The sequence below is a fragment of the Lissotriton helveticus genome, chromosome 10 (assembly GCF_964261635.1).
Source record: "Lissotriton helveticus chromosome 10, aLisHel1.1, whole genome shotgun sequence".
Classification (NCBI taxonomy): domain Eukaryota; kingdom Metazoa; phylum Chordata; class Amphibia; order Caudata; family Salamandridae; genus Lissotriton; species Lissotriton helveticus.
The window spans coordinates 1,166,776,375-1,167,273,622 of record NC_136071.1 but is presented as its reverse complement, the minus strand read 5'-3'; the positions used below and the strand labels follow the sequence as shown (position 1 = coordinate 1,167,273,622).

Genomic DNA, 497,248 nt, shown 5'->3' with positions numbered 1-497,248 from the left:
TGCTCTGTGGAAATTGCGCAATAGTGTTGCATGTGGCACAGGTGGATTGGGATAATTGTGCCTCTCCTAGGTCATGGGACTTGGGACCGATCAATGGACAATCTGAGATGCTGAACTATAGTTTATACGCCTGGCCATGTAACACTGAGTTGTAGCACTTATCACTAACATAGCGCCGATGTGATCTATGTAGACTAAACTGTGTTGTATGACTGAAGAGTTGTGGAGTGGCGCCTATTGCTCGCTGGGTGGTGGGCATCGGCCATCTCTTGGTTTACGGACTGGCTACTGTTGGTATGGCTGGGGTAGGCATGAGACGACGGGCTGGGTTGCATATACTGGCGGCTCAGTCACCTCCTGCTTTCCTTGAAGGCGGGAGTTTTGTGCCTCTTAGCCCCCACATATGGGAATACCGCACATTCTGTTTGCGAGTTGGTTGGGAGGAGGGAGGTGGGGGGGGGGGGGTTGGGTTTGCTTTGGCTGGTTGGGGGGGCCGAAGTGGGAGGGGGGGCAGGCAGGCATCTGGGATGGCTTTGGCAGGTTGGAGGAGCTGAAGTGGGGAGGGGGGGACGGGGGAGTTCCAGAGAATCCATGCTATGGTTGGGGCTATTGATGGTGCGGGTATGTGGACGGGAGGGTCGGCAGATGGGAAAGGCATTGGTTGGCTGCAATGCTATCTACATTCTAAGAAGGAGCCTGCAGACAATTGGCTGATTTGTTACTTTATGCTTAACAACTGGTGCTGGGAAGTGGGCGCAACAGATCCAATTACGAGGCTACATCATGGCAGGTCATATGGATAAGGAGGGCAGAATTACTTGGATCACATGGAATGTGCGGGGATTGAACAGACCACAAAAGACAAGGCAGGTATTGGCATATTTAAACAGACACGGAGTGCAAGTGGTATTCCTTCAGGAGACTCATCTTAAAGGGCGGGCGGCGGAAACGGTTGCTAGACAATGGGCTGGTACTAGACTGGCATATAATTACTCCTCATATGCTCGTGGGGTCATGATCTTGATTAAGAAAAATGTGCCATTTGTCTGGTTACACGAGGAAATTGACAAAGAGGGTAGATATATTATATTGCATGAGGAAATTGTGTGGCACACTGGTCACAATGGTCAATGTATATGGCCCGAATGTTGATGACCCAGAGTTTTATATCACCTTATGGAACAAAGTGTATGCTTTACCTCCCTCTGCAATTGTCTGTGGAGGGGATCTGAATGTGACGCTGGATAATGCTCTGGACAGGAAGGATGATCGTCCCTATGCTGCTAAAAGGGCAACTACTGCGGTGTGTGATGGTTTGAATGGACTTGGATTGGTGGATGTATGGAGGCTTGGACAACCAGGAGTATGTGAGGGTACCTGTTACACTTCGGCGCATGATACCTGGTCGCGTTTGGACTACTGGTTGGTGACAAGGGATGTTAGCGGATGGGTGGTGAAAGTGTGCCATCTCACTCGAACATTATCCGATCATGCCCCTGTGCTGATGGAGATGTCGTTGCCATCTCATACACCTGCCCCATTCTCGTGGCGTCTACCACCTGGTACTTTATCGGATCTAGTGCTCCGGGAGGAGCTAAGGACAGTTATTGAGGACTTCTTTGTTAAGAATGTTGGATCTGTGAATGACATGGGAACTGTATGGGAGGCCTTTAAGGTGACTGTACGAGGAGTGTGTATCGGTATGCAATCTGGTGTGCTTAAATCTCTGAGGGACTCCATGACCAAGTTGGAGCGCGAACTGTTCTCCCTAGAACAGCAGCATGAGCTGCAGACAGCGGCTTTACTATTGGCTAACGTACGGCTGAAGGTTTCTGAGTACAATGATCTGGCAGAACAGGAGGTTAAATTTTTGTCTAAACGCACTAGGGCAAGGTATTATGGTGAGGGAGGGCGTCCAGGACGTGGGCTGGCAGATAAGATTAAGGAACCATGGGCTAGACACTGTGGTGTACAAGAGATCATAGATGGGGACGTGAATGTGACGACTGCGACCGGTGTCCTCGATTGTTTTGTGCAATATTATAAGCAAATGTATGGGCATAGGGAGACGGCTGGAGAGGAGGAGACAGCACAATACTTGGAGGACATAGCGCTGGTCTGGCTATCGAAAGGTCAGCAGGATTTTTTAATGCATCATATCACAGAGGGGGAGCTTCGCGATGCCATCGCGGCTCTCCAAACGGCAAAGCAGCAGGTACGGATGGATTGCCATCCGAGTTTGTAGACCTTCTGCTGCCACATTTGGCACTGGTCCTTGAGGAGGCCTTAGAACAGGGACAATTGCCGGCCACGATGAGGGAGGCTCTACTGGTGGCTCTACCGAAGCCGGGCAAACCACGTAATCAATGCGAGTCGTATAGACCATTGTCCCTTATGAATACTGACGTTAAAATTATTGCTAAGGTGCTGGCAACGCGACTGCGCTTGATATTACCAGTCATGGTTCTACCGGATCAGTCCGGTTTCATTCCCCTCCACTCTACAATACATAATTTGAGGGCTTTGTTCGCTGTTTTGCATCTCCTTCAGCCGGACCTAGCTGCGGTTGCTGTGCTGTTGGATGCTGCTAAAGCATTCGACTCTGTTGCATGGCGATATATGATAGTGGTGTTGCAGCGCATGGGTGTGTCCTCCTTCTTTATATCCTTGATCATCCTGCTTTATACGAACCCGATTGCAAGGGTGCGGGTGAACGGTCATGTGTCGGCCCCGTTTTCTGTCCAGAGGGGTACTAGGCAGGGTTGCCCGCTATCACCCTTGCTGTTTGCCATCATAATGGAGCCACTAGCATGTATACTGAGACAGAGATACGCGGACACGGCATTGCGCTTCCCTCTTAGGTCTCTGGCGATATCCATGTACGCCGACGATATGGTTCTGTATGTGAGGGAGCCTGCCCAAAATCTTGAAAGAATATTGCGGGAGTTCATTCGGTTCGGGCGCTTTTCTGGCCTTACCATTAATTGGGACAAATCCATAATATTACCTCTTGCAGGCATCACGCAGCCGTTTCCATTGGAATTTCCCTTGGCATGGGCCATAGAACCTGTGCGGTACCTGGGGATCTGGGTGCATCGCGACGTCCAAGAGGTGACTAGAGCTAACTACGGAGTGGCTATATCAAACTTGGAAGATCAGGTGACCCGATGGATACGATTGCCACTTTCGTTTGCTGACCGGGTCTCTCTGATTAAAATGGTAGTCCTGCCTAAGTTTTTGTACTATTTTGTTAATATACCAATTGCCCTAACATCTCATTTTTTGCACAGCTTCAATCATTGTTAATTACGTTAGCCTGGGGAGGGAAGAAACCGCGAGTGAAGTGGGATACCCTAACAAAGCCATACGAGTTAGGTGGATTTGCCGTGCCTGACATGAAACTATATTATCTCTGTGCTCAAGCTCACTTCGCCACTTATTCGCTTTAGGCACCACCATACACGCCACATGTGGCGCTTGAGGCCAGCGCGGTACAGCCTATACCCCTAAAGGCGATGGTGGTTAATTCTCATTCGGTATACGAAAAAGGCGAGGTGGACACGGTACAGTGTACCTCCAAGGCATGGGGGGAATTGGGCAAGCGTTCGAACAGACTGCCGCTTTATGCACCGGGAATGCCGTTGCTATATCATGAGGATATCTCGGTTACGAGTGAAGTGGGAGCATTGCAGCTGCTGCAGGGGGCTGGAGCAAACACTATGGAAGATGTTTTTCCGAATGCTCAGTTTCTCCCATTACAGACTCTATTGGATCAGACGTCGAATACCACCATGGCCACCTTTATTTATGTTAGGTTGCGTGCTGCGATACGAGCTTTATATCCCTCTTTCCCGGCGGAACCGTCTGTGTTGGGCGCATTGCAAATAATTTATACGACAACTAATCGGGCGAAATTGATCTCACGATTATACAGAGCGTCGCAAGAGGATGAAGGAGGAGGGGCTGAGACTGCGAAGGCAAGATGGGATGAGTGTTTGCCTGAGCCCTTGACTGATGATGAATGGTCTGAGTGCTGCACTATGACTGGTAAATTCGTAGTGAATGGGAATTTTTGACTCATTCACTATAAATTCTTGCAACAATGGTATTATACGCCTGCACAATTGGCCAGGTATGGTCTCCGTGAATCATCTGTTTGTGTGCGTTGTGGATTGGATGGCGCCGACTTTCTCCACTTGGCCTGGGGATGCGCAAGGGTGTCTGCTTTCTGGACGGATGTCACTGTAGCGTTATCCGAAATGACATCGTTTGAGCTTACTAAGGAACCGCGCCTGTGTCTACTGGGCATGGCCTCTGGAGTGCCAGCTGGAATGAGAAAATTGGTAGTGCTAGCGCTGCAGATTGCTAAGCAAAAGGTGGCCGCTTGCTGGGGTGGGAGAAGGGCGCCTGATGTCAAACTATGGCTGCAAGATATGGCATAATGTCGGGATCAGTTGGCTTGTTACTACGAAGAACTACCTGCTACTTCACGCCCGCTAGATATTTGGGGCCCTTACACTGAGTACATGCTATCTAAGCTAGGAGATGATTAATGTCTGTTGAATGCTAGCGTGCAGTACTTGAGTGGACTATTCCGGTACTTCCTAAATGGATAGATGCCCACTGTTGAGTAACGATTGTGGTAACGATATCCCCTGTTTCAGCATGTGCATGATCATTATACACTTTACATCTGAGGCCACCTGACCTCCCCTTTTTTTGTTCTATGCTGCGTTTCACTTCCTATATGAGCCTTGTGTGTATGAACCTGACCTGACCAATGCCTACACCACTACTGTGACAATTTCGAAATCCTGCTTACCTTACCTATCTTCTGATATTCTGCACTATTGACTGCTGCCTTGATTGGATTCCGGGGTTGTTGGGGGGGGGGGAGTTAAATTGTTCGGCTGTTACTAAGGAATAATCAAAATAAGGCTGCTTGTATCTATATTCTGACAATGCAAGACTTCAGATTGACACATTGAAAGGTTGTAATACCATTACATGGATTGAGACTACTATGCTTTGATGTGATTCCTGAAACATGACTATCGTATCGTACTGCGGCCGGCCCCATTGGCGGGTTGTAGGCCAAATGATGTCTTCTTGCATTAAGGTACAATAAAGGTCTGTTAAAAAAAAGATAATCTATAAATCTCATCCAGGAGATGATTTGTGAGTTAAATGTGCACATTTCTGGTGCCCAGCAACACCTGCTCTTCTAACCAGCCCATGACCAAATTGGCATAGCTGGGGGCGAAGCAGGATCCCATAGCAGTCCTTTGCAGTTGGAAATAAATGTTTTTGTTGAAGAGAATTTTTTTATTATTTAAGCAAAAGTGCTTACAACCTTGGGTTCCCAGCGTGTGATCAATACTGGTGTAAAGGGCACACACATTGAGGGTGATCAGAAGATGGATTTTCAAGATATACCATTGATATGGGCCAAAAAGTCACATCTGTCTTGGATGTTTGAAGGCAGTGTTTCAACAAAAGAATGCAGAAAAAGATCTATGTATTTAGAGGTTTTTTCTCAAGGAAGCTGCCTCCAGATGAAATTATGATTCTGCCTGGGGGTTGTTACAATCCTTGTGAATAATAGACAATAAGTAAAGGATGTGAATGGAAGGTTGTTCATTCTTTAAAAGACTGCAATCCTCCACGTCAATCAGTCCTTGGTCCTGCCATTCAAACAGTAAGTTAGAGAAAGGTTTTACAACATCTGGTATATGCTGTTTTGCTGGTAAGAGCATAACATTTATCTTTTGATAGTTTGGTGGTAAGCCTAAGTAATAGACTCATCTTTGTACATGACAACAACATATCCCTCATTGTCAGAAATCATTTAACAATCACCCTGCCTTGTTATAATGTTCTAAGTGTTTGTCAGTGACCCCAACTCAGTTCATGGTTAGAGACTGAATGTTTTATACATATCTCTAATCAATACCTTATGGAAAGTATCAATGAAGTCAGCAGGTACAAGGGGTGAAAAGGTTTATTTAAGTTTAAAACCACTGGAACTGTAAATGTCTAACACAAACGTATGTTCAAATGTCCAGTCACTCTGGCTAGATATAATATCACATTAATTTGATAAGCTTTAAGGATATCAACATCTCTAACAGAAAGAGTGGCACAGAGGCGTTATCCCATCCCTTGTTTGGGGGTTACTTCTTTGTGATTTGCTTTGCTCTGTGAAAAATATTTACATCTTTTCATTTTTGTCATGGATTTAAATAAGTCAATTTCTTTTTCAGTGTAATCCTCTTTCATGGTAGGACAGAAGGAAGCCAATGATTTGGAAGTTCACTGTCAGTCAAATGTCTCTTAGATAAACTGATCACCATAGAAAAGACCAGGTTCATTATTTCCTTCATCTCCACCCCCGTGTCTCCATTCCCACTGGACCTTTGCAGTTTGTTCTGCCTTCCTCGTCTGGTTTTTTTGCACCTCAACCTCTTCCTCCTCTACCTCTTGGGCATCATTTTCTCTAATTTGTTTGAGTCCTTCATGTTTAAAAGTCTGAATGTGTCCAGAAAAGTTTTGAGGGCCTCACATTCTTTCAATTTATCACTAGTACTGGGTTCGCTTGTCTCTGAGATGTCGCTTTCATCTAAAGCGTCAGATGTATCTCCTGCAATGATAGCATCCTGTTTGACTCTAGTCTCTAGTGGCAGATACCTTTTCCTAACTGCAAATGTTGTATTTCTTGATGAAGGTTAAAATCCATTATCCATTTGGACTTATAGTCATTGTAGACCTGTGTCAGTTTTTGCCTTAACTTCAGTTTCATATTCATCCAATCTTTTATACATGCTTCTCTTTATTTCCTTTGTTGTGTTTTGTCCATCTAATCTTCTCAAATCATTTAGCACAATTCAATTTTCTTCATAATTTTCTCATTATCTTTCCAAGTGTGTTTGACGAGTATTTACAACAACCTTTTGGAGCAGAAGGCCAAGTTAGCATACCATTCCTCAAGCATTTGAGGGTCTGGGTTCTCATATTATGGTATTGTAAAGACTCTAAGTACCCTGATGACCCCGTATGTGTCAATATATCTGTTGTGGAAAGTAGCTTTCCAACATTTGTTAAGTTCTTGTCTTGATAATCTCACCAATTTATCAACTGATTGATACATTTTTGATAATTGTTTTTAATGACTTTGGGATCTTGACCCACATAGGTCTGTTTTACCTCGTTGCAGCAGTCCCCGAAGTTGAAAGCAAGTGGCAGAAAGTGTAATAAGGGGCCAGGTTGCATGTGCCCTGGCACCATGAGGTTGCATGTGCCTGACACCATGAGAGGGGTATAGGGGTGTTTATGGAAAAACTTTTGAGTATAATATATTCGCAAGTTCACCGCGATCGTCAGTACAGCTCCCCCATGTAACATTCAACGAATTTGTGGATATCACTGAAAAAAACAAAATATGCTCACCCTCAGTTTCACTTAGGCACTCATACACCCACTCAGCCACCCGCCCCAAGACTGATGCTTCCATTGAGAGATGCAATCAGATATTCATGAACCCACTCACAGACCCCTTTAGACACTCACGCACACCCTCAGAGGCCCACTCAGAGACTCATGCACCCACTCAAAGACCCACTCAGAAACTCACACACCTACTCACAGACCCACTCAGAAAGGTTTACACTCACACAGAGACTCACACACCCACCCATAGGTCTGATTTTAATGCACCCACTCACAGACCCAGTCAGACACTCATGCACGCAGTCACAGACCCACTCAGAGATTCACACACCCAGTCACAGACCCACTCAGAGACATACACATCCACTCACAGACTGACTCAGTCACTCATACATCGACTCAGAGATCTACCGAGAGACAAGTGTCTTCTCACAGAGGAAGCGCGTTGTAAAACGTGCTAAGGTATGTTCCAAAAAATGAGAAATGACTGATTGAGCACGTGAATGCGACTGTTTGCCTGGACACAGCCTTTGATTGATTAATAACGTTCAATTATCCCGGAAAAGACAAACGAAATATATTATTAACAGAATAGAGGGTATACACCCGTTACAACGGATCTTTTACTCCGCACTACCATTACAACGCGACCATTACTCCGCATACCATTACAACGCATTGCGCTGGGGGGCGCTCTAGGATAGGGAATAAGTATAATTTACTATCCAACACCTTCCCTAGGGTCCACGGGGACTGGAGTTAGAATAGTAAATTATACTTACCACTATCCAGCGCCCCAAGGCGCTATGCGTTGTAACGGTATGCGGAGTAAAAGTCGCGTTGTAATGGTCTGCGGAGTAATAGTATGCGTTATAACGTCATACATCCGAATAGAGAAAGGTACTACAGCTAGCATATACCTTGTAAAAAATTCACTATGCATGAGGCGTCTTTTATCAGTACTACAAGTTAATTTATTAACTTTAGCAGCACAGAGATACGTTAATAAGCAGACTTCACAATGAACCACATGTAACCGGCAACTTCTGACAAAAGCGGTTTAGAAATTTAACAAAGTAGACCAAATCCATGATTATAGTTTTGGCCATATGTCTGAGTATGTGGTTTCTGTTGCCTTGGTGGTGATTGAAAGAGCATTGCTTCTGAGCCCAGTCCATAAATTGGACTGTAATGTACAAAAATTTAAATATTACCCCCCTCCTCTCCATCACTAGTTACCCAACACGTTTGTATTTGCAGGCACAAATTGACCTCAAAGAACTTAAAGGACTAATACGTTCCTTTAAACACCTACCACATGGTCCTGAAGAAAGCCCACTGATCTTGAGAGACAAATAGGGCTGAAACATGTCGACCTTTTAAACCACGAAAATGGAAAGCGTGAGAATCCTAATAACTCTCGCCACGCTTACCTGAAATATTTTCACAACTAACTCGAATCCAGAAAAATAAATATAGTGAACTGGCTGTCCGAGTTACTTTTAAATCACCACTACCACATTTTCACTGGACACTACTGATTTTACCTTGGGTTTCTTCCTCCTGGTGGAGGCTGCATACCTACTAACCCCGTGATTATGCAGACACGAGAGTAACAACAGCGGAGAATCAAGATATACCGCTACCAGACAACACCAACTCACGTGTATGAGGGTTTTTACTAAGGGACATCTCACTTACCTGTAAATCCAGGTTAGCAGGACAAGTGATCCTTCCTCCCCCTAACTGATTTGAGAATATATTTCAAGGAAACTGGAAGGGTTACATATCTTTTCCTTCTCCCTCTTTTTGATAAGGAGTTCTCACAGACACCGCCATGGACTCAGACATCCACTGACATACCTATTTGGACACTGATGCACCCACTCACAGGCCCAGTCGGAGACTCAAGCACCCAGTCACACATCCACTCAGACACTCATTTACCCACTCACAGACCCACTCATAGACCTCCTTAGACATCCACTGACACAGTCACACTCCCACTCAGAAATCCACTCATACACCCACTAGCAGACCCACACAAGTGCTTATACATCCACTGTGAAACACTACAGGTTACAGTTATGGATTCTTTTTAGAAAAACCTTAGAAATTCACTGAAAAAAGGTTATTACAATGTTATAGTTATAGTCACAAAAAAACCTTCAGGTTACAGGTACGTTATAGTTAGGAAATACAATTCAAAAAATGTAGAAATTTACTAAAAAAAACAAAGGTTACTATGATGTTATAGTTAGGAAATAGAATTTAAAAGACCTTAGTAATTCACTGAAAACACAAAGGTTACAGGAAAGTTATAGTTAGAATATAGAATAAAAAAACCTTAGAAATTCACTGAAAAAACAAAAATTACAGGGATGTTATAGTTAGGCTCAGATTTCACTTGTACAAAACCATAGAAATTCGGTAGTTATATTTACCTGAGCTAACTATAACTTACGCTCCCGCAATGCCCTTCTTATGACCTTACAAATTATATCAATCATGACATGGTCAGTGGGTGCACAGAGATAATATCGACTCCAAAATATCGTTTGGACAGAATATCGAGTTTTAAATATCGTTTGGACAAAATATCGACAGGACAGAATATCGACAGCCAAAATATCGTTTTTAAGGTAAGTGAAGTAATATCAACTGTAAATAATATAGAAAGTGAAAATATCCAAGTATATAATCTAGATAGTAAAAAATATAGTTTTTTAAATAATATTTAATTATTTATAGTGTTTTTATGTTATAATATGTGTGAAAAGTGTCATTTTATGTTATAATTATTTTTAATTAATGATTTTTTTTAAATTATTGTGTAATTTTATTCTGTAGCGGGTTGTGGGTTTATAGGCGAATAGGGTGGGAAGTAATTTAATTATAATTAATTAAATATGTAAATTTATTAATTGGTAGTAATAATTAATTAATTGGTAATTAAATAATATTTGTTAATTATTTAAAATTTAATTGGTAATTAATTTAATTTAATTGATTAATTGCTAATTATGTAAATTAAAATAATTCATTTCCTGTAGCGGGTTGTGGGTTTATAGGGGAATAGGGTGGGAAGTAATTTAATTATAATTAATTAAATATGTAAATTTAATAATTGGTAGTAATATTTAATTAATTGGTAATTAAAAAATATTTGTTAATTAATTAAAATGTCATTGGTAATTAATTTAATTTAATTGATTAATTGCTAATTATGTTAAATTAAAGGGGTATTTTTAGGGTTCAGGGTCAGTTTTTGGTTTTTGGGTAAAGGGGTATTTTTAGGGTTCAGGGTCAGTTTTTAGTTTTTGGGTAAAGGGGTATTTTTTGGGTTCAGGGTCAGTTTTTAGTTTTTGGGTAAAGGGGTATTTTTAGGGTTCAGGGTCAGTTTTTAGTTTATGGGTAAAGGGGTATTTTTTGGGTTCAGGGTCAGTTTTTAGTTTTTGGGTAAAGGGGTATTTTTAGGGTTCACGGTCAGTTTTTAGTTTTTGGGTAAAGGGGTATTTTTAGGGTTCAGGGTCAGTTTTTAGTTTTTGGGTAAAGGGGTATTTTTATGGTTCAGGGTCAGTGTTTAGTTTTTGGGTAAAGGGGTATTTTTAGGGTTCAGGGTCAGTTTTTAGTTTTTGGGTAAAGGGGTATTTTTAGGGTTCAGGGTCAGTTTTTAGTTTTTGGGTAAAGGGGTATTTTTAGGGTTCAGGGTCAGTGTTGGGGTTTTGGGTAAAGGGTTTTTTTTAGGGTTCAGGGTCAGTTTTGGGTTTTTGGGGTACAGGGGTACAGTGTAAAAATAAAGTAAAATTAAATTTACATTAATTTAATTTAATGAAATGAAATTAAATTATATTAAATTATTTTTAAATAATTTAAATTATAAAAATTATTATATACTTACCAATACTTACGTTGTAATGGTAGTGCGTTGTAAAAGTTGCGTTGTAACGTCATATATCCACTGTTGCACTCCTTGGAGTGGGAATAGTAATTTTAACCCCTACGCTATCCAACGCTTTCCCTACTGTTGCACCCACTGGAGTGGGAATAGTAATTTTTACTCTTTTGTATTTGTACGTTAATAATATTGGCTATTATTTAATTAAATTTTGTTACTATATATATATATGTTTTAAGAAATATGATTAAAAAAATATTATTTTTTTACTTTCATTAATTATTTAATTATTAAAAGTTATTTTAAGTATTGTTAAGTATATTTTAGTAATTAATTTTTTATATTAATGTAATTAAACATTGTTTTTATTAAAGTCGATATTTTTTACAACTATATTTTTGTAAACGATATTTTTAACTCAATATTTTTGTACTTACCTGTTTGTAGATAGAAACTCGATATTTTGTCTCTTGATATTTTCTCAACTATATTTTTGTTGGTCGATATTCTGTCCCTCGATATTATTTCAGTGATCCGGTCAGTGACATCAACGGTGACATCACAAATGATATCATCCACAGAACAAGCTACTCACACACCCACTCACACCCCTATACAACCTCTCATACACCCACACAGCCACTCACCTACTTATTCACAGACCCATAGAAGTACTGACACAACCACTCACTTATCCATAGAGCCATTCACACACCCACTCATTCACTCACCGATATAGCCACTCACACATCCTGTCATACACACACTTAAACACCAACTCATATACCCTTACAACTACTCACACATCTACTCAATGACCCATACAGAAACTCATATAACCACTCACTCACCCAGACAGGTACTAAAACACCCACACACTCATCCATACAGCCACTCACACTGTCGCTCACTCATCAATACAGCTACTCCCACACCAACTCCCTTACCCATACAGCCACTCACTCACCCATACATCCACTGACACACCCAATCACACACCCAGGGAAACACTTATATACCTATTCACACATTCATACATACAATCCCACCCATTCACTCACCATTACAGGTACTTACACAGACATTCACTCTCCAATATACCCACTCACAACCACTTACTTACCTATACACACACACACAGGAAACAACCTTTACAACGCAACTTTTACAAAGCACTGCCATTACAACGAAACTTTTACAACGCAAAATCCATCACATCGCATGCCATTACAATGCAACCATTACAACGCATAACACTACAATGCATACCACTACAACGCATGTCATTACAATGCATACCATTACAACGCATAACATTACAACGCATAGTACCCTTACACTATCCAACACTTACCCTACTGTTGCACCCCCTGGAGTTAGAATAGTAATTTTTACCCCTACACTATCCAACTCTTACCCTACTGTTGCACCCCCCTGGAATTAGAATAGTTATTTTTACCCCTAAACTATCCAACACTTACCCTACTGTTGCACCCCCCTGGAGTTAGAATAGTAATTTTTAACCCTACACTATCCAATACTTACCATACATGCAATGTAATGTTTTGCATTGTAATGGTATGCGTTGTAAAGGTAGTATGTGTTGTAATGGAATGCGTTGTAAAGGTAGTTTTTAAAAATTCGTTGTAATGGCATGCGTTGTAATGGATGTTGCGTTGTAAAAATGCGTTGTAAAAGTATGCGTTGTAACGTCATACATCCCACACATACACACACAAACACACACACTCAAACAGCTACTCACTCACCCATACAGCCACTCACACACCCACTTCCTCACCCATTCAGCCACTCGCACAGCTACTCACTCACCTGTATAACTACTCACACACCTATTCAGCCACTCTGACAGCCACTAACTGTCCCATAGAGAGCCACTCACACACAAACTAACACATCTATTCAGCCACTCACACACCTATATGGCCACTCACACACTGATACACACAGTCACACAGCCACTCAGATGAGATATTTTAGAAATAGTATGACTAAATACTATTACAGAAACAATAGTAATTTAACTTATGCTGTAGCTTAGTATATATCTTTAAGTCACAGAAACATTAACAAAACACTTACACTCACTGGATGATGTCTTCAGTGATGTCATTTGGGATGTCAGCAGTGATGCCACTGACCATGTCACCAGTGATGTAATATGTGTGGTCATAAGCAGTGCAATGCGAGGGTGTAAGTTATAGTTAGCTCAGGTAACTATAACTGCTGAATATCTATGGTTTGGTACGAGTGAAATCAGAGCCTTACTGTAACATCCTTGCAACCTTTGTTTTTTTCAGTGAATTTCTAAGGTTTTCTTAATTCTAGTTCCTAACTATAACTTCCCTGTAACCTTTGTTTTTTCAATTAATATATCTATCTATATATGTATATATATATATATATAAATATATTGACTGAAAAAAACAAAGGTTAAGGCAATGTTATAGTTAGGTGAATGTATCAGTGACAATATTATTATTTTGAATTTTTAAAAAACACAGGAATTCGCCAGTTATAGTTAGCAGAGCTAACTAGAACGTGTGCCCCGCCAAGACCTGCTCATGACCTCCCGTATGACATCACTCATGACATGTTCTATGACATCTTTATGATATCACCAATGTCATCTCAAACGACATCATTGATGACATAATTGATGACATCACTGATGACACCACCGATAACATCATCCTATGAATGTGTTTGTTTTATAGTGTACATAGTTGTAAGTAGCTACCAAGTCACTTTTCTATCTCATTTTGTACAGCCTGGGTCCAGATAGAGGGTGTAAGTGTTTACAAAATGCATGTGCTTGTACTGCATCATAGGTGTGTAGAGGTATTGAACACGTTATAAATCTTTGTATAGAAGAGTAACTCTTGTGCAAGCGACAGTTGATGATTTGTGTCCAGCATGTTCCATTCAAGTTTTTTGGTTCTGCAGAAAAAGTTTCCAACAGGGCAAAGTTTCTGCGTAGTAGATATTAAGGGAAATATTTATGATGGCTTTGTGTCAGGCTTGCACCACGAAACTTGGTACTTGCACAACACAAACATCTAAGTCATATTTATGGAGCCACACAAAGCCATTTTGCGTGGCTTTGCAAGTCTTTCAAAATACAGAGTAATGCCATGCAGCGCCAAACGCAGCATTGCATTACTCTCCGCAGGGGAGGTGTTTCATGGGCATGGCAGTGGGTGTTTCCACGCATATGCCATGGCTTTTGATGCATTCTCAGGATTACCAAACCTGGTATACCTGGCAATGCACCAAAAAGATACGCCTCCCCAGGTGAGCCATAACAAGGAGAAATATCTTTATTTCTCCATGTTTTTTCCTCATTCCATGTGAGTTGTATCCTGCAGCACACATGGTAAGAGGAAAACGCCTCTATTGATTGTTTTTGAGCAGGAAGGATGCTCCTTCCTTCACACAAACAATCCTTCCTTCAACACAGGCACCCTTGCACCATGGTGCAAGGGTGCCTGTGTTGGCACTAGACTGCCGAAACAGCACCAGGGCAGGGGGAAAGGACAGGAATACACTGTATTGGATAAATATGCTACGCAAACAAATGATGGATGGAATGCTGAATACATCCTACATTCACCCCCAGTCAAGAGATCTGGGTTAAATCCATCATTCTTTTGCTCACCATGCCACCCCAGTTTAGACCCAGCCATATGCCAATCAGTCTTGACCCTGTGCCTCATGGGAACAGTCCAGACCAAACTGCCAAGCCAGGTCCTCCATGGACCGGAAACAAGCATCCTGGGACCAGTTTTTGGGTATTACCCTTCATCAGCCAGGCTAGCTTGAATCTAGTGGCACAGTGAGCAAGGGACCCACGTCTGGGCATACCCTGCCCACTTAGGGTGAAAAGTGATATGCAAACAAATGATGGATTGAATGCTAGCTAAATCATACATTCACTCCCAGTCAAGATATCTGGGTTTAATCCAATGTTCTTTTGCTCACCATGCCACCCCAGTTTGGACCAAGCCATATGCAAATCAGTCTGTACCCTGTGCCTCATGGGAACAGTCCAGACCAAACTGCCAAGCCAGGTCCTCCCTGGACTGGAAACAAGCATCCTGGGACCGGTTTCTGGGTATTACCCTTCATCGGCCAGGCTAGCTTGAATCCAGTGGCACAGTGAGCAAGGGACCCACGTCTGGGCATACCCTGCCCACTTAGGGTGAAAAGTGCTTCGCAAACAAATGATGGACGGAATATTGAAGAAATCATACATTCATCCCCATTCAAGAGATCTGGGTTAAATCCATCGTTCTTTTGCTCACCATGCCACCCCAGTTTGGACCAAGCCATATGCAAATCAGTCTGTACCCTGTGCCTCATGGGAACAGTCCAGACCGATCTGCCAAGCCAGGTCCTCCCTGGACCGGAAACAAGCTTCCTGGGACTGGTGTCTGGGTATTACCCTTCATCAGCCAGGCTAGCTTGAATCCAGTGGCACAGTGAGCAAGGGACCCATGTCTGGGCATACCCTGCCCACTTAGGGTGAAAAGTGCTACGCAAAAAAATGATAGACTGAATGCTGCCTAATTATACATTCACTCCCAGTCAAGAGATCTGGGTTAAATCCATCGTTCTTTTGCTCACCATGCCACCCCAGTTTGGACCAAGCCATATGCAAATCAGTCTGTACCCTGTGCCTCATGGGAACAGTCCAGACCGAACTGCCAAGCCAGGTCCTCCCTGGACCAGAAACAAGCATCCTGGGACCGGTTTCTGTGTATTACCCTTCATCAGCCAGGCTAGCTTGAATCCAGTGGCACAGTGAGCAAGGGACCCACGTCTGGGCATACACTGGGATGCTTGTTTCCGGTCCAGGGAGGACCTGGCCTGGCAGTTCGGTCTGGACTGTTCCCATGGTGTACAGGGTCAAGACTGATTTGCATATGGCTGGGTCCAAACTGGGGTGGCGTAGTGGGCAAAAGAACAATGGATTTAACCCAGATCCTTTGACTGGGGGAGAATGTTTGCATTGTCAGCATTCTGTCTGTCATTTGTTTGCTGTAACACGTATTGGATAAATATGGCACATTCCTGTCCTTTCCCTGTGATGCAGGGAAGCGCAGCAAGATTACTTGCTACGCTGCCCTACGCCACTAGTCCAGTAAATATAAATATATAAGTATTGTAAGCAACCTTGAGTTATTAGACCAAATTGTCTCAGCAGGACAATTTTTACATAACATAGAAGACTGTGTGCACCAGGTACTACTCTATGTACATGTGCTTCTTTTGCTTCAGAAGATGGGCTATCTGTTAAGTTTTCACCACAGTATGAAGGCTGCAGGTAGTATAATCTTTAGACCTTGGTTATTTTAAGCGACTAATTCATTTTTTGACAAGTGTTGCATAGAGTGTACACTGTTCTTAGTAGATACTTTTTATACTCTGTAGTGTATTCCTCACACAAGTTTCACTGTCTGCAAACAGTGTGTTACAGAGTGAACTCTCTCCATAGAGTAACACCATTTACAGTACCCGCTTTTCTACTGATTTCAACTTAATTTCTCAATATAGGTTCGGTGACTGTGAGGTGTTTGATATAGATAAAAGCTGTCCGTAGTTGGGCAATCATTTTGTAACAGACATTGAGTATATTGAGTAAATTCTCTTTCTCTGAACAGTTGAATACACATTCTACACCATCTACATGTACAATGTACAATAAGGGTTTCCCATATATCTGTGGTTGATTAATAATGTGAGCTAGGATACCCGTGAAGTGTATGGTATACGGTCAATGTTGCACAAAACGTATGCTTACTACACCTAAGGAAGTTGCATCGGTGATGGCATTAATGATGCTTCATATTATTCTAAGCGGTACAAAAAGGGGTGGTGATGGACGGAGCATCTGAACCAATCAAACACTCACACCCAGTCAACAGATCTGGGTTTAATCCATCACCGTTCTCTAGCCCACTCTGCCACCCCAGTTCAGACATGGCCATATGCAAATCAGTCTGACCCTGTGCCTCATGGGAACAGTCCAGCCCGAGCTGCCAAGCCATGCCTTCCCTGGACCGGAATCAAGCTTCCTAGGAACGGTTTCTGGCATTTCAGCCGTCTTCATCCAGGCTTGCTTGAATCCTAAGCCATTTTGTACTTACTTTCAGGCCACTAAGGCCACTCTAGTTTAAAATGTATAGAGTAATGTGTACAAACGAAGCTTGGATGATGTCACCGGTGAATGCCATTTGGGATGTCAAAAGGGCTGTCATAATTAATGTCTTAGTGATGCAATATGTGAGGTCACAAGCAATGCATGGCGGGGGCACAAATTATAGTTACCTCTACTAACTATAACTGGCTATTTTCTGTGTTTTTTTCAGTTCAAAATATCAATGTCGTCATTGACATATTTAACTAACTAGAACGTTACTTTATCCTTTGTTTTTTTCAATGAATTTTTTGAGGATTTTATAAACAAAAATATATTTTTCTCACACCTTTTTTCAGTACATTTCTAGGTATTTTGTAAAGTAAAGTAATATTTTATTACCATATGTAAAGACAAACCCCTGCCGCACACAGCCTGCGGCCAGGCCCTGAGGCAAACCCCACACAGGTAGCAAACCCCACACTGTGCACAGCCTTTGGCAGTGCACAGCGTTAGGTTGCCAACAGAGAATGGATTGTGGCCAGGACCTGTGGACAACCCACCAGGAGGAAGCACCGTTTCTTACTACTAATGTGGAAGTAGCGGGGTAAAATGTGCGGAGCTTGGAGGTGATTTGGCGCCTTTGCATACTAGCACCTTAAAAGGGAGAACCATGGACTCTGCTCTCAGACCAGGAGACAACAAGAAATAACCTACTTGTCTTGGACACTCACTACAGATTTGATTGCGCTCCAATAAATCAAGAACACTTTCACGTCCATCAAGGATTTAAGATTGTTTTTCAACGTGCAATGGTAGAGAAAACACACTGTTCATCAGCCTGGAAAACGGCGGGAACACCGCTGCATACTACTAACATGGAAGGGGCGGGACCAAACAGGTGCGGCTTGTAGGTGATTTGGCGCCTTTTTCTTTATGGGGCGGGGGCTGCGCTGCAGCCTTCCTGCGCATTTAAAAGGCCCTAGGGACCTGGGCATGCCCCCTGGCACCAAAATAAACATATATTTTTGTTTTAAGTTTTAATCCCAACGGCGTTTTCTTACTATAATTAATTAGGGACGGGGGCATTCGACCCTCCTCCCCTAGCTATAGACGGGCCCCAGGGAACCCATCCCTCGGAGCCAAATGATAATTAAAAGGGTAGGGCCGCACCCCCTCTACCCGAGAATTAAGATTACATATGGACCCCATCCCCTGGAGCCAACAATTACTAATAATCAGAGACAAAGGGGCACTTGAACACTCACCCGTGCATGACAAGGTCCTGGGGACCCCATCCCCAGAAACCGTCTCTTTACCTGTTTATTTATTTATTTTATTTATTTATGCATTTTTATATAGCGCGGACTTTACCCGAAGGCGTCAGAGCGCTTCACAATAGGAACAGAAATGAAACATAATGAGAAACATTACACATTAACAGATTACAAAAGCATACGTTACGTTACATAAGGTAATTGTGAGCAAACAAAATACATGAGGTAGTAAAAATTGTGAGCAACCAAAAATACATGAGGTAGTAAAAAGTGCACAAGAGGAAAAGTGACAAGTGTGCGGTTACAAGAGAAAACAAAGTATCATTTGAGGTATAATACTGCAAAAGGTGCTAGACACTCATGCACAAAAAGCGTTACGTAGGCAAAGGTGGCACTTGTGCAGGTAACAAAGGTAGAACATGTGAGAGGTAGCAAACCGTGTGTTACCAGGGAAAAGTGGTGTGTGCATGTTACAAAAGGGCACCAAACACAAGTACATGGAGAACACTACAAACAGGCAGGGAGCCCACCCAGCACACAATACTGTTCCCTGCCCTCAGGACAACGGACAGGGAAAGAAGTGATCTCATGCACGCTCAAGTTTTGAAAATCCTCCCGCTGAGTGGTAGAACACTTCTGTTTCCCTTCCTGTGTTCTTGAGGGCCGAGAATCTGTGTTGTTCCTGCCCGGAGGGCGTGAGCAAAAACAGCTGCTCCCACTGGGTGGAGACAATGTCAGATTCAGCAGCATGCGTGGAGCCATCTGGTACAGCGGGGGCCCTTAGGCTTCCCCTGCGTCTCCCAATGATAGGTTTCGGAATTACACCAAATTTGGCAGAATGCTAGATAATGGTCCAGAATGTGTGCTTTTGTGATATGGTGTAAATCCATTCAGTAGTTTTAGAGATATTGAAATTTAAAAAATATGCATATCTGGGGATGCAGATCTTTGCAGTGGACTTGCAGATCCACAGTCCCCATGCTGAAATTCGATTGGCTTCCAACACTTCAACCAGGAAGTGGTGGCAGCCATCTTGGGACACAGCTTGAAGCAGAGTCCCACAAACAATGTCAAAAATAAAGAAAAAGGGGCAAGGTAGGGGGTTAAAAGCATTTTTTTAATTCAATTTTGCCACAAATTTGCGGGTGGATGTGCGGGAAAATTGGAAAACAGAAAAAGACAAGTGCTCTCCCTCAAGTCATTTCAGGAAGCCCTCAAATGGGCCAAATGCTAGATTATTATAATAAAGGAGGGGTGCACATGGGCCCCCCTCCTAGGCTTTTGAAAAGCCCGGGGGACCACCACCTCCCAGTGGCACAAATTTTTAAATATGCAGGGGGTGCCCGTGCAGCACCCCTGCACCCCAGGGACCACCGCCTCCCCTGGGCAAACAATAAAAACAATGCAGGCAGCCGCTTGGACCACCACTGTCCCAGGGCCGGTTCCTGCTATGTCCCAGATGTCTACACCGTGACATAGCTGTTTGCTCTGGCTTGGCGGGAGCTTTACGTCTCCTGCCAAGATATAGCAAACTGTGCTCCGCTTTAGAGCAAGCAGGAGAATTTTGCTCTGGCTTGCTCAAAGTGGAGCACAATTGCTTTGACAGAGAGGGAGCTGCATGTTAGCAGCTCCCTCTCTGTCAAAGCAATGCTGGCTCCCGCAGGAGGCGGTGAGCAAGCAGGGACTGCAGGGGCCTTAAAGCTACCCCCGCAGGCCCCAACTCTTCTAATTGGGTGCCCTGGGTGGGACCAGGGCACCCACAACAGAGGCTGTGCCCCGGGCCAAAATTGGCCCGGGAGGAGAAGAACACTCTGCCCTCCTCTCTGTAGGTATATTTTAAATATTTTTTTGAAAGGCTGGGCCCCAGGGGATGGGGACCCTGGGGCTGAAATCGCCCCCATTCAAAATCGGCCTGGACCCAGGGGATCTGGCCCCCAGGCCAAAATTGACTCAGGGATGGGGGGGCCACGTGGCCCTCTCCCCGAATATTTATTTTTTGTTTAAAAGACCCACAAGTCACTGGTGGTCTGCCCCTTTCTTCACCACTCTGAAATGAAAACGTGCATCCTGGCACACTGCTGGTTGGGGGATGGAGCCCCCTTGGAGGCTGAGGGTCCTTGGGGGCCGACAAGGCATTCTGTTACCTCCAGTAAGTCCCACAGAGCGCGATTGCTGAGAGAACTTTGGAGGCCACATCCCCTTTTTCCACCACTCTGCAACATTCATTCACCCATACAGCCACTAATACAACCAGTCACTCACTCGTACAATCAGTAACATAGCCACTCAACCATACTGCTACTCACACTTAATTAATGGGAGAGGGTGCCGGACAGGACACGCCGATTACCGGGGCTGACACGTCCGATTAGCGGTGGTGGCTTACCAGTGGTAATCGCCTCGCGGAACCAGAAATCCAACACAGCGGCCTCAGTAAAGGTAACCCCTCCCCCATGCCCTCTGCCCATACAGGGTCGAGATGCACGCGAATCAGAGGCGAAAGGAGAAGGGATTAACCCCAGAAGTGCATCCCCACAGGAAGAGAAAAAGACTGGATACACCGACAGCGGACGCGAAGGAGCCGGAGCGAGGAAGGAGTTGCGCGATAGAGGAGACGCAAGAGAGAAGATCGGGAATCGTGGGACGAAGAAGACGAATCCAGAGACAAAGACGAGACGTGGTGCGAAGATTGGTGGTGGTCCCCACAGGAGGAGGCTGGAGAGTGGCCGCAACTCAGGAGAGTTGTGACGGAGCGGGTGAGTGACTGCGGACAGGGGATAGAGGGAGCGGGGAGGTAAACGAGTAACAAGGGAAGGGGGGGCCACAGTGTGTAGCACAGGGTTTTGTTTTTGTGTTGTTTCCCTTTCCTCACATGCCATCGGATCCTATTGGTTGTTAATACGGAAATCGGGAGAGGCCCTAGCTCTTTACCACCTTTATTTTCACAGTGCACAGTACTACCCAGACATGCCCCATCACAACCTCACTCACCTCATTAGAACCACCTGTCCTGTCTTACGACATTCCCCGAAACACCGAACAGTGTGGTGACGGATACAGCACCGCCCACAGGTGTATTATTGAGGGGGTGACTGGCGGCTCCTTGTTTTCTTTCCTTCTGTGAGCCTCCCTGGGAGATCCATCAGCCCCAGAGAAGACCGAACAACCACGAAACTCGTAGGAGATGAGGAACCACACGAGAGCAAGGAGGCCCGGAAGATGGCTGGTAGTCCCCCAAAGACAATTTTCAAGAAAACCACCAACGTTTTGAATAAAACTTGCCAACTGGCTCACTACATACAGCCTCAGCATCTGTTTATCCGGCCGACACTCCCACGTTGACCTACACAGTCACTGACAAACCCATTCACTCACCCCTTTAGCCTCTCAAGACAGCCACTCACTTACCCATACAAGCAATCACACACTTACATACCCACACTATCACTTACATACCCATTCAGACATCCATGCAAGCACTGACACATCCACTCACGCACCCACTCACACACCAACTCACTTAACCAAACACCCACTCAAAAATCCACTCACTCACCCATACAGACACTTACACACCCAGTCACTCACTCATACAGCCAGACATCCACTCCCTCACCCATACCCTCATCTGATACAGCCACTGACATACCCACTCATTTACCAATAGAGCTACTCACACAGCATCTCACTCAACCACACAGCTACTCCCACTTGTACGCCCATGCAGCCAATCACACACCCATTCACACAAGAATACATACAATCACACATCTACTCATATAATAAATGTTAGAAGTAGAATTACTCAGTAGTAGTGCACCTAGTATACTAATTTAACGTTTGTAGTGGGTTATTATATATGTTTAACACCCAGAAACTCTTAACAGGGGGTGAATGTTTTGCATTGTGCAACATTCCGTCCATCATCTTGTGTGTTTTGCTGTTCACCCTATGTGGGAAGAGTATGCCCAGACATGGGTCCCGTGCTCACTAAGCCACTGGAGTCAAGCTATCCTGGCTGAAGACAGCTGATAGCCAGAAACCGGTCCTAGGATGCTTTATTCCGGTCCAGGGAAGACATGGCTTGGCAGTTTGGGCTGGACTGTTCCCATGAGGCACAGGGTCAAGACTGATTTGCATATGGCCATGTCTGAACTGGGGTGGCTTGGTGAGCAAAATAACGATGGATTAAACCCAGATCTGTGACTGGGGGTGAATGTTTTGCCATTGTGCAACATTCCATCCATCATCTTGTGTGTTTTGGTGTTCACCCTATGTGGGAAGGGTATGCCCAGACATGGGTCCTGTGCTCACTAAGCCACTGGAGTCAAGCTATCCTGGCTGAAGACGGCTGATAGCCAGAAACCGGTCCTAGGATACTTGATTCCGGTCCAGGGAAGACATGGATTGGCAGTTCGGGCTGGACTGCTCCCATGAGGCACAGGGTCAAGACTGATTTGCATATGGCCATGTCTGATCTGGGGTGCCTTGGTGAGCAAAATAACGGTGGATTAAACCCAGATCTGTGACTGGGGTGTTTTGCCATTGTGCAACATTCCGTCCATCATCTTGTGTGTTTTGCTGAAACTCTTAAAAAGACACTCATTTCATGATGTCATCACAGATGCCATTTAATGATGTAATCAGTGATGCCATTTGAGATGTCATCAGTGATAGCAATTACCATGTTGTGAGTAATGTAATATGTGAGGTCATAAGCAGTGCATTGCAGGGGCGTAAGTTATAGTTAGCTCAGGTAACTATAACTGCTGAATTTTACTGGTTTTGTATGAGTGAAATATGAGCCTGACTATAAAGTCCCTGTAAACTTTGGTGTTTTTAGTGAATATATATATAATTCTGCTCTGCTTCCAGCAAGCTACAGCATTTTTAATGCTCTCACTTGCTGGAAGCATAGTGTTTGATGTGGTTTGGCAGTATATCTATATTAGAATTGGTTTTAGACATAGCGAGCTGCATGTCACACACAGACGGACCCCTGGAGATGGGGTCTATGGGTCCGAAATCGGCTTGTGGAGGGGGGCCAAACTGCCTCCTCCTCTATTTCAAAATACTCACCTATTACATCACTCATGACATGGTCAGCATTATCACTGATGACATCTCAAATGACATCACTGATGACATCATTCACAGAGCCACTCACACCCCCATACGCCCTCTCATACATACACTCACACACAACCACTTACATACCCATTCAAAGACCCATACAGTACTCACACAGCCACTCACTCCTCCATAGAGCCATTCACACACCCACTCATTCAGCCACTCACACAACCATTCACTCCCCCATACCGCCACCCATACAATCAGTCACTCATCCGTACAGCCAGTCACATAACCACATACTCACCCATACACCTACTCACACACCCACTTATTTACCTAGTCATTCACACACCTACTCACTCACCCATACAGCCTCTCAACACAGCCACTCACTCACTCACTCACCGATACAAGTACTTACTGACTATGTCATGAGTGATGTAATATGTGAGGTCATAAGCAGTGCATTGCAGGGGCATGCGTTATAGGTAACTCAGCCAACTATAACGGCTGAACTTCTCTCGTTTTGTATGAGTAAAATCTGACCCTAAATATAACGGCTCTGTAACTGTTGTTTGTTTTGGTGAATGTATATATATATTGAAGGGAAGTGGTTCCCGAAACGTTGAGTGGGCTGTGAAATAAACACCAGTTTTTTTAAACTATGCTGGCCTGGACGTCGTTCTTGAAAGATTGGAGAACGTGTGTTGTGAAATATATATATATATATATATATATATATAGATATATATATATATATATATATCTACATATATATATATATATATATATATATATATATATATATATATATATATATATATATATATATATATATATATATATACAAGTAAATTCTGCCTGGGAAGGAAGAAGCAGGAACCCAGGGGGACGGGTGGAGGAAACTTTAATGAACAAAATTCTGCTCCAGTGGCGGCGAATGCATTTCGACATTTTCCTTCTTCAGCGCCCTGCACAGGACCCAAGAATCACTGAGTGTCCTGCGGCAGTTTAAGAATAGTTCCAACGGGTCCGCTCCTCCCCCTTGATGATCGCATTCACCTGCTGCAGTTTTTTCCCATCTTGGAACTGCAACTCCCACAATGCCGTGTGGTAGCAAAGTTGGTTGGTGAGAATAACGGGGATAGAAGGTAAGTTGTTTTGCGCGGTTCCCAGTAGCTGGCAGGCACGTTGACACCATCTGCAGAATCCTCCCACTTTGGTCTCCCCTCGAGTCCCCTTTACTGCCACAGTCTCCAGCTTCAAGAGTCAATAGGGCAGGGACTAAGAGGCGCAATGCAAATTGCCCAACAGAGGTACATTACCTCAACTGCTTTTTTACTCCTTCAACCAGGGCGGGTGCCAGGGAAATCCGTATCCGGACAAGCAAGGAAGCCGTGAGGCGTGCCAGTAGAAGCCTGGACCCAAACGCGTGGCAGGGGTATCCTGAACTGCGCTGCTGGCAAACGCAGGAATATGTGCAGGTAAATTCTGCCTGGGAAGGAAGAAGCAGAAACCCAGGGGGACGGGTGGAGGAACCTTTAATGAACACAATTCTGCTCCAGTGGTGGAGAATGCATTTCGGACATTTTCCTTCTTCAGCGTCCTGCACCGGACCCAAGAATCACCGTGAGTGTCCTGCTGCAGTTTAAGAATAGTTCCAACGGGTCCGCTCCTCCCCCTTGATGATCGCATTCACCTGTATCTACAAAAGTCCAAGGTACTTGCGCTCTCAGGATAAACAGGATCCAAGACTCGATTGACTTTGCATAGCGTTTAATTACACGCCGCGTTTCAACTGCAGCCGCAGCCTTGGTCACGAATAAGGTGCACATAAGAGTGACAATAAAGTATATGATGAAACATGTGGACCCAAACACCCATCTGTGGAGGTCTCCAAAGGGCGGGGGAAGGGAGGGTGCAGGCCCCAAACCGGGGGGGTACTTGTCGACGATTCGACCCAGACGCAACGGGGGTAAATGTACACCTCAGCTACGGGTCTTCCTCAGTACAGGGGAGGGGAGGGAACCTCAGTATAATCAAGTTGAGCCCCCAGCAGAGCGGTGGGAAACCCATTAATGATGTGCCATAGCAATCAAGTTTCCAATCAGAAATGCAGTAAATACAACGTCCATATGTGGAAATGAATCCTTGGTAAAACCGCTGAAAATCTAGCGGTGAAAGAGTGTTTCAAAATTCACCAAACGTCAGTGCTGTTCCAATGCTTCTCGACTCAGAGAGCACGCCCTTACATCCCGTCTGAGCTTCGCCGGGGACCGTCCAGCACTGTGCTCCCACTTTACTCCAGGCCAGACCTAAAAGCTGCTCTTCTTGATACATTTCTTCATTAGAAGCCGTCTCAGGCTTTAACCCAGCTGACATCCTTAAAAACATAAGCTCTGAAAAACCATTCTCAAACATCCAATTAGGATCTTTGGAGAGATATTCCAAGTGGGATCCAGCCCAATGTGCCCTCTTCTCCCACTAGCAGGGACAGTTGGTGCCCATGTCCCTACTGAAAGATGGCACCAGCTGACCTGTCTGATAAATAAATCTATGAGACTACCATCGGGAGACCTTGCTGTCAGAAGCCAAACACTGAACTGTTTCTATCACTTTTGTAATAAACCCATTACACACAGGCTAAATAAACTGGATATGGCTTGCCATGTATGACATTCCTTTAATTTGTTTATCCTACCCTAGGCCTTTCCAATCAAAATACATTTCGTACAAACATAGTTGGTAAGGGGCTTGCTGAGACAGGGGACTACAGCATTTGGTCACCATCATCTACTGTCACGAAAATGTTAGATAACATAATACGCTGTTGGTTAACTTTTTCGTGAATTACTTTCTGGGGTTGATAAACTCTTGGATTAAACAGATATCTATAATTAGATTTATGGCAAAAGCCATTTGGTGTTTCAACACATATGTCCAAAGAAGGTGATCTATGGGGTTAATAATTGCTATTAACCAGTCACTCCTTCTTTCAAATGGGGTGCTTCCTTTTACATATTGTGTTAAAGGGACACCTAACATGATTACTAGCCTGATTAGGAAGGGGTGCATAACACATACGTGGCTCTGTGTATTTGACAGGGAGTCAGGGCCCTGGGGTGCAGGCTGCAGTGCGCCAGAAGGGGCCTTGAGCCTTGAGAGGAGGCACTGGGGGTGTGATACGAGGCTGGACCCTAGAGAGGGGGCACTGGGGGTGTGATACGAGGCTGGACCCTAGAGAGGGGGCACTGGGGGTGTGATACGAGGCTGGACCCTAGAGAGGGGGCACTGGGGGTGTGATACGAGGCAGGACCCTAGAGAGGGGGCACTGGGGGTGTGATACGAGGCTGGACCCTTGAGAGGAGGCACTGGGGGTGTGATACGAGGCTGGACCCTAGAGAGGGGGCACTGGGGGTGTGATACGAGGCAGGGCCCCGGAGAGGAGGCACTTTGTGTATGGCAACAAGAGGTGAGGCCTTGGAGTGCTGGCTGGCGTGGGCCAGGAGAGGCAGGGCCCTAGAATGCACTCTGTGGTGTTAAGGGGGGGGGGGGCAGGTCCCTGGAGAGGAGGCAGTTGGTGTGTGGCAATAAAAGGGAGTCAATGGAGTGAAGGTTGCAGTGTGATAGAAGAGACAGGGCCCAAGAGAGGAGACACAGGGGGTGTGATAAGAGGCAGGGATCCAGACAGCAGGCAGTGGATGAATGAAAACAAGAGGGGGGGTGGCGCAGTACTGGCTGTAGTGTGCCCGGAGAGGCAGGGCCCTAGAAAGGAGGCAGTGGGTGTATGACAAGAGGTAGGGCCCTGGAGTGCAGGCAGCAGTGTGCCAGGAGAGGCAGGGCCCTAGAGAGGCTGTAGTGGGTGTACGACAAGAGGTAGGGCCCTGGAGTGCAGGCAGCAGTGTGCCAGGAGAGGCAGGGCCCTAGAGAGGCTGTAGTGGGTGTATGACAAGAGGTAGGGCCCTGGAGTGCAGGCTGCAGTGTGCCAGGAGAGGCAGCGCCCTAGAGAGGCGGTAGTGGGTGTATGGCAAGAGGTAGGGCCCTGGAGTGCAGGCTGCAGTGTGCCAGGAGAGGCAAGGCCCTAGAGAGGCGGTAGTGGGTGTATGACAAGAGGTAGGGCCCTGGAGTGCAGGCTGCAGTGTGCCAGGAGAGGCAGCGCCCTAGAGAGGCGGTAGTGGGTGTATGACAAGAGGTAGGGCCCTGGAGTGCAGGCTGCAGTGTGCCAGGAGAGGCAGCGCCCTAGAGAGGCGGTAGTGGGTGTATGGCAAAAGGTAGGGCCCTGGAGTGCAGGCTGCAGTGTGCCAGGAGAGGCAGCGCCCTAGAGAGGCGGTAGTGGGTGTATGACAAGAGGTAGGGCCCTGGAGTGCAGGCTGCAGTGTGCCAGGAGAGGCAGGACCCCAGAGAGGCGGTAGCGGGTGTATGACAAGAGGTAGGGCCCTGGAGTGCAGGCTGCAGTGTGCCAGGAGAGGCAGGACCCCAGAGAGGCGGTAGCGGTGTATGACAAGAGCTCGGGCCCTGGAGTGCTGGCTGCAGTGTGCCAGGAGAGGCAGGGCCCCAGAGAGGCGGTAGTGGGTGTATGACAAGAGGTAGGGCCCTGGAGTGCAGGCAGCAGTGTGCCAGGAGAGGCAGGACCCCAGAGAGGCGGTAGCGGGTGTATGACAAGAGGTAGGGCCCTGGAGTGCAGGCAGCAGTGTGCCAGGAGAGGCAGGACCCCAGAGAGGCGGTAGCGGGTGTATGACAAGAGGTAGGGCCCTGGAGTGCAGGCTGCAGTGTGCCAGGAGAGGCAAGGCCCTAGAGAGGCGGTAGTGGGTGTATGACAAGAGGTAGGGCCCTGGAGTGCAGGCTGCAGTGTGCCAGGAGAGGCAGCGCCCTAGAGAGGCGGTAGTGGGTGTATGACAAGAGGTAGGGCCCTGGAGTGCAGGCTGCAGTGTGCCAGGAGAGGCAGCGCCCTAGAGAGGCGGTAGTGGGTGTATGGCAAAAGGTAGGGCCCTGGAGTGCAGGCTGCAGTGTGCCAGGAGAGGCAGCGCCCTAGAGAGGCGGTAGTGGGTGTATGACAAGAGGTAGGGCCCTGGAGTGCAGGCTGCAGTGTGCCAGGAGAGGCAGGGCCCTAGAGAGGCGGTAGCGGGTGCATGACAAGAGGTGGGGCCCTGGAGAGCAGGCAGCAGTGTGCCAGGAGAGGCAGGGCCCTAGAGAGTCGGTAGTGGGTGTATGACAAGAGCTAGGGCCCTGGAGTGCAGGAAGCAGTGTGCCAGGAGAGGCAGGACCCCAGAGAGGCGGTAGTGGGTGTATGACAAGAGGTAGGGCCCTGGAGAGCAGGCAGCAGTGTGCCAGGAGAGGCAGGGCCCTAGAGAGGCGGTAGCGGGTGTATGACAAGAGGTAGGGCCCTGGAGTGCAGGCTGCAGTGTGCAAGGAGAGGCAGGGCCCCAGAGAGGCGGTAGCGGGTGTATGACAAGAGGTAGGGCCCTGGAGTGCAGGCAGCAGTGTGCCAGGAGAGGCAGGGCCCCAGAGAGGCGGTAGCGGGTGTATGACAAGAGCTCGGGCCCTGGAGTGCAGGCAGCAGTGTGCCAGGAGAGGCAGGGCCCCAGAGAGGCGGCAGTGGGTGTATGACAAGAGGTGGGGCCCTGGAGTGCAGGCTGCAGTGTGCCAGGAGAGGCAGGGCCCTAGAGAGGCGGTAGTGGGTGTATGACAAGAGGTAGGGCCCTGGAGTGCAGGCAGTAGTGTGCCAGGAGAGGCAGGGCCCCAGAGAGGCGGTGGTGGTTGTATGATAAGAGGTAGGGCACCTGGAGTGCAGGCAGCAGTGTGCAAGGAGAGGCAGGGCCCCAGAGAGGCGGTAGCGGGTGTATGACAAGAGGTAGGGCCCTGGAGTGCAGGCAGCAGTGTGCCAGGAGAGGCAGGGCCCCAGAGAGGCGGTAGCGGGTGTATGACAAGAGGTAGGGCCCTGGAGTGCAGGCAGCAGTGTGCCAGGAGAGGCAGGGCCCTAGATAAATGAAATTAAAATATTTATAAAGCGCACATACACCACGAGGTTTCTTGGCGCTAGGACATAAAACCAGGAGGGAGCAAAAAGACGGCCAACTAACATGAGAAAGCTTGAGTGAACAAAAATGTTTTTAAGGATTTACGGAATTCTGAATAATGGGTGGAAAGTCTAAGGGAGGAAGGAAGGACATTCCAAAAGGTAGGCGCAAGCGTAGAAAATTTTGCGCCACCTGACCTCTTCTTCTTGAAACGAGGGACAACCAGAAGAGATTGTGAAAAGGAACGCAATTCTCTGCTAGGACAGTATGCCTTGATCTCAGAGGAGATAGAGTGAGGGGCTGTCCCTGCCCTCGCCTGGAAGGTGATACAACCCATCTTGAACAAGGCACGCTCCCGGATAGGCAACCAGTGCAGAGCTTTAAGCAGCGGGGTAACATGACAGGACTTGGACAAATTGTAGACAAGTCGGGCTGCCTGATTCTGCACTAGTTGGAGTCTCCGAAGATGGTAGGCGGGGATTCCGTTATACAAGGCGTTGCCATAGTCCAAGCGGGAGATCACCATCGCAGACAGAATGAGTTTGAGGGCACAGAAAGAAAAAAAACGGGACACCTTACGGATCGTGCGAAGAGTGAGGAAGGATGAAGAAACAACTGAACTAATCTGAGAGTGTAGTGAGAGGTGCGCATTGAGTTTAATCCCTAGGGTTTTGACCGAAAAAGAAGGGGTGGGAGGGGGACCCAGGGAAGAAGGCCAAAAGAGGGAAGACCAGGGACTGGAGGAGCCTCCCGTCAGTACCAACTCGGTTTTGTCGGGGTTAAGCTTCAGATGATTAAAGCTCATCCAGTCCCTGATAAACAACATAATAGAGTGAAAATTGTGAATGGACTCAGGGGAGGAGGATGAATTAAAAACCAGTTGGAGATCGTCAGCATAGTTGTAAATGGTGACGTCCATCTGCTGAAGCGCAAAAATAAGAGGGGAGATGTACAGATTAAACAATAAAGGGGACAAAGAGGAACCTTGCGGCACTCCGCAGTGGACCAATTGAAGGGGAGCAGAGAAGTTGGCCAGATGGACGGCCTGGGTGCGGTCCTTTAAAAAGGATGCAAGCCAGGCCAGGGCGGACCCCCTGATGCCAGCCGCCTCGACACGGGAGAGAAGGATGGAATGATCCACCGTGTCAAAGGCGGCGGATAAATCAAGGAGGACCAGAGCCTGGGGCCGGCCAGCATCCATGCCCTCTCTGAGGTTGTCCAGCACAGAGAGGACAACAGACTCCGTGGAATGCGCCGGGCGAAACCCAGCCTGACGAGAGGCTAGGCAGCCGTTCTCCTCCATGAAGTTACTGAGCGTTCTCAGATATGGCGCTCCAAAATGTTGCCAAGGAATGGGAGGAGGGAAATAGGACGGTAGTTAGTAAGTGAGGATGGGTCGGAACCAGGCTTTTTTAGAATGGGGATAATAATTGCCGATTTGTGAGTCTGGGGAACAGCACCATGAACCAGGGAGTTATTGAGAAGAGTGAGCGGAGGGGAAGGACAAGCCAAATAAATTTGTTTTAAAATATGTGCAGGGCAAATGTCAGATGGAGAGCCTGACTTAACCGTCGAGACGAGCGACAGGAAAGCTTCTATAGTCAGGGGGGGAAAGTGGTCAAGATACATCTGAGGGAAAAAGGGCTGTGGATCCGAGTAGGAGGGGGGGGGAACTACGTTAGACTTAATAGCCAAGACTTTGTCTATAAAATAGCTATTAAGTGAATTGCAGAGGGTCTGAGAAGGGGAGGGTTTGAGGGTTACTCTGTCAGAAAATGCCAGATCTTGCACAATAGAGAAAATTTCTCTAGGCTGATTTTCCGCGAGCAAAACTTTAGAGGAGAAGTACTCCGTTTTGGCCAAAAGGATGGACTTCTTATATTGGCTCAGAAGAGTGGTGTACTCCGTCTTAAGAGTGGGACAATAGGCACGTCGCCAGGCACGCTCCGCTTGCCGGAGGGTCAGCTTTTCCTCTTTCAATGCGGAATTGAACCACCTATTGGCGTCATAATTGCGCCTGGCTGAAACGCGTCTAAGAGGAGCCACCTGATCACAACCTCTACTAAGCCAATTATTTATAGAGTCCATTTGACAGTGAAAAGGGAGGTCTTGAAAGTAGGGGCAAGAGGCCGAAAGGGAGGAGCAAAGTGATGGCACATCCACATGAGTCCAATTCCGGGCCCATGTGTTCCTGGGAAGGGGGGATTTCCTAACAAGACTGGGGTACAAAGAAAACGAAACAAAAAAATGATCAGACCAAGTGCAGGGGGAGACCACCAGGGAGGAAACGGGACAATTAAGCGACCAAACCTGGTCCAAAATATGGCCATGGATATGAGTGGGGCAGTGAACTTGGGACACCAAATTAAGAGAAGAAAGAGAGTCTGAGAATTCTTTGGACGAAAGGTCCTCAGCTGGATCAAAAGGCCAGTAATTAAAGTCGCCAAGCAGCAGGATGGAGGAGTTATTGACTGCTAGAGTAGCTAGCAAATCCTGGAAGGTGTGAAGGAAGTGCACTGTGGTCTGTGGGGGACGATACACAAGCAGACAGGTGAGAGGAGGCGAGAAGGAAGCAGAGCGAACAACCAGATAATCAATCATAGCAATGGGGGGAGCTGGTAATATCTGGAAGTGAAGGTCCGTGCGAGCAATGAGAGCCACCCCACCGCCAGCCTTACCGGCTGGACGATCGGCACGGATGGCATAATAGGAGGGGGGGAAGGTGGCCAAAAGGGTTGGGAGGGAGTCCGGACAAAACCAAGTCTCGGTAAGAAACAAAAGATCAGGTTGGTGAGTGTCTAGCAGAACAAAAAGTTTGTGAAAATGCTTGACCGCCGATCTAGTGTTCAAAAGGAGAACCGAGGTTGCCGGAGTCGCAGGAGTAGAAGAGGGCGACGCTAGGAAGCCGGGAGGGGGAGGGACAGGGACCTGGGTATTGGGGATAGGAGAAATCGGCGTAAGGCCGAGGATGGAAATTTTGGCAATGATAGAGTCAGGCAAAGCCCACGGACCTTGCATAGTACGAAGCTGGGCCGATGAGAAAGTTAAAAATTGGGCAGAGTGGAGTGCCCCTAGCCCCGGTCGGCCGCGGACGGGTGCAGATGGGCTTAACTTAGGCGCAACTTCGCTGCTCGTGCGCATGGGGGTGGGCTAAATGGGGTCTCGAGCGCGATGACAGGAGTGCTGACCCAGCCTACACTGCCCTCCCAAGATGGTAGCCTGCTCACCCCGTCAGCCCTCCGTGAAGCGGCACACTGCCGATCCGGACCGGGGCTAGGGGTGCAGGAGAATGGAGTATGGAGAGGCAGCAGGTAAGCCCAGCAAAAATGCACGCAATTAAAAAAAATACAGACAACACGGTTTTTTAAAATATTCAAAGGAGCCCAAGGGCTGCTGCAGCGTCCACCGTCCCGCTGCCACTAGGATTAGTGTCCGCTGCGCGTGCGCATGGGGGTGGGCTAAATGGGGTCTCGAGCGCGATGACAGGAGCGCTGACCCAGCCTACACTGCCCTCCCAAGATGGTAGCCTGCTCACTGCTCAGAGGCGGTAGCGGGTGTATGGCAAGAGGTAGGGCCCTGGAGTGCAGGCAGCAGTGTGCCAGGAGAGGCAAGGCCCTAGAGAGGTGGTAGTGGGTGTATGACAAGAGGTAGGGCCCTGGAGTGCAGGCAGCAGTGTGCCAGGAGAGGCAGGACCCCAGAGAGGCGGTAGTGGGTGTATGACAAGAGGTAGGGCCCTGGAGTGCAGGCTGCAGTGTGCCAGGAGAGGCAGCGCCCTAGAGAGGCGGTAGTGGGTGTATGACAAGAGGTAGGGCCCTGGAGTGCAGGCTGCAGTGTGCCAGGAGAGGCAGGGCCCTAGAGAGGCTGTAGCGGGTGTATGACAAGAGGTAGGGCCCTGGAGTGCAGGCTGCAGTGTGCCAGGAGAGGCAGGGCCCTAGAGAGGCGGTAGTGGGTGTATGACAAGAGGTAGGGCCCTGGAGTGCAGGCTGCAGTGTGCCAGGAGAGGCAGGGCCCTAGAGAGGCGGCAGTGGGTGTATGACAAGAGGTAGGGCCCTGGAGTGCAGGCTGCAGTGTGCCAGGAGAGGCAGGGCCCCAGAGAGGCGGCAGTGGGTGTATGACAAGAGGTAGGGGCCTGGAGTGCAGGCTGCCAGGAGAGGCAGCGCCCTAGAGAGGTGGCAGTGGGTGTATGACAAGAGGTAGGGCCCTGGAGTGCTGGCTGCAGTGTGCCAGGAGAGGAAGGCGCTAGAGAGGCGGTAGCGGGTATATGACAAGAGGTAGGGCCCTGGAGTGCAGGCAGCAGTGTGCCAGGAGAGGAAGGGCCCTAGAGAGGCGGTAGCGGGTGCATGACAAGAGGTAGGGCCCTGGAGTGCAGGCAGCAGTGTGCCAGGAGATGCAGGGCCCTAGAGAGGCGGTAGCGGGTGTATGACAAGAGGTAGGGCCCTGGAGTGCAGGCAGCAGTGTGCCAGGAGAGGCAGGGCCCCAGAGAGGTGGCAGTGGGTGTATGACAAGAGGTAGGGCCCTGGAGTGCAGGCAGCAGTGTGCCAAAAGAGGCAGGACCTTGAGAGGAGGCACTTTGTGTATGGCAACAAGAGGTGAGGCCTTGGAGTGCAGGCAGCAGTGTGCCAGGAGAGGCAGGGTCCTAGAGAGGCAGGGCCCTAGAGAGGCGGTAGTGGGTGTATGACAAGAGGTAGGGCCCTGGAGTGCAGGCAGCAGTGTGCCAAGAGAGGCAGGGCCCTAGAGAGGCGGTAGCGGGTGTATGACAAGAGCTAGGGCCCTGGAGTGCAGGAAGCAGTGTGCCAGGAGAGGCAAGGCCCTGAGGGGGGAAGTAGTTGGTGTGTGATGAGAGGTAGGGCCCTAGTGCGCAGACCTTACTGTGCCAGGAGAGGCAGGGCCCTAGAGAGGTGGTAGTGGGTGTATGGCACGAGGTAGGGCCCTGGAGTGCAGGCAGCAGTGTGCCAGGAGAGGCAGGGCCCTAGAGAGGCGGTAGCGGGTGTATGACAAGAGGTGGGGCCCTGGAGTGCTGGCTGCAGTGTGCCAGGAGAGGCAGGGCCCTAGAGAGGAGGTAGTGGGTGTATGACAAGAGGTAGGGCCCTGGAGTGCAGGCTGCAGTGTGCCAGGAGAGGCAGGGCCCTGGAGAGGAGGTTGTGGGTGTATGACAAGAGCTAGGGCCCTGGAGTGCAGGCTGCAGTGTGCCAGGAGAGGCAGGACCCCAGAGAGGAGGTAGTGGGTGTATGACAAGAGGTAGGGCCCTGGAGTGCAGGCTGCAGTGTGCCAGGAGAGGAAGGGCCCTGGAGAGGAGGTTGTGGGTGTATGACAAGAGCTAGGGCCCTGGAGTGATGGCTGAGGTGCCAGGAGAGGCAGGGCCCTAAAGAGGCGGTAGCGGTGTATGACAAGAGGTAGGGCCCTGGAGTGATGGCTGAGGTGCCAGGAGAGGCAGGGCCCTAGAGAGGAGGTAGTGGGTGTATGACAAGAGGTAGGGCCCTGGAGTGCAGGCTGCAGTGTGCCAGGAGAGGCAGGGCCCTGATTGGGTAAGCAGTTGGTGTGTGATCAGAGGTAGGGCCCTAGTGCGCAGACCATACTGTGCCAGCAGAGGCAGGGCCTGGAGTGTGGCAGGAGAGGCCGGGCCTGGAGTGCTGGCAGCAGTGTGCCAGGAGAGGCAAGGCCCTGGAGAGGCAGTAGTGGGTGTATGACAAGAGGTAGGGCCCTGGAGTGTGGCAGCAGAGGCAGGGCCTGGAGTGTGGCAGCAGAGGCAGGGCCTGGAGTGTGGCAGGGGAGGCCGGGCCTGGAGTGTGCCAGCAGAGGCAGGGCCTGGAGTGTGGCAGCAGAGGCAGGGCCTGGAGTGTGCCAGCAGAGGCAGGGCCTGGAGTGTGCCAGCAGAGGCAGGCCTGGAGTGTGGCAGCAGAGGTAGGGCCTGGAGTGTGGCAGCAGAGGCAGGGCCTGGAGTGTGCCAGCAGAGGCAGGCCTGGAGTGTGCCAGCAGAGGTAGGGGCCTGGAGTGTGGCAGCAGAGGCCGGGGCCTGGAGTGTGGCAGGAGAGGCCGGGCCTGGAGTGTGCCAGCAGAGGCCGGGCCTGGAGTGTGCCAGCAGAGGCCGGGCCTGGAGTGTGCCAGCAGAGGCCGGGCCTGGAGTGTGGCAGCAGAGGCCGGGCCTGGAGTGTGCCAGCAGAGGCCGGGCCTGGAGTGTGGCAGCAGAGGCAGGGCCTGGAGTGTGGCAGGGGAGGCTGGGCCTGGAGTGTGGCAGCAGAGGCAGGGCCTGGAGTGTGGCAGGGGAGGCAGGGCCTGGAGTGTGGCAGGGGAGGCTGGGCCTGGAGTGTGGCAGGGGAGGCTGGGCCTGGAGTGTGGCAGTAGAGGCAGGGCCTGGAGTGTGGCAGGGGAGGCAGGGCCTGGAGTGTGGCAGGGGAGGCAGGGCCTGGAGTGTGGCAGCAGAGGCAGGGCCTGGAGTGTGGCAGCAGAGGCAGGGCCTGGAGTGTGGCAGGGGAGGCTGGGCCTGGAGTGTGGCAGCAGAGGCAGGGCCTGGAGTGTGGCAGCAGAGGCAGGGCCTGGAGTGTGGCAGGGGAGGCAGGGCCTGGAGTGTGGCAGCAGAGGCAGGGCCTGGAGTGTGGCAGGGGAGGCAGGGCCTGGAGTGTGGCAGCAGAGGCAGGGCCTGGAGTGTGCCAGCAGAGGCAGGGCCTGGAGTGTGCCAGCAGAGGCAGGGCCTGGAGTGTGCCAGCAGAGGCAGGGCCTGGAGTGTGGCAGGGGAGGCAGGGCCTGGAGTGTGGCAGGGGAGGCTGGGCCTGGAGTGTGGCAGCAGAGGCAGGGCCTGGAGTGTGGCAGCGGAGGCAGGGCCTGGAGTGTGGCAGCAGAGGCAGGGCCTGGAGTGTGGCAGGGGAGGCAGGGCCTGGAGTGTGGCAGCAGAGGCAGGGCCTGGAGTGTGCCAGCAGAGGCAGGGCCTGGAGTGTGCCAGCAGAGGCAGGGCCTGGAGTGTGGCAGGGGAGGCAGGGCCTGGAGTGTGGCAGCAGAGGCAGGGCCTGGAGTGTGGCAGCAGAGGCAGGGCCTGGAGTGTGCCAGTAGAGGCCGGGCCTGGAGTGCAGGCTGCAGTGCACCGGGAGTGGAGGCCGGGCCGCGGCTGCAGTGCGCCAGGAGAGGGCGGAGGCCGGGCCCTGGGGAGGAGACAGGGCCGTGGCTTCCAGTGCCGCGGCGCGGGGTGTGCGTGCGCCGAGGCTGGGAGCGGGGCGGGCAGGAGGCGGGCCGCGGCTCCGGCCTGTGATGCAGCGGGGGCCGTGAGCAGGTGCAGGCCAGCCGCCGCCTCCCGTCCCCGCCCAGGCAGGATGGTCGGCGTCCCCGGCTCTGAGAGGCCCCCGAGGGGGCAGGGCGGCTCCCGCTGAGGCAGACGGTGGCGTCCATGGCCGAGGCTCCGGTGCCGGCCGCAGCCGCGGGCGGGGGCCTACTGCAGGCCTCCAGCGCCGGGGCCTCGCCTCAGGGCTCCCCCGCGCCCGGCTCCGCGGCGCCGGCAGGAGGGGCCGGGGAGAGCCCGGGGCCCGCGGCGGCGGCAGCAGCAGGGCCCGGGCCGGCCCGCATCGCACAGAGGAAGGCGCAGCTCCGCTCCGGCCTGTGGGGCAAGAAGCTGGAGAAGCTGGGGGTCTACTCCGCCTGCAAGGTGAGCGAGCGCCTCGAAGCCGGGAATGAGGTGTAAACATGGAGGGGTGAGGGGGAAGACCTGCAAGGCCGGCACATAAATAAGTACTCATTATTCATTCATATCTGGGGTGTCATGGCCCTGCGGGGCTGGCAAATAAAGTCATTATTAATTCATATTTTTCATGAATATCTGGGTGTCCTGTGTCCCCAGCAAATAAAGTCATCATTAATTCATGTTATTCATTCATATCTGGGTGTCCTGTGTCCACAGCAAATAACGTCACATTAATTCATATTATTCATTCATATCTGGGTGTCCTGTGTCCACAGCAAATTATTCAATCATATCTGGGTGCCCTGTGCCCACAGGGCGAGCAAATAAAGTCATTATTAATTCATACTATTCATTCATATCTGGGGGTCCTGGGCCCACAGGGCGAGCAAATAAAGTCATCATTAATTCATGTTATTCATTCATATCTGGGTGTCCTGGGCCCACAGGGCGAGCAAATAAAGTCATCATTAATTCATATTATTCATTAATATCTGGGTGTCCTGTGCCCACAGGGAGAGCAAATAGTCATCATTAATTCATATTATTCATTCATATCTGAGTGTCCTGTGCCCACAGGGCGAGCAAATAAAGTCATCATTAATTCATATTACATGTTCATATCTGGGGTGTCCTTCCAGTGCAAGGCCAGCACACGCATAACTCCTTATTCATTCATAAATATGGAGAGGTATCGGCCTGCAAGCTGAGAAGATAATAAGCGATTAATCAATTATCGATAAGTAGTGATATGGATAAAGAAAGTGACATTGGTGGTGTGTTCTGCTCGCAAGGTGAAAAGATAAAAACTCATTAATAAAACATTAAAAGTAAGCTCAACTGGGTGTAATCTCCCTGCAAACTGAACAGATAAAAACTCACCAATAAATCATCAACATGGGGGAAATATCTGATTTAATACATTGTGAAAATGAAATAATCTAGGTAAAGAAAGGGAAGTTGGGTGGTGTATACTCTGCAAGGTGAGCAAACCAATCAATCTTCGAAAAACGAGCTCTTCAAAGAGAATTTCATGGTACAGTGTAGCTGCAAGGGGGACTGACAGCAGTGCCTTCCCATCGTATTGTATTCCTGCATGTGCTTATTGTATTCTTAGAGGAGAGAATTTATCAACAATACATTGCAGAAGCAAAGACAAGATTGTTCGTACTTTGATACCTGATTAATATTTTCTTTAGAAACTGTTAATGAATCATCACAGACCATTTTAGATATTGATAAATCCCCAGACTATCAATAAGGCGGGTTGTGAGGTTTCTGTATCTACAATGTGCACACCTGTCAAAGAATCAGCAGTATTCAATCAGTAATTATTCAGGGGGTATATGCGGCCGCAATGTAAGGCAACTATCAACAAATTATCAGTTATGAGATGATCAGGGAAAAGTTAGAGAGTACTCTTTCTGAAAAGCAAGAAGCCAATAAATCACATCCAGTCCACCAGTAATGTTAGTCTTGGGTAAGCAGATAATGTTATGTATTTAATCTGTAAAATACGGTTTATATTATCGTTGCAAGAATTTGCTGAACAAGGTTAAGAACATTCTTTAGTTCTTATAACTCTTGTTATCGAGTCTGCAACATAATAGTTAGGCAGTGCACACCCTCTCTTTTGCCAGCCAACTATAAGCAGTGGTAATGGCATAGCTGGTCTAGGTATAGATAGATACGTGCAATTAAAGGTGCAGTTTTGTTGGAGTAGATCTAAGATTGTTCTGTTTTTTTGCATTCTCTAGACCTGTAAACGGTTTCCCTTGCCTGTTGCAATAGTCCATGCCTCTTAACCATTCTGTGAATGGGTGCGCTGTGTAGTGTACCTCTTAGTAACCATCATACCCCTTGCTAAAAGTGTGCGGTTGTCTAGACCTTCCAAAATAAGGAGTCAACCATTACTGCTGAAAGGGACAGGGTAGGCTTAGGCTGAAACCAAAAAAGAATTTCCCTTTCATGCGGATACATTTCCCCAAAGCTACTGTTTTACTATCTCGAGCTCTTTGGACAGGCATTAAAAACACTGACTGTACTTAAAAACAATGGCTATTACCATTTCTTATTTTCTAACTGAAAATAGCATCTGAAGTAGCCACAGTTTTTAATTATTGTGGATTGATGTTTCTAATTTGTGCATAACTTGTGATACATGATGCACACGTTTGATCATTTTTAAGGAGATGATTCATTAAATAAACATTAATGATGTATCTGAAGGAGACAGAGTTGACTTGTTATTGAGAACCTTGGTGAATGTTTATTGTCAATTAGTGCATGTCCACTGATCCTAAGATAGTAAAACTGTATGTAGCATTGGGAAATGTATCCGCATGAAAGGAAGATTCTTTTTTGTGTGTCTAGACCTGTGCATTTCATCCATGATCCTTAGAATCTACACGGGAAGATAGCGGAACGCCCAGTTACAATTAATCTTGGTGTCCTACTACCTTCCCGCATAGATTGCGAACTCATGACCAGTATTGATTGGTAACTGGGCACTCCCTTATCCTGGATAAGGACAGTCGTGTGGTTCCCGAAACTCTGGGTTAGTGCACACTGCAGAAACCTTTTGTTCGGCAAAGTGATAACGGGGAACACTTTTCCTGAGGTCATGAGATAGACTGAAGATTTTATGGGTTTGCGCTGAGACATTGCTTTACGCGCCCTTCGTTCACAGCTTCCTTCCTGTTCATCCCTTGGACCCCTTTTCTGGGTCTAAGGCGCTTTGAAGCTGCTGTTGAATTGTATTGGAACCAAGTAGGCCGAATGCAGAAGATATGAATGTGTGATCTTCTTCCAAGCTGAGAAACCTCAGAAGTGAGCCATTAATAATTAACATATTAGGAGAAACTGGGGTGTTTATTTCTAGAAGTGTGAGAATTATCAATGAACTTAACCCAGCAAGCTAATTCAGGGGAATAGAACTGACACTGGATTCTACTAGCAATGAAATAAAATAAAAATAAAACTAGCAGCTAACTGCGAAAAGGAACAGTGAGAATAGAATGGGTGTTTCTATGACAGATCTTCACGTCTGTAGAAAGAAAAACATTGACTTCTATCTTTGTCATGGTATAGTGGTGTGGTATCGATGTGTAAAACGTCTGGGTATTCAACTACTCAGTGTTCCAGGGGTAACTTAGTAAATTGGTATAATTTGACTTTTTCGTAGATGGTCTCGTCGTAATAAGTACTTCTGGTATGTAAAGAGAAATGCGGCCCATGGATACTGCGTAAAAGCTGCACCAGGGCGTGCATGCATCCAAGTCTGTGGCATTTACTTGCATGCATCTGAAGTAGTTGGTAAGAGACAGAGGGCCATATATATCAAGCAAATTCGCATTCGGAATTTCGGCCTTTGCGAATGCGAATTTGCTAAATGGTATGTATAAAGCAAAATCTGGTGCAAAACAAGGAATCGCAAAATATGTGATTCCTTATTTTGCAATTGCATTTAAGGAATCGCAAATTTTGCGATTCCTTAAATGCAATGTATGAAGCAAAAAAAATTGCAAAATGTCCTTAAGGAATCGCAAATTACCACCAACATCTAGTTGGTGGTAAGTTGCGAATTCCTTGAAAAAATCAAATTTTTGAAAGTGCCATGTGACGCACATACATGTCCTTAGGGCATGTATGTGCGCCACATGTGCACCCATGCATATTTAAGGGGTGCAACAGGGTGTCCTTTGGACACCCCTGCACCCTTGAAATTATTCTCAATTTGCGATTAGCAAATTGCGAATCGCAAATTGAGAATAACTTCCCATTCATTCCTATGGGCCTCCTGGCCCATAGAAATGAATGGGAAAGTATTCCTTAATTGCGATTCGCAATTTGCTAATCGCAATTAAGGAATTTTAAGAAATCGCAAAAAAAATCGATTTTGTACATACATACCTAATTGCGATTCTCAAATAGCGATTTCTTGAAAATCGCTATATGAGAATCGCAAATCAGGTAGATGATACATATGGCCCAGAGTGAAAAGCAGTACTGTTATACACATTTCTGAGTTGCCCTTGGTATGCCGAGAACTAGGCAATCAAAAAGTGGCAAGTACACAGTGGAGATGCTACGTACCTGGCTTGCAATGTGACGGCAAAAGGTGTACCACAGCAATGATCCAGGTTAGAAAGAAAAACTCAGAAGCCAGAGGATGTAAACAAAGCACATGTGTAAACAAACTGTAATGTTTGCTACCTGTAAGTCGAGTAATGTAGAGGCAATCCATCCACAAACTTCCAATAAATAATCAATGAGCAGAGTGTGCTATGACCTCAGAAATACTTACAAAGTGTGCAAGCGGCGACATGCCAAATCTACATCCAAACCATGCTTAAATGATCCTTAACAGCCTGTCATTTTTAAGAAACTAGTACAATGGGGGCAATCCGGGACAGAAGCGACGGAGAGTAATAGGCCGGCATATGTGGGTGTTTTCTGCCTCGAAGAGGATACTTGCTGTTGCATGCTAGTAGGTAGACCAACAGTATACCGAGTAAAGAGGATGCTAGATAACGTGCCACACATTTGGGAGGCTTCTTATGGGCACCTGTATTGCACCTCTGGAGCAGCTTTATAGGTGACAATATAGATATTTGGAGGAAACTAAACATGACAAAGCTTTGTTATATGGTGTTTGTAAAACTCATTAGTACTTCTAACCCAAACAAATAGAAAGTATTCTAAAGAGACATCTGTTAGCAACTGAAAGAGTCCTTAAGTGGTTGAGGAGCAACAAACGAAAGACACTGAACTCAGAACGTTGAGCATGATATATTTCTTTCGTTTGTTTTCCAGATCCTTCCTGCCACTTCTGTGAATTAGTCGCTAGGGAGTTGGCAAAATAAAGGTTTTACTAAATAACATGAGCCTCTGATTTTGCATTCAAATTTTCATAATTGAGTAGAACTTATAGAGCTCGCCTACCAGGGCGTTGGCCTCTTAGCTGGACGTTTTTGTGGATTGTTAGTTTGCAGTGGTATGTCCCTGTGTTCTTCCTCCCTCTCACCTGTGTTTGTGTCTCCCTGTATGTACCACGTGGGTCCAAAAGGGATGAACTGGAAGATGCTGAGGTGTATGGTACTAGGGCAGGGTTGGATTAAGGGGTCAGACAGCAGTGATATGGAATAACTCTTGGTGTATCCTCTAGAGACTAACAATAATACTCAAGCCAAATTGGTGCAGAATGTGCTTGCAAGGCTCACCATGGATATCCCAAAATGGCAGTCAATGTCCAAGGAGCTACATGATCCGAATTGACTACCATTAAAAATGTGCATTATGTTCAAGGCACTCTGCATCGTGCATAAGGCCCTCTACCATGTTCGTCCGGATGGAATTAAGGCCATGTTTTCAGATCCTTCTCTGTTGCGGCAGTAAAGCTCTGGAACTTGCTTCCTTATCATCTCACATGTATTAAAATACATTCTCCCTTTAGGAAATCCTTAAAGACCTGGTTCTTCATCCTGTTGGGAGAGTTCATTCGTTTTGGGATCGTGCCAAACCAGTATCTTTGCCGAGCAGTATACCAAGACTGCAGTGCCTTGATGCCTACAGGTCTTTGTTGTGTTTTATAAATTCTGTGCAAATCATAAATTCTGCTCTCCCTGGAGTATCAGGAATCGCCTTGTTAAGAGAAGAGCGATAAACCAGCAGGTTGTTCAAGAGAACTGCAAAGCTGGACTCTAGCTGAAACCATTAGTTCACCCTTCGTACTCAAATGGGGAGAGGATGTGGCCTAACGGGTAGGGCGGTTGATGTCAAATCTGGGGATCCAGGTTCGAGTCTCGGCAATGACACTCAACATCCTGTGATTCTGGGCAAATCACTTAATCTCCCCGTGCCTAACAAAAATGAATAAATCCTTGTGTAACGTAACTGGTGCTCATGTAAAGCGCTCTGATACCTGATACCTTCGGGTGAATTTTGTGCTATTTAAAACTCCGAGAAAAAAAATACAAAAATAAAAATGCTACAGTGTGTTTATCTTTCCGCCCCTGCAGTGTTTTGTTCTATTCCCTGTGGCACTAACAGTCTTGATTAAGCAACTTCCCACAAACCACTATCACAATTGGCACAACACTGCCATCCTCAGCGAAGTGTTCAATTACTAAGATGCTGCTCTTCACCACTGCCTCCCACGACACACTCCCTTTGTCCTCCACCTTCTTCCCACTGGATGACCTCAGTCACCTCTCATCTGCTCGCAGTCTAGGTGACCTCTTGGATTCCGGAATTTTTTGTTCTCTCATATTTCATAATTGACTCATCTGGTCTACAAAGATCTAAAATGTTTCCCAAATTAGTTTTCAAACTTTCTGCTTCTGAAACCTTTATCCTGAACCTGTTTTTCCACTTTGTTTCAATATTCTTCTTATCTTCAGTACTTCTGCCCTCCCTGCTTACTCCTCCGGCTCTTGTCAGTCTGTTTACTACTCTGCCCCTCAGCTACTTTGCAATCTTCCTCCTACTGCACATACTTCGCCTCACCCTGCTGCCCTCTGTTGGCTTCCTTCCCAGCCAGTCTCTGCTCTCGCCTCCCCAGTCCGCTCTTGAACGACACCCTTGTTTAGCTTCCTCTTACTTACCTTCCCTCTCCCAGCTTTCTGTTTGTGGCTGTTCTTTGATCGGCTTCCTAAAGTGCGTCTCGTGCCATGCTTGTGCCCCCTCTATGCCCAGATATTTCTCCCTGTGGGCACAAAGGCTATGCATCTTGTTGCCATCAGATGTCCACTTGCCATACACGTTCTCCTTTCAGTATCTCTTCAAGACACCTATCTGCACTTAAAGGCCTTCCCTGGCAGCCTTCCATCGGTGTAAATCTGTGTGCTTTGTGCTATTGCCAGCATCATTTATTGATTTGGCCTCTGTACAGAGCTTAGCTACAATCACTTCCAAATTAAACAAATAAAGAGTTCAATGAGCGAACAAACACCTGCCCTAAGTCCTGGTTAAGAGACATTCTTTTGATACTATATAAATGTTCAGTGGATCTGGTTAGTGAGCATTGAATTTAATGTCTGAGTATTGTCAGCAGAGTATAGCATAGTAATGCTTGTAACACTATGCTTTCGAGAAGTATGAGGACACGCGTCATCCATCTACTGGACCGTAAAACAACCTATGGAGTGAGGATTGTGTGGTCTTTGCTGGCGTTTATGGTTAACACGCTTCCAGGTGTGTTTGCTTGTCTTTATTGTGGAAAAAATATTAAGCTGGTTTTATTTTGAAACAAAATCGTTTGTATTTTGTTGCTCAACAAAGTTTAATTACAATTTCTTTATACTAGTTTTTGTAAGAATGGTTACGTGTAACCAGTTTTAGGTAGTTTGTTATAAATTAATATGAATAATAGTATTCTGCATTGAGGCACTTTGGGGCTCTGACTGTCTTCTCCTTTCATGAAGATTTGCTGCATTCTATAAATGCTCCTGCACATTTAGTAAGAGATCTAGTTCGCTGCGATGGCCATACAAAAAACATCACTCTCTGAAACGTAAAAAAAGACGGTGAAATGGTGTCTAGAGGCAGACGTTGGTTATTTGGTTTGGCGTAGTTCAGTATACAGCATCAGCAAAACATTCCGTCTCCTGGAAGTGGCAAAAGATACGTGATACCAAGTTGTGCAACACACGAGGTTCCAGTACATTACATGGCTAGCTACTCACAGCATTGTAATAAATAGAGGGAAAAGTAAGGCGTGTCCCAACATATGGCTATTTGGCAAGAAAATGTGAAAAGATGAAAATCTATTCAGGGTGTAGCTTGAGGATCAAAATCAGTGGACCAGTGACTGGCTTAGCGAAGAACAAGAAATGCTGGTCCTTTTGAGGCAGGATGGATTGAAGACAATAAATGCACATTCTGATGGTTGAAGAAACTTTCATGAGATTGTGGCTGAGAACTTCTTGGTGTGGAGTGATCCTATTCTAGTGTGGGCAACACTGATTAGTAGGTATTTAGTGCTGGTGTGATTCTGGTTTGTGTCAGCTGGTTTCAGTTTTTATATAACAGTGGGCACAGTGATTGTGCCTCATGTTTTAATTGCAGCTGCCATCCGGCTACAATTATTTTCATGTTAGTTTAGACATTTCAACCGTGCCGGTGCAGGTTTTGTCTGGTGGACTCTGCGAATCCTCTTCCTTGAGCATGGTTTTGCCATTGTTCAGCCCACTGTGGACTCCTGCAATTAGCTGCTTGCCTAGATTGTCAGCAATCCTGACTGGACAGCAGCAGAGCGGGGCTTTAAATTCTTGTTCAATTGTCAGCAACCCTGAATGGACAATACCAGGTCAGGGCTTTTAGTGCTAATTTAAGCAGACTTTTTCCCACTATAGCAGTGAGAGTAGACCATTGCAATTAGTGGCACGAATAGACGCCAAACCTATGCTTCACCTATCGATTATTGTAACCTCTGGATCATCTGATCTTTAATGGCTTGACCGCAGACGCCCCCAGATCTGCTGAAGCAACAGCGGAAGACATTCCTTCTCACACCTAGTGGCTAAAGCTTGGAACGACCTTCCCCTGCACCTCAGGACCGCCTCATCGCTCCAGGAATTCAGGAAAGGACTCAAGACCTGGCTGCTCGAATGAACAGATCACTACGAAGCAGCTAGCAACTCCAGCGCTTCGGGACCCTCACGGGTGACTTACAAATCGCTTAATTGATTGATTTATTGAGAGAGACATTGGTAAGTTGCTTTTAGTCAAGCAACTGCAAAGTTGTAGCCAGCACTGCAAGTGTGGAGGATGAATACTAGCATTTTGGGGAATAGGAGCTGGCTGGGTGCTTGGCAGTGGTCGGCAAGCAGACTTGGGGACAAATATTTTGGCCTATGATGATTTTGTAAGCACATTGGGCCAGTATACCTAAGCAAATCTTTGCAAGATTTAAATGCTACCTTACAAGAAGGTTGAGATGTTGTCTCCGGGATTGTTTTCAGAAAAGTATTTTCAAGGTTGCATTTGTAACCAGAATGTATTAGAGGTTGAAGACGACTGCAAGTGTGAAGGATTGGGGGAGACAGCCAACTGCTGCAGTATGTAAAATACTATCACTAGTGCAGTCTAGGTCCCAGGGCTCCTAATCTGGGCCGTTGTCTACGGATGGGATATTTAGCAGATTGCCTTATCAGAGGGCGTGCAATTGTGAATTGCAATGTGTTTAGCCGCAGCACTGCACGTACTGCTAGGGCGGTAACGCTTGCTCAGCCAGTTGAATGCCACAGTCTACTCCAGAATCGCTATTAACTTCTTGTATTTTATTATCTGTGTGCATCTAGTGTTGCGCTTCAATCTGGTAGCACATGGCAGTGAGCACTGCTGTCTTCTTGGGTTGTTGTGGCTGTAGCTTTAGCTGTTTGCCACTATGCTTGGTTTTGCACTGCTGTTTTTAGGGGTTACATACAGTACTCGGTTTCACTCCTTTACTCGCCCTGGTTGTAGTGCCGGTTTGTTCTTGGGAGGGATTCACCATGCTCAAGGCACCTCTGAGGGTAACTGCAGCTGTGTGTGATGATGGTAATCTCCCTTCCATATTGTGTGGTTGATCTGTAGTAATGCTGTTGTTTGCCTCTTTTGTGGTTTCAAGTCATTTAGCAATGGCTTATTTAGACTCCAAAAGACCCCTGTATACAACAGCAAAACACAATGAACACATTTTATTATATAGTATTCATATACGTGTCAGAAAAAATTACAGGTAGACATTCAGTAAAAAGACAGGAAGTAATACAGTTTGACGTCATTTAGACTGTGGAAGCATCTGCTGGGTAATGACCTCTAATGTGTATCTTTCCCAGTTCCATTCCAAGAAATGTACACCTCGCATGATGTGAAAATCTTTGATGTTGTTTTTCAGGAGTTCACTCCCTGGGTGTGTGCAGTGATTCATAAATATACATGAAGAAAACACGTTGTGGGAGCACACACCTCCGTGAACGATCATAGCCTAATCCTCTTGTGTTATCACAAGGCCTTCTTTCTGAAGTTACATCTTCACTTCGCAAACATAAACTGGGCAAATCACATGACTGGTGAGGTTGGCTGATAGTAAATGTTATCCAACACGTTTTTCATGCTAATAAATAAACACCTAATAAAGAAATACTTACCCCTCAATGTTTGTTACACAAATGAACTGTATTGTGCAAAAAAAAGTGCCTTAAATTCAAAAGCCTAATATTAGCTGTCCCTTAGTGCATGTTTTTTTTCACACATTACCTTTGATGATACTGTTATTGAATACAGAGCCCCACGTGCCACATTCTTTATAAAGCCCCCTCTGATTGAACATTGGCCTTCTCTCAAAACTCTGTGCTGAATAAATGTGCTTTATAGAGGGCATAAAGTAAAGATCACACACTTTATTAGCTCACTTAAATCCATGTAAGCCATTATGAAATGCATTATAGCAAGAACAGATATCAACTGATTTTATGTAAGCTTTTAAAACTTCCTATTTTAAAATGGTGTTAGAAAACATCCACCCACTTCTAGCCCTCTACATTTACATCATACACAGATCTTTAATACCCTTGCCCTCAGAGTTGCATCTAGACATCAAATACTCAAGCCTTGTTTTCAAACATGATAGCAGTCTGCTGGTGGGAGAGTCCCAGGTCTCGTGTCTTCTTGTTAGGCACATAAATTGCATTTACAAGGGGTGTCAACATTTGTAAAGGTGCTTATGTCGATCTATTTCTCTTCGCTTCATTGACGTTCCTTTAACATTTCTCGCTCTGGATTCTAGTTAAAATCCTGATCATGGGCATTCGGTTTGATAGAAGCTGCCACAAACGTTGTAATGTGTTTTAAATTACAAGTACTATATCGAAGCATACTGTAAAAAGTAAAGAATGAATAAAACGGTGTGTGTATGTGCATATATAAATTGCTAATATATTGCTTCAGTATTTATGACCAAACAAAAATATAAATTTGTTCTCATTAGTGTGACAAGCCAAACGACCTAGAAACCAGTCTGCCTCGTGATGCTTTAATATTCTCATTCCAATGCCCTGTTCTATAGTCTTGATAAGGTGCAAATTATGTTCCCGGATTGTGGTACGTTTTACAATCTGCCTGAACAGGATTCATTTCAGTGTGCAAATTGATTTTGCCGAACAAAGGAAGAATTTGAAAAAATATTTTTTCCAGTAAATGTTGTGAAAATTGGGCAAAGTGAGCCCAGCTGCAGATGCACCTCATGTGTGAAAGAGCAGCTGGCTTGGTTGTGTTTGTCCTGCACAGCTCTCCTCCACATTGCACAACTGTGGCTACAGGCTGACATCTTAGTGTTGGGAAATAGAACAGATCTATGTATGTACCCTTTTTAGAGCTGAAAATGATGCTGCGAGGATAGTACTGGGGGTTGAATGTAATTTGTTTCGGAAGAAACTGGAGAAGTTGTTTAAATAGTAAACTGTTTGCTCTGAGTAAAAATATGCTTTACTGTGTTTGTCTGGGGAATGTTTTGGACCATTCTGCCTCGTTTTATTTGGCATCTGGAAACGCGGTGTTTACCCCTGAATTAAAGAATTGTTACAGAAACCTTATGGTTCTTAGGAAAATGAAGATAAATGTATATGTAGTGCTTTCCTTTCTAATGACTGAATAGTTTTGGAAATGTTATCTTGTTTTTGTCCAATTTGGTTTCAAACATAACTAAGATTACAAATGCATTTAATAATATAAACACAGTGGGATGTTGTGCATTTATGTAATCCAGGGGTGTAGCCAGTACAGAAGGGCTTGACACGCTACACCCACTTGGCATTTTAATTTCACTGGTCCAACGTGACGTCTCTTGGCTTCATCATTGACCAGAATCTCAATATAAATGGCCCCATCACCAAACTTACCAAATTTGGCCCACATTCTGACTGCAGGAGCACAGTACATACCTTACTCCTAAACATGGAGCTGGAGGAATTGTAGCCCTAGCAGGCCTTCCCAAATCACCAGCTGCCCCCTCAGAGTTATGCCCCATGCTGGTGCCAGTTATGTATGTGTGCACTGCTTATATAGTGCTCAAACCTAGAATGTACCGGAGCTCTGTACAGGTCCAAGCTTGCTACAGAAAGCAAAGAGTCTACCTACTCTTTGGGCAAAGACATAACCAACAAAATAATACTCAATGGCTTTTCTTCGTACTTGAGGGATAAATGAAAAATAACAAAGTGTTTAATGTAAATTCAAGAATATTTCAAAACAGACCTTTTCCTGTCTTGCTGCAAGACCGTGGCACTCTATTCTGACCTCATCAGGTTGGAGTATGATCTACTTTTTGTAAAGAACCAAAAACATACCTTTTCAGACTATATCTCATCGGCTAATTATGGTTATCCTGTGACAGGGTTGCGTTCTGTTTCTCCAGCAATGTTAATCTGTGACGGGCATGTATCCTCCAGCAGTGTTAGCCAGTGACAAGGGTGTGTACAGCATCCGCTCCAGCAGTGTTAGCCAGTGACAAGGGTGTATACAGCACCCGCTGCAGCAGTGTTAGCAGAAGTGTTAGCCTGTGACGGGTGTGTGCTGCATCCGCTCCACCAGTGTTAGCCAGTGACGTGGTTGTGTACTGCATCTGCTCAAGGAGTGTCAGCCAGTGACAAGGGTGTATACAGCATCCGCTCCACCAGTCTTAGCCAGGGAGAGGGGTGTGTGCTGCATCCGCTCCACCAGTGTTAGCCAGTGACAAGGGTGTATACAGCATCTGCTGCAGCAGTGTTAGCCTGTGACAGGGGTGTGTGCTTCATCCGCTCCAGCACTGTTAGCCAGTGACAAGGGTGTGCACTGCATCCGCTCCACCAGTGTTAGCCAGTGACAAGGGTATGTACCTCATCCGCTCCACCAGTGTTAGCCAGTGACAAGGGTATCTACCTCATCCGCTCCACCAGTGTTAGCCAGTGACATGGGTGTGTACTGCATCTGCTCCTCCAGTGTTAGCCAGTGACAGGGGTATGTACCCCATCGGCTCCACCAGTGTTAGCCAGTGACAAGGGTATGCACCTCATCTGCTCCAGCACTGTTAGCCAGTGACAAGGGTATGCACCGCATCCGCTCAAGGATTGTTAGCTAGTGACAAGGGTATGCACTGCATCCGCTCCACCAGTGTTAGCCAGTGACAAGGGTATGTACCTCATCCGCTCCACCAGTGTTAGCCAGTGACAAGGGTATGCACTGCATCCGCTCCACCAGTGTTAGCCAGTGACAAGGGTGTGCACTGCATCCGCTCCACCAGTGTTAGCCAGTGACAAGGGTATGTACCTCATCCGCTCCACCAGTGTTAGCCAGTGACATGGGTATGTACCTCATCCGCTCCACCACTGTTAGCCAGTGACAAGGGTGTGCACTCCATCCGCTCCACCAGTGTTAGCCAGTGACAAGGGTATGACCCTCATCCGCTCCACCAGTGTTAGCCAGTGAAATGGGTATGTACCTCATCCCCTCCACCAGTGTTAGCCAGTGACAAGGGTATGTACCTCATCAGCTCCAGCAGTGTTAGCCAGCGACAGGGTTTTGCACCTCATTCGCTCCACCAGTGTTAGCCAGTGACATGGGTGTGCACCGCATCCGCTCCACCAGTGTTGGCCAGTGACAAGGGTATGCACCTCATCCGCTCCACCAGTGTTAGCCAGTGACATGGGTGTGTACTGCATCCGCTCCACCAGTGCTGGCCAGTGACAAGGGTATGCACCTCATCCGCTCCAGCAGTATTAGCCAGTGACAGGGGTATGCCCGCATCCGCTCAAAGAGTGTTAGCCAGTGACAAGGGTATGCACTGCATCCGCTCCCCCAGTGTTAGCCAGTGACAAGGGTATGCACTGCATCCGCTCCACCAGTGTTAGCCATTGACAAGGGTATGCACTGCTTCCGCTCCACCAGTGTTAGCCTTTGACAAGGGTAGGCACTGCTTCCGCTCCACCAGTGTTAGCCAGTGACAAGGGTATGCACTGCATTCGCTCCATCACTGTTAGCCAGTGACAAGGGTATGCACTGCATCCGCTCCACCAGTGTTAGCCATTGACAAGGGTATGCACTGCATCCGCTCCACCAGTGTTAGCCAGTGACAAGGGTATGCACTGCATCCGCTCCACCAGTGTTAGCCAGTGACAAGGGTATGCACTGCATCCGCTCCACCAGTGTTAGCCATTGACAAGGGTATGCACTGCATCCGCTCCACCAGTGTTAGCCAGTGACAAGGGTATGCACTGCATCCGCTCCACCAGTGTTAGCCAGTGACAAGGGTATGCACTGCATCCGCTCCACCAGTGTTAGCCTTTGACAAGGGTATGCACCGCATCCGCTCCACCAGTGTTAGCCAGTGACAAGGGTATGCACTGCATCCGCTCCAGCAGTGTTAGCCATTGACAAGGGTATGCACTGCATCCGCTCCACCAGTGTTAGCCAGTGACAAGGGTATGCACTGCATCCGCTCCACCAGTGTTAGCCATTGACAAGGGTATGCACTGCATCCGCTCCACCAGTGTTAGCCATTGACAAGGGTATGCACTGCATCCGCTCCACCAGTGTTAGCCAGTGACAAGGGTATGCACTGCATCCGCTCCAGCAGTGTTAGCCATTGACAAGGGTATGCACTGCATCCGCTCCACCAGTGTTAGCCATTGACAAGGGTATGCACTGCATCCGCTCCACCAGTGTTAGCCAGTGACAAGGGTATGCACTGCATCCGCTCCAGCAGTGTTAGCCATTGACAAGGGTATGCACTGCATCCGCTCCACCAGTGTTAGCCAGTGACAAGGGTATGCACTGCATCCGCTCCAGCAGTGTTAGCCATTGACAAGGGTGTGCACTGCATCCGCTCCACCAGTGTTAGCCATTGACAAGGGTATGCACTGCATCCGCTCAACCAGTGTTAGCCAGTGACAAGGGTATGCACTGCATCCGCTCCAGCAGTGTTCGCCATTGACAATGGTATGCACTGCATCCGCTCCACCAGTGTTAGCCAGTGACAAGGGTATGCACTGCATCCGCTCCAGTAGTGTTAGCCATTGACAAGGGTATGCACTGCATCCGCTCCACCAGTGTTAGCTCGTGACATGGGTTTGCACTGCATCCGCTCCACCAGTGTTAGCCATTGACAAGGGTATGCACTGCATCCGCTCCACCAGTGTTAGCCAGTGACAAGGGTATGCACTGCATCCGCTCCAGCAGTGTTCGCCATTGACAATGGTATGCACTGCATCCGCTCCACCAGTGTTAGCCAGTGACAAGGGTATGCACTGCATCCGCTCCAGTAGTGTTAGCCATTGACAAGGGTATGCACTGCATCCGCTCCACCAGTGTTCGCCATTGACAAGGGTATGCACTGCATCCGCTCCACCAGTGTTAGCCAGTGACAAGGGTATGCACTGCATCCGCTCCAGTAGTGTTAGCCATTGACAAGGGTATGCACTGCATCCGCTCCACCAGTGTTAGCCAGTGACCAGGGTATGCATTGCATCCGCTCCACCAGTGTTAGCCAGTGACAAGGGTATGCATTGCATCCGCTCCACCAGTGTTAGCCAGTGACAAGGGTATGCACTGCATCCGCTCCACCAGTGTTAGCCATTGACAAGGGTATGCATTGCATCCGCTCCACCAGTGTTAGCCAGTGACAAGGGTATGCACTGCATCCGCTCCAGTAGTGTTAGCCATTGACAAGGGTATGCATTGCATCCGCTCCACCAGTGTTAGCCAGTGACAAGGGTATGCATTGCATCCGCTCCACCAGTGTTAGCCAGTGACAAGGGTATGCACTGCATCCGCTCCACCAGTGTTAGCCATTGACAAGGGTATGCATTGCATCCGCTCCACCAGTGTTAGCCATTGACAAGGGTATGCATTGCATCCGCTCCACCAGTGTTAGCCAGTGACAAGGGTATGCACTGCATCCGCTCCAGTAGTGTTAGCCATTGACAAGGGTATGCACTGCATCCGCTCCACCAGTGTTAGCCAGTGACCAGGGTATGCATTGCATCCGCTCCACCAGTGTTAGCCAGTGACAAGGGTATGCACTGCATCCGCTCCAGTAGTGTTAGCCATTGACAAGGGTATGCACTGCATCCGCTCCACCAGTGTTAGCCATTGACAAGGGTATGCACTGCATCCGCTCCACCAGTGTTAGCCAGTGACCAGGGTATGCACTGCATCCGCTCCACCAGTGTTAGCTCGTGACAAGGGTATGCACTGCATCCGCTCCACCAGTGTTAGCCATTGACAAGGGTTTGCACTGCATCCGCTCCACCAGTGTTAGCCAGTGAGGGAGATGTGTGCTTCTTCAGCTTCGCCAGTGTTGACCAGTGACAAAGGCAGGGTTGCTTGTGAAAGGGGTGTGTCCGGCTCCTCTAGTAGGGTTGGCCTGTGACGGGGGTGTGCACATGAGCTGCTCAGCTCCAGCTCTCTGGCAGCAGCCCCTTTACTTTGAGAATCAGACACAGCTGAGAGGAGGTGGGCACCAGTTTGTGTGGTATCCACCTCCTCTACTCCCCCCCCCCCCCTTTCCCCTCTCGCTCCTCCCCGTCTAGGCCAGTTCTCCCACCCACCTTTCTTCATCAGACAGCGGCCTGGGCGGACCCTGAGGTCGCGAGCAGCTGGGGGTCTTCTCTGGTGCACTCTCTTTCTGTTGGTTCTTTGGCAAGCACACGTGCTGACCCCTCTCTTTCCCTGCCCACCCCCCGTTACTCTGTACCTTTCAATCCCCGTCTCTAGCTCCCACTCTCTGCCTCCTCCATAAGTCCCTTCTCACCTCGCCCACCTTTCTGTGCTCCTTAATATTTGACCCCACTCCCACTCACGTGAATAATCTGTATCGCTCTTGGGCAGACTGTCTCCCTCCCACGTCTCCCGGTCTGTTGTCCTTTTCTCCACCACTCGACTCTTACTTCACTCTTTGCCTCTCCATTTACCCCCTCCACCTTCTCTGCTTCGTCCTGTATTTCTTCACTCTCACCGCCCTCTCTTCCCATCTCTCCTCCACTTTCCTCCTGCCTGCCCAGCCCTTTTCCCCCCACCATAGCCTCCCAGGCGCACACCACTGCTCGCAAACCACTCCATCGCACATTCTCTCGGTGACACTTCACACTTCCTTCAAATGCTGTGAAAATGCTGCCTGTTTGGCCCTGTTGCGATTCTTGGCCTGGCAGACAGCCCCAGACAGACCCACAGATGTTCCTTTGCCTGTTTTCCAGGGCCTTGCTCCGCTGGCTTTCATCCTTCCGTCAGCGTTTCCGCACGGATTTCAGATATTATCTGCCGTCGCCATGTGTGCTCTTGGAGTTTACATTAAGTATGCACAACAGGGACCTCTCCAAATCCGTCTCGTCTACGGATTACATCCGGCCTGTGTTCATCTCTGTATGAAAGCACGTACTTTGTCTGCCAACCAGCGCTGTGCCTCCGGCGAACATAATGCGTTTTAGTTGGAAAACAGATTTCCCAACAAAGAATGCAATTGAAGAAAGTATTTTTTAACGCATTATTATTGTAGATACATGCAAGACATTGAAGGCGCTACAGGACTTCCCACCATCCATCTGCACAGAACGTGCATCACTGGATTTCTCATCATTCATTTGCACAGGAAGTGACATCACCGACCTACTTAATGGCTGTCAGAGCATGGATGTGCATGCCAAAGGCACCCTGTCCAAACCTGGACCGTGATCAGACTCAGGAACCCTGGCCCTCCCCACTTCCTGCTGCTACCACTCTGCGAACCTCCGTGCCCTCAACCCTGGCCACCGCTCCATGCGCTGCCGCCTCGCCTCGCCGCACCACACAACACAGATGGAGCATTCTCCTGCTCTTTCAGCAAGTTTCCATGCACTTACCCACTCCCAACACTCACTGCACCAACATCACCTAACTCTCCTCCCTCTCACAGTCCTGCAACCCCCCATGCAACACTCCACACGCATGCTTCTTAACAGCCACTAACTCACCAAACACACCACAGAGATCTGGGATCAGCTGCACGACAATGCGCCTGACCTACTGTTCCTCATGGAAGCCAGGCTGAACCTTGTAATGGCACCTGACATCGCCACAGCCATCTCCCAGTCTACAAGATTGCAGGTAGGACGGACTTTACAAGCCGGGAGGCGAAATCTCTATCATCCACAAGAACTCAACCAGCAGCACCCCATCCATGGACACGCCATCCTCCAACATCTGTCGCTCAACCTTTACAGCCAACTTCACTATGAGCGACACCCTCACCTACAGACCACTGGGACCGCACACCAAGTTCACAGACATAATCACAGACTTTGTCGCACCACTCTCCCTCGATGCTAGCAATTACCTACTACTTGGAGACCTGAACTATCACCTGGAAGACCATGCTGACCCCAACTCAAGAGCTTGGAAGCGTGGGCCTCACCCAACGAGTAAAGGGATCTACTGACGTCGCTTAACACCTTCTGGACCCCATTTTCAACAACTTTGACAGCATCCTAGTAGGGGAGCATATACCAATTCCAAACCAGCCTGCTGACCCAGACAGCATCTTTGACAAGGACTGGAACACTGCTCTCAACACCCACTGACCCAACCACAGCAGCAGGCCCCCAAAAGCTATCTATAATTTCAACAATTGGATCACCTCCTTTATCGACTCCCTGGCCCCCCTCAAACACAGCAATACAACAAGATCCAGACCCCAGGCCAGTTGGTACATGGAGGAATCCAGACTGATTAAACTCCACTGCAAACAAGTGGAGCGCAAATGGAGAGTGAACCAGGACAATGCAGACAAGACCAATTTCAAATCCACCCTAAGACGCTACCACCAAATGAACTGGACCACCATATGTGCCGCTCTGGCAGACTGCATTGTTGCCAACACAAACGGAAGCAAAGCAACCTTAGCCATTGTGAAATATTTCACCTCACCTTTGGCAGCCTCTAACTCTATCACCCACTCGCAGGACCTCTGCAACAATCTCTCTCAATTCTTCAACAACAAAATCACCGCCATTTGCAGCAACTTCAGCCCTCAAATAGACCTGACGGACCTCGCCAAACACCTTGCAATCCTATCCAAAGAACCAGTGCTAACCATGTGGCCCATCATCACTCCAGAAGAAACTGCCTCCATCATAAAGTCCATCCACCCAGGGGCCCCTGCTGACCAATTCCTCCACCATGCCTACTTCAGAGGACTTCAACCCATCAGCGCCATGCTCACAACCATTCTGAATGCCTCCACCACTTCTGAGACCTTCCCAGATGCTTGGAAATAATAATCAACACCGTCTCCTCATCATGCTTCCACATCCTGTGATTTTTACACAAGATGTTCATGAAGATCCAACTGAACACCAGACGAACGGGCACCCAGGCTCTTATCACAAATACACTGGATTACGGACATCGCATCTACATTGGACTCCCTGGTCCTATGCCAACTCCAAACTACCCAGCATGCCGATGCCAAAATCATCCAGACCAACCTGCAAAATAACCATGTCTCTCCACATCCAAACAATCTCCACTGGCTTCCAGTACATTAAAAGGTGCAAGTTCAAGCTACTCACCCACTCCTACAAAGCTCTCCACAACACCACTCCAGCTTACCACAACCACTGTCTCAACTTCTACCAACCCACTAATACCTTCGATGTGCGTCCCAGGCAAAAGCACACCTCTCTCTCATCAGGCAGAGCAGAAGCAGAGCACGGTTCTTCTCATACCTCACAGTCAAGCCCTGGAACAACCTCCCGAAACACATCAGAACCTCCCTCACCCTAACGTACTTCCAAAGGAGCTTCAAAACATGGCTCTTCCAGACAAAACGGGCATGATACCCTCCTTCCCCATCAGTCCTGCCCTACTCAGCACTTGGATGCCTTCACAGGTGATTAGTCACGCTCTACAAATTCACATAACATAACAGAGGCAGGATAAGGGTCACACTTGCATCCTTGGGCATACAGCCCATTATGCATTCTCACCAACCTGAAATATTGAAACGACTGAAACATCCCCCACCATTTTGAAAAACGAACACTGATGGCTGCTAATGGCCTATTGTCTTCTGACATTTCTTGGTCTACTTTCATCCTCTGACCACCTGTTTTCCCTCCCGTCCATGGCTGCTGTTCCCCCTTTCTCTCTCCTTTTTAATGTACCCCACTTTTGTAAAGCTGACACAAATATATCCCCCACTGTACTTCTCCTGTACCTTTATCTGGCACCTGCGTCCTGCAACAACAATGTAGATACTATCTCGCCCTTTACTTGGTCCTGCCTTCACCTCTCTGATCCCCCACCCCTGATCCGTGCCAGCCGCCACTGGTGTTGTTACTGCTGAGAACTCTGTAGTTGCTTCTTTGGCAAATGGGAAGTTGCACGGGTGGTGCCACTTTAGGGAGTTGAATAACTTGTAAAAGGCCTGACCAGGCTGGAAGGTTAGTCTTTTCCGTGATAGTCTGGCACCTTTTCCTGGTGAGGTTAGTGAAGATTGGCTGATTATTGGTAACAAACCATTGTGTCACTGGGGTTATGAGTTGTCTTACACCACCTGTGCAACCCTCATACACTATACCTCCAATCATTTTTTAACTCCTGTATCGGAATGTGGACTATATTTTGCATTACTTGTACATAGTTGTTCTTATTTCCAACCACCCAGAAGTGCCTCGGTGACACTGACCAGATGGACGGGTGTCGACACATCACTGCTGCGGTTGTTGTAGCTACAGGTACCATGCCGTTTCGCCCTTGTAATAGTAGGGCCGTCAGCTCACCCCGTGGGCACTACGTTTCCTGACAGTACTATTACAGGTAGCAAGCATGCCGCTACTCTGCAATTACTGGTTCTTTTATTTATTATTTATTTATTTATTTATTTACTTATTAAGCGCGGCTGCCACCCCAAGGGTATCCTGGCGCTGAGACTGCGTCTATTCTGCTGGCAAACTATCACTACATTGGTTTAGGGAACAAAAAAGTTTTAAGATCCTTTTTAAAAGGAGTGAAGTCTTGTATACACCTCAGCGCCAGCGGGAGGGAGTTCCAAAGAGTGGCCGCCGTGAAGCTAAACGCGCGGCCACCCATCCTCACTCTATTGACCCTAGGAACTGTGACTAGGAACGCAGAGGAGGATCTTAGGGGTCTAGCAGCGCAGTACCAAGAGAAGAGATTTTGAAGCGAAGTTGGCCCCTGTCCGTGCAATGCCTTAAAAACAAGGCAGAGAGCCTTAAAGCAAATTCTCTCTTGGATGGGCAGCCAGTGAAGATCTGCTAGAGCGCCCGAGGAAGAGGCAGAACGAGGGCGGGATAGAGCCAGTTTAGCCGCCATATTTTGGATCCTCTGCAGCTTTAGGATCCAGGTTTTTGGGGCTCCCAGAAGTAGTGCATTGCAGTAATCTAATCGACTAAGGATAGAACTGCGCACTACCTCTGCCCTTGCCTCCTCAGGGAGAAGCGGTAAGATCTTACGTAGGGCCCGAAGTAAGCCCATACAACCCGCTATAGTTCTAATCACCGAGGCATCAAGTTGCAAATTGGGTTCAAATAGGACTCCAAATTACGGGCCGACTTAGTCGCCTCTACCGTGCCTGGAATAGATATCGGCCAGAAATCGTCCGGAAGCGGACGGGGGGTCCGGTCTAGGGAGCAGTGGAGAACCTCCGTTTTGGATCCATTAAATTGGAGCGAGTTGGCTCGTAGCCATTCCGCAGTAGCCGACATGCAGCGGTGGAAAATGTCTCTCGATATTGCCCTGGTACCCTCAAATGAAAAAATCAATTGAGTGTCATCGGCATAATTGATGACAGATATGCCGAATGACTTTACCAGGGCAACCAGGGGGCGCAAATACAGATTGAACAAAATCGGGCTGATCGCCGACCCCTGGGGGACACCCTGAACCACCTGCTGCACGGCGGAACAGAAAGGTGGTAATGCCACTGCCTGCTGTTTGTCACTGAGGTAAGATGTTATCCATCTCAGGGCCAGACCAGTAACTCCTGCGCTCCGGAGGCGGTCCAATAATACTGCATGGTTTACCGTGTCGAACGCGGCCGACATGTCAAGCAGCACTAAAAATGCTGACTTCCCCATGTCGACACGTGTTCGAAGATCGTCCAGCACGGTGACCAAAGCAGCCTCCGTGCCGTGAGCCGGCCTAAATCCGAACTGAGATGTATCCAGGCCGGAGTTGTTTTCCAAAAAGTTGGACAATATTTTTGTGACCCACTTCTCCACCACCTTTATTATAAAAGGAAGGAGCGAAATAGGCCTATAATTGGCCGGGCTTAAAGGGTCCCGGGAGGCCTTTTTAAGCAATGGTGTAACAATGGCCGTCTTCCAACTATCTGGCACTGTTGCTGTGCTCAGTGACTGGCAGCAAATGGCGTGGAGCGGAGGAAACAGCTCAGTTTGAAATGCCTTCCAGATCTTATGAGGCATAGGATCAAGTGGTGATCCTGAGGACACACCATTAGCCAGGACACAGAATTCCTCCAAGGACGGACTAAGAAAGCAGGACAACTGAGTCTCCGTAAGAGGGGGTTCTGCAGAAGGAGGCAGGGTAGATGTAAACTGGCCTACAATCTGCAGTCCACTCAAGATTTTCTTAATCTTATCCTCAAACGCAGAGGCCACAGCATCACACAATTCCTGGGAGACAGGGATAGCCGGCGCAGTACAAGGTGGATTAGCTAGATTATCAACTGCCTTAAACAGAGCCTGCGATTTGTTAGGGGCCTTGGCCAGCATGTCTACCAGAAATTGAGCCTTGGCCTTCTTCAGCTGAATCTTATATTCCTGCAGGGTAGCTTTATAAGCTGCCTTATCAGCCTCCCTATAGTCCCTCCTCCAGAGTCGTTCTGCCCGTTTACAACGGAGCTTGTGCTGTCCAAGCTCGTCAGAGTAACTCCTAATGTCTGGCTTACTTGGATGGGTGCTGCTGCACCGCGTCTATGCATAGATTATGGTAACCGGTCCCAGGCTTTAATGGTGCACCGTCTTCTGGCACAGGTTACAGGTGGCAATGTGACTTTACCTCCATGCAAGAACTCAGCACAGAAGACTAGCCCCAGTCCCGGTGCCTCCTGTACCTGGCATGCAGCTCATAATGATGTGCTGTTGGGTGTTGTTGCCTGCGCAAACTGACAGCAGGTTCTGGTAGTTTCTGGCCCTTGGAGATGCTTCTGGAACAGGGTATACTAATTACAGATTTGTATAATTTAAAGTGGGTCGTTCTGTATCACTCTGTGCGCTTTGTTCGTTCGTGACTTTCTACTTGTGTCGCCAGTCGTGGTCTTAAGTCGGACTCCCCTTCTTGCCGCAAGGGAAGGAAAATAAAGCTGACTCAAAGGGATGGAGGACTGGGAGTTAGACACTTTTAGTCTTTACTTCTTTTTTAGTGCACTTTGAATATTTGCTCCTGTTGTCTGCTGTTTTCTTCACCTCTTTCATTGTATTTTATTTGTCCTTCATTTACTTTGCAGTTTTAGGTTGAGCCTACCAGACTACATAGCTTTCTGGTTGCAAAACACCTACTTTGGGCTTCTAAGACATTATCTGGGGTTATAACCTGTCCATTGCTTACCATTGGTTGGCATTATTGTCACTCTCGTTTGCTTGCTTCTTATTCAGCGTTTTTTTTCCCGTTTTTACAGTTTGTTCCTCCTATGGAGCAAAGCCTCTTTACCAATTCTCATATTGGCTGGCTTTCATACCATCCACTGCTGACATAGTGAACTATTTTTTTCTGTTTGTTTAAGCTTTCCTTGTGAGTGTATGTGTTTTCCAGCTGAATTTCTACAAAACTTCTCTCCACCACCCTGTACTCTATATTGGTCTCCCTTGCTCATGTGGGTCTCCCAGCCCGCGCTCCACATTGCCTACCTTGCCCGAGTGCTTGTCTCCCCACTCTTGTGTTCCTGTCACCTGTGTACTTCTCTCCCCACTCTTGTGTTCCTGTCACCTGTGTGCTTCTCAGCCCCTTCTCTGTGTTATCTCACCTGTGTGCTTTTCTACCCAAGACTCGCTCCACATTGCTCTCTCTCGCCCGTGTTGTTCTTCCGTATTTGCCTGCCCTCTATATAGCTTGCTCGCCCACCATGTCGCTTTGATCCGTGTTGCTTTTTCCTGCCCACTGCACCGTTTAAAACAAAAAAGCTTTAGTGCTACTTTAGGTCGAGCCTTGGGCAGTGTATGCGCTGCTCTGCGAGGCATGCAGTATTCGGGTATGGACATAAAGCTCAGCCCACTCTCCGCCCATATTTTTCATTGCCTTGTGTCATTGTCCTTTGTAAATGCTGGCTTCTGATTCGTTAATAGGCTTGTTAGTCCCTCCTTTGTACCACCCTAACCGCATTTGTAACCTCACATGAGGACTGGCCCTTTTACTACTGTTACACAGTATGTCTTATTTAGTTTGCAATCACTATTTTCTTTAATGAGTTTCTCCTACTGCAGGCACAACATGCTTTCCTGCAACATTCCGCGCATTATGCCGTGCTTTCTCTTTCCGAGCAGCCCGGGACAATGGCGGCCGCTTCTTTGAAATGAAATAGGTCTCTCATACAAGAATTTGAGCTTTTGGAATTATAAATGACAATGCTTTTTATTTATGTCTTAATTATGAAAACAGATAATAGGCATTGTCATTTACAATGACAATAGCTTAAACTCTCTCAAATGCGAGTCCTATTGCATTGCAAATGCTTGTTTTATTTACCAATATATATTGGATCAGTAAATAAAAATAAAATAAAAGTGCAGGCATACGCTCGCCTACAAATGATGCAGCCTCCGTGCCCTTTTCTTATTTTTTTTTTATAAATACAAACAGAGAGGGAGGGGGTCCTAGGGGAAGTTTAATGACCAAGCTCTGCTACAGCCCTTATACTAACAATTATACCAACAAACATGTAGCAGAGGGTCAAACAAAAAGAGCAGAAAAAACTACAAACTACGTGTCTGTGTGAGTGAACGGAGGAGAGAAACCATGAATAAATCAAATAGCCTATTCATTCATTTGAGAAAAAAGTGTTCCCATCAGTTGTCGACCTGTACCGCCCTTCATCATCTGGGATCCTTCATTCCTTGAAGGCCAGAAAAGGAACCCATAAAGGACTGGCAGATGTAGCGACCTTGTCCATATTATGGGTCCCAATAGAAAATAGTGAAGAAGGGGGAAGTGTTCTATCAACTGAATAGCAGTGCAAAAATAGTGAAAAGAATAACAAGTGGTAAGACTTATGTCTGTGAAATAAAATTGGGTAGCGAAGCGGTTAACGACTTTAATATGCACCACTTCAATCCCAAAACTAAAAAGAGTGCGATGATAGTAGTGTCAACAAATAACTACTAATCAGAGTGTGAGGTCAACATGTTTCTGCAGACAAACGGAGCCAAAAGGTATCCTGCTGCTTCATCAGGACCGTTCTTGCTACTGCTATATATATATATATATAAAATGAGCCGAGCCGCGAAAATATTTGGAATGTAAATCAAGCAACAAACATCACGTTCAAATATGATGAGATGCCTTCAGAATTCACAGTAGTGTTTAACACGGGGAAGCATTTCACCTTTGTACGTTGATTATTTATTTTTTTAACTTTATTTAGCATTTTGCGAAAAGCAGAGCATAGAGTTCAATTGCAGTATACATAGGGTACATTCTTGACATAGTTATCCTGGCAAGGTCTTTAAAGCACAGTAGGTCAAGCAAGTGTTAACAATAATATAGCGAATACATACTAAAACCCTGCCAAGTGCCCCTTCATTGCAGCTATCCAAGGGATCCCTCCCTGATTGTCCACCAAGCCATATTACTTGTATTCGTGTGTCAATACTTTCAATGTTCTGATTTGTAACCTTTGCCTCAAATTGTAAAGCGCTCTGATATCCTTTGGGATCAAGTTCGCGCTATATAAAACTTTATAAATAAATAAATAAATAAATAAAAATGTGTATCACCTGATTGTGATCGGAATCTTCCTTCTCCTTGCTTTTTTGAAAGGAGAGGACTGCTCCACCTCACCTGGCTGCAGCGCAGGTAAAAAGAGCACCGCTCTGCCCGTCGGTACTCCAGACGTCCCTCTGGGCTGTCTTGGGGAGGTTTTTTTTTAGCCACGATACATTATTGTCAAAAAAACATTGTCAGAGCCAGTGGGTCCCAAAGGTGAGACGTATTAGCTTTGCCAATGCTTGTTTCATCTTTTTGATTGTAACCACTGTTTCAGATTTCTCATTGGTCTGTTTTTTCTTCTGCTTGAGGCCTTTCCTAAGAGTGTGTGTTAGATTGATTTCACCTGCTCATTTCCCTTGTTCGCTGTTAAGTAAGAAGTTCCATAGCTGGAGAAAAGTGCTTTTGTGGTTTGTATTTCCTGATTTATAGAATGTACTGAACACGATTAAACTTTTTTAGGCAAAAAACAGTGTCTTTTAAATTGTCTATGTCTGCACGATTACATGCTGAAAATTGTAGTGTAAAAAAAATTATATTGTAAAATAAAAATGTTTTTTGTTTGTACGGCCGCTCCTATTGCGCTTCCTCTTAGTGTGTAATCGTAACAAAGACTCAACGCTTTGTTGCTTCTCCGTAATTTGAAATACATACAATTTGGCAGCATGTGGCTTTAGTCTGGCAAGGAAAGCAGGGCAGAATAATATCAAGATTTTTATTACACAATGTTCTTAGATTGTCTTCCTCCTGGTTTTGCTCTGTGCCGTTGCTTTCACAGCTCCTTCCGTGTTTGTTCCCTCTTACGTTTTATTCTCTCATCCTGTACCACTTGGTGCAGCATACCAACAAAAGTGTAATACAGCTCCTGATGAAGGTTTGTTGAGTATCTTCAATTTAATCCAGGTTTATTGTGGTGGCACGCTGCTTTTGTCACAATGCCAAATTTAGAGCAGCCTGACAACTTGATTGTTAAAATACAATACAAGTCTTTCAAGAAGGTCTTGTAAAATGTGCGTGACACCTCCAGACCACATAACGTTAGAGTAGCTTTTACCAACGATTTAAAAATGCATTAATGGCTGCTCGCTATCGGGATTATGTAATCACTCATTTAGTTTGTAACAAAGTGCTTTTGCGGTTCATGTAGCCTAATTTATAGGATGTCTTGGGCATGATTAAATTGTTTTAGGCAAAAAACACAATGTGATTCGATTATAGGTTGGACAGAACATTCTAGTGTGAAAATAACATTAGTACCATACTGCACGAAGACATACCATACCTTACCATAATCATACTATATTGTACAATGACACAACACCAAACCATAAACTGAAATTCGGCATACGGAAACTATCCGATCCTGTGCACAGCGCACAGCAAATTGTCCCTAAGGTTTCAATGTGAACCTTATGTGTTTTAATTGATTTCAATAAAAAAATTAAACATTTGCAACCAAGAGTTTTGAGAAATTTCTTATTGAACCAATGTTTTCACATAAATTCAACTGATTTAGTTAAAAACAAAGTGTAAGTATAACATCAATCATATTGGATGGTACAATCTCTGTACTTTAAATCATTGAAAAGTATCACATATTCACAGAACATTTGGATTAAAAGACCCAATGCGTTTTGGGTTGGATAACCCTTCATCAGGGTAACGTTTATGCTTTTATCAATCAATAACGGTCTTCTGTTGCCTCCTTACGGAACAATAAAATAGACAAAAATAAAAAACAACAACTTAATATCAATGGCAGTATAGTATTACGATGTGGTCCTTGAGACCTTTCGGTATAACGGACCAGAGATATTTAATCCACAAAGTTTCCCTATGTGCCATTAAAGTATTGAAATCTATACCTTTTGGTGTGGGGATTTTTTCTAAAATAGTAAATCTCAGTTGTGGGATGGTGTGAGATGTATTGATCCAGTGTGCGGCCAAAAATGAGTTACTGTTTTTCGAGCGTATCATGCTTTGGTGTTCAACTTACTGTTGCGTGCAATTATCTGACTGTTTGGGCATCTGCACTCGGGAGTACTTTGGCATCATCACTGTCTTGTCATGTTAAAACACTGGGATTTTATTTATTTTAGACCTACTTTAAAACAGCACACAATAAAGGCTGCACATTTATTCTCACAGTCGGTGCAGACACAGATAAATTGACTGATGTACATCCTAATACTATACTGCCATTGATATGAAGTTGTTGGTTTTTATTTTTGTCTATTTTATTGTTCCGGCAGGAGGCAACAGAAGACTGTTATTGATTGATAAAAGCATAAACGTTCCCCTGATGAAGGGTTATCCAACCCGAAATGCATTGGGTCTTTTAATCCAAATGTTCTGTGAATATGTGATGCTTTTCAATGATTTAAAGTACAGAGATTGTACCACCCAATATGACTGATGTTATACTTACTTGGTTTTCAACTAAATCAGTTGAATATATGTGAAAAAATTGGTTCAATAAGAAATTTCTCAAAACTCTTGGTTGCAAATGTTTAATTTTTTAATTGAGATCAATTAAAAAACATAAGGTTCACATGGAAACCTTGGGGATAATTTGCTGTGCACTGTGCATAGGATTGGATAGTTTCCGTATACCGAATTTCAGTTAATAGTGCACAGGGTCCTAGGCTGAATCGCAAATCACAGCAGCACGCACTGTTAAGAATTTATTATATTCTTCAGTTTTGTGTGATAAGCTTTTAAGAATTAGATGTGCAGGTTGAAATATATCAGTTACAATACCAAACCACACCATACAATGACAAGCCATACAATACTCAGCCATACCATACTATGCAATGACAGGCCATACCACACTATACAGTGGCAGTGTATGTGCGGTCACTTGCAGGGCATTTTGTTAGCTTAAAGAGGGCTTAGAGAATGTCCAGTGCTTACCAGTGGTTGGCCTCATCATCACTTTTATTTGCTTGCTCATATGGTCCACGCATGCCAGTTTCACTTCCTTTTCGTGTGTTTCTCCTTCCCCTGGAGCATAGACCAAGTACTGCTTCCTTTCTTAGTGAGCGTCCATCTGGTGCCCTCGCTTTCTTGCCCGAGCTACTTCCTTCTTCTACTTGCAGTACTCACTATGGGGGCATGTGTTTTCAAGCTTTTTCACTCCTCCCCTCCCCACCTCATCCCAATCTGGGGCATTGTTGCCCCCTCATGCTCACCACGCCTGCCTTGTAACATCACCTAGTCATCCATACCCCTTCCCTCCCTCCCTCCTTGCTTGCTTGGTGCACCCTTCCATGTTGTAGACCAGTCACTGTAGCTTGCCCCTCCCCCTTCCAAATCCCATGTTATTGCTTTACCCGTAACCCCTCCCCCACAGCCCGTTCCCCTGTTGTTGCTTCCCCTGCCGCTAATCTTGTCAAATTTTAAGAGTCCTGTTGTACAGCAGGGTGGCAGGGTTGATCGTTAAAGGAAATAAGTGGTATGGTTGTCTAGCGTTGACTGCACCATGACCCTTTTTTTTCTCTTCACAGATCCAAGTGGCTTCTGCCATTTTGTACGGGTAAATACAAAACAAATCAAAGGGCACCCATTTAATTGATTTGGTGCCACAAATTTTGAGATGCATGCTTCCTCACGTGTATGTGTGCCAGCAGATGTTTCATCCTTGTGCCGTTTGACTTTTTTTTTTTGCACCCCCCACGTCGTACAGCATTGGCAAAGCGAATGGGTCCCAGAGCCAAGACTTATTGCCTTTGCCAATGCTCTTTTGTTTCTATTAAGAAAAATCCTTCCCCTCACCGGCTCGTTTACCTCTAATCCTCTTCACTTTTGTTTTTATAACCTGGTGTTTTTTGCCTTCCTCATCCTTTCCAACTTAAAGGTTGTCATTGTTCGTATTCACGTGTGTTTCTTGTTTGACTAGTATTGGGGGGTGGGAGGGGGTCGGGGAAGGACTAATATAACATTTTAAAATTTCGGAGTTTTTAGGTTTTACGGCGGACGTTTTTGCAAGTGCTCAGCCCTTTTACTACATACTTCACAAGTGAATTTTAGTCCTAGTCGAGGCTCTCAGTGCCAGGAGACCATCATGGTGATAGTACGCTCTATAAGTGTTTGCCAGGTCAGCATTGACACTAGATAAATACAGGTCCTGCCAGCTTGTTGTCGGGATCATTTGTGCTCTCAGGGAGTCTGCGGGTAGCATGCTGGGCTTAGCCGGGTGCAGGGGTGGGGCACGCTGCAGCTGTTTATTGCAGCAGTAAAGGGCTTGCCAGCTCCTGTCTGGGCATGTAGGACACTGGCACGTCTACTCCTGGTACTATCAGTCACACCCACATGTTGAATGAGGCCACAAGTGAACACGCCTTGATAGGGAAGTGTTTTCATGAGATGTTTTGGTCTCTGGATCTCATGTTTTCCCCTACTCAGCAGTCAATAGTGGCCACTTACAGGGCAGACCCCTTCTCCAGGCTCTTCTGAAAAGAAACCACCAAGTATCTAGGAAAGTCATTTTCCAGTTCCACTCTAGTCGCTTTCCATTTCATTCTCCGTGCTTTGGAATGGTTTTATTTACCAATAAATGTCTATCTTGCTGGCCCATGAGTAAGGATGTTGTCCAGGCACGCCGTAAGCGACCGCGGCTTTTCCCACCTGCATAGCTCCTGGATAGCCTCACGCGTGATTAGCACACTATGCAAATATACATAACATTGCAATGCATGGGTTTCCCTGTCTCTCACCAGTTTTCCAGTTTATCCCACCTTTGAGCTCTCTTTTGGTACTGCTACCTTGCTTCCTGATGCTTTTTTCCCTGCTACTCCTGCCTCTCCCCCAAGTTATTTTTTATCTCTACTATCTTTTTTTTTATTTTTATTTTTTTAAACAAGTGTCCAGGACCACTAGCAGCTGATGGACCACTCGCTTCCTCTTTTGCGCTTCCTGTGCTCTTCTTTTGCTCTTTGAATTTTTACACTTTACTTGACTGTTCTAACATGGCAGCCCACAGTATTAGTTCAGTTAACTAAAAGTGTCCACCGTGTGTCATGACGTGCTTGCTGGCATTACGATGCACTGGTTATGTTGCACAAGTGTGCGCGCTCCATGGCACATGAAAGCGCCTCAGCAGCCATCTTGGATTGGGTTGCCAAATGGCCGTCCATGCTTTCATGTGCTTTATTGTTTGTAACATTTTATTCTCCAACTTTTTTGTATACGTAACAATATTACTCTGCATTATTAACTTCTTAGCAGCACCATTATATTGCTGGCCTATTAAAGTACATCTGTAACCTCCTATTTATTGGCAGCAGTACACAGTAATGAGACCATAATACAATTCATATAGTTAATGTACATCATTCAGATGCATTTTGCAACCCCACCACAACAACCCTCCGCACACAAGTCACAATCTTTCCTATTTGCTATTGCCAACCACTGGTTTCCAGTCACAACCTGTCCAGAACATCCTTCTAATAACTTGATATTATCCTCCAGGTCCAAAACAAAGCCTGTCTCTCTTGCTCCGTACCTTGACCAAGCGGTCTTTTCCCCGGATAAATCCTGCCCAGTTTTTTAGGAGGCATGCATCTTCTATGCAAGACATTAAACTGTACTAATTTAAATCTAGCGTTGCTAGAACTATTGTTTACCAGGAGGCACACTAACCTTTAACCTCTGTCTGCCATGCTTTTCCTATTGTCTTCCTCACACTTTTTTAGGTTTCGCCTGGGGCATGGAGCGTTAGCTCCGCACCCAGAGAAATCTCTAGTCTTCAGTAAGGGACTCTTGGAATACGCCCTCTGTTCCATTGGCTAGCTCCATAAATGGAGGCTAGCCATTGGAACAGAGATCTGTCCGTCAAGGCCGGACCAGATTCGGGGGCGTTCCCGAGATTTTTTCCCTGGGCGTTCCCTCTGTGTAGTCAACGGGCGGTGGGCGGAGTTTCGTTTTTTTTTTGGGTGTTTGTGTCCATCATTATGCCGACCACGGCCGCCGGAAGAAGTCCAGGTGAGTGCGTTCCTTTCCCGCCCCCCCCCTCCCGCTGTCCGTTTCTTTCCCGCCCCCCCTCCCGCTGTCCATGCGCAGTCCCCCCCCCTCCCGCTGTCCATGCGCCGTTCCCGCCCCCCCCTCCCGCTGTCCGTACCCGCCCCCCCCTCCCCGTGTGCCCGTAGGTGCTTGTTTTTAAGCGGGCTTCGATAGCGCATATTGAAAAAAGAGTTTAGAACTCATTTTTTGTTCGTGTTATGTTATTAAACGACCAAAAATGCCCCCAGAGCCACGGAGACCAAACCGAAGGGGCAGCTAGCTTATTGGTGGCTGGCACGCAGGAGCCGTGCTCTGATAGGCTGCTGGCACGCGGGAGCCGCGCACCGATTGGTCAAGGAGCTCTGACGTCATCGGGGGGGCTCGCCTCAGGGCCGCGCTGGGATTGGCCCATCGCTCGGCACCTTACATCACAGCCTCCTCGGAAACATTCGGAGGTTAACTCCTTGTTGGCATGCTTTCGGACGAGTTTTCGCCTTCGTTTTCCCCAAAGTTGCGTGCGGTTGCAAATGTATAGTACCAAAGGGAGAACAACATTTCCGAAAGCTTTGTAAACGATCTATGCCAAAGCGCGCAAAAGTCATGTGTTCTTTCCAAAACGTGCAATCGCGCCTAGCAGGCTCGGCTCTCTCGCCTCTTTCCTGCACTCTCATTCTGATGCTGAGCTTTAGGAGACGTTTGTTTTTCCCAACACCGCCGGAAGTACGTCAGGTGGCGTCCGGAAACGGAGCGCGCGTGGCTGATTCGCTCTTCCTGCTGGCTCTGGTTTAGTTGCTACCTAGGCGCTCAAATGGCGGGTAAGTTCCTGTTGTGGGAAACAGAAGGCACCGTTCTCGCGGCAACCTTGATCCTTTAAAAGACTGGTCGCTTTCGGATAGCGGTGTTTGCAGCTGTAGGGCTGGCTTGGAGGGCGTGGAACAAGAAGGCGCTGCAGAGCTCCCGCCATCTGACAGCACCTAACCCGGCTGCGCGGGAAAACAGCCCCACTTCAGCCTCCCTTTACTCCCCACGCTGACTCAACCGGACCGCGTGTACAATCTATATATCTCCCTCTGCAGCTGCTTCTCAGTCTGCGGTGTGTACTTAGAGATGCGCCACTCGTCTCCATGCATAGCATAGGGCAGCACAAACTGTTACAGCAGGACGAAAAGTGACGGAGCAGTTGTTCCTAGCCACGGTTGAACCCTCACCCAAATCGATGTTGTGCCCCTCAAGCACCTGATAGCCAATCGAAACTGGCCTCCGAGCCGTCACCTGCCAATCTCTTGTTGGTCTCCGCTTCTCTACTTGTGGCGTCTTCCACATCAACAGCTTTTCACCCGTGGTGGCCTCTTGTCACTCGCCTACATTATCGTATCTTCACTGGTTCACGGTGCCCTCCCTACGCATCAATGGGTACCCTCCCATTCACCTTGCTCCTCCGCACTTGCGAATCACGTGTGGTTTGTTTACGTACCATCACTTACCCACAATTTCTTCTTCACTGGCCCTCATCCGATGAGTCTTCTGCCCCTCGTGCACTAACCCTCCCTGCTTGAAAACTCGGATCCTTCAGTCGGCCACAGAATCCGCTCAGCCCGACTTGGCAATTAAAGCGCTTTGCCGGGCACAGAGTGGAGGAGATCCGTGGTGAAATTCGTTGTTTGATGCAGTGTAGGCTACAACTGCCCCCACCCTCCTCAATAGCTCACTTGTTTTAATTAATGTTCATTCGTTTGTATACTTGGGCAGCTTTTTCATTTTTTGTTGTTGCTGTTTTAAATAGCATGAACTCGACCCGACGGTATTGGAGCGCTTTACACGAGCACCAGTTACCTTACACAAGGACTCGTTAATTTTTGTAAGCACGGGGAGATTACGTGATTTGTCCAGAGTCCCAGGATGTTCAGCCCACGCTGAGATTGCAACCTGGTTCCTCCGTTCTAAAGTCTCCAGCTCTGGTTGTTACGCCGCACCCGCTCCCTTTCTTTTCTTTTTGCTGTGCTTCAGAGCGGCAGGAGTTAAATCCCAGACGGATGCTGCAGAAAGGTCGCCTGTTCCTCCGCTAGACTGCTGTGAACGGGTAGCACTATTAATGGGAAGAACTCGCATCACAACCCGATCAACCTTTATTTTACAATTTCACGAAAAATATAGTATGTCGCGTCCAGATGCTTCAGAGCAAAACCTGCAAACTATTCATGGTAGAAATATTATATTTAGGAATGGGTGTCTGGCTCTGTGTGTGTGTGTCTGGCTCTGTGTGTGTGTGTCTGGCTCTGTGTGTGTGTGTCTGGCTCTGTGTGTGTGTCTGGCTCTGTGTGTGTGTGTGTGGCTCTGTGTGTGTGTCTGGCTCTGTGTGTGTGTCTGGCTCTGTGTGTGTGTGTCTGGCTCTGTGTGTGTGTCTGGCTCTGTGTGTGTGTCTGGCTCTGTGTGTGTGTCTGGCTCTGTGTGTGTGTCTGGCTCTGTGTGTGTGTGTCTGGCTCTGTGTGTGTGTGTCTGGCTCTGTGTGTGTGTGTCTGGCTCTGTGTGTGTCTCGCTGGCTCTGTGTGTGTGTCTGGCTCTGTGTGTGTGTGTCTGGCTCTGTGTGTGTGTGTCTGGCTCTGTGTGTGTGTGTGTCTGGCTCTGTGTGTGTGTGTCTGGCTCTGTGTGTGTGTGTGTCTGGCTCTGTGTGTGTGTGTGCCTGGCTCTGTGTGTGTGTGTGCCTGGCTCTGTGTGTGTGTGTCTGGCTCTGTGTGTGTGTGTCTGGCTCTGTGTGTGTGTGTCTGGCTCTGTGTGTGTGTGTCTGGCTCTGTGTGTGTGTGTCTGGCTCTGTGTGTGTGTGTCTGGCTTTGTGTGTGTGTGTGTGGCTCTGTGTGTGTGTGGCTCTGTGTGTGTGTGTCTGGCTCTGTGTGTGTGTGTCTGGCTCTGTGTGTGTGTGTCTGGCTCTGTGTGTGTGTGTCTGGCTCTGTGTGTGTGTGTCTGGCTCTGTGTGTGTGTGTGTCTGGCTCTGTGTGTGTGTGTGTCTGGCTCTGTGTGTGTGTGTGTCTGGCTCTGTGTGTGTGTGTGTCTGGCTCTGTGTGTGTCTGGCTCTGTGTGTGTGTGTCTGGCTCTGTGTGTGTGTGTCTGGCTCTGTGTGTGTGTGTCTGGCTCTGTGTGTGTGTGTCTGGCTCTGTGTGTGTGGGTCTGGCTCTGTGTGTGTGGGTCTGGCTCTGTGTGTGTGTGTGTGTGGGTCTGGCTCTGTGTGTGTGTGTGTGGGTCTGGCTCTGTGTGTGTGTGTGTGTCTGGCTCTGTGTGTGTGTGTGTCTGGCTCTGTGTGTGTGTGTCTGGCTCTGTGTGTGTGTGTCTGGCTCTGTGTGTGTGTGTCTGGCTCTGTGTGTGTGTGTCTGGCTCTGTGTGTGTGTGTGTGTCTGGCTCTGTGTGTGTGTGTGTGTCTGGCTCTGTGTGTGTGTGTGTGTCTGGCTCTGTGTGTGTGTGTGTGTGTCTGGCTCTGTGTGTGTGTGTGTCTGGCTCTGTGTGTGTGTGTACCGAGACAAGGAAGACGGTCACCCAAGCCCTCGTCACCAGCCGACTGGACTACGGCAACGCCCTCTACGCCGGAACCACTGCCAAACTCCAGAAGAGACTCCAGCGAATCCAGAACGCCTCGGCGAGACTCATCCTCGACATCCCCCGACGCAGCCACATCTCCGGACACCTGAGAGATCTGCACTGGCTCCCGGTCAACAAGAGAATCACCTTCCGGCTCCTCACCCACGCGCACAAAGCCCTACACGACCAAGGCCCGAGCTACCTCAACAACCGGATCAACTTCTACACTCCCAAGCGCCTCCTCAGATCAACCAACCACGCCCTCGCCGCCGTCCCCCGCATCCGAAGAGCGACAACAGGAGGAAGATCCTTCTCCTACCTGGCCGCCAAGACCTGGAACTCACTTCCGACCAATCTGCGCCTGACCCAAGACCACCTCTCCTTCAGGAAGAAGCTCAAGACCTGGCTGTTCGAGCAGTAGCGGCACCCCCCCCCTCCCAGCGCCTTGAGACCCTACGGGTGAGTAGTGCTATACAAATGACCTGACAGGTGTTGATGCGATCAAGGCGTGGTCTTCTGTTTCCCGGGATGGGTGAAACTTTTGAATTTTAGGCCAATAGCAAGAGTCAGAACAGCAAGAGTACCGTCCTGCTGTTGGGCGTGCAAAAGAGGAACTCAGCAGGGATGCATGCTCTCGTCTTTGTTGTTCACACTAGTGATTCAAACAATGGTTTAACAACTAAGTACCTGCCTAAAGGATTGGAGGATTAAGCTCGGCGTCTCTAACCGCATAATCTAGCTTTATGTGGATGACACTTCAATGTATCTGGATCACCCGGGCAGGTCTGTGCCGGTACTGCTAATGGGATCAGGATCCAAATGGTTTGCGGCAGTATCATGTCTACAGGTCAACCAAGAGGAATGCTGTTCTGACTCTTGCTATTGGCCTAAAATTCAAAAGTTTCACCCATCCCGGGAAACAGAAGACCACGCCTTGATCGCATCAACACCTGTAGGATATCAGCCCAACCTATAGTATTGAAAGCCTTTCCTATATCTAGCTCTGCAGTGCATCATTTTGCTCAGAGTCTTGTGAAGTGTGCAGGAAGGTATGTGTGCCATTGCAAATTTTAAGCCACATTTGTAGCCTGAGTTACACACACTAGTTGTCATGTACCAGGATGCCCTCGGTGGGCCACTACTTTGCTCAGAATATTTGCATAAGTGTCAATCATTGGCTGTGGTCTATATGCCTCTTACTCCTGTGGATTCCTGTCCAGCTTAGAGAGCAGCGTGATCAAGACCTCCCTTATTGTGTTGAGCAACCTCCCAAATTCCTAAGTCTCTGACCAGAACCCCAGACGCCTCTCGGAGAGAATGCCCAGAAACCTGCAGAATAAGTCTGTGAGGAGACCATCAGATCCACGTGCATTACCACTCTGCAGTTCTGCTATTCTTTTCATAGGTTCTTCCTTGTACGAGGGGGCATTCACTGCCTCTATATCGCCGCCTCTAGCTGCTCTACTATCCGTTTTGGTAACATCAGCTCACTGCTATCCGCTTCTATTCCTACTGTGTCCTACCCATGGGGCTGCTTATATATTTGCATTAGGTGTTCTTCTGGGGCATCATTAATACCCTCTTGTCTAACCACCACCATGCTAACCCCCTTGCTCAGGCCTTAGATTGGAGTATAAGGTTGCTCCTTGTTAAGTAACCATGCCATTGTTCTTGTTAATTGAGATTTGTAAGAGCGCATAATCACCGGCAGGTCTCTAAGCACTAAAAAGAGAAATTAGCTATGTCCCACCCCTGTGAGTGACTATTGGTCTCCGGTCGATGCGTGTGATTATGCCCAGGCTTCTGTAAAGCGGAGGGTCTTCAGTTTGGTTTCTAAAGGAGAGAATGTATTTTTTTTGCGAAGGTTTCCTGGCAGCTTATTCCACAACTGTGGGATCAAGACTGAGAATGCTCTCCCCCCTTTGGTCGTTGTGTTGAAACGTGGACAGGCCAGCCAGCCTCCCTCTGATGACCCGAGGGTACGTCTAGGGACGGAACTCTCCAGGCGCTCCTTGATGTAAACTGGAGCCTGTCCATAAAGGGCTTTTTGGGCGATGCAGAGGCCTTTAAAGGCCTTTAAACCTGGCTCGCTGCTTGACGGGGAGCCAGTAAAACTGTTGCAACAGAGGTGTGACCCTGGCCGGTCTAGGGAGCTCGAAGATTAACCTGGCTGCATTATTCATTGATACTTCCAGCTTGCCTAATAGCTTTTCAGGTAGCCCAATGTGTAGCACATTGCCATAGTCTAGGCAGGACACAATCAATGTGGTCACCACCGTCCGATGGGTGGAGAAAGAGAGGAGGGGTGATAATTTCCTCAGCTGTCTTAGCAGGCCTACGCAGGTCCCAACCACAGAGGACACTTGGTTAGACAGTGTGAGTTTGTCGTCTACTTTAATGCCTAAGCTTTTAACGACTGGGGCTGGAGTAGGTGTAGCACCCAGCTCCGGTGGCCAGAAGAGGTCAGACAACGCGGTGCTTCCTGTGGTGATGGTTAGGACCTCAGTTTTGTCCGGATTAACTTTGAGTGAATTCGCTGTCATCCAGTTGACCACTTACCTAAGGATATTTTGCACGCATGAGTGGGCTTGAGGCATTTTGTCAATTTGAAGAATTAATTGAGTGTCATCGGCGTAGTTCAACCCCTGGCAGTCCATGCGGGCTAGGGCCCTCACCAATGGTCTGAGATAGATTTTGAACAAAAGCAGGGATAGTGCAGACCCTTGAGGGACTCCACTCCCTTTATTGGAGACGCAGTCCCCCATCTGGATCCTTTGAGTCCGGGCTGTCTGGAAGGAGGCGATCCATTGATAAACCATCCCACTAATGCTCAAGTCCCTGATTCGTGCCAGGAGTTGGCTGTGGTTGACCACCTGTCTCCATGTTAAGTAACCATGCCATCAGTCTCCATGTTAAGTAACCATGCCATCAGTCTCCATGTTAAGTAACCGTGCCATCAGTCTCCATGTTAAGTAACCGTGCCATCAGTCTCCATGTTAAGTAACCGTGCCATCAGTCTCCATGTTAAGTAACTGTGCCATCAGTTTCCATGTTAAGTAACCGTGCCATCAATCTCCATGGTGAATCTCCTTCGCTGTACGGTCTCTGCTTATATACGGTGGAAGTAAACCAATCGGAAGTATCCCAGGTGTCCCCTATCGCCCTCTTCATCTAAAGCAACTCCTTTTTCTTCCCCATATTGGATGGGACCAGAGACTCTAGCTGCAAGAGGTACGCTTATTGTTTGCTTACCGTCCACTGTAGTGGTTGTCGAGTGCCCATATAGAGGACATGAAAATCGCTGGCTGCACCAAATTCATAGCCTTCCTCTCTGTAGCACCTCTTCTGTCAACCCCTAAATTATCTTCTTAATATTGTGTGATTGTATCTTTGAGCTTTGCTGATGCTTGTTATATTTTAATCAGGCCAATGCTACTCTGGGTTTGGAGCAGTCAAAGTCGGCCTGTCTTCCTACTGCTAATAGTGACACTCTAGTCCCTTCTCTCTCTCAAAATATAGAGCTATTGTTTTCCATGGCAAGCAGCAGAGTTGTGGGCTCTGCTTAGGGAGCTGTCTTTTCAGTTCCAGAGTAATTCCACCTGCTGCATTTTTGTCTTTTAACACTGTGCAGTGGCTTTAGCATAGTTCTAAACAAAGATAGGTGAAAAATATCCCCATAATTTACTCTGACCCATCTATCATTCTTCATGTTATGAATGGCTGTTCTAGAGAGCCCTCACCCTGAATGACTGCATTCTACATCCATGAATTCACTACTATGACACGGTGGGGAACTGAACTTTTTAACCACTGTTACTACATCACAAAGGAATTCCAGGCTGCTGTGGCCGAGTTGTCTTAGAGCCTGTAAGAGCAGTGAAGGAGAGCAGGCTTCTGGAGTGGAGGAGAGTGTAAAGATGGAAACCAGTTCAATTTAAATACCTTTTATTGGTATAAGATAATCCTTTAGATACAGGTGAGTGCCAGGTGAGACGCTTTACTAGCAAGTGCTCCAGTACAACTGACACCAAATGGAACAGTACAACATCATACATATTACGTACATTCTAACAACATCCTAGTCACGAGCATTAAAGAAATAGCCCTTTTAGCCAACCAGGTAAAACTCTTGTTCTTTTCCCATGAGCAGCATCAACAATATCAGAGTTGCAATTTCCCATCATCCCCCCTCCTTACAGGAAGAAGAAACACCCTCCACAAAAGGATTGTTCACACTTACATCATTATCAGCAAGTTGAGATTGCAAACAGCTATTCTCAAAATGGTCCTCAACCCAATCAAAATTATTCTGATTGTCAATTTCTTGTGAATTAGAAATTCTATTCTGTTCAGGATTAATGGCAACACTTTTAAGATTCCATACTCTTCCATCACTCAGTCTCACCGAATTCCTCAAAACCTCTACCACTTGTTGAGGCAGATCAAAACGACTTTCACCTTTAGGCACTTTAAATTGTTTTTATTGTGGCATTTCCTGAAAATATACGTAATACAGTCACATCTGTGAACATGCGAACAGAGATGAGGAATAAAAGTCAGGTTAAAGTACAGTACACAGCCTTTCGGTCCACAACCCTGAGGTCGGACGGCATCTCAACCTTTAGGCACTTTAAAAGGTTTCTTAACTCGTACCCAATCACCTACATTAACTTCAATATCCTTGGTACCATGATGTTTGTCATAAAATTCTTTGTTTTTAGCATGAACTAAATCTAATTCCTTTCTAACCTCCACCGGAGACCATTGTGTAACCTTCCCATCCAAAAGCCATCTAGGATTGACCTTACATCTGGGCAATCTGTCTCTCATCTTCACAAATGGAGATAATCCAGTACTGTTTTGAGAAGTTATCCTGTAAGACCACACAGCTTTTTGCACCTGAACCTTCCATTCCAAATTTTTGTTAACAGCCGCCTGAATAATCCCCTTAATTACCCTATTAAATATTTCCACTGTGCCATTTCCACTTGGATTATATAAGCCGTAGTCCTATGTCTGACACCACACTTCTCAAAATAACTTTTCGCCAAATTTGACATGAACTGTACCCCATTGTCTGTCAAGATACAGACTGGTAATCCTTCCATAATAAAAATGTTATCTAAAAACTTAAGCACAGTGTGTGTGTGTGTCAATTTTATCCACAAACCTGACAATGTGCCATTTAGTGAATAAATCTATAGCCACCAACCCAAACTCCTTCATTTCTCCAATAGGTCCAAAAATATCCACTGCCACAGTATCCCATGGAAGATCAGGAATTAATCCTTCGCTCATACTGGGTTTCAAAGTCTTGAGAGTTTTGTCAGCAGAATTACAAACATCACAATTCCTCACAAAATTTTCCGTGTCCCTATCCATTCCTGGCCACCAAAACATATTTTTCACCATTAATTTACTCCTTACAATGCCAAAATGTCCCTCATGACACAATTCTAAAACCTTCTTTCTCAGAGAAACAGGAGGAACCACCCCATCACCCCTAAAGAGTATATCTTTCTCAAGAGATAATTCCAACCTGACTTCCCAAAAAGCACACAAATCTCGTTTTACAAAATTCTTTTTAGGCCAACCTTTACAAATGTAAGACATAACTTCTTTCAAAATTCAATCTTTATCTTGTTCCTCCATCCATTGCTGATTACTGATGGCAGATGCACCTGAATCATGCACCAGAGCTACACTAAAATTACCCCACGGGTCATCAACACATTCTTCAAGCGGAGATGGTAACCTAGATAAACAGTCCACAATAAGATTTTCTCTCCCTGGTAAATAAACCATCTTATAAATGTACTCTTTCATACGCACTGACAGTCTGGCAAGTCTTGCCGAGGCCCCTGAGATACCTTCACATGACAAGATTTTAATCAATGGCCGATGATCAGTTCGAATGACAACAGGTTTGCCCCATACAAAATCTCTAAAATGTTCCAAGGCCCATGCGCAAGCCAACGCTTCTCTCTCAATAATGGGATACCTGCCTTCAGCAGGAGACAATGCCCTAGATGCAAATAAAATTATCCGTTCTTTGCCATCCAAATCTTTCTGCGATAACACCGCACCCAAACCCTTATTTGGGATCAAAACTCGCCAACGCGTTCACATTCTGCAAATCCCTCTTAATCTGTGCAAATTCATTCTCACAATTCTTAGTCCATTCAAACTTCGCTTTTTTTTTTAACAGAGTGCGAATGTTATAAACCTTAGAAGCAAAATTATTTATAAACTTCGCACAATATTCAGCCATACCAAGGAACGCTCTTACTTCCTCTTTAGTGCTGGGTGCAGTAGAATTTACAATACTCTCTATCAGTGCAGGCTTAGGTCTAACACCTTCCTCACTAATAATGTGGCCCAAATAAGACACACTTCTTTGACCAAATTTAAATTTTGACAATTCTACCGTTAATCCAGCCATTTGTAATGTACCAAGAACCTGTTTCAGTCTAGAGTCATGTTCAGTCTTGTTTGCTGCTGCCACCAAAATATCATCCTGAAAGAATGAAACCATATCCATTTCCCCAAATAATCTGTGCATCAACCGCTGGAATACAGCCGCAGCTGACGCCAGCCCGAACGGCATACGCCTAAATTGGTAGCAACCAAATGGCGTGATAAATGCAGTGAATCTCCTAGATTCGGGCTCCAACTCTACCTGGTGGTAAGCAGCAGAGAGGTCAATTGTTGAGATTGAGAACCATGTGGCACCCCTTAACAAGGATACCATTTCGTTAATTTTTGGCAACGGAAACTTTTCAGCTATAATATTATTGTTCAAATGGCGAAGATCAATGCAGAGCCGAATCTTGCCATTGGGTTTCCGCGCGATTACAATCGGAGAAATCCACTCCGATGTTTCCACTTCCTCAATTATCCCCTTAGTCAGTAACCCTTGTAACTCCTTCTTAACTTCTTCTCTAATTAACATGGGGACAGGCCTTACTTTATGCACCTTAGGTTCTGCACTCGCTTTCAGAACAATCCTATGTTCAAACCCCTTCAACATTCCCAATTCTTTTCCAAAAACTCTAGAAAGGTTTTTACACATCTCATCACCCAGCTTGCTGCATTCGTCCAAAATCAAAACGTTTTGTACACTATTGGGGTCCAAAATTACATTCAAATTCTTTTGATCAAACCACCCAAGTACAGATGGTCCCAGTTTTGCCACATATAACTTAGCCCTAGTGGTCCTCCCTTTGAATATAAAGATAAGCCATCTGAAACCCAACATTTCAATTCTTTGACCAGTGTAACTCACAGGGCAAACATCAGATACATTCAAATGACTTCCAATTTTTCCCATCAATTTCTTCTTCCAAACCTCCTCATTGACAATGGTGTATGGAGAGCCCGAATCAGCGTAAACCTCCACTATGACTCCACCTAAGGATATCTCACACACCGGTTTACCTTGCAAGGAACTTTCAGTGATGTTAATAACATAGTTCCACCTTACATTTTTAATGCACTCATCCTCCCAACACTTCCTCATCCATCACACCACCATCCTCATCCCAAATGTAGTTTACATTACTGCACCTACGGCACATTTTACTAAAATGACCTATAAGTCCACAAATCCCACACTTCTTCTTTAATGCTGGACAATTCCTACTAAAAGCCAAATGTTCTTTGCTGTCGCAACGATAGCACCTTCTCTCCTCCATCTTCCAATCTTTAGATTGATATTTTGCGGGTTGAGTTGTCCATTTCCCTTGCTGACGATACTTGACCTGTGGTTGAATTTTGCACACAGCCCCAGATGTTTTAACTGGATCCGCCTCCTTAACAATTGTAGCACACCTGCCTGACATTTCCGACTTCTTCATAATTGCCATTACATCATCTAAAGGTGCATCACCGTTCACCCACAACCGATCCTGCAATGACGAATTATTGTTATGCATAACCAACTGGTCACGTATCAAGTCGTCGTGTAGGCCTTCAAATTTGCAGTCAATAGCTAGCTTCTTTAAGTCATCGACCCAATCATCAACCGTCTCCTCTTTTGTCTGTTTTCTTTGGAAGAACTTATGTCTAATGACTCCTATACAGACCTTCGGAGCAAAATATTTATCCATATCCTTAAGAGCATTCTCAAATACATCCATTTCCGAATTCACTTCTTTACTCATGCGTGAATATGTTTTTAATCCAATAGGCCTCAAAGAATGTAATAAAATTCTCTTCTTTTGCTCCGCTTTCATCTTTTTAGCTTCGTCAATAGCCTCTATATAATTTGTGAAATACTCTTTCCACTCAATCCATTTAATGGCAGGTTGTAAACCTGTAGCCCAAAATGGCTCTGGATCGCTGATTGAAAAATTCTGTTGAGCCTTGTCTTTTTCCCTGTTTACACTGCAGTCACCCTCTTCCATAAACAGTGTAAATATAGATATGAAAAATAGTCTTCTCAATAGTACTACCACAACTTTTAAAATCACCAAAAATGGCTCACCTGTATCCTGTAAATTCAGCCAATTCCAGATTCCTGTTTGACTGAAAGAGGTTGCTTTATTCCTCTCAACTCGGCGGTATTATTTAATTATTTATGTATAAATGTCTTTAAATATATATAAATATATATTTCCCTCCGGGAAATAGTTGAAAGTGTACCAGTAACTCTGTTATAATGCCCCCAAAATGGCCGCTGCGCAAGGTCACGCTGCGTGACCTCGCGCCTTGACGCTCTGACGTTCTACTTCATGATGGTGACAATTCCCTGACGCATCCAGTGTTGAGGGAAAGAACAATCCACAACGTCACAAGCAGCACGCACAGAATCCCGCCGCTGCTCAAAAAATGCAGCCGAGGCGGTGATTTCCAACAGTCACTCTTCGTGCTACTAATGAAGGTAATCTTACCCGACTGAACAAATCGCCAAATTTTCCTTTTCATACGACCATTCCCTCACGAAGCATTACGTCGATGAATATGCACATTCTTCTTTTTTTTAATTTTTTTTTATTCTCAACGCCGGGTAAAAAAAAACAAATCACCCCCCCCCCCCCCCAAATAATCACCATACATGAAGACGTCCAAGTCGGTCGAATCCCCTTCGTCGCCAATTGTAAAGATGGAAACCAGTTCAATTTAAATACCTTTTATTGGTATAAGATAATCCTTTAGATACAGGTGAGTGCCAGGTGAGACGCTTTACTAGCAAGTGCTCCAGTACAGCTGACACCAAATGGAACAGTACAACATCATACATATTGCGTACATTCTAACAACATCCTAGTCACGAGCATTAAAGAAATACTGTACTAATAGCAAATAACAATACAACAGAGAGGGACAGCAAAGTCCGGAGAGTGATTTACTGAGTGGCCGTAGACCAGGCCTTTTTTCCAATTTGGGGCCGTGAGGAAAGGCCATTTAATGTATGTCTCCTTTGCCGCTGTTCGACAGTTGAAAGGAGGGCCAGATGATATTGGAGGTTTCGAGTGTTACCGTAGACCACCTGAGCTTCGCTCTTATTGTTGATTTGATGTCACTGAGACACTGAGAACCCTTCCAAGAAAAACATCCCCCCGTAATTGACGGTAACCCATTTATAATTCTATATGGTATATACGTTAACTTTATAGAAGGCTGTTATAGCAGAAATAGATTATTATTTTCTTTTACAGATGCATAATGAGTGGTCTAGAATTTGAGGTGGTCAGGGTTGTTTTTGTTTTGAGGGCAGGAGAAAATCCTATTAAGGGCAAGCTATGTTTTCTTAGTGCGCCGAAGATTGACAGAATTGGGTTGGGGTCTGGTTAATTCAAGGGATGGCTGTGATCCCTGCATAATGCCTAATAGATTCCGAGGGTCTTCACATTACTGCTTAATTTAATACTTCTCAAGTATTGTGGCCTAAACGTTTCAACAGTAAGACAACATTTTGCACCCAAGTTTTGTCATCTGTGTCCCATGTGACCTCCATCAGTGAAGCATCAAGAGGTCAGACCTGACCTACCTTTGTTCTTCAAGGGGCCTGCAGTCACCTTGGCTCAAATTTTGATGAACGTGGGAAAGATCTTGCAAATGAAAGAGTGTGTCGAAGCTCACGAGTGTCTGTGAACAGTCTGATGGCCAGGTAAGAGAGCTATCGGGTTCAAGAGAACAAGTAGGTTGAGCCGTAAATTATGTCCAGACAAGGCTTGAATGTGTGATCTAAAAATGTAATTTGTTCCAAAAAGATGCACACAGGTTGCATCAATTCTCCAATGAGATGGTTGCAGAAGCCGAAGACCACCCAATATCATGATTAAACCATTGATACATGTTCAAGGATTGCAGAGAAAACTCAGCAGGTGATGATTCTGTAAGCACGTGTGAATCATATAACCAGTTCATGGTCTCAAACCTTCCTTCCAGAAACTTTATTTGCCATTAAGTTACCAAAGAACAGGCGTGTGCTCATGACTGTAACATACATGTTGTTATCTTCGCATTGAGGGCGTAAGCCTGCTTTCCTCCAGTTGCACAATCCCTCAACGCTTTAGAGCCATAGTAGTTGGAGCAGTGATCCCTTTTTATCTTGGCTTATATTGTGCTACTTTAAGCCTAGAAGGTATCAGGGCACTCTACATAGTACAGTGAGAATGTAGGTGCCATACGCTACTCTTACAAAAGGGGATGGGGTAAGAAGAGGGGGACGAGAAGAGCACTTAAGTTTTATTAATTGGTGTAACCGTAGTGATTGAAAGTGTATCTAATATAAAATGTCCCAAAAATGTTTTTAAATGTTTGTTTTTTCTGGTCGGATTGTTTTGGCGACCGATGGGCGTTTTGGATGTCAGAAGACCCATTTGAAAGTTTCGCTGTAGGACAGACCATTTGTATGGAACCAGCTTGGAATTGCGCCTTGTGGGGGTAGGTGGTGAGAGAGGAAGTGGAAGGAAGGTGTGAGGAGGATCAAGGGAAGCTTTGGAAGGGGAAGGGGTCTGGTCCCACCTGTGTGCTGTGAGAGGTACATTTAGAAGTAGTACAGCTTTACCTAAAACGTTCACTTTCTTAGCTCATGCTGTTCTTTGTTCTGGTGATGGCCCAACTGGGAGGAGCTTTCCTCATTCAGAAGCAGTTAGTAAGCTGAAGATCCTCGTGGCACACTTCAAAGGTGTAATTGATGGTTTAGAATGCATCTCAGACTTATAGGTATTAAAATATTTCTGCTGGCAGAACACAGGCTCCTTGCCTCTGTGTTTTAAAGATCCTATGTCAACAACTAGGAGGCTCCAATGTCATGGCGCTGACACACATGTCTGCACTGATTTACAATGGTCGTTTGCAAAGGATACACAAATAGGATGTGATGTGTGAGTTGGCAGCGTGATTATGAGAGCATGGCTGCCTGCACACGAATAACACTTTGCTGGCTGTGTGTTCTGGGTGAGGCTTGGATGAAATGGCACATTGATCCTAGCGGCATTCCTCTGCTTAAACCACAGCCGTGAAGTGGCAAGTAGACTTTTTGCGGAAAATGTGCTTGCACAAGACATTTGCATTGGAGTATGTCTAAGAAGTGTTGCATAGTCACTCTGGTTTTCACATTATTAGTGTCGCTGATGTATGGTGAGGCAACTTCTTGCTGTAGCATCGAACGAGAAGTTGAACGAGAAGCTCCCTGTAATCTGCACAGCAGCTGAAACCATACAGGACTAATGTAATAGAAACATAATTTCTAGTGGACACATTTAATCTCAGGTTCTTCACCTTGTGGATCACCAGGATGTGGATCTGGGAATGCTTGCTTTAGCTACTGCACACAGGCAGGTGCTGGATCTGCCTCCGTCGCGACTCTACCCCGCCTCTCGACACAAGGACACGTCACTTATAAGTGCCACCCAAAGTTACTCTCGTTCTGCACCACTTGATGCAGATCTGTAGCTCCGCTGTTTTGATTTTTCAACCTCTTATCAAAGTTTTTCTTACCAAAACGTTATGACCGTTTACAGTGATGTCCCCTTGAAAACTGCAGGGTTTTAAACCGTGCTGTAAGTGCTACAAGCAGGTGTCTGACAAGAACTCACACGTCGTCTGTCTTTAATGCCTCCTCAGCAATCATAACTTCAAGTCCTGCAACAAAAATTCCCTAATGCATCTGAAAAGCATAAAAACTAAACTCTACTTTGCAGAGCGCAAGAATTTGGGTCAGTCCCACTCCCTAATGGTGAGACCGTTGCAAGTCCTCTTTGCCATTTTTGGGTAAGTCCAAGATTAAATCGAGAGACAAGTCGAGAAGAAAATGAAATGGTTTGAACCTTAAGTTGGTGTGTTGCAAGCAGCTGTTCATCGAGGACCTGCATGTCACCTGTCTTTTGGTGTCTAGTCCCAAAGCTTCACTTCAGGTCCTGCAATAAATGCTCACTGATCCAGCTGAAAGGCATCAGGGAGCCAAAAGCGGAACTGTACTATGCCGAGTGCAAGAAACGGGGTGAGTGCCACTCCCCTCCCAAGTCACTAGGATGTTCCCGGTCCCATTCACTATTTTTGGGAAAGTAAAAGATAAGGTTGAGAAAAAGCATGCAAAGTCCAAATTGGTCTCTTTTTTAAAAAAAAATTATATTTCTTTTTATTGTAAATAAAGAACATACAAGGCAAGAGACACAGTACATTTAGGATATAGTCCGAGCGAGGAAGGAGGCAAAAAATAACACAGTAAGGTTTATACGTTACATCAGGGAACGGACACCAGGGGAGAGGCAAGTTCCAGAGCAATCATATGTTCTACATCACGGGAATGGTGGGTCAGGGGGAAGGCAGAGTTTCAGGGACATCCGGAAGAGGAGAAGTGCAGATATCCCCACGATAAGTATTCCAGTGACCCCAGATCTTCCCCCACTTTCTGGGTCGCCCTCGTGCCACATAGACGGTCTTCTCCCAAAACATGCACCAATCCATGTTTTCCATCCAAGCCTCGACCGTGGGTGGCCTCTGGGAACCCCACAACTGTGCTATGTCTCTCTTAGCCACCATATTCCCCAGGGTTGCCCATTGTGTTTGTGCGACATTATAGTCAGTTGGTCCCCAGACATTCAAGAGACAGCGTCTAGCCTCGGGTAGTAGAGCAACACCAGTAGCCTCCCTCATCTTATCGTGCACCCCAGTCCAGAAGGCAACAACAACGGGACACTCCCAAATTATATGTAAAAAAGTCCCGAGCTGCCCACAACCACGCTTACAAAGACCATCCTCAGAATAACCCATTCTAACCAAGCGGGGACCAGTCACGTAGACTCTGTGTAGGATTTTAAGTTGTACCAACCGCAGACGGGCTGGAATCGCTACCTCCTTAGGAGAGGAGATCGCGGACTGCCAGTCCTCGTCGTCCAATTCGAGACCGTCTCGGGTCCATGTGTCCCAGAGGAGCACCAACAGGTCAGTTCTACCGTTGATTAGTTTTTTGTATATTAAGGAGATAGTGCTATCCGGCACATGGCCGTCCAATATTCTATCCTCGAGTGGCGAGGATTCAGGGATATTCGCACTCTCGGGAAAGACCGACCGCAAAGCGTGACGTACCTGGACATATCGAAAATATTCCCTCGGACTGAGTTGGAACTCGACTTGCAATTCCTCAAAAGTTTTAAACTTGCCTTTAACCCAGAGGTCGCTCACATTACTGATCCCAATCATATCCCATTTCTCAAAGCCTTTCGTATTCCACAAGCTACCCAGCTTCTCGGAGGCAAAAAGCGGGGTCGCCCGGGTCAGTCAATCTTTCCAACCCATCGCACTATTTGCGCAGTCCCATATTCGTACCACAATCTGTGTGGGCCCCGAGAGCCTCTCTCTGTCCTGTCTAGAATAAAGCGCTCTATAATAATCACCCCCGGCAACAATCACTTATCCATCGCAAAAGCGGGGTTAGGTTCAGGGCCATATATACTATGGTTAATGGCCCCTAATTGAGCCGCCCAGTAATACCGATTGATGTCGGGGAGAGCGATACCGTCGTCGTACCAAGGCAGCGTCAGCTTAGCAAGGGCGATGCGCGAGCGTCCGTCCCAAATCAACTTTCTCTGGAGACCCTCAATAGCCCGAAAGTAACTCGCAGGGACCACGTCAAAGGTGTTATGAAGAGCATATAGAAAGCGTGGCAATGTCATCATCTTAAAAAGCGCCGCACGACCAAGCGGCGAAAGCGGGAGCTTACGCCAGCGTACCACATCCAGCTTCAACCGGTTCAGCGGCGGGAGCAAATTCTGTTCATAACGGACACTCGGGTCCAATGACACGTATATCCCAAGATACTTAAAACCTGTGTGTGCAATCTGGATGGGGCAATCGCGTGGGAGCAGAGGGACGTCACCCGAAAGGACATATAAATAAGATTTAGTCCAGTTAATAACTAGGCCAGAATTTTTACCAAAAGAAGTAAGGACATCAAACAAAACTATTAAAGACTTCCGGGGCGACGTCAGGTACAACAGTATATCGTCCGCATATAAGGAGATGCGTTCCTCAAAGGCTGGGGCCCACCGAATACCCCTCATCGACGGTTCCCATCTAATCCATGCAGCTAGGGGCTCGAGGGCAAGGGCAAATAGAAGTGGAGACAGTGAACAGCCATGTCTTGTGCCTCTTCCAAGAACAAAAGGCTTAGAGACCCGACCATTTACCACAACCTGCGCTAAGGGATCTTCATAAAGGAGCTTGACCCAGCTAATAAAGCCAGGACCGAAGCCGAACTTGGTCAATACGGCCCACAAATATGGCCACTCAACAGTATCAAAGGCCAACGTGGCATCCAAGGAGGCCAAGATGGCCGGCTCACGCAGCGACGAAGCCCTCGCGAGAACGCCGTGTAACCGTCGCAGGTTCAAAGCCGTATTCCGATGAGGGATGAAACCGGATTGGTCCGGATGAACCAAGTCACCGATCACCGTTATTATACGGTTCGCTAACAATTTAGCAAGAATCTTACGTTCTGCATTAAGGAGGGATATCGGCCTATAAGAGGCACAACTGTCCCTTGGCTTCCCTTCCTTATGAATCACCACTATGGTCGCAAGACGCTGATCACGAGGAAAGGAGCCCGTATCTCGCGACTCCAAAAACATATCACGAAGATACGGCCCCACTGTATCGGGGCGCAACTTATAAAGTTCAATGGGGAGTCCATTAGGGCCCATTGCCTTTCCGGAACTAATGGAGCGAATAGCGAGAGCAACTTCATCCGCAGTTATCACAGACTTCAGCGACTCCTTGTCGACGTCGGATAAGCTAGGCAGTGCTATATCCCGCAACAAGAAATGGGAGTCTTCCTCCGGTCTATCAGATACAGGGTAGTACACTTTCTGAAAATGTTCCGCAAAACTCTGGACAATCACATCAGGATCAGTCACACGCATGCCATTCACTCTCTCAATCAGCGGAACCACGCGACTAGCCCTCTCTTTTTTTATCTAACCATGCTATCAACTTGCCAGCTTTATCCCCAACATCATACAGTCGACCCTGCTGCTCCCTGCCCATGACTTTCGCGGCATCTCTGACCAACGCCCGGTTGTCAAGTTTTTTGAGACGCAAGGTGTGCAAGTTCTCACGGGTGACTCCATGTTACAGAGCATGCTCCAAGTCTGTGATCTCTGTTTCTAACCTCACCACCTCCAACATTCCTACTTTTCTTCGCACCTGCTATCAAAGACAGCGCCTGACCTCGGATGACCGTCTTAAAGGCCTCCCAGAGTGACACAGCAGAAGCCACCAATCCCTGATTTTCGACAAAATAGAGATTGAGGGATTTAATCAGCGCTGCGCGGGTCTTAGGAGTACGGAGATACCATGGATTAATTGGGGCCACCCGCCCCGCTGCACCTACTCGCAATTCCATCTGAAGCCACAAAGGGGAGTGGTCGGATATTCCCCGAGCTACATGTCGAACCTCAGTAACAGAGGGGGCATGAGCAGCTGGCATTAAAACGTAATCAATTCTGGACAGGCTACCGCGTGCACCTAAGTGGAAAGTGTATTGGTGTTGTGCCGGGTGTTGCAATCTCCAACAGTCCACTAACCCCAGTGTATCTAGGAAACCATTAAGCCAATTCTGTGATCCAGCGAGGTTTCTGGGTGGGTGACGATCATCCCTACCAGAAACAACTGAATTAAAATCTCCACCCACAATCAGAATCCCTTCAGGAAGCCCCAACAACACCCGTCCTAGGTCTGCAAAGGTTGTCGACTGCAGACCCGGGGGGACATAGACTGAGAGTAAGGATATAATTCTTCCCTCAACCGTCCAGTAATGGCTACATAGCGACCCCTGTCGTCTAATGGTGTGGCATCGATAGCTAAGGGAAGAGAATTCCTAATTAGAATACCCACCCCCCTAGATCCGGAGATGAACCCCGCATGGGCGACCAGGCGATACCCTCTCCGGTTCATGGCATGACACATGTTACCAATCAAATGCGTTTCCTGTAACAACACCACATCAGGAGAAAGTCGCTTCAACAACTGCAACACCACCCCTCGCTTTATCCTGTCCCCCAACCCATTCACATTCCAACTCATTAGTCTCAGTCCCCTACCCCCCATCCTAGAAGTGGAAGCGGATCCAACCCCCTCTCGGAGCTCAACATCCAAATCAATCGACAGAACCATACGTTGCCTTGCGATAAACCAAAACACACCCATATAAACAATTCCCCACCCACCAACAAGAACCCCGGTCCAAACCCCCCCACCGTGCACCCCTGCATAAGACTAAATAGCCACCCCAATGTGCAGTGTGCCTGTCGCCCTAACATCAAACTAGTCTACAAAAAGAAACCCAGAGGAGGAAGAGCCCCATCCAGTTCCCCGCTACTCCCGGGTATGAATATCAAATCAGTCAATAAAAGTTATCGAACCATAGTCAGGGTGCTTAATGAAGTTCAGAGAACGGAAGTCACATTCCTATTCCTGCTCCATCAGGCCACCCTCCGCTCCTCCAGAATGCTCCTCCTGGCTACGCCGGTGGTGCAAATTGTCGAGCCAGTCCCACACCACCTCAAATTGGTCTCTTTGAGGCATGTTTTGACATTCAACTGAAATCCAGTTACAGTTCTGGAGCCGGTTCACTCTGAGTTCCATGGACCATGCTGTCAGCCCTCCTGGTTCACCTCTGGCCCCCACGGATCCGTACGGGACGCAAGTTGGGCTTCTACTGCCTAGTCCCCTGCCAGATGACGGTGCTGGGCTGTTCTTCAGCTCCCTCTTGACAGACCCCATCCCTTTGATCCTTTCTGCGCCACTGCTGGCTCCAGAGGTGGTGGTACTGGATTCTGCCCAGACTCTGCAGATGTGGAATTGGCTTTGTCTAAGGCATGCACTGTTCTTCTATACAACAAAATCGGCTCCATCTCAGTTTGTGGATGACTTCATCCTGACTCCCTTGATTTTGTGATGGTACTTTAGGAGGATGGATGCCTCTTTGGCTTTGACAGCCTTGAGAATGATCCCCACATTGAAGACTCCGTTGAAGAGGCGGAGCACTTGCTTCCTACTCATGACACTCATTCTAGCTTCTATCTTGATCTACCGAACTCCGGCAGCTTGGGCACGTTGCCAAAGCCTGAATTGAATTCACCTCGTAGAACTCTTATGGAGGAGTGCTTATCTTTCTTCTGGTGGCCTGCAGAGCCACAGAGGTGCTAGATTTGCAGCTTTCTACAGAGGAGACTGTGGCCAATCTTCTGTTGGCCAGGAGAAAGGAGAGAGAGTCACAGCCTTTGGCCAAACAACAATCCAAGTCAACCAAGCGCAGACGTGGCAGAGGTAGCCTGCAGTGTGTGGCTCTTAGACTATTGATGTTTGTATCGCACCCATTGTGGCATTGATAGACTTAACTCTGTCAATAACCAGGAGTGAATTTCTAATTGGTTCCAGGGTTTCCATGGCAGACACTAGTCTGATTTGATTTGTAATGATGTGTTATGGTGATTGTATTGGCCTATGCCTTTGTTTATTTGAATGTGTTATTGCTGAGTGTGTGACATGTCTGAGCTCTGTTAGATTTGTATGTGGTGATCTGGCGAGTGTGTTCTATGTGTTTGTGATGCAGGTGAGACTATTGTCTATGTTCTGCTCTACATTTGACTAATGTAATTGACAGTGGCTGACATAAATTCAAGCATTCCATTCATCGCTTTTTTGTATACTTTAGTGAGTCGCTCTAAGTGGGATGGGTATGCCCTGACCTGGGTCTTGTGTGCACTGTATCACTGGAACCAAGCTATACCGGACTTATGATGCCTAACTTGAGCGAAACCCGTCCTGGATTGCTTGTGTTCTTGGTAGTTCGGGCTAGACTGTTCCCATTGGAGCATGGTCAAGACAGATCTGCATATGGCTGGGTTCACACTGAGGTGGCCTGGTGTGCAAAATAACAATTTGACTGGGATGCGGTCCAAGTAATTAGAAGTGGCTGAGATTAATTCAAGCATTCCATCCATCACTTTTTTATATACTCTACTACACTTGATTATGGCGTTGATCGGTGATGAGTGTTGATGGACCCTGTGATGCTGTCTAAGCTTCATACTCTGGATTATATTGGATGAGTCTGATCTGTTCAGTCATTTTTTTTTTAGGCATTTTGATGTGTCCCGTGGTAATAATGCAAAAAGTAGAAACCATGTAAGCCTTATGCTCTGTCGATGCATTGGACAAATGGATTCAGATTTATTAATAAGTTCATAGTTAATCAAAACCATTACACATAAATACAGTTAAAACCAAAACAATTAGTGTCTTAAAATATAAAGTTTCCCGTTAGGTCAGCAGGGTTAACAATGTCTCATTCCTACAGAAGTTAAGAATGTGGCCAGTTTCCAGTGGACTAGCTACTTAATTTCATATATAGTTTTCAGTCTTGCTTTCGTCGGTGTGGGCCTTTACTTTTGCCTCAAATAGCTATATAGATTTCATAACCCTTATAGGCGTATGTGTTCAGCGTTGCGGCCCGGCGTGATTGCTTGTCTACAAGTTCTTATTCTGGCTTGAATAAAGGGTCATCTCTGTAGATTCCTTCTTTCTAGGAGTAACGCTGGGCAGTCACATTTCATGTGGATCATCGCATCCTTTCCATTCCACAAAGCCTGCACTCCTAACCTTCAGTTGTTCTGGACCTGGGAGGAGTCTGGCCCAGAGTTGGCCGGGCCCCAGGACGCCGTTGCATGAATGTTAACTCCAGATGAAATAGATATCCATGGTCAAAATAAGGCTGAGGTTTTAAAATTTCAAAACGAATTAATTACTTGCCAGGCATACGCTTTTTCCACCACTGTAGATTTATCCTCCCTTAAAGAAAATTACCTGGAGATTCAATTAATATGTCTTTTTGAATTCTTTAGATTAGATGTGTAGATTTCATAGACTTCTCAAGTGGAGAGAGTGAATTGCATCTTTATGTAGTTGTTTATCCCCACCATTGAGTTGAGTGTTTATTTCCTGCATGACCTGGGTGGACCTGGTGTTGTTTTCAGCCTGGTGGCACATCTTGATGAAAGCATTTTTAATAGCCCAGCTGTGTTTCGTAAGGCCAACTTGAAGATGCACCTGGAACTGGGTAATATGGTTTGTAAGTTTGAATGTTAACCAATAGGTCTTGGCACTTGATAGAGCCAAGAGTTTTGCCATCTTCAATCCCACAACCTCAGAACCATTTGCTATGGTAGCAATTCTTTAGTTGTGAAAAAGTACCAACTAAAAACAGTTTCATACAATACCTTCCTTTTCATGTGAACAAAGGGCAGATGAGAAATGACTTTTGCGAAGTTGTTCCTTCCCAAAATTCTACCTCCGAAGTCATGACATTTTTGAAGTTAGATCGTGGGTACCGTTACATCGGGCATGTTAACACATTGATGCACTTTTTAAAAACTAATTTTAACCATTGTTTTTCCTAACATGAATCCTAAAATTGTATCTAATAAATTTAAATGTGTAAATATTGTTGATTTAAAATTAATATTGAAGCTACTAAAAAGAATAAAACTAGTATATTATCTATAAATATTAAAATATTTTAATAATTGGAATGGTAATAATTTAATTGTCATGAAATATTCCGGAACCTTAAAACCCATTACCCTAAACCTCTACCTGTCCCTTAAACCTAAACATTCCATTAACCTATGAAAGAACGCTTCTTGGACACACAAAACATTTAAAAACATTGACCAAAATACTCCTGAAAAATCTAAAACTGTCCTGAAGTAATTCCTACCTCTAAACCTTAAATGCCTATTACCCAAAAGCTCTACCCTAACAATCCCATTAAAACCTTAAGACCTCCCTGAACCCTAAAACAAATCAAAACCTTACACCATAAAACTTCTAAAACCTAAAATCCCACCTAGCTCATTTCAACCTCTGAGCTCTCTAAACCTCTACCATCCCTGAACTCTAATAATGCCTTCAGTCTGTATAGGAAATAAAACACCATACCTGAAGCCTAAAACAAACATTAAAACATTTACCAAAACACTACCGTAAACCCTAAAACTCCACAGCCCTGAGTCCATTATCACCCTGAACCCCAACCCCCTTCAAAAACGTCTTCCCATCACTGAATCCTAAAGGTTCTATTATCCAATTTAAAAAAAAATCCATGAACCCTAAAAACACACCGTAAAACCTTATACCCAAGCACTCCCATATCCCTCAACACCCACATAACTCTGAACACTTTTCCACCCCAAGAAACCTAAAAACCCAATTTAAATGTGTTTAAATCTCTATGTATATGTTCATTAAACCAAATGCATATATACATATCATATACATATCTACACATACACGTATGCAAACTTTGATTTTATTTACCGATAAATTCCTCTATTTGTTATTCAACCTATATTTAATATTTCAAAGCTTTATTTTTTAAAACAGCATGCACTTACAATTTATAATTTAATTGAAATAAATTATCTCAAGTGTAATTTAATTAGCTTAATTTGATTCGTTTTTAAGATTAGGTTAATTTAGGCTATTTTAATAATTCAAATGTGCATATACTTATCATATATATATATATATATATATATATATATATATATATATATATACTATCAGTTTACGCATGTGTGTGTATATATACACCTATTGCTATGGCTTGGTGCATTAAACCCTTGTTAAAGTTGCTTATTTGTGAAGTAGAAGACTGCTATTTATAAAATTTGTTACATTATTGCTCCTTTTGGTCCGTCTGGAGAAATGGGGATTGGCCACATTACTGTGAAGTGGGAACATTTCGGTAATTTGACCAACGTGTATTTTAGGTGAATAGTTACAAGGTTGAAGTATATCTGCTGACCAGATTCGTTTAAAGAGTTATGATAGCTAGTTTGTTATGGTTTTGTGGACGCAAGATCCTTTGGAGAAGTTAGCACAGTAGCTCTGGTTGAGGAATTGCAATGTATGATGTTCTGATGGGAAAGGTGTACCCATACCGGACTCAAACAGACCGAGCTTCAGAAACACATCCATATCTCCTTATCTAGCCTAGCTGCACTAGATCCTGATGCAAAAATGTACTCCTCTTGTCCTTCTGCTCCTGCAATTAAGCCTTTCGCAACAGACTGCCACTGTTATTAATAGTCTTTCCTCACTACACTCTGATAAGATCTTGGTCTTCAAGGAGCAATAATCTTCGCAAGTTCTGTTACGCCCGGCAAGGAGGATGCAAATTTTCAACATTTGTTTCAGAAGTCTAGAAAAATCTTTCCTCAATGTCACATAGAGTTTGGCACTATTGTATAAGCTTTTGATGGCCTTCCAGTTTTCTATCGAATTGCTCATAGGAAGTGGAACCCAGTATTGGTGCCGCAGTACCATGTTCCTGGGTAGTAGCACCCTTGCAAGTTCAGGCCAGTGATTCATTAAAAGACCGAGAGGAAATGGAAATGGTGCCTGGCAGCACGTGGATTCTCTTGCTAGAAGGTCTTGCGAGGGTCAAACGCAGTCTTTTGCTAATAATATCCAACTATTACACATGTTCACATTTAGAATCATGCCATGGAATGTTCTGACCGTTAGCTAAGTATCTGAAGTGTATTTAGTGTAACCTGCTCTCTTTCCTACTTTGCTTGCTGTGGTAAAACAATTTTTGTCTTTTCATTGTCATCAGTAGAACGAAATGACTTTTAGTTAATGGAATATGTAATCCTTAGCATTAAAAGCCTAGACCTCCACTCTACTAGCCCAGCTAATGTCCCATATGAAGGCAGCATCTTAATTGAACTTTTATAAAATTGAGTAAAAGCATGTGCGGGCTTTTGCCCAACATGTAGCAACAAATCTGTGCTTATAACTGTGTTTAATGATGTAATTTAGTGGTAGATACTGGTGGTATAAGTGTCCCTATTCTTATGATGGGGCAAGTGCTGACCTTTGGCTGACCTCCTGTTGGCCATCTGCGGTAGGCCATATACTCGATCAATCAAGGATTTCTAAAGTGCGGCAAATCACCTGTGAAGGTTGCAAGGCGCTGGAGTTCTTAACTGATTCGTGATGATCTGTTCATTTGAACATCCGGTTCTTGAGTCCTTTCTGAATTGCCAGAGGGATAAGGCAGTCCTGAGGTTCAGGGGAAGGTCGTTCCAAGCTTTGGTCTCCCGGTGCGAGAAGGAGAATCCTCAGCTGTTGCCTCGGTGGATCCAAGAAGTGTTTGTGAGGAAGTGAAAGGCGGATTGTTGGTGTCTGGTCGGTCCGTTGAAGTCCATGCATTTGTCGATGTTTGCTGACCCTTCATTGTTCAGGGCTTTATATGCGTTGGTCAACATCTTGAACCAGCATCTCTTCTGGATCGGGAGCCAGTGGAACTTCATGAGGTGGGGTGTGATGTGGATCCGTCTGGGCATGTCCAAGAGGAGTCTTGCCGCTGAGATTTGTATTGTCTGTAGTCTTTTCAGGAGGCGTGCAGTGAGTCATGCATAGAGTGTGTTCCCATAGTCCAGCTTGCTGGTGACAAGGACCTGTGTGACGATCCTTCTGGTGTTGATTGGGAGCCACCTGAAGGTCTCGCGGAGCATGCATGGGGTGTGGAAGCAGGTGCATGAAACTGTGCTTCTCTGTTTCTGCATAGTAGCTTGCTGTCCAAGTTGATGGTGAAGTTGCGGGCGTGGTCTGGTGGGGCAGGGCATGGGCTGAGTTCAGCAGGCCACCATGCACAATTCCAGGTGAGGTGTTCCCAAAGGTGAAAACTTCCTCCTGTTTGTGGTGAGTTTAAGACAGTTGTCCTTCATCCAGCCCTTAGGCCTGTGAAGAGTATAAAGGACCCTTGGAGTCTGGTTGGATGGAGATCTACTTCTGATCACCCAGTTGTCCAATGCCACTGCTTCTTGCTTGTACTAACTCCATAGACTTTGTGTAGAGATGCCCTACCTGACTCAAGAGGGAAAATGTCTTAATACCAAACACTATATGTTGTCACATGGTCTATGGCAATACCCTTTGTTTTTAGGGTGTTCTAAATTCCTCATGGCGTACCTTCAGGTTTTCAATAAAATGCTTCCTGATTTACAGGTGAAACCACCAGTGTTCCACACCAGGCACCTATTCAGAATACTGCACTGGCTCTCTGTCCATGCCAGAGTGAATTCCAAAGTGTGCTGTACAAGATTGAACACCTCTACACTTCACTTTTTGAGCGGCGGCCTAAGGGTCTACATGCCAAGCAGAGCCTTGCACTCCTCCAGTTTATGCATTATATCAATAACTCGTTTCCCCACTAGTCATCCAGGGGACAGATGTTTATCTGTTCTTCACCCAACACTTCAAATCCCTCTTCGCTTCTTGCTTAAACTCACCCCAGATATTATTAGCTTCGGTAAACTTCTTAGAACTTTCTAGTTTGGCGGAACTTTAATTTTTCACAATTTCTACAACAGGGAGGCTGCTGCTTTTTCCAACTCTTTAGTTCCATCAAACACTTATAAGCGGCAAAAAATAATGAATATAATATTTTATTCAAATCTGAAAATATTTTTCAAGCATGATTTATGAACTTGCAGTTATAAAGCGCAAACCTAGGTAGACCTCATCTGAGTGCTCTAAACGTGGCCTAGCTCTGAGATACGGTTCGTGATAGTTTACAACGAGTCAGTGTGTGTGTGCGGTCCTGGGTTTCTACTGTATAGTGGTAGTGGTCTGTGAAGAGGTGCGTCCACAGTTCCTTTTTTTAAATTTCAGGAGGTTTAAATTGGCCTGCTGGTCCAGATTCTGCATGCCTAGATGAAGGTGGTCTACCACCCAGTTTAGGCCTGGGTTAGAGACCGCTCTAATTAGTTTGCCAGCCTCATGTTTAAAAAAAGAAAGAAATTGTAATTAAAGTACATACATGTTGACATACATACAATAGCTTTACGTCAAACCCCTCTGATCTTTTGACCTGTCCACAAGTCGCTCACATAATGCTTCCTCTCACCGCAGCATGGGGCCGCCCACTTCATCGGTTGGCTGATTTGCACTGTGAGTCATTGTGTCTGATTGCTTGTGCACAGACGCCTGAAATGGAGTAGACTTCAGTGCCAGGAGTGCTGTACATAGGATGCCGAGCCACTCCTATATTTTTGTAAGGTTTTTTAGGTCGAGCCTGGGCAGCGCATGTGATGTTCTGCAAGACATGCTGTATTCAGGTATGGACTGGAAGCTCCGCCCACTCTCCGCCCATATTTTGCATTGGCTTGTGTCATTGTCCTTTGCAAACTCTGGCTCCTCATTGGTCCCTCCTTAGTACCCTTGTCTCATCTTGTAGCCTCCCATAAGGACTGGCCCTCTTGCATGTGTTAATACTCGGTAGGCTTTAATTACAGCCTCCGAGCACTATTTTGTTAAAATTGTTATAACCCGCCTGCTGTTGTAGTCTGGTCACGCCCTCCCCTAACGTTTTTTTTTTTAATGCCATGGCACGCCACAGTGGCGGCCATGCCTTTGGTTTATTTGTGGCGCCAAATGTTTTTTCTATTTTTCACATCTTTTGTTGTTGTTTCCAAGCGCTCCATGCCACACTTGCAGGTTAATAGAGGCCACGCACCTTTCTTTAGACGAGCCGCGTCTAAAGAAAGGGTTGTGGCGCCAATTAAATGAAGGTGCTGTTTGGGGCGCTTTTACAAAAAGCATTTTAAAGCGCCCCTTGCCGTGCTCTCACTTCAATGGTAGGTACGCCCCTTTCGATAGATGCAGCTCGTCTAAAGAAAGGGGCGTGGCATCTATTAATGTGCAAGCGAGGCATGGGGTGCTTGGAAACAAAATATATTCGCAATGCAATAGGTCTCGCATTTGCGAAAATGTAAGCTATTGTTATTTACAATGCAGTAGCTCAAACTCTCATAAATGCGAGACCTAATGTATTGCAAATGCTTGTTGATTATTGCATTTGTTTGCAAAAACAAATTACAAAATGCATGCTTGCCGAGGCAAGGCCTATCGCCTTTGGTAAATGCTTGTTTGTTTTGCATCTCCTTGTTTCTGCTTTGGCAGTGTCCTGTCTCCTGGTGTGGGATGTCCACCCGGGGTGGTTAGTTTCTCAGCCAGGTAAGCAGTGGTGGTGCTTCTGTGGGCCTTCTACTTGATGCTGCCAGCCTTGAAGACATAGTCCATGTAGTTCATTCAGTATTGGGGTGATGTGGTCACTCCTTTTCAGGCCTTTGAATGAATGTGCGTTAGCATGTAGAATAGCCTTCAGTGAGTCAGTGGTGGATTGGGAAGGCCGTTCAATAGGGCACTGCTACCATAGTGGTGAGACGACTGGGGCTTGAGCAGATGTTGGGAAGATGCTTTCAGATAAGAATGTTTTTAACATATTCAGAAGGGATATTGGTACAAGTCAGTCCTGATTTTCCTTGGAATGTTTGCTTTAAAGAAGAGGTCTTTGATGAAGGTGAATCCAATGTTTTTCAGCTGGAGGTGGTGTTGGGATGTTGAAGTAGTCCAGGTTCATTTGGTTGAACCTGGCTTGAACCTCTGGTTCGGTTGGGGAATGGGAGGACTTATGCCTTCATCAGTTTGAGCTTTAGGTAGACATTTGACATCACTTCTTCTGTTGGACATGCTGCCTCGGCTCTAACATCTTGTACCTCCCACCGAACATTAGCTGTGTCTGGATGCTTCGACTTGCTCTGCAAATATACAACAAGCTCACTGTACAGACTTGCTTTTTCGTTTGCTGTCGTGCTTCCAGGCATGTTAGTGGCTGCACCTGATCACTGCTTGTTTCGTAATAGTTGTTTACACCGCCCAGAAAAGGTCACTTCCTTGAAGGAATACGGTGACTTGCATGTTATGTGTTGGTTTGGCTGAATGCCTGGACGCCTTTCATTAGCAAAGAAACTTGGCAGAAACTACATTATGGAGTTGCAGTATTCCTTTCAGTTCTTGAGACTTCCTCCTGTGAGGAGATTACAGATCAAAGAGCCCAAATCTTGAAACCTTTGTCGCACCCAAGCTCAGTTTAGGTGCCAAAAAATACTTGAATAAAGTGTAAGACATAGTCCTGATTCTTGGAATGGGAGTAGCAGACTTTCGCTCTTTCAGGAAGGCCAAGAGGCAGTTGTAGACGCCTTGGTTCCAACCCCTCCTCCATTTAGAGAGACTGAGCTGCATAATAGTACTGATTGAAGGATGCCACCCAGAGCACCCACCCTGGAGGACAGAAGACCCCCAAGTACTGCAGGTATGTTGAAAGGACCCACCTCCCAAGGGAAGTTCCAGAATGTTTTTGGTAACCCACTGGAGGCGCTGGCCACCTGCGGGAGTCTGCCTCTACTGCGGTTTTTCCATGGAAGCTATCCAGGGTTTTTTGATAAACACATTTTTATTGATTTCGACAAACGATACGAGCCAATCATCTTGATACCAAGAAAATACAGGAGCATAGTCAACGGCTCGATTTTCTCACAGTGTGGAGCCAGTAGGATACAAGGTAAATGCAGTTGGACATTCCCTGCATGTCTATACCATTCCCCCTAACCACTTCCCCGACACCCTACGGTACTTTTTAGGACAACCGCGTGCCTCATACATGGTTTTCTCTTGTGAGGCACACCAGTTAACCCCGCTCCGCCAGCGCCTGGCGCTCGGGGATCAGGGTATTTCCAAGAAGACACTATGTCCCTCTTGGCCACAACCATTGCCGTAGTGAGAGTTTTTCATTTCTGGACCCATCCAGCCCATCTGTAATACCCAGGAGTGCGTGTCGTGGATAGTAAGGGACTTCCCATCACAATATTTCCGTAAGTTCTTCCTCAATGTCCCCCCAGAACCGTGTCAGATGGGGGTATGCCCAAACCATGTGGAAGAAATCAGCTGGTTCATGGGCGCACCTGGTGCAGGTGGGGGTCGGGCAAAAACCTGCTCGGTGAAGGCGTGACAGGGTCCGGTAGGCTGCATGCAAATAGTATAGCTGAACCATATGGAGCCTGGTTGAAGCGTTGACCGTCCTGGGGGCCATAAGAGCATTGTGCCAGTCTTCCTCTTCCAGTGTGCCCACCCACTCCTCCCATTGATTTTGGAGTCGATCTAGCGTGGTCGGGGTGTTATTGACCAGTGTCCGGTAGATGCGGGAGATGTTCCCCTTCCCCAGGTCCCCCAGCATAACCTGCGCCTCAGGCGGGCTGTATTCAGGGATCCTCGTGTCCTCCGTGAAGTGTACGTGGCAGGCATGGCACAGCTGTCGGTATTTGTAAAATTGTGACTGGTGGAGGGAGGACCGGGTTTGGAGGTCCTTGAAGGAGCGCATGTGGCTGCCTGCCCACACATCACCCAACTGTGGAATCCCTATAAGGTCCCAGGATCTAAAGCCCTGTATACCACTAACCTCTCTGAGCCAGGAACCTTGCCAGAGGGGCGTGCACTGGGTCAACCTTTGTGTCCACTTAGTGTGTCACAGCGAAGCCCGCCAGGTCAGCAGCGCAGAGCGCGTCACCTCCTGCAGTCGAGACGGAATGGGTTCCCCATACAACATAGATTGGATTTTGATCAGGCCTAACTCGCCCAGCTCAAGCCTGTAGGCTGGGTCGGACCATCCCCTGTTAAACCAGTCGTGTATGGATAGCAAGCACGTGGCCAGGAAATACAGGTAAAAATGGGTCATCCCCAGACCCCCATCAAATGAAGGAACACTACAGATATTCAGGGCCAAGCGAACCCTTCCATTCCCCCAGAGGAACTTAGAGGCCATGCTGTCCAGCTCCCTAAACCAGGCCCTCGGGAAGCAGAAGGGGGTGTTTTGGAGAACATAGAGGAACCTGGGGAGAATCCTCATTTTACACAGGGCGACTCTCCCCATGGGGTTCAGAGGTAATGTGTGCCATTCCTGGAGATCTGCCTTCGCTTTCTTCACCAGAGGAGTAACGCTGAGGGCCCAGCATAGCTCGGGGAGCAGCTATCGAGGGTTTAGGGCCCAGCCCGTGAGCAGGCGGTTCTGCAAATCTGATTGAGTTATATCTATTCAATAGTTAAATGGAAGAATTCCGTTAAGGAAAGAAGAGCTACCATTAATATCAGTCTTATTCTTTCCTCAGCGCCTGATATAATAAAAGGCTATCAAAGCACAATGATACAAACACTCTGCTGTCATTAAAAAGCACACCTTTAGCAGAGGGGATTAATTCCTGCGTTATAAGTTCAAAATCTCTGCACAACCTTGCGAGTAAAATAGGTTCTTTTGTGCCTCCTTTGTATGGTGGCAGGCTTTAGATGCAGTGGTTCTCATTAGAACATATTTCAATGGATAATAGTGGTGATTGTGTTGTGGCAGATTTATGCAAAGGACTTACAATGCTATATCCTTAGGAAAACGCACCACCAAAGATTTGTTTCTTTACATTTGCCATGAAGCAGTATTTTTCTGTTTCATGGAGATCAGCTGGTGAGCACTTTTCTCCTGATCCTCTCAGCCAGCATTGCGGTTTCTGCGGCTCAGTGTGGCAAGCTCCTTTCTGCCGGCAAGCTTTCCCATGAGCATTGTGCAGATCTGTAGAATTAGCTGCAGAGACATCTTGTTAATCAGTGCAGCTGAGCAGGCTGTGAAGAGCAACTATTAGCAATGAACTTTGGTTTCACACTGGCAGCTTTTATTGCACAAATTTAACTCAGGCTGTTACAAGGATCTGGTAGCAGTTCTCATGCAATAGTGTGGTAATCAGCTGGCTCAACCGCTAATTAGAAGGGCATTGCTTTTGGAGCGTTAGTAGTGGAAACAAGTAACACACTACAAATTTCAGCTTGGAGCCGTCGACGATTGAAGGAGAACAGGTTCTCAGTTGTTGTTCTTAACCCCTCCGCTGCGCTGAACGCTCCGCGCTGGTGCGGAACGTTCTATTGCGCGGACGGGGCCGCGACATTCAGCGGACGTGCGCAGCACTACCAAGGTAGTGCACGCGACGTCCGCTGAACGTGCGCAGCATTAAAGAAGTTAAATCTTCAACTGTTATGTTGTGCTGTTTGTGTTGCCCGGTGTTAGCCTTTTACGCATCTGTTGTTGTTGGGTAATTCGGATATTGCTGCCTCAGCTGTCCTTGTAGGGGGATCTGTTGATGTTTTTCACTGGTCCTGTTGTATCAGTAGTGGTCTGTTTCAGCAAATCTCAGAGGGGGTCCGTGTTGGTGTCCAGTCATTGGGCACCATTATTAAATTAATGGTACCTTACTGTCTTTAGTGCATCTTGCACCTTTCCACCAAATCAAAGTGTGGTGAGTGGCTCGAAAGAGGACAAACATTGGCGAAGTCAATAGACTTGGCCAATACATTCGAGCACAAATTAAAAACGGAAAAAGTCTTGCTGTCTGACCCCTTTCGTGGGCTACACAGCAGCCAAGGATAGTCAAGGGTTGCAACCATGGTGACTGAGGTTGTTTGTCATTGGTGTCCTGTGGTTCGTCCTAATGTGGCTTTGCAAACTTTTCCTTGTGAAACCTTTCTGCACTTGAGTCTCAGGGTATAGAGGGCAAGCTGTCTAAGGATTTTCTGGAATACAGTGTGTGGGCAAGGGCTCGGCAATCAATAGTCAACCATCACACGCAATAACATATTGCCCAGTGCTTATCTTTGGAGTAAAAATTAAGTCGTTTATTCACACAGCATACTGTAATGCTACACAGCACAATTAGAGGCATCAGAAAAATTGTTTACGATACTAAGTGAGGCGCTAACGTAACTTTTTATCCTGGGGAGTGTACCATTATGGTGCCCTCTTCTTGATAAGTTTTCCAGCATCCGTAACTTCTGTTGCATAAAATGGGACCAGGCACAGGTGAATTTCTCTCACAATACCCCCAAACATATCTGCACAAAACAGTTCTGTTCGCTTTCCCCCTGGTTGCAACCTTTCTTCAATCTCAACATCTGGGAGGGGCCATTGTGCCTCCTCACAAGGCAGCACTTGTCTTCAGATGTTGTGGCCTCCCCAGGTCTGGTGCAGATGGGGCTCTAAAATGACAGTTGTGGCCTCTAGGCGGACCCAAAACAGGATGTCTACGACAGTAGTGGCCTACGGGCAAGTCGGAGCACCCACCTCTGCAGCAAAGAAGGTGTCCAACTCGAATGTCAGCAGTGGCAGCACCAGCCTCTGTCACATGGTGTGCTGTCACATATGATACTTGGCAATCTCAAAAGCCTTGATGCAGTCCCCAGCAAGAACCACTCCTATAGAGAGTGACTGTCAGACTGACACACTGGTCACACGGCATTCCTTTGAGTACACTGAGGGGCTGCTTTCATTTGTCAATGAAGAACCTGACACTAGAAGAAGGCGGGGTAAGTTGGATCCCATTTTTTTCACATATTCAAGCCGGGATGTGGATCCATTGTCTTAAGATTTCAGAGCTGGTTTGGGTTGGGTCTTCTTTAAATGTAATTTTCTGGCTGCTCCTCAAACACTGCCTTTGTATAAGGTGATGACTCTCACAGCAGATTGCAGTTGTGCTTGATTCAGGCAGGAGTATCCAAAACAACGGCACAGACAGAAGGGCAGGCCCGGACTAGAAACCTCCTCACTGTGAACAACTGAAACTGCACTTCCGTACCTCACTCCTACCATCCTCCAAATTGGGGTGCTCGGGAATAAACCATCAAAATAAGTTTACAAAGCAGTGATGGATGGAATGCTTGAATCACTTTCAGCCACTGGTAATCACTCGGGCCGAATTCCAATACTTTGTTATTTTGCACACCATCCCCCCTCGTTTGGACCCAGGTATATGCAAATCGATCTCGACTCTGCTCCAAAAGCAACAGTCCAGCCTGAACTGCCAAGCCAGGCCCTCCCTGAACCAGAACACTAACCACCCAGGACTGAAAAACTATGGATTAGGATGAGGGCTCCAGCGATTGGCAGTGGCTGAGATTAATTGAAGCATTCCATCCATCACCTTGTTGTTTGGGCATTTAACACCCTAAGTGCAACATGTATGCCCAGACATCGTGTAGCGTCCTCCCCAGCATGTGAATGAATTACGCCACACACACAGCTATGTATTACGTCTTTATTCTCTAGAGTGTAAACGTTAACTGCCTCATACTGAATTTTACTAACCACGTGAATTTAATTAACCACACCCAATCTTTGCATTACTAGACTACGAAGTTCTTTAGGTACGTTAGAGGTCCTGCACTCTATCATAAACAAGACACTACATATGACACTCGGGCTCACTATGCCACTGAAATCAAGTTTTACCCGACTGAAGAGCCCTAACTATGATGAAACCGGTTCTGGATTGCTTGTGATCTGGTTCAGAGAAGACCTGGCTTGGCAGTTCGGGCTGGACTGTTCCCACTGGTGCAGGGTCGACACTGATTTGCATATGTCTGGGTCCGAACTGAGGTGGCATGGTGGGCAAAAAATGATGAATTGGAATGCGGCCAGCTTGGCAGTGGCTGAGATTATTTCAAGCATTCCATCCATCAACTTTTTGTTTTAAAGGAATAAACAATCAGCAGATGTTTGTTAACAAGGAAACAACCACACACGGTAGTGGTGGGTATGATGTCGCACTTCAAACAAGGTATTGACAGATATGGGTACAAATTGGCTATCACTGTATCATAATCAGACCATTTTTGGTAGGTGCCTCTCAGGGTAAGATATCCCACTACCCAGTATATCGATTAGAACAAGTCAAACAATGATAACCAGGACCTTAAGTTCCAAGCGGTGATTGTCAATGTCCTTCACCAGTGGTTTATGGTTCCCGAGCTACAGAAGACACTGACGAAAGGAGGCTGACCTAAAGCTCCTTACTTAATGTACAGACAGAATACAGTAAGGGCACGAGGAGCAGCAGAGGTTCCACTACATCTTAAACATGTTAAACGTAAAAAGGCTGTAGTGGTCTTAACATAGTAGGACTTGCTGCTCAGCCAGAGTGGAATGTTGGTGAGTGGTTAGAATGCTGTGTTTGAGTGTGTGAGCGTGAGCTTCAGTTGTAATCGGGCTGAGCAGCAAGCGGCTACTCCTGGTGGGGTCTCATCTGAATACTTACCATCTATCTTAATAAAGAGACCTTCCTTCTCTACACCTCGTCTTCTTCCAATTCTTCATAGAAATCATCTTATTACATCTGGCGACGATCCGGAAGAACCTGTCGGTGCTGCTACCTTAATAGATGATTGAGCGAAAAACGGAATTACTGAAAACAAAGCTCCTTCCAAGAAACGTTATTCGATTTTAAGATCCTGACACAGAGACCCCACCAGTGACCTTCATCTGTCGCCCGCCGTGTCAGGAATCAAGTCTCAAGCTACATACGGACCTACTCTGCCAGTTGCGGTGACCTCCTTTTTAAATCTCGATCGGTAGGAGAACTACGAGGAAAATCAGCTGATTTAGTTATCGGAGGCGCTAAAGAGAATTCGACTACAAGGTATACTGGCAGGCTTGTGAGCGCTCGCATCGTTTGACAACTAGAAGACCCAAGTTGACTCAAGACCAAATAAGCTGAATGGATGAGGCATGCTTGTGAGCGATCACATCGTTTTGAAAGCTGAAAAACTCAAGAAAACTGGTAGTTTAAAGTAATCATTTACAGATCGGGAATAAATGTTTGGTTGGTTACTACCATCTACTGGATTTAAATAGAACTTTTATTTGCCACAAATGAGTCCCGTTTACAAGTACAATTAAAAACTGTGGAAGAAAGCTAAGCAATATTGGTGACTGTGGATTTTCATCTGGGTGAGCAGTTTGTTTAATTTTATTGACTTTACTGTGAAACGATTTTGAGGCAGTTGATCTCTATCTCAGTTTGAATTCATCACGAGTCATACTCAAACTGCCCACGGGAGTTATTCATACAGTGCTCGAGCACACCTACGTTTCTCCTCGAGGCGTCTTTGTTTCCATGGCGACCGGATCTGCTGCTCTTGGACGCTACCGAGCACGGACACACTGCGAGCCACCCGACTCTGCATCAAAGAGCGTGCCACCATCTTGGCTGTTCCAAGTTTCTCTTCAGACGGCTCTTAGAAATGTCGATGGATATTTTACTGAGATGTCAATTCCATGTGGTGGAAGGCGGACACTAGTTTATCTCTCAACTCTCAAATTTGATGGATCTTCACTCCGCCGCAGTAAATTCGGGTGAGACATCGCTCACCATGAAGGCCAGACTAGATCTGGATCTATTTTATCTTTTAAATTTTGACGTTTGTGCTATATTTTATTTGACTTATATGGCATTACTATATCTGTACTTCTAATTTAAGTTAATTTAAGTTAGAGTACCTGACTGCTTTTGACGAATTTTTGCAGTTCTTATCTATTTAATTCATTGAGTTAATGTTATACACGTTTATACATACTTAACCAATGAAATTGCTCATGTAGCATCCACATGGCGAAATTGTTATTTATTTGTTGAGGTTCCCGATCCTGAGGATTCTAGGCATAGTTTTATTTCTTTAAGGTATTCAATGTGTTAGAGCTGGTCTCTTCACTTTCTGGTAATCTACAGTGTGGGTAGTGCACGACCTATACATTGATTCTACCCTTCTTGCCTAGCATTAGTAACAAAACCTCTACCTTTTATGTACAATGGACGGTACATCTTTAGTTTAAGGTTCAAAAGGCAGTGTACCTACTTTTTATATAGGAATACATAATTTTAGTATTATGTACAATGGGCGATGTTTCCATCTTTAGTTTTAAGGTACAAAAAGCAATCTACCTATTCATTAGTTAGGGGTGCATATGTTTAGTCTTAAGACAATGGACTCAGTTCACATATTTTAGTTGGTTAATGTACAATAGGTAGTGCATGCTAGTTGTTTTGATGCACAATGGGCTGAGTACCCATCTTTAGTGTTGGGCTGTGTACTCATATTTGTTTATGGAAATGCACAATGGGTTGAGTACCCATCTTCAGTGTTGGGCAGTGTACCCATATTTGTTTTTAGAAATGCACAATGGGCTGAGTAACCATCTTTAGAGTTGGGGTGTGTACCCATATTTGTTTATGGAAATGCGCAATCGGTTGAGTACCCATCTTTAGTGTTGGGCAAAGTACCCATATTTATTTTAGAAAAGCACAATGGGCTGAGTAACCATCTTTTGGACCAGTTTAACCAATTTTATTTTTAGAAATGTGCAATGGGTTAAATACCCATAATTTTGGCCAGTGTACCCATATTTGTTTTAAGGAATGCACAATGGGCTGAACCCCATCTGTAGTTTTAATGGGCAAGTACTCACCTTTAGTGTAGTATACTTGGGACACTACAACCTTCAAAGTTGGGAACTATATTCACTCAATTCTCTGTCTTCTTCAAGTTATGGCTGGAATAGGCTTCGGATATGGGTCTTCCACCGGCAAGTGGATTTCTCATCTATTGATGTGTATGGTTCATGTTTTTTTTTTAAAGAAAACTAGTTTAGTTAAAGGGGTTGTTTTATTCATGGTATGTCGGTGTTCACATTAGTGTGGACAGACATAAGCCGTCTGGCTTGGTGATATTCACTGGGATGTGCAGATATCACTTGTTAGATTTCTACTTCTATCACTAAATTACGTTACTGGATTTTATTCAGTGTGTAGAATCTATAATCTGTTTCTAAAACGTTGGACTTTCAACAGGGTGCAATTTTCACCTGTCTTAATCTATATATTACAGTCTTTCCTTATTTTTATTACGAATGGTTTCTTCTGTTCTTCTATTTTTCCATCTTTCGCTTTCTCTCCTTCATTTACCCGATTAATGGGGGTCAGAACTGTTTTGCATTGTCTTTAATGAATTATAACTTGTTTTTTCCTTCAGATACAATGTTAACAATTTTCAGATTTACTATGTATTTCAATTTATGAATTACTACTTGTTTTTTCTTTCTTTCTTATGGAATATTAAGAATCTTCCCCTTGGTTGATCCATATTATTATTGTAATTGCATAATTCTTTTGTTCTGTTTAAAAGGGGGAAGGTGATGTAGTGGTCTTAACATAGTAGGACTTGCTGCTCAGCCAGAGTGGAATGAGTGGAATGTTGGTGAGTGGTTAGAATGCTGTGTTTGAGTGTGTGAGCGTGAGCTTCAGTTGTAATCGGGCTGAGCAGCAAGCGGCTACTCCTGGTGGGGTCTCATCTGATTACTTACCATCTATCTTAATAAAGAGACCTTCCTTCTCTACACCTCGTCTTCTTCCAATTCTTCATAGAAATCATCTTATTACAAAGGCGAAGTTGCTTTCTTTACAGTAATGTAACCTGTTTAAAAAAGACTGGCTGTGACTTACTTTTGTTGTGCACTCGACTAAAATAATACCACCTTGATGATATGTTCCAGGTGGCTCATGGGGTGTGGATTTTTATTTGTGTGAATCTACTAATTTCACCTTAAACCCCTGCTTTGTCACCTTACCTGCTGTCGCTGCTCTGTCAGTCTCTACAGTGCATTCAACATGTCAGTCGCTTGTTTACTTTGCACTTGGCAGCTGCCTGCTTGTTTTCATAGCTGAGGAGTTGGCTTCGCCCTGTTTCTGGTAGATTAGGGTATTTCTTTCATATAATCTAAAAGGCCATTTGAGGTTGTGAAATGGTATCTGATTCCTTCCGTCTTGGCATGAGGCTTCCAATTGGACACCCCCACACTATTCTTAGCCGCATTGGCTCACTGCATGCCCTTGTGTGTATGGTGGCGGTATATTGAACAAGGGAACCCGTATTAGGTAGCAAAGGACCTTGGGTAATTAGTCATTTTGTGAGGAACAGTGGTCCTTAGCTTAAAGAATACAAATGGTAGAATTGCAAACATAGGCTTAAATAAGTGCCATGGCGTAGTTTTCCAATGTCCAGCCGGACAAGGAACTGTTTATTTATAGTATTATAGAGGAATTTCTAGATACGTGAACCAAGAATCAGGGCACAAGCCTGTACCAAGTTGAAAAAGACAAACAATCAAAGGAAAAAATAAAGATAGTTAGAGAGCAGGCAAAAGAGAGTTGGAGCGAGTGGCGGCTTGCTTTACAATCGAATCTTGTGCAAGCTCAAACCAACAGTAACTGCAATGATTATATGCAAATGAGGCATGCAGTACTATTAAAACAGTCGACGAACGTTTCGATCCCTAGCTCCTAATTTATACTGGGATCATCCTCAGGACAATTGTAAAGAAACTATTGCCTGAAACATTAGTAGCCTGTGGGAATAAACAGGGGAAGAAAAGAAGAGAAAAAAACATTTTACACAATAGTTATTACATTCTAAAATAAGCATGTCATCAACTTGTCCGTAATTGCATTACCGGTGCACTGGTGATTCTTTGAGCAATAGTGCGAAATCATGCAGGCGTAACGTCAGTGCCTGGTGAATAATCGCTCGGGTGACATTAAGAGCATCGGTGGGCCGTGGGTTACGGGAATAAGTGAACAAGTAGTGGCATATGGTGTGTCCCACTGCATGCCGACTGGGACATGTGATTAGTGCTGGTGAGAGCACACTAGGTGATCAGAGGATCGAGCTACGATGCCGGCTTAGTGGTGGGGGTGATCTAGCTGGCCTGTGGGGCATAACGATAATGCACCAAGATGTAAGGGACTCCGCGGAAGTTTACCTTCAATGAGTCGGCAGATTTTGAAGTCGTGAGTTCGCTCAATGGCGTAACCGGGCTGCAGCCCAAGCGAGCCGGGGTCGGCTTCTGGGGGCCGTAGAGCCTGAAAGGTAATCAGACCAACAGTTGAGGGGAATTAAACGGGGATTGGGGGTCGCGAGTCCGAGGGCATGCATATTACGGCAGGATTACCTGGAAATTGCTAAGTCGGGCTAGAATTGCGAAGGTGCCTCGTGGGCTGGAATTTCGATGAAGCCTCGCAGAGGGGTTCGGGTTAGAGCGCGGCTGCAGGGGTAAGGCGGTCCACGTCACATGGGTCCTAAAATTAAGCAATGGAGGGAATCAAGGGGAGCAAGGAGCCTTAGAGGCGCTTCGTGTGGAGTTAAGCTGAGCCCGCTTACCTTGACTGGAGCGTGCAGTGAGCTCGGTCGCGGGTGTCTCGCTCAATGGCAGAGTAGTGGACAGGCAACGCTAGCGATCTTATGTGACATACAGAGCGCAGACTATAGAAATAGTGAAGAGACTAGTCCGGATGGCCAGTCTTGTGTTTAGGCGCCATATTGGAGTGGTGAAGGGAGTGAGGGGAGTGAAGGTGATTGCAGTGAGGACGCGGCGGCCATTTCTAAAGTATGAAAAAGTGATACTACTAGCTAAAAACAGTGAATTATTACAAATAGTTATTCATCACGAGTAACCACTTGGTAGATAAAACATTTCATGATCAGACAGTTACTAATGTACATCGACGTGAGCAATTTCAACAGGGAATTGTTGAATTATGTCCTTCGTTCACTTAGTCATATGGTCAAGAGTGGCAATCACCTCAGGCTGGATTACATCTCACAAGGTGAGAGAGTGTTAAAGCAAGCTCGTCCAGTCTTCTGATCTGTTTAGTCCATCTTGAATGGAGTTGAACTGGATGATAGATTTGAGTTCCTCTTTGTTCAGTAGTGCTGCCATGTTGCCTCCCCTTGGTGGTAGTTTGAGTGACTTTAGGACAGTCCATTTTAGGTCATCTTCTGTGTGTCTTGCGGCTGAAAAATGTTCGACAAGGGGGGCATTTGGGGTGCCGCATCGAATACGGCTTCTGTGCTGTCCAATCCTGGTCCGAATCTTCTGGGTGGTCTGACCTATATACACTTTGAGGCATGGGCACTGAATCAGATAAATTACATTCTGCGTATTGCAATTCGAGAAGGACTGGCTCTTGACGGTAATGTTGTTAAACGTGAAGGTTTTGCCTTCAATTGTCAAATCACAGTTGTTACATCCACCACATTTTGCGTGACCAACAATGGGGGACAGACCCCATACAACATCAAGAGTGGAGGCTGTGGGTGCACAGGGTAGTGTTGCCCTGACCAAATGATCTTTTAGGTTCTTGCTTTTTTTGAAGGCAAAGATAGGTTTGTCAATGCTGAGAACACCTGAATTGATAATTGGCCATTGTTTTAATATTGCTTTCCTTAGTTTGTGCGAAATGGGCGAAAAAGTAGTAACGCGTGCAATGCGTTTCAGTTCTTTTTTAGGTTTGGGGGTCAGCAAAACTTCTCTGGGGCAATACCATGCTCGTTTCGAAGCATTCTTTACGATTTTACGAGGGTAGCCTCGTTCTTTAAGTTTGGAAGATAGAATTGCTGCCTCCTGAAAATAGTCGCTTTTACATGAGCAATTACGCCTTATTCTCAAAAATTGAGAATAAGGTAAGGAATCACGTAGGGCCCTAGGGTGATTACTACTATAGGCCAAGAGAGTGTTCTTTTCTGTCGGTTTACGATAGAGTTTAGTGAGGAGATGACCATCACAATGAAAAATTGTGAGATCTAAAAATGCTATAGAGTCATTGGATGTAGTGATGGTGAATGAAAGTCCAGAACAATTATTGTTCAGCCAGTGAAGGAATTGGCGCAGGTACTCGACGTCTTGTTTTCAGATAATGAAAATGTCGTCGATGTACCTGCGCCAAAATCCTATGTTGTCGAAGAAAGGGTTGGAGGGTGCAAGAATGACATTGGTCTCCAATTGGTCCATATAGAGCACCGCCAGATTGGGGGCAAAAATAGCCCCCATAGATGTCTCCTTAATTTGTTCAAAAAAGTCATTCTTGAACATGAAAAAGTTCCTGGTAAGGCACAGCTCGAGAAGCTGAAGGATGAATGTGGTGGGTACAGAGTGAGGGCGTGGTCGTGAGTCAAGAATTCTTTGAATTACCGCTGCATTATTGGTAATTCTTGCACCCTCCAACCCTTTCTTCGACAACATAGGATTTTGGCGCAGGTACATCGACGACATTTTCATTATCTGGAAACAAGACGTCGAGTACCTGCGCCAATTCCTTCACTGGCTGAACAATAATTGTTCTGGACTTTCATTCACCATCACTACATCCAATGACTCTATAGCATTTTTAGATCTCACAATTTTTCATTGTGATGGTCATCTCCTCACTAAACTCTATCGTAAACCGACAGAAAAGAACACTCTCTTGGCCTATAGTAGTAATCACCCTAGGGCCCTACGTGATTCCTTACCTTATTCTCAATTTTTGAGAATAAGGCGTAATTGCTCATGTAAAAGCGACTATTTTCAGGAGGCAGCAATTCTATCTTCCAAACTTAAAGAACGAGGCTACCCTCGTAAAATCGTAAAGAATGCTTCGAAACGAGCATGGTATTGCCCCAGAGAAGTTTTGCTGACCCCCAAACCTAAAAAAGAACTGAAACGCATTGCATGCGTTACTACTTTTTCGCCCATTTCGCACAAACTAAGGAAAGCAATATTAAAACAATGGCCAATTATCAATTCAGGTGTTCTCAGCATTGACAAACCTATCTTTGCCTTCAAAAAAAGCAAGAACCTAAAAGATCATTTGGTCAGGGCAACACTACCCTGTGCACCCACAGCCTCCACTCTTGATGTTGTATGGGGTCTGTCCCCCATTGTTGGTCACGCAAAATGTGGTGGATGTAACAACTGTGATTTGACAATTGAAGGCAAAACCTTCACGTTTAACAACATTACCGTCAAGAGCCAGTCCTTCTCGAATTGCAATACGCAGAATGTAATTTATCTGATTCAGTGCCCATGCCTCAAAGTGTATATAGGTCAGACCATCCAGAAGATTCGGACCAGGATTGGACAGCACAGAAGCCGTATTCGATGCGGCACCCCAAATGCCCCCCTTGTCGAACATTTTTCAGCCGCAAGACACACAGAAGATGACCTAAAATGGACTGTCCTAAAGACACTCAAACTACCACCAAGGGGAGGCAACATGGCAGCACTACTGAACAAAGAGGAACTCAAATCTATCATCCAGTTCAACTCCATTCAAGATGGACTAAACAGATCAGAAGACTGGACGAGCTTGCTTTAACACTCTCTCACCTTGTGAGATGTAATCCAGCCTGAGGTGATTGCCACTCTTGACCATATGACTAAGTGAACGAAGGACATAATTCAACAATTCCCTGTTGAAATTGCTCACGTCGATGTACATTAGTAACTGTCTGATCATGAAATGTTTTATCTACCAAGTGGTTACTCGTGATGAATAACTATTTGTAATAATTCACTGTTTTTAGCTAGTAGTATCACTTTTTCATCCTTTAGAAATGGCCGCCGCGTCCTCACTGCAATCACCTTCACTCCCCTCACTCCCTTCACCACTCCAATATGGCGCCTAAACACCAGACTGCCCATCCGGACTAGTCCCTTCACTATTTCTATAGTCTGCGCTCTGTATGTCACATAAGATCGCTAGCGTTGCCTGTCCACTACTCTGCCATTGAGCGAGACACCCGCGACCGAGCTCACTGCACGCTCCAGTCAAGGTAAGCGGGCTCAGCTTAACTCCACACGAAGCGCCTCTAAGGCTCCTTGCTCCCCTTGATTCCCTCCATTGCTTAATTTTAGGACCCATGTGACGCGGACCGCCTTACCCCTGCAGCCGCGCTCTAACCCGAACCCCTCTGCGAGGCTTCATCGAAAGTCCAGCCCACGAGGTACCTTCGCAATTCTAGCCCGATTTAGCAATTTCCAGGTAATCCTGCCGTAATATGCATGCCCTCGGACTCGCGACCCCCAATCCCCGTTTAATTCCCCTCAACTGTTGGTCTGAATACGTTTCAGGCTCTACGGCCCCCAGAAGCCGACCCCGGCTCGCTTGGGCTGCAGCCCGGTTACGCCATTGAGCGAACTCACGACTTCAAAATCTGCCGACTCATTGAAGGTAAACTTCCGCGGAGTCCCTTACATCTTGGTGCATTATCGTTATGCCCCACAGGCCAGCTAGATCACCCCCACCACTAAGCCGGCATCGTAGCTCGATCCTCTGATCACCTAGTGTGCTCTCACCAGCACTAATCACATGTCCCAGTCGGCATGCAGTGGGACACACCATATGCCACTACTTGTTCACTTATTCCCGTAACCCACGGCCCACCGATGCTCTTAATGTCACCCGAGCGATTATTCACCAGGCACCAGGCACTGACGTTACGCCTGCATGATTTCGCACTATTGCTCAAAGAATCACCAGTGCACCGGTAATGCATTACGGACAAGTTGATGACATGCTTATTTTAGAATGTAATAACTATTGTGTAAAATGTTTTTTTCTCTTCTTTTCTTCCCCTGTTTATTCCCACAGGCTACTAATGTTTCAGGCAATAGTTTCTTTACAATTGTCCTGAGGATGATCCCAGTATAAATTAGGAGCTAGGGATCGAAACGTTCGTCGACTGTTTTAATAGTACTGCATGCCTCATTTGCATATAATCATTGCAGTTACTGTTGGTTTGAGCTTGCACAAGATTCGATTGTAAAGCAAGCCGCCACTCGCTCCAACTCTGTTTTGCCTGCTCTCTAACTATCTTTATTTTTTCCTTTGATTGTTTGTCTTTTTCAACTTGGTACAGGCTTGTGCCCTGATTCTTGGTTCACGTATCTAGAAATTCCTCTATAATACTATAAATAAACAGTTCCTTGTCCGGCTGGACATTGGAAAACTACGCCATGGCACTTATTTAAGTCTATGTTTGCAATTCTACCATTTGTATTCTTTAAGCTAAGGACCACTGTTCCTTGTGTGTATGGTAGCAGGTCCATTCTATAGGTTTAACACTACTTCCTAGCATAACTACCCCATTCTGTGCTCTACTGAGCACAGCCGAGGGAACCATCATCTGTTTCCATTTTACTCTCCACCAGAACTTGAGCATGCTGTGACTTACTGTTTATGGAAGAGGGCCCCGTCCATACACTTACACGCTACTGTCCACAACTAGAGCATTCTGTGACTTACTGCGCATGGGAGAGGGCACCGTCCATACGCTTACACGCTACTGTCCACAGCTAGAGCATTCTGTGACTTACTGCGCATGGGAGAGGGCACCGTCCATACGCTTACACGCTGCTGTCCACAACTAGAGCATTCAGTGACTTGCTGCGCATGGAAGAGGGCCCTGTCCATATGCTTACCCGCTACTGTCCACAACTAGAGCATTCAGTGACTTGCTGCGCATGGAAGAGGGCCCTGTCCATATGCTTACCCGCTACTGTCCACAACTAGAGCATTCAGTGACTTGCTGCGCATGGAAGAGGGCCCTGTCCATATGCTTACCCGCTACTGTCCACAACTAGAGCATTTAGTGACTTACTGCGCATGGAAGAGGGCCCGCCCGTACGCTTACCCGCTACTGTCCACAACTAGAGCATTCTGTGACTTACTGCGCATGGAAGAGGGCCCGCCCGTACGCTTACCCGCTACTGTCCACAACTAGAGCATTTAGTGACTTACTGCGCATGGAAGAGGGCCCGCCCGTACGCTTACACGCTACTGTCCACAATTAGAGCATTTAGTGACTTGCTGCGCATGGAAGAGGGACCTGTCCATATGCTTACCCGCTACTGTCCACAACTAGAGCATTTAGTGACTTACTGCGCATGGAAGAGGGCCCGCCCGTACGCTTACCCGCTACTGTCCACAACTAGAGCATTCTGTGACTTACTGCGCATGGAAGAGGGCCCGCCCGTACGCTTACACGCTACTGTCCACAACTAGAGCATTTAGTGACTTACTGCGCATGGAAGAGGGCCCGCCCGTACGCTTACACGCTACTGTCCACAATTAGAGCATTTAGTGACTTGCTGCGCATGGAAGAGGGCCCTGTCCATATGCTTACCCGCTACTGTCCACAACTAGAGCATTTAGTGACTTACTGCGCATGGAAGAGGGCCCGCCCGTACGCTTACCCGCTACTGTCCACAACTAGAGCATTCTGTGACTTACTGCGCATGGAAGAGGGCCCGCCCGTACGCTTACACGCTACTGTCCACAATTAGAGCATTTAGTGACTTGCTGCGCATGGAAGAGGGACCTGTCCATATGCTTACCCGCTACTGTCCACAACTAGAGCATTCTGTGACTTACTGCGCATGGAAGAGGGCCCGCCCGTACGCTTACACGCTACTGTCCACAATTAGAGCATTTAGTGACTTGCTGCGCATGGAAGAGGGACCTGTCCATATGCTTACCCGCTACTGTCCACAACTAGAGCATTCTGTGACTTACTGCGCATGGAAGAGGGCCCGCCCGTACGCTTACACGCTACTGTCCACAACTAGAGCATTTAGTGACTTACTGCGCATGGAAGAGGGCCCGCCCGTACGCTTACACGCTACTGTCCACAATTAGAGCATTTAGTGACTTGCTGCGCATGGAAGAGGGCCCTGTCCATATGCTTACCCGCTACTGTCCACAACTAGAGCATTTAGTGACTTACTGCGCATGGAAGAGGGCCCGCCCGTACGCTTACCCGCTACTGTCCACAACTAGAGCATTCTGTGACTTACTGCGCATGGAAGAGGGCCCGCCCGTACGCTTACACGCTACTGTCCACAATTAGAGCATTTAGTGACTTGCTGCGCATGGAAGAGGGACCTGTCCATATGCTTACCCGCTACTGTCCACAACTAGAGCATTCTGTGACTTGCTGCGCATGGAAGAGGGACCTGTCCATATGCTTACACGCTACTGTCCACAATTAGAGCATTTAGTGACTTACTGCGCATGGAAGAGGGCCCGCCCGTACGCTTACCCGCTACTGTCCACAACTAGAGCATTTAGTGACTTACTGCGCATGGAAGAGGGCCCGCCCGTACGCTTACCCGCTACTGTCCACAACTAGAGCATTCTGTGACTTACTGCGCATGGAAGAGGGCCCGCCCGTACGCTTACCCGCTACTGTCCACAACTAGAGCATTTAGTGACTTACTGCGCATGGAAGAGGGCCCGCCCGTACGCTTACCCGCTACTGTCCACAACTAGAGCATTTAGTGACTTACTGCGCATGGAAGAGGGCCCGCCCGTACGCTTACCCGCTACTGTCCACAACTAGAGCATTTAGTGACTTACTGCGCATGGAAGAGGGCCCGCCCGTACGCTTACCCGCTACTGTCCACAACTAGAGCATTCTGTGACTTACTGCGCATGGAAGAGGGCCCGCCCGTACGCTTACCCGCTACTGTCCACAACTAGAGCATTTAGTGACTTACTGCGCATGGAAGAGGGCCCGCCCGTACGCTTACACGCTACTGTCCACAATTAGAGCATTTAGTGACTTGCTGCGCATGGAAGAGGGACCTGTCCATATGCTTACCCGCTACTGTCCACAACTAGAGCATTTAGTGACTTACTGCGCATGGAAGAGGGCCCGCCCGTACGCTTACCCGCTACTGTCCACAACTAGAGCATTCTGTGACTTACTGCGCATGGAAGAGGGCCCGCCCGTACGCTTACACGCTGCTGTCCACACTAGAGCATTCCGTGACTTACTGCGCATGGAAGGGGCCACGCTACTGTTGACAAACTGAAAAGTTGACAAATATGGGGGAAAACGTGATTTTATACCACTTAGAAGTACTATTAGAAATCTGAGATGAGTTACACTTGTTTGGCATTTGTTAGCAGTGGCAAACGAGCATTATAACCTTGCGGCATTAGAAAACCTTTCATAACAATGGGTGGGATTACATGGCACATGTACACGATTAACTTTGAGTTGGGCCTGGCTTTCTGGATCAAATACTGCGGATATATCTGCAACCAACAGAGTGTAAAGACCGGTCGAATCTGTCTGATAACTGGAGGGTTGAGAGAAGAACCAAACAGGGCTCTCCGCTCTCTCATCTACTTTGTGTCTCATGCAGTCGAGCCACCGGCATGTCATCATATATACTCCAGATTTCAGACCATCCTGACCAAAGCATGTCTACTCAGGGAATTTAATGAGGAGAAAGGATAGGCCAGGATGGAGGCAATGAGTTTATTAATGATTTTATTAGCTTTTTTTTTTTAAGTTTTATGTAGCGCGAACTAGACCCGAGACATCGGGTATCAGAGCGCTTTACATGAGCACCAGTTTCGTTACATGAGGACACATTCATTTTTTGTTCGGCACGGGGAGATGAGTGATTTGCCCAAAATCACATGTTGAGCGTTGTTGCCGAGACTCGAACCCGGTTCCCCAGCTTTGAGGTCGATCGCTCTAGCCGTAAGGCTACATCCTCTCCCCAAACCAGGTACATTGAAACCAGGTACCACTTGGCAGGAGCCTCGACCTATAGCCATGGGTGTACTGGACAGAAGGTTGAGGTTGCCAGTCTTGGAGTGCAAAAAGAGAGGAATGATGAACAGATGCCCTGCTGGGAAAGCTTTGTACTGTGATGTGAATTGTGGTTGAGAGTTATATTAATGTATTAATCTTAGTCATGCCAGCTTTTTACTGCTACAGATGTTTGATACTATATTTTCTCAGACTTATGTTGATTATAACATTAAATGAAAGGGAAATATAGTTTTAAAAAACATTCGTAAATATGTTTGTATTTTAAATTCAGTAATTGGGCTTACGTAGGCAAACAAACTAGATTTTGCAGGGAGATAGAATACGTTTTCTCTGAAACAATAGGTGTCTGCTTCAATTTCTAATAGTTGTTTAAACGCAGCCATGCTTGTTATATTTGTATTGCAGACACAGGCCAGCGACAGTGTTTCTTAGGAAGGCTTGCAGTGGTCTCTGAAAGTTATCCATTACGTGGATCGGAAAGGTGTAGGGTGGTTGCGAGCCACATGTGCGGGTCTACCATAGCTTTGACTCAGCGTGCATTATGCCACGGTCTGGGATTTTCCATGTGGGATTGGAGGTGTTGCCGGCCATTGTTTTGATGCAGGAACAACAGGCAGAACCTCTGGCTATGGTGTTTTATGTGATCTTGGAGTTGAGATTAGGCAGGATGTGTACTAGAGGGGTTGCAGAGGCAGTGTCTGCCTTTTCAGGTATCTTCTGAGGATTGCGGGTACCCAACATATAGGATGGTGACGGTGTCAGGCCGGTCCAAGAGCCAGGAGCAGTAGGTAGAGACTCATCATAGCTTTTCAAAGAGGAGCCTTTGTTTGTGGTGATTTGATGTTGAAGTTGCTTTTGTCCATGACGATGAACATTGGCCCTCTCCTTTGTGGTCAGAGTTTTAGGGATTCCCGGTGCCCCTGCAGGGTGGGAGCGATTATAGGTATCCTCCATTAACTATTGTAATATTTCGCTTGTTGTTGAGGCAAAATGTCTACAGCCAGTTTATATGCTTGAAACGCATCATTAGTGTGCCTCAGGGTTGGCAAAGGTGAGAATGGGGCTGAGTCCTATTTCTGTCCACAGGCTCCAATACTAAACTTTTTCAAAATAAACAAAATTGTTGGTAAAAAACACTGCTCTGTTTTATAATTTGCATTATTGAAAATGAATAATATGCAGGAAGGTTTTGTTGGCTGTCCTGTTTGCTTTATGCCCGATAGTCCACGGGCGCTGTTGCGCATCAATGGATGTCAAAGCCTGAAGGCATTTTTGATGTTTTCTGGCCAGCAGTTCTCATGTCTAATGGACGTGCCTGTATTTGTACTGTATTTAAAGGCTCCTTGCATTGCACTTTTTAAATATTGTTTAAAATGTTGGTTTCAGGCTGAGGAATCGTGTAAGTGCAATGGCTGGAAGAACCCGAACCCCCCTCCGACTCCTCCCAGGGTGGATCTGCAGCAGATCGTCATCAGCCTCACGGAGCCATGCCGCAGCTGCGGTCATGCGCTAGGTAAGCAAAGTTTCCGTTATTTACGTTGGTGTAGCATACACAAATGGTTTCTACTTTAGATCCATACTACAAGACGGTGAGATTCGTTCCCACGCCTAAGGACTGCTAGGGCGACCTCTAGGTAGGAGGACCGCTTTCTTAGCACTGGATCAAGGTCTACAAAGGATGCCAAAGCTCTTGGTAAGATGTTCCTCTTCATCAATGCATTGGGACATTTTGCCACCACTCCGGGGTCATCACAAAACAGTTTAAGAACATAATGTTCCTATCTGCAAACATAGATTCAACTAATTGACACAGTTGTGAAAAGCAGCAAAGATGACCTTCAAGGGAAGGCCATCAAGAATAGGAACATATCTGAACGCAACAATATTAACCACCAAACACTTGTATTATAGCACCTATCACTTTTTATTTACTACGATGTATAGCACATAATTCGAAATCTAGGTCTTTCATCAGGATACGTTATTTTGCACATTCTTTAATGTAGCACAACTGGCCGGAGGCCAATCCTTGCCCTATGACCATCTCCAAAGCTGCTGAAAATACTTAGTAACAGAAATCCATGGTTAGATATCTCACGGTGCTCTCCTTCCTATCCGTTGTGTGTAGTGTTTTTATAAATATAGATATATATTTTTTTGGGGGGATGGGTTCCCTGGGGGTCAAAAACGGCTTGGGGGGGGGGGGGTTGTGCACCCCCACTCTTAAATATACCCAGTCTATGGGTTCCCCGGGGCCCTAAATGGGCTACTGACGCTGCCCATCCCATATATAGATTATAAAATGGTGGCATACATTTTATTTTTAAATTGTTTTGTAGTGATCCCGTGGTACACCCATGGGATCGCTGCAAAATGTGCAATTTTTTAATGTATTTAGGCCCATGGGGGGTGGCGGGGGGCAGGATACCCTTACCCTGAGAGATATATATATATATATATCTCTGCATATCAGGGTATAGATATATATAGATATATATATCACTTCCAGCTAGAAACCACAGCACTGTATACTCGGCTACAGTATAAACTTTCTTTATTTCATCTATATTATATTTTAATAATCAAAGCAGATGGACGGTAGCTATATATTCATATATATTTATATTTTAAAGGTCAAGATAGGGGACTAAGTCCCAGAGTCCTGTGATGGCTGCCAGAAACTTTTTTCTCATGTTACTGGCAGCCAATCAAAGCGCTCGCTGCCGCAGAGTATGTCTCGTGGGAGTGAGATGGCCTAAGGGTGAAAAAAAGCTCCCTGCGCCAATCAGAACTCTCTGTTTTTAAATTGGCGGTACCGCAAGACTCTCATGGACCCAACTGTCCAGGTATACACATTTTTTTCTGCCTTATTTTCAGAAAAACTACTGGACTGGTTTACACCAAATGACAAAAAGCACAATCTGCGGACCAATATTTGGCTAGCTTCCTGCCAAATATGGTGTAAATCCGTTCAGCACTTTTTGCGCTAGAGTCTATGGAAAAATGCTTGGAGATTTTGCAATTTGGGACCTTCCATTTTTCTGGCACCTGCTTGACTGATCACCCTGTGATCACCCTGAAACTTTCCAGGAAGGAGCTATGGTGGATTTGCTTTTTTGTTGGGGGTGTGGGGGGAGGGAGATTTGTGAAGATTTGTTAAACTGGGCCAAGGTTATTTGCAAACTAAAATAAGCATTTACAATGCAACGGTCTCGCCTTTGCAAAAGTTAGAGCTATTGGCATTGTATTTATTTTTATTTTTATTTTAACAGTTTTATATAGCGCGAACAAGATCTTCGCAGATATCAGAGCGCTTTACATAGAAGGGTACATGAGGGAACATAGTCAAACCAATAAATCAAGCTTTACATAGAAGGGTGCATGGGGGAACAGATTTTGCAATTTGGGACCTTCCATTTTTCTGGCACCTGCTTGACTGATCACCCTGTGATCACCCTGAAACTTTCCAGGAAGGAGCTATGGTGGATTTGCTTTTTTGTTGGGGGTGTGGGGGGAGGGAAATTTGTGAAGATTTGTTAAACTGGGCCAAGGTTATTTGCAAACTAAAATAAGCATTTACAATGCAACGGTCACGCCTTTGCAAAAGTTAGAGCTATTGGCATTGTAAATGACAGTTTTTTTAAATTTATGTGTTGGTTTTCAAAACAGATAAATAAATGGCATCGTCATTTACAATGCCAATAGCTTAATCTCCCGCAAATGCGAGACCTATTGCATTTGCACCCACACACACACAGAGCCACACACACACACAGAGAGCCACACACACACACACACAGAGCCACACACACACACAGAGCCACACACACACAGCCACACACACACAGCCACACAAGAGCCACACACACACGAGCCACACACACACACACACAGCCCCCCTCACACACACAGAGCCACACACACAGAGACACACACACACACAGAGCCACACACACACAGCCACACACACACAGCCACACACACACACACACACACACACACACAAGAGCCGCACACACACGAGCCGCACACACACGAGCCACACACACACGAGCCACACACACAGAGCCACACACACACAGAGCCACACACACACAGAGCCACACACACACAGAGCCACACACACACAGAGCCACACACACACAGAGCCACACACACACACGCACGCACACACACACACACGCACACACACACACACACACAGAACCACACACATACACACACAGAGTCACACACACACACAGACAGAGCCACACACCCACAGACAGAGCCACACACACACACAGCCACACACCCACAGAGCCACACACACACACACACACACACACGCGGGCGAGGCTCTGCCGCGGTCACTCAGTCGGAGGAGAGGTTGGGGGTTCCGGGTGAGTGCAGGACATCTCTCTAGCTCGCTCTGGTGTGAGCTGCCGGGGGTGTGTCCGGACTGTCCTCTGGATGGGGCGTACTCACGTGACCCCCCTCAAAGGCTGATAATCTCCTCAGGTCTCTTATGTCAGCCTCTTTCCGAAGTCGAGAAAGATCCCATTGGCAAACTGAGGAGGAAGGCGCCCAGCCTCTTAAAGGGACAGGCCGGGTGAAATGCGGAGCCTTTGACAATCATCCACTTATCTCCAAACATCAGGGAGCTGCTGAAATGGGCGCTGCAGTGAGTGCGGACAATGAAACATAAACAAAACTAATGAATAACTACACAAAAGAAAGAAAGGCGCAGACTGCAGACCGCCCAGAAACCATGGGGTTCACAAAGAGACCCAATGGGCGTGAGATTGGCTCCGACGCCAACAGCCCCACCCCCAACCACGGGTCCCAACCGGACCCGGACGGCTTCACCACAGCCCCACCGGCCTTGTATAAAGTGGTCTAGCATGTCACTGATCCCTTCCCCGACTCTCTCCGCCCCAGCCCTACCGGCTTTTCACAAACAAGGTAGCATATATGACTCCCCATAGTCCTACCGACCTAGCCTGTATACAGTAGCCTGGAGTGTAACTGATCCTAATTTTTGCAGCCCCAGCCCTGCAGCCTTTTCATTGAGAACTCACTGACATGGGACAGACTCCTGCCCAGCCCTACTGGCCTTGGTGAAAAGAGACCGAAAAAACGCCTGTCTCTTCCCCCGCCCGACCCGCTTTAAGAGGCAAGCTCACAGTGTGAGCTGTCTGTGAATTCACGATTCCTCCTTCGTGTGCAATGGATGTGATTAAAGGAACTTTGCGAGGCCAGGCCTGAGACATTAACATTAGAGGCCCGGCCTGAGACATTAACATTACAGGCCCGGCCAGAAAAATTAACGTTAGAGGCCCGGCCTGAGACATTACCATTTCAGGCCCGGCCTGAGACATGCTCTGGATGCGCTGGGATTCAAACAGAGACTGAGGAAAGGGTGCCCCCTGCTGGAGGAAACAGCAGCCGTGTTTAAATATTAAACTCTGCATTGTACACATCCTTCATGTCCTACTGGAGATGTCAGTCAATACAATTCCAGGATTCTGTCTTGGATCGAGGCATCTGTGGCACCGCCCTTGCCGTAGAACAGTTTGTGTACAATCTGTGCAATGACTGAGCGTGCAAGCCCCGCCCCTTCTTGTAATAAAGAAATAATACTTGTGTCAGTTTCTTTCCGTGTTCACACGTCTGTGTTCAGACGAGTCTTCGGGCCCAGTTTCATCCTCTGATCAAACAATGGTGTCCCTCGAAGCCCCTCTTAGCACCAAGAAGCAGCTCCAGTAACAGCGCTGCATGCGTCACGGGAGGCCCTTTAGGAATCATGACGCCAGACCTTATATCCTCGCGGCATCAAATCTAGATATAATCAAACGCAGCGCGATTGCTTTCCTTCTAAACTCTGACGCCTTCATTCACACGCACACAGGCCAGCAGGGCTGGGGTTACTGCCCGAGCGCACGCCCCTCGCACATTAGTGTGAGGCGTAGAGGAGTCTGTGGTCCTGATGTAGTCCCTCACTCAGACCCCTGCGAGCCTGCACTGACGGCGGAAGGATATTAATGTAGGGTAAAGGACACCCGGTGGAACCCAGGGCGTGAGGCGGCAGGGAGGATACCGGCGCAACAGGTTCCTCCAGAGTTGCAAGTGAAGGAACTGCTCATATCCTCCTCGAGCGCCTCATTTCAACCTTTGGTAAAGCGCCGTGTGTCCTTGGTGAGGAGCACGAGGTGGGTTAAGACGCCTGGGTTCAGAGGCAGGGAGTGACGTGTCACGTGGCCTCACCTCTGATCTCGAGTTGTGACCACGAGGCCTACCCCCAACCCCCACCCATGGGACACCCAGTGAGTGCTGGTCGATGTGCCCGCTGGGTACTCTCACTCACCACTTGTGCCCCTGCCCTGGGCACTTTGCCTCAGTGACTGGTGAACCAGGACTCACTGTGTGATCTTCGACTCTCTGAGGGCATCAGAGTCAAGCACTTAAGGCTCACTGTGAGAGGTGAACCAGGACTCACTGTGTGATCTTTGACTCGGACGGCATCAAAGTCAAGCACTTAAGGCTCACTGTGAGAGGTCAACCAGGGCTCACTCTGTGATCTTTGACTCTGAGGAAGCAGCAGGAAAACATCTATTTCTTTCATGTTGGTTAATCGCGGCAACCGCGCATTACTTTTAAAATGTTAAAAGTCAAGCGCGGGTGCCGCGATTATACCAAAATGAAACAAATAGATTTTTTTTCTATTTCTTTCATTTTAATATAATCACGGCACCCGCGCTTTACTTAATAACATTTTAAAAGTAATGCACGGGTGCCGCAATCATACTAAAATAAAGGAAATTTCTCTTTTAGCCCCATCCTTTTCAGTCGGGCTCGGCTTGACTTACTGCTGCAGTAAAAGGTTCCTTATCTTCTTTATGGGGCGAAACAGATGGCCATAAGAAACCTTTTACGCCACCAGTAAGTCAAGGAACCCAGTCTGAAAAGGACTGGGCTAAAAGAGAAAGAAGAACGTCACTAGGACCTCTTTTCCAATGGCTGGCCACCGTTTAGCATGAACGGTGACGCCAGCCAATGGAAAAGAGGGGCGGGGCTTAACCTCGCTAGTGAAAAATACCCTATATCATTAAATGTCGCCAGCTCGACTGCGCATGTGCGCAGTCTTTCGCAGGCCGAGACCCTAAAAAAACGCCTTGTCGGTGGAAAACCAATCTGAACTACAACCACCACTGGGATATCACAAATTACACTGAATGAATATAAAACAAACTTGTGTAGAATGAGGCTATGCTGAAAATCAGGCATGGATCCCACCCTCAGCAACCCAGGTTTTCGTACTATTATCTTCCTTATCCATTTCTAAAGACTCTTCCCTCCTCCATCTCCCCTTTACTCATCCCAAACCTCTGTGATCTCCCAAAAAACACTTTCTAGACTCTTCCCTCTTCGATCCCCCAATTATCCTAGTCAATCCACCAGACTCACTTGTCCCCCGCTCAGATTAACTCATAATTCTCTGTACTAATTCACCACTAATCCTTTTGGGTTCCGGAGTAGGGTGCTACTCAATGAAAGGTGCTTCGACGCCTCGTTGGGGTAGTAAGCGCTATATCAATACAACTACAATATTACTAACCGTGTACAAAAGCCTGCAGTTTCAGGGTCTGCTGTGTGGCACATCCAGCAGCGGGGAAGACAGTCTCTCACGAGTGAGTAAGTCTGCGGACACTTAGAGCTGCTTTCCCTGAAAGGTGTGTGTCTAAAACTCTACTTAGCCAGTGTGCTCCTGTTCAGTGGAGCAGAAGGAACACACTGGACTCGGAGGCCTCCCTCCATCTGCAACAGACAGTCGCTTGCTGTCAGGGCTCAGGACTAGATGTACTATTATTGCGCCTCTGGGGCGTGAAGTAAAGACACAATATAAACTGCAGAATGGAAATGATTTGCTTAATGGATCAGCTCCAAAGGTAAACAAGGAACACATAAGGTGCTTTGCATTCATTCAGGACACCCTTTGTGTTACACTGACACCCGTTTCCTTTGCCTGGCTGTGACTTTATGCATTGTATATCCGGAAAAGGAATATCTAGCCGTTTAACTTTATTAGACTCTTAATTCACATTCCCACTTTATTCTTCACTGTCACCAGAACTTTACTCATGCAATAAGTTTGTTTATTTTCATTTGCATAGTTACTAAAAACCAATGCAATCCTGTAAAACAGCAAGAACACACAATAAAATACAGTGCTACGCGTGCATATCTAGTAGTAGTACCTTACAGAAGTCATGCAATAACAGAAAACACAACTCAAAGCTTTTTTTAATGTAGCATGTAAACCCAGTGTTCCACCAAAGCAAACATTGTATGGTAAGGGCACTGACGCACATTGCAATTTTGTCATTTGCTCAAGATCACAATAGTTCACTTAAGTGTAACAGCATAGACGGCAATCCAAGTCTTCTGCTTCCCCATATCTGAGATTGATCAATAATGAGGTATCACTAATGTCAAGTGTGCACACCTGGGTCTTTGCACGGAGGCCAAATTTGGTTCAGTGTTTTATTTGCATACGCACCTGAGATGTAAGGTTGCACCTGGGTGTAAAGTGCTCCCTGGCTAGCAGGAGCAGAGTGATCTATGTAGAATCTGCACACTTTGAAAGGGAAGGAGATGCCTTTAAAGTGCAGCACTTTTCAGTACACTGTAGTTACTAGGTGTTTCTTTTTCACAATAAATGATTTTCTTAGCTCTCAAAAGTTCAAATCACATTATTTGGAAAAATAATCATGCAAAGAACAGTGTTGGAGTCCACCTGGGCTTTCGCTCGGCACATTTTTCTCTGGGGACAGTGTGTTCAGCCACATGCCGAGCATATCACCCACCCCCTCACATTACCCTGGATCAGTGGTCTGCAAAAATGTTTATGATGTGCCCCCTCCCTAGTGGGACAAAAAATGATCTGCCCCCGTCTAAATTTTTCCCATTTATTCTAATAAATTGGCAATGTTTAAATATGTCTAGCCTCTTCCATGCTCATGACGAGCTCAGCTCGTCATGAGGCACGGTGCTCGTGTGCTCATGACGAGCTGAGCTCGTCATTAGCCGCGCAACGCTCGCACGCGGGGCTAATTCCCCCGCTGTACTGAACGTTCTGAAAAACGGGCGCAGACATGACGAGCTCAGCTCGTCATGAGCACAGCGCCACCGTGCTGCGTGACTAGCTCAGCTCGTCACGAGCACCAGGGCCATGTGCGTGCCCCCCAGCACAGCGGGGGAATTACCCCCGCTGCGAAGGGGCTAGACTTATTTAAACATTGCAGTTAAGTTCTATTACCGTTTTAAACATGCAACCAAATACATGATTGCCAAACATACTATTCTGGTCAGTACGTCTTACTAACGTGTAAAAGTATCCAGAGCATGATTATTAGACATGGGGGCGGGTTTGAAGAATAATTGGAGTCCCTTACCTTTTGACACCTTCTCCCAGCCAGGATATGAATGACAAAAGTTGTTAGTGATGGCCCATTAGAGAGCGGCTTACTCCAGGTCAACCCCCCCCCCCCTTGAAACAAAGCACTGTTATCGGCATGATGCTGCTTTGGGCCACAGCCTGCCCCTCCAGCCTCCACCCTCTTCTTGGAATCACTTGAGGCCCCCCAATGTGAAGACCCCTGCCCTATATCATCTCACACTCACTGCATTACACTCAGCAGTACACGTTTAGTCTCAGACCACCACATTTATATGACACTAGCACATTCACTTCCATTGCCCTGACCACATAGAACTCATCCTGTCACACGCCCCTCATTAACACCATCACATTTACACCATCACATTAACACCATCACATTGCTGCATCGCCGTCCTTGCATTTCATTCAACACATCACACAATCATGGACACACCATCACAGATTGCTGTTGCACTCTGCCTCACCCTCACCACGCAGCCCATTGACAGGATCACACATGCACTATCACAGAGCCATGATCAAGCTGACAATCGCACTCACTGTATCACTGTCATTTACCTTTTGCTCCCATCCACCTCAGCGTGTAGAATAGGACAGCGTGTCTGGCCTCTTCTTTGAGCGACATGATTTTGGGTTCTCATGTGTACAGCTGCTTAAAGTAAGTGAGCCAAAGCTTTACTTAGCTGATCCTTTTTTCTTTCCATTCCCTATCTTTTTATTCAATTATTTTTAGTCCCACTTGTTTAAACTGTTTTCAGGTTACAGCAATTCAAAGCGACTACTAGCTGTTGCTAGTGTCCATTAAAATCATTTCCTGTGATGTTCATTAAATCTAAAAAGGGTGTTCGAGGCATGTGGGCTGCTAAATTCATATCTTAGCATTAGATCGCCGCCTAGTGTTGGGCTCGGATGATTGCACATTGTTGTCCTGGAAGAGTCTTCGAAGTATCCTGAGATAGGTGGCTCCTCCCCTGGACTACAGTGCGCATGGGCATCGGCTCCATCCCCAGATTGTTTTTTTCCGCCATTGGGTTCGGATGTGGTCTCGACGTCTTACTGTCGGAACCAAGTAATACTATCTTTTACCGGCCAAAAGGCCTCGATTTTCTTGCGTCGGTATTGTCTGCGCTCGGTCTCGAGTCTTCCGTCTCTTGAAGCCGGAATAAGCGGAGTTTTCTTCGCTTTCTAAACTTTGAGGCCTTCTCATCGCGACACGACAGCAAGCCTTTACGGACATGGAGCGGAGCCCGTTTAAATACTGCCCGCTCTGTGGGTCCAAGTACCTACACATCGATCTACACCCCGTGTGTAACAAGTGCCTTTCACCGGACCACGACGACGGCAAGTGCAAGGCCTGTGCACAGTTCCGCTCCAAGAAAACTCTCAAGCTTCGGCGCGCGGTGCGCTTGGAAGCTAGGCAAGCGGCCCCAGATCCGGAGAACATCTTCGGCGACCCGGAAGAAGAGGTCCAGGGTCACCTTCTACAAATCTCCCCATCACAGACGGAGGTCGAGGCGGATCCGGGAGACGACGACGGAGTCGCGGGTCAGGTCCTCGAATACGTCGAAGAGGTAGGAGACGACGATGAGATTTATGGGGCCGCGGCGGATAGCTCTGCGGACGAGCTCTGCCCCGAAGGTTACGATGATACCGACCGGGACACGGGATCGCCTGTCGGCCTTACCCAGGACCCGTTGCCGCAAGCCACAGCCCCGCCTTCGGGCCCGGCTACGGACTCACTTGCTGGGCACGCTGTTTCGAAACCGAAACTGAAACCGTCGGGGTCGTCAACACCTAAAATGGCCGACCCGAAATCGAAACTGAAACCAAAGGACTCGAGTGTCCCTAAGATGGCTGCCGTGCCTGTGAAGAAGTCGGTGCCCGTCACCCCGTCGGCTCCGTCGACCTCCGGTCCGCAGAAGCCGAGGAAGTCTGTCGATTCCGATGCTCCGAAATCGAAACCGACGCCCGAAGAAGGGGCCCCCAAGAAAGATGGTCGGCACGGATCAGCGGCTCCGGCGCCGTCCAAGCCCGCCAAAGTCGGCTCCAAAGAGGCTACGCCCAAGAAGTCTGCGCCCCGGCCTCAAGATTCGGAGGTGCCGAAGACGGTTTCCGCGCCCAAAACGCACAAGGCCCGCGAGGACGTCGGATCCGAGGGACCGCTCAAAGCATCCTTGTCGGCGACGAAACCCACTGGCAGTGTACCGTCCCCCATTGCGGAGTCACTGCAGAGAATCAGGGAGAAAGCCTTTGCTCCATCGGCTCCGATGCCATCACCGCAGCCGCAAATGAACGCTCCGGCTAAGCCTTCTGGGAAACTCCTTTTTCTCTTGCCACCTAAGGAGGCGCCGAAAGCGTTTTCGACGAAATCGGCTCCGAAACAGGGTTCCTCGCTGCCTGACCCTCTTCCACGTCGTGTACTTGAATCGGAAGACGATTCAGAGCATTTCATCGATGCTGCCACCGGCAAGCTGACACTCTATAAACGGAAGATCACTTCGGAGCCGGTGGACCCCTACGTCATCCCGTTGAAAAAGAAGAGGGTGCCCCTTGACGCCTCAGGCCTCACGGAACCGATTCAGCCTCCTCCAAGACGGAGCCCTACTCCCTCCCCAGAACACTCTGTGGGTGAGGAATATGATGAGGATGAACAGTACAATTTCCCTGTCGATGAACCTGATGTACAACCAGATTCTTACGACGACACTGGTGACCAGAACACCCAAGGTGTGGGCCAAGACCCGCAGACCTTTAATGCACGTGCATCCCCGACTGAGGACTCAGCAGGATTTCATGCACTAATTGAACGGGCGGCAGCCAATCATGATGTGGACATGCATGCCGACCCGGTTGAGGAAGACTTCCTTTTTGACACCTTTGCCATATCTGAAAGGACAGTAAAGACACTTCCTATGCTGAAAGGTGTTCTCAAACATGCTGGGGACATTTTTAAGGAGCCTACGAGGGCGAGAGTGGTCAACCCTCGCATTGAAAAGAAGTACAGGCCTGCACCTGCGGACCCCGTCTACATCCGGGGACAATTGCCACTGGACTCTCTTGTGGTTGCCAATGCCAGGAAACGTGCCAACTCCCAGACAACGGGTGAAGCTCCTCCCCCGGATAAGGAGTCCAAAGTGCTTGAGGCAGGAGGCAAAAGAGTGGCTGCACAGGCGGCAAACTTTTGGCGCATCGCAAATACACAAGCGCTCCTGGCGCGTTATGATAGGGCGCACTACGACACCCTAGAACAGGTTATACAACACCTGCCCCCACAGTTCCAAGAAGGCACCAAAATGCTTATTGAGGAAGGCAAGCTAATATCAAACGCAGCCATCAAGTGTGCACTTGACGCTGCGGACACAGCTGCTAGGGCTATCAACACTAGCGTTATGCTGAGAAGACAAGCCTGGCTACGCATCTCAGGGTTTAAGCAGGATATTCAAACAACAATTCTGAATCAGCCGGTCAATCCTGATAGTCTGTTTGGCCCGGATGTTGACACCACCCTAGAGAAAATAAAGAAGGACACGGAAACTGCTAAGTCTATGGGGGCCCTGCAGTCCCAACAGTTTCGTGGCAGCAATTTTCGTCGCTCAGGTGCACGTGGAGTCACCAGAGGACAGATGGGTCAACAATCCCAGTTCTCCAAAGGTGGGGCGCAATCCTCGTTCACTAAACAGAACAAGGGAGGCTATAGGAATAACAGCAACAGAGGTCGCGGCAGAGGAAACAACAGCTCCCGCACCTCTACTCCAAGCAAACAGTGACTTTCTGTCACTGCCCCCCGACCACATAACACCTGTCGGGGGGAGACTGCAGCAGTTCCTGCCCGTCTGGAGAAACATCACCACAGACAGGTGGGTGCGACAACTAATCCAGTATGGTTATTGCCTAGAGCTGACATCCACTCCACCCAACATCCCACCGAGGCAAAGGCCTATGTCCGTAGAGCACTTGCACTTATTGCAGCAGGAAGTGGTGGCGATGCTGCAAAAAGGCGCAATCGAGCTCGTGCCGGTGGGGGAGGAAGGCACAGGGGTATATTCCCTGTACTTCCTTATTCCAAAGAAGGACGGTTCTCTCAGGCCCATTCTCGATCTACGTCCCCTCAACCTGTACATACTGTCAGAGCATTTCCATATGCTTACACTACAACAGATTCTTCCCCTGCTAAACCAGGGAGACTTCTTAGCGACCTTAGATCTCAAGGATGCTTATTTCCACATTCCACTACACCCGTCACACAGGAAATACCTCAGGTTCACTATTCAAGGCAGGCACTACCAGTTCAAAGTCCTACCCTTCGGAGTCACTACGGCCCCGAGGGTGTTCACCAAGTGTCTAGCGACAGTGGCGGCGCACCTCAGGAGGCAGAATATCCATGTCTACCCCTACCTAGACGACTGGCTCGTGCAAGCCAAGTCAGAGCAACAGTGCGCCGCAGACATGTCGACTACAATTCACCTTCTTCACGATCTGGGTTTCTCCCTAAATTACCCAAAATCGCATCTTCAGCCGGCACAGGTCCGGCAGTTCCTGGGTGCTACGATCAACACCCTGACAGCCATGGCTCAGCCGAACCAAGTCAGAATCGACAGCATTCAGTCACTGATCCAACGATTCCGACCAAGACACTCCCTGCCAGCGAGAGTGTTCATGCAGTTGATTGGCATGATGGCCTCCTGCATCTTCATAGTCCCTCACGCACGGTTACATATGCGCCCGCTCCAGGAGTGCTTAGCGAATCAGTGGACACAGGCTCGTGGGCAATTGACAGACCTAGTGTTGGTTACCAGTCGGGCATACGACTCTCTGCATTGGTGGACTCCACACAACCTTTGCAAGGGCCGACTGTTCCACGAGCCCGTGCCGCAGATTGTCCTGACGACGGACGCATCCCTCCAGGGCTGGGGAGCACATGTGCTCACTTACACAGTGCAGGGACTATGGACGACGCAGCAACAGAAGATGCACATCAACTATCTGGAACTGATGGCAATCTTCATGGCGCTCAAGTCCTTCATTGTACATCTGAGCAACAAGGTCGTGCTAGTCCGGACGGACAACATGACCGCGATGTACTACATTCAGAAACAGGGGGGCACCCACTCGCCACAGCTGTCTCATCTGGCTCAGAGCATGTGGAAGTGGGCCATTCAGAGGAACATTTTCCTCATGGCAGAACACCTCCCGGGCAAGGACAATCAGATGGCGGATCTGCTCAGCAGATACAGCCATCAGATGCACGAGTGGGAGATACACCCTTCTGTTCTCCACCCGTTCTTCCAGCAGTGGGGTCATCCGGAGATAGACCTGTTCGCAACAAAGGAGAACGCAAAATGCCGACTCTTTGCCGCCAGGTTCCCTCACCCACAGTCGCAGGGGAATGCGATATGGATGAACTGGTCAGGCAAATTTGCATACGCTTTTCCGCCAGCCCCTCTAATACCGCTGGTCGCAAGAAAGCTAAGGCAGCACTCCATGACTCTCGTCCTGGTTGCTCCAACGTGGGCACGACAAGCATGGTACACCACGTTCCTCGAACTCTCAGTGGTGCCGCATCAAAGACTGCGCCTCACGCCCAGTCTTTTGACGCAGAACCATGGAGACATTCAGCATCCAGATCCACGACAGCTCAACCTGGCGATCTGGCTCCTGAAGTCCTAGAGTTTGGATACCTTAACCTACCTCCAGAATGCATGAGTATCATCAAGGAGGCGAGGAAACCAACTACTAGAGCATGCTATGCTGCTAAGTGGAAGCGTTTTGTCATCTACTGTACGTCCAATGACATCAACCCACTAGATGCATCTATTCCCAACATCATCTGCTATCTGTTACATCTCTACAAGTGCAATCTGGCGTACACTTCCATTAGGATACATCTCTCAGCCATAGCGGCTTATCTTCAGAACAGGCAGCACCTCTCTGTCTTCAGAGTGCCCGCCATTAAAGCCTTCCTTGAAGGTCTGAAGAGAGTCATTCCCCCAAGAACACCACCAGCTCCGGTGTGGAACCTCAACGTCGTTCTCACCAGACTGATGGGGCCACCATTTGAGCCACTGCACTCGTGTGAGCTCCAATTCCTTACGTGGAAAGTGGCCTTTCTGATAGCTATTACGTCTCTGAGGCGTGTCAGTGAGCTGCAAGCGCTCACCATACAAGAGCCGTTCATTCAAATTCACCCAAATAGGGTAGTGCTACGCACTAACCCTAAATTCCTTCCTAAGGTGGTGTCACAGTTTCATCTTAACCAAACTATTGACTTACCAGCATTCTTTCAAAACCCGCAAACGGTGGCGGAAAGAATGCTCCATACCTTAGATGTACGGAGGGCGTTGATGTACTACATAGACAGAACACAACCCTTTAGAAAGACAAAACAACTCTTTGTTGCCTTCGCACCACAACACAAAGGCAACCCAATTTCCAAAGCAGGGATAGCCAGGTGGATTGTTAAGTGCATCCAGATATGTTATCAAAAAGCCAAGCGCACTTTAACAATACCCCCCAGAGCGCACTCCACACGCAAACTGGGGGCATCCATGGCTTTCCTAGGGAACATTCCTTTAGAGGATATTTGCAGAGCAGCCACGTGGGTCACACCACATACCTTCACAAAACACTACTGTGTTGATGTGCACTCCAAGCAGCAAGCAGCTGTAGGACAGGCTGTTCTCAAGACACTTTTTCAGGTTTCTGCAGCTGGCACGGGCAACCGCCGCTGATGGAGGGACTGCTATGTATTCTATGCTAAGATATGAATTTAGCAGCCCACATGCCTCGAACTGAATATGCTACTTACCAGTATGCATCTGTTCTTGGCATGTAGGGCTGCTAACATTCATATCGCCCGCCCTCCTCCCCGGTGCCTGTCGCAGCTGCAGATATACTATTGTATTTATTCATTAGCATGGACATCCTTTACACTTTCACTCCATCTTCTGCCACAATGGCGAAAAACAATCTGGGGATGGAGCCGATGCCCATGCGCACTGTAGTCCAGGGGAGGAGCCACCTATCTCAGGATACTTCGAAGACTCTTCCAGGACAACAATGTGCAATCATCCGAGCCCAACACTAGGCGGCGATCTAATGCTAAGATATGAATGTTAGCAGCCCTACATGCCAAGAACAGATGCATACTGGTAAGTAGCATATTCATTCTATACCCCTTCTTAGTACCTGCTAAAAAGCAGCGGTACTGTTCTACTAAATTATATGTGATGGTTAATATTTTTTTCAAATTTGTATTTTTTTATTGATGCATTTACTACCATGTTTAGGCAGTAGTTTTCTTTCTTTTTGTGGCATATGTATGCAATAAAAAAAAATTACCATTGTATCAACTTCCCAAGGCCAGGTGCTTGTTTGTATATGCACGGGTGTGTGTGTGTGTGTGTGTGTGTGTGTTTTGTGGGTGTTTTGTGTGTTGTTTTTTTCTCTACAGATAAATAAATGGTAACAGCGCTTGGGCCGCTCCTCTGTAATGGCAGAGGAGCATCGCCCCACTCATCGGAGAAAAGAAACAATAACATTTTATTTTTCTTTGATTGGTTCTGACATTCGTGCAGGGCCAGCCCATGACAGGCAGGTGGTGGCACTTAGAAGTGTGCAAGTATGTTTGGCTGGCCAAACATTCATGTGCACTTCTATTTCTCCAACCCAGCTGTCTTCACAGCCGAGTTGGAGAAATGCCGCTGGCTCACAGGCAGTGTCTGAGCGGCAGAGCAAGCCGCTCAGACCAATCCTGGCGCTGCTCTTCTAGCAGCGCTAGGTTTGGCTGATCAGCCTCTGCCTTCTCAGAGACTGCTGGGAGACCTCTGAGGCAGCCGTCAGAGGCTGTGGGAAAAAGGTTTCAAAAAAGTATTCTTTTTCCATCCTCGTCCCCTCAACAACGCACCCTTCCCCACCTTCAGGTTGTAGTGGCTGCCACGGGAAGAAGAAGCCATCTTTGAGGGCATCTGAGATGTTGTGTCTCTGTTGTAGCAGGCTGCAGCCTTCCCCATCAGCGTCTTGCGATATAGCTTACCTATGCTCGGAGATCGTCCTGGAGAAGCTAAATTTGACAGCCATTCAACTTGCTCCCTTTAATTGTCTATGTATTGAAAATTTGGGAGGTGAGGGGAAGCTAACTTAAAGAGCCCCACGAAAAAACAGGCATTTGCAATGCAATAGGTCTCGCATTTACAAGAATTTGAGCTATTGGCATTGTGAATGACAATGCTTTTTCTTTGTGTTTTTTTTTTAAAACGGTAAATAAAAGGCATCGTCATTTACAATGCTAATAGCTTAAACTCTTGCAAATGCAAGACCTATTGCATTGCAAATGCGTTCATACTACAATTTTTTTCTCAAAAAGCATTAGGAGAGAGTGTGTCCTGTCTACAATAGCTGGCAGGATAACGCTTTATGAGAAAATAATGTTCGGAGGCTATAATTAAAGCCTACTGAGTAACAACAAGTATAACAGGGGGTGTCATAATGGGAGGTTACAAAATGAGACATGGCGGTACTAAGGAGAGACTAACAAGCCTATTAACGAATCAGAGCAATACAAAAGGGGATGATGGATGGAGCGTTTGAGCAAATCAAACACTCACCCCCAGTCAACTGATCTGGGTTAAATCCATCACCATTCTTTAGCCCACTCAGCCACCCCATTTCAGACATGGCTATATGCAAATCAGTCTGACCCTTTGCCTCATGGGAAAAGTCCAGCCCGAACTGCCAAACCATGTCTTCCATGGACCGGAAACAAGCATCCTGGGACCGGTTTCGGATTCATAATCCTCATCAGCCAGGCTATCTTGAATCCAGTGGCCAAGTGAGCAAGGGACTCACGTCTGAGCATACCCTGCCACACTTAGGGCGAACAAAGTAATACAAAAGGGGATGATGGACGGAGCGTTTGAGCAAATCAAACACTCACCCCCAGTCAACTGATCTGGGTTTAATCCATCACCATTCTTTAGCCCACTCAGCCACCCCATTTCAGACATGGCTATATGCAAATCAGTCTGACCCTTTGCCTCATGGGAAAAGTCCAGCCCGAACTGCCAAACCATGTCTTCCATGGACCGGAAACAAGCATCCTGGGACCGGTTTCGGATTCATAATCCTCATCAGCCAGGCTATCTTGAATCCAGTGGCCAAGTGAGCAAGGGACTCACGTCTGAGCATACCCTGCCACACTTAGGGCGAACAAAGTAATACAAAAGGGGATGATGGACGGAGCGTTTGAGCAAATCAAACACTCACCCCCAGTCAACTGATCTGGGTTTAATCCATCACCATTCTTTAGCCCACTCAGCCACCCCATTTCAGACATGGCTATATGCAAATCAGTCTGACCCTTTGCCTCATGGGACAAGTCCAGCCCGAACTGCCAAACCATGTCTTCCATGGACCGGAAACAAGCATCCTGGGACCGGTTTCGGATTCATAATCCTCATCAGCCAGGCTATCTTGAATCCAGTGGCCAAGTAAGCAAGGGACTCACGTCTGAGCATACCCTGCCACACTTAGGGCGAACAAAGCAATACAAAAGGGGATGATGGACGGAGCGTTTGAGCAAATCAAACACTCACCCCCAGTCAACTGATCTTCAGCCCCGCTTTCAAGCAAGCGGGGCTGAAGACGGCTGTAATGCCAGAAACCGGTCCTCGGAAGCTTGTTTCCGGTCGAGGGAAGGCATGGCTTGGCAGTTCGTGCTGGACTGTTCCCATGAGGCACAGGGTCAGACTGATTTGCATATAGCCATGTCTGAACTGGGGTGGCAGAGTGGGCTAAAGAACGGTGATGGATTAAACCCAGATCTTTTGACTGGGTGTGAGTGTTTGATTGGTTCAGATGCTCCGTCCCTTACCACCCCATTTTGTACCGCTATTAACGAATCAGAAGCCTGCATTTATCAAGGACAATGACACAAGCCAATGGCCAATATGGGCGGAGCTTCAAGTCCCAACCTGAATACAGCATGCCTTGCAGAGCAGCGCATACGCTGCCCAGGCTTGACCTAAAAAGTAAACAAATGACAGTGACAGAGTCAAATAATGCTGAGAAGTGGACGGGGTCTAAACCCATTGTAAGCGGACATAAGGTCTTTTGGCATAAAAACAGCTGGGGCTGTCTGGTAGGTGCTACCTAATATAAGAAAGCTGCTCAGATAAGTCTTCAAGGAACGGTTTCACACATGTAATTTCACTGCATCCAAAACATAGCATTAAAATCAGATTTGCAAGAGAAATGTGTAGACTTATCAATCAATACCTCAAAAGCAGAATAAATATGAGATAAACGTAGCTGTCGACCAGGCCTAATCTTGCAAGGCTAGTGCCGAGGAAAGCCTCCGGTCAAGTTCTCAGCTGCAAAAAAAATGTTAGGCATAAACCGTGCCATCCCTTTTTTGCAAACTACCTGGCAATCATTGGGTTGCATTAAAGCAGGAGAAAAACACATGCAAAGATATGACATATCCTATCCCCCCCAAAAATGTTTTAAAGTGTTAACGGTAGAATTGAGATGCTGATTCGCAAGTCGAAAGTTTCTTCTTAAAAGGGCTTACGCCCACCAATGATGAGTAATATGTTCTGGAACAAAGCCTGTAGTAGAGTAGTAGAGAGTGAGTAGTAGAGAGTGAGTAGTAGAGAGTGAGTAGCAGAGAGTGAGTAGTAGAGTGAGTAGTAGAGAGTAAGTAGTAGAGAGTGAGTAGTAGAAAGTGAGTAGTACAGAGTGAGTAGTAGTGAGTAGTAGAGAGTAGTAGAGAGTGAGTAGTAGAGAGTGAGTAGTAGAGAGTGAGTAGTAGAGAGTGAGTAGTAGAGAGTGAGTAGTAGAGAGTGAGTAGTAGAGAGTGAGTAGTAGAGTAGTAGAAAGTGAGTAGTAGAGAGTGAGTAGTAGAGAGTAGTAGAGAGTGAGTAGTAGAGAGTGAGTAGTAGGGTGAGTAGTAGAGAATGAGTAGTAGAGAGTGAGTAGTAGAGAGTAGTAGAGTGAGTAGTAGAGAGTAGGTAGTAAACAGAAGTGCAAATTACACACAGAGGTTCAAACCTAGCTCGTGCTTAAATGAAGAAAAAGTGGCTGCACCTGGAGGAGTATCCATAAAGATCACGGGGAGGCAGCGCCCACGGTGATTCACTCTGGGAAAGGAGGAAAGTTCAAAGCAGGGATGACATTCTGAAACTCAAGATCAGCTACTGTAAGTGAGCGCGCGGGTCACCCGACCAATAATTTCGCCACTTCCGGCTTCGGGCCCATATATTTCAAATCACCATATACATTGATCGGATGACCTCACGTCTGCTATCAGGTATTTGTGAGTTCCTTTCGTTATTCCTCAGAGTACCCAACTTACCATCCACCGACACGGGTACCTATGACCACAATGGATCAGGGAGCTAGCTGTAAAAGGAAAGGCAGCAAAATACAAACCCCACAAATAACATTCAATACTCTTTGTAAAATGACCACGGACAACTGGAAGTTTTAAAGTCTTTATCTAATTTAGTAAAATTCAGAAATCATCAAATTCACAGTAATTAAGCAATCGGTAATCAGGATAACAGAAAGTACATAGCTGAATAGCAAATAAGTCAATGCAACCATTTATAAACTAATGGAACCAGGACATATTTAAAATGAAGGATTAGGACTAGTATTCTAGAATTATCTCAAAAATGAGACAGGAGTTCGGGGCATTTATATAACTATAGGAGAGTCTATGTAGAGAGACACGCTATGCTTTAAGGAAAAAGTTCTTTAGACAGTTTAAGTAAGGAGGTTCTAGACCATATCAGGAAATGACAAACTGCAATGCAAAATATAATTTCTAACAGGTAGGGTAACATAGGAACACGTTATGAAATAAATGGATAATAACTTTATGATTCAATGGTTGCGGGAGAAAGCATGGAAAATTAACATATGCAAAGGTATGTCTTTATTAAAGCAAAAGACAGAAATTCAGAAAGGTGCAAGATTCAGAGTTTTCAGAGTGATATTTACCTAGACTGGTGTGAAAAACCAAACCCTGGCCACGGGTCAGTTAAGGACAGGAAACCCTCAAGGAAGGATACCCCTCATTGGACAGCAGGTGCAGAATGGACACCCAGGACAGGACAGGAAACCCTCAGATTAGGAATCAGGACAGGACCACCAGGATACGACCAGCACCCGCAGTTCGGAAGCAACGCCTGCGCTCCACCCTCTCTGCAGCTATCGATCAGGACCCCGATTGGGTCAGCGAATTCCCCAGCAAAGTGCTTCGCCAGCACTTAAGGTTCAGTAAAACCTTCAGAGTCTATGGTCAAATTTCGGACAGAGAGCTCCGCAGCTCCTCTGTATCAAGTCACCTATTGAGTGCGTTGGGTCAGTGACAGGTCAGCTAAACCAGACAAGTCGGACAATTTCCCTAGGTGAACCCAGGGTAGATATACTGTTTTGGGACGGTGTACCACCCCCCAATGTTGCAAAGTGTCAGAATCCCTCAATTTGGATTGGTCCTAAGGTAGGGTTTGGGTAACACACCAATCAGGACAGACTATTTGGAGGCCTACTTTGCATCTCTGGGTACCGCCTGGCGAGATTGGGGTTCCCATGAGAAAGCCGCACAGAATACAATGAGAAAGAATACATTTCGATACAATAGAACATAATCATGATGCTTCTGCTGGGTGAAGGTGCCCTTTCCCAGGGTGGCTCTGGCATCAACCTTCTTTGGCCTGAGTTCAATGCCGTGGCAGCCTCTAGTGATTCTGCGCAGAAATACCCTCCAAGATGGACTCCCCAGCCCAGCACCCCTCCGAGTCGAGGATACATGAAAAGTAAGCGAAAACAAATTAAAACATAGAAGTGATGGTATGAAAAACACATCATGGGTTGTGTACTTTAAACTTATCATTATAAAAATATACTATGCAGTTTAAATGTTAGCAACATATACACATTCACAAAAGCATCACCACGTTATTCACGAGAGCTGTGTGTTACGCATGCGCACCCTTTCCCACCAAACTTATAACTACGTCAGGTCACGTGAGTGTGACTGACGCATGCGCAGAAGCAATTTACCAAGCGGCGGCCATGTTTAGAGACACGGATTAGTTGTATTAGAAATACACATACGCAAGCTTCCTCTACTTCGTTCGAATATAAAATAAAAGATTAGTAAGACGTACAAATTTTATTAATTGATTACACACGGGCGAGGTTCATGACTCGAGCAAGTCGCGATGCGAAGCTTGCTCTATCAATCCCCTCTTTGATGATATTTACTATCATCACAAAAAAATAATGGAACCAGATGCCAACTTCTTCACACTTTATACATCTCTATCTCTTCCAACAAGCGATTCAGCTTCTCTTTCTCATCTTTGGTAGGGTGAGAATTTTTCACCTTTTTGTATATCTGAATATTCATTTCTTCTAATTCAAGCTCATCCACACTTCGTTTCACTCCTCTGGCATTCACTTGATGCTTTCTGGTGTGCTTACGGCATTTGCAACAGACAAATATGAAAAATAGGATAAGACCTATAATTCCAATTGGCATCAGTACCTTAAACAGTAAGCTTTTACCTAAGCTAGCAAACCAATGACCTACATTTGAGAGACCATCTACCAGTCTCTTCCAGGCACTGTCAACCTCGAGTGGTTTGAGTTCTCTTTCCAAATTAGTAATGTTTTTCACATATCTTTTGAGCTGCACACTTTTGTCCGGAATATAAGTGCAACAATGTTGCGCCTTCAACATCCGGCAGACTCCGCCCTCTTTTGCTAATAAGGTGTCAAGAGCAAGTCTGTTCTGCAAAACCATTGATCTGATCGCAACCATTTCGGTATTGACCAGCAGAAATCCATGAGCTGTGTCCGTAGACAACACATCCACTATAGTGGACAATTTGCAAATTCTGTGAGTGTTCAGAACCACTCCCACTCCAGGTATCAGTGCACTGAAAATACTACCCATTATTTCACCTACGCTTTCTCTTTTACTACGCACTAAGCCATTAGTATTTTCACTGCTTCCAGCAACTTCATTCACATGGTATATTTTCGGGAAGACAATGCCAAAGTAGCAGCTTCCATACCAGTGATCCGGCAATTTGAAATAAGCCTTGTCTCCACATATATAATAAATTCCAGGAAACACAGGCTCTGACCCATTTTTGAAACCCCATCCTCCAATTACCTTGTAATTATGTTCACATTCACTGGAACCAATGAAAATGTTATTATAATAGCTAGTCTTCTCGCGGTGAAGACATAGCTTTCCTTTCCTTTCGAAATCCAGCAACAGAGCAGGTCCCGTCCCGCCATTTGAGGTGCCTTCCATGTTCTCAGCCCATTTTGGCGTTTTCTGTTTTTCGTCATCTGCCTTTCTTTTTATTTTTATTCTCCTCTTCTCTGCCATGTTCAGGAACATCTTTTCCTGTTCACGCAAAGAACAGGTCAAGTTATCTCGGTGTGCGTCACCTATGTCTATATTACCTATAGTCAGGAAGTATTCGCCCATATAGCGAGTAACGTCACTTTTGGTATGTACAGGATTCAGGTTCCCACGTATAGGAAGTTCAGAAAAGATCACGTCATTGTTAGAGTAATAGTACTGTAACGGTCCTCTTTTGTAAAATAAGCTTGCTAAAATACTACAGGAAATTCCGTATTTGATATTTGATATTTTTTGGGATTTTGTAAAGCGCAACTATCGCTCCGGGAGGAGCATCTTGGCGCTGAGCGTGCAGGAAAAGAGACATAGTGATAAACAGATCAGATGGCTGCGAAGACTGAAGAGTCGGATATGTCAGGGGCAAGTGATGGTATGTCACGCCTTCAGCTACAGAGGTAGGTAGCTTCATGCAGACATAGCAATCTTCAATTTCCATAGTCTCTACATAGTGTATTAACAAGTTTGCGAAAACATTTAAATATGTCTTATTCTTAACTTCATGATAATGTAGTCCTCCCTCATCTGATGCTTCTAGGTCTTGTTTTGTTTGTTTGAGTGCTCTCTCATGTCTTGCTACACTCTGTGTTGTCAGCTCTTCATTGTCAGTATTTACAATCTCAGTAGGGTCAACATTAGTATTTTTGCTCACAGCAAAAGGAATGAAAACTGTTAGTCCTATCCAAACTAATATCACTATAATTACACTACATACACATACCTTGCAGCATGTTTTGCAACAGCTGCGACTAGGTCTACCACTCACGTTTGAATCAGACATTTTGGCTCAGAAGAAGTTTCTCGACCCCTCTTTGTCTCTTTGCACCAGTAGCTTACTTTGTGCAAATTCACGGTGGCTCGTCTTCTTCTTTGGCAGAGTACTCAGCGACTGGTTCTCCGTCGCTTTTGTCAGTTATATCAAGATCTTCAAATTCTTCCAAAACGAGCGTCCATTCAGGAGACTTGTACTTTTTGTTTTGCCTTTTTATTCGATCGCTCCTTCTTTTGGAAGTGTCTTCTGGTTGTTCTGCTATGCGAGAACTCCTCCTTTCTTCTGCACGTTTTTCTTCTACCGTTTTTATCCTTAGTCTCAATTTCTTTATGAATCCAGGCTCAATGTGCTTTCTTTTCTTAAGTCTTTTAGTTGGCACTGGGACTTTGTTTTCTTTTATTGCCCTTTTATTTTCATTTGCTGGTGGCAATTCTGCTTCCTTTACTTCCCTTCCTATCTGACTAGTTCCAGGGCTCGTATCTATTTCTTCTGCCTGGTTACTAAACTGGCCTTGTTCAGGAGAGTTTTGTGTTTGCTTTTCAAATGTCTCTGTTTCTGTTTCCTGAACACGTTCTTCTAACCCTGTCTGATCCTATTCGAGCACTTCGATCCCTTGATTTTCTTCTGCTCGAATTATTACACTATGTCTAGTCCGTCCCTTTTCGACATCAGGAGTCAGTGGAGGTGTATCAATTACTTGCTCAGTCCCTGTCTGACCTTCTCCTTCCTCAGGTTTGATGTGAATCTCAATAGTCTGAGGTTCTTCGCCTGTGCCTTGCTTTTCCTCTCTATTCCACTCTCTACCTTCCAAAATTCGCTCTCTTGTTCTGATTGGGTCTTCGGTGAGGTCAATCAAGGGTATCCACTCATCTGGCCATATGCTCGGCAGCTCGTCATCAGCTACTTCTGGACCAACTTCTGGGAACCCCTCAGCAGACTGGACTCTTGGTAGCTCGTTATCAACTACTCCTGGACCAACGTCTGCGGACCCCTCAGCTTGACTGGTACTGGGCTGTTCGTCGTCAGTTACTTCTGGTCTTGCTTCTGCAGGCCCCTCTGCTGGACGGCCTTCTTCTCCAGGCTCCTCGTCTGGTAGTACCTTCTGGGTGTGGCTGGAGTGAATCCAATGGGGAACACCTGCACACTTTACTGCTGTGGTCGTCACCAGGATTACTTGGCGCTTCTGTCCCCACCTTGGTTCCAGGCAGCTCGACCGAGTATGCTTCTTTATTTTGACCCAGTCCCCTGGAACCAGTTTGTGGAGAGGAGTCGTTGGATTGGTGACGGCGTCTTCTCCGACCTGGCGAGAGATATAACGTACTTGGTCACCTAATCTCTTGCAGTATTCAAGCACCAATTCATCAGTAATACTCAACAGTTTGCTTCCTGGTACCCACGCTTGTCTCATCACTCTTCCCATCAGAATTTCATGGGGGCTCAGGCCTGTCTTTCGGTCTGGAATACTTCGGAGTCCCATCAGAACCAGAGGCAGGGCCTTTACCCAGGTCATGCCAGATGCATCACACAATTTCGCTAGTCTTGTTTTGATAGTCCCGTTTATTTGTTCCACCACTCCAGAAGCCTCTGGATGATATGCACAGTGGAGTTTTTGCGAGATCCCAAATGCCTTACAGATTTGGTCGATCACATCATTCTGAAAATGTCGGCCTCTATCTGATTCAATAGTGACTGGAACCCCGAATCTAGGTATCAGTTCTTTCAGTAAACACTTTGCTACTGTCAGTGCGTCACTTTGGGGAGTAGGGTAAGCTTCCACCCACTTTGAAAATAGGCAGACAATGACAAGGACATAACGTTTCCCCTCACAACGTGGCATGGTGATGAAATCAACCTGTATTCTCACAAAGGGACCCCCTGACCTCCCAATTTTCCCTAGTTCCACCATTGTTCTCTTGCCTGGATTCATCTGTTGACATGACAGGCACCTCTGGCAGAGGGACTCTGCTACTTTCCTGAACTTTTTGCTGTACCAAGTCTATTGGAATACCAGAATCATGGCATCCCTACCAATGTGTGATCCCTCATGTATCAGTCTAGCCATTGTGCCAAGCAAGTGTCTGGGTAACACAGGCATACCATTTGGGCCCAAGATGACACCATCCTCACGTCTTGGTCTACACCCTTCTTCCTTCCACTTCTCTCTCTCTTGCCAGGGTGCCGCCTGCTGCCATTCTCTCACTTCATCCCATGTTGGCAGTTCTTCAAACACTCGAAGTTGGCAGCTGTTTCCGGGCCCCCCCCGTTTTGGATTTATGATCAATCGATCCCTGGCGCATAATTGTGCCACTCGATCAGCGAAATCATTTCCCAATGATACAGGGTCAAATTCCTTCTTATGAGCAACACACTTGACCACTGCCAATTCTTTTGGTAATTGGATTGCCTCTAAAAGGTCTTGAACAACTTTTCCATTTCGAATAGGGGTACCTGATGAAGTCAGGAACTCCCTCTGTAGCCATAATTGGCCAAAGTCATGCACAACTCCAAAACAGTACTGACTGTCAGTATACACTGTTAGGTGTACGTTTTTCCCCAATTTGCAAGCTTTTATCATAGCGATCAATTCGGCTACTTGTGCAGACTTTACTTCAAATAAATAACCTGCTTCTACAATTTTGGTTAAGGAGACTACCGCATAGGCAGCACTCAGGCCTCCTTGTTCATGTCTTAGGCATGACCCATCCACAAACAATTCCATGTCATGTTTAGGCAAAGGTGTTTCTTTAATGTCTGGGCTATTTTTTGTGCAAAATTCTGTTAAATCAATGCAGTTATGCTCATCTTCCTCCCCATCTTCCATATCCATTGAGTTGGGAAGCAGAGTGGCGGGATTCAGAATGTTGCACCGGACAATCGTTATATTTGCAGCACCCACGAGAATCCTCTCGTATTTAGTCAGCCGACTAGGGGTGAGATACTGAGTTTTCGTTCTTGTTAGCAAAATTGCCACTCCATGTGGAACATACACAGTTACAGGATGTCCCATGACAATGGATTCACTCTGCTCTAAACTTGTGCAAGTAGCAGCTACTGCTTTCAGACATCCTGGTAATCCAGCAGCCACTGGATCCAGGGTGGCAGAGAAATATGCCACTGGCCTTCTGGTTGTGCCATGCTCTTGTGTTAGGACTGACAACGCGCAATTATCGCGAGTGTCACAGAACAGGGCAAATTCCTTGGAATAGTCTGGCATTCCTAATGCAGGGGCTGTACACAGACAATCTCGCAATTTTGTGAAGGCTGTTAAGCTTTCATCATCCCATTCTACAATATCCGGTGTTCCTCTCTTGGTCATTTTTATCAAAGGCCTAGCTAGGACTGCAAATCCCAGAATCCATTGCCTGCAGTATCCTATCACTCCAAGGAACATTCTGATTTCTTTCTGAGTACAGGGTAACTGCATCTTTTGAATTATTCTGACTCTTTCTGACGTTACTTTCCTGATGCCTTTCTCTATCTGGTGCCCCAGATATTTCACTGATTTTGCACAGAACTGCAATTTTTCTGGGGCCACTTTATGTCCCTTCTCACTCAGGTGATTCAGTAGGGCAATGGTGTCAGTCACACAGTCCTTATGACTTTTGGACGCCACCAAGAGGTCGTCAATGTATTGCACCAGGACAGAATTTCCAGGTAAGACCAAAGTTTCCAAACATTTTTTCAAGATCTGATTAAAGATAGAGGGGCTCTCTGTGAACCCCTGGGGGACCCTGTTCCATACATACACGTGACTGTTGAAAGCAAATGAGAAAAGAAATTTGCTGTCTGGATGCAAGGGAATGGAAAAGAATGCATGAAATAGGTCTATCACAGTGAACCACTCAGCATCCCAGGGAATCTGGTACAGAATCACTGCTGGGTTCGGCACAATAGGACAACAAGGAACCACTATTTTGTTTACCTTTCTTAGGTCCTGAACTACTCTGTACTTGCCACTAGGCTTTTTGATGCCCATAATCGGTGAGTTGCATGGGCTACTCATTACTTCCTGTATGATGTTTCCTTCTAGCAATTTCTGTATTTCCAGGGCAACACCTGCTCTCACTTCTGCATTCATTCTGTAGGGTTTAGTATTAGGGTATACTGCATGGTCCTTTATTGCTATCTGTATGGGGTCTACGTTTTTCATTAATCCTACATCTTTCCCGGTAAAGTCCCATACCTCTGGCTTCACTGTTTCTTGGAGTTCTTTGGGCAAATCCTGCATAGTCATTCGTTTAATTTCTGAGTCAGGTCTTATTAACATTAATTTATAAATGCCATCTTCATCTGGGGTCTGAATTTCAACACCCTTTGGTGTGCAAAAGATGGTACAGTTCATTTTACACAGCAAATCACGTCCCAGTAAGTTCACTGGACTGGTGTCACAAACGACAAATCTATGCATTTCTTTAAAGTTTCCAATTGAGATCTCCATGGGCTCGGTAACAGGAGTACTAATCAGTTGATTAGATACCCCCACTACTTGGATTGCTTCTCCCGAGAGGGGTAGGTTTGGAACGTCCACTGTTCTCACAGTAGAACGGGTAGTGCCAGTGTCCAACAGAAAAGTGACATCATTTCCGTCAACCTTTCCTTCAATGTATGGCCCTGACTGATCTACCGGCAAGGAGGCGCCAAGTACGCACTCCTCGTCCTCCCCTCTCAGGCCCCGTCAGTACTGGTCATCACAAAGGAAGGTATCATTTAGTAAATACTGCGAAGTTGCTGCATTTCTGTTCTCATTGCTCCCCCAGACTTCTACGTCATCACCCTGCGTGGATTTTCCCTTAAATACTTGCTTTGGTGCTCGGGGCAACTGAATCGTTTTTACCTGTTGTTGGGTCTTTCTTGGTCTTTCATTCTGCGTCTGTGGAGTTAAATCAGGTGTTTTGGAGTTGTCATCCGGCAAATAGGGACACTCGTCTCGCCAGTGTCCAATTTCTCCGCACTGGTGGCAGGGACATTTCTTCTTAGCCTCCTCCCTGCTCATTTTGGGCCGGGGCTTTCCTCCACCCCCACCCCCAGGACTTGGATTCTGAGTAGTTTTGGCCATTTTATTCAATTGTTTTTCCTGCTGTTCTGCGAGCTTCACTTGAGCCCACATAACCTTCTCCTTGAGAGCCTTTTTCTTTTCTGCCATCTCGTCCTCACAGTACTTTGCGTACCGTAGGACCTCATCCATCTTTTTAGTATGCCAACAGATTTTGTTATCTTTTATCCACTGACAAATTTCGGGTCTTAAACCATTTACAAACCTGTAACTAAAATGTGTCATATCCTTCATCTCGATGTTATCTATACCACTGTATGTTTTGAACACCTGCAACAGCCTTTCATAAAAGGAGTGCACTGTCTCGTCTCTTTCCTGCGTGGTTCTATCTATCTTGGTCCAATCAGTTTCCTTTGCTGGCACTTTTAGTTTCAGATGCTGAATTACTTGTTCATATTTTCTCATCACTTCTTTCGATGGTTCCCCTGTTTTGTCATCTCTTGGGTATTCCTCACTAGGCCAAGCTATGGCTATTTTACACTCGATCCACAGATCTACCGGGACCACAATGTCGAAAAACCCATCCAGGTCTTTCCACAGGCATTTTTGCACCTTTACGAACCTTTCCACCTGCCTGTACCAGTCAACTGGCTTTTCGCGCAATTTCGGGAAATCGTTAGTAAAGGACACAATATCCTGTCTGGACCATGGAACGTGCACATACTTTCCACCTGGTACTTCGCGCATAGGGCATAACTGTTCTGGCTTGTCAGCTTCTCTTAGAGCGAATTCAGGAGTTGCCTGCCTAGACCTGGCCTCATCCTTTTTCTTGACCCATCGGACTTTCCACCTTTCCACATCTCCCCATTTTTGCAATACGGTCAATAGTTCCTTGACCTGTGCTTTCTTCCCTGAAACATTCAAGTTTTCCAAATCCTTGTCTGAGAAATCTGCCCTATATGGTTTTTGCAGCGGTTTCGATCTCGAAATATCTATTCCCATGCTAGCAGCAGTGTCTGTCAGTTTTTCATGAAGTACTCGGGTATTTCGGGTGAGACTCTTGCAGATAAACAGCATTTTGTCTTCAGAGTAGGTATTTAATCTATCTAATCCTATGTTTCCTGCCATCAATTCCTCTATCTCTATTCTCAGCTTGTAGAGATCTAAAGGTTTCGTTGGGGACACTTGTTTTTCAAATTCTTGACTCCATCTTTCGATTTCCTCAGGAGTCACCAATGTGACACTCTTCGTACCTGAGGTCGATTCCATCTGAATTTCCCTCGCGTTAAAAGGATTATGTCTTTTCTGTATCTTTTTTCCTGTATTTCTAACGGGCAGATCTAGCAGCGAGACCTCCGACTCACACTCACTTGTCTGGTCATCTATGATTAAGGGTTCTGGTCTGGTCGGTGCAATGACAGGAGTAATTACTGGAGTTTTCGGACTTCCTTGACGGTCCCCGTACAACGGAACCACCGGTCCGATAGTTACTGGGATCGTCAAGGCTTCAGGACTTGCATTTAGTTGTGACATTTTCCGTATTATTTCAGCTCTCTGATTTCCTAGCGCTTCTCGCTCTTTCTCTTCTAATAACCTGTCCAAAGATTTGTCATGTAACACCTGCGGGGTCAGAATAGGAGCATAACTCGGGGCAGTGGGATGTGTCTCACTCGGCCCTCCACCATAATTAGGTTTCTGAAACAAACTTCCTGTGCCTAGGATTCTTGGATCTTCCTCATCCCGGGGCTGTAATAACGGCATTCCTGACCCTAAGGACCTCCCCTCACCTCCGTAGGGGGGACGAGGGCAAAAATCTCCTTCCCGTGAATATCCCATTTCCCCACCTACAGGTCTCCTGGGGTAAATACTTCTGGTTTCTACGGGTCCTAGATTCTCAGTATAAGGAGGAATTAGATAATCCCCTCCTACACTTGCGGACCTGACCTCTTCCCTTTGTAGAGGTCTCCGGGGAATATCTCCTGCACTTGAAGGTCGGTGTCCTTCATTATAAGGAGGCGGAATTCTCATGCATATGTCATCTAACAATTCGTCATCTGATTCTCCTAGGGGCCCCCAGTGTTTGGATTTCTCTGTCCTTTTTCCCCCCCCAGAAGGATCTTCTGCTGGCATCATGGGAAACAGTCCCTCAACAATCATGCTCTGTCTCCATTGTTTCATCCTTTTGTCTCGGGATTCTTGTTTCAGTTTTGGGTAATACTTTGTCAGCCCTTTGTCCATTCGGGGCTTCTCTTTGGAAAGCCTCGATCTCCCATTCCTCTAATGCCTCATACTGCGTTAGTCTCGGTCTGGGATGTAATTCATTCATTCGGGTTCTTAAATTGAATAGGATCCTACCATTAAAATGACCTTCTAACGGAAAGGCCATTATTCCGTCATCTTGTGTGTATTTCGCCCAATTTTCTAACCACACACATGTATTGTACCCTCTGTCAAACATCATGAAAGAGGCGGGAGTATTTGGTGGTGGAATAACAATGCCCTCTCTAGTTTGAATCGGCTTGTCCTTTTTGAAGTAATTCTTTACCTTATTTACAAGGGACATTTTTCGCTTATTTCCGTACATAATGCCGTATCTATTAGCCTTCCACTGATCCCTTTCAAACCCTAGGTTTCTTGGATCGGGTCTAGTCTCTGGAGTATACGAGTGCCACATACGATTTCTACGCTTAACTTTGTTTACAAAATTACCTCCAATCAGAATGCGTCTTGCAATTCCGCGCGACCAATGGGGTGCACGAGTTCAAATATTTTCGGCCAATGGGTGCGCGGCCTTTTCGCGAGACAGTTCTCACGCTTCGGCGCTCACCCCTCCTTCACAATTCCAGCCCCGCTACCCGCCCGCTGTTTCTACCAATCTCAGCGCGGCGACTGACTCCCTCCCTTCACAAGGTAACGGAAACTTTCTTTCTTTCTAAAGTGCTTAGTACTTGGTTATTTTACGACGAATACACATTCGCCACAGTGCTCAAGTGTCTAGACAGGAAAGAGTTGTTTTACTGCAAGTAAACTACTTCCATTTACTTTTCACACACTACGGGTAGATCTCTTCCGCCTACCCTTCACTCTAGCATCAGTGAACCTGTTACTTCCCTAGACCCATCCACTCATTCCGGGATATATCCGAGTCTAAGGTTTCCCAGCGGACCCCTTTGCTTTCACCCAAGCTCCGATGAACCTGCTACTCTTCCGATGTGACCCTTATTAGGTTACGCCACTATGGGAATTTTGCCAATGGGAATTTTGCCAATGAACCTCGTTACTAACATTTATTCACACATGTATTCAGAAAAAACCCTAGTTAGTGCTTCCGGTTCTACCTAACCTGCACCTAACTTTCCTTGAGCCTGCGACCTCAAGCAAATGGATTCTATTCACCACTCGCTTTTCAATTCCCCGGGGATTTCCGACAACATTTAACAAAACGTTTTACATACGCATGGATTAATACATATAACAATATAAGAACAAGAATAACAATTTTCAAACAATTCATACATTTCAAAAGCAGCGCATTCTCAAGAGAGTGATCAAGTCCCCCGAAATGGCCGCTCTTATAGCAGCATCAATATACTAGCAGCTACCGACTTGACTTAGCTTAACTAGTCCTACCTAACCTTTAACTATTCCCTAACCATAACTCTGCTACCAGAAAATACTGATAGAGCGCGCGGGTCACCCGACCAATAATTTCGCCACTTCCGGCTTCGGGCCCATATATTTCAAATCACCATATACATTGATCGGATGACCTCACGGTCTGCTATCAGGTATTTGTGAGTTCCTTTCGTTATTCCTCAGAGTACCCAACTTACCATCCACCGACACGGGTACCTATGACCACAATGGATCAGGGAGCTAGCTGTAAAAGGAAAGGCAGCAAAATACAAACCCCACAAATAACATTCAATACTCTTTGTAAAATGACCACGGACAACTGGAAGTTTTAAAGTCTTTATCTAATTTAGTAAAATTCAGAAATCATCAAATTCACAGTAATTAAGCAATCGATAATCAGGATAACAAAGTACATAGCTGAATAGCAAATAAGTCAATGCAACCATTTATAAACTAATGGAACCAGGACATATTTAAAATGAAGGATTAGGACTAGTATTCTAGAATTATCTCAAAAATGAGACAGGAGTTCGGGGCATTTATATAACTATAGGAGAGTCTATGTAGAGAGACACGCTATGCTTTAAGGAAAAAGTTCTTTAGACAGTTTAAGTAAGGAGGTTCTAGACCATATCAGGAAATGACAAACTGCAATGCAAAATATAATTTCTAACAGGTAGGGTAACATAGGAACACGTTATGAAATAAATGCAAATAACTTTATGATTCAATGGTTGCGGGAGAAAGCATGGAAAATTAACATATGCAAAGGTATGTCTTTATTAAAGCAAAAGACAGAAATTCAGAAAGGTGCAAGATTCAGAGTTTTCAGAGTGATATTTACCTAGACTGGTGTGAAAAACCAAACCCTGGCCACGGGTCAGTTAAGGACAGGAAACCCTCAAGGAAGGATACCCCTCAATGGACAGCAGGTGCAGAATGGACACCCAGGACAGGACAGGAAACCCTCAGATTAGGAATCAGGACAGGACCACCAGGATACGACCAGCACCCGCAGTTCGGAAGCAACGCCTGCTCTCCACCCTCTCTGCAGCTATCGATCAGGACCCCAATTGGGTCAGCGAATTCCCCAGCAAAGTGCTTCGCCAGCACTTAAGGTTCAGTAAAACCTTCAGAGTCTATGGTCAAATTTCGGACAGAGAGCTCCGCAGCTCCTCTGTATCAAGTTACCTATTGAGTGCGTTGGGTCAGTGACAGGTCAGCTAAACCAGACAAGTCGGACAATTTCCCTAGGTGAAACCCAGGGTAGATATACTGTTTTGGGACGGTGTACCACCCCCCAATGTTGCAAAGTGTCAGAATCCCTCAATTTGGATTGGTCCTAAGGTAGGGTTTGGGTAACACACCAATCAGGACAGACTATTTGGAGGCCTACTTTGCATCTCTGGGTACCGCCTAGCGAGATTGGGGTTCCCATGAGAAAGCCGCACAGAATACAATGAGAAAGAATACATTTCGATACAATAGAACATAATCATGATGCTTCTGCTGGGTGAAGGTGCCCTTTCCCAGGGTGGCTCTGGCATCAACCTTCTTTGGCCTGAGTTCAATGCCGTGGCAGCCTCTAGTGATTCTGTGCAGAAATACCCTCCAAGATGGACTCCCCAGCCCAGCACCCCTCCGAGTCGAGGATACATGAAAAGTAAGCGAAAACAAATTAAAACTAGGCCTGGGCGAAGCACTACGCTCCGCTCGCGGAGTTTGCGAAGTTTTTGCAACTTCGCACTACGCGAGCGGCACGTAGCACAGTGCGAACATGCGTAGTGCAGCGTAGCGTAGTGCAGTGCTCATTTTTTGCTTGTTCGCAGTCCCGAACGTCATGTTCGCGACCGCGAGCAAGCAAAATGACATCCCGGCGAGATTCTCAACGCGAGGAGGTCAGGTTTCTCATTGTGAGTGGTTGCGCATGCTCGCGACCGCTCTCAATGAGAAACTACCTGTTCGCGTTGAGAAAGCTGCCGCTCGAGTAATAATCTCCTCGAGCAGCAGAAAACTACAGCTCGCACTGTGCAAGATGCGTTTTCAATGCTTGCACAGTGCCGGATGCTTGTCCGCACTGTGCAATCATTGAAAACGCATCTTGCACAGTGCGAACATGCTACTACGCAGCTCGCGTAGTGCTACGTGAAGTTCGCGTAGTGCGAAGTGCACTTCGCGTAGCTTCGCGTAGCGCTACTTCGCGAACTACGCCCACCCCTAATTAAAACATAGAAGTGATGGTATGAAAAACACATCATGGGTTGTGTACTTTAAACTTATCATTATAAAAATATACTATGCAGTTTAAATGTTAGCAACATATACACATTCACAAAAGCATCACCACGTTATTCACGAGAGCTGTGTGTTACGCATGCGCACCCTTTCCCACCAAACTTATAACTACGTCAGGTCACGTGAGTGTGACTGACGCATGCGCAGAAGCAATTTACCAAGCGGCGGCCATGTTTAGAGACACGGATTAGTTGTATTAGAAATACACATACGCAAGCTTCCTCTACTTCGTTCGAATATAAAATAAAAGATTAGTAAGACGTACAAATTTTATTAATTGATTACACACGGGCGAGGTTCATGACTCGAGCAAGTCGCGATGCGAAGCTTGCTCTATCACTAACCTTTCAAAGGGGATTCTCGGAGTTGTTTCTGTTCTTTGTTGTTTCCTAAATTAATAACTTTTCCACCTTGGCAAAGTGAAAAAAAATATTTTCTTTCACAAATGAAAGTTAAGTGAAAAATGTTCTTTGTCTGTCCAGCTTGCCTGCTAGAAACCTGCAGCAGGGCCTGCAGCCAGAACACTTTCCTTTTCTCATCTTCAGCGGCGTATTCGAGTAATGCAATAAAACGCACTTGAATTAACCTTGTGTGTAAAATATGCAGAGGTGGAGTAACCCATGCAATAAATCAGTCCTGCTTCCTTGAACCTCTCTGCTTCCTTCCCTAAGAGCATATTCCAACAAACATGCTCCGATCGATTACTTGCAGTCCCATTCAAGTCTTTTCATCGCAGAGACTGAGCGGGAGCCGGTGGCCGGTGATCCATGACGGAGTTAACTCCTGGCCTCTCCACTCCTGCAGGTGTGCCCAGTGAGGGCGTGGGTAGAATTAGAAAACACTCCTCGTGCAGTGATACCCCTAATCCTGTTAGTGCCTCAGTGGCTGTGAGGGAGGCGGGCTTCCCTTCACAAAACACCAGATTAGCCCTCGCCAGGCTGTGGGTAGAGAGAGAGGGCGGGGTGGGCACGGCGGGTCCCCCGCACAGCTCCTGTAGGACGGGCAACCGTGCAGGCCAGAGCTGAACTCTCTCCAGCTGACTGATAGACAGGAGGGGGCCAGGGAGTCGCCCCCCCCAGCTTCCCCCGGGGTCAGAGCCTTCAGGGCGCTTTGAAAGGAACATGATCTTCCATCCCGGGCGTTATAGTGAATGTAGCGCCTCTCTGGCGCATTGTAGCGCCTAGAGGTGTGTCATTGCCGCTGGAGAACGTTCCTCGGGCTCACCCTGGGCAGACTTGTTTGTACCTTTGCCGGCAGTCGGTGACCCGGACCTCGGGCATGGGGTTGGGCCTCGCGGCCCCCCATGGCACCCCCAGTAACAGGGCCGTCTAGTCTTCAATCACCGCATCTTCAGCCCATTAGTGTGTGCTCAGCCTCGCAGGCCCTGTGTTTACACTCTGGTGCTGCCCCGAGGCTGTCCTTTAACCCCTCTCTCATTCCTTCTGTGCCCCCCCTCCCTTCATGCTGTCACAGGCCTCATCTTACAGTTCCACGAAAAGCTGCTGCCAGAGCTATCTCTCAGGTGACCGCTTACGGGGGCTGGCACCGTAGAGTTGAGCCAGCACTCAGGTGACCTGTTAAGAGGCTCCGCCCTCACACAAGCAGAGCGATGCCTCTGCTTAGACCTTAATACGTGCTCTGTAGGAACCAACATTTCTCCTGACTTCCAGGGGTGGGCGGAATTTGTGTAATCACGTTATGCAAATCTCCGCAAAACGGTAAAAAATCTCCGCAAACACGCGAAATTGCTTGTATTCGCGATGCTATTTTACTGTTCACAATCACTGCATGCTCGGGGGGAAATATGTCGCGAACACGCATTTGAGAACGCGAACAAGCAAAAAATTTCGCGAAGCCGCGGAATGCAGAATTTTGGGTAATTTCGCGTTCTCCGCGGAACGCGAAATTACCCAAATCCCGTAAATTCCGCGAGCGGAACGGAATTTGCCGCCCAGGCCTGCTGACTTCACACACATTTTACAGCGTGGCTCTCGTACAATAAAGCTACCTCGTTGAGAGAGACAGACCGTGCATGCTTTGACTTCAAGACAGCTGAGCTATGTCTAGGGCCGACTGAGATTTCAATAACGCTGAAGTGATGGCAACAATTTCGCGAATTTCGTATCCCTCGTTTGCCGCGAAATTGCTGGGAATTTACTCGGTTCCCCCGTTTGCGTAATTATGAGTAATTGGCCACAAAAATCCAGCTGCGGGAGCACAGGAATAACATTTAGCGAGCACGAGTGTTAACGGGCTGCTGCTGTCTGCCTTCTGTTGCATTTACCAGTATTTTCGTAGCTCAAAATGCATCCTCCGGTCCGTTTAAGAAGAGAGAGTGCATTTTCCGCTAAGAAATAGAGCTAAATGCTGTTACTTTCCTCGCATAATTCAGGGTAATTTCGCGTAATTGCACTACAGCAAATTCCGCGAGTTATGTCCACCCCTAGCTATTTTCTAATTGTACAGAACCTGCAGACTGTGACCCGCGAGCTATCTTTCAGTTTGCCAGATCTGAGATTATCAGCGGCAGTTCTTCCGCTAAGGTGGAGGTGCGTCGTCGCCCCACTGCTTTAAAGCAGTGCAAAGGAAAAACAAAATGATAAAACGTTATCATTTTCTTTTTAGTATTGATGTTGCAGCCAGGTTAGGTTAGGGCAGGGCAGGGCTGGGCTCCTGTGACGTCAACGGAGGAGGAGTGGTTGCTTAAGTGCCCATGACGGTTTGGACCAGTGCTTGAAATGGAGAAAAAAAAAGTGCAGGCACTCTGTACCAGAGTACCTGCTTGTTTCTGAGCAGCATCGGTACTCTACAATTAAAAGTATTAAATCTCTCGTGAGAAGTGCGGGTTCTCTCCATCGCAAAATAAAAAAGTGCCGGTACTCCGTACCGGACAGTACCGGCCCATTTAAAGCACTGGTTTGGACGGCCGTCTCGGGCCAGCCAAACAGTCATGCGCACTTTGCATGTTCTCCTCCAGCTGTATTGCACATCATGGTGGCTAACATGCACAGGCTCCCAGTCCCTCTGTGAGCGCTGAACCATGGTACTCAGACCGATCACAACGCTGCTGTAAGGCAGTGTTGTGATTGGTCCGGGGAGTCTGGGAGGTTCCTGTGTCAGATAGGCAGCAGCTGGCAACCGCGACCAGGAGGTACGTTTTCTTTTTTCTTTTTCCCTAACCCATCCCCCCCTCCTTTTATCCCCCTATCCCCCCACCTTCCACTGCCACTGTTCCCTACCAGCTGCCACTGGGGATTAACCCTTTCTATGTTGATGACGGAACCGCTCCTTCATCAGCTGCGGTGGCGCGGCCACCCTGCCCCCTTAGCGCTGCGGCGGAATAGCCGCCGCAGCGATGCGGTTACACTGTGCTTATTAAATGTTAAATGTTATAAACATAACAGATAAACTGCATGTGTTGCACAGGATCACACAGAGTAGCCGTGAAGAGCTGGTGCGTTGTCGCTTGTAGGCCAGCCCGCGTGTTTCTTGTCTGTTCTCCATGCTCTCTTCGTGTTCTCCGGTTGGTACTGCATTGCGGGGTTTCGGTATTTAGAGTTTACCCCGGGTTTGTTTTTTATGGAGCGGAGCTTTCTCTTGCTTCATGTGTTCGTGCCCAGCTTTTATACAAATCTCTACTTTGTCTCTCTTTCCCTCCTACCCTCGGTCTTGTACTTTTCCTTCTCTCTTTACGGGTCATCCTATTACTATCTTCTCTTTAATTGACCCTGTGTCTTTAATCATCGCAGTAAAATTGTGCCACGACCCCTCCTCCAGTCCGCAGTTGTAGGCTTTCTTCTGCTTTACTAATTTTAGCTTGTGTTGCTTTGCATAAGTGGACTTACACAAAGGGTATGCTTAGTTTATTTTAGTGTTCCATATGTTACTGACAATAGACTGATTCACTGTTGTAATTGACTTTCACCTCGTTGTCGTTAGTCGGGGACCTGCACGATTTGCTTTAATATTCTCAATCTCAAGAATGTATTTATTCCAATGGGGCAACAGTTCAGCGAGAAAGTTAATTAAGCGTAAGCCTGAGCCCCTGTCTTGAAGCTTCAAGGCGCTGTAAATATACGAGCCAACTCAATGCAGCTCGTTTCTTTGCTGTGAACTATTCTTTGGCTGCAGGGATTGGACCTGACATCTCAAGTGAGTGCATCGGCCCGTTCCTGACAGGGAGCCAGAGGAGGAGGAGGGCGAGTGGTGGGCGCGGGGGGTGGGGGTGCGTTGGGGGTGGATGCTCCTGGCCTCTCTTGAGTGGTGTTATTCCATTGGCCGTTCTGGGGCACTCGGACTCCCTGCCACAAGACCTCAAGTGGCCTCTCTGTGAAGGAATGTGGTTTGTTTTCCCTTTGATATTCATAAAACATTTGTGTGGGCATTTATGTAACTGCAGCAGCCTTGTTGCAGACATTATCTGGAAAGACTCCAGAGATACGCATGTCCTAATGTCTTCCGTGAACATGCATTGGTCATGTGTGTTTCTCCTCTTCGCGTGTCTTGCATTGGTCATGTGTTTGTCCTCTTCGCATGTGTTGCATTGGTCATGTGTGTTTCTCCTCTTCGCTTGTCTTGCATTGGCCATGTGTGTTTCTGCTCTTCGCATGTGTTGCATTGGCCATGTGTGTTTCTCCTCTTCGCGTGTGTTGCATTGGTCATGTGTGTTTCTTTTCTTCGCGTGTGTTGCATTGGCCATGTGTGTTTCTCCTCTTCGCGTGTGTTGCATTGGCCATGTGTGTTTCTCCTCTTTGTGTGTGTTGCATTGGCCATGTGTGTTTCTCCTCTTCGCGTGTGTTGCATTGGTCATGTGTGTTTCTCCTCTTCGCGTGTGTTGCATTGGTCATGTGTGTTTCTCCTCTTCGCTTGTCTTACATTGGTCATGTGTTTGTCCTCTTCGCGTGTGTTGCATTGGCCATGTGTGTTTCTCCTCTTCGCATGTGTTGCATTGGCCATGTGTGTTTCTCCTCTTCGCGTGGCTTGCATTGGTCATGTGTTTGTCCTCTTCGCGTGTGTTGCATTGGCATGTGTTTGTCCTCTTCCTGTGTGTTGCATTGGCCATGTGTGTTTCTCCTCTTCGCATGTGTTGCATTGGCCATGTGTGTTTCTCCTCTTCGCGTGTGTTGCATTGGTCATGTGTGTTTCTCCTCTTCGAGTGTATTGTATTGGTCTTGTGTGTTTCTCCTCTTCGCATGTGTTGCATTGGCCATGTGTATTTCTCCTCTTCGCGTGTCTTGCATTGGTCATGTGTTTGTCCTCTTCGCATGTGTTGCATTGGTCATGTGTGTTTCTCCTCTTCGCTTGTCTTGCATTGGCCATGTGTGTTTCTCCTCTTCGCATGTGTTGCATTGGCCATGTGTGTTTCTCCTCTTCGCGTGTGTTGCATTGGTCATGTGTGTTTCTCCTCTTCGAGTGTATTGTATTGGTCATGTGTGTTTCTGCTCTTCGCATGTGTTGCATTGCCCATGTGTGTTTCTCCTCTTCGCGTGTGTTGCATTGGTCATGTGGGTTTCTCCTCTTCGAGTGTATTGCATTGGTCTTGTGTGTTTGTCCTCTTCATGTGTGTTGCATTGGCCATGTGTGTTTCTCCTCTTCGCGTGTGTTGCATTGGTCATGTGTGTTTCTCCTCTTCGCGTGTGTTGCATTGGTCATGTGTGTTTCTCCTCTTCGAGTGTATTGTATTGGTCATGTGTGTTTCTGCTCTTTGCATGTGTTGCATTGGTCATGTGTGTTTCTCCTCTTCGAGTGTATTGTATTGGTCATGTGTGTTTCTCCTCTTCGCGTGTGTTGCATTGGTCATGTGTGTTTCTCCTCTTCGAGTGTATTGCATTGGTCTTGTGTGTTTGTCCTCTTCCCGTGTGTTGCATTGGCCATGTGTGTTTTTCCTCTTCGCATGTGTTGCATTGGCCATGTGTGTTTCTCCTCTTCGCGTGGCTTGCATTGGTCATGTGATTGTCCTCTTCGCGTGTGTTGCATTGGCCATGTGTTTGTCCTCTTCCTGTGTGTTGCATTGGCCATGTGTGTTTCTCCTCTTCGCATTTGTTGCATTGGCCATGTGTGTTTCTCCTCTTCGCGTGTGTTGCATTGGTCATGTGTGTTTCTCCTCTTCGAGTGTATTGTATTGGTCTTGTGTGTTTCTCCTCTTCGCATGTGTTGCATTGGCCATGTGTGTTTCTCCTCTTCGCGTGTCTTGCATTGGTCATGTGTGTTTCTCCTCTTCGCGTGTGTTGCATTGGTCATGTGTGTTTCTCCTCTTCGAGTGTATTGTATTGGTCATGTGTGTTTCTGCTCTTCGCATGTGTTGCATTGCCCATGTGTGTTTCTCCTCTTCGCGTGTGTTGCATTGGTCATGTGTGTTTCTTTTCTTCGCGTGTGTTGCATTGGCCATGTGTGTTTCTCCTCTTCGCGTGTGTTGCATTGGCCATGTGTGTTTCTCCTCTTCGTGTGTGTTGCATTGGCCATGTGTGTTTCTCCTCTTCGCGTGTGTTGCATTGGTCATGTGTGTTTCTCCTCTTCGAGTGTATTGCATTGGTCATGTGTGTTTCTCCTCTTTGCTTCTCTTACATTGGTCATGTGTTTGTCCTCTTCGCGTGTGTTGCATTGGCCATGTGTGTTTCTCCTCTTCGCATGTGTTGCATTGGTCATGTGTGTTTCTCCTCTTCGCGTGTGTTGCATTGGTCATGTGTGTTTCTCCTCTTCGCGTGTGTTGCATTGGTCATGTGTGTTTCTCCTCTTCGAGTGTATTGCATTGGTCATGTGTGTTTCTCCTCTTCTCTTGTCTTACATTGGTCATGTGTTTGTCCTCTTCGCGTGTGTTGCATTGGCCATGTGTGTTTCTCCTCTTCGCATGTGTTGCATTGGTCATGTGTGTTTCTCCTCTTCGCGTGTGTTGCATTGGTCATGTGTGTTTCTCCTCTTCGCGTGTGTTGCATTGGCCATGTGTGTTTCTCCTCTTCGAGTGTATTGTATTGGTCATGTGTGTTTCTGCTCTTCGCATGTGTTGCATTGCCCATGTGTGTTTCTCCTCTTCGCGTGTGTTGCATTGGTCATGTGTGTTTCTCCTCTTCGAGTGTATTGCATTGGTCTTGTGTGTTTGTCCTCTTCATGTGTGTTGCATTGGCCATGTGTGTTTCTCCTCTTTGCGTGTGTTGCATTGGCCATGTGTGTTTCTCCTCTTTGCGTGTGTTGCATTGGCCATGTGTGTTTCTCCTCTTCGCGTGTGTTGCATTGGCCATGTGTGTTTCTCCTCTTCGCGTGTGTTGCATTGGCCATGTGTGTTTCTCCTCTTCGTGTGTGTTGCATTGGTCATGTGTGTTTGTCCTCTTTGCGTGTGTTGCATTGGCCATGTGTGTTTCTCCTGTTAGCGTGTGTTGCTCCCCCCCACACCCTCCCTTCCGCCTCCAGGCATTCATTGGTGTGTAAGTTGTATGTGCCTGTCTGTGTCACACATTCATGCCAGACCCAGGCGCTTATCACCGTGACCCTGTGGAGATGGGTGTCTCGGGTTGTGGAGTCCGCCAGTAGAGTGCTCTCATTATGACTGATTGGTACCAGGAGTGATTGAGCACGAGGAGGAGTTGGGACCAGAGCTAAAAGGGTGATTCGTGAAGAGCGCGCCCACGAGACAGTCGCAAATATCTGGCAATGCTGAGAGACTGCTCCTGTCTAGTGCCAAATGGGTGACGTTGGAGGGCTCCCTTACCTTTTGCGGGCAGGCCACCAAGGCTCTGGCCTCTCGTTTTCATTATCCACAGATCCTTGGAAAGAGTGTACCCTTTCTTCTGCCAGATGACCTCAAAAGTGTGCTCCAGTCACATATTTTACCCAGGATTGACCATGCAAGTGCTCACTTCTATGACTCAAGGAGACTTGTAGCAATTTTTGCGCATCTCCGGCTTCAAACCTAAGGTGCGACAACACCTGCTAAACGCCCCCTTTGAAGGGGAGCATCTCTTTGGGCCGGAGGTAAACAAACTCCAAGTTAGAAAAAAATTAAAAAAGTATACAGAGACTGAAATCCAGAGGGGCACTGCAGTCCACTTCACCACGTCAGCAGTACTTTTGTAGATCTCAGGGCAGAGGGGCGTCCAAGACCACCACCTCTGACACCCAGACATATCAAAAGCAGCAGCAGACATATCCCCGGCAGCAGGGTAAAGGTTACTACAGTGGAGGCTTCAAGGGGGGTAACCAGAGAGGCAGATGTAGGGGAACACCCGGAAAGGGAGCCACCACCTCTAAACAATGACTCTCCACAAGTTGCCCCGGACATACATCATCTGTCGGGGGAAGGCAGCAGCTGTTTCACCACCTGTGGCCGGAGATCACATCAGACGAGTGGGCACTATCCATCCCCACCAGGAGCGCAACGCCCATTGGGCTCAACCGGCTTCAGCACCCCCCAATGTGTGTGTCGGCCCGGGCTGAGACAGCTTCCCGGGCACACACACAGACAGTTTTTGAGCTGCCAGCCGCACCCGCAGTACTTCACAGGTCTTTAAAAGAGCATTCACTTGTTAACAAGGCTACTTAGAGCCTCTGCATCTGCACTCTGCCTATGGCTGGAAGAATTAGCCCCCCACCCGAAATGTGGCTCTAGTTGTGCCTCTGATCCCCACAGACGGATACTACCTAGTACTTACCTCCACCCCTAAACATTCCTCCACACAGCCACGCCCTCAGCGCATATCATCTGCACCGTCTAAAAGAGGAGGTAAAAGCTGTTGTTAAAAGGCGCCATAGAGCCCGTGCCAGACAGTCCTCACGGCTAGGGGGTATACTCCCTATTCTTTATAATACCCAAAAATGACTGAACGCTCAGACGGATACTGGATCCATGCCCTCTCACTCGTTACATTCTGTCAGAACTCTTTCACATGGTGACATTACAGGATGTAATGCCTCTACTGCAAGAAGGCGACTTCATGACGAGGCTAGACCTGAAGGACGCATACTTTCATATACCGAATAACCCGGCACATCGCCGGTACCTTTGATTTGTTATAAGCAGATGTCATTACCAGTTCATAGTTCTGCTGTTTGGAGTAACTGCAGCCCCCAGCCTGTTTACCAGATGCCTAGCAGTGGTGACAGCCCATCTGGGAAGACAAAACAGTCATTGCTTCCTGTATCTTGATGATTGGCTAATCAAGAGTTCAATGAAACAAGAGGTGCCTGCAGGACACACAGGCCTTGATCAACCTGTTAAATTGATTCGGTTCACAATAAATGCCACAAAATCACATTTCAAGCCTCTTCAGATACAGCTCTATCTGGGAGCAATCCTGTCTCAGCCACAGCAAACCTCAATAAACCGAGAGTTCCCAATCTCTGGAACCACCTGGCTTTTTTTCAGCAGTATCATCGCTTGCCAGTCATAACAGTTATGCACCTTCTGAGCATGATAACAGTAGTTGCTCAAGCCAGGCTCCACATGTAATTTTACAGGTGTGTCTAGCATCTCACTAGTCACAATGGTGAGGGAAAGGGGCAGATTAGAAGCTGTAGTGTTGGTTCTGCCCAGGGCCCATCAGTCATTGAACTGGTGGGGCACAGCAAATCTCCTCTGGGCACACCTTTTTTGGACCCAATCCCGCAAGTAACTATCACCACAGATGCACCACTCATAGGGTGGGGCACGCATATGGAGGACATGATGGTCCAGGGTTCTTGGACAGATCATTAGCAAACGGTACACATCATTGTGCTGGAGCTCCTAGCGATTTGGATAAATGCTTCCTCCCCAATATAACCAGGAAGGCCGTTCTTCACTGTACAGACAACTTGACGGCAATGTATCACATTAAAAAACAAGGAGTAATGCGCTTGATATAGTTGTCTCATCTGGCACAGGACAATTGGCTTTGGGCTATCACCATCGCTTCCACCTCTTGGCAGAGTATCTCCAGGGAGTGGACAATTCGGTGGTGGACCTGCTAAGCACGACGCAGCGACAAGTCTACGAGTGGGAACTCCATCCCTGAGTCCTCCACCTCTACTTCCAGTGGTGGGGGACACCAGACATGAATCTGTTAGCCACCGTAGAAAACGCAAAATGTCTACACTTTGCCTTAAGGTACCAATCCCCATTGCTGACCCAATTCAGGAAGGATCTCCAGACCTGGCTCTTCGGCTGAACCTTATCGCTCGGACGGATGAGCAGCCCCCACGCCTTGAGACCCTCATGGTTGAGTAGCCATGCGTTACATACCCTGATTGATTAAAACCCTGATTGACCACCCGCAGTCCATGGGCAATTCTGTTTGGATGAATTGGTCCGGGATATTTGCATACGCTTTTCTGCTTTTCCCACTCATTCTCTATCGTATCAGGAAACTTAGACAGACATCTCTCAAGATAATTCTAGTAGCTCCCACCTGGGTGTGACACCCTAGTACACAACGCTCTTAGAGTTGTCTCTAGTACCGCACAAGGGGCTGCCCAACAACCCAAACCTTCTCACTCACAGCAAGGGCAGGGTCAGGCATCCAAACCCCAAACAGCTCAATCTAGCTCCTTAGGTTGTAGAGTTTGGAAACTTGCAATTGCCTCCAGAGTGTCCGGACATTCTAAGGGAGGCAAGACGCCCAACCACATGAGCTTGTTAGGCAGCCAAGAGGAAACGCTTTGTCCATTACTGTACAGCACCGCACATAGACCCTTGTGGGTCCACTGTACAACAGATAGTATACTAGTTGTTACACCTACAAAAGTCACATCTAGCATACACTTCCATACGACTGCACCGTGCTGCAATTGCCGCTTACCTGCAGAACTGTCAGCATCAGTTACCTTTTCGTATACCGGTCATTAAAGCTTTGATGGAAGGGTTGAAAAGAATAATTCCACCACGTGCACCACCGATACCCTTGTGAAATTTAAATGTTGTTCTTACAAGGTTGATATCACACACTTGGAACCGCTGCAGTCCTGTCCACTAGAGTTCCTGACTTGGAAGGTTGCTTTCCTTGTAGCTATCACTTCTCTAAGAAGAGTTCTCAAAATTCATGCTCTTACAATAGAAGAACTTTATTTTCAGATTTTTTAAAGATAGTTAGTCTACGTACAAACCCCAAATTTCTTCTGACGGTCATCTCTCCTTTCCATTTAAACCTAACACTTGATTTATCTGTTTTCTTCCCTAAGCTGGAGACCGTGGCAGAGAGCACTTTATACACTTGATGTTAAAAGGGCATTAATGTACTACATTGAGAGGACTAGCTTTTAGGAAAACACAACAGCTATTTGTGGCTTTCTCAAATCCAAGAAAGGGTGATGTCATTTCTAAAGCAGATATTGCTTGGGTAATTGTGAAATGTAATCAAATTTGATTTGCTACATTAAAGCCAAACTAACTTTACTAACCGTTCCACACACACATTCTACTAGAAGAAAAGTTACTTCAATGGCTTTCTTAGGCAATATCCATTTAGCTGATATTTGCAAAGCAGCTCCTTGGAAGTTCACTAAACATTATTGTGTGGATTTCCAGCAAGGCAGCAATCTCTTGTAATATAAATTGTCTAAGGGATTCTATTTCAAACATCTGCATCATCTGATGCTTCGAGTCACCGCGAGAAGAGTACTGCTTAACAGTCTATGCATAGCATGTGTATCTACAGCCAACACATGCTAGGAATGGAGTCTGTTATTTAGCTTGTAAGCATCTATTCGTAACGTGTAGTGCTGCAGATTCATATGTGCCCTCCCGTCTCCCAGGCACGCATTTGATGGTGTCAGATTTACCCGTATTATACAGTATATATAAAGAAATATATTCATAATTTTAGTTTGATACACACATTCATTCTTTTAAAATATCTTCACTAGCTCCATTCTCACTCGCCACTATTCCAGGAAAAAAGTAAAAATCTAGCAATGGAGCCAAAGAGAGGACTCAACGTCACTTGAGCAATAAATGACTTCTGTGAGAAAGTTGTAGAGTCTACCTAGTGCTCCCCAGAGTCTCCTGGCAAACATGGTACCTCACTTGTGTGGATAGTCCTAGTGCCCTCAACAGGAAAGGCCCCAAAAATACAATGTGGAGACCTCAATATTTCCTGTCACAAAAATGATCTGATTTGGCATTGGCGGTGGCTGCGTTTTTTTGGTCAGGGATCGACAGCTACCCAGGGAAACCGACCAAAACTAGACCTTTCTGACAACTAGACACACAGGGGAGTCCGGGGTTATGTGCCTCGCATGGGTCTCACAAAGTATTTATAACCACAATTTAATTCGAACCTTAAACTTTGCCTAATAGTATGCATTTTCCTTGCTTTTCTGCGACGTAAACTTTCGAAATCAGCAGGACTCCACAACATTCCTACCATCCAGCATTCACCTACTTATACTAATAAAAACGCTTCTATGTCTCGCCCTAGTGCCCACAACTGGAACAGATCAAACCACGGTGAATGAGTGGCCTTTTGCGAATTAGTCTACCTTAGCAATCCCATCAAAAAGTTTAACCCCAGAACCGCTTCATTTCATGGAGATTTGTAGGAGTACAACGCTAGCTCTAAAGTTGGTCTTAAATATGGCATTACTGTCTCTCAAATACTGACTGAAACATGGTAGATGGCGGAACCTTCATAGGAAATGCACCTGATCTACAGTAATGCCAATCGTATTATCCCTTTTATGAATCAATGGTTAGGGGTTATGTGCACACTGCAAAAATACCCGCCATCACAGTATTGGTCCCAAAACAGACCATACAATCTATTGACAAAAGCACAGGTGCACCATATCACAATTGCAAAGAAACCACAAGTTTGTTCCACAAATATAAATAGTAATGTCCAAAAAGTCTTGTGTGGTTGATTCCTTTATTTTTTCAAATAGAAAGAAACGAACAGCCGACGCGTTTCGTCCCAGAAGGGACTTCTTCAGGGCAAGTATAGTATGAAAATCTTTGCAGTGTAGTTGATCATGTGGCAAAGGCACGGATGAGTAGATCCCTGTTGTGGGTGTTGTGGTATTTGAAGCCGTGATAAGAACGTAAGATAAGCATGAGTAGCCAGGTACCAGAATTATATTGATTCTGTACTCCAACGTGGATGTCAGAACTGGGTTTGCAGATATGCTGTCAACTTAACGATTATAAGTCGTTCTTGCGTAATCTTGGGCGAAAGAGAGAAGTCCCTGCACCTATATCTGAGTTTGAGGGTAGTATCTGCAGTGACTGAGATAAGGTAAAATTTAGGCAGACTCTCCTCAAGACTTTAAGTTAGTATACAGTATCCAAGTTGCACCATCCACAGGTTGTGCACCTGGATCTGAGTTTAACGGTAATATCTTCAATGAACGGTATTGTAAGAATCTTGGATACATTTTCCCATTATTCCGCCTGTATCGTGAGGGAAGAAAGTTTCCGAAGTCTTTTCCGTCCAGCCCTGTGGCTACGACCCCCAGTCCGTATAGCGCCTGTTGGTCTCTCAAATACTGGTCTGTGTACAAATTGGTCTGCTCAACAATATCAGCCAGAAATGCATAATCATTAAAGAACTGGAAAAAATGATAGGCGAAAAGCTCTCTGTGTTAACTCTAAACCCTGCAACACCACTAAAGGCAGACAAAACAGGCTACACAATGTTAGGGGCTTCCCAGGGTTCAGCACTTTCAATGGGAAGCCTTCTAGCCCCTGACTGTAATCCAGTTTGCTGATGCTGCACTACAGGCGCATCACTAGCCTCCTCTAAATGAGGCACTTCATCAGCTCTAATAGTAGATTGTCCTAAATAACATCTGATCTGTCCCCATGGGGGTGGATGCAAAAGATATTTGCCTCCTTTGGAAAAGGAAGCTCCCCTGAAACAATAGTCAGGATATACCTACCTGGTGTATACTGGGTTTCCTCCTCCTGTGGAACAGATCAGCCAAAAAACTGGCCAATCTGACCCTGATGGGGTACGGGAGGATGAAATCTCGTTGAGACCCTTCTATTGGGGAGCGACCCTTGCCCAAGGAGCCACTTCTTGACACATAATCAATCCCTGTTGGCCTAGTGGGTGCATTCCTGCTGCATGGTCGCGGTCTAAGCTGTGATTCTGCAGCAGGAATGCACTCAAGAGAAACACCAGGGAAAAGAAAAAACTGTTTCCTTCCCCCTGTGTCTCTCCTGCTGTCCGATTCCCTCCCATATATTGCCCTGGTGGGTTGTTCCCCCTTCCCTTATCCTTTTTAGGTTCAGGGCCCCTCTCATGTTCTTTGTACCGATTCCCTCCCAAACACCGCTCCTCACTGCGAGAGGACTCGCGTAAACGTCCTCCTCTCCCCTAGCCCTTGAAGCAAATTCCTTCCAGTGCATCCCAGGCCACTGATGATGCCGTTGCAATACCATGCATGTGCTGATGTCTTCATTGCGCTGCTTTTCCTGGTGGGGGCCCACCGGGGAGTGCCAGGGCTTCCCAGGGCTTCCCTTGAGAGTGGGTGCTAGTATGTGCTGGACATGTTCTCAGCACCTGAGCACCAGCATGGAGGGCGTGTCCAGCATGTCCTTAGCACCCACGAGGTTAAAAAAGGATCCCTAAAAATCAAGGGAGCCAATTGAACAGTATGCACAAAAACGCAGATTTGCAAGCCATCTACTTGGACTTTGGTGGTCACGTGCTTCTCCCTGGTGGGATTCAGGTCGGATTATCCCCTGGGTCACTTTGTTACTTAGGATCACTGACTACTGGTAGGAGAAATTCTCACACAATAAGCAGAACAATGCCATTTTGCCTTTTTTCCTGCCTGCAAAGTGGAATTAAGGCTGATCCATCTATGTGGGCTGAAAAAGAAATGTGCATTTGCTTTTAGAAGCACACTGCAGGGCCTGGTAGCCTGTTTACCTTGTTGCAAAATGCATTAAGGTAAATACATTGCCTGGAACCTTGAGAGTGACCATAAAAGCTACTTGCCCAGTGCGGAAGAGTCTGAGCCGAGCTTACCTGCTAAGTCCTTTTGGCAGGTACACAAGCCCCCCCCCCCTCATTGGACAGTTGATTGAAGAGCGCTTCACCAACATTAAATCTTTTATATATTGACATGCTTGAATCATTCCCCGTTGTCCCAAACTGGGAATTCCCAGCACATTAAAATAGCAGTATACAGTGTAAAATAAATAGGACATACAGTATACATTGTAAAATGGTCATAGGCCTGAAACAACATTGTGTATTTAGTAGCACATCCACCTCATTTTAAAGAACCCAAACCTCAGCCAGTGAGCTCTTTTACTCCCCTTAAAAGCCACCATAGCTCAGATTCCCAGCGCACATCATCTATGAGGAAGTCCCTGTAAGAGCACTGCTCTGACCGTTCAATGACCTTACATTTTTTACTTTCTTGATCTGCGCTGGATTTGAACCAGCCCTATCTTCTGCGCAGAAGAATCGTGAGCTGTTTTTAGAGAAATTGAGTAAATTTGTGGGTCAGGGGGATCTTTTTGCTTGACAGCCTACTGTAACCAGGGCTGACAGAGACACATTTCTTTTCAAAGCTTATTCATCCTGTGGTCTTAAAAATATATACATTGAAGATCCTCATTTACAGCCTATTTATTTCCTTTATCCAAAACATGAGGCAACTAAATGTGACATTTGTTGACATTTTTCATCTAAAACTCATAAGGACAGAGCTGGGAGATTGGTTTTGTATCCGATGGCAAAGAGAATATTCCACTTTATAAAAAAAGATGCCCCTTCTTCAGGGGAAAGATTCCATGAAGCATACTCCCCAAAGCTCTTCACGAAGGCTGTGCTAATAAGGGATCATCAGATTCCATTGAAAATCAACCTCTGGAAAAACAAATCTGCAAAATTATCTGTCAACCTCATCGACAAAGTTGCTGTCGACGTCTACGACACTGTAGACAAAGATACCTTCATTCTCGATGACGACGACATTGTGCTATTCTGTTGACGATGGCAGTGCCATCGACGACCATTCAGTTGACGACATAATCAAATGCAGTTTTCACTCTTGTGCTTTAAACGTTACCTCCAAATCAAATTTTGCAATTTGATCAGGATGATTAGGCAGTGAGTATGGTTCGCAAACTGCTTATAGCACAATTGAATGTTAAATATGTTCTAGATAGGACATAGAGGAAAATGACTTTTATTCAGCTTATGATTATCAACAGGATCTGATATCCCTCATAGTCTGGTTCGCGCTATATAAAACTTTATAAACTAAATAAAAAATAGTATTCCTCAAGCTTCAAGGTCTTGCATTCCGCCTTGGCATGGACACATGAAAGAACGGTAGAAAGAGAGTGTGCTAAGACCGCTTACAGAAAGTGTTGAGCACTATTACTTCCATTTCACAAAGGTGGAATTTGATTGCATCAGAAAGGTGCACATCCATGTGTTTAATAGAGTGCTGAAGTTTTTGTTTGTTTGCAGCTTCCCATGTCTCTCACTTGGAGAACGTGTCGGAGGAGGAGATGAACCGACTCTTGGGCATTGTGCTGGACGTGGAGTACCTCTTCACCTGTGTGCACAAGGAGGAGGATGCAGACACCAAGCAGGTCTACTTCTACCTCTTCAAGGTATGTCCAGGAGATGGTGGGAGTGTAACAATTTTGGATCATGCCTAGAGAGCATATATATTTGTTTATTTATTAAGGTTTGTACATAACGCAGTTCTTACTGCCAATTGGGTGTCAGTGCGCTTTACAACTCATGATATACATGAATCTCAAAGGAGGCCATTACATGCACAGGTGTGAATAGACCATTCCAACTACACAGTAGTCTACTGATAATAGGACCGCTCGTAGAGTGAATGACGAAACAAAAATGCGTGCATCTTGTGCTTACTCTCCCTTGCACTCTTTCTTCCTCCTACATGGCTACTTACCGGTTCTCAGTGCACACATCATCCCACCATCACACTTCTTGAGCATCACATACCTGCTGCAAATTGTTCTCCAATGCAGAGATTGTATTGTTATAGCGCTTACTACCCCTGATGAGGCGTTGCAGCGCTTTTTCGGCGAGTAGCACACTACTTCTGAACCCATAAATGATTACTGGTGAATTAGTATAAAGAAAATATGAAAGTAATTTGAGTGGTGGATATGTTAGTCAGTTATTTGGATTGAGAAGGATAGTGGAGGGATAGAGAAGGGAAAAAGGTTTTCATTTATATAGCGCTTATTACCCCTGATTGGGTGTTGAAGTGCTTTTTCGGCGAGTAGCACGCGACTCTGGAACTCACATAGTGTTATTGGTGAATTAGTTTAGTGAAATATGACAGTAATTTAGTGGTGGATATGTTAGGCAATTGAGAAGGATAGCGAAGGGGTAGTAGAGGTAAAAAGGTTTGCATTTATATAGCACTTGCTACCCCTGATGAGGTCACGCCTGCTTCACGTTCATCTATCACTTGTCCAACACATACACCTCTCCTCCATCTTCTCTACACATCATTCCTCCAACGCACACGTTACCTCTCCATCACACTACTTGCACATAACCATGCAGTCACTCCTCTAAAGTAAACAGCACCCCACCTCCATGCACATAACCACGCCGCCACTCCTCTAAAGTAAACAGCACCCCACCTCCATGCACATAACCACGCCGCCAGTCCTCTAAAGTAAACACCACCCCACCTCTTCTTCGAAGATCACTTGTCCAATATGGAAATCCCACCGTCGCCACATTCACCGCACATCACTCGACACACCTCCAGCTCATTAGGCGGTGAGAAGCCAGCTTGAACTAGACTTAAGTCTCCAGTCAGCCGGTTCTTGGGGATATGTGCGAAAAGCCACCTTCACTGATTCCTTTAGCCTGTGATCTAAAAAGACCTCTGGAGGTGTGAAGCCCCCTTTTGTGGATAGTCTTCTAGTGACAGGAATTGTGCCCCAGTGTATAGACGCACATTCTGAGAAGATGTTTGTCTTGCAGAGTCTGCATCATTAGAGGTTCACTTGTGATGGGTGTAATTTGGGAATTCGTATTGATTTTGTATGTGGAGAGCATAGTGTATTTGATTCAGATATCCGAGCCAGTTGTGCCCAGTTCTAAACTGTACAATTTACAACAAGGATTTCGGGTTGTGGCCGAGTCGGGTCTTCACTTTACATTTGTGATCCTACGAGATGTCACGAAGCCCATTTCTAGATCCAGATGAGATACCTGTCTGCTGGAATGAGACAAGTGTGTGGCAAGTTGTGCTTGTGCAAAATAAGAATAAGCTTCAAATGTGATGTGGAAAATCCTCCCTGTTCATATGACCGCTGTAATTTTTGGTAGCTTATTTGTGGCTGTTTGCCAGCCCATGGTAATTTGATAGACAATGACTGTAGTGGGTCACAAAATCCCTGTGTTAACTGTGCAGGAATATTTTGAAAAACATAAATCTAGCTTCTTCCGCGAGGCATTAGTCAAATCCAAAAACAGACCGAAGGAGCTCTAAAACATAATCAGACAACAAACATCCAAGCCTCTGCCCTCACCCCTGCAGGCGTCCAAAGAACTATGCGATAACTTCGCCAACTTCAACGATAAGGTCTTAAATATCGAATTATCCCTAGACATCAATAACTTACACCTCCAGAAGAGCAACTCGGCTATCCCACAGGCCCTCCCATCCGGCTCCTCTCCCTTCCTCTGGCTAAGCTTTCGCCCCGTCCAGGAAACAGAGATAATCTCGTTGATCTCGACCTCCAAACCATCAGCACACATCTCAGACCCCATTCCTCCCTCACTAATCAAAAAAATGAAGTTCACCTTAGCACCTATCTGGGGCAAAATCATAAACAGCTCCTTACAAAGCGGAGTGGTCCCCGATTGTCTAAAAATGGGGCAAGTCACCCCTCTGCTGAAAAAACCCGGTCTTGACTCAACTGACTTGAACAACTTCAGACCGATATCTAACCTCCCATTGCTCTCTAAAACATTGGAACGCTGCGTACTCACGCAATTAACGCATCATCTGGACAACATCAATCTCCTGGACCCCCTCCAATCCGGCTTCAGACAAGGCCGCAGCACAGAAACCGCGATGCTGAACATCATAGACGACATTCATGGTTCTCTTGACGCAGACAAGTGCTGCCGCCTCATACTCCTTGATCTCTCCGCAGCTTTCGACACGGTGGACCATAAGCTCCTCATCAAGACTCTTCAAGTAAGAGCTGGCCTTGGCAAGGTAGTTCTCAAGTGGTTTTCCTCCTTTCTACATAACCGCTCCCAAATAATAAAAATGAAGAACTTCACCTCCGAAACCCAGCAAGTCAACAAGGGTGTCCCTCAAGGATCAGTGCTCTCTCCTCAGCTCTTTAACATCTATATGGAACCGCTCGCCAAGCTACTCAGGAATGCCAACATCCACTTCCACCTCTACGCGGATGACACGCAGATTTACCTGGAAACCTCTTCTCTTAATGACATCCACAGACTAAATGATGTCCTTAATGATGTTCAAGATTGGCTGACAAAGAATCACCTGAAACTCAATCCCGACAAGACTGAAACACTTCTCATCTCAAACAAAGAAGACAACCCTCAAATCACCGCGTAGCTGAAGTCGATCGATGCTCTTAAAGGTAATCTCACGCTAGCTGACTCCGTAAAATCTCTGGGTTTCACCCTAGACCCCAAACTAACCTTGACAAATCACATCAAGAACTCGGCGAAAAGTGCATTCTTTAACCTCCGACTTCTTTAAAAAATCAAACCTTACATTCCCAACAAGGACCTCAAACTAGCCACGCAATCTCTAGTTCTATCAAGACTGGACTATGGGAACTCAATGCTAACAGGCATCCCCAAATCGCACCTGGCTCCACTAAAAACAACACTTCATGCGGCAGCGAGAATGATCACAGGCTGCAAAAAATCTGACCACATCTCCCGGCACTCAAAGAACTCGAATGGCTCCCTGTGGAAATGCGTAGTACCTTCAGAACGACCTGCCTAACCCACAAGGCCCTCCATACCGGCAAACCAGAATACTTGGCAAACAAGCTCAAAAAAGGAAGCCAAGTTAGAAATTTGAGAAGCTCCAACTCCCTGCTGCTCATCCTACCAAAAACCAGAAAGAAGAGAACTGCGGACTGCTCCTTCACAGGAAATGCCCCCAAAATATGGAACTCCATCCCCCCGCACATCAGAACCATACCGTCTTATGCGGAATTCAAGAGCCAACTCAAATCCTTGTTCCGTTCCCTAGGTTGTGGGTAACTAGGATCAGCAAGCATACCCAGAACTATGTGGTAACTCTGAATCCTGTTACCAAGAAGTCCTGCTGTTCGAACTTTTCCTCCTTCCAAATTGTCTTTCGTTGATCGCTTGTACTTGTTACGTGTCATGTTGTTCACTTTTTTCATTCCCTTTACTGTAAAGCGCTCTGCTACCTTCGTGTCTTGTTAGCGCTATAGAAAACTTCTAAATAAATAAATAAAATAAATAAAGTAATTGTGGTAGAATTAGTACTAGGATTAGGGCAATTCAGCCCACAACCCTAATTTGGGCTTTCAAGGCAGGATAAAAGCACCCCGACTAGTGACAGAAGATAAGCGCGCCAGAGTAGGGATGAAAGGCACTGTTGGACTTTAGAGCTGCAATGCAAAATCGACTTCTGCCCTTTAACCATAAGCATTGTGGGCGTCAAACTATTTTGTTTTTATCAATACTTTTCTGTCCATCAGGATTTTCTTTAAATGCTCATTACCTATTGCCCATATACTTGGAGTAAACTTTGGTTCCAACCAGAAAGGTATAGCACTTTGTCCTGAGAACTGTTGCCCATTTGGAGTAATATTCCTCCATCCTAGTCATGTTTCCACTGGGACTATTTTAGATCTGATAAGTACTCGATATTTTCTCTCTCTTTTTTTTTTTGCAATCTTTATCTCGTGTACTTGTTCCATACAGTAAGCAATAGGTTTTTGCTACTTTCCCAGCACTGGCAAAGCCAACAGTGCAGACTTAAATGCGATAAACGGCTTTGGTACATACAACATATGTAAACAGCAATTGTGAATGCCTGTTTTTACATGCCTTAATCACATTTAAGCCAGACCTATTGCGTTTGACAATTTTTTTTTCAGTCTGGCGTTAGACAAGACCTTTTGATTGTACTAAAATTATATGTATAATATACTTACTTAAAGTGGCTGTCAGCCACCTCTCTTCTTCCATTGGTCTGTTTTTGTGTCATTCACATTTTACTTCTGCCCACATACAGCATGGGGCTGTGGGTCAGCCTACTTTAACCACTGGATAACTTCACTATGAGTGACTGCATTTTGCTCTCTTACAATGAGCACATCTGCACACAAGGTAGTTCCCTTCACTGCCAATGTTTGTATAAACATTACTTTAGTGTTGCTTTTGTGTTTAGAGCCTAGTGTGAAAGCATGACCCTTACGTTGTGAACACAGGGCACATTCCAGCTTTGTCGGTTCCTTTCTCCTTCCAATGCTGTTTGAATTCCTTTTGGATTGGCCTTTGTTTATCTGACGGCTTCTATTTTAATAGTATGAAAACGTTGTGGAGAACAGACCCTTTTAAAAGACAACAATAATACAAACATCAGCTCTCACAAACTCTGAATATAAACTCTTTTGAGTGTCCTATAGCTCTGCAACCCTGTCTGTCTTTCTTTCCTTCCTTTGTTTTACGTTTCCTACAAATCTAGTCGTACTGTGTATATAGAAAAATAAAAATTCATAATGTAGAAACTGAGACTACTTATATAATCAGCAATTACTGGTCTGTTTGGCTAGCTCACAGTACCACATCTAGACTCCTAATCAGGAGAGTTGGAGATGTTGTCAGTAACCTAGAACAAGACTCTGATTCCCAAAGTTTCACAAAGAAAAGATACACTATTGCATTTTCAAACGCGTATTGAAAAGCTCTAATCTTTGAAAATAAAACATGAAATGTTCTTATGAGAAAGATGAAACCCGTTGTTATAAGCATTATTAGAATGGTGAAAAATAAACAATTCAACCATGTTAATTCTTCATAATGTTGCTACGGTTTCTCCTATCGATCACTAATTTCCCTGTGCTAAAGAGAGCGTGTCGCAGTACCCATCTGCCAGACCTTTTGGAATGACCCAAGCCCAGACCTTAGTACTGTATGTCAGGATCCCGACCTCTGTACATTAAAAAATGCACCCGTCTTAAGTGTGCAGGCTTGCAAACTTCTCCAGCATGGCTATCTTCCTTCTCAGGATGAAGGTCGGGGACAGAAGGATTACTTCTCAGTCACAGCAGCCAATGATTTTGGTGAGAAGTGAACCTCTCTCCGACTTGCGCATGGAGGCTGCTCTTATAATAAAACAGCAAACTTATTGCACTGTCCCAGATGTGCAGAACAACATTTTATTTAGACTGCAGCAGAAGGGTTGTCTCCTCCAACGACATAAACAAAACTATACATCGTGTTCTGAATTGCCCGACCATGGAACTAAATGTGCAGACTACAGTGCGACAATGTCTATCAAGAATAAATGCGGGCATTACACATTCTCTAATTAGAGAAAAGATGGGCAAATCACCATGAAAGAAAGATGCTAAATTAGAAGGAAAATCTAAAATGAAGACTATATGTTAACCCTACAACACCTTTCCTTCCTTCCTACCTTCCTTCCTTGCTTCCTTTTTCCTCTCTTTCTTTTCCCTTTCTGTGTACTTTCTTTCTTTCTTTTTCTTTGGCTTTTATTTTTTTCTTGATCTCTTTCTGACTGATTTCACTATGAGTTACTTCATGCTGCCTATTCACAAGGAGCACTGTCACACGCAAATTAGTCCCCTTCAGTGCCAGGGACACTATGATAATGTGTACTTTTGAGGGCCATAAACATGTTTGCTTTTAGCCAGTGTTTTTTTATTAGATTGATTGAAAGCCCAGCAGCTTCCTAAACAATAGAGTTTTGCAAAGACCACGTCAAAACGAATTAATAATTGCCAAAAGGCTGGAAGTGAATGTCAGACCGTTTGTGTTTGTGATTGCTTGTTTATTGTTTTCAGTTGTGTTGCACAAAAGGCTGCTGTTGAAAGTGGTTGATAAAGAGCTGCAAGGTAAGCTGCATAGTGTGATCGCCTCTTCCATGATGTTGCTAGTCATTTACAAATATCAGATGGGAATCACCTTACTGCGGCTTTGCCAGATTAGGTGGTGAGCTCATTTTGTTAACAGATTTGGTACATCACTGTCCAGAACGCCTTAACGATTCTATTTAATAAATATGTTCAAAACCAAGTTTCATCAAGTAAAGGTGTGTCAATCCCAGTATATGTTTACATAAGTGTGTAAAGTTGCAAAGTTTATACTTCTAACCGCAGATTGCTCCCATTTAAGTTATTCCCTAGGGCCCAACTAGATAGGAAGGATCTTTCAGCAAAGGCCATGTGTGCAAGTAGTTGGCATCATATGGCCTTACAGTGACTCCATACTACCTGGAAGTGATGGGGCAAACCAACATATACGCACCTCCCCTAGATGTTGACGTCAGTTCCTTTAATTCTGTGCCCTTAGATGCAGATACGAAGCTCTGCTCCCAACTTGTCAGTCTTCCGATGACTCTAAAACACTTGTCAAAGTGTGCTATTGAATAGTGTCCCTACTGAAAATGACCAGATTCAATCCGTGATGAGACTGCAAGAAGCAGATCTCTGCCATGGGCCCACCTGACCACACGAGTATGCGTTTGCTGCTTGGGCTAAGGCCACAACTCAAATGTCGTGCAACAAGTGGGCCCTCATCCACCTACCACGATTCAGGAGTGGGACCCCAAACCTCTGAACTGAAGAGGTCACAGTCGAAGCATAGGTCCTGCTCCTGTACCAGATCGTGGGCTGGTCGCTGTCAAGATCACAAGGCAACTGCTGCAAAAAGTCCACTTCCGTCGTAAAGTTTTCTGGAAAGTCAAAGGCGGAGCACAAGCATAACAAGACCAACCTAGATCCTACCCCCATTACACCACTCGAAATCTGGCAAGAAGACACAAGAGCATTATGGTAATGATTGCACTTCCCTGATGACTACCGGATCCAAACCTTTTCTGCAATTATTCCCAGCACAAGTTGCCTGGGCTGTTATCGACCCAGCAACCTTCAGTAATGCCATGCTGCAGATTTTTGGTGCATTTCTGGCTCCCTCTGGCGCGCCTTTGGGCCCTACTATGACACAGCAGTCTCCAGTCTGACTTCGACTTACAGGTTTGCAGTCTGCTTCCTTGGGACCTTGTACTTGGCCTGTACTGAATCCGGTTCTGACTTCTGTTCTTGTGCCAATGTCTGTGCCAGTTCCTTCAGTACTGACATTGTTAGACCTGACATCCTGGGTGTGGTCTCCCCTAACGTTTTGCCCTCACCCTTCTTGTTTTCTGTACTAGTTGTTGTTTGCCTTAGGACTCTGTGCACTTTGCCACTGCTGACCAGTGCGAACGCTTGTGCTGTCTGCATAAAACACGTTAAATTTGGCCTACACCAGGTTGGCACATTTAATTTACTTATAAGTCCTTAGTATATGGTACCACCTGTACCAAGAGCTGGTCATTTGAATGCTACTAGTGTGCCTGTAGCGCTCATTGTGCCACCCGCTAAAGTAGCCCTTTAAATCATGTCTCATCCTGGTTCTCACCCATTGTTTCTGATTAATGTGGAGCAGCTGCAATGAAGTTTGGTTTGTATGTTCTTTTGCTAGCTCCGATGCGGACCTCAAAACTGAAAGTAACTGGTGCTCCTTTGAACCAGCTTGGTTGTTCTTTCATTGTTGAGGAACGTCTTATCCAGATTAGGACATACAGTTGGCCCATCTCTCTCCACATGAGGCAAAATCTCTTTGAACTACCTGTTCTGAACCGATGGAGAACAGGCCCGATAGCTGCTGCTTGGCAGAGAGTATTACACTCTACAGAGCACTACCACTGCATTACCTGTCCTTTCGTATTACAACAATCTTGGTTCTGTGGCACGTATTTCCTGTGGCACGAGTGGTCAGTCTACCGTAGGGGCTTGATCTACAGCAAATGGTTGCCTTTGGCACAACCATTAGTGCTCTAAATAGGAATCCCCCTCATACCCCTACCCACCAAGAACCAACATTGCCATGCCTGGTGAAGGGTATTTTTAGGTGTAGTTGAAAATGCCCCTTAGATGTGAGCAAATTATCCCGTGGGAGCTAAAATGGGAAAACACTTCTGCCTCCCAACCCCCTGGTCTTTTTCCCCCTGCATAGATTTGCCATGCTGAGACTTAGCTGACTATGATGAAAGATTTTGTGAAAATCGATCCACAGCATTAAAGGTTATAGACAAATCAAATTGATGGAAGCACGCGGGCGGGACAGTTCAGTGCTTATGACTTCAATGAGGTATTCCCCTGGAGGAGAATCGGAGTTTATAGGTAAGGCTATGCCTTGAGTGGACCATGACTTCATGATGCCCACTCCCCTCCCTCACCTTATGGTAATAAGTAGTTTATTACACTGTCGATCTACTTGTACGGTTTATGTTGTGCTATTGTGCCATGTGCAATAGTTAAAAATAAAACTATTTAAACACAACCAGAGCACAAAATGATAAATCTATGCCATGCAATAGAAACATAACTAAGCCTTTTGATTATAGCCCTATTTGTTTTCTGTTATGAAGTGTTATTAGAATGGAATATCTGAAGCATTAGTACATTTTTCAAATTTGGGCCACAAAAATGTGGCATTAACTCACGGTAGGGTGCGGCAACCCCGCTTCTCCTTATGAAGACCCCATGTAGCAATTACTTCCTTATATGCATATTTGAACTCCAGTTTAAATAGTTTTGCACTTTGCATGCTTCCTTTTCCCAGGACACAACACAGGTACTTTTAAGGTAATAGTTTGCAGTTTTCTGCCTCGGCTGTGAGTAAGCAGACGTGGGCCCTTAAGGTTCAGTTGTGAATAATCCTGTTCCTATTTCAATTAAAACAATAGAAGGATAGAAGAAAAAGTGGTCACTGTACTGAGAAATTAAATGATGGAACTCCTTCTCATTGGAACGCAGAGCTGGACAAATCTAGTGCCTTTTAAAAATATAAATCCTACCTCTTTCTTCGCCGACTTACCTTGCACTGTTGGTCTATTGGCGTGGCCTATTACTAGTGGTTTAGACTACATTTGGAATACCCAAACCATCAAATACTAGTTATGAATTCAATGAGCAAATAAATTTTAAAATTGTTGAAGGTGATTAGTTTCCTTTTCCTCCCTAGCTGTTGAGAAAGTGCATCTTACAGATGGGAAAGCCGGTGGTGGAGGGAGCCCCGGAAAGCCCTCCTTTTGAAAAGCCCAGCATTGAGCAGGTAAGAATGAGCCCATACATCTTCTGCATGATTAAAATGAAAAAACACAAAGGTGAGTCATCGAGCATCTGATTTTTGCATTATGTTGGTGTACATAGAAATCTAAACTGCTTTCTTCCATGCCTTCAGTAATTATTCCTTAAATTCTTGTAAAGTTTCTCACCTCTTGTATTTGTAGCTATTCAATAATGTTGTTTGGCTCTTTATTTGAAACGTTGAATTTTATCTATGTTGCATATCTATTTATGGAGTGTGTTGTAATCAGTGCTTAATTTGTAATATATTAAGTGCCAGAGCTCTGATCAGAAGGCCACTGCTGCTTGCACCACCCATCTCCCCTGTCATCGCTGCCAAAACATCTATTAACCATCTCTCTCGCATATAAATGCGACAGTTCAGATTATTCCAGGTCCACACAGCTAAAGGAATGGCTGGGGAGGCAGGTAGTAGTAGTTTTTCAATATATATTGTTTTCCGAAACAACTGATATACTTCTCATCTCTAAATGTAATAAGCAGCGCCACCTTGTGGCAGACTGCCCTAAGTGTAGTGTTGACAATTAGGTGCCGGTGGTGAGATCCAGATACCAATTAAGTGCCGATGCTCAGCACTGGAAAGCTCCGGCCCAAATTAAGCATTGGTTGTAATCCGCAACAAACAAGTACGATAGAAAATTTACGTTGTAGTGCTGGGGTTATTTGGCATCTTTTTGCTGACCCAGATGGTTTATTTGTGTTTTGATGAGTTGGCAATTACACGGGACTTCAAATCTCTCCCTCAGCTGTTGCTTTTTAGGTCGAGCCTGGGCTGCGCACGTGCTGCTCTGCGAGGCATGCTCTATTAGAGTATGGACTTGGAGTCCCGCCCACTCTCCGCCCATATTTTTCTTTCGCTTCTGATTCTTAATAGGCTTGCTAGTCCCTCTTTAGTACCGCCTTGCTTTATTTGTAACCTCCCATGAGGCCTGGCCCTTTTACTTCTGTTGTTATACAGTATGTTTCTGTAGTCTGTAAGCAGTATTTTCTTTAACAGGTTTCTGGTACTGCAGGCGCAACGTGCTTTCCTGTAACATTCAGATCGCCATGCGCGCTTTCACTTTCAAAGCAGCCTGGGACAATCGTGTCCGCTTCTTTGCGAAGAACTAGGTCTCGCATTTACGAGTGTTTGATCTATTGGCATTATAAATGACAATAGCTTAAACTCTCACAAATGCGAGACCTATTGCATTGTAAATACTTTTTTGTAAAATTGCCCCATACGGCGCTTTCACTTTAATGTCGGCCATGCCCCTTTCTTTAGATGAGCTGCGTCTAAAGAAAGGTGCACGGTGCTATTAAAGTGAAACCGTGGCATGGTGCACTTTTACAAAAAAAAGCATTTGTTTGTCAACTTGACAAACAGATGCTTTTTTTTTTTAAGTCCCCATACGGCGCTTTCACTTTGGTGGAGAAGTGTGGCTCAGTGGTTAGAGGCGGCAGACCCGGAAGCTGAGGTGGACCAGGGTTCGATTCTCCGCCTCGGCGGGTCTCGGGCTCAAAAATTCCACGGACTCGACAATTCTCGCTCCGGTGCCTACTCGACTCACGGGGTCACACTCTGCGACTCTGGGCAATAGCTTGCTTAATCTCCACTACGGCCCCTCGTGGCGGGATGCCTGGCTTTCACCTTGTGGACACCCTGCCGGGGTATCTCACAGGGGAATACCAGGACGGGTTCCCTAAGCAAGCGCTTAGATACCGTGTCTGTGATTTGCGCTATATAAATACATGTACATTTACATTTACATTTTACTTTAATGTCGCCCATGCTCCTTTCTTTAGACTAGCTGAGTTTAAAGAAAGGTGCACGGGCGCTATTACCCACATCGGTGCTCATGACGAGCTGAGCTCATCATGAGGCACGGTAGCCGTGTGCTCATAACGGCCGCAACGCTCGCACGCGGGGATAATTCCCCCACTATGCTGAGCGTTCTACAAAAATGGGTGTGGCCGTGACGAGCTCAGCTCGTCATGAGCACCGGGGCTTTGTGCGCGCCCCCCAGTACAGCGGGGGAATTACCCCGGCGGTGAAGCGGTTAAAGGGAATCCGCGGCATGGGGCACTTTTACAAAAAAAAAGCATTTGCAATGCAATAGGTCTAGCATTTGCGAGAGTTTAAGCTTTTGCCATTGTTATTTATAATGCAATAGCTCAAACTCTCGTAAATGCGAGACCTATTGCATTGCAGATGCTTGTTACATACTGTGGTTGCTAGGTCTTCTCAGATGCACGAGGGTCCGAGTTCTCCATTCTGGTTATTCCAATGGCATCTGTTGGATCCTAAAGTCCTAATGTAGTGGTATCCGACTCTGGCCTTCATTCTATCTTTTTAAGTGGGGCCTAGCAGTGGTAGGAGTTCAGCTCTTCACGTCAAAGAGTGCCCGTCGTCCTCTCCATGGGGATCTAAGTGATGAAAGCCTCGTGGCCTCAACTCACCTTCTTCAAGTTGTCGCATCTGCGATTTACAACCTGAAGTTTTCTGTAATTGGGCTCTGCTTTCTGTCTCAGCTCTCCCTGAGGGTACCCTTAAGGGGGCTGGTTCTGGATACAAATGTTACTATTCTTCTTCTAAGGAGGACCCCATCCATCAGTAGTTGAGGTTCCTGTTCGAAGGCCTTGGTACATGTTCTGTCTTGGTGTTTGCAGATGGGATTTCGTGGGCTGTTGTCTAATTGAATACACATAGTTCATAAACTGGACCCCTGATGATAGTGATTCCAGATGCTTAGGTTCATGGTCCTAATTCCGCTGAGCTGGAAACCAGTCCCCTATTAGCTGAGCTCTGCTTTCTCGGGCACTTGACACAACCCTTCTCAATGTCTTTGCTATCTAGGCCCCCTCTTACCTCACTCTCGCGGAGCACAGATGAAGGGCGCACTCGAATTCTTGTCCACTACACACCTCTCTTCTGTAAATCATTACTCATTTTTTGGGTCCTTAATTATTCTTACTAATTGTGTTTTTGTTTGTCAACAGCTGTTCTTTAGGTTGCAAGTGTGAAATGTACAGCAAGTCCTGCCATTAGCAGCCTCCCATGCATTTTGCGCCTTTTACCGTACGTCCACTAGGACTTGTAATACTTGCTGTGCAAAGGGTTCTGGTTGCAAGGCAGGGGTGGCTGAAGGAGCCACACACACATTGGCCAACTATGGGAGGGGACAACAGTGCCTTCAGTAAAGCTGCAAAGATATAAGGGCCATGTATTATAAGGGTTAAAATACCCCCTTCCGAAGGTGTAAGGGATATTGCAAGTCACTACAGATTTGCAGGACCTTACAAAGGTGTCCCCCCTGGGCTGTGTGCCTCTGTATCATCACGCATTTCTTGGCACCTTACAGTATCCTTGTAATGTAGAGTTGGGGTACTTTGTACCGTAAGTCATTTCCCAGCCTTCAGAATGAGATGGAAAAACAACAGAAAAGACTCCCAAAGAAAGAGACCCTCCAGGAGAGAGGACGAAGAGCTTGTGATTGGCAGTGTGAACTAAACCATCCAGTGGATGAAAGCGCGCGCTGGAGGGGGGGAGGGCGCGAGCCGCATGCCGGTGCACATGAGCGAGCCTGTGAAGAAAGAGCTGAGCTGGGATTCCTGGGTTTGAGGATCTTGTGTGAACCTTTCAGCTTGAATTAGATCACCTGCCTGATCCAAACCCAGGCGCTAGTTGAAGCTGCAGCTGGGGAGTAGTAAAGCGCACGTAAGTGCGGTCTTGAAAGATGGAAGGCATTTCATGTCTCGTAAAGGTACTTCTCTTAGTTTACAGTGTGTTTTACGGCGCCTACATGCTGCAGGAGTGATTTGTGGCGCTTCACAAAACTGCCAAATTAGATAAAGTAAGTCTGATGCTAGAAAACACCTCGAGGCACTGTAAACATATAGGATAAATAATAGAATTAGAACTCCTCTTTTAAAGAGGTCTTTAGACCACGATCATTCAAGCAAACCTCACGGAACGTCAAATTTGCCTTTTAACTACTTGCAAACGTTGCGAATAAAATAGGTATAAAACAGATGGTTGAAATGTATCGTAAATGATTTATCTCAAATAGGAAATAATGTTGTGATGCTTCCTCTGCCTCCCTTCTCTCTCCCCACGCTCCATAGCTCCTTTCACCCCCACCCCCTGCTTGCGGTTTTAACTGCATGAAAGAAAACCGCTCTTCCCATAAATCATTCTTTGTCTCCTGCCAGGCAGTGCCCACTCGTGTTGCCCCTGTGCAGGGTGCCAGCACTCTCCCTTCCCCTGTCACTGCCCTGCGCCCTCCTGGCTCCTCCCACTTCTGACCCTGTCATCACCATTCCCTTGGCCGCATTGCTGTGGTGTTCTGCGCCCGTCATACGCCCTGACTCTGCTTTCAATCCTTTTTATTCTAGAATGTAATTTAAATGTTTATATTTTGAGGTGTTTCCTGTGAGACCTAAATGCAATTCCTTTAGTTAATATTTTACATTGCAAACCCGTTTTTAGGTCTGACCTACATCTTGCTAGCCCATCTAATAAAAAAAATCTTAAATAAAAAATAAATACATAAATATATAGATAGAAGGGTTATGGCCCATTCCACTTCCATTGCTGTGTTCAACCAATTCGCATTTCACTCCTGCCCACAATAGAATACAGTATGGGTCAGTGGGTCAATGGGTCACAACTCTTCAGCCATTGACAGTCTTGCATTATCAGCATTTGCCAACAATTGTTTTCCTGTCCATTATGTATCCTTTTTATTAGGTCTTGCATATAGGACATTTAAGCTGTCTGTTGTCAAACAGAACAGTACATACAATAGAGTGGGCTTCGTGTCATTCCCCTGCTCATGATTGAATGGCATTCTTGCCTTTCTCAGTTCCCTGCTCCTTCTTCAATGGCTTCCCTTCCTGTTCTCGTCCTTCCCATGGAGCACTCCTCTTTACCATATTTCTAATTGGAGGAGTTGTATCCTTCCACTACTGACTTTAGAGAACTACATTGGCATTTGGTTGTCAGTAGACCTGTGTGAAATGTACATTACACTAGCATATTTCTCATAATTTGGGGAATTTCACATTATGCTTATTATGTGGAATTACCTTAATTACAGCATTATGCCACTTCATTCAGTAAAAGGACAAATTTCGTTCACCCCTAATTGGCAGCTCTCCAGGATAATGCACGTCTTTCCTTGATCTCTTCCCCCATCTGCTCATTCTCCCTCACACCCCTCACCCTGCATAGTCTCTAGAGGCTTACTTCAAACCACCATCACCTCAGTCTTCCTTGCTGATCAATTTCTCTTTCGCCCCCTATGTACCATGCTCTTTAAAAAAAACTATATATTTTAAGGCTTCCAAGAAACCTTCCCATTGCTCCTCCCTGAAGAGGCCTTTTGCAATTTATTTATTGTTAGGTTTTTCATAAAACCACACTCCACTCGCCCCCTCCCCATACCACATTTAAAATTTTTTCTTTTAATGAAACTACTTTGTAGAAGGCCCAGAAGTTGGCAATTGTTTCTGGGGCTTTTGCAGTCGCTTCTTGGTGCAGCATCACAAGCATGTTTTTTCTGTAATGTTTTTCTTCTAACATGACTATCTATATTACTGTTCAGAAGCCTGTTAGTTTTCTAGTGCTATTTCTATTGCTGGTCAGAACCCTGTTAGTTTACTAGGGCTTAGCCAGTCGTACTATTCTCTCTCCTATTGTCCTCCCATGCATCTGGTCTGATCATTCATTGATCTCCTTTTCTCTGGACCTTGGTGCATCAGAGAAATCCCATCTACCCAAGAACATTTCAGCCCGAAATTGGAATCGGGTCGATTTTACCTCTCTCTGTGCTTCCCTCACTTCCTCACTTCCTCACTTCCTCTCCTCCTGACCTTTCTGACCTTCCCCTTGACCGTCAAGCAGAAGCCATAAATTCTTGGCTGTCCTCATCTTGTGATTTGGTTGCGCCTCTCAGGAAAATCAAGGCCTGCCGCCCCCATGACGCCCACAAGTGGTTCACCGGCGAGCTGAAAAATCTTAAATTGGACCTCAGGGGCTCTGAACGCCACTGGAGGCGCAACTATTGTCCTCTCCTGCGGGCCAAATATAAATCTCTCCTAACCAACTATAAGAGGGCTGTCCTTTCAGCCAAAACCTCTTACTTTTCGGAGAAGATTACACTATCAGCTAATAAGCCTAAAGAGATTTTCTCCACGGTTCGCAATTTAGTGGCCTCCGACAGAATCAACCCCAATCTTGTGCCTTCCCAATCCTTTTGTTCATCCCTCAATGATTTCTTCTTAGAGAAGATCGCGAAAATCAAATCCAATATTCCTTCTGCATCTTCGTCACTCCCTCCTCCTGTTCTTCCTCTGCTTTCTTCTTTTCTTGATCATTTTCCTTCTATTTCTATAGACTCCTTTCTTGCTTTACTTCAGAAAGTGAAGTCAGGCTCCCCGGCTGATTGTGCTCCAGCCCACATCCTGAGAGAACTCTTTGTCAACTGCCCCGTTTCCCCCTTACCCTTCTTAATGCTTCCATTTCCCAATGCCTAGTTCCTAAATCTTTCAAATCGGCCATAGTTTTCCCCATTTTAAAAAAGCCCGGCTTAGATCCCTCACTCCCCTCTAATTTCAGACCCTTTTCCCTTCTTCCATACCTAGGGAAGATCCTGGAAAGTCACATTACAACTAGCCTCTCCGCCTTCATTGAGGATAACCATCTGCTGGCCTCTAACCAAGCGGGATTCCGCCCGGCCCACTCGACTGAGTCGGTGGTCCTGTCCGTCCTAGACGAGCTCAAGAGCAAGGCTGATTCCAATTCACCTCAGGCCTTGGTGCTCCTCGATTTGTCCGCTGCGTTTGACACGGTCGATCACTCCATCCGTCTCGACCGTGTCAGCGCAGCAGGCGTCCGGGGCACTGCCCTCTCTTGGCTCGCCTCTTTTCTCAAAGGGCTGACCCAGGCGGTCCATCTTTCTGGCTCTTTCGCCCCCACCCGCTTGGTTCCCAGTGGGGTCCCTCAGGGATCCTCCCTGTCCCCTATCCTTTTTAATCTTTATATCCTTCCCCTTATTCATTCCCTTTTAGACATGGGGGTCTCCGTGTATAACTATGCGGATGACCTCCAGTTGGTATTTGACCTTTCCTCCCCCTCCAACTCCCTGCCAAAGTTTCATTCTACTCTTGTTTTCATCTCTGAGTGGATGAACCACAACCACCTTAAACTTAATCTGGACAAGACGGAGTTGGTCCTGACAGGCGCTATTACTTCCCCTTGGTCCGCCGTATTCTGGCCCTCCATCTTCGGCCCCCCTCCAGCACCAGCGGCCTCAGTAAAGACCTTGGGCATTAAAGTCATTCAGGACCTCCCCATGCATGCCCAGATTAGTTCTGTTGTTTCCTCCTGTTTCCTATCCCTCCGGATCATTCGCAAAGTCTCCCATTTTTTTTCTCCTGATGCCCTTAAACTTATTATTTTGGCCATGATTCTCTCCCGTCTTGACTACGGGAATAGCCTCTACGTGGGCATTCCGGCCTACGAACTTCGTCGCCTGCAGGCTATTCAAAATCAGGCCGCTCGCCTCATTCATCACCTTCCCAAGTCCCATCATATCACTCCTTTCCTGAAAGCTCTTCATTGGCTTCCCATTTGCCAGAGATCTCTTTTCAAGATGGGATGTCTGGCCTTCATGGCTCGTGCCCGTACTGCTCCTGTTTTCATTAACTCTCTTATCAGCTCCTATACCCCTAGCCGCACCCTCCGGTCTTCCAATCAGGCTCTTCTTAATGTTCCTCGTTTCCGCAGATCTAAAACTGGAGGCACCAGATTTTCTCCGTTTTAGCCCCTCGCTTCTGGAACAGCCTCCCGCTGCACATTAGATCTATTCCAGTTTACCTTCAATTTCGCAAGACGTTCTTGTTCTCCGAAGCGTACTCCTGCTGAGTTCATCCCGGCCAATGTCTGTGTTTCTCAGTCTAAACTTCAGGGCCAGGAAGCCGCTTGGTCGCAGTGCGCTTTATTAAGGACTTTTAAACTTCAAACTTCAAACTTTCTATGTTACTGTTCAGAAGCCTGTTAGTTTACTGGTGCTGTGGATATTACTGTTTAGAATCTGGTTAGATTACTAGTGCTATCTATATTATTGTTCAGAAGCCTGTTAGTTTGCTAGCGCTATCTGTGCTACTGTTCAGAAACCTGTTAGTTTGCTAGCGCTATCTATATACCTGTTCAGAAGCCTGTTAGTTGACTAGTGCTATCTATACTACTGTTCAGAAGCCTGTTAGTTTACTACTGCTATCTATCTTCCTGTTCAGATGCCTGTTAGTTTATTAGTGCTATCTATATTACTGTTCAGAAGCCTGTTAGTTACTAGTACTCTTGAAATTACTTTTTTCTTTTTTATACATTTTTTTATTGAATAGAGCAACAGGAAAGCCAAAGGTACAAAACATGATATACTTTAGAATTCAATAATCACAAATTTCCAATAAATTTCTCAAATAACAAACAAGAGATAAGAAGTTAAAAAAGTTAAAAACGATAGGCGAAGATAAAAGGAAGGTTCATCGAGATAGAAGTCAGCCTACTACAGCGTTAAAATGTTCGTGGACATAAAGTACAAGATATGCAATTTATAATGTGCATCAGCGAAAACGTGCAAAACTGCAATAAAGTGCTAGTGCAAAAGTGCCAAAAGTACAAAAAAGTACTATCTTGAAAAGTGCAAAGTGCAATCTGATATAGGAAAAGGTGCAATAAGTGTAGATGTCCTGGAAATCAGATAGAAGGCTATAAAAGAAGAGTCATCTCCTCACAATTTTCTTCACGATTCATCCTCCCTTAATTACTTCTAGAGTCTCGAAATATTTCCAGTTCCTAGTACTCTTGAAATTACTGTTCAGAAGCCTGTTAGTTTACCAGTGCTATCTATATTACTGTTCAGAAGCCTATTAGTTTACTAGTACTCTTGAAATTACTGTTCAGAAGCCTGTTAATTTACTAGCGCTATCTATATACCTGTTCAGAAGCCTGTTAGTTTACTAGTGCTATCCATATTACTGTTCAGAAGCCTGTTAGTTTACTAGTACTCTTGAAATTACTGTTCAGAAGCCTGTTAGTTTACTAGTGCTATTTATATTACTGTTCACAAGCCTGTTAGTTTACTAGCGCTATCTATATACCTGTTCAGAGCCTGTTAGTTGACTAGTGCTATCTATTCTACTGTTCAGAAGCCTGTTAGTTTACTAGTGCTATCTATATACCTGTTCAGAAGCCTGTTAGTTTACTAGTGCCATATATATTACTGTTCTGAAGCCTGTTAGTTTACTAGTTCTGTTTATATTACTGTTCAGAAGCCTATTAGTTTATTAGTGCTATCTATATACCTGTTCAGAAGCCTGTTAGTTTACTAGTGCTATCTATCTATCTAGCTGTCCAGAAGCCTGTTAGTTTACTAGTGCGATCTATATACCTGGTCAGAAGCCTGTTAGGTTACTAGTGCTATTTATATTACTGTTCAGAAGCCTGTTAGTTTACTTGTGCTATCTATATTACTGTTCAGAAGCCTGTTAGTTTACTAGTACCCTTGAAATTACTGTTCAGAAGCCTGTTCGTTTACTACTGTTATCTATATACCTGTTCAGAAGCCTGTTAGTTTACTAGTGCTATTTATATACCTGTTCAGAAGCCTGTTAGTTTACTAGCGCTATCTATATTACTGTTCAGAAGCCTGTTAGTTTACTACAGCTATCTATATACTTGTTCAGAAGCCTGTTAGTTTACTAGTGCTATCTATCTATCTAGCTGTCCAGAAGCCTGTTAGTTTACTAGTGCGATCTATATACCTGGTCAGAAGCCTGTTAGGTTACTAGTGCTATTTATATTACTGTTCAGAAGCCTGTTAGTTTACTTGTGCTATCTATATTACTGTTCAGAAGCCTGTTAGTTTACTAGTACCCTTGAAATTACTGTTCAGAAGCCTGTTCGTTTACTACTGTTATCTATATACCTGTTCAGAAGCCTGTTAGTTTACTAGTGCTATTTATATACCTGTTCAGAAGCCTGTTCGTTTACTAGCGCTATCTATATTACTGTTCAGAAGCCTGTTAGTTTACTACAGCTATCTATATACTTGTTCAGAAGCCTGTTAGTTTACTAGCGCTATCTATATTACTGTTCAGAAGCCTGTTGGTTTACTAGCGGTATCTATATGCCTGTTCAGAAGCCTGTTAGTTTACCAGTGCTATCTATACTACTGTGCAGAAGCCTGTTCGTTTACTAGCACTATCTATATTACTGTTTAGAAGCCTGTTAGTTTACTAGTGCTATCTCTATACCTGTTCAGAAGCCTGTTAGTTTACTACAGCTATCTATATACCTGTTCAGAAGCCTGTTAGTTTACTAGTGCTATCTATATACCTGTTCAGAAGCCTGTTAGTTTACTACAGCTATCTATATACTTGTTCAGAACCCTTTTAGTTTACTAGCGCTATCTATATTACTGTTCAGAAGCCTGTTGGTTTACTAGCGGTATCTATATGCCTGTTCAGAAGCCTGTTAGTTTACCAGTGCTATCTATACTACTGTGCAGAAGCCTGTTCGTTTACTACAGCTATCTATATACTTGTTCAGAAGCCTGTTAGTTTACTAGCGCTATCTATATTACTGTTCAGAAGCCTGTTGGTTTACTAGCGGTATCTATATGCCTGTTCAGAAGCCTATTAGTTTACCAGTGCTATCTATCTCGCTGTCCAGAAGTCCAGTGCGTGATTTGAGCCGCCTACATGTTCAGAAGCTCCTTGGACTCCTGCTTTTAGATGAATTGAGGACACCGGGTAGACCCGTGCTCTGCCTATATTTAGATGTAGAATCCACATCCTCATTGAAATGGGATAATTTCTATTCAGGAATGTCAATTCCTCCCTTTGACTACATTGCTTCTCTAGACTTAAATCTTTTGTCCTGGTAGTGGGCCTTCTTATGGGCTCTTAAGATGCTTGAGGAGTCTGTGAGCTCCAGGTTTCTTTTGGTGTTTCTACTCTACCTGTCCTTTCACAGACACAAGATGATCCTTCTCACTTGTTATTCTTTCAATGAATTTTAAAGCTTCATCTTGACCAGGTGATCATCCTCTGCCTTCTTCTTTAAGCTTCATGGCCCATTCAACAAAGTGAAATGAACACCCGTCAGAGCATAGAGTGAATTCTTTAGTCCATGCTCTGTGCCTCCCATGCATCAGTTCACCCAGAAGCATGTAGTGTTCTAAGAAATGTCACTGTTGGGGAGCTAGTTTCCAGGCCAAGTAGTTTATTCTTCTTTTCTTCCATTTCACGCAGCTTTGTTAGTTGCAACTTTACTGGTCGCCATCATCTAGCAACATCCCCTGTCTTGACCACCACGGGTGAGCATGTTCATGCAGCTAGATGAAAGCAGCATCTCTTGCCTTACAGGCCAGCCCGTGCGACAGACACACGGGCTACACTACACGTGTTCTGTAGGTATTCTTCTTTGAGTTGCACATACAGAACAGTTACTCAAACTTTGCTTTTGCGCAATGTTTACTCAAAGGCGGGCACTGTCCTCCTTAGTACCTGCTTTCTAGCTCTTTAAACCTGGTAACCTAACCTCAAAGTTTGGGATATTGAAGACTTTGCGAAAGGTTGCATACTACAGCAACTCTGGCAGCTCTAACACATATATTCCTTTACTTTTCCAGCAACCCTTCACCATTCCCAACTCCTCTTTAGCTGCTCAGTATGTCAGCAGCCTGTGTGTGCTGAGGTGATAGTTGGAAATGGCAGGTGAACAGCTTGATGCTCAAAATCATCTAGTGGTGATGTGCCCAGAATTCAGTAACATTTTGTGGTTTTGAAATAACTCTTGCTTATACATGTCTTACGCAATGCAGATGTTCAATACAATAACAATATATAATTCCTTTTCTTTTTAAGGGAGTTAATAATTTTGTACACTACAAGTTTAGTCATCTACCTTCCAAAGAAAAGCAGACGATAAACGAGCTTGCTAAAATGTTTCTGACTAGTATAAACTACTGGCACCTGGAGACTCCTTCTCAACGGCGGATACGCTCTCCTGCTGACGATATCCCTGGTTATAAAGTGAACTATACAAGGTAATAACCCTCATTGTATACGTATTGGGATTTGTAATTATACTTGTTTTGGTGGGTTTATTAGAATACATTTGGAATTGCCTTAGGTTGATGGTGCCCTTGCACCTGTAGAAACTCAAGGATGAGGCAAAGATTATTATATGTAAAAGGTGGGGACTAGTCGTGGATGTCTGGGTTACCTGTGAAGGAGAGGCCGGGTACGGTACAGATGAGGGATGAGGAAGGGAGTGGATAAAAAATAGAATATCCAGAAAGTGGAGCCAGGACAGAGTTGTGGTGTGGATCCCGTGATGGGGTGCGGAAGAAGCTTGTATATAACAGGAGACAATTGGGGTGAAGACAGAGGGGGAATTAACTAGCATCTTGAAAAAGAGAATGAGGGCTAGAATGATGTGAACGAGGGTAAAGAGAGACATGTGAGGCGCAGGATCCTGACAGCAGTTAATGCACAGAACATCGGAGGAGCCATATCTGAGGTACGACCGAGACAGTAAGTGAGGAAGACTGGTTAACGAGACCTACTGGGGAAGTGAAAGGCGTTGAGTTAGGAAGAGGTGTTAGTAGTTACGAAGAGGAGTGATTGGGACGAGAGCAAGGTGCCTGATGGATAACATTAAGGAAATCAAGGGGGGGAACCGTCATCACTGGGGTCCATAAGACTCGATCCGCAATGCCCATGCTGTTAAGGAGTTGTCCATAGCCCTCTTCATTTTTTAGTTCCTTAAACAGAACTGCACCCAGAAAGTAATGACCCAATCATCTACTGTATATTTTGGTTGCTTGGGTGACCATATCCCACACATTTTAGTCATGGACCAAAAGAGGCTTATTTGACATGTGTCTTTTTTTGTGACCTGCTGCAGGTGGCTGTGCTACTGCAATGTCCCCCAGTTCTGCGACAGCCTACCCCGCTACGAGACCACGCAAGTGTTCGGGAGGACGCTGCTACGCGCTGTCTTCCCGGTCATGAGACGGCAGCTGCTGGAGCAGGCACGGCAGGAAAAAGACAAGCTCACCCCTGAGAAGCGCACTCTAATCCTCACCCACTTCCCAAAGTAAGGAGAGCCTGAAAGTGTGTGTCCCCTCCAGTAATTGTAGGCGTAGTAACCAATCATCCAGTATGTGTTGTCTCCTTTGGAAACCTCAGGTAATAATAATATAGTGAACCTTTGGAGGGTTGACTACTGCAGGGTTTGTTTTCATCTTATGACTGTATTTTGTGCAGTGCCTGCATCAACCACACATTCGCATAGTGTTGCATCTTTTTATATTTCAATACCACTTGCTTGCATTTCACTGCTGCTTCTAACATTTCTCTGTTGTTTGTGACATATCTGTAAATATGAATTGGAAACGTCCTGAAGAACACCAAACTTTTGCTTTGCACACTGAATATTTGCACCTGAATACTTACCTCACTAAGTGTCTGTGGTATGCCTTGTAAAAACCATACAATTATTTTCCATCAAAGGCCTTAAATTCTCCAAGGCTTCCAGACCTGATGGGTTTACCTCAGCCTTTTACAGGACCTTCTGGCCCACTTTGCACTCACTAATGAATAAACATTTTAACACTTTAGTCACTAGGGGGGCAGTCATACCAACCATGACTGAGGCAGGGGTATCACCCATTATTAAAAAGGGGAAGAAGCAGAACAATGCAGCTCCTGGAGACCTATTTCTTTATTAAATGTCTAAAATTTACACAAAAATCATATCAAACTATTGCTTTATGCAAGACATGGTTCACCCCAATCAGGTAAAGTTCATTCCCAAGAGAAGGGTGGGTTAATAATACAAAAACAGTCCTACATCACATAACTAATGAATGAAATGATGTAGTATTCTTATTTTTATTCCATCATCTCCTAGTGTTTGCTTTGTTCGCCATAAGTTGGTAGGGTATGTCAGACGTGGGTCCCTTGCCCACTTTGCCACTGAATTCAAGCTAGCCTGGCTGATATGGGGTGTTACCCCGAAACCGTTCCCAGGATGCTTGTTTCCGTCCAGGAAAGACCTGGCTTGGCAGTCGGGCTGGACTGTTTCCCAGAGGCACAGAGTCGATACTGATTTGCATATAGCTGGGTCTCAAGTGGGGTGGCGAAGTGAGCTAAAGAATGATGATGGATTCAACCCAGATCTGTGACTTGGGGTGAGTGTCTGAAAAGTTTCAGCGCTACGTCAATCATTTCGTGTTTGCTTTGGATAAGAAAGCACCCTCTCAGTTTCCTATTTAAATTGAATGTCTGTTAAGTCTTGAGGAAGAAGTTTGTAGCGTACTATAGATGTTTTTAACTATGTGACCTACCTTGAGTTTTTAGGCTAGGGCAACAATAGATGCTAGGTTATTGATGTCCCCTTTCTCTAGACCTCCTAAATTAAAAAAAAAAAACCAATTCTAAAAATCATAGTGCAAGGAGGTTGCAAGACTGGATTCTGGAAACTGCCATAGAGGCTCTGCTTCTGTCCCCATCCACTAACAAATGCCCCCTCACCGAACGAACAAAAAAAGGCTGGCTAAGGCTTCCACTGATGTCCTGGGCTGTTTTCACACCCTTTAGTGGACATCGTCTGCTTAGAGCCTCCGAAGATCAGCTGGAAACCCACTCAGTGCAGGGGTATCAAGCTCCCCTTTCCAGCCATGTGTGGTATTGGCTCGTGACCGGGTGACCGTGTGATGGGAGCGGATATTTTGTGACACATGGTGGCACCATGTGAGTTGACAGGTCTGTTTCTTTATATATCCCTGTCTCTGACCTTGTGCCAAAACCATGCTTTTATTCTCACTTTGTGAACAAGCATGTTTTATCACTTTCTTCTTCGGTCTTCCCTCTCTAAGAAAGCCCTGCTTGTGATGCCTCTTATTGTTTTGAAAAGTCTGCATATTCTATTGAAATGTGCTGACACCCATCGCCTTCCTTTAAACCAAACAAGACTACATATAGCTCTGTCTTCAACTTTCACCTACTCCAACCAAAATTGAATTGATTTCCACCACACACTGCTCTTGTGTATTATCTTGACGGCCAAGACACTTGGATTCACCTTGACACCAACCTCACCCTCAAGGAACATATTGCAGCTGACGATCATGGGCCCAATTTTTATCTTCACCAAATGTTATGGGAAGAAAACATAGATCTAAAACCCTTTATGAAAATTCCCAAGCTACCCAAAAGCTTCAGATATGAGACGCCCCGTATAATTCATGATCGATTAAGCAATCGAGGGAAGAATATCTATCAATTTCCACCCTTACACCCAGAAATTAACTAATACACTGTAGGGAACTAGGAGCCATAATGGATACACAGACATTGAAAAGATGGGAAAGGTTGGGAATTATCAAATAAAAGATTTATTAGTACAAGGAGAGATGAAGTCATGGCACAAATAAGACAAGATAAAACAGAACATGCCTCGACCCTGGTATTTTCCTACCTCCAAATCTCGAGTCTAGTTAAAAAGGTACGGCTCCCCCAGGGCTCATTTCCCGTAACCGTTACCCATGCATTATATGTCAAACAAATGTCGGGAATTGGGAACCGGTGTCCTATTCTTCAGCAACACATTTATGGTCGAATAGTCCCGAGAGCCCTTTTAAAAATACAGGAGACTACAGGGTTTCACATAGAAGCAGCACAATGGAAGGACTACAATATATGGTCCTTCAATGCCATTTGCGGGTCGAATTTTAAACGTATGGCATTTTTCTTCAAATGGCAATTATACTTCACCCCAGAGAAATTGCATAAAATATTCCCAGAAATATCATCAAGTTGTCCTAGAATCTGCAATTATCAAGGAGGAGACTGGCTTCATATGTGTTTATCTTGTCCTAAACTGACCGACTACTGGACTAGAGTCTTCCAGTCTATCAGTCGGCAACTTAAACATGGTATAGACCCCAATCTTATGGCTATCCTGCTCGGGATCCCGAATCCAACATTAAAGGTGCGACAAAAACAATTTGTTTTTAATGCTTCTTTAACCCTTTAGGTGCTGCCGTCGGCCAACGGTCGTCACGGGCACTACCTCCCCAGTGCTGCGTGCGACCGCTGGACGTCCAGTTCAGCACTGGATAATGGACAGCGCAGCACTGGGGAGGTTTGTTTACTAGCTCCTAAGGTGTTAATAGCTTGATCTTTGATTTTACAAAATTGGAAATTGGCTGGTTCACCTCAATTTGTACAATGGATAATCAAAATGAAAAGCATAAAAGAAAGAGAAAAACTAGATTCCCTTAGTATAGGGGCCATCCAGAAATCTGCACAAATGTGGGGGGTAGACTAAGATTAAACATTCGTGGACGATACACAAAAACAAAAGGGGAAGAAATGAACACGAACAACTAGCAACATTAGAATCATTTATTATACATGCCATTACAGTCTATTTATTGCACTTTACATATATCTCCTAGACCTAGACAATTGGCAGTAACAACAAGAATACATTGTGTATATTTCTTTATCAGATGTACTTGGATATTGATGTTCATCCCAAAGCATTTAAGAATTCCATTTTACATTATTATTCACTGCACTCAAATTATGAATTGTCACCGAGATTCTACTTTATCCTTCTTCTTTTTCTATATCATGGATCTGTGATTGATTGAATAAATAAAGTTTATTAAAAAAAAGAGAAAAAAAAAGAAAAGGAACATATTGCTAAAAGAGAAATAATGAAGGCCTGGCACTATCTCTCTCTTCTAAAGAAATTAAATCTGTTTCTTCCAGAAAGCGACTTGAGAACTGCTGATCAAACCCTTGTACTCTTGAATCTGGATGGTGGCAATGCCCCACTCCATGGCCTCCAGACCTCACACAAGCACTCCTAAGGGGCATTCACTGTAGTATGTCTCATCGAGGAACTGAAAGCATATGATCACATGAGCCCCGTCTTGATAGGAATCAATTGGCTCCTCTTGTCAGCCTACACAAAATCTTCATAACCAGCTGCATCATTTATAAAGTCATCACGACCTGCACCTCAGCTTATCTTGCAGATAGCTCACCATCTCTGGTGGGGATGTATGACGGTACAACTCGTACCGTTTCAACGCGTGCCTTTACAACGCGTCGTTAACAACGCAAGTCGTTACAACGACTTGCGTTGTTGGGCGCCGATAGTGAATAGTATAATTTACTATTCTAACACCAGTCCCCGTGGATAGTAGGGAAGGTGTTGGAATAGTAAATATACTATTCTTTATCCTTTAGTGCCCTCCAGCGCAAGTCGGGGTTACGACTTGCGTTGCAAAGGATGCGTCATAAAGGATGTTCCCCCTCTGGTGGTACTCATCACACCCACTGCCAGGACAACATCAGGCTGCAGAGCAAGTGCTAAAAAAGAAAAAAACAAGACAGCAGGCCTTTTCCATCTATGCTTCGAGGCTCTTGGATGACATCCCTGTATCCATCAGGATTCTCCTAACGCTTCTCCAATTTAGGAAAGAGTTGAAGTCTCACTTCCTTAAAGAACACTACATCAGAATTGATTAAGCTTTCAGAACCAGTTATTCACCTATTACTCGGTGATGTATGCCTGTCTCTGACCGTGGACAGCGCTCTGCTGCCTTTTTGCTAGGTTTGTACTATAGAAATACCATATGCTTAAATATGTCCATATGTTACTTTCTGTGCAGTGCTCTGACACCCACTGGCCTAACCCACATTAAATAGAAATATTTAATTAATTAGTTAAATACTGTTTCTAATTCTTCAGCTAAGTTTTTCTTACCCTTCAGTTGAAGCTCCCTTATATGCAACGCAGAAGGACAAAATAAACATTTATTTTTGAAATGTCAATATTTTCTGATTAATAAATGAGATTCCCGACTGCTGCTCGTTGGCCTCCTGCTAGTAGCGCGCTCATCTGCATCTGTTGACAAATGTGGTGCTTTTCCATTGATTAACATGCAGGTGTGACTCTTGCTGTTTTCTCAGGGCCAGGTGAGTCCTAAGAACTCAATGCGCTTACCTGCTTGAAGTAATTCTGTAACTTGAAACCGCTTATTGGAAGTTGTCTGCTCGTGCGTGCCCCTCAGTTCTGGCGAGCCGGCCATTTCTGCGCAGGTCTCGCGCACCTGCCTCTGTTCCATAATTTCCGTGACATCCAGACCTCAGGAGCTGGGTTGGATTTACTTTGCCTTCCTGTTTTTGATGAGGTTGCACATGCACCAAGAGGGCTCTGTCATCCCTGTTTCTCTCCCCCGATATCACAACTTCTGAGGTCCCCTCTTGAGTGAGCTGCAAGAACTGCCTTGGATGTCTCCGCTCATTCCCAGAGCTGAGGACCACACCCTCTGGTCCCCCATTTTTTCAGCTTGACCATGTTCTGCTTACACCTTGGTTATAGGTATTCCTCATTCCGATGATCAGCAGAAAGCTTTACAGATAATATTTTTATCCTACTGGGAGTATCCGGAATGTAAAGTGCTGCACATAAGATCGTGTGCTTTGAGCCATCCAGTCCAGAGGTGACAGATGTGCTGGGGAGTGGGATGTGGACGGATGCAGCCGGGGCTCTGCAAACGTTACACTAGGCCTTATTTTTATTATGTATGTACAATATATATAATAATTTGGGGCACTGGTCGGTACAATCACAGACCATGAGCTGCATCTGTCTAATCAGACTCAAGGGTTCATGAAGACCGGCTGTCTCAAACAGGACGAGGAACCCCATAGCTTCTGCAGTACAGCGGCAGCAAGTATTATTATTATTATTATTATTATTGTGCATTCTTATATAGCGCTCGATTACCCGCAGGCATCTCGGCGCTTGCCTTGGGAACCCGTCCTGGCTTTTTCCCTGTGAGATACCCGTAATGGGCATCCCCAAGGTGAAAGCCAGGCATCCCGCCGCGGGGGGGCCATAGTGGAAATTAAGCAGGCTAATGCCCAGAACTGCAGAGTGTGAACCCGTGATTCCAGTAGGCACCGAAACGAGAATTATCGAGTCCGTGGATTTGGGCTCAAGACCCTGCCGCGTCGGGAATTGAACCCTGGTCCCAGGTCTGACCTCTGCTTCAGGGTCTGCCTCCTCTAACCAGTGAGCCACACTTCTCCAGCAAGTGTCGTCTGTACCTCTAAGAACACTAGTCAGCTATTCCTGAGCCTTCGTACCAGTTCTGCAGGTGGTCATGTGCCCTTGTGAACGTTGATACGAGTCGCCCACCTAGGGATGAAATCACCAGATCCTTAACTCCAGATGGCCGGCTAGGGCAGCCAAGGAGTGCGCTGCACACTGGGGCCCCTGGAGTGCACAGCGCAGAAGGGTATGAGTTGAGTATGCGTGGATATTAGTGCTACGTTGGTAGATCATGGTTTGTTGGGTCTGTGTCCTTCCTGAGGTAGGTGAAGACAAGCTCCTCAAATGGACTTCCCTTTGCTTTCTTCAACCCAAATACAAGGAAAGTAATGAGAAGGACAGTGGCGCGCAAACCATCCAGCGCCTTCTAGGCAACCTGACTCAGTGAATTGAGTTAAACTAAACTTGTCGAGCATGCAAATATACAATGACCCCTGGCTGTTCTGGGGCTGTATGAGGGTGAAGCCTCGCTACATCTTACACTGACCGTTCCTCAGGTAAGATGGCGTAGAGGGAATGGTGCACCAGGCAATGTACAGTACTTGCTTGCACCCATCCTTGCTACAGCCATGACTATTGCAATCCAGTAAATTAACTCACTTCTGATGCCCGATTCGAGCGCTGCTCCCAAGGCACTGAGTTCTAAGGAAGATCCAGCGATTGCAAGCTAGGAAATTAAGAGGAAGGGGTTCCATGTTATATGCCTGACCCCTCTTTGGAGGGATTGTGCCACTCCTAGGACTGCACACCTTCATATTGACTTTCACTCGACTTTGATTCTGTGACTTCCACTGGTCATGTTGGCCATCTTCGAAAAGTGGTCCCTGCTACTAGAGTTTATGAATAGACTGCAGATAACTAGGCCATTATATTTTATTTGTTCCAGTCTCTCAATTTGCTCCTTGCTCAATTTCTTCCCAAGGCCTCAGCAGAGACCTCTCCTAAGCCTTCTTTTTTAGTTTAAATCTTTATAAAAGATTAAATGCAACAACTTAGCCACCTTCTTTGATGAGAAGATTCAAAAGATTCTTCTCACCATACCTCCCCCCGATCAGGCCGACACAGAGCAGGATTTCACCTCCATCCTCACCCTTCCCCCCCCATCGACAGTTCACCCCCAACCTTCCCTGGATGTCTTCGGACCCGTAACTACGGAAGAAGTAGGAGCAACGTTGGCCTCAATTAAAAGTGGCTCCCCTCTCGACCCCGCACCTCTCCGCTTCTTAAAAAAAGTGTCGAGCACCATCATCCCTCCCCTTACGACCCTGATCAACTCATCTTTCGCGGAGGGCATAGTCCCCCCCAGCTGGAAAGCGGCAGCTGTTAAAGGTCTACTAAAAAAAACCTCCTTAGACCCACAGGACCTTACCAACTACAGGCCCATATCCCTTCTTCCCGGAAACAGCAAGATCGCAGAGAAGCTGGTAAACAAACAACTATCGCTCTACCTAGAAAGCAATAACCTTTTAGCGGTCTCCCAGACAGGGTTCCGTCCAGGGCAGGGCACGGACATCGCCCTCCTGGCAGCAGTAGAGAAGGCCAGAAGCATTCTGGATACAGGAGGTTCAGTGGCAGTGATCCTCCTGGATCTGAGTGAGGCCTTCGATACTGTAGACCATCCAACCCTAATCCATCGTCTGGGAGAGATCGGACTAAAGGGTATGGCCCTGAAATGGCTAGAGTCCTATTTATCAGGATGTACCTTTCAGGTACGAGAAAATGACAGCTGCTCATCCACCTTCCCCCTTCGGTGTGGAGTGCCACAGGGCTCATCCCTGAGCCCCACGTTGTTTAACGTGTACATGGCCCCACTGGAGAAGAGGGTCAGCTCGTTCGGCGTATCAATTATTAACTACGCCGACGACACTCAGCTGGTCGTAACCCTCTCACATCCCCACCATGCCCCATCGGATCTCCACGGCTGCCTCTCCGAAGTCCACCGATGGATGAATCTCTCTCTACTCAAATTGAATGGGTCCAAGACTGAGATCCTCCTGATGGGCCATAAGGGGCCCTCTTTACCATCTCATCTTTGGCCCAGTTGCCTAGGTGACCCTCCCACTCCCAAGGAAGAGGTCAAGAGCCTGGGTGTGTGGATTGAGAGAGACCTAAGCTTCAAGACCCAGGCCAAAAGAACGGCAGGGACATGCTTTGGACTACTCAGAGCCTGCAGGAAGATCTTCCCTTTACTTCCTGAGACCGCAAGGAGGCTCCTCATTCAGGGTCTAATCCTGGCAAGATTAGATTACTGTAACGCCATCTACTTAGGAGCCCCTGAAGCCACCCTGAACTCACTGCAAAAAGTCCAAAACGCCGCTGCCCGCCTACTCACGGGCACCCCAGGAAGATCCTCCGCCAGGCCGGCTCTCAAAGCTCTCCACTGGCTCCCAATCAGGGAAAGGGTCGCTTTCAAGGCCCTGTGCATGGCCCACAAAACTCTCTACAATAGCGGCCCCCCCCTTCTCAGAGAACTCCTAGTTCCATACAAAGCTGAGAGAGACCTCCGGTCCGGTACAGAAAATCTTATTGTAGTCCCGAGAGTCAGAAAAGCCAAGACCGGTGGCCGTCGCTTTTCGGTCCACACGGCAAAACAGTGGAACCATCTACCACGGAAACTCAGGTCAGAACCAAACTACCTCCAGTTCAGAAAAACCCTAAAAACCCTTCTCTTCCCACAGACATAATCTCATCAGACGGCTGAACCCCTTGGAGAACAGGTCAGCGCTGGGATGCTTTCTGAGTTACTACGCGCTTTATAAAACCATTAAATAAACAAGCATTGGCATAGCCAATAGGTCTCGCAGTTGTTAGAGTTTGAGCCATTGGCATTGTAAATGGCACTGCCTTTTATTTGTGTTGGTTTTTAAAACGTAAATAAAAGGCATTGTCAATTACAATACCAATAGGTTTAACTCTCGCAAATGCAAGACCTATTGCATTAGTAAGTTGTTGGATGCAAAGTTACCAGACAGAAACCGCCACAACATTTCCAACAAATAATGCACTGCTAACCATGCCTCAGAAACAATCTTGCAAACCTACATTCAGAACATGCGCCGTTGTATGCATAATAACGTAAGAAGGAAAAGTGGCCGGTGGATATTGGGAGTGCATTCTCTGCTTTGGGGGTAGTTGGGTTTGGCGTCTGCATGCGGTCAGGTCGGGGTGTGCTCATGCTCGAGGGCTGCCTTCCAGTGGTGCGCATTGAAATGCAGTGCGTGCATCTGCCATCGACCGGGTGGCCGTGGGAATGAAGTCATCGCTGAGTGCAATGGGTGCACGCCCCGGGATTATTAATGGCCTCCACTCACACTGCAGGCAGGCGAGCTGGGTGCATCCGTGCAGTCCGTGCATGCCACCGAGTGGGGAGAAACATGCAAGCTCCCGACAGAGAACACTTGGGACACAGGGGTGCCACCCTAGCCCCCCCAGCACTGATAGGGGAAACATACCATGTTGTAAACATGAGGAGAGGAGAAAAGAAATGCGACACGGCGGGCAGGGGAGGGGGCTGGAGGGGGAGGTGTGCTGGGAGAGAGAGTGGGGAGGGGGCGGGTACAGGGGGCGGAGCAGGGAGAGCGGCAAAGAGGAGAAAAGAAATGCGACACGGCGGGCAGGGGAGGGGGCTTGAGGGGGGGTGTGCTGGGAGAGAGAGTGGGGAGGGGGCAGCAAGCTGAGATGCGGAAAGACGTGATAAAAAAAAACCAAGAGAAAAGCAAACTTGATTTGAGGCACTTCATCGGCAATTACTGTTCAAAACAAATTGCGACGAGAGGAAGGCAAACACTGAAGTCGTGCAAATGTTTAAAATAAACAAGACGGAGGTAAGGAAGAGAAGGGGAGGGGGGAGGAGAAATGCGACACGACGGGCAGAGGAGGGGGCCGAGTTAGAGAGGCCTGAGGCAGAGCGCACCATATGGAGAGGGAGGGGGGTGGCAGTGGGATGGTGATTGATGGGTGGGGCAGTGCTGGGGAAGCCTTTGATGTGGCCTGGCGGCCGTGGAGAAAGTGCCCTGAAGAAATGCGACACGGCAGACAGGGGAGGGGGCGGAGCGGGGGTGTGGGAGGAGTGCGGCTGAGGGAAAAGACATCCAGGCGGCTGGGGGCATGTGCACGCGCTTTTAAGCTCAATGCACATGCGCATTGAGCTTAAAAGTCACGGGCACTGCAAGGAATCGCCACGATTCCTTGCTTCTTAGTTAAAGCTTGTTTAAGCCGCAATAGGCTCGCAAGCTCGATGCGCATGCGCATCGACAGGCGAGACCTAATAAATAAATAAATCAATAAATAAAAGGATGAAACCAAAGTTGACGAGTGCCCCAGGCAAACAAAAGTAACTTTGTTTCTCGCTCTTTTTTTACCAGTCCTCATTTCAGTTGTGACGTAGCTTGGCTTCCTGTCACCACCAGGTCTTTGAGAGCGAAATTGGGAGTCTGAGGATAGGAGAATGACCTGGAGATGCTTGTGGTCGCAAAACGCTAACACTTGAAAAGACCCTGCCCTGCGTGTAGCCATTTGGGAGCACCAGCTTCCAGCATTATTGCTTTACATATTGGCAACATTGATGCCTATGTTTCCAGTCCCTGAAATCAAGAGCCACTTTTTATCAACTAGCTCCAAAAAAAGGCAGGGCAGTCTCCAGTCTTCCTGTATGATTCATTCGAAGTTTGGCTCCGTACCGTATCCGGTGCCTGGATTTCTAGAGCTATTTGTTCCTATACAGATGCCTTGCAGCTACTCCCCCTTTGCTTGCGCTCCTCACCTGGGTCTAGCTCTGGCTGCTGATTGCTGTTTTCAGTCTAGACTGTGGTCTCTCTGGGCTACAGTGATCCTACCTGCGTTTAGATGGGTCCCTGGTATTTTGTATGGGCCGTGGCTCGTGATGATAATGTGTAAAACCACCTTACTTACTAGATATTAAGGTTTTGCCAAGTTCAACAACCCACTTGTTCTTGCCAGGTAGAGCTGTGTGGCCCTAACCCGATAAATGGCAGTCCAGGACATCATCTCCTCTGTTCATCTCCCCTGTTAGCCCGACCCAGCTAACAACAAAGTCTGTAGCCTAAGTTACTTCTAACTAAAAGCACATATCTTTCTGCAGCCCTCACCAAGACTTCTGTCCTAATGAGAGCAGCCCTTGAACCAAGAGTGAGGGAAGCCTTCCCTCCTCCAGCTTGTAGCCTCAGCCGTTAAGGAATATATCCCCTACTTAAAAGGCTGCAGACCATCGTCACTGTGGTTTTGCAGATCCCTGAATCCGCATCCACGCACTTTCAAAGGCTAGCAACAGAAATGAAGAAAGGAGAACACAACTCGCCTTGTACGAGGATCAGAAATACCATTAGCTTTGGTTTAAGAGGTCACATTATCTTTTAACTCTGTTAACACTCTTAAAACGAACCCTGGGTTGTCACCCTTGGTTCAGCGCTCAGTTGCATCCTGGCTAGGTTTGCCCCATGCAAGTGCCCTCTGGTACAGGCACTCATACAGAGGGAGGGAGAACTGGCTGAAACTGTGGTAATGGATTCTAATCATTTTGGCATCACGAAGCAGCTGAACCTTTGGTGCTTTGCAGAGTTTGACTAATATGCTAGAGATAGCACAACTGAACGTTTTGGGCAGTGTAGTCTAAATTCTGAGAGTAAGCACAGAAATTAGTCTGTTAAAGTTTCTTCTAAGAAATGTCTAGGGTCAGTGGGAGTTTAAATCTAGGGAATTGACTGGTGTTAGGTGAAAAGTGGTGTTCTGGTATTCAACGTTTCATCTACAGTCACAAATTTATTTTATCTTATTCAGGAGTTTTATATAGCGCTAGCCAGACCCGGAGGTATCGGAGCAATTTACAGCCTTAACATTCATATGATACAGTAATACGTACAGTGCCTCAGACCCTTTGCATAGTCTCGTCATAAAGATCAACGTGTCATTCGTGAGATAAATAATCATAATAGTCTGTACATTGTCTCAAGTCGGTTCACGTGTTGTCGCCACAAAATTACAGTGCCTTATGATGGGATTGGATCCGTTTGGGGGGGTTCGGAGGAGGTAGTCCTGAGGAGAGTGAGCTAGAGGTCATATTGTCAAAGTCTCTGTGTGTTGTTGCGGGAGGGCTCCTGTGATTAGGCTGTACCTATCCATTCGGGAGAGATCGCTTGAGGAGGAGGTCTTTGAGATGCCTTTTGAAATTTGAGTAGGAGGGGTTAGTCCTGATATGGACTGGTATGGAGTTCCAGATTTTGGCCGCATTTCCTGCAAAGGAACTGGATGCGTTTTTTTTTTTGTGGGTTTTCAGAGGGATAAGGAGTAAGGTGTTGGTACTCCTTAGGCTTCTTGTCTGACCAGCCTTCTGGAGTTTGGAGGCAAGGCTGATTTCAAACCGTACCCACATGATTTGATAATTCAACCAATGTTTTGTGATTTATGAAGTCTGTTGTGTAAGCACTGCAAAATTGTCGAATTGGGAGGAATTCCCATTCTTTTTTTTTTAATCATTTTTATTATGTAACAACATTACAATCATGTCATCATCGGTCATCACACCCTTCCCACCCACCCCCCTCCCACCGATCATCACCATTAAAATCAATATAATCTCTTCCAATTCTAGGAGCCTCACCAGTGGTCTTCCAGGGCCAGAGTCTATGTTGACAAAATGGCCTTCCTCAGAGTCCGTGGTTAGTGGCACTTAGGATAAGCGCCAACTCTTTGAGCACAACCTCTATGAAACGAAATTCGTTTCTGTGTTCAATGCACGTAGTGTCAAAATGAAGTTTAAACCAAAATCGTATCAAGCTTCATTCATGTTTTATTCACATGAGTTTTTTATCGTTCGTCATGCAGTTTCATTCCAATAATTCATGTCTGAAATCCACTTTAGTATATGCATAACATCATCTTTTCCCAATGCATTTCGGACACAACGGTCCTTCATCAGGGAATCCTGAAAAACAATAATCCAATATAAGTATGGTCCACCGTGATCACATCAAACATATAAGTACATGCAGGCATATCCATTGTTAAGTTGAGTAATTAATAAAGCAACGTTAAAACCCATAACCAGAATATGTAATCATCAAATGCGTTTTTTCTTGAAGGTGCATAAATGAATCAATGAATTATAAGTTATCCGACAGGTCAAATGAACCCAGTGTCATAATAAAGAGTGCCCAAACAATTCAACGGTACTCGTTCGTATCCAGACCATGTGCGTAGTGTGACCACCATTAATACCCAAAATCTAACACAATCATGCAAGCCTCGTGGAGCAAAGAACTTACAGATAAAGTAGAGCAAGATCCCGCGTCTCACTCGTGTGCCCTTCGCCGGTGAATGCAAACAATGTGTTCCGTATAAACGGAAGTGAGTAAAGTAAAACCAAAAGTATGAAAAGCGGACTTCCCACGTGGCGGCCATCTTACAGAGGTACCGAAGAGTGGTGAAACAAAACCTTAGAATCGATTAAGTAAACAGTGCATCAACAACATAAAGATCCAGTCTCAAACTTAAAATAACGATTATATCCATAGTATAAAAGTTCTTACAAAATGGGGTAAAACGTGACGGTTCGTTACTCGAACTAATAGAATCAATGAAACAGAAAATGTTGTTATGAACATGGTTCTCTACAGATAACATGTAAATTCCATCCGGTCATTAAGACCGGACGGTTTCATGGATCTTAATGACCGGATGGAATTTACATGTTATCTGTAGAGAACCATGTTCATAACGACATTTTCTGTTTCATTGATTCTATTAGTTCGAGTAACGAACCGTCACGTTTTACCCCATTTTGTAAGAACTTTTATACTATGGATATAATTGTTATTTTAAGTTTGAGACTGGATCTTTATGTTGTTGATGCACTGTTTACTTAATCGATTCTAAGGTTTTGTTTCACCACTCTTCGGTACCTCTGTAAGATGGCCGCCACGTGGGAAGTCCGCTTTTCATACTTTTGATTTTACTTTACTCACTTCCGTTTATACGGAACACATTGTTTGCATTCACCGGCGAAGGGCACACGAGTGAGACGCGGGATCTTGCTCTACTTTATCTGTAAGTTCTTTGCTCCACGAGGCTTGCATGATTGTGTTAGATTTTGGGTATTAATGGTGGTCACACTATGCACACGGTCTGGATACGAACGAGTACCGTTGAATTGTTTGGGCACTCTTTATTATGACACTGGGTTCGTTTGACCTGTCGGATAACTTATAATTCATTGATTCATTTATGCACCTTCAAGAAAAAACGCATTTGATGATTACATATTCTGGTTATGGGTTTTAACGTTGCTTTATTAATTACTCAACTTAACAATGGATATGCCTGCATGTACTTATATGTTTGATGTGATCTCGGTGGACCATACTTAGATTGGATTATTGTTTTTCAGGATTCCCCAGATGAAGGACCGTTGTGTCCGAAATGCATTGGGAAAAGATGATGTTATGCATATACTAAAGTGGATTTCAGACATGAATTATTGGAATGAAACTGCATGACGAACGATAAAAAACTCATGTGAATAAAACATGAATGAAGCTTGATACGATTTTGGTTTAAACTTCATTTTGACACTATGTGCATTGAACACAGAAACGAATTTCGTTTCATAGAGGTTGTGCTCAAAGAGTTGGCGCTTATCCTAAGTGCCACTAACCACGTATTGATTACAACACCTTCTCGTCAGGGGGTGATATCTTTGAGGCACACCACAGGTTACTTAACCTATTTACAAATGAGGAGTGCGTGACCCACACAGTGAACGTACTTCCTCAGAGTCCCCCATCAAGTCCATGGTATCGTCGCCATTTGCCCCAGACTCTGCCAAATTTCTTAGGGCATCCCCTTGCCTTATAGGTGACCCTTTCAGCTGCCATATATAGGTCCAGACCTCTCCGCCATTCCTCCAGCTGTGGCGGTACAGCCACCCGCCATTTCCTTGCCACATCTCTCTTAGCTAACACCAAAGCCAGGACCAGGAAAATCAATAGCGGGCGAGCGAGGTCCACATCATTAGTCATGCTCAACAGAACCAGTTTAGGGTCTAACGTCAGAGAGGTCTCCAGCACCTCCCCTAGTTCTCTCAAGACCTCCGCCCAGTAGGCCTGAATTGTCGGACAGGACCATATGGTGTGGTAGAAGTCCCCCCCCCATCCCGTCCACATCTCAGGCAGTTCGTATCTCCAGCCCTTCCCATTTTGTACAGGCGCACCCTAGGATATTGTATTGGATAAGCCTCAGCCTGGATTTAATAGCTACTTCTCTTGGATGCATTAGCACCGTGTCCCAGTCCACTGTGTCCATTTCCCCTACCTCGGACTCCCACTTCCTTCTAAGGGTACCCAGGTCGTCAGATATGTTATTCATTAGTGTTCTGTATGTGAGCGATACCGCCCTTTCCGGAATTTGTTCCTGCATGAGGCGGCCCTCCAGAGGTGCATATTCAGGGAGTGTTCCTACCGGGATCCCCTCCGCCCGCCAGGCATGTCTCAATTGTGCATATTTAAAATATTGGGTGTGATGCAGTTAAAATTCCGTCCTCAGAGCTTGAAATGACTTAAGTTCCCCCTTTGCGGTCACGTCCCCTAGCGTCGAAATCCCTATGTCATCCCACCTCTGGAACCCCTTCAGTTTACTCACTTCCTGCAGCCAGGCACAATGCCACAACGTTGTCGGACTAGTCGGTTTCCTCTCCCAACCTATACTCTTGGTCGCTAGGTTCCAGACCGTCAGGGTAAGCCTAGTGGCTGACAGCAAACACCCTTTCCCTTTGCCCCCATACAAATAGTAATTACATGGACGAGTGGCCATACTAAGTCTCTCAAGGGCGTACGTAGGGTGCGTAGCCGTGGCGTGAAGCCAGTCGTTAATGGGCACCAGGTGTTCTGCCCAATAGTAGGCCTCGACATTAGGGAGTGAGATCCCTCCACTATATTGATGCCGTTGGAGGGTCGTCAATGCCACCCGTGGCTGCTTACCCAACCACAGAAAGGACCTCAGTTCCACATTTATTTCCAGAAACACCCTACGTGGAAGGGGGTAATACTCGTTTTGGAATGCGTACAGTAGCCTCGGCAGTGTCATCATTTTAAACATGGCCGCACGACCCAGGATTGTAAGAGGTAGCAGCCTCCACCGGTTCGCATCTTCAATAAAAATTCTTACTATCCGTCGAATATTCCTGTCATAGGAGCGGCCGCTATCAAGCGTCACAAACACCCCAAGGTAAGTAAAGCCCTCACTGGTCGTCTGCAGACTCTCTGGAAGGTCCGTCCATCGCTCCTGGCTCCTGGGATCATATAGTACCGACTTGTGCCAGTGTATCCGATATCCTGCATGTGCTACGTACTTCTCCAGCTCTGAGAACAACGCAGGTATCGTAATATCTGGGTGCGTAATATATAGGAGGACATCGTCCGCATACAGTGATATTTTTTCCTCTGCGGTATCCGTCGGCCCCAGTTTGAAACCCCTAATGTCCGCATTTTGTCGGATCGCCCCCGCGAGCACCTCAATAGTTAGCGCGAAGAGCAGAGGGGACAGGGGGCACCCCTGTCTGGTCCCCCTCCTCACCGGGAAGTCCCCGGATAAGACCCCATTAACTCTAACTTTAGCTCTAGGATCCGTGTACAACAGTTGTACCCACTTCCGGAATTTGGGACCAAAGCCGAACCGCACCAGGACTCCCTCTAGAAAAGGCCAGTGAACTGCATCAAACGCCTTTTCGGTGTACAGAGACAAAAACCAGTGAGGGTCCCGTCTCTTGCCCGCCTCCTGCAACCAGTTGTGAGTCCGTCTGAGGTTCAATCTGGTAGCCCTGTCTGGAAGGAAACCCGTTTGATCCAGGTGAACTAGCCCTGGTATTACCTTCAATAGTCTAAGGGCTAGAATGGTCGCCAACAGCTTCACTTCTATGTTCAAGAGAGAGATGGTGGCGATACGACGAACATTCTTCTGCCGGTTTACCCTCCTTATATATCGGGATTATTGTGGCCCTACGGAGGTCTGGTGGCAGTTTCCCCTCTTGCACTGCCTCTTCAAAGAGTCTTAGCAGATGACGGGCCAATAAGTCTGCAGTTCGCTTAAAAAATCCCGCAGGGAACCCATTTGGGCCAGGGGACTTTCCCGCCCGAAGCATAGCCAGGGCAGCCTTAACGTCGTAGAGCGTGATGTCAGCCTCCAGTTCATGGAGGTCCTCGTCAGTTAATACTGAGAGGTCAATATGTGCCATGTACCGTAGAGCATCCTCTTGTGTCCCCAAATCCCTGGCGTTGTAGAATAATTTGTAGTGTGCAGCAAAGGCCCCTGCAATCTGACCATCTGACCTCACCAGGTTCCCCTGAGTGTCCCTGACCTGCTCTACCTACCTGGCATCCCTTTCCTTCCTACTGAGCCACACCAGCAACTTTCCTGATTTGTCCCCCACATCGTATAGACGATGAAGTGTCGCCAGCGCCTGTGTTTTAGCCTCTCCCGTTACCATGTCCCTATATTGGCTCTGCACATCCTTCAGTCTCCTGAGGGTCCCTGGGGTTCTAGTAAGCAGGTATTCCCTCTCCAGGTCCAGTATCTGGGCTTCTAGTGACCAAATTTCCCTAGCCTCCTCCGCCAGTCTATTCTGCGCCCTATCTCGGAGGACCATCTTAAAGGCCTCCCAGAAGACCACTCTTGATGAGACCAAGCCCTCATTTTCGGCTATATAAACTTTCACGTCGGCCCTGAGACCTCGCAGTATGGCCGCATTTTGTAGGTCTCAGGCTGTCAACCTCCAGGACCCTCTCCTCCCTATCCTTCCCCCCACCCGCGCCAGGAGCGGTGAGTGGTCCGAAATCCCTCTCGCTTTGTACTCGGCTAAGTCATCTATCGTCAGGACATGTCGGGCAAGAAAAATATAGTCCAGTCTAGAGTAGGCCCTGTGGGCGCCCGAAAAGAAGGAGTAGGCCCTAAGTTCTGGATGCAGCCATCTCCATACATCAGTCAGTCCAGGGTGGTGATCGTCTTCTAAAGTAGGGTCGGGGTCGGGTCTCTAGTCCTGTCTCCTGTCCTGTCGTGTCGTGTGGAGGGACCATCACGTCGTTGAAGTCTCCCCCTAGCACCTGTAGGGTATCTGACGTATTAAGAAAGATCATGAAACAATTAGAGAGAGAGAGGGTAAGAGGCACTCTTATTCCCCCTGGTTAGGTATGCAAAACAAAGGAAGAGTGTCATATGCAACGAAGTCTGTGTAGAGACACAGAGGCAGAGACTGTGAAAAGGACTATAGAAAGATACCCTCTTGTAGACACATTGGAAACCTTCAAGGGATTTATAGGAAGCCCTCACTCACCAACCTGGTTGGTGACATGCTTCATCATCCGGCCCACCAGGAGAAGCCGAGTGCCTCCCTGGTGTGCTACAACGCCAGATTACTGCAGAGCTGGATTTATTGACAGTGATGTGAAAAGTGATGTTAAAAACGTCTAATACTGTACCAACCAAAATGATTTATTTACTGGTCAGTTTAGACATGGTTAAAAAGGTATGTGTGGAAAAACTACCACTGATTATGATGGGAGTTTCCACTTAAAGTGGGGTCAACATGTTTCTGCCCTGTATAAGTGTAAGAATTACGTGGGCATTCGTCAGGACCGTGTAGCGTGTACCTTGGCGGTATGGGCGCGCTAAGGCCCACCCTGACCAAAGGACGTGAAAGTTAAAAATTGTGCTATGTGTAAAAAAAAAGGGGTGCAAAACAAAACACAAACCACAAGTTGTGGGATTTACCTCCACTCAGAGGAACCTGTATAGTTTGTGTAGTAAAAGATCCACGCCCCATGGGTCTCGGGAGGGGGGTGGAGGCGAAAATGGCACACTGCCCGCAACGCCTAGCACCCTCTTGGCACCTAGCTACTCCTGCTCCGGACCCCGTGGGGTCCTCTGAGTGGAGGTAAATCCCACAACTTTTGGTTTGTGTTTTGTTTTGCACCCTTTTTTTACACATAGCACAATTTTTTACTTTCACGTCCTTTGGTCAGGGTGGGCCTTAGCGCGCCCATACCGCCAAGGTACACGCTACACGGTCCTGACGAATGCCCACGTAATTCTTACACTTATACAGGGCAGAAACATGTTGACCCCACTTTAAGTGGAAACTCCCATCATAATCAGTGGTAGTTTTTCCACACATACCTTTTTAACCATGTCTAAACTGACCAGTAAATAAATCATTTTGGTTGGTACAGTATTAGACGTTTTTAACATCACTTTTCACATCACTGTCAATAAATCCAGCTCCGCAGTAATCTGGCGTTGTAGCACACCAGGGAGGCACTCGGCTTCTCCTGGTGGGCCGGATGATGAAGCATGTCACCAACCAGGTTGGTGAGTGAGGGCTTCCTATAAAACCCTTGAAGGTTTCCAATGTGTCTACAAGAGGGTATCTTTCTATAGTCCTTTTCACAGTCTCTGCCTCTGTGTCTCTACACAGACTTCGTATTAAGAAGGATGTCCGTGATCCCCTTAAATGTAGCCGCCTGTAATTTAGGGGGGGCATAAACCGAGACAATCTTGTACTCCTGCCATCTCCAGGTCCCCCTCACTCCCACATACGTCCCCTGAGGATCAGTCCATACCTGCGTTGTTCTAAATGGTGGGTCCTTCTTAATCAGTATGGCCACCCCCCTAGAGCCTTTAGTGAATCCCGCGTGTGCAAGAACTTTGTACTTCCCTCTAGCCTGAAAGCCACATTTGGTGCCCTGGAGGTTCGTTTCCTGCAGCAGGATTATATCCGGGCCCACCCGTTTCACGTAGGCATTCACTAGGCCCCTTTTAATTTTACTGCCGAGACCGTTCACGTTCCATGTTAATATCTTAAGACCCCCTGGATCCTGTGATGTATCTACATGGTTAACAGACATCGTGCCCCAAGTCCTGGTGTGCGGTGCATAAACTCGGTGTCAACAGTGCGCCAGGGACGCAGGTGTGCATGACCTTTTCGACATGTCCCATCTCCCCCTCCCTTCCCCAACTCTCCTCCCCAACCTCCCTTCCCCCTTCGCCCCCCCTACATAGCAACCCGTAGAACAAGCATAACTCCCCCCTTGCCTCCCCCCCTCCCCACCTCCCTCACCCGTCAGTCTCATCCTCGTCAAAGATGGGATAACGGACTTCCAGGCGGAGAAGGTCTGTCCCCCTCCCCAGGTTCACCCCCTACAAACCCACTCTAAACAGTGTATCTGGCAAATATGGAAAGATAGCTTCTCCTACAAAATCTACTCTCATATATATTATAGTCAAAAATCTGTAACAGCAGTGCTTATAAGGTGTGAAACAACTTGCGTGCTTCCGGACTATGAGCCGGTATCAAGTCCATCCAGAGTGTCTTCTTATTCAGGCGTCAGAGTCCTGCTCCAGTTCGTTAATTGCCGCCACTAACGGATGTATCGACTGGTCCTCTAGGTCCTCACTTCCCGAGGTGACCCCCCCCATGCCGCCCTCTCCTTTTGAGCGGGCATTCTGACTGCCGAGGTTGGGGGCACTTGGGCCCTGTTGTCGTTTGCCAGCCGGACTCTGCATGGGATAGGGCGTCGCGGTCACCCTCTTGGAACTCCGCGTTCTCCGCTGCCGTTGTGTCTTCGGGGACTCCCACTGATTCCCAGCAGCGGTCTCCTCCTCCGTCGCACCTCGCATCTCTCCCTCTCGCCTCCGTAGAGGCGGGCGTTCCTCCAACCACTGCCATGCATCCTCGGGTGGGTGAAAAAGTACGTTTTCTCCTTATAAATGACTTTGGCCGGGAAAAGCAGCATATATTGGATCCGCAGGTTTCTTAACTTAGCCTTTACCGCGTCGAAGGAGCGCCTCTGTTTCTGCACCTTCCGACTGTAGTCGGGGAAGATCATGATCTGTGAGTTCTCCATACGGATCTCCCCCAGTTTTCTGGCCTCGCGTAATATCACGTCCCGGTCCGTAAAGTTCAGGAATCGAGCGATGACCACCGCGGTCTCGCTCCCACCAAGGGCTTCGCAAGGAGCGCCCGATGTGCCCTCTCGATCACAAAGCAGTTTGGGAATGTCGCCTTTGGCAAGGTCTGCAACAGCCACGTGCGCAGGAACTCCACCATATTGGACCCTTCGATTCCTTCCCTAAAACCAACAAAGCGGAGGTTGTTGCGTCGGGCCCTATTTTCCGCGTCATCGACCTTCCACTGTAGCTGGTTGTGCGAGGCCCGGAGCTCTTTCACATCCTTCTGTAGGGAGTGGATTATGTCTTCCGCCTAGTCTCAGCCTTGGTCACCCTCTCCGTGAGATTGCTAAAGTCTTGTCGCAGTAGCGTGACTTCAGAGCCCACTTCCCCAATCTTGACCTCTAGAGCCGCGCGTGATGCCTGTATGTTTTCCCTTGACGCTTGTATGGCCCCCATCAGGAGAGCCGTGTCCGAACGTGGACCCACGGCGTCTGCGTCTGTCGCAGGGGGTGCCGTCGCATAGCGATCCAGTGTGCCCTGGCGTGGGGCCTTGAGGGCCGCTTCCTTCTTGCCCATTTTGTTTTCCCAGGGCATCTACCGGGTCAGCGGGGGCCTCACTGGCTACTTCCCACCCCCTACTTTGCTGCCCCGGGGCCCGATCTCCGGCGCACCTGGTCGATCTTGTCTCCGCCGCGCCAGGCACGGGTGCCCTCTTGTGTAGCAGGGCCTCCGGCGTCTCTCTTCTCAGGGTGGGTCCGGGCCAGTGACCCTCCGCGCGCCAGGCAGGCAAGGGGAGGGATGTCCTGGGCACAGGCCCAAATGCCCCTCTTTCCCGGATCCTAGGCCGGGCCTCACTTGTTGTCGGCCGTAGTCTCCCACTTGGCTGGTGAGTGGCACTCCCCTCGGGTTGCCAGCACCTCGGAGGCCTCCGCGCGGTGATCTCAGCCAAAGGCCTCCTCCGGCACCAGGCCCCGTCTCCTCACCCCAGGCCGATAGGTCCACACAAGGCATGTTGCCCTTGATCGGCGCGGGGCACCCCTTTCTCCGCGGGGGTCAATCGAATGTCCCAGGCTCCATTATTAGGTAGTCCGGCCGGTCGGCCCGGCGTCGGCACTCCCCCACTCCTCCTAACGGACTCGCCTCCTCAGCCCCGGGCCTCCGCCGCAGCTCCCACCTCTAAGGCAGCTTGCCGGTGTTCCGTCTCTGGGGCGCCAGTGTTCTCTCGCCCTCCGCCGGGTTTCGGCAAGTTGCCCTGGAGCTCCGGACCTCTCGCTCGCTCTCCTCGCCGACCCGCCAGCGCGTCGCTCGCGGCTCCGCCTCAGTCCGTCAGGGCTGCCTCTGCATCCCTCCGAGGGGCCGCGGTTCTCAGGCGAATTGCGGTGCTTTGCGGACCCTCGTTACCGGCTCCACCTGTGCCCACTGCATTGTAGGATACTTCGATCGCTTGTGGCGGCAGTTAGGGGTTCTCTGGACGGCCATATGTACGTCGGGTCTGGTCGGCTCGCCGGAGCTTCGATTGCTCCCGACTTACTACCCATGCTGTTGGCCACGCCCCTCACGAATTCCCATTCTTGATCAGGAGAATGATAACCATCTGTAAAAAAGTTCTGTTCCCCAAACTATTCTGTGTAGTCATCAACTGAACCTTTTGGATTCCCAAGTAGTCGTTTCGAGACCTTGACTCTCTCCTAGGGACGTGTGTCCGATTATTGGTTAGAACTAAATAAATAAAATGTACCAGAATATATTTGGCATATGAACGGCACATCAAATTAACCTCTTGTGGGCTGAATGTATTCGGCCACTCCGCAGCAACACTGGGTGGGTTTGTTTGAAGTGTTAGATCAGAGAAAATAGGCAGGGTAGAATTGACAATGTTCACGCCATAATGAGAAAGTACCAGAGTGACATTGATGCTGTTAGTGTTAAGGGTGTGGGGCGGTGTCAATCGATTGACAGGTGACTGGGGTCCCTCTGTTACACTCTGTCTGGTTAGACAATTTTCTGTACATTTGGGTGCATTTCATTGGATTAGCAATGTACTCTTTGGGTTCAAGTGGGCTGACTAAAACCGGTAACATTTTTGATAACTAAGTGTTTACGACCAATGGAAACTTTACTACGCTTTGACACAGGAGAGGCCTTCAGATATATATACAGCTTTGGCACTTTCTGTGATGTAATTGGAAGGGCGTTTTGCTAACGACCACCGCCCACCACCCCCCAAGAGAACTTTGTTAAATATTTTAAGGAAAGGTGAAGGTCGTAGTAGTGCCAAAGACTGTGGTTGGGTGTCCTTTGGACATCTAAGTTTAATCGGATATATGCAATTCTGAATTAGGCTCCGAGTTGACAGATGTACAATGGGTCTAACGCTGCAACTTTGTAAGGCTGGTAAGCCGATCTTGTAAGGTTGGTTTCCATAGTGTTAAATATGTCTAAGGGTAACATAAATAGGACGTGAATGAGCACCGGTAGCATAATTTGGAACAGTTGTATCTAGGAAGATCACCATATCTGTGATCCAGAATATCAAATGAAACTTAAATTGCTCTGGTTGAATTTAGATGGATGCAGAAGGAAGTATCTTAAGACGCTTTTCAAGAGCGACTACTGAATGTGTCCGATATCAAAGATCAAATCCTGTTGAATGTTGCAAGGAAGGATTGTAGAGATATTGATAGTGTATGGAGTGGCTATCTAGATATTTAGAGAACTTTGGTGGCACCAGTGTGTCTGGGAGATCTGATTACACCTAGTGTCATTCTTGAATGATTGTGTTATTGCCTGAAGAGTGCCCTATCAGTGCAGATCATGAGACAAGACCCTGTGTGTGATAAAAACGATAAGTACCTCTGGTAGAAGCTATTCCTGGTGTTAATAATGAGTGAGAGTAGGAAAAGGATAAAGGAAGGTAGGCGGAAAAAGAGGAAGAGGCGTGCACATACTAAGAGGTGAATAGAACAGGTGGTCTTAAAAAAGATCACACATTTTGAGGATGTCTTCAGTTAGTGGAATGTGAGCTAGACCTTACCAGTAACAATGGCGAGCACTCTTGTACAATAAGTGTGTGTGTGTATTTTAAGAAAATAGGCTGTGTAAGTGTGACTTGCACATCTGGCTGCAACCCATACGTTTTTGTTCAGAAGGAGTCAATGGAATGTGATGCCGGAATCATATGGCACTGTTGTAACGTTGTAAGTGGCATATTTCACACCTCTCACACCTATTATTATTTGTTCGGTTTGGTCACGACTTTGTTAACAGTGCCAATTTAACTCATTGTGTCAATTCAAAATTCTTACAATGTGCACCTCCATGTTGTCTGCCCCTAGATTTCTTTCCATGTTGGAGGAAGAAGTGTACAGTCATAATTCTCCAATTTGGGATCCAGATTTTCCATCTCCATCTTCTCAGGGTGGTCAGCTGGGAATCCAAACAGGTAATTTGCACAGTACAATAAAGGATATGTCTTGGTAGCAAGAGAAGGCAGCTCAGAGATGTGCCAAACTACAGGCTCAGTAGGAATTGAAAAGCTATATAAATCTGATACAAATTCTAAGTTCATTAACTTTATACCTCCTCTGCAACTTTGCAGAATGAAATGTGTAAGTGATTTATATATTCATGTCTGATTTTTCCTATTAAACCAATACTTAGGCTGTTAAATCCCATTAAAGCCACAATATGGTAACGCACAATATGCACTGCAACATCCAAGTAACAGTCCACTTCAAACAAGATTGTGCTGATGCCCTCTGGGTGTACGCACCTCTAAAGGGCTGGGCTTTTGATTTCTGATTCTCAGTTCCCTTTTTTCTTACAGAACATGCAGTGTGTTGAACCATTATGTTCTAGGCATGTGTGGCTGTATATTCATATACTGTGCATACTCCTGCCATCTAGTGTTGGGTCCGGATGCGTGCAAGTTTTTCTTCGAACAAGACTTCCCAAGTTATGAGGTATGGTGACTCCACCTATTGCTGGTAATGCGCATGGGCATCAGCTCCATTGTTAGATTGTTTTCTTTCTGCCGCTGTGTTCGGACGTGCATTACTGAGCTCCAGATTGACACTCATGGTGATTTCTTGGTGCCGCCTTAGTTCCTTTCCTTTCCCTTCCATTGCTATTGTTGTTTTGTGCGTTATCCTTTATTGCATCGAATCAACACGTGGGTCAGGGATTGGAACAACTTTGACGCCACCCGGTTGGGGCCTTGCTCTTCAGGGCCTTCATTATCCTTTGTTCACGGCAAACATGTCTTGCCTGTTATGGAATGGATGCCTTTCCGCTACTGTCCACGGTGTTGTGCCAAATACTCCAGGACCGATCTACCCAGGTCTTCAACCTCTGTTTCTCCCCAGAGCAAGAGGAGGCCTCATGGGGCGCCTGCCTCACCTTTTGTTAGACGAAAACCCTTTGCTATGATCAGGCTTGAAGTCTTGAAATATCGCAGAGGAGTGACGACTTTATTCCGGACATCTTTGGTACTCAACACCTTGAGGGTGAGTCCCAGTTAGAGCCATCAGCTGCCAAGAAAGAAGCCTTCTCACCAGAGCCCAGCTTTGGTTCCGACCAGTAGATAGAGGACTTACTTTGAGTTCTGACCCGCCTCCCCTGCACCGATCCCACTCTGAGCACCCTTTACTAAGGGGACAGACATCCAACCTCAAAGCCTGCCAACAGGCTTCTTGTCCTCTGTTGCTTTCCAGGCCATCATCGGCACAGATTGCACACTTCAAACTCTGCATAGAAGGAAATTCTGAAGCATTCATTTGGCGTAGCCCACCCCCTCGACACTGGCAGCTTTTTTTGAGCAGCTCTCAGGACCAAATCCTTCTGCATTGAAGCCTCGTTCCTGGTCGATGATTCACATGCCGGCACCAAAGCACTCAACGTCGAAACATGCCTCCTCCGCCAGCTCTGTTGAACCAGTTCTACAGACTGGATGCATCCTTGACCAGGCACAGGCACAGGCACAGACCACGCTTGGCTCCACAGCCAAAGAGCAAGAGGAGACATGACATGACAAGGCAACCAGCCCTCCACCATTGCCTTACCCACCCCTCTCCTCCTCTTCCTTGCCCCTCTCAACCTGTTGACCCCCCTCTCCTTTCTCCTCTTGATTCACCACACTCAGTTTGGGGGCATAGTCCAGGGTACTCAGTGAACTCCTATCACAGGCATCCCCGTGATGATCCCTGGGATGATTATGATGTAGATCTTCCTGGGGACATGTACTCTGACCTTTATACCGCCCGTCACTCCCTCCAGATGACACTACCTCCTACCACGAGAGCCTAGCAAGGCGCCATCTTTTCACAAGGTGGAAATGCATAAAGACGCCATCGAGGAGGATTTCATGATGAAAACGCTCTCGTCCTTTCAGCACTGTATGCAGTACCTGCCAACGCTGAAGGGGATGTTCAAACCGGCTCCTAATATTTTCACGGAACCTGTTAAAGCCCGGGTGGTCTCCCCTATGGTGGTCAAAATATAGATTTCCTCTCCATCAGACCCGGTCTACATCAAAGGCCAACGCCCCCCTGACTCATTGGTAGTCCATACCACCCACAAACTGGCCTACGCACAAGGCACCGGCCAGATAAGAAAAATAAAATAATTGATGTGGCTGGAAAATAAGTCGCTGTTCAATTTGCACCTCACTGGAAAATTGGTAATTCAATTGGATTACATACTAGGTATGATTGACAGGACACACTGGGATGAAATGGAGGGGCTTCTCCAGCACCTCACAGATGAGTACCGCAAAAGGGGTCAAGAGTTGGTCTCTGAAGGCAAACTCATCTCAAATACCTCCATACACTGTGTCCTGCTGACATTTCCGCTCGTGACAATAATTCTAGCGTCCTCATCCGTAGGCATGCCTGGCTTCATGTCTCTGGCCTCAAGCCAGACGTTCAACAGCATCTTCTCAACCTGCCCTTCGATGGGGAACACCTCTTCGGACTGCAGGTTGATCAGATGCTGGAGAAGATCAATAAGGACACGGAGACCGCCAAGGCCATGGGCACCTTCAAACATCCTCCTCTTGTGTGGCCTTTTGGGGGCCCTTCTACAGAGGCACTTCCTCTGAGGATTCAACCTAGTTTCAACACCAACAGCCTCAACAGCTCTCCACTAGGGTTTACTTTGGTAACTTCCATGGTACCTACAGAAATACCAGCTTCTAAGGAAGAGGTAACAGTGGTTCCTGAAAGGAAGCTGCCCCCCAAACAGTGACTTACTGCACCCCCCACCCCCGATCGCCCAACACCTGTTGGGGGTCGACTCCAAGGGGTTTACCCCACATGGCAGATCACCTCAGACCAGTGGGTGTTAGATACCATACTCCATGGTTACTGTTTGGAGCTCACTTCCACTCCTTCCTACATCCCAGCCCGCCGACACATCCTCTCTCCATAACACCAATACCTACTTCGGGAAGAGGTAGACCCTCTCCTCCTCATGGGCACCATAGAGCCTGTGCTATCACTTCTGAAGGGCACAGGGTTGTACTCCCTCTGTTTTCTTATTCCCAAGAACGACGAGTCTCTCAGGACTGTTGTTGACAGCAGTGCAACAAGTGCATCCTTTCAGAGCATTTCCACATGGTCACTCTAGAGAATGTCATTCCCCTTACTGCAGCAAGGCGACTTCATGACTGCCCTCAACCTCAGGGACGCCTACTTTCACATTCTGATTCACCCAGCTCACCATTGCTACCTAAGGTTTCTGGTAAGTGGCAAACATTATTAGTTCAAGTGTCACTACTGTACCCAGAGTCTTTACAAAGTGTTTAGCAGTGGTAACTGTGCACCTGCGTCGCAAAGGCATCCACGTATTCACTTACCTACACTTCTGGCTGATCAAGAGCACAACTCACCAGTGATGCCAAGCAAACACACCCAGGCCACTATAAACCTCTTATACAATTTGGGTTTTATCATTAACGCCACCAAGTCCCACCTCCAACCCTTAAGATTCAGCCCTATTTAGGGTCAGTACTCAACTCAGTGGTGGGCATGGCCTAACCCAGTCCTGCAAGGGTGCAGGCCTTCCAAACTTTGCTTCCTTTTTTTCAGCCAGATCACCAGGTTACAGTCCGATCAGTCCTGTGCCTCCTCAGAATGATAGCCTCCTGCATTGCCATAGTCCCCCACACCAGGTTACACATGCACCCTTTGCAAGAATGCTTAATGTAACAATGGTGTCTAGCGGAGGGTCACTGTGAAGATCTAGTGTTGGTGAACAGCCACACCTGTCACTCTCTGCTTTGGTAGAACACCATCAACCTGTTACAGGGGTGTCCTTTCTCGACCCCGTTTTGCAAATCACCATTACAACGGACGCTTACCTGACTGGGTGTGGAGGGGCGCATTTGCAGGATTTCATTTCCAGGGTCAGAGGGCACCCTGTCACCAGGGACGCCTCATCAGTTACCTAGCACTGAAGGCCTTCCTTTGTCACATTGTGGGAAAGGTGTGCCTTATTTCGTACGAACAGCACGACTGTCATGTACGGACTACTAAAGCAAGCTGAACTCACTGTCCTCAGCTGTTGGCTTTATCCCAGAACATTTGGCGGTGGGCTCTCTGCCACAGAGTCCATCTGCTGGCAGAGTACCTTCTGAGAGTGAACAACAACTTTGTGAACCTCCTGAGCATGAAGCAGCAACAGGTCCACAAGTGGGAACTCCACCCGCAAGTCCTCCTCCAGTACTTCTGGCAGTGGGGATCTCCCGACATAGAACTCTTCGTCATTTCCAAAAACGCTAAATGCCCAAGCTTCGCGTTAAGGTACCCACAGCTCATGGGCAATGCACTATGGATGAACTGGTCAGGGATATTTGCCCAGTTTTTCTGCCTCTCCCATTACTTCTGGTCGTGGTTCAGAGACTTCAGATCCCGTATCCTGGTGGCTTCCTCATGGGCCAGACAGCCCTGGATCACCACCCTTCAAGATCTCTCTGTGGATTTGCACTAAAGGGATCCTGAACTAGCCAGACCTTCTCACGCAGAATGATGGAGAAATTATTATTAAAAGTATGTATAAAGCACACTATCATCCCGTACAGAATATCCATAGGGGATATTCCGGAAATCAGGCACCCCAACCCCAAAACGCTCACCCATGCGATTTTGCTCCTGAGGTCTTTGAGTTTGCCTATCTAAACCTTCCTTGGGAATGCATGGGCATTCTAAAGGAAGCTCACAGTCGCACTACCCGCACCTGCTCTGCAGTTAAGTGGAAACAATACCTCCACTACTGTTAAGCACGACACATAGACCCTGTGGAAGCAAGTGCCTAGGATACTGTGTGCAACCCTCTACGCTTACAAACCTGTGGACAAGCTTACACTTCCATTTGTCTTCACTTAGCTGTACTGGCTGTCTACCTTCAAAATGGGAAAAACATATTCCTCTTCAAGATCCCTGTTACTAAAGCTTTTATGGAAGGCCTGAAAAAAGTAATTCCTTCAAGGGTCCCCATCCTTGTAAGGTAACTAAACATTGTTTTCCATACTCATAGTCCCTCCTTTTGAGCCCCTCAATTCTTGCCCCCTTCAATTTCTTTTGTGGAAGGTGCCCTTCCTTGACGCTGTCCCCTCTTACAGTTTATGCACAGCATATGTATCTGCAGCTACACATGCCTCTAACGGAAAATGTTACTTACCCTGTAAGCCTCTGTTTAATGGCCTGTAGTGCTGTAGATTCACATGCACCCACCCTCCTCCTCCTCCTCCTCCTCCTCCTCCTCCTCCTCTTTACTTTTTTCCCTGCATGGTCCCTGCATGATCATCTCTCTTCTATATTGGTATGATCCATTTCCATCCTCACCCGCCGTGCAGAAAACAATCTAACAATGGAACTGATGCCATGTGCATTTCCAGGAGTCATCGTACCTTGAAAAGACTTACTTGAAGAAAAACAACTTGCACTCATCCAGGCCCAACGCTAGATGGCAGCAGTATGCACAGCACGTGAATCTACAGCAATACATGCCACGAAAAGATGCTTGTAGGGTAAGTAACATTTTCCTTCTTGTATGCTTCCAGTAATCAGTCCTCCGCCTGTGGTAAGGTCGGTGTCCAATTCTGCAAGCCCGGGATCTTTGGAGCAGCCCAGCAGTGGAAGCATGAGCCCAGTTTGCAAAGCGACATCTGGCCTCGAGACAAGCCTAGGTACTTGAAAGAATGTCTTGCATCAGTCTAAAATGAAGTTGCACTACTTACACTGTTGAAGTCCAGTTGTCAGTGGTATGAGGTTAGCCTCTTATTGCAGTAAAACATTGGAAGTCTTACTTTCTTCCAGTGATCTCACTTGGTAGATTTTGCATGACAAATATTTTAATGTAAATTTTATCTCTATCTCAGGAACACACAGTTGCTACGCTGTCTTTTCAACAAAGACTGTAGGAAAAAGTACCTGCACAAGATTAATTTTAGGTTGAATTAAACATCTCAGCCATGTGAGATGAGTCTAGACATTAAATAGATCTTTGACCATCAGGTGCTGTGTGGGGTGTCCTGTATACATGTGTATGTGAGTATGTATGTGTTTGTTTTTCTCCATCAAAGGGTTTTGTTTGAAATTCATACTGGTTCAGAATGCCTGTCTTTTTGCATCATCGGAACACCTTTTGACATATGTAAGAGGTAACCAAAACCCGGTTACAATTAAGTTGTACAACACTATAAAATGCATTAACCTGAAAGGCTATCTTGAAGTGTCTCCCTTCCCTAGAAACAAAGCTTGACTAAAGGGGCACTAAATCCTTATACTAGCATTATGCATCAAGTTACTTTAATGCCACTCCTGCAGCACTTCAAAGACTTAATAAACATCACCATAACAACCATTTTAATAATAGGACACTATCTGGCCTTATAAAAGACCGTGTCTCAGGGTCCTGCACCTCTTTAATTCGCGATGAAGCGAAACGTCTGACTTCATATTCACAACAGACTGTTCCAGCATTTCTTTTCCTCCCAATCCTTCATGATTGATTACCTCTGATATAAATAAAGTCAAACTGTAAATCTGTATCAAAACATAAACTTATCCTATAGTATATCTATGGCAACAAAATGTGCAAATTATCTATCTACATTCAAAACCATCAACTTAAGCTTTTAGACTTAAACCTCCTTTCTAGCTACTTTCCTTTAAACTCCTACTTGTGGGAGAGGTGTGAGGAATAATGCTAGCCTCAGCATCTTTAATAAAATCTGGATTCTGTCTGCATAATAATTGGAGAATTATCATTTGATTACCAGATCAGAGGCTAGCCTTATGCGTGATTAAAGCCTTTTAAAACTAAATTTGTCACATGCACCACTGGCCTGAAGTAGTGTTTTGCAAACACACCAGCACTTCCCAGTCAGCCACTTTCAGAATGTCTTCCTACCTTCTCCATGCCCTTAAAGTTCTACTTGACATGACTCCTTGGATAGAACAGGCCCTTTACTTCTCCAAATTCACACTTGCTTGTTCCATAATCACTGATCTATCTCGCAATCTTTGCAGTTTTCACAGCTTTGTAAGGTTTCACATATGCAATCAGCAAATGTTTTTCACCCTCATCTCAATTCTAACAACCCACTCTCATATACTTGCATACAGTCCAGCACACACAACTTATTACATTCTTCAAAACCTAGGAGAAGGGGTTTTTTAGGGTACAGGGAAAAGCTGGGCGCACAGCACACGTTAGTATGCAAGATAAGTAGGTTCGGGTGCAAGTAGGTGAGGGGACCAAGACCCTAAACCCCTCCAAGTGTGTGCAGAGCACACGCAATATACAAAAAATCAAGTACCAATTGCACACCAAATTACAGTAAAGACAAAGATGCCTCAATGGACACAAAGGAGCAATTAAAAAGTGGTCGAAACAGAGGAAGAAATGGATGTTGGATGACTCCTCTTTTATTGTGTGGATGGCCAGCCGACACGTGTTTCGTCGTCAAGTTGTGACAGTGCTTGCACGACTCATCAGGGCTGTGACTCGAAAAGGAAGGACCACAGGTCGCTTAGCCGGTGATACTTCCGACCCGGCCCTCGCTCGGGACCAGGTTATGGGTTTGCAGGTATACGATGTAGCTTCAGATCCAGTGGACGGATTGTCGAGAGGGGAATGCTCAATAAAGGAGACAGTGCTCCAAAATCCTGGAGTGCGTAGTGCCACTTGGTGATACGAGCATTCACATGAAAATATGGGGATATGAGTAATAAGTCCCGGTGGTGGCAGGCGAGAGATCGTCAGATTTCCGTGGAATCCGGTATCAGGTTGATGGTCGGACGGGAGGGTGCTCCCAAGTAGCGGTCCCGCTACTTGGGAGCACCCTCCCGTCCGACCATCAACCTGATACCGGATTCCACGGAAATCTGACGATCTCTCGCCTGCCACCACCGGGACTTATTACTCATATCCCCATATTTTCATGTGAATGCTCGTATCACCAAGTGGCACTACGCACTCCAGGATTTTGGAGCACTGTCTCCTTTATTGAGCATTCCCCTCTCGACAATCCGTCCACTGGATCTGAAGCTACATCGTATACCTGCAAACCCATAACCTGGTCCCGAGCGAGGGCCGGGTCGGAAGTATCACCGGCTAAGCGACCTGTGGTCCTTCCTTTTCGAGTCACAGCCCTGATGAGTCGTGCAAGCACTGTCACAACTTGACGACGAAACACGTGTCGGCTGGCCATCCACACAATAAAAGAGGAGTCATCCAACATCCATTTCTTCCTCTGTTTCGACCACTTTTTAATTGCTCCTTTGTGTCCATTGAGGCATCTTTGTCTTTACTGTAATTTGGTGTGCAATTGGTTATTACATTCTTCAGACTTAAGCTAAAGTACTGAATGTGACATGTTTTTTGTCCTTATCTAAACCTCAAGAAATCACACCTACTGGACCATAAGCTCTGCCTAACTCCAGTGCCTTAATATCCGAGACTCTTCGACATGAAATTAGGAATAAAAATGTAGCTAACTTAATTGAAAGTTTCTTTAAGTCTAAATATGTATAAGTGGGTCAAGTCTGAAACAACAAGCAGCAACAGATTCACATCCCATACAACGTCATACTTTGCTTTTAGATTGTTGTTATATTTTCAATTACTTTTACATACCAAGATATTTCTACTTCGAGATCTGCCATACACCTGCACATTACCTGCAGAAACCGTGGACCTGACCTATAACAATTTACTTTCCTGTAACTTAAGCCTTCCTGAAACTGCTCTGCCAAAATATTACGTAACCCCTTGACCGCGGCGCAAATTCCACCGCGGTGCTGGGGGAATGAGTGGGCGGGGTTCGGACGGTCCGCCGGGGCCATCTGACGCATGCAAGGGGTTAATCTCACTAGAGTAGGCTCCATAGGATCCAAATCCCTCTCCATTCACAAACTAACCAGTAGTGTCCATATTCATTTATATTTAGTCTTGTACGGGATGCCCAGGACTCTTCGACAAATTCTGCAATCCTTTTTGTAAGCCCTGAGAAGCAGCCCGATCTTCTGACACTTTTCAGACAAGGTTCAATACCATCAACATTAATAAAGAATGCTCCTGGCCCTCTTTATTTGTTAGCAGACCATCTCTTGCTGGAATCGGGAAAGGAATCTTGCCGGACAGTGCAGGGAACCAATCTTGGGAAACCCTAAAAGGTGTTACGACCACCAAATTACATCTCTCTCTCTTCTCACCTTCAGAAGTACCCTCTGCAACATAGCGAAAGTAGGGAATGCTTAAGCCTGACATGCCATCTATTTTTGCTGAAAAGCATCCATCCTCTCAGCTCTAGGACCAGGTAACCAACTGTAATAATCTTCTATTTGAAGTGTTCGCCTCCACAAAAACAGAATCCCTCTCAATGGACCCCACTTTTTGTCTGTTCTTTTGAAACACCAATGAATTAGTCTCCAGTTGCATGAATTCTTCAAATACTTGAAATTCTGGTCTGCAATCTAATTCTCCTCCCTTGAAAAATATTCTCAGCAGAGTGATTTTTCGTGTCCAGGCAACAACGCCACCGCTCCTTTACCATATCTGTCAACTGACGGGATCTGCTTCCCCCCAGTCCTATTAATGAAAGTCACCGCTTACACATTGTTCATTTGCATTAATACTGCTCCAACTTTCAGACTGTCTCAGAGGCTTTCCAATGCGTATAAACCCTCTGTTCATTTCATACAATTTGTATGTTGTAACTTCTCCAATTCTGACCAACATCCAGAAACCGGTCTCCTGAAGACCAAAGCCTGCACTCCAACTGTGAAGACATCCATCAGTCTCCAAAACAAAATCTGGTGTAAATAAAAAAATCACTCAGCCATTCTACGTCTCCAAATTTTATAGCCACCAAATCAACTCCTCTTTTGTTTGTAGCACTTTCTCTCTCTGCATTCCACAATAATGTAATCGACCTGGGAATATTGCTTGAATTGATTAAGACAAATGACCCATCATCATCCTTGTCAAATCCCTCTAAGTTAAATTTGTTTTCCCTAAGACTTGTCTTATCTCTTTCTTTATTAACATCACCTACAGTGACAACAACAATTTTGATTTTACTGTGTCTGTTTGGGAACCCAAAACTTCCATCTTCCTCCAAGCAGCAATAATCAACTCCCAAACAGGCCAAAAGATTTCTGACTATAGTCAACTGTTTTCTCGCCTCTTCTAAACTCTGAGGCATCAAAAGAATATTCTCTAAATTATTAACCAAGCTCCCCTTTCTCTTGAATTCGCTATCACTAGTCTCAACACTGTGGTAAAACACCATAGGTCAGACAAAAATAAACACAGAAACTGGTGTAAGTGGTGTCTCAACCTAAACGGGAGAAAGGACTGACTGTTTTCCTCCATAGGAACTGTGAAATATGTATCCTTTAAATCTAGTTTACCATCCAGCCGTTGTCCTGCTATATATGTCCCTTAGCAGATGGATCACTGCCATCTTGAAATGTCTGTAAATCAGAAACTGATAGAGGTTTCTCAGATTGATCCTTGGTCTCCACCCATTGTCGTTCTGTTTCACCACAAAAGATTGCTCACAAATTCCTTTAACCCCTTCGACGCTCATGACGGAATGGTTCCGTCATCAGCGTCGGTTGGGCTGTGCTGATGACGGAACCGTTCCGTCACGACCATGCCCGTTTTTCGAACCTTCAGCACAGCGCGAAAATTCGCGCCGCGCTGAAGGTGTTAAACAATTTCTTGTGCCCCCTTACTCTAATTTCTGCATAACCTCGTAGTCCACTGTTTCCATTTGCTCCAGACCCAAACCATCTCTCTTGGCTCTATTGTTTGTTTTCGAATCATCACCATCAATTCTATTTCAACCCCTGAACTGTCTATATTACCCATGGGCTCTGTGTATTTATAACCCACGTTTACCACAAAGTCCCACTTGGAACCACCTAAGGTCCAACCCTTTCTAGCGTCAGTCCTCAATTTGGTAGTGGGACAAGCCCACAAAGAGTGCAGGCATTTCAACAAAGGCTGCCTCTTTTTCAGCCACACAGTCACCTTTCAGTTTGCACTGTTAAGCTTCTTGCATTGCTATAGTGCCCCATGCCAGGCTGCATATGTGCCTGCCTCAGGAGTACCTCTAGGGCCAGTGGTCACAAGCAGAGGGTGAAATGGAGGATTTTGTGTTGGTTAGCGGCTGCACCCATTGCTCTCAGCAGTGGTGGAGCAGCAACAATTTTTTGCAGGGCAAGCTCTTTGCAGACCGTGTTCGACAGACGACCATCACCATGGACACATCGCTGGGGGCACGATTAAGCAATGACAGTCCAAGTTCTGTGGCCACCTCACCTGAGGGGTGCCTGCATCAAACACTACGAGCTGTTAGACATTTAACTAGGTCTCAAGACATTTCTCCTTTAGTTTCAAGGCAAGGTAGCCCTGGTGGGTACCAACAACATGACCAACCTGTTCTATCTGCAGAAGCACGGAGGCACCTCCTCTGTCAGCTCTAGCACTATAGATTTGGCGCTGGGCCATCTATTACCAGGTTCATCACCTGTCAGAGTACCTACCATGAGTGGACAACAACTTTGTAGACCAGCTCAGCAGGACCCAGCAACAAGTCGACAAATCAGAACTCCACCCAAAAGTCCTGCTCAGTTCTGTACGTATGACAACCCAGACATATATCTGTTCGCCACGGCAATATAAGTTTGTCACCAGATTTTCACACTCACAGTCCATGGAAAATGCTCTTTGGATGAGTTGGTCGGGAATTTTTTCCTGCGTTTTCCCGCCTTTCCCACTGTTTCCATACATGCTGAGGCAAACATCCTTCATACTCACCTTGGTAGCTTTACGTGGGCCATACAACCATGGTCCCACCCTCCTTGGGATGTCCATTGTCCCGCACGAGCTGCCCAACAGGCCGGATCTTCTCACTCAAGATCACTCTTGCACCAAGACCCCAGGCAGCTAAACCTAGCAACTTGACTCTTGGAACTCATAGTTTGGTACCTTGGGTTGTTACATGAGTGCATAGAGATACTCGGAGAAGCTTGTAGAACTACCACACGCACCTGCAACGCTACTAAGTGGAAATGTATTGTGCAGTACTGTACCCTAAACAACATGCCTTAATTGGATTACTTACTTCTATCATGGCCGATTTATTTTCTGATTGAAAACACTTCCTCAATATCTCCAGACTAACAGTACCTAGTTTTATCTCCCTTGAATGATTTTCTGATTAATTTACCATACTGTCACAATTAAGTATTTAACAATGACCTTTACCTTTTACTGTTAAAATGCAGTCCAACATAAAACCTGTGTCACAAAATCACAGCCTATTTCTCATTCCAAACTGATTTGACAAACTGTCAATTATCCTGAACACTTTTTTGCAACTTTGCAAGGCCTACCAGATCCTGGTACGATTGAACTTGCACTCACACTAGGGCGCATAATATCAGGAGGAGGCAAACCACCCTAAAATGGCAGCCAACTCATGTAATAATACATGCAAGAGGACACGCTCCTCTTGAAGCAGTGCATCGGTCAGTCACAGTAGCCAACTGACCAAAACAGGAAATCTAATTTCTCTTTATAAATTTGATCCCAACATGCAGCTCGTACAAATATGGGTTAGTGACGTCACATAGGTACACGTTTACTAAGTTATCTACTCTAAAATAAGAAATAGCACAAAATCAACATTGATCCAACATCTCAGCCGATTAAATGAAACCTCATAACATTCCTAAACAGTAACATACCTTAGAAGGGCACAAATATTAAAACTAAAATAATCCAAAACACAAATTAGTACAAATAAAAAATACTGAGTTTGCGGCAGCAGCATCGAAGAGGGCAGGATTCAGAGCATGGCCTTTTATGAGGACTGATAGTGTTATGATTATTATGGTGATGTTATGTTCATTCTTGTAAGTGCTGCACTGCTGGCATTAAAGGAAGATAATGCGTAATGCTAGCCTCCAATCTTGTTATGAAATCAGAAGATCGCTCCAGTACATAGATATGACTTTGACGGCGAGCCAACCTTCTTGACTGAAGGAGATGCATAATGGGATGATGTGCATATTTATGCTCAACGAGCCCGTCCATTCCTTCCAGGACAGTGTTATGAAATTTAGGAGGTCACACTGTTACTGACCGCCAGTTTGTGCTCACATTAGGGTTGTGCCATGGACAATGCTGGACCTCAGACCTGAACCTGATATGGTCAGTCATCCTTGGCATTTATCCTGGTTTTTCTTTTAGCACGGTGACTGCTTTAGCCAAGAGCTACGTGAAATTTAAATTAAGCATACCCATACTGGTCCATTGGCTGGATCGTACTTCAGAATGGAACATCAATGCTGACTTTTTAGCCAACACGTGATTTTGAAGCCGACGAGCTAACTGGTGGACGTCTTGAAACCTGCTAAACCAGTTTCTGCCTGCTGGCTGGCACCCAACCTACTGAGACTAGGCCTCCCGGTTGTAAGCTGTGGCTTTGCCTATTTCTCCAGTGGTTACTGGAAACATAAATGGCTCTGCACTCAACTAAACAAATATACATCTTATAAATGGCTCAGCTGTCAAATGTGTGCTGCGATTTTAAAGAACTTTCATTGAATAAAAGAATAAAGAATAAAAAGAAATTATTTTTCCAGTGAAGACGCCTAACAGCGTGTTTTATTTGGGAGATACCACTTCTTCCTTATGCGTGATGGAATATGGACACTAATATCCATTTAGAAGATGTATATTTGTTTAGTTGAGTGCAGAGCCGTTTAAGTTTGAGTGGGGAAGGTTCTTTCTCCACTATTCTGGGGACGCATGAGGGTCACGTCTCCGGCTCATTGCATCACGCTTAAATTTGTTATTACTGCCACGATATTGTTAAATGACTGGTGCAGGGTTTTGCTGCCCTGACCCTTTTCTGTGCTTTTGTGTTACTGAAACCGATCAGCCTACAGGAGCCCCAGCCTCTTTCCTGGTCTGACACAACCCTGCGCCTGTCAGGCTAGGTGGCTTTGCCCAGTGACTGGGCCTTTACGAAGAGAAACAAGAGACCTCCATGGTCTGCAGCCTCACTGCCCTGGGTAAGGACTGTCACCTTAGTCACCCTGCTTTGGGTAGGTACTGTCACCACAGTCCCTCAGCTCAGGGTGCCCCGAGTTGGTGCCTTCCACCTCCTGTTACTTGAAACAGTCTGTGGCTGGCCAAGCAGCCAATCCCTAAACTGACCAAGGATGGTCAGTCGATCAGAGTACGGTGCTGACTGGACTGTCCTTGAGCAGGTTGCCCTACACGGAGATGCCAGATTTGCGTCCTGCCTGCCCTCCGGGAAGGCAGACTCAGACGAAAGACAAATCGGAGAGAGCACCTGGGGAGTACGACCGGATAATAAAGGTGTTCCTAGTACCTTGCCCATATTAATCCGGAGCAAGACTACCTGGCTTTCTTGTAATCCGTGCACACCAAGTGAAAGAGGGAGGCATTCAATCAAATGTGTCCGACCTTTTGAAGCCCTGGCTGGCCCCAAAGAGTCAAATGAGCCCTCATCAGAACTTCCAGGGTAGCCATCACAGTCCCTCCCAGCATCCAGGGAGGACAACCAGACGATAAAGGTGTCCCTAGTACCTTCCGCATACTAGTCCGGAAGAAGGCCACCAGCCTTTCTGGTAATCAGTGCACACCGAGTGACAGAGGGGGACATTAGAGCAAATGTATCTGACCTCATGGAGCTCTAGCTGGGCTCAAAGTCCAATGAGCCCTCATTGGGACAGCCCGGCCATCTTGGCGTGCCATGCACTCCTATAGCATGGACGACCAGATGGGCAGGTTAAGAGTGACCTGAGGCGGCAGAAAGCAACCCAGATGGAGCTCTAACCCATGGCTAAGTCAGAGCTTCTTAACCCAGTCAAGACAAAAAGCCTCTGGGTGCAAGCGGGACACTTTTTCCCCTCTACCTAGCATTACTAGCATTCAGGACAGACTGATACTATGCACAATTTTTTTGTTTGTTTGGTCACATGTTGAATTTCTCAGAGCTTTCTAGCAGTACATGCTTGGGGGGCGGGGGGTCGTTCATGCTCCCTATAGACTGAACCTGAAGAGATTCCTTCCTTACTTCTTCTCTATTGGGTTGCTTAATTGCCAGTAAAACGATTTGAAATAAAACTTCTGGGGGTAAATTATGACCCTATCAGCCATGGTTTGCATCCAGAAAATATCCACAGCCTTCACAGGACACCTAGAGCTCAGTCCTCAAGAAGTAAAGACTCCTCTGCTTCCTCATGAAAAAGTGTCTCAAACTCTGAGATTTGGGGAGCGCCACCTCGCAGTGAATGATTCCAAAACCGATAACTTTGTGGGTCGCGTCTACCTGCACAAACTTCTTGCATGAGTGGAGTGTTACCCTATGCCCGTTATTGTCCTGGTTCAGAGGGACATGCCTTTTATTAAGTATAGTTTTTATTACATGCATACATTGTAGGCATGGGTTCTAATGTTTATAAATCTCACAGATGATGGAGAAAACAGTTGTTTCTGTAAAATCGTAGTCATCCATCTTGGATATCTTCTTTGAATTCATAACCAACCCATCTTCCCCTCTTCTTTAAACTAGGAGTATATTTGTAAATTACTTGATTCAATCTTTACTCCTATGTCTTGCATCAGAATGAATTACCATACTGACAGTTGAGCTCCTAGTATACAAAAAGGCAGAGTGTTGATTTTTTCTCATTGAAGGGCCATGCCTATATTGCACACTTTCGTGCTGTTTTGTGGGCAACACTTCAGCTAAGTAGAAAAGAGTGTTGTGTCACAGCGGAACTATTAATGGATGTAATTTGCAAAGTAAAGAGAGGAAATATTGCCCTTCTTCCCAAATGAAGAGTTTGACTACCAAAATGTCTTTCGGTGCCGTGTACATAGGCAAAAATATTCTAAGGTTTACAAATTCAAAGATGACACCCATGATGCAGAATTGGGATTACCAGTAGGTAGCTTTTCCATTTGCAGTCTCTTGGAAAACATTTGTTCAGGAACATCATGATTGTGTAGTAATGTCACTAACTAACCAACAGTATAATACATACTGAAATTCCCAGTTAACTTTAATTGAATTTAGAAGTGTTATGGATATGATTCAAATCCTATAATCATGGATAACAAATTTGGGACTATATGTGCAAACACAATCCCCATAGCTAGCAGGCGAGTATCCTTTGCAAGTCACCTTGATCCATCGTGGTCGTCTCACTGATTCCTGAGGCTTCGCACTGTTAGCAGTCGAAGCCCTGGATGCTGTCCTTGTGATAGTTGTATTGCCACCCATTTCTCTTAGGAGTTCTTCTAAACATCTTTTTGTGGCCCCATGTTTTCAGTGTTGCTAGTCTGGTGGTCCCTCCTTCTCTTTCTTAGTTACCAAACGGTGGACCTCACTTTGAGCAGTGTAGAAGAAACGTTTTAGTACATCATTGTTATTAATGTCACAATCATTTACTTGGTTTTGATCAGGAAGATTTGCTGTTGACTTGCAATATGGTCACTTCTTGCTTTTACATTTGTTTCTGAATCAGAAAAAAGAAAAAGCACTGAGCCGTATTCTGGAGAAGACGCCAAGAAGCCGAGGATTTTTGGAGATATTCCCATTGAGTTGATTAACGAAGTTATGTCAACAATCACAGATCCTGCTGTCATGCTTGGCCCCGAGGTTAGTATCAGCCTCGTATTTAAGGGCGTGTGGAGAAAATGTTGTGAATTATTAATAGAGGTTAAGCAATTTACATATTGGCGCCCGCAGGTTGGTAGTTTAACCTATTGAAGCCTCTCCGGAGGCGCCCCAAAATTTGAGGGTTGGAAGAATCAATTGTTCGTATGCATGGACAGCCGAGACTCAAAGTTTGAGGATGTTTCTAGATGACTGTGGATTGTATCTTATTAATGCGCTACGATATGCTTTTTTTTTTTTTTAGAAGTCCACATCTTCTGCTTTTGGAGTGCCTACTTTTTATTGCCATGCTTGAGCTTGCGTTCTCTTCCTGCTACAGAAACGAGAGCTTAGACACTTAAGAAGTGTAAACAGAATGTGGCTATGTTGTATACTATGTATAAACAAATGCAGTTGTAATAACCACTTGGAGGGAATCTCCAAGCTCTGACAGCTGTGAGTGATGTTGCAACCCCAAGTTATGTCATTACTTGTATGTAAAATGCTGGGGCACCGTGGTCCCAGTGAAGAGCTAGATTGTCAAAGCTTAAAAAAAAGACACGACCTCCCAAATTCTTCTCAGCAAAAAGACTGAGGGTTGGCCCAGGCACAGTGAAAGAGCATCCCCGTTCCCACCCTCAGATTAAATCTAAATGTAAGGCTTTTGTGGGAATAGGACATGGTGTGAGAGACCAAAGATCTGGTACTAGCCCAGTCTTGTTGCTGGTTGTCCTCAGCTGGTTTGAGCTCACCACACTGAGACCCCCCTCACACATTTGTGGATGGAGTCAGAGAGAGCCTGGGCGGTATCCATCTTGGCAGCAGGTATGTTCAGAATCTCCCACTGATCTCGTATTATTGCGCTCTCTGAGCATCTGCATCTGGTGTGGGGAGGCGGTGACCTTGTGGTGGTTGGTTACAGAGGATCACCTGTCTCGAGAGAGAGAAAGGGGAGATTGGATATGAAGGGAATATGCAAGATCGTATTTTGGCTACGAGCTGTTATCATTAGCAGTATGTGCTTGCATCTTTGTTTCCTTCACACAGACAAATTTACTGTCTGCGCACTCGGCCAGGGATGAAGGTGCAAGACTCGAGGAGCGACGAGGAGTCATCGAGTTCCATGTAGTTGGTAATTCCCTGAGCCAGAAGCCAAACAAGAAGATCATGATGTGGCTGGTCGGCCTCCAGAACGTCTTCTCGCACCAGCTGCCCAGGATGCCCAAAGAGTACATCACGCGCCTCGTCTTCGATCCGTGAGTAGTCTCTTTCAGAGGGTGGATTTTTAATGTTGAGGTGAAAGGTTTTATAATATCGATCATCGAATCGGAGAAACAGACTATTTTCTGCTAACAGTTCTGTTCCACCAACCTAACAGTCCATGTTGGTAGATTTTGCACAGGAAGCATCTGATTCAAAAGGGTGAAGCTTCAGCGAGGCAGAACTTTTTGATTGAAGATTTTCGCTCCATCGCTGTGATCGGCATTTTTATTTTGAAATTCTGGGCTGTTCCTGCCAATTGAAGTGCATCACTGAACAATTTAAATATAATTATTGTTAAAAAATGAAATGGAAGCTCCCTTCTTTTCGTAATAATTTTTTTAATCCTCAGCTAAAACACAGCATAGGGAAATGGAGCCCTGATTATGAAGGCTGCATCCAGCCGGCCCCACCTTGCTCAGCACCAACCCACGTCCTCATTGCGAGAGCATTCCGGGTCATGCTCTGATAACTGGTTTATTTGATATGCCCAGAAAATTAATTTCTTCTCTCTATTGCCCGGACCATACTTTAGATCCTCTCTGCTTTACACTGTAATCTGTGCAATGAGACTGCTGTGAGTTTGCTTCAATAACTTGCTTCCTAACCATTGCACAAAAAAAGACCACATGGTGTAAAGCCATGAATGCAGAAGCACAGGGAGTCATATGCCCCTCTCCCACACTTAATGATAATAAATAGCATAGTTCGAGGCATGTGGGCTGCTAAATTCATATCTGATGCATAGATCGCCGCCTAGTGTTGGGTCCGGATGATTGCACATTGTTGTCCTGGAAGAGTCTTCGAAGTATCACGAGATAGGTGGCTCCTCCCCTGGACTACAGTGCGCATGGGCATCGGCTCCATCCCCAGATTGTTTTTTTCCGCCATTGGGTTCGGATGTGATTTCGACGGCTCCCTATCGGAATCGAAAAACCTTCCTTCTCAAGGCCAAAAGGCCTTCGGTATTCGCGTCGGTATTGTATGCGAACGGTCCCGAGCATCGTCTGACTCTTCCGGTCAGATTTCGGCGGAGTGGTTTACCCTTCGCGCATCGAGGCCCTGTACTCGCAGCAAGACCCCGACGGCTTCATCATGGAACGGAGCCCGTTCAAGCGCTGCCCCGTGTGTGGGTCCAAATACCCACACATCGACGTGCATCCAGTTTGTAATAGATGTCTTTCGCCGGACCACGACAGAGACAACTGCATGGCCTGCTCCAAATTCAGGTCAAAGAAGACGCTCAAGCATCGGCGCGCGGCGCGACTTGAGGACTTCCACGCAGCCCCGGCACCCGACGACATATTCGACGACCCCGCAGAAGAAGGCCACGGCCATCAACTTCAGATCTCACCACCATCGACGGAGGTCGAGGCGGATCCAGAGGAATACATTGAAGGACAGAGCCAAGACCTTGAATACGTCGAGGAGGTAGGGGACGACGAAGAAGTCTATGGGGCCGCGGAAGATAGCTCAGAGGACGAGCTATGCCCCAAAAGTTACTCGCCTCAGGCTCCGGTCACGGGATCGCCACTCGGCCTTACCCTCGACCCTGCACCGATATCCCCAGCCCCGCCTTCGGGCCCGGCTACGGATACACCAGAGGAGCCACCGTTGCGCGTATCGAAACCGAAACCGCAACTATTGCTGTCGACGGCGCCTAAAATGGCCGACATCACGCCGAAAACGAAACCGAAACCTTCGGTCTCCACGGCTCCGAAAATGGCCGCCGACTCAGCAAAAGCGAAACCGAAACTTACGGCTTCCACGACATCTAAAATGGCCGACGTCCCGTCCAAGCCAGCAAAGCCGATTCCGTCTTCAACTCCGTCAGCTTCGAGCCACACGAAGTCCAAGAAGACTGTCGACACATCGGCGCCACAAACGGTGGCTAAGGACAAGTCCTCAAAGAAGGTCGTCCATCCCGCCTCGGCGCCTAAGGCCCAAGATCCGACGACCGGAGCCGCTACTCATCGGCACAAGGATGCCGGGTCGGCATCGCCGGCGTCGGCGCCTACACCGACCGCAAAGCAGCGTCCCGTGGGAGGCCAAGAATCATCGGTGGCCACTTCTGCTACGCCGAAGTCCTCCGAAGCAGACAAACATGAAGCATCGGTTACCAAACCCTCGGCTTCTTTTACAAAACAGGTCACCGACTCCCTCAAGAGAATTCGGGAGAAGGCACAGACGTCAACGTCTACCGCATCATCGGATCCGACACCGGTGAACATACCGGCGAAGTCGTCCTCCAAGCTTCTCTACGTCCTGCCACCAAAGGTGGCGCCCAAAGCGTTTGTAGCCAAGACGGTGTCGAAGAACACCGATACGTCGGAATATTCGACGCCCAGTCCCAATTTGCAGCGGCCAAAGGCGTCAGGGGACAATTTAGAGCATTTCATCGATGCCAACACAGGGAAATTGACACTTTATAAAAGAAAGATCACTTCCCAACCTTTAGAAGCATTTGTTATTCCACTGAAAAAGAAAAAACAAGCACAGGACATACCTCCACTTGTTGAACCTCTTCAGCCTCCACCAGGGAGGAGTCCAACACCTTCCCCCCACCACTCAGGGGGTGAGGATGAAGAACAGGATGACCAATATAATTTCCCTACTGACACTGACCCTGAGGTACACCAGGACCCATATGATGACGCTGGGGACCAGGACAGCCATCAAGTAGTACATGACCCTCAGGTTTTTGGAAGACGTACATCACCTACTGAGGACTCAGCGGCATTCACTGCTTTAATAGAACGGGCAGCTGCAACTCATAATGTGGACATGCACTCTGACCCGGTGGAGGAAGATTTCCTGTTTGACACTTTCTCTGTCTCCGAAAGAACAGTCAAAACGCTCCCCATGCTGAAAGGGGTCCTTAAACATGCACCAGAGATCTTTAAGGAACCAACAAGAGCAAGAGTGGTAAACCCACGTATTGAGAAAAAATACAGGCCAGCACCTGGAGACCCTGCTTATATTCGGGGACAGTTGCCTTTGGACTCATTGGTGGTCGCGAACGCCCGCAAACGGGCCAACTCCCAAACAACGGGTGAAGCTCCTCCCCCGGACAAGGAGTCGAAAGTGCTTGAGGCTTCTGGCAAGCGGGTGGCTGCGCAGGCTGCCAATGTATGGCGTATAGCAAATACACAAGCACTACTGGCGCGTTACGATAGGGCGCATTACGACACCCTAGAACAGCTCCTTCAACATCTACCTGATGAGTATAAAGAAGCAGGCGAAATGCTCATTCAAGAGGGGAAGCTTATATCAAATGCTGCCATTAAGTGTGCACTTGATGTCGCGGACACAGCGGCTAGGGGTATTAACACTAGCGTCATGCTAAGGCGCCAAGCCTGACTTCGTATATCTGGGTTTAAGCAGGACATCCAGACTACAATCCTCAACCAGCCAGTCAATCCTGACAGACTGTTTGGCCCTGATGTAGACACCACACTTGAAAAGATTAAGAAAGACAACGAGACTACTAAGTCCATGGGGGCTCTCCAATCACAACAGTTCAGAGGCAACACTTTTCGTCGCTCAGGTGCGCGTAGTGGTACCAGAGGACACTTGGGACAACAAACACAATTCGCAAAAGGTGGTGCGCAATCCTCGTACCCCAAGCAAGGTAGAGGGGGTTACCGAGGTAACAATGCCAAGGGCAGAGGAAACAACACCTGTCCAGTCTGGTCGTCCATCACCACAGACAGGTGGGTGAGAAAACTAATCCAGTACGGTTATTGCTTGGAGTTAACATCCACTCCTCCCAACATCCCCCCAAGACAACGTCCTATGTCGGCAGAGCACTTGCACTTATTGCAGCAGGAAGTGCTAGTAATGCTGCAAAAAGGAGCAATCGAACTCGTGCCAGTGGAGGAGGAAGGAACAGGGGTCTACTCCCTGTACTTCCTCATCCCAAAGAAGGACGGATCGCTCAGACCCATTCTAGATCTGTGCCCCCTCAACATGTACATACTGTCAGAACATTTTCACATGCTGACACTGCAACAAATCCTTCCCCTTCTAAACCAAGGGGATTTCCTGGCAACCTTGGACCTCAAGGATGCTTACTTCCACATCCCACTCCACCCATCCCACAGAAAATACCTCAGGTTCACCATTCTCAACAAGCACTATCAGTTCAAAGTCCTACCCTTCGGGGTGACTACTGCCCCCAGAGTGTTTACGAAGTGTCTAGCGACAGTGGCGGCGCACCTCAGGAGACAAAACATACATGTCTATCCGTACCTCGACGACTGGCTCGTTCAGGCGAAGTCGGAAAGGCAGTGCGCCTCACACATGTCCCACACTATTCACCTCCTTCACAGCCTGGGGTTCTCGCTAAACTACCCAAAGTCGCACCTTCAGCCAGCCCACGTGCAGCAGTACCTGGGCGCGACCATAAACACCCTGACTGCTATAGCTCAACCAAACACAGTCAGAATCAACAACATTCAGTCGCTGATCCAGAGGTTCAGACCGCAACACTCCCTGCCTGCGAGAGTGTTCATGCAGTTGATAGGCATGATGGCCTCCTGCATCTTCATAGTCCCGCACGCAAGGTTGCACATGCGTCCCCTCCAAGAATGCTTGGCAAATCAATGGACACAGGCTCAAGGACAACTGACAGACCTAGTGTTGGTGACCGGTCGGGCGTACAACTCTCTGCATTGGTGGAATCCACACAACCTTTGCAAGGGACGACCGTTCCAGGAGCCGGTGCCACAGATTGTCCTAACAACGGACGCATCTCTCCAAGGGTGGGGAGCGCATGTGCTCCACTACACAGTGCAGGGACTATGGTCAACCCATCAACAAAGGTTGCACATCAACTACCTGGAATTGATGGCAATCTTCATGGCGCTCAAGTCCTTCAAAGTGCATTTGTGCAACAAGGTCGTGTTGATCCGGACGGACAACATGACAGCCATGTACTACATCCAAAAGCAGGGCGGTACTCACTCACCACAGCTGTCTCATCTGGCTCAGAGCATGTGGAAGTGGGCCATTCAGAGGAACATCTTCCTCATGGCAGAACACCTCCCGGGCAAGGACAATCAGATGGCGGATCTGCTCAGCAGATACAGCCATCAAATGCACGAGTGGGAGATTCATCCATCAGTACTCCATCCGTACTTCCAGCAGTGGGGTCATCCAGAGATAGACCTGTTTGCCACAAGGGAAAACGCAAAATGCCAAAGCTTTGCCGCCAGGTTCCCTCACCCAGAATCGCAAGGGAATGCGATATGGATGAACTGGTCAGGCAAATTTGCGTACGCTTTTCCCCTAGCGCCTCTAATTCCGCTGGTGGCAAGAAAGCTAAAGCAACACTCGATGACTCTCATCCTGGTTGCTCCAACATGGGCACGCCAACCATGGTACACCACGTTTCTAGAACTTTCCGTGGTACCGCATCAAAAGCTGCATCTCACACCCAGGCTCTTGACGCAGAACCATGGCGACATTCAGCATCCAGATCCGCAACAGCTCAATCTGGCGATCTGGCTCCTGAGGTCTTAGAATTTGGCTACCTCAACCTGCCTCCGGAATGCATGGACATTATCCGAGAGGCAAGAAAGCCCACAACCAGAGCTTGCTATGCAGCAAAATGGAAGAGGTTTGTCATTTACTGTACTAACAACAATATCAAACCGCTAGATGCATCCATCCCTAACATCATTTGCTATTTGTTACATCTTTACAAATGCAATCTAGCGTACGCTTCCATTCGGATACATCTATCCGCCATAGCGGCTTATCTCCAGAATAGGCAGCACCTCTCTGTTTTCAGGGTGCCTGCCATTAAAGCCTTCCTGGAGGGACTGAAGCGAGTCATTCCTCCAAGAACTCCACCAGCTCCAGTGTGGAACCTCAATGTAGTCCTCACTAGGCTGATGGGCCCACCTTTCGAGCCACTGCACTCCTGCGAAATTCAATTTCTGACGTGGAAAGTGGCTTTTCTCATTGCTATCACGTCGCTCAGACGTGTTAGCGAGCTGCAAGCGCTCACAATCCAAGAGCCCTTCATCCAAATACATTCGAACAGGGTAGTGCTCCGCACTAACCCCAAATTCCTTCCCAAGGTGGTGTCACAGTTTCATATCAACCAAACTATTGACCTGCCTGCATTCTTTCAAAACCCACAAACCGTGGCGGAAAGAATGCTTCATACACTAGACGTTAGGAGGGCGTTGATGTACTACATTGACAGGACTCAACACTTTCGAAAAACACAACAACTTTTTGTTGCCTTCTCACCACAGCACAAAGGTAACCCCATCTCCAAAGCAGGGATAGCCAGATGGATAGTTAAGTGCATTCAAATCTGTTACCAAAAAGCTAAGCGCACTTTATCAATACCCCCAAAGGCGCACTCCACACGCAAATTGGGGGCATCCATGGCGTTCCTAGGGAACATTCCCGTAGAAGACATTTGTAGAGCAGCCACTTGGGCTACACCACACACGTTCACCAAACATTACTGTGTGGATGTGCATTCCAAACAGCAAGCAGCTGTAGGACAGGCTGTTCTCAAAACACTTTTTCAAGCTTCTGCAGCTGGCACGGGCAACCGCCGTTAATGGAGGGACTGCTATGTATTCTATGCATCAGATATGAATTTAGCAGCCCACATGCCTCGAACTGAATATGCTACTTACCAGTATGCATCTGTTCTTGGCATGTAGGACTGCTAACCTTCATATCGCCCGCCCTCCTCCCCGGTGCCCGTAGCGGCTGCAGACACTCTCTTGCATTCATCATTAGCATGGACATCATTTACACTATTTAACTCCATCACTGCCACAATGGCTAAAAACAATCTGGGGATGGAGCCGATGCCCATGCGCACTGTAGTCCAGGGGAGGAGCCACCTATCTCGTGATACTTCGAAGACTCTTCCAGGACAACAATGTGCAATCATCCGGACCCAACACTAGGCGGCGATCTATGCATCAGATATGAATGTTAGCAGCCCTACATGCCAAGAACAGATGCATACTGGTAAGTAGCATATTCATTACTGCACATCATATATGTATGTGGGTGGGTGTATATATATATATATATATATATATATATATATATATATACACATATCTTTACGCACACACACATATATACATACATATAGATATATACATATACATACATACACATATATACACACACGCACACACGTAGAGGTTTTGAGTTTGCTCATGATTACCAATGATTACCATTGGTCTGTTTAACTTTAGTTCACATTGTCCTTGTGCCCAATCAATCAATCAATCAATCAATCAGGTCATTTGTAGAGCGCACTACTCACCCGTAGGGTCTCAAGGCGCTGGGAGGGGGGGGGGTGCCGCTACTGCTCGAACAGCCAGGTCTTGAGCTTCTTCCTGAAGGAGAGGTGGTCTTGGGTCAGGCGCAGATTGGTCGGAAGTGAGTTCCAGGTCTTGGCGGCCAGGTAGGAGAAGGATCTTCCTCCTGTTGTCGCTCTTCGGATGCGGGGGACGGCGGCGAGGGCGTGGTTGGTTGATCTGAGGAGGCGCTTGGGAGTGTAGAAGCTGATCCGGTTGTTGAGGTAGCTCGGGCCTTGGTCGTGTAGGGCTTTGTGCGCGTGGGTGAGGAGCCGGAAGGTGATTCTCTTGTTGACCGGGAGCCAGTGCAGATCTCTCAGGTGTCCGGTGATGTGGCTGCGTCGGGGGATGTCGAGGATGAGTCTCGCCGAGGCGTTCTGGATCCGCTGGAGTCTCTTCTGGAGTTTGGCCGTGGTTCCGGCGTAGAGGGCGTTGCCGTAGTCCAGTCGGCTGGTGACGAGGGCTTGGGTGACCGTCTTCCTCGTCTCGGTGGGGATCCACCGGAAGATCTTACGTAGCATGCGCAGGATGTTGAAGCATGACGAGGAGACGGCGTTGACTTGTCTGGTCATGGAGAGGGAGGAGTCCAGGATGAAGCCCAGGTTGCGTGCGTGGTCCGTCGGTTTGGGTGCGGTGCCCAGGGCGGGGGGCCACCAGGAGTCGTCCCAGGCGGAGGGCGTGGAGCCCAGGATGAGGACCTCCGTCTTGTCTGAGTTCAGTTTCAGGCGGCTGGTCGTCATCCATTCGGCTACGTCTCTCATCCCTTCGTGCAGGTTGGCTCTGGCGGTGGCGGGGTCGTTGGTCAGGGAGAGGATCAGCTGGGTGTCGTCGGCGTAGGAGATGATGTTCAGGTTGTGTTGGCGTGCGATGGCCGCGAGGGGGCTCATGTAGACGTTGAAGAGGGTTGGGCTCAGCGAGGATCCTTGGGGTACGCCGCAGATGACTTTGGTGGCCTCTGACTTGTACGGTGGTAGGCGGACTCTTTGTGTTCTTCCGTCGAGGAAGGAGGTGATCCATTCCAGTGCCTTCTCCTGGATTCCGATGTTGCTGAGGCGCTGTACTAGGGTGCGGTGGCAGACAGTGTCGAAAGCCGCGGAGAGGTCCAGGAGGATGAGGGCCGCTGTTTCTCCGTTGTCCATCAGAGTTCGAAGGTCGTCGGTGGCGGCGATGAGGGCGGTCTCCGTGCTGTGGTTCGCTCGGAAGCCGGACTGTGAGGGGTCGAGGGATCCATTCGTCTCGAGGAAGGCGGCCAGCTGTTTGTTGACGGTCTTCTCGATGACTTTGGCCGGGAACGGGAGGAGCGAGATGGGACGGTAGTTCTTGAGGTCGGTGGGGTCTGCTGTGGGTTTCTTGAGGAGAGCGCTGATTTCGGCGTGCTTCCAGCTCTCAGGGAAGGTGGCGGAGTCGAAGGAGGTGTTGATGATGTCCCGCAGGTGGGGTGCGAGGACAGCGTCGGCCTTGTTGAAGACGTGGTGAGGGCAGGGGTCAGTCGGAGATCCGGAATGGATGGAGTTCATGGTGCGGATGGTGTCTTCGGTGCTGATCGGGGTCCAGGTGCGGAGGGTGGTGGATGGTGGCGTCGTTGCGGTTGTGGCTTGCGTTGGTTGGTTGTTGAAGCTGTTGTGTATGTCCGCGATCTTGTTGTGGAAGTAGGACGCGAGGGAGTTGCAGAGGTCTTGCGACGGGGTGATGTCGTTGTTTCCGGCGTTGGGGTTGGAGAGCTCTTTCACGATGTTGAAGAGTTCCTTGCAGTTGTGTGCGTTGTTGTCCAGCCGGTCCTTGTATGCATTTTTCTTGGTGGCGCGGATCAGTTGGTGGTGTTTCCGGGTGGCGAGCTTGAGGGTGGCCATGTTGTCCGTCGTTGGTTCCCTTCTCCAGACTTTCTCGAGGGCTCGACAGTTCTTCTTGGAGCACTTGAGTTCGTCGGTGAACCATGGTGTTTTTCTGCTGCAGGATCTGCTGGGCGGGGTCCTCAGAGGGGCGAGTTCGTCCGCGCAGTTGCTGATCCACTTCGTGAGGTTGTCGGCGGCCTGGCTGGGGTTCGCTGAGTTGGCGGGAGGGTGCTGGCTCAGGGAGGCGGTGAGCTGGTCGGCTGTGATCTTGTTCCAGCTTCTTCGAGCAACCTGTTGCTGGAGGTGGTGGATCGTCGTTCTTCTGAAGGTGAAGTGGACGCAGCTGTGGTCCGTCCAGTGGAGTCCTGTTGCGTGGCTGAAGGTGACGTCTTTGCTGGAAGAGAAGACGGCGTCGAGTGTGTGTCCGGCGAGGTGGGTGGGGGTGGTCACCAGTTGCTTGAGTCCGAGGTTGGCGAGGTTGTCGAGCAGGGTGGTGGTGTTGCGGTCGTTGTTGTTCTCCAGGTGGAAGTTGAGGTCCCCCAGGAGGATGTAGTCGGCGGAGGGGAGAGCGTGCGGGCTGACGAAGTCGGCGATGTCCTCGCTGAATCGTGTGCGTGGTCCCGGGGGTCGGTAGATCAGGGTGCCTCTGAGGGTGGTCTTCGGGTTGGTGTGGATCTGGAAGTGCAGGTGTTCAGCGGTGGTGAGGGTGTCGTCGGTGTTGGTCGTGATGCGGATGGTGTCTCTGTGGATGATGGCGATGCCTCCTCCGGTCTGGTTGTCGCGGTCCCTCCGGGTGATCTTGTACAACAGCATACGGCAAGGGGAAATGGATCAGCCCACATAAGCCATTTGTTTCACTGTAAGTGACACCATTAGGCCCCATCACAGGTGCACAGCATCCTAAAAAGAAGTGCACCTTAGTGCAAGAGCTGCTGAGTCAATAGTTTATTTTTTCAATTCGTTTTCCTTTCCATTCTTTCATTTTTTAATTAGTTTTGTCAATTTTACTTGATAAAGAAGTTGCACCCCACTCGCGTCCGTTCATTCGAATTCCATCATACTATCCTGTCTGCATGCTTCCATTGTAATGCAAAGGGTTAACCTGTCCAGCAATTAAGTTACTTGAGAACGGTGTCTTCACAATTATGAGATTTTCGTTGGGATGCAGTTACTCTCCTAGTGAGTGTTCCCTTTGTAGAAGAGTGCTGGAATCTTCATTTGCACTTCAGTGGCCCCTCTTTAGCTCTTTTTCGCCTTTGAGCTCCGATAGGTGATCTCAGTTTTAGAGAATGTTGGTGAAAACTTTAATTTATAGCCTAAGTAGAAGATGGAAGCATCTGGTGCTTTGGCTACTTACTGGTTTAGTACAAGTTAGCTGCCTCGTATGTTGGGTGCCTTCATTTCCTCCTTGCTGTGTCTTTGCAATAAAATAAAATGGAGCTGTAATCACCGCCGACTCTAGTGAAGGCCTGTTACATTGTCCCAATCAATTATAGAGGTCTTTTGTTTTCCTGAGTAGGACCTTACCTGAAGGCCATACTGAATACAGAAAACCTATTACATTTACAGTATAAATTGACAGTGTCCTAGATAATTCACAGTCCCATTGTCTCCCTGAAATTAGTAACCATAGTCGAGACTCATTTGCTCAGACTCTGATAGAACTCTTGACCCAACACATTCAGCCCCTTTGCTGTCCTGTCTAACTCCTCAAGATTGCGACCGCAGCTGTCAATCCCAAGACTTTTGACGCTGAGATAGTGCTTAAATCTGGCAGGCTAATATTTGTAGAAGCCCACTCGAACACTTGGGGACTCTGCCCAGGGACATCTTAAGGATTTTGGGGGCCCTGAGCCAAACGTGTTCGGAACAGTTTCCAATTTTTGATACAATTTCAGATCTTTCATGCCCTGTTTGGCCAAGCCACTGGCAGTGCACAGGTACACTTGTCCAAATTCTAAGTATGTTTACATCTAATTTTCAGAGATAATGACGTTTGTTTTCAATATTGTAACACAGCAGCATCTCACTAATCGTACTGCAAATAATCTCTGACAGCCTCCCATTTCTCATATGTGTGGTCCTATTTTGTTCTAAAAGAAACTATTTTTCATGGACTTTGCATGAAAAATAAACCAAACATTTCTTTACAAGCTGCCTGACTATCACAGATCACTCACGTTAAAAATAAATTAAATGAAAATGGTATTTAAAATCTGTTAAAAAATTATTCAAGTTCATCAGGGCAAGACTGCAGAACAGAGCTGGCTGTATCAGGGGCCCCGCTGAGAGTCTTGGGCCCTGGGCCAAAGCCCACTTTGCTCATACCTTAAAACGCCTCTGACGCTGCCGTCTTCTCACACCCAAATTCCGCTGCCTTAACGCTTATTTTACAGCACCCTTATGCCAATGCATATATAACTAGGTGGGATGCTTCAGTGGTACCCAGAACCATTGTAGGATATTCCTGTTGATCTAGGAACCCATCTTTGGGGATGCATTTGATTGGGAAAGATACAGAAAGGAGGGGTTGTCTTTGACGAGCCAGCCTCTCGTGGCCACATCAGGATACCCTGAATAAGGGATACTGGTTATTGAGGTCATACATTAATTATTCTCACTAAGTCCCTTCACTCTCCATTTTACTTTCTAAAGAAGTTGCACCCCACTCTCGTCAATTCATCTGAATTACACCTCTTAGGTCATCTACATGCTTCCATTGTTATGTGGTGGGTTAACCTGCCCAGCAATTCAGCTATTTGAGGAAGGTGTCAGCCCGATTGTGACATTTTCTGGGAGAGCCACTATCTGGTTTAGTAAATGTTAGCTATCTTATATATTGGTTTTGAGAGCTCTCAATTTTTCATCGCTAAGTGGGCTATGTCTTTGTAGCAAAATAAAACTGAGCTTTGGTCACTCCAGTGGAGGCCTGTTAAAAGATGTCTTTCTCTGTCTCTCTTCAGGAAGCACAAGACACTTGCTCTGATAAAAGATGGACGTGTGATTGGCGGGATCTGTTTCCGAATGTTCTTACCTCAAGGGTTTACCGAAATTGTGTTTTGTGCTGTGACCTCCAATGAACAAGTAAAGGTATGACCTTCCAGGCCTTCCTGCTCATTCCTTTTAACATGCTGTTTTCCCTGGTTCACCTTTCAGATAGGATACATGTTCAGCAGCAATTATAAGATTGGGTTTGCCACGTAATGGTGGTGTTGATGAAGTTTGACAAGTTCATTTTGTAGCATGTCGATCAGCAGTTTGCAAATACCTGCATTCTCTTCTATAGAATGGGACTGAGAAAAATGTTTGCTTGCAAAATGTCAGTTTGTGTTTCTTAGATGCTGGTGCTTGATGGGCAGGGTGTTCGCTCTCTCTCTCTTTTTAACTTAATCTTCATTTTGAAGCCAGTCGCAAACACAGCTGCTCATTAGCACCATCTTACATAGGAAGCTTGGCTTATCATTTTCAAAAATAAGGTGTGCACAAAGTGGTCACCTCTGCTATTTTATATGACTCTGCATCATTTTCTGGGGGAAAGCACCTCATGCCCTTAGAGGCAGGAGGTGGAGGTAATCATGGTTGATGGCGCCTTAAACATCCTAGGATCCATATTCGAGAGAGAGTATGGCGCAGTAAAGCACTCATGCTAAAGTTGGGTCTCTCCTGGACATTTTGAGGGGTCTGAGAAATATTAGCTTAGCCAGTGATGGAGTAGGTGGTTGGGGAAAGGAGGTAACTCAGTTGGGATGGGAAAAGGAAGAAGAGGTGGTTTGGGTCATGGATGCCGCTGTAGAAACTAAGGTCGGGGACAATCGATATTTGCCCGGTGGTATTGCCTCTGTAACCCACGAATTATTAATTAATGAAGAGGCAGGCGCTGGAGACTGGAAGGCAGGAAACAAGGTTTATTCTCTCCGGAGGAGAACGCAACAAATCAGACAGCAGGTATCGTCATGAGGTGCTCTACCCGCATCCCTGAGGCCTGGCCTCTTATATCCAGGTTTATTACTTTATTACATATTACATATTCATGGCGAAGCTTTGATGTACGGAAAGACATTCTCGGGATCCCCGCTCCAAGCCCGTTCCCACACACATTTACAGTTGAAGTCCCACCCCGGTCACAACAGGTGATAATTATCGCGCAGCTGGATATTCCGCCGATTCACGGAATGTGGGGGGTTCGATCGGATCTCGTAGGGTGGGGGCTTTGATCCACTCGAGGGTCCTTTGACGGGGGGAGCTTCCTACTGTACGGGGAGGGGCAATAAACAGTATCGGCAGAGCCAGGTGTCGGCCTGGGAACGAGGAAGACAAACGGGCACAGAAAAAGGGGGGGTTTTTGCATCAAGGGATCTGGGACCATGAAAGGAATGAAGGGAGGTGTCGCGCTGGGGACAGGATGGGGTTCTGAGGCAGAGCTGCGTTGGAGAGGGGTTTATGACCCAAAGCATGTGCGAGCGGGGGTTTTTGTCAGAGCGCAGGCTTTGTGAGGGAGGAGGGCTATGCCGGGGGTCAGCGGCGTGCAAAAGGGTTGTTCTGATCGAGGCACCTAAAACGGCGGGCGCGCACGACAAAAGTGTGGCATCCGGGGAAAAGACAAGATGGCGCAGATAAGGTTTACCAAAGCATATTAATATTCCACAGTCCTCCCTTTAACATATCTAGCCAACTTGTCTATTCAACGTCAATCTTCATCAAATTCTTAACCTCGGCGTCATATAAAGCTCCCATGCGTTCGTTTCCAAAGCCCACAGTCTTAGGGCAAATACAGTTTGCGCATAATGAACACAGGGGTGGCAGACATTGGATTCCTAAGCATAGACCACATATTACAACTACAGGAATCAGGATAATGGTGAACAGTCTCCAGCCCCAGGTCTTAACAGTGTTCCAGAACCAACCACCAAGCGACCACTCTTCCTGCTCCTGGTGGACTTCTGAAGAGAGTCTGTGAAGATGTTCGATGGCCTTGTACACTGAGGGCGAGTTGTCCGGAATGTATGTACAGCAGCTGGACCCAATAATGCGGCATGCTCCACCACGGTCCGCAAGAACCACATCCAGGACAAGGCGGTTCTGAAGGGCCACCAAGCGAACTGCTTGGAGTTCAGCGGTGTTGTTAGCAAAGATACCAGCCGTGATGTTCATTGTTGTCTCAACTGCCTGAGTTAGATGTTGGATGGCACGGCTGTTCGCCATCGGGCCCCAGAGAGGAACAAGCCCCTTCATAGCATCGAGGAACTGCGCCCCAGTTGAGTCGGCTTGCTCAATGTCCTTGGCACGTCTTTGTCTATGGTGATTCGCTGGAGCCACATAAGTCGGAGGAAGGATGAAAGAGATGAAACAAGTGCCCCCCCAGCCTTTGGGGAGCCAGGTGTAGGCTTTTGTGCCACAGACGAAATACATGTTCGGGGACGATACAAAGGAAGGTGGATCCATGGAGTCCAAAGTTCTGGTAAAACGGCAAGCACTGTGGCCCACCAGCTGTGTCCCAAGTCCTTCTATGCACAGGTGGCCTGTGACGTTGATGACTGACAGGGCTACAGTCAAAGTGGCGGCCGTTCGTTTCCGCAGGTAGGAGAAGGTGGGCCTGGTTGGATTGTTGAACACCTGCATTTCGACTCGCTCTTTAGCAGGGATGTCCATTTGGGCTGAGTCGTTGGAGGTCTGTGGGCAGAAGTGTGTCTTTGTTTTGTTTCGCCTGACTCCGTGGGAGAAGTGCGTTGCGGTTTTGCTGGAGGTGGTATTGTCCTTATAGCTTTCTTGCAGGAGGATCAGCCAAGCAAGGCAGGAGCCATGAACTGAGAAGGGCGAAGGGATGAACGGTATCGAGTGTCCAGTGGCGTGGGGTAGCAACCCACAGATCCAACAGTTGGTAGCATTGGTGGCGAGATTGTATTGGTGGAGTAATTGTACGAAAGAGTTATTCCAAAACTCCTTTCGCCTCTCTCGGAGTTGAGGAGAGAGCGAAATCAGATAATGTTCCTTTATGGTGGTAGGCCGGGCGGTGGTCAAGAATGTTTCGTGAGCAGGTGCATTCTCTTCCACAATCCAGAGTGTGGTCATGAGGAGAAAGCAGAGGAGGATGGTGATGAAGAGTGCAATTGTCTTTGAGCTGTGGAGTCTGTCTGTTCTTGGGTTTCTGTAGCGGGTATTTCCTATTGTCTCCATCATCTTCTTATTTGGCGCTTCCATCATCTTCTTATCTGGCGCTTCCATCATCTTCATCTTCAAGGTGCTCGGTAGTGGGCAGAACCACAGACTTAGTTTAGCTTCTCTCCAGGTAACCCTTGGTAGTTTTGGGGTCACCGTTCTGAGACTTTTTAACTTAGTCAGTGGCCTACTTAGCCGAAGCTCCCTCCTTTCGACGCAGGAAATACCCTTCTCGAGATGGCACAGTGGGATCAGAATGTTTTGAAAGTTCAAGTGTCTCTGTGTCGGGATAGCAGCTCAATGCTGGTCGGTCTTTGTTAAGGAGCTCTTCTTGGGTACTGACGTTGTCTGTCGTGGCCAGGGCTGAGGAGACCTTTTTGCAGTGATGGGCGTGCAGCCAGTGCTTCTTCCCCTCCACTCGCAGAGCTGTCCGAGTGGTGATCAACACTTGCCAGGGGCCCGTCCACCGGGGTTCCAAACTCTTTGACCGCTGAAAATTCCGGATCAGCACGAAATCCCCAGGTTGGATGGCGTGACCCGGACCCCTGGAAGCATCGGGGATGGCCTGCTGCACCTGCTGATGAATGACAGACAGAGTTTCAGTCAATTTATACAGATAATCAGACATTAGGACGTCCGGGACGTCATGAATGGAAGTTGGTTTTGGTGCAGACCAGATACTCATGGGTCGGCCAAAAACAACCTCATAAGGGGTTAGGTGATGTCTGGTGGGGGTGGAACGCATCGATAGCAATGCCAGTGGGAGGGCGTCTGGCCATTTCAAACCCGTGGTAGCTACTATCTTGGCCAGTTTAAGTTTTAGCGTGGCATTGTGTCGTTCAACAAGTCCAGCGGACTGGGGGTGAAAGACTGCGTGGAATTTCTGTTTAATGCCCAACCCCCGTAAGATGAATTGGATGACTTCGGCTATGAAGTGGGGGCCGTTATCGCTCCATAAAATACGACAAAGGCCGTAACGGGGGAAAAACTCCTTTAATAGTACTTTTGCAGTGGCCATAGCAGTGTTGTCACGGGTTGGGTATGCTTCCACCCATTTGCTGAAGGCGCACACCACGACAAGTACATACTTCAGGCCTTGGCACCTGTCTAGCTGGATGTAGTCCATTTGCAGGACCTCAAATGGGTGGTTTGGGACCCCAAATCCTCCCCGGGGCACTACAGTTCCTTTCCCGGGGTTGTGTTGCAGGCATATCAAGCATTGTTGGACCAGACGTTTGGCGGAATCTGTGATTTTATCATTGTGCCAAACTCGGGAGACGAGTTCAATCATGGGGGCTGATCCTATGTGGGCAGGGGAGTGTGCCATAGCCAGTATGGGAATCAGGTATGACTCAGGTAGTAACCATTTGTTTGTGTCTTTTGTCCGCCAGCAGCCTTCATCGTCTTTTAGTCCCACCCGTGTCCATTCAGTCAACTCGTGTGGTGTGCTAGCCGTTTGAATGTCCCTGATAGTGTCTCTAGCGTCAGTCCATTTTTCTGCTTGTGACCTGGTCACGTACATATGTGTTGTCGTTCTATTTTCAGCTGTCGTTCGGGCAGTGATGTCGGCTAGTGCATTTCCCTGTCCAATAATGTCTGTCACCTTTTTGTGTGCCTGGCATTTGATGACGGCGAGCTTCTTGGGGAGGAGGACGGCTTCGATCAAGGCGGAGACTAGATCCCCGTGCAAAATGGGGGTGCCGTGTGAGGTCAGGAATCCCCTTTCCCTCCAAAGGAGCCCAAAATGGTGAACCACCCCGAAGGCATACTGGCTGTCGGTGTAAATGTTCGCTGTGGTTCCTGCCGCCAGGATGCAGGCTCGTGTCAAAGCAATCAGTTCCGCTGCCTGGGCAGATCGCTGTGCGATGCGGGCTGTTTCTACTACGGTTCGAGCCGTGGTGACTGCATAGGCAGCGGAAGTGGTACCATCGGAGAGTTTGATGCAAGAACCGTCCACCCACAGCTCCCCGTCGGGGTCAGGGAAAGCCGTGTCTCTGAGATCAACCCTACTTTTTGTCTGTTCGTCCGTAAGAGTCACGCAGTCATGCACAGGGTGCACATTGGGATCGTTCTCTGGCAAGGGTAACAGAGTTGCCGGGTTCAGTGTGGTGCATCTTTTCAGGGTGATATGGGGCGCAAGCAAAGTCAGTTCGTATCCAGTCAGTCGTGCACTCGTTAGATGTTGCGTCTTGGTTTGGTTCAGGAGGGTGTCGACTGCATGGGGTACCAGTACCGTGAGGGAATTCGAGAGTACAATCCCCTCACTCTGTCGGATAGAGATTGCAGCAGCAGCTACAGCTCGAAGGCAGGCAGGCAAGGCTCTGGCGACAGGGTCAAGAGTGGCAGAGAAGTAAGCGCACGGTCGTTGCCTAGGGCCGAAGACCTGGGTCAGGACAGGGCTGTTGCAAATGTTACTAATTACTTCCTCTACCACTCCTGCATCTATCAGTGACTGAATAATCTTTACCAATGCCTTCTCGCCCTCGGGCGATATCCGATATTGTGGGAGTTTTGGGAGTGTGGCGTCTGATCGGACAGTAATGTGCACTGGGTCAATCAACATGCGCCCTACGTCTGAGTCCGTCTTAGCCCACCGATACGGAGGCAGAGTGTCGAGCAGGGATGTGTCAGCGTCGGTGATGGAAAACATGCGTCGGGGAGGGCAATGTCTAAGCAGGGCGGGGTTGTCGTAAAGGAAAACTCGAACTCCGTCTTGGGAGCATCTGATCGTTGCTCGGAAGTGTTTCAATAAGTCAAGTCCCATAATGGCGTCAGGGCTATTAGAGGAAAGCAAAAACGTGGTGTCAGTGGTGTTATTTTCTACGTCAAAGAGGATCGGGGCGGACAAAAGGTTAGTGGAGGGCGTTCCATCGAAACCTGTCGATGTTATAAGTGAGCCAGACAAGGGTGCCCCCGGAATCAGTCGTTTAGATAACGCGCTACGTGTTGCGCCAGTGTCTACCAGAAATGGAGACTTGGTGCCCAGGACCTTAGCAGTGACATAAGGGCCTTGCTGGTCAACATAGAGCTCGACTGGATCCCTCCCTTGCCCCTGGCAGTCCTATGCAAAGTCGTGGGCGTCATCGTAGTCAGATTGCTGGTATTGGTTCTGTCGGGGTCGATCAAATGTATTGGGTCTGCCTGATCTGTCGTTAGTCGTGTCGTTTGGAAGCCCTCGCTGTTGTCCCTTATTTCTTGGTCCATTTACTATGTCTTTGGGGTCTTTGCTTCTGATTATTTCCAGAAGAACTGGGCACTGGGGTTTCCAATGGCCAGTTCCCTTGCAAAAGGCGCACTGGTCCTGTCTAAGGTCTGTACGTCCGGGATGGGGAGTCGAAGTGCGGTCCTGGGGAAATGTAGCCCTAGGGGCGTTCGTCTGGTAGTTTCCCCGGTATTGGTCTCGCCCTATAGTCACCCCTTGCAGTTGGGCTATCATCACCCTTTCTTTCAAGTCCTTCTTCTTTTTCTCTGTTGCCCTATCGTTTTCATTTTTCTGATGTTCATAATATTGGGCCATCTGGAGGATAGCCGTAGGTTTGGAGGCTGCCCAACTACTCTCGCTAGCTTGCAGTTTCTGGGAGACCTCCGACAACAGACCCTTGACATAATTCTGGACAAACAGATGGTGTCCGGTTGCAGTGGTCATGTCCTGGCCGCTGTAATCGGAGAACACCGTTTCAAACCGGGAGAAGTATTCCGATACATCCTCCTGGGGTTTCTGGCGACAGGCCGTTACTATCGACCAATCCACTTTCTTTTCTGGGATCAGGGTTTTTAATTTCAGTACAATTTTATCTGGAAGGTCTAGAATGGGTTTTAAAGGCTTTTGCCCAGGTCCTCGTTGTTTATCGAAGGTATCGAGTTGTGACCAGGTATGTCCGAACAGCTCAAGGTGGTCGACTTTCCGGATTTGCTTCCACACATCAGCTGGTAGACATAACCCGAAAAACAAGTCGATGTCAGCCAAGGTCATGATTGTTGAACCTAGGGCTGTACCTAATTCAGTATAGAAGGCAGTGGGGTTTTTACGCAGGTCAGGCAGAGATTTCCGGAATGTCAGAATCTCTTGCCGGTCCCATGGCTGGTAGACCCAGTTGTACACTACCCTTCCCTTTGCATCTTGGTTGTTTGCATCATCGTGGGTCCCTGTTCCTCGGGGAGGAACCCAGTAAGGGGCAGCCTCTCGTATCGGCATCATGGTGTTAGATTGCTCAGTTTGTGGTCCGGTCGCCACGGATGTCGGGGATTTAGTTCCTGATTCTCGTTCAGTGAGGTGGCGGAAAACCTCAAGCGTACGCGTGAGGAGGTCCGTCACATCATTCTCGCCCTCATCCCCGATATCGACCTTCCGGTACAGAGTCGTTAGGCTCTCGGGACCTTGGTCTCGATATCGGTCCTCATATGCGTTCAAGACATGGTAACACAGTCGTACAGTAAAGTGTCGTCTGTGACTCCCTGTATATGATTTAAACATATCCGTGATGTACTCTTCACCTTCCTTCCTTTCTACCAGTGTCCTTGCTATCTTGTCGATCCCTGTTAGCTCATCTTTGCTTAGTCTGTTCGTTCTCGCGGAACCGGTCCTTCGGGTCTCAGGGTCGCCTAACGTTGTCGTTTGTGGAGTATTTGGTGCAAGAGGTTCGGCCGGTACAGAGGCCATGGGGGCCGAAGCTGTGGCATTACCTTCGTTTGTACCAGGGGGTGGTGAGTGTTGTGCTAAGGGTTGGGAGGGGGCATACGGAGGGGGCATGTAGATGATCGGAGGACCTAACAGCAGATCATCGTTGGTTCGTTGTTTCGAGGGTAGATCAGGGTAAAGCGTGGAGGACGTTCTAACCGGGCACTGGCTTGAGGTTTCTCTTTCTAGTTTCTGTTTGGCTTTTTCCCTTTCCTTTATCTCTTTCTCTAATTTCTGAGCAGCTAGGTGGGCTGCTTTTCGCAGCTCTTTTTCCAACCTACTCTCAATTTTCCTTTTACGTTGTTCAGTTTCTTTGCGCCACATGCCGAAACTATCAAGCATAGTGGGCGTAGTCTTGTTTTTACCAAGGGCTGTTTCTAGCGCATTTATTTTGTCATTATCGAAGGATCCTATCAGTGGCCACTGACTTTCTCGATCCTTTTTCGTATATTTATGCCATAGTTTGCTATAGGCTATAGCGGTCAATCCATGCTTCATGAACATGTCCTTATTAGGGGTGCCTTCCAGAGGAGCCGGATGGTTCACCTCTAATAAGCGGTCCGGGCTAAACAGGCTATTAATCAGTGGGGAGAAGACAGACATGACGGAGTACAATGGGGACAAAAAGTCAGCACTGCCTATCTTATCACTGTGTGCAAAGACTAGACAGAATATTCCTATTCTACGTTGTTTGCAGGCAGTGAATACCTCATGAACCAATATCAAATAGTTAACGTTCGGTAAAAATAAATAATTCGGTGGGGAGAATAAGTAGGCCCGCAAAGGTCTGCGTTACCTACCCTTTCGCTATCTGAAAAAAGGGAAGGGGTGGGCCCTTTCCTGTTTGCAGACAGAGAATCTCCAGAAAACGGTCTGCGAACAATAGTTCAGTTTCAAGTAATTAATCAGTGGGGGAGGAAGATGGGTGCGGCGGTTGCATTACCTATCCTCCGCTGCTTGCAAAGAGAGAGCCTGTTGTTTCTCCGTTTGCAGACAGTGGATCTCCAAATAAATTAACAATGAGTAATACTAGTATTTTCTAAACAATTCAAATAATCATTTCGCCATTCGTCGTGTTTACACGACCTTACCCGGACCGCATGGACAGTTTCTTGTCTTCCGAATCCAGCGCCCGATCGTCCTCTTTTCTTCGTATTCTTCGCGGCACTCCTGATGGTTCCCAGTCAGGACCGTAGATCACTCGAGAGAGGTCTGTTCGGAACCAGTGAAGTTCGGATGATCGGCTGTCAGACGAGGGTCTATCGGACAGGCGCGCTCCCGATCGTTGCAGTCGTTCACTCTGTCGTCAGGACCTCTCCCACTGGATCCACGAGTCGCTGATGGGCCCCACGCTTGGGACGCCAATTGTAGAAACTAAGGTCGGGGACAATCGATATTTGCCCGGCGGTATTGCCTCTGTAACCCACGAATTATTAATTAATGAAGAGGCAGGCGCTGGAGACTGGAAGGCAGGAAACAAGGTTTATTCTCTCCGGAGGAGAACACAACAAATCAACAGCAGGTATCGTCATGAGGTGCTCTACCCGCATCCCTGAGGCCTGGCCTCTTATATCCAGGTTTATTACTTTATTACATATTACATATTCATGGCGAACATTCTCGGGATCCCCGCTCCAAGCCCGTTCCCACACACATTTACAGTTGAAGTCCCACCCCGGTCACAACAGGTGATAATTATCGCGCAGCTGGATATTCCGCCGATTCACGGAATGTGGGGGGTTCGATCGGATCTCGTAGGGTGGGGGCTTTGACCCACTCGAGGGTGCTTTGACGGGGGGAGCTTCCTACTGTACGGGGAGGGGCAATAAACAGTATCGGCAGAACCAGGTGTCGGCCTGGGAACGAGGAAGACAAACGGGCACAGAAAAAGGGGGGGTTTTTGCATCAAGGGATCTGGGACCATGAAAGGAATGAAGGGAGGTGTCGCGCTGGGGACAGGATGGGGTTCTGAGGCAGAGCTGCGTTGGAGAGGGGTTTATGACCCAAAGCATGTGCGAGCGGGGGTTTTTGTCAGAGCGCAGGCTTTGTGAGGGAGGAGGGCTATGCCGGGGGTCAGCGGCGTGCAAAAGGGTTGTTCTGATCGAGGCACCTAAAACGGCGGGCGCGCACGACAAAAGTGTGGCATCCGGGGAAAAGACAAGATGGCGCAGATAAGGTTTACCAAAGCATATTAATATTCCACACCGCTTCCTATTGAGCTATGGACTAATAAAATAAGCAAATAGGAAATAGGATCTTGAATGGAAGGGGAATAATGTCTCTACAGTACAGTCAGTATAGGTACAATAACATCATAAGTGATAGAGGAATCCCCAGTCCAGTGTCAGAAGGCTGTAGGAATCATAAGAACCAAAGGAATACCACAAACTTCAACAGAACATAGGCAAACAATCTATAACAATAATGAACCACCCACAAGATTTTGCCTCTTCTCCGAACCTGTGCTGGACCATCTACAAATGTCTCCGCTGCCTCCATCTTTACAAAAATCAATGTCCTGCCATCCATCATAATCCAAAATTCAGCACAGAACAGGATCTAGCACCTATATTCGTTGCCTTTCTCTACAACTCTGGCAGGTCTGCAACTTGTTGTCACCATTCCTTCTTGGATACTGCCCTTTTCACTTTTCTCATTTGCACAGGCACAAAAACTGTTTCCTTAGTTTTATCGCCTCTATTTGGGTACTTTGGGGTATTCTAATGACCTTTTGTAATGGCAAATGTGGGTTCCTCAAAGTCCAAGAAGAGCTGTTATAGGAGGAAAAAAAGCTGATAGTCTATGCAACATCAGGTCCAAACTTCACGTAGAAGCCAGCCCAGGCGTGAGTTATAGTTACTTTACGGCACAAGTTAATAGTTAATAAGAATAACTATACCTGGTGAATTTCAGTGTTTTTGTTGGTTTAAAAGGATACGTTTTAACTGAAATTGTAACTTCGCTATAACGTCCTTTTCACATTTGTTTTTTTCTGGGAATTTCTAAGGTTTTTTTAATAATATAAATTAAGATATAATTACAATTCCTAACTATAACTATAACATGCCTTGAACCTGTTTTTGATGTGCATTTCAAGTTTTTTTTTACAACAGAAAGAAATATTGTATCACCATGCTTAAAGCAAACCCCACGTTGGCTACAGGGCCTGGCCTTTGGGGGTGAGGGAGTGGGGGGGGGGGGAGTTTGGCGCTGGGCCTGTCACTAAAACCCCTGCAGGGATGCACGGCTGACTATGTGATGTTACAATTATGTGTTGATACAATATGAATGGTGTCATTTTAAGTAAGGAAGACCTTCTGAATTTGTCAATTGGTGGGAACTCCAAAATATAAAAAGTGGGCCTATTATCAAGAGGTCAGCTTATCAACATAAATTATGCACACCTATTGCCTTTGTCAAAACAATCACCAAAATATAACCAAACATATGTTTAATTAATTCACACAGTGTAATATGTATTAAAAGTGATTGTCATAAAAAATTAATAAAGCTTTATTTAAATAAATGAACATGTTTTTTCAGTCTTTTTTAAAACGATTTTTCAAGTTACAAAATGCAGCTATAAAACCAAACACAAGATGTCTCACTCTGTACTGCAGCTGAAGTGCATAGAGCTCCAGCAAGGAGTGCTTTAAAAAAAGACATGTAGCTCTCCAGGGGTTATAGATTTAGTGACCCTGGGGACTTAACTGTATCTTTTTGTTACTCTTCCTGGGGCGGCTGCTGCACTTCCTGCTGCCCGCCCCCAACATGAGAAAAATGCTTGGTGGTGCCAAAGCCCCTTTTTGGGGAACCATCAAGAACCAAAAATAACTTAAAAAAAGTAAAGCCCTCTCTGGACATTACCGGGAGCTTCCCCTGCAGAAGCAGTAATATGAAATGAGCGGCTACTCTCCTCATTTCATATTCACGAATGCCTTCCAGTCTTGTGCTGCCTTTTTTTAAACTAAATTATTTTATAGGTAGCACGAGGAGCCCAATCCTGCACTGTCGCTTTAGAAAAAGTCAATTGACAGCGATGGAAGTCCACTCCGGCGCTGCAGTAGTTTAAAAAAAAATGTATGGGCAAGACATGGAGCCTACTTTTGCACTGCCCAACCTCTTTTTTTTGTGGGCATCACGTGGAGCCCACTTCCACGCTGCCATAGGGGACGTTGGGGGAGGCCCACACTTCTTGATGCTGGTGGGAGCCGACATTTCAACTTTGCTCCTGGGCAGGAACAGCTTTTTTTATGCTGCTGCGAAGCAAACCTGTCCCCTACCCATTCTGCGGACGTTTTCCTGCTCCCGTTGAGTGAGAATAGTGCAGGCGAGGAGAAAATATTATCCTGGGGTAGGCTGCCAGGGACACTGTATTTAGTTACTGGCCTTGAGGGATGGGGTACCTGAGGCAGTATTGGGCTCAGTTATCAGGGCCGCATGCCCCCCTCCCCTTCATAAATATAGTTGCCTTGTGGGATGGGCTCCTGAGGCAGTATTCAGCTCGGGTAGGGGGGCCTCCTGCATTGCACTTTCCCCAAATATTTAAATAATTAAAGTGGCATGACCCCCAGGACCTCACCCAGGGGGATTTTTTTTTCTTTCTCTTAAATCCGGGCCATTGGCGGTGTGACTTGTGAGTTGAGCTGGGCATAAGGGTTTGGTCAGTAAAACGAGGCAGAGATGGTGTAGTGATGGTATTGCTGAGGGGTAGTTGAAGATAAATGGGGATTTAGCAAGTGCAGCATCTGATGGGAGCTAAGTGGGGATGACCTGATGTGGGTGAAAAGAGGCTCAGATGTGATGCTGGACTGGTGGAAGCAATTGAGGTGGAGGAATTATTAGAGAGTGGCGTAGAGGAAGGTATCGGACTTGGTATGTAGCAGGCGTGGATTTGTAGTAGATGAGGGATTTACAGATGTGATTTAGAGGCGAATCTGGTGAATTGAAATAAAGGTACTATGGGTGAAATAGCAGTCTAGCTGGTTGTGCTGGGATGCTGAAAAGCAGGGGAGGTAGAGAGGGAAAGCAAGAGAGATGGTGTTATGAGAGGATTGGTGATGTCTGTTCGCCCCCAGTGGCTGCGGCGGAGTGAGGAGCGATTAAACAATTGTGGAGGTAGAGCAGGGGAAAGCGCAGAGAGTGGATGGATGATGGTATGAAGAGGTAGAGACACTTGAGTAATCGAGGACAAGGACAAGAGACTATTTTACTGAGTTGGTGGTAAGAGCGATTAATGACTAGTGGTGTGTATTTTGTGGAAGTGGAGTAAGAAGTGCTGTAGCGAGGGGTGAATCCAAGGTAAAGAGGCCTGTGGTGGTTGTGGTAGGGAGGAAATGTACCGGGTGAAGGGTCTCTCCCACCTGTTCAAATTGTATCAAACTACCAATGTAGCAAGTCTCCGGAGGAAGGTGAGAGAAAGCCATAAAAGGTCCACTTCATAATGCAAAGAAATGTTAAATGTTGATAGGTCTGCCCCTCAATACAAAGGTACACCACTATTGAAAGTTATACAAAAAAATAGGTGTTTCACTTAGATTTTACTCATTAGATTGTAGGAGAATATATTGTAATCTGAGGTTAACGATATATCCTTTGTCGCTTGCATACTTGTGATTTGTTGATATGTAGAGATCAACAATAACACGGTCCTAAGGAGCATAGGTAGGTCTCCAGGGCTCTGTCAGTGAACCCGAAGTCTAGACATTGGCCTCTCATTTTAAACTTACCACAAATATATTCTACTTATTACTGAGTTGTAGAGGTGTTATGCATGCAGTGGGTGGGCCCTAAGCTACCGGGAAAGCGGCTGGGATGACTGAATGTATTTACGTATTAATGTCATTGTTTGCCCTGAATTAATGCCATAGATGGAAAAACCTCTTGTAAACACTCTGAGGCATCTGCTTGCTGCCAATGCATGGTACTGTTTGCAAGGTTCATTATTGACCTCTGATACTAAGAGCTCTACTTGTTCACTTGTCTGTAAATTTCAAACGTCCCTTTTCTTATCCATTCCATTCTCCATCAATAACCTCGTACTGAACAATCCATAAATTGTGTCTGGGTCATCTCCAACTTAGACTAGACAGTAGGCGAAGCCCTGTTTTCATACTGTGGCTAATTGTTGTGACACTTGTCTTTGCTAGGGCTACGGAACTCACCTCATGAACCACTTGAAGGAGTACCACATAAAACACAATATTCTCAATTTCCTAACCTACGCAGATGAGTATGCCATCGGTTATTTCAAGAAGCAGGTACGTATGTCATCTAAGCAAAGCTCAAGGTTACAATTTAATTACTGTATCTATATCTATCGATATATATGTGTGTATATATATATATATATATATATATGTGTGTGTGTGTGTGTGTGTGTGTGCGCGTGCACACATATATAATGGAGTTTGCATAAAGTCGTATAGTACTTTAGTTTGATTGGGTTTACTGCTCCCCCATTCTGCAGATCACATGGTTTGACCCAAACACCACTATCTGGGGTATTACTCTTCCTGATTGTTGTTTGTGTGGATGTGATGTCTGGGGGTCTCCTTGCCCTCTTTTATTCAGTCCCCTGTAGTTCCACCTGCGGTTGAGTGCTGGAGAACATAGTCATCTGAACCTAGCAGTAACCCTGTACAGCATTCCAGCGGGACACCCTTCAGTGTGAGAACAAGCCTCAGATTTGGAACAACATCCAAGTGCGAGTCCTCTTACAATTCAGCAGGAAGAGCTGAATACTCACATCTTCAAGGAGCACCACCTAAGATGCTGAGGTCTCACCCTTCCACCAGCTCTACCTCCTCCCTCTTTCCATCAGCCCTTTGTATCCCCACTGGGGTTTTCCTTCTGTACAGCGCTCCATTGCTTAGAAATACAAAAACATTCATCCCAAGTAATTCCATGTAGAATGCTATTCACATTCATGGTCACATATTGGATCTGCTATGGATGAACTTGCTTATGTGAATATTCTTCACGTTGGAATTGGAACCCTTGGAAAAATACCCCAAAAAAGAACTTTTATGTTTCTAAGTCCCACAATGAGAATATCTTTTTTTTGTTATTAAGGCTCATTTCCAGTCGTGTTCCTCTTTTCTCACTCATTAGAGCCTTCATCAGAGCTCTTTCTTTATTGAACTGTTTGCGCTGGCCTTATTGTAGGGTTTTGTTCCTGAGTTTACTCAGACTCTAAACCTGGAAAACAGAACCTTTGTTTTACGAACATAGTTGAATCAAGAAAAGAAGCCTTTTTAGAGCTATGAGGTTAAACTGCACCAGGACTGGAATTACCGATACCCTGGAGTAATTTAATTCAGAGGTGCGGAGTCGCAGCTCAGTTTGTGGATGGAAAATAACTGCTGGAATCTGGGTTTGTGTACTGATTCCTGCATGTTTTACCTCCTTTCCAGACTTTATTCTTTGTAAAATCTGCATGGAGAACAGGAAAGATGTTTTTCCACACAACTTGAAATTACAATTACAATTGCCCTTGTAATGAGTGCCTTAGAAGGTATTGTGGTTAAACAGTCTTGTTCTCCCTGGACCAGCGTACTGCTCTCCCCTTTGACACTGAAGTACAGTCTGTGTCCTCCACACCTATGACTCTGAGCTCCAAACCTTTGTCCATTCATTGAGCACTGTTCCCATGATGCTGATAGACACCTCATTGATGTGCTGCTTAACCATGGTGTCAAAGCACTAGCCTGGGAGCATAAGCCCTTGAGGCATAAGCCCTTGACATCCACCTGACAATGATCCCAGTTTCCGTCTCTGTCAACCTGTCGGTACGTAGGAAAAGGAAAGCAGAAAAATAAAAACAGAGACTCAAGGATTAGAAAAGGGAAAAAGGACCAAATTAAAAATGAAAACAGAAAAAAACTAAGGAATGAAATATTGCACATACTCATTACATAGGGCCAGTCAAAAGTAAATCCCCAGCTGAGCCTGCAGTGTTTAAAGATAGCAAGTCTAACCGTTAGTTATACATCAGCAGGACAAGAGAGCGTCGCAGTCAAACATGCTGCAGGTGTGGATTAAAATCGTTTTCTACGGCAGAAGAGGATGGCATTTGCTGTGATACACACGCCCACCTATTCTGATAAAAAAATACCACTTCAAGGAATAGGCGCGTGATGCATGAGAACTGAAAAATTAGTTTAGACAGGTGCTTGAAGGAGTCCGCGATTCTTGACAGTATTTTGATGGAGCATGAAGGAATAGACATCCGTGCGCTTCGGGGGTCCTTCTTCTGCTTGGACACTATCTCTGGTATTAGTGCGAAGAGGCACTCCAGAGTCTGGACCCTCCATGCACAACCGCATGGAAGAGGAACGCGATAACAGCGGTCATTGAGAGGGTAAATGTACTTAAATTACATACATTATATTTTGTAGTGGCTGATACACAAATGTGCCAAGTAAAACCCATCTGATCTCTTCAGTTCCCCTAGACGAGGAATGCCTCAAGGTTGCCAGTATAGGTAAAAAGGTGGTTAGGTTGACCTTTACGGTTGAGCTACCAGTTGTGCATTCTGTCTTACCCATTATGAGGGGTAAAAGCGGCCTCAATCGCTCATGAAAATGAGCAACAGGAAAACCAAGTAGTTTATGTGGAGAAGAGAACTTACTCCAAGCGTACCATTAAAGCTTCTCTTGATGTTGCTGCCTCTGCTTTTTTGGCAGATGACTGGTTGCCAGGTCATCAGAATGTAGGCTTTCCTTAAATGCTCAGGCGTTGGCCTAGTATGCAAGTTTGTGTCCTCAGCGTGCCGTTTGATAGAGTAGAGCCTAGTTGGAGAGGACAGAGGCAGTGCGTTCTGTGCTGTTAGATTACAGTCAGGTCTTGCATCCATTGGACTGTTGCAAGATTCCACCAGGGCTGCTATAAGTTGACTTTCACAATCCCATTGTGCTGAGTGAAGGCATGTGATGGAAGAGAAAATCCAGGTCCAATGGACCTAAGCAACCAGGGCGGTCCCCCTTTAAAGACCTGTGAAAGAGACACGCTTGACTGTCAGTATTCTACAGGTTGGGGAAGCAAGATGAACCTTGAATGCCTTCCTGCCTTAGATCAGTACTTGTCAGAACAGGGAGTATTACCACAGTGTACCACTGGAGTCACAAGATGTATTGCGTCTCTCTCCAATGTATATAAAGAACTATTGATAACAAGTGCTCATCATCGAATCACTGGGATAAAACCGCTCCAATGGAAAATGAACCACAAACGACCAGACCACTGAAGCCGGGCTCCTTCAAGTGGGAGCTACGTCCTCATCTTGAAGTTATATGAAACATCACTAGACATTAAATCTTGCACTGTTCAGAATGGTAAAATGTTATGTTGGGTAAATTTATAACACACATGAACACTTGAGCATCTTGGTGCTACAGAACGTACTCATCCCAAACCCTAATATTGGAAAGGTAGTTAAAGTTACTAATTAAAAATCCACGTGTTCAGCTGTTTTTGAAAATGAGGTAGGCAGGTTTCAGATCACAAAGATAAATTCCATACCCTTTATGCTCTGTCCCTATAAGAGGCGATCTAGGCCTAGGAATCGAGAAACAAAACAGATTAGCAGGGTACGTTTGTGACAGTGCTACACCCAAACATATTGAAGGCTAAGAAGGAGGACATTTCATGTGAATGGTCTCATGCACTATTGCCATTCATGACAAATCGGGAACCAATGAAGAGCTTCAGAATTGGCGTAATTCAGCTCTGTCGGGCACACCCAGAGATTAGGTAGGCTGCCACATTTTGCTCTAGTTAACAAAATTGAACTAGTTTGGCTACAGAAGCTTAATCAACTAAATTGTTATAATCCAGTCTTGACTGGATTAGTGCACTTACAATTGCTATATGGGAATCGGTGACCGGAAAAAGGTAGGAACCTTTTTAAAACTTTAAACTGGAAAAACCCAGCTATTTTACATCTTGTTGGCATGAAGATCCATAGGTAAGGGAGGAATCTAGAACAAATAACCCAATTTCTTAGAGTTTGCAGATGCAGCACATAGATCGCTTTCTAATGGCCGGGGATCGTATTCCAGTGTAACACGCACAATGGGGTAGGCCAAACCCCTGAGGGTTAAGCTCTAAAAAGTTGGCAGACATTGACCACTGAGTGATGTCTAACGTTCTCCTGATTAAATCCAGGTGACTGAGGCTTTTGCAGCAAGAAGTGGTGAATATAAACTGTGTGTTCTGCACCCATACAGAGTGGCACCCTGTGTTGGACTACCCTGGCGAGGGGCCAGATGTCAATATTGAATAGCAGCGCAGAACCCTGGGCGGCAGGGACGTTTAACAGCCTAGGTCTTGATCTGAAAGGAGGGAGTGACACAAACTACTCTGATGGTTAATATGTTTCCTCCAGGTAGCCCTCCTGTGATTAATAACTTCACCTTATGAACATTTGCATTCATCTAACTTCAGGTGCCTGAAATAAAAAGCACTTTTTCTAGCAGTAGTCATATTGGCCTCAGATCAGAGGCATCTCATGTGTGAATTTCAAATTAACAGCAAAACCTTATCCCAGGGTTTTCCCAAAAATTGCGTCTCAGCGTCACCTTAATCAGATAGCGTCCAAAATTGCGTCTCAGCGTCACCTTAATCAGATAGCGTCCAAAATTGCGTCTCAGCATCACCTTAATCAGATCGCGTCCTAGTTCATGCTTTTCAAAGAGCCATAAAATGGGGTGTAGAGGGCTGTTCATTCACATTAAGAAGGCATAATAAGAAGTAAAGTATTGGTCCTAGATCATAGGCCCTCTAGGCCATTAAAGCAGGCAGAGTTCAGGCTTTCATAGCAGCATCCTAACCTAATTGTGTGCAACCGTTTGAATAAAGCAGTTGCTTACAGACAGAGTTTATTTGCAGGCAGACTACTAAATGCATTACAAATGTAGGCATAGACGGCCTTAATCATAGTCCGATGCATCCTTTGCATCTTTTCTGTTCAACGTCTCTCATTGTAGCTAAACCTTTCCCCTTAAGGACCTTGCAGCGCTTGACACAGTGTATTGGCAATGCTCAATTGATGCCCCTATATTTCTAGTGCATGAGGCCCTCCATCCTTTTTAAGGATGTCAACACTGCAAACAGCAGCTCCCCCCAACTTCTGTTATGGTTCAATGTGTTCTTATGATTTCCAGACACCCTCCTTTCCGCCATTCTTACCCTCAATGCTGAAAACAGGAGCTCCCGTCATCTTCTGTCGTGGTTTCGGGTGTTCTTATGATTTCCAGACACCCTCCTTTCCGCCATTCTTACCCTCAATGCTGTCTTAGGGTTCTTCATTTAACTCCTTTGAATTTGTTGCTTGGCTCACTTCAGACACCTCTTGAAGTCTTGAGAGGATGGTGTTGTTACTTTACCAATGTTTTTTATAAGAAAGTATATTTTACCAAATAAATAAATGATTGAGTTGGCAGTATGGCAGCCTGTAGTGTGTAACTTTGAGAAGTCATTTTGAAAAGTGCAAGCAAGGGCATCCTCAACCTTTTCTTCCTCGTGCAGGGCTTCTCCAAAGACATTAAAGTACCAAAAGTAAGATATGTTGGTTACATCAAGGATTATGAAGGAGCCACATTAATGGGATGCGAGTTGAATGCCAAGATTCCCTACACAGAATTCTCTATCATCATCAAGAAGCAAAAAGAGGTAAGTGGCAGCTTACACCATGTGGGAGACTATGAAATGTATTTGTTGTAAGTTAATTATACCACACCATTATTCATGTTCATTGTTTTATTACACTAGGAGAGAAGAAAAAAAACCTTAAAATAAAGTACTTCTAAAACATAAGAAGAGAAATAGCATATGAGCTTGTCTTAAAATGGATAGTTTCTTGTTCATTGCAGAGAAATAAACATTCTTGTTAGGGTTGCTTAAAAGTAAACTGAACTTAAAAACAATATTATTTTCCAAAAGGAGAATGTCAAGAATCCTTTAATAAAACATACCATCTGTTTGTTTACTGCACTTGTTATTGATTGTTAATTTTAATGTATTAGCCCGACCGATACATTGACAAATCTAAATGTATACACAGTTGAGTCAAATCAAAGCAGAACTGAGACATTCAAACACATACTTGCTGAACAGTTCAACATGCAAATATTGCTCACGCTGTCAAACTTTGCACATAGGGGCCTTTCTCATTTAAACAAAAGCACACAAGAAAATAAACAAGCCATTGACCTACGAAGGAGGATCTAAATTGGTTAATGTTATTTGAAGTAAAGCCCTGAGAACCAGCAAAAAGTTTGATATTCTAATTCTACCACCTTATGTTGATAAGTACTTCCTTCTGGGTCTTTTGGGATAGATACCTCTCCGTATTAGTCCAATAAGAAGGGGGTTTACGCCGCTGGCTCTTTTCCGTGCGTGATTTTGGTATTTTGCTTGAACATATATATACATCTGCCTAAAAATGAGTTCACGTAGTACCGTGGCTGGTGGCAGTTTTTAATTTTTGCAATTGGCTAGTCCCCTTTCATTTTTTTTCCTCCTCTCCTTTTTAAAAGAACATGTAGTTTCTTTTTTTTTTTTTTTTTAGAACATCCTGTAACTCCCCGGACAGTGCCACCTGGTAACTTGCTTGCTGCTCACTTCATTTAATCTGCAGTGTACTGCAACTGCTTCTTAACAGGGCAGCTATTTTGGAATGATATTGTCCAGTGTGTGTAATTGCTATACTAGTACAAGATGGCTGTTATATTTAGAAGCATTAGGTCAGCCATCAAGGATCAGTACAACAATGATACAGTATGCATGATGCCATTCCAGTTTAGCCATGCACTGCGATATTTACTTTTTTCCTTCATTTTTTAAAATTATTTTCAAGTCAGACTTCTTCGAAATACAATAATCATAATATTCAAATAAGAGCAAAAAGGGGAAGGAGAAACAGAGAAAAAACTGCTAAAGAATCCATAGTCACAAAAGGTAGCATGTCTAATATATAGCTGGAAAGATAGTTAAAAAAATAGAGAATCTATAACTGGAGACCTGGATAAGAAAAATACATAAATATTCACTGTTAACACTTTAGAAATCCCAACTGAGATTAATCCAGAAGTTATCAAACTTTTTCAGCGAGGAACGACTGCCAACTTTAAACAAGGCTGATTCGGACTCATAGATCTGATGGATGAGTGCACACCATTCAACTGCTTTTGGAGGAGTCACAGAGACCCCTGAACTTGCAATACATACCAAGGCACAGACCAGCATTATCATAATTAGACGCTGGTTACGTTGCTCATACTCCAATTTAGCTCCCAACATTATATCTTTAGTAGATCGTAAAACTTGATGTCCCGAGCTAGAAGACATAAACTTAATCCCAAGCCCAAAATTCATGTAAAACGGGCCATAACGCGAACATATGTAAAATAGCCGCAGCTTGAACGTTACACTTGGGGCATCTGGCCTTATCAGCGACAGTATCACTCCTCTTCTAGAGATTTTATCCTGAGTGTAATACAAAAAGAAGATTTTCAGCAGCTGTTGTAGCTTTAAATTCACAAATTAATCTGGATCTCTGAGACTAGGATCTCCGATGATAGCCGCCAACTTCACTTTGCTGCCAATAGCACAGCGTCATCCTTGACATACTGAGAAAGGCCTTGGTAGACGGTACTGATCAATGGTTTCCTGCCTGATTTATAATGATAGGACGTACGCGCTGAGCCTTCCATGTCAAGTGAATATTGAAATCCGACTAGTCCCTTACTTGTAAATACTTTCTAAAAAATGGCGAGGAAGCTTGTACGTATCTTAGAATCCTGAAAGAGAGAAGGGCATTCAGATCATACAGCTGGACCCCATGGTGTACCCAAGACCTACAGGTTGAATCCGGAAAAACCGAGGGAAAAGCAGGATTATCCCAGAGCGGTGTATCTTTGTTTAGAAAAGCTATTAAATATTTCAAACAGATCTCCTTCCAAATATAAATAATATCCCTTATTACTTTGACATGTACCCTCTTATAGTAGTTAGGATCCGCAGCCTATAAAGAAAAAGCCTAAACTCGACCCTCAGAGATATCTGGTAGCCGAAAGATGATAGATCTGGATCAGCCGAGATTGATAAGCTGTGCAAACGACCCGTAAAACCAGCCCAGAAGTATAACTTGAAATCTGGGAGTTGAAGGCCCCTCTTTTTTATACAGGATTTTCATGAGGCAATATTTACTAAGCAGCCATCATGGAATGGTATTTCCCCAGTGTAACACAGTATTCCTGTTGCAAGATGACACACCTGTTGCTTCTAAACGTGGCAGCCATGTTTTAACCTTAAGACAATGATGCACTATGTACAATACCGCTGCGAGTCACTGCCCGGTGCAATCTTCCATTTTTTTTAAATTTCAAGCATATGACTGCTACATGAAGGCAGTGACATGTTTTCTGTGTTCTACCTTTATTGTATTAATTTATCCTGCATATAGTTCAGTTTGTGGGTTTTATTGTGGGATGGGTAAGTGGGAGAATGAAATAATGACTGGGTGGATGAATAGATGCATGAATAAAAGGATAAATGAGTGCATGTATGGTGACGTATTGAATGCTTAAACACAGGTGACTGAAGAGCCGTCATAAGGCAGTTTTATTTGTATTTCCAATACCCATGTTCATGTAGATATTTAGAAAATCTAGTAAGATTTGCATTTATTTGGGCCCTTGTAATTTGCAGCTTGTAGTGGCCATGAAGAAGGTGATCATTTTGCAAAACCGGAATCAATATAAAAAAAAACGTCCCCCTCTGAAGTGCTTACAAAACTCAGAGGATACAGTCCTCCAGAGCAGCTTTGGAGTTTGACTTTTTTATGATTTCGAGTGCGTATGTGAGAGTGAGCTCCCATATGGGTTATTTTCTTCGGTCCTAAACCAAAAATGTGTTCGAAAGAACCCCAGCATTGTTGTAGGTGTCTGAATAAAGAGGTTTGCAAAACAGTTTAAATTCCTTCAAAATCTAATCCAGGTCCTGAGTGGCTTGCTTTGAAGTCTGGATTGGAGCCAACACAGCCTGGTCCCTGAGGTTAGAGGGGAGCTGTGGGCCTGCAGCAACAGGGAGCTGGAAGGAGGCCCAGTAGCTGGAACAGGCCCACAGCGGAAGTGAGACTGGTGGTCCCTGCAGATTTATGGGGCTTTAAGGCGCTCCGGAGGGAGCCAGCATCATCTTAAATAACTGCTGCATTGCCTCGTTAAAGGTCTCAGTCTGCGGTGGGGTAGACGACCAGCCTTTCATTGGCTTCGGAGTCCGAGGATACTGAATTGTCCAGCCTTTACAGTGCAGGCTATGCGACTTCTCAACTGATTTCAAGTAGCGCGAGGAGGACAAATCCCATTTGGTTTCCTTGCACTTATGGTACGCTTTGGACTTCGACTTACCTGGTTGTCTGCTGCAGTTATTTTAGAGAGTTTTCCAAGATCCATTCGGGCCCTTGAGGGAATTCAAAAGACTGAATAATCTGTGGTTATATAGAGTAGTGTTCTTAACCTGTGGTCCGAGGACGGTCCACGGGGCCTACTCAGGGGTGCCGCCACTGTGTTATGATAATAATATTACAATGAATATGTTAAAATTAAAATATATACACATAAAGAAGCACAATTTAAATTTTGAAAAACTTTGTCTATATTTGATTTTGAATTAAACAAAATATTTCTATATTTGAGCATTTGTTTGTGTCTACTTTTTTTTGGTATTGTTTTGAAGTTCAGATCATAGAAAAAGCTTAGGCTGGGAATCCTCAGTTTCCCATAATAAGTCAGTGGGGGTCCTCCAATATCAGTAATGATTCAGTGGGAGTTTCACATAAGACAAGAAAGACTGTTATCAAAGATTTGTAACTTGCTTTTTACTGTTAACAAAGTTAGGACTAAGATATCCACTGGGTAACACACCTCCTGCAGAGATATTTGTATAACCTGTGTATCATTTTAAAATTTGCGTGAGAGGACTTCTTAATTTTCCAAGGTCAATAAAATGATTACTAATAAGTTGAGTTATATTTAAGCTACAAAAATCTTTAAAGTGTTTGCATACTATATAGGAAGTATAGTGACTTTGTTAGTACAATTGACATGTTGCCATTACTCTTGTTAGCTATAGTTTATTCTGCTGCTAAATGAAACAAGAACAGAACAATGCGCTTGAACAGTTTATTTTGAGATTGTTCAGTACCATGGAATTTCCGAATAGAACGAGTTATTGTTCAAGCAGTCTAAGGATTCGGATCTTTAGATGATAATTAATCTGCACAAGTCATTTTGTATTCTTGCCACTCTTCAAAAGCCTTCTTGTCCTGTAGCTTTCTCTGATAACTTGCTGGACTTATGACCTGTATGCACCATTCTTCTGCCTAAATCCAGGTCAAATGTAAAGCCCCATTTGTCATTCCAGATCATTAAAAAGCTGATCGAAAGAAAGCAAGCACAGATTCGGAAGGTGTATCCTGGACTGTCCTGCTTCAAGGAAGGCGTACGGTACATACCTATAGAATCCATCCCGGGCATCCGTAAGTACCTTCACGTCACTCAACATCTCCCTATTAAGGAACATATTTCTTCGTAGAACTGTGGTTTACGCCATTATTGCTCTTCAAATCTAAGTTTAATCCTTTTCCTTTCTTAACCCTTGAGAGCCCTGTCATAGTGTATACAGGGTACACTTTCCAAAACCTTGGTGACTGTCGGAAAACAGTTGTGAAAAGCAGGCTCCTCCAAGTCGACTCAAGATCATATGATTGTGAATATTTCCACAGCTGTGTGACCGTGTACAGACATTTGAGAGATATACAGATTCTAGGAGAGAAGTGTGAGCATGAGGGTTTAATGTGTTAATGAAAAACTCTGTGCCCCAGAGGTAGTTTATTGTTGCAGTTGTTGGGCACATTCTTGTTTGACCCAAGTAAAGCTTAGTGCAGGTTTCTCCAGTGGGTAGTTCGGGAGCTACCCACAAGTAGCTCTCCTGTTTGCACACCACCTAACAAATTAGACGTTTTTGCTTAGCTAAATAAATACATGGATGCCAACAATTAGAGGTGTTTTCTCGAGATGAAAATGCTGCATTTTTTGAATTCATAATCTCATATTTTGAGAACTGTTGAATTTCCAAAATATATTTAAAGATAATATTTTAGAGACAAAATGCGGTGTTGGGGAGACTTATTGATAATACTGTTATTTTGGTGCCGGAGGCATTGCAGCTATGATTGCTCTGTATTACCCACATGGAGGTATTCCACATTGCTAAAGCCATTTTATACATTATGGCTGGCAGTCCTGCCTAATGCACTGAGTGATTACTGCTGGTAAGTGCAATTCTGTGGTCTTGCCTGATAGGGTCACCATTACTGCACTACCAATAGTAGCTCAGAATCATTTTTATTGAACATAAGTAGCTCTTATTACAGAAAAGGTTGGAGACCCCTGGTTTAATGCTACAGTAGACCACTACTGTAGTTGGTCTGTTCACACTGTTAATTTACATTGTGCTGAGTGCATATATGGCTTGCTCCTGCAGTGTAGCTTTCTTACTTTATTGTGGCAAGTTACCACTTTGAAACTCTGTTAGAGATAAGTAATTACTATCTTCCCACATTTCTGCCATTATCCTAACATGCAGGTGTTATCTCATCAGTTTTTTCCACACTGAAATAGCACAGAGTTAGAAAGCTTTTCTTGTGCTTTTTGCCTTCCTCAGTCTATTGTATTCTCTCCCCAACCATGCTATGGGAGTTATCTAGTTTAAAATAAGTTAACATTTTTCTATTAGCTAGTTTTCCTGTACTTACAGTGACACACCGGTTTTCACTCACCGTGGTTCTAATTTCATATGTTTTTTTGTTGGTTTTGTTGCTGGTATAGCACACAATGTGAACATCACTTTCTGTGCTCTTGATTAGCCAATAAAATCAAGTGTCATAGTGTCAAGTATCCACAAGCACTTGAATAAATAAATAGAATTAAAACACCATTCAGCCGATCGCCAGAAAACTTTGGGAAGTTGTTGAGTACACTCCCGCGAAGGTTTCTGGCATAAATCTTTTTTAAATATTGGCCCTCCAGGGCCCTCATAATCTTTCGAATCCTGATGTACGCACCAGCCGGAAAAACAAAAAATCGGGTATCCATAAGCACTCGAATAAATAAATAGAATTAAAACACTATTCATCCGATCGCCCTGAAACTTAGGGAAGTTGTTGAGAAAACTCCCACCAAGGTTTCTGGCATAATTTTTTTTAAAATATCGGCCCCCAAGGGCCCTCATAATCTTTCGAAAACTGATGTACGCACCAGACGGAAAAATAACAAATCGTGTATCCACAAGCACTCGAATAAATAAATAGAATTAAAACACCATTCATCCAATCGCCATGAAACTTTGGGAAGTTGTTGAGTACACTCCTGCGAAGGTTTCTGCCATAATTGTTCGCCCCCCAGGGCCCTCATCTTTCGAATACTGACGTACGCATAAGACAGAAAAACAAAAAATTGTGTATCCACAAGCACTCAAATAAATAAATAGAATTAAAACACCATTCATCCGATCTCCAGGAAACTTTGGGAAGTGTTGAGTACACTCCCGTGAAGGTTTCTGGCATAATTTTTTTTAAAATATCGCCCCACCCAGGGCCCTCATAATCTTTCGAATACTGATGAACGCATCAGACGGAAAAACAAAAAAATCGTGTATCCACAAGCACTCGAATAAATAAATAGAATCAAAACAACACTTTGAAATGTTTTCCATATTAAAATGAATAAGTTTCAATAAAAATGACAAATTGAATGTTATCATGACGAGTTTCCTTTCTTCGGAGATCGCAGCAACGCGCGACGGGTAAGCTGGATGTCAATATACATTAAACACGCATTTGCATTGCAATAGGTCTCGCATTTTTGAGAGTTAGAGCTATTGGCATTCTAAATGTCTTTTACCTATGTGTTTTGGTTGGGAGTGTACTGGATGTATGAATAGAGACGCAGCTGCAGCACTGTCTAGAGGACTAAGAATGATGAATTACCACTATGACCAAAGACGCAGGTGCAGCACTGCCTAGAGCACTTTGAATGGGGGAACTAATGACAGGACCAGAGAAGCAGCTAGCAGCAGTGCCTAGAGGACTTAGAATGAGGAATTACCACTGGGAATACAGACATAGTTGCAGCACTGCCTAGAGGACTTAAAATGTGGGAATTACCGACAGGACCAAAAAAAGCAGATGCAGCGTTGTCTAGAAGAATTACCGACGGAACCAGAGGAGCACATAGTTTCATAATTGAAAGACCCACTCAAGAGCACTTGGAAACCAGGGATATATTTTAGACTTATATTAAAATCAAAATCCTGTCACGGAGCACAATCTGAATATAATAAATAATAGCGTGGCAACAAAATGTACCAATAGAGTGAACAACAAATACTATTGTAACATATTGGTGAAATCATGAAATTGTTTTATATTGTTCCAACCTATGTCTCGTTGGCTGATTGAACTACCCTTAGAACGAGGCTCATTTCGAGTCGTGTTGACAATTGAACCAACATCCAGTAAAATAGCGATGCCTGCTACTTCTGTCTGCGCAGGGAGGAAGGCCCATAAGCCCACAGTGGGAAGGCTAAGAATGCATGTTGGTAGGCTTCAGCAAAGAAAGGTTATATAATTCTGAATGGTCTTTGTCTCCAGTACAAAGTTCCCCTCTGTCTTTTCACAATCTGTACTTAGTTTACATAAAGTGTCTGCTCAATTTTTAACCTTTCAGAACAAGCAGTTAGCAGAAAAAGCCTTGGCACCCTTTCACTTAGATTCTATAGAACTTTGCTTTTTGTTTAAAAAACTATAAATGAGAAAGGAAGTTATCAGCTTCCATGAAACCTTGTTCATCATTCAAAATTACCACTAGAATATAGGACTCCATTCATACGAAATAACATTTTCTAAATTATATTTTATATTTTGACATTCATATCTAATAACAAACATATATAATTAGAAAAGGGGGATACTTAAAAAAAAAAAAAAAGAATGATAATTATTATGGGTGGACAACTTCAGGCCTAGGAGATGAGGTCAAGGTCTTCCTGAAGAAACTTTCATTGTATGAAGAGTATAGCCGACTATGTAATTTTTGTTTACCTATTCAACCCCGCCCATGCTCATGATGAGCTCAGCTAGTCATGAGCCACGGTACTCGTGTGCTCATGACGAGCTGAGCTCGTCATGGCCGTTAGAATGCTCACATGCCGGGCTAATTCCCCTGCTGTGCTGAGCGTTCTAAGGAAACTGGTGTGGCCGTGACTAGCTCAGATCGTTATGAGCACATGAGCACCGGGGCGCTGTGCGCCCCCCTGCACAGCGGGGGAATAACCCCCGCAGCCAAAGGGTTAATTATTTAACAGTTTTGCACAGTATTTCACATCACAAGGATAATAGGGTGATTTACAGTGGAACAGATGACATACAATATCAACCATTAGAGCTAGATTCAAGGGATAGAGATGGCAAGGGTGAGATTTGAATTTCCTTCTGAATGGACAGGAGAGTGGGTAAAGTTATTCACTTGGTAGTAGGAGGGTCCAGAAAACAGGAGCTTCTGTTAATGTCTGTGAAACCTCCATCTCCTCCTCGGATGGAAATGGGTTAAAATGCATCGATGTCACTTTAACCTACCTTTGTATGCTAAGCACCAGGTTTCAATTTGATTTTGAAAGTGCTTCATCATTTAGAGCGACAAAGTGAAAGTTGTCGGATTTCATTATTTTGATGATAAAGCGGATGGAGGATGAAGATTCCAATGTGAAATCCAAGGATTAAACTGAAGTAGTGAGAGAGGGGAAGACAGTTCGCATTTAGTTGTCTGAGAAGCCCTTGATCAAATTGTTTTTTTTCTTTTCTTTTTTTTTGCTACAATGAGAATTAATACCATGTTCTTGTGGTCGAGGATCAATGAGTTCAAAGTAGTCAAATACAAGCCTTCACACTGAAGCAGAGTGGGCCTCAAACTGGAGCAGAGTAGGCCTCTTGAGATGGTGCTGCGGATTGTTGCTGCTCGATGGGGAAGTCACTGAAACTTCTTATTTTGACTCTGCTTGGGAAGTGAGTTTATTTTTCAATTCAAGGCTCTCCTCCTTTGCCTTTGAGGGATTTTGCCACCTACTGTGCCTGTCTTGTACTACTACAGGATCTTCTATGTTTGATGAGGGATAGAACACAAGTTTTCTTCAGGTCCAAATACTTGAGCCAGAAATCCAACACTGCCAGGCCATAGGGCAACATCGGACAGCCATATTAATAAGACCCTTTGTCATCAGATGCTTCTACAACACTGCCTTCCAGTCCTAAAGAAACCTACACTAGACCTTGATGACCTCATCAACTACCAGTACATCACGTGCCTACAATTCATCGACAAGATCACTGAAAAAGTAGTCTGTGTTCAATTCCGAGATTAGGTTTTTTGCTGACTGTAAGAACTTGGGCGATTAGTTGTGAATGGTGGACGCTCCCCTCAAATAATAAACCCAATCCTTATCAGAGTCAACCACACAAGCCACTCACTTAACCTCTGCTTGACCCTCTGGCAGCTTAACACAAAAGCTGTCAGCCTTCACTTACAAGGCAATTTATAAAGCATTTATGCAGCACACAAATAGTGACAAAGTGAAAACACAAGTCCCAAATCAATTTAGAAAACTAGACTAAATTTTAATGAACAAAATTACACTAAAAGAAGAACAATCGAATCAGTAGAACCGGAGATATTAATTTGTAAAGTTTTAGGCAAAAATAATTCCTAGAAGCACAAAGCACCACGCGCTGTTATCTGGCCGCTCTACAGTGGGGGAAAGTTACAAGTGCAGGGTGACCACCTTGGAGTACAGTTCGGATAAAGGAACCAGATTAGTCTGGCTGAAGAGTTAAGTTTTCAAGACTGGTGCAAAGGGTGCCGAACATGTTGGCAGGGGTCGCAAGGAGGAGGCTGTCGGTGCGAGGAGCAGTTTGAGTGTTGTCGTTGAAGCGCGAAGAACTGTCATCGCCGGAGCTGCGCGTTAGTTGATCATTCCTGTGGCCTTAAAATGCATGTCTTGTGTTACTGGACGTTTAGGACAATCCCGGTCTGTGCAAAGAGTTTTGGTGGTTATTGTGGTCAGTCAATTCTTGCCATGAAGAGGTCACTTCGCAGTTGCGAGGAGCCCAAACTTCAGGATTTTCTTCCTTTCTGGTCGAGGAGTTCACATCAATGGCAGCCAACCGTCCACGACCCATGGTGCACTTCTTGGAGATCAGGACTCCCTACAGCAGAGGTCAGCAGCCGGGCTCAGGCAGGTCTAGTTTGTACTGGTCAGTTGCAAGGAGGCCTTTGGAAGCTTGTTGTGTCTCCTGTAGCTCACACAGAAGGTCAGCCACTGATCCTTGTAGTCTCTCTGGTTAACTTGGATTCAAGGCAAGTAGGTCCAGTCTTCTTTCTTTAGTCAGCAGGGCAGTCCCTCTTCCTCAACTAGCAGGGCAGTCCTTCTTCTTAATCTTTTACAGGCCCAGGAGATTCTGAAAGTCCTACTTTTAGTGCCAACCTTTGCGTGGATACATTTTCTGACCTACCCCCAAAACTGCTTCTTGTCAGTTCTTGCTCGTCCCCTTGCTCCGAACTGTTGAGGGTGACATAGGCAAGGCATGCCTGGTGTCCGGTTCCTTTGTGTGTGGCAGGCAGAGCCATTTGAATTGTAATCAGGGCAAGATACAGCTCCTCCCACCATCCTGTCAGGAAGTACCCAAGCTTTCTTCCTATCACTGTCCGGAAGTAATACAGAAAATACAACAGGAGAGTGATTGTCACCATATTTATGCCTGTTTCATGTGGCCCAAGGACTATGCAAGAAACAGGCACAGTTAATTTGGGAAGAAAGACATGTTAAAATGTAATCTAAATTAAGATCCACTTGACTGTTTAAGATAATTTTAAATTACAATCCATTTTAGTATAAACATTTAGCTATCTGCTTCTAGTCTTAAGTTACAACTTAATAAATGTAATGAGGATATCCAGTGTTAGTCTGTGGGACGTAAGGAGTTTTTCACTGTCAGGATAAGTAAAACCTAAACACACATGTCCTACTTTTTTATTTAAATACCCTGCAGCATGAGCTTTAAGGGCCTACCTTAGTGTAACGCATAAGTATTCAACGTGAAGATTAGACCTGGCAAAAAGCTTATTTTGCCAGGTTGAAATTGCAGTTTAAAATGCACTACAAGGGGCTTACATTTAAATGATATGCACCAATTAAGTGTAGGCCAGTTTTATCATGTTTAAAGGAAAAAGCACATGCGCTTTAGCACTGGTTAGCATTGGTAAATTGCATAAAGTCCTAATGCCAACGAAAACGAGCTCACCAAAGTAAGGTAACAGCAGCAAAACATTTGGGGGAAGATCACGCCAACAAGGTTAGATCTTACACTAACCATCTCCTACATAACTACCAGTCTTGCTTCATGCTGCATCATGGAAGCTACTACCTTACACATTATAGGCACTGCTCTCTTCACCACATATCGTAATGATCCCTTCCTCCCGATACTGGCCACTTCTATGAGATGACCATTTGACTGTTCACAGACAGGCAATAGCAAGGCTTAGACCAAGTGTCAGCTAGGACTTTGTTGAATAGGAGTAAGAGCTCAGAGGAAGCGGGTCCAGGTTTTTTGACGTCTGTGAGGACATTTGTCTTCGCCTCAAAAGGGGGCAGTTGTAGGTCCAGGACTGTAGCTGTTTGTCGAAATACTACAGAAGAGGACGCACTTACTTCCATTGGTGTCTCAAGGAAAGTTGCTTTCCTCATTGTGATCACGTCACTGAGGAAAGTTGGTGAGCTACAGGCATTAACCTTAGAAGAACTCTTCTTCCAACTACACAAATACAGGGTAGTTCTACGCACCAACCCTTAATTCCCTCCCAAAGTAATTTCTGCTTTTCATATAAACCAATAAGTTGAGTTACCAGTCTTTTTCCTCAACCTTAATCTGTAGCAGAACGCGCTCTTCACATGCTTGACGTTAAAAGAACTTTATTGTACTACATAGATAGAACAAAAGATTTTCGCAAAACAAAACTCATTGCATTTGTTCCGCCTCACAAAGGCAATCTCATCTCTAAATCTGGTATTGCAAGATGGATTGTTAAATGCATTCAAACATGCTACACTAAAGCTAAAAGAACTTTATCCATACCCAGTGGAGCGCATTCCACTCGCAAAATAGGTACTTGTGTGGCTTTTTAGGCAACATTCCTCTAGCTGACATATGTAAGGCAGCCACATGGTCTACACTGCACACATTTACCAAACACTATTGTGTAAATGTGTTAGCACGACAGCAAGCTAATGTAGGCCAAGCAGAACTTAACACCTTCAATGCTCATGACAAGGTCAGCTCGTCATGCACTGCAGCCAAGCTGACCATGTAATTTCAATGGAAATTAGAGTAAAAGTGGGAATTGCCTTAGCACCAAAGGGGTTAAAACACTATTTCAGACAACTGCAACACTTCAGGTTACCTACCGATTTGGGAGTATACTGCTTTCTAGTCTGTGCAAAGCATGTGTATCTACAACACACATGCCTCAAACAGATAATATGACTTACCCAGTAAGCATCTGTTCTTGTCATGTAGAGCTGTAGATTCACATGCGCCCACCGGCCTCCCCGGGTACCTGTAGTTGTTGCATTTTCTCATTATACTATACTTACTTACTCCATTCTCACCCTCTTGCGGGAAAACAATCTTTAACAATGGAGTCGATGACCATGCGCACTGTCACCTTGTGACTAAGAAACACTTCTTGGAAAGAAAAACAACTTGCAGACATCTGTACCCAACACTAGATGGCAGGAGTATGCAAAGCAGGTTAATCTACAGCTCTACATGCCAAGAACAGATGCTTACTGGGCAAGTAACTTTATGCTTATTCACCATACTTATTCCCAAAAAGGATGGGTCGCTGTAGGAAGGTAGATCCCTGACTATGGTTGCCCCCAACTACTTTTTGCCTGGTGTTTTGCTGGTTTTCTGACTTAGTTGACCTGGGGCCCTGCTATTCAGGACCCCAGGCCTACTGCTCTCTCTGTAAAATGGATTCCATGTACCCTAGTGTGAGGGGGTAGGAGCGGGGCCCACAGGGGAAGGTGAATCAGCAATGCTATGATCGGTTTCAAAAGAGGCAGAGTCAGGAAATAGTGCACGAAGAGACGGCTTTATTTTAAGATAAGCTTTTCTCCTCTTAGTGGTAGCTCTGTCTTGCGAAGTCAGAGGTCTCCGTTCTGACTCCTCTTGGAAATCCGGGACTAGCCAGAATGATGCAGGGCTGCTCAGGTCGGAAGTCGAGTAGGCGTCGGTCTGGTGATTGCCTCGTGACTCCGGAGAACTCCCCAAAAAGCAAGGAAAAGAAAGAACACAGTCACTGGGGTGTCCGCACTGGACTGCAGGGGCCCGGGGAGTGAGGGAAACCAAGTGCACAACAACACACCGCCGTCCGTGGTGCTCGTGAGGGGAAGGGGTCTCGACTTTACAATATTTACACTGGGTCTCGAGGGCGCCGCGGCTCACTCCGTCCCACCCAGCCCGCAACTGCACCCCGTACCTTGTCCAGCCACGCTCCTCCCGTGGGACCGTGGCAGGGCGAAGCGCCAAACCGGTGGCCTCCTGGCTTGTCGACCGCTGGGCTCTCTCCGTAGTCTTCTCCTGGGATCTCCGACTGCACCGCTCTCCGCCTCCACGCCAACACACCATCCGCCTCCAGGGAAACGCCGTCCGCCTTCTCCGGCGCTCTTCCGGCTTTTGGCTCTTCCGCGTTGACGGTGGGCGTGGCCTCGCCGTCCTGACTCCTCGGGTTAAAGGGACCGTGTACGAATTCCTCATTGTAGTCCCACACACCGTAGTCCTCCTGTGAACGCCAGTCCCCTAGTGCAGAGGCAGCAGTCTGTACAGGGACGACAGAAAGGGGGGTCAGAGGCATTGCGGACCACCAGTCCGAGGGCATGTCAGCATTGTGATCCTCGTGGCCCACCACCCCGTCACACACCTCCCCCCCTGGACTCTCCCGATCGGGGAGAGGGAGGACCCTGGACAGAAAATCAGCGTTCCCGTTATCGGACCCTTTTTTGTGTTGCACAGTGAAGGAGTAGGGCTGCAGTGAAAGAAACCATCTGAGCACTCTAGGGTTGAGTGACCTGTTGCGGTACCACCACCGTAGGGGGGCATGGTCTGTCTGCAGTATAAAGGGCCTACCCTCCAAATAGTACCGCAGTTTTTCTATCGCCCATTTGATGGCGAGACACTCGCGCTCTACCGTGGAGTACTGCTGTTCCCTAGGGAATAGTTTCCGGCTTGAGAACAGTACCGGGTGCTCGATGCCCTCATCGTCCAACTGCGATAGAACGGCCCCCAGGCCGGTCTCTGATGCATCAGTGACTAGGAGAAAGTCCCTCTTGAAATCCGGGGATACCAATACGGGGGCTGATGTGATTGCATTCTTCAAGTGGACGAAGGCCTCCTGGGCTTCCCGGGGCGGATGCTGTATCGCCTTGGTTTTTACTTCTTTGCGCAGGAGGTCCGTTAAGGGGGTGGCCACTTCAGCAAACCTGGGAATCAACCTCCGGTAATACCCGATTAATCCGAGAAAAGCACGAAGTTCCCTTTTTGTTGCAGGGAAACACGTGTCTCTGATGGCCTTGACCTTCTCGTCCTGGGGGGCTATGGTGCCCTCGCCTAGCACGTAGCCCAGGTATTTCCCCCTCGTAAACGCCGCCCTTGACTTCTTGGCGTTGACATGGAGGCCCGCCTCTTGCAGGGCCCGGAGGATGGCTTGGAGGTGTTGGAGATGCTCTTTCCATGTTTTGCTGTGGACGACGATGTCGTCCAGGTAGGCCGAGCAGAACGACGGGAAGGGTTTCAGGATGTGGTTCATGAGCCGTTGGAATGTGGCTGGGGCGCCGTGAAGCCCAAAGGGGAGCACTGTGTACTCGTAGAGCCCCTCGTCAGTGACGAAGGCTGTCTTTTTCCGGTCCTCCTCCCGAAGGGGTACCTGCCAATACCCCTTGGTCAGGTCTATGGTCGTTATGTACACCGCCTCCCCTAGGTTCTCAATCATCTCATCGACGCGGGGAATGGGATATGCGTCGAAAGAGGATATCTGGTTCAGCGCTCGGAAGTCCATACAAAAGCGTTTTGTACCGTCAGGTTTGGGTACCATCACTATCGGGGAAGCCCAGTTACTGGATGACGGTCAGATCACCCCTAGCTCTAACATATCCCGTACCTCTTGTCGCACGGCGTCTCTCCGGGCGGCAGGGATCCTGTAGGGTCGCTGTCTGACTGTTTTCCCTGGGATAGTCTCGATATGGTGCTCCACCAGGTGTGTTTTTCCAGGCAAGTCCGAAAACACAGTTATGAAGGGCAACAGGGCTTCCCTTAGGTCTTGTTGTTGTCTGTCTGACAGGTCTGGGTTTATCACGAGGTGTCCTAGTGTGTTGTCTTCCTTTCTTCTATTTGGGACCGCCAAGTGGGCACTCCTGGGTGTGGGACCGATCCACTTTTTGAGTATGTTTATGTGGTAGGTCTGGGTTTTTGATGGAGAGAGGCGTAGCCTGTATGTGGTCTCTCCTATCGTTTCGGTCACTTCGTATGGTCCGACCCACTCGGTTTTTTTCGTGATTGAGGGTAATAACACCAAGGCCCAATCGCCTACCGCCATCCGTCGTAGTCGTGTCCCTCTGTCATATGTCTTCTTTTGTTTCTTTTATTGTTGTTCGAGGTTTGTATAAGCCAGGCTTCGTAACTTCCCCAGCTTGGACCTCAGTTGTACAGTGTATTCCAGGGGGGTGTTTCTCTCTTGATCTCCCTGCTCTTCCCATGCATCCTTGGTGATTTCTAGCAGGGTTCTGGGTATCCTCCCATACAGGAGTTCAAAGGCCGAAAGACCGAGACTGCTCTGTTTTTGTGCCCGGAGTACATACAGGGCTAATGGGAGCAACCGGTCCCAGGCCGGTCCTTCGGAGGACAACATCTTTTTCAAGGTGGCCTTGAGGGTTTGGTTGTACCTCTCCACAAGACCGTCTGTTTGTGGGTGGTACACGGACGTTTTCAGATGTTGTATGTCCAGGGATTTACAGATCTCTTTCATGAGACGTGAGGTAAACGGTGTACCCTGGTCGGTTACCACCTCTTTTGGAAAGCCCACCCTGGAAAACAGCTCTACGAACTTTTCAGCCACATTGGCGGTTGTGGGGGTTTTCAAGGGAAAAGCCTCTATGTATCTGGTGGCGTAGTCCACTATCACTAGCGCGTAGAGATGTCCTCTGGGGGTCTTCGGGAGGGGCCCTATGAGGTCCATCCCCACTCGCTCAAAGGGCACCCCAATGATGGGCATCGGCTGCAGTGGGGCTGCCGGGGGTCTGTGGGTGTTCCTCCTCTGGCAGATTTCGCACTTCCTGCAGTACTCCTGCACGTCTCGGTAGATCCCTGGCCAGTAGAAATGTCGAATGATACTCTCTGTGGTCTTCTCTTTCCCCGCATGGCCTGCCGTGAGATGAGCATGGGCGAAGAACAGCACTTGTTCGCGGAAAGACGTCGGAACCAAGAGCTGTAACTCTTTTCCGGCAGCTGCTTCTCTGTACAACAGGTCTCTTCTTATGATGAACCTGGGATATGTCTCGTTGGCCTCTTCCTGTGTGGCCTGCGCGGCCTCCCACGCGTTAAACAGAGCACGGTCCTCTGACTGGGCGAACCGGAAGCTGCGGTCCATGACCCAAGGTTCGGCGGTAACCAAAGCCACATGGGGTTTGGGCTCATTCAGTGGATGTTCGTACACGGTTCTCCGAAACAGATCCAGGAAGCCCGGATTGTCCACACCAAGGATCATGTCCTCAGGGAGGGTCTGCAACACTCCTACCCTCACTGTACTTACTGGGTGATTACTGGGGACAACGGACACCCTGGCGACTGGATAAGGCTTTATATCACCATGCACGCAACGGATGTGTACTATCTCATCCGGGACATATTGGTCGGGCAGGACAAACCTTTCTTGCACCACTGACTGCCTACACCCTGAGTCCAGGAGGGCTTTGAGGCTAATCCCATTCACCTGTATACTCACATGGAATGATGAGCCCAGCTCCGCGGAGTAGAGGACTGCCTTGGGGAGATACTCCACCTCCATGGGCTCTTCTGGTGGTCTCCTCCTGGGGCAAAGGCGGGCTATGTGCCCCCACTCTCCGCACTCGAAGCATTGAGGGCCTCTGGGTATGGGCGCTTCTATCCGAGGAGGGCGTGGCCGGAAGGGCTCCGGGACGGTTCGGGTCTTCTTATCCCCTCTTCCCAAGGACAGCTGTTTTGTGGTTTTCTCCGGATCCCATCCTATGCCCCTGGGCTGTGCACGTGCATAGTTGGCGGCCATTTCTATTGCCTGTTCCACCGTGAGACCCGAGTGCTGTCTCAGCCACCTCTGGGAGCCATAGGGGAGCGCCTCCATGAATTGCTCCAGGTATATTTGTGCCAGTATTTCTTCTTTTGTACTGGTGCCGGATTTCAGCCATTTATCGGGCATCGTCTTTAAGCGGAAGAAAAGGGTTTTTGGGTTCTCTCCCGGGATCCCTTTCTCCTTGCGGAACCGTACGCGATAGGCTTCCGAGTCCAGTCCCAGGTGGTCCAGGATCACGTTCTTAATCAAAGCATAGGGAGCGTTCCCAGCCGGGTTCGCCACCTGGTAGGCGGACTGGGCCTCCCCAGTCAGCAGGGGGGCCAAGAAGAACGGCCACTTCTCTTCGGGCCAACCCAGAGCCCTGGCCGCCCTCTCGAAATTCATCATGAAGGCATCAGGGTCTTCACCGTGCACATACTTCTGCAACGCGATACCGGATGGACTAGGTACATGGGCTCTGCTCTCTACAGGAACCAGCCCTGTGGGGTGTGTCATTGACTTCTGCATGTTGTCCATCTGGGCGGCTATAGTATTCTTGAATAGGTCCCTGTCGGCTTGGGCCGACGTCATCTGCCGCTCGACGGCCCATTCAAGCTTCTCCTGCCCCTTGATGAGATGCTGCAGCAGGGCGTCCATCTCAGAATCACGGATGGACTGAGATCCCACTTCTGACACCAGTTGTGAGGGGGTAGGAGCGGGGCCCACAGGGGAAGGTGAATCAGCAATGCTATGATCGGTTTCAAAAGAGGCAGAGTCAGGAAATAGTGCACGAAGAGACGGCTTTATTTTAAGATAAGCTTTTCTCCTCTTAGTGGTAGCTCTCAGTCTTGCGAAGTCAGAGGTCTCCGTTCTGACTCCTCTTGGAAATCCGGGACTAGCCAGAATGATGCAGGGCTGCTCAGGTCGGAAGTCGAGTAGGCGTCGGTCTGGTGATTGCCTCGTGACTCCGGAGAACTCCCCAAAAAGCAAGGAAAAGAAAGAACACAGTCACTGGGGTGTCCGCACTGGACTGCAGGGGCCCGGGGAGTGAGGGAAACCAAGTGCACAACAACACACCGCCGTCCGTGGTGCTCGTGAGGGGAAGGGGTCTCGACTTTACAATATTTACACTGGGTCTCGAGGGCGCCGCCACTCACTCCGTCCCACCCAGCAACTGCACCCCGTACCTTGTCCAGCCACGCTCCTCCCGTGGGACCGTGGCAGGACGAAGCGCCAAACCGGTGGCCTCCTGGCTTGTCGACCGCTGGGCTCTCTCCGTAGTCTTCTCCTGGGATCTCCGACTGCACTGCTCTCCGCCTCCACGCCAACACACCATCCGCCTCCAGGGAAACGCCGTCCGCCTTCTCCGGCGCTCTTCCGGCTTTTGGCTCTTCCGCGTTGACGGTGGGCGTGGCCTCGCCGTCCTGACTCCTCGGGTTAAAGGGACCGTGTACGAATTCCTCATTGTAGTCCCACACACCGTAGTCCTCCTGTGAACGCCAGTCCCCTAGTGCAGAGGCAGCAGTCTGTACAGGGACGACAGAAAGGGGGGTCAGAGGCATTGCGGACCACCAGTCCCGAGGGCATGTCAGCATTGTGATCCTCGTGGCCCACCACCCCGTCACACCTAGGTACATATCTAATTGGATACTGAGTCACCTTATCAGTCCCTGTACAGTGTACCTTAGGTACCCAGGGCATAGGTGTACCCAGGGCCTACCAGGGGCTGCAGCATGTATTATGCCACCCCTGGCTGGCCATCCAAATCAGACACAACTGGCTGCTTGACAGCTGGGGCAGAGTGGTGTACTCACCCTCTGCTATAGATATAGTATTCCTATATCTAAACCTAAATGGACACACAGATCTCCTATCAGTCACTCCTATGGCAGGCCTTAACAATCCTGAAGGCAGAGTGCTTGGAATCGTGTGAGATGGTGCTCTGGCATGAGCTGAGCCTGTCTGCGGCTTTCGGGATCCATCCCTTAGCCGTTTCCATGATATCGCATACCATATACTCTTAAGTGCATTATAATCCTCGCGGTTATATGCCAACTCTGGTATCGCTTTATCAAAACATGTCGAGTAAGGTGTCATACGAATTGGAATACTAACCCCTCGCCAATTCTGGCGACGGGGTTAGCATTCCACCCTTCTAGAGGGACACGACATGTATGTAACCTGTAACCCCGGTTAAAGTCAGACAGAGCCTTAGCTCCACAAAATGGATGCTGCCACCGAGACACAAGTCTGCCCTCCTGCTGCTGGGAGTCCTCCCAGCCCAGGAGGCAAGGACAAAGGGTTTCCTGCCAGGGGCGGTGCCAGCACCGTCCCAGACAGGATTTTGTGTATCCTAGGTAGGCAGGGCTTTAGAGGAAGGTGACTGCAAGTGGCACCCCGGTGCTCACTGTGCATAGGCCGGCTGAAACCAGTTCCAGGGGCACTCCAGCCCCTGGCCTGGGGAAAGCCCGCCAAAGGAGAGGGGTGTAACCACCCCCCTCCTAGTCCCACCCATAGGGCAGGACTTAGTCGCGTGCCAGCCCCTTTTTGCAGGATAAAGGTAGGAACTGGCCCCCTTCCAAATCAGATCATCTTTGAATCCTGAAACTACTTTCTTCAAGAAGGAACTCAAGACTCTTCTCAAGATTTCTCCCTTGTGACTAAGGAGTAGTCACCCTGCAGCAGCAGGCACCAACCAAGCATCGCGGTTTGTTGCCAGTCTCTCCTTCGGATCAAGACTGCTCCAGCACGACGAGAACCGGCTTCCCTGGCACCTCTGACCTCAACCTACATCATCAGCCCAGCTGTGATCCGTGGGTGCGACGAGACCTCGAGGGACCGGCCATCTTCAGAACTGCACGACGCTTGTCCAGCACGACTCCCGAGTGACCCTCGACTGAGTGCTTTGGGGTAAGAGAAGCCCCGACCCTGAGCAGCTCCAGCACCGAAGTTCAGCCCCCCTGCATCCACGAGATCTGCGTGGGGCCCTTCTGCTTTTTGCTGCTCACCGCGTTGTCCAGGTCGCTTGCCCGTTGGCTAGTGGCCCCCTCACGACGCTCCTCGACGACAACTACTGCTGGTCTGGTTGCCCCAGACTAGCCCTTGCTCCCCTCCAAAAGAGGAGCACCCTGGACCCTCCTGGTCCACTCAAGACGCCATTTTAGGTCCACCGCGTGGGCCTTGCATTTGCCAAGACTTGTTGCCCAATCCTGGGTCCAGCGACGTCGACAGCAAGTACCTTCGTGGGACAGCTCGCACCTCCATCCTGGTCGCCGACAACGCCTCCTGGTCCGAGAGACTGCCAAGCCCAGCAGCGCCCACTCACCTGGCTGAGGTGACTTCGTCCGGTGCCATCCTGGTGCCCACTCAAATCACTGGCTAGTGATTCAGAACTTGGTCCCCTCTGCTTACAGGTTTCTTCTTCCCTGATCCAGGCTTGGATCAATCCGAACTTTCTCCACTGGCCGCCTGCCAGCAACTCTTTCTTCAGGCTCCTGGATCTTCAACGTGGGTTTCCGACGCAACTTCAACCCTATGCAGCCGCAGCCCCTGGGCTAGGTAACCTGAGTACTCCGGTGCTCCAGCATAGTCCAACACCCTAAGTGTTCGGATCCACTCCCGTTTTCGACCCACCTAGTCGGGTTCGCCCGAGAACAGTAACTTTGTCTTTACTAGCCTCCATAGACTTTTCCCGCCTTACGCGTGAGAGTTCCCACTCTGCACATGACGTCCACAGGCCTCCTGCCTCTAATCTAAGTGTTTAGTATTGTAGGACTAGCGTTTCTAAAGTCTATGAGAATAGTTACTTACCTGCTAGTAATTCGCATTCCACTTTTGTAATATATGGTTTTTCGTGCCCCTCGGGCATTTGTGTAAATTGTGCGACTTAAAGTATTTTCTTAAGAGTTTTGTATTGTGCTTAGCTCCCTGACTCATAAAGAGTTCAGGGTAGACTTGTTAGAAATAAATATACATTTATTTTCATAACAACTTGTGTGGTGTCCTTTCACTTGGTGTTCAAGGGGTAATGTGATGGTAAAACAGCTGGCTTAACACGCCCTCTAGAGTCTTAGCCTTAGACTGCTCGTATCCATGCTACTAGGATAGCTGGTCAATAAGGTTGACTTACAACCAATCATTAATAAGGGTTGTTTGGACTGATACATAGTGATCACTAGAATAGTGAGCACTGCATATTAGGCCAACTTCTCACATTGGTGAGCAGCGGTTGGGATTTGAGCTTGCTGTTGTTTTACCACACATATCCTAAGAATATCATTTGAAAGATCACATAAGTACTAAGGTACATATAACTTAGCTTAGAATACTCTGAGTTCTACTGAACCAGCTGTTGTAGCTCCTAGGGCCTAGCACACCCTAAACTACAACTCTAGCAAGGGATCAGTAGGTAAACATATAGTGTAGGTAAGTGCACCACTTACACCTCACTAGAAAAGCATGTCTACCCATGGAGAGTCTACTGAGACTCCCCTTGTGGATCTTGACCCCCCACAGGTCAAATCAAGATATGCAGCTCTCAGTTTCCAGGAGATGAGACAAGTGTGTACCTCCAGGAAACTGAAACAGGGGTCTAACCCCACCATTCCCTTTCTGATAGGTCTCTTAGAGACATATGATGCGAGAAAGATTTCTCAGCTAGATGGGAATATGCCAGCCTTAGAGGGTACCACTGGGGATCCAGACCTCCACAACACTGTAAATGCAGTTGAGGAGGAGGATCTAGAGGAACTCTCTGAGGGTCCTGAGTTAGTCAGCAGACTCACTAGGGCCAACTTAGACCTACTTGGGGAAGGATCTGGGGGACCCCGAGTACTGACCCTGATGAGGCCTAACCTTGGAGTTAGGAGAGATAGATCTCTTTCTAGGGACTCCATTAGATCTCTGCACTCTAATGCCTCTTCTCAGAGGAGAAGGAACTCTCCACAAAGGAGATTGACTTCCCCTCAGAGAAGAGAGCATGAAGCAAGGATGAGACAAGCTAAACTGAGGATTGAAAGGGAAGAACTTGCCCTGGCCAAAGAGTAGCTTGCCTTTGCTAGAGAGCAGCAGATGAGTGGGACAGTTCCCACTGGTGGCAGCAATCTCCCAAGAGAAAAAGAGAAGGGTTTAGATACTAAACACCTGACAAAAATAGTGCCCCCCTTTAAGCAAGGGGATGACATCCAGAAATGGATGGCTGCTTTGGAGAGGGCCTGCACTGTGCAGGGCATTCCCCAGAGTCAGTGGGCAGCTATACTGTGGCTCTCCTTTGATAGCAAAGGTAGAGATAAGCTCCTCACTACTAGAGTTGAGGATGCTAACAATTACCAGGTCCTGAAAAATGCACTGGTTGATGGGTTTGGCTTAACCACTGAGCAGTACAGGTTGCTGTTCAGGGATACCCAGAAAACTCAGTCTCAGGACTGGTCTGACTTTGTTGATTGTGCCACTAAGGCTTTGTAAGGCTGGCTACTGGGTAGCAAGGTTACTGACTTCACAGGATTGTATAATCTTATTATGAGAGAGCAAGTCTTAAATAATTGTCAGAACCAGTTCTGTAGTAGGGGATCTCTGTGTATAGTCATAATCTAGTGAATAGTCCCGCCCATGTGCGTGGACCCCGGCAATCAAAAATAATCTCTTAAGTTGTCAAAAAATTGCAGAACTGCAAAGACACTTAAGAGAAAATTTAAAGACAAATAATGCAGCCTATATCCACAGGCTACACTGTCCAGTACTTCAACTAGAAATTCCACCAAAAATCCACAAACAGCAAAGCCTGTCCAGATTTCCCTTGCCTTTACTGCAAAACCCCTCAGAAATGATAGAGAGGAAGGCCTGGACAGACAAGCCCCATAGGCTGCCATTATGTGGCTTAAACAGGATACTGTGCCTTTAAGGAAACCTTCTAGAACCTTCTCCCAGTATCCCAGAATGCATAGCAGGTCCCACTGACTTCAGTTCTTTTTTCCGGCTCCTGCTTACAGGACCCTGGCATTGAGCTCTCCCTTGTTTCAAGGGGTTATTGCATGTTTTGGCACTTTTGCATTCTAAAAGTGTTGCAGTTTACTTTCTTGGTTTTCTCTTCTCTTCTGTGTGCTGCTTCAGGTGTTTTAGGGCTCTAAAATGCCTGGCCTCTTTGTGAAGTGTCCAGCATGTGAGAGGAAGAAGGCCAGAGGTGATCCACATGATGTCTGCATCGTCTGCCTCCCTGAAGATCATGTCCCTGAGGAGTGTGTCATCTGCCAGCAGTTTACAACTCGCACTCTGAAGGAAAGGGCGAAGATCAGGCTGTCTGGCCTTGAGGAGAGGCGCCTGCAGGCTGCAGGTGGGTCTGGGCAGTCAGGGAAGGTTCCCTCTGCCTCTGCTGAGGCCTCTGGGGGGCTCCCCAGAGGCAGGAAGCCCAGCAAGCGATCCCGGTCTCCGTCGACGTCGATAGCGTCGACGACGACGTCGAGAGGGATGACGGCGGTGTGCTCCCCTTCTCCCCGGGGCTCCGGGTCGAGACATCGGGACGACTCGACGTCGAAGCCACCGTGGACGAAGCCGCCGTCGACGTCGTCTTCGGCGTCGACGTCGAGGGCTTCATACCGACGTCATGGACATCGGCGCTCGCCGTCGAGGCGACACCGCCGGTCGACGTCGAGGGGATCCTCGACGTCGAGAACATCCAGACGACGACGGCGACGCTCGTCGTCGAGGAAGGACCGTTCGACGTCGAGGAGGCGTGCGACGTCGAGGAGAAAGAGGTCGACGTCGAGAAGAAAGAGGTCGACGTCGAGGAGTCGGCGCTCGACGTCGAGGGATCGGCGTTCGACGCCGAGGAAGAAGAGGTCGACGTCGCGGAGGCGGCGTTCGACGCCGGAGTCAAGGAAACGCCCTTCGACGCCGGAAAAGCGACGCTCGACGTCGAGCAGACGGAGGTCGACGTCTAGGAGTCGGTCTGGCTCTCCAAAACGTCGCAAGAGGGATTCTAGTCCCAGGAGTCACACGGCTTCCAGTGGGGGACGCAAGAGGAAGCGGTCTCCGGCTGAAGGGGCGGGCTCTCAGCCCTCTTCGCCTAAAGGATCACAGGGCACGGTGTACTCTGCGGTGTACACTCCTTCTCGGCCTCGGTCGACGCATACACCTGTTCCGAAGGAGGTCACTCCTCCTCCTCCTCTGCCTCAAGAGGATCCTCCGACGCTGCCTCCACTTCCAGCGGACGACCCGCCGCCACCGGTCCCTCCGCGTGGGCCGGCACCGCAGCCGGAGGTGCCTCCGCCGAGGTCCACTTTGCTGCCGTTTTTGCCTGTACCTCCTAAGGGGACCCCTAAACCTGCGCCCAAGGAGGCTCCGAGGAAGACTCCACCACGGAAACCGGTGGGGAGGCCACGGACTGGCAGGTCTCGCTCTCGCTCTCGCTCTGGGAGACGGGACAGGTCGCGACGCAGATCGTCCTCGCGGTCGAGACGCCGCCATAGGAGGCGCGAGTCTCGCTCCCGCACGGGATCCTCTGGCTCCAGGGATCGTTCTCCTACCCTGTCGGGATCACCGGATACGAGGGTGTCCCCTATTGATGACCTGGTGGCGTTCCAGGATGTCCTCTTGAGGGGCGCTGCGAAGCTGGGCATACCCCTGACAGTGCCCACGCCGAAGGCGTCCGTGATCTTTGAGACGTTGCACCAAAAACACTCGTCTCGCCCTCTCCTTCCTCTGGTACCGGGCCTGGAGGAACCAGCTATGGACCTTTTCCTCACCCCAGCGGTGACAAAGGCGGCGCCATCTAGGTTGCTGAGGAAGTACCGGGCCCCGGATTCGGATCCGGCTTTTCTGAGAGCGGAACCACCTCCGGACTCCGTCATTGTGACGGCGGCACGCAAACAACATGCCTCCGCTCCGTCATCCACGGTTCCCCCGGATAAGGAGTCCAGGTGGATGGATTCGGCAGGGAGAAAGGTCTGTGGAACTGCCGCCACCTCCATGAAGGCTGCGAGTGCCACGGCGCTGTTGGGTCGGTACGCCCGCGCCCTCTGGGACTCCCTTGAGCATTTTGCGGAGCACTTGCCTCGTGAACAGCGTGAGGATTTTCAGGAAGTGCTGAGTGAAGGGATGCTGGTGGCCAACCAGATCATCAGTGCGGCAGCGGACTCTTCCCTGTTGGTTGCTCATGGGTTTTGCCATGGGGTCAACCAGAGGCGTCACGCCTGGCTCCGTCTTACGTCCCTGAAACCGGACGCACAGCAGAGGGTGGCCAACCTGCCGTTCTCCGGCAAGTCTCTTTTTGGACAGCATGCGGACGACGAGATGGCCCGCATGAAAGCGGAGGCCGAGACGCTCACGGCGGTGGGCCTCGAGAAGCCTAAGGAGACGAAGAAGCCGTACCGCTCTTTCCAACGGCGGTCCGGTGGACAAGGCCGTGGACGTGGCCAGGCTTCGGGACATTCGCAACAGCAACAACAGTTCCGTAAGCCGTTCCAGAAGCGCCAGAGGGGCAGGGGAGGCCAGCAGTCGGCTCCGGCGCCCAAGGGCCAGGCTGGGTCTAGGCCCTAGGAACTTACTTCCCCCGGATCCGTTACCCACTCCGGTAGGGGGAAGCATCCAATTTTTTCCGGCAGAGTGGAGAAAAATTACTCAGGACAAGTGGGTGCTGAATATTGTTTGCAATGGATACAGTCTTCGGTTCACCAGCCCGCCTCCATCGATTCCTCCGGTCAGCTCGCGGTTTCAGCTGCTAGAGCTCCAGGTGGAGGCCGATACCCTGTTAAGGAAAAGGGCGATAGAAGACGTGCCTCTGTCCCAGAGGGGAAGAGGCCTGTACTCCCGGTTCTTCCTGGTTCGCAAGAAGGACAAGAACGAGTTCAGGCCCATTCTGGACTTGCGACAGGCAAACAAGTGGATTCGCAGGGAAAAGTTTCGCATGCTGTCGTTGCATCAGATTTATCCTCAGTTGCAACAAGGGGACTGGCTCTGTGCCATAGACCTACAGGATGCATACTTCCATGTGCCCATTGCGCGCAAACACAGGAAGTTCCTGCGGTTCCAAGTCGGCACCAATCATTATCAATACACAGTACTCCCATTCGGACTGAAGTCTGCGCCGAGAACTTTCTCGAAGTGCATGGCGGTGGTGGCGGCGCACCTGCGGAAGACCAAGGTGTTTGTCTACCCGTACCTGGACGATTGGTTGATCAAGGCATCCTCCTTCTCGGAAGCGCGAGCACACTTCCAGAAGACGTGCGTTCTCTTGGACAAGCTGGGGTTGCACATCAACATGGCCAAGTCGGTCCCGACTCCGGTCCAATGCATACAGTACTTGGGAGCCTCCATCGATACGCTGTCAGCAAGCGTGTCTCCTTCGGAAGAGCGACGATTATCTCTCCTTCGGAAGGCTCAGGCTCTTATGTCGACTCCATCTACAACAGTGAGGACGGTGTCTTCTCTACTGGGTTCGATGGCCTCTTGTATCTTCCTGACGCCGCACGCACGCCTGCACATGAGGCCGTTGCAGGAGTGCTTGGAGGACCAGTGGGATCAGAGGACAGGATCCTGGGACGACAGGATACGTCTGTCTCTGCATGCTCTTCAGTCTCTGAAGTGGTGGTGTTCGGCGGAGAATCTCCTCAGAGGGGTTCCTTTTCACAAGGACATTCCCACGCAGACTGTCGTGACGGATGCTTCTCTCCTGGGATGGGGAGCGCACTCCGGGACTCTGCAGATTCAGGGAACGTGGTCTCCGGTGGAGGCCACTTATCACATCAACTTCCTGGAACTCAGAGCTGTTCACTTGGCACTGAAGGCTTTTCTTCCGTCCTTCCAGACCAGCTCCCTGCTTGTGCAAACGGACAACACTACCACGATGTACTACCTCAACAAGCAGGGGGGCTCGAGATCTCGCACTCTGTCACAGGAGGCGCAGACGATCTGGCACTGGCTCCTGGCCAGAGGGCTGACGGTGACGGCTACCCATCTGCCAGGTGTGCAGAATGTTCAGGCGGACGAACTCAGCAGACTCATTCAGGAAAACCACGAATGGGTCATAAACGACGAAGTGCTGGGAGAAGTCTTCGCAAGGTGGGGTACTCCGGACGTAGATCTGTTCGCCACCGCCGAAAACAGCAAATGCCGAGACTTCGCCTCCAGGTACTACCAGCCGGGGTCGCTGGGGAATGCGCTATGGATCAGCTGGTCGAACAGCTTTCTGTACGCTTTTCCACCCATTCCCCTGATTCCGGCGGTACTCATCAAGCTGGCCCGGTCCGGGGCTCGGATGATTCTCATTGCCCCGGAGTGGCCCAGGCAGTGGTGGTTCACGGACCTGCTTCACCGATCTCTCCTTCCTCACATTCGGTTGCCGTGCAGGCCGGACCTTCTCACGAAGTTCGGGGGGCGGATGTTACACCCCAGCCTCTCGTCTTTGAGTTTGGCGGCATGGCTCCTGAGATAGTGCAGTATGGACATCTGAATCTGCCCGCGGATTGCATGGACATACTGAAGGAGTCTAAGAGACCTTCCACTAGGACTTCATATGCTTACAAGTGGAAGAGGTTTTGTATCTGGTGCCAGTCTAGGAACCATGACCCTACGACCTGCAAGGAAGATGTCATCCTTCCTTACCTTTTACATTTGGCGCAGTCTGGCCTTAATGTTCATTCCATTAGGGTTCATCTTGCTGCATTGACTGCCTACAGGAAATGCCCTTCACAGACTTCTTTTTTCCAGATCCCTGTGATCAAAGACTTTCTGGAAGGATTGAAGAAGGTGTTCCCTCCTGTCAGGCTTCCCTCGCCTTCATGGGAATTGAATGTGGTGCTGTCCAGATTGATGAAGGAGCCTTTTGAACCCATTCACAAGGCTTCGTTGCAGCACCTGTCCTGGAAGGCGGCGTTCCTCGTGGCCATTACATCGGCCCGCAGGGTGAGTGAAATTCAGGCGTTGTGTTGTACTGAACCTTATACTGTCTTTCATGCTGCTAAGGTTGTGATGCGTACTCACCCTAAATTTCTTCCCAAGGTTATTTCTGATTTTCATGTCAACCAGACCATAACTTTGCCTACGTTTTTTCAGAATCCTTCCTCTCCGGCGGAACGATCTTTACATTCCCTGGATGTGAGGAGAGTGTTGAAATTTTATCTGGATAAAACCAAAGATATTCGTAGGTCAGACCAATTGTTTGTCAATTATGGATCAGTCAGGACGGGTCTTGCTACCTCTAAGCAGTCCATTTCTAGGTGGATTGTGTCCTGCATTCAATTGTGTTACCAAAAAGCTAATAAGACCTTAGGAGGTAAGCCTAAGGCTCATTCCACCAGGGGCAAAGCTGCCACGACAGCCTTGCTCCGTAATGTGCCGATTGCAGAAATCTGCAAGGCCGCCACTTGGAAGTCGGTTCATACCTTTGCTAAGCATTACTGCCTGGATTCTGATGCCAGGGCAGACGCTCAGGTTGGGCAGGCTTCGCTGCGGAATTTGTTCGCACAGTAGTGGCGTCATGTTCTTTCTCCACCGCCGCTTTGGTGTGGGGATGGGCTTGCCATTCTATTCACTAGATTATGACTATACACAGAGATCCCCTACTACAGAAGGAGTAGTTTCTGTTCTGTAACTCCAGTTCTGTAGTAGGGGTATCTCTGTTATAGTCATAAGCGCCCGCCCTCCTCCCCGGTGGAGAATTGTTCATGTAATTAATGCTACAGGTCTGGCGTTTTACGCCTTCAAAAAGAACTGAAGTCAGTAGGACCTGCTATGCATTCTGGGATACTGGGAGAAGGTTCTAGAAGGTTTCCTTAAAGGCACAGTATCCTGTTTAAGCCACATAATGGCAGCCTATGGGGCTTGTCTGTCCAGGCCTTCCTCTCTATCATTTCTGAGGGGTTTTGCAGTAAAGGCAAGGGAAATCTGGACAGGCTTTGCTGTTTGTGGATTTTTGGTGGAATTTCTAGTTGAAGTACTGGACAGTGTAGCCTGTGGATATAGGCTGCATTATTTGTCTTTAAATTTTCTCTTAAGTGTCTTTGCAGTTCTGCAATTTTTTGACAACTTAAGAGATTATTTTTGATTGCCGGGGTCCACGCACATGGGCGGGACTATTCACTAGATTATGACTATAACAGAGATACCCCTACTACAGAACTGGAGTTACAGAACAGAAACTACTCCTTATTACACCAGCACCTGGTAGACTCTGATCTGACCTCTCCACAAGAATTGGGTAAGAGGGCAGACAAATGGGTCAGAACCAGGATTAGGCCCAAGAACCAAGGTGGTGACCAGAAAAAGAAATCAACCAAGCCTCAAGAGAAGGGTGGGAATAAATCTCCAGATCAAACCACATCAGGGCCCCAAAAATCCTCTGAGGGGGGTGGGTCCCAGAATCCTTCTAATAACCAGAAGAAACCTTATTGTTATCCCTGTAAACAGGTGGGTCATTTGAAAACTGACAGCAGTTGCCCAAAGAACAACAATAAGGAGAACATACCCCCAAGTAACATTCCCAAACCTCCTGTTACTATTAGTAGTAATCCCCCAGGTGGTGGGAGTGCCCCCAAGAATTTGGGTGCATTTACTTTGGGAGTTCCTGGGGACTCTGGCCTAACCAGGTCCCCAAACTTAGATACTCTTGTCTGTGAGACTGGCATGGGGTTTGCCAACTTCACAACTTGTCCCAACCCTTTGGGCAAGTACAGACAGGAGCCCCTCATCAATGGTATAAAAGTTGAGGCCTATAGAGATACAGGGGCTAGCATCACTATGGTGACTGAGAGTCTAGTCCCCTCAAGGCAACTTTTACCTGGTGCCACATACCAGGTGACCAATATTGATGGAGTACAGAGAGATCATCCCATGGCAGTGGTCAATCTCAGCTGGGGAGGTGTCACTGGCCACAAGAGAGTGGCAGTGTCACCAAACTTGCCTGTAGATTGCCTACTGGGGAATGATTTAGAGCTCTCAGCCTGGGCTGAAGTAGAGCAAGAAACCCATTCCAAAATGGTAAACTTCCATGGTAAGGTTAGTGGGGCAGTGATAGCCACAGCCCCAGTCCAAGATGTCCTCCCTGAACAGGTCAGGAGGGCTGTGCCAGTCACAGCCCAATCTCAGACAACTTCCTTCCCAGAACAGGTTGTAAAGGCTGTGATGGTCACAGCCCACACCCAAACTGAGCCCCCTCCTGAAAAGGTTGGGAGAGTTGTGATGGCCACAGCTCAAACTCAGACAGATGATAGTGTTGTGAAGCCTGAAACTATGGATCACTCCACTCAGACAGAGAGCATTGAGGAGGAAGAGAAATCTCCCTCCCACCAGACTTTAGGAAAGGATCAGCCTCCTCAGGGAACTGACCTAACCCCTTGTGAAGAAACTGCCCCAGAGGTAGTCAGGCCTAGCCTGGCAGAACCCCTGATGTCAGTGGACCCTTCCAAGGTGGGACCCAGTCTGGAGCAGGTAACCTGCCCCTCTCTACCCTGCCTCAGTCAGCCCAGGGCTGTAGAGGTCAGGGAGGCCAGTGGTGGACCCCAAAGGGCCCCCTGTCCAAAAGAAATTCCCAATCAGCAGATTAAGGGCACTGAAGCTTGCAGTCCTAGCCAAGTGAAAATAAAACAAACTCCTGAGGGATCCCCCTTAAATTTAGTTAGGGACCTCCCCCAGATGGACACTGTTGGGCACAGCCAGACCTGGGACCTAAGGGCCCCAAACCTGACCTGTCCCTCCAGTAAGCCAAACAGAGGGACCCAACCTCCAGCTGTAGGTAGCCAGAGGTTGACCCTGAGAGCCCAAAGCAACTCAGTCTTGGAAAGAAAGGCCTCTATGGTAGAAAATGATTGGAGGAAGCTGAGCCCAAAATTAGTGGAGCCTCACTTCAGTACTCCATTTCAGCACCAGCCTTTTCCTTTGCCAAAACACACCACAGGTAGAGATTCCCTATGGTGGAGACCCTCAGATACCCTTAGGGTGAGGGATTGCTTAGTGGACCATGAGATAGGGGGTAACCATGCCAGTGCTGGTACTTCCTTATATGGCCACTCAGGCAATATAGGCTTACCTGGCAAGGATAGCCTTATCTCCTTTCGTTTGGGGGGGGTTATGTAGGAAGGTAGATCCCTGACTATGGTTGCCCCCAACTTTTTGCATGGTGTTTTGCTGGTTTTCTGACTTAGTTGACCTGGGGCCCTGCTATTCAGGACCCCAGGCCTACTGCTCTCTCTGTAAAATGGATTCCATGTACCCTAGGTACATATCTAATTCGATACTGAGTCACCTTATCAGTCCCTGTACAGTGTACCTTAGGTACCCAGGGCATAGGTGTACCCAGGGCCTACCAGGGGCTGCAGCATGTATTATGCCACCCCTGGCTGGCCATCCAAATCAGACACAACTGGCTGCTTGACAGCTGGGGCAGAGTGGTGTACTCACCCTCTGCTATAGATATAGTATTCCTATATCTAAACCTAAATGGACACACAGATCTCCTATCAGTCACTCCTATGGCAGGCCTTAACAATCCTGAAGGCAGAGTGCTTGGAATCGTGTGAGATGGTGCTCTGGCATGAGCTGAGCCTGTCTGCGGCTTTCGGGATCCATCCCTTAGCCGTTTCCATGATATCGCATACCATATACTCTTAAGTGCATTATAATCCTCGCGGTTATATGCCAACTCTGGTATCGCTTTATCAAAACATGTCGAGTAAGGTGTCATACGAATTGGAATACTAACCCCTCGCCAACTCTGGCGACGGGGTTAGCATTCCACCCTTCTAGAGGGACACGACATGTATGTAACCTGTAACCCCGGTTAAAGTCAGACAGAGCCTTAGCTCCACAAAATGGATGCTGCCACCGAGACACAAGTCTGCCCTCCTGCTGCTGGGAGTCCTCCCAGCCCAGGAGGCAAGGACAAAGGGTTTCCTGCCAGGGGCGGTGCCAGCACCGTCCCAGACAGGATTTTGTGTATCCTAGGTAGGCAGGGCTTTAGAGGAAGGTGACTGCAAGTGGCACCCCGGTGCTCACTGTGCATAGGCCGCTGAAACCAGTTCCAGGGGCACTCCAGCCCCTGGCCTGGGGAAAGCCCGCCAAAGGAGAGGGGTGTAACCACCCCCCTCCTAGTCCCACCCATAGGGCAGGACTTAGTCGCGTGCCAGCCCCTTTTTGCAGGATAAAGGTAGGAACTGGCCCCCTTCCAAATCAGATCATCTTTGAATCCTGAAACTACTTTCTTCAAGAAGGAACTCAAGACTCATCTCAAGATTTCTCCCTTGTGACTAAGGAGTAGTCACCCTGCAGCAGCAGGCACCAACCAAGCATCGCGGTTTGTTGCCAGTCTCGCCTTCGGATCAAGACTGCTCCAGCACGACGAGAACCGGCTTCCCTGGGACCTCTGACCTCAACCTACATCATCAGCCCAGCTGTGATCCGTGGGTGCGACGAGACCTCGAGGGACCGGCCATCTTCAGAACTGCACGACGCTTGTCCAGCACGACTCCCGAGTGACCCTCGACTGAGTGCTTTGGGGTAAGAGAAGCCCCGACCCTGAGCAGCTCCAGCACTGAAGTTCAGCCCCCCTGCATCCACGAGATCTGCGTGGGGCCCTTCTGCTTTTTGCTGCTCACCGCGTTGTCCAGGTCGCTTGCCCGTTGGCTAGTGGCCCCCTCACGACGCTCCTCGACGACAACTACTGCTGGTCTGGTTGCCCCAGACTAGCCCTTGCTCCCCTCCAAAAGAGGAGCACCCTGGACCCTCCTGGTCCACTCAAGACGCCATTTTAGGTCCACCGCGTGGGCCTTGCATTTGCCAAGACTTGTTGCCCAATCCTGGGTCCAGCGACGTCAACAGCAAGTACCTTCGTAGGACAGCTCGCACCTCCATCCTGGTCGCCGACAACGCCTCCTGGTCCGAGAGACTGCAGAGCCCAGCAGCGCCCACTCACCTGGCTGAGGTGACTTCGTCCGGTGCCATCCTGGTGCCCACTCAAATCACTGGCTAGTGATTCAGAACTTGGTCCCCTCTGCTTACAGGTTTCTTCTTCCCTGATCCAGGCTTGGATCACTCTGAACTTTCTCCACTGGCCGCCTGCCAGCAACTCTTTCTTCAGGCTCCTGGATCTTCAACGTGGGTTTCCGACGCAACTTCAACCCTATGCAGCCGCAGCCCCTGGGCTAGGTAACCTGAGTACTCCGGTGCTCCAGCATAGTCCAACACCCTAAGTGTTCGGATCCACTCCCGTTTTCGACCCACCTAGTCGGGTTCGCCCGAGAACAGTAACTTTGTCTTTACTAGCCTCCATAGACTTTTTCCCGCCTTACGCGTGAGAGTTCCCACTCTGCACACGACGTCCACAGGCCTCCTGCATCTAATCTAAGTGTTTAGTATTGTAGGACTAGCGTTTCTAAAGTCTATGAGAATAGTTACTTACCTGCTAGTAATTCGCATTCCACTTTTGTAATATATGGTTTTTCGTGCCCCTCGGGCATTTGTGTAAATTGTGCGACTTAAAGTATTTTCTTAAGAGTTTTGTATTGTGCTTAGCTCCCTGACTCATAAAGAGTTCAGGGTAGACTTGTTAGAAATAAATATACATTTATTTTCATAACAACTTGTGTGGTGTCCTTTCACTTGGTGTTCAAGGGGTAATGTGATGGTAAAACAGCTGGCTTAACACGCCCTCTAGAGTCTTAGCCTTAGACTGCTCGTATCCATGCTACTAGGATAGCTGGTCAATAAGGTTGACTTACAACCAATCATCAATAAGGGTTGTTTGGACTGATACATAGTGATCACTAGAATAGTGAGCACTGCATATTAGGCCAACTTCTCACAGTCGCTACGACCCATTCTCGATCTCAGACCACTAAATCATTACATCATATCAGAACACTTCCATATGGTCACGCTTCAGGAGATCATTCTTTTGTTACAAAAAGGAGACTTCATGGCTGCCTTAGATTTAAAGGACGCCTACTACCATATACCTATTCATCCAGCACACAGAAAATATCTCAGGTTTCAATTCCAAGGAAACCATTATCAATTCAAAGTTGTTCCCTTCAGGATTACTACCGCACCAGGGGTATTCACAAAATGTCTAGCAGTAGTGGCAGCACATCTGCGCAGACAAAACATATATGCCTTTCCATACTTAGACTGGCTAATAAAGCAAACGGCCTCAGCCTTTGCAAATAAAACACTCAACAAACTCTAACCTTATTACATCAACGAGGGTTTACCATCAACCTATAGAAGTCACATCTACAACCAGCTACTATACAGTTGGACCTCGGAGCCATGCTCAACACACATTCAGCATTGGCATACCCAAATGCAGGAAGACTACACAGCATAGTAACATTGATTCAACAGTTTCAAACAGGGAGTCAAATCCCAGCCAAAACATTTCTGCGACTTCTAAGCATGATGGCATCTTGTATTTCTATAGTTTCACATGCCAAGCTACACAGGAAACCTCTACAAGAATGTCTCTCTCATCAATGGACAAAGTCACTGGGTCAGCTTTACAATCTAGTGTTAGTAGACAGCCCCACACACACCACTCTCTGCAGTGGTGGAATCCACAAAATCTAATCAGTGGGGGGCGTTTTAAGATTCTGTTCCACAAATAATTCTTCAACAGATGCTTCCCTAATAGGTTGAGGTGCACATCTCTAAACCCTCACACTTCAGGGAGTATTGGATTCCAAACACAAGGTTCTCGATATCAATCACCTAGAGCTGCAAGCTGTTCTCCTAGCAGTTAAAGCCTTCCTAACTCACCTACAATACAAAATTGTCCTAATTCAAACTGAGAGTATGTCAACTATGTAATATATATAAAAAAAGGGGAGACACTCTTTCCAATTGTCTGTTAGTACAGAAAATATTGAGAGTAGCAATAAATCACAACATTCACCTTCTAGCAGAAAATATCCTGGTGACAAGCAATCAAATTGCAGACTTTCTAAGCAGGACGCAGCAACAAGTCCACGATTGGGGTTTCCCACAAATAGAGCTGCTTGCAACTAAAGAAAACGCAAAATGCTCATATTTCGCAAGCAGGTACCCACACCACCAATCTAAGGGCAATGCTCTGTGGATGAACTGGTCAGGAATATTTGCATACGCTTTTCCTCCTCACCCACTCCTTCCATTAGTGGTCAGGTAACTCAGACAAACATCTCTTACAATGATACGTATAGCTCCAACATGGGCTCGCCAACCATGGTTCTCAACACTGTTGGAGCAATCCCTATTTCCACACAAGAAGCCTAACCCGGACCTTTTCACATAAAACCAAGGAACATTAAGACATCCCATTCCCAAGGAAATTAATCTTGCAATTTGTCTACTGAAGTCTTTGAATTTGGGTACTTAAATTTACTTCAAGAATGTTTGGAGATTCTTAAAGAGGCTCGCAAACCAACCACAAGGCAATGTTATGTGGCAAAATGGAAAAGATTTGTTATATTCTGTCAGAAACAAAACATCCACACTCTTCATACAAAAGTACAGAAAATAATGACTTACTAATTGCATTTGCAAACCACAGGGTTGGCATACACCAGTATGCACTTGCACCTTGCGGCTATTGCAGCTGATTTGATAAATAGGAAACACTTTCATTATTTAAAATCCACGTTATTGAAGCCTTTATGAAGGGACTTAAAAGAATCATTCCTCCAAAGCTTCCACCTGCATCAGCATGGAACTTGAACATTGTGTTAACAAGACTCCTGGGACCTCCTTTTGAACCACTTCACTCTTGTCAGTTGCAATAATTATCATTGAAACTTGCCTTTTTAATCGCTATTGCTTCACTTAGAAGAGTAATTGAAATTCAAGCATTAATTCTTGAGGATCCTTTCTTCCAACAACATAGGGATAAGATAGTACTTAGAACAAATTATAAGTTCTTACCAAAGGTAGTTACCAATGTTCATATTAATCAATCCATTGACTTACCTGTTTTTTCCCCACAACCAGATTCTGTTACTGAAAGGGAGTTACACACTTTAGATGTCAAAAGGGCCCTAATGTATTATATTGACAGATCTAATTATTTCAGGAAAACAGAGCAATTGTTTATTGCCTTCGCACCTCCTCGTATGTGAAAGGCAATTTCAAAATCAGGCATTTCAAGGTGGATAGGTAGTGGATCAGAGCGTGTTATGCAAAAGCTAAAAGGCTTTTACCTGTTTCTCTAAAAGCTAGCTCCACTACGAAAATAGGAGCTTCTATGACTTTTTTAGGGAAAATTCCTATTGCTGTGCAAATCAGCAACATGGTCCACTCCACACACTTTGGCAAGACATTATATTATGTCGATGTCTTTGCACGCCAACAAGCCAATATTGGTCAAGCAGTCCTAAGAACTCTTTTTTCAAAGAACTGCAACCCCCAAAGGTTAACAACTGCCTAGGGAGAGGGACTGCATTACAGTCTATGCAAAGCTTGCATGTCTACAGCACACATGCCTCAAACTGTTACATACCCTGTAAGTATCTGTTCTTGGCACGTAGTGCTGTAGATTCACATGCACCAACCCTCCTCCTCAAAAACCTTGAGTAGGTTGCAGTTGCTATACTTTACATACTTATATCATACTCCTGCATGTGTATATATATATATATGTATATATATATATATATATATATATTTATATATATCTCGCTCCAAGTTACCCACAGGCAAGGATGCACTAAACAGCAAGATCACGGGTAAGAGCGAACACCACAGTCCGATATGTTTCCAGCTCTCATGTCATAGATTTTAGCCTGACGCGTTTCTGAACTTCTTGTTCTCATCAGAGGCTCGACAAATGAGTTCGTGCTGACACACCCACACTTAAATACCTTGTTTAGCGTCCTTTATGTGCGCAATGCTTTCTGGATTTTGTAGTGTGTGTCATCATTGATCCACAGATGGAGGCACGTTAATTACCAAGCTGCCTTCATTCAAAGCCCTTGGATGGGCCTCAGACTGCGTGCCACTCATAAATCCCATATTGTCAGCTGTTTCACTCCTTGGGCTCGGCAGAATTTCCGGGCACCGTGACCCCCAGTGATCCCGGGGTCGTGCAACCTTCGCGGCTGGGCTGCCGCGTTAACATCTCGCTCCAAGTTACCCACAGGCAAGGATGCACTAAACAGCAAGATCACGGGTAAGAGCGAACACCACAGTCCGATATGTTTCCAGCTCTCATGTCATAGATTTTAGCCTGACGCGTTTCTGAATTTCTTGTTCTCATCAGAGGCTCGACAAATGAGTTCGTGCTGACACACCTACACTTAAATACCTTGTTTAGCGTCCTTTATGTGCGCAATGCTTTCTGGATTTTGTAGTGTGTGTCATCATTGATCCACAGATGGAGGCACGTTAATTACCAAGCTGCCTTCATTCAAAGCCCTTGGATGGGCCTCAGACTGCGTGCCACTCATAAATCCCATATTGTCAGCTGTTTCACTCCTTGGGCTCGGCAGAATTTCCGGGCACCGTGACCCCCAGTGATCCCGGGGTCGTGCAACCTTCGCGGCTGGGCTGCCGCGTTAACATCTCGCTCCAAGTTACCCACAGGCAAGGATGCACTAAACAGCAAGATCACGGGTAAGAGCGAACACCACAGTCCGATATGTTTCCAGCTCTCATGTCATAGATTTTAGCCTGACGCGTTTCTGAACTTCTTGTTCTCATCAGAGGCTCGACAAATGAGTTCGTGCTGACACACCCACACTTAAATACCTTGTTTAGCGTCCTTTATGTGCGCAATGCTTTCTGGATTTTGTAGTGTGTGTCATCATTGATCCACAGATGGAGGCACGTTAATTACCAAGCTGCCTTCATTCAAAGCCCTTGGATGGGCCTCAGACTGCGTGCCACTCATAAATCCCATATTGTCAGCTGTTTCACTCCTTGGGCTCGGCAGAATTTCCGGGCACCGTGACCCCCAGTGATCCCGGGGTCGTGCAACCTTCGCGGCTGGGCTGCCGCGTTAACATCTCGCTCCAAGTTACCCACAGGCAAGGATGCACTAAACAGCAAGATCACGGGTAAGAGCGAACACCACAGTCCGATATGTTTCCAGCTCTCATGTCATAGATTTTAGCCTGACGCGTTTCTGAACTTCTTGTTCTCATCAGAGGCTCGACAAATGAGTTCGTGCTGACACACCCACACTTAAATACCTTGTTTAGCGTCCTTTATGTGCGCAATGCTTTCTGGATTTTGTAGTGTGTGTCATCATTGATCCACAGATGGAGGCACGTTAATTACCAAGCTGCCTTCATTCAAAGCCCTTGGATGGGCCTCAGACTGCGTGCCACTCATAAATCCCATATTGTCAGCTGTTTCACTCCTTGGGCTCGGCAGAATTTCCGGGCACCGTGACCCCCAGTGATCCCGGGGTCGTGCAACCTTCGCGGCTGGGCTGCCGCGTTAACATCTCGCTCCAAGTTACCCACAGGCAAGGATGCACTAAACAGCAAGATCACGGGTAAGAGCGAACACCACAGTCCGATATGTTTCCAGCTCTCATGTCATAGATTTTAGCCTGACGCGTTTCTGAACTTCTTGTTCTCATCAGAGGCTCGACAAATGAGTTCGTGCTGACACACCCACACTTAAATACCTTGTTTAGCGTCCTTTATGTGCGCAATGCTTTCTGGATTTTGTAGTGTGTGTCATCATTGATCCACAGATGGAGGCACGTTAATTACCAAGCTGCCTTCATTCAAAGCCCTTGGATGGGCCTCAGACTGCGTGCCACTCATAAATCCCATATTGTCAGCTGTTTCACTCCTTGGGCTCGGCAGAATTTCCGGGCACCGTGACCCCCAGTGATCCCGGGGTCGTGCAACCTTCGCGGCTGGGCTGCCGCGTTAACATCTCGCTCCAAGTTACCCACAGGCAAGGATGCACTAAACAGCAAGATCACGGGTAAGAGCGAACACCACAGTCCGATATGTTTCCAGCTCTCATGTCATAGATTTTAGCCTGACGCGTTTCTGAACTTCTTGTTCTCATCAGAGGCTCGACAAATGAGTTCGTGCTGACACACCCACACTTAAATACCTTGTTTAGCGTCCTTTATGTGCGCAATGCTTTCTGGATTTTGTAGTGTGTGTCATCATTGATCCACAGATGGAGGCACGTTAATTACCAAGCTGCCTTCATTCAAAGCCCTTGGATGGGCCTCAGACTGCGTGCCACTCATAAATCCCATATTGTCAGCTGTTTCACTCCTTGGGCTCGGCAGAATTTCCGGGCACCGTGACCCCCAGTGATCCCGGGGTCGTGCAACCTTCGCGGCTGGGCTGCCGCGTTAACATCTCGCTCCAAGTTACCCACAGGCAAGGATGCACTAAACAGCAAGATCACGGGTAAGAGCGAACACCACAGTCCGATATGTTTCCAGCTCTCATGTCATAGATTTTAGCCTGACGCGTTTCTGAACTTCTTGTTCTCATCAGAGGCTCGACAAATGAGTTCGTGCTGACACACCCACACTTAAATACCTTGTTTAGCGTCCTTTATGTGCGCAATGCTTTCTGGATTTTGTAGTGTGTGTCATCATTGATCCACAGATGGAGGCACGTTAATTACCAAGCTGCCTTCATTCAAAGCCCTTGGATGGGCCTCAGACTGCGTGCCACTCGACCCCGGGATCACTGGGGGTCACGGTGCCCGGAAATTCTGCCGAGCCCAAGGAGTGAAACAGCTGACAATATGGGATTTATGAGTGGCACGCAGTCCGAGGCCCATCCAAGGGCTTTGAATGAAGGCAGCTTGGTAATTAACGTGCCTCCATCTGTGGATCAATGATGACACACACTACAAAATCCAGAAAGCATTGCGCACATAAAGGACGCTAAACAAGGTATTTAAGTGTGGGTGTGTCAGCACGAACTCATTTGTCGAGCCTCTGATGAGAACAAGAAGTTCAGAAACGCGTCAGGCTAAAATCTATGACATGAGAGCTGGAAACATATCGGACTGTGGTGTTCGCTCTTACCCGTGATCTTGCTGTTTAGTGCATCCTTGCCTGTGGGTAACTTGGAGCGAGATGTTAACGCGGGAGCCCAGCCGCGAAGGTTGCACTACCCCGGGATCACTGGGGGTCACGGTGCCCGGAAATTCTGCCGAGCCCAAGGAGTGAAACAGCTGACAATATGGGATTTATGAGTGGCACGCAGTCTGAGGCCCATCCAAGGGCTTTGAATGAAGGCAGCTTGGTAATTAACGTGCCTCCATCTGTGGATCAATGATGACACACACTACAAAATCCAGAAAGCATTGCGCACATAAAGGACGCTAAACAAGGTATTTAAGTGTGGGTGTGTCAGCACGAACTCATTTGTCGAGCCTCTGATGAGAACAAGAAGTTCAGAAACGCGTCAGGCTAAAATCTATGACATGAGAGCTGGAAACATATCGGACTGTGGTGTTCGCTCTTACCCGTGATCTTGCTGTTTAGTGCATCCTTGCCTGTGGGTAACTTGGAGCGAGATATATATTTATATATCCAAAAACACCCCTCTATTTCCAAGAAGTAAGTGACCACACGGAGGAATCCTTTTGGGAGCCTTTAATGTGGACACTGGGCATTATGCATTTCGGCGACCCTTCGCCTCGTCAGATGCCTCCACACATGAGCCGCCATTCCATCTCCTCCTGCTCCCTCATTGGTCGGAGAGCTCCGCCCCCTGTTGTTTTTATGCACACCTTCTGTAGTCTTGGAATCCTGACTACATCACCCACAGTTCACCAGGGTTAGAAGGCAGTGCACGGGGGTAACTATTTGATGTTAAAATTCTCGGGGAGAAAAGATGATTGCTGTTACGGTGGCTGGTCCCGTGTGGGAATGGTGTCTTGTGACTCCCTCAGGCCCCCACTGACGTTCCAGCCTCTCCTGCATAGACTTGGCGGGCCGCGAGTCGGGATACAATGATTCCCGGCTCCTCGCACCATGTCCAGCTGCTCCTGGCAATCAGCCCTATCCCAGCTTCCGCAGTCCGAGGCTGGCCGGAGCTACCAAAACCTTTGTCAAGTCCCCAACTATGCCAGCAATGCTCCGGCCTCAAAGCTGATCGGGGCCTCTTTAACACGCTACTGGCCAGCGTGTAAAACATCCAAAAATACCCCTCTATTTCCAAGAAGTAAGAGGCCACACGGAGGAATCCTTTTGGGAGCCTTTAATGTGGACCCTGGGCATTATGCATTTCGGCGACCCTTCGCCTCGTCAGATGCCTCCACACACGACACGAGTCTTGGATGCCTAACAGACTCGAACTCCGAGGCCCATTGGGGCCAAAAGGCAACATGGGATAACTCATCTGAGTAGCCCATTGAAGGGCAGCTAATTATATACGGATGTGTCAGCGGCAGCTTAGAGACGTTTAAAGCATATGATTAAGTGGATTGTACCCTGAAACGCTTCAAGCAGATTGAAATGCAGAGTGCTGGTACATGATGGTTTGATACTAAAGACTCTTGGCGACTCAGCTGCTGTTCGAGTGCGTCCTCAATTGCTTAGCAAACGTCATTGAAAAAAAAATATATATATCATACTTACATTCTCACCTACCCACGGCAAAACAGTCTGAAGATGGTGTTGATGATCATGCTCAGTATTACCAAGAGGAGGAGTCTCCCAGCCTCGTGACTCGTAGAAAACCTCTTGGAACAAAGACAACTTGTAATCTTCTGAGCCCAACACTAGATGGCTTACTTATGTGAAGCATGTGAATCTACAGCACTACATGCCAAGAACAGATGCTTACAGGGTAAGTAACTTAATACTTCTATATATGGGAATTGCTACCAATGATGCCCAACACAAATGCTCCTATACTGAAAACCTTTACAGATATCTCGCATTTCTCTAGTGATGTGCTCTGACATGAGCTTTAATCTGTTTATGTTGACACATGAATTTTTGATATTGGATAGTAGTGTTTTTTCTGTGCTAGATTCCACTATAAACCGTTTGCTTGTAGAATATCCTGTGCATGACAAACACAAGCTAATGCCTGCCTTGTGCACTGTATTCCAGTTGATTGCTTTTGTAAAGTTGAGCCTTGCTTTCCTTTACAGGAGAGACTGGATGGAAACCCAGCATTAGAGACAGAGGGTGAGTTCTGCCTCGGTCTTTTTGTAAGCACTACTTTTTTATTTATTAAATAGTGAAGTTAGTTAACATTATTTTATTCAAATATGGTTTACCCACACAATATTCATTCTCGGTTCTTATATACGTTTCTTAGTCAATATCGATTTACCTAGTAAAAATAAAGATCAGCATTACAGCAGTGAGTCCTCAAAGCCCAACATGGTCATATCGCCTTTTTTATGGTTGTGTATATGCGGTGTAAGCATATTAGCGGTCAAGATATACGAAATGCAGAGATCTCAGAAGTCATACCTTTACTTCACCACATTTTCAGATCTCCCCATGGTCTAAACACCTGCACTGGATAAGCTGGTGGTCATGCGTTGTCGAATTAGAGTCATCATTTTAGGCTCTCAAATATTTATACAATAAAACTTGCCTTTACACTGCTGCAAATGGTAGATTTACTTTCCTTTTCTGTTTATTGTGACATCCTAATAATGTTTAACATGTCAGTAGAACAGAGTGTGGTTAATAGAAGATTAATGCTACTACTGGTTATGATAATCTGACACTTAAAACTAATGTTAAAAATCTGGGTTATAAGCATACCTTTTTCATCAGTATATTTTTGGAAAGTAAATACATCTTTGCTGTCTTGTAATGCCTCCATCCTCAATACACATGGTGAAGTGTTTCACCTAGACCGCTTCCTCTATGTGCTTGAAACTGTATGATCTGATAGACACTTCTAGACGGAGATTCCTTACCTTAGAATTATCCCCAGGCGTCAGACTGGAAAATCTGCAGCTAAACAGCCTTTACCAGGTAAGGGATTACAAAGGGAAGTAACTTTCATGCTCCTCTTTAGCTTAGCGGACACCTCCAAGGCACTATGAGACTTAATCGCAATGCACATAAAGAACAAGCGAGTCCCCAAGTAACAGGACAACACTTAACAAGTGTAAGAGAGACGCTCCATCCATCACCCAGTACTAAGAGGCCATCATCAGCCGCCTTCATGGAACCCATTTGGTCTTTCAGTAGTAAACAGCCTACGCATTCCAAAATAATCCATACAAAGGATCTGCAAGAGCAGCTGGACCACTGGCTCCAGATGCCACAGATTTCAGTAGCCCGCTGGAGGTGGCATGTGCATCAGCAGTGTCTGACACCAGCGCCGCACCCACAGTTACAAAGTCTTGGTATACCTGCCTCTGATGCGATTGTTTCGAGGTTTTTATAAGAACGTAACATGTATTCCTCTGTTTTTTCTTTCAAGTAAAGAGCCCAAAGATCCGGAGCAGCTATACCTCACGCTCAAGACCATCCTGCAGCATGTCAAAGTGGGTAACTTATGTTGGGTTATCATTGCTGGAGATTTGAACATGCTCGTCCAAGTTGGGGGAAACGCATTTTTGATATTTTACCTTTTTTCTCTCTACCCAAGAGCCACCAAAGCGCTTGGCCTTTCATGGAACCGGTGAAGCGAACAGACGCTCCCGGATATTATGAAGTCATAAGATTCCCTATGGGTAAGGACACTTACATTTTCAAATTGTTTGCAAATGTATTTGTTTGGAAATGGTTGCACAAATATTCTAAATATTTGGGAAAACTGATGCATGACACTGACCTTGTTGTGCTGTCGTAGTCAGTCCAAGGACCTCCATTTCTACTCCCTTGCCTGATTTCTCAAGGAAGGACTCCTGAACTATCTGTGCAACTTATGGATTTTTGCATTGATTGTAGCATTGTTATGAAAAAAAAGCAGACCCACTTGGCAATACTTTCAAACCAACCAGCCTGCTCTGGCTTTCTATTCAAATACATTTAAAGTCAAAATGATGGTTGTAGGGAGTTCCAAGATGGCACCAATCTCTCACATTGTGTAATGAGGATCTTTGTGGGTGGCCTTCTGACCCAGCGCACACCCAGAACACCTACCTTTCATCCTCTGCATGTAATCTGTCTCGCAGGAAAGATAATGGTGGCACAGTCAATGGGAGTGAGACAGAGTGCCTGTAAAAGAATGGCAGCAAACATCATGAGAAGTAAACGGCGTATTCAGACTTGGTGATAAGGTGGCCTGTGAAGAGGAGCTTTGCTCCCACTAATGGTGCATGGGGATATAGACCCATCTATTAGGGGCAGGCATTCCACCCCATAAATGCAAACACCCATGATGCAGAATAAATATGATTATGCTTGTTAGGGGGTAGCAGTCTGTCATGAGTGCAGCACCTGATTTGGAGGGTGAGACAAAGGCACTGAAGACAAATATATGCATCTCATTCTGCAGCAGTGGTGCCTGGGATGGCGAAGTTGCATCTGGTTGTTGAGCACTGGGGTCAGTAGAAGAGTGGGGACTCAAGTATACAGTGAAAGAAGGCAGACTTTCCTAAAACCGAAAGCCCACATTGCCACCTGTTTTGGAAGAAATGTCTTGAGAATGATGCACCTCTGACAAAGGTGGATCTCATGGAAATCTTTAGGCAGACTGCTCCTGTAAGAAGTCTTTGATCAGATGAGACACACAAAATTTCAAGCCATTTGGGTAGCACACCCTTTTTTTTTCTTTTTTTTTTTTATTAAAAGTTTTTTGAATTTTACATATATTCCAACCAGTGTTACAGCACACTTAATCAACACATCACATAACATATTTTCACATTATCCATCACATGCTTGTAATTATACATATACATTTTCTGCTCCCTAAGGCCCCATTGTTACTCAATAACCCGGGGTCTAATTAAACAGATAGAGAGCTTTCCCTTAAGGAGACTACTAATCAGTGTGTAGTGGTGTCCCACCGTCTTTTCCATTGTTCTATGGGTTGCCCAATTTCCCCTCCCCAACGCTCTGGCTCTACGCCCTTTCCTACTGTATATTGCTTTCTCTAGGTTAAAGGTAGAGAGTAGTCCAGCAATCCAGGTTTGAAAAGTTGGCGCAGCCCTATCAAGCCACGCCTTTGCGATGCAGATTCGATAGACCGCCATGGCCATAAACAAGAACTCTGTAGGGTACCCCCCTACATCAGCCGACACCCCCAGCATTGTTAATTCTGATGTCATTACCACCTTCACTCCTAATGAAACCTCCATGAACTTTTCAATTGCAACTATTAGGGAGTATAGTTGTGGGCATTCCGAAAACATATGAATATATCCGCGTTATTTGAATCACTGCGCGGGCAAGTTATTCTCGAAGCTCCGCCCCATTGTGCTATTCTTGCAGGAGTATGATATAGAGAATACAGTGTCTTATAATGCTGCGCCTGTAATGTCGCTGAGCACAGAACAGTACATCCCAAATCTAAGGACTCCTGAAATCTCCCTGAGGGGAGCCTACTTCCTCTGCCCACTTAGTAGCATACTTCTCCCTATCATCACTTTTGAGTACAGATAATTCTGCATATAGCTGTCTAATTGTACAGTGACCACAGCGCTCTACATAATCCATTATCCGACATTGCCCAAATCCTAAAGGCCCTCCCTGTTTATTTTCAAAAAAAGTCTCACTTGTAGATACTTTAAAAAACTCCTACCAGAAAGATTACATTTTGTTTGTAATTCTTGAAATTGAAGAATACCCCCTGATCACACAAATCCCCTATTTTCTTAATGCCCTTATTCTCCCATTCCCGCATAACTGTGTCCCTAAAGATATCCCCCGGAAGTGAGAAGTTTGTAAACAGGCGAGTATATCTATTGTATCTTCCTAGTCCTAATTTTTTTGAGACCGCTTTCCAGATATTCTATGCTGCTTTCAATGTCTTGAACCTTGTGTGCTTAAAGTAGCTAAAGTCAATTGTATTTAAAAAACCATTCTCAGCATCCCCACCCAACAGTGCAGTATATACATTCGTGAATACAGGTCTGTTACCCACTTGGCCACTTCCTCCCCCTCCTATCATCCCCTGAAAATATTGCAGGGCTGCCGCCCAATAATAGAGTCTAAAGTCTGGACCCCCCCCAGCCGCCTCTTCCCTTAGGGAGAGTGATATATCGATATGCTCTCCTAGTTTTCCCCTGTGGCCAGATAAGCCTATTAAGTATCAATTCCAGTTTATTGAACCATGAATGATCAAAGAATAGCGGAATAGCTCTAAAAATAAATAGGAACTTAGGGAATGTGATCATTTTAATTACATTTATTCGGCCCATCAGTGTTAAATGAAGATTGTGTATTCTTTCGGTATTTTTTTTTACTTTTGCTAGTAGTGGCTCCATATTTACTTCTACCAGTCTATCTAAATCTGCAGTTACCTTAATCCCTAAGTAGACTGCCACAGAAACCACCCTTTCATTTTGATATAATGAGTAATTATTTTGTACAATCTGCGTCTTTGCCTTATTAATCAAATACCCTGACACAGCCCCAAAATTCATCGCCTCTTGCTCTATTTCGCCGATGGCTTTCCCTGGCTCCGGTGTGATAATTGCCACGTCGTCAGCATAGGCAAATACTTTATAGTCCCTACTGTGCAAATTCACTGGGAGAATGTCATTGTTCCCAGCTAATTTTGGTAATATAGGGTCCAGGTATAACGCGAACAAAAGAGGTGAGGCAGGGCACCCCTGTCTGGTCCCACGCTTTATATGTACTGCCTCTGTATAACCTTTGTTAATCCTAACCCTTGCAGTCGGGTCTATATATAGGGCCTGTATAGCTTTAATAAAGCCCTTACCGATGCCGAACCATTCCATTACCTTCCACAGATAGTTCCAGGAGACCCTGTCGAAGGCCTTCTCTGCATCAAGGAATATGACTGAGACAGGATCTCCTGCAACCTCTGCCGCATCCAAGAGGGTAATCATTTGTCTCGTATGTTGAGTAGTCCCTTTCCCTGGGATGAACCCGTGCTGTATGCTACTAACTAAGCTCTCAATAACCTTACTTAACCTTTGTGCCAGTGTTTTGGAGTGAATTTTGGCATCCGTGTTAATAAGCGTAATTGGCCTATAGGACCCTGGTTCTAATGGAGGTTTATCCTTTTTCCCCTAACTGTGCCTGCCTAAGAGTCTCATGTAGATCTTTCCCCAACGTAGCCCAAAATTTTTTATAAAATTCTACCGGAATTTGGTCCAGACCTGTGGCTTTCCCAGAGGGAAGATTATTCACGGCCACTTGTATTTCCTGTATGGTAAATGGGAGATCTAGCTCCACTTTCCGTTCTTTTTCTAGTACTCCATATGATATTTCCGCCAAATATTCCATGGTTTCTATGTCTGTGTTAGTGGGACTTTGATCGTATAAAGTTGCGTAGAATCTCCTGAAAACCTCTCTCACCTCCTCTATCTTATTCACCACCCTTCCTGTCCCATCATTAATTTCTTTTATTTCGCCTGCAGCTGAATTTTGTCTTGTACGAATTGCTAGCAGGTGGCCTACCCTTTCGCTATATTCATAACATTTTTCTTTTTTGGAGAGATAGTTATCCGCCGCCTTCCTTGCTATACTTTTGGTTGCCTCTGCTTTATTTATTTCAATTTTTAATAGTATGTCCTCTAATGGGTCTTGTTTGGTTATGGCCCCTACAAGAAGTTCTTCTAGGTCTGCCAGAACTTTCAGCCTTTTATCCGTCTTTATCCTCTCCTGTCTATTGTAGTGTAGCTCAGGGTTTCCCCCCTAATCTCGGCCTTGAACGCGTCCCAAACCATACCCTGGGGGGCTGTTCCCCTATTAGTCTTCCAGAAAAATACAATCCACTCCTGCATATGATTAATATACTCTTCATCCCTTAGAAGCCCTCTTTCAAAAGTCCATGAGTGCTCCTTCCTTCTGCTATTATCGAATGCTAGTGTTAAAACAAGCGGATTGTGATCTGCTAACATTCTTGGTAGCTTTTCCAACTGGCTGCGCCCTACCAATGAGCTGGAGATAAAAAAAATAATCTAATCTGACCACAATCTTATGCGGGGCTGAGTAAAACGTACTGCCCGTCCCTGGCGGGTTATTCTGGGCCCACAGATCTACTAATGCATTATGTCGTGCTAAATTACAAATAGCCTGACTTGCCCTCTTCTTTCGACCCCCATAGGGTCTCCTCCCCCCTCCCCCCCATTGTGCCTAGTCCAGTCAAACCGTTGATGTTAAAATCCCCGCAACAAATTATTGGTTCAGGCCATTGAGATAGCTCCGTATCTAAGAATTCAAAGACATCTGGTTCATCATCTGTGGAGCCATAAATAGAGACAATTGTGCAGATTCCAGCCGCTGTTTCTCCCTCCATCACCCATCTCCCCCACTGATCTTCTTTTTTTCTTTTGACCTTAACCCCTCCCTTCTTGGCTAAAATGACAACCCCTCTTGTTTTAGTGCCTTGTCTTGTGTGGGCAAGTACCTCATAACCTAATTGCTCCAGCATATATTTATTATTTCCCTCAATGTGAGTCTCCTGGAGACATATTATATCCAATTTTAACATTGTCAGCATAGCAGCAACCTTCTGTCTTTTACTTCCATTATTAAGGCCACATATATTCATAGAAGCAATCCTTAATGCCATCTATACTTGTCAAATGTCTCCTTTCCTGCAACCACCTCCCCTCTCATCTTCCCTAGTGTGTTAAACAAAGAAAAAGTGTGTCCTTGTGTCCTCTTGTTGTGTGCTGTACCTACCTTACCACAACCACCCCTCCCCCCACCCTCCCTATCCCCCTGGGCCCCCTTCCCACTAACAACCTTCCCCCCCATTGTACAGGCAAATAGGTCATACATGACCTATGTGTGGCTGCTACAGGATGTAGTGTCGCCTCCCTCTCCTTCCGTTACCCATCTGATAATTGCTGTGGCCACCCTATGAGTCTTCCCTTCTTACATGTGGGTCTTTCCCTCTGCTCGTTTGCCCCTTCCCTGTTCTCTTAGTTCCTCTAGGTGCTGTCTTGCCTTGATCTCTGAGTAGAACATCCTGACATACCCTCTAGTAATGATTTTAAGCCTAGCAGGATATAGGAGATTTGCTTCTGAGCCTTGGGCTTGGAAGGGTGCAATTAGCTGCCTACGTTTCCACCTTCTCTCCACCGTCATGTGGCAGAAATCAAGTCTTGCAAAAAAGGTAACCCCATCGTATGTTCTTTTAGAGTCTGGTCTAGCTTTATCCATGATTTCTTGTCTTGCTAAAAAATTACCAACATAAACCAGCATCGCCCTAGGCAGACTATCCTGGTTGCCATCCTTTCTCTTTTTAAGTGTAAGTGGAAACCTGTGTGCCCTTTGTACCTCTGACTCCCACTGCGACTCAGGAAAAGCACCCCTGAGTAGGTTAATAACATAACCTCTTGCGTCCTCCCCTTCCAGTCCCTCTGCCAGTCCAAGAAGTCTAACGTTATTTCGTCTCTGGCGATTTTCAAAATCCTCGATCTTCCACCACCTTCCCTTGCTCCACCTTAAACGCCTGCCAGTCCCCAACATCATCTTCGATTCTGCCAGTCCTTTCCTCCACCTGAGTCACCCTGTCCTCCACTTCTTCGTATTTCCTGTTCATTTTCCTAAGTGATGCTTGGATCTTCTTAGTTGCTTGTCTAGCCCTCCGGCTTTCTGCTCTGGCTTCCCCCTGCATTTGTTTAAGGGTATTAAATAACAGGTCCATCGTAGCATGTTTCGGGGGGGATTCACTATTGCTTCCTGCCACTGGATCTGCAAAGGGTTGCTTTCCTGGTATACTTTAGAGGTAGCAGAGTAATCCCATAATAACTTTTTGTTCACGTTAGCTGGAGAACCACCACCTACTCTTCTGGCACTTGATTTCCTTCTTTTCTGCGTGTTTTTACCATCTGAATCAGTACTAAGTAAGCGGATGGCTTCGATTTCCAGCGTGGCAGGGAAGGCAATGCAGAAAAAGGCAGAAAAGGAAAAGCAGCGAGTTAAACATCTAGAGACAAACCCGGGCAAAGAAAGCAGCTCCGTCACATCAATATCGCAGCGGAACACTAATGTCAATTCGGCGGGCAAAAACGGAGCAACACGCCAGCCTACCTTAACTGAGGTCTTCAGCACAAAGCCCCCTGACATTTCCGGAATAATAGCGGCAGCAGTGGTCAGGACACCGGCGAATTACTCTGCTCTGGAGGACGCCGAGCAGGGAAAGGCCGTCCTCGAGGACGCAAGCAACGCGGCTGTGGTTGCCAGGCAACACCAGGGAGCAAAGCTGCTTGCTGAATGCGCGGCACCCGCGGAACTCTCGGCAACTAGGCAGACTTCGGATGGAACAAAGGATGAACAGGAGGTGAGCAGGGGCGCCACGGTGGAGTTGGAGGTGGAGGCTGCAGTGAAGGGCACAGAGAGGCCGATTAATGACCAAATGATGGACGCATTGTTGCAGGTAGAGGCAGGACTGGGCAACACTCTGTTGGCTGAATCAAAATGGAGCAGTCTAGCAAGCTTGAACGCGCAGAAAGAGAGTGGAGAGCATGGTGACCAACATAAAGGGGCCAGTGAAGGGGGCACCCCCGAGGGGGATAGATTCTTCTCAGTCAATGAGGATGCATTCGAGTGAGGGAGAAACCTCCACGGGGGACAGCACAGACTCTGAGTTAGGTTTCACTGGGTAGCACACCCTAATAAATGACATTCATTGATTATTTAACCCACCGAGCAGCAGACACAGATTTATCTGTCCTGATCTTTTTGGCGAATTTACAAAGTATATGTGAAGACCTAGAAAATACCTCCAGGCACCACAATCTGTGGATCCCTAATATCAAACAGGATAAAGAAAAACATTTATTTGAGGGACATGCAAAATTATTCTGAGATTAGTTCTGGAAGGAGACTACAAAACTGTGATCAAAATGGAGTATGTTTATTGTGTGGGAGCCATACATAATAAAGCATTTTGACCAAACTTTACTACTATCCCCTCAGACAAAAAATCTTCACACCTTTCAGTTCCGACAGATGAATATAATTTTCCTGCACAACATCGGTCACAAGTGCGGCTAATGAAAAAGATAAGTCTGAAACAGATCACTTGCTTAAGGGGAATGTCGGGCAGTGCTGGATACACCTGTAAGGCCTGGTATTCAGATTACATGGTGGTGCACACATTGAGTATGATCCCTGGAAAAGGCAATAAGATCTTGAACTTGCTAGGCCAGATTCTCAATCTCCAATGACTGGGATGACCCAGCAAGAGGTCTGCTCACCTGGATGACACAGACTCCTCAGAAGTGTAGACAACAGAAAAATAAAGGTGAAAATGATGTGGAGACAAAAGAAGAACAGGAAAAAGTACCTGTGGGGCAGGGGCTAATGGACGTGTTGCCTGAATTTCTCTTTGCTTGGTATTCATACAGATGCTGTTTATCTTATAGTTACTCAACTCAATGTTGGGGAAATTTGATTTTGGAAAAGGAGTTAGCTGTCTGGAAAATGGGTGTATGCATGTTTGTTACCTTGGAAGCGGACCAGAGTTACAAAAAGGATGGAGAGCAGTAGAGTGATTTACGGGAAAATTGGTGGACACAGTTAATACCCTTTAATGTTAAGGGCCTAGTGCCAGAGGTAAATGGTCACAAGTCTCATCTCAGCGGAAGATTTGTTTCTGATGGATACTTCTAACCACAGATTCCTTTCCTTAAGAATATCCCCAGGCGGTATCTGAAGACTATTTCAGCAGTGCTCGTCTGTGTCAATACGTAGTGCCCTTTGGCTCTGCAGTAACTGCATACCTCCCCAGAAGTGATGGAGTGAGGCCCCATATAAGCCCCACCTTTACGCACTGACATAAGTTCTTTTTTTTTGGTGCCCTTTGATGCAAATCCAAAGTTCCAATTCTAACTTTTCAGACGACTTCAAATTAACCTCAGATAGAGGGCCAGGGAAAATGTCTCTTCCAAGAAGGGCGGCCTACCCTCTAGCATCTGTTGCCGGGCTCATTCTGATGCTGGTGGGCTTAACACGCAACCTGAATGCGATCAATTGGGTTTTCTAGAGTGCGCAATGTCCCTAATGCACGTGCCCTTTGCATGCTCTAGTTTGCTTGCAGAGAAGGCTGATAAGGTGCTCAAATTATTTAATGGAGAGTCGAACCACAGCAGGTGCCTTGGCACTCTCATCTCCTGCCAAGCAGTTCCATCAACCGTACAAGCCCACACCAGCCTTCCTCACCTTGGCACCAACAGAAAGGCCAGTCCTTTCAGGGCAGAGGTTGTGGTGGCAGCCTGGGGCCATTCGTAATAACTCTCCCGTCTCTGCTGCAGTAGCTGCTGAGACACACTAACTTGTCCTCGCAGGCCCATACTCTGCGGGTAGGAGGCAAAATATGACACTTCCTCTCTGGCTGGAATTCCATCACATTGTGTAGATGGGTCTTGCAAACCATTCAAAAGGCTACATTTGCTCCCCTCATCAGAGCGACTGTCAGCAGATCATTCCACAATCTTACTGCAAAGAATCAGCCTTCTGCTGGTGAAAGGTGCCCTCAAGTGACTGATGGGTTTGGAAAGAGGTGCTGTTTGCGCTATTTTGTCGTGCACAAGGAGGATACCTCTGGCCAAATGCCTTTTTGTGGAAAAACAAATTTAAAATGCTCTTACTTTCTGATTCTTTCTGTCCTGGATGGTGTCCCTGGACTTGCAGTACGTGTATTTTCATACACCGACCTGCAGTCATGAAGTTGTCATCTGCAGTTCACAAAGGGGTAGAACACTTCCAATGTGCCTTGCTCCCCTTTTGGCCTCCCCTCGGCTGCTCATGAAAATGTTGTGAGTGCTCACTGCCCATCTTCAGAAAACAGGGTTATATATTTTCCTGTACCGTAATGACTGGATGCTGAAGTCCGCTTGTCGCAGTAAGTTGCGATCCCCCTCTTAACCCCTCCCATGCTGGTGACGGAACCGCTCCGTCACCAGCCACGGACGCCCTGTGCTGATGACGGAGCGGTTCCGTCACTGCCCTCTCGGCGCACCGCGGATTCCACGCCTGCGCTGGACGTTCTGTTGAGCGGGCGGGGCCGTGACGGAGCGCATCCCCAACCCCTAGGGCTGTGGCGGAATTGCCGCCGCAGCGAAGGGGTTAACAATGGCTGAACCGACATCTTAGGGTATTTTCATCAGCACAACGAAATATCACCTGAGCTCCTCAAAGGGGATTCCCTTCCTGTGGGGTTGTCCTAGTCACAGTGGCATTCAAGGCTTTGCCAAAGCTGCAGCATGTCTGGGACATTCTGAAAGAGATGCTGATGTTTCAGGCTCAATCGTGGCATTCAAATTCATCTCTTTCAAAGTGCTCATAGTAATGTGATATGTAATGTCTTTTGTAAGATGAATTACAACTGTATTTGTTTTGGGGAGTTCATGAACATTGTTTTAGGTGTGAGGTTTAGTTTGCGTTAGTGTTATGAATTTGAGTCCTTACAAAACTTGTGAATTTTCATTTTTTATCTGTAACCATAACTGCCCTCTAACTGTATGTTTTTAAAGATATATATATATATATATATATATATATATATATATATACATATATCTGTCATATTTGGGTGCTTTTATTGCACAATTTGAAGTGGCATAAAAACTCATATTTCACAGTGACCCGTGAAATATGGAAAATATTTCAGTTTCCCTGTGAAATACTGATTTTCACATCAATGCAGCCTCCAAATTACTCTCCACAGCTTTGCCATTGTCAGGGCTAATAGTATTATATGGCGTACAGGGCCACATTATGCAACACAGTTGTCTTAACTATATTTCAAAATTGCAAATTATATGGCACACTGAGGCACTATAAGTCTCAGCAATTTTACCTAGAAGTAACATGTTTGTGAAATCTGCAACGTATGCAGCTAGTAAAGTAGTAAATGCAAGAGGTTCATGACTGTAGTACACACAGCTGCCACAGAATCTCATTAATTCCCTGGCCCTCACCCATGACCATTGTTTTATTAGTTATTTATTGATGAAAGGCAAACCTAAGTATTTTAATTGCTATACGTTCCCATTGTTAGCTTCAATTTGTAGGAAACCACCTTCTCAAGATAACTACCCCGAAATAAACATGTAATTTAAAAGATACATAACAGGTAATGTGTACTATGATATTGCCATGTCTGGGTTATGGTTACCTATATAACTAAGTAAGGTCATGGCACTACTAAATATGTTTCTTTGATCCGGTGGCTGTCTTGTGGATAGTCCTCAGACGCAGTCTTAATGTGCAGGCGTAAAAATGTTTCTTGGCCCCCATCTTCACTTTAGGTGTGACCGGAGAGCTTTGGTCCAGTCGGTGCCAGGCAGAGGTGTGAGTAGCTGAACTTCTTTGTTGGACACATCCCAGTCTGTGGTTTCAAGGTGCAAATCCACCATTATGAAACTCTGACATTTAAGTGTCAAAAATATCTAGGTTCAGAGCTTACTCCTCCCACAGTAGTATGTGGCAGTGCCACACAGCGGTTGGCAGGGGCTTTTTACTGAGCTTAAGTGGAGAGGCTAGAGGAATTTTTCAGGACTATAAAGCAGAACACAACCTCGTACAAAATGGGATAATGGGTTTAGAACATGAGCACGCTCTTTCTTACTGCGTTGATTAGAAAAGATGGAATTAATGATTTGAACCACATAAAATAGTTGTTATATATTTGTCTTTATTTGTTTTTTACATTTATATGATTCTTTTTGTCACGGTCATTAATGCATGTGACAGTTTATGCTAAAGTTTCTAGTTGCACATTCCTCACCTGAATATTCCCCAGGCTTCAGACTGAATCTGAAAACTTTTCAGTAGTACTTTTGCACCCCGAAGAAGGCGCCTTGCTGCTCTTCATTGATGCCGATCCGCTCCGGAAATGACAAGCGCTTCTCCTTTAGCTGTCGGTTCCTTTCTTTCCACTTCACCAGTCCCGGAGCTCTCTCTGGTCTCTCTGATATGGTCGAAAGATTTCTGACAGTATGCCAGGGATGCCACTCCCTTAAACAACAGGTTTCAAACCCTGTACGAGCTGTCGCAAGCAAATGTAAGGACCGATTCCCATTATCATGGTGTACCTGCACGTCAATAAACCCTAAAGCCAACACGGAATGCAAGGCAAAACTTACCATCCGTAGCATAAGACTCCAACAGGACCGTTCAAATTCCAGCTCCCAGAGCTGCTCCAGAGGTCAGTCTTCATGGCGCTCCAAGTCAACAGGTAAGCGTAAGAAACATTAGACTAAGCAAGTGTGGGGCCCGTGCCACCACTTTTGATCTTGCTCTCTAAATCAGCCGCCTTCTGAACTTACCTTGCTCAGTGTCCGCTGCTACGCCCCACTATAGCTCCAGCCATGTCAAGCGACCTCGATTATACGTGGTGCTGCTGGTCTGCCGTGACTGACGACGTGCCTGAATACACCTGCAATACCTCTTCCTCCAGTTGAATTAGCACAGGCACAGCACTCTTGGTATTCCCTTTTTGGGACTGATTTGAATAATGAATGTGAACTAGTGTAATTCGCTTGGTGATGCGTAGAGCAGCGAAAGGTCTTGACCTCACAGCTTCCCTCCTTGGAGGTTAAAACTAATGTCTTAATAGAAGTCCTCTAATCAGGGCAAACATGTTCTGAACTTCTTTTTCTCTTTAACGAGGCCCTGATACATACCTTATTGGGAGTTGTACAAAACCTTGCCCTTGCCTCCCTGTCAATAGACAAATTGGCAGGTGCCATTGCCCACCTCCCGGCGACCCAACTTTTCTTTCTCAGCACCCCTCACCAGAAAGCCTAGTGGTGCAGGCTTCTACCAGCTGCTCTAATTCCAACACATTTCCCATCACTCCTCCTGATAGGGAATCTAAGTGAGTTGAAACATGGGGCAAACTTGCCTTTTCTTGTACCAGTTTAGCCCTCCAATCCATTAATGCCAGCAGGTTGGTGAGACACTACTCGCATGCCCTTGGGAATTCGGCGACACAAGTCCTCCCCTGGTGTGCCTCAAAACCATCGCACTCTCTCAGCGGTTTAAGATGGTTGTGATACTGCCGCATTCACAATTTTTGTGGTTTGGACACCAAAAATTCCATCAATTGGGCCATAGGCACTGGCCTTAACATTTTGCTTCATGCTTTGCTGCGATCAAATGGGTTTTAATGCTCTGTCCAGTACTCCTTGATGGACATTATCTTCGATGGGACTTGCCTGTTCATGGAAAAAGCTGACTCCGCTTTTGAGCTCTTTAGGCAGATCAGGGCTACCATTCGTTCTGTGGGCTTTTCCTTCCCGCCTCACCAACCGCACCAGTTCCACTGTTATTTTTGTAGCATTACCCAAGGCGTCCTATGGTTAGGGTAAGAATGCTGCCTCACTTTCCAAACCTCTTAAGCTTGGCCTACCAGGGACGCAGCCACCCGTTGGAAGGTAGAATCTGTTGATTTTTACTGGGCTGGCAAGCAATCTCGTCAGACAGACGATCACAAGGGATAAGCCTTACCCTTTTTCTCAATCTTCTCTGCTGCACCGTCCCCTCAGCGACTGACAGAGGACCAACTCTCTATTTGCAGCAGAAAGTGCACCTCTTTTTGGCCAAAGAGGCTGCTAAAAGGGTGTCATCACAGAAGTAGGACATGGTTGTTATTCCCAATTCTTTCTGCTGCCCTAAGAGGACGGAGTTGTACGTCGGATTCTATATCTGCACCCTTTAAGGAGAAAATCAAAATGTTCACTTGACCATAGAGACTGGATGATAGCGCTGGACCTGCAAGACACCTATTCCCATCCTGTCTGCCCATTGGCATTACCTGTGTTTTTTTGGTGGGAGAGGAGCGTTTTCAGTTTGCTGTGCTCCCTTGGCCTCAGCACCATGAAATTAAATAAATGAAAATTGTTCTTTTATAGCGCATGGCTACCCGAGAGCATCCCAGCGTTTGGAGCCACGGTAAGACAGGAGGTCTGAAGATGATAAAGGTGTGATCTTAGGTATTTAGTTAGTTTCCGGGAGAAAGCCATGTTTTTATTTTCTTGCGAAATGTAAGGAGGTTGGGTTCCTGACGAAGGGAAAGGGTCAGAGTTCCATAGTTTTGAAGTATTGTAAGAAAAAAGGCGACCACCAGAGCGAGCCTTATTGATTCTGGGTGTTCATGAAAAAGATGGCAGTAGTCACAGCTTCAGAGGTCTGGGGTGCCAATATTCCCCTACCTCAACAACTGGATTTTGCAGTTGGGCTCGCCCCAGGCGGTTATCAACCACCTCCAGATTATGGCGAACCTCCTATCATCCTTGGGGTTCACTGTGAATGAACCAAAGTCACACCTGAGTCCTCCTCAGACCCTTCTCTACATCAGAGCTATTTTGGACACAGTTTGGTCTCATGCCTTTCCCCTGGGAAAGAGAGTCCATGGCGTTCAAGCAATGATCCCAATCGTATTAGCCATGGGCCTGGATTTTAGGGAGGCCGACTCTGACGCTGCTGGGAATGATGGCCTCCTGCATCCTGCTGGTCAAGAATACCAGGTGGCATATGCAGGCTCCTCAGTGGGTTCTGAAGTCCCATTGGGCCAAACATCAAGGGGACTTCTCTGACCACATTCAGATTTCAGAGGAGGCTGCAAAAGGTCTGCAGTGGTGGTTACTGGACTGTGATTGGATCAGTGGCAGACCCCTCTCCCTTTCCCACTCACAGCCGACTGTGGTGAGTGAAGCATCACTTCTAGGTTGAGGTGGAGATCAGCGGTTTCTGGCAGAGTTCCTGTTCCACATGAACCTTCTGGAGGTGTGGGCCATATGCTTGGATTTGAAAGCCTTCCTGCTGTCCATCAGCAGGCTGATACAAGAGCTCATGGACAACACCACCGCCATGTGGTACTGCAACAAACGGGCAGGTAGGGTCATGAACCCTGTGCTAGGTGGCATTGCACCTCTAGAAATGGCTGGACCTGCAAGACATTTTCCTGGTGAGGAACCATCTGGCAAGATCATTGAAGGCCAGGGTGGACAAACTCGATGGTCGACACCTAGCAGATTAAGAATTACAGGTACATCCGGAGTTGGCACAAGGTCTCATTTATGAATGGGATGAACTTTGGCCCTGTCTTTTCGCTACTGCTGATAACGTGCAATGTCAACACTTCTGCAGTTTGGAATTTCCAGGGTATCTCTTGCTCATACGCATTCCGCCATGAGTGTAACACAAGACTTCTGTAACAATAAAAATATTGGGAGACACCCTTTCTAGAGAAAAGGGGAATGGGTTTGTGAACAACCTCCTCTTGATCATTATGCCCGTTCAACTGGTTATTTTCAGAAACCTCTTCACGGTAGGTACTATAAGGCTCAAATTTTAAATTACTTTTTTGGGGAGCCTGGATTACTAACAGGATGGTTGTGGTCCCAGATTTGTTTTACTTTAGGTTTTGGGTTGATGAAGACCGTCTATTGTGTCTGTTTTCTTATAGATAGGTATGCCTGATTATATATTATCAGGAAATTCTTGCCAATTTCTAGACAAAAGCCTCCACAACCGTCCTGCGTCCTCACTGCAATAGTACCTACCGTGAAGAGGTTTCTGAAAATAACCAGTTGAACGGGCATAATGATCAAGAGGAGGTTTTAACCATACTACAAGTACACCTACCCCCTCTATTTTGAATTCAGATTAACAACATCTATAGAAAAGAAACAAGGAGTCAAAGACACTAGGAGCATAAGGATATATACAAGATCTGGCCCTAGAGAGAATAATATTAACGACCAGCTGGATCCCTAGAAATTCTCCGGTACTCCAATTCATAAGCCAATCTCTTATAACTGCAACCAGATAATTAAATAATAATTGTTTTTAATATAAGAAAGCATTGTCCTGAAGAAGGTGATCAACTCTTTCACCGAAACGCGGCGTCGACAGTTCCTTGCTTTTACTTGTGTTTTCTAAATGGTTTTTAGATATTGGAAATATAATACCATGTTTTAATAAATCAGATGTGATAAATTGTTTTTATGAAATAACAAATGAATATATTTAGCTCTATTTTGTGATAATAAAATTGGTACATTTAAATTACAAAAACCTCTTTGATTGCATTTTGATTTAATATTCTATTCTCTGCTGTTCATCGATGCATATTCCATATTGTTTTTCAAGAATGATTATCTAAATGTGAAAAACAACAACACGTTTGTAAATTTGTTACTTTAGAGTGTGGGACTCCCAATTGACTATACTCATAAGCCAGTATAATATATGGTTAAATAAAAAGACCACGGGCCAGTTTCAAACGGACACAAGACTTCTGTACACCTTTCCGCCCATACCACTTCTGCCCAGAGTTCTCATGAAGATCAGGCCCAAGTCATCCTAGTGGCTCTGGACTGGGAATGGAGAGTGGGTTATCCAGAACTCTTGGGCTTGTCCAGATGTCCTCCGATCAGGAGGACCTGCTGTCACATCAACAGGGCAGTGTTTTGCACCTTGGTCTTCTCCACCTTCAAGCTTGGGGACTGAGAGGCAACAGCTGAACACCTTCCTCTGCAGGTGGTTGATGTCACTGCAGAAGCCAGGTGTCCCGCAACAAAAACTGTATACACCTGTCATTAGGACACATTTCGGGTTTGGTGGGGCAGATATCAGATTAACACCCCCTCCCGGCCAAGTTATCTGATATTCTGTTATTTGTTCTGTCTCTTGCCTGGCAAAGCTTGCTTTGGGTACTCCAGGAGAACGATGATCTTCTACATATCGTACCAAGAACCACCAGGTGGACAATCAGCGCTTTGTGGGGTTCTCTGGAACTAAAAAGAGCCAGACAGTGCAGAAGAGAGCCATCTCTTGCTGGATTGTGCTGCAATAAGATGTGCTTCGTACTGGATAGAAGGCAGCCTCCGGAGGTACTGCATGCTCATTCTACTATAGCCAAAGCTTCTGCCACTGCATTGGCAAATGGAGTCCCTGTCCTAGACATTTGCCAGGCGGCTATGTGGGCATCTCTCCATACGTTCACAAAGCATTATAGTTGGGCAGTCAGGTTCACCGGAGAGTGGCATTTTGCACTCTCAGTCCTGCAGGACTTTCTGATTTAAGTCCACTCGCAGGCCTGCTTCTAAACAGATATAGCTTTGGTATCTATTCAAAAGGTGAGGAATCTGTGACTAGGAGTCTCTATCAGAGGAACAAGTTACTTACCTTCAGTAACTCTCTGGTAGACTATCTAGCCTCAGATTCCTCACCATCCTGCCTGTCTGTGATTGGTCTCTATTCATTAATAAGATACGAAGTCTAGGAATCTGCAAAATGTCTGCGTATTTGATTTTTGGGCTCTGCGTATGGAGACGTGGACAGTCTCAAAGGCGGGAGTGGCGCCTATATAGGCCAATACGTAATTTCCGGAGTGGAAAGGCATCAGTGTAGAGCTGCAAGGCACCACATAGCGGCGCGCGCAGGTACTGATGAAAAGTTTACAGATCCTGTTTGAGGCCTGAGGAAAATTTAAAAGGTGAGGAATCCGCAGCTAGTCTCAACAAAAAAGAGCATTACCAAAGGGAAATAACTTGCTCTTCTTGGTGAAAGATCATTGCTCACCAACCATCAATGCTAACAAATATGCCTCCCAGGGTCTGACATAGAATAGCAGAGTTAGCCATCATAAAGGTGTTCCTAAGAAATAGGGCATGAGGAAGGATATGAGAAGACTCCATTAAAAAAATTAAATACAACCATAGCAGGCAGGCATATATCCACTGACTGGTTTTCTAATGAGACCTGGCAATCCTCTTTTATAGATACCGCAAAGGGATTTCGGTTGTGCATCTAATGAAAAAGCAACTGCAATACATATTAATTCTATCTTTAGGAAATTGAATTTAAAGAGCATGCAGTAGTTTACAACTAAGAAATTCGAATAAAACTCATTACAGTCTACATCAATGGCAGACAATTTCAAGAGCGAAGGTGTTTTTTATTTTCTTCAGCAGTGAACAAAGGTGTCAGTCTATAAAAAAATGTAGTTTGATGATTGCCCAACAGACGGTTTCTTACATGGGGTAAAAAGTACGATGCCTATGGTATGAGAATGTTAATGTTGTTGCCAACTACTCAATAACTTGAACTTCAATCTAAGTAGAATGTGACTATAATTTATTTGTTCTGTGCAATGGAAAATGGGAGTGACCCGTGTATATTTTTTGTGCAGATTTGAAAACGATGAGCGAGCGCCTAAAGAACCGATACTACGTGACTAAGAAACTTTTTATGGCAGATTTACAGCGCATCATTACGAACTGCAGGGAGTACAACCCTCCAGAGAGTGAATACTTCAAATGTGCCAATCTGCTGGAGAAATTCTTCTACACCAAAATCAAAGAGGCTGGGTTAATGGACAGATGATGTTCTTTGTCTGCTCTGAGCAACCAGTTGTGCCTCGTCAGTGGCTGGTGCTGAGTTCACTCTTTGAAAACCAGCAGGACTTTTGGGACATCTGATTAGAACATTTAGCACTTTTTGTAACCCCTTTGGGGGTATAGTGTTCTTTAAATTAACATTTTGAAGCTAATAGAAGAAGATATTTACTTTTATGAAGTTAGCAGTTTACTTCGTTGTCGTGAATCTTTGCTGCATGTATGTTTTGATAGTGAGCAAGCCTTCGGTGTGGATTACCCCCCTTAGAAAAGCTATGCACATGGATGTCAGTAAGCGCAAAACCTCAGTACATAATATTTTAGGTTTGTGTGTTTTCTGCAAAAAAAAAAAAAAAAGAAATTGCTTTTGTACAAACACCTGAATTTTCCAGCTGCAGACATAAGAAAATTCACTCACAGCAAGTGAATGCACCATCTGGTTTATTTGCATAAATAATTCTCCTTCCTCCCTGAAATCTGCACCCTTCATTTGCTGGCCTTGCTATATAGTCATTCTAGCAAATGGAGCAAAGAGGCTATTTATATTAAAAGTGCAGAAAGCAGTTCCCATTTTTGAAACTCACATTTATTGAAAAAAGCGGATTCGTGGATTATATCACAAAGCTGTGATCTGGAGTTGCGCATTTTCAATTTATTTGCTTGGGGATAGAGTGGGCAGCTTCACAAACTCAATGCCCCTGCCCACAGGTATCTATGCACTGTGTAAAATGGGTTCTGGAATTGGAGGATGGGATTGATTGGGAAGATGAGTTATGTTGTGCAGAAGTTCAGTATTTAAATTGCTGTGACCATATCGCTTTACATCATATCCTCACATACAACTTGGAATCTCTAAGCTTTCCATTGCTGAAAAATCATGTCACCAGCAGGTTTTCATATTCAAATATTTTACAAAAACTATTTGTACTTGCATATCCATATCACTCCTCCAAAAGACAAACCGTGTACTTGAACATGGATTTGGAGCAACAATTCCTCCCTAATGCTAATATTTATTTACATCTACCTCTTTTCTGCATAAAAATCCTTGTTTGTTCTGTATAAAAGAAACAAAAGTTTTTAAACAAAACCTGTAGTTTTGAGTTTCAGAGGTGGGAGAGGCCGCATGCAGACAATAGAGTGTCCTCGTAAATGTAAACTGAAAGGCATCTTAGAATGAAATTATATTTTCCATTAACTTTAAAGGGGAAAAAAAGTGAACGTGTCATGTATCATATGAACTGTCTCACATTGTTACCATCGGTTATGTGGTAAAACGTCGCTAATCCTGATTGATACCGCTTTCCATTTTGGTAACATTTGTGCAACACAAGTGAAAAGGGAGAGTCCTGATCTGCAATTGATTATCAGGGAGGCAGAAGTCACATTGCCATAAACTGGAAATTATCTGGAGGGATTTTTTTGCTTTGAGAACTAAGGCACATTTTTGCTTAGATTTTTTAGTCTTTAGAACTTTAAATACTTTACAGCTTTGGTAATGGAAAAAACGTATACTTTTGCTCTGTAGTGCTCTTCCATCACATTGTCACCTTCTAGAGACCTCTGCTGATTTACTGCATATTTGTACAGAATTGTCATAAGAACTGAAACATGTACTGCTACATTAGATACATGATATATTAAGATGGGACATTTTGCCAAAGACCAGATTCTGTGCTATCTAATTTGATGGTTGACAAATGTTCAGACGTTCTACTAGATGTGAAAATCCTAAAAAAAAACATGAAACTAAGGAAATACTCTAGGTTCCAATATAATTATCATTAGGCAGGGACATTACAACACATTTGTAGCAGCACATTTATTCCTGCATATCATGGCACATTTTGACATATTCTCTGTCACAAATATTTCGCTAGTGTTAAACGAGAATATTGTACCCCCATCTGACTTAAATCTCAGAATTTGTGGCTTATAGACCATTTATTTCTTCATGCTGTACATCTACAACGCTTTTCAAACTGACCTTAAAATCAAAAGTATCCGTAGTCTCTGACATTTTCTTTGCAGTTGTTACAAGCGGTACCATAAACCTGCTCCAGTTGTTCGTGTTCACCCTGGGCTATTTCTCTGACTGTTATGTGCTAGAATCTAGGGGTAAACTACAGATGTTTAATGTACCTTGCTCAGTCCTCTAGGCTCTAGTAACCACTACTGTAATACACTGTTGATGTTATATAATTGCTTTCGCTTATGCAGGACATAAGTTAAATAACTTAAATCTATAAGCTAAATAAGTAATATTGAAATGTGCTTTGCTAGAAAGTTTTTTTAAATATCTTATTTTTTTCTGATCTAGTTAGGAAGTAGATTTTTAAAATAATATATTCTGCAAATTTTTAATTTACTGTACATTCCACATGACAGTTTGCAAAACATGTATATATATATTTTAGTAACTGTGATGCAATATGAATGAGGATCGATGCTGTGTTCATATTACAATATGCTCTATTCCAAGACCTTAATCAATCTTAGAGTGCTCAGATGGATAATTGATTATGCTACAGGACAGAGGCTTTCATGACTAGGTGTAGGGTTTTATAACATGCAGATAGTGACTGTTTGCACACCCTCCAGCAAACTAAAGCAGATGGCCACTTTTGCACATAAACACTATATTGAAGATATTGTATATTTTCCTGTTATAAAAAGGTTCAACCTCTGCTGAAGGAAAGCAAAATCAGAATCCCTGGATTTTCCTTGCTTTCTTTATTTCTATATTTTTACATCTATAAGGACTCTCTAGAAAGACTGGAATTGAATTTATGTATTAGGTGGATTATATGCACTATACTAGTGCTACAAAAGGTCGGTCTTTTCATTTTGTTAAAAAGACTATAAATATATTATAGAAAAAAAATGTATTTAAATGCCTTCAGTTAAACTGATGGGGAGAGTCTACCTGACAACATTATTAAAAATATACCTTTTGTAAAATATTTATTTTAATAGTTTTATTCTGAACAAACAGATTTGCACTCAAAGGTACATAACAATTGCATTACAATGTTCACGCTGGGTTTTAGTGCACTCTTTATAGAAGTGGAATTGAAAAACTTACATGACTTGATATCCTGTGACAATTTCAATACTTGTTTTTTTTGCATCTTACTGGATTTTTTTTTAGTAGATCTTGTATAGCCTTGTCTGGATAAATGACTGTTCCATTTCTTTAATGAAATGTATGTTTTCTAATTTTAAGTATTTTCATATTATATAGATATTGTGCAATAATACCATTGTAGGATGTATGGTTGCCAGATAGTATGATTTTGCCTTTGTAAAATTAATATATTGTACAGCTGGTACAGAATTTAAATTATAAAGAAAAAAGTAAATCCCAAATTCTGTTTGTTTTACTTGATTGAAATAGTATTTTATTGACGTGCTTGAATGTTTAAGACTATAAATGTGAATCCTTTTACATTCCATGTAGGGCATTAGAAAGAAACTTCACTATTCTTTGATTGCAGGCTGGATCAAATAACCACAGTTCATAGTCCAGTTATCTGAGCACGTTCAAGGGAGGGATACCATGCATTATGCTAATTTTCCTCTTCTAAGTAAAATGAGACTACAAACTCAAGAAAATAACTCAAAAAACAGAATGAAAAGAATGCCAATCACCACCCATGTGACATTCTGTTTAGATTTTGTTAAACTTCTGATGGTCAAAAGGAATAAGAATAGAAGTTAGTGGCCAACTTAGTCACCCGCCACGCTTGTCAAATAGAGGGAACTCCTCCCAGCCAGGTAGACATCAAATCAGCTGGTGAACCAGGTTACATCAAAGCAAGATGAGTACAGCTGGCAAGTTTGGTTCTTTAGTGCTGTCCCGCAGCCAGCCCTCTCTGCCCTCACATCACCCTTCCCTACATTAGCCAGACAGACATTTGGGAAGTTTGATGGAGCTTCTCTTTCCATGTCAGTCCTACCGCTGAAAGACTATATTTACTGTGGGCTTAAAAGTAATTTTTCTCCTCCTCAGAAGGTTAATAATGCAGGTGAGTTTTTTGGAACTGGGTGTCCACCCTTTAAATGATCTACAACTATAATTGTGGCTTCAGAGCAAATTAGTTGAAGAACCTTATCAGTGGGATAGAAGGGGTTGGAATCCTTCCCTTTCTTTGAATTCGGAGCAAGGAACTCAAATACTATTTATCATTTATTAAAACTTTGCATGTAAAGCCAAGGTTTTCAATTAAATATAATATTTTTTTTTAAGACTGCATTGCAGCGGAGTAACTTCAAATTTACTACCCTGTTCTTCCTGCCCTTAATGTGCATTTAGAGCATTGCATTTGTTGGCCGTATATACATATGCTTAGCATATTCCTGCCATCTAGTATTGGACTCGGACAGTGGCAAAATGTTTTTTTTCCCAAAGAAGTCTTTTGTGTACTCAGTATAGTGACACCTCCTATAGTCTGTCTTGCACATGATCATCCGCTCCTTTGTTACATTGTTTTTCTCCATCATCTGGTTTGGAAGTCTACCTCAGAGCTCTGGGATTGAAGCTTTGACCCGGTTTCACCGTCCTTTTTGGTGACCAATACATCACCCTTACACGTAAACTAGCAAAATCACCGGCGACTAATTGGTTTTCTGCAAACTTTTCTGCTCGGGCCGGCTACACTTCAACTTTGTTTCAGTGCCATAATTCTTCACTCACCACACACAGAGTGATGGTAAACACTCCTTTCAGCTTCTTCCCCAAATGCCCCGCAAAGTAGTCCAGGCAAGATCACCTTCCAGTCTGCAACCTCTGCCTGTCTCCAGAACTAGAGGAAACATTGTGTGAAGCGTGCCTGGCCTTCATATCGAAAAACAAACTTGGCAACAGTGAGAAGACCGCCCCTGGGCCCATAGAACAATGCAGGCGCAACGAACAGAAGATGCACCGGACATCTTCGGGGACCAGATGAAGCTAGAGCCAGAAAACATCAAAGAGGAGGCAGAAGCACAAGGCGCACCAATATACATCCCCATTCTTTTCGCTAGCAGTGAGGTAGGGCCCAACTCCGACCACGAACGAGACACTCCAGTGGTCGCTTCGACAGGGCATATGAGTATGGCAGTGAAAGCCTCAAACACCCCAACTAAAGTAGATGCTCACTGAACTCCACTGCCCTCTGGCCATGGAGGCGTCCAGCTTAAGGCAAAGGAGCAGACATTCGTCTCTCTACCTAAGCTGTCTGTAAAGGCCGCTGATAAGCCTAAGGCATTGACCGGTCCAAAGTCGGTTTCGCAGCCCATGTCTAAAAATCCATCAGAGCAAAAATCTCTCACAGAAAGATGAAGAGCATCTTTTTACACCAACCCATGACCTGAGTCGAAAACACCCTTGGTGCCGTAAACATCTTTGCATTCAAGCATACATCCATGGCGAAAACTACATCCAAAACACCTTCGAGTACTTCCAAGACACTCGGTGCCTACGGCATCAGAACTTCCTTTTCAGCCTATGTTAACAAAATAATTGGAGAGGCTTGACGTCAGGCTGAAGACTGTTTATGAACCCAGATACATGAAGGGTGGTAACCAAACCACCCCTCCCACTACAGACTTACTACAAAAATGTAAAAAGACTTTAGAAGAAGACAAATATGGGGTCTCCAGGACCAAAGCCTCCATGGTGAAAACAGAAGGACAGAGGCACCAGTCCAATCAGATTTTCACCTGAATCTTTACCACATCTTCCACCTACTCCCCTTCCACCACCTACTCTTTTCTCTGCTGCCAATACCAGCTGTACTTTCACCTCTGCTAACCTCACCACAACGCTCCCCTCAAGTTCACCCACACAGGACAACTACCACATCTTCTCTGGGTGAGCAGAGCACTGGTACACTCCGTAATTTCCAGTCCCCCAGGGAGATTCAGATATCCTCGATCAACCGTGGGATGACTATAAAGTATCTCCACAAGGGGATAAGGAACTATACCCCTCCAAACATTCCCCACCAGACGATAGCACCACATATTATAAGATACGTTGCAGAGCTGTAGAATATCAAAGTTAAAATGCACACAGTAGAGGACGCGGATGACTTCCTTGTGGAGACTCTCTCCAAAACACCACACAGTATCCAATTTGTACCAATGTTAAAAGGCATGCCTAACCCAACCACAGATATTTTCAAGAAGACTGTCAAATCAAGGGTCCTAACCCTTAGGGTTGACAAGTACAAACCCTCACCAACCCACCAAACTATATAAAAGGGCGTGTTCCCCCTGATTCCCTTGTACTGCAAAAAACTTGCAAATTTACAAGGCACCGGTGTTGCTCCTCCTACAGATAAGGAGAGCAAAACATTCAATGCTACAGGGAAACATGTTGCAGCCCAGACAGCAAACCGCCTTCGAACTGCCAGTTCTGTTGGCCTACTCTCCAGATACAACAGAGAACATGGGGATGAGATGCAGGATTTTTTCAACACCTTCCTGAGCAATGCAAACAAAAGGGGGCAGAATTAGTTGAGGATAGAATCCAATCTAATGCTACCGTACAATGCGCACTACACTCAGTGGACACTAGTGCAAGAGAAGTCAACACTAGCGTTATCAGAAGCTAGGCTTGGCTAAGAGTGTCCAGGTTTAAACCTGATGTCCAGCAGTACCTCATCAATTTACGATTGAATGGGAAACACCTTTTTTCACCACAAATGGACGAAATGCTGGAAACGTTTTTAAAAATACTGACACTACTAAAGCCATGGGTGCCCTTCAAACATATCAACAAAGGGGGTCCTTTTGGAGGGGCGTGCAAACCTACTACCTGTACAAACATATGTACCGCTCATAAGCCACAGCGCTCCTACCAATTGCAGTATACACTCGGCGCATACTATAAACCACACTATAGAGGCAATGCGAGCAGGAGTAGAGGACGTGGTTGCACTTCCAAGGGAGACACTTCCCCCAAACAGTGACTCCGTCCACTTCTCGCTCTCCCCCATTTAACACCAGTGGGGGGACGGTTACAGGACTACCACGCACATTGGGTAGAAATTAACGCAGATCAGTGGATCCTCTCAATAAATTAACATGGATATTGTCTAGAACTCACCTCTACTCCACCCAATATCCCACCTCGAACTCTAGCCATTTGACATCAGCACTTAACACTCCTACAAGAGGAGATTCAAGCTCTGCTTCAAAAAGGGGCCATAGAGCCTGTCCAAAAGCAAAACCAAGGCCAAGGGGCATATTCACTGCATTTTCTCATTCCAAAGAAAGATGGCACCTTAAGGCCTACATTAGACCTAAGGTCAGTCAACAAACACATCCTATGAGAACACTTCACTCAGTTACACATTTAAAAATGGGTTTAGAGCCTATGTCAGCCTTGCTCACTAAACTATTTGTAAGGAATATTTGCAGTATATGTAGATACATATTTAGTGCCCAACTCTTCTCTCATACACAAGCCGTATCAAAAATAAATAAAAATATTGAGCAATAGAAAATGATGTCCAAAACAAATGTGTTTAGTGCATATGAGGGAGAAAAAAAAGAAAATATTTGGAGCCATCTCACTTCTGTTTAGCATAATCTTCACCGCAAAATTCCCATCTCGTAAAGGTGGGGGCACACGAGACGTTGAGTTTGCCACAGTTCAAAAAGAAAAGAGCCTACTCTTCATGTCCGGGTTTCTACACCCCCAGTCCTAGGGGAATGCTCTGTGGATAAACAAGCCAGAGGTATCTGCACAGGTGTTTCCCTTCTCATCGATAACTTCAATGGTGTACAAAATGTGACAAGTGTCAATGACCTTGATCTCAGCAGGCACCAGACAAGCTATCCCATTTGACTGAAATGTTCATTCAGCCACACTGAAAACTCAAGTCTTTACCCACATTTATTGACAACGCAAAGCAGTCACATTCATCACCCTGAACACTTTGGAGAGCTGGTGCTGGAAGTCTTAACATTTGGACACCTTAACCTGCCATCTGAGAGCATGATCATTGCTTGATTTTCCCCTGAGGCGGAAAGCCGGGGGTCTAGGCTCGCAAACCTAATTTTAAATGTGTGCATTTTATTTTGCTTTGTAACTTTTTAAAACTTGCTCGAATTACTGCACCCACCTTCCCCACGCCGCATCTCGAACCCTGCTCCCCGCGCAGCCGACTAGGTGCTGACGCGGTAGGAGAGAGGGGTCCTCTCTGGAGGGCCATATTGGGTGGACGGAAAGGGTTGCGGTCCAGCTGTTGGCTGCCTCCCACCCTCCTCGCCCCTCTACAAAATGATCATTAGTTCCCGTCCGCACAGCGGACGGGTGCGCCGGCGGCGCGCCAAAGGCAAGCCCGTCTGCGCCCGTCCTCGCGGGGATCGGGCCTTGACCCCTGGCCCCAGGAGGAAAAGAGCCCCTATCCCCTACTCTAGAAGTGAACTATTTCAGCATCGTCCTGCCCCATGTAGCAATTGTATACGGGTATTTATTTATTTATTTGAAAGTTTTATATAGCGCGAACAAGATCTTTGCAGATATCAGAGCGCTTTACAAAGTAGGGAATACCAACAAAAGAATGATTAACAGGTCCTTAAGTATATGGACATTATAGGTAGTAAGTGGGATGGGTAGGTGCGTGAGGGAACATAAAAGCACAGGTAAATCAATACTGCATGTATATGGTCAGGTAAGCGAATCAATAATACAGTTAAAGCACATGTCGTAGTGATCGATCAGAATAATACATGAAAAACACATAATCGTAGGGATCGAGCAGAATAATACAGGAAAAAGACAGTCGTAGAGGTCGGGGAGAAGAATACAGATTGGTGCAGAGACTTTGCAGATTCAAGTTAATAGATCAAGTGTATTTGGCAATAAGAATAGCTTTTACTTCTTTCTTAAAAAGTGTGACGGAGGGGATGAGCCTGATTTCAGGAGGGAGTGAGTTCCAGATCCTGGGTGCCATTCCTGAGAAAGAGCGTTTGTACGTCTTTTCCTTCCGGAATCTTCGAGGTTTTAACAGGAGATTGTTTGTGCCTCTGGTGTATCTAGAGCCGCCAGAGATTGACAGTTTCTGGGTGAGGTATCCGGGAGAGCTCAGGTGTACAGCCTTGTGTGTCAAGCATGCGATTTTCAGATGTATTCTGGCTTCAAAAGGCAGCCAGTTCAAGGATTTCAAGTCAGGGGAGATATGCGAGTGTTTTTTTGACTCAGTGATGAGTCTCGCTGCAGCGTTTAGAGAGGCTCTTAGGGGTGCAGTGGTGGTTAACGAGAGACCGCAGAGGGCGATGCTGCCGTATTCAATTCGCGGAATTACTAGTGCTTGTACTGCAGTTTGGAAGTCTTTGGCTGGTAAGAAGGGTTTGAGTTTCCTCAGGGTATTGATTTGGAAGTTCGCTCCCTTAGTAGCCTTGCTGATATGATGCTGCATGTTGAGATTGGAGTCGAGAGTTATGCCTAGAGATTTTGCTGAGTCCACGATGGTGGGTAGGACATTGAGTGCAGTTAGCTGTTTAAGCCATGTTTGAGTGATAGAGATCTTCGCGGGGGGTGAGATCAGAAGGAACTCTGTTTTCAGAGCGTTGAGTTTGAGATGATTATTGGCAAGCCAGGATTGGGTGCTTCTGATCGTTGAGTTCAGGAGTAGAATGTCATTGGGGGATTGTAGTTTGAGATATAATTGGGTGTCATCTGCGTACATGTGAAAAAGAACATTGGATGCTTGTAGCAAGGAGGTGAGAGGTTCCATAACTAGGTTGAACAAAGTTGGTGATAGGGAGGATCCTTGGGGGACACCTAACGAAACAGGTATTGGCGAGGACATCAGATTGTTACTCTTGAATTTCTGAGACCTGTTGTGTAGGAAGGAAGTGAACCACTTGAGAACCGTCCCAGATAGACCCATTCTTGTGTTCAGAAGTTCGAGTAAGTTCTCATGTTTGACAGTGTCAAATGCTGAGGAGAGATCAAGAAGGATGAGGAGGCAGGTATCGTTTTGATCCAGCATTTGTAGGGCGTCGTCAATTATGTGGGTCATAGCAGTTTCAGTACTGTGTCCTGCTCGGAAGCCTGATTGATGAGCGTTGAGGAGATCAAACTGATCAATGTGTTTAGTTAGCTGTAGTTGTGCGCATTTTTCCAATAGTTTGGCGAGAGTGGGAATATTGGTAATGGGACGGTAGTTGTTTAGGTCGGATGGGTCGGCCGTAGGTTTCTTTAGTAAGGGTGTGACTTGTCCGACTTTGAGGGAATCAGGGATTGTTCCTTGTTGGAGCGAGCTGTTGATAATTTTAGTCCACAGTGGAAGGAGCCATGGAGTGAAATCTTTGACAGCGTTGGCAGGGAGGGGATCCGTGAGGTGATTAGAGGGTTTCAAGCTGCTGAGCAGCTTGCCTATTTCTTCTTCGGAGTAGGTGTCAAAGGATGACCATGTGGCATTGTTTTTTAGCTCGGTGGGTGTTATGCAGTTGGGTGTGGTTTAGAGGCTTGCGTCAATGCGGAGATCACTCTTAATGTTATCAGTTTTTTGGGTAAAGAAAGCGGCAAAGTCTTCACAGGAGGGTGCTTTGCCCACAGTACTGAGAGGGTGGGGTTGTTCCTTGGCTTGTGTTCTGATTAGCTCGAACAGTTTTCTCGGACGTTTTTTTGCTTGATCGAGCTGGAGGCTGAAGAAGTTTGCTTTTGAGCGCTTTATTTTCCTTAAGTAGGCGTTTCTCTTTTTCTTCAGGGTTTTCAGGTGCAGTGCAGAGGGAGCTGTTCTCCAGGTGCGCTCTGCCATTCGCATGGCTCGTCTATCTTCATTGAGACTCCCGTCGTACCATGGATTGGAGGTTTTAGCGGAAACTCTTTTTAGCTGCATGGGAGCAGCCTCATTAATCATTGAGGTCATGGTGTTGAGATAGTAGTCAGTCAAGGATTGGACATCTGTTGCGCCCGTGGGAGGGAGCAGGAGGTCGTGGCTGTTCGGGGGTAGGGAGTATGGGTTGAGTTTTTTCAAGTCTTTTCCATATTTTAGGTCTGGAGGATTGAGTCATGTTGAGTTTGACTTTTTCATTGATGAAGAATGTGACGATATGATGGTCTGACCAGTCACAAGGTTGGATAGACTCAAGTTGAATAGCGTCCTCTTTGGCGATGATAAGGTCGAGGATAGAACCTTTCTCATGGGTCGGACTGTTGCATAATTGTGTGAGGTCCATGGCATTGAGGAAATTTTTAAGACTATTTACCACCGCATCATTGTGATCATTCCAGTGGAGGTTGAAGTCACCAAGGTATATTTGGGTGAGCTGTCGTTCGGCGTTAGTTGAAATCATGTCCATGATTTGTTGGGTGAAGGTGAGGTTGTCTCTGGGTGGGTGGTAAATGCCATGTAGAGAGCATATCGGTTTACCCTCACTGATAATATCGAGGCAGATGTATTCGCAGGAAGTTAAGGAGGCTAGGGAAGGTGCAGAGACTTTCAGGACCGAAAGGTTGTTCCTGTATATGCATTCAATTCCACCGCCTATCTTGCCAGACCTGTCAAGCCTAATGATGTGGTAGTTGGGGGGAACCAGAATGTCCATTATAGGTGTAGAAGAATCGGTTAGCCAGGTTTCAGTCAAGATGATTAGGTCAAGGTCCAATGATAGAATGAGATCGGCAATGGCACAGGAGTGCTTAGAAGCTGATCTGCAGTTGAGGAGAGTGCATTTGAGACGGGGTGTGTTAGGGGAGGTAGAGGGTACTAGAGAGAGGGGGACTTTTCTAAGGTTATTCGGGACGGATATTCTGTTGTTTAGTGTGGAGGGTCTACTGGCATTTGAGTGTATCGTGGGGATGGGGAGGTGCGTGGCGGTTGTGTGGATTAGGGGAGCTGGGTTGTAGGAGCGGAGGAGGGTGAGAGTGTCGAGATCCGAAAGAGGGTTGCATGTGCGACGTGGGCGGTTGTTGCGATTATGAGCAGGGATCGCGGTCCAGTGTAGGCGGCGGGTGCCGTTGTTGCGATTGTGGGCATGGATCGCGGTCCTGTGTGAGGGGTGTAGCTTGCGAGCGTCATCAGGACGGGTGGGGAGCCTGTTCAGGGGGGAGGTGGTGGTGAGTGGGGTGTGTCTGGGGGGTGTGGTCAGTAGCCCTTTGATGGTGTGAATGTCTTCTTTGATGGTGTGAATGTCTTCTTTGAGCTGGAGAAGGAAGGACATAATCTTGTCCAGCGTGAGATAGGTGTTAGTGCTGGGGGAGGTAGTCATGGGTGGGTGGCTGATCTGTGAATTAGCGTGCGGGTGAGGGGGTGGGTTGGTGTACATGCAGGGCTCCGTGGTGCCGGCGTATGAGTTGGTGTTAGGGAGGGGAGAGGGAGTGGGGGCGATGGGAGTGGACGAAGTACGGAGGAGGTTGGTGGCGTAGATGAGGGTATTGTTGGCAGGCGGAGAGAGCGGGGTGGAGGTGGTGTGTATGTTGTTGGTGATGGGGGAGCCTAAGGGGTAGTGAGGGCTGAGCGTGGGAGGGGGAATGGTGTTGGAGATGGATCTGTCGTGTGGAGGGGGAGTTATAATAATAGATGCGGCGTGCTCTGTGTGTTTAATTAGCGGGTGGTAGTGGGGACTGAGAGTGGGGGGGACGAAGGGTGGGAGTTGTCGTTGTGCGTGTCATTCTGATGCTGATCTAGGTTAGCGGGATTGTGGGTGGGAGCTGTGGTGTCAGGGGAGAGAGGAGTGGGAGTGGTATGTGTGGGGGTCCAGGTGTTGGTGTTAGGTGGGCGGCTAGTGTGTGAGGGGGAGAGATTTGCGACTGTGATTGAGGAATGTGGGGTGGTAACAGCAAGTGGGTGATTGACTGGGGTGCTGGGGGTAGAGGTGGGGTGCGTGTCGTTCTGATGCTGAGCTAGGTTAGAAGTGTTGTGGGAGGGGGCTGTGATGTCAGGAGTGATAGTGCTGAGGGAGATATGGGTGGAGGTCCGGGGCTTGGAAAGGTGCTCTTTGAAATTGGGGAACAGGTTGTCTAGAAGTTCCAGGTTCTTGTCTGTGGATTGAATTAGGACAATCCCGTTATTGTAGATAGTAATGGTGATTCTGCCAGGGAAGAGTTGGGATGGTGTGACGGAGAGAGTTAGGCCATGAGCCGTTTTCCTGGTGGTGGAGACGGAGAGTAGGGTGAGGAACGCTTCTCTCCATTGAGCTCTACGTGAGGTGTGGAAGATGATATCAATGATGTAGATGATTATCAATGGGTAGACCCAATGGGTAGACCCAGAAAACATACCGTGGAACACAATAATAAGCTGCCCACATTGTAAGTCTGTTTTGCCTTTTTTTCAACCATACTGTTAACTCCGGCAACGCTAATAACAATAAAAACTTAAATATAGTAATAGCACTTATTAATGCCCGTTCTTTGGGTAAACATAGACAGGACATCGCGGACTTGATTATCGACAGAAATATTGACCTATTATTTGTCACAGAGACATGGATGGACAATGCGTCCAATCCTGATCTAGCGGTTGCTGTACCCGAAGGGTACAGGGTTCAACGACAGGACAGACAGGGAAAGAAAGGCGGTGGTCTGGCGATAATTTCCCGTAACATTTTCATTTTAAGAACCTCTCAAGTCCCTTCCTCTACATGCAAAGCTGTTAATTTCTCAATTATGCTAAATCCCTCACATAATTTTAAAGGAGTACTCCTCTATAGACCCCCCAGGAGCTCGCTCAGAATTCCTGTCGACCTTTAATACTATACTAGAATCCTTAGTGATAGAAGACTCTTTTACGGTTCTAGGTGATTTTAATTTCCATATTGAAAATGTTGATAACAATGAAACACAAGCCTTACTAACTGATATTGTAACTCTGGGGCTCACCCAGCTGGTCACCTCACCTACGCATGAGGCTGACCACATGCTTGATGGCATATTTTCCAACCTAAAGGACATTTACATTCATGATATCCTTCCGCTTTCATGGTCCGATCATCATGCCATCATATTTACGATATCAACTAATTGTGTTCCAACAAAGAAGGTGGCAGAAATTAGTCAGGGTCCTCTTAAGGTCTGGAAAGACATAAATAATACACGACTTAGAACACTCTTGAACAGTACTTGTCCAGCCATCTCCACTGATCCAAATACTGCCCCTGATCAATATATTGGTTGGATAAGTAATGCCATTAACCTATTGGTGCCTAAAAAGACCATTTCTAAAAATGGGTCCTCCCTCTCTGCACCTTGGTTCTTGAACTCCCTCAGAGAACAGAAACAAAAATGCAGGAATCTTGAAAGACATTGGCGTAAAACCTATGCCACGGAAAATAAAATGCGCTACAAGGAGGAACTAGCTAAATATAAAAAGATGATCATCGAGGAAAAAAGAAAATTCTATAGTGAACAAATTGAAACCGCTAAGAACTCTAATAAACAACTCTATTTAGTAGTGAAGCAACTAGCAGGGAAAGCACCGGATGATGCTCCTCCCCCTTAAGGAAGCACCTCCCTCTTTGTTCACTACTGTGAATGACCCTCTATTTATCGACTTCTTGCAACTCCATCACACAGCGCGTTGCCTCTACTCACCGGAGGAAGGAGGACTTGCCTACACTACAGCTCCAGGACACTTCTCTGCAGTGGCTGCCTACTTAGAAAAGAGACACCTATTTCTTTGGGAGGTTCCTGTCCCCTAAGCATACATAAAAGGCTTTAGAAATGCAATTCCACAGATGTCACTCTGTGTGCCCAATGGGGATCTTTACACTGTACTCTCAAGACCTGTGGGTGCACCTTTTGAGCCACTACACTCAGTATTAGCAAACTTCAAGAGCCATCAATAGGAGCACAAACATCATGCACTTTCACAATTTCTTTCTAAGATAGTTTCACCAGTGACCTACATTCCTTCAAGCAGGACAGAAAGGACCTTACATCCATTAGATGTCAAGCGCGCGCTCATACTGTATCACTAGGATCATCCATGTGCACCTTGGAAACGCAGCTCGCGAGGGGCAGAGCAGGATGGATGGTGTGGTGAATCCACGTCTGTTGTGCATGGACAAATAGACAACTCTGACATTCGAATGCTCCTTCCACACGCAATAAGGCAGCCTCAGTGGCTTTTCCTGGAAACATTCCACTTATGGACATTTGCAAGGTAGCAACAAGGTCATCTGCTCACACTTTCAAGAAACATTGCTCTGTTGACAATCATGCTAGAAAGGTATAGGCGAGTCAGACTTTTTAAAAACATTCACTACAGCTGCCACTCCTTTCCATCCGCCACAACTTCACAGGGAGTTGGCACTCATTTTAAGTCGGTGCAAACATCTGATCTAAAACACAAGCTGCAAACTGAGAATGTTACTTTCCTGTAACTAACTGTCTGCAGCTTGTCGCGATGTAGATTCACATGTGCCATCCACCTATCTCTTGGATGGTAACTAGTAAACCTCTTAGCATAGCTCTGATAACCAATTCTTCGTTAAACCCACATGCAAAAAATGTGGTACTCTAAAGTGGAGTCTGCATACAGATAAATTGTGGGTTTCAGCTATAATCATGAGTTTTTCTAGAAACAAACTGTAAACCTTGAAGTAAACAAGTTGTAATACTGTGAGTCCAACACTAGATGTCAGAATAATGCAAAGAATGTGAGCCTACAAAACATACAACAGTAGTTGGTTAGAGGTAACATTTTACTTACCGGTTCTGTAATACTTTTCTAATCTGACGATATAGCCATTGGAAGCCTCCACTTCCTTAAAATGGGATCTACCAGAATAACAGCAGTGGGTGAGGTTATGTTTTGCACAGGAGGACATCCTTTCTTCTTTATAAGCAGGAAAGCAGCCAGTGCCTTGCATTTATTACCCAACATGTACAAGGCAAGCGTCCTATCCAACCGGTTTGTACAACTGACCAAGAAAGTTATTTTCCTTTCTTTTGTGCAGGTGCACTGTGTTGGTCTGTCCTAGGCTGAACCTAAAACATGTTCAGCATCTTTTAGTAGGTCTTTAAGTTATCTAGATATAGCACTCTGTCCCTAGAAAGCCACTTCTTTAAGGATCCCATACATGACATGGTGCGATCAAGCGGTGGTTGGAGGGACATTTCATCAAGTTCTCTTGTAAGCACAAACTGCTTGTTCACGCTTAGTGTATTACATCTCCACTGGGCTCAGGGCTTTACTGCCACAAGAAATAACCAATATGCCTTGAGCAGGCTTCTGTAAGAGCATAGCAGAAAAGTTTTTTCAGAATAGCCAAGTATGAGAAAAAAAAATTCTAACAGGGAAAGCTAGGCATGGTGGAAGCTATAGTCTAACTTATACAGCTTTTATTTTAATAACATGTGGTCAGGTAACAGAAACAGAAAAATAGCAAAACATCCCCTTCGACCTTCACTTTTTCCTCCTTCCGCGGCATCCACAAGATACATTGATGAGGGTCTGTTACATCCCCATCAGGCCACCAGCGAGTATGCATTACAGACCTCATTGGCGCCTAGAGTACAATAGTAAATTGCTTTTCAAGTTTTTCAGAATTTCCCCTCAGTTATGTGAAAGAGTGAACCAGTTCATCCATTGCCAACAGCTCCCAAGGTTTGTGGAGCCACTGTGGAATGCCTGCCCTCTCCCTTTTCTTCCAGAAAGTAGCCATCAACACTTTATCCCCTCTCGAAATTTCAAATGTAATGTGGAATCTGCACCTCTCAGGAATGGATGTCACAAGCCCAGTGGAATTCTGCTTGGGTCTGCTGGGATAGTTCTGATTGGAGGACAGCCAGGTCATATTTGCATACATCTGGTTGCTATAGATGCGCCCTCCCATGTGACTGGTGTCCAGACATAGTGCCCCATCTCTTGTGACAGGACCCCAGCCATACCTCACCGACTAAGCCTACATAGGAGGACATTGGTCTAGGTTGCTTTTGTTTCCATCTGATGGGGATGATTTGTTGTCAAGTTAAAAAACATCAATAGCCCCTTGATGTATCCAAGGACCTCTTTTCGTAAATGTCTGGATAGACTGCCTTTCTAACCACATATTAGTGAAAGAAGTGACTACGCTATTGCATCTCTAGCATCTTTCTGAAGTGCTGGGGAATATCTGGCACTAGCCACGCACTGTAATTTTCCACTGATGAAAAACCTTTTAGGCTGATTCCACCAGTGACCGTCCTGAGTGCTTCATTGTGTGCTGCTCGCCTGCCTAATTGCGCTGTTGCTGCCTGATTGTGCCAGTACTGCTTGGCCATTTGTTGTGGTTTATTGAGGCTGTGCCCCAAAGTCGTCCTGCTTCGCTTTTTTCCTCGCATCCATTTTGTTGATGTTATTGCGCCTCCCAGCCCGACGTCTCCACCCCGCTCCCGCCTCCCAGCTGATCCCCCCTCGCTCCGCCCCCTCCACCTTCCTCTTATGACAGATGCTTTTGCGTGCAGCGTTCTTGCGCAGCGTACGCGCCCTATGCGCGCCAAAGGTAAGCCCGTCTACGCCCGTCCGCGCCTGGACCGCGCTCAGCGCCAGACCCCCTGGTCATCGCAAAACCCACTCCACCCACATAACGTATGACGCCGCCACCCTCTTTGCCCTCAACCCCGGACGCTCACCACAATGCTGCACAGCTACCCCAGGACACACCCATGGACCATTCGCCTGCCACTCCTGCAAGTTCACCTGTATCAGGACCCACATCAAACCCAATTCCCCCAAAAACAACTCCGACTCTAACCACCTGAAGTGCATCCTGCTGAACACCCGCTCGGTCCACAGACACGCCACTGAACTCTGGGATCTACTCGAAGATACATCACCGGACGTCGCCTTCCTTACTGAAACATGGATGAACGCCTCATCAGCACCCGACATCGCCATAGCCATCCCGGACAACTACAAGATCATCCGAAAAGACCGCACCATCCAAACAGGAGGAGGCATCGCCATCGTCCATAAGAACACCATCCGAATCACGACTAGCTCCGACGACACCCTCACGACCGCCGAACACCTTCACTTCCAGATCCACATCGACCCCAGGACCACACTTAGAGGCACCCTCATCTAAAGACCACCAGGAACCCGCACACAATTCAACGAAGACATCACTGACTTCATCAGCCCACATGCCCTCACATCCGAGAACTACATCCTACTGGGAGACCTCAACTTCCACCTGGAAAAGAACAACGACAGCAACACCACCACCCTTCTGGACAACCTGGCCAATCTCTGACTCAAACAACTTGTTGACACCCCCACCCACTTAGCCGGACACACGCTCGACCCTATCTTCACCTCCAGCAAGCACATCTCCTTCGATCACACCTCAACTCTTCATTGGACGGACCACAGCTGCGTCCACTTCAGCTACAAAAAGACCACGACTCTCAACCCCCCACAACCTATTCCTCGAAGAAACTGGAACAAAATCACCACCGACCAACTCACCACATCGCTTAACCAAAACCCTCCTGCCATTTCATCGGACCCAAACCAAGCCGCCACCAAACTCACACAATGGATCACCCACAGCGCTGACGAATTAGCACCCCTGAAAAACCACCAGATCATACAAGGCAGCAAAAAGGCCCCCTGGTTCAACGATGACCTTAAGAAATCCAAGAAGTTATGTCGCACCCTCGAGAAAACTTGGAGAAAAAACCCAACCACTGACAACATGACCACCTTCAAGGACGCCACCCGCAAACACCACCAATTGATCCGATCCACCAAAAAATCAGCATTCAAGGACCGACTCGACAATAACGCCCACAACAGTAAGGAACTATTCAAAATCGTCAAAGAATTTACCAACCCCACCGCCGGCACCAACTACATCACTCCCTCCCAAGACCTCTGCGACTCTTTATCCTCTTTCTTCCACAACAAAATCGCCGACATACATAACAGCTTTGAAAACTAGTCCGAAGAACAGTCCACTCCACCCACATCCGAACCAAAACAGCACTATCACAACCTTTGCGCCTTGAACCCAATCACTACTGAAGACACCACCCGCCTGATGAACTCCATCCACTCAGGTTCTCCAACCGACCCATGTCCCCACCACATCTTCAACAAAGCAGACTCCATCATCGCACCCCATCTCCGCGATGTCATCAACTGCTCCTTTAACTCCGCTACCTTCCCGGAAAGCTGGAAACATGCCAAACTCAGCGCCCTTCTGAAGAAACCCACAGCAGACCCATCTGAACTTAAGAACTACCGCCCCATGTCGCTCCTCCCATTCCCTGCCAAAGTCATTGAGAAATCCGTCAATAATCAGCTCGCCGCCTTCCTCGAATCCAACAATTCCCTCGACCCCTCACAGTCCGGCTTCCGAGCCAAACACAGCACCGAAACCGCCCTCATCGCAGCTACAGACGCCAACCGAACACTACTGGACAACGGAGAAACAGTTGCCCTCATCCTACTTGACCTCTCCGCCGCCTTCGACACAGTCTGTCATAGCACCCTCATACAACGCCTCAGCAACGTCGGAATACAAGGAAAAGCTTTGGACTGGATCATCTCATTCCTCGCCGGAAGAACCCAGAGAGTCCACCTCCCCCCATTCAAATCAGAGGCCACCGAAGTTATCTGCGGCGTACCACAAGGATCATCTCTCAGCCCCAATGTCTACATGAGTCCCCTCGCATCCATCGCGCGACAACACAACCTCAACATCATCTCCTACGCAGACGACACCCAGCTGATCCTCTCTCTCACCAAAGGCCCAAACACCGCCAAAACCAACCTACACGAAGGAATGAAAGAAGTAGCCGAATGGATGAAGAACAGCTGTTTAAAACTTAACTCTGACAAAACGGAAGTCCTCATCTTAGGATCATCCCCCTCTGCCTGGGACGACTCATGGTGGCCACCGGCCCTTGGTACAGCACCCATACCTACAGATCACGCACGTAACCTGGGCTTCATCCTAGACTCCTCCCTCTCAATGACCAGACAAGTCAACGCCATCTCATCTTCATGCTTCAACATACTACGCATGCTCAAAAAAATCTTCAGTTGGGTCCCCACCGAAACAAGAAAGACAGTCACCCACGCACTGGTCACCAGCCGACTGGATTATGGAAATACCCTTTACGCCAGAACCACAGCCAAACTACAGAAAAAACTACAACGCATCCAAAACGCCTCAGCCAGACTCATACTGGACATCCCCCGTCAAGCTCACATTTCCGGTCACCTGAAGGAACTCCACTGGCTCCCCGTCAACAAGAGAATAACGTTCCGTCTCCTCACCCACGCACACAAGTCCCTCTACGACCTAGGACCCGAATGCCTCAACACACGACTGACCTTCTACACACCCACCCGCCAACTACGATCATCCAATCAAGCCCTTGCCGCAATTCCGCGCATCCAGAGATCCACCATGGGAGGAAGATCCTTCTCCTACTTAGCGGCCAAAACCTGGAATTCTCTCCCCACTCACCTCCGCCTTACACAGAGCCACCTCTCCTTCAGAAAGCAGCTAAAAACCTGGCTATTCGATATATAACGCACCCACCTTCCCTCAAGCGCCTTGAGACCCTCTGGGTGAGTAGTGCGCTATACAAATTCCTGAACTTGAACAATGAAATGTTTTTATAAGCTCATGTTATTTCTGACCAAAAGACAGACCAAGCATAAACAGACTGGTTTAGGATTCCGTTCCATTTACATTGGTAGCTCCTGTCCATTCCATTAGTTGACTTATAAGAAGAATCCCCTAGATATCCAAGATCAATCTTCTATAGTCTCTGGCATGCTTGTCAATAGGTGTCAGCTGTAGGTTTGTTTACAGAGAATAGCTCACAATGACCTATCATGTTGCCCTACCCCACCTTACACTTCTCAAATGACCCGATGCGATCCCGCTGCAACAGGTCAGCCTGTGCCCTGAAGCCAGACGGTCTCCATTTCCAAAATCTATCTGCGGTCAATGCTGGTGTTAATTACTGGTTACAGAAAATGAGTGTGTGGGTGAGGAAATGATGTTAGAAGCATTAGACTTGTTATGCTGTCACAGGTAGTTAGGCATGTTTTAACTGGTATCTGTATGGCAGCCTTCGGGGGGCCGAGGCGCTGACCTTCTCGCTGTCACCTGATCACTTGTAATATTTAACCACGTCATGATACGCTAAACCTCTTTTCTATGCTAGCATACACTAGCTCTGCCCACACAAAGTTCATGAGGATACGCAACATATCCAACAGTTCAGTCTTGGGCATGGACACAAACAGCATGGGGAGTACATTCATTTTAAGAACAATAATCTTTCCCAGCCGTAAATATTGGCTTCAATCCCCCCCGGATCATTCTTGACCTGCTTACGCTGTGCTGGTCAGTTGACAGTGAACCAAACTTTAAGAGTGTTAGTCAAATAGGTAGATGATTACCGGGCCACTGAATGGCATGTATCTCCTTGATCGCTGCAGCCATGAGAGGGATGGATATATTCAGGATTTCTAATTTATCTACATTAACCTTGAAGCCCGTTGCCTTATCAAAATGTTTTGCTTTAGAAAACGTCACAGCTATAGATACCACAGGATGGGAAAATGTCAACAGAACGTCATCTGCAAACAGACAGATCCTCTGCCCCAAATGTTATCCCTCTTATTTTTGAATAGCTGAGTTGAAGGCTCAAACATTAGAACAAAAACATAGGAGGCAGTAGGGAGCTCTACAGTATTAATTTCAGTAGGAAACTGGCCCGCGTCTATTGAACCAGTGTACTTGGAATTTGCCAGTATCCACTCTTATTGTAGAACCCAGGCACAAATCTCCCAGAATTACAGCCATGGAATCCCAACTCAAATAACAATGACTTTTCAGTGCTATGAGCAGGGAAATGTATCCTTTTCTGTAGGCTCTATTTTCAAAGTGTGTAACCCTCCAGATATTATGTCTATGTTAAAAAAATGCCAACCTTCTCTGAGTCTTCCAGATAAGGCATATGGTTATTCTGTTTCCCCAGGACTTTGGGTAAGATCTTGACAGCAGTATTAAAGAGAATTGTGTATCTTTTTGAGGTACATTCTTACATGTCTTTTGTAAATTAGTGTTATATTTAAGCTATCCTATTTTAAGTTTAAAACTTTAATAACTGATAAAACCCCACTAAAAGGGAACCAGCCCTCATCAGTATAAACAGCTACAAACTAAAATGCCATTCAAAGGGAAGAGAGAGAATGAGCAATTTATATTTCTTCCTGAAGGGCCCACTACAATGTAACAGCAAGAACAACCGGTCAAACATTATTCTGCTGCGTTTTGTTGTTTAGGTATGCCACAAAAATATGGTTTCTCCCACCTGTGTGTGTTTGGATTAGAGGTGTGGAGCTTAGAAGCATGCTTTAGGTCTGATTTAATTATGTTATCCACTGGAGAGAATCTTGGAATATTAAAATCATATTTGATCTTTTCGCACTGTTTAATTCTTTCACTGATAGTTGAAATGGCTGGCTCATCTTATTTACCCACAGAATAGGTAAAACACTTTGAAACGTCAGCCCCCTTTTCTAAGAAGTCAGTATTGTTAGCAGGTCTATGCGAAACACCCCAGGTTTTAAACACTCAGTTCAAGGTGTAGTGACAGGTATCCAGTGGCAGCCAGCATGGGGGAAGTGTGTTGGGGGAGAGGGGGTGTAGTGCAGGGGAAAGTGAGCATAATAAAAAAATAATAATAATAAATTACCTTGCCGCCAGGTCCCGCGTCTCTGCTTCTGTCTCCGACTTCAGGAAGCAGGCAACCAGTCTCTCTCTCTTAAGCAATGCAGCGGTGATTGGTCTGAGCGCCATGACATTGTTCTCAGCCAGGGGCTGGGCATGTTTTCCATGCAGGCTTGTAATGAAGCCTGCATGGATAATGAGATAAGTCCACATGACTGGTTTGGGTTGCCCAAGAGGGCCGCCCTACAGTCATTGCGCACTTAGGAGTGGGAAAACGACTCCTCCCCTGCCCTGCTACGAGAGCAGAACAGCCCCGCCCACAAATCAGCACAAACATAAAATTATAATAACAACGTTATTACCATTTTTTTTGCTTCTCGCACTGCTTGAAAGAAGTGATCCGACGCTCCTCCGCCATAGTCAAAGAGCCGCCCCTGCATGTACCTGAAAAAAAAAGTGCTACTGCCATGCACTGGGGATAGTACTGAATACTTGACATAAGACTTTCCAAATATCAACAGAATTCAGAGCTGCAAGGTTTCCCAATGTTACGTGTGATACCTTCAGCGAATCCTGGCTTTTTACCCAATTGCACTTTACTGCTTTGGTCCATGAGCGCATAGTTACACTAAGCAGCACAATTACATGTCCCAGATTACAATGGGATGTCTGTTAAAGGTCAGGACTAACTTAAAGTGAGAACTATGAATATTCACACAATAGCAGCAGCAGCAGCACCACCACCACGTTAATGTAGTCTGTCAAAGAGTGGAGAAAAGCAGTGGCTAGCATGCACAAAGCTTCAATGTATGGTGCCTTAGAATGCTGGGCTACAAATCGGGTGTAATTCAAACTTTTATAGATTTCACAAAGCTATGCTGTTGGAAGTGCTGACCGCCTCTATAATGTCATAATATTCAGTAGGTGACTGACTTCACCCATCCCAGCTGTGTCCAGTTACTTACCTTTGCTAACACCTTATCTGGTAGAGACTATCTAGCTGCAAATTCCTTACCTTTGAATACTACCCATGTGTCTGTCCGGATCCGGAACATTTTGAGTAGTAACACTGTGTGCTTGTAGGTGGCGTGATTTTCGCCAAAAGGGGCATGTGCTGTGCCTACAGAGGTGCCACCTCAACATGCTGACATTAGTTTCTGTTTGTAACAATGCTGCAACAGAAGCACGGAGCCAAGACACAATGCTGATGGACAGACGCGAAGGACCTAGAAGGGTCACCCTATGTGGGGATACCCTATTGCAGAGCAGGGAGGGTCGGAAGGAATCCGCTGCAAGATAGAATCTCTACTAGATAAGGTATTACCAAAGGTAAATAACTTGTACTTCTCAGAGACTTCTAGCTGCATATTTCTTAACTTAGAATAGAAATCCAAGCAATACTTCTCCAGAGGTGGGCCTGCAAACAGAATTAGACCAGGGAGCGTGAAGGACCGAACTGGCACAATGCCCATCACGACAGACCGGACTGTCCAGGCAGTAGTGCTTGGTAAATGAATGCAGAGAGGCACACATCACAGCCTGAGAGATATCCAGGACTGGGACTCCAGGAGCTAACGCACTGGCCACAGCCTTCGATCTATCGGAATGAGACCGCAGGCTCTCCAAGGGTTGCTTCATGGCCAGTGCGTAGCAGATTTTAATGGAGAGCACAATTCATCTTGAGACGGTCCTTTACTGCACAGCTTTTCCCTTCTTTGCTCTGGCAAACTAAAAGACGATTTGATTGTCCACCCAATGTTCCATAGTGCGATCAATAAAGAACGGCAACACATTTTTTTTTTTTAGGACCAGGCAATGGAGTTGCAACTACTCTTTGGAAGAGTAAGGTGGAGCAAAGAATGTCACCAGTTTGATGGGCTGGCCAACATGCTAGGGTGTCACCACTTTCGGCAGGAAAGAGGCACATGTTCTCAGAAACAGTTTTTTTTTATTATTAAAGTTTTATATAGCGCTGGCTAGACCCGGAGGTATCAGAGCGCTTTACATGAGCATCAGATCATAGTTACAGATGACATCATTACAAAGGTTACACAGTTCTTAGAGCATAGCAACATAGTTACATGTAAGGTCGAGATAAACAATAAGCACAAAACATTTACTGTATGGAGGATGCAGTTCCCTAAACCTCCTAGCAGATGTAATGGCCATTGGAAAGGCAGTTTTAATGGTCAGAAGGCTTAGAGGGCAGTTGTGCATAGGCTCGAAGGGCGATCATCAATAACGTCAAGACTAGGTTAAAGTTCCATTGGGGCATGATGAGGGGCTGTGGATAAAACGTGTGTTGCGGTTCTATTAAAAAAACAAGTCAAAACAGTTGGCTTTTAAACAGTGAGGACTGCTCCGGCAACTGCAAAAATGCAGATATGGATGACAGATACCCTTTATCTGTGCCAGAAGCAAAGCCTCACTAAGCTAAGAAAATAATAAATCGCCTTGGACAACGGTAGAGAGAGAGAGGAACAACATTTTTGGCAGAACACTAAGCCACGAATTTGTCACATCGGCAGGTGTCTACTGGCTTGGGTCAGGGACTCCTGGCTGCCAGAATGATATCGCAGACTTCCGCAAGGAGATCAAAAAGCTCTCAATTACCACCACTGAATCGCCATGAATTTAGGCAGCGTGTGCCCTGTTGCTGTGACAGTAGATCCTCCTGTAGGGGCAGTCTGATTGGAGGACTGATGCTTATGCTTAGGAGTTCATGATACCATACTCTCCGTGCCCAATTCGAAGCCACAAGAATGACTTGGACATAGTCATTCATGATCTTGAGAAATCTGGGCCAGAGTGATATAAGCGGAAAGGCGTTCAGGAGGCTTGAGATCCATCACAGAAAAGTGTCTCTAAGCGTGAGTAACCTTAGAAACTACAGCATGGGTTGAAGTGCTGACATTGCGCGCTCTCAGTGGTGGTGAATATATCTAATCCTTGCACCACCTCAGAGTGGAGAAGACATTCTTGATCTGCTAGGCATCGACTATTCGTCCGCTCTAGCGTTCAGAGAGCTCGCCAGATGTTGAAGCACCAAGAAAATGTCCTGACGTTTGTGACTGGTAGGGAATAACACCACCAAATAATTTGGACCAGTAAATTGTCCAAAGTAATGGCTTGCCAGTGGGGTAGGTGGTGCCTAATCCTGCTGCCAACCGGTTGTCTGACACGTTGCGATTAAAGTATACAAGAAGTAATGGATGAAATGCTTGAATTTAATCTCAGTCACTGGTAATTACTTGGGGCTGCATCCCAGTCCATCATTTTTTTGCACACCATGCCACCTCAATTTGAACCCAGCTATATGCAAATCAGTCTTGACCCTGCTCCAATGGGACCAGCCCACCCCGAACCGCCAAGCCAGGTCCACCCTGTACCAGAACACAAGAAACCCAGGACCGGTTTTGCCCTAATTTTGACTTAGCCAGGTATAGCTTGGTTCCAGTGGCACAGAGTGCATGGGACCCACTTCTGTGCATACCCATCCCACTTCGGACGACATAGTAAAGTATAAAAAAAAGTGATGGACGAAATGCTTGAATTAATCTCAGCCACTGGTAATTACTCGGGCCGTACAGGATACATTAGAAAGGCTGTGGCTACTGGGAGGAAAGCAGAACTCTGATTTTGAGTCCTGCAGGCATGTGGGAACCACAGCCACGAAAGGACTGAGGAGTCTGCTAGCTGTGTCGGCTAGGTAGAAAAGGACACAGCAGTTAGCCCACTACCATAGCCACAGAAAGAGATAAATGAAGAGTGCGGCAGCAGGGAGCCATGGTGAGCCCCAACAACTGGGCGAAAGTCCTACTCTCCCTAAAGTTTTCAAGCCTTGAAGCAGCATTGTTGTCTAACAAGTGAGTGCTGTCGAAGGGCATGTCTATAAGGGATGCCTGGACATTCCCTGAGAAGCCAGCCATGGCAACAGAGCACAACTGATGAAGTAATGTCTCTGGTCAGCGAGTGTCATATGTAGTCCACATTGCATTGTGAACTTTGCTGCATCCTTGTATTGGCAAAAGCCTGAGTCAAGATGGTTCGGGCCTTCTCCGCGACCATGGGTAGCACTTGCGCAACTAAGTGCCACACAGTGTTGCTGTTCCGCCCAAGAGGCACGCTATATTTACCTACCACAGTGCAAGACTGGTGGAATAGAAAATCCTTTTACCAAAAGTATTCACCCTCTGGATTCTTTATCCGGTGGAGTAGTAGGGAATATGCCAGGATGAACTCTGGATGCTGAGGCCTACAACACCATGTTCTTAAGGTGAATTGCCAAGTGAGAAAAGTTAGATCACCAGGGTGCAGACAATGGGCGATTGTCCTGTACACTGTACACAGTGACACTTGTGCAGGGCTTGGCCCAAGAGGGACATCGGTGAGGGTTTCATTGAAGAGGAGGATGGGTTCTGTGTCTGATACACCTGGCTGAAGCACCTCTACTGAGACATTAATCTTGATCACCACCAAGGGAAGTGTAAGGTCTAGGACCTCAGCTGCCCTCCACACCAACATAGCAAATGAGGCCCCTTCCTCCACAGTCAGGGTAAACAAAGGAATCCTCGGACCCGCCCCAATAATATTCCTCACAGAGCTTGTCATGAAAAGAAGGCACTGTGTCCGACCCAGTTGGTCTAAGTCTAGTTGGTGCCTTGGTCGGTGCCGATCCAGCTTCATATTGGAGTCACAATGGGAACAGTGCCTCAAAACTCTGAGTTGGGTGGGGGGTCGTCCAGCTCCAGGGAAGTCAGGGAGGCGCGGAATGGGTCTAGGCTCTGCAGTGTAGGTGTGGGAGCTGAGCTGAAACTTGTGAAGTCGTTCCCACACCTTGTACGAAGACTTGGGCAAGCGCAGTGAAGTCGAGGAGCTCTTTGACTACGTTTTGTGGGACTTACTCGACAATCATTTGGACCTCGATGGCGACCTGTGGGAGCAAATCCAAGATTGACATTTGCCTCTGACAGGACCCACAGGGTTTAAAACACAGAGGTTTCTTAAGGGGGCAACCCTAACGTACACTGGGAGCTGATACTTTTGCAGAGTAGGGCAACTTATGAATGGCTTCAACTCATTCTGAGTGTAGATGGTTCTTAGCAGCAGAAATGCAATGCCCAAGGTATCAAACACGGTAAGGAAGAACAGCAGTTTCTCCTTTGAAGCCTTATGCCCTATATTAGTTGATTCAGTTAGGAGATAGGCTGAGTTCACTTTGCTGCCATCTAGAGTAGTAAATGACAAAATGAAATTGTCATAATATTAGACTAAAGAGGAACCCTGGGGGGAAAACGGCATGTCCACATCCTTCTCTAGGACTTGGGAAAAGACAGAAGTCGACTTTGTAAATTCTTGAAGTCGCGTCCATTAAAGTTGAGACCCTTGGAACGTGAATGAGTGGGAAGCTTGGAATAACCAAACATTGGCTCTCCTATTTTTTTATTGGGAAAATCTAGATATTACAGCTGCTAACAAAAGGAAGTAAAATTCCTTGCATAAACAAATCTGCTATTACAGGGCAGATTCCTTTCTGAATCTCGGGTTTTAATCGGTAGCCTTTTCAGAGATTTGATCTTCAACTTGATTGGTTCCATCGATTATATGAACCTCACATAGATGGCCCTTTGGACCACAATGCGTATGGAACGCGTGGGAGAATTAAGAATAAGAGTTTTGAGTAATCAGTTAAAATCCAAACTGATTGGGAAGAACTAGGCATTAGACATGTTGGGACAGTCTAATTTTTAATGCCTCGGCAGATGAAATATGATCATTCTCCTCCTGGGGACTCTCTCCTGCTCTACCATTGCCTATCCCTTCTCCTCTTCAGTCCCCCCGGTGTTCCTTCTTTTGAAGGGTTTTCCATCCAACATTCTTGATTGTTCTCTGCGTATTCTGAAATGTCAGGGACTTCAATTCTGCATTTCTCTCTTGAGAAGCTATGTGGTGGTTAGCAACTATCACCAACTTGGCCACCTTCTTAATCTGCCATCTAATACAGATGGTCATTAACTGACTTCTAGCATTCAGTGGCAATCTCTGTACAAAAGCAGCATTTACATCTCACTGAGCCATCTCGGTTGGACACACTATATAACAAAGTACTTTTCAAACACATCATGAAGTCTGTTCAAATAATCAGCCGGTGCTTCCTCCTTATTTTGTTTACAGTCGAGATCTTAGTCCATATCAGTTTTCACCAGACACAGAACCGAAATTGCATTCAACTACACATCCTTTGCTGCACAACTCTCCATCATTGCCTGGGGCATGATAATCTTGCTCACACTTCGCTCGGCACCACCAACCAAAACAACAGATTCCACCTGTCTAGTGGGTCTGGATACTTCGAATACACTCTTTAGTTCCTCTCAGAGAGGTTTTCTCTAATATGAGGGAATGATTTCTTATTCATTAAATCAGAGCATGTCCAAGGGATGTAGTCTATAACAACTCAACCTCACCGAAAGGGTAGTCCCTCACGGTAAGACCAGCAGAAAAGTTGGTGCCTTCATCACCATAGTTACTTGAGTGCATAGAATGGAAACACCTTCTAGATCTAGACAATCATTCATTAGTCTGCCTCCAACTTTTTAGCGTAATAGTGCGGCTTCGCTCACAATGGCCTCTACGCTCTGTAATGGACCCTACATTGGCCAAGGTACCACCCTATTCCCCCTGGAGAAAAAAAAATATCCCTTACCTCTGCTATGTGTGCTCATCGTATAGAGTCCAGTCCAGCACTCTCCTGTCTTCATTCTGCAGAGTCAATTTCCTGGACAATACACATACATTTGCAGCGGTCATTTAACTGCTTTGTGTTAATATTTTTAAGGAATAACTGCACCAAGCATTCTTTTGACCCTGTGCTCTGAATAGGCGTGTAAGATAACTGCAAAACAAAAATCTGATCAATAAAGCTTTCTACTTTTTTTTTTTAGTAAAGTTGTGTACTTTTTCTTAATTTTTGCTGACACGTTTATTTATCTGGCTCAAAATTGCATGCCATTTCTAAACAACTCATTTAAAAATGAGTAGCTGAAATTTTTATTGAATGGCTGTAATGCCTAATGTTGCGAAGTGACCTTGTAAGATAAAACAATGAAGGTTTTTTGGTCGGGCTTTGGCTAAAACATTTTAATTTTACTAAAACTATACTTCTAATGCACAAGTTACTACTTGTGTAACGATATATCTGTAAGAGACATTAGTTAGTGATAGATTCCTTACCTTAGAATATCCCCAGGCATCAGACTGGATCCGGAAATGTTTGCGTAGCAATACCCCTGCGCTTTGGTAGGCGTCGTCCGCGGCTCCGCGGCCGTTGTCGTTAGCGCTGGAATGACGTCGGAGTACTTAGACGCCGCCCATGCGCGCTGACGTCAGTTCTGATACACAGCTTTTCCGCGCCAGATACGCAGAGCCATGATAGAACCAACACTGGTGCCAAGAAACTAGGGCCCTGAAAGGGGATGACCTTAACCCTAGATATCGGTTCGCAGAACGGGGAGGATGGGTGGGTCGGTAAGGAATCTATCACTAACTAATGTAACTTGTGCATCTGAAAGAGACACGTTAGTGATAGATTCCTTACCTTAGAATAGATACCCCTGCAATACCAACCCCGGTGGTGGGTCTGCGAACCAATAATCACACCAGAAAGTCCTGGAGGACGGAACGGCCAAAGAAGCCATCCCTCCGGACTTGACTGTCCAGGCAGTAGTGTCTTGCGAACGTGTGCAGCGAGGCCCACGTAGCCGCCTGGCAAATGTCCTGCAAGGGCACTCCCCGGCCCAGGGGAGTAGTAGTCGCCGTGGCCCGAGTGGAATGAGCCGTCAATCCAACAGGGGGCTCCTTCTTAGCCATGGAGTAACATGCCTGGATACACAAGATGATCCACCGGGAGATGGTCTGCTTGTGTACCGCCTTCCCCTTCTTAGCGCCCACGTAACCAACAAAGAGTTGGTCATCTACCCGGAACTGGCGTGTGCGATCCAAGTAGAATGAGAGCGCACGTTTTGGGTCCAGACGGTGGAGCCGCTCTTCCTCTTTAGAGGGATGCGGAGGCAGAAAGAAGGTTGGCAAGGTGATGGACTGCCCGATGTGGAAGGCTGAGACAACCTTGGGCAGGAAAGATGGCTTAGTACGCAACACCACTTTGTCCGGATGGACAGAAAGGAAAGGTGGAGTACAAGAAAGGGCCTGTAGCTCACTCAACCTCCTGGCAGAGGTGATGGCAACCAGGAAAGCAGTCTTCAGAGTTAGAAGGCGAAGAGGACAGTTGTGAAGTGGCTCAAAGGGAGCGCACATCAGAAAAGTAAGAACAAGGTTCAAGTCCCACTGGGGCATCACAAAGGGAACAGGAGGGAACATGTGTGTGATGCCCTTAAGAAATCTATTTACAATAGGGGACTTGAACAGAGAAGGCTGATCAGGTAGCCTTAAGAAGGCGGAAAGGGCAGAAAGGTAGCCCTTGACAGTGCCCAGAGCAGAGCCCTGCTGGGCAAGAGAAAGAAGAAAGAGGAGAACCTCAGAAAGGGGGGCAGAGAGTGGGTCCACAGCCTTTGCTGTGCACCATGCCACAAATCTGTTCCACCTGCAGGCGTATACTTTGTGGAGGGACGCCTGGCTGCCAGAATCACGTTACAGACTTCGGGAGGCAAGTCAAATGGCCTCAACTGTCGCCGCTCAATCTCCAAGCTTGTAGGTGGAGACTGGACAGGTTCGGGTGGAGGACCGTCCCCTGCTGCTGCGACAGAAGGTCCTCCCGAAGAGGCAGACGAATCGGGGGATCGACTGACATGCTGAGTAGCTCGGGATACAGGTATCTTCGTGCCCAGTCCGGAGCCACAAGGATAACCTGGGCCCGGTCGCGCCTGATCTTCTTCAGCACTCTGGGCAGAAGTGGTATAGGCGGAAAGGCGTACAATAGACCGCAACTCCACTCGCGACGAAAAGCGTCTCCGAGCGAGTGCCGCCTTGGAAATTGCAACGCGCAGAACTGATGACATTGCGCGTTCTCTTCGGTGGCGAATAGATCCAACCAAGGCTCTCCCCACTGCTGAAAGAGGCCTTGCGCCACGTCCGAGCTCAGACGCCATTCGTGATCCATCATGCACCGACGGCTGAGTTCGTCCGCCCTGGCATTCAGAGAACCTGCCAGGTGTTGAACCACCAGGGTCACGCCCTGACGTTCCAGCCACTGCCAGAGGCGCAGAGCCTCCTGGCATAGGGTCCACGACCCCACCCCGCCCTGTTTGTTGCAGTACCACATGGCAGTGGTGTTGTCCGTGAACACCTGCACTACACTCCCCCGGACAGAGGGGAGGAATGCCTTCAATGCTAGACGAATCGCCCGTAACTCCAACAGGTTGATATGGAGCCGGGCCTCCGCCGGAGACCAGAATCCTCTGATCTCCGCCTCTCCCAGGTGGCCACCCCAGCCCTGGAGGGACGCGTCCGTCACAACCACATGCTCCGGGTGGGGTAGGGAGAGGGATCTGCCACTGACCCAATCGCGGTCCGTGAGCCACCACTGCAACTGTCTCGCAGTGCCCTCCGAGATCAAGACGTGATCGGACAAGTTGCCCTGATGCTGGGCCCACTGAAATTTCAGGTCCCACTGCAGAGCCCGCATCTGCCACCGGGCGTGACGCACCAGAAGGATGCAGGAGGCCATCAGTCCCAGATGCCGCAGCGTCAACCTGACAGAGACCCGGGATAAAGGCTGGAAGACTGCAATCAGAGCCTGAATATCCCGAACCCGCTGTTCGGGAGGGTAAACCCGAAACTGCGCAGAGTCTAGAACCGCTCCGATGAAGTGAAGCTTCTGAGAGGGACACGGGTGCGACTTCGGCACATTGATGGAGAACCCCAGCAAGTGCAGGAGGTCGGCCGTAGTCTGGAGGTGGCTGACGACTGTCTGGGGCGAGCCCGCCTTCAACAACCAGTCGTCGAGGTAGGGGAATACTGACACCCCTAACCTGCGCAGATGAGCAGCGACCACCGCCATCACCTTTGTGAACACCCGTGGGGCGCTGGTAAGGCCGAAGGGGAGCACGGTAAACTGAAAGTGCTCGTGGCCTACCGTGAACCGCAGGTAACGCCGGTGGGCCGGCAGGACGGGGATGTGAAAATAAGAGTCCTGCAAGTCCAACGCTACCAACCAGTCTCCGAGGTCCAGGGCAGCTAAGACCTGAGCCAAAGTCAGCATCTTGAACTTCTCTTGTCGGAGGAAGCCGTTGACGTTCCGTAGGTCCAAGATAGGGCGCAGGCCCCCTTTGCCCTTCTTGGGCACCAGAAAGTAGTGGGAGTAACATCCACACCCTACTTCTGGCCCAGGAACGCGCTCGATGGCCTCCTTGGCCAAGAGGGCCGTGACTTCCCCTTGCAGAAGTTGCAAGTGATCCCCCGACACGCGGTGGAATTGCGGTGGCATGGCTGGAGGGGTCGCCTCGAAGGGGAGGGAGTAGCCCCTTCGGACGTTTTGCAGCACCCACCTGTCCGATATGACAGTGCGCCAGTGGGAGTGGTGATGGCGAACCCTGCCTCCCACAGGCGTCACATGGGCCTGAAAACTCGGACTAGGAAGGTTTTGAGGCAGGTGCTGCGGAGGGAGGTGTGGACTGGCCTCGCCGTTGACCCTGACCGCCGCCACGGCGGTTTCCACGGCCGCCACTGTGCTGCTGGACATTCTGCGGTGCGTGGCTGGCAGCATGTGTGGGGACGCCCCTTCCGTGGCCACGAAAGGAGCGAAAGACACCCGATTGCTGGCGTGTGGCCGAGAGGCCTAAGGACTTGGCCGTAGCCCTGGAGTCCTTAAAGCGCTCCAGCGCATGTCTGCCTTGTCGCCAAAAAGGCGATGGCCATCGAACGGCATGTCCAGAAGAGTGGCCTGGACATCGGCCGAAAAATTGGCGGACCTCAACCAGGCGTGGCGTCTAACCGCCACCGTCGTTGCCATCGCCCTGCCCAGTGAGTCCGTGGTATCCAGCCCACACCGGATAGAGTATCCCGCCGCATCTCGACCCTCCACAAGGGCTTGGGCGAGTTTAGCCCGGACCTCCTCCGGGCATTGTGGCAGCACGTCCGCGACCGTGTCCCACAGGGTGTGGGTGTAGCGGCCCAAGAGACACGCGGTATTGACAGACCGCAGTCCCAAACTCGGGGATGAGAACACTTTCTTTCCAAACTGTTCATATCTCTTGGATTCCCGATCGGGCGGGGCCGTCGGGAATGCGGTCTGGGAAGTGGAGGCCTGGATAACCAGGCTCTCGGGGGTGGGATGGGAGGATAAAAAGCAAGGGTCGCCCGGAGCCGGGCGGTAGCGTCTGGCCACGTTCCTATCCACAGGCGGACCTCTGGCGGGCTTGGACCAAGTGCCCACAAGAACATCACATAAGGCTTCATTAAACGGCAGCAGAGGCTCACTGGAGCTTGCCTGCGGTTTAAGAACCTCAGTGAGGAGGTTAGTCCTCACGGCCGCGACGGGGAGCTCAAGGCCCAAGGCCTTGGCTGCCCTCGTCAACACTACGCTGTAAGCAGCCCCCTCCTCCGTAGCCACGGTGGGAGGGGAGATAAATCCAGTGTCTGGCGAGGTGTCAATACCACTGGCCTCCCCAAGCTCATATGTCCAGTCCTCTTGAGACTGGCACTCCTGTGCCAGAGGGTCCCCAGACCCCTCCCAATCACCTTCGTCACCAGTCTCCTGTAACCCAGGGTCAACAGACTGGACCTCCTCATGGAAATAAAAATCTCCAAAGGCCGTCGGAAGCGGCGCCGTTTGGGTGCCAGAGTCGGACCGAAGGGAAGATTGGGGACGGTGTCCACAATGGGCGCCGGGGGCGACACCCTCTGGGCCGGCGCCGGTGAGGTCGACGACCCGGATGCGGATCCCGTGAGGTCCTGCAGCGCCGGGACCGAAGTCGCCGGCGGCGCCGGGGCCGAAGCACCCGGCGGCGTCTGGGCCGAATCGCCCGACCTGCTAGGGCCTCCAGCCGGGACCGCTGGGCCCGAAGGCGCAGCGGAACCCGGCTGAGGAGGGAGGGACCTCATGGCCATGAGGTACCGCTCGATCTCCTCCGGCGTCGCGCCGTGCCCAGGGACCCGAAGGTGTGGGGCAGGCGGCGACGCTTGCGACTCTATCGGTGCCGCGTGCCCAGGGACCCGAAGGTGTGGGGCAGGCGGCGACGCTTGCGACTCTATCGGTGCCGCGTGGGCGGTGTCGCCTGAACCCCCAGCCGCATCGTGCGAGCGTCGGAGGAGTGATGACGCCTCTCCGACCTCTCATGCCTCTTACCTGAGGACTTGGATCCCGACGACCGATGTCCACTCCCGGAGCTGCGGGGACTCCGACCCCGCGACCGGTCGCTCGACCTCCCGTGGGACCGGGACCTGGAATGGCGCGGGCCGACTGCCGGAGCTCGAGCCGCTTGCGGGACCGCTCCCGCCTTCGACGTCAGGGCCCGGCAGTCGGAGCAGGTGCGGTCGTCGTGGTCGAGGCCTAAGCACTTCAGGCACCGGCGATGGGGGTCCGTGACCGACATCAGTCGGTCGCATTTTGAACAGGGCTTGAACCCGGGCATCCCTACCGGCACCGATAGAGTCGAAGACTCAAAGAAAGAAATGATCAAAAAGATCAAAAAGTTTAGTCAAAAAATGACTAGGGGTAGAGCTTCTCCGGATCTGCGCTAGCTGGCGCGGAAAAAAGAAGAGCCGACGTCAGCGTGCATGGGCGGCGTCCAAGTACTCGACGACGTCATTCTGGCGCCAACGACGCCGACAATGGACGCGGAGCCGCGGACGACGCCTACCGACGCGCAGGGGTATTGCTACGCAAAAATTTCCGGATCCAGTCGGACGCCTGGGGATATTCTAAGGTAAGAAATCTATCACTAACGTGTCTCTTTCAGATACATTTACTTACAGGGGCTTTCAGCCAACACTATTCATCCATTGGTCTGTCTTTCAATTTTTTTTATCCTACCACTTCTACATATAGGATGGGGCAAGTCCGCTTTATACAGCCATTGGCCAACTTCATTAAGAGTGATGGCATACTTTACAAGGCGCAGTTACACACAAAGTAGTTCCCTTAAGTGTCAGGGAGTACTATGACAATATGTGCTTTTTGGACAAGGCCCCCAAAAAACTTTTGCTTTGAGCCAATATTTTAGTTTTAGATACAAACCCAAAAGGCTGGCAGGCAACCCCAGACCTATTGTTTTTCTTAGCACACAACTGAGAATATTAATTATGCCAGCCACGTATAACTAAAGCCTTCCCTGTTACCACCCCGCATTCCTCAATCACATTCGCAAATCTCTCCCCCTCACACACTAGCCGCCCACCTAACACCAACACCTGGACCCCCACACATACCACTCCCACTCCTCTCTCCCCTGACACCACAGCTCCCACCCACAATCCCGCTAACCTAGATCAGCATCAGAATGACATGCACAACGACAACTCCCACCCTTCGTCCCCCCCACTCTCAGTCCCCACTACCACCCGCTAATTAAACACACAGAGCACGCCGCATCTATTATTATAACTCCCCCTCCACACGACAGATCCATCTCCAACACCATTCCCCCTCCCACGCTCAGCCCTCACTACCCCTTAGGCTCCCCCATCACCAACAACATACACACCACCTCCACCCCGCTCTCTCCGCCTGCCAACAATACCCTCCTCTACGCCACCAACCTCTTCCGTACTTCGTCCACTCCCATCGCCCCATTCCCTCTCCCCTCCCTAACACCAACTCATACGCCGGCACCACGGAGCCCTGCGTGTACACCAACCCACCCGCACGCTAATTCACAGATCAGCCACCCACCCACGACTACCTCCCCCAGCACTAACACCTATCCCACGCTGGACAAGATTATGTCCTTCCTTCTCGAGCTCAAAGAAGACATTCACACCATCAAAGAAGACATTCACACCATCAAAGGGCTACTGAACACACCCCCCAGACACACCCCACTCACCCCCTCAACAGGCTCCCCACCCGTCCTGATGACGCTCGCAAGCTACACCCCTCACACAGGACCGCGATCCATGCCCACAATCGCAACAACCGCACCCGCCGCCCACACTGGACCGCGATCCCTGCTCATAATCGCAACAACCGCCCACGTCGCTCATGCAACCCTCTTTCGGATCTCGACACTCTCACCCTCCTCCGCTCCTACGACCCAGCTCCCCTAATCCGCACAACCGCCACGCACCTCCCCATCCCCACTATACACTCAAATGCCAGTAGACCCTCCACACTAAACAACAGAATATCCGTCCCGAATAACCTTAGAAAAGTCCCCCTCTCTCTAGTACCCTCTTCCTCCCCTAACAAACCCCGTCTCAAATGCACTCTCCTCAACTGCAGATCAGCTTCCAAGCACTCCTCTGCCATTGCCGATCTCATTCTATCATTGGACCTTGACCTAATCATCTTGACTGAAACCTGGCTAACCGATTCTTCTACACCTATAATGGACATACTGGTTCCCCCCAACTATCACATCATCAGGCTTGACAGGTCTGGCAAGATAGGCGGTGGAATTGCATGCATATACAGGAACAACCTTTCGGTCCTGAAAGTCTCTGTACCTTCCCTAGCCTCCCTAACTTCCTGTGAATACATCTGCCTCGATATTATCAGTGAGGGTAAACCGATATGCTCTCTACATGGCATTTACCACCCACCCAGAGACAACCTCACCTTCACCCAACAAATCATGGACATGATCTCAACTAACACCGGAAGACAGCTCACCCAAATATACCTTGGGGACTTCAACCTCCACTGGAATGATCACAATGATGCGGTGGTAAATAGTCTTAAAAATTTCCTCAATGCCATGGACCTCACACAATTATGCAACAGTCCGACTCATGAGAAAGGTTCTATCCTCGACCTTATCATCGCCAAAGAGGACGCTATTCAACTTGAGTCTATCCAACCTTGTGACTGGTCAGACCATCATATCGTCACATTCTTCATCAATGAAAAAGTCAAACTCAACATGACTCAATCCTCCAGACCTAAAATATGGAAAAGAGACTTTAAAAAACTCAACCCATACTCCCTACCCCCTCCCTACCCCCGAACAGCCGCGACCTCCTGCTCCCTCCCACGGGCGCAACATATGTCCAATCCTTGACTGACCACTATCTCAACACCATGACCTCAATAATTAATGAGGCTGCTCCCATGCAGCTAAAAAGAGCTCCCGCTAAAACCTCCAATCCATGGTACGACGGGAGTCTCAATGAAGATAAACGAGCCATGCGAATGGCAGAGCGCACCTGGAGATCAGCTCCCTCTGCACTGCACCTGAAAACCCTGAAGAAAAAGAGAAACGCCTACTTCAGGAAAATAAAGCGCTCAAAAGCAAACTTCTTCAGCCTACAGCTCGATCAAGCAAAAAACCGTCCAAGAAAACTGTTTGAGCTAATCAGAACACAAGCCAAGGAACAACCCCAACCGCACAGTACTGTGGGCAAAGCACCCTCCTGTGAAGACTTTGCCGCTTTCTTTACCCAAAAAACTGATAACATTAAGAGTGATCTCCGCATTGACGCAAGCCTCTACATCACACCCAACTGCATAACACCCACCGAGCTAAAAAACAATGCCTCATGGTCATCCTTTTACACCTACTCCGAAGAAGAAATAGGCAAGCTGCTCAGCACCTTGAAACCCTCTAATCACCTCACGGATCCCCTCCCTGCCAACGCTGTCAAAGATTTCACTCCATGGCTCCTTCCAATGTGGACTAAAATTATCAACAGCTCGCTCCAACAAGGAACAATCCCTAATTCCCTCAAAGTCGGACAAGTCACCCCCTTACTAAAGAAACCTACGGCCGACCCATCCGACCTAAACAACTACCGTCCCATTACCAATATTCCCACTCTCGCCAAACTACTGGAAAAATGCGCACAACTTCAGCTAACTAAACACATTGATCAGTTTGATCTCCTCAACGGTCATCAATCAGGCTTCCGAGCAGGACACAGTACTGAAACTGCTATGACCCACATAATTGACGACGCCCTACAAATGCTGGATCAAAACGACACCTGCCTCCTCATCCTTCTTGATCTCTCCTCAGCATTTGACACTGTCAAACATGAGAACTTACTCGAACTTCTGAACACAAGAATGGGTCTATCTGGGACGGTTCTCAAGTGGTTCACTTCCTTCCTACACAACAGGTCTCAGAAATTCAAGAGTAACAACCTGATGTCCTCGCCAATACCTGTTTCGTTAGGTGTCCCCCAAGGATCCTCCCTATCACCAACTTTGTTCAACCTAGTTATGGAACCTCTCACCACCTTGCTACAAGCATCCAATGTTCTTTTTCACATGTACGCAGATGACCCCCAATTATATCTCAAACTGCAATCCCCCAATGACATTCTACTCCTGAACTCAACGATCAGAAGCACCCAATCCTGGCTTGCCAACAATCATCTCAAACTCAACGCTCTGAAAACAGAGTTCCTTCTGATCTCACCCCCGCGAAGATCTCTATCACTCAAACATGGCTTAAACAGCTAACTGCACTCAATGTCCTACCCCCCATCGTGGACTGAGCAAAATCTCTAGGCATAACTCTCGACTCCAATCTCAACATGCAGCATCATATCAGCAAGGCTACTAAGGGAGCGAACTTCCAAATCAATACCCTGAGGAAACTCAAATCCTTCTTACCAGCCAAAGACTTCCAAACTGCAGTACAAGCACTAGTAATTCCGAGAATTGAATACGGCAGCATCGCCCTCTGCGGTCTCCCGTTAACCACCACTGCACCCCTAAGAGCCTCTCTAAACGCTGCAGCGAGACTCATCACTGGGTCAAAAAAACACTCTCATATCTTCCCTGACTTTAAATCCTTGAACTGGCTGCCTTTTGAAGCCAGAATACATCTGAAAATCGCATGCTTGACACACAAGGCTGTACACCTGAGCTCTCCCGGATACCTCACCCAGAAACTGTCAATCTCTGGCGGCTCTAGATACACCAGAGGCACAAATAATCTCCTGTTAAAACCTCGAAGATTCCGGAAGGAAAAGACGTACAAACGCTCCTTCTCAGGAATGGCACCCAGGATCTGGAACTCACCCCCTCCTGAAATCAGGCTCATCCCCTCCGTCACACTTTTTAAGAAAGAAGTAAAAGCTATTCTCATGGCCAAATACACTTGATCTATTAACTTGAATCTGCAAAGTCTCTGCACCAATCTGTATTCTTCTCCCCGACCTATACGACTATGTCTTTTTCCTGTATTATTCGGCTCGATCCCTACAATTATGTGTTTCATGTATTTTTCATGTATTTTTCTGAGCGATCACTACGACATGTGCTTTAACTGTATTATTGAATCGCTTACCTGACCATATACATGCAGTATTGATTTTCCTGTGCTGTTATGTTCCCTCACGCACCTACCCATCCCACTTACTACCTATAATATCCATATACTTAAGGACCTGTTAATCATTCTTTTGTTGGTATTCCCTACTTTGTAAAGCGCTCTGATATCTGCAAAGATCTTGTTCGCGCTATATAAAACTTTCAAAATAAATAAGACTAGCAGCGTCCTGTGGCAAGATCACAAATATTCTAATGCGGATCACACTGCTTATAGCTGCTCAGCTATGTCAACAGCATCCCAATACTGCAGAACAAACAAATATTCCAAGGCACCTCAGGCATCTTCACTAAAGAATCTCTTATTGTATTTATTTCTTGGATTAACTGAGAGGCTTAAGTTCTGGATATGCATAGATGCAGCACTCATTCTTTTCTTAATTTATTAATTTTGGCTTGATAGCGCAGGTTTTGCCAAATGTTATTTGAACAAAAATAGAGTTTGACAACTCTTCATGAACCTTTCCACAAAAAGGGTTAAGTCAAGTCAGCTTCCTAGAAAAAGGTTTCAGGGTTGTCCATGAAGCGGCGGCCGAGTAAAACAGGGAGTCCCAAAACATGTTTTTCTATCCAATTTCGCATAGGAAAATTGAACAGCGCTACAACCAAAACAGCTGAAAGGAATTACATTAAATTTGGCAGAAGCTAGATCTTTACCCAGAAACTGTGCTTTTTGTGATTTGGTTTAAATCCATGCAGTAGTTTTTGAGAAATTAAGGTTAAAAATGTATGAATATATAATAATGCGATACTACCACAGGCTCCAAAGACGTGATCTGATTGGCTGGGCACAACAGAGAGAAAGTTGCGGCCGCCATTTTATGCTGGGTCTGGTGGCTTAGTGGATTGATGCATCCACTGCAGGGGCCTGTGTTCCACCTCATGGTCACAGGTTCAAATCCCGGCGGGTCCACTCAGCCTTTCATCCACCTGAGGTTGATAAAGTGAGTACCATTGAGTTGGGTAACAATAAACATCTGTTATTCAGCGCCAAGAGACCCACGGGTGATAAGTGCGCTTTACAAACACGTGTTATGTTTATGTTATGACAGACTTGGTCCCTGTGCCATAGAAAACAAATAAGGAATAGGGGGGCAGAGTAGGAGTACATGACCCTTGTCTAGGGATTGTGGAAATGGGGGTTCCCAGAGAGAAACCCCCTGGGGCCAGATTAAAATTTTTGTTTGTGCAACGCAGCAGTACTACAGTGGGGCTCAGTGCGGCCCCCATGTAGTCTTGTAGTAGAACAGCAGTGCAAGAGCATTGGGGTTGGCCAGCAACAGGTTCTTGGGTGAGCAGCAAGGTCTGCAGCCAAGGCGCAGGGGAGGACTAGTTAGGTATGGTAATAAGATACTAGTTATGTAAAATAATGCTCTAGAAGTAAACTAAAGAAAAAAACAAAAAACAACGGTTAAAGTTACATTATAGTTAGGCTTGGTAATCCTTACTTCACATTACTAAAAACTGAGAAATTAACTGAAAAAGTTTAACCCCTTGGCCACGGCGGTAATTCCACTGCGGCGCTGGGGAGGGAGGGGGGATACTCTATCTAACCACAGATTCTTTATTTTGTGAGTACCCCTAAGTTGCAGACTAGATCCAAGGATTTTTCTCAGAAATTCCTTTGCGTGCTGTTAGATGATGTCGTGCTGCTCCGTCCCACCCCAGAAGTGACATTGGAGTAACAATATAACTGCCTCCTCTGCAAGTCAAGGTCAGTCCCTTTCTTTAAGCGCCTTCCAATGCGGATCCGGAGCTTGCTTCCTCACCCCTGTCACAGCCAAAGTTTATCAAAATGTTTCCAGTGTACAAGGGGCATGATGCTCCCTACAACAATATGGATTAGGATTGCCGTAAACAGATGTCTGTGGCAGACCCAGACGAGGTTGGTTTCTGGGCTCCTCACATGCCTTGAAATTGTGCAACAACTGCTCTTAGATAAATCAGAAAGCCTTTAGGACCGCAAAGCCAAACTGCACATCACAATCATGGAAAAGCGTGTAAAGCCTGGCCCTGGTCAAAGTTGCGGACACGTCCTTGGTCCCGAGAGCAATACAGAGAGAAGCCATCATTCCATGCGAAATAATCAGGTAAGTCCAAATCGAAAAAAACACAAAATGAGACTTCCCACCTCTTCTTGCCAATCTCATCAGGAGAAGTCGGTGGGCTACTCGTCTATCTCTGTCCCCTCTCAGAACCCCTCTCTTCACTGATCAGCTTCCTGAGCTGGTTCTGATGTAGCCAGAATCCCCAGGTCCACTTCCAACGCCACAGCAGACCCAGAACTTTCAAGGAAGACACTTTTTTTTGTCCGCTTTCGACTATCTGGTGGGCTTTTGGGTCCCATGGGTCTGAGAAGGCCACCAGTCAGGTTTTCGCTGACCGTTCTGTCCCAGTTCGTGAGGGTCCGACCAGACTCCAAAACTTACCAGACTTGTCACATAAGGAAGAGACCTGTGCCGGTTCCCCGTGCATCGATGCTGGCACTGACACCAGCAAAGGAAGAACTATCAGAGCCAGAAGCGGATCTGCAGGAAATTCGGATAAAGTCGCAGCCTCTTCAGCCTCAGTCTGATTCAAATTTATGACAATGAAAGCCTGTTTTGGGATATGCATGAGGCCAATGGCCTAGACTCATCCACCCTCTGATATTGGCCTTAACTCACCACCTGGTCCATCTACAGAGATCAGGATGACAACAGAAGCCCTGAATCTACAATTGCCTTCAGTGGAGTCGTAAGCAAACATCTTCACCAAAGTTCTGTAGCCAAGACCGACTTCAGCAGAGTCATTCCTGCTCTTCATGGAGGCACTCTCATGGACAACAGGGCAAAACCAGGATATTGCCCTCCTGTCAGCCATCATTTAGCCAGGAGACACAGGCCAGCTCTGAGGACCCATCTATCCTCCTGGAGCATCAAACACCAGAGAACATAGAAGCATGGCAGTGTTTGGAAAACACATGTTCTTATCTGTCAGCCTTGCGCTTAGATCCGTCAATTCAAATTTCTTCCTAGGACGATGTTCAAATGTGCTGTGGGACATGTTGGCTGATATTTTGCCAGCGATCCCGATGACCTTCAACAAAGCATTTAGGGTGGCCAAGATGCAGCAAAATATATAATAAGGTCAGGCCTGGACACTGCCAATTGTCCAGGTACTAGTTTCTGCCTTATGATGGCCCAGGTACAGGTTCCTAAGATTTCATGAGGACAAATCTATCTCCCTCTCAAATTGATAACATATTACCAACAGTTCACCTTCACACCAGAAGATATAGGCCCTCATAAGCACCCACTGGCTGTTTTTTCCACAGTTCCCTCTCTTTTCAGGCTTGTCGTCCACATTAATAGAATCCTCTATCAATGTGAGATATATCGCATGAGACTCCCCTATTTATGATTCCATGGGAACTCGGTGTTCATAATATATATGTATTCTTCATCTAGATACTGTCAGCCTTTTAGATATATGTGACAAGCAACAACTAACTCAGATTATTGCAGCAAATAAGGAAACATCATAACCAAGATTGTGGGAGTCAGAGAGAGAACACTGGTAGAGGGAAACAGGGCCATGACGAATGGAACACGGAAAGGATTAGATTCCATACAAAGGTAAAGAACGCATGTAGTCTGTAGTAAAAGAAAGACCAGGCCACTTCATCAGTATCCCAGCTCTAAGCCCAGCTGGAGTACAACTGAATGAGGACAACCCCCTAAACAGACTAAATCACAGTACAGGTTTCAGCAAGACTATAACCAATGGCCTACACCCACACAGCAGAGAGCCAGAAGACTGGCAGCCCGCTGCAATATTGCAAAACGTAACTCCAGGTTTTCTATCTCGTTCGAATTCCATCGAGAGGGAAATTTCTACGGCCATCCTAGATCACACACTGTCATTAGATCAGAGCATATACATGGACACCTCCCCGAAGGTAGCCGCCAACAGTGTGAGGCGGGGTGGGGAGGAAGATCAGTCGGTGACCAGCTCTACATTAAAACTAAAGATGCCAATTATTAACCTTTTTCCACAAACCACTTAGAAAAGAAGTACCTCAGCATCCATAGCGGAAAAACATTTTTTATTAAAAAGGCCTGAGCAATGCGAAATACAATAAAAACCATTTACATTTCAACAGTTTGTGATCAGAGGTTAAAGAAAAGATGACAACGTTCACATTTAAACAACATAAAAGAAATAGCCAAGGCAGTTCTTATCCTTATTCAAAGGTACTTTTTTTAAATAGATAAATCAAAATACGATGGACTGACAGGTAAACTATACAACAAGAATTAGTTCAAACATTCATTTTTATCTAAATTGCAATCAAACAAACATGCATGCATCGAACAGCCTAGTTCTGCTAACAGAAGAATTTTTGTATAGGAATAAAACATAGGTTTGCCATAAAAAAGAAATTGTGCATGAGAAACAAAATATAGCCCACAGAATATTAACGGTTCATGACCATTAGACAAAATATATATTAACATTAAACGAACCACTCTCTGACAAAAGGTGGTAGATGACAACACAAAATGCAGCTTTCAATTTTACAATCCTTTTATCTATCTTAGTATGCCTCCCAATCAGAAGATGAACAGGTGATGGCGATAGAGGCAAAGGCTCTCGTGATAATTCTGTATTGAAAATATAATTAAATATATTGTTCTAGCTAATTTATTAAGCTCTCAAGGTTTTATTTTATAGGTTCCATCTCTATAAAACTATCAATTGATGATCACTGATTGATTATTTTTAAAATGTGCAGATCTATATTGAATAGCCGCATTTACCACATCTAATCAAAATTTGTGATTTTACAATGTTTGCCGGTTCTACACTGTTTCTCTGAAAATCAGCTTGATTTGTACACAAAAACGGTCCTGAGTTTCTCGCAATAAGAGTTTACAAATGCAGCTAACCTGGATTTCTGTATATGCATCTTACAGGGTTGTGAAGAATATGTACCAGGCCTGAAACAGAAATGCCCATCTTACAAAGAGTGATATTTAGAAAACATTTATTCCAGACGTTCTCCCCAGAGCTGAACTGCCTCCTTTGGTGATTTACACACTGCATCCATTTGGTAGTATGAGTAAAATGCATCCTACCGACACCCAACAAAGGCCTCGTTGTATCTGGTCAGAGATTTCCTCATGAAAGACTTGCGCTTCGAATCTTTATGTTTGAAAATAGGAGAACTTAAAAATTCAGTGTCCGTGAAACGATCTCCTCTTCGTAGTTTCCTATTAAAGAAAATAAAACACAGGACATTATCACAGTCACCCTGTCAAATAGTAAGGTCCCTGCAAATAAGCTGATATCTTCAAGAAGACCTTCCATAGGAGTTCACATTCTACAGCATATCTAAGGGGATGATTTGAGATAATTATGGCGTCCGCTACTATGCATGTAACACTTACGAGCCACAAAGTTCTACCATGAAAGGGATTACTCACCCTTCAAACATTAACACAATGGGTGCTGCCAGGTTGAGTAACAATAGTTAAGCCAAGAGCATTCAGATAATGTGAAGTATATCACCAAAGAATGATAATCACACATTCTTTATACTTCTGAGCCAGTTACATCGAAATGTTAAAGCTTTCCTAAAAATCAATAACAATTCATTAAAAAAAATAAAAAAAGGAAAGTAGACAGTTGCTGTAATGCCATGCTGGAAAACCTGAATCTCAAAACATTTATGTTTCTTTTACAAACAAATGATATAGATATTCAGCCTGTCTTTTTGTTGGTTGGTTGGTTGATTGCTTTATTTCGATATGCATATATCATAAAAGCATTACAAAAGATAAAACAGCATGTCGAAAAAGGGAGACTGTACATTTGGATTTAAAAAGAATAAGATCACAGTTAAGTAGAATAAAGTATCTAAAACAGCATTAAATTGATACGGCCAGTCTTTTAAGTCGAATCAACCAAGCCCATTTAAAAAATTTAGAGACAGCACAAACAATGTTGGGGGCTGTATTAGTTAAAAGTATCCGAAGGGCGACTGTGTACTGGCGGGTGCCCAATTCTCTGCAAATTGGTTTGAGCCATCGTGATCTAGGGCGCCCATAGTCCGGACATTCAAATAGAAGATGTGGCACAGTCTCTGGTTTGTCAGGGCATAGGGCACAGTAACGTGATGCAGGCTCTGACTTGTTCCACCTGGAGCAAAGGTCGGCGAGGGGTAGAGTTCCTAATCGGAATTTAATGTACAAGGACCGGTCCATGGCGATGGTGATTAGGTCCATGTAAGGCTCAAGCGCAGCAACATCTTTTATGAGCAGAAAGGCTGCAGTGGCTTTGCAGTGCTGCTGGTTACTGGTGCGCTTCGCGGAGACCCATTCCCAATACAGTTTTTTTAGAGAGTCCTTTGGGGGGGCTGAGCGGGTAAGCCAGCAGGATTCCAAGCCTAGGTCCCTTAAAAGTTGGTTGGTAGCCCTGAGCCATTTGATCTTCCGCCAACCAGTGGAGCGCATCACCTCTGCTAACCCGTCAGCGTAGGGTTTTAGATCCGGAACCCTCCACAGGCGGGCCCAAAGCAGGAGAGGACGAAGTCGTGCCTGATCCCCAATTGCTTTGCAGCCTACATCCATTAGCACCGGAACTGTTGGAGTGCTCGACGGGATAGCAAGGAGGTCTTTGATAAATTTGTTCTCGGCCTTGCTCAGGGAGACCAGTTTGCCTTGACCCCACAGTTCAGCTCCGTAGAGTGACGCGGAGACAGCTCGTGCTTTATAGATGTCGATCAGTGGGGCAACGCAATGTTTGGTAGAACTGCTGTACTCCTTGAGTAGGGCCCCTCCAACCCTTTTGTGGCCAATTATCATTTTGTTGATGTGTGCGGTCCAGTTCATTGAATCACTTAGACGGATTCCCAGGTAGTCAAATTCAGCCACTCTTTCAAGGGGGGTTGAGTTCAGAACAGGGGGACGGCCCAGTTTGCGGGGGGGGTGCATGACTAAATACTTAGTCTTGTCCATGTTAATGACAAGGCCTCTGGTGGTGCAAAAGTGCTGGAAGCGATCCAAGAGTTTCTGAAGGCCTTGGGGCGTCTTTGAGATGAGGAGGGTGTCGTCCGCGAACAGTAGTGTTGGAATTTTTACGCCTCCCAGAGTGGGAGCGTCTGCTGGTTCGCCTAGCAGGTGCTCTACCACCCCATTAATATAAAGGGAAAATAGGGTGGGAGCCAACACACAGCCCTGCCGCACTCCCCTCTCGACCCTGATCTTATCGGTCATTTCCCCGTGTAGGCCCCATCTAACCTGGGCAAAGGTGGCATTATGCAATTTGATGAGCAGGTTAAGTATGTACGGGGGCATCCCTAAGCCGTGCAACACCCTCCAGAGTTCCTCCCTCGGAACCAGGTCAAAGGCAGTCTTTAGGTCTATAAAGGCCAGGTAAAGACTGCCTTTGCCTAGCTCCACCACCTTCCAATACAATACCATAAGCCTAAACACTTGTTCTATAGTTCCGGTACCTGACCGAAAACCGGCTTGCATATCGGACAAGATGTGGTTGTCATCCACCCATTCTAAAATTCTTCCCAAGATAGCTTTCCCCGCCAGTTTCTGACTCGAGTCTATTAGGCTAATGGGCCTATAGTTCCCAGGAAGGTCCCTGCACCCCTTTTTAAAAATTGGTACTACCACAGCCCCTTTCCAGGAGTCTGGGACAGCACCTCCCATAATAATTACATTGAGAAGGTCAGAAATCAGTACCCCCCATTCATCTGCATAGGCTCGAAGGATATCTCCTGGGAGGCCGTCCGGGCCAGCAGCTTTTAGTGGCACCAGGGTTTTAATCTGGTTAGTAACATCCCGTGCAGAGAACAAGGCCAGGTCTCTGTCTAGGGTGTATGGCGGGAGAATGAAGGGATCATTGAGCTGGCCTTCGATGGCTGAATAAAGTGCTTGGAAATGGGTGAGCCAGGTCTGGGGATTAATGCTACAGGTCCTGAGTGTATCATCAGGACGACTCCTATTTCCCACCAAGTCCCAGAAACCTTTGGCGTCTCTCCTTTTACTGGCTGCCAAAAGGTCCTGCCAGTAATTGTCCTCCCACTCCTTCTTTGCATTTTTTTGGCAAAGGGAATAGTGTCTTCTGGCCACCCTGGTCCTGATGGGCTTTTTGGATTTAACTGCTTCGATAAGAAGCGACTTCGCCTCCCTACACTTATCGTTAAACCAGCCCTGTCTAGCCCTTAAACGGGGATTCCTCCTATTGGTATTAACCGGGACTATAAAGAGGTCACTGATAGCCTGCGTTAGGGCACAGAACCTAGTAGTCACATTCGACAAACATCCGGCCTCGCAAGGCACAGGGTTGTCTAAAGCTGTGGTGAGAAGTTGCCTTATGGCATTAGTCTTCTCCTCTGAGAGGGACAGTTTTGCCCATTTGAGTCGTCGACCGCAATTGGAAACTGCTGTCGAGTCCGGGATGGAATTACAGAGAGTTCTACTCTCAGTGCCAGGTAGCCATCTATCAGACAGAGTGAGTGAGAGGAGATTGTGATCACTCTCTACGGAGGGTGAAATCACCATGTCTTTAACCATGCTCCACAGGTTAACGTCAAGAAGACAGTAATCAATTCTAGACGTGTGTCCAGGCCTGTTGTATGTATGGGCTCCTGCTTTATCTGATCCTGTCCTGCCATTAGCGGCCCTTAGTCCAAACTCCATGGTTATGGAGTTTAACTGGAGGGCCACCTCTGTCCAATTTTTAATGGGGCTGAGTTCTAAGGGCGGTATCCCCCACCTATTGTCATATGCCTCTTGGTCTTCCGAAATTTCGAGGCCTAGGGGCTCAAACGTACAGTTAAAAATCGCCTGCCACCAGAGTGCAATGCTTATAAGGGGACGAACGCAGCAGGGCTTCCAGGCAAGCTATAACTGGGGATTCTCTGCCCCCCTTTGTACCTCGGGCATAGATATTGAAAATATTTAAAATGACTCGACCCTGAGGGTTTTTCAGGGAAATATTAAGCAAGTCCGGGCATTTGGTGTCCCGCACCACCACCCTGCAATTAAGTTCAGAGGCCACCCAGATGAGGAGCCCGCCAGAGGGGCGCCCCCTACCAGATGCCGAGAGGACAGCTGGTGAGTAGTGGGTAGAATATCCTGCCTTGTGTAGAGGCTCCTTGCTCCATGTTTCCTGGAACAGGCATATGGAGTGTTGCTCCACAAGCGAGTCCCAGTTGGGCAGTGCCAACTTTCTCTCAAGGCCTGCTACGTTCCAACTGAGAACCCTAATAAGTGGGTCCGTCACAGCCGTAATGCCGCAGGTCTCGACAGGAGCTGGTGATCCTATGGCACCCTCGAGTGATAACCCGACTAAGAGGTCGGATGGCACCCTCACCTCCCCAGATTCCCCTAAAGTTTCGTCATCAACCTGGTCTCCTAATACTGACAAGGGGCTATGAATTTTAGCAGAAACAGGGGGAGCGACTCCGGCCCTCCTATTCGCAGAAAACTCGTGGGCAGCGTCACGAAGTCAACAACCCCCCGCGCCCCAAAACGGTGGGAGTGGGCGTGTGCACGCCTGCGTTACAGTATTACCTAAGAAGAATTGGCCCTGAATAGTGCTATTATGGGGGAGTTGTCCAGAATGGGTGGAAGGAGTGGTCGGGACAGTCCGTGGGTAGAAGAATGTTAAGTCGACTGCGTCAACACCCGTTCCAGCCGCGGATCGCCCTTGAGAGCATATCGAGTGGGCAACTCTTGCGTCTTGGAAATTAACCACCACACAATCTCCTTCAAAAGATTTTTTCCCGTGTCCAATCCAGCCCACCCTGCGTACGCCAAGAATTAGGCCGTCCGCTCCCGGAGGAAGGGGCCTGTTGATTTTCAGCCAGTGGATGACCTTATTCTTTAGCGCCTGATGGTTTTCCTGCTGGGTATCCTTGATAGGGGGGACTTTTATGAGGACAACAACAAACGGGTGGCACTCAGGGGGGAGGTTAACTGGGGGACACTTACGTGTTGGTTTCTGCGGAATAGCCACTGGAGAGGGGTTTTTAGGCGGAAGGGTGGTGGGTTTGGCCTTAAGAGTTGTCGCTGTACCGCCAATTTTGGCGTGTGGAGCAGCGCCGGATTGTGAATTAGGTCCCGTCCCTCCCTTCTGATGTTTCTTTTGGCCTGGATTGGGCACAGGAGTTGTTGCAGCTGGGGGGGGAATGTCATGCACTTGGGCAGCATGAGTGGAGACATTCGGCCTTGCCTGCCTCGCACCTGCCTGGGAGGCGACCGAAGAAGCATTCCCAGGGGCTGGTGACTTGGGCGGCAATGTCGACTGCTCTCCTGGAGGATGGCTCACTAAAGCCTCTTTTCCAGCGTTCCTAACCATCTTATCCTCGCTAGGCTTCGGCTGCAGTTTAAGCAGGGTTTTCAGGGAAAAGAAATTGTCCCTGGTGACCTGTTCAAATCGGTCAAGCCTGTCCCCCAGACTTTTAACTTGATCGATGAGTGGTACCAGAAGAGACTTGACCAGTTTTTCGATAGGCTCCAGGGAGAACCCCTCGTTAGCTAGGTCAAATGCTGCTGGGACCAGCGGGGGGGATAGCACTGTATCAGCTACAGTTTGAGGGGCGTTGGAATTCCCAGGTAGTACAGGTCCTCCGGCACCTAGAAGTGTGGGGCCCCTTTGGGGCTGATACCTGGGGTGCTTATTGAGCATGGAGTGACAACCCTTCCGAATGCTAGTCGCCCTTTTCCTTTTCCTTGGCACCCGGATAGATCGAGTCTGGGACAGTAGTTGTGGATCAGGTGCGGGAACAATGGGGCTGGATTGGGACAGAATGCCAAGGGAGCTGACTGTGGGAGGGTCGGGACAGGATTCTACAACCACAATACAAGGACTGGCTGGGTGAGGAGCTAATAACAGACTTTCTACCCCATCTGTTCCAACCTCTAATGAAGCAATATGCGACTCCCCGGGTAGGTCCCCAAGCAAGGGTGCAGGGGAGATGGAGATCAATGTGGACGTCGCATGTGCCGAAGGGGAACATTTGGAAGGGGGGAAGTCTAGTTAAAGGCGCCGTTCCGATATGGCGATCTCCTTGTCGATAACAGCCGCCACCCTGGTGAGGAATTTGTCCATGGAGCCAAACATTGCACCGCCTGGGGCACTTTCTCCGCCGCCCCTCAAGGCCTTACCAGAGCGAGTTGACATGCTGGAATCAGGGCCCACAGAGAAGCTCCAAGAATTTGGACCCGTTGCAGTGGGTGTAAGGGGGGTGGCCCAGCCCTGCCTCCTCCTGCCCCGGACGGCCACAGACGGCCCGCCCTTTGCCCGGGCTTCGCTCGGCGTCCCGCGAGACGGTAGGCGGCCTGCTGAAATAAGGGGCGTTGCAGGCTGGGGGCGTGGCTATCAGGGGGCGCGTCCACGATCTTCCTGGGTGTGCAGGGACTCCTTGGAGACGGAGTCTCTGCCGCGCACCACCGCTGAGCCAGCTGCCACACTCCGAGTCTCCCACACAATCCGCAGCACAGTCCTGCCGCCTGAGCCCACAGCCCTGAGCGCGAAGCGGGTGCGGCAAGCTGCAGCGCTGTTAGCAAGAATCCACAGGAGGGTCCAAGAACTGCTGCCCAGCCCAACACAACACACAGCAAGATGGTAGGTGTCCCACAGGCTCACAGGGAGAGCCCAACTATATCCACCTGGACAGGCTGGGGGCGTGGCTATCAGGGGGCGCGTCCACGATCTTCCTGGGTGTGCAGGGACTCCTGGGAGACGGAGTCTCTGCCGCGCACCACCGCTGAGCCAGCTGCCACACTCCGAGTCTCCCACACAATCCGCAGCACAGTCCTGCCGCCTGAGCCCACAGCCCTGAGCGCGAAGCGGGTGCGGCAAGCTGCAGCGCTGTTAGCAGGAATGCACAGGAGGGTCCAAGAACTGCTGCCCAGCCCAACACAACACACAGCAAGATGGTAGGTGTCCCACAGGCTCACAGGGAGAGCCCAACTATATCCACCTGGACAGGCTGGGGGCGTGGCTATCAGGGGGCGCGTCCACGATCTTCCTGGGTGTGCAGGGACTCCTGGGAGACGGAGTCTCTGCCGCGCACCACCGCTGAGCCAGCTGCCACACTCCGAGTCTCCCACACAATCCGCAGCACAGTCCTGCCGCCTGACCCACAGCCCTGAGCGCGAAGCGGGTGCGGCAAGCTGCAGCGCTGTTAGCAGGAATCCACAGGAGGGTCCAAGAACTGCTGCCCAGCCCAACACAACACACAGCAAGATGGTAGGTGTCCCACAGGCTCACAGGGAGAGCCCAACTATATCCACCTGGACAGGCTGGGGGCGTGGCTATCAGGGGGCGCGTCCACGATCTTCCTGGGTGTGCAGGGACTCCTGGGAGACGGAGTCTCTGCCACGCACCACCGCTGAGCCAGCTGCCACACTCCGAGTCTCCCACACAATCCGCAGCACAGTCCTGCCGCCTGAGCCCACAGCCCTGAGCGCGAAGCGGCACCCGCGAAGCGGGTGCGGCAAGCTGCAGCGCTGTTAGCAGGAATCCACAGGAGGGTCCAAGAACTGCTGCCCAGCCCAACACAACACACAGCAAGATGGTAGGTGTCTTTTTATGCTCTGTGGTTTATTGTTTAGCATTAGCAGAACTATCAGGTCTTGGGTTAAATAAAATTTAGGGCAGTAGGATACAAGCAAGGATCAGGCGAAGATGATAAACAAATGCACTTGCACTCCTAGAAATTGAAAATAGTGACAGGTCATTGTAAATACACTTGCACACCAGGACCTTCGATGCCTTCCTCTAGACCTGTTGAAATCTGTACAGGTAGGATGGAGAAGGGGAACAAATTATTATTAAGCAAACACGTAAAGTTTGGATTGTGGTTGCATCTGTTGCCGCATTTCAGTTAGAACCCGACGGCACCCACAACATATCTGCCATCTTCCTCATCTTCACCTCTATTCTCTCAACTCATGCCATCACAAATAAATGAAAGGATATGAAGCGGATGATCCGGAAGAAGGACCACTGAAGAGTAGGACCATTCAACCTCAAAGTATTCCTTTATTTAATACTCTAATCCACATTATGGGGAAATGTCATAGTATCCAGTCTCCTCGTATGGATGTAGTGAGAATGAAGCAGTCTACTATCACAGAATCTGCAAACACAAATCCTGAGGGATAGCATAGCTTTGCAGATTCCTTACAAGAACACACTTTCCAGAAGGCAGTCTGCATCCTGTACCTTTTATAGTATTGCACTGTTACCGGGTGGCGTTGTGTGCAATGTTCCTCAAAGGAGTATCGATTGTGCTTTGCACACGAGGGTTCGAATCCCATCCTCGTTGCCAAAATGTGGTGGGCTGGCCCCGAGCGTGCAGGAGGCACAAGTAGATGCTGTAGACGTGGCCATCTCCCAATTGACAACACTCACACCAGGCACCCAAACATTCCACTCATGTCAATCACAGTAACATTCTACATGAAACACTCACACTGGCTGAGCAGCTAGGTACAGCGAACATAATGTTGTGACCTGAGGATACTACAGTTGTCCCTTGACTTCACTCATTCACCAAGAATAAAACCCATGAGGTGGCCATTTTCCTGTAAGCTAATGGCCATGCTCCACTCTGAATCAAACCACTCTGGAAATATTAGACCTACAATATGGTTGTAATGATATGGGCACTTCAAGGTCCCTACCTGAGTAACTTGACTTAGAAATGTGAGGAGTCGTCTAGAAGGCAACAAATTCACTAGCGCCATGAAAAACCCTATAATCAACTTTGTCAGCGAGGTTTTCTGAAATAAAGATGAAAGCAGCAGAAGCTGAAAGGCCTTGCATCTCACTTAAGGAGAGGCTACGTTTGCTAGGAAGACCACTTTCCAATTGAAAAATTTGAAACAGTAGGAGTACAGGGGTTAAAAAGAAGGAACCAACAAAAACGGAGGGACCAAGTTATTGTACCAAGATGGAACCTGTAAGGAAGTTGGAAGAAATTGTTTTAGTAATTCTTTCAGAAATCTCGAAACCCGTAACATTTTTAAAAACAACTCGGGATTTGATGAATGAATACATGCAGAAATGACTGTGGGCTACATTTTCATTGATTGAATTGATATCTGCACTATTTCAACACAAAGAGGGTCCACACACTTACTGCAGCACCAATCATTGAAAAAATGACCATTTGCTCAAATAAATCATCCTGAGGGACGTTCATCTGATATGCCTGTAGGAACTTCACATGCAAAGGCAACTCAAACTGACAATTCTAACTTCTCAAATGGCCACTCTAAAGGTTTTACCTTTCGATCTGTGACAAGTTGTCCACCACAGCCAACGGCCATCGAGTCCCACGGCTCAGTTGAAGCAAATCTGGTTAGCAAGGATGCCGGGCCTTGTTGAATTCAAAGATATTGACTCAAGGCCTATATATATTTTGAATTACTCTCTGTGGCAGAGTGACTTGAGGAAAGGTAGAGTGGAGGGATTTCAAAAGTACAATGCAGTGACAAGGTATCGCCAAACTATCCAATCACGGGAAATTCTAGTTAACGGAAGGGAGTGGTGTATTTCCCATTTACCCAGGTAGCAAGTAGATAAGATTTCTGCAAATTCCCAGACCTGCAATAGCTACTGTAACATTCCCTAGAGAAGTTCCTACTTTTAGTTCGCAGAGGACAACATCTGTCTGTCTTCCCCACCAGAAGCGGAGTAAAGACATATTTCCTGGTCGATGGCTGAGTCCTATTGTACTACTGCTTCTTCACAAAGCAGACTTTATCCTATCCTTTCATTTTTTGTTCAAACAGACTCTCTAGACAAGGATATTTGTTAGATCACAAGTTGAGCAGGAAAACCATCACAGCCAACCTGACCACTCTTAATTCTAAGAAGTTTGTGACAAGTTATTTTCCGGGTACTACAGCAATGGCTGAGATAAGATCAGGGGGATTTGTTTGATCAATTTCAGCTGCAGTCAGGGTAGACTGTAAGGATTCCCTGCTAGCAAGTTGACAGGATACACCCACCTCTGTCAAAACACTGAATTGATACGACTATTTTGCACCGTAATCCTGCTGTTTTTTTCTTTAATGCTGTGCCATCTGAACGTGAAAATAAGCATCCTGAAGGTCCAGTGGGGTAAGGAGTCCTTGCAGCACCTCTTGCAAGGTCACGATTCTGAATTAATCCCTCTTGAGGAACTTATTCCGAAGGCCTATGTCTAGCATAATGCAAAGCCCCCACACGCTATCTTTTTTTGACACAAGGGAGTACCTGGAATAACTATTTCTAACTCTGTGGAAGGCACTAGTTCTCTCAGTCCCTTGGCTATGAAGGGCATCTCACGCATCAACATGTTTGCGTGAGAGGCACTTGGAGGCTTATTTTGGAAAGGGAATAGCCTAACTTATTCAGAAGAACCTGCAGGTCTAAAGTTTGTCCTGCAAAATTCAAAGAAGACCGACACCCATTCCTCCTACTGGAGTCTGGTGCAGAATGCATCAAGAAGACAGAGATTTGAAGGGGGTTGGATGTTTGTCTTCACCTATACAAGAGCAAACTGTTGTTGCTGCCCCTGTTAAACTATTGGCAATTGGTGAAAGAGTTTGCAGGGAAAGCAAAAAGTGTACTCACAGTTGCACACCTCTCTTTTCCAAGGAGTCACCTGCCTTTTTTCCCAAAACTAACAGTCAAGAAAATGGCATATCAAGTAATTAGGCGGCTTCGAAACCGCACAAAAAAAGTTGTCCCTATACTACCCCAGAACAAATGGAGTTGGAAACTGCATCCGCTGTGCTCAGGCGTTGATGTATGGCCTGCTTCACTACATTTATTCCATCAAACCATTAAGTCACAATAGAGCTTTCGCTTCACTTATGACAAGCTAGGAACCTCAAGCGCAGGTACAGTCCCGCAGGGCACTGACGGTATCAGATCTCACAAGATATATGACACTAGTGAATCTCAAAGCCTGTTACAAATCATTGCTTTGAAGTCATCAAGACTTTTGACTTCATATTAGAAGGGACTTGAGGGGATGATCTTCCTTAGTTTACACGATGAAGCAGGCACAAACAAACATGCATGGGGTGGGTAGAAAAGTAGAGCTTAGTTCTCAAACCCAGTCGGTTTCATGGTGGTGAATGTAGCCATAGCCGGGTCAGACACATTTTCCCATGCCTTAAGCACAATCTCGTTTACTGCATCAATGATGGAGAAAATGTGTCCAAAAGTGGAAAAATGCTGAAAATTGTGCTTCTTGCGAGTGACTCGCCATGCTGTCTTTCGTGAATTCCAGGCCAACATCTGAGCAGATAAGACCGCATCGGGAGTAAAAAAACAGGATGCTATTTCCTTAAATACGAACATATGTTAACATATATATGAAGTATAATGGTAATATTACCTGTAGGTGTAATGTTTTGTTATATTTGGCTGCTTAATTTGCTATAACGTGACAGTCAAAGTATGTGTACATGTTCTTCAGTTAAAAAAAAATTGTTGAAGCGTACAATTTTACAACTCCACTTATTTTCAAAGGTCTGCTTCCGAGACTCCGAATACACGCTTTAGTGCTTTTGCACTAATTTCTTGTTTATTATTAGGTCTCCCGTTTTTACAGTCTTTCTTTTTTTTAACATTTCCGTATGTATGTATCCATATTTTTTTGGGGTCATCATATTGGTATTTATCCATATTTATTTTATGTAGAAAAGCCAAATTTGAGAGCAGATTTATAGACCTGGGTATCTTGCTGGTGATATGTCACATTGGAATGGTTTGGAAATCCTCTAACTCACCCTGGCGGAATGCTGTGGGACGGCACCTGAAGGGGAATCTGCTGGCCATGCAAAAATTGTTAGAAGAGGCACTACCCTGGGATATAATGGTATTAGAGTTGCATAGCAAAAAGGATGAGATGACGCCATAGATGCATATAATATAAAATGTATATAAATTACAATGGTTGTATACTGTGATATGCTGGGAGTAAACTATGTCTTTTTTGAGATATTGTGCCATCACTTTTACAGCAGTATTACAAATGCCAGCTTCTGCACAATTTCTACCCTCTTTTTGACCACTAGGCACTTGTGTAATGGTTCTGAAATGCACTGTGCTCTGCTAATCAGGACTCAGTGTATGTGCTCTGACCCTTAAAAGGGTACATGTTTATTTGGCGTATTCACAATTGACATAACTTGCCTAACTTGTAAGTCCCTAGACTATGGAACCAAGGGCCTGCAAGTTAAAGTGTTGCTTGTGTACTGCAGCACTAATTGTGCCACCACAAGTGTGACAAGGCAAAAGCATGACTCCCAGCCTGCCACTGCTGGCAGACAGAGAAGTTGTAAACTGCTAACTTGACTTTCACATTTCAAGCCAAAGAAAAGGGCAAGCTTTCTTTTTGAAAATTTGCAAGCCACCCCGAAGGCAGGCCATCTGAGCCCTAAAGGTTGGGTGCATTATACTAAAACGTTGGACCTGGAGGTTCATGTTTTTTGAGGTCCTAACAGTAAAATCCAACAATATGTTTTTAATGTTGAAAGGCCAGTAGCCCCATTGGCATGTGCAGAGTTATATGCAGACATCTCAGTCCTAACTTCTCAATGGGACTACTAATGTTGATAGTTCAAGGTATCAAAATAATCTGTGCATTAAGTCAGATTTAAAGGTTACATTGAATTTAATAAATTACTGATGAGCAATATGTGACTTTAGTAAGTTGCCACTTTGTTGCTCAAGGTTTCCAGTGCAAGTTTACAATTGCAAACAGAGATCCCAGGACAGCCTGTAAAGAATCTGCCAGGGGAAGAGATGTTATCTCCTGGCAGGAAGAGACACAGGGTGTGAGCCAAAAAAGCGAGCTTCAAAGGGATGCCACCTCTGCTGGGCAAAGAGCAAGCACAAACTAGATGGCCTGGTCCTTTGTTGAGGTCGACAGGATGGTGTCAGGGACAGCGAGGGAAATCAGTGGTCAAACCAGGTTTCCCGTCGGCATGTAGCCCACAGCAAGCCAAACTCTTAGGCTGAGCTACTAAGTTCCACACACAGAGAAGGGTTCAGTCATCTTGGGAGTGGGAAGAACAGAGCACTCTGAAATATCTAGAGGCTACACTACGCAGGATCTTGTCAGGTGGGATAGGGTCCAAGTAGTCCATGGACTAGTGACCGCTACCTCCCCTGAAGGCATTTTCTGGGCATTAAAGAGGTACACGGGCCCCCCAGAACTTAGATCTCGCCTAGATTGGAGAGGAGGACCAAAGGAGGACTGCCCTACTGACTTTGGACCTGGCAAAGCGGCTGCATCGAAGTTGAACTGACCCTGTTGCTCCTTGGGCTAGCGAAGCTAGGAATGTGCTTGTGGTATCCTGCTCATGGAGAAGTCTTCCCTAGAGCCCAGCCAGTAGCACAGACTCCAAGAGTCAGCTGATGACTTCCTGTTCCCAGCAGAGGGCCACAAAAGCGGAGGCAGCCTGCTAGGAGGAATTGGTAGTCCAGATCATTGGATCGTCGCTCCTTGCCAAAGCGCAGCCTGGAAGACAAAGTCTCGATGCTCGAAAGTTGCACTCGATTCTGCTGGACCAGGGGGAGCCAAGGGAGTGCAGTTTAGTCACTCAGGAGGAGAGCATTCACCAGAAGAAGGGAAACAAACCACAGGTTGGGCTTTGACCAGAGTTCAGTGGCGATTGGACTTTTGCTGGACCAAAGAAGACATCAATTCAAGTTTTGGTGCTGTTTAAAGGCTTAACATTTGTTCCTTTGTTGAAGCCTGAGTGCACTAAGCCACAGCTACCCGGGGTTAAGCTAAAGTTTGATAAGAGGGCCTGACTGGACCGAAGACTATTATATAGTGAAGTCTCACAACCAGGCTATATACTAAAACCACACTTCCTCAGAGAGAGCTACCAGAAAGATGTACTAAAGTCACGGTAAAAAGTGGTGCTACATGGTCCAAAAAAGATTGAATGCATTTATAGTCAATGTAAATCTTGTTGTATATCCAGTGATTATTAGCTATAATGATGCTTGGAATGTAACCTAGAAAGAATCTCAGCTGTTTTATGTAAAACTCAATAAAGATATAAAAAACAAAATCGACACTTTATTGTAAGCTGAGGAACACATCTAGGTCCATCTGGTTCAATTAATTTCAGAAATGACAGCAGGCACCTATAGTTACTCTTCTTTCCAGTCTCCTCTCTCTCCCCTCCCATCCTCAGTATGTTATTTTCCATCTCTACTAATGTGCTCTCTTTTCTCCTTATCCCAGTTCTTTCTCCTCCATTTCTTTTGGTAACTATCGCTCATACAGCCCTGTAATATACTCTATGTCCTCAGTTACCTTCAACCTCTTTCTCCCTTTTCTCATTTCATGAAGTACCCTCTGCCTCCCTCAGGGACCATCGTTTCAATCAAGTACCTTCCATTCCTCCCAGGCATGGTTCTCTTATTTACCTTCAAAACCTCCAATGCCCCTGGTACTTTTCGCCACCATTCACTACTTGAACTCTCCAGCTACCACAAGTTGTCTTTTCCATCGTTTGCCTCAGGTACTCCCCTTCTATCTAGAACATTCTCTCCTCCAAGATACTCATCTTCTGTCCCCTCAAGTGTTCCCCTCTTCCTTTAGGTACATTACACCTCAGCTATGCCAGGTGCACTTTATCTACATCAAGTACTTTATCCTCAACCTCGCTTCGGTATTCTGATCTCAATCTCCTTCCATGAATCTATTAGACTCCAATAGTGCTTTCTCAGTTATACCCTCAAATAGTCCTCCAATTCTTCTCAGGTATTCTTCGCTGCAATCCTACTCATGAAATTGTCCCTGACATAGGATTCCCTTCATCCCACCCTGATATTCTAATTCACTATTCTCTTCAAGTGCATTCTCTAGCCTTAGAAGGTAGCTTAAGTTAACACCCCGGTGAACTTCCGATCCATGTGGATACTTTGTCCACCATCAATTTATGAATCCTCCATTCCACCCAGGTGCCCTCCACCATTTTCTGATACTTTTCTCCAGATCTCCTCCATGGAATAACTGTTCTCTTTTCAGTCGGACCCTCACTTAACCGCAATCTGTTTAAAAGCCTCTATCAAATCCAACTAATTTACAGTCTTCCACTTCTTCCCAAACCCACCTTGGCATCATTCCTTTGAATTTGTGATCTCCCAAAATGCGGATCCTTTCTCTCCCATTTACTCACTTCCGTTCTCCTTGTTCCTGTGACCCGCTCACTTTTCTTTCGTTTTGGTTTTTTCATCTCGCTCGTTCTTTTTGTTGTCTACCAATATCTTTTTCGGTCCCTTGTGAATCCACTAATCAATGTATGCCATTAGCAAGTTTACTTGTAGATCATTTGTTTCTGATTTTATTAGTTTTACTTGATTTGTTTTAGAGAACAAATTACTGTACTTATCAGCAACCGTGGGTATCTGCGTCCTTTTGCATGTACGGAATTACATTCCATGCACCTTTGAGTTTGAGGACAAATGGTACTTCAAGAAAGCTGCTTTGTTTAAGTCTGGCTATGATCATGTAAAGTAAGTCCTGCCTGCGCTGTTTCAATCCCAATGAACCGTTTAGGTGGTGTGAACACTTGCTTGCCATTTTTCTTAAAGGGGTTAAAGTCTTGGTGTACCCTAGCCCAGCAAATAGAAGTATCTCTGGCAGAGCTTGAATCATCCTCCCCAAAAGGCTGTACATGCTCACTACATCCTGATTCTGTGCAGTGTAAGCATGCATGCTATTGGAGTACTGCTTGAAAAAGCAGCAGCTCCCAGGCTATAGCAAGTGCTCTTTTGAGTTTCCCCACACACAACTGTGCAAACACGCAATACCTACTAAAGGCAAAACAATGTATAACTTGCGGCTTCACAGAAAACCCAAACATCCATAACTGTAGCTAAATATATTTTGCTGGGTACAAACTAGAAATACACCCATCAAGACAAATGCTCTGACCCCTCGGCTGCTCTTTTGCTCCTGGCTTGGCTCTATAGAACTGTTGCTGTGCTCACTGACTAACCACAGAGGAAATCGGGATGAAGGTCTCACACCACTGCCCAGTACTACACTGAAGGCAAATCATCCCCTTGTTCCGCTCTACTTCAGAGACTTGTGCTGGAAGAAACCAAAGGTGTGGATGGGCGAGGTAACGTTGAGCTACGTCCCTCCTCTCGTCTGCAAGGAGGCTGTGGACACAGCAAAGACTCAAAGGGTCTCAAATGCTTACTAATTCCTGCAGCAATGAAACCACGGAGAGGACACGCCTACACCCCCTTTCATCAACACATGATTTGAAGTTATCAGTGCACCCACAACAACCTCCCCTAGTGTTTCCTACCTGAGCCCTCAATCATTAGTGATCTTATATCAGTTATGACAAATCATACATCACAAAAGATACCTATTAATCTTGGTGATACACAGGTAGGGTATTTGGGTGCTGTGCACTTTTTTAAACAACTGAGACCCGTCCTGCAAACCAAGTCACAGCCACTAGGAATCACCATGACTCCTCGACATCTGGCGCTCGCCATTTCTCATTGCGACTGCTTCTCCATCCAATTTAGGAGTTGCTGCACTCATGCGAACTTGGAGCAAATTCTTTAACTCACTCCGCCACCCCAGTCAGACATGGCCATGTGTAAATCAGTCTGACCTCGTGCCTCATGGAACAGTCCAGCCCGAACTGCCAAGCCATGTCTTCCCTGAACCGGAAACAAGCATCCTGGGACCGGTTTCTGGCTAATCAGCCAGGCTAGCTTGATTCCAGTGGCGAAGTGAGCAAGGGACCCACGTCTGGGCATACCCTGCCAACTTTGGGAAAACAGAGCAGACGGGGTGGTGGAGTGAGCTAAAGAATTATGATGGATTAAACCCAGATCAGTTGACTGGGGGTCAGTGCTTGCAATGGTTAACACTCCATCCACCATCCCCTTTGGTTCTCCTAAAATACTAGAAACCTACTTGTTCACAAACTAATTCAGAAAGCCAAACAATAAATCTCCGGACTGGGAGGGGAGAATTGTGACAGACTACCACAAGGGAAAATGTATTATTTCATTTTCCCTCGTGGTCGTCTGCTGAAATCACCACTCTCCCCATCCCTCAAAATACGGCCCCATTGCTCTTACCTGCACGGGCCACGGCTGTGTTTATCCTTGGTAGGAGGTGTGTATTTAAAAATCTGCAATTTACAAAAGTGTGTGGTAAAGGAACGCGTGGGAATGTCCTACAACCGCCTTTCCTTATTACCGACTTTGGGCTCCTTCAAAGCATACATTAAGTGTTATTATTTACTAATATGTTACAATGCATAATTGTGTTGATCATTTAATGTACATGTATGCATGGTATAATCATATGTTTTAGAGGTTAGCAGGGCTTCAATGAATTCAAATGTATTCATATACTATTGTACTCAGAGAAACGCAATAATCTTAAACCAGTGTGCACAGGAATTTACGTTTCTATTCACTCTTTATATCATAAATCACGAGGCTTGTTTTTCCTCATAAATAAAGTTAAAAATGTAATATTGAAGGTCTGAGAAAGGGTCTCTCCGAGACAATTAAGCTTCAGGCATTCCAGAAGCAGCATCTATTCTGTACCAGCCTGTATCAATGTTGCACGTGAAAGTGGCGCTATATGTTTGAAATGAAATGAGGGTTTTGTAAAGCACGTGCAGAATAGCAACGTAACACAAGCAAGAATTGTCCTTGCTTGTCTCAGAAGGCGCAGACTAGAAAACACTAAATTATGAGCAGGAATGTGTGCAGCATGTAGTTTAAATAGCTCCTATTTTTGGTGGTAGTAATGTATGCATTAGTGCAGTATAGAAACGGGATTCAATCATATTTCACCCAAGGACTGTCTTGATATCTACTATCAAAAAGTGTTGCTAATCTATGGTCTTAAAATGCATTGCTGTTATTTTAGTAACCTTAAAGTTCAGATCTTCAATAACACCCATTCATATACTCTACTCTAAAAACAGAGTTTTACCATATCAATAAAGCCTTTTAAAATAACACTTTGCATGTCTTGTAGGTGTGCATCCTTTACAGAAATTCACATCAAAATAAATGTATTCATTACCAATGGAACAGTGATGGACATTGATATGTGCAGAAGCAATTGTTCTACCAACTGTGTGACCCAACATAAAACCAATCCAAAAAAGCTGGGAGTAAATGATACAGCATCCATTTCGGGGCATAAGCAGTCTTTTCCCTCTCTCCTCCGCAGTCTGACTTCATGTCCGACTTGTCAGTCACACTGCACTCTTCCAGACAGGGGATCATCAAGCTAAAATGTGTACTGCAGACATTTGATCTAATCACTACAAAGGGCAGAGGACTCAGCAGCAGGAAACAAGAATCCTCATCAACTGGCATTTTCAAGATGGGATGTCTGGCCTTCATGGCTCGTGCCCGTACTGCCCCTGTTTTCATTAACTCTCTTATCAGCTCCTATACCCCAGCCGCACTCTTCCAATCAGGCTCTCCTCAATGTCCCTCAGTTCCGCAGATCCAAAACTGGAGGCACCAGATTCTCCGTTTTAGCCCCTCACTTGTGGAACAGCCTCCCGCTGCACATTAGATCTATTCCAGTCTACTCTCAATTTCGCACGGCGCTCAAGACTTTCCTGTTCTCCCAAGCGTACTCCTGCTGATCTCATCCCGGCCAATGTCTGTGTTTCTCAGTCTAAACTCCAGCGCCAGGAAGCCGCTTGGTCGCAGTGCGCTCTATCAAGAACTTTTAAACTTCAAACTTCAAACATTTAACATTTGTTTCATTATTCCCCAACACCTACAACAGGACATTCCGAAATAAGTTGTTAGCCCTTTAGGTTAAGTAGGTCAAAAGGGGATAGCTTAAAAATGAGAGGAAACCCATCACTTCAATGCTAGAAAGGTGCAACAATGAGGTGTACATACCCATTGAGGGTCGGCTCCTTATAGCTGACAGTGACGGTGCACCGGCGCTTCCTGGGGTCCACCTCGATGGCGCCTTTGTTTTCAACAGTAAATAATGGACAGGAGACCTTTCTGCTTTGCCCACCGCCAGACGAGCCTGAGAAGTTGGTGAGGTCCCGGAGGCCGAAGCGGGGCGTCAGCGACACGCCGAGTGTTTCTTCCAGCAAACGCAAGTCTGAAAGAGACAATTCAAAATAAAGAATAAGATTAGAAAGCACGAAAATGCACACTCTCTAAATTGCCTGGAAAATTAGTAAGTTAGAGTACAGACTAGTCTGTTTAGTGAGCTGGAGTAAAACTGGGTGAATAATATAGGGAAAATATTACTCCAATGACAATCGCTGTTTATGGTAGTTACTCCATCTAACAATATTAGATTTGAACTGGCAACATGCAAACTAACTTAGGACTTGATCACTCCCCACAAAACAGGGAGTAAGGCGGAGAGGATTCTGCATTTACAGTATCACTAGGAAAGAACGAAATTGAAGGCAAGGAACAACAAGTTACTCACCTTCGGTAGCGCTCTTTCCGGTACAGAACAGCTCTAGCAGATTCCTCACCTTTTAAATATCCCCCAGGCATCAGACTGGATCAGGAAACGTTTCAGCAGTACCTCTGCATGCCAGGAGGCACCACGCAGCCCCGCAAAGACGCCGTTCCGCTGCAGAAATAACATGCGGGGACCTACACCGAGCCACTCGTGCTCATGCCCGCGTCACATGCTTTTGAGACTCTCCACACTTCCAGACGCAGTGCCCCAAAAGCATATTGATGTGACCAGTGTGTAGATTCCTAGACTTGGCATAATAGATCGAGTCCAATGTGCAGAACGGGGAGAATGGGATGGCCTGTGCCGAATTTGCGGCTAGATACAATCTAGATACAGGTATGTAATTTGTTCTTTTGAGAGAGACTTCTAGTTGCAGATTTCTCACCTTTTAAATAGATACCAAACCAGGGTCAATTTGGAGAAGGGTCTGTGAATGGAATCAAAGCAGACAAAATGGACTCCACAAAGATTTGATCATCTACTTGTTATTCTTTGGTATAATCTATGCAGAAGCTCACTGCTCTTTTGGGGTTCAAGTGATGGAGTCTCTTCCTCAGAGGGTGGAACAAAAAAGGCCAGCCAGGTGATGTGCCGACCGACGTGGGACGGCGTCACAACTTTGGGCAAGAAGAATGCCTGGATCCACAAAAGCAGTTTGTCTGGGAAGAAGTGCTGTACAGTGGGCTAGCACAGCACCTGAAGCTCATTCACACACTGCACCAATATCATGCTGACAAGGAACAGTGTCTTGATGGTGAGAAGCTGCAAGGAGAAGTTGTGAAGCAGCTGAAAAGGAGTGGACATCAGAAATGTGAGGACCAAGCTGAGATCCCACTGCGGCATGAAAAAAGGGAGAAGGAGAAAACAAATGGTGCATTCCTTTAAAAAAATGCACAACAGGAGACTTAAAGAAAACTGATTCAGCAACTGCCGAAAGATACTCCGTGTCAAGAGAAAGACCATACTGGGCTTGGGACTCAACAAACAAAACATCAGATAGTTTGGCCTGGAGGGCTGGTCAATATGTTGTAAGTCCACATTTGTAAAGCGCACAATCACCCGTAAGGGTCTCTAGGCGCTGGGGGGCCGTCGGGAAGATTAAGCGAGCTATTGCCCAGAGTCACATGGTGCTGGGCTGACCTGCCGCCGGAGCCGGGGATCGAACCGTGGTCCCCAGATTCCAGCGTCAGTCGCCCTGGCCGCGGCGCCACACCATAAACTTGCCCTAACAGGCATATACATTTTTTGTCAAGGGATGTCTCGCTGCCAAGATGACCTAAACCACCGCCGGAGGGTTGCCAGTCAATGTCCATGCATGAATCTGGAGATTGTTGAGGCACGGTATAGAATCCTGCACTGCTGTGGAGATCCTCCTGGAGGCGCAGCCTGACAGGAGGACAGATGCCCAAACCCAGGACTTCTGGATACCATATTCTTCATGCCCTATCCGGAGCCAAGAGAATGACTTGGACCCAGTCGGTCCTGATCTTCGTGAGAATTCAGGGTAGGAATGGATTTGGCAAAAAGACATACCAGTGTCCAGCGATCCACTTGAGACGGAAAAACGTCTTCGAGTGAGACACGCCTGGAAACGCCAATGCGCAGAAGTGCTAACAGTGCTAGTTCTTATTGGTGGCAATAATATCGAACAATAGTTTTGCCCATTTACGGAAGAGAGAGTGGGCAACTTTCTGGTGTAACTGCCACTTACGTCCCTCCAAGGATGGCGGAGCTCATCTGCCCTGGCATTTAGGAAAATTCCTTGGTGGTTCAGCCATTTCCAGAGGTGCAAGCTCTCAGAGTACAGGGTCCATGACCCTACTCTGCCCTGACTGTTGCAGTATCACATGGCGGTGGTGGTATCCGTGAACACATGTACAAGCCTCCCTTCGAAGATCAAAAGGAAGGCTTTTAGCGCCAAGTGGAAGGCCCTCAGCTCCAGAAAGTTGATATGGGGTCAGGACTCTGCCGGAGACCAGAGGCCTCTGATCTCCACCTCTCCAAAGTGGCTACCCCAAACCCAGAAGTGACGCATCAGTCACCATAAGCTTTAGGTGAGGCCATGAGAGGGGTCTGCCGATGACCCAATCGTGGTCCAGTAACCACTTCTGCAGGTCTTTTGCTGTTTCTTTAAAGATTTATATGTGAGTGGAGAAGTCCCCTTGATGTTGGGTCCATCGAGACTTCAGGTCCCAGTGCAGAACCTGCATATGCCACCTGGCATGCTCGACTAGCAGGGTGCCATGAATCTCAGCAGCCTCAGATTCGACCTCATTGAAATTCAGAACCGAGGCTGAAAGATCAAAGGCCCAGAATGGCTCAGATTAAAGGGAGAGTCTGAGAAGGAGTCTGGTGTGACTTCCACATATTAATAGTGAACCCCAATGCTGACCAGAGATTTGCTGCAGTTCTGGAGGTAACTGAAGACTGCTTTTTTCAATCCCACTTTAACTAGTTAGTTGACTAAGTCGGGGAAGACTGGAACCCCTGACCTTTGAAAGTGTACTGCCACCACTACCATTACTTCCACTTTTATTAACACCCAAGGGGCACTGATGAGATCAAAGTGGAGCACAGAAAATGCTCCTGTCCCACCACAAACAGCAGGTGGCAACACTGGGTCTGAGGGAAGGGCATTTGAAAGTAGGCACCCTGCAGGTCCAACGCTATGGTTCAGTCTCCAGGGATGAGCACAAGACCTGTGCCAGTGAGAGGTTTGTGAATATTTCCTTCCAGAGGAAGCTCTTGAGAGGACAAGGTCTAAAATTGGATATAAACCTCAATTTGTCTCCGTACAAGAAAGTTGCAGGAATAGCAGCTGTTACATCCTTCTGGTGCAGGCCTCCTTGGCCAGAAGGACTTGTACTTTCTTCCGCGAGATGTAAAGGTGGTCCTTCTTCAGCCCTAAAAGAGATGGCAGATGGTGTGACGGTGCTTACAAAAAATGTAGTGCATAGCCCTTCCAAACATTTTGCAGGACCACCTGTCAGATGTTATGTCTTGCCTCCCACCGGGTGCTGTGCTCTACGAGTGGTTGCTAAAGGGGGTTGTCAAGTGGATCTGCAGGGGGTTTGAGTTGGAACTAAGTGGCGGGTTGACGTTGCTCGCAGAGGTGGTGGGTACTATGGCAGCGCAACTGCTGAGCAACATTCTGTGGTTGGATTTTCTGGCAGTATGGGATACCTCGGACAAACCCAAAAAAGCAGAGGTAGGTCTGTTGCAGATAGATCCTGCAAGCAAGCAGTGGACCCGCTCTTTTTGAAATGCTTGAATATGTTTAATCACCGCATGGACTCTACACCTTTATTAAACCTAAAATCCCTTATCCATTCAAAGCCTATCCTTGCCACTTATTATGCAAAAGGGACTGTAGTGACGACGGTCAGATACCTCGCTCATTATGCAGCCACAGTAGCTTGAACCAGCTCATTTGTAGTTCACAACGCAGTCTCATTGCGTTCAACTACAACTGACAAAGCACATAGAACAGTTTGATCTCCTCAACCCTCATCAATCAGGCTTCCGAGCAGGGCACAGCACTGAAACCGCTATGACTCACATAATTGACGACGCCCTCCAAATTTTAGATCAAAATGATACCTGCCTCCTCATCCTTCTTGACCTCTCTTCAGCATTCGACACTGTGAAACATGAGAACTTACTCGAACTCTTAAACACAAGAATGGGTCTCTCTGGGACTGTTCTTCAGTGGTTCACTTCCTTTCTACACAACCGGTCTCAAAAATTCAAGAGCAAAAACTTGATGTCCTCTCCAGTACCTGTTTCGTTAGGTGTCCCCCAAGGTTCATGCCTATCCCCTACTTTATTCAACCTAGTTATGGAACCTCTCACCACCCTGCTACAAGCATCCAATGTACACTTTCACATGTACGCCGATGACACTCAACTATATCTCAAGCTACAATCCCCCAAAGACATTATGCGTCTGAACTCAACGATTAGAAGCACCCAATCTTGGCTGGCCGATAACCACCTCAAACTCAATGCTATGAAAACTGAGTTCCTCCTGATCTCACCTCCCGCGTATTTCCACAAATCTGGCTGGGAATATTTCACAACATCAAGCACCTGCCAAGAGGAAGTATCCATTAGTAGTTAAACATGTAGTAAAGGCCAGGTCAAAGGCAAAAGCAGCTAATAATACAGGGGAAAGTAACAGTATCCGTAGAATACAATTCAAGAGCATCAATAAAATTGTTGACTGCATGTATGAATAAAAAGGCTGATTGGAGAGTGCACTCAACGAGCACAACAGGGAAGAGGACCAAGTACTGAAGCGCTCACTACAAATGCCTGCTGCCACTGCTAATGGACGACATCTCAAAAAGACAGAAGTTGCAGTAAAGGTTCCGGAAATGGAGCATGGTGCAAGTGGTGCATTCACCGCTAAGCATCAGAGATTACTTTCAGCATCCATACATTCATGCACGCAGCAGCTCCTGTTTCAGATAAGCTAGCAATGCATCCCGAGGGAGGCAAAGAGGAGATCTCAGGCTAACTGCAAATTGAAGATGGGAAGCTGCGCTATAGAGGAGGTAGAGCCCATCTCTCCAGGCCAACCGCAGGACTCACTCTGTGAGAACCCTTACATGGTCCTTATCCCTTTGCATACAATGACAGCTCTCGCTCCAATTGCATTTCCCAATGTCAGTCTACAATACATACCGCTTGAACAGATGATAAACAAATGTAAATATCCCTACGCAGTGAGCTGTAGGGCGGTGCGGTATCCTTCGTGTACGCTGTTGTGTGCCTGTACACACCTAGCCCACCTTCCCAGATGTCATGCTGCTCTGAGTGGGGCATGACTAGCTACAGCTAAATTAATACAATGTTCTGACAGTAAATGCGAGTACATTTTGAGGATGAAGAATAAAAGAGAGAAGTGGTACCTTGCTCATGTGTTGTCGGCGTCACTGCAAGAGCACTGTGCACAACTCTGGGAGAGTACACTTCGGCCACTGTTGTGCTTCCCAGAACGCGTGGACTTTTAAATGCTTGCCCGCCAATAACTTCCATTGCACGGTCTGCATCAGGTTTGTTCTTCTCAACCACACTTGGAGTCTCTTTCGGACCATTCACATTTTTGGCTTTTGATCCAACTGATTTTTTGCTTTTCTTGGGTGCAGCTGTAAGTAACCGGATACAATTTGAAGAAATTAATATATAAGAAATTAAAATATTAGTCATGTTTTGTAGTTGCACATTGATGTTCTCTCACTAATGGCCAAGAAGGTGGTTTGGCAGAGAGACAAGTGAGTTGATTAACCATTCAAATTCATATAATGCTGGGGCATTTAATAAATGCTGCTACTAATCTTACTTCCCATCCAGGACACCTTTTTGAAGCACAGAAACATAAACCAATTACAGCAACCCCCCCTCACCCCCTGAAGCACAAACAGCCCACACACTGAAATATTCCCACTACACCCACAAAGGTATAATTCCACTTTCATCCACAGGCTCCCTCCACATGTCCCTGGAAACTCCAGACCTATGAAGGCAACCTCGTCACACTATTTCCACGCAACCTCAGGCCCTAACAGACTATGCTGCTTTCATCTTGAAACCCCAGCTACCAATCCCTCACACACTGTTTGCTGGTAGGAACCCCTCCACAACACACGGCCGTACCTACTATCCATAACAATCCCGCACCTTACCTACTTTGTAACTGAAGTCACAATCACCCACAGCGTGCTCACTCAACTGCAAAATCCACCACATTACCAAAATCAATGTCCACCCTCCCCAGTAACTTACATATCCCATCAGAGGTAGGACACTACCTCGTACAACACCTTAATTACTATCTGACTGATGCTGCTGGGGGCTTTGAAAACATTTCGTTTAGGTGGGACTTTGTCCCCCAGCATCCATCATTGCTTCTCTTGCCGAGGGGCCACGCCCTTGGGCTCCAGGACCGCACTCACAAAAGGACAGGCCTAGGCCTTCGCACACATTCTAAATTAACTTACGGCTGTGGCCAAAAAAAACACAGGATACCAGATACTCACAGTAGGACACTCTGGGCAGGGAACAGAACTGTACACCATGCGGGAGCCATTTCCGTTCCAACATATGGGACTCAACTTGTGTCTAGCGGAAATCCTTCTGGATAGGTCTACTAGAAGCTAAGAATCCCTGTACCTCTAGCAGTGACTCCGAATCCAACACTTGGTTAGCTTAAGGTATCTCACTCTGCTCTCAGTATTTAGTAAGAGCAGTGGATGCCACAGGTGGTGGATTCTCAGAGTCTGCCATGATCCACAGACTACAATACCCTGGTCACTGAAAATCTGGAATGGTCCCAGTCTCCTCCAGAGACTGACATGGAGAACTATGCTCTCGTCAACAGAGCCTATGTAGTCGAATGCATATAGGCTTCTAACCCTTGCACTAAACTAAGGGCAATCAAATAATTTCTAAAGAGATATCCTGCATATTACGTTTCTAGTACCCCAATATCAATTAACCAACTTACTATGGATTTCTTTTTTTGTGTCATAATTTTTCGATTAGGTAACATGAGAGATAGAATAGAACAGTGAAACAATGATACAGCAGTATATCATGATACATAAGGGTGGTTAAGACATGGCGGATAAACCCGTATGCTGATGAGGGAGAGGGGCATACGAAGGGGGGGAAGGAGAGATGGAGGAAGGGGAGTAGGGGGGAGTGGGGCGTATACATATAATAACATTTTCAGCATCATCAGCAGTGGTCGCATTCATCTAGAAACAGGTTTCATGGATGGTACCTAGGAGATGCTCTCAGAGGGGATCTGTGTTATGACCGTAGTGGTGAGTGCTCAAGGTGGAGAGTAGGAGGGGATCGCGTACAGGTGTGAGCTACCGGGTGGAGGTGGGGGAGGAGGGACAGTGAGAGGGAGAGTCCCCTATTGGATATGGGTGATAGATGGATTATGAGTCTTGGGTGGTGGTAAGCATTCAGGAGAGGCTGTCCCCACAGAAGACACCGCAAAGACCATAACGAGCATCCACTCCAGGACACCCACTGACCCCTACTCGCCGCACATCTTCCATAGAGGTGCCTCCACCATCACACCAGAACTACGACGGACAATCAACTGCACCCTTGAAACATGCACGTTCCCCGATGACTGGAAATGCGCCGAAGTCAAACCCCTCCTCAAGAAGCCCTCCACAGACCCGATGGACCTCAAGACTACAGGCCCATCTCTCTAATCCCCTTCGCCACCAAAGTCACTGAGAAAATCGTCGACACCCTGCTAACGCACTTCATAGAATCTAACAACATCCTCAACTCATCTCAATCCGGATACCCTAGCTGCCACAGACTACATCTGCACACTCTTCGATTGAGACCACACCGCAGTCCTCATCCTACTAGACATCTCCGCAGCTTTTGACACCAGTAAGATTAGAAAGGGGGTAACAACATGCTCAGCACTCAACGACCCAGTGTCTCTTTATAAAAGAAGCATTTAAATACACTAGATAATACTATACACTACAAAACTCAAGTACTCAATCTCTGGTGCAGGACCACTGTCCTACCGGCAGGGATGCCCCCTCCACCTCTCCTCACTCTCTTCCTGCAACAGTATAACTGTGGTATGGGTCTCAAGCACAGATTCAATGCCCTTGACGCCTCCCCTTTACAGGCACAGTCGTGTGCTCAGTCTCTCTTAAGTCTTTCAGCAAGTGAAATACTTTTTGGTAGGGCTCGGGCTCTGAGCTGGAAGATGTGCCAGTCACAGGTGCATCAGAGCTATGGTCGTAGTCTGGGAGCAGACCCAGCAGTGTCTAGGATGTGGCGAGGGGTGGGAGTGTGTAACAGCAGTCTTATTGGGCACTTGGTGAGTCAACTGGAGGTTCGTAACCACAGGTCTGGACAAGCTTCCCTTCACTCAAACTAGTTAGTGATTCGTTGGCTCAGCATGGCAAACTTAATGGGGGTTGTACAGAGGAAGCAATGCAATCCATTCTCAATCTTAGATGGCAACATTTGGGTCACTTCTAGGGAATTCACAGTTTTGTGGCAGCAGCAAAATTCAATTGGGTGCTAGTGCCTTGGGCACCCGTAGTGTCCCTCTGGAACATATTGGAAAGTGCTTAGAGATAGCAGTTTCAATCACACTGGTGCAGTGTGTGTGTGGGCACACTTGGGCAAGTGCCAGGGACCTGCCAAGTCAATTCTTCTGCAGTGCAGGCCGCTCAGGCAAACTTGGACAAATGATGCAGGCTACGATGGTAGGGGTCCATTCTGACACATTTAGATAAAGTGCCATGGGTCAGCGTCTAGAATGTTTGATCGGGCACACAATTAGACAGTGCCGCAGATCCCCCACTGAACTTGGCTGACAGGCTACGAGATGGTACCAGTCATGACCTTGAGCCGAGGTCTACCGCTTTTGTCCATCCTGGCAGTCATCTGCTCTGGCAGGGCTGACTCACATCTTCTCTATTCTCCCAGGAAGGCCACTTCCAGGTGTTGCAGGACAGGGAGACAGTTCTTTGAAGTCAGATTCTAGGTCATATCCGGGACACTGGCTGTCAGGCAGACAGTTGTCCTAGTTGCACAGTAGTCCTAAGAGTTCTCTGTGGCGCACCCCATCACTGGTCAGACGGCAACTGAACAAGTGGGTCTCCCAATTTTATAAAGGTGCAGAAGTCAGGAGAGTTGTATTCTTGCTTTACACTTTCAGAGCCAGTTTGGGACAATTCTCAGTTTGAGGTTTCCGAAATGGAACTTGGAGGCATCCTTTACTATGGTTCTGTGACACGATGCAGGTTTCATGTGAACTGCACTGGGATATTTGTGGAAGGATCTGGGTCTCACAGCAATAGTTTGCGTGAGCATGCCAGTAGGATTCTGCTATCATTTACTCTCAGAAAACTTTAAACCCACCATCACATTTGGAAACAAATCAGTTAATTCTATGTCGGGACCGGAGGCGAAGATTATACTGTACTTCTCTTTTTATTACCGCAGCCAAGTAAACACAAAAGTAGGCTTCATTACCGATAACACCTTCGGAAAAAGTCAACAGTTAAACTAAATCAGTGTCCATTCAACAGTCTAGCGCCCTTTAATAGTCCCTTGATGTTGCCACCTTCGCTGATTCAGTAGCCGAGCTGAGTGCCTCTGGGCCATTATTTTGATACTGCACTCTTATTTGTGTTGATTTTACCTGGTATTTGGAGGGGCTTCTTGTGCTTCCTTTCCAACATGGCCGCTGGAGCGTTGGTCGCTCCTCTGTGGCCGTTTTCTCTGTGATTTGCGCTATGGCGCTCTGAGAAAGACACGGTGTGGTCAGCCGGCCACCAGAGGGCGACATGTGCAAAGGTCAAGTAGCTCATCTCATTTCCAGGTCTCCCATGCTGCCTTGCTAATTCCAATTGTATCGCTCAGAAAGTGACAGCACGGGAGGTCAGGTGCCTGATCTATCGCCTCAATGACTGCCTTTTGCTCCTCACACCTGGAGCATTACACCCCATACCGGGGTCTGTATAATTTGAGATGCGCAGGTTGGTGAAAGTTACACAGACACAAGCCCAGGTGTAAGCTGCACCCTACATATTAAAGTGGGTGTAGTGGTGTGCCTTGGTATGCCTATTATCTGGCTGGGAGGACCCCACTTGTTTTGATACCCTCTACATTTGCCTGGTGATCCCAGAGCCCTACAGTTGGACACTGGTGACCCCAGTAGACACTTACACAAAGATGACGGACATCAAGGAGACCTATATGGAGAGGACAGCATGACTTTCCTCTCCATCATTACTTTTCTGAGGTCATGGATGCCGCTATCTTGAAAGCTGTTACGCAGGTGGTGGCTTCTCTGGAGCAGAGACTCTTGCAGTATGCAGGGCGATGCTTCAAACCCCTCCTTTGAAGGAAACACACTTGGGCTCATGCGCCCATTACCTCTGAGGAAGCCTATCCAAACTGCGCCACTACCTAAATGCAAAAGAGACCCCAACCCCAGCGTCGACAGACGCTTTTGCCCAACTTTAGAGGGCCTTCATGGACCAGGCTCAAACTTTGGCTCCGGAACTCCCTGTGCCCAGACCTTCCGGGCTCCAGTCCACCGGGGCTAAGCCCCTTTCTTGCCTACCACCCCCTCACCAAGGACTGATTCTCAGTCTGGTTCTGACACAGAGCAAGAGACGTGGATCCGCCCATGGCGCTCCTCGCCCCAATGAGCTATCAACGATGTGCCATCAGATGATGCTCTTTAGGGGATTTCCAACATGTTGGACCCGGAACAACTTCAACACCCCCATTCAGCAGAGTGGGTCCCTGTGGACAAGGTCGCAATTTACGTCGCGGAGTGGCTGCGCAAGCCGCTGGATAAGGAAATCTGCAACCGCCTTTGGGCAGAGCCTGGTGGTGTAGTTCCTCAGAGCTCGGACGTCCGTGTCATTGTCTATCAAGATGGCATTCTCCTGATGGGCAACCTTTCGTTGCATCTACGGATGGCGGTCTCACTTTTGGAGCCTCTCAGCTTCCTCATCAACGGACCAAAGTCCGTCTTTACGCTCATTGAGCCTGTGGTGTTCCTGGGCTTTGTGGTGGATGCAGCCTGCCCTCAAGGAAAATGAACAAGATCAGACACAAGCAGTGGCAGGTGGCAGTCAGACAGCCTACCTCCCTACGTCAGATCACAAGGTTGGTGGGACTCTTGTCATCCTCAATCCAGTTCATCTGTCCAAGGGCCTCTCAACTATTGCGCACTGCAACAGCTCAAAGCTTTTCACCACTGGAGTGGACTCACAGATTCTCAGATGGTCCCGGTAACAGAGGAAGCCCGGGAGGATATACAGGGGTGGCTCGCCCACATGGGGCATGGAATGACCGGCAAAATTAATCTCCCTCCTGGATCTAGTCCTACACTCCAACGCCAGAAGCACGGGTTGGGGTGTAAGGTGTGGGGCCTTCTCCACCGGAGGACAATGGTCTTCTCAAGAAAAATCCACGCACAACAACTGCCACAAACTCCTGGCAGGCTCAAACGTAGTCAAGTGTTGGACCAGGGACCAAGCAAAATGTGTCTTGCTCAAGATGGACAATGTAGCGGTGGTGCACTATGGAAATCTTTTAGGGGGTACTCCATCCAGGATCCTATTGGACCTAGCCACAAACTTCTGGGACGATTGTTTTGTGAATCAAGTCTCAGTGATGGCAGAACACATCTCTGGAAAATCCAACCAAGTAGGCAAATGGCACTCCCAACGCTTTAAGGATGCAAGAATCTCTGGCAGTTGCATCCAAAGGTCTGCCAAGCCCTTCAGGCCCAGAGGGGCCATCCTCGGTGAACCTTTTTGTGTCATGCCTGGACCATCAACTTTCCAGGTATTTCAGTTGGTGGCCCGATCTCGAGCTGGCAGCCACAGATATGTCCCTCCAGGACTGGCATACGGAGTAGGATTATGCTTTATTTATTTATTTTATTTATTAATTGAGTTTATTGAGCGTGACAGCTACCCAAAAAGGGTTTCCCGGCGCTGGACAGGCAGGGTGCTAGAAAGACACCAGACTCAGAAATTTACTGGAACATTATAGGTCGAAATTTATTGGTCGAAAAGCCAAGTCTTAATGGCTTTACGAAAACGGGCATAGTTGGTTTCAGTCCGTATATTCGGAGGCAGAGAGTTCCAAAGTGTAGGGCCTAAGTAAGCAAAAGACCGGCCACCAATTCTAGCAAGTCTGATTCTGGGCACAGAAAAATACGCCAGAGAAAAAGAACAGAGGGTTTGTGGGGGATTGTATGAATTGACAAGGGATTGAAGATAACGAGGGGCTGTACCTGCTTTGATCTTGAACATATAGCCCCCCCATTTGTGAGGATAATGAGCCTCTCGGTTCAAGTACGGAGGCAGAAGGTGGACTTAGTGTTGTTAACCCTGATTTTGAGATCACAAGTCTCGTTTATGGTTCTACTGGAACTTTGTTGGGATTCTCCAATCCCTGTACCCCTCTTTACAGATCCCTTCAGGGATCCAGATGGGAACCGCGATCATTTAGTGTTGAAGGTTCTCTGCTTCTTATAGCATGGAGGATTACAGGAAATGCTGGAAAGGCCATGGGCTTTCGAGACCAGCTGCATCCCACTTCTCTAAGGGATGGGTTGGACAGCACCATCAAGCAGTATAGATCAGCGTGACCTCAATGGTTGGACTGATGTCATCAACGACACCTGAGGCTGGTGGATGCAGATGTTAGCCATATCTTGAATTTTCTTGCTTCCTTAGCCTCATCAACAATTTCAGGTCTGCGATATCCGTGGGTCATATGCCAGTAAGTGGTCATCCGATGGGGGAACATCCCTTGGTGAGGAATCTTCTGCGGGGCATCTGCTTATCGTTTCCTCCGGAACCTAGGCCTTTGGCGTTTTGGGACGCCAACAAGGTGCCCAATCTTATCATGGCAGGACAATAAGTATCTTTCAAGGAAGGAGTTATCAGCCAAACTGGCTACCTTATTATGCCTGATCTCATGGCTAAGGGTAGTGGCTGTCAGAGCACTGGACATTACGGGTAGAGTGTTTCCCAAGATGGTTTAACTTACCATATTTCTGACATGCAAAATGTAATTCATGTGTGGTCTCTTACCCTTCTTTTCCAGATTCCCGAAAGTTGTGTGTAGTGAGGTGTATCAACGGCTATGACGGCGGATATTGGACCACATGGTGAGAGGAAACTTTTGATCAGTCCTAGGAAGTCATTTCAGGCAGTTCCCTCACCTACCATTGCTAGATTGGTATGATGGGATATGCAGGAAGCAGACATTGACACTAAGATATTTGGGGCCCACTCTGTTAGAGGAGCCATGGCTTCCAAGGCGTCCTCTCTTGGGGACAGCCTGGAAGATATCCTAAAAGCAGTCCCTAACATTGCATCGCTGGTTGTGGAGAAGCTTTAAGCCAGCATAATCCTCACCTCTGGTCCTGACAAAAAATGAAAAATATTCTAGCTATCGCAACAGAATGTTTCAATTCCATTGAGAAAGCTGAGGCGAGGATTAACCTACCCATTATTGCATATAGTTACACCCTGTAGGATGCTGGCTCTTTATGTGATATATCAAGAATCTGATATACCTTGTAAAGAGACCAGGGGTTCTCTTATGAGTGGACAGGGGCTTGCTATGCAATCCCAAAGTGCTCTATTGGGGGGGCAGGGGTGGTGGGGGAGGGTCAGTTTGGTCAAGCATCCTTAGGCTTAACACAGAGGAGTGCAAGACATTTGCAAATAAACACAATGATCAATAAATGACACACAACTCAAGGAGGAGATCCGCACCAATTTATAAAAATGGCAAGTATCTTTATATATGTTTAGGGATCAGAAAAAAATTGTTAAGGTAAGTATGTTTTTAAATGTAAATTCTTTTAACTTTAAAAACTGGACACAGTGCAATTTCGGAGTTCTGCAATTATATCCTTATGGAAGGAAGAGCAAGTTCTGCAAACAGGTGTAGTACAGCGACTTACAAAAACCAATCTCTAGGAGTTACGGTGAATGGTGGGCAAGGTCCAAGGCAGCAGCACGAGGGAAGCCGGGTGCATGCTGCAAACAGCGTCTGGAGCCCAATGTATTTCAATGCAGATTGGTCACTGCAGAAAGAGGATGCAGGCTCTGACCAGGATGCCAATCAGGCTGAACTAGCGAGTGAGATCAGGCCTTACAATGCTCGGGGAAGGGTGGACGCCTTTGGCCCTCTTCTCCAAGGCCCAGGGGTGACGGGCGCAGCGGTGTCCATAGGGGTCTGTTTTTTCCTTACCAGCACAGGTGAGGGGGCTTGCGTGCAGATGCTGCAGGTGGCGTCAAGGAGTCCAGGAGGGGTCAAACCATGATGGATTTGAGCTCTGGAGGGCTGGGGGACCTTGTTGATACCGATGGCCCACTTCAAGGCGAGCCTGAGCGGGTGCAGTAGTGTCAGGTTTTTGCAGGTCTGGAGGCCTCAGTCTTCTCTTTTGGAGTTCTTCATAACAGGTCCACTGTTCATGGAAGGTCTTGAGACTTTTTCGAAGGCAGCAGCTGCACAATGAGTCGACTTGGGCGCAGTTTTCGAGGAGGGATAATGAAAGGCTGTTAAGGTTGGTATTAGGACAGCTGCTTCTTCAGCTCTTCTGTGTCCTCTCTCTTCTTAGGCCATCAGGATCTGCTTAACTGGTACCAGGGACTCCCCATAATACTAAAATTAGGTATTAGGGGAGTGTAGGTCAGTAGCCAATTGGCTACTGACCCCTGGGGTCACTAAGCCCCCTATATGACTACTTCCTGTGGGAAGTGGGCGTAACCCTGTCCCATAATTCCTAAGTATGTTATCACAAAGATGGCTACTTCTGAAAAATCGTGTCAACTTCATAGTAGCCCACCTTCGGGGTGGTACTAGCCTAGAGGCGGCAATCCTCGCTAACCAGCTAATTTTCACACCTGTCCAGGTGCCAAGGGGTTCCTGGACAAAAGGGGACGGTTTCCTGTCCTGTGAGGGGAGCCATATTCCCATTCCAGAGGCGGCAGCTCTTTGAAGCCTGCCGGCCCAAGGAGGCCAATCAGCAGGACATCTTTTGGGAGGGGCTGTTACACCCTCTTCCCAGACAGGCTTTTGTTCTGGGTCTCCTAAGAGCAAAAGACTCTCACCCTAGGAGGTCAGAACAGCGTCTCAGATGGCAGGCTGGTAGGTGTACAGGGGCCACCTATTAGGGACTATCAAAGGATCCTGGACTGTCGATTGGACACTGATTTACTGTTAACTTTTTCCCAAGGTGTTATGGGAAATGAATTTTTGGTTGCGTTTACTTGGCTGCTGTGATAACAAGAAATGCCAGTAACAGACGGAAAAACAGTGATGTAACTGTAAGCATCAGTGCGTTCAAAAGCAGAAAGATAAAAGCGTAGTTACAAATCGTCATATACGTATCTTCAAATACACACGCATACCTACACAATATTTTGTTCTGTCCAAAACAGGGGCAGAAAAAACGTGGCCGCGAAATGAAAGTAAATAAACGCGGCCGCGAAATGAAAGCCTTTGATGCAGCAGGGGGCGGAGCGGATCCCTTTGAATTGAAGCTGCTGGCGGCACCACGCTGGAGAAGCAACAGATGGCTGGCTTTGATGTGGTGATGCGAGGCAGGCAGGCAGGCGGATAGAAACGCGTGCACGGGACACATGCACTTCTGTAAATCCGCATTTTTGAGAGCTTAGTTTAGCCTTTAGTTTAGCCCCAATAGTCTCGTCCTATCCATTCCTTGCGGAATGGGGTAGGCGAGACCTAAAAATTGAAGAAAGTACATTATATTCCTCACCTCCGTAACTTTGTTACGATAGCTAGAAAAATTGTCAGTGCACAAATAGGACATTTTAGTGGTCTAACTAAAACAATGTGATGAATCCCTGTAATAAAAGCCCTAATGAGGCACAGACATTCAAAGAAAACAGCTGCAGCAGGATCATGTTACTGCGCATGCGGTTCTACTCAACACTAAAGCCAAGAGGTGAATACACAAATGAATATCGAATTCATCTAATAGAGATCCCAGGTTTCTGGATAACATATAAACTAGTAATACATGTCCCTGGTAAACTTAGTTGCGTCATCAAAACATGTCTATAGACTGCTCCAAACTCGCATAACAAAATACAATTAATACATAGTATTCCAGCTAGCGAATACCTAACCATCGAAATACATCCTTAGTATATGCACATTAGAGGATAGCTCATCAGGAAGTCAATTTGCTATCAGGGGAAACTTCCAGGAAAAAACAATTCATAATCAATAACATTTACGGGCAATGGAAGTTTTGCTTTCCCAGTTCTCTCTCAAACAAAACATTAAGTAGCACGAATCGTGAATGTGATTACATATATTACTGAGAGGATATAGAAATTCTAAGCCATTCAAATATTTTCCAAAAATATTTAAATGGGGATAGGTTTGGATGCCAGAAAACAGACTGATAAAGGGACAACATTTGCCTCAACTTTTTCTTTTGGTTTTTGCCAATGCTATTCTGCATCAGTAAAAAGAACAAACATTGTTATTGCAGGCAATTGGGAGCACCAGAGAAAAAAAAATTGTGGGATGAGTGTTTGTGCATCAAAATGCATGCTGCATGCCACTATGGCAGTCTCTACACTAGGACATTGGCACAAGCATATGTAATGAAGCAGCAGTCATTTTGGCTCAATGTAAAAAAAAACAACAAAAAAAAACGATGGGGCGAGTAGGAATGAGGAGGAGGAAGCAGTACGCAACGGAGAGCGGGAGAGAAGAACACACACGCACTTCTGTGGAGTGCTGAAAGCAATAGAAAACAACTGTTCCCTGAACATAAGGAGTGGAAGTATTCAAGTCATCCAAGCAAAGGAAGTAATGAAGCTATGCTATATATGTGAGGGACAAATAAGAGGGAGAAAAGCAGTTAAATAAAAACATTAGATTGACAATAAAGCTAAACAATGGATAAGGAATGTGCTAACCTAATTATTGGTTTTATGTAAAATAGGTCTTCCAACACTAGACTGCTTAATACGGCTTTCAGACGTAAAAACAGGAAAAGTGATTCCAAATAGTCAAAAACTTAAAATTTTAAGTACTGACTGGTTCTTTTTTTCTTCTTCAAAGAGTAAATGTTCTTCAAAGTATATTACTAGAAAAAACAGGTTTATCTCGCATGCCTTAGCCTCTTCAGTTATTCATTTCTAACATATGAAGCCTAACCATCACTACTCACATCCAAGTCCAACCCAAAGAGGAAAAGTGCAAAAATTCATATTAAAAGCAACCACAAGTCCTTCCCAGCCAGCAATCTTCCCACTTGTGCATTCCAACCACACAAATTCGCTACTCCGTAAAAAATTATTTGTTACACCTTGAGGGTAACATTTTGCATGTCTACCTATGGTTCCAAGGTAAAATATCCTTGAATTTGGCCTGGTAAACTGAAATGAAGTTATAAATGCGAATACGTTTTTAAAAAAAGATAAGAATTATAAGTCACCAAAGAATTTCTATACAAAAAAGGATGTTATGAGGTTCCACTTACCAACTCCAGCCTTTGGTGCAGATTTGACATTCTTTTTGTTTTCTTTCTCGTCCAGGGACTGCTGCTGTGCTTTTGCTGGCTGTCTCTTAGATCTTGGCCTTAAAGGAGCTGCTGGGCTTTTCTCCTCCTCTAGACTTAGCCTATTCCTGGCTTTTTTATTGTAAGGCACATACACACTGTCATCCTCTTCCGATTCCGATTCAGTCTCATCACCACTGCTGCTTTGGCATTCCGCTACTACTCTTTCCTCAGGAACCCTGCCTTGTCGAAATGGGGTGATATGGATACTCTCCTCTGCAACAAAGTCATAAGCATCATTAGAGCAGACTGAAATATCCAGTTTTTCCCTGCCAGCTGCAGTCTGTTTTCCAGTTCCTCGCTCTCTGCTCTTCGACCTGGCTCTTGGTTTTGCGTTTTCCCAGGGCTTTTTCAGAGGCGCAATAACTGGACCATCCGTTTTCCCTTTCCTGCCACGTTCCCTTCCAGCACGTTCCCTCCTAGCGGCTGGCTTCCGTCTCGTTTGCGGTGTGGAGCTCTTGACCTCTGCCAAAGTATCCAAGGGAGCCAGTGAGAGTTCCATATCAGTCTGGTCTTCAAGAGGGCATTTATCGGTCGCCGCGCTTTCCACAACAACACTGTCAAGACATAGGTCATCCAAAGGCACGCCCTGGTCAGTCTGCTCATTTTCACCATGGATTTGTGACAAGTCATCCAATGTGGAATGGCCGGGAGGGGAAAGTATCCCAATAAAGGAACTCTCTCCTTTGCTACCTCTCAAGGTAGAACGTCGTCGTCTGATGCTCACGTTTCTCATGGACTCATCACCAGCAGCTTCTTTCTGCATTTCATCTTCTGAGACATCAAGTAGATTGCTCTGACGAACATATCTTCGGCCTTTCCATGTAAAGGAAAATGAAAAATTATTTTTAGGTTTTAAAAACATAATCAAAAAAAACCACAATAAGATGGGTACAAAATATTGAATGTAGAGAGCATCTCCATGTAATTTCAGAGCTCTATAAAAAGGAGTCTTAAATTAGCTGCTAGATGTGCGTGAAACATTAAATTAAAATATATATTTTTTTAATTCTGTTCAAAACCAGTTCTTCAAAAAATATATAATCACACATTAAAAAATAGAACAAACGTTAAGCCCTGGAAACAAAAATACAAATGTTAAATACATTGAATCCACTGTCCACACTGGCCCATTCACACAATGGCATAAGACTGACTGTCCCCAAACAAGAGCAATACACGGACGTATTCTGTAATATGACATTTTTTTAAATAGTTTATTTTTGCAAGCACACAATGTAATTGTCATGGCTAGATCGCTTAAATGAAGTCTGGCACTCATGCAAACACTTTTGGAGTAACAGGTTTGCTAGGTGTTAGGTCTAAAAGGAACTTCAAAATATCAAAAATGAGTGGAACCAAAATCCATAACAGGATTTCATTAGAAATTCATTTGGGACCCTCACCAGCTATGTTCGGTCAATGGTATGTTTTGGTCACCATTGACGTACTAATAATGGATAGCATCATCATCAGTTCTTTTTTTTTTAAATGTCAACAAAAAATATACAGTATAAAATGACTTCCTAACCATAAAACTGTGATTTTCAGGGGTCTCCAACTAGTCGATCACAAGCTGGGAGTTGATCGTACCTGCTATCTAATTTAAAGACTTCATTCTTCACATTTATTTAGTATCCCTTCATTGTCTTATAGGGCTACCAGCTTTTGGCCACCCTCACCCAAACCAGCTGCTCAGATTGGCTGAACTGAGCTTAGCTGGGGCGGGGCAGGCCAAAGAACGTGATGTTCTTCCTGAAGTCACACGCCACCTCCCTATCACGGTGGCTACCATGGTTGAATCCATAATCGTTCTTTAGCTCACTTCGCTAACCCAGTTCAGACCCAGCCATATGCAAATCAGTCTTTACCCTGTTCCTCATGGGAACAGTCCAGCCCCAACTGCTAAGCCAGGTCTTCCCTGTACCGGAAACAAGCATCCTGGGACCGGGAAGTGGGTCAAGACTGATTTGCTTATGGCTGGGTCCAAACTGGGGTAGCACAGTGAACAAAAGATCGATGGATTAAATCCAGATCTCTTGACTGGGGCGAGTGGTTGAAAAGTTTCAGCATTCCATCCACCATCTTGTGTATGCTTTGTTCGCCCTAAGTGGCCAAGGGTATGTCCAGATGTGGGACCCTTTCTCGCTGTGCCTCTGGATTCAGGCTAGCCTGGCTGGCGAGAAGTGAAACCCCGAAACCAGTCTCATGATGCCTGTTTCCGGTCCAGGGAGGACCTAGTCTGGCAGTTCGGGCTGGACTATTCCCATGAGGAACAGGGTCAAAACTGATTTGCATATGGCTGGGTCCAAACTGGGGTGGCATAGTTAGCAAAAGAACGACAGATTAAACCCATATCTCTTGAGTGGGGGTGAGTAGTTGAAATGTTTCAGTATAATCTTGTAGTGTTTGCTACAGCTTTAATTGATACACGCACATCAGTCAACATCACCAGCCTCAAGTGTTCCATGCTATTGACCGGAGCCTGGAAGGGGGTGGGGGGGGAAGAAGGCCAAGCATTGCAGCCATCAAGACAGCTCTGCTCCCAGTCCAAGTGATAGCCTACTTTGACCCTGCAAAGGAATGAAACCGGTATCAGACGCCAGCCCCATCAGCCTAGGAGTGGTTCTCATGCAACATGCCAGTAATGAACACTGGGCTCCAGTAGCATTCACCAGTGAGGCACTTGCCATCAAATGGGGTTGTCATCACCTCCAGTTATACCTCTATGACCGGCCCTTCAGAGCTGTAACAGAGAACAAGCCGCTCGAAGCACTTGTTGCAGGCACAAAACCACATCCAGCATCGAGAAATGGGTGTTGCAGCTCCAAAAGTATAAGTTGATGGTGGGCTACAATATGACCTGTGACAACCTAACTTAATACCTATCCAGGCATCCTCGCAGAACAGAGAACAGCTCACCCAGTTCATGGTCCGATGCTGAGGAGTAAGCACACTGGATAGCAGAGACTGGATGCCCGAGAACCATCTCTCTTCAAGAAATAGTCGCTGCCACAACATCGGATCTTTGTCTCCAGAGGACTTGGGAAGCTGTTGCATCAGGAAAATGGAGGGGCTTCCTGTAGGATCTGGGGAAGCAAGATAATGTTGTCCAGCACAACCTCACTGCATTGTGGACCATCGGCAATGAGCTCAGTGCCACAAAACAAGCGCACCAAAGGAAGGGAGTTGTGATACCCTGGTTGCTGAGGCCAATCATACTAGCCCTGCTACATACGGGCCACCAAGGGTCCACGAAGAAAAAAGCACGCCTAAGACAAAAAGTCTGGTTCCCAGCCCTAGATGTCAGTCGACAACATGCTTGCCAAGTGTCACAGGTGTCAGGTGAGCAAATCTCCAGACCGACTTTCTCCAGTCTCAATAGACAGCTCGTTGTGAGACTTGTGCTCTAATCTCTTCCTCTATAATGTGAAAATTAATTTGTAAAAATAGGAGATATTCGCACTTACGAAGCCCTCCGCCACTGACGGAAACTGTATAGTCATAGTACTGGTGCGGGGCTTCAATTTACAATATTTGCATCGAAATATGCAGAGCTAAGAACATTATTATAGCTGGAAATTATGGGCCTGTTATTGCCAAGTTGATGGATATGACTGACAGGTGGATTAAGCTTTCTCCTATCAGTGGCTAGTAGAATATCCATAATTAGAAACGTGCTGTTACCAAAGATCCTTTACATGTTTTCCAGTTATGCTCCCTGATACCTATTACTTAAGACAGGCTTGTATAAGCTGGAATATTCTAACTATGCCATAAGAGAAGCAGATTTTGTTGTTGTACACCCCCAAGTGTGCACTGTACAGCCTCACTTTGTGGTTTATTAGTACAATCAGCCCCCACACCTTCCACATTTGATTAAAGAATGGGATCTTGTGGTGTCTGGTTCTCTGCAAACTACGCTGGCTCCATGCACACTCTGCTCATGTATGGATCTAGACACAATAGCCTTAGGCGTGGGCGGAGAGCTCCGCTCTGCCTGCAGAGTGTGCAGAGATTTTCCTACTCGGCGTTCGCAGCGAAGGCAAATCTACGCACACTCCGCAGCGGAGCGGAGTTGACCAGCCCCCCGCATCCATCCCCCCGAAAAGAATTAATTAAAAATACATTAAAGGTAAAAGAATAAAGACTTGCCTTGACTGCTGCGTCCCCGGGCTGCTGTCCTCCCTTTCCTCGCCGTCTCAGGGTGATCTGCGCATGCGCCAGCGCATTCCTTGTGAGAAATGCGCATGCACTGATCACCCTGAGACGACGGCGAGGAAGAGGAGGACGGCAGCCCGGGGACGCCGCCGTCAAGGTAAGTCTTTATTCTTTTAGCTAATGTATATTTAATTAATTCTTAATAGGGGGTGGAGGAGCGAGCGGATTTCCACAGGGTTTGTTCCCAACTTCGTAGACCTCCGTGTAGTCCTGCTCCGCCCAGGGCAAAATAGTATCCACTTTATAAGCTATCTGGAATGTAAGGTCTTGTGGACCTCTACTCCTCCATCTTCTGACCCAACAGCCTAGTGGCCTATAAAAGGGCTAGGATGCTTCTGCACCGTCTCGGAGAGGGGGTTTATGTTACTTTAACCAAAAATGTCAAATCTTTTGCCACACTTACAATATTTACGCATTATAGACAGTGTAGGATATGAACCAGAGATCCCTTTCAGAGCCAATACACTTTGCTCTGCCAAAAAAACACAGTTTGCACCTCAGACACACACCAATGGGTTACTTGATAATACACATCTAAGTATGTGTAAATAGACTTAAGTTGGCGGAAAGAGACCACTTTTATATCCAGATATACATCTCCGAGAGGCTGATGCGAGCATACACATTACAGATGTATGTTGGAGCTTCTATTGTAAACAGACATTAGTTTCACTAAGCAGTAGACTCCGACTCTACATTTCAAATGTTTAAGTAGTTGATACAGTACATCTGTACTTCAAGAGAATTGACCCTGCACAAAATCGAACTTGTCTTAAATTGTAAATGTAAATTGATACTTGTATAGCGCACTACTCACCCGCAAGGGCCTCAAGGCGCTTGTATGAATACCGCTGTGGAACCCATCCTGGCTTTCCCTGTGAGGTGTCCACTCCTGGGCACCCCCAAGGTGGAGGCCATGCATCCTTAGCATTGTGGGGGCCGTTGTGGAGATTAAGCAAGCTATTGCCCAGAGTTGCAGAGTGGGACTCCATGATTGGAATAGGCACCGAGGCGAGAATTATCAGGCCTGTGGAATTTTTGAGCCCAAGACCCGCCGAGGCGGGGAATTGAACCCTGGTCCCGGGGGTAGACCTCTGCATCAGGGTCTGCCGCTCCAACCATTGAGCCACACTTCTCCACTTAGATGCTCGCACTCAGCAGCTGACTATCATATGGCACATTTTTCTTCCACTCTCGAGCATGAGAGAACTTTAATTGCAGTGAATGCACTAGCGGCATATATTGTGGATATACCGGTGAAGATTAGACTACTTGTGGCACTCACTCTGTTGCACTGCTGAGTTTCTTGCCTTCAGTACTGCCCGTATCATAGCAGAGGATTATATAATGCGGAGAAGGCAATCTTACCTTCTAATTCTAGTTGAAGAATATTTGCAGAACGTGTAACATTCCTCAATACAGTCCAAGAGGCATATTTTCTATTCTGGTATCACTCCTGGGATATATTTGGCAAAGTTAAAAATCCACTAAAGTACTTTTAAAAAGAGCGTTGGAAAGTTAGATGTTTGCATTGCCATAAAGTGCTACCCATAGGGCGTTGCTCAAGGTAAACAAAATGAGGAATAGCACACTTTTACTGGATGCAAAGCAAGTGGCAATTGTTTGGGGGCATTCTCCACTGCCCCCGAAAACAGGCCTAGCTGTGGGACTTTGCTTTCTGCAATGACTGTGGGGCCTTTGGCTCTAGGAACATATAGGCCTACTGGTCTTGCTACCATAGAAAAAGTCCAGGCCAATTTGTGTTCGTGTGGCCTATCCCGATACAGATAATAAGATATATTATCTGCATGAATATATTGTGTCACAAACTAGTGAACATGTATTATGCTTAGCTGAAGGACTCATTCGGACATTGCAGTCTTGATACATAATTGTACTCTATAGACAACATAAAATAAGTGAATTTTTTGTGACAAAATAGACAAAATTTACACCTCGTTCTCCAATAAAGAACTGGAGCACATAGATCACTATGTGTTACCCACCTCGCAGGCCGGTTGTTCCAGTTTTAGCCCTTTCTCAGAAGAAGAAGTGGGTAAAGTCATGTTAGAAGTCAAATCTGGCTCCCCGTTAGATCCCTGCCCGCATCATATTTTCTCGCAATTAACCCCGATAATCTGTCCGGCAGTAACGCAAGAACTCAACCACTCACTAAATTCTGCGGAATTTCCAACAATCTGGAAAAATGCGGTAGTCACCCCACTGATAAAAGCAGGTGTAGACATCAATAACCCCGCCAACTACCGACCCATATCACAACTACCCTATCTATCGAAAGTCTTAGAAAAATTGGTTAATAGGCAGCTTTCTAATTTCCTTGAAACTAACAACTTATTGGATGTTTCTCAGACGGGTTTCAGGGCCAATAATAGCACAGAGACAACACTCTTCACCGTGCTGGATAGCATCAGAACACAAGTAGATCGGGGGAAAACAGTCGCCCTGATATTATTAGATCTCTCGGTGGTGTTTGACACCGTACCACACAACCTGTTATTAGGAACCCTCGCAGCAAAAGGAATCCAGACAAGAGCATTAGGTTGGCTGCAATCATTTTTGTCAGACAGAACTCAATCGGTGCGCATGGGCAACTTTTCGACTCCCCTCCGGAACATCAAATATGGGGTCCCACAGGGCGCCTCATTGAGCCCAACGTTATTCAACGTGTTTGTATCTTTCCTGGCAGAGATAGGAAGAAAGTGGGGTATCGATATCTGTTCATATGCAGACGATACCCAACTAATGGTAACCTTAGACGGGGAAAATAACCCGAAGGACATGCTGCTAAACTGCCTCATCGAACTATCCGGCTGGATGCACAGCCACTGTCTAAAGCTTAACGCAGATAAGTCGGAAATACTGCTGTTCGGTGGACACACACAGTTATGGGACAACAGCTGGTGGCCCATTACCCTAGGTACCCCCCCTCCCCAATCCAACACTGACAGCAAGGAATCTAGGAGTTATTATTGATAACACCCTGTCTATGGAAAACCATGTGTCAAACATTTGCGGCAAAGATTTCGCACTATTAAAAATGCTCAGAAGAGTCTCTCCTTGGATCCCCACTGAATGTAGAAAGATTCTAGTCCAGTCACTGCTGATGAGCAGGCTGGACTACGGAAACTCCCTGTTTGTGGGCATGGCAGACTACCTCTTCACAAAACTACAATTAGTGCAGAATGCAGCGGCAAAGGCAATCTGCAATAGAAGAAAATATGACCAAGCCAAGAGTTGCCTAAGAGAGCTCCATTGGCTCCCAATGAGACAAAGAGCCACTTTCAAAATGCTGTGCATAACACATAGAGCACTGTATAACACTGGCCCTTATATCTTAAAAAATAAGATCAAGTTTTATGCACCCACTAGGAATCTCCGCTCTCAATCAACAGCGAGAGCAACAACTACCCGAGTGAAAAGAGCCAGGATGGGAGGACGGGCCTTCTCCCACCTGGCCGCAACCAGATGGAACGATCTGCCCAAGGATCTCAGACTCACGGACTGCCACCTGACTTTCAGAAAAAAATTAAAAAACATTATTTTTTCTAAACTCGACTAACTCTGTATCACTCAAGTATTATCCCACCGCTTATTACAGAAATCATAGCGCCGTGATATTCCACCCAGGATGATTGATTGCGCTTTAAAAGCAACATTAACATATATTATGGCAAGATTTGGTTTTGAAGTGCATTTTTTGTGATGCTGTGTAAAAACTAATTGATGTACCACCCTTAGATTAATGGTGGCCAATTCTACGATCGTACTGCTGTATGAAGTACTACCAGACGGATTTTTAGATTTTCAAATGAAATGACTACACTCCATAAATCCATATTTTAGTCAAATTGGTATAGCTATTTGTGGCAAAGTTAAGGTTGAAATGAATTAGCTAGTCCATTGGTACATAGCGACATCCCATCTGCAGCAACGGGACATTGTAATTAATATTTTGTTGACCGGATGTGAAAAACTTTTTGCCCTAATACACCAATTGCTTTACTGTGTTTTATTGTATCGGTTTTTAATGTGTAATGGTTTCAATTAACTATGTACTTTATTAATAAATCTGACTCCATATTTTAGTCACCTCCAGAATTCATGGGCTCAAAATTCAACCGGTTTATTCCCAGTCTCCCACTTAAGATCAGTTAAAGGGAAGTGTCACTGCAGGTGTATTTGATACCGAAGTGACAATCATTGCAAACATCGTGCAAGGACTACTGGGACAGAGCAAAAGAAGGAGTAATAAGTGCAGGCACTCACCCCATTACTCTATTGACCTACCGCAGAATCTTGGACTTCAGCAACAACCAATTTATTGATTTGCTACAATATTTCTTGATCTTCAAGGTGAAGTGTCACAGAGCAATATAAAACACTAGAAATATTTCAGTAGCATGCTATTGCAGATATGGCCAATGAGGATAGAGGTAGGTAGTAAGCCTGTTTGGTGCAGGTTAAAAACAAAAATTGCACATGTACAAATATATGTGTGTCTATATATTCAAATCACCGATTGTCACAAATGCAATATGCATTTTATTTGTTAACATTCCCTACGGTGTTTGTTTGGTCTATCACTCCTACATCGTAAGTTCTGTTCCTGTTCAGGAAATAAAAACGGGCTCATGGATACATTGGTACACAAATGCACTTGTAACACAAGTGAAAATCAACCTCAAAGTAATTAACAAAATTTCAGGTTGACATCAGTTTTTCAATTATCGTTTGAACAAGTAATATCATCCTATATTGTCATATAAATGCAAAAGAAACTGATGACTATCCACTGTCCATCACTTAAAGACTCACCCCTGGAAATTCTTTTGCATGGATTGCCATTTTCTGAACACTGTGAGGATTTTGCGTATGAAGGGCTGTTGTGCTCTGCAACCACCATCTCCGTCACAACATCAACAGTTTTAGCCTCTGGGCGAGGAACTGTTTTGTGAAGCACCCTGTAAAAATAAGTGAATTTCTCTAATAGTCATCCAATGATGCACTCAGTGAGGTGCAAAGTTAGCAGAATGATAAATGCTAACATACATGTAGTACTGGTACATCAAGCCAAGAAAGCGCAGGTTTTCAATGAACACGTTTTGCTTGTGGTTAAACCAATAAAGATCACTAACCACATACTTCTAATTGTCATCCTTACCAGAGGGTGGGGGTTTTTGTGGGGGTGGGAATGAGGTAGGGTCCTGGGAGTACAGTTACCCTTCCCTGGTTACACACCAATGGCGCTGTTAGCGGTTTTATCTTGGATACTTTGTTATGAAAGTGAAGGAACTGTAAAGCAAGTGAACTAAGTTGATTTTGTTAGCACAAATTGGAACTCACTCCAGACTATACTAAAGTAACAGAGGGCCCAATGGAAACCATTCTCAAGCAGCTACACATGCAAAACAGGCAACATAAAGAAGTTTTAATTTGAGAAGGCAAGAGGATTCAGGACAATGAGCTGAAAACATTCCATGTCAGTTATAAGAATTGATGGCTTCTCGCAGTCCTACCTGAAATTCCAGCAAGGAAACTGGATTGATATGGATAACTAATCACAGATTCCACTTGCACAGATTCAAGGCCTTAAAATGCAATCTTGGGGTGTGGACCTCTGACGAGCAAAGCTCAGATTTATGGGATGTTAACACATTTTATAGCTCACTCACTTGTTGAGTCAAATTAACTATGCGTCCATATTCATTGGATGCACATATTGTGTGCTATTTTGTAAAGGAACAATTCCAACCACAGTGCTCTAATGATTCAGTCTGCCTACAATGAGACCCTTGGTAGGCATTATAAGATACTCAGGCAGACTGCTGCAAAGCAGACTATCCGCAATGCAACATATATCACCCCCCAAAAAACTAGCTTTATTACAACATAGCAATCCCTCATTCCAGTACACCACTTTTAAACATATGAACATTTTTGTTTCAGTCCTATAAATTAAGAATCCACCACTTAACTATCTAGAAAAATTCATCTACCACTATTCAATTCTCAAATTCAACGTACTTTTCTGCACTACCTCAAACCTAAGTGCCGTATACAACACAATTCCATCATCCTAGCTTTCTCTTCCAGATCTCCCCTTCCTCTTCAAAAATTAACTGAAAACAGCAAATAACTTCACAATTGTTCCACTTACATTTTTGCAGATGGCAATTCTGAGCATTCCTTCTCTCCACTGTGATGAAAAGGTCTTGTAGTCTTTGAACATCATTTTTTTTAATGGTTTTAAGAGTTGAAATATGCAAATAAAAAAATACATTACTGCAAATATCAAAAGTCTACAGTTTATCAAATCCACACTAGAGAGGAGTCAGTACATGAAAGAACAGTCTTAAAATCCAGAGACAGTAAACAGTTCTGAATGGAGGACACATGAAATATTACAATGTGGTCATGGAATGCTAAACAGATGGGATTGGACCCTCTATCCGACCCTCACCCAAGAACTCAGTGAAAACATAAGGTTATCTGTGCATTAGTTCAGCTCAATGTCACTAACAAAAATTAGCTAAAAGTCACATGACAGAAGTTGGGTTGTCATTTTGAGAAGATCCATCATTTTGAAGAACGTATGTAGCTTTTTTTCTTCATATGTACCATTAAGATCATCTTTTCTCATCTTTCTCTTCCAAGTAGATTCTCGCTCACAAAATATGACTGAGTATCTACAGGAAAAGAAAGGATGGAAAAGAAACCAATACACAAATGTCAGCACCTAGAAACAGCAGCACTATTCAAGTTAAACATATCTTACATGACTACCAGGTGACAAGGACCTTGAATGTTCAAGCAGCAGTCATATCCATTAGGGTTCACAACTTTTGCTAGCCAAGGCCTTAAACCGCAGAATGTATTATAATGTAACAAAAAGGAAATTATGTAGCATCCACCCCATCAAGAAATAATCACCCTGGCAGCAAGTGCCACATGGAAAACAACGTTAATAGGTGACCGCTAAATACATACATATCACTCATGTCCCCGCTTTTAAAATATTTTAGGAATGCACTTCTGTAACTTTCTAAAGGTACACTAATTTCTTTCTTCCATACCATTTTTTAATTGCTTTGGCCATTACATTGATTGTTTCCCGAACACACTGTTAATCTCTGATAATACACACATTTTGCCTTCAAATGCAACCTTTTCAGTTGTGGTAAATAAGCTCACCCATAACAAAACAAATGTTTTACATTTACTGAAAATACTCTATTTGTCTTTCTCAAATGTCTGCATCGTCTCATTTCAGTTAATAAGCTTATTTAAGTCTCACTGACCATGTCAGTTTTAAGAGACATTTAGATGTAATCCATTTGAGCATATCCTCTAAATACTCCTCTGCCAAAGTTACCACTACAATTAGAACTCAAAACAGCTCCTTTGCAAAACACACATTTTCGGGATTCTAAAAAGTGCCTCAAACGGGAGAAATGTGGGTAAAATCCAATGCCACATAATGAGGAAATGTCAGATAAGGCAATCACCAACACCATTCCTTTAAAAGCATATTTCTGCTCCGGCAATACAGATCTCACAGCCATAGTAGAAAGCTCATGACCGACATGTGGGCACCAAGCGCTCTGCACATTGCTATACAGGTTTGTTTTATAGTTATGTACAAACGAACTTCATTGTAGCAAAAAATTCCTGGAATTGCTTTGGTTCCTCCTACACTTTTCAGCAAAAATCCTTCATATCCAGTGAGACAGTCATCTGCTATGAACACTGGAAATGATGAATACAGATTCCCCTTCCTTTCAACATCCTGCAAATCTGTATCCCAAAAATTTACAAAATACTGCCACGGAGGCAAAAAGAGCTTTCTTTCACGCCTAGTAAACACAGTAGAAAAGTACTTACAGAATCGGTGGAGCACAAATCCTGTGCTGGACCAAGCAGGTTTGCAGTCTCTAGAAGGTTTTGTGTGACCTTCCCAATAATTTCTCGTAAGTTTGCCAGTTTGGACTATGAAAATAAAAAAATAAAAAAAAGATTAATACTTTCGCAAAGGCGTATATAGTAAAAAGTATAGCAAAAGATGTGTGAATTAAATCCCAAAAATAAATGATTAAATGCATAAATAATTAAATTATGAAATTAAGGAAATCAAAAAGAGGCAAAAACAATTGATGTGTAACAGATCACCACTTGTAAGAAAAGGGACAGGACACAATAGGTAAATAATTATTGTTAAAGAAAACTGGCTCCAAAACTGTATACACGTCCTACAATAAAAAAAAAACTGACATTTCCTGGAGATAACCTCTCTCTCTTCCAGGTGAAAATTGAAAAATAGTCATGAAAATATAAATTTAGTTGATGACTTCTTGTGCCAGTTTTCAAAGACAACTTTTCAGAGCGTGTGTGATTTGCTAGAGCTACTTAGCTGCCCTCACCAAAACAAAGTTTCCACACAAATTCTTAGGGATCCAGTGAGAACTGAAGGGCCAGTAGCAAAAGTACTGGAAGTAGTTTCAAATCCAGTGAATATTAATGGCATTGATATTCTAGGGCTAAAGCATATACAATCAGTGTTACCCTTTTGCCATTTACTAAATTTGCTGTAACAAAAGATCACTCAAGTGCAAACCAACCTATATTTCCTCCCGAGTGATCATCTGTCTGGTGCACAAGAACTACATACGTACTTAGCTAGCTGGCCACAACTATATTTTGCTGCTACCTGTGTTCACTCTGACAACTTGAATGACGAAGTCTTAATTAGACGATTTGACAACAACACTGATATGACTGGATGACTGTGGAGGCATCTGGGTAATGGGTAGTTGGAAATCTGGGGCAGAACACACATAGGTAAAGGTTACTTTGTTTGCACCCGCTTGTCTGAAACAAAATAAATTGTATTAACATATGTTTTTTATGGAAACAAAAGATGTCTCTACACACCAAGAGGTTCACTTTATCTGCTTTGTAGATCAACTTCCACAACCTAGAGAAGTTACCCGCTAAGCCATGTAGAAAACTATGAGATGCCTGCCTTTCCCATCATATGGTGAACTTCTTTTCAGGACACAGTGGGGAAAGAGAAAGAGCTATAACGTAAGGCAAAGAGGACCACCTAGACCAAAAGGGAAGGTACTTTATTGTTTAGTTATTTAAAGCCATAACAATGTTGACATGAAAGAAAATGTAAACACAAGATTTATTGTTAAAATAAGACTTAATAAACGTTTTATCCAAAATTAATTCATTATGCAGAAATGGTCCAATATTTTTTTTGTAATTTGAAAGCATAAAGTGCATAAGGCTAGCAAGGGCTAGAAAACGCAGGCTTCATTCAACTGAGACATAAACACTTCATCTAAAAACAGATTCAGCGTGCAAAATGGGCAAGATAAACGCAAACACCATTCTTGAATTGAACCATCATAAAGGCGAGTACAGTTACCACTTACTCTAACAAGCAAAAAAAATCAGAATATGAGAATAGAGAAGGTTATAATGGACTGGATGGGCATCTTGCAGCAAAAGTACTTGACATTTCTGGTCCACATTAGGCCCAGGCAACATTGTATATTATGCAAGTCTAATTACTGCTTTTCATAAACAATTTCCACATTTTGTGGTCATGCTTTTCCCCTTAAAATATTTACCCACTAGAGACTGTTTTGAGGAGAAAATTCCCTGTGAGAACTGTAAAATTAAGGGCTGCCAAGATCAAGGGAGAATTAATTTAAAAGAGTCTCTTGCTGGCACCTATGCAAGCTATATCTTCACGTACAACCAGCACAAAGGTATTTCACGCAATAATATTTTTTGAGGAAAACCATGACTATTTTACTAGCACACTAAGAAAACATTTCCAATGTTGCCCGGGCTGCATGCATATTCCAAAGTTGCTAAATATGTAACGGTGTCTGAATATCGCTGGCATGGAGAGGAGCACCTCATGATGGACAATATGAAGCAAATAGCTATTTTGCTCTACAGAGCTTCCCATTATTGTGTGAAGAACATTCAAATCACCACCAAGTTGGCATCAAGTGTAAAAGACAGACATGTTTCAGAAAAGGGACATTTCTGAACCACAAAAACAACAGCAAATCCCCTTCTGCTTGGTATTCCAGGGTGTTGTGGTGAAATTTGTTAATCATTCATGCCTTTCAATACACTACTTCATCTATAGGACACACACTCTTTTCTCCCTTGCAAATGAATGCGCAGAGTGGAAAAACAATGCTTTGTGCTAAGTAGGCTTTCCATTTCACTATCTAGCCTCATAACTACGTCAGTGACAGAATCTCGGGAATTGTGTCATGCATCTCACTGCACTGGGATGGGAAGTGAGCAGGAGGGTCTTACCTCTGCAGATTCAGAAGATTGTTGCAAGCTGAGCTTTCTTCGTAACACAAGTGTTTTAAACACCAGGTTCTGATACTCCCTCTTCACACAAAGGATAACATCTTGAGCTTGTCTCATTTTAATTTTTTCCTCTTCCAGTGCTAGAGCTAGAGCCCGGTTATTCGCTTGAACGTTTTTCATCATCACTGCACTGTTATCTACAAAAAGCAAGAAACGATTACTTGTACATCATGGTAGTTTAATATTGTCCTCCATTTAGATGAATAGAGGGCAAAACCAATCACAAAGCAGGTTAAAGGTGATATGTAAACAGAATTATCAAATAAAGTGAAAAAAAGATAGTTTGCGACAAAAATGGTAAAAACTAAAAAATGGCACTTCTTTCAAGGAGTGTCGAGCGTAAAATATTCAGTGAAACCAAAAGGTCTGATTTATTTCCAAGTTTGACTATTAATGCAACTCTGCACTCCTTTTTTCTACCCATCATCTTCCACTTCTTCCAAAACAATTTGTTTCCTACAAAGGTCAATTGGTTGTATAGCATGACTTCCATTGCTTGTCTTCTTGGCTCTGTCTTTGATCCTTACCACGTACAAGTTACCACCAACATACCTTCTTGGGAATCATGTTTCCTATGCAAGAAAATCACTACACTGGTTCAACATACTTTTTTTTAGAGCTTGCTTTCTGGCCCATAAGTTATATACAGCTGTGCCTGAGGTTATACAGAGAAAAGTAGCACCCTATAACTTTGCTACATGTCTTTACAATCAAGTCGGAAGCAATGGTTAGTGCCACCTAAGATTATTTGAAGTAGGACAGGAGGCTGGGCCTTTATATCCAGGGCCATCAGGCTACGGAACAATTTATCAGAGCACTAAAGGCTACATGACAAGTTCTCATCCTTTCAAAAGAACCAAAAGACAAATTAATTTTGTTAATGTAGGAGATGCTTCGCTTTTTGTATTATTTCAAGGGCTCAGAAGCCCAGAGATCATTTGTTTACTGATTAAACCAGTTTTAAATATAATTCTGGTTAGATCAATTCTAATGGTGTTGACCAAATACTTCCAAGATAATATAGGCATAATAAACCTTAAATCAGGATTAGTGCCTCAGTCAACATAAGCGCCCAAGCTGGAGCCGCACAGAACGATCACCTCATATTCTTCAGTCCTGGACCGTAAAGTATCTCCAAAACTGAGGCTTAAACACTACAGAGCCCACAATTGTAGCATGTGCAAAGTTCTCTAACTGCTTGTGGTCTCAGAGAGGCCCTAATCTATGGACTCACAAACAACCTCTTCACACACATCAATGATCGCATCCCTGAAGTTTGGTCTACCTATAACTCAACGATTTTAGTTTTTTCAGATGATCTTGATGTTCGTACAATAAATCACAAGTATCTGAGAAATCCAGATAAGCAATCAGCAAACAGAAAATGAATGACCATTTTTCGGGAAAATGTTATGTCAAATACCAAATGGGAACCTCAAAAAGAAAATGAAAATAACTTACTGAGGATTTTAGTTTTAACCTTCGTTGAGATGACCTTGTTGACCGCAGCCACCTTGGCAAGCTTCTTGTTCCTCTTCTCCATCATGCGCTCCTTGATGTCCTCCAGGCTGTCCTGGAAGGACTTTTTTAGACCGCTTTCTTTCGCCATTTTATCATACCCTTAAGCTGTGCAAAACAAAATGTAAGGGATTAAAAACAGATTAATATAACATCTAATATTTGTCATTGCTGCCTAATTGTTGGTATGTGCAACATGTACTCAAGACTTGTATATTTATTAAACTATTGCTAACAGGGATGTTGAATTCCTAAAGCCCAACACCTATTCTTTGGGGTTAAGGACAACAAATCTTAATTTCCGTTTTGCCAATTGGACAAGCAGGTCGCACCATCCTACTGCGCAAGGTCTTAGGGTGCCAGTTTACAGCCTCATGTGACAGTTAAGACAAAGAATTCTCCTCCTGCTAAAGCGTTACATGCATCCAAATATAAGAGATGTTTCAAGTTGTGCATTAATGTATAGCATTCGATGTTTCGGGCCAGATTAAGGAAAGCGTTTTCTTCACTGGGAAAATACAATTCCCCATAGAGAAATACATTTCCCTAAACTGCTGCATAAAGTGAACATATTCCATCCCACTATCCACCGTGAAAAGCGATTTACTCCAGGGCTTGTCTGGAGTATATCTCTGACCATTTCCTTAGTGGTAAATTTTGGGGAAAGCGGTTAATTGGTTACAAACTGATGTGTTTGTTGGAGATCACTGTCCAACTCACCCCTTGTTTGGAATCTACTCCTCACATAATATTACATTGCAACACAGCAATGTTGTGTGGGAGTAAATGGATTTAGGATAAGTAGGCCATCTTTTTCTTAATGCCTAGCAGTCATAAGGATGGACGCTTGCATTATCAAATTAACAAGCACAAACAATTTTGTGAATCGGGCCGTCTGATTTTGCTCTGATACTATATTTACTTCACCGTGATGCATCTGTATTGTGTGCACTCTGTGGGAGTCCAAACACTTCCACTGTGAAAGTTTAACTGAGTTTGAAGATGGAACACATACTCCACCTTCAGTAGCTCTCAGCATGGTACTGGCTATGTTAGTCTTCATCTACGTCTTTGCTATAACATTGACTGTCTTCCTGCATTCTGTGCTCCATGCCATTCCCAGGGTTCCCACGGGGCACGTTGTGTAGATGTTGCTGGTTAATAATGCTTAACACTCTTCATTGTTTTTTCCTTCAGCCATTTTTGCTCTCCAAGTATGATTTTCTCCATTTAATCAGTATGCATGCTGGGGGGTTCTCTGACTTTCTCAGGGTGCACTTTTAGTGGCGGTCACTGATCTGTCATGGCTGCACATATACTGTACATACGGTATAGAAACAAAGTGGTCCTAGACATAACTAGACCACTTTGTTTCTATACCGTTTGATACCCAGGTCCTTTGACTTTTCTTGGGTCTGATCCCATTATTTCATATACTGTACATAAACACCAAAATGTTTCAAAATCGCCATCCGTAGTTGGAAGGTGTAGCGAGGAGTGATCCTCAAGTCTATGACTTCAGTAATTCAAACAAGTTTCCAGAATTTATGGCAGTAAACCTGCAACAGTCACTTTACAAACGTAATCTTAGGAAACCTTCTGCATTAAAATTTCACATAGCAAACCTACATTTGGGTATTAGATCCTGTAGAAGTCAGAGGAGCAAGTGTGATTGCCCAGCCATTGATATAGCACTTGGCATATGCCCACAATTTTGGTAAATATGGGAACTAAGCTACAGGGAGGTGAAGTGATTTATCGAAGATTACACACTTTACTCAAGTGATCTTTAGAATGTGGATAATGTGCTCCCAAATAGCCCCAAGACCATGGACATTGCCTACGTCTGCATCTTCACCTCTGAAGACCAAACTCGAAGAAGAAAAGCAGGAAGGATCCACAGTGGTGTCCTACACCACACCAGATTCTTCTCTCTTCTCATTTGACATACTGTGCATGTCTATGTACCTTAATCTGTAGATTTATTGTTGAATAGGACAAAGATCTTACCAATGCTCCACTGACTCACGAATTGTGTCTTTTTAGCCCACATGTAACTTTACACTGATGTCAGACTCTTAATCCTCCTACCTTATTGCCTATAGTGTGCAATGTTGAGAGTGATGGAATGAATGAGGTACCTGACTGCGTGTTACAGACAGAAGATCAAACAAAAGGTTGGATCGACTTGTCATTCAGGGATGGAGATCTCTGGGTGGATGGGTCCGGTTTTAAATTGCCGAATGGCAGTAGTACGGCATCATATGCTATCACCAAGTTCAGTACAGTAGTGGAGACATTCAAGGTACACTAAAACTCCACCCAGGCAGCAGAGGCTCATGGCACTAGCCAGAGCCTGTGAACTGTCCTTGGGGAAAAGGGTGCACATTTATTCAGACAGTCAATATGCCTTTGGTGTCACCCACAATTTTTTGTGGATTATGGGCTCCGAGATGGTTTATTACTTAACAAGCCGCTAAAATACAACATGGGGTGTTGATAATGAGATTACTGAACACTTATCTCCCAAAGTGTCAGTGATAAAATTTAGCATGAATAAGAAAATAACTGATGTGGGAAGGGGAAATAATTTTGCAGAAAAACAAGTCAAAAGGACTGCCTGCTTCCCCACTGTCCTCACGTATGTAGCCCACTCTGAACCCGACATGGCAAAGGGGCCGCAAGACTTTAGCCCTGAAGGAACACTTAAATGCAGAAACAAGTTACAATTGGGCAAAAGAGGGCACGCAGGCTCATTGGATAACAATGGACAGAAAAAGATATCTCCTGCCCAATGCACTGTTACATTCTATGACTGACGACGCACGGCCCCACTCATTTGGGTCAGGATGAGTTGACCAATAGTACAGCACAGTTTTGGGCAAAACGGAGAATAGATGAGCATATGACTGTATGACTTGCGCTCAGTACAATGTAGGCAAGGGAACAAAGGTTCCACAGGAACATTTTGCCTTTCCACCAATGCCCTTCGAGAAGCTCCACATGGATTACTTTGAAATTACCTCTATTAACAAATGTTGGTATATTCTGGTGGTGGTTTGTACTTTCTTGCTAGCGTCTACATCCACCACCGACACACCGAACAAGGGTATAGCCCCCTCATGAACCTTTGACACAGCAGAGACCATGGTACCATCCATGCCCCAGAAAGACTGTTAAAAAGACTATTGATGGACGAAATTCAGAACAAATCAAAACATTCACCTCCAGTCAAGAGATCTGGGTTAAATCCATCATTATTTTGCTCACTATGACACACCAGTTTAGACCTGGCCATATGTTAATCAGTCTGGACCCTGCGCCTCATGGGAACAGTCCAGCCCGAACTGCCAAGCCATGTCATCCCTGGACCAGAAACAAGCATCCTAGGACCGGTTTTGGGGTTTCACCCCTCTTCAGCCAAGATAGCTTGATTCCAGTGGCACAGTGAGCCCAGGACCCACGTCTGGGCATACCTGGCGCACTTAGGTTGAGAAAGCAAAAGGCACACAATTGATGGACGGAATACAGAACAAATCAAAACATTCACCCCCAGTCAAGAGATCTAGGTTAAATCCATCATTCTTTTTCTCACCATGCCACATCAGTTTAGACCTGGCCATATGCAGATCAGTCTGGACCCTGTGCCTCATGGGAACAGTCCAGCCCGAACTGCCAAGCCAAGTCCTCCCAGGACCGGAAACAAGCATCCTAAGACTGGTTTCGGGGTTTCACCCCTCTTCAGCCATGATAGCTTGATTCCAGTGGTACAGTGAGCCCAGGACTCACGCCAGAAAGACTGTTAGCTGACCAATTCATTCAGCATCTTCTTCCTCTCCATCAGTGTCACTAAAGACAATTACAAGTCCATCTTTTGAATTCAACCAATGGTAGACTTTCTATAGAGTTAATAGCCGTAAAGTACTGGTGACCACTCACAGCCTAGTGATGGTGAACAATAAAGAACAGAGGGGGGGGGACGAGGAATGAAGGCCCACGACCTGGATGGATAAAGACAATGTAAACGAGAAAGCTCTGCATTCCATTTATTCTCTTTTTAGCAAAGAATATCATGAGAACATTGTCATACAAAAGATGAATGCTTATCACAAAGAATTACATGTATCATAATTTTGCTGAACATACATTATGGGATAAGATTTCTTCAGTTAGGTACATGGGATTGGACTTCACTGAAAATCATATTATCCTGATTACAGTATTGGTTGTCTGGCTGTGCATGAATATGCTACCAGTTTGTTGTCAAGCCTATCTTCAGCTGTGTACCCCCCGAGCAACATTCATGTTTCGGGTACCATGATTTAGCGAGAACAAGAGGCAATGGAATGAATACATATAGTTTGATTCTTATATTAATGTTGAACAATTGTTCAAAGGACGGATTGTGAAAGTAAATATATTTCAAGAACTATTCATCCATTTCATAAGCTGTACGTCATTTTGCAGTTCATATTATTACGTTGCTCTTTGGGTCTCGCTGGTAATGCATCCAAAGGATGCATGTGTCCAGCTGGAGACGTATAGTTATCGGTCTGGGGGGAAGGAGGACAAGAGGGTGTACGAGCTTTCTTTCCTGGATTTGTGTGCGCGAACGCGCACGTTCCGTCCTGCGCCGCGCGCTTCCCTCCCATACTCCCAGCCTAACGCGCATGCATGCACACAGACACACACACGCGCGCACACGCACTTACACAGACACGCAGGCACCCAGACAGGCAACCCCCCCCACAGTCACACACACACACACGCATACACACAGACTCCAAGACACATACACACACGCACGCACGCTCACACACAGACACAGCCCGCCGCCGCACGCGCGCGCACACACACACACACATGTCCCCCGCCCTCGCAGCCCAGCAAGAAGGCGAAGCCCCACTCACCGGCAGCAGGACTCTTCCTCCCTTCTTCGGCACCGGGGCGCAGGGTAGGCTCCTGCCTGCTCCGGTGCTCCAAACAATCGCGGCTCTTCCGTGGGAGGCGGGGTAGGCTGCCGCCCTCCTACTTCCTGTTTCCGGTTGTCCCGCCCGGCCTGCCTGACTTCCTGGTCGCAGGCCGGCGGTGTTGCGTGGACTTGGTGGAGTCGAGCAATGTAATCTGTAACTCCATGTGGGGCCTTCACTTGGGGAATTCTCACCAATCTTCACTTTTTCTATCCCACTACATCCACTGATGCTACTTATAAAGCTTACTCTCTGTGCTTTACCAAGAAGCTTGTTCCTTTATTTTTCAAATGTTTCCTTTTTTAGATGCTTCCGTTGCGCTTCTGGGATGCCATCTAAGTCATGTAAATACAAAACATATTGCATTACAAATGCTATAGGTATCACATTTGCGAAAGTTATAACTATTGGCATTGTAAATGACAAAGCTATTAATTTAGCTATTTAAAAAAAAAAAAAAAAAAAAAAAAAAAAACTTTGCCATTTACAATACCAATAGCTCAAACTTTCCTAATGCGAGACCCATTGCATTGCAAATGCTTGTTTTCTCTTTGTCCGAGGAGAGACTGAGACTGTGTACATGCGGTTGATAGCGTGGCGCACACACAAGATGTTTTTAGCTTGTGGGTTTTCTCGATGTGCTTGCAGGCAGTTTTGATGCACCCTGGCTGGGCCTCCTCATTATTGCTTGTCCACAATAGCTTACTTTTTGCTAATTGTCTTCAGTGTAATGTTCCCCATCATAGCTCGAAATGTGTAAAAGTTTGCTGACTGTAATCTCCAGTGGAGCAGTGCAGTTAGTCGCTGGCTGTTCTCGCTCGACCTAAAACAAGTAAACTTTGCTTTCTGACTGCATACAGCTGTGTGTGTCCATGCTTTATTTAGAATGAAAAGTTTGCTTTAACATAATATAACTCCAAGTCAGGGAGGGCAAAGATTCCTTTTCAAACAGAGTAAGGATTTCCCATTTAGTCGTAGGTTGCTCACCAGACAAAACCAGTCTCGACAATGCTCTTTATCCTTGTAAGAAAGTGCTTATTTAACAGGATGAGCAAATTAGTGAACAGATATACGAATTTTGGGAATAACACCATTTTAACGATAGGAATGTGTTCGGCTATTGAGTGTAGATGTTTAATCCACCCTTGCACTTGGGATTCCACTTTCGACAAACAGTCTAGAGTCTGCTTATGTGATTATGTCTCTGTCATCGTGTTTAAGAATTCCACAGTATCTTACAGATTCTATTCACCATCTGAGAGAGAACCCAGATTCAACAGGAGAGGAAAGTGGGACACTTTCAGATTTGTTCCGGTTTATAATTATGCATAAAGAGAAATCAATATTCTTCTGGTAAGCATTGAGGCCCCCCCCCAATGAATTTCACGTCCTGCAGGCTAGGGGATCCAACGCCAGAGTGAAAGGAAACAGCAAGAGAGGGCACCCCGGTAGTATGCCTTTGCATACTGTAGAAGGTTCCGATGAATAGTTCCTGATTAATTCAAACCATATGACTAGATTTGAAGATGCTGATAAAACCTCTACCAATTCCCAATCTATCTGGAACTACCAGTAGGAAGTGCCATTGCAGTGAGCTGGAGGCCCTGTCTGCATCCAGAAATAAGGAAACAACATGCAGTTTAAGGTGGATCTGAGACCTGAGAGAAAATGGTTCTTAGAGTGTAAGCCTATTGAAGACCACTATGTCCAGGATTTTGTTATCCAGGTTAAAAAGTTCAAATGGACAGTAAGAATGGTAAAATTCTTCATCCTTATCAGGTTTCAAAGTGACATGATTTTTCCTTCCTTGTTGTATCTGGCAGACAGTCCAGTTCCAAGGCCTCATGGTACATTTTCAGTAACCGAGCAGCGAGAAGTCTTTGACAGCCTTGTAAGATTTTGCAAGAAGTTCCAAGGGCCTTACTCAAGGAGAGGTCATCTATTGCTGTTTTAATTTTGTGGATCGATTGCCCTTTAGTTCTGTTTGCATCATCTACCCAGGGTAATGAGATATTGTTAGACCTGTCAGCCTTAGGGTGGTCTCCCCTACATTTTTGCCCTTTTTGCCTCCGATTTTTATCCTATATTTTGTTGGACTTAGGACTCTGGGCGCCTCACCACTGCTAAACAGTGCTGAGGGGCAGGTGCTCTTCCCTAAAACCTTGAGGCTGGCATATCTGCCACAAGCCACTGCTACCGCAGTAAGGTTTAATCCTCCATAGGCTAACATAGGGAACCTCCCCTTATGGAATAACTTCTGACAGGGACCTAATAAGTCAATCATGTTTGGTCTTGTTGGACTCGGGGCGGGGAACCCTTTCCAATGATATATAGGGTTTGGGCATTACTACTCTAGGGATCCCACTTTTATAAAGGGGACCTTTTCCTGCCTACACTTAGATTAGGCTGCAGACTCCCCCCTCCCCTCTGCATACTGATAGCCTGCCTGGGTTGGGAGGTGGGAGTGGTGATTCACACCTTCTTCCCTGGGATGAGCTGTGATGGGCTGCCCACTGTAGCCTTAACGGCCTGTCTCTCGTCACTGTGACAGCTAGGTCAGGGAACATACCAGAACTCCCTGGACTCTTCCAGAAGCCCCTGCCCCCAGACCCTTCCAGAGACTTCTACCACTTTCTAGCCCTTAGACTGAAAGATATAAGGGAGGGTCCTGGCCTCACTTCTTGTTACGCTGCTGGACCACGAGGGAACTCGGCTGGAGTGAAGACTGCTGCGCCAAGAGGATTGCCACCTTTGCTGGGACTGACTGCTACAAGGAACTGCTGCCCCAACTTGCTGCGCTGCCCTCCTGCCTGCTGATCTTGCCCTCCTAAGAGAAGACCTGCCCAACATCTCCCGAGTGTCTCCAAACAATCCCTATAAATTGCCTCTTTGGGACTACAACCTTTTTGGAGAGCTACCTGTTTTAAAATGTTATGTTAATTTCGATGTATATAGCGCCAAATCACCGACAGGTCTCTTAGCGCTTGCTTTGGGAACCCGTCCTGGCTTTCCCTGCGAGATAACCCCCACTGGGCATCCCCAAGGTGAAGACCAGGCATCCCATCGCAGTGGGGCTGTAGTGGAGATTAAGCAAGCTGTTGCCCAGAGTTGCAGAGTGTGAACCCATGATTCGAGTAGGCACCGAGGCGAGAATTATCGAGTCCGTGGACATTTTGAGCTCAAGACTCTGCCGCGTCGGGAATTGAACCCTGGTCCCGGGTCTGACCTCTGCATCAGGGTCTGCCTCCTCTAACCAGTGAGCCACACTTCTCCACTACAGAACTATCCCTCACACGGCGTGCCTGTAGCGGTGTTCAACGTGGGACTGGCACCGTGATTAAGACTTGCCCGAGATCATCACTGCGGGCCTGAGCAAACTGCAGCCACAACTGTCCCTTAAATAACCGCCGCCGCCTGGGTGACCCTAACTGCCCCTCGAGACACTACTGAAATTACCCCCCAAAGTCACCGCCACCACCCAGGACCTAGCTGTGCTGTAAAGCGCTGGGAGGAGAGAAGCGCTGCGGTTCTGAAGCTACCGCCGCCGCCTGGGATTGTAGTGTGCTTCGAAGCGCTGCAGTGGGATTGAAGCGCTGTGCGTGTCAAGCCGTTTGCCGCTGGCCCGAGACTTGCACTGTTGCCCAGAAGTCACCGCCGCGGGCCTGGGTTCAAAATACATTTAAACCTCCTTCGCCTTATTCACCGCTGTGGCCCGGGAGTCTCCGGCCCCGTCACTGCCTACATCAGGACCCGCCGTGCTGGGATTGGTGGAGGCGCTGGGACTGCCCCTGCAAGGAGCGCGTCACTGTGAGGGCCGCGCTCAGATTGGCTAGGCGGAGCGTCATCCAGTAACGGGGAGCGTCGCTAGGGAAGCCGCGCTGGGAACGGAGGAGCGCGAGGCGTCCCGCCGCCCCCGAATCTGCTGATTGCCGGCGAGCAAGAAGGAAAGTCTGCATCCTCCAGTTAACTGCTTAACGGGACTGGGAGTAGAGTGAGAGTCGGCGGGACTCTGAACGACTAGGGGTGCACGCGGCAGGTGGTACATGCAGCAAGGCATTTTGGTCCGAAGGCAGACCGGGTGACTGAGAGAAACCCATAGCGGGACGGCCATAACTGCATAACCGGCCTGCCAGGGACATCACGCATGTAATTATTCATGGGCCATAGGTGCACCCTCACACTGGGGTTGGCATCTCTGTGAGAGGCCCCCTCATTACGCTGCAAGGGGACTTTTACCATAAGAACGTTCCTACAGTGAATGTGGAGCATAAGAGCCTACCTAAAGTGAACTCTTTGCCACACGAGTATCCCTAAAAACAAACTTGGTACTATAAGAGAACACTTGGGGACAGTACAGAGAAGAGCATGCAATGTGCCATTTGGATTAATTTTACTAATGATCTTGCCTGAAACCTGGATTTATTTTACTATTGAACTTGCCTAGGAACTTGGTTTAGTTTGATCCTACCTGGAACTGGATTGACCGGATTATTGATCTTACCAATTGTGGACCTTGCATAAATTTGAGATAAAGCTATTTTATATTTTTATAAACAACTGGTGTGGTGTCCTTTTATGAGTGTTCTTATTGCGTCACTGCTGCTGCGTGTTGCACAAATACTTTACACATTGCCTCTGAAGATACGCCTTTGCTGCTCTGCGCCAAGCTACCAGGTCGGAAGCGGTGGTCCCTACTTGGACTAGGGTACATACCCCTGCCAACTAGAGACCCCGGTTCTAACATTGGTGCTCGAGCGGTGGGATAGGACTTGTGCTTGTGTAACACCACGCAGCGACGCAGTGTACACCGCAACCCTACACCAGACTCTACTGAATTTTTGTCTACCCTCTCTAATTGGCATTTTTGATTTTTTTTTTTAATTCTCCCTGACTGGCTGCTCTTTTTTTTTTTTTTTTAAGTCTCTTTTGCCTAAGTCCCATTTGATTTTCTCTACAAACGTCTGAGGCCCCACCTAGCAAGATGGAATTTGAGCTGGCCAACCTGGAAGCTTACACGGTGGCGCAACTCAAAGAATTCTGCGAGGATAAAGGGGTGCCCTTCAAGCAAAGCGCCAAGAAGGCACAGCTTCAGAAAGCCTTGAGAGCATGGGTAACAGCCCACTCAGAAGGAGATCGGGACGGGCGAGGACCGGAGCACGACACCACAGGAAATCTTGACTTACTGCACTTGGTGGAAAGTGTAATTCATTACCAGGTACAAGGGTACCTTCCAGGGCAGGCAGTTGCTCGTCAGTAAAGACCCTGTCCTCAGAGGACTTGGAGGACAGGAGAGAGGAGAGACAGCTCAGGTTGGAGCTTACCAAGATGGAGAAAGAGCGGAAAAGAGAAAGGTGGGCCATGGAGCAGGATCGCGAGAACAAGCAACTGGCTCTGCGGGAAAAAGAACTTGCCCATGAGCTCAGCCTGAAGGAACTGGAAATCCGGGCCCTAGAAGTAGGGGCCAACAGCAACAAGAATGGTGGCAGCGTACCTATGTAAGCTTCACGTGAGTCCAGGGTCTTTATGCCTAAAGATGTGATGGCCAGTTTTAAGGTGGGGGATAATATTGATAAGTGGTTAGCAGCTTATGAGGTGTCTTTAAGAGCCCTTGGGGTCCCAGAGAGTTATTGGGGGGGGGGGGGGGGGGGGTTTGTATAAGTACCTACCTCCAGATGTTAGGGACACCCTCCTGTACCTAGAGAAGGAAGACCAGACTAACTATTCTGTCATGAAAGCCGCATTACTTAAGAGGTTCGGTCTTACCCCTGAGAGGTATAGGCAAAGGTTTAGGAATAGCCACAAACTTCCCACACAGAACTGGGTAGACTTCCTGGACTTCGCTAGTAAAGCTTTAGAGGGCTGGGTGCGGGACAGCAATGTGCATGACTATGAAGGGTTGTATGACTTGTTTTTAAGAGCACCTTCTAGAGAAATGTTTTCCAAAGCTGCGCCAACACCTGGTTGACCGCAAGTTGACCAATCCTAGGAAGCTTGCGGAGTAGGCGGACACCTGGGTCAGTGCCAGAGTGTCCAACAGGGGTTGTGGGGGGGGGGGGGACACCCAAAGGGGTGGTCAGGGCTCCCACCAGAAGAAAGAGGGGGGAGATAAAAAGAAAGAGTTCTCCAAAGGTCCCCAAAATAATTCACAAGGGAAAGGGTCTGGGTCCCAGCCCCAATCTGGCCACCAGAAGCCCACTTATCGTGACAAAGGTCAGCAGCCCAGAATTGTCCGGTGCTATGAGTGTGGTGAACTTGGACACTACAAGGGGGATCCCAAGTGTCGCAAGAGAGCACCACAGCCCACTGGAGGTAAAAACCCCGGGGTGGCTAGTGTAGCGCTTGGGGAGGAGCTGTCCCTAGATGATGGGAGTGAGGGGGCAGGGCTTGTCCTAGTGTCTCTGGGGGACAGTGAGATGGTTCCTAAGGTCCACGTGCCCTCCAATACTACTAAGTATAGGCAGTTGGTCACCCTCAATGGTCAGGGGGTGGAGGCCCTGAGGGACACAGGTGCCAGCATGACTATGGTAAGGAGTCAGCTGGTGTCCCCAGAGCAAATAATTCCCGATGCATTCCATCCAGTTGTGATGGCTGACAACCGGGAGGGTCATTATCCCATAGCACGGGTTCCATTTGAGTGGGGAGGGGTTTCAGGCCTTTTAAGAGTTGGTGTGAGCCCTGCCATGCCAGTGGACTGTCTGTTAGGGAATAACCTTGAGCACACTGCCTGGAAGGAGGTAGAGCTCAAAGCGCATGTGGAGATGCTGGGGTTACTAGAGTGGATCTGTGCTACCACACGGTCCATGGCTGCCCGGAAAGGGAGTCAACCAGGGCTGGAGCCTGGGAAAATGGCCCAGCCAGCTGCTAGAAAGGGAGGAACCCGATGGCGGGGGAAGTCCGCCCTGGGGCGGTCACCCCATGAGATGGATGGGGCACCTGAGGAGGTCGCACCGGAGTCCATGGAGGGGGACGTTGTTCCCTTGGTGGACCTACCTACCCCTGCAGGGTGGCAGGTGGAAGGAGGGCCCACCAGGGAGGAGTTTTGCCGGGCACAGAAGGAGTGCCCCACCCTTGAGGGCATGAGGCGACAGGCCGAAGCCCAAGCAGCAGGCAATGCCTCCGCAAAGTATCATATTTACTGGGAGGATGGGCTCCTTTACAGTGAGCCCAAGGCTCCTGTGCATGGGCCATCAAGGGCCTTAGTGGTCCCCCAGTGCTACAGGGCCTTTCTTTTGGAATTGGCTCATGAGATCCCATTGGCAGGACACTTGGGCCAAGACAAGACCTTTGCTAGGCTTGTCCCACATTTTTATTGGCCGCAGATGAGGATCTCCTCAGATACATTCTACAGGACCTGTCTGACCTGCCAAGCTAGTGGGAAAACAGGGGCTAAGCTGAAGGCTCCCCTGAAACCATTACCTGTCGTTAGCACCCCCTATGAGAGGGTGGGCATCGACATTGTTGGGCCTATGGATCCACCGAATTCTTCTGGCCACAAGTTTATCCTGTTTCTGGTGGACCACACCACCCGGTACCCAGAGGCTATTCCTCTGAGAACCATCACTGCACCTGCAGTGGCACGGGCCCTGATGGGGATTTTTACCGGAGTGGGTTTCCCCAAAGAGGTGGTGTCCGACAGGGGTACCAATTTTATGTCTGCCTACATGCAAGCCATGTGGAAGGAGTGTGGAGTGTGGAGTTACTTATAAGTTCTCCACCCCTTACCACCCACAGACCAATGGTCTCGTGGAGAGATTTAACAAGACCCTAAAGGGCATGATCAGGAGTCTGCCTGAGGGCCTGAGGAAAAAGTGGGACATCCTCTTGCCCGGTTTGTTGTTTTCCTACAGGGAGGTACAGCAGAAGGGAGTGGGCTTCAGCCCCTTTGAGCTTTTGTATGGTCACCCTGTTAGGAGACCTCTCAGTTTAGAGAAGTATGGGTGGGAGAAGACTCCAAGGAGGCTTCCCCAAACTGTAGTGAGCTACATGCTGGCCTTCCGCAGCCAAATGGCTAAGTTGTGGAAACAAGCTTCTGACAACTTAGAGGCCAGCCAGGCGGTAATGAAGGAATGGTACGACCAGAACTCTCATACTGTGGAGCTAGAACCTGGACAGAAGGTGTGGGTCATGGAGCCTGGGGAGCTTTGTGCCCTCCAGGATCGCTGGACTGGCCCTTATGAGATATTGAAAAAGAAGGGTAAGGCCACTTACCTAGTGGACCTTAAGACCCCCAGGCAGCCCCACAGGGTGCTACACGCCGACCGCCTCAAACCCCACCATGAAAGGTCTGAGCTCACCTTACTGATGGTGACTGATGGGGCCGAGGAAGGGGAAAGTGAACCTCTCCCGGACCTCTTTGCTTCGAAAGAGAAGGATGGGTCAGTGGAGGGAGTGGTTCTCTCCCCATCCTTGACTCCTGAGCAACAGAGGGACTGTCGCCAGGTCCTGGGGCAGTGTACCCATGATGTGGACACAGGAGACAGCCCCCCTGTCAAGTCCAAGTCTTACAGGTTGTCAGATAAGGTGAAGGCCAGCATCCAGGGTGAGGTCACTAAGATGTGTGGAGAAGCGTGGCTCAGTGGTTAGAGGCGGCAGACCGGGAAGCTGAGATCGACCGTGGACCAGGGTTCGATTCCCCGCCTCGGCGGGTCTCGGGCTCGAAAATTCCACGGACTCGACAATTCTCGCTCTGGTGCCTACTCAACCCACGGGGTCACACTCTGCGACTCTGGGCAATAGCTTGCTTAATCTCCACTACGGCCCCTCGCGACGGGATGCCTGGCTTTCACCTTGTGGACACCCTGCCGGGGTTTCTCACAGGGGAATACCAGGACGGGTTCCCTAAGCAAGCGCCGGGACGCTCACGGGCAGCCGTGCGCTTTACAAATCCAGCACATGCTGGAGTTGGGGGTGATAGAGCCCTCCAACAGCCCTTGGTCCAGCCCGGTGGTTCTGGTACCAAAAGCTGCCCCACCGGGCACCACACCAGAACTTAGGTTCTGTGTGGATTACAGGGGACTGAACTCTGACCAAGACTGACGCTCATCCTATCCCGAGGGCGGATGAGCTCATTGACAGGCTGGGGGCTCCCTGATACCCGAGTACCTTTGACCTTACGTCAGGGTACTGGCAGATCGCCCTAACAGATGGAGCTAAAGAGAGGTCCGCCTTTTCCACCCCAGAGGGCCACTACCACTTTAGAGTGATGCCCTTTGGACTGAAAAACGCTCCTGCCACCTTCCAGCGGCTGGTGAACCGGGTCCTCTCCGGTTTAGAGGCCTTCTCTGCTGCCTACATGGACGACATAGCTGTCTTCAGTAGCAGCTGGGAGGACCATTTGGGTCACCTCCAGGAAGTGCTTCAGGCTCTGCAGCAGGCAGGTCTGACTATCAAAGCTAGCAAATGCCAGATAGGGCAGGGGTCGGTAGTCTAGCTAGGACACTTGGTAGGCGGGGCAAGGTGCAGCCCCTACATGCCAAGATAGAAACCATCCTGGCCTGGGAGCCTCCCAAAACAAAGACTGAGGTCAGGGCATTCCTGGGCCTCACAGGATACTACCGCAGATTTGTCAGGGGTTATGGCACTATTGTGGCCCCCTTGACTGAGCTAACCTCTAAGAAACAACCTAGAAAAGTGACCTGGACAGAGGCTTGCCAAAAAGCCTTTGACTCTCTAAAGCAGGCCATGTGCACCGCTCCTGTGCTCAGGGCCCCTGACTTCTCCAAAGAGTTCATTGTCCAAACGGACGCCTCAGAGCATGGCATAGGGGCGGTACTTTCGCAACTCAATGAGGAGGGAAGGGACCAACCAGTAGCCTTCATCTCCAGGAGGCTGCTCCCCCGAGAACAGCGGTGGAGTGCGATAGGGAGAGAAGCCTTCGCGGTGGTCTGGGCTGTAAAGAAGCTGAGGCCATATTTGTTTGGCTCCCACTTCCTGATCCAGACTGACCACCGGCCCCTCAGATGGTTCATGCAAATGAGGGGCGAGAATCCCAAATTGCTGAGGTGGTCCATTTCCCTACAGGGGATGGACTTTAGGGTGGAACACAGAACCAGAGTAGACCACGCCAATGCTGACGGTCTCTCTCGGTTTTTCCGCCTTAGTGATGAGAACTCCCTGGAGGTTGGGTAGTTCTCTCCACTTTCAGCTGGGGGGGGGGCACGTGTTAGACCTGTCAGCCTCAGGGTGGTCTCCCCTACATTTTTGCCCTTTTTGCCTCCCATTTTTATCCTATATTTTGTTGGACTTAGGACTCTGGGCGCCTCACCACTGCTAAACAGTGCTGAGGGGCAGGTGCTCTTCCCTAAAACCTTGTGAGGCTGGCATATCTGCCACAAGCCACTGCTACCGCAGTAAGGTTTAATCCTCCACAGGCTAACATAGGGAACCTCCCCTTATGGAATAACTTCTGACAGGGACCTAATAAGTCTATCATGTTTGGTCTTGTTGGACTCGGGGCGGGGAACCCTTTCCAATGATATATAGGGTTTGGGCATTACTACGCTAGGGATCCCACTTTTATAAAGGGGACCTTTTCCTGCCTACACTTAGATTAGGCTGCAGACTCCCCCTCCCCTCTGCATACTGATAGCCTGCCTGGGTTGGGAGGTGGGAGTGGTGATTCACACCTTCTTCCCTGGGATGAGCTGTGATGGGCTGCCCACTGTAGCCTTAACGGCCTGTCTTTCGTCACAGTGACAGCTAGGTCAGGGAAGGCAGGGAACATACCAAAACTCCCTGGACTCTTCCAGAAGCCCCTGCCCCCAGACCCTTCCAGAGACTTCTACCACTTTCTAGCCCTTAGACTGAAAGATATATTAGGGAGGGTCCTGGCCTCACTTCTTGTTACGCTGCTGGACCACGAGGGAACTCGGCTGGAGTGAAGACTGCTGCGCCAAGAGGATTGCCACCTTTGCTGGGACTGACTGCTCCAAGGAACTGCTGCCCCAACTTGCTGCGCTGCCCTCCTGCCTGCTGATCTTGCCCTGCTAAGAGAAGACCTGCCCAACATCTCCCGAGTGTCTCCAAACAATCCCTATAAATTGCCTCTTTGGGACTACAACCTTTTTGGAGAGCTACCTGTTTTAAAATGTTATGTTAATTTCGATTTATATAGCGCCAAATCACCGACAGGTCTCTTAGCGCTTGCTTTGGGAACCCATCCTGGCTTTCCCTGCGAGATAACCCCTACTGGGCATCCCCAAGGTGAAGACCAGGCATCCCATCGCAGTGGGGCTGTAGTGGAGATTAAGCAAGCTGTTGCCCAGAGTTGCAGAGTGTGAACCCATGATTCGAGTAGGCACCGAGGCGCGAATTATCGAGTCCGTGGACATTTTGAGCTCAAGACCCTGCCGCGTTGGGAATTGAACCCTGGTCCCGGGTCGGACCTCTGCATCAGGGTCTGCCTCCTCTAACCAGTGAGCCACACTTCACTACAGAACTATCCCTCACACGGCGTGCCTGTAGCGGAGTTCAATGTGGGACTGGCACCGTGATTAAGACTTGCCCGAGATCATCACTGCGGGCCTGAGCGAACTGCAGCCACAACTTTCCCTTAAATCACCGCCGCCGCCTGGGTGACCCTAACTGCCCCTCGAGACACTGCTGAAATTACCCCCCAAAGTCACCGCCACCACCCGGGACCTAGCTGTGCTGTAAAGCGCTGGGAGGAGAGAAGCGCTGCAGTTCTGAAGCTACCGCCGCCGTCTGGGATTGTAGTGTGCTTCGAAGCGCTGCAGTGGGATTGAAGCGCTGTGCGTGTCAAGCCGTTTGCCGCTGGCCCGAGACTTGCACTGCTGCCCAGAAGTCACCGCCGCGGGCCTGGGTTCAAAATACATTTAAACCTCCTTCGCCTTATTCACCGCTGTGGCCCGGGAGTCTCGGGGCCCCGGGCGCGTCACTGCCTACGTCAGGACCCGCGGCGCTGGGATTGGTGGAGGCGCTGGGACTGCCCCTGCAAGGAGCGCGTCACTGTGAGGGCCGCGCTCAGATTGGCTAGGCGGAGCGGCATCCAGCAACGGGGAGCGTCGCTAGGGAAGCCGCGCTGGGAACGGAGGAGCGCGAGGCGTCCCGCCGCCCCCGAATCTGCTGATTGCCGGCGAGCAAGAAGGAAAGTCTGCATCCTCCAGTTAACTGCTTAACGGGACGGGGAGTAGAGTGAGAGTCGGCGGAGGTGGGACTCTGAACGACTAGGGGTGCACGCAGCAGGTGGTACATGCAGCAAGGAATTTTGGTCCGAAGGCAGACCGGGGGACTGAGAGAAACCCATAGCGGGACGGCCATAACTGCATAACCGGCCTGCCAGGGACATCACGCATGTAATTATTCACGGGCCATAGGTGCACCCTCACACTGGGGTTGGCATCTCTGTGAGAGGCCCCCTCATTACGCTGCAAGGGGACTTTTACCATAAGAACGTTCCTACAGTGAATGTGGAGCATAAGAGCCTACACCTAAAGTGAACTTTGGTCATAAGGGCATTCCTAGAGTGAACTCTTTGCCACACGAGTATCCCTAAAAACAAACTTGGTACTATAAGAGAACACTTGGGGACAGTACAGAGAAGAGCATGCAAAGTGCCATTTGGATTAATTTTACTAATGATCTTGCCTGAAACCTGGATTTATTTTACTATTGAACTTGCCTAGGAACTGGGTTTAGTTTGATCCTACCTGGAACTGGATTGACCGGATTATTGATCTTACCAATTGTGGATCTTGCATAAATTTGATATAAAGCTATTTTATATTTTTATAAACAACTGGTGTGGTGTCCTTTTAAGAGTGTTCTTATTGCGTCACTGCTGCTGCGTGTTGCACAAATACTTTACACATTGCCTCTGAAGTTACGCCTTTTCTGCTCTGCGCCAAGCTACCAGGTCGGAAGCGATGGTCCCTACTTGGACTAGGGTACATACCCCTGCCAACTAGAGACCCCGGTTCTAACATTGGTGATCGAGTGGTGGGATAGGACTTGTGCTTGTGTAACACCACGCAGCGACGCAGTGTACACCGCAACCCTACACCAGACTCTACTGAATTTTTGTCTACCCTCTCCAATTGGCATTTTTGATTTTTTTTTTTTTTTAATTCTCCCTGACTGGCTGCTCTTTTTTTTTTTTTTAAAGTCCCTTTTGCCTAAGTCCCATTTGATTTTCTCTACAAACGTCTGAGGCCCCACCTAGCAAGATGGAATTTGAGCTGGCCAACCTGGAAGCTTACACGGTGGCGCAACTCAAAGAATTCTGCGAGGATAAAGGGATGCCCTTCAAGTGAAGCGCCAAGAAGGCAGAGCTTCAGAAAGCCTTGAGAGCATGGGTAACAGCCCACTCAGAAGGAGATCGGGACGGGCGAGGACCGGAGCACGACACCACAGGAAATCTTGACTTACTGCACTTGGTGGAAAATGGTAATTCGTTACCAGGTACAAGGGTACCTTCCAGGGCAGGCAGTTGCGCGTCAGTAAAGACCCTGTCCTCAGAGGACTTGGAGGACAGGAGAGAGGAGAGACAGCTCAGGTTGGAGCTTGCCAAGCTGGAGAAAGAGCGGGAAAGAGAAAGGTGGGCCATGGAGCAGGATCGCGAGAACAAGCAACTGGCTCTGCGGGAAAAAGAACTTGCCCATGAGCTCAGCCTGAAGGAACTGGAAATCCGGGCCCTAGAAGTAGGGGCCAACAGCAACAAGAATGGTGGCAGCGTACCTATGTAAGCTTCACGTGAGTCCAGGGTCTTTATGCCTAAAGATGTGATGGCCAGTTTTAAGGTGGGGGATAATATTGATAAGTGGTTAGCAGCTTATGAGGTGTCTTTAAGAGCCCTTGGGGTCCCAGAGAGTTATTGGGGGGTGGTCTGTATAAGTACCTACCTCCAGATGTTAGGGACACCGTCCTGTACCTAGAGAAGGAAGACCAGACTAACTATTCTGTCATGAAAGAACGCATTACTTAAGAGGTTCGGTCTTACCCCTGAGAGGTATAGGCAGAGGTTTAGGAATAGCCACAAACTTCCCACACAGAACTGGGTAGACTTCCTGGACTACGCTAGTAAAGCTTTAGAGGGCTGGGTGCGGGACAGCAATGTGCATGACTATGAAGGGTTGTATGACTTGTTTTTAAGAGAGCACCTTCTAGAGAAATGTTTTCCAAAGCTGCGCCAACACCTGCTTGACCGCAAGTTGACCAATCCTAGGAAGCTTGCGGAGGAGGTGGACACCTGGGTCAGTACCAGAGTGTCCAACAGGGGTTGGGGGGGGGGGGGGACACCCAAAGGGGTGGTCAGGGCTCCCACCAGAAGAAAGAGGGGGGAGATAAAAAGAAAGTTCTCCAAAAGGCCCCCAAAATAATTCACAAGGGAAAGGGTGTGGGTCCCAGCCCCAATCTGGCCACCAGAAGCCCACTTATCGTGACAAAGGTCAGCAGCCCAGAATTGTCCGGTGCTATGAGCGTGGTGAACTTGGACACTACAAGGGGGATCCCAAGTGTCGCAAGAGAGCACCACAGCCCACTGGAGGTAAAAACCCCGGGGTGGCTCGTGTAGCGCTTGGGGAGGAGCTGTCCCTAGATGATGGGAGTGAGGGGGCAGGGCTTGTCCTAGTGTCTCTAGGGGACAGTGAGATGGTTCCTACGGTCCGCGTGCCCTCCAATACAACTAAGTATAGGCAGTGGGTCACCCTCAATGGTCAGGGGGTGGAGGCCCTGAGGGACACAGGTGCCAGCATGACTATGGTAAGGAGTCAGCTGGTGTCCCCAGAGCAAATAATTCCCGATGCATTCCATCCAGTTGTGATGGCTGACAACCGGGAGGGTCATTATCCCATAGCACGGTTTCCATTTGAGTGGGGTGGGGTTTCACGCCTTTTGAGAGTTGCTGTGAGCCCTGCCATGCCAGTGGACTGTCTGTTAGGGAATGACCTTGAGCACACTGCCTGGAAGGAGGTAGAGCTCAAAGCGCATGTGGAGATGCTGGGGTTACCAGAGTGGATCTGTGCTACCACACGCTCCATGGCTGCCCGGAAAGGGAGTCAACCAGGGCTGGAGCCTGGGAAAATGGCCCAGCCAGCTGCTAGAAAGGGAGGAACCCGAAGGCGGGGGAAGTCCGCCCTGGGGCGGTCACCCCGTGAGATGGATGGGGCTCCTGAGGAGGTCGCACCGGAGTCCACGGAGGGGGACATTGTTCCCTTGGTGGACCTACCTACCCCTGCAGGGTGGCAGGTGGAAGGAGGGCCCACCAGGGAGGAGTTTTGCCGGGCACAGAAGGAGTGCCCCACCCTTGAGGGCATGAGGCGACAGGCCGAAGCCCAAGCAGCAGGCAATGCCTCCGCAAAGTATCATATTTACTGGGAGGATGGGCTCCTTTACAGTGAGCCCAAGGCTCCTGTGCATGGGCCATCAAGGGCCTTAGTGGTCCCCCAGTGCTACAGGGCCTTTCTTTTGGAATTGGCTCATGAAATCCCATTGGCAGGACACTTGGGTCAAGACAAGACCTTTGCTAGGCTTGTCCCACATTTTTATTGGCCGCAGATGAGGATCTCCTCAGATACATTCTGCAGGACCTGTCTGACCTGCCAAGCTAGTGGGAAAACAGGGGCTAAGCTGAAGGCTCCCCTGGAACCACTACCTGTCATTAGCACCCCCTTTGAGAGGGTGGGTATCGACATTGTTGGGCCTATGGATCCACCGACTTCTTCTGGCCACAGGTTTATCCTGTTTCTGGTGGACCACGCCACCCGGTACCCAGAGGCTATTCCTCTGAGAACCATCACTGCACCTGCAGTGGCACGGGCCCTGATGGGGATTTTTACCGGAGTGGGTTTCCCCAAAGAGGTGGTGTCCGACAGGGGTACCAATTTTATGTCTGCCTACATGCAAGCTATGTGGAAGGAGTGTGGAGTTACTTATAAGTTCTCCACCCCTTACCACCCACAGACCAATGGTCTCGTGGAGAGATTTAACAAGACCCTAAAGGGCATGATCAGGAGTCTGCCTGAGGGCCTGAGGAAAAAGTGGGACATCCTCTTGCCCGGTTTGTTGTTTCCCTACAGGGAGGTACCGCAGAAGGGAGCGGGCTTCAGCCCCTTTGAGCTTTTGTACGGTCACCCTGTTAGGAGACCTCTCAGTTTAGAGAAGGATGGGTGGGAGAAGACTCCAAGGAGGCTTCCCCAAACTGTAGTGAGCTACATGCTGGCCTTCCGCAGCCAAATGGCTAAGTTGTGGAAACAAGCTTCTGACAATTAGAGGCCAGCCAGGCGGTAATGAAGGAATGGTACGACCAGAACTCTCATACTGTGGAGCTAGAACCTGAACAGAAGGTGTGGGTCATGGAGCCTGGGGAGCTTAGTGCCCTCCAGGATCGCTGGACTGGCCCTTATGAGATATTGGAAAAGAAGGGTAAGGCCACTTACCTAGTGGACCTTAAGACCCCCAGGCAGCCCCACAGGGTGCTACACGCCAACCGCCTCAAACCCCACCATGAGAGGTCTGAGCTCACCTTACTGATGGTGACTGATGGGGCCGAGGAAGAGGAAAGTGAACCTCTCCCGGACCTCTTTGCTTCGAAAGAGAAGGATGGGTCAGTGGAGGGAGTGGTTCTTTCCCCATCCTTGACTCATGAGCAACAGAGGGACTGTCGCCAGGTCCTGGGGCTGTTCGCCTCAGTGTTCTCCCTGGGATTACCCACCTGTGTACCCATGATGTGGACACAGGAGACAGCCCCCCTGTCAAGTCCAAGTCTTTCAGGTTGTCAGATAAGGTGAAGGCCAGCATCCAGGGTGAGGTCACTAAGATGCTGGAGTTGGGGGTGATAGAGCCCTCCAACAGCCCTTGGTCCAGCCCGGTGGTTCTGGTACCAAAAGCTGCCCCACCGGGCACCACACCAGAACTTAGGTTCTGTGTGGATTACAGGGGACTGAACTCTGACCAAGACGGACGCTCATCCTATCCCGAGGGCGGATGAGCTCATTGACAAGCTGGGGGCTCCCCGATACCTGAGTACCTTTGACCTTACGTCAGGGTACTGGCAGATCGCCCTAACAGATGGAGCTAAAGAGAGGTCCGCCTTTTCCACCCCAGAGGGCCACTACCAGTTTAGAGTGATGCCCTTTGGACTGAAAAACGCTCCTGCCACCTTCCAGCAGCTGGTGAACCGGGTCCTCTCCGGTTTAGAGGCCTTCTCTGCTGCCTACATGGACGACATAGCTGTCTTCAGTAGCAGCTGGGAGGACGATTTGGGTCACCTCCAGGAAGTGCTTCAGGCTCTGCAGCAGGCAGGTCTGACTATCAAAGCTAGCAAATGCCAGATAGGGCAGGGGTCGGTAGTCTACCTAGGACACTTGGTAGGCGGGGCAAGGTGCAGCCCCTACAGGCCAAGATAGAAACCATCCTGGCCTGGGAGCCTCCCAAAACAAAGACTGAGGTCAGGGCATTCCTGGGCCTCACAGGATACTACCGCAGATTTGTCAAGGGTTATGGCACTACTGTGGCACCCTTGACTGAGCTAACCTCAAAGAAACAACCTAGAAAAGTGATCTGGACAGAGGCTTGCCAAAAAGCCTTTGACTCTCTAAAGCAGGCCATGTGCACCGCTCCTGTGCTCAGGGCCCCTGACTTATCCAAAGAGTTCATTGTCCAAACGGACGCCTCAGAGCATGGCATAGGGGCGGTACTTCGCAACTCAATGAGGAGGGAAGGGACCAACCAGTAGCCTCTATCTCCAGGAGGCTGCTCCCCCGAGAACAGCGGTGGAGTGCGATAGAGAGAGAAGCCTTCGCGGTGGTCTGGGCTGTAAAGAAGCTGAGGCCATATTTGTTTGGCTCCCACTTCCAGATCCAGACGGACCACCGGCCCCTCAGATGGTTCATGCAAATGAGGGGCGAGAATCCCAAATTGCTGAGGTGGTCCATTTCCCTACAGGGAATGGACTTCAGGGTGGAACACAGACCCGGAGTAGACCACGCCAATGCTGACGGTCTCTCTCGGTTTTTCCGCCTTAGTGATGAGAACTCCCTGGAGGTTGGGTAGTTCTCCCCACTTTCATCTGGGGGGGGACACGTGTTAGACCCGTCAGCCTTAGGGTGGTCTCCCCTACATTTTTTCCCTTTTTGCCTCCCATTTTTATCCTATATTTTGTTGGACTTAGGACTCTGGGTGCCTCACCACTGCTAAACAGTGCTGAGTGGCAGGTGCTCTTCCCTAAAACCTTGTGAGGCTGGCATATCTGCCACAAGCCACTGCTACCGCAGTAAGGTTTAATCCTCCATAGGCTAACATAGGTAACCTCCTCTTATGGAATAACTTCTGACAGGGACCTAATAAGTCTATCATGTTTGGTCTTGTTGGATTCGGGGCGGGGAACCCTTTCCAATGATATATAGGGTTTGGGCATTACTACGCTAGGGATCCCACTTTTATAAAGGGGACCTTTTCCTGCCTACACTTAGATTAGGCTGCAGACTCCCCCTCCCCTCTGCATACTGATAGCCTGCCTGGGTTGGGAGGTGGGAGTGGTGATTCACACCTTCTTCCCTGGGATGAGCTGTGATGGGCTGCCCACTGTAGCCTTAACGGCCTGTCTCTCGTCACTGTGACAGCTAGGTCAGGGAAGGCAGGGAACATACCAAAACTCCCTGGACTCTTCCAGAAGCCCCTGCCCCCAGACCCTTCCAGAGACGTCTACCACTTTCTAGCCCTTAGACTGAAGATATATTAGGGAGGGTCCTGGCCTCACTTCTTGTTACGCTGCTGGACCACGAGGGAACTCGGCTGGAGTGAAGACTGCTGCGCCAAGAGGATTGCCACCTTTGCTGGGACTGACTGCTCCACGGAACTGCTGCCCCAACTTGCTGCGCTGCCCTCCTGCCTGCTGATCTTGCCCTGCTAAGAGAAGACCTGCCCAACATCTCCCGAGTGTCTCCAAACAATCCCTATAAATTGCCTCTTTGGGACTACCACCTTTTTGGGAGAGCTACCTGTTTTAAAAGAACTCTCTGCCTACAGAACTATCCCTCACACGGCGTGCCTGTAGCGTTGTTCAATGTGGGACTGGCACCGTGATTAAGACTTGCCCGAGATCATCACTGCGGGCCTGAGCGAACTGCAGCCACAACTGTCCCTTAAATCACCGCCGCCGCCTGGGTGACCCTAACTGCCCCTCGAGACACTGCTGAAATTACCCTCCAAAGTCACCGCCACCACCCGGGACCTAGCTGTGCTGTAAAGCGCTGGGAGGAGAGAAGCGCTGCGGTTCTGAAGCCACCGCCTGGGATTGTAGTGTGCTTCGAAGCGCTGCAGTGGGATTGAAGCACTGTGCGTGTCAAGCCGTTTGCCGCTGGCCCGAGACTTGCACTGTTGCCCAGAAGTCACCGCCGCGGGCCTGGGTTCAAAATACATTTAAACCTCCTTCGCCTTATTCACCGCTGTGGCCCGGGAGTCTCGGGCCCCGGGCGCGTCACTGCCTACGTCAGGACCCGCCGCGCTGGGATTGGTGGAGGCGCTGGGACTGCCCCTGCAAGGAGCTCGTCACTGTGAGGGCCGCGCTCAGATTGGCTAGGCGGAGCGTCATCCAGCAACGGGGAGCGTCGCTAGGGAAGCCGCGCTGGGAACGGAGGAGCGCGAGGCGTCCCGCCGCCCCCGAATCTGGTGATTGCCGGCGAGCAAGAAGGATAGTCTGCATCCTCCAGGTAACTGCTTAATGGGACTGGGAGTAGAGTGAGAGTCGGCGGAGGTGGGACTCTGAACGACTAGGGGTGCACGCGGCAGGTGGTACGTGCAGCAAGGCATTTTGGTCCGAAGGCAGACCGGGGGACTGAGAGAAACCCATGTGGGACGGCCATAACTGCATAACCGGCCTGCCAGGGACATCACGCATGTAATTATTCACGGGCCATAGGTGCACCCTCACACTGGGGTTGGCATCTGTGAGAGGCCCCCTCATTACGCTGCAAGGGGACTTTTACCATAAGAACGTTCCTACAGTGAATGTGGAGCATAAGAGCCTACCTAAAGTGAACTTTGCTCATAAGGGCATTCCTAGAGTGAACTCTTTGCCACACGAGTATCCCTAAAAACGAACTTGGTACTACAAGAGAACACTTGGGGACAGTACAGAGAAGAGCATGCAATGTGCCATTTGGATTAATTTTACTAATGATCTTGCCTGAAACCTGGATTTATTTTACTATTGAACTTGCCTAGGAACTGGGTTTAGTTTAATCCTACCTGGAACTGGATTGACCGGATTATTGATTTTACCAATTGTGGACCTTGCATAAATTTGAGATAAAGCTATTTTATATTTTTATAAACAACTGGTGTGGTGTCCTTTTACGAGTGTTCTTTTTGCGTCACTGCTGCTGCGTGTTGCACAAATACTTTACAAATTGCCTCTGAAGTTACGCCTTTGCTGCTCTGCGCCAAGCTACCAGGTCGGAAGCGGTGGTCCCTACTTGGACTAGGGTACATACCCCTGCCAACTAGAGACCCCGGTTCTAACAGATATGAACTAGATAGTGTTGAAAAAAATGCACCAGTGGAAGGAAGCATTTTGGGGAATTTCTAAAGCAATGTTTTAAAAAAAACTACAAAAGTGTTAGGAAAGTATTTGTGAGTGCATAGATGGTCACCCCTAGTGGGGCACATTGAGGTTATATGAATGGACCTTCCTTGAGAAGAGCCTAGCACACATGGTAGCTTCTTTGTGTGTCTATTGCTCCCCATAGATTCTAGCCAATGTAGATTTCCCAAGCAGTTAAACTTCCTGCTCTGCCACAACTTTGTGTGCAGCAAGGTTTTTGTTAATTTCCAACAGAGACAAGGTTTTTAGGTTGGTAACTTATTTTTATAAGGTTCAAACGATCACTGTTATCTTCTGCAATTGTGTTGTGTTCGCCTTTATGTTTACATTTTGCCAACCCTCTAATGTTAATTGTAGAGGCTTTCCACATCGTGAACTAACTACAGACTGATCCTGCATTTGTATCAAATAATTCCTCAATGTTAGCACACAACTATTCCTTGAAGTTCACATCCAGCAGCATTTTACAATGCATCCTCCAGTCTCGGTCTCATGGTGCATAAAACTCACTTGTAATAAAAACATTAAAGCATGATGTGATAGCGCACTGTCATTTACAAACAGAAAATTTTCTATTGAAATGGCCACAACCTTTCCCACTAACAAGCAATTTTACTGATAAAACTTATAGTGTGTAGACAATCGGTGGTCATCTGCGGCGTTCCTCAAGGCTCCTCGCTCAGCCCAACACTCTTCAACGTCTACATGAGCCCCCTCGCAGCCATCGCACGCCAGCACAACCTCAACATCATCTCCTACGCCGACGACACCCAGCTGATCCTCTCCCTCACCAACGACCCCGCCACCGCCAGAGCCAACCTACACGAAGGGATGACAGACGTTGCCAAGTGGATGATGAACAGTCGCCTGAAACTGAACTCGGACAAGACAGAAGTCCTCATCTTGGGATCTTCACCCTCCGCCTGGGATGACTCCTGGTGGCCCCCCGCCCTGGGCAGCGCACCCAAACCCACAGACCACGCACGCAACCTGGGCTTCATCCTGGACTCCTCCCTCTCCATGACCAGACAAGTCAACGCCGTCTCCTCGTCGTGCTTCAACATCCTGCGCATGCTACGCAAGATCTTCCGATGGATCCCCACTGAGACCAGGAAGACGGTCACCCAGGCCCTCGTCACCAGCCGTCTGGACTACGGCAACTCCCTCTATGCCGGAACCACCGCCAAACTCCAGAAGAGACTCCAGCGGATCCAGAACACCTCAGCACGACTCATCCTGGACATCCCCCGCCGCAGCCACATCTCCGGACACCTGAGAGACCTGCACTGGCTCCCGGTCAACAAGAGAATCACCTTCCGGCTCCTCACCCACGCACACAAAGCCCTACACAACCAAGGCCCAGGATACCTCAACAGCCGCCTCAACTTCTACGCTCCCAAACGCCAGCTTTGATCGACCAGCCACGCCCTCGCCGCCGTCCCCCGCATCCGAAGAGCCACCACAGGAGGAAGGTCCTTCTCCTACCTGGCCGCCAAGACTTGGAACTCCCTTCCGACCCACCTCCGCCTGACCCAAGACCACCTCGCCTTCAGGAAGCAGCTCAAGACCTGGCTGTTCGAGCAGTAGCGGACCCCCTCCCCCCAGCGCCTTGAGACCCTCCGGGTGAGTAGTGCGCTATATAAATGCTTTGATTGATTGATTGATTGATTTCAGCAAAACATTTATCAATGCACATCACCAAGGAAAGTGTACTGATTTGTTTTCATCCTATTAAAATCTTTTTTCCATTGCATACAGTTACAAAAGGTGTGCTTTCATAACTAATAAAATATTTTGATGTGTTTGCACAATTTGTTTACACTAATTTAAAAAGGTGTGTGCTAGGAAACAAAAACTGATCAAAGAAATAGATGTACGCGCACAACCTCTGTGTTGAACAATACTGTAAGCAATATGATCAATTAAGATGTGCTCCTGGGGCAACGCTCTCCGGTCCAGAGCGCGGAATCAATGCTCAATGAAATTGCGTACCCACAAAGCTTTGGTGAGTCCCCTGGGCACAATCTAGACCCAACACTAGGTTTGATATGATATTCGACCAATTTTCAAAAGAAATAATCAAGCCAGAACTGGTTGCGCACACCATTTCCTGGTAAAAACGACCAAGAAGATAGCTTGGAGGGAGAGAGGAGAGCCGGAAGCCCAAGACCATAGCATGCACCAACCCACTGCATCGGTAGTAACCAGGCCATGTACTCCCCTGGGGGTACCATGCCCATCCTCTGTCACCACCCTGGCACCTCCCCAACGGAGGAAGTGGTACAGCCAAGGTGACACCATGACAAGGGGTACTTGCCCGAACTAGGAGCTCCCTCTCTGTCATCAAACACCGGGTGTCCGACTAGCATACATGACACCCCATGGAGATGGCCCTGGCTTCCACCTGGGAAGAGTCCTCAAACCTGCAATGGTTAGGCCACTGACCTTATCCCCGATGCAGGACTCCCCTTGGTGTGGCTAGAGAACAGGCGAGAGTGCCCCCAAAGGTGATGTAGCGACCACAGGTGGGCGAGAGGTGCCTGACTGGACAAAGACTCAACGGCAGGGTTCCAGAGGGATCTAACAGAGCACCCACACCCAAAGGACTAGACACCTCCAAATTATAAGGACTGCCACTACTACTATTGAAAAAAGCATATCATCAAATATTGTTGTCTAAAAATGTACCACAAAGAGAATAGAATAGTACCAAGGCAGTTCCCGCAGACTACCTACCCACCAAACCAACCCTAGAACCAGCCATGCATGTAGTGAACTTCAGCGTAACACCACCTTCACACCACTCTCTGTCACATTTCCTTACCAGCCACCAGCCTTTGTTGTATAGCTCCTATATATCCTTATATCGTGTTAAGTTAGCATAGGTACATTTGAGATTTAAACGCCATTTTTCCTTTCTTGCAACTTCTGCACACGACCCTTAATTGTTGACTTAGCTTTCAACCTAGTGGTTTGCCGTGGTGTATGTGAGAATAATATGTTATTGCTCTGATATCAGTTTTGTTTAATAAACCATGTCTGCACGGAGAGTGCTGAAGTTTCAGGAGCAACACGATATGGAATTGTTATGAGGTCTGATCTCCACGCCTTCATAGTCATAACACAAGTGCAGCCTTTGCCAACTTGGGCTTGAGGCGGGATTGATATTGCTTTGCACGAGAATTGTTAACACACTTGATGCGGTGCACATGCAGAGAGAGCTGGTGTATGCTGATGTGATTCCTTCATGCTAGGACACTAAGGTATGGGCCCGCCCTAAAACAACCCAAAGAGACCTTCTTAGCTAATAATATAATATATGTGTTAGGGAGGGTGAGATATAAGTGTTGATAACTCTTATTCATTACAGCATGTTAACATGCTGTCACCATTCGCTTTTTATGTCTTAGTAACTATGCTGATAATTTTGATACTGATAATAAGTATACTTGTATTATCTAAGATACTGCGCCTGAGAAGACGGCATTAGTAAATAAACATTTCAAATGCACATGTGTCTTCTTTACTCCATGTTCTGGTTTGTAATGATAATATAACAAAAGAGTGTTCATGAGTCCCACGTACCCTGAGGTACTGTAAGTTCATGTTCTGGTTTGTCTAAACATTGGGAGTTTGATATGTCCAATGAGACACTGTAGCTAGCTCGGTAAGGGGTGAGTTGGTTGCTAAGGTAAGTTTTGGGACATCCTAATTTGCCGAGGTTCCACTCCTCTGTGCACAGTTCTGTGTGAGTACAGAAACCCTGCAACATGGCGCCCGAAGTTTTCGGTGGTCTTATATCATGACACTCGAGTAGTTTATCGTTCATGCCTTAACCCCTTCACATCCGTTTCCGGAAAACGGGGTGTCGGTGAAACCTACCTATTTTTTGAAATAGGTCTTTATTCAAGCTTGATTCTTTCTTAAACGGTTTCTTTGAATTACTACCCAGTTGTGCTACAAAGTATTCTTTGTGTTTTCTTGTTTCCAGTGTTGTCATGGCGGCGGTGGCTATTGCGCAGCATAGTCGCGTAGCGGTACGCAATCATCTTCAGACGTACCAAGTCCCAGTAGATGGGATGGCTGTGATTTTCGTGGTATGTGCAGATCCGGCGTTTCCTTACGAGTTGTTTTACTCTTGGGTTACGTTTCCGGCTGTGGACGCTAATTCTGGTTTGTTCCACTCCTACACCGCCTCGGATGTCCCGGCTGAATATACGCCGTACAGGGCATTGGAAATACCTATTGATCATTGGCAGCATCGTGTTTGGTTTGATGGCGCCCTCCCCCACTCTTTGTCCCCTGCGAGGTTAGGTCCACTCTCAATTCCAGGTACAAATTGGCCTGCGTTGGGTGGCTTTACCCCGCACCCGAATCACGGGGCTTGTACCCTGGCAGAAATTCGCAGGCTACATGTAGTTTCCATTTCCGTGATTCGTGCTTTAGTGCAATACATCGGTCGACATCTTCCTGGTGGTCCCCAGGGGGGTGCGGCCGCTCCCATGGAACGAGGCGGAATGCGTCTCAATCCAGTGATGGTTAATTCGGTTTTTGGTGCGCGTCCAGTTGACAACGATGACTTCCCATTCTGGCTAGCAGAGAAGTTTGATCAACTGGAGGCGGTTTTTCCGAATTCTACTCCTGCTGATAAACATAGAATGTTAACGATTACTCTACCGAAGGATATAACTCCTGAACTTGCTGACTGTGAAAGCTGGGGAAAAACGTTTGCGGCAGTTTATACGAGGTGCTTCGGCACCCCGTCTATGAATGCCCTGCCTGAAATCATTAGACGTGTTCAGAATGATCACGGTCCAGAGGCAGCGGTTGAATTGGGTATGCGCCTGTGTGGTTCATTTGAGATTGTAAGTGATCTCATTCTCTCCAATGTTAAAGGAGATGCAGTTAACTTTCAGGTGTCGAATGCTTTGGCTGCTCTGCCCGATGCCGACAAACCCCGCCAGTTAGCAAAGATTGTGGTGGCCGCTTATAAGACAATTGGCCGCACAAGTAGAGGTCTGAAATATTTTCCAGTGAAGGATAAAAAACAACCTCAGGGACAATCTGCAGTGACAGATGTCCAGCCCAAGTCCAAAAAACAGAATTGGCCTAAGAAACAGACACAGGGGAAGCAGACTAGGCAAACTCAGGATTCTGTTCCTGCAATACAAGCTCCTGCGCCGGCAGAAAGAGTTTATGATTTGCGCGATCGCGCGATGATTAAATCACCTGATCGTTTTCAGGGTTCTGATCAACGCTCTCCTCGTTCCTTTCAGGAAACATCGGCCCAGAAGACCGGTGGTGGAGGAGGGGGTGGACGTGGACGTGGTGGCCAGCAAGGACGTGGTCAGTCCCGCCAGACAGACGGCGCAGTGAAGCAGGAGGATTCTACGCCTAAGCGTCCGCAGTTTGCGAAGAAGAAAGTCGCGGCCTTAACAGCGCATAGATATGCCACAGATAGTGAGAACGCGGCTTCGGAATCTGACGTGGGCTCTGACCTTGCTGGACAGCGCGGCGGAGATTACCATAGTCAGAGAGGCGCTCCGTCCACTACTGAGGGTGACAGCGACTGAAGTTTTTGTTGTTATAGAAACAGCCGATACGAGATTGGCTCCCCCTGAAAGACTTTTTGAAATTGTCCTGTTAATTGAAGGTGACATACAGCGTACTGTCAGAGGGGTATTTTGGGAGAACCTTTCGTCTACGTACGACATTTTGCTTTCCGAGGCTGACTGGCCCCCACCTTTTGTGCTCGCAGCGCCGCGAGGGGAGGAGGTAATCCTTCCCAGTTTCGCGCACACTGTCTCAACTGAGCATGCGCAGCATTTTGCAGAAGAGTGGGCTCGTGCTCTAGCACCGGCTCTCTACCGCAACCAATGTGGTTGGGACAAATTGTCCCCATGCCACGAAATTCCTTTGCGGTCTGAGCCGCAGCCTCAGCCTCAATATCCCATACGGCGTGAAGCTAAAGCGGCCGTCGCAGAAATCCTTGAACAATTGGAATATCAGGGAGTTATTGAAACGTGTGTGTCACCAATGAATAATCCCCTTTTTACTGTGACCAAACCTGACGGGTCATATCGTTTGGTATTGGATTACCGGCATTTGAACTCGCATTGCCGTAACTGTGCAGTACAGAATACTCACGGCTCTGCCCTAGTGGATAGTCTAGTGCGTAAGCGTTTCAAGACAACGCTTGACATTTCCAATGGTTTTTATGCCCACAGACTGGATGGCTTTAGCTCCCAATGGACAAGTTTTACGTCCGCTGGTGTGCAAAAATGCTTCCGGCGACTCCCAATGGGCTACAAAAATAGTCCTGGGGTCTTCACCTCCAGAATAGTCACACTATTGGAGGGAATCGATCCGGATGCATGTTCTTATGTGGATGATATTTATCTCACAGACGACGAAATTTGGATGCATCTGTGTCGAGTGAATTCCATAATTTGTACCTTTGCAGACATGGGTTACAAATTTAATTTTGCAAAATCGCACATTGCAGAACACACAGTGTTGTTTTTGGGCTATGAGCTCAACAATGAAGGTAGAGGTTTGGCTCCTCACTTCTTAGAGAAGTGCGCACAATTGCGCGCTCCAACAACACTGAAAAAATTACAATCTTTACTGGGCTTTTTGAATTTCGGCAGAACTTACATTCCGGAATATGCCCAGCGTATCAAGCCTTTGTATGCTTTGATACAACCAACTTTCTCAAAATCATGCTGGCTGCCTGAGCATTCAGCCATTTTGCTATCCTTGCAGGCTGATCTGCTCGCTTCTAAATATTTACTGACTCGTGATAACCACACCAACCTGGAAATAAGAATAATTCCCGGGACGGTGGGTTTCACATACCTCACTTTTAATGAAGGTGACACAGTACCTATTGCTTACAAGTCACACTTGTACACTTCGGCTGAGATGCGGTTTCCCACAGTGGAAAAGGTTTTAACTGCTGTACAGATGGCTATTCTAAAGGAACGAGCACTGTCTCAGGGGAAACGCATGCTAGTGGTAACACCCTGTCCTCACTTGGAGGCAGTCACGAAAGCCAGTGTACCGAATTCAAAGGCTTTGCACCCTCGGTGGATTCAGTGGGCTGCGTCATTGTCATCCACGGATGTCATGTTTATTTTTGACGCTTCCTTACGGTCGCAGGAGTACTTGCAGTATGAATTCGTTCATCCTGCTCCTCTGGCGATGCGACCTTTGGAGGACTTCCATTGCATCATTTACACTGATGGGTCGGCGCAGGTTGCGCATGGCTCTAAACATGCCTACGTTTCCGCATGCGCCATTGTGGTCGGTGCTATGTTGAATGATGAGTTCATTTCCAGGGAGGTACACACGTTGCCCCTGGGCGATTGCACCGCACAATTGGCAGAGCTTCGTGCTCTCTTACTAGCTTTGGAGTACGCAGATCCAAGTGTTACTACTCTAATTGTAAGTGATTCTTACTACTGTGTCCAGTCTTACAATGAAAACTTGTTCTTTTGGATTCAAAATGATTTTCATGATTCCAAGGGTAGCACAATAAAACATAAAATGATCTGGGTTCGAGTGGCGGAGCTTAAGGCTATGTTGCCACTCGTTTATGTGATTCATACTCTCGGTCATCAGCGCGTGGGAGTTCACGCTGTTGGCAACTCGCTTGCTGATGAAGCGGCGAAATCAGCAGTATCTACATACTTAGTTGCAGCAGTTACTAGGTCTAAAACCAAGATTGATAGCGACATCTTGGCAGCGATTGCTGCCTCTGAAAAGGGAAGTAAACATCCTGCGGGATTCCCTTCGAAGTATAATTACCACTTAAGTCCCGAAAAGGTTCCTTTTGTGACAATTCCTGATGTTGGGGAACGGCTGATTCCCAACTCGGATCGCAGAGCAGACTTGATTACAGCGGCTCATGAGGGTGTGGCGTCTGCGCATGCGGGCGTCTCGGCCACTGTAACTCAATTACAATTACGTTTCTGGTGGCGGGGACTGTACAAACAGACGCGTGATTATGTCCTTCTTTGTGACATATGCCAGCAGATTAAACCTTCAACTGCTACGCGTCCGCCTCAGACTCAGTTGTACATTTCTAATAAACCGCTAGGCTGTGTTTATTTAGATCACTGCGGTCCATTTTCATCTGATACTGCATATAAATACATCTTAGTAGCAGTTGACTCATGCACACGCTTTGTGTGGGTATGGCCACATCGCAGCGCTGATTCACGGACTGTCATTAGAGATTTGCGTATCTTTATAGGGATTTTTGCCTGTGGTACCTTCCATTCGGATCAGGGTCCGGCTTTCGCCTCTAAGGCGTATAAGGATGCCATGATTTCGATGGGGGTCCAAGTCAAGTTTTCGTCACCCTACAGACCTGAGGGTAATAGTGTAGTTGAACGAATGAACCGTGATTTAAAGCAATCTTTGACAGCCCGAGTTATAGGCACTGGCAGAAACTGGCTGGCTCACCTCTATGGCGTGCAGCGTGCTCTTAATAATCTCCCTAGAAGGTCTCTGGGTGGGCGGACCCCATACGAAATGCTCTTTGGCATCAAGATGTACGTCCCTGACCTTGACGGTCTAGACTCTGTGGTTCGCGCCACTTCCTTTGACGCAGATGAACATTGCAATGTTTTACAGAATCTACAAAAGACCAGAGACAGTCTTGCAAAGGAACATTTGCCCTCCACTTCGGATGATGCGTTGCAGATCCCGGTAGTTGGCTGGCTACCCAAAGTTGGAGAACTGGTTCGAGAGAAGATCGACAACAAGAAAGAGTTTGGTCCCTCCTATCGAGCTCCAGTCCCAGTGCTTGGAGTGAAGGGCACAAGAACAGTCATTTTACCACCACTTCCAGGTCGTAAGGAAAACAGGTTTATTTCTATTGACAATGTCAAGATACACAGAGTGGCCGATTCTTCTTAGCATGACACCGGCTGTTTCCTGTCCTTCCATTGTGAGAAATTCAATTATGCCCACTGCCTCTAATATTGAACATGAAGTGGCCATCGAATTACCTGCTGTTTCCAGTCCATTATTAAATAATTTGCCCGGAACTAACATGGATGAGACAGACTATACATACCCCACTGATTTGTCCATGCCTGACCTGCAAGCTCGTTTAGCCACGGAATCCAGATTTTCATTTGACTCTGCTTCCCTTGCCTCGAAAAAACCCTCTCAAATTGCGGTATATGCTAGCCTGTTTAAAAAACATTTTTTGATTCCTCCTTGGATATACATTTGGCTGGTCCTTTTTTCGGTTTACCTTTTTATGTCAATTGGTTTTGTGTTTTATTTTTTTCGGATTATGAATGGACACTATGTCGAGGAGAGAACTTGCATTACTCATTTAAATGGAACATTGGCCCCACTTTCCTCTTCACATTCTACACACAGATTAAAAAGAGACTTGACTTTGGTTAACATCACAGCATGGCCTGTTCTGGATGGAATCGCGTGGGATGCAGTTCGTTTTCAGATTCATGACCCAACGGAAGTCGTTAATGTTCCTAATGTACTAAGAGTTAATATGGGGGATGTGGTGAAACAAAACATTCGTTCTGATGATTGGGATGTTAATGCTGTGGAAAGTTTGTTTTCTGATTTGAAATACTATGCTGCTTTTGATGCTGAGGATTTATATTTAGAATCTGCTAATTATGGTGAATTGTTCTGTTACCAACATTATGGCAATCACTTCTTACACAAAACGTCTTCCCGAAGGGAGGCTGTTAATTTTACTCAGTGGGAACATTGCCCAGCTCCTACACAAGGGAGTTCAGAAACGTTTCTTAAAAAGTATACTTATTTCACTGACTTTAACCAGTCCAATCCCGAGTCCTTTTATTTTAAATTTCACAAACAGCCACTGTCCAAGGTTAGACTTACCGATACAAAATTGTTGTACTCGAAGGCCTTCCTAGATCAATTAGTTACTGGGGGCTATGAGTTATGGAAGGAAACAATAGACCTTAAATCAGTTTGGGGTTCAAGGGCCTGGCAGGTACAAGGCACTGAGGCTTTGCACCGTGCATGTCTCATCCCAAATCATATGTTGTTTTTAAATGAAACCATTTCCCAGACCACATGCTTTGGATTGGCTACATCTAAAAGGTTAAACACCCCGTCTTTCCCGGAGTTGGAGGAATATGAGAATTGGAGTAATTTTACTCAATTGTCCATTAAAGATATACAGGCTCTGCTTCTTAATTCCTCCTTTAACATTTCCAGTATGAATCCCAGGGGTTGGCTGCTTTGGCACCGTAGTGCTGATTCTTGCCAAAAAAGATTTTTGAATATATCTGACGGTTTTAAGACTGTTAGATCTGATCCCCGGTTTGATTTGAGTCATACTGTCACCTCTTACTCTGTGGGCAAGTTGTGTCAAGCTTGGCTGAAACATTCAACTTTACCTGCGGTTAAGTATCACCTTTCCAAACTGAATGCAGACGTGGATTTAAATGATTTCATTAAAGGCCCAGCTAGTGGCAGGTCGAAAAGGTGGTTATATGGGGTTTACAATGAAATTTGGAAACTGTCACAGATTGAGGCTGCTTCACGCCTTAGGGCTATTGATCAGGCGAATCTTGAGAGAGTGCTTGCAGTTGTTGACAATAGCATTAACGTGCTTTCCTCTAGAATTTACACATTAGATAATATTGTGTCGTCTGTTGTTGATATTGTGCATGATGAAGTGTCAGTATTATACCATGGTCAAAATCAATTACGGTCAATCATGCAGTTTGCATGGACACTTCAGACTCTGAAAATGGGTAAAGTTCCCTGGGGATACATGAACGTTTCCTCTTTATTTTCCCCGTTTAATTTGACAGACAAACAACGCTTGCTTTCAATGCGTGATGCTTCCTTTTCTATGCTCCATATTGAAAGATTGGAGTCTTTACCTTTTTCTGTGGCAGAAGCCACTACTGCTACGTGGCTTATCCACGGTTTAATAACACTGCCTTTTGCTTTATATAAGTTTTCAAATTGTATGAAATATGTGCCAATAGGTCGTTTTGAACCCTTAGGTAGCGGTTTTCTTCATGAGGTCTGGTCACTCCCATACACATACAGATGTTTCAAGGATGAACAAGAAGTTTATCTAACAGGGGATGAGTGTACTGAGACGCCAGATCATTCTTTAATGTGCAGACACATACAGTTACACGGTTCATGTAACAAGGACCGACCGAATATGGCTTGCGTTTTACAGGGCACGCCAGTTCCTGCTATCATCCCCACGTTTAAATTGTTAGAGAATGGTAGTTATTTAATGCTCAATAATGAAAACTGTTGTGGTTTAATTAAAGGTATAGCTTTCATAGTAACGGTTAGTGAGCGAGTTATTTGCTGCAGAAATGTTCTTTATCCTCCCACACGTGAACATAGGGAGTCTTCCATTTGGCCACAGATACCGACCTTGGGAGCAGAATTCAGCGGCATGGCTAGAATAAGAGCTCTATTGTCCCAGAAAGAGGTGGCCTTGAGCTCGGCCCGTGAAACTTTCGTGCTTCACATTGCTAACACCCGTACGGAGGTTCAGGCTCTTTTAAATACTGATTTGCCTTTGCATTTCGGAGCCATGGTCCGTTCTATCTTTAACGCATCCTCCACAACGGGCCTAGCACATTTTTTTAAAGTTGTTAGCGGTGGTCTCGTGACTTCCTTTGAGAAGATTTTTGGAGTCATCCCTGCCTTCTTCCATTCTATTTTTTCATCCTTATTTGGAGGGTTCCCGTTTTTACTTGCATTAGCGGCTGGCGCATTGGTGTTTTTCTGCCTTTTTAAATATGGATGCCCTTCCTGTGCAAGACCACGCTCAGCTGCTACTGACGCGGTTTCTCAACCGCATGCTTGATTATTATGGCACACTGCCGTTGGCGACTCTAAGCACGGCGTTTGGATTATCTTTTCGGTTCTCCTATTTCACCTGTGTCCAGCCTGTATTTCGCTGCCTGACCTGTGATTTCCTTTGGGCCATTGATTTGTGTCTCTGCGGACCAATATCTTCTGACATCGATTTTGATCAACTGATGAGTCCTATCATTGCTCACGAGTTGGTTTGTTCTGACGAAAGGATTATGGCCTTGGCGGTGGCACATGGACTAATGGGTCCCTGGGATGTGTTGTCGGCAGCGCGAAATTTCTTGGAACGAAGTTTTCTTGAAAACCCACCGAGCTGTCCTCTGATGGTTATAGAGGATCCGGTGCTGGAAGATCACGTATGTTCCTTTCATCTTTTAAATTGGATGGCTGAACTGTTTTCGGATGAGGACAGTGACTTCCTCCTGGAGGCTGTTGCGGCTTACTTTTCATATACAGTCTTATCATAGACACTGCCTCATATTGACATGCTGATTGATAGCATTTCCTTGATTTTATTGACTTTTGGTCAAGACATTTTATTTTTGCTTGCCTATTGGCTTGAGCCACATTATACTTGTGGGCTATTTTTTAGCATTAGTTTTTATAATTGAATTTTTATTCATGCTCGTTTAAAATTGGATTCTGCTCTCATGTGATGGCACTTCTGTTATCTTATTTAGTCCGTTCTCGGATCATGGGGGGGTGTTGTATAGCTCCTATATATCCTTATATCGTGTTAAGTTAGCATAGGTACATTTGAGATTTAAACGCCATTTTTCCTTTCTTGCAACTTCTGCACACGACCCTTAATTGTTGACTTAGCTTTCAACCTAGTGGTTTGCCGTGGTGTATGTGAGAATAATATGTTATTGCTCTGATATCAGTTTTGTTTAATAAACCATGTCTGCACGGAGAGTGCTGAAGTTTCAGGAGCAACACGATATGGAATTGTTATGAGGTCTGATCTCCACGCCTTCATAGTCATAACACAAGTGCAGCCTTTGCCAACTTGGGCTTGAGGCGGGATTGATATTGCTTTGCACGAGAATTGTTAACACACTTGATGCGGTGCACATGCAGAGAGAGCTGGTGTATGCTGATGTGATTCCTTCATGCTAGGACACTAAGGTATGGGCCCGCCCTAAAACAACCCAAAGAGACCTTCTTAGCTAATAATATAATATATGTGTTAGGGAGGGTGAGATATAAGTGTTGATAACTCTTATTCATTACAGCATGTTAACATGCTGTCACCATTCGCTTTTTATGTCTTAGTAACTATGCTGATAATTTTGATACTGATAATAAGTATACTTGTATTATCTAAGATACTGCGCCTGAGAAGACGGCATTAGTAAATAAACATTTCAAATGCACATGTGTCTTCTTTACTCCATGTTCTGGTTTGTAATGATAATATAACAAAAGAGTGTTCATGAGTCCCACGTACCCTGAGGTACTGTAAGTTCATGTTCTGGTTTGTCTAAACATTGGGAGTTTGATATGTCCAATGAGACACTGTAGCTAGCTCGGTAAGGGGTGAGTTGGTTGCTAAGGTAAGTTTTGGGACATCCTAATTTGCCGAGGTTCCACTCCTCTGTGCACAGTTCTGTGTGAGTACAGAAACCCTGCAACACCTTTAGGACGGCCATGCTATGCTATGTCGACCAGGAGTCCGCACTAGAATTTACCATGAATCTAGAATCTGACGTGGGAGCAGAGCAGGCCCATCGGCCGGTGCATTAAAGCAGGCACCCAGGGCTGCTCACCCAAGTCCAACTTTGGGCGGACTAAGTAATGCTACACCACCTCAGTGTGTACCATTCCAAAAAACAAGGCGAATGCTCATCATCGGGAGCCAGATTCCTCAACAGAGTCCGTGATGGCCACAATGGCAGCAAAATCATCGAAAACTCCTAGAAAATCCAATTCTTGTTGAGAAAACACCACAATCCCTGCCATTTCCCTACTGGCTCCCGTCTGTTTCTTAAAATTAAACCACGCCCAAAAACACAAGTAACTGCGCACCGGGATCCGCATAGAATAGCACAAACCAGCACAACGATTATCGACCCTTCCAGAAGAAGGGTGTAGCCCAGTAACGCAAATTAATTAGAGACCAACTAGAGACCAACCTCACTCCATGCCACGGGCAGAGGCCAAAAAGATACGCAGGAGTAAAAGGAAAACGTTACCTAAAATCCAAATACCAAAACCCTTCACATTTGCATGCAGTCAAAAGGACATCCTGGTCCCGTCAAAGCAAAACAACAAAACTTCAACACACACTATTCAAATTATAACTTTTAAAAGGTGTCGGAAAACACTGCGATCAATCCGTTCCAGAGTGTCGCGGTCGCCGTAATTAGGCTGATTGTGACCTCAAAAAGGATTTTGTACATATAGCCCTATATTACTAAAGCATGATGTAGCAGCACACTCATTTACAGTTTGTAAATTTCCCATTGAAACAGCCAAAAACGTTCCCACTAAATTGAAGTTTTACTGAAAACTATATAGTGTATAAACAGTAATTTCTGAAAATTGGGTTTCAGCAAACATAATTATCATTGAAACACCACTAAGTAAAGTGTACAGATTTGTTTTCATCCTATTAAAATATTTGTTCATTACATAGAATTACAAAAAATTGTTTTTTAATAACTACTTAAATATAATTTGAGAGGTTTGTACAGTTCACTTATTCGTTATTTAAATGTGTGTTAGAAAAAAAACAACACTCTAAAGCCTTTCATTTTTCACTCTTAACAGCACGAGAAAAAAGTATTTGTAATAAGATGTAAACTGACTTCTGAAAAAAATAGCAAATGTGAAAAGATAAAAAGATTTAAAGGCATCGTTATTGCGCCTTCACTTTCTGGGTGAACAGAACACCTGCCAGCTGCCAGAACAGGTGAACAGGCACTAAATATTGCTCGCCCTGAAAAAATCTGACAAGCCTTAGTGAGTGGGCAAGTAGATTCCTTGAGGCCTAAACAGTGGTGATAATGTATGCCTGTTTATTTTTTTAATGTACTAATTATTTCCAACACATAAACAAGCACAGGCGACGCCAATAGGTCTATCTAGCATTTGGTGTACTAAAATATTAGAAAAAAACTGATGCAGTGAAACCCCTCTCCAAAAAAAAAAACTTTGTTTCTTTATACAATGCAGCTTTGAGTTAAGCAATTTAACAAGTAATTATTTAGTGTACTTTTAAGATGTAAAATAGTCCCTTCTGCATTGAATTACAAGCTTTCTTGTGATGATGAATGATACACCTAATAGCCAACAGCATGAGGAGAGAGAAACACTCCCCTGGGAGGAATCCACTTTGCCTTAGGGAAAATAGATTCAGAAACAAATGTATCTGCCTAGATCACAAATGGAAGAAGATGATCAGAAGCGTATAAAAAAATAAATAACAGAAGTAATAAATACAATATGTAACTAAACAATTCTAAATTAATCTAAAGCCTGGGACATCTCACAAGACGGCAGTTCGATACCGAACTCCCTTGATGATAAAGATGACTTATGATACACACATTTAGGCTCCCAAGTAGAGTGGGAACATGCAGTACGGCTTACCAAACCATCTATCTAGGATGAAGAGTAACGCCACATTAACCCTTTGTGTGCGTCGGACGGCTGCCGGCCGTCTGACGTCATGGTGGGCGTGTGCGGAGGATGGCTGGGAGCCGTCTGAACCACGCCCACTCAAATCACCCGTACCGCGGCGGAATTCGCGCCGCGGTCCACGGGTTAAAGGAGATACATCTTCATTAAGCATGTTAAGTATTATCAGGGTCACCAGAATTATACAGCAGAGGGCGGCAAAATTATAGAGCAGTGTCGAGCAAATTATGAGGCAAGAAAAAGATCAATTGTGCAGCACAATGAGGCACATTTTGTGATAGCATTACTTCATTATTTTGACATTGATACACTGTATGGGCATTGGTTGCATCTCATTAGTATCTATCAATAAGGAGCCCAGAGGCGATTAATGTGGGAAACGGGTAGCCCTCCACTCAATAAATCGCAAAAATCAACAAAACCCGCCAACAAGGCAAAAGGTATATATATAAACCTACGCTGACGATTCTGCAACATGCACAGTGGATTGTGCTACCATTTCTCCCCCCAAGCAACACCATCCCGAGGTCCCACCACACGGGATCCTGGGACTTGTAGTCTTCCCTCACCCATGGGACGCTACACAGGTGCGCTGAAACTACAGAGGGCGGGGCGGACTCACAACAGCGGGTCCTTAAGCGGCAGAACTTACCAGCGAGACGCATCTCATCTGTGGAGGCTTTGGGCGCTGACGACGGCAAACATCGGCCAGAAATGCATCCGCCATCTCTCTTCAATAAACGGCCTCCAACTGTTCCCCTTGGGTCTCTGCTCTTCTTTTCGGGGAGGAGCTCTTGTGGCATTAAATTGTGCGGAGCCAGAAACGCACTTTAGAGACCCCTGCTTCGCTTTGGGCAAAGACCGCTCTGGCTTGGACGGCGCAAGCTTTCCCCTGTTTTCCTCAAAGGTATTTGAATGGTCTGCGCCCGCCTTGGAGCTGTGGAGAATAGTCGGCGGTAGCGAGGTTATCCTAACCCCGCGCTGGGCTGCCTGCACTGACAGTGTAACCCCCGCCTCATGGACCCCGCAGCATCTGAGGCTGAGGCAGTACAGGGGAGCTGAGGAGATCGTGACATTGAACTGCAAAGCCGGAAAATTTGAAACATCGCATTTTGTTTTATTTTTTCATTTTGGGAAAACCTACGCTGACGATTCTGCAACATGCACAGTGGATTGTGCTACCATTTCTCCCCCCAAGCAACACCATCCCGAGGTCCCACCACACGGGATCCTGGGACTTGTAGTCTTCCCTCACCCATGGGACGCTACACAGGTGCGCTGAAACTACAGAGGGCGGGGCGGACTCACAACAGCGGGTCCTTAAGCGGCAGAACTTACCAGCGAGACGCATCTCATCTGTGGAGGCTTTGGGCGCTGACGACGGCAAACATCGGCCAGAAATGCATCCGCCATCTCTCTTCAATAAACGGCCTCCAACTGTTCCCCTTGGGTCTCTGCTCTTCTTTTCGGGGAGGAGCTCTTGTGGCATTAAATTGTGCGGAGCCAGAAACGCACTTTAGAGACCCCTGCTTCGCTTTGGGCAAAGACCGCTCTGGCTTGGACGGCGCAAGCTTTCCCCTGTTTTCCTCAAAGGTATTTGAATGGTCTGCGCCCGCCTTGGAGCTGTGGAGAATAGTCGGCGGTAGCGAGGTTATCCTAACCCCGCGCTGGGCTGCCTGCACTGACAGTGTAACCCCCGCCTCATGGACCCCGCAGCATCTGAGGCTGAGGCAGTACAGGGGAGCTGAGGAGATCGTGACATTGAACTGCAAAGCCGGAAAATTTGAAACATCGCATTTTGTTTTATTTTTTCATTTTGGGAAAACCTACGCTGACGATTCTGCAACATGCACAGTGGATTGTGCTACCATTTCTCCCCCCAAGCAACACCATCCCGAGGTCCCACCACACGGGATCCTGGGACTTGTAGTCTTCCCTCACCCATGGGACGCTACACAGGTGCGCTGAAACTACAGAGGGCGGGGCGGACTCACAACAGCGGGTCCTTAAGCGGCAGAACTTACCAGCGAGACGCATCTCATCTGTGGAGGCTTTGGGCGCTGACGACGGCAAACATCGGCCAGAAATGCATCCGCCATCTCTCTTTAATAAACGGCCTCCAACTGTTCCCCTTGGGTCTCTGCTCTTCTTTTCGGGGAGGAGCTCTTGTGGCATTAAATTGTGCGGAGCCAGAAACGCACTTTAGAGACCCCTGCTTCGCTTTGGGCAAAGACCGCTCTGGCTTGGACGGCGCAAGCTTTCCCCTGTTTTCCTCAAAGGTATTTGAATGGTCTGCGCCCGCCTTGGAGCTGTGGAGAATAGTCGGCGGTAGCGAGGTTATCCTAACCCCGCGCTGGGCTGCCTGCACTGACAGTGTAACCCCCGCCTCATGGACCCCGCAGCATCTGAGGCTGAGGCAGTACAGGGGAGCTGAGGAGATCGTGACATTGAACTGCAAAGCCGGAAAATTTGAAACATCGCATTTTGTTTTATTTTTTCATTTTGGGAAAACCTACGCTGACGATTCTGCAACATGCACAGTGGATTGTGCTACCATTTCTCCCCCCAAGCAACACCATCCCGAGGTCCCACCACACGGGATCCTGGGACTTGTAGTCTTCCCTCACCCATGGGACGCTACACAGGTGCGCTGAAACTACAGAGGGCGGGGCGGACTCACAACAGCGGGTCCTTAAGCGGCAGAACTTACCAGCGAGACGCATCTCATCTGTGGAGGCTTTGGGCGCTGACGACGGCAAACATCGGCCAGAAATGCATCCGCCATCTCTCTTCAATAAACGGCCTCCAACTGTTCCCCTTGGGTCTCTGCTCTTCTTTTCGGGGAGGAGCTCTTGTGGCATTAAATTGTGCGGAGCCAGAAACGCACTTTAGAGACCCCTGCTTCGCTTTGGGCAAAGACCGCTCTGGCTTGGACGGCGCAAGCTTTCCCCTGTTTTCCTCAAAGGTATTTGAATGGTCTGCGCCCGCCTTGGAGCTGTGGAGAATAGTCGGCGGTAGCGAGGTTATCCTAACCCCGCGCTGGGCTGCCTGCACTGACAGTGTAACCCCCGCCTCATGGACCCCGCAGCATCTGAGGCTGAGGCAGTACAGGGGAGCTGAGGAGATCGTGACATTGAACTGCAAAGCCGGAAAATTTGAAACATCGCATTTTGTTTTATTTTTTCATTTTGGGAAAACCTACGCTGACGATTCTGCAACATGCACAGTGGATTGTGCTACCATTTCTCCCCCCAAGCAACACCATCCCGAGGTCCCACCACACGGGATCCTGGGACTTGTAGTCTTCCCTCACCCATGGGACGCTACACAGGTGCGCTGAAACTACAGAGGGCGGGGCGGACTCACAACAGCGGGTCCTTAAGCGGCAGAACTTACCAGCGAGACGCATCTCATCTGTGGAGGCTTTGGGCGCTGACGACGGCAAACATCGGCCAGAAATGCATCCGCCATCTCTCTTCAATAAACGGCCTCCAACTGTTCCCCTTGGGTCTCTGCTCTTCTTTTCGGGGAGGAGCTCTTGTGATATATATATATATATATATATACCGTGTATAGAGCACTGATCGTTGTCTTACCACACGGGGTGTATATATCACACACATTTTTTAAATGTTTTAGCAAAAATAACCTGTTTTTTACTCATGGTTAATTGCTATACATCACTTGCCTTAACAAATTTATAAAAAATTGCTTCCTTTCCGCTGACAGTCTATCGAGAGGGGACAACGCTTGATAACCAATTGCACCAATTGACTAGTACCTTAAAAAATGTCCTCGACCTAACTGCAACCTACTTGACCTCCGTCTCTGAAAGCGGAGCAAATGTGACAAGATACCAAGATTTAAAGGCATATTTATTGCTCATTAACTTTGTGAGCAATAAAAATGCCTTTAAATCTTGTTATCTTGTCACATTTGCTGCGTTTTCACAGACAGATGACAAAAGTTGCTTTGCCTTCTTACTCGCCAGAAAGGGCGAGTAGGACCTAAAAACAGCTCGACCTAGTTAAATTTAGCTCGACTATGCGAGTGGCCGAGTGGAATTTTCGAGCCCTGATACCTCTTGCCTTGTGGGCGAGTTTTGTTGATTTATGCGGTGCATCTCATTAGTACCATTTTAACACCCAACTATAGCTATACGCAAAAGAATGGTGACCAGTCAACCTTTGCAAAGGGCCTTCCACTGCACAGTAACACGTGTTGCTGCTTTTTTAGTAACGTTTGAACAATTCGAGTTAGATACCATTTTTTTAATTAAAATCTGCAGACTATGCATCAGGTGATGGATTATGTGGCAAATCTATAGTTATGCGAAAAACGCCGCAGCATCGCCTATTTCCAGAGGCACTGAGTATTATGCAGAAATGAGTAAAGTACATAGAAAGCACTGGACCCCCACTAATGGCTTTTAACAGACAGATCCAACAGTGTCCTAGCATCAACCCCAAACTGCACTCTTCGACAACACTTTCCAATCTATGCAGTACTTCTGTACCCAATTCACACCACTTTTCTGTTGAGCAAGGCAGACAAAAACAATACAATATTTATGGGGCGTGTGAATTAAACATCTTTTATTGTGCACATACTGAAACTGCAGGGGCTAAAACATAGCAAGAACAATGGAAGTGATAATACCCAAAAGAGAAACTCGTCCGTTAAACCATGGATTAATTCCTGCCTCTAGGTCATGTGCTAGCTCTCAGTTCCAAAATGTGATATCCTGAAAGGGAGGCAGCAGAAGCTAACTTGGGCTGCAGCATTTTATAATGATCTAAATGTAAACCTAAACCTGGTGCCAAGAAATATGCCATGCAAGTTCAGTCTGCTCTGCTACACTTCTAACATCCAAGCACATAATTCAAGAGCGCAACATGGAAACCCAAGTTAAGAGTTCTAACAGGTGAACGGACATGCTGCTCAAGGAATTTCAGTAGATTAGCCTGGGCATGGGTATTCACAAAAATGTTCCCAGGGGCCGCAAAGTACTGTCTGTGGCATGCCCGAGGGCCGAACTGATACCAACAATTGGAGGATAGGGGTGATGAAAGGTTAGCATAGGGGGACACGAAGTAGATGCATGATGTGGACAACGGAGCCTTCACATGACTTCTGTCTGCCACCAATGCTCTATTCTCATGCATCAAGAATTAAAGTTAGAGCATTAACTTACAATGTAAAACATAAGAGGGAAAGAAATACTCATCTGGTGGCTGAATTTCAAAATATGAAACCAGAAAACCTGAATCAGTTCTGGCTTCCCCACTTGATTAAATTGTGTGATCATAGGTAATTCGTTAATTTTACTTTGCCTCTTATTTCTTCCTTAACACATATGGGAGCCCCTTAAAATACATGAGTTTAGGAATAGGATATGTATGGTACAAAACCTTCTCGTGTTTTATTTAATAAACTATAAGGGTGTGCCAATTATAGAACAACCAAGGCTACACACAAGGTGGAACTGAAAAATTACTTCCCTCTTGGTTCACTAATAGCATTCTTTTCAGAATGAGGGGGGGGCAAGAGGGAAAATAAAGTTTCTAAGATCATGTTTGAAAATTATCACTGCTAATAAATGCCTCTCAATGCAGTGACAAATTTATTTACTAAGGTAATACTCTCATGCATGTTAATAAAAATATACTTGTTTGCAGAGAGTTTAAAACTAATGGTGTCTTTGAAACTAAAGGAATTCCGAAAGATAAGTTGTCTAGGGCACTTTATTTTCTTTCTTATGGTTAATGTGTAAAACATGTAAATAAAATATGCCTGTTTGATTTGCAGCTTTCTGAATTTTCCTGTTCTGTTAAGTGAACAGTAGCTCAGTGCTGCTGTTCACCAGGGGACCACAATTAAAGTTCGGGAGGGCCGCATGCGGCCCCCGGGCCATAGTTGGAGTATCCCTGATCCAGGGGATGTTCGCATCAGTAGTAACGGACACAATGGCATTTACAGCCACATAAAAGTTAGAAAATTATGGCCTTTGATTTGCCTCCTATCTATGTATAGAGGCACGGCTGCTGGCAACGTGAGAGTCATGACCCCCTCCTCCCTAACCCCCTTCCTCAGCAAAACTGAGATTGGGTGTCCCACTGAGTTACATAGGAAGCATAAAAGTTTTAAAATGTTGTTTATATTCCTTTCAATAAGATCAGAGCCGGTGATCTTCAAACGTAAGATTATCAATACCACTGAAAGAGAATAACAGGGTGGAGCTGTGTGAAGGAAAAAAATGCAACAAGCATTTGCAATGCAATAGGTCTCGCATTAGAAAAGTTTGAGCTATTGGTATTGTAAATGACAAATTTGTTATTTATGTGTTGGTTTTGAAAATAGCGAAATTAATAGCTTTGTCATTTACAATGCCAATAGTTTTAACTTTCGCAAATGTGACACCTATAGCATTTGTAATGCAATATGTATTGTATTAACATGACTTAGATGTATTGATATTACAAATAACAATGGCTTTAATTTATTTTTAATAATGAATACTTAAATAAAAGTTATTGTAATTTATAATGGCAATAGCTTAAACTTCGGTAAATAACTTTTGTGAAGATTACGTTCAGTGTATTTTATTGTGACTAAAATCCAAGAACAGAAGTGAAATATTAACATCTTTTTCTGACATTTGTAACAAAGCTTGAAACATTGAGAGAACATTTTGAACCAGTGGTTGTTGTTGAATGGTTGCACAGATTGATGCTGTGGTGGCGCGGAGTGATGTTGTGGTTGCGACGAGTGATGCTGTGGTGGTGCTGAGTGATGCTGTGGGGATGCGATAGAGTGAGTGCAATAGATAAATAGAGGGAGGGCGATAGAGTGAGTGCGATGGATAGACAGAGTGAGTTAATAATTTTCTGCTGTGGGCAGCGTGCTCCTCAGAAGCATTCCCTAGGTAAAGGGAGGCTTTGTTTGAGCCGCATTCCAGGCAATTTACAGTGACGGTATGACGAGAGGCAGAGAATGTGATGAGAACTGCCTCCATGTTTGCTGATGCGCATGAATCTCAGTAATTAGTCTGCACACAAAGTGATAAATGTATCCCCCTTAGCCGTAGAACCACTGGCTCTGTGTGTTGCAAGCATGCGTTAACGTGGCAGTCTATTTTGGCCAGCTGGCATACTCACAACACAATGAAAATGAACTACTATTACCCAATGTAGCGGTACTCAATTCATCCATCTTAGAAGCTGGAAGTGTGAGTTGGTCCTGCCAAGATGTGAATTGATGACCTTCTTTACATAACTGCAGATGTATGCAGCGAGCATTTAAAACACATAAAAATCTTTCTGTGAATGTGTGTGTGCATATGTGTGTGTGCGTGCATGTGTGTGCAAGAATTAGCGCTAAATAGCACGTGTGTGAGTTGGTCCTGCCAGGATGTGAACTGATGACCTTTATTACATAACTGAAGATGTCAGCAGCGAGCGTTTAAAACACAGAAAAATCTTGCTTTGAATGTGTGTGTGTGTGAGTGCATGCGTGTGAAAGAATTAGCACTAAATAGCACGTGTGTGAGTTGGTCCTGCCAGGATGTGAACTGAAGACCTTTATTACATAACTGAAGATGACAGCAGCGAGCGTTTAAAACACAGAAAAATCTTGCTGTGAGTGTGTGTGTGCGTGCATGTGTGTGAACTGATGACCTTTATTACATAACTGAAGATGTCAGCAGCGAGCGTTTAAAACACAGAAAAATCTTGCTTTCAATGTGTGTGCATGTGTGTGAAAGAATTAGCACTAAATAGCACGTGTGTGAGTTGGTCCTGCCAGGATGTGAACTGATGAACTTTATTACATAACTGAAGATGTCAGCAGCGAGCGTTTAGAACACAGAAAAATCTTGCTGTGAATGTGTGTGTGCGTGCGTGCATGTGTGTGAAAGAATTAGCACTAAATAGCACGTGTCTGAGTTGGTCCTGCCAGGATGTGAACTGATGACCTTTATTACATAACTGAAGATGTCAGCAGCGAGCGTTTAAAACACAGAAAAATCTTGCTGTGAGTGTGTGCGTGCATGTGTGTGAAAGAATTAGCACTAAATAGCACATGTGTGAGTTGGTCCTGCCAGGATGCGAACTGAAGACCTTTATTACATAACTGAAGATGTCAGCAGCGAGCGTTTAAAACACAGAACAATCTTGCTGTGAATGTGTGTGTGTGCGTGCGTGTGAAAGAATTAGCACTAAATAGCACGTGTGTGAGTTGGTCCTGCCAGGATGTGAACCGATGACCTTTATTACATAACTGAAGATGTCAGCAGTGAGCGTTTAAAACACACACAAAAAAAAAAAAAAAAAATCGCACTGTGAATGTGTGTGTGTCTTTTCCTGGTCGTGATGTGCGAGGCTTCCTTTCAAGTCTAAGTGGGAGGGAATAGCTCTTGGCATTGCTGGGTGGGCGAGGGAGCTGCAGCCTGTGGTGTGAGAGACAAATGTTGGGGTGAGGAGGAGGGAGGGGGGAGAGAGTGCGCTGCAGAGGAAGAGGCTGAAGGTGGGAGGGCGGGGGAGATAGCGAAAGGGTGAGAGAAGAGGCATTGCTCAGAGGGGGGCGGGGGAGAGCATTCCTTTGAAGTGGGAAGCTCCAGGCACAAGCGCGCACCCGGGGAAGCTTCATGCTCGAGTGCCCAACATGCATTGTAGCAGATCTGCTGGTTTAAGAGACTTTGGTTCAGATGTAATAGGTTAGAGAATAAATACTCGACCTAAAAAGGAGGGGGAGAAGGATAGGTGGATGAAAGGAAAGATGAAAGCTGTACGGAATGAGGGAGAGAAGGATAATTGGAATGTAGGCTGGCGAGAAGGTTGATTAATGTAATGATGATATATAGTGGGATGGAGAGAAAGAACGACAGAAAGGAAGGGTGACAGAAGGATTTATGGGTGGATGGAGGCAAGAATGGGTAGACGAAGAGCAGCCAAGAGGGCGGAGGATTGATAAACAGGTGCTATGTCAGCTGCATTTTTAAAGCACGCTAATCACCTGCAAGAGTATTCTGGCACTGTAGCAGATGAGTGTGTCTGGCCCTAGTGGGCTTCCTTAAAAGCCAATGTTGCGCACTTTGTGGAATTCAAGGAGGGCGAAGGAGGCTCTAATGTGTTGTGAGAGGTTGTTACATGCTTTAGGAGCCATGTATGTGAAGGAAAAGCCTGATCTGCATTTGTGTATGATGGGGCGCGTGCTAGTGAGAGTCCGGCAGAGCATATGTATGAGAGATAGGTGGAATTGGATGCAGTTGTTCAAATAGGTAAGTTTTGGAGCGCTTTGTAGGTAGGGATGAGGAGCTTGAAGAGTGCACGTTTGAACATTAGGAGTCAGTGGAGTTCCTTAAAGTGGGGTGTGTTATGGCCTCGGCATTGGAGATTAAGGACTGGTCTGGCAGCTGAGTTCTTTACGGTCTGAAGTCTCCTTATAAGTGGTTGGTTATTCCTGAGTACAGGGTGCCTCATAGTCTGGTGTGCTGGTAAGGAGGGCTTGGGTGCAAATTTTCCTTGTGATGCCCGGTAGCCACTTGGGTCTACATGTCCAGTGTGTTGTCTATGATGAGTCTGAGGTTTCTTACTTGCAGGGTGGGTAGGTCTGGAAGGGTGGAGTCCACATTTACAAAGCAGGTGCTATAAGTATGATTCTGCAACAAGGATAGTAGGTGACCAAACTATGCTAATCACCTTTTTCTTTTTATTGTTCTCTCCCCCTCCGTTGCACTGTTTATTTTTATTTTTTCATGCGGTATTCTTTATCTTTGGTTTGCTTCCTTATTGCCAGCCTACTATGCAATGTAATGTCCTTCTCTTTTTTTTTAAAGTGTGTATGTAAAGCGCTCTGATACATACGGGTCAAGCTAGCGCTATATAAAACTTTTACAATAAAATGCAGTGCCCGGTACCGGCAGGCAGGGCCCTGTCCTGCGAGGAAGGCACACAGGGCTCAGCCGCAGACGGGTTTAAAGCCCCTACACTGCTCCCTCCCGTCAACCGTCTCGTGCATCACTGCGCTCCACCTCCACGCTACTCACCGGCCTGTCCGCCCCTCCTCTCCCACTGAAGCAGGCTCTTAACCGGCCTTTCTCGCCCGCAGAGCTCCGGTACCCAAAGCTCGGTTCGAAATTCTCCGCTCCGCCACCCCATTGGATGCTGGTCACGTGACCGGGGCATAAACAGTGACACTGGTCAAATAGTGGAAAGAGAAAGCGGACCACATGAATGAAGCGGCCATCTTTGAATGTACAGCAGATCAAGTGAAAGGTGCGCACAAAAACATAAGCAAACCCCAAACCTGCTTGTGGTTATGTCAGTTAAACACACATTTCAACAAGTTAAATCTTTTATTTAGTGCTGCCAGTGAAAGAAGAAAAATAAGCAAGCATTGATGAATACATTTTAGACTGTGACTTTTGCGAAATATATTTTTGTACTTTTCTTCTTTTTTCCCGTTGCATGGCAGGACTCACATTCGCATCCAGATGGAGGGAGGATCTCGAGGGTTGTAAAGTCTATGAAGATGTCACCTTCTGGTCAAGAACACGTGACCTAATGAAAGCCCGGGTAGGTAGACTGAGGACAAGTCTGCTTGTAGCCTAAACAAGCATTTGCAACGCCAATAGGTCTCACCTGTGTGAGAGCTATTGGCTTGGCCAATGTCTTTTAGCCATCATTGTAGAGCAGCATGGTTGCTGTGAAACATGCCTAAGAGTTATTGAGATAGTGCTATATTTTTTTATAACTTATATAGCGTTTTTAAAAAATAACTTTTAACCATGCTCCCCAATATTTAGCTTATACACCCCTGCCAAGTACCACGCATCAGGGGTTACTGTGACGCATTTTAGTGCACTAAAATGCAATTTTCACACACATATATAGCTCCTCTCTGCTCGAGGCACTTTGCTTTCAACTGGCTTGCATACAGCCAGCGCTCCAATCTTTCAGCTCTAGGCGGTGTGAGTGACACAGAGAAGAGATGACACTGGTTACTATGGAAACCTAATCTGGACCCAGGTGTTACAATTTATATACATTGTTTCTGGTTGTGGTTCAGAAACAACACCGATCAGTGTGACACAGACAGACTTTGAGCTACATTCAGCCCTTGAGAGCGATGATTTGTGCTTTGCTTAATCCTTTAATCCATGGCCTGGCCTTTAGGGAAATCTGGCAGCAGGACCAGTTTTACAAAATCAATGTGGACCAGTGTATGGCTGTTTGTGGGCTTCTTTTAGAGACTGCTTGGGACTTTATAACAAACAACAATAGAGCATCAAGGGTACAAGGCAATAATGACTGCACTTATCTAAGATTTTGGTCTTATGTATTCAAAGAGTCTGGGTGCCAAGAACCTGAAGCCACATACCCCTAGGCTTCCAAGGGCATAAACCCCAAATTTTACAAGAAAACACAATGGTTCAGCACTCTCCACAGCGAACACTAATAATTAAATAAAGATTTGAAGAATCCGTTCAGTAGGGCTTAAAAATTCTTTTATTCTTTTCTTAATACAAAACGTAGCCAACGCGTTTCGTCCAGAGGACTTCTTCAGGGCAAAAAGTGATGAGACTATGTCAATAGTTAATTTTGACGAAGAATAAGTGTGTTCGCGGAATTCGGAGTCCAAGGATCCAAGGGTACACAGGGACAGCCACCTTGCTATTGTATTGTTTGGAAATCCTTCATGTGTTTACTTCAATTTTTTACAAGACTGAATTCTTTAGATGGTACCAAGTTTCGCATCAAATCACTGTGGCTTGTATAAACCCCTTATTTATCGCATCGTCACCTTCCACCACGTAGCCGGTTTTAAAAAAAGTGGAACCGGCTACGTGGTGGAAGGTGACGATGCGATAAATAAGGGGATTATACAAGCCACAGTGATTTGATGCGAAACTTGGTACCATCTAAAGAATGCAGTCTTGTAAAAATTGAAGTAAACACATGAATGATTTGCAAACAATACAAAAGCAAGGTGGCTGTCCCTGTGTACCCTTGGATCCTTGGACTATAAATTACGCGAACACACTTATTCTTCGTCAAAATTAACTATTGACATAGTTTCATCACTTTTTGCCCTGAAGAAGTCCTCTGGACGAAACGCGTTGGCTACGTTTTGTATGAAGAAAAGAATAAAAGAATTTTTAAACCCTACTGAACGGATTCTTCAAATCTTTATTTGATTATTATTGTTCGCTGTGGGGAGTGCTGAACCAATGTCTTTTACTGCTTGGGACTTTGTTTTACTGTTCTAGCCTGCAGCAAGCACAAATCAATGCAATCTCCCATACCCTGTAAAGCACCTATACAGTTTATCTTTACACGTTTAAAACTGCCCTGATTTACAAAAGTGGGCCACTTTTTTAGCTAATTTGATAATGGGTGTCACTTTTGTTTTGATGCCCACGCCAACTTTCTGCCCCAGTCCAGCCCTACTTTAGTCTGAGTCTCTGACAGATCACTTACAGAGATTCAGCCAGGCTGGGGCACCCAGACAGCAACTTGGATTTTTAGCCACCATCACAATGGCCCCAGGTGGAATATTCAATGCTTAAATAAAGTAACCAGCACAGTGACCCTAGGTAGATTATTCAATGCTTAAACAAGGTAATCCATGTGAGAAGTGCAGTCCTGTTTTACTTAATCTTGCATGCCGTATAAATAAAACTTTTACCTTTTGTGTTTCTGTAGTTTATTTCCATTTAAGGTGTGACTCTTATATGGTGCACAAGAGGGGACCTGAGTTACCTCTAAATGTTTTTGTGAGTTCAAGTAAAAGGTGGTGTGCATTATGGGGCATGACTGAAAGATCTATGGCCGCGGTTCTTAACCTGTGGTCTGGGGAGCCAAGGGGGCCCACAACGCTTAGGGGATCCACGACTGCTTAGAAATTTAAATAATACTAACAGATTATTCAAGTGCATATAAATAAAGAGGCAACATGTAAAATTTAAATATTCATTTTTTTTGTAAATGTGAAAGAATTTGAAATTGGGGGCTAAAAATTAAGTTGATATCCTCAAATTGATTCATGGGAGCAGTGCAAGTACACCAAACAGAATACAGTACAGACAATGGGTGGCCTCAATTGAATTTTAAAAAAGCTCCAACCTTCCTATTAAAATTTTGACTTTTTCAGATCATCAATATTGCTTAGGCTGGTGTTCCCTGATTCTAATAATGATACAGTGGGGGTCCCCGGATTCCAATAGAGATTCAGTGGGGGTCCCCAAATTCCAGTAATGGTTAAGTGGGAGTCCACAGAAGTTAAAAGGTTAAGAACCACTGATCTAGGGTGAGGATTAAAGCAATGAGAGCTTCTCACAGTGCCAAGTGGTGGCTCATAAAGGTGTACAGACCACATCTTCATCCAATCATTGACCTCTCTACAGAGCGCACAGAAAGACAGTAAACCCTTCCCTTCCATTAATTCATGTCAGAGACACAGTCCCTATTTGCATTTCACATTTACTTCCTCTTGCATTTCCTAAGAGTTCATCCTTTTTTAGGTCGAGCTGACGTTAGCATTCATGCGAAGCATGAATGCTGTCAGCTCGACAACTAATGTGATCCGTTTTTAGGAGAGTGGACACCAAAGTGTTACGAGCGTTTTCAGTGCCGGATTTCACCTCGGGAGCGCGCAGCATTGTCTGCAGTGGCAGTGTCAGTTTCGCTTTTGTATTACTTTCGTTTTTTCCGAGGCTGGCTGAGGGTAGCTTGAAATGAACAGGCTTGCTTTTTTTTTTTATTTCCCAGCCCCGAACCGAATCAGGTATCAGAGCGCTTCACATATAGGCAGCCCCCACCCCCCCCCCTCTGCATGCGCACACACAGGCGAGCGCAGGCACACGGCAGACACTCGCTCACACACACCCCCCTCCCCCACAGTCACACACACACACTCCAGACACATACACACGCGCGTGACCCCCATCCCCACCACTTACCGGGCTCTTTTCGGCGTGTTCAGTGTCTCATCGCTCCACTTCTTCCTCGGTGGCGGCTGTGGCGGCGGGCGGGACTTCCTGCTGGATTGCAGGCCCCGCCCCCGTCTCAGGCAAAAGTGCCTGACTTCCGTTTTTTTTGTAATGTTTCTCATTATGTTTCATTTCTGTTCCTAATGTGAAGCGCTCTGACGCCTTCGGGTAAAGTCCGCGCTATATAAAAATGCATAAATAAAATAAATAAATAAATAAAAATCCCCCGGCTCGCGCGCAGCCCTTCTCCGGCTGCTGCTGTCTTCGCCCGTGGGCGCGCCCCCAAGTCACGTGACGGTCGCGCGCGGCCCGCTTCCTTCTGTGAATGGGAACCAGTAGTTCCCGTTATTGGAGGCAGGATAGAGGCTGTGCCGGGGTCTGTCGCAGGAGAAGGGGCTCTTCTTCTATCATGGGCAGCCACGGACAAACCCGCTCTGCCCCCGAGGCTGCCATGCACCTCCTCCTTTTCAGGTAAGACTGAGTTTACTGTGGCATGTTTGCACCATTGTGTGCGTGCGTTGTGTTGTGTTCCAGTTTAATATTTCCGTCTGGGTTTGTGTTAGCCATGTGCAGTAAGAAGAAATCCGTCACACACAGTTGTACCCTTGTCCACCTCCCTCCGCCCGGATTGGCAGGCAATGTATCAGTCCTGAGGTGTGCCAGAGCGAAACCTATGCCAGTTGGAACTGGTAGGCGTGGTGTGAGGTATGGCAAATGTTTTCTACGCCTGTTGGCTGCCTGCGTGGTGCCCATGTTAAATCATGCACGAATGTGCACACCTGTTTCTCTTTCCGGTCGAGTGTATAGACTTGCTGCAGTGCCCGAGGTATAGTCTAGCTCTGCCACAGCTATATATTTCGTTTCTATGCTTAAGTTCCTGGCTCATGACTCGCTGATCTCTTGTTTTAGAACTTGTGCCCTGCCTACAGTGGTGAAAATCACCTTGAATTGGTATGTGAGCATGGCTCGGTTGAATACTGGGGCACACGGGAGATCACAGGAGTGCAACAGTGTTCTTGGGGTGTCTGCGGAAACACCCAGCTGTTTTTCGCCTCCTTTGGAAATGTCCCAAACACTCCTGGTACTGGTGGAAAAGTGCATTTGACGACATAGATGCTGTTTGTGAGGTGCAGCGCCTACGCTTCCAGTGTGTACACTGATGGCCTCCCAAAGCAACAAACATTTCCACTCTAATCTGTGAGGTGCCAACAATGGTGTCAGTGCAGCGTGCGCCGCATCAGAATATACTGTCTTTGTGGAGCATGGACAAAAAACCCTGGACAGAAAGACTGCCCTATGGAATCCGGGAGCAACTAAACGCCCACGGACACGTTGTCTATGTCTGTAGATCAGGAATGAGAGGCCTTTCGGAAGGTGCAGGTCCCTTTTATTCACTTCTTGTCTACTGCATTTGCTGAACTAACATGGCCGTGTACCTAAAAGTTCTGCACATCACACCCTAAAGCAGACTCTTACGACCTGGACACTGAGCACTACAGAAGCAGAAGCAGGGGGCGTTGTTTGGAATGAGTGTTGTGGTTCCCTCTTGCATGGAGAAGCCGCCGGCTGGGGATGGTTCATCGTCCCCTAGCAGTGAGGCTGGAACCATACATGCTTTCATGATTTCATTAATAGTTCTTGGTCCCTAAAGGATCACACCTGACATCTTCCAAATACCCTCCTTAAGATGCGAGATTTACCCAGGCAAGGCTTTAAGTGGGATGAAAAACGTGGGGGTCTTTCACAGGGGTGCAGCCAGTGTAATTAAGGGCGTGGCTTAAAAACACATAAGCAAAAAATCTGTGGTTAGCATAGTGCGCCCCATGACTAGTATATTTGCTGCTTCTGTAATTGCAACCAGATATATAATACAAGTCACATTGCACCTACATACAACAAGCCAGGGCTATTAGCTTTATCAATGGTTGTTAGTATAAGGCAAATAAGCAACATCTATGGCTTCATTGTATATAACAATGAGAATCCTTCAGTTCTGAAATAGTGAGACTGTGAAAGAACTATAACTAGTCTCTTTGAAGGTACCTCAAACTCAGTTAATGGTGGCACTGCAACAGAGTTAAGATTTGTTTTTCACCCTGAGGGTGAGGGCAAAAATGGAGAGCACAATAGGGACATGTGTCAGCACCTGCTTTTTAGAAATGCTGGTGCTGAGCACCGTTGTCCCGGCCCAATAAAAGCCCTGTTTGTACCCATTAGTCATTCTGTTTTTATTTTGCCGATTGTTAAGCAGAGATGGTGAGCCTGTCCTAACGAATGTCTTATTAAGGGGTTTGATAATGGCATAAACATGTCGACCTCCACAGTTTTTTAGGTCGAGCCTGGGCAGCGCAAGTGATGCTCTGCGAGGCATGCTGTATTGAGGTAGGCACTTGAAGATGCGCCCACACTCCGCCCACATTTTCATTGGCTTGTCACTGTCCACTGGAAACTGTGGCTGTTCATTGGTCAAAAGGCTTAGTAGTCCCTCCTTAGCACCGCCTTGTCTCATTTTGTAACCTCCCATTGCGACACCACTGTTATGTGTGTTGTTGCTTGGTAGGATTTCTTTACAGCTTCGGAGCACTAGTTTCTCAAATCGCTTTGTCGGACATGCTCTCTCCTAACGCTTTTTAAAATTTGTATAGCACAAATTTGCAGTGCAATAGCTTCAGCATTTGCAAGAGTTTAAGCTATTGCCATTGTAAATGACAATGCCTTTTATTTATCTGCTTTGAAAAGAACACATAAATAAAAGGCATTGCCATTTACAATGCCAATAGCTCAAACTCTCATAAATGCGAGACCTATTGCATTGCAAATGCTTGTTATGTTATGTTTCTGTAATATTTAAATGCAATGTCTGTCTGTATAGTGCATAATGTGAACAGAGTTGCCTCTAGGTAGCTGAGTAATTTCAGTTTGCATGACAGGTCACAGTTGATTACTCTGGAATTTAGGCTTAAGTCAGAGAAAGTTTCTCACAGTGCCTCTCGATAGTTTATTAAGTTGTTTCAACTACATGCCTATCCAATCCATTCCCTTCTACAAAGCGCACATATCGATTGTCACACATGGCAATTGTAATTACAAATCTGTGTGAAGGAGGTATATAGCTATTGAAATACTGCTATAGTTAGAGGTGAGGATAGAGTAATACAGATAGAGAGTGTGTGTGTGATAGCATGCGAATGGGGTACCACAAGGAATTGATGCAGAAATACAATGAAAATACAGTGGTGAATAGGAAGGGGATGCCATGTGACATATGCAGAGAAACGATTTCTGAAAGATGTGAGGAAAATATGGCATAAGTGGCTTATGGAGTGAGAACCTGCAAATTAAAGTGGCATAAAGGAAAGAACAGTAGTGATCGAGACACTCTGAAGACCAATATCCCTTCCATAGTCCGAGCAGTATTCAATTCATAGTCTAATATTTTCAAGATTTAAATGTTTTATTCTATTTATTCATACACAATCATTGGTACTCTTTATTGATATAATACGGCTAAAAAGCATTTGCAAAGCAAATAAACTGGCTAGTTTTAGTTATTAGGCATATGTTCATTGCTATGTAATTTCCCAATATGGGAGGAAAAAATTCACAGTCATTCAAATACTGGTTATTCCTTTGATTTACTTCCGAGAAAGTGCCACTCAAAGTGTCACACATTTGACATTAGAATGACTCTCATATCCACAATGAAACCTCTTATACGCTGACTACCTGGTCCTCATCAGTCGGTCCCCTATCGGACTCCAACATCTTCTGGACACTACCAATACATTTTCCATAAACAACGCACTAAAGATCAACTTGAATAAAACAAAAACCATGACAATAAACTACAACAAACAAAGAAACTCACATGGTTTCTGTATGGACAGTGATTAGACCAGGTAGCCACCTACAAATACCTAGGTGTACTTATAGAGAGTAGAGGCTCGTTCAAACATCAACTAGAGGCCATCCTTCGGAAGGGAACGACATTCCACCTATCGATAAAGCCTCTGAAGAAAGCTCTCCCAGACCGGTCACTGGACCCCCTTCTGCAGGTGATTAGAGCTCGCTTACAGCCCATGCTCACATACGGCAGCGAACCTATGCAAGGAAAAGACGTAACAACACTAGACAACACCATCAGCCGAGCATACAGGGCAATTTTCCATCTACCCACTTGCTCAAATCCACCTTGAATTCGGCCTACAGAAACAAACGGTGGAGAGAAGAGGTGCATATATAAAAAGCTGGCGGAAAATCAGAGACGCCGATCAAGGAACTCTAAACGCCCATCTCTGGACTGAACTCTCTATCAGAGAGAACTCACCCGCAAGGAAGTACCTAAAAGAATCACTGGAGATCTTGGGTCTCCTAAATCTCTGGGAGTCACCGACAGACCTCAAAACCTTTAAAAAACTGGTAACCAAAGTAACCAAGATGATATCAACCATAGAGGACAAAGACACCCTGGCAAAGAGGGCTCATGGATGGGCAGTGCTGAAAGATTACAACGCTCTGAAGCTGCAAGAATATTTAAAAATGGGCCTCACGCAGATGACAAAAAACAAGTTTTTAAACCTGCGCCTTGGCATCATACCTATACTACCCCATCTGGCACCTTGGAAAAGGGCAAGCTCAGCAAATCGCTGCCGACTCTGCTCATTAGGTAAAGCGGACCTAATACACATCATTTGTATTTGTAGAAACCTCATGGACATAAGGCGCTCCCTATTTCGGGTCTTATGGAACCAAAAAGGGTATAACAAGTTGTAGGCACGCTGTGATGCTGTGTTTTTAATCCTGAAGAGACTCAGTTAAATTGCAGGCTAACAAAATTCTTGACTCGGGACACCGCAGCAGGACGATAGGTCTCAGGAGCACGCAGATCGGCAATTCCGGTCTTCTCCCCCTGCCAGGTGACCCAGGAAGCTTTAACAGCAAACAGCAAATTAAAGCAGAGGGAATCCCCCTCTAACACATATAGCACCTTAGCGCGTGCGACACTTTTATAAAACAACACTCACCACTTAATATAGTTTATTTTTCACCACACATACTTATTGGTCCTGAGGAAAGCCAGATGTAAACAAAAGGCCTGGCTGAAACATGTAGACCACACAGGACGTGGGAGCCCATAACTCACTCCACAGCGTCCGTTTGCCTTTTTATCTGCTAGCAGGGGCCCAGACATTAAAGTTATCCATATACCCTCGGGAACTGGGACCCACTGCATAGCTTTTAATTCACCTTCATACCCACAACACAGCACACTCAGCAAGTATACCAGCTCCTCAGTAATCTGGAGTCGAAGCACACCCGGGACACATTCGGTGTCACTGTGGTGGGCCCGACGATAAAGCATGCCACCAACTAGGTTGGTGGGTGAGGGCTTCATAATCAAACCAACTGGTTTGCCGACATACGTACCCACTGAGTCCCCCAACACAACTAAGCTAGTCCTTTCTTGATACTACGTATAAACTAGGGGATCCGGACTAGCCTACCTATTCCTCTCTCTCCATTTTGATTTGCTAACACAATTCTTTGACACAGTGGCTAGAAGACTCACGAAACAGCCACCTGGCTCACCTAAAGTATCTGCAAGCCAATGCAATGCTAGCCCACCCGGAGTACTTTGTCCCTTCAATTTTAATGGCCCTCACCAAAATGAAATAGAGACTTCCATGATCTTAAAGTGTGTGACCACCCGCTTTCTTAAATTTTAATTGTAAATAAGGCTTTTCTTATATATGTAAGTTTTTATATCATGAGTTTTTATTAACTGTACAATAAACAAACCTTAAACAATGAAACACAGGAATGTCACACATCAGCAATCTGAAAACTTGGCAGCTATGCAATAGCTCTCAAAAAGGACAGATCTATTGGCTTTGCCAATGCTTGTTATTAAGTTATGCACTTTTTAGTTATGTAGCTCCAGTTGATTACATTACTCTTAGATGTTGCAGGATACTTTTCATGCATACAACACATATGATGGATTTAAGGATTTGATTACCCCATGTATTGCTATCAATTCATGGGCTTTGCCTTAGTGGGAGGTGCATGGATTTCTCTGGCAATCCCCCGAGGAAACCTTCAGTGGTGCTGTGCAGTTATGGAAGCAAGAAAATTCAAATGAAATATTTGGTTATGTAAATAAAAAGATTTACTATGCTGCTGTGTGAAAGTGAAGTCATTATTTTAATTTCTTCTGGGTGGTTGGTAACAGGTTTTATAAGTCGTAGGCTGAGAATCTGTGGAAAATATTTGCTTTTGTTTTAAAACCTTATTTTCACTTAAAACAACAGAACACCCAGTAGATTTAAAATACCAGTGATGCATTATGACAGGAGTTCTCAAACAATGTATTCTGGTGCAGGCAGGTTGCACAATGTCTGTATTTTCAAGGAGAATATAGCTCCTGGAAGATCCAGGTATAAAGACTCTTGTAAGCTGTGAGCAGATGATCAGTGTGGTTTTCAGTCCTCTGAACCAAGTTTGCTACATCAATAAGTAACCTCAAGTCTTTTTTTGTGAGAAATGTGGCAATTTTACTTACCAGCATTCGTTTAAATTGTAATAAACGATTTGAAAGTCTGTCACACTTGTTGTGAGAAGGCTTTTACTTGGAAAACCATGTGAAAAGTTAGCTAGTTTTTCTTTCCATAATACAGAAAGGTAGCCTTAGGGAAGTGATGCAGAAATTGTATACAAGGCATGTATGACAGTAATTAGTGAAGTTTCTGGGCTCTTAGCTTCGGCAGTTATTGCGAATAAAAGTCTATATTCATACCCCTAACACCTGTGGACATCACTTGTGATCTTGGACATAATATTTAACCTTTAGAACCTCAGAATATAAAGTGGAGGCAGTGGTGCAGCGTGGGTTGCCAGGGTAAGGAAAGTATCCTTCTACTTTTCTTTTAAAATTTTGCGCCCCTAATAACTTAAAAACGTATAAAATGAAAAACTGAGGGGGAACCAAAGCATGTTCAATAGGGCATTTTAAAAAATACGTTTATAGGCTGATGCTGCTTTGGGAACCCACACAAGTGAGGTATCATTTTTATCAGTAGACCAATGAGAACACTGGGAGGTAGGGAATTTGTGCCAGTGCAGTGATCCCAGTCAGAAATGTAAGGAATACGTGATTTTCTTAAGCTAAATTTGAGGTTTGTAGGGGATTCTGTGTAGGAAAACGTTTGGGGATCCATGCAAGTCTTACCTCCCTAAATGCCCCTGGGTGTCTAGTTTTCAGCAATGTCTGATTTTGGTAGGTTTACGTAGATGGCCGGCGAGCCAGGGATCAAAAATGCAGGTGACTCCTCTGCAAAACCAGGTTATTTTGGGCTATCAGAAGGGAATTACTAACCAGAAGGTGTCACAAAAGGAACTGGGTATTTTTGACAATAACACTAGGAGAATATTGATACTGTTATGAACTTGCACTTGAATATGAACGGAACAAAACCAAACATAATTGAAAACAATTCAGGAATCTGTGCAATAAACAAAGGGGCTTATTAGATGGGGACATTTGGTTTTAGGCAAGCAGATTTTATAACTGTTTTAGAAGTATTAAAATGCGGGAACACATCATTGTCACCACCAAAGTAGTAAACCTACAACTACGAAAACTAAAACTTTTCCTCCCTGATGCAGACTTTAAACTGGCCGAGCAAGCACTCGTAATCCCCTGAATGGGATATGGAAGCGCTACTCTCAATGGCCTACCTACTGCCACAACAGCCCCCTTAAGGGCTTCACTCAACTCGGCGGCAAGGCTCATCACTGGGACAAAAAGGTACAATATAATCTCCCCTGCCCTTAAATCCCTCAGCGGGCTCGACAACGAAGCAAGAATCCAACTAAAAATTGCATGCATGACATGAAAGCTCTATATTTCAACACCCCAACCTATCTCGCCAACAAGCTTGAGCTATCTGGACGCGCTAGATCCACCAGAAGTGCTTCCACCCTCCTGCTAAAGCCACAACATTTCAACAAGACAAAAAAACTATATCAGATCATTCTCGGGTATTCCTTCCAGAACTTGGAACGCTCTCCCCCTGATATAGGACTAACTCCTTCCAGTACATCCTTCAAGAAAAAAGTCAAACTTCTATTGATGAACAGATTCCTGGTTTAGATCTTCAACTCTCTCCTCCACTTTGCTATTTGTTTCTGTTACACTGTATGTACCTTTAACATGCTTATTGTTTTATATGTCATTGCCTCCTCATCTTGGAAAGCGCTCTGATACCCGCATGGGTCTAATTCGTGCTACATGAAACATTTCAAATAAATAAATAAACAAATATTAATTAAATAAATACAATAAGGAACAAAGAGACCCTAAATATTGGTAGCTGAGGCTCGGTCGGTGGAAGCAGTCCTTCTGACCCTCGTCCATTATTACGTCAGAAACCGCTTGACAGACGCCATTTTGGGGCTATCATGGTGAGCAGTCTGCTGTTTTAACACAAGCCAATTGATGGAGAGTTACAAAAACGTTATGGTGTTCTGACCGCACAGCTAGCAATCAGAAGGGAATTACTAGTTAGAAGGGGTCACGTAAGGAACTGTGGGGCAGATTTACAAGCACCTTGTGCCACCGGTGCGTCACTTTTTGTGTCGTACCGGTGGCGCATTTACCTGCTCGATATTTACAAGGACAGGAAAAGTCACCCTGAGTGACTTTTCCCGTCCTTGTAGATATGGCCCCTTTACACGCAGCACTTTGCGTGAAAGGGGTGTTCCATGGTGTTGCTGTGGGTGTTCCCATGCAACACCCATGGAACCAGACACATTTCTAGATTTATGAGGAATTGTCAATCTGGAAATGCGTGTCAATGGTACGCCTCCCCAGGGGAGGTGTAGAGAGGTGCAACAAGGAGAAATGTTTTAATTTCTCCTCATTTTCTTTTCCTATTACTATGCGTGCTGCATTCTGCAGCACACATAGAAAGAGGAAATCCCCTCTAATGATTGTTTTTGTTCAGGAAGGGTTCCCTTCCTACACATTAACAATCATTGAAACATTGACGTTTTTCAACTTCTATGTGTGCTAACGCAGCACACATAGAAGTTGAGAAACAACATCATCCAGATTGATTTTGTGCAGGCAGGGAACCCTTCCTGAACAAAAACAATCTCCCCATGACGCAGGCATCCTTGCACCATGGTGCAAGGGTACCTGCGACGGCGCATGACTGCAGTTTGTGTGCCAGCGCAGGGGAGAGCACAGAGCTGCGACATATTGTTGTAAATATGTCACAACCCTGTGCTTTGAAAGTTACTCAGTGCGGCGCAGCCAAATGGCTTGGGGAACGCACTGAGTCACTTTCTTGTCAATCTGCCCCTGTGTGTGTTTGACACTAACGCTAGGAAAAAATGGATACTGTTATGAACTTGTACTTGAATATGAACTGAACAAAACCAAACATGATTGAAAACTATTCGGGAATCTGTTCAGTAATCAAAGGGGCATATTAGATAAGGGGGAATTTATTTTTAAGCAGATTCTAGAGCTGTTTTAGAAGTATTAATTAAATAAATACAAAAAGGAACAAAGCGACCCTAAATACCTGGTAGCTGAGGCATGGTCAGTGGAAGCAGTCCTCTTGACCCTCCTCTATTTTTGCACCAGAAGGAACTTGATGGGTGCCATTTTCGGGCTATCAAGGTGAGCGGTCTAGCTGTTTGCACACAAGTCAATTGAAGAAGGGCTACAAAGATGGCATGGTGGGGCGCCCGCTCAGCGTGTGGACCAACAGCGTGCCAAAGGCAAGCCAGTCTGCGCCTATCAGTGTCCCGGAAGCAGCCAACGCCAGCCATGCCGCCAATTTAGGGACCCGCTATACAAAAGAAAAGGAAAGAATTAAGTACTCTAAGAAACAACTTTACAACCTGAATCCTAAATAGCTCAGAACCATTCATATGAATACAGAGCCTGAGATAGCCTCAAATGCCATTGAGAACAGCCCTTGCTGCACTCAATGTATCAGAGAGGATAATGAAAATGTAATAAGTTGTGGACTACTTAACACAAACTGCCAAGTAAAACACAAAGAGGAAAGAAATCAGTTATTGACCTTAGAAGACTGGGCACTATTTTTCATTATGGAAACATGGCTCCCCCAAGACCCTGGAGTAGACCTAGAACAAAACATGTCCACCAGAATATAAAGTGCTGGTTCACCCAAGAAAAATAAAAAGAGGAGGGGGGTGGGGGTGGCAATTATATTCAAAGAGAAATGACCCTTACCTAAACTAAAGAAGGAAGAAAACCGAGGAGTAGGACTATTGGGGTTCTCCCTTAAGGGAAAAGAAGGCTCTATCTTTTCTGGACTACTCTGTTACAGGGGGAACAACCTTTACAACAAAGGTTTTACAACGCGGTACTGTTACCACGCAACTTTTACAACGCAAGTTGTTACAACGACTTGCGCTGGGGGGCGCTCCAGGATAGTAAATAGTTTAATTTACTATCCAACTCCTTCCCTACTATCCACGGGGACTGAAGTTGGAATAGTAAATTAAAATATTTACTATCCAGCACCCCCCAACGCAAGTCGTTGTAACGACTTGCGTTGTAAAAGTTGCGTAGTAACGGCACGCCTTGTATAAGTACGCGTTGTAACGTCGTACATCCCTGTTACAGGCACCCTGGACCCCTGAAATAGGTCACCCAATCATTATTAGATCTAACAGCTAACTTTATTTTGACCCACAACAACTGCCTCACTGTAGGTGACCTAAATATATGGGCTAAAGAAGCCCACCAAAATCAAACTAGGGACTTTAATAAAACATATGAAGGCAGGGGCCTCTTTCAGCAGTCCATAGGACCTACTCATGTTAAGGGACATACTTTGTATATGATCCTTAAATCTCCTGACTAACAGTCAAAACACCTACCCCTGTTAGCTGGTCGGACCATTACCTGATCACATTCAATGTTAGCAGACTGGATAAAAAAAAAAAGAATAAAAAGAACCCGGTGACCACAAACCCAACACTGAGGAGACCTTAGCTAAAACTCTGAGAATATAATGGTGAAGCAGTTTTCAACACAGCACTATGGGGCATATTTACAAAGAAGTGACGGAGCGCGGCGTTAGCCTTCTTGGCTTAACACCCCACTCCACCACTTCTGAAGCGCAGGGCTGCACCGTATTTACACCAAAACGGAGCAGCCCTGCATTTCCCCTTGTGCTGGCGCTAATTTCGGCTGCCTAGCACCAACGCAGGCACTGTTGCACCATAGTGCAAAGGTCCTTACGTTGTGGCGACTGTTTCTTAAATCGCGATTTGTAACTTCTATGTGTGCTGCTTTGTGCAGCACAGGGGCGGCTCCTCCATGTGGGCGGAGGAGCGTCATCTCACTCCTTTCTCACAGTTCGAGAAAGCAGAAGGGTTTGGTTGGGGGCGGGCGGGTGGGCGGTCCTGCTCTAAGGCGGGGAGGAGGGGCTTGCCCTCTCTGCGGAACTGAAGTCTGAATTGGACCTTATGAGTAAGTTGTAGACACACGGTTACATTTAGAAATTAGCATGATGTATCTATCTAGTTCAGTATAAACACTGATACACTAATGAGTATCACTTAATTTGATATTTAGTGGTAGCTACTCTCGTTATAAGTTTCTAGCTTTCAACGGGTATTATAACTTAACCCGACCAGCGCCATTTTGTGGCCTAACCTGACTGTAGCACTAGCAAAACCCATCACGCTTTAGTTCGTAGGGTTTGTTCCTTCGAGAAATAGCCTGACAACTGTAGCAACTTCTGCCTCTGCATGTTAGGCCTGTCAAGGTTATAGGTGGGGGTGGGCCAGATAAGCACATTCCAGGAGCCGATGTGCGAACCTTCCTGAACGATAGGCAGAAGGGAGTCACCCTCATCGACCTTGCTATAATGAGCTGAGCTGAACTGAGGCTGCTTTGTGTACCATACATGGTTCTTCCTTTTCTGCAACCTGTACCAACTTGTATTTTTCCTTCTTAGGTAACAGTTTCGAAATGTAACAGTATATATGTGATCTCTTGATAATGTGCCAGCAGTCTTCTCGGCGGACCTCGAGGGAGTAGGTCGCGAGAGGCTCCTCTGGCAGAGTCTTTGTATAATAAATGATTGGACCTTCTTCACTGCCAACTGATTGGTTTTTAGTAATTGGTATTGGGGGCTATCAGTAAGTATAGCCCTATATGGTATTATTTATTTTCGGTACTTCAGTTGGCGATTTCGCCGGGACTCTGCATTGGGGTCGACCCATCCCTCCGTAATCGGAAAAAGAGTGGGACAATAGAAAAGGCAATCTTGGTTGAGGGGGTGGACTGACCGAAGTTTGGGAGTTACTCCGCTCTCCCGATCAGGGAACCTCAGCTGCTAGTGGCCCCACGCCGGAGTCCTACGGGTGTAACCCAGAAGCAGACCGTGTTGGTCTTCAGGAGTTGGCAGTGGAGAAACTTGCAATCGAACCTGAGTGCACCAGGTGAGTGATTTGTCTTGTTTTGTGTTGGATATCGGTATTTGGTGGTTTGAGACCACGGAGAACTTGGTAGAGGTCTGACGGGGCAGTACTGAGACTGCACGGGCAGACGCTCCTGTTTTGAGCAATTTTGGTTTGATAGAGATATGAGCCAGACGCCTAGGTGTGACTTGTGATAGTTCACACCCGGCCTGACTGCTCTTGGAAATGCTGGCAGTCACGATTGGGCAGATCTGGAGCGGCGCTTAAACAGCGGGCTAAGCCAGAATAGTCCAGGAGGTGAACCAGGAAGGCTGTCGGATGGTCCGTAGGTCGGTATGTGGTTTGAAAACCTGTCTGGCTATCTCTAGGTAGTCTGAGGATATGACTACTTGACTTTAAGGTTTATGTTTTTTGTCAAAAGTTGGAAAATACACAAGTTCTCCAGGAGCAGGAGTCGATGGGCTCTGCCTTTTGTTTGGTAAAGACATGTCAATTTGAATAGTTTTGTGTCTTTTATGTTGTCAGAAGATTGTTGTATGTTCATTGTACGTGAATAATTGAAGTTGATTGAACATGGCCATGTGTATGAGAGTGTTGTAATTAACTTTCTTTTCCTTCTGGACAGAGAAATTAGACTCTAAAAAGAAAAATGCCGTGCTTTAGTAAGTTATGTTTCGGTTGTATTTGTCAGAAAAGCACCAGATTGGATGAGAGTCAGCCAGCCCCTCCAGAAGAGAGCCCTAGTCATGATATGTATTGCAAGCACGGGATTACCCCACTCCTGTTTAATACCTTGTGGCACAAATATACAAAGGACAATGTAGAACTGCAATGGCCGTTGACAGGGTCTTTTGATGAGAAAAAGTTTTAATATTTAAAAGATTGTTTGTTCTCTAAACGAAGCAGACAAGCCTTTTTTGACACGCTTAATATATGGCAGAAAGAAGCAAAACACAGGCGCATCAGGGCAGAGAAGTTAGTTAAGATAAAAGCAGGGCAGACTGTTACCCAGAAAGCTGTTGCTTATGATAAAAATCAGACTGAACAGAATATTGATTGTTTGAATAGACAGTTCAGATTGCAGACAGACAAAAGTTATGTTACTCGAAATGAAGCTGAAGACGAAATAGAGGACTTATTGGACGTCCGACCTCCCCCACCGTATGCGCCGCAGCGCGTGTATCCCACTGTTCCCCTTGAGGTGCCCACTGCTCCCCTACCACCAGCTCCTGTTGTAGCCATATCTCTAACTACAGCCGGTACTACGAGTACCACACCTACCTCACTAAGAGATACAGCTACCCTAATTCCCAGCACCCAGCAACCCATAGGAAGTTCTCGTGTAATTTTAGCGGCTCCAAGTCCTATATGGACTTCCCAGTCGGCTGGTAAAACACCTGAAGTAAGGGACCAGACTCCGTTAGGGAGCACAGGTGGACTAAACGCAAGGCGACTATTCACTAGGGCAGCAGTCGGATATAGCGAAAAAGAAGCGATAGCAGAACAGGCAGTTAAATGGATGCGGAACAATGTGTACACTGTTGCTGATTTATGGAGTACCATAAGGGATCTTGAACCGGTCATGCAACAGAATGCATTATGTCAAATGTCTCGTTACCTTATTGAATTTTGGGAGAAATGTTTTCGAGACGGGTTGGCTCCTCAGATATTGTATGACAT

At 46.5% G+C, this 497,248-nt stretch overlaps 2 protein-coding genes across 3 annotated transcripts; one reads left to right on the top strand and one right to left on the bottom strand.

The window, feature by feature from the left end:
- Window positions 1-37,110: 37,110 nt before the first annotated feature.
- Window positions 37,111-333,500, top strand: KAT2B (lysine acetyltransferase 2B). Of its 2 annotated transcripts, none has more exons than XM_078663996.1 (18): window positions 37,111-37,504; window positions 120,116-120,242; window positions 170,702-170,847; window positions 180,518-180,607; window positions 192,556-192,737; window positions 193,601-193,792; window positions 218,122-218,228; window positions 223,845-223,970; window positions 234,868-235,001; window positions 236,046-236,254; window positions 248,400-248,526; window positions 262,420-262,530; window positions 267,800-267,943; window positions 272,696-272,810; window positions 310,798-310,834; window positions 312,096-312,159; window positions 312,264-312,348; window positions 329,913-333,500. In XM_078663996.1, exons 1-18 carry the CDS (start codon window positions 37,250-37,252, stop codon window positions 330,104-330,106), a joined length of 2,445 nt encoding a protein of 814 aa, XP_078520122.1. In that variant the 5' UTR covers window positions 37,111-37,249; the 3' UTR covers window positions 330,107-333,500. The 2 variants fall into 2 exon arrangements, with proteins under 2 accessions (XP_078520122.1, XP_078520123.1); XM_078663997.1 differs by having other exon boundaries at window positions 312,101-312,159; window positions 329,913-330,478.
- Window positions 333,501-374,268: 40,768 nt separating this feature from the next.
- Window positions 374,269-479,277, bottom strand: SGO1 (shugoshin 1). The gene is made up of 10 exons (XM_078663995.1): window positions 479,150-479,277; window positions 428,005-428,169; window positions 426,484-426,680; window positions 424,021-424,125; window positions 422,297-422,358; window positions 420,955-421,100; window positions 411,820-412,713; window positions 399,659-399,895; window positions 394,154-394,367; window positions 374,269-375,453 (listed from the first exon to the last, which is right to left on the bottom strand). Exons 2-10 carry the CDS (start codon window positions 428,150-428,152, stop codon window positions 375,315-375,317), a joined length of 2,142 nt encoding a protein of 713 aa, XP_078520121.1. The 5' UTR covers window positions 428,153-428,169; window positions 479,150-479,277; the 3' UTR covers window positions 374,269-375,314.
- Between the last annotated feature and the right edge of the window lie 17,971 nt (window positions 479,278-497,248).

Coding starts and splice junctions, on each gene's coding strand:
- KAT2B (XM_078663996.1), top strand. CDS start 37,250: ATGGCCGAGGCTCCGGTGCCGGCCGCAGCCGCGGGCGGGGGCCTACTG. Junction 223,971..234,867: donor TGGCCTCGAGACAAGCCTAG/GTACTTGAAAGA, acceptor TTTCTGAATCAG/AAAAAAGAAAAAGCACTGAG. Junction 267,944..272,695: donor TCATCAAGAAGCAAAAAGAG/GTAAGTGGCAGC, acceptor TTGTCATTCCAG/ATCATTAAAAAGCTGATCGA.
- SGO1 (XM_078663995.1), bottom strand. CDS start 428,152: ATGGCGAAAGAAAGCGGTCTAAAAAAGTCCTTCCAGGACAGCCTGGAG. Junction 412,714..420,954: donor ATGCAAAAGAATTTCCAGGG/GTGAGTCTTTAA, acceptor TTACATGGAAAG/GCCGAAGATATGTTCGTCAG. Junction 399,896..411,819: donor TGCACCAAAGGCTGGAGTTG/GTAAGTGGAACC, acceptor GGTTACTTACAG/CTGCACCCAAGAAAAGCAAA.